Genomic DNA, 509,717 nt, shown 5'->3' on the forward strand with positions numbered 1-509,717 from the left:
TCTCTCTGCTGCAACGTGGGCTGTCTGAAGGCATGGAGTTCTGCTTTCTCTATTCATTGCTGTATCCTGCACAGCACCCAGCACTGGGTAGCTGCTCAATGTATATTCATAGATTCATAGAATTATGGTTAAATATGTTCTCAAGGAAAAAGACAACTGCTACAAATAGTTTAGCCACAGACGTGATGACTACCTTGAACAATAAGCTTGCTTTAATCACGGAGGAAACTAAGGCAGAGGGAGAAAGCACTTGTCTGGGAATGAGGCAAGTCTGAGACTGTCACTCTGGAGGTGATGTCTGAGTAAGTCACATGGCCTCTATGGGTTTCAGTGTCTTGTCTTTAATATGGGGACTAGAGAAAAGGATCTTCCCAACTCCAATGTCCAGCCATTCATTTGTTTATTATTTTATGATCTGTGAGAGATTCAAAGCCCAGAGTCTTGGTAGAAATACAGATGGTTTTATTTATGATGGTGTTTTGTCCCTATCATATATCTTACAGTACTTGTGGCACAAGTTAGATTACAAACACAGGCAAGGAAAAAGTTTAAGGTAGTTTAAAATAGAGCAAAAAATAAAATGGAGGAAAATAAAAGAACAAAACAGGGCAAAAATAAAATAGATAAATATGGGGTGGAAGGGAAGCGCATAGAAAGGACTGTATGGTCAAGAGAGATGAATTTCTAACACCGTGTTCTGATCACAATTGCATAATGAATCGTGATTTATAACACAATTTTTGCAAATAGACTAGGTGCACTGAATTGTTCTAACAGGTCATCTTTTTAAATGACTTCTGAATCTTCAATAATAATAATAAAAAAAACTTAACGTGTGGACCTTGAGATTACTGCCTTCCTATAAAACAAGGTGATTTCACTTCCTTAAAATGAATTATTCTCTGCGAGCCACTGCAAGGCATGCGAAACACTTCTCATTGATTCTCTTTCTTTACACACTTTTTCGCTCTTCTCCAATCATAAGTCATTGCACTGACGGAATTTCCACTTGCATATAAAGTGACTGGGCCATGGACATATTTACTGTCACTTTTTATTAAAAAACTATATATTTCCAGCCATGACAAGAGAGCAGCTGGCTAATTTAGAGTGCCTGCTGAACATTTGAGGAAAAGTAATCATTTTATTTTTCGCTGGCATACTTAAGAAGGCGCATACTGAATATGAATGAGTATAAATATGAGAATTGTACAGATGTATGGGGGGTGCCCAAATGTTTTCATAAGAAATGCACAACCACAATCCTCTTCGCAACTCTGTGGTGGGTTTGAGTAAAGCAATGTAGACATGCTTATTATTTATTTTTTTTTAGCAACAAAAAAAGTTGGGCCAAATTGAGTATGTGGTGTTTTAAACTTTTAAAGGACAGTTTTACTGTTAATAATTCATTGTGTCATTACAAAATAAATTTTTATTTATTATCATGACACATGGTTTCTAAACATAATAGTCTAATTGTTAGTAAACACAGTCTCTCTACTGATTATTCAGAAATCCAATGTGTGAAATTTCATTATTATAACATTCACACATGAGTGCTTAATTCCAGAATCCAATTTAAAATTTAGGAATTCTCTATTGAATCTCCAAGTACAAAATCATACTATGACTAATTAAGAGCAAGATGAAAATATTAGAAGTTTTTAGATTTATTTTATTTCATCCTTTTCAATTTCTGTTTTTAAAGTTATAAATGAAAAATGTTACTGGAATGATTAATATGTATAATATGTAAATGAACAAATAAACATACATTGAAGAATGCATGATCAAAGAGATACAACATCAAAAAAAGAAAGTCTACCACTCTAGACAATAACAAGTCTGAAAAACCATTGTTTCTATTTGCTGCCAATCACTAGAACATATTTAATTTACCAAATAATTTTTATGTGATTGGCATTATGCTAGGTACAGTGTGTAGAATTACTAATAGTAACATATATGGCCTAGGATTCAATAAACTGCATGCCATAAAATGAACTCAAATAAAATAATATAGTATAGAAACTAGCATATCACTGGTTTAATAAGATCACAGCATTTAAAAATGGTATACTCTCAGATTATGTCTCATGGTCTCTTCAAATGAGTTTGATTGAGAAGTTAGAGAGTATAAAAAAATAGGAAAAGAGTAATAAGAGAAAACAGTGACAGCTGAAGAATAAGAAAAATTTAAAAATAAGCATCAGTTGTTATCCTACATCACATTAAAATTTAACTAGAAATGGATCATATATGGGTTTTGAAAGCATAAAGCCATAAAAGTTCTAGAAGAAAACATAAGACCAAATCACTACAACTTTGATTAAGCAGATATATTTTGAATGTGATCAAAAGTATGAGCCATAAAAGGAAACTCTGATAAATTAGACTTAATCAAAATTTAAAACTTTTCTCTTTGAAAGACATTGTTAAGAAAATAAAAAAGCAAATCACAGAATAGGAGAAAATATTTTCAATATATAAATCAGACAGAAGACTCATATATGAAAATTATTTCTAAAAAGTTAATAAGTCAATAAGATGAAAACTGCAACTAAATTAACAAAAGTTTGAATAGCCATTTCTTTTATTTTCAAATAAAATATTTGAACAGACATTTATTTTCAAATAAAAGATATACAAATAGCCAATAAACACATGAAAATATGCTTAATAGCATTAGTAATCAAGAAAGCACAAATTAAAACCATGTGATATATTAATGCACACCCTTAGAATAGCTAGAATTTTTTAAAAAGACCAATCATACCAAGTGTTGGTGAGGATGTGGCGCAACTAGAACTCTCACCACTACTCCTGGGAGAGTAAAATGTCTAACATACAATTACCATATAATCCAGCAATTCAGCTCCTAGATATTTGCCCCAAAGGAAAAAAAACAAAAACCATCTATGATGTCTACATAAAGACATGTATACAAATATTCACAGCAGTTTCATTTACAATAATCCCAAACTGGAAATAAACAGATGAATGGATAAATTGTGATACACACATACAATGCAATACTATTCAGCAGTAAAAAGAAAAACTATTGATTTTGGTGATGTATGCCACAACGTGGAGTAATCACAAAAGCACAATACCGAGTAAAAGAAGCCAGACACGATAGCACAAAAGAGAACATGATTCATTCTCTCTGTATCCCTCTCCTCTTTCTCTCAGTGGTTGTGTAGGTCTCGGAGAGAAGAAGGAACAGAGAGGGCACACAAGGACTCTCTTGGGGGAGTTGGGAAGTTTGGTATCTTGTCTGTGTGGTGATATCATGGGATATTCAACTGTCAAAATGTTCAAATTGTATACTCTAAAGGAACATAGTTAATGGTGTATAAATTGTAGCTCAATAAGGTTGATACAAAAGCAATGGAGGAGACAGAAAAACGTTTAAAAACATACACAAGCTCTAATGACAAAGTATGAGGGAAACAGTGCATTTATAACGGGGTCATAAAACAGCTCATTTGATGAAGCATGAGCTCTCAAGTTCTGCTGCCTGTGTGTGACCTTGGTTGGGCAAGTTTCTCATTTTTGGCCGGGCATGATGGCTCATGCCTATAATCCTAGCACTCTGGGAGTCCGAGGCAGGCGGATCACTTGAGGTCAGGAGTTTGAGACCAGCCTGAGCAAGAGTGAGACCCCGTCTCTACTAAAAATAGAAAAAGTAGCTGGGCGTGGTGGCATGTGCCTATAGTCCCAGCTACTTTGGAGGCTGAGGCAGGAGGATTGCTTGAGCCCAGGAGTTTGAGGTTAGTGTAGGCTAGGCTGACGCCACGGCACTCTAGCCCAGGCAACAGAGTTAGACTCAGTATCAAAAAAAAAAAAAAGCTTCTCATTTTCTCTGTATCTCAGTTAGTATGATAACAGGCCTTACTTCATAGAGTTGTGAGAATTAATGAGAAAATGCATTTGAAATCTTTCTTAATAATTAAGTACTATTATTTTCAATAACTGCTAAGAAAATTGTATCACATTTAATGCTGAGGAAAAATAGTTATAAAGATACCAAATTAAATTCAGCTTGTATTGGTTAAGAAAATATGGTCTAGTAAAACAAATTTTTCTAAAGATTTAGATTTAAAATTGTTAAAATGCTCCTATCAAAATAATTCCATTCCTATCATTTTCTTATAATATTCTTAATTTTTCACCAGCTTCTAATTTGTAATTGCAAAATTTATTTAATTTCTTTCTCTCCCACTCAGAAATTCCATGAAACAGGATGTTCCATGAATAGCCATTGGTTTGCCTGGTACCAGACACCTAGAAGATGCTCAATAAATAGGCATCAATCAAATGAATGGAGAATGGCGAATTCACGGGACGTTCCATGATTGAGTATGGTATATTGCAGTGACTTACATTTTTGTTTTTACTTTTAAGCTTTGAACTCCATTCATCACTAGAAACACAACCAAAAATCCCAGCGGGTAACAAAAGCAAACCAAGTTCCATCTTGCATGGTACCCCCTCCCTACCTGTCCTCCAGTGGCAGCCAGTGAAAAATCTTCTCAACATAGACCTATAAGGAGCCATGAAGGACTGGCGGGAATTTCACAAGGAGGAGCAGGAACACTGATTAGAGTGGACATTACATATACAGGGCAATAGGACAGAGCCTGGGTAGAATGGATGGGGCTTGGTTTACATGTTTTTCAAACATACTCCTTGATTTCTTGCGCATATCTACCTTCTAAAACCCAGAAATTCCCTATATCATTTCTTCTCTGGGGTCTATTCTGACTATCCCAGGTAGAGGAAATTCCTGCTGACTTCACACCTTCACGGCACTGACTGTACTCTGTCAAAGCTAAAGATGCCATAGATTGTAAGACACATCATTATTTTATGCACCTTAAGAAAAAACATCATCAGTTAAAATATGACATCGTATTTTCTTATCACTTAGGATTCTTATTTTAACTCACTGAGTGAGCTGTTCTAGGATTATTTAGACATAGAAGACATGTAACTGGTGATCATGAATTTGACCTCTTTAATACCTTTAGCATTGACAACATATTTCAAGAACACCAGGGTTTAATTAGCATAACCTTGTAGTTTCATTTTTTTTTTTTCCCTGACTGAATCACACGTGGCTGGAAGTTAGATGGCTTCTATTCAGTCGGCGGGAAGTTCAGGGGAATTTCAATGCTTTGATGTTAAGTCCTGCACAGTGAATGAATTGGTAATGCCAGCTTCTTTCTTGTCTCTTTGACATTTCCTTCATCTCCTGGCAGATTGTATTTTCCAAATACAGCTGCATCAATATCTCCCGGCCCATATGCTCTTCTAGAAACTTGCTACTCCCCAGTCAAGAGATGAAGTTAATTTCCCTCTACTTGAATCTGGACAGGCTTCTGACTTGCTTGGAACCAATAGAACACAGCAGAAGTGATGCCACGTGGCTCCAGAACTGGATCCTAAAAAGGGAATCAGCTTCTATCTTACTCTTTGGATATCCCCTTTTAGAGCCTTCAGCTTTCATGTAAACAGTTGGACTGCCTGGCAGTTGGGACTGCCAAGACGCTTCAAAGCCCAAAGTAGCCCATGCAGAGAGACCACGGGCAGAGGCTCAGAGACTACATAAAGGGAGAAAGATGCCTGACTTGCTACCCGCAGCTGTGCCATCTCCAGACACCTCTAACCACCATGACACAAGAGACCTTGAGCCAGAACCGTCCAGACAAGCCCTTCCCCAATTCCCGTCCCACAGAGACCAGAAGAGACTGTGAGATAATAAAATGATTAGTATTGCTTTAAGCCCTTTGATTTTGGAGTGATTTGTTAGGTAGCAAGAGATGACTGGAACACATGTATTCCTAGGAAGTTGGCAGTTTCTCCTACCTTTAGTTATATTGCTTGATTTGTGCTGGGCAATGCTTTTTCAGTTATCTAAGTGATAAAAATAACTGGCTGTATCTATTTGTGGGCACAGGTCATGTAAAGCACTTGGGCTGCTGCCTCACAAAGACATACGGACTTGTCATATTTACTGAATATAAATATTTCCTTTATTAACATATCATGCCCCCAGGACTACTTCCATTCCTTTTTGTATGTAATAATGTCTTTCAAAGAGAAATCATAGAGCATTATTTCAGAAGACATTTTAAACGGCACTACAACTTGATACTTGTAGTATCCACAATGAACAGAATTCAAATGCATTGAAGACAGTACGAACAGCCATGACCAAGTTCTAGGATGTGCAGGCAATCACAACTACATCAGGACAGCTACCCAGCCAGCAGTAAAAAAAAGATGCCACCCATTTAAAGACACATCCCAATTTGGGGGCATTAGAATGTGAGAATTTAGAATTAGAGTTAAGGAAGTATGGCCCTCTGTGTTCCTCTCTTGTGGCACTTGTCATATATAATTTTTTGCCTCATACTCTACATATTTGTGCCGTAAGTGCTACGTAGACCATTCCATTTATATACATACCTCTAGCAGTTCCCAACTCCATGCTTTGAGTACTACCTTGCACGGGGAATCACTTAGTCATCCTGAGAGACTCTACTTTGATATCATACTTTGTGGTCTCAAATCCTCACATCTGCTGCTCAGACGGGCTGGGCAATTCTTTGCTCACTTCCAGCTGGCTGTGGGTTTCATTCCCCACAGTAACTGCTCTGACTGTTCCAAACCTTTCCTGCTCTTCTTAATTTCCCAAGCTCATTCTCACCAACTGGCAAATTGAGAAGATGGAAGAGGGGAAGGTTTGGAGGCAAATAATGTTGAATTTTTAGACTGTGTGGCCTTTAGTAAGTAACGTAACCTCTCCAATCCTCCGGTGTCTTGTCTTGTCTTGTCTTGTCTTGTCTTGTCTTGTCTTGTCTTGTCTTGTCTTGTCTTTTCTTTTCTTTTCTTTTCTTTTCTTTTCTTTTCTTTTCTTTTCTTTTCTTTTCTTTTCTTTTCTTTTCTTTCTTTTCTTTTCTTTTCTTCTTTTCTTTTTTCCCCTTTCCTTTCCTTTCCTTTCCTTTCCTTTCCTTTCCTTTCCTTTCCTTTCCTTTCCTTTCCTTTCCTTTCCTTTCCTTTCCTTTCCTTTCCTTTCCTTTTTTCTTTTCTTCCCTCCCTCCCTCCCTCCCTCCTCTCTCTCTCTTTCTCTCTCTCTTTCTCTCTCTCTTTCTCTCTCTCTTTCTCTCTCTCTTTTCTCTCTCTCTTTCTCTTCTTTCTCTCTTTCTCTCTTTCTCTCTTTCTCTCTTTCTCTCTTTCTCTCTTTCTCTCTTTCTCTCTTTCTCTCTTTTCTCTCTTTCTCTCTTTCTTTCTTTCTTTCTTTCTTTCTTTCTGTAAAATGGAGTCATCATACCTTCGAAGGACTTTAGCAGGCAGCAGGTAAAAGTTTGATAACACACTACCTGGTGACAGTAACATTAGTTTTACTTTTAGTTCCTTCTCTACAGCCTCTTCCCATATAGCCTCCTATTTTTCAGGGAAGATAAAGATAATCTATCTCCCATTTCATCAAAATATGGCCTATATTTTTACCCCACCTGTTTTCATTGCTTCTTGTCTCATCAAGAATATCCCTGTCCTTCTGAGAGTGTGATCTGAATGTCATGGTGGCTTGGTGTCTTCATTCATAGATTAGGAATAATGGAAGTATCCACTCACAGGGTTGTTTATTAGAATTTAATGAGTAAATTCATCTTGAAACCCTTCCCTGGCATGTAGTAAATGCTAAATGTTAACAAGTAGTCTCAGCATCTTGCATTTCTCATGCTGTACTGCTAGCAGTTGGCAGAGTTAGATCTCAGTTGTCTGGGGTGGAGAGTGAGGCAGCCATGCTGAGCTTGGGTTTGAGTATGCGTAGTGTTAGAAAGAAGTAGAAATGTTGGGAATGAGATTAACGTGGTTTCTCTGTCACCAACTAAGGTCAAATCTTTTTTTCAGGTTGTTAGTTTCATCATTGTTGTCTTTCCTCAGGCTCCATTTTTAAAAACACCTAACGAAAAGTCTACCTTGAACAAACAGGTCAACAAACATTTATTGATGAACTAGATACAATTTCAAATAAAAGTCGATGAAAAGGCTGAGTTCATACACGGAATTTCACTTCAGTGAACTTTCAAGGGGATATTTTTTTCAACTTGCAGAACCTACTCCATGAGCACCAGGACCTAGTCCAGGCTCCTAAACATCTTGCATCCCTCTGTACACACATTGACCTAGGAGCACCTAACACCACTTGGTGGTTAATCCCGCAGCAAACCATCGTCACTTCCAGCTTGAGTGACTATATATTGCTTAGTTTTCAAGTTACCATCTTAACCCATAATCCAAGTGTTATTTAATTTTTTCCAAATAATGATAAACTTTATAAAAGGGTTTTAAAAAAATCTTTCATTATTAGTTGAATTTTGCAAATCATTAGCCTTACATTTTCACTTTTTCTATCCCTTTGGACTTGACTAATGTGGGTTTAAGTCCATCGTTGCTGCCTTGTGAAAGTTATTTTACCTTAGTGTGTAATTGTTTTCTTTCTATATCAGATATGGTTTAAGAGGCAGTTTTGAAGATTAAGTGAAATAAGCTTGAAAGCAGGTAGAGTAGCTGGAATATAACAGGTGATTCAATGAAGCTTCATTTCATGGCAAACTTCCCCAATTCTTCTTGACCTTTTTTTTTTTTTTCTTTTTGTATGGGGGCTGGATTATATGGAGAACTTTAGAATGCTATCATGTAGGCATTTTATCTTCTTAATCTCTGGGCTTTAGAGCATTAAAAGGAAAAAAATGTTGACATTTCTGGAATTTAATTTAAAGCTCATATCTATTTAATCTTTAATACTCCATATATGTGTGGAAATATTTTTCTCTCTCTCTCTTTTTTAGAACAGAGTTTCCCCCAGGTTGTCCTCCATTATGAGATATGCTTAAAGGATCTTTTCCAGAGACAGGACAAAAACCATATCCAAACAGATATAAACCAGATTGACAAAGCCTTTATGATTACTATAAAGAATTTTCTAAATTTATATACTAAACTCCCAGAGTGTCTAAGTCATTGTTTATATTTGTTTTAAATAAAAATCTTCTGGGTTTGTGTAAGGAAAGTCAGTAAATTGATGAACTTAGCACAGATGAGAGCCTCCAAATGACAGTGAAGAGATCAGCTCCACTCAGTGACAACCAAGGGTGATGTGGACCACGGTGGCAATTGCTATCTTCAAAATTCCGTCTCTACTGCCTTGACCATCTACCCTTGATCTCACTGCCACATTCCTGCTCACTTCTAGGAAGTGAGGCTCTGCATCTCATTAAAGTGCTAGCCCAGGCCAGGTAGTTCCTTCCTTAATAACTTATGGCTCAGCTCAGACACCCATATAAGACTTTGTTAGAGTTATAGAATAGCAAAGTCTAAACTACACATACACACACACACACACATACGTGCACACATACACACACCAGGGTAAATATCAGCTAGATATACCACCCAGGAACAATCTTAAGGCTCCTCAACTTCCTGGGTTCTACACCCAAAGAGAGGGCTGAGAGAGTAACCATCTCTTTCATCTCTTCCACACAAGGTACATTTTCTCTGTTTCAGTCTAATTCAGGTAAACTTCTTCTCTACTGTTGACCCCAAAACCTCTCTTCCATATGCCCTTGTGGAACTCACTATACTTCATTCAATAAATATCTACTGACTACCTACTATGTGCTCAGAATAAATTAAGAGTAAAATTTAAGCTCTTTATCTTCTTGAGTCATATTTCTTCCTGTCTTATGCTATTCAGTGGCTCAGGAATTAACTATTCCCATGGTTCACACAATTAAGAATTATTGGTGTACATTTGTCTTGTTCATATAGACGGTATTTAGTTTTAGTAATTCAGTTATTGGTACATTCCTCTGTATATAACAAATGCAAAGAATTTGTCTTTAAATAGAGAAAATGTGATTTGAATAAGATACTTGGAATCCACAGCTGGGCACAGCAATAGATAAGTTGTCTATAGCACAAAAAGGCACTTGTTTCGAGCACTGGCGTTGCCATCAGGCAGCCAAGGGGCTTGGAATAAGGCATGTAACCTCACTGGACTTCCATTGCTTTATATGTAGCATGATGCATTTGCCAGACAATCTTTCTCCAATTCAGCTCTAAAAAATTAGATTCCACCATGTGTCTTATGTTTTGGTATGGCACTGAACTATTTTGGTATGGCACTGAAAATGTAAAAGAAGAGACACTTAAAATGCCAATGTTTTCAAAGATGGTGAAAACCAGTCAGTCGCATTCATCAATCCCAGGCTATATGCTTTACCCAGAACTTGGCACCTGGTGAGGTCTAGCATGTGCCTTCATTTGAAGATTTGTGCTCAAGTGACTTGTCAAGGAAGGGCTTTCAGGAGAAAGTGGGAAGCAAGTTGAACATGGTTAGATAAATGCAAGAAGCCAAGTGAAGATGCAGATCCCATAGAGGAGCTCTGGAGTGTCAAATACAGCTCAGGGTTTGTCCAACTCTAGACAAGCAAGCCAGGCTTCTTTACTCACGCTCTGGTAGATGGCTGGCTAACACTTGCCCCAGGAAGGTTGTAAAGCCAAGGCACCTCTGGCTCTCTGAGCAAACAAGCAGTCATCTGAGGGTGTCATGGGTACAGGACATTGCAAACAAAATGGGTACAAGAAACGGGGAACAAAAATGGCGAAAGGAATCCAGAGGATCTGAGCAGAGCTCTGCCCATATCCACTGCAGGGCCTGGGAGTTAGGATGCTTTCAGATGCATGTAACAGAAAACCCAATTCAGACGTTCTAATCAATAAAAGGAATTTACTGGCTCTATTCAGAGATAGGGTAGGTTTCAGATACAGAAGCCTAGTCTAGGCTCTAGCACAGTTTTCTACAGTTCTCCAGGGACTGGTTTTCTCTGGAAATTATTGTGTCCAGCGACAATCAGCATTGCATATTCTTCTTCATATTTTCTTTTTTCTGAATGTGAAACAAAATCTGGAATTTTATGCTAATTGGAACATATTGGGTCGAGTGCCCTGTCCTGAATCAGTCCTGTTCCTGGGACTAGGCCAGAGCCCATCAAAACCAGACCAAAGGGAGAGAGGTGAAATGATTTGAGGAACAAGCAAAAGCTCCACCAATCTCTTGCTAATCTATAGCATCCACATCCTCCTCCCTGTATCAAGTTCCACAAATCCACACCCCTAAATGGCAGCAGTGGTTCTCTACTATGCTGCACGTTGAAATCACCTGATGCCTAAGCTTATCCCTGTGGATTCTTATATAGTTAATCTGGGGTGTAGCCTGGCCATAGAAATTTTTTACAATTCCCAGGTGGTTCACTGTGCAACCCAAGTTGAGAACCACTGCCTAAAGGGAGACAACCATGTCTCTCCTAGTTACCAACAAAAAATCCCATGAGTGCAGGATTTCTGGGCGAAGTCCTTTTTTCAAAAAATTAAATTCTGATATAACTCCTTATGGTCAGTGACAAGTTGACAAATGGTACATTACCCATCATCTACGCTCTCCAATACACAATGGGGAAGAGAGAACGGCAGGCTGCATTACAAATTTCCATTTTAAAAACAGGAAGCAACATAGAGTGGTCATTGGTCCATAGCATAGTTCCTATTCTGCTGGACAGGATCATTGAGTGATATTGCCTTGCATGAGGAGTGAATGATCTAGATGTCCAGTCTTGTAGACCTTGGTCCTACTCTTTAGGAGGATCTTCCCTATCCTTTGTTTTATAGGGTTGCATCAAAGATGGACACTGGAGAGAATTCTCTTTCTTGGCCCTCATCACTTTGGGGGCCAGTAAATGTGATTATAAGAGCTTGGAGATGGGCCCAGGAATGAACAGTAGCCAAACTCTTGGCTTTGGGATTCTTCAGGAATTCTATTAACAGTTAGAACTAAGGGTTAGATTTTCCCCAGATGTCAGCTTTACTCCTGTGATAGCTCCTGTGCTCCTGTTTTTGCACCAACTGATCTTCCTTTTAGGCAGAGAATTTGATTTTTTTCAACCTGTCAGTCTTCAGATAACCAGACTTTTTATTCTTATTCTTATTTAGAGACAAGGTCTCACTCTGTTGCCCAGGGGAATGCAATGGCACAATCATAGCTCACGGTAACCTTGAACTTCTTGGCTCAAGCAATCCTCCTGCCTCAGCCTCCTGCAGATCACAAGACTTTTATCCATTAAGGAAGGAAAGCCATTGTAGAGAGGGCTTTTTGTAGAAAAGCCATATTGTCCTTCTTTTTTTTATTTCAGATTGATTAGTTTCAGGACAAGCTTGTCTCTCTCTCTTGAAGGACTTTAGTGAAAGCAACAATTTTTTCTACTAAATCACCAAATGATACAATCTTGGCTGGCACTTGAACTCTCTTTAAGGTATAGTAGGCAATCATAATCAGCCAGGTATTTTGTGACTGCATAATAAGATTTGCCAGCTTCCAACCATAGAAAAAGGGGATTTTTCCTCATTGCTCTGCTTACCTAGATGCAATTAGTTCAATATTGTAGGATCTGGTATGTGCAAACCCTTAGTAGCCAATTATATATCTAGTAGGATACTTTTGGCTACAAATAATAGAACAGCACTACAGTCAGGCTTAAATCATGAACGATATTAATTGACTCATGTATCTGAAAGTAAAGAGGCAGGGAGGTAGGTACACTTGAGTTAGAAGTCCAGTTCCATGCCCTATGGTCTCTCTTCTCCTTCATCCTTAACGGACCTGCTTTGTCCTGGGGCTGGCTTCCCTTGAGGTCATCAAAGGGCAGCAGCTAGAACCCAAGGATACAGACTTCTCTTTCCAGATCATGTGTGGTGGGATTAGAGGGGTAGGGGACAGATTATCCTCATTATCATTAAACAAAAATCCAGAGTTTCATTCTAATTGAATAAAGTTACATCACATAATCACTTCTGGGCAGCGACTATGGCAAGAAGGATGGGACTGCCTTGATAGACTTAGGCTAATGGCTTTCTACCCTGTATTGGGAGTATGGTCGACCCACGAACATTTGTCAATGCCTGGAGGAACAGCCAGTGAGGAATATAGTAAAGAAATAGAAAGAAAGGGGTATTTGCTCATATTCTATGTGTGGATGAAAAGAATGTCAATGAAAAGCTCTCCTATTTTCAAGAGTTTTCAAGTAAAAAAAAAATGGATGAAAGCAATGAGATAATCATTTGGTAGTCTTATGTTTGTTTGCTTTAAGCAAGTATTAGTATCAAAATCTGTGAATCTGGTTTTTTTTTAGTTCTTCTGGTCATCAGTAGGTAAACAAATAATACTTTAAGCTTATACATGTTGCTATTTAACAGGTTTTATACCCTTTTTTAATATTCATAAAAGCAATGAGCACACACAATTGTTGAGCTCCTAAGTGCTTAACAAGTTCATTGTTATTATATTATTGTGTTCATGTTAATGCTATAATAGCACATGGCAAAATTCTGGGAGCCAAAAGGTTAACTCCGGGGAACACAAGCGTGTTGACAACTCTGATTCACAAGAGCAATTCTGCGTTATTATTCCCACCATTTTCCCTCTCTCTGCTTCTTCTTATTGCCAAATGATAATAGCCTCAACGTGATAATCTACATAAAGCACCCCCATAATCATATTAAAATTAAGGAAAATATGTATGAAACATTTTATTTCTGCAGAGTGACAGTGAGCATGGGGGAAATAGGAGGAAGGATTTTTGTGACAGTTTATATTCCAACAAATAACCACATTTTATCCTCTTAATAGGTTTAAAGTGTACTCCCAAAGCCGATTATACATTTTACGCATTTAATTGTAATCACACTTTCCTCCTATCTGATGTGAATTTCTTCAATTTAAATATACATTTAATTGATGCCTATCACTTAATAATCATGCTATGATCCAGGCCAATTATAACAATTCTTTCCTATAAAACTACAGTTGTTAGAAGAATGTCGAGTAGGAAAATGTTTAAATCCTGACATAAAAATGCCTGTGATAAAATCAGGAGCTTTGAATTTCATGGTCCTTTAATATTGCCTTTGAAGTAATGAAAAAGCCATTTTCCACCACTTGCTTCAAGGACTCCACTAATAACATCTTCCACAAAGGACTGATCTTTTTTTAAGCAGGATATTGTGACGTTATTCTAAAGCACTTAAATTATATAACAAACTTTTACTGGAATTTCTCAGTCTTCCTTTTTTATTTTCCCTAATGAAATACTTGTTAAGCAGGTTACTTCATCTAAGCCCTATGGGAATGTCTATGCCAGAGTATCTGTTATTTAAGTCAGTTCCAGAAATAAAGAGTAACAAGTTGGAGGCTGTGAGAAGGAAGGATGTCATAAATAATCCAAACAATTGGGAAAAAAGGGTTTTATTTTGGATGTGGCATCAGGTTCATTGTAGGTTGCAGAAAAGCAGTGATTTGATAGCTGGTGCACAGCTGATTTGATAGCTGTGTCCCTGCTGGACACCTGCCTCCATGCAAACCTCCCCTTTGGTAGGACAGGCTGTCCACTTAGAAAAGACCTGGCTGGCAAGGAAATCACTAGGTCTTGAATGGGTCAATGTAGTCAGCAAGACTCGGCAGAAGTCTGTTTTAAGCTCTTTCAGCTCTCTCTGGGTGTCCTGAAAAAAGTCACTTGCACCAAAAAGTAGAACTTTGGAAACTCATAGAATAGGGCTATCTAATTAAAACACAGCTCAAGATGAAGATCCCCAGGAGAGCACAGAAATCCAAGGAGAAAATTAGTTTCTGCTTTCACTTTATATGAGAAAAAGGGCTGGGAAACTGCAAAAAGCGTAGTTATGCAGAATGCACATGAGGATGTCACATACAGTCTGGACTGAGGGAAAGGTGACTTGTGGTAAAAACCCAAGGCACTGGCTTTGTACAGCTCAAGGGAGTGATCTAGGAAGCCACCAAGGAGGAATTAGAGGGCAGCTCTACTAATCAGTGTGAAAAATTTAAATGAATGAATGAACTAAGTAAAACTCAGTCTCTAAAGAAAGACATTCCCATCAAAATGGCAGAGGGTGTTGCACACTTTTCCCTTCATCACACTTTTCCAACTTATTCCCTTCCTTTCTGTGGGAATGACAATAGTCATTGTCAGGATTTCAGAATAGTGCCTGGCACATTCTTAGGATAGATATTCTTCTTCTTATAACTTGATTCTACCCATTTATAAGTGCAGATGGCGGGTAATTCTTAGAAAGATTGTCTGAATGGAGGAGCATAGTATTCACATCAACAAAAGTCTTAAATAACAGTTGCCTTAAGTATTTTATAGAAACATTTCATTGGAATCCTTATATTCCAAATGACTGCCTAGGTCAGACCATGTCATATAATAAAATAGAGACTCTGTGTTCTAGACATAACCATAACTAAGTCATTCCAGAAAGAAAATATCCATAGAGAATGTGATTCAAATCTCCTCTAAGTTATGAGTGTTTTTTCAATGTCATTCTCTTCTTCTGGAACCTTTAGTTGATTCCTTCTCCCTATCATCTTTTCACTAGGTTAAAATAAAACCGTTCCACCTAGAAAATATTTTTGATGTTTCCTTTTGGGAATGAGGGAAAGACTACAGATGATAAGCAGGTGGGATCATATAAAAGACAAGATGGTTTATGTCATAGACCACAAAATCATAAAATTTTAGTGCTGAAATGGACCTCAGAGAACATCTAACCTAAGTACTTCATTTAAAAAGTGTGAAAAAAAGAAGCCATCTAGATTATTTGCTTAGCCAATTAGAAATGTGGTCACCAATGTAGCACTATTGCTAAAATGAAGGACATTGTTCCAGAAACAATGCATAAAAGACATTGAATTGATAATCTTGGACGATGACTTCCTGTTAAATGATAGCCAGAATTAGAATCATCATATATCTCATAATTATAGGTACTCTACTTACAAAAATATGAAGTAGCTAATCTTAGCAGCAATCATCATATTTAATTTAAAAAGGAAGACTCTTAAAATAATTTGTTAAGTTAGAGAATTTATCTGACTCAAGTTATATTCAAGACATTTTTTAAAAGCTAGACTCTATATAGCTCCAAGGCGAATAGGTATCCCCAAACTTTTCCTATATTGGAACTCAAAAACATATTTTGCTGTCTCACTTCATCTAAGAATGAGTAGAAGACACGTGGTATAGAAAGTCTAAGTTTACTTCTGTGATATTATTTGAGGGTCTATAGGTAAAAATGCTCTGTGTGTTATAATTGGGTAAGTTTTTATGACGGGGCTCTGCGGTGATGGATGGAGAGGTTACAGGTATCTCTCTCTCTTTCTTTCTCCATATATATATATATATATATATATATATATATATATATATATATGTATGTATGTATGTATGTGTGTGTGTATGTGTGTGTGTGTATGTATATATATACATACACACACACACTTATTTATTTTTAGGGATGGGGTCTTGCTATGTTGCCCAGGCTGGTCTTGAACTCCTGGCCTCAAGCAATCCTCCCACCTTGGCTTCCTAAAGCACTGGAATTATAGGTGTGAGCCACCACACCAAGCCCTTTCCATATAACACATGATGTACAGTTTAAGAAACACAGTTTACTTTCTCTATACCATGACGGTACTTTCTATGTTCTAAAGGAGAAAAGATGGGACAGCATGGTTCCTTTCAAACTCTTTTGGTCATACAGTTTTGAATGAAGCAGACAACTAATTAAAGCAATTTGGCAATAAATGTAGCTGAAGGCAACAAGGGCATAAAGGTCTAGAGAAAATAACATAAAGTATGTACAAAAAAGTCATAGCCTTGACTGGGGTTCTGCATAATAATGTAACATTTCACATTGTCTAACCCTGAATTTTCCACAGAGATGAGTGGGAAGTTACATTCATTAAAACAAATAGGAGGTTTTTTTTGCAAAATCCTTAAACAACAATGAAAAACCTACCAGTAATGTCTTGACGTGATACCCTAGAAACTGGCTCTATGTTTGTATGTGATTTATAGCTCTTGCTTTCATAAATTTCCAACTTTCTTTTCTAGCACATTCTGCAGAGAATATTCCAATATATAGATTACCAGGGGAAAAAATCACACCTTGATTAAGTAATAATAGTAAAACCAATTAAGGGTTTGCCTACAACCCCAAGCCTAAATTCCTCATTGCATACTTCTTGCTGAAACAAGAAACTTGACGTTTACCATATCTTAAGATCTTACTAGAATCTGTTTTGTTGGATTACAGTAAAATAGGCAACCAGACTTTCAAATATTGAAATGCGACATAAGTACAACTTTTTTTTTTTTGTTTGTTTGTTTTTTTTTATTTTGGCATATTATGGGGGTACAGATTTTAAGGTTTCAATAAATGCCCATTTCCCCCCCTCCCCCCAAAAGTCTGAGTCTCCATCATGACCATCCCCCAGATGGTGCACATCTCACTCATTATGTATGTATATACCCGCCCCCCTCCCCCCTCCCACCTCCCCAATACCCTATTACTGTAGTACCTGTGTGTCCACTTAGATGCTACTCAGTTAATACCAGTTTGCTGGAGAATATATCTGGTGCTTGTTTTTCCATTCTTGGGATACTTCACTTAGTAGTATGGGTCAATCCCATTGCTGGGCATCTACCCAAATGATCCAGTGACACTCTTCAAAAAAGACACCTGCACTCGAATGTTTATAGCAGCACAATTCATAATCGCAAGGCTATGGAAACAGCCCAAGTGCCCATCAATCCAAGAATGGATTAATAAAATGTGGTATATGTATACCATGGAGTACTATTCAGCTATAAGTACAACTTTTAAACTACAAATCACAGCAGCGTTAGATTTTAAGAACTAAAGGAGGAAACACTAGTTAGAAAAAGAAAGAAATACTTTTTAACCTGTAAAGGCATCCATTTCTGGGAAGCCCCTTCTGGCTTCTAATTCTGGTTGTGGAAAGATCATGTGAGGCTACTTGGCCTGTGTGGGGTCTAATGTGTTTTCCTTCACCTTATATCTCCAACGAGTCCTCAGGTAATTAAGTCAAGTAACCAATGCCCAGTTGGCCCAGAGAAGATGCTGGAATGGGCGCCGCAGTGGTCCCTCACACTAGGGGATCACCTTCCGGAAGAGAAGCAGCGAGGTCCCATGCTGGTCCAATAGCACGTTGATTCATGTATATTTCTTGAGATCCATGTCAAGAATTTTCAGCAAACAAGGTCTTCTTATGGCAGGTGATAGGAACTGTCAGACCATTTGAAGAGTTCTAATTGATTTTCTATCCAAGAGTAAGCTTTCCTTCAGAATCAGTTTTCATTATCCTGCAAAGCACCGGAGTAGCGCTCTATAGGCCTAGCACGACGTGGTGTATTGTGTAGATCTGAGGACATTCCCGTGCACACAGTCTTCGGCTCCCCTGCTATTTCTGGCAAGGGGATCTACCGTGGCATGAAGAGCATATACATTAGAATCTACTTCTCTATATTCTGCAACAGGGAAAGATGAAACCTGAGTATCTTTTTCCACCCACAGGAACATCAGGGAGGTTTAAGCCAAGATGCATTTTCCCAGGGCTACACGGAGAACGCCACACACAAGGTGATCCTGCAGTACACCCTTCATTAAAGCCCCCAGATTTCTCCATTGAGAAAGATGGAACCGTGATGAACAAAAAGTCTTAGCAGGCAATTAATGCCATCTGTGAAATTTCAATCTATAAATACAAATGGATGCTGAATAAAGGAACATCAAAAGAAATATTAATAGCATGCATCTTCCAAATATCTTAGGAGAAACTTACAGCAGTGAGTTAGGTCTCACAGCCCTGAGGAGCCTGGAAAACTTTGACTCAATGCATTGTGTTTTATTAGCTACTCAGGCAGAGACTATGCTAAGGCACCCTAAATGAAGTAAGTTTGATTTTTAACCGTCCATCTGTGGTGTCTACCACTTCTTGCTATTACCCCTGGCTCTGACTTTCTTTCCTTATTTTCATTCCCCCCTTCTCTGTTTCTCCTTCTATCCTGTCCCATTCTACTCTGCCTCCGTCCCATCTTCCCTCCCCTCCTTCTTTCCTTTCCTTTACAGGAGACCATCCTCATCATCAGAAAAGATGCTATGTTAGAAAAAACAAAAAGGGCAAAGAAAGAACAATGATCATTAAAGAAAAAGAAAAGGAGTCCTTTATTGCCACAAAATGACTCTGGGTTAACCCCCTCTGATTTCTACAATAAACAACTTCAGGAGCTTATAAAGGAACAAATTCAGGAGCATCTAATTCAAGTCCCTCATTTGGAGGAAACTGAGGACCAGGGAGACAAAATTGGCTTGAAATGGTCACACTGTCAGACTAATGAAATTTCCTGGCAAACTTAAGCTTTTTAAAGGTCTCCAAGACAATAGAAACAAGGCTTAAAGAAAGATTCAACATGTAACCTTGTCCTTATCAAATTACATTGTAGTGCCTAAAATGAAAAGAAGCAGGGGACAAAACAGAGATGGGTTTTTCTTGGGGCCTCATGTGAAATGACCAAAGAAACTGGCTTCATATTTTGCATTAAAAAGCAACAACAAGAGAAAGCTTAACACTCCTCAGTCTATAAAAGGATAGTGTGAGTTGTGGCGAACAGTTTCTTTCTCCCAAGCACAGGCTAGGATGTGGTATAGACCGCTTGGATTAGGGATGCAGAAAGATCTCTGTTTAAGATTTCAAGCCTTAAAGCACACAATTGCCAAGTGAAGCAGTGAAATTTCTTTCTCTAGCAGCCTCTAAGATTATATCTCTCAGGGTTAGTTTACATGTAATGTGGCTGTGACCCTGTATTACCCTTCAAGGCTTCTAAGAGGCTACAATTATCTAGTTTAGGGTCTGGCTTTAAAGCTTGCACACTTATGATTATGGTGTATTAAATTCAACAATTTGGAAAGAACTAAGCATTCTCCAAGTGTTGAATATAATGACACCAATTTGGATTTACAAAGCAATCTCATGATTGTTTTGCTTTATATTCAGTGTCTCCAGGTGGTAGAAAGGTTCTGCTCTTATTTCCCCCCCCCCCCATTTATAGGAGAGTGGCAAAGAGATACAAAGCAGGACAGTGACAGTCAAGTCACCACTGAGTCCCAGGCAGGGGTGGTCATCAAAGAACCTCTGGCCCTGGAGCATGCAGACTTCCCATAGTGTATCTGCTTTGCTTCCTAAGGAATCAAGACTTTAATCACACTGTTTCACTATAAAAATAAACTATATAAGAAAACAAGCTTCCCCATTTATATTTCCTACAAAACTGATTCTTATTCTTTTAATTTTTATCTTTTTTAAAATAGTACTTTTTAAAATAGTGTTTTTCTGTTCTGGGGACTACCCAGATCAGAATCTTTTGGGGTTCTTATTGGAAAGGTAGATAACTAGCCCCAACTCATGGTGCACCAGATTAGAATCATGGGAGACAGCACCCTAAAACCTGAAATTTAAACAAATCCCCCAGGCAATTCTTATGCATTGTTCTAATTTTTAAGTATCACTTAAATCAATTCCACAAACTTTCCCGGAAAATTATAACTATTCGATTGCTTCTGAAGAACAAAAACAACAAAATTGTATAGACTTCAATTCTACAAGAAAAAACAGATCATTATACAAATCATTATACAAATAATATAGCAAGATGTCCTTAAAAATGTGCAGAAGCAGATTCTCTAAAATCTTGTTCTCAGTGCATAAATTCTCTCTTTGCTTCAAATTTATAGGTCACATAGATATTTATGAGTCTGGGTACAATTTCATACCAAATTAAGAGTAATCATCTGCCTCCTTTCACTGAGTCAGTTTTGATGAGATTGATCCTGTCTAAATTCAATATTCTCTATATTGTTAGGAATCCAGAAGGAAAATCAACATAAAATCTTTATGAAAGGTCCTTATTGTAACCAAATAAACAACACAAACAACCAGAATAATCCATCCAGTGTTTGAGAAAAGTTAAGCTTTTATATGATCAGTAATGATTCAAGTCGGCTTCACATTCAAATTTCCCAACCTTCATCCAGAAAAGTGGCTGTCATGTAATTGCACCCCCTTGCAATTTTCAAACGTTGACTTAAACTTGAGGCTGCCTAGCATATAGTTCTCTTTTCTTTGCAACAGAACTTACAGCCTGAACAGCCTCGATGACAGAAGTTTGTAAACAGGAATATTATGGATGGGTTTTAATTCCCAGCTGATGAAGCTGTACATGGTGCAATGGACAGATGTTAGCTCATGAAGGAGTTACATATGCTTAAAATATCTTTCCATTCATGGTGAGAAAGAAATAGCCATTTCAAATCCGTACTAGCTGGTCTGTTGCCCCTGGCCAAAAGCTCTTTATGTAGAAATGCCATTTTACACAGCATAATCACAAGAGCAGGAGGAGCTAGGCAGGGGGGTTTAACCCTGGTACAGCAAGAGATCTCATGAACAAAAATCCTGTCTCCTATTAAGTGAAAACAAATATAAAACCATGCTGTGTAGCCAGCCTCCAGTTTACTTTATAAGATCAATATTTCAACATTATCTGCTAGAAATCATATCACTAGATTCTCTTGTGACCAAATCCAAGCAGAATTAGTGTCATAAAAGCTATACCCCTTGCTAATGCACATTAGTGACTGAGGACCCACTACGAATTACCAGTAGTGGATCCGTGGACAAACAATAAGTCAAGGCAATAACAATAGGAAAATGTCTATTCATTATTGTGACACCACTCTTTAGTTCAAATTAATTATGAAAATAATCACAGACTACTACTCCTCATCATGTGATGGTTGAGGTTTTGTCAAAGCAAAGATGTATCAGTAATTTGAGAAACTGTAGCAACTCTGATATTAAATTTTTATGCAGAAGTGAAAGGAAGAGGAAAGCCTGGATATTTTGTAAGACCTTTAAGTAGGCATAATACTGAGAGTGCTATAGCATACCTTTCATAAATTTCAGATTAGTGGGAGAGCCAGATAAAAAAATCTTGTGAAATTATTTTTTTATTGGAAACTAATCAGAGGATCAACTCTGAATATGTCACTTTAAAAAGACAACTCCCATCACTGTACTTCCATGGGCCACTGGTGGAAGATAAATTGGCATGACTCCTCAGGAAGCCATGTGGGCAGGGTATAGCAAGCCTTAAAAATCTGCATGCCCTATGACTTCACAATTTAACTTCTGGGGATTTATGCTGAGCAAATAATTAAAGATATCAAGCAAAGATGAACTACAGGAACATTCATAAAGGCTCAGTTTGTAAGAGAAAAGAATTGGAAGCAACATGAATGTGCTAAAAATAAAACATTGGTCAAACTAAGACACAACCATTCAATGGATAATGCACATTTGTTGAAGACAATGTTGCATGAAAAATCCTCAGGAGGTATTATTTAATTATTCTTTATATTTTATTCTTTATATTCTTTTCTTTTTTGTGGTTTTTATTTATTTTTTTTTTTGAGACAAGAGTCTCGCTCTCTTGCCTAGGCTAGAGTGCCATGGCATCAGCCTAGCTCACAGTAACCTCAAACTCCTGGGCTTAAGCAATCCTCCTGCCTTAGCCTCCTGAGTAGCTGGGACTATAGGGATGAGCCACTGCGCCTGGCTAATTTTTTCTATTTTTAGTAGAGATGGGGTCTCGCTCTTGTTCAGGCTGGTCTTAAACTCCTGAGCTCAAGAGATCCACCGCCCTCTGCCTCCCAGAGTGCTAGGATTACAGGCACGAGCCACTGCGCCCAGCCTGTTTATATTATTTCATGCTCAAGACATTATATGACAAGACATATTATATGACAAAGAAGTGAGTCTACCCAAATATTATAATTGATAGAAATCAAGCATGTATATGTATGTGAAATGGAGTTTTGGTGAATTTCCCAAACTGAGGCTTTGTCTTAAAATGAACGTAGAATGAAAATTGGGTCTGAGAGTTCTAAGGGAATAGGAGTTGAATTATGGACAAAAGGTGTCTCTACATGCCCAGCCAGGGTCATGTTCACAAACTCCACTCTACCAGGGCATTCAATCCCAGCTTCTGGACTAAAACCTCCCCGCCTTCTTACTGCCAGCACTTGTGTCACAGAAAGACACCAGACCAGGAGTCAGGAGAAGCCAATGACAGCCCTGATATCACTACCTCTATTTCTTCATAAGTGACATGAACATGTTAGATTAGGTGATATTTTAGCTTTTAAGTTTTTTAAAAAATGAAAAAAATATATAAACTACAAATATATAAAATTGACTAAACTATATGCAGGGGACTTCTAGAATTTTCTTTCAGGAGTATGGCAGGCCAGATACCTTGACTAACCCACCTGCTAAAAACAATCAAAAATTCAAAATGAAATACTAAAAATATTTTATGACTGAAAGGGCAAAACCAAGTGAATGCAAGAACCTAAAAAGGTAGGCCAAGCACTGAAGATGACCTTGACTTCAAGGGCATTTATCATCAGAATAAACTTGGGCATCATTTTTCACAAATTAATGAAATATACAAGGCAGGAGACAAAGAAAGCCAGAGTCTACTCAAGGAGGCACCAGAACGGTATATTTGTGTAGCATAGGGTGACCCAGAAATTATATACCCCTCATGAGACTGAAAGAATTAAACACACACACACACACACACACACACACACACACAGGCAAATATATACCTGTGTGGACACATATACATATACATGTGCTCATATTACATGCATTACACATATAGTATGCATATTGTAGAAATTATGAATTTATACTGATTACTCGAATTCCAACCTATCCCCAGAGTGTTCTATCTTGTCTTCCTGCATTTTTTATTTGGATGTCCCTTCTGTGATAATGACAAAACTGGCTCTCAACAACATCAACACATTTATCCATTTAAATTATCAGAACAGTTTTACCTATACTACTACAAAAAAACAAAATCTACTAAGAAGAATTCCAGATTCATTTGCAGATCCTGTGCCCTATCCTTACCCAAGGCAGAGAGTATACAGTCAAACACAGTTATCATGAATTACTTGGATTAGTGTTTTTAAAATTTTCTTTCAGTGTGGTTATGGTTATGGAATTCATTTGAAATACAATCAAGTTCATTTGTTTCAGTTTTAGTTTTTTCTCCCATTCTCAACATAGTTGATTTTTATTCTTTTGAATATATAGAACATTAACATGCTTCCAAAAGTAAAAATTATACAAAAAAGGTATACTAAGAGAAATGTCACTACTCTCCAAGTTTCTTCTTCGATTCCTACCACCATTTGTAGGTAACACACTTAGTTGAAATCGAACACTGTTAATTTATCCTTCCTGAGTTTGTTTTTGCAATTAATAGAAGATATATGACTATATTCTCATTTTCTTTTCTTATACAAGAGGTAGCATCGTTTTAGGTTCTTTTGAATTTTGCTTCTATGGAAACATTTTGTATCTTAAAAAACTTTAAGAGTTAAAGAAGAAAGCATGATACAATTAGAAAATATTTAGGACAAGATTATAATGGCAATATTGAATATCAAAACAGGGGTGTCACTAAAGTAATACTTCAAGAATCACTTAAGCATCCATCTTAAGAAGTCAGTACAAGAGCATCGGAATAAAAGCAAAACAGAAGGCAGAAGGAAATGAGAACAGATGAGTAGGATAAAAAACAAACATACTCAGAGAGGGCTAAGATAAACAAAAGTTATTCTTGAACAGAAAAATAAAATTTACAAAATTGTTTAGAAGCAAAAAAAGAGAGAAAGAAAAAGAAAAGATAATTAAATTATAATTAGAAGGAAAGGAAGAAGTAAACTCATATGTTGCAAAAGATTAAAAATATACCAAGAGGTTATTTTAAATAACATTATGCTACTAGACAAATTAAAAACTGCACCAAGCACCAAAAACTGACTCAAGAATAAATATAAAGGCTGAATAGTACCATATTCATAACTACTGACTACCTGAAATCATTAAATAAAAATATTTCTAAAAGAAAACACCAAGTGGTATTTATTACCCATAAGTTCTACCAAATTTGTTTTAAAGTTACAAAGTTACCCAAATTATACCAAAAGGTAGAAATAAATGGAATATTTACCACACTAATTTGAAGAGGGAGAGCTAATAGGATTTTGATTTCAAAATCCAAGATGAGGACAGTACAAAATAGAAAATTAGAGTCTATTCTTGCTCATGATTTTATGTATTAGACAGCATTCACTGTCTCCAAGCTTGAAGTCACCCTTTGATTCTTTTAGTAATAGAAATTCACACAGAACTTCATATAACCTGGGCTCATGGCCATCTATCCACAGAAGATATTTTTCTGTTTCCCTTGCAGCTAACAGCTATGGAATTAACTTTGGGTGAATGGGATGTGAATGGGTGTGAGGAGAGCAATTTCTTGGTCATCTTTTTAAGATGACTGTTCAGGACCCTCTGTCCCTCTTTTAACTGGCTGAGAAATGACGATGACTTAAAGCCAAGTACTGAATACACAAAGCTGCCCTGCCAGCCACAACTACTCACCTACTCCAGACTCTTACCTGTACCAGAGAGAAAAGCAAATATCTGTCTTATGTATGTTATATATGTTGGGTCTCTTTGTTACAGCAGGTAAGTTTCTAGCCTAATTAATATTTAATAGATGCAAAAATCTTAAATATATTAGCAAGCTAAATCCATCAAAGAATACAGAAGATGACCAAGCTGGGTTTATCTCAGGTATGCAAAGCAAGTTTAACATAAGACAATCCATTAATATTATATTTCATTACATTAGCAGATTAAAGAAGAAAAATAACACGATGATCTTAAGAATTTCATAAAAAAGCATTAGGTAACATTCAAATTTTTTAGCAAAATAAGAATACAGAAACCCATAGAATTGTAGCTACAAAAGAATTAAATATTGCACTCAATGTAATACACTAAAAATATCCCCTTTAAGATTAAGAACATCACAAACTGTTCACGTTAACATCTATTAAGTGTGGTACTGGAAGTGGAGACAGCATAGTAGGGTAAGAAAAGAAATAGAATCAGGAAGGAAGAAATAAAAATGTCATTATTAGCTGATGATAAGACTGCCTATATCAGAAAATCCCAGAGAATTTACAGATAAAGTATTATAGCTATTAAAGACAGCTTAGTGAATTTTCTGGATAATTTGGGTTCCTTAGAGTTGTCTAGATTCAAATATAAATTGCATTTCTCCTATATATTAGGACATTTAATTTTAAAAGATACTATTATAATAGTATCAAAATATAAATTTCCCAAGAATTATCCTGCAACTTTTCTACTTTGTTAAAAATTTTTGAAACTTATTTAAAAACCTTAAAGACCTCCTCACCCCAAGAACATCTCATATTCAGAAATAATATGACTCAAAATTATAATGAAGCTAATTCTTAAATTGACCTATCAATTCCAATTCCCAGCAAAATCCTAATCTAAACCCTAGCAGGTTTTGACTGGATGTGTGTGTGTGTGTGTGTGTGTGTAACAAAATAAACTGATTCTAAAACCTATATGGAGAAAAAAGGGGCAAGAAAACTCAATATATATCTTAAAAAGAGAATACAAAAAATGGGGAACTCGATGTACCAGAATTCAGGGATTATTATGAAACACATGGATTAAAATTGTGTGGTTTGGGAACACACAACTGACATGACTTATTTCAGAACTGGTACTGCCAATCAGTGGGCAAAGCATGACTGTTCAATAAATAGTCTGTGACTAATTAAAAAATAGAATGAGACCCTTACCTTATACCATAAATAAGAATTAATTTTAGGAGTAATAACTTAAAGTAGAATGCAAAATTATAAAACTTTTAAAAGAAGACATGAGAAATCATCTTTCTGACCTGGATTTGGGAGAGACTTTTTATTCAACACATAAAAAAACCTCTGAAGATATACCAGGAGACTTTGAAAGGGTAACAGTTTAAGTTTCTGATCCAGCAAGTAACCAGAGAAAAGAAACACCTCACATGGGACAAAAAATATGTTCAGAATCTAATTTGGGCAACTTACAGCATTTGGAGAAAGCATCGGAGATAAACCAGCCAACAAAGGCTTATCATACAGACAGGCCTTCTTATTGCACCCCAGTAGGACTGGCTACACTTTCTGACAACAGCCAGCCAGTTTTAGGAAGGCAGAGCAAGAAAAAAATGCAATCGACACTCATCAACAGGAAATATGGGTCATTGAATTATCTTGCATAAGTAATAAAATAAATATTAAAGGTTAATAGCGAGTCAGGGAGGGCATACCTTCCTATCAGTATTAACAGAGGTAGTACATCAGCACCTGAAAGCTACACTTAACATTTTCATCTGTGAGACAGATAGAAAGAAGTGACTCCTGTACCGTGTAAAAATGATATATAGCCAGGGACATCTGCCATGAACTACCCCCAAAATTATTTGGTTATAAGACAATGAATCACGGAAGTGCCATTACAAGCTGAGGCTGGAGAACATAAGAATTTTTCCTCCAGGCCAGCACTCCCTAGCTGGCGACTCCACGGTCATTGTCATAAATATTTTAACCCTTGTGCTTCCTCACATGAGCTGCTCCTTCATAGGAGAACTATAAAACCTAGATGACTTGTCAAGAATTGCTGCTCCACTTTCTCCTTTTCCTGTTCCATCTACTTCTTCCTATCCTCTCTCTCCTTCTTCTCACTTTGCCTCCTCATTCTCCTCCTCCTCTTCCTTCTTTCTCGCGTTCTCTCCTGGTTCTTCTTCCTTCTTATTTCGTAGAAACAAAAACAACTCACAATTGAAGGTAGAAAACATATTTTTTTTTCTTAATGGGGCGGGCGGAGTAGGAAAAACTTAAGACTATGGAGCATACTTTAAACTGATCTTAATAAAATGAAAAATATAACTCCAATATGTTTCCACATACGATGCTTATTATAGTCTCAGGAGTCTAAGACAATTTTTCTCTGCGTGCTGGAAAGAAAAGAAAGACTTATTTCCCCTATCTAAATAATTTCAGGCACACAGTAGATCAGTAAAGTAGAGCTGGCATAAATCAATGATTATTTCATAAGGACAAGTCCTTGTGAAATAATCATGAAAGTCTAGACTTGTAGCTGTGACTTCTTTTATAATGACAGCAGATATGAAACATAAATGGCTTTCTTTCCTACAAAAACAACTCTGTAACACCGGGTAGGAGAACATTGGAAATGTAATTTTATTTTATTTATTTTATTTTTTTGAGACAGAGTCTCGCTTTGTTGCCCAGGCTAGAGTGAGTGCCGTGGCGTCAGCCTAGCTCACAGCAACCTCAAACTCCTGGGCTCGAGCGATCCTTCTGCCTCAGCCTCCCAAGTAGCTGGGACTGACTACAGGCATGCGCCACCATGCCCAGCTAATTTTTTTTTTATATATATATCAGTTGGCCAATTAATTTCTTTGTATTTATAGTAGAGACGGGGTCTCACTCTTGCTCAGGCTGGTTTTGAACTCCTGACCTTGAGCAATCCGCCCGCCTCAGCCTCCCAAGAGCTAGGATTACAGGCGTGAGCCACCGCGCCCGGCTTGGAAATGTAATTTTAATAACTGTCCAGAGACCTTATTGAGCTCCACCTTTAAGCTTCTGATTCACGCACTCAGTTTGAGCTAAAGAATGTGGATATTGCCCCAAGATTTCTGTCTATCTTCTCCTCTTCTCTTTCATCCTCAGCGCATCATGTTCACATGGATCAGCACCGTCATGGCAGCTGAGGGTGCCCTTGTCCAGGCAGGTTAGTGATTTCTGAAGATCATGGCAAGGTCATTAAAGTGGCTTCTAAGTGCTAGAAAGTCACCAACATTAGCCAGGCATGGTGGCTCATGTCTATGATCCTAGCATGTTGTGAGGCTGAGAAGGGAGGATCACTTGAGGCGAGGAGTTCAAGACCAGCCTGAGCAAGAGCCAGACCTTGTCTCTACAAAAAAATAGAAAAATTAGCCAGGCGTGGTGGTGCACACCTGTAGTCCCAGCTAATGGGGAGGCTGAGGCAGGAGGATTGCTTGAGCCCAGGAGTTTGAGGCTTCAGTGAGGCCACGGCATTCCAGCCCCAGTGACAGAGCAAGATCCTGTTTCAAAAAAATTAAAAAAAAATTTTTTTTAAAGAAATAAAGTTACCAAGGTTAATTGGGAGGTTATATCCACTTATATTCAAGCTCTGTGCACTTAAATCTATACATTGTCATTAAAAAAAAGATATCAAAGACCCTTGATAAACATCAGTCCCAATCTAGCACCTCTTCTCTCCTATGTCTGTCTGGTTTCTGATTCCTCTGCTCTGTCTTTCCATTCTCCTCCTGGGTTGGTCCTTTAGGAATGAGGACAGAGTTTCAGGTCCTTGGCTCTGATGTGTCCCCCACACAGCTTATGCTCATGATTTTTGCTCCTGGGTTCTCTCTATAGTATCTGGGACTGCCTTGAGCCTGCTGTGACCTCCTATGCAAGCATGGGACAAAGGCTGTAAGGAAATGCATCACATCACCTGCTTTGCCTGCAAAGTCACAACACTCTCTGTCGAACTCTTTCACAATCCTCATTCGATCCCTCCCTTGGCCTGTGCTTCAGGTGTTTTTCCATTTTATATTTCTTGTCTCTTTAGGGAATCTGCCTCAGCTGGGGTTGAAAAAGGAGCCACAAGAAGAGTAGATTGGCTGGTCGCTCTTGTGAAATATTAAGTTTGTGGGTGGTCTAAATGCTGGCTTCCGTGACCTCCACCCTCTTGTGACACGCCCTGGTTATTTTATGTTTTATGGCTAAAGAGACTTTGCAGGCGAAATTAAGGTTATAGGTTCTAAAAGAGGGTGGCTGGCTACTGGGAGGCTCCAATCTAATCAAAGGAGGCCTTGAAAGCAGAGAACTTTCTCCGTCTGCAAGCAGAAGAGAAATGCATCAGAAAAGAAAGCAAAAGGGATTCAATGTGTGAGAGGGACTCAGCCTGCTGTCTCTGGCTTCGGAGATGAAGAGGGCTGTATTAGTTGGGGTTCTCCAGAAAAACACAGCCAATAGGAGGTATATACATACAGAAAGAGATTTAGTATAAGAAATGGGCTCAAATAATCATGGCTGACAAGTCCCAAAGTTTGCAGAGTGAGTCGGCAACCTGGAGATCCAGAAAGAGCCAATATTTTAGTTTGCATTTTTAATCGGAAGAAAAGGGAAAAACCCCCCCATGTCCTTCATCTAAGGCAGTCAAGCAGAACGAATTCTCTCTTACTTGGGGGAGGGTCACCCTTTTTGTTCTCTTCAGGCCTTCAACTGATTGGATGAGACCCACCCACATTAGGGAGGGCAGTCTGCTTTACTAAGTCAACCAGTTTAAATATTCATCTCATCCAAAGACATTCTCACGGAAACACCCAGAATAATGTTTGCCAAATATCTGGGTACCCTGTTGCTCAGTCAAGTTGACACATAAAATTAACCATGAGAGCAGCTTATGAGTTAGGGAATACAGGCAGCTTCTAGAAGCAGAGAGTGGCATCCAGCTGACAGCCAGGAAGGAAAACAGAAGCTTGAGCCACATGGAACTGATTTGTGCCATAACCTGAGTTAGCCTAGAGCCAGATCCCCCCAGCCACACCTAAGAGCCTCCAGATAAGAACTGAGTGTGGCCACCACCTTGATTTTGGCCTCATGAGACCCAGAGCAGAGGAACCATCTGAATCTACCCAGACTTCTGATTCACAGAACTGTGTGCTAATAAATTTGTATTGTTCTAAACCACTTAGTTTGTGCAATTTGTTATGGCAGCAATAGAAAAACAGTACAAGTGATTATTCCCCTTATAATTCTCCATCTCTCTTTCTTCCATTCAAACAGGAGGTTGGCTGTGTGTTTTGGGGAACCATGATGGTGGACAGGGAGTGTGTCCAGAACTTGTCTGCACATTTTTCTGGCTTTTGTTAATGAAATATAAATCCATGGGAAAAGGAATTCCTGAGCTTAAGAGTGTCTAGATGAGAAGAAACAAGAAGGAGATTCTTTCAAGTCTGAGTTATCACTGAGTACGTGGACAAGAGACTGAGAGACAGAAGAAGAGGGACCACCAGGGACCACCCATTAACTGACAGCCAGAAGGGCCACATTGCCTAGAATGAGCTTGGGGACTGGACCAGGTGAAAGACTCCCACTGGGGGCACTGTTTGAAAGTCCAAGGATGACGTGAAGCCTGTGCCATGGGTCCTACACTTTACCCACATTATACACAAACTGTAGCCGCTACAGAAATTACTGGGAATCAGAAGTAAAAATGGAAAATTTCACCTAAGCTAACATTTGTTAAATGAGAAACTGTTATAATTTGCTAGCTTTCTAGTCTGAATACTCATGTCACTGGTCACAGGGAAGGCAGCATTTTCTTGATTGCAGGGGGAAGACAAGCGTTTGGAAGCTGGACCTTAAGAGGCTTTTGTCTCCACTGTTGTATCTCTACACAGTCTTGTTTGAGTCTCACTATGTAGTGTGAGGACGCTGATGTCTGTGTACTCTTCAGAAAGAGTCATACATTTAGATTTTATTGCTATAAAACGATCAGGTATAATTTTATAAGGTAAGGTCAGAAAATATTGCAGCCTCGCCCACTCCCGCCTCCTTTTAAAGCCAGTTTATTAAGTTTAAAAAAGGGAAGAAATGTGCCTTCAAACAAACAGACTAAATTAGACCTTTCAAAACACTTGTCATTTAAAAGATGGTTTGTTGAAACTTCAGACAGGTTAAACGTATGCCACAATTTGAGTGAAAAAATTAGCTTTCCAGGGTTGCAATTACAACCCTACTTAGTTGCCATGGTGATCACACAGCATATGGATTTTGTCAGATAAAGACATCAGGGGTGGTGAGAAGGGACAGTGTATTTTTTGAATCACCACATGCCAAGTGTCAACTCTTTGGCAGTTCTCTTTCAAAAAAAAAAAAAGATTTTTTTAAAATGAAAAATATGTATCTGGATTAGGACAGTGGTTTGGGGAAAAGAGCAAGAGTTTGGAAAAATAAAAAAGGGAAGATCACTCGTAATGTTTAAAGAAAATCTGAACTTAAAGTAACTTGAACGTTAATGCCAAATTGTGTAATAAGAGCTCTTTAGGGTTTTAGTGTTAAAGGACCTACTATCTAACAAATATGTTCCAATAGAGGGTGGCCAATCTGTTCCAGATTCTCCTCTCTTGCGGTTTCTCTTATTTTTACATGCCATGCCATTTTAGTGGTCCTTCCTGTATTCTAACTGTATATCCACTGAGGATTATTTTTGTTAATGATCTTGTTGACCTCCTGGGCCAGCATAAAAACTATGCTGCAGAATTAAGAATGTCCCTGTGCTGAAGATACCGGACTCCAAGATGAGAAATGATCCTAAATAAATTTCTACTTTAACAAGAAGGAGGAAAAAAAAAAACCCCACTTATTATCCTATGAACTCCAATAAAACGTAGAATTCTTGATTTACAATTCTCTTCATTTATCATTCAGAACAAATATGCCCATAACGATTCCATCTGCTCTGCCAGCATGCAAGTGAAACTGAGAGATTGTGTCCCTTCTCTGTTTTCCATGGTGGTGGGGCAGAGGGAGTCAGGAGTCAGAGAGCCGACCAGCCTGGGACTGGTGGCCTAGCAGCTGCGTGACACTGAGTGGGGGCAAAGTTCATCAGCACCGTGAGCTCCTGACCTTTTGGAGTTGGCATTTTAGTGGAGGAAGAGGAATAATCAACATTGAACAAATAATATATAAGATATTTGCAAAGTATTTTAAGGGCTTGGAAATAAAAGAAAAGTGGTCTTATAACGGAGAGTCCTTTGTTGGGGAGGAGGGGAGGAGGAGAGAAGGGATGGTGGGGCAGGGACCTACTCCAGATGGAACGTCTGAGATCACTGGAGGAGGTGATGTATGAGCCAGGGTCTGAGGGACATGCACAGCCACGCAGAGATCTGGGGAAAGATCTGAGGCAAAACAACACCACAGATACCTTAAGCCATCAAGGGCTTGCCTGAAGCAAAGCAAGGATCAGGGCAGGCCATGAGAAGAGGCTGCAGACAGGGGCAGATCACGAAGGGTCAGGGGATCCAGGATATAGAGTTTTGGTTTCACTCTATTTCCTCCCTAAAAACTATAGAATTACATCACATTGCTCCAGGCTTGTGAAAATCTTAAGCATAAGACACTCTGGAAGGACTGCCTGTAGAAAAGAACGTAGGGGGTTGGATGCTCTTAGGATATTACGGAGAAGCCCCGGCCAGTGCCAGGGGCTGACTTCACTGATGAAGGGATGGATTTCCCTTCTTCTTGCTCTTCCACTCCCGGAAAGGTAAAGTGATTTGGCAACGGTTTCCAAGACTTGGTCAAGGTCATCAGAACAACTCAGGGAGTTTGTTAAAAATGCAGGTTCCTAAACCCCGTCGGAGGCTTGCTGAATCCAGATCACAGGGGTAGGGGCCAGGGGACCTCTCTATTCCACGCTCCGGGATAAGTCAGAGGACCAGCCTCGTCGGGACACCCATGCAGGGCACAGGGGCAGGCTCAGCCAACCTTAACTTGCTCAGTGCTTGTCATTCCTAAAATGGAGATGACTTCTAGGAACTGCAAACTTGTCTGCATATGTAAATAGTGTGTCTGTCTCTTTAAATAGAAAGGCATTAGGGAATATTAGCCAAGGCTAATTATGCAGATCAGTTATAGCTAATGATTAAAATTTGCCTTAGGCTTTGTGGGAGGGTCGCTTTTAGGGACTAAGGGTTGTTTCTCCTTGCCTTGTTGTTTTACATATTTACAAATTAATTTAAATGTGATAATCTGCAACATTGATGATTATAAAATGTTTAACTAAATAGAAATGTGTCAATCTTGAGATAGGCTCTATATAAGATATCTGAGACACAACCACTGATCCAAGAAATCTCCCTACAATACACCCCAGCAGTTAAGGAGGGGCTGTTTACAGAAGTGGAGAAAAACAAAAACAAAACAAAAAAATCCCCCCTCCCCATCCTCAGTCTCATTCAGCCTTTTGTCTCCTTCTAGAAACCCGCGTGAGGATCAGAACATGTCCACTGTACAGACGTCTATTTGAAGCTGGACCCAGATCAACATCGAATTTAATACAGGTCAGTGAACAAGTGTTAAAAAGCAAGGTCTCTCGCCTGCTTCCAATCTATACTGGATTGAAAACAATGATTTAGAGGTGAAAGGCGCTCTGCCTGGGCCACGAGTTCAGTGCCACACGGCACTTTGGCTATTCTTCAGAGCTGAAATCCTTGGCACCATATTTTCCTGAGGTCATCCTCATCGGACAGGATGTTGCTCAGTCTCATCCTGCCACAGAATTTATTATATCGATTTGGAGAACAAGGTTAATTGGAATGAACTTTTTGTTTTAAAGGTAGGTTTGGCGCAAGCCTCAACAATTAAAACGGAATTCTTCTCTTTTAAATGACTCGGGCTCATTTGACTGCCTGGACAGAGGCTGTTTAGAACAGAGGCAGGCATAATTTTACAACGTGAAATGCTCATTTACTTTTCTCCTGTTGCTATAACAACTCACTTTTGAACCAGACGTGGTGATAGAAAGCCCTGGCTTCACAACGAATTTCACATTGGTTTTGTTTAGATTTTTCAATCAGTTCACTTGGAACTGCAGCTGGAAGTGCAGGAATAGATTTTACTCTTTCCTTTTTTAGAAACCTTGCTTACGACTGAAGCTTTGTGTTTCCGGCTTGTCTCAAGGGCTGAAAAAAAAAAACAAGTTACACCCCATGCGTAGTTTGTGATTTTCCTGGCATAAATTATGCTTTAAATTCAGATTGCACTCTTCTTTTCCTTAAAGGTAACACCAGGGTTTTGGGTGCTCCTGACAGAGAAATACGACTGTCAGTTCATTCTGTTTTTGAATCTTCTCCTATCTGAATGTTACTAGCAAGACCCCTGTCTCTGCAGGATTTGGGGATCTGTAAACCTCAAAGTCCTGTTAAGCCTCATGCTGCACAGCAACATGCTTTGTTTCTTAATGACTCCAAGGGAAAGGCAAGTAGACTTGGCAAACGTAGAACAGACAAATATTTTCAGAAGAGCACAAAAGAATAATTGCACGCAACAAGACTCCAATTCTGCTTCCTTCCCCTTCTTAACATCCCCCACCAAGAACAGAAGGTGCTGTGGGCCTAAAATGTATGCCCTTGCTTTGGGGAGCATTACATTATCAAAGGCTGATTTGGACACAGGTAGAATTAAGAATTGAACTGAAAAACAGACTCAACTGTTAGGAATGAAACAAATGTTTTCTAGTCAATATCTGTTGTCTTCCCTTTTGGGAAGAAAAACCACAGAATGGTTTTCACAGCTTGATAAAAAAATTTTTTTAAATCACAGAATTCTGGAAGCTAAGAAATAAAATGTGAAAAACAATACCAGAAAATACAACCTTTTCCTCCTCATGTCCCCTGTCTAGTAGGAAAGAAAGTGGCCATTTGCCAGTTCTGGCCCTTTGGATATTGTTACCTCCTCTTGTCCATAGGTCTTATTCGGAGAAAGAGCCAAACTTATCTTCAATAGCCTCTATTCCTTAAGTATTAAGACTAAATGCCTAGACACTAAATACATACAAGGGATACATAGTAATGCATTAATTATTTATCTATTTTTTAGATGGATAATTTCTCAGACTCCATTTTATTAATAATATTCCCAGTATATACATGATGGAAATGAGCAGAGTGATCAGGGGAAAAAAAATTAAAAGTAAACAAAAAGTTCACCCCAATTCAGATCTATTTATGAGCACTTTATTTCTCCCACAGAACCAATAAAGTCTCTGCCTTATCCCAGTGGCCTCCTTTGGGTATTCTTACAGAATTCTTGATGTACTTGTTCTAAATACGAGTTCTTCTTCCCTGAGTAGGAGAGGATGATCTTCAGCTATTTCTTAGGGTTACAGTGTGTGATGTTTTAGCAAGTCTTTAGAATCCACAGGTAGTAAGCCTTATTTCAGGGATTATGAAGGGGGCTTTGGAGGGTTGTAGTAGTGGAGAGAGTAGGGAGGAAGCTCCTGAGGTCTCTTGTCTAGGGAGTGGCTGCCAATGGCAAATGCATTTAAAATCCCAAGGCCTCCTATGAGTGTCAAAGAAATGGTGCAAAATGGACCAGCATTTTGGTCCTCCTGGGATAAGCTGTTTTGCTTCTGACCCCCCACACAATGCAATGGCTCATAAACACAAACATGGTTAGAAGCTAGGCTCTGTGGCAGAGACATAGACAACACATTTGTTCCTGATGGCAATACAAAATATACGACCTATTTGGGAACATAATTACGATGACCTTTAGGTAGAGATATTCACTTTCAGTTCCAGTGAATCCATTAAAATTAATCCTCAAGCACAGAATCAAAAGGAAAATAATCTAGTCATGAGCCTGATTGTATTTATCTATTTATCTCTGTCTGTCAATAGAAATAAAAATGCCAAACATCACCCAAGGTGCTCAAGCCATCATGAGAATTTAAATTTCTGCCGGAACAGAGAGGAGCACAGTGCAACTGAGCCTCCTCGCCAGGCAGGCTGCTTGCAGTCCTTGCTTGATAATCAGCTATTCAGAATTGTAAATGTGGACTCCTCCAAATTCACAGTTTCTACTTAACTTTGTAAATGAAGTGTGGTAGAAGGAGAAACAAATATTTGAGCACCTCTCAATGTTAGGTGCTGGTTTTGTTTAAAATAAATCATATCCTAAGTGGTTTTATAATCCTACGTGTGAAAAATAGATCAAGTCAACTCAGGAATGACTGCAAACTTGTTGTATGGCCAACTCTGGGAGCTCGTATCAAGCCACAAATTCTACTAGCCCTAGTTTTCAATCCTTTCTCAATAACTTGAGATATAATTTATGACATATCTTACCTATGACTTATATCTCACCTATTTCCAAAAAATAGTTGAAGAAGCCATATTTTCTCTCTATACGACACACACATTGCTTTACAAACCATCTGAACACATTTACAGTTAAGGGTGACAGTTCATGGGAGAAGTTTATTCAAGAATATTATCAATATTATTTTCTATTTCAAAATATTACAGGGCACAAATGTTTTTGGTTACATGTATCGATTTTGTTACGTTTCAGTCAGTGTTATAAGTGTGCCCATCACCCAGATAGTGTTCATTGTACCCATTAGGTAGGTTTTTACCCATCTCCTCCTCCTTCCTCCCCACTGCTTCATTTTCACTGAGCTTAACTTCCCTCTGTGCACATCTGCTCATTGGTTAGTTCCAATTTAATAGCAAGTACATGTGGTGTTTTTTTTCCCATTCTTTATATACCTCACTTAATATAATTGTCTCTAGTTCCATCCAAATTGTTACAAAAGGCCTTAATTCATCCTTATTCATGGCTGCCTAGTATTCCATAGTACATATACCATATTTTCTTAATTCTGTCATGTATTGGTGGGTACTTAGTTTGATTCCACATCTTTGCAATTGTGAATTGTGCTGTGATAAGCATTTGAGTGCAGGTGTCTTTTTGACAAAATAACTTCTTTTCCTTTGGGTAAATACCCAGCAGTGGGATTGCTGGATCAAATGGTAGGTCTACTTTTAATTCTTTGAGGAATCTCAATACTGTTTTCCACAGAAGTTGTACTAATTTGCAGTCCCACCAACAGTGTATAAGCATTCCTTTTTCTCTGCATCCGCCTCAGTATCTATTGTTTTCGGACTTTTTAATAAAGGTCATTCTAACAGGGGAAGGTGATACCTCATTGTGGTTTTAATTTTCATTTCCCTGATGATCAGTGACATTGAGCATCTTTGCATATGTTTATTGGCCATTTGTCTATCTTCTTTTGAAAAGCCTTGCCCACTTTTTAATGTTTCTTTTTTTTTTCTGATTTGCTTGAGTACTTTGTAGATTCTGGTTATTTTTTATTGGATGTATAGCTTTTCTCCCATTCTGTAGGTCATCTATTTGCTCTGCTGATTATTTCCTTAGCTGTGAAGAAGCTTTTTTTTTTTTGAGACAGAGTCTCACTTTGTTGCTAGGCTAGAGTGAGTGCCGTGGCGTCAGCCTAGCTCACAGCAACCTCAGACTCCTGGGCTCAAGCGATCCTTCTGTCTCAGCCTCCCAAGTAGCTGGGACTACAGGCATGCGCCACCATGCCCGGCTAATTTTTTCTATATATATTAGTTGGCCAATTAGTTTCTTTCTATTTATAGTAGAGACGGGGTCTCGCTCTTGCTCAGGCTGGTTTTGAACTCCCGACCTCGAGCAATCCGCCCGCCTCGGCCTCCCAGAGAGCTAGGATTACAGGCGTGAGCCACCGCGCCCGGCCTGAAGAAGCTTTTTAATTTAATCAAGTCCCATTTATTTATTTTTGTTGTTGTTGTGACTGCCATTAGGGTCTTCTTTATTAATTCTTTGCTTAGGCTGATATCTGGAAGTTTTTCCAACATTTTCTTCTAGAATTCTTATGGTGTCATCCCTTACATTTAAGTCTTTTATGCATTGTAAATTAATTTTTGTGAGTGGTAAGAGATATAAATCCTGTTTTATTCTTCTACATGTGGCTATTCAATTTTCCAAACACCATTTATTGAATAGGATTTTTTTTCCCAGTGTATATTGTTGTCTGCTTTGTCAAAGATCAGTTGGCTGTATGTTGATGATTTTATATCTGGGTTCTCTGTTCTGTTCTGTTCCATTGGTTTATGTCTCTGTTTCTGTGCCAATCCCCTGATGTTTTGGTTAGTATAATGTTGCTTTGGCTATTTGGGCTCTTTTCTGGTTCCAAATGAAACGTGGAATCAATTTTTCTATATCTGTGAAATATGATATTAATATTTTGATGGGGATTGCATTGAATCTGTAAATCACTTTGGGAAGTATGGACATTTTAACAATGTTGATTCTAATAACCCGTGAGCATGATATGTTTTTACATCTGTTTGTATCATCTGCAATTTCTTTCATCAGCGTTTTACAGTTTTCTTTGTAGAGTTCTTTCATCTCCTTAGTTAAGTATATTCCTAGTATATTTTATTTTCTTTACAGCTATTGTGAATGGTAGTGAGTCTTTGCTTTGAGTCTTAGCTTTACTGTTAATGGTGTATACAAATGCTACTAATTTGCATACATTGATTTTGTAACCTGAGACTTTGCTGAATTTATTTATCAATTCCAGGAGTCTCTTGATGGACTCTTTGGGGTTTTTTAGATATAAGATCATATCGTTAGCAAAACATGATAATTTGGCCTCCACTGTCCCAATTTGGATGTCTTTTATTTGTTTCTCTTGACTGATTGCTCTGGCTAGGACTTCCAGCACTATGTTGAATACAAGTGGTGATAGGGGGCACCCTTGTCTTGTTCTAGTTCTCGGTGGGAAGGCTTTCAACTTTTCTCCATTTGGTATGATGTTGGTTGTGGGACTGTCATATATGGCTTTTATAATCTTAAGGTATGCTCTTTCTATGCCTAATTTGTTGAGGGTTTTTATCATGAAAGAGTGCTGGATTTTGTTGAATGATCTTTCTGCATCTGTTGTGATGATCATATGTTCTTTGTTTTTGCTTCTTTTTATGTGATGAATCACATTTATTGATTTACATATATTGCTGATGAGAACAATGTATATTCCGTAGTTTTGGGGTAAAACGTTCTGTAAATATCTCTTAGGTTCATTTGTTCTAGTGTCCTGTTTAGGTACAGTATTTATTTATTTTCTGCTTAGATGATCTGTTTGGTTCTCAGTGGGATGTTGAAGTCTCTAGCAATTAGGATGTTGTTGTTTATCTCTTTGCTTAGATCTAGTAGGATTTGCTTTATTAATCTGGGTGCTCTTATGTTAAGTTCATAAATATTTAGGATTGTTATGTCTTCTTGTTGAATTTCTCCCTTTACCATTATATAATGACCATCTTTGTATTTCTTTACTATTGTTGATTTAAAGATGATTTTATCTTATATGAGAATGGCAACTTTTTTTTGGTTTCCATTTGCATGGAATGGAATATTTTTCCCATCCCTTCACTTTGAATCTATATGAGTCCTTGCATTTCCTGGAGACAACAGATAATTGGGTTGTATTTTTCATTAGCCAGCCTATGTCTCTTGAGTGGGGCATTCAGACTGTACATAGTGATTGATAGAATTGATATGTGGGATGCTATTCTGTTCATCCTGTTAGGTCATACCTTATTGCTTTGTTTTACTTCTTGTGCTATTGTTTTATCTCTTGTGCTATTGTTTTATCTCTTGTGCTATTGTTTTATATAAGCTTTGAGCTCTGAGCTTTAGCTTTTGTGTGATTTTGCACTGGTGCATGTCTATTGTGCTAATCCATGTATAATGCAGTTCTGAATATTTCCTGCAGGGCAGGTATGGTCTTGACAAATCCCTCCAGTGTCTGCCTGTCTGGAAAAGTCTTTATTTTTCCTTCATATATGAAACTGAGTTTTGCAGGATACAAAATTCTAGGCTAGTAGTTGTCTGTTTAAGAAGACTGAAAATGGGGCCTCAATTCCTTCTGGCTTGTAATATCTCAGTTGAGAAGTTTGCAGTTAGCCTTCATTTTCCTATGTAAGTTACTTACACAGCTCGTAGGAGTTCCTCCTTCATGTTAACTTTGGCCAGTCTGATAACTATGTGTCATGGTGATTTCCTCTTTGTAATGAATCTCCCAAGTGTTCGTTGAACTTCTTGTACCTGGATTTCTAAATCTCTAGTAAGACTACGGAAGTTTTCCTCAATTATCCCCTCAAATAAATTTGCAAGCCCTTATGTGTTTTCTCCTTCACCCTCAGGGATGCCTATGATTCTTATATTTGGCCATTTTACATAATCCCGTATTTCTTGGAGGCTTTGTTAATTCCTCTTATTTCTCTGTTCTTTATTTTTGACTAACTGAGTTAATTGGAAAGATTTGTCGTCAAGCTCTGAGATCTTTCTTTTGCCTGGTCTAGTCTATTCTTAAAAATTTCCACTGTGTTTCGTATTTTCTTAAATGAGTTTTTCATTTTCAGAAGTTCCATTTGTTTTTTTTTATATGTTAATCTCTTTAATGAATTTTGCATTCATTTCCTGAATTGTTTTTCTCATTTCTTTGAGTTGGTTTTCCATTTTCTCTTGGATTGCATTGAATTTTTTTACAATCCATATCTGGAATACTTTATCTGTCATTTCAATATTTTCATTTTGGTTGGTATCCATTGCTAGAGGGCTGGTATTCCCTTTTGAGGGTGTCCTTTGTATGTAAAAAAAGCCATCATGTTTTAATAAGGGCTGAAATAAAGTGCGTTGTCAGAGAACCTGGGAGGGCACCTCAAGAGGTGACATGCAAACCAGGTCTTGAATGAAAGAGAAGAATATTCCAGATAGAGATAGGGAGAGGGCATGAACATTAAAAAAATTCCCAGTTGGAATTATGTATATTGTGTGTGTCATTATTTGGTAGTGAAAGGCCTATAAAGTCATGCTTAAGATTTGAGGCTGTGTAACATCATTTCAGTAGTTTTTTTTTAGCAGGAGGGAAGTGTTCCTGTGGTAGTGAGGGGAATGGACTGGGGGCAGGGTGGGAGGCAGAGGCAGGTCAGCTTTAAGGCGGTAATGGCATCACCCCAGGAACAGCTGTTTAGGCTTAAATTAGGGCAGGTGACACAGTATTGAATGCTTATTGAAGCTGACTAGTTTGCATCATAATTTGCTGAGTCCAAGTCTACATGGATGTAGGATAGAAAGAAAAAGTTGCCAAAGGAACAGATTTAAGCTGAAATGCTTGTGAGTTTTCAGGTTATATGCACAGTTAGAGTGCGGAGCAGAGAACCATGCATCTTTCCTTTCTCTTGTATTCTCTGGACCCAGTTCTTCATCTGTGAAATGATGGTCATCATAGCACCTCTCTCATAGTGTGATTGTGAGAAAAGAACAGGATAATACATGTGAAGTGATTAGCACAGTGAAAGACACAGCATAGTTGCTCAATGAATGTTAGCTCTGATTATGTTATTTGTACATTTATCTCAGTTGGCTTATGTGAGTACGTGCATGTGATGGGTATGAGTGTGTCCGTGTGAATGTGTGTGGTGGGTGTACTTGTGTGCCCCTGTGTCTGTGTGTGCATATGTGTACGTGCTAGGCCACCTGTCTAAGCTCCATTGCATTCCTCATTTTCAAAAATTCCCTAGAGGAACTTCATTGGCCTATTTCAGGTAGCCAAGCCATTTAAAGCATAAGATCTTTATTTACTGCAAGATCAAACTTAGAAAAATAAAATAAAGAAAAACCAACTAGAAAAAGGTAAGAATAACGTACCCTAATGGCACTGAAGAATCATTTTGTCTTTAACTGGATCCTTCTTTGTACTTAGCAATCCTGATTGCTAACGTTAGATGTACATTCTTGCCATCATTCTTGAGAAAACTGCTCTCGGTGTAAATACTTTCTATATTTAAGGTTAATAATGTCAATCAACCACCCACAAAGAAAAAGAATTTAACACTCAAAGGTCCCTCTGAAAGAAAATATGACTTTCGATCCTTTATGGGGAAGTTTTGTGATAACACTAAACCTTTTCTCACCATTTTGGAAAGGTATTTCTGAAAGCAATAGTGAAATTACTCTGTTGTTCAAATCATTTATCAAAATATCTTTTGCCTCTGTTTGAAATGTAGGAATGAACACCTTTAAGTGTCTTATTCCATTGAAAGGATTTATTTAACTCTGAATAAGTCAGCAGTTATATAGGTAGATTGAGTATGCTATTACAAACCCCTCCCCCCCCCCAAAGTGTCTTTTTCTTTTTCTTTTTTTTTTCTGAGACGGGGTCTCGCTTTGTTGCCCAGGTTAGAGTAAGTGCCGTGGCATCAGCCTAGCTCACAGCAACCTCAAACTCCTGGGCTTAAGCAATCCTATTGCCTTAGCCTTCCGAGTAGCTGGGACTACAGGCATGCGCCACTATGCCTGGCTAATTTTTTCTCTATATATTAGTTGGCCAACTAATTTCTTTCTATTTATAGTAGAGACACTCTTGCTCAGGCTAGTTTTGAACTCCTGATCTCGAGCAATCTGCCTGCCTCGGCCTCTCAGAGTGCTAGGATTACAGGCGTGAGCCACTGCGCCCAGCCCCAAAGTGGTGTTTCTGAATACTTATGATAGGCCACTTTCTGTCACTTGCTAACTTTCTAAGAAGGCTGCATTGAATCACAAAGAGAGGGAGTTCCCATGTCAGAGATCCAAATTCAAGTGCAGCTTTGCGACTCATTAGGTGTTTGATCCTGGACAAGTGACTTTGCCTTTCCTTACCCACGTTGTAAAATGTGGAAATACTACCTAGCTTTGAAGCTACTTTAGAGGTTCACAAATGAATATGAAAAATATTGATTCTCATGACCTGGTAAAGTAGAGGCTGAGTAATCAATCAATCAACTAATTAATCAACCACATGTCAAAGTCTATAATCTATTCAGTTCACATAGCTTATAGATTGCATAGAGGGTGATAGGAAGTTTGTGACCAATTCTTTATTTTATTGCTAATGCAATTCACAAGGTTTCATCCTACCACCTTGATTCACTGGAATTTTTAATTACATATCAAATAGGAAACTGGAAATATTCCTTCCCACACATGTAGGACATATAATCACAACCTCAGATGTACCACTTGAATACTTCAGGGGGTTAAAAGAAATGAGAAACAGAGATACATACAGAAATTTATTCAGCAGAAGAGAAGAGTTAATGGAAAAATTGGAAAACAATAGCCATCTTCAAAGTTCAAACAGCATCAAAGTAAGTAGCATGATTCGCTACTACCAACATGGAAATAAGGCATGTTCCCCAGGGGAAAGCACTCTAGCCCAGGCAGTTGGACATTCAGTAAGGAGCCAGAAGCTTTTGATCATAGTGTTCGCACTTCTTTAGTGAAAGGCACTTGGCTTTGGAACCGATTCTCCCAGGCAGGAAGGACAATCCATGTTTGATTGGAACCAGCATGCAGAAAGGCCGGTGTTTGGCCACAAGCTGGTCTCTCTGTTTTGGTTTATGCTGGGATCTGACGGCCGCTGAAGTTCGGTGATACCCTCTGAGCAGTACCCAGGGTGGTATTCAGAACAACCAGTGTGCTTCCTACAAATCATTGCTGAAGAAAACTAGAGATCACAGACCAAAAAGAAACCCCCCAAAACTGAAAAAACACAGAGACCAAAAAATAAAATAACTCCAATCAACTATCAGTCTAATTCAAGATAGATTACAGGGAAGCAAGGAAAAAAAAATTGTAACAAAGACTTTTAGTTCAGAGCGAGGCACTAGGTTTCCCCCTAACCTGCCCAGTAGCTGCAGGATGCCGAGGGCCTGGGTTTTCTGAGTGCTTGCTCCAAACAAATAAGAAAGATCTAATCTGCCCGTGGAACCAGCATGCTCTGCAAGCAACAAAAGCAAACTGAGATGAAGACATTCTTCCAGCTACCTCTTTTAGGCCGATAATCCCCAAATCAAACACTCCTTTTTCATGTGTGCTTCTCCCAGAGAGCAGTAAAGACAGCAAACAGAGACCCAACATTCCTTCTAAGGCCTCTGTAGGATGCCGGGTGAAGTCGGCCTTCCAGAGAAATCTAAACCTCCTGTGCTCACTGTGTCAATGTACTCTTCTCAGTCTGCATCACCTACATCACCCCTGCCGACATCAAGATGTCTAGTTTGTAGTCCATCAGTTGCTTCCCGGATTGCAGATGAAACTGGCACACACACGATTCCCACGTGCCATGGCTTTGCCTCGGAAAGGAGCAAGCATGCCCTTCTCATCTATGGCTGAAGATACCCCGAGGCTGGGGACAGGGCAAAATGTTCTCCTCATTCGAATCCCTCTTTGCCTAAAGCCTCAAACTCCATTCTTTGTTCACAGCTTCTGCCCTTTGAGCAGGAAGGTCAGCTCTACCCCGGATCCGTCTCTGCTGATTTCCAGGCAGTGACTTGAAAGAGGCCTCGTCTTAATTAAGTCAATACCCCTTCCTCCAGGTAGTTGTCCTTGGCTCAGGCCATGACAAAAGCGGTGAGGCTAGCTCGCCTCTTACTGTAAACTGTGTCATAAGAGGGAACAGAGGTACAGAGGACACCCTTTTGTGTCTCTAAAATTGACTAATTGTTTCAGTGCTGAGCAGAACGAGAACACAAAGCAGTAGAAATCACACAATGTGCCATTTGGAAAAAGTTGGACAGCCTTCAAAAGTGTAGATTTGAAGAAGGAAACATATTGAGTGCAAATATTCAAATATAAGGAGGTCATTTTCTAAGTGAGTTATAGTTCTTAGACATCTGATAAATTATTATTTTCGTTTTGTAAATGAAGAGTCTGTATCGGCACTACTGGGTAGGGGCCATGCCCATTGCCACTGGGAGAGGCGGCAGCTGCCACTTCAGTCTGGGGGCAGGGTCAGCAAGACTCAGCCTTGGGGCCTCCGGGTCCATGCTTGTGTTGGCTGGAGAATCATCAAGCAAGTCTTCTTCCCCCTCCTGTCATCAGCCCCCCCCCTTCTCCTAGTAAAGGTTTTCAGGGAAACCTGATATTCAGTCCAAAAGAGCATCCTTGTGGAAGGGAATCAACATTTTAGATGTCAGAATTTGAGCCACTGGAGAAGACAGCCAACTGACCATTGCCAGGGATTCTGTGAGCTATTTGATGTCATGTTGGTAACTTAAAATTGGCCACCCTAAGAGTATTTACACCATGGTAACATCAAATTGGATCTCGTTTCCTATCCCAAGAGCCAGGTATTCAATAGCAAACAGCATAGCCCTGGACAGAGATAGACCAAATGCGGTAAGAAAGGCCACAAATGGAGACATTGCATCCTGAGATGGTTCCTCCCATCTGAGGAAAAACCAGAAAATTTCTTTACAAGCCAACAAAGAAAAAAGGCAGATTAGATTAGGTTGGTCTACTTTTTATTCTTGGTATCATTGTCTATCGTAGGCTTGTTTATTTATTTTTACCTAAGTAATAAATGAATTCTCACTGCAAAAAAAACATAAAAATAAATGATATAGAAGTATATGGGGTAAAAAAATAAAAGATCCCTTTCCATCACCCCACCTTCCCATTCACACTGCTCTCCCAAGATATTTCCTCATCAGTTTTGTGTACCCTGCCAGTCTTTTTTCTATGCACATACATGTACACATACAGACACATGCACATACACTATTTTGTATTTTATATTTTTATAGAATCTGGTAAAGGTATTCATAGATACCATTCAAATCTAAGATCACCAAAAACTCTTTCCATTAACTGAAGCTCATTCTCACATGAGCAGAAATGATTTCTCCACACTGTACATTTACTCTATTACCATATATACCTTAGGACATTCTTTCTTAGAAAGTTCTGGAATTTTGTCAAATAGAAATTGGTATATTTCTGGTTGCACCATAAAATGCCAACTATAATGCTATTTATAGACCTCCTCGTGTTTCCAAATATAAATTAGCAACAAATAACCTGAAGAAAATATAATGATAGGGATGATAGACTTAATATGTAAAAATCAATTATTCTGAAATATTTGAGGCCTGCTTTATATAAATAGCTCATAAATTGGTTTTGTTTATTGATGTTCCAGGAAAACAGCTATATATTTCAAATGCTGATGATATTGTTGAAAATATAATTAATTACCTGGATTAAAATAAAATCATTATCTTACATGATATAAATCATGGAAAACATTTTAAAAACTGTAATGTGCTATACAAACAGTAGCTATTGATGGTATGCATAAAAAGAGATATTTGCTCTCTTTTCTTTGCATAAATATATTATTAAATGGGCTATATATCAAGCACGAGTTCCTTATGCTTTGACACATGTTTCATGTGATTTTTCTCCATGTAAATGTTTATTCCTAATTCACTGAGCAATTGTTATGCATTATGCATAAGCCTTCAACTTTCAATATTCAGATAATTTAGAATTTCTATATATAATTTAAATTCCCTACATACAAATGACTATCAATACATTTCAGCTAAATATTGCTAATTCTCAGGTTATTGAGGATGACAAGGAATCGGCTTGCCAAGAACAATCTGAAACAACTGATAATGTCCAGCACATCGATGTGGCACATCTGTCCAGCCTGGATTTGAAATAATCAAGCATTATGTTAAGACTGGTTATTTCCCTTGTGGCCATGTGAAGTTCCCTGGCAGGCACACATCTTCCATTTTCTCTCGATGCTTCTGTGTTTGGCACACACAGTACAATCCACTAACAGTATTAAATGAATAGCTGCAAAGGTAATAAAAACAATAACCAAACCATTAACTGTACTGAAGTCCATTCAAACGTGTAGGGACACTTGGCATTTCTTTTATTCAAAGGCTGTTTCCTAAATGTCCCCAAGACCACTGGACATTTGTTTCGTATCAGCATGCTGCTAGTGGCATCTACATTTAATATCAAAACAGCCACTTAATCTTCAAACAGTGTGGCAGGTGTAGCTCTAAATCTCACAGCCTTAGGAGACTGAGGTGAGTGTTGACTCGATAGACGGAAGTTTATGCTTTTCCCACATTTAAATAAGCTCATTCTTTGGTAGCAAGCACTTAGGGGATTCCAAAAATATTTGCAAACATTTCTGTCAGATAGCATCACCGTCAGCATGTGATTTAAACTAGCATGTATTCATCACACTTAAACCAGATGTCATCTGAGTAGATGGGAAATGAATCATTTGCCCCTGACAGCTTGTTTATTTCAGGCAACACTTTCCAGCAGGGATTGTCTAAATGCACAACACACTAGATATGAGGATGAAAGTCCAAATACTATAGGATAAAGCCTTCCTTCTAGGTGGCACTCCTTCGAAACAGAATCCCTGTCCCCTCAGACCAAGGGGATGTGTGGCAGGAGAATGACTGGGGTCCTAGAGATGGCAGCCCTCTTTGTGGCATACGAATGATGAGAATTCTACTGCCACCATCACCACGTCCACCTTCCACCTGGAGGATCATTCCTGTTTATTAAAGAGTAGCTCCCACTCACTAAAATGTGCCAGGAATGGTGCTAACCATTTTGTTAACTCATCTCATTTAACCCTCACTATAACTACAGACACATGTATCTTCTTTACATTTTACAGCTGAGGACACAAAGACACAGAAAGAAGCTAATAAATTGTTCATGGACTCCCAGGCATTAAGCAAGACACAAATCAGTCATCCGCACCAGACTTTTTGACTCCAAAGCCTGAGCTAGACTATTGGGTGTCTCAGATTCCTGACTCATCACCTTAACCTTTCAGAACTTCTTGCACCTTATTTGTGGGATTAGAGAGTTGGGCAATGGAGTAACTAAGAGTGTTTCCAGTTTTAGATTTTGAAAAGACTGTAAACACTTCCCAAAGTCTATAAAAGTTTATACAACATTTTTGATCAGTTGGCAAATATTTGTACCCTACATATTATAAATGGGCAGCAGGTTAGCCTCTCAATATATCTTGATGGTTTTCTAGCTTGGTTATAATTCTTAGGTAAGAAAATGGCTTGCAAAAGCTCTTTTAGTGCAAAGCCTTAAGAATAAAAGACATTTGTACATTTAAGTTTGAGAGCAGGTTAGGACAAATGATCAGAGAAACATTATGTGCACCTACGTGCCATAGAGAATTATCATTAGGGTCACTTTACAGTTCCTGAGGCAACGGAATGGCTTAAAATAATGATTCTTCTAATAACAAGGATAAAGCAGGAGGGGGGAGATGGTGAACAAATTATTGGTGGGTATTGCCATTCCACAGTCTTAAGGTCTTTTTGATAAATCCAATAGATTCAGGCTAGCTCCAGGGTTGGAAGGCCATGATTCCATGGCCAGAGGAATGGCTGTGTCAACTTTAGGTGATATCTCTCCCTGCTCACAGGCCTAGGAAGAGGTGGCATTTAAAGAAAAATATAAAATATCAATGATGCCCTATGTACTTATATCACCTGCTTCTTTCCTTTGAGGGTAAGGCTGGTAAGATGAGAAAACCTAATCCGTACGAAGTTGGCTGGCCAATGAAGACCGTCCAAGAGCGACATCAGACAGAAGGAAAATGTGTGTTCCTCTCAGGGGCTGCTGCAATTTAATTAATTTCCATCCTACTAAATGTCATAGATTTTACAATGTTCTTCTTTTTTTCACATTCCACCAAGAACATACCCTCCTCTCCGCTCTTGGGGGATATCTTCTCATGGGAATAAACTGCTGTTAAACAGAAAAAAATTTTCTAAGAGTAAAAGTTAATATTATATAGCGTGCATAAGGACAGAGGCTAGGGAAGTAGGGTTTAATGTTACGGCGGAGAGATTACGGGAAAATTTGTTTTCAGGTTTTACATTTCCACTGATACGGCTACAATAGGATTTTAACCACAGAGGCAGAAATTGAGGTGGGGGGAAGCTAATTTGACATAATATAAGTTGATTGGCAACAACAAAACTTCCACACGTGGCTCGCCACAAGCCAAAGGTCAGTCCCTATTCTGTGTGCTCTCTGGGATCACCCACGGGAAGGATCTGAATTTCTGACAGTCTTGAATGTGACAGCAGCCTTTTAGCATGTAGACGGGTACAGTAATTTGGCAGCAAACTCAGGACTCATGCTCACCAGACTGGTAGATCGGAAATAAATCACAGATGTCACACATGTTCTCTTAGAAGGGAGAGAATGGATAAGGTGCCAAACCCCATCACACCCACGCCGTTCTTGCTCCGATTGATAGAACCTCTCACCCTTGAAATTCTGACAAGTACTATTAGGGAGAGAGACTCTGACTCATTCTAACTCATATCTCTTCCTCACTCTTTATCCATCTTTCCATAGAATGTCTATCTAAGCTAAGTCTCAGGCTCATTTAATTATGACATCTGAATCAATACTCCATGCTAGCCCCAGCCTGCTTCCAGCTTGCTTGGCAGTTTCCAATATCTGTAACAGCCTTTCTAAACATGCTCACCTTTCAAATTGAAAAGAAGGTACCTGACTTCACATTGGGTCTCTTTATTCTTAATTTCTGAAATCAGTCATTACTTACAGGCCTCACAAGATTTAACATACGTTTTCGAAAAAAAATATATTGCATTTTCCGAAGTGAGATTCACTTTCTGCCTCTGAAATGCTAAGCTAGAGACCACAAAAATGGAAATGAAGCCAACAGCAATTTAAATAAATTACAAGCTGACAACAATCTGCCTCGGTGATGTTTTAAATGAAACATATTAACTGCAAAAATATCAGAATGCCTTAGAATATCTGAAGAGACTCCATTTTGACACTGTGGTGGATTTTTAGGTATCTGTGTATAAAGGAACATAGCATGGGGGAGGTTAGGAAAAAAACATTGCACAAAAACAATTTGTCTTAGTCCATTCCATCTGTTATAACAAAATACCAGAAACCGGGTAGCTTATAAACAACAGAAATTTATTTCTCAGAGTTCTGGAGGCTTGAAAGTCCAAGCTGTGGTTAGGCACTTAGAACATAGGTACTGGCCTTGAATCTGAATAATCAGGGCCTTGTTCTTGATCCTTGAATCTGCAAGTTTTATGAAAATTACCTAGAGCAGCAGTCCCCAACCTTTTTGGCACCAGGGCCTGGTTTCATGGAAGACAATTTTTCCACCAACTGGGCTGGGGGTGGGGGTGGGGGGTGGTGGGCGGCCAGTTTCCTAACAGGCCACGGACTGGTACCAGGTCACGGCACAGGGGTTGAGAACTGCAGACCTAGTCCGTGTTTCCTTGTCCATTAAGCATTTATAGGTTGCATATATTGCCTTCGCCCCACTGAGTCAGACCTAAACATTTGTACCCCATAATACTCTGAAATTTAAAACAAAAAATTCATAGTGAAAAGAGAGACCAGGATGTTGAACCTCTAAGTCTGAAAATTCTGGCATTATAAGGGCATCTCAGCTGTGTGTTAGGCCTTTAAAATGTTCATCAAGGAATTTTTTGGTCGTTTCTATAAAGTATAGGCCTTTATGTGTTTATAAGCTACAGGGCTATATGTGTATATAAGGTAAAGCCCTACACAACTTTCTAGGGTATAGGCCTCTATGAGTCTAAACATATGGATATAGGTCTATATATATTTATAAAGTACAGACTTCTAAGGGTCTAAATGCTGCAACCTAGTATGTGTCCATAAAGTGTAGGCCTATATGTGTCTACAACATTTAGACCTATAATGTTTAGACCTTTAGGTATAAGTCAATGCATGTCTAGAAGGTTTAGACTTTTCTAGCTCAAATGTCTCCATAAAGTCCTGCATGGCATCAGGGAATTAGTTAAATTACCTTGATAAGATTCCATCTAGTTTTCTGACTCAAGATAAACACTACAGTTATACCACGGGAAATAAAAGGCAGGAGCACACCGACACACACATACGCACACACACGTATGTAAAATTACATCTTGGAAGTGTGAGGGAGAAGTCTGCATAAAATATAGACTTAATCATAAATAAGCTCTTTATATCCTGGGGAATTTAAAAAGAAAATATGGAAAATCTTTTCAATGAAGCTTTGTAAGCTGCCAAATCAAAATCAATTGTTTGGTGACTATCTTTAATGCTCCTACCCAACATGAAAAATAAAAAGATCCTCTATATCTTTCCCCTGCTAGTATTTAGTTTTACTGCCACCAGCAGGACTTAAATTCTTTAAGCTTAGCCTTGTCCTAAAGGAGAAATAGCCATTATGATTTGTTGCCTTTGGGAATGATACGTGATTGATGCGGGCTCAGATGTTCTCATGAAGGAAATCTGAGACCTAATGCAACTTGACAGATGCCCAAAACAATAAATTAATTGCTTACATTTATTATTGTCACTGTCTTTTCAAACACTTTGGTTAGAGTACCATTGTACATTATGCACCAAAATCTTGTTTCTTGCTCAAATTACTATGGTTATCTCATAGAGGCAACCAAAACACACAAAAAATTCTTCATGAAACATAGAAAATATTTTGAAAGTGTTTTTATGGATTGCTGCTTTTTACAGCTTCTAGTAACTAGGTTCTAGCAGTTAGCACAGTGTGTGTCACTAAATAAACATTTATGAATGACCATGGAATAAAACTTTCATCTCATTTACCATATGTGCACATAATAATCTTTTATGAATCTTAGAAATAGCTTTCAAAACACCTTTTAAAAAGCCTTACACATTTTTTGCCTTATAAGAAAGAGCTTAGAAAAGATGGCAGAAGAACTCTATTTTTCTGCTTTTAAACTAATTTCCCATCATTTGCAGATCACTCAACTTTCAAATTTTCACATAAGAAAAGAACTCCAGCTCTGGCTTCTTAAACCTTTGGTTTGGACTTTGCTTTATCTTGACTCCAAAAACCTTCTAGAACCATAAAATGTATTGTTAGAATTTCTTCTCATAACCTGATTGGGTAGGAATAGTTTGTCTACTCAGAGCTCCATACAGAGGGATGTTTGGTCAGACATGTCACCAGTGGAAGTCACTGAAAACAGACTGCCCCTGGGTTGAGATTGTTTTCTGATGCCAGACTATGAGGAAAATGCAACCTCAGTTCTTTGGATGAGACCTTCATCAGTAGCCTGTGTCCATCTGAAGGGGAACAGAGCAGAAGGAAGAGGCAGTGCAGTTCAGCATAGAGAGCCCTTACTTAGGATAATCATTTATGCTATTGTCCAAATGTTGATATCTAGTTTTTGCTGGGGAAAAAAAAGTTCACCAACTAGGTTCGTAGGCCAGCCTCTATAAACTGGGGCCACTCCAAGCAAAATGGAATGTGTGGTCACACTGCCATTACTGGCTGGGCAACCTGCCCATCATTCAACGTCTCTGGGCCTCAGTTTCCTTACATGCAAAAGGAGAGTAACAATAACCACCTGACCTATCTCAGAGGATTATGAAAAACTAATGTGGTAATGTTTGTTAAAGCACTTTGATAATCTAAAAAGCTATATACTAAATGAAGTTATTACTATCACTCATAATGACAAGATAGATATTATTAATATTGATACTAATATGTGATTAGACAAGTTATAAAAGCCCTAAAAAATCCAAAATAACTTAAAAATGGGGTTTATACTATCCTATCAGTCCTTCAGGAATATATTAGTGTTCACATATTATGTAGTATTTACTAATTGCTTTATTTTTATATCATCTTTTACATAGTTGTATTGAAAAATCTGCCATTTCTCAATTTCTTTTATTCCTGCAGGATGACCAAACTATGGCTATTCCTCAATAGTAGACAACTGGAAAAAAATATTTGCACTCTGAAATCATCATGGCGTGTTTAGGTAATTATGTTCCAGATTGAATATTCTATAGCTTCACTTCAAAACATAACCTGTTAGAGGTCTAAGTTAACTGGATAATCATCAGCTCATGGGGAAAAGATCAGGCTTCTGTCAATCATATGCTTAATTTATGCCAATGGTGAACTTGGACTGCCAAAAAATGGCCAGTCTTCCAGGTCAGTGGTGGGAGTGCCGCTTTCAGAACTTGGGGAAAGCAGGTCCTCTGTAGTCAACACTGGTCAGTCTGCACCTGGAATAAACCCTCTGGGACGCCCTGCAGCCATTTCAGACAAGGGTGATGGAGGTGGCACGTCTGCAGAGGTGAAAATGGTTGGGAGCATTTTGACTAGAAAAGGAAGACAGTACCCCTGTCTTTCCAAACCTGAAGTGCTGTCACGTGGAAGAGAGATTCAGTGTTCCAAAAGGTAAGATTAAAAACTAACAGATTGGCCGGGTGCTGTGGCTCACGCCTGTAATCCTAGCTCTTGGGAGGCCGAGGCGGGCGGATTGCTCAAGGTCAGGAGTTCAAAACCAGCCTGAGCAAGAGCGAGACCCCGTCTCTACTATAAATAGAAAGAAATTAATTGGCCAACTGATATATATATAAAAAATTAGCCGGGCATGGTGGCGCATGCCTGTAGTCCCAGCTACTCGGGAGGCTGAGGCAGAAGGATCACTCAAGCCCAGGAGTTTGAGGTTGCTGTGAGCTAGGCTGACGCCACGGCACTCACTCTAGCCTGGACAACAAAGTGAGACTCTGTCTCAAAAAAAAAAAAAAAAAAAAACTAACAGATTGAAGTTACAGGGACAAAGGTTTGCATCCACACGGCGAATTTCTTTCTAACATACAGACTTGCTCACAAATAGAATAGTATGCCTTGTGAGTGAGTCAGTGAGCTCCTTGTCACTAGTAATGTTCAAGCAGCACCTGGAATCTTCCACAGCAGAGAGAGGACAATGAAGTAGATCAGGGCTTTCCAAATTGTGTTCCTGGGGCATCTGTGGAGGGTCATATAGATTAGGGCTGTGGGGGCTGCTCAGAGAATGAGGGCTTCAAGCCTACAGCCCCATCTCACCAGAGCAATCCTGCTTCTGTTTGTTGTTGAGTTTTTGTCGTTGTTTTGTGTTTGCTTGCTGGTTTGTCTAATGTAAGGGTTCTACATAGCATTTGCTTCCAAAAAAAATGTGAGTCGGGAAGTCCCACTGAAAGATGTTTTAAAATTGCTGTCACCAAAGCTTCTTTACCAGTCTAAGGTTCTATGAATTTATGATTTTAAGGTTAAGGGAGAGGTCCACTGTGCATATCCTTACTTTCACTCAAATTTCCCTGCAGCCTGGCTCTCAGATTAATTCTTGATTTCTATCCTCTCAAACACAGACTGAAAAAAATGATGCAACTGGGCATGTTTGGTCTTCAAATATTATGTTTTATATGTAAAAACATAAGTAAGCTCAGGGGGCATAAGATACCTAAATATTTGATTAAGAAAATTAGTCAACAACAACAAAGCAGGTTTTGCTGAGGATAAAATATAATTCAAATAACATGTGGTGGTGCGTGTTTTTTATCCACTTCTAGAAATTAATTTTTCAGATAAATCTAAAAATATAAAGAATAAATTAAAGAACTGAAATGAAATTTTCCTATGAGTCTTCAATTTTGTTGTGTAAAATTTTGAAATTTCATTAAAATTTTCCTATAGAGACCCTCCTACCTAGCTAAACATCCTTCATTTGGCTGACCCCCAATGCCTGGTGCATCACCATGGGAATATTTTGTTTACTTATGATGTCTTGGTCATTGCAGTCTTAATGGGTTTTAGCAAGCATTTTAAAATAACCAGTTTTAAGACTCTGGGACTCAAAAACTGGAAATGGCATATGAATTGACCCTCAGGGCTACTAAATATCTTTAGAAAAATGGCATGAATAATTTGAACATAAAATTTACTTCATTTTCACTAGGATATCTACAATATTAGTTTTAAAAGGAAAATAGGTATTGGATGTGAAGAAATTGAAACTCTTGTACCTTGCCAATGGGTATAAAGGTATAAAACAGTGCAGCTGCTGTGGAAAACAGTTTAGTGGTTCCTTGAAAAGTTAAATATAGAATTACCATATAATCCAGCAATTTCTCTCCTAGGTATATATACCCAAAGAACTGAAAACAGAGACTCAAAAAAATTATGCATACATATTGTGCATACATATTCATAACAGCATTATTCACAACAGCCAAAATGTGGAAATAATCCAAATATCCATCAATGGATGAAATAATCAACAAATTGTGGTATATACACACAAAGGAATTTTATTCGACCATAAAAGAAATGAAGCAATGATACATACTATAATGTAGATGAACCTCAAAAACATTATGCTCAGTGAAAGTAGTCAAGCACAAAAGGACATATATTGTTTGATTCCACTTATATGAAATATCTATAATAATAGGTAGTTTCATAGAGACAGAAATCAGATTAGTGGTTGTCAGGGATGGGAGGAAGAGGAAATGAGTAGTGATTACTTAATGGACATGGGCTTCCTTTTGGGTTTATGAAAATGTTTTGGAACTATATAGAGGTGGAACTATATGGCTTTATGAATGTATTAAATACCACCAAAGGTTCCCTTTAAAATGATTAATTTTATCTTTTGTGAATTTCACCTCAATAAAAAGTATATAAGAAACATTAATTTTGTGAAACCTCTTTTGGGACAACATAGCAAATGTCCTTAACTCTCAAGAGGACATTAAAATTTGTAGTTAAATTTTAAATAAAAAGTTTTTCCCCAGCTTCTATGCTCAGTGATGGCTTCTGTTGACTGGATTTGGGATGACGTCGTTCAGAAACATTGCGGTGCCCCGGCGATGTCCACCCATCAATGGCCCAGCCATTTACTCGGTCACACAGTCATCCAGTGCCCACCCCTTAGAGCCTGTGGTGACAGGCTGACCACCCGCCTTCAAGGAGCTTTCAGCCCAGATGGGAAGATCAAGCTCAACTGTCCAAGTTGTTCTGTGTCACTTCAGTATAGATCCAGAGTGTCTCGTCCCTTCAGAGGAGCTCAGTGAGGGACAGAGAAGTATGGGAAGTCTTCATGGAGATAGCAGAACTGGAGTCCAATCTCTTAGAACAGGCGGGACGGTGGTGGCATTTTATGCACTCTTCTCTGACAGCATTTATCACACTGCATTACAGCTGTTAACATGTCTGTCTGCCCTTATAAATTGTGAGACACTTGAGGCCAATAACCATGTCCTTGTATTCCAAGTGCCTTATAAGAGAAATGTTTCTGAGCTCTTGGAGAAAAATCTACCTTGCAACCTTTCTTACCATATAGCACTTACGGGTAAATTACTACAAGAAGATGTACCAAAACTTGGGTCAATATAATATGTATTTAAATGGCCCAGTGGGTTATCTCACTGACTCCAGAGAGGCTGTTTCTGCAGAAGTACCGCTTGAGGCCAGAGACCAAAAGCTGACTGAAGAGGACAGAGGTGGGTTCACCATGGAACCAATCTAGCTTAAGCTTTGGAGCATATCACCTGCGTTGGGCCGCTTGCCAGGGGCTGTTGCTAATTTTGTATTCCTAATTTTACATTGGTTTTTTGTTTGTTTATTCTTTTGAGACAGAGTCTTGCTTTGTGGCCCTGGGTAGAAAGCAGTGGTGACATCATAGCTCACTGCAAAGTCCAACTCCAGGGCTCCAGTGATCCTCTTGCCTCAGCCTCCCAAGTAGCTGGGACTACAAGTGTGCACCACCACACTCAGCTAATTTTTCTATTTTGAGTAGAGATTGGGGTCTTGCTGTTGCTTAGGCTGGTGTTGAACTTCTGGCCTCGAGTGATCCTTCCACCTTGGCCTCCCAGAGTGCTAGGATTACACATGTGAGCCACCTCCGCCTGGCCTAATTTTATATTCCTTTTCTTAAAGAGAGTCTCCCAAATCATAAATATTGGGCCTCCACAAAATCTAGATCTTCTGTGGATGAAAAGAACCTGGTTGGTTTTATTATGAGAAAATCAAGGTCTTTGGGCAGCAGCATAATCTGTACTGCCTAAGAAAATATGCTCCAGAGTCACATTGCCCTGGGGTGACCTTAACCTCATTAATTCTAAGGAACAGTCCCATCCACTTCATGAGAGCGTATTCTTTTATTCGATTTTATTTACTGAGCACAAACGAGGCACCTGACTCAGGATAGTAACTCAACCAATGACCTGTCCGCAACAGCTGGAGAAACTGTTGGTTGGAAGGCATACTTTTTATGCACATTTTGAGATAACAGTGTGAAACGCAGAAACTGTATTTTAATTAGTTAAACTCATGTTTTGCTAAGGAGAAGAGAAAGAGGGTCACAAATCTGGATACATTTTAGACACGGCCGTGAACAAACAGAATTGCACAGCTAGACTTCTCAGTGTGAGACCTCAAACTGGAGATTGAAAAGCCTCACATATTTCTCATGGCCTTCATAGTAGGAGCACATTTCAGGTGAAATTCCAGAAGGAGGTCTTGATACATAAAGCAGTACTTGTTCAGCAACTAATTCATAGGAAAACATGCTTTCCCTCCCAGGTTTCTTGTTATAACGAAGAACGCGCATTGCCGGCAGCCAGGCATTTTTCACAGAAGAGGCCCAGGGCCTGCAGAAGCCATCGCCTCCGGTGGTTCAGCAGAGCCAGAGTTTAGTAAGTTGTAAGGCCCAGTGTGTGGCATTTTTGTTTCCATAACCTTTTAATTAAGTTTTTATTGGGAGCTTCTAATTGAATTTTTATATGGCAAAGAGGCAACTTCTCGTGCACTAACAACCTCATTGCTGTGCAGAAACCTGCACACGCCGATAACGCCAGCCTTGAATGTATATATTTTCAAACTATATGAGGAAGAAGCCAAGTCTAATGAGAACAGGAATTCTGTAGCTTTCTAGAATGAAGAGATGGGTCACATTTGTGAAATGGGCCCAGTATATTTATCTGTATGAATGATTTTCTCAGTTTGGTTCTAAATATTTATTGAATATCTACTTTTTCCTGTTTTGCCTTACTTTTTTTTTTTTTTTAAATCTGAGGTTTAGTTGAGTACAAAGACTTTCAACAGAAATATCGAATACTTCAGGCTAAAAATCTACCTGTATCGTTGAGTTTTACATACTGGCAGCCTACATTATACAAATTAACGTGATGGCGTAATCAGTATTTCATGTCACTCGGAGTGAACGTGGGCCAAACTTCTCTCTTCCATTCTTCTCTTTTTATTAATATAACAAAAAAAGGTCTTTTTTGCTTTATTTCAAATGCAACAAACCACTGATCTATAAAAAAGAACAGTGAATCTTCTTCTTTCTTGAACGCCGGGTAACCCTGGCAGCCCGTGAGCCTCCATCAAAGGCAAACAGGCCTGTAAATAACAATCATTTCCCATTCATAAAGGCTGCCTTTGACAGTCCCAGAAATAACAGATTACAAGTGAATAGTCCCCAAGAGATTATAAAGCACTTTAATCATTCTGAATCTGTTTTGATGTTGTTTTTTTAGAGTGAAATTATTAACTCCTTTGAGGAGCTACAACCAAGTTTGTGAGTTTGGACTGTTCCACTTAAGCAGAGTTAGAGGCAGAAAAAATCCACAGTCAATGATTTTTTTAAAAATTGACACAGCCAAGATATTTGAGTGCCATGTCTTCAGGGATATACTCTACTATATTTCTATTGGTACTATAAAAGGGTGCTAAAGAAATACACTGCCTGTTCTTCAGAAGCTTACCTAATGGGGAGCCTTGATATATTCATTCTTTTTTCATTTGTTCTTCATTTACTATATCTAATAAATCGTTGTAGCGTTGGTATGGGAATAGGAATATAGTGTTGGGATAGGTATTCCTATGGAGTTGGTAATGGAAAAATGCACCTAAACCTACGCTCAAAGTGTTCACCTATGAGTATGTGAGGCAAGGAAGAAAGGTGGTGCAGAAAGAGCTCTCCCCATGCCAGGAAATAAGTAGCTGTGTGACTGGGTGACACATCGAAACCCTTAGAGTGGAAGTTGTCGTCATTGCAAGAGGCCCTTCTCAGTTATAAAGTTCTCTGCTTACAGTTCTAGTAAAACACTGTTCATGCAACTGGAACTGTTGCAGTCACTTCCAGGCAGGTGCTGTTCAAGGATTCTAAAATAAGACTAGGTGACAGAGATGAATCAAGGATTAATCAGATGAGCTGTTCACACAATGCACAATCAAAGCGCACCCAATTGTAACTAGATTTTTATTCTGTTTTGATATAATAACCAAGTCTCTAAATGGAATTATACTTAAGACTGAGAAGAGGCAGCTGGTGGTAATGTAGGTATAATTCTATCAAGAAATTCAGTTGGAGCCATAATGCAAAAGTGAGATGCTCCGGTGATTTGATTTGTATACATTTCTACTATTTCCAGAAAATGATGATTTTTGCAATTATTTTAAAAATAATTCCTATAATTTCTTTCCATTGAAAAGGTTTCTTTAACTCAAATGGCGATATGGTTCCAATCTTACTTTGCCGTGCATACTTTATTACAGAAATGGAAAGTTACCTATACAGTACATTCCAAAACTCTTTTTGCCTTCAAATGCTGTGGTTCAGGTTACAGATTTATAGGCTAGCAAGCCTTAGTTACATCACTGCATCCTAACAGTAAAACAGGAATTTCATCTGCTCAAAAACCAGAGCTGCTTCTGCCCAAGGCATTGAGGAGGAATGCAATTACTTAATAATTAGGGGAACTTCATCTTTACCTTTTAACATAGGCAATTATTCAGTCTTAAATATTGGGGTCACATTTTTATGTTACAGCATATTCAAGGAGCTGTCTGTAAAATACATAAACTTCAGAAGGCCTTTAGTTCTCCCTTAGATTTTTCCAAAATGGTAAACTAACACTCTAGATCTGGGAGTTTGGAGCTAAGGCATAATTAGAAGGGAGCCTGGCATTAAAAACATTGTTTTGATGTCATTTTTTTTTTTCCAGGAAGAAAATATAAAGGATATGTTTAGTTATTATTAATGAAATCACAGTGTGGCAATCATTACTCTTTCAGATGTAGCAATCATTACTCTTTCAGATGATAGTTATTACAATAAGTTAAAATTCAACTAGAACAGTACTGTTCAATATAATTGCTGGTTATTAGGTTAAACTGTATAAAATCTCCATTTTTGCAGATCAAAACCAGTTGAATATTAGCATTTTCATATAATTCAACTAACTAGTTGGATTTTGACAAACTATTTCACATTTAATATAGATTTCATAACTTTATAAGTCATAACTTTACAAGTAGCCACTCTAATTTAATTCCTAACTGAATAGTTATCTAATATGTTATGAGCTTTTCCCCTAAAGGACATGGTTTAGCACTAAACTCTTCAATAAGTAAGTTTATGTGAACACTGGATAGTTTTTACTCATGACTGTACATGAGTAGTTATGATTTGGTTTTTGTCCTAGGGCGAGAGGAAAGCTCACAAATTTTAGCATCACCCGGATTGTTTTTGTCAATACGGAGGCAGACATCTGTCAGGGCAAAGTCCCAGCTACAGAGAGTTTTATTGTTTGATGAACAAAATCCCTCAAACATAGTATATTAATTCTATAACTTGCACAATGCACAATCTATAACTTGATATTTAATATGTTGGTGAATAATCCTTTTTGAACACTCATCGCACAAAGACTTTAAGGATTTGTATCCTTAGCAATATTCATCATATATAGCACTATTCATAGTACACTCCAAACACCAAACTTAAGCAATGGGAATATTCCTTGGGCAAAACATAAACAAACCACTGCCATGGAATTCAATTAGATTAAACTTGCTATTCCTTGGTTCAGCAGCAGAAGAGAGGCAATGCCTGAACTCACAATCACACCGCCCCTGATTTGGAACACGTCCACCATGCTCTGCCCTTGTAAAGGAAGAAAGAGTAGGGCATGCTTTGTGAATGAGTTTGCATTGTAGCAGAAAGAAGGGAAGAAAAACTTGGCCTTCTCCCTCCACACTTCCACAAAGACACAAAATAGGCTTTGAAGGTTACAGACAGGAAAAATCTCTTCAGGTTAAGCTCCAGGGAAAAGTCTGTGCTTTGTCTTCCTTGGAAACTCACAAAGATTCTGGTGTGCCGTTTAAGGATTGTCAAATCTCCCTTGAATCTGAAAGATGCCGAGTGGCCCAAACTTTTCCAGAAACTCATGGGTCACAGGAAAAGAAAAGCCATGCTGGAGAGTCAATGCAAAGGACTTGGCCGTCTTCCCATTTCTAGGATAGCCAGGGATGCTTCCGATCAAGTGGCAGATGAAAGGAGAAAGGAGAGAGGGGAGGCTGAGCTACAAGTCTTCTCCTAGCATTCAAGTGGGTTTCAACTTTTCTCTCAACTTCTTAAAAAGAATCTTACTTCTGAATTTTGCACTGTGAAAACCCACAAAACTTATTAAAATCAAGCAAGCAAAAATTCAAGTATAAAAAGACAACAGCCTGTGGTTCTTCCAGTTTTATTTGAAGTGTTTGTACATACATTTTCCACTAAAATGTTCTCTTTCTTTATGATAGAGCAAAGCACATATTTTCCCTTTCAATTAAAATATGCACAATTGGACAATATTATCTTTGAACTGCATGGTGGTGGCACTTAATAATTGATTAAATGACAGATTATGATGATGCTTTTAATTTACCTTGGTCATTAAAGTTCTCTGCACTTTGTATACCAAATGCAGTTGAATCATCTTTTTGTATATCAAATGTAGTTGAATCCTCTTGTGATATGGGTTAAGGAGGAGGAAGCTCAGAGGTAGGTAAAGACAAATTCCCTGTTCTGCCACAATATAGTTGGACAGGGGGAAAAAACCTGGATTATGGGAATTGAAGGAGTTGATGTCTGTGGTTGAAAAATTAAATAAGTTTGACTGTAGAAGTGAAACAGTGCCTTGCTGTAAGAAATTTGTGCTGTCAGTTTAATTGAGGGATATTTATGTCTAGAATCTTCTTATGGTGCAGAGGCACCCAGAACAAAATTCTTAAAGATAACTATACAAATGCTATATCACTGGTTGTAAAACAAAATTATTATACATGACTTTTTAATATCTCCTAAGAGCGATATAATAAAGAAAATACATTTGCTTTCCAAGAAAACATATCAAATAAGGTAAATGATTCAATATGTCAGAAAAAATTTCCAATAATACTTTTTCATAAAGTTGTTTCATAAAAAAGGCTTACATGTGAAAATAATTTTTCACTTAAATAGATTTACTCTTTGATGTTAATAGACTTAGCTGCTCAAATTAATTTTATATTTTGCAAAAAAAGTATAAAACATTGGCTTTGTTATGATCTATGAAATTATTTTTTAATATTTCTTTGTACCCTTGAGCAATTTAAAATCTGCAAAGTAATGTATTCTTCCATAGGAAACAATCACTATGGTGATTCGGAAACCTTAATTTTTATATTAAACAAAAGCATTAGGCTTTAGAGTTTATCAAGGCAGCAAAATGAAATATATAATTACCTTGAAATATTACCAGCAAGTAATAAAATGCTTAGGGATGATTTAATTGTTTTTATAAAAAAAATGTAGACTTTTAATCCATTACAGTTGGGTGTGAATAGTATAAATTAATGCAGGTAAATACTTCAGCTAAGTGCTCTCAGGTGAATTGCAATCAAAATTAAGACCTATAATTTAACAGGATAAAGTCACCTCTAACTTACTCTGTTCATTTTAAACAAGAAGAATGAAATGTCATTACTAAAATAAGGCATTATGGAATTACAACAATCTCTGCAATATTTTATAGTCTCAATCAGTTTAGTTGGTGTTATACAAAGTTATAGAATTTACCACTAAGAGTTCTATTAAACAATTCTAGAATTTCATGAAATCTTCTCCATAAATGGAAAAACTCATGGCTAATCGACCAAACTGAAATACTTGAAATGAAGATAGTATCAAATGCATGTGTTGCTTAACGACTGGGATATGTTCTGAAAAATGCATTAGGTGATTTTGTCATTGTGTGAACATCATAGCGTGTACTTACATAAACCTAGATTGTAGACTGTATAGCTACTATACATCTAGGCTATCTGGTATAGCCTGTTGCCTCTAAGCTGTAAAGATGTACATCAGTGTTACTGTACTGAATACTATTGGCAAATATAACACAGTGGTAAGTATTTGTATATCTAAACATATCTAAACGTAGAAAAGGTACAGCAGAAATATAGTATGAAAGACAAAAAATGGCCTACCTGTATAGGGCATTTACCATGAATGGAGCTTGCAAGACTGGAAGTCGCTTTGAGTGAGTCAGTGAGTGAGTGGTGAGTGAATATGAAGTCCTAGGACATTACTATATACTCACATAGACTTTATAAACACTGTATACTTAGGGTACACTAAATTTATAAAAAAATAGATTAATTGTGCATGATGTTATCATGGCTACCATGTCACTAGGCAATAAGAATATTTCAGCTCCACTGTAATCCTATGGGACCAAGATCCTATACTGGTCAGTCGCTGACTGCAATGTTGTTATGCAGGCCATAGCTGTATCTCATCATTAAGTTGCTGTTTTTCAGTCTGGTATCCTAAAATAGACTTTGATCACTTTCAGACTTGTCTTTCTAAATTTAATTGCAGGAGTACAGACTATTTCGCTTATTAAACACAATTCAATACACTCCAAACTTAATAACTTTATTTACTGAATAAAAATACTTGAGTTAAAGGAAAAAATTGACTACATACACACTTTCAACTTATTGTGTAAATTACATTGGTAAAAATCTATGTTCTGGCCCAGTCTGAGGTATCTTTTTGGTAGCCTAATCCTCTCAAAAGCTGGCATTAAGCTATTTTATCTGTGAAATTTCCAAAATGGTTTATCTATAAAAACACACTTAGGATTTCTTTTAGCTTTTTCTATGGTAAAAATTTAGATAGGTTTAAATTTTTCTAGCAAATGGCTATTATTTATTGCAATATGAAGTTTAAACTTCTTCACGAGTATGGGCCATTTCTTGGTATATCAATTAGCAAAATGTGTTGCACTTAAAATTGGGTGCTCAAAGATATATCTGTGGCATACACAAATAAACCATTGACTATGTTATTTGGAATAATATTATAAGAAATTTAGACATTATATATATAAATACTTACATTTCAAATAATAACAAGTATGTTTACCTACAACATATAATTAGGTTACTAACTAAAGGAATATTATGATGTTGGGCACAAGTGGAACTCTATCTATGTTATATGTTTTGGCTGATGTTAACATAATCAGAAAATAAGCAGAATTGGAGATTACCATAGATAGTCACCAAATAGCATTTAGAAGCATAGTTCTTTGAAATTTGATGCAAAATGTGATGAAATAGGAAGAGAACTGGATAGGGAGCCCACACAGGGCTGATGTAAATAGAACACTAGGCTACATGTTCTCTCAGTCACTCTTCAGCCCTGACATTTCATGATCCTTTTAGTCTTTCCCTACAAACCTTTATCTTCAAATTTCATATACATCCATTTTTCCTGACGGGACTACTGATAGTTGAATGGCGGAAATAGCTAAAGGAAGAGAGAAAGAAAAAAAAAAAAAAAACACAAAGGAAGTTGAAGCTGAATAAACAACCTTTGGTAAAGCAAAGATTCACAGTGGACTCCCATGTTTTACAAAGATCTAAAAATATGTAATTTTATTCCAAAATGTGCTACATTTTTAAAAAGAAGACAAAGCAATTACTGATAAATAAAGTAAACTGGAATAAGATGAATTTGAAGACCTTGGCCCTTGATACTGCTGACATCAACCGTAGGATGATTTAAATATGCCAGAGTACTTAGTGAAGATAAAAGCACATTAAAAAGGAATACTATATGAAGGCAGGGGAAAGAAATTAACAATTAAAACATAAAATTGGTCAAGCCATAAAAAATATAATTTAAAAAGTCCTCTGAGGCATTATATCATGATTAACATAGAAAGTTGTAACATTTTCAATTAAAAAAGGGAATAATTCATTATAAAGTGAAATGTCCTCTCCAAGATTTATTTCATATCAGTCCTTTCAAAGATCACTAAAGAGGCTTAGTTTAAATAATATTACTATGAAAAAATATCTTGGAATACCTTGATGTTATATTTTCAAAGTGTTGATATCCATCACCATTAATATATAATTAATATCTATCACTATTAATATATCAGGCCTACCCAGCAAAGGAAATACAGTAATCATTCACTATAAACAATTACTTTGGGGGAAGGTTGGTAATTTCTTTAACTATCTTGATATGTCAAATAAAAGCAGATTATTTTATTTGTACTATATAGCAAACTGACTGCAAATAGCTTACATTTTATACTTCTGGGTTTTTTAAGAATTATGAATGATTTTTATTATCTTCTTTACAGTTGTTGTATGAGTATAAAGCTACTATGCATGACTTTTTTTCAACTTTCAACATGGCTTCAGATAAAGAAAATAATTACTATTACATTTATGTTGTATGTTTCTATTTATATACAGAATTATCTTAAAATCATATTGATTTGGAACTTTGAAGTTACATATTATTTAACATTTACTCAAAAAGACAGCAATTTTGAGAAATTCTCAACTCTCAAGAACTGATTTGACACTCATCTTTTTGGACTGATTAATCACAGAGTGCTTTGTACATAGTAAGTCCTCAATAAAAATTCAATGACATTCCTAAAGCTCTACCTTCCCTATGTTAGTTCTCACCAAAAATGATTCTCAGCTTCATCATTACCCTAGAAGTAGTTCTCAAAAAGAGCTTTCTGGATTGTAAATAAGTGTTACATGAACATGGCCAACATGAGTTAAATAGTGTTATATATGTTCCTATGAGGCAGGAATTATCTGAAATAGTAATATGCTAACATTACAAGTCTCTCAGGGGACATATGGTACATAGTGACCCCAAATAGATTGGTTCTGTATGTCTCAGAACATCTTATCAAACTACTGCTTTGCCAAAATCACCTTGGGAATGTGATTTTATATGATTGAACCCTGTGGCCAGTCATGCAAATTCCCCTTCATTCTTGTCCCAGCTTTCTCTATGCCCCCAGTATAAGCCACCAAATAGAATAAACACTGTGTAATGTCTCCTTTCCTGATCAAAATACAATCCTCCTAAATGCACACCAATCTCCTGGAGGGGCCACAGTGTGGCAGACACGTTTTTATTTGCTTTCGTATTTGGCATTTCTGTGCACAAGAGTTGCTTATTTATAAGCCCTAGGCATTGACCTGCCTGGTGTACAGAGGGCATTAGGACTGCATTTGTAGAAATAAAAGAAAGGAAGCAAGAAAGGGAGGAAGGGAGAAAAGAAAGGGTCAATATTCAGCCTTTAATGTCCAAATAAAATCTCGGGGTTGAGTCAAAAGTCATGAAGGTCTAGGTTGAGAGAGGAAAGGATTTTTAAAATCTGATTTGCTTTTATTTAACATATTGAGAGCCAAGCCTGGCTCCTAGATCTTAGAATTTATTATATGCCAGGAGTAGAGAGATCTCGGGGTATGAGGTAAAGAAAGTACAGCAACCTTCCAGAAGGACTGTGGGAAGAGAAAGATGCAGAGGTGAGGGAAACAGAGAAAGGGATCCTTACCTCCCCTCTCTATTTCAAAAGCCCAGCAGGCAGGAGTGTTGGTCAGCCAAGAGGCATGCTGGGGGCCCAGGCATGGGCCTACTTCCTGTTTGGGTTTTGGAGGAGAGACTGTTTCAAAGGGTACCTGGAACAATCTAAGAGGTCCAAATGGTTAGATGCAGCGAGGGAATGTAAGGTCCCTAACAGACCTGAGCTGCCGGTGCTGCTTTGGGGAGATAGCCCCAAATTCCCCTGTGCCTGTCCAGGAAGGAGGAGAAGGCTGTGCTGGCTGTGAACTCTCTAACTAACTCTCTCACTAACTGTCCTTGCAGCCTGGCTACAGGGAGGTCATACCAGCTGGGGCCAAATGTGACTTAGCTAGACCTCAGAAGGACATGCCAAGCCAGGAGAGGCAAAACCACAGTTCACAGCAGCGGTCTGAGTGCCACGCACAAAACTCGATGTGCCTCAGTGGGTCCAAACCAATGTACACATGTGAACCAGCACGCCACCAGGAGGCCATGCTGGGGCGTGGCTGGGGCAGACAGAGCAGACACTCTCTTAGCCAGACCTGCAGGGAGTTGAAGTTTGCCTACTTTTTCTGCAATGGAAGAAGACTGTTTAAATGAGAAGAGATTGAGATAATATTAATCAACAAGTCAGAGTTTCCCCCACCTGCTATGGTGAGAATTCAAAAAGATCAGATCAGTCTTAGAAAAATAAACTATGTTTTTCTTTACACAACTAACTGTGTGCATATTTCAGTGTCCCTCCATTTTGCATTGTTATCTGTTGGTATTTTTGGAGGGGCTGGCATGATTTTTATCCTCCCCCCAATATTATAGCTTCACGAGGACAATGATACACCACACTTCTTATTATGAGCTCAGTACTAACACAAGTCACCAGAGCAAAGAAATTATTAAATAGTTACAATGCCTTTCATAATTTGATCCAATGCTACAATATATTTGACCATATTTAGATTCCATAATAAATGTGATATAACAAAATAAACCTGGTATTATTAAAAATTTAATGTTGAGGAAGCATAGTATCATTTAGGTAATAGTACCATATAAGAATTTTCAAAGAAACATATGAAAAAATGCTCAACATCTCTAATCATCAGGGAAATGGAAATCAAAACCACAATGAGATATCACTTATCTCCAGTGAGAATGGCCCATATTAATAATTCCCAAACAATAAATGTTGGCGTGGATGTGGAGAGATAGGAAAACTCCTACATTGCTGATGGGACTGCAAACTAGTTTAGCCTCTGTGGAAAGCAATATGGAGATACCTTAAAGTGATACAAGTCAATCTACCATTTGATCCAGCAATCCCATTGCTGGGCATCTACCCAAAAGAACAAAAGTCACTCTATGAAAAAGACACCAGCACTTGAATGTTTATAGCAGCACAATTCACAATTGCAAAGATGTGGAAACAACCACAGTGTCCATCAATACATGAGTGGATTAATAATGTGGTATATGTATACCATGGAGTACTATTCAGCTATAAGAAACAACGGTGATATAGCACCTGTTGTATTTTCCTGGATAGAGCTGGAACCCATATTACTAAGTGAAGTATCTCAAGAACGGAAAAATAAGCACCACATGTACTCACCAGCAAATTGGTATTAACTGATCAACAACTAAGTGGACATATAGGAATAATATTTATCAGGTGTCGGGTGGGTGGGGGGGAGGGGATGGGTATATACATACATAATGAGTGCGATGCGCACCAACTGGGGGATGGACACGCTTGAGGCTCTGACTCGAGGTGAGGGGGCAAGGGTAACATACATAACCTTAACATTTGTACCCCCACAATATGCTGGAAAAAATACAAAAATAAAATAAGATAAAACAAATGAATAAAATAAAAAAAAATAAAGTAGGTGATAGCTCGTAAAAAAAAGAATTTTCAAATGTTCTAGAAATGAATGTTGTACAGTCATCACTCATATAATCATATAGTTACTTTTATCCAGCAGTGGGAATCCAGTATAGTCATTGTATGTTATAGATAGCTAGATTGTCATTTTTTAATAAGAAAAATAAGGATATTTTAGATAAGTTCACTGGCAGAAACTCTAAGTACATCTGATTTCAAAGTGGAAGATGTTCATAGTAGAACTAGCATGATATAAATCATGAAACCTAAGTTAAGAATAGACTATATCTCAAATAAGGTATTTTCAAGCTCTCTTTATAGTGAAAATAAAACTCAGCCACCTTCCCAGATTTGACCTTTCTGCATGGCTTACCTGAATAAAGTGAAAGAATTTAAAAATAGCAAAGAAAGATCTTTCACCAAACTGGGATTATAGATTGGAACCAAAGCATCTTTATATAACTGCAGCCCAAGTTAAGGAGATAGAGTTAAACATACTGCATTTGTTCACTTTTGGTTTTTCCCTGTCATAGGAGTGGGATAAATAAGTAGCCCCTGGCCTTTTCAAACCTACACCACCATATTTCATTTATGGCATCCAATGAGGTCAAAGGCAAAGAATAAAAAAATTCCCAGCACGGGCTAACTTTCTCAATTTAAAATGTGGCTCACCATGCAGCCCGTTGTTAAGCAAGCTGTTCAAATAACGTCTTGGTTCACATATCTGTGGGTCTCTGATAGGCTTCAAAGTCTGGGGAAAAGCCTATGCAAGTTTGAAATCTAACCTTCTTCACCCTTCCATCTTTCTGTCTCCTGTTTTCTGATCTTTTAAATCCAGAATCATTAATAGAAAAATTCTGTTGCAGAACTGAAAACAGCATGAGGTCAAAATCCCATGCGGGTTATTTGAAGCAACGTCTATAGCCTTTTGAACATTTCAAGAGCAATTTAGTTGACCTCTGGGGACTCTTCTTCAAATGTGTTCTATTAAACACACATAAACACAAGTAAAACATTTTTAGGTCAGGTTATCAAAAGCAACAAAAAAGAAAACCTCCCCCCAAACCAAATAGATCTAAATGTTCAAATAAAAGTCTCTTCAAGCAGCAAGCTATGTATATCTCAGATAAATTAATTAATCAAAATAAGGGCACTATGTTTTGGATGGGAAAAGTGAAGAAAAGGATAACAGAATATAGCTAAACCTAGTCCAATGCATTTAAGGAACAACTGCTTCTAATAGGACCAATAATCTGACCCTATGACATACGAAAACCAAGTATTGTACATGTTAGACACAGGAAGACTGAATTTCCTATACTCATGCCAAAGACACTGTGATCTAGCATTTTCTGTGTCAAGTTCAATTAAGTGGAAGAGTCAACTCTTATAAAAACTAAAATAAAACCATCATATGTTGTGTATACTTGACTATGAAATTTTATTTGTAAATCAAAGAACTCATGGGATTTTTTTTCCTTGATAATCTTTTCCCTTCTGGAATACTTCTTGGCCATTCTTTTTTAAAGGAAAAGTCTTGGCATCAACGACATACTTAGAAAAACAGCAACTCTCTGTCACTAACTTACAGAAAGACATCCATAAAATAATGTGTCCATGTCAGGATAACTAGAAAGATAGGAACATATTTGTTTCAGTATCTTAATAAAAATATTATTGTGAAGTAGGACTTAATTACCGCATTGTGCCCAGTACCAAGGGACCATGAATAACATACAGATGAAGTCACCGGGACACAGGAGGAGGAAACCAGAAGATTAATGGAAATTCTTGGTAACAATACAGCCTAAATACTGGAATAGCACAACATCAATAAGTAGCAAAAACTTAAGCAAAATGCCTCTAACTGGAGTTTTATGGTTTCATCAAAATCTGAATGGAGGGCATTTAAAAGATTCCAATCAAGGCAGAAAAAAGTAAAAGAAAAGAAAATCCACATCAAAAGAATTTATGGAAGGCAAGTTTTGATCAACACTTAATCAGCCCATGGGCCGTTTTCCAGACTTGAGAACAAAGTGTGTTGTAACTCCAAAGCAAGATCTCAGAGAAAATAAATCTAAAAAAAGACTGAACACGCACCAGCATTCTCAATAGAAAGCATATCCAAAGTCCACGTGTGCTCTCTGGTTTGCCTTTTGGTTCTCCCAGGCAATTCAAAAGCAGCTCTGAAGCAATACCAGGTACCACAACAAAAGGAACACTTACCAGACACATCAACACTCCCTGAAGCAACGCAGAGAAAACACCACTTACCTAGGAAAAGAAGAAAGTAATACAGAGATTAAGATGCCATCATTTAAAGGCAATTATAGCAGTTCTTAGATTATCCTAGCTCCTGTATTTGCCAGTATTTTCTCAATGAACATCATTACGTTTCTAGAAGAAAACCACGTTTTAATTTATTTATAGCGTGAAGGGAGTTTTGTGAGGAGTGAGCAAGTCTTCAACAAGACAGCACCAATGTGCAAAACTGTGAGCTAATTTCATCCTAAATCACTGTAACATAACCACAGGCAAGGAAAAGGAGGAACATGTTAGCAGGAATCTGAAAGGAATAAAAACATTCTTTTGTTGGTTTTCCTAAGCAGAACAAAAGATGGTTAGAAAATCAAACATCAAGAGTGCTTTGCAAGGAATCTACATCGGGTTGCCAAAGAGAGGGTACGCCTTCCCCCACCCTTAAACCACAGCTCAATTATCTCTAGTTTATAAACTTAGACTTAGCCATGGTTTGTAGAATAACAAAATTTTCTAGGAAGAAGCAATGACAATAGCTTATGGGCCCTCAGCTGTCAGATAAGTGATCATGAAATGTAGGTCTTTATGATTTTAGGTTAACTGTGATCCAAAATATTTTTAATTGTCTAGTTATTCAAAGTGTAGAATGTTGATAATTTGTATGAACTTTCTAATTTCAGCTGCTAATTAGTTATAATGTGAAATCCCCCAGCTCTGTTAACCTCAGCTACACACCATAAAACACAGAGGAAAAAACAGCACAGAAACAATGCACTAGAAATCAAATTGTATTTCAAATTCATTGCTGCCATAGTCTCCAGTGCATAAATAATTTTGTCCATTTTTGATATTCTTATATTTAAAATGCAGACTAGTCTTTCCCCCAAATTCTTAAGTCTTGTGAAGGTCAAGAAGGAATCTATAAAGAAATAATGGAACATGAAACATAGTTGCAAGTGACTAAGAAATAAAGATAAGGAAACGATTTCTAGGCAAAAGTTACCTCTACAGATCAAATGGAAACATTCTTAGATGCTCCATTCATTAATTTATTCAAGAGATGCTTATTGAATGCCTACTCTGTATAAAAGACCTGTGTATAGGCATTGTATGGAAATCAGATGTACACAGAAACAGCATTGATGTCCTCTAGGAGCTCTCAGCCTAAACACATATCAAAATGGTAAAGACAAAGAGAGGTACAAGTTACATGCTATAGCAGGTGTGCCGCCTGGGGTTAGGGTGGCCAGACAGATTTCATGGAGAAAAGTTACTTAAGGGTAGGGAAAGATTTTGGGAAGAGGTCATATATGATATGAGTACAGGTCAAGTGAGATCCCCCAAATAATCTCTGCAGGATCCAACTGGTAGCCAATGTTAATTTAGGAGTCTCTCACAGGAAAGAAGGCTGAAAAAGCAGCCTGGGACCATGCATCGGTGGTCCTTGAATGCCAGGCTGACTTCTTCCTGTTCTCACCTCCCACTAGCACACTGGCCATGTGGAGACCCAAATGCATTTCATTGTGTACACTAACTAGGACAACAGCTGTGACCCTGTCTCGCTCTCCTTTTTGCTTGCCCACGTGCCCGGCACCAGTAGGCATTCTAGAAATGGAATCAATTTGTTGGTGAGCGTTTGCTCACTTCCTGCCACGCAGAGCCTGGAAGAGGTGGGCACTTCCATCCCTGCAGCTGTCACGCTGCCACCACTGCTCATTCACTGCCTCCCTTCATGTCCACAACGCCTGCCTCCTATCAATCCCTCTCCAATAGTGTCACTTTCATCCATCGTCATCTGGGGCGTTTCCCCACCTTTTCTGTAGGACTTTCTACCTTATCCCTGCCATCAGTTCCAATGAATTCACCATCCCTGAAAAATAATATTTTATTTTTTGTTACATGGCAGTCGTGAGCGTCTGATATGTATTTACACATGGGTAAGTATGTTTGGGGGTGAAAAATCTGAAAAGATATTGTCCTAGTTTTCAAGTAACATATACTCTGGAGGCAGGGCACATACAAATAGTGGAACACAAGGCAGTATGGGGTAAGCCACAGCACAACAGAATCCCGAGAAGACAAAAAGTTAGTTCTGGCTGTGCGTATTCTGAGCAAGGCAGCGTGGGTGTGCGTGGAAGAGGAACTGGGCTTTGATAGGCAGAGCCACGGGGAGAGAGCGGAATCTCCAGGGTGAAATAGTGGGGTGATAAAGAGCAAAGAGGTGGGAAAGCTCACGGAACATTCTAGACATGGGGACTAGTCAGGCTTAACTAGACTAGGATGTGTCAGTTGGAGTTGTGGGACATTTGGGCAGAGAAAGAGATTGGAACCAAATGTGCAAGGCCCCCAGTGACCCACTGAGGAGTATGCATGGAACTGGCATCAACAATGGGGAGCATATCTTAGGTGTCAAGCATGTCTTAGGGTGTATCAGACACACACAAGGAGAACGCCGGGTGAAGACAGACACAGAGATTACAGTGATGTATCTACAAGCCAAAGAACGCCAAGGACTGCCAGCTGCCACTAGAAGCTAGAAAGGGACACCTTCTTCCTCAGAGCACTCAGGAGAAACCAGCCCTGTTGACACCTTGATCTTGGACTTCCAGCCACTAGGACTGTAATGCAGTAAATGTCTGTTGTGTAGGACACTCAGTCTGTGGAACTTTGTTATAGTAGCTCTGGGAAACTAATAGAGATGTATAGACAAGAAATAAGCAGGTGTCTTTAAGAATCATTGCTAGGGAGGGCAGTAGTCCTTCCGCATGGGAATTTGTATTCATTTGCATTCTCTGAGAATCAGATGCTAAGGCTGGATTGATCGTGCAAGGAGTTTCTTAGGGGATATGAGGCATGAAAGGGTACAACGAGGAAGCTGAGAGAGACTGGGAGCTAGCAAGAGAGAGAAGGGAGGTTGGGTGAAAGCCCTTCTCCTCTCCCAGGAAATAGCCTCCTTGGAATCCCATGCTCCGGCCAGGCCTGGGCAACGATCTCCAAGGGCAGCCCTAGTGCTCTTGGCCCATTAGAGTCAGCCAGGCACATTCTCACGGCCTCCACACAATCAGAAAGCCAGGGAAAGGAGAGAAAGAGACCGGGGTATGAGCTAGTGTGCCCAGGGAATGATGTGCATTGAGATGATATGTAGGATTTTAGGCACCAGCTGTTCATTCAGGGGACTGGAAAGGAGGGTCAGTCAAGGGTGCAGGTGATAAAGTGGGATTGAGATTCTGAGTGCTCTGAAAAAAAGGCTCTAGTGCCTGGAGGTTGGCTGGGATTATGAAAAGTCAGAGTACAGCCAGAGAAAAGGAGAGACCCTTGGGAAAGTTAGGAACTTAATATACATTTGGGAGGAGGGGTTAGGGAGGGAAGCAAGAGGGTGAAAGAGGCAGGCCAGCTGGGTGGGGCTGCAGTGTCCTGGGAGCAGGAGGAGGAGGAGAGGGAGCAGGAGAAGGAGAAGGAGGAGGAGGAGGGAGAGGAGAGGAGAAGGAGTTGTTCTCAGAATCAAATCTCCAGAGCAAACCCAGAGGATGATTGTGGAGGAAGCAGCAGGTTTCTGATGTGAGAGGGACTTTTGAGAAGGGGATTGAGGTGACAGTCTGGTTTCAAGGGATAAGAAATGAATTGTATAAGGTCAGGGCATGGACCAGCAAGTGCAGACACACTCACTATATTTCCTACTTTTCTGGTAATGAACGGGAAAGAGATAGGAGGTAAGGGGTAAAAACCAACCAATTTTTCAAGTAACATTATTTGGCATTCAAAGACAGCATCTGAAAACTTAGAGATAAAATGATGTCATAACACATATGGTGTTTCTCATGTCCTGAACTTTCTACAAAACATTATGGGTGTCTGTTCTGGGATTCATATTCTCAAGCAAGATGAAGCAATGAAAAGAAGTATCAGGAATAATACAAAGCATCATATACATTTTTTAAGTTACACTATTTCCAATGATGATGTCTCCCTCTTTTATAGGACAAGAGGATTTTACCTCCAACTGACTGTAATCAGAAAGAAAGAAAGATAAACTCACTGTCTCTTTATTCTTTGGTCTAATTGGGGATTCTCTTAGCAAGCTCCTTAACAGGCCATGGTTAGGGGTCTACCGCTATAGCCATAGCCGCAGCTTTTCCACAGGGAGCTCTTAGCCAACAACTAACAGATCAATATCTGCACATTGAAGAAGCTGAGTTCCCCCAGCCACCACTCTGACCTATTCAGCTGCTCACAGCCTGGGGGCTTCCCTCACACTCCCAACCCCCTTCCCTACTCTTTGCTGATCATGAAAATTTACTGAGAAGTTAAGCAAAGCATTTAGTCACACAGACACCCTGGTTTCTAGAGATCGAGTCAAATAGATATTCGATCATGTCTTACTTATATTTGCTTTTATTTTGCATCTTTTCAGGGAATCCCATTGTTAGAGCTAAACTGAGACCCAGGAAGTATAACATTAATTCTCCCCAAATCAGAGGGCTTGGAAGGGACAGATTTGGAGGCGATTTCTTCCTGGTTCTCATTCCCCAGCCCTCCCCCTGCACTGCCTCAAATGAAATTCAATACCATCTACCGGTAAATGCGCCCAGTTAAAAATACGACACGCACACGTGCAGGCGTGTGCACACACGCGCACATACTCAACTTAAGTTTGAAATATTTTAACTTGAATTCCAAAGTACCATGCTTTTGTCACTACGTTTTAGAAAAAAATATTCCATTTATTTTGTTTTTGTAGGCTTTTATTTTAAAATAGCACTCATATTCAGTTGCTTTGTAATACAAAGTAATAAAACTAAAGAACAGCTAAAGGATAAAACCTCACACACAGGTTGTTTGATATTTTCATATTGTGGTGTTTATACTTTTTTTGTTCATAAATGTTAATTTTGTCTAAATTGAACAGATATAGTATACCTAAAAAAAAAACCCTATACTCTGTTTTGGTATGAGTTATTAAAGTTCTTAGGCTGTAAACTGAAATTCAAGCTGACGAAAGTCTGCACGATATTAAACCACTACTTATTGTTACAAACGTAGGCACGCTTGGAATTCCAATGCCAGAGAGAGTTCCAGCTACATAGAGCCAAACCCTCCAGAGGGGAAATCTGCCAAAGACCCTTTAACCACATGCCTGTAGGAATTTTTGCACTTAATTAAATGCACATACCAAGTAGGTAATCGGCAGATTCACTGTTTATTCACACACATATCCCAGAGTCACCAGATGGCACGCACTAGAGACCTAAACTCCCCGATGGTGTTCTAGGCATCACACTAAAAACACTAAACACAAGTAGGTGTTGCCTCTAATATTGTAGATTCAACAGGAATGATACAGATAAGGTATAATGAAGAGGAAAATAACATACACAACAGGAAGTTGGAGGAAAAAAGTCTTAAAGATATTTCTATCACTAAACACTGAAGAAATGTAGAAGTTGACTGAGCATCTGTTTTTGGAAACCTTGTAAACATGTTATAGCATAATTTAACTAATCATACACTTTCTGAATCACAATGTTGCCTTTGACCGCAAGATGATGTGGCAGATACAATACTTTTGGTAAAGCAGAATACATGATATTAATATTTACAGACATGGCAGACATATTTTTTCCTGGTAGAATTTTTTCAGTTCCTAGAATTTTCCCAGGATCATAGTTCCTCCATGATAGAACAATGGATTGTGCCAGAGAAGATGCTATGCAGCCCACCTTTTCATTCATAACTGGGCTCAGTAGCAATGTACTGTAGGGTGCCCGTGGGAAACACACTTTATGGCATCAACGTCTAATGTTCATGTCTTGTATGATGGTCTCTCCTTGAGTGCAGTTGGCTTCTAACCAATAGAATATGGTGAAGGTGATATCACTCCCTTTATTCTCCCCACCCACTTCTCTCTCTCTCTCTCTCTCTCTCTCTCTCTCTCTCTCTCTCTCTCCCCAAGCTGCCATGAATCCTATGGCTACAAGGAAATTAATTCTGCCAATGACCTGGAAGAGTCATCTCTTGACACTGACATTCTCCTCCCACACACATGCATGCCTCCTACCTATGGCTCACCCATAGAGAACCTTTTGCACCTCATAAAATATGCCATGCTATCTAGCCTCTGGGCTCTGCAGGTGCTATTCCCTTTACCTGAGATACCTGCTCTCTGTCTAGCTGATTTTAATTCTCCTTTAGAACGCAGCTCAGGTAGTACTGACCTTGGGAATCCTTCATGTTCCCACAAAACTGAGCTAGTTCCTTCTCAAATGATCTCGTAACATCATATTCTTACCCATGCAGGAATATGTCTTAGTCCAGATGCTTTTGGTAAGAAGTAATAGAACCCCATTTTAAACAAGGCAAGGCTAAACAGAAATTTTTAAAAAGGTGCTGGGTTGAACAACTGTGCCTCAAGAAAAGTGGGAACCAATCTGATGCCTGGAAGCTCTGGAAAAATGGGATGACTGATTGCTTGGTCTCTTTCTCTTCCTCTCTTGTGAGCCTTGCAATCACTGGATACTATTTCTCTTCTTACATCTCTTCTCTTTCTGACGGCTAGATTTCTCTGTTAGGCATCTTTATGCCAGACGTGATAAATATATATTTTGTCTTTGTCCCCAGGTTCCTGGTACCCAGCTCCTAAATCCTCTGGAGTTTCTTGGGTGACAGGAATGTCCTTTGTTCTAAAGAGGCCACTCTTGGGGGAAGGGGTCCCTGGAGAGGATCAGGTTGGGGGCTGGTAGCCAGAAAGACCAAGTGTGATTAAAGATTTGAAAGTTTCACCCCATCTTCCTGCCCATGCCCACCTCCAACCTCTGGGGAGGGGAGAGGGGCTGGAGATTGAGTTATTTGCCAATGGCCAATAATTGAATCGATCATGCCTACATAATGAAGCTTCCATGGGAAACCCACAGCAACAGGATTCAGAGCCCTGCAGGGCTGGTGAACACATGAAGGTGACGGGAAGGTGCCATGCTCACAGAAGGTTAGCTTAAATCACATGGCATTGCAATTGTCTGTTTATTCATCAATCTTTCCAATTGCCTTATAAACTCCACGAATGTAGAATCTGTACCTTAATTTCCATTGAGTATATATTATCTGATACAGTGGTAAGCAAAAAGGAGGTACTCAATTAATATCAGTTGAATAAATGAAAATCATTACCTTTTTTCCCTTTGATTAACACACTTTTAATACTGTTGTCAGTAATAAGAGTTCTTTGATCTTTTAATGAAAGTATTAATCAAAAAATGTTTCCCTTCCATTGTCTTCAGAACAACTGGCTAGGGAGCTGAGAGACTGAAGCTTTGCTTATCATGGATTAGTGATGAGTATAACTGATTCACTCCTTCCCATCACATACTCCCTAATATAGATTAATCTCCTACTTTAAGCCAGTATTTCCTAGAAGTTGAACACAAGGCATAGGTTCATTGAAGACTCAATCACCTCTTGAATTACAAAGAATTTTACTTCGCTTGAAGCTCTACTATTATTCACAAATGACTCAACTTAACCAGCCATGAATTTTCCCACTGAAAAATCCCCAACTGCTAAAGTGTCTTGGAGAGCTTGAAGTACTAGTCCCTGGGAGAGCTGCGTATGTTTGGGTATGCATGCACACATTTTAAATCTGGATTTTTAAACCAAGCACCTGAGAAAGGTCCTAGGCAATTTCCAACTTTTGAAAAAAGATATGACACAAATGATCTTCAATATATAATGTGAATTAAAATTCTTATATAGACATTTGACTCCCATAATATTGTACTTAAGATAGTTTTGCTCTCTAGTTATTAATATTATTTGGTGCTTTCTGGGGAAATTCCAAAGATCATGCTGATTTAGGTTTGAACCATTCCACTGAGGTGTAATTCTTTTTCCTAGCGAGTCCTTTCTCATTATTGCAAAATAACGATTAACAATTCCTGCTCCCAAGTCTACAGAAGTAACACCTCCCTAAACCCTTTCCTGACAGATGAAGCAGACTCTTACACCATCCTCAGCCTAGGAGAATTCTACCTATGGAGAGTTCCCAGTGCCTGAAAATCCTTATTTGGTGACTTACTGGTGAGCCACCCCAATAAACCTAGTCTAGAAAACCTGCAGAGAAGCCTACTTTCAGGACAGGTTATACTTGCGCTCTTACAGGTCAGGTAAGCTCACCCTTGTTAGAGAATCCAGTTTCTTTGGATCTGGATAATCCCTTAACTATATCCCTCTGTCAATAAGATTTTTTTCCTGGCTTCTTGAATTTCAAACTAAAAGGAACTTAGAGGTTTATTCAAAGGCTTTAAATAGAAATGTCTGCAATAAGTCTTGAGTATTTATTTTTTGTCTGATGGGGTGAATGGCAAAGACAAAGGTGAGTTGGTGATATTATCTCTGTTGGTCACTGAGGGTTAGTTATTGAGTTCCAAGATCATATGACTGGAGTTTCTATCTTCCAGGCATTATTCATGTCCCAGGCAAGTGGGACTCATTTTTTGTTAATTCTATATATCTTTCTTCCTGCCCTTTTCCTCTTCCCAACACATACTCATACATATTCACAATCCCGGTCAATGTCTATGTCATTTGCTCTGAAGACCTAGTACAGGATTGGTCTTATAAAGGTACTTTCCTAAGGGCCCAGGAACATATTTGCCTAAATGAAAAATTCCTTCCAATCATATTTTGGCATGAAAACTGGCAATGCTAACTGGAAGATGAAGGGGAAAATCAGAGGACAATGAATTGCTTTTCTACTCTGAAGAAAATCATCTCCTTCTTCTCATTTGAACCTTACCCTGCTGGTCATGGTCAGACGAGGGAGGAAATGGGCCAAGAAGAGTATGATGGCCGAAGGGCCTTTCAAACCCTGCCTTGCACACCCCTAGGAAAGGTTTCTCTTCTCCTGCAGTCCAGAGAAACCACTGGTGACCGTGACTTATTCTACCTGGTACTCTCTCCCAGCATCAGTCCTGCTGACCCTCCTGGGGTCTGATTTGACAAGGACGGTTGGGTAGCCAGTTCGTGCAGTAATGCAGAAAAAGAAAGTTGGAAGAGGCTACCAAAGGTTCTTCAAATTTAAATCTTATAAATTTCTTATGGGCTTTCCCTCTCCACCCCTTCTAAATCCCTCCACTCTGTGGGAAAACTCGAGTTTGGTCCCTAGAATTGCTACTGTGGTCTGACTCTGAGACACAGTTGCAGGGTGTGACTCTGGCGTAGAATCTGGTAGATGTTTCGGCAGTTTGCTTTCCCCTGGGTCATGAAGGATAGTTAGTTGCTCAAGATCTAGGGAGAAACTTGCCAAGATCATCTGGTTGGCAGTGTAGTCCATTCTAGAGTCATGTCTTTCCCTAATCTGATACCCCTTCTCCTTTAAAATACAGCTTTATGAAAGGAGAATGGTTTCACAGGCATCAATTTTTTTTCTTAAAAACATTATTCCTGAGGATAAAAATATTTAAAAATTCTGCTTCAGTAGACATAGTACCAGGAGGCCAATTCATATGATGTTAAGTATGAATTATATGCTGGAAGATACAACTCTGTGAAATATATCAGCTCACATAATTCCCTCCCTCCTTGTACTCCACATGTTTAGTAATAGCCACAGTGTGAGAGGTAAAGTTGCCTTTAAAAACAGTAACCCATGAGGACTGGCCTATAACTTGGGTACTCTTATAGCATCACACTTACTAAATGGGTAATTTGGCATCCATGTTCTGTTTATTTTATAAAAGGATGCAGCAGTTTAGACTCCAGTGCTCAGCACGTGGGTGTGTACGGCTTACACTCTAAAATCTGTTTGCGGAGAAGTGGTTCTCAGGTTATTGCCGCACACAGATGGCCAACAGGAAGAGCCTCTTTTTGGCCCATACTCTTATTAGACATACATGGGTATTGTCTTGTTAGATACTAATCTCAACATAGTGGTTTGAATTGACTTCCCCAAAAATATGTCCAAGCCTTAACCCCCGGGATCTGTGAATGTGACCTCATTTGGAAATATGGATTTTACAGACATCCTTAAGGATCTCAAGATGAAATCATCCTACATTTAGGGTGAGTCCTAAATCCAATGACTGGCGTCCTCATAAGAGAAAGAAAAGGAGCTCTGGGATGCACAGACACAGAGATACAGGGAGAAAGCCACGTGAAGATGGAGGTTGAGGTTGGTGTGATGCGTCCATAAACCAAGGACAGCTGAAGCCACCAGAAACGAAGAGAGACATGAAATGGATTCTCTTAAATCCTCCAGAAGGAATCAACTCCAGAAGTCCAACCTTGATTTTGGACTTTTAACCACCTAACTGTGAGAGGATAAGTTTCTGTTGTTGTGTGCCACCAAGTTTGTGGTTATTTACCCAGGAAATTAGCCCTAGGGAAGGAATACACACAGACATTATTTAACACCTCTGTTCCTGTTGGTTTTCAGCTCTACTTTTCCTTTCTTTCTTTTTTTTTTTTTTTTGAGACAGAGTCTCGCTTGTTGCCCAGGCTAGAGTGAATGCCGTGGCGTCAGCCTAGCTCACAGCAACCTCAAACTCCTGGGCTCAAGCAATCTTCCTGCCTCAGCCTCCCGAGTAGCTGGGACTACAGGCATGCGCCACCATGCCCGGCTAATTTTATATATATATTAGTTGGCCAATTAATTTCTTTCTATTTATAGTAGAGACGGGGTCTCGCTCTTGCTCAGGCTGGTTTCGAACTCCTGACCTCGAGCAATCCGCCCGCCTCAGCCTCCCAGAGTGCTAGGATTATAGGCGTGAGCCACCGCACCCGGCTTACTTTTCCTTTCTTTGCCTGCCTCTACTCCTGAAGAAAGCTCTTTCCTTCATCTTTCAACAACTATTTACTGAGGACATTTTTTCTTATCTTTGTAATGAACTGACCTCCCCAGCTTCCCTCTCTCCATACTCCAGGGCTCCTGTCAGGCCTGTTCAGGGCTCTAACCCAGCAGTGTGGCTCCAGGGGGTCTTACTGGGGACAGTGCTCTAGCTGTCCTCCTCTTTCCCCAGATTGCTGTTGGGCCTGCTGCAGACACCCCTCACCACAACGAGCGCTTCCACTCACGGAGACCTGTCCTATTTTGTCAGGGAACCAGACCCACCCTGACTTGGCCCTTCCAAGACTAACAACTTGAACCAGAAAAGCTCCAAGCAGAGGCCTAAGTATAGCTGGCCATGCATAACAAACTAGTCCCTGAAAAACATTATATGTACTTTTATAGAGCACAGGAAAAGATTTCCTTGCAACACCAGCACAGGGGAGACTTGGGGTGCCTTGGACTCCCCTTAAGCTGCAGGAGTCTGCTTTTTGGCACCACCCAGCAAATCCCTGTCTGCAGGTGATCCGGGGCCTTACTGCACCTACTGAGGCTTTATGAGGCACTCAGGACCTTACAGTCTCTCTCAAGATCCTGCCTGTGATGCAGGGACAGAACCCCGATTCTCAGGGCAAGTTGACAAGGCTGGTGCCCAGCCAAGGGCAACAGATGGGCTTTGACCAAAGCCATTGGCCAGGGAGGACCAGGCCTGTCCCCTACTTCAGCGACATTTTGGATTCATGGAGCCCCAATTTCTGGCACCAGAAATACCTGCATTCAAACTTACTTTGGGACCAAGATACAACCCCTGAACACCCATTAGAGCAAATGTCTTCAGTTCAAGTTGAGGCTTGTCATGTCGGTTTATCAATGGGAAGAATATTTAAAATTGCCATCTGTCCCCTCCCCCCATGCAGCACTCTCTGTCCCCGTCTCTGCTTTATTTCCCACCACAGCAGCCTCGCACAGTGCACACTTCAGACAGTGATTGTCTATTGTCTGTCTCTTCTAGATCAAACATCAATTCCGCACAGGCAAAGGCTTGTGTTTGCTTTGTTAATTGCTGTTGTTCCCAATATCCAGAACAGTCCCTGGCACATAACCAGCAATTAATACATACATGTTAAGGGAATGATACGAACAAAAGGGTCGTAACATCTATTAAAGGCCAACCTCCTCCGGCAGGAAGTGAGAAGCGTGGCAGACATACCCGGGGCTATGCAAGACCTATAGGGGGACCACAGGCAGGAAGGAGAGGAAGAGAAGGGCAGCCGTCAGCAGGCGGTGGGTTCGGCAGGTGGGCAGACTGTGACAAAGGGGCACGTGGTGTCCCAGGACAACAAGTCAAAGGCAGAGATGCCTTCTGGGCTGGGATGAAGCTCACTCCACCTGTTTTCCAGTTTTTAACCTTTTAGGCTTCAGTGCCCCCTTCTCTGACCCAGGCCACATGATGCCACTGTGAAGATGTGCCCACTAGTACTGTAGCGTGAGACAGGCAGGCGGGGCCGTGCCTGGGATGTAGTAGACCTGAGCCAAGCTCCACTGCCATGTCCCTGTGGCATATCCAGGGGACAACACAAACCCACGCAAAGCAAGGTTTGAGTCTGTCTATACAGGCCACTCACGCCACAGGCACTCAGTGTATGCTTGTTAAATCACATGTTACATCATAAACCCGAATCGCTAAGAAGTAGTGTCCTAAATGTGTTTGATGTAGCGCTGCCTTGGCATCCATGTTTAGTCCTGACACAAGTTATCTGAAACCCAGTCAAACCCTGTCACCACTGCCCTCATTAAAACTTCCCCTCCTTGTGTGGTTCCTTGTAACTCGGCCCCTATTCCTCATCTCACTGACCGAAAACCCAACACATCTCACAGCCACTGACCACGATAAAATCTGATGGCCAACACAGAGTCCTATAAATAAGTCTCCCCCTTCCCCCTCCAGGCAGGTTTTCTTTAAAGTGGCAATCCACCATCCCCGTGAGAGAGCTGCAGGATAAAGCTCACGGGCCTTAGCACGGGCACAGAGAAGGTCCACTGGTTCTGTCTCCCTCCGTCCCTCTCTCCTGCCCCCCGGCCCCACTGGTGGAGCTCTCTGGACTTCCCATCGGTTTCCTGTCACCACCCCTAACCTCTCTGACACCTGTGAGTCATAAATGTCTTCTGTCTCATGCCTGTCAGTTTCACCTCCTCATTGTGTCTCACCTGACACACCTGAACCGAACCTTCCTTTCCAGTCAGGGGTCTCCTAGAGAATTACTATCACGGCTTACGGCCACTTTCAAGAGAGACCTCAAGACCGAATAAGAGAATTAAGAGTCACAGCATGCAGTCAAATATTGCTCAGTGCTTTCTGTTGCTGGAAGCAGAGAGCTATACCGCATTTGGCAGATTACATAAAGATCTGAATTGTTTTGAAGTTGTAATGTTATGTCACACAAAGAGTCATACTTCTAGCTATCTGGAAAATTCTCTTACTAGAATGTCTTCTTCCCTAATAAGTATAGGTAACAAAGGTTTTCACTGAAGTGTCCTTCCTTTCCCCCTCCCTTACCAGTATCTTTAAATGCAGTATGCTTATAATACAAGGATAAATATGTTTCCCACCAGACTGTGCCTCATTATAGGGTGTGTTTTATGGGGGAAAAGTAAATCAGAGGCATATATTAGTAAGTGCCCGGGGGCACACCCATGCCAGTGACCTTTAAAGAGCGATATTAAGTTCCGTGACAGCATAACCAGCAAGTGAATGATCTCACTATGAAAGGTCACCTGCAACTAGAACAATATTTCCTATTTTGGCACATAGTCTGGTACCTTTTGACACATTTCTCTTCCTCAGGATATGATTTCTGTGAAATAGACCAGACACATTTTCTCTGCTTTGTAATGAATGTGCCCAATTTGATGTCTGTAAGCAGCCCGTGCTATTTTTGCTGTTTTTAATGCTGGATATTAAAAAGTGACATTTGCATTACTCTAGGTTATTTTGAGATGTCACAGAATTTTAGATTGCAGAATTGAAAGGGGCTTCTGAAACAACACCTCAGTTTAATTCAGTCCTTTTGCAAATGAAGGCACCAAGCTGGAAAGGGAGGAAGGTACTTGCCTGAGGTTATAAAACAAAGAAAGGGTAGAACCCCAGCCCCTATTCCCTGCTGAAATGCCGCCTTAATACAACATTTACAAGTTTGTCGGCAAACATTTAGAAGAATGGATTAGCAGCACCTATGTTGACATTCTCATGAAATTCCTTAATGAAAGGTCTTTCTTCAATAACCCAAAGAGCTCATTTTTTTTTTTTCCTACTTTGTCGCTTTCCAGTGGATTCTCAAGCCCCTAACTTTGACACAGATGCCATGTGCTGTGTCTGGTAGGCCACCACTTTTGTGTTCTAATCCGACTGCATGACTATGCTCACAGTCCCTACCCATTGTTCTGGTGTGCTAGACCATGACTGTAGCTTGTCTCATCTCCTCTCTGCGGAGATCACTGATGCTTCTCAGTCTTCCGCTTTGGATGGGATGTTATCCATCCTGTTGGAAAGGCAGAAGTTACCGGAGGCAAATGTGAAAGCCGTCAAGTGGTTCTGCGCTGGGTGGAAGATACCAAGTTAAACTGGAAGGCTATCCCCAGGCTGATTTGTGTTTTGCTTGTCATTTTCCTCACTGGAAATGTAAAAATTGATGAATTTCATTCTTATTTATTGTGTAGTTTAAAATACTGATTTTGCATAATCACTGTGATTTTGCTACAAAAATCAATTTATCGAAGTTCAAGGAAAGCACCTCAGCCGCCGAATGGTTCTTCAGATAATATTTCATAGGCAAACCCACTGCCTTTCCCTCCGTCAGCAGACTCTGCCTGAGCGTTTCCTGTGAACACTGAAGGGAAGAGATAATAATCTCCGCGGCTGTTCAGCCTTCCATAAGTTCAGCTGGCTCAGGGGTAGTGTGCTTCCTTTCCTGTCCCTTCCTTTGGCAACACCTTGATTTCATTTTCCTACACCAACACACACACACACACACACACACACACACACACACACACACTTTCTTCTGCAAAACCTGATATCACCCTATTTTCACTTCAGAAAGAAAGAGATGGGAGTAGGAGGGAAGACAATAATTTAGTATTTGCCTGGGTTAAAGTAGGATCATTCAAACTGCTTGCCAGGAAAAGTAAAATATCCCACGATGTCTGCTCAACAAGCCTGCGTGCCGTTCTGTGAGGTATCTGAGTACAACTGAGTCAGGCTGACACTCCTGGGCCCTCCGAGCCATGGCTGAGCCAACCTGTCTGTGAGTCAGGTTCAAGGTGGTCAGCTGGGACTCCATGGCTTTCCCTCCAAGCTACCCTGGTACCCACTGTCCGCCGTGTCCCCTCTTTCCTGAAATATTTTGTTGCAGGCTGTTGCTCTGGTCTACTCAATGCCTTTGTACTTCGGTTTGCTTACTTATAAAATATGAATAATGCTTGTCTTGTCCTGTTTCACCAACTTGCTATATATAATGATAAAAACAGGAAACAGAAAAGTGCTTTTAGCACTCCAGAAGAAAGAGACTAATTTAATGCTATTATACAATAAAACATTACATCATGACATTTCTCTATCTCTTTATGTAAAATAGAAATGTAAGATAGATGTGGAGGATTTCTTTGGAAAACATTTAGAACTCAGGCAAAGTATTGCTCTAAGTATTTGATTCAAGAATGCCCCCAAATACTATGCTCATTGAGCTATTTATTTCTATGCCATATATCACTACATCATTGGATATTTTTTGATATGCAAATTTCTATGAAACCAAAGATGCAAACATTCTTCTCATGGATTGCCACAGGCTTTTGTGTAATACAGATAAACACATAGTAAAATTGCAATTCAAAGAAGAATGTTCTTATTGGAAAGAACAGACTGGCAGCATGTTTCCTTGCTCTGCAGCACAACAAAAATTTTTATGACATTCTGCGAGTTAAATATGAATTTATTGATTTTTGCCATTTCTTGCTCAGAAATACATGGCATTAAAGAGAGAGGTGCCTTTGTCAATGTAATTCAAATAGCCCACATTTTAATTTCTTGACTGTTCCTTTGCAACCCAGCTATGTGATATAGAATGTAACTAGAGAATTACTCTTAGGGACAGGATTTTCAGGCAAAGCCTGAGTTTGGATCTATGTCCTATTGGACTTAGGTTCTATGAAGAAGATAAAAATTATATCTCTAGAAAATAATTTTGAAAAATGATGGCACATAAGTATAAATGCAGGGTGCGTGTGCTGAACTGTGTGTGTTTGAGGGAGATGGCTGAATGAAGAGGGGATATTCTTTTATCTGAGAAATAAGAGAACTATCAGATCCTATATGCATCATAACCAACCCAGAGTCTACATCATTGGCATTATTTTCACCCCCACACATCATATTTTAAAAAGGCAAGAGAGAATAAGTGATTTATGATCACACTCTATCTCACAAAGAAAACAGCTTTGTACCAGGAAGGTCAAAACTTCTCTCCAAAAGCCTCTACTTAGAATGTTCGTTTGTTCTTATAGCAGTAGGAGGCAATGCAACTTTAGATCAGAGATTCCCTAAGAGAGCTGGTACCTCCTTATGATAGTTAATATTAGGCATCAACTCAACTGGATTGGGAGATATCTTAGTCTCATCGGGTCCCCAGTGTTGAGGGTGGAGCCTAATGGGAGGTGTTTGTGGCATGGGGGCAGGTGCCTATTATTAATCAGGAATAGATTAATGCCCTCCAGGGGAAGAGTGTGAGTGAGTTTTCACTTATTAGCTCCCATGAGAGCTGGTTGTTTAAAAGATCCTGGCACCTCTGCTCTCTTGCTTCCTCTCTGATTATGCAATCTCTGCCATGCTGGCTCCCCTTTCCCTTCTGCCATTGTGGAAGTGGCCTGGGGCCCTCGCCAATGCAATGCCCAGTGAACTTTTCCAGACATCAGAATCATGAGCCAAACAAACCCTTTTACTTTATACAGAAGCCAAGCTCAGATATTCCTTTACAGCAACACTAAATGGACTAAGACACTCCCCAAGGAAATTTTTGGAAATTTGTGGGTGCACTTTTTCTGATTGTCAAAATTTGGAAGAAGGGTCAATGACATTTAGCAGACAGATGTCATACATCCTACAGTGTGCAGAAGAGTTCCACACGGTAAAGAATTGGTCCTCCATAGATGGTGAAGAATTGGTCCTCCATGGCTTTTGAATGTTCTACTGGACAATTTAAGTAGGTGAAAAGTGGTTTATCATTACCTGAGTGCAGAATCAAACTCTGTTTCAAACATACATTATTTTTGGCAAGTTTTTCAGCTGCACTGAAGTTTTTAGGAACTTCAAGTACTGTGTATATGAAAGGGGAGTTGTACTTTTATTTTTCAGTGTTTTACCAAGATTTGTTCACCAATTCTGAAAAATCTCATCAACATTGATAATCCAGGGGGTATATAAATTACCAACACAGCCCAAGCATGTCAGTCTGCATTTGTAGATGTCTCTTTTATAGAGATTCTACATACAGGTGTGACTGTCTGATGTCACTATACCTTCCAGTAATGATGTATCCAGGCATTGCAGATTGAAGTACACATAATTTTAAAATATTTTTCTTCATTTTATTAAATTTTAGGTTGGTATATGAATATATGCAGGTAAGTCATATCATCTATGAATTACATTTCAAGACAGGATAGAAAAAGTTAGAAAATATTTACATTAAAGAGGGTGCAGCATAGTGAGATCCTATCACTACAGAAAAAAAAAATAGAAAAATTAGCCAGGTGTGGTGGCAGGTGCCTGTAGTCCCAGCTACTTGAGAGACTGAGGCAGAAGGATCGAATAAGCCCCAAAGTTTGAGGTTATAGTGAGCTATAATCAAGTCACTATCTAGCCCGGGCAACAGAGTGAGACCCTGTCTCAAACTGCCCCCCCCAAAACAAAAAAACACAAATAGATGCCAATCCTCATCCCTTCATTGGGTGTGTGATAGGACTGAGACCCGCTGGCATAAATGAAATAAGCACTTTAGGAGATCTAGTCTCCTGCTGTCCTGGTCAACCATTGCATGTTCTTGGAGACTTCATGTTTTCCCCCAAGCCCACTCAATGGGAGATGATGGGCTGGACTAGATCTCTGGTTCAAGTTAAAAATGATTTAGTTGACTGTCTTCTTGAGTCAAATTAGATTTTAAATTTTCAGATCAGGTTTATGCCTTGAAAAGCACACGTCACTCAGATGATTTCAGGCCATAAATGTCAAATAATAGTAATATGAAGATTCTTTATATCTTGGTTAAATTATATTAAATTAAAATTGTATATCAGTATAACCTATAAGCCTGCTCATTAATTATGAACTGAAAGTGCAGTAGCCATACTCTGATTATAATGTAGATTCTTTTAGGCCTAAACTCCAGCCAAAGAGGCCAGAGTGTTTTCCCTGCTACACTAGTGTTAGCTATGAGCAGTTCTAGAGGAAGTAAGTACTCTAAGGCCAACCTCTTAGCCTAAGGCTGAGTAAGTAAACTCATTTCTTCCCCCATCTCCCAGGTCCCATTTCCCCACTTGGTCCCCATATATACCAACATTGCCTTAAGGGACGAAGTCACCAAGTATCACAAGTACATGGAGAAGGGAAGAAGCCAGCCTTTGAACCTTTGACTCACCTCAATGGCCAGGACTGCAGACACCTTTCCTGTGTCTCTGCTCTAGGTACCTAGCCAGCTCCTTAACCATAGAATAGGGAGGATTTGGACAAAACAATCTCCTAGGATCCTGAAAGCTAGCAGAAAGACTTGTGGGAGATGGGGTGTCTGGGCCTGTGTGCCCAGCCCCTTTGCTGGTGACTAGTATCCTTACAGGTTCTCCAGCCCCTCATACCAGCTGGACCAGGTGCCACTTACACTTATATTGTGTAAACCTAGAGCTTGACTTTGAGCTATCAGACTTCAAGTACAATTCTGGAACCATATTATGTACTGAAATGGAGTACTGCTATATATAACTAGTTCTGTGAAATCATCCTGCTAGTAACTAGCTGTAGACCCCAAGTAGGTTTCTTAACCTCTCTGAACCTGTTTTCTCACCTGTAGAACATGATTAATATCTGCCCTAATTTTCTGCTATGAAACAAACATCTAAACCAAAAGCACTTTGTAAATTATGACGTGCCAAACATGTAAGGTTACATCATTTTGCTTTGCATTCATCCAAGTGCATAGAACACAACAAGGCCTTGGCACTTTCTCATTGATCACTTCAATATAATTATAATAATTATTGGTCTTTTTATTGACAAGCCCATCATTGCCTAAAGTGAATTGATAATGATACAGCAGTATATAAAAATAACTAATCCCATTCTAAAATTCATAGACACACAAATACAATAGTAAAGAATCAAATATAGAACTACAAATACACTCTATTCAGATTTGCACTTGTTATATAAACCCACATTCTGGAGCTCCCTATTAGGTCCAGTTTATTTAACTTCACATGTTGTTTTCCTTTAGTTTGAACACCAGTGGGCCCCATAAAATATGTTTGAGACAGACGGCAACCCCAGTTGCTTCTCTATTGGTTTGTTTGCATGCTGGAATTTTTTTTATCATCGTTACTCTGCGATTTAACAGTAGGTGGCTAATGGAAATGTTATTTGCGGCAGTGGCAGACTAAATCAGTAGGAAGTGAGGGGGTAGAGGGAGATAGTTGGGGGAAAGAAAAAAATATGTTTACACTTGAAGATGTCACATGAAACAGCTGGAGCCCTGAGCCCTTGATACTGGAACTGGCACGTTTTTTTAGAGAACTCATCTACATTATTACATGCTCCTTCACACTTAGAAATCTATTAATTTACAATTAGTTGTATTGATTTTTTAGTAGATTTGTGATTTCTGTAATAATTTACAGAGTACCGAAGAAATTAACTATGCCCCTTGGAAAGACAAGCATTACTGAAAAAATGGATCCCAGCATGAGTTATTGAACACATCATTGAACGTCTGGATTTTTAGCTTTAAATTCTAAATTAATTACAGCAGAACTGATTGGGGAATTCCATTTTACTACCCAAGAACTATCCTTCCTCATCCTATCTGTACCCATGTTCGTTATATTTTAATAAGAGTTCTAACATAGAAATACAGGTAAGAATATATTCTTTTCGATTTTTTTTAGGGTAGAGAAATAGATTCATCTTAAGCTTTAAAACAATAGGAGAAGTTTTTCCTAACAATCCCGATTACTATTTTCCCTACATTACAAGGTCTAACAACAATAGGGGTCAAAAGAGTACGCAGATGCTTGTAACTGTTTTACATTATCTCAGTTCCCTTAAAAGTTCCAGTGAGTACTAGCGTGTGCCAGGCCCTGTCGGAGCTGCTGATGGGAATTACAGTGGAAATTGCTGTCTGTCCAGGCATGGAGAGGGTTCAGTCTAGTGAGGGCAGCAGGAAGATGAAGGGACAGTATTGGTGCAGTGTTCTGAGTGCCATGGCAGAGACACACTCAGGGCTCAGGGGAGGAAATCAATCCCGTTAGAAGAATGGGTTGTATGGGGACGTGATCTAGGAGGAGGTGATTCTGTATGTAAAGGAAAAAAGAATTAAGTTATTATGATTCTATAAGATCAAATGCAATGGAGTTTTTAAATGTGTTTTCCATTGTGAGCTCCGTCGTCCTTTCAGGATAATTTGTGAGCAGTATATGAAATATTTCAATCCTATGCTTGTGTTATTTCACTTTGTATTGTTTTTCCCATCATGAAGTATTTTTCAAAATGATTCCTCCTTTGAAGAGTAAATGGTTATACTGAAGTACTGTCATGTGTTCACAGGGGAGTACATATGAGGTCTCAGTTCACCTTGGGTCAGAATGTGGTACCGCCACAGGCAAAGGGCCTGGGGGACACTGGGCCCTGGTGTAGGCCCAGTAATATATAATAATAATGATTGATAATGATAATAATAATGATTATTATTATCAAAATAATAATAAGAAATGTCAGCTGGGCAGTTGACTTCCCATGTGGAATCACCTCTATTTAAGACCACAACTTCCCAATCCACTGAGGTTTGGGATAAAGTGGAAATAACATATACGGCTTGAACACAATTGTTGTGTGGTCTTGGAGAAGTCACATAATTGGCCTAAGTCCATTCAATGAAAAATGATGGGCTGGCTTAAGATAGATCTCTATGGTCCCTTCCAGTTTTAAACCTCAATTCCATGACTTTGACTCTAGATTAGGTTGGAGAATGTTTAACCCTTCTAAGAAGTGAAAACAGCTGAGCTTAGCTGTGGTAGGGACATCAAGCTCTCATAGATGCCTATGCAATGGCTGTATTCCAATACTGACACTTTTCCTTGGCTCTTCTTTGGTAATACTTGCCTGCCTCTTCTTGTTTTGGTTTTGATTTTGTTTATTTGTGTGTATGTGTGTGTGTGTTTGTGTTTTATACTCTTCCTTTTGTTTTAAAAAAGTGTTCTCTCCTATAGTGATTGCATCAGGTTTATAAAGAGCTGTGGTGGTGGTTTTCTGATTTGATTGTAATTTCTTGCTAGCCTGTTTCTTCTCAACTCTGAGAGCCATGAGGGCACTCAATAGCATCTATTCAACAGCATCTCATTCCAGACTAACAGTTGGTTCAGAATGGTTGCTTCTATCGTATGTGGCTAATTAATGAATTAAAGATATGTTGGAATGTCTAAGAACCTGACTTGAAGAAACTCAGGTTTGAGATTTTTAAGGATGTTTTATGTTTTCCTCTATTTGTAAAATAATTGTAACAGAGATAAAAAAAAACACAGTGGCTATTATAGCTATGGATAATCTAAGACACATTTTAGTTCTGGACAATTTTGTCCTATTTTATGTCATTATCCAACATGTTACTGACCACCTACAGTGTTTTTGTGGTGTTTCTGAAAAAGAATTCTATTCAGAAACTTGAACTGAATACCCTTGCCTGCACGGTAATGTTCTCTTTCCAGATGTCACGAGGCTAAATACGCTTCTGATTCAAGTGCTCTTTGCTTATCTTCCTTATAATTACCAGCATCAGCTCTCTGGCTGGCTGGCTCCAGCTCATTATAAAAAAAAAATTTGAAGGGAGAAGTTTGAAGTTGACAGTCCTTTCAATTATATGGTGTTAAATAATTTGCCTAAAATGATTTTTAAAGTCAGCCAAATAGATGTTGAAAATTAAATCAAATTACAAGCAACTGAGTGGTTAGTGTAAAAGGGATTAAACCATGTATCATACTAAAACAAGCACCGGACAGGAGGCGCTGGATTCTAGATGTGTTTATGACATTCGCTAACCGTGAGTCCTTACGAGGCGACGTTGCCTCTCTAGTCTCAAAAGAGGACAGATGTGATAATCTCCTAAATTTTCTCCAGTCGTAAAGTTTTATGATTTTTGCATCCCTTGATGCAGAAATGAAGATGAGAAAGAGGAGAAGGAAAACAAAACGCATGAACCAACTTTAAAAGTCAAGACAAAACTCAAGTGCAAAAATGGGAATTGGCATTCCACATGCATGCAGACAATCAGTCACCATGTTCGTGTCTTTCCAAAGGAAAAGTATTGTTTCCCTCTCCCCCACCAAGAGAGCTAAAAAGGAGATACTTAATATGAAAGAACAGCAACGCATGAATATTCTGAATGCTAATGTCAATGAATATTTGTTGTTTCAGGATTATAAATCTCGCTCTCCTTCCCCCCCATAAGTCAGTGGGGTATGTTGATGAGTTGATGCTCACTGTCATCTGGTATTTGTTTCTGCTAGGGCTGGGAGAATTTAACGGCTGAGGCATGGCTACTCATTTCAAATTTTAAAGAACATCATGGCCCACAAATTATAACTCACATTCTGAATGAACAAATGAACCTCGCTATGACAAAAAAGATCCCTGTAATGAACTTGGCTCTTAGCTCCATGTGAAGATTTTTGGTGGGGCACAGACTGGGTTCAGTCAGTGCTAATCAGCAACCTGTAGTTTCTTGAAGTGCTATCCCTTTTTTTTTGGCTGCCTTCTCCAACCAATGGGACATTGTGGTAATAAAAATGCAATACATGCCATTTTGCCAAGGGGCAGTTAAGGCACCCCAGCTAAGTTACTGCCCACCCCTGCACTGGATTGCCCTCCTTATTTTAGATCAATTCTGGGCCCATTATATGGCAACCATCTGGAGTTATAAAACTAATTACATTCTCCCCTCTTGGAGCTTTCAAACTACTTTGAAGTAGAGGATATTTACCAATAAAGCAATTAAGTAAAAGATAACCCAAGTATGTTTAAGTGTGAATAGAAAAGTTGCCATTTATGGGATGCATACTATGTAGGGCCAGGCACTTTGTGAGTCATGTGACATATATCGTCTTATCCTCAATGGAAGAAAAGGTGATATTCTTGTTTTTGCTAATGAGGAAACCAAAGATAAGACAGTTCAAGCAATGAGTCCTTGGTTATAAAACTAGTGGATGGTGGACTAGAATTCAAATCAATTTGTTTGTTTTTAAAAAATAAGTTTTAAACTTTTCAATTGGAAATAACTTGAAACTTATACGAATAATTGCAAAAAATAAGACCCTGTTAACACTAACTCCATTTGCTTTATTATGTGTAGACTCTGTCTTTCTCTAAATATAGAAATTATATATCATTATGTTTTTAGAACCATTTGAGGGTGTAAGCATTTGAGGTTTCTCCTAAATACTTCCGCATGTATTTCATGAGAATAGGGATGTTTTCTTATATTACCACAGATGAGTTATCAGTTTTAGTATGTGTTCATACACATGCCTGTACATGTATGTCCTTATATAATTACATATATATATATAATATTTTTAAATAAATAGTGAGTTCACATAAATACATCTAATTCTAATCCAGTCCCCACAGGGTTTTTTTCTCATCTTCCTCATTTCGTATTTGCATAATCCTCCTTTCTCATTTACTCATTTGATCTATATTTTAACTTGTTTCAAAATTGCTTCACCCAAACCACCATTTGCCTACAATTCTGCCCCTACTCTCATCTGCCCAATACTGAGGATAGGTAGTCAAATACTATATTCAAAAATTACCTGAATTAGTTCTTCCTTTCTCCCCACACCCTGCCCCTTTAGTGTGGTGGAGACAGTCATCTAAAATATAATTGAGTTTACTCGTTTCAATTTGCTTTCATTTTTGTTTTGTTTTTATCCTTCTCATCCTCAATGATTTAATTTTATTTTCTGAACATGTACCTCCTTGGTTAACTTTGGGATGGAAAGGATAGAACATAATGTTTCCATATGTGAAAACTATACAAAAAGGTATAATCAGAGAAGCACTTCTCTTCATTATAGACTTCCCATCCTGTTCTTTCCACTCCTCAACCTTGAGGTTAACCATCTTCATTGGTTTCTGGATTATCCTTCCTGAGGTTTTTGTTTGTTTGTTTGTTTGGTAAAGATAATCAGAGCTACATATATTTTTATAATTTCCCTTGTTTCTTATATAAAATGTAGAATATGGTTTTGTATTTCACTGTTTTCCCTTAACATTTCAAAATCACTCTACATCAGGTCTTGGAGATCACGCTCACACTATTTTTTCCAGCCGCACAGTAATCCAGTGCGTATATAACCATAGTCCATTCAATCAGTTTCTACGCTTGGACATTTAGATAGTTTCCAATATCATGTAATTACTAATACTGCAGGAATGAAAAACCTATGCATACGTATTTCCTTATGGTTGACAATGTATTCTCAGAGTAAGCTCCTAAATGTGGGATTGCTGGGTTGAAGGATAAATGCCTAGATATGTCTATACAGAGATCTAAGATTATTCTCACCATTTTATATTCTATCTAATAAAGGTTAAGCAGTTCACTCACCTGATTTGACCTTGGCTCAAAGGCAGCATTCAGGAACTGTTTGTTGGATAGGGCCTCAGTTTCCCATTTATAAATTGAGAGGGCTGGACTGGTTCATACTTAAGAAATCTTCTAGTTTTAAATGATTCATATGTTAGGGCTTTAGGCCTAGGTGTGTGTGTGTGTGGGTGTATATATATATATATATATATATATATATATATATATATATATATAAATTGATTACAAGAAATGGGGTCAATTCTCTGCTCCTTTTTATACCCACAATTTTTACAATATAACTTTGCAGTTTTTCCTGCCAAGAAATGGAATCTTCTTTCCCATCTTTTGCATTTGGACTAGCCTTCTGACTGGCTTTGGCCAACAGAATACAGGAGAAGTACCAATGCCCCTGTCCCAAGCTAGGCATCACAAGACCTTGCTGCTTCCACTCACTCTTTTGAAACTCTGTCCTGGTCATGTGGGGAAAAAAAACCAAAAAAACCAACAAACAAAAAAACCTGGCCCACTGTAAATACTGACTGGAGACATGTGGCCCAGTGACATCCTTAACCAGCCAATCACCACGCATGTGAGTGAGGTCCTTCTAGATCTGCCCAGCCCCAACCAACCCAACAGGTGACAGCTGAAGTATGGCTAGCTTGCCTGAGATCAGATGTATCTGAGCCAGGTCAGTACTCACCTGACCCACAGAGTCATAAACAATAACTCATTGGTCATTATATTAAGGACACTTAGCTTTGGGGTGGTTTGTTACATAGCAATAGGTACCTGGCACAACAAAAATCGTGGTATTGTCTTGAAGGTAGCTCTGTCTCAATCTCCTAGAATATGCAAAAGGGTGATCTTGGTCAAAGGGAAATGCATTTATAGGGAAGATGTTACTGGATTCAACAGGAGGGGGCTGGCCAGAGGTCGCTATGGTATTTTACCCTCAAGATGTCAGGAGGGTAGAGCAGGAGCCCTAAATTTGGGTTCCAATTTTGGCTTTGTGTCAGTGACAAAGTCCCTGAGCTGCTACGTCTTCGTGTACAAATGAGAGAGAGGGCTGAATTTTCAAATTCCCATTTCACTCTGATCTGTCAGCTGACATGTTAATTTCATATGGCAGAGGTCTGAAGTTTTGGTGAGTTGATCTGGAATCCTGACTTTTAACAGCAACAGAAGGCAGTATGATAAGGAGGCAGGCAGGGAGCAGTCTCCAGGCAATAAGCATCTCTACTACACAATCGTGTTGTCACAGCAGCTATGTGGCCATCCAGATAAGTAAGGTCCAAAGGGAGCTTCCTACTCATCCACTATGGGCATTTTAAGGAAAACAGATCATAGGAAAACATTCCACAATTTTATCCCTTTATAAGCATTTCTGTTCAGTTACATACAAGCCTTTAAAAAATAATTTTGCCCACAGGTAACAGGCTAAGTCAAGGATGAATAATATTCACCTACCTCAAAGGAGCTCATATAGTATTTGACAGAACATTCAATTCTTGAGAAAACATCACAAAGAGATGTATTCTGTTTCTGAAAATGTGACTAGCATCGACAATTCGTACTGTCTGTCAAGAGGTACAAAACAAATCCAGGCTTTATTTATATTCACTAGTGTGTTGAGCACGCTGATAATTGAAAATATCATTACCTAATATAGTTATAAAACTGCTGACTGTTTCTGCTAAGAAAATATAACTGGCCATTAATTATGTGTGACTTGTTGTATGGGTGGAAGAAGTTTTTTTCTTTATTTCTTATAAACATTATACATATAGACAGGCTAGCCATGTCATTTGGCATGACATGACTCCACTTTATTGTGTGTAAGTCTGAGAGATTCCAAATAACTGGCTCATTTGATCAGTGCCCTGAACACAGGTAGATCCAGAGTTTTTTTTGTCGCTTATAATAATTATCTCTAGGCCATGCAACATGAGACTTTCAGGTAACTCACTGTAGAGAACTTTCCACTGCCCTTACCTTTAGCTCTGGGTCCTTGTTTAGTAGCATTTTCCACCTGGCAACTGCCAGGCAGTGGTGGCAATTGCTATAGCCCATCTATAGACCTAGCTCTCTGTTTCACACATGCTCTCCCTTCTCACTCCTCTCGTCAACATCTTTGCAAGTGAGAGCAGTGTTTCTGCAGGATGCATCTTCTCTCTAGAAACGCCCTTGCCACGAGCCCCACCGGCTAGCTGGGGGAGGGGCGGGCCCCCGCAGGAGCGTCGTCTGCACTGCCATGAGGACTGTGCGTCACTAGGGTACGGTTCATTTGGTGAGAGGGTGACTCCTTCTATTTGAGGGGAATATTTGGTACTTAAATGGGCCGAGTGTGGCCATTGAGAACTTACACAAAACCCTACTGATCACATTCTTTTTTACCAGGCTGGGAAACGGTCTCTTGGAGGGCTTAGATAATAATCTCCTGAAGTTCTGTGAATGAAAACAAAATCTTCCAAAACATCCTTCTTTGCTTTTTCACAAAACTGTCACCTTACAACAAGACATTAGGGTGCTATATTGGTCCAGATGGGGATGATAAATGCCTCATAGCACTGCACTCTGGGTCCACGCAGACACCTGACAAAGTTCCTCTGGTGTTAACACAAAGTGGCTTTGTGTAATCACCTCAGAGTGATGGGCATTCCTGGGAGGCCTGTGTTTTAGCTCAGCGTTGAGCAAACTTTTCCTGTAAAGAATCAGACAGTAAATACTTTAGGCTTTTAGGGCCATGAAGTCCCCTACAACTACTCAACATTACCATTGCAAAGTGAAAACAGCTATGGACGACAGGCAAACAAAAGAGGGTGGCTGTTCCACCCTAAAGCACCAATAAAACTTTATTGGCAAGGACAGGTGGCACGAAAGGAAAAAAGAAAAAGTCATAATTTGCCAGTACCTGTTCTAGTTCCACTCAGTAACTAAGTTTTATTTAATTTCCTTAAATCTATCTTCTCATATGTGAAGTGGAGCGATTCCCTATTTCTTTTTTCTTTTTTTTTTTTTGAGGCAGAGTCTCACTTTGTTGCCCAGGCTAGAGTGAGTGCCATGGCGTCAGCCTAGCTCACAGCAACCTCAATCTCCTGGGCTCAAGTGATCCCCCTGCCTCAGCCTCCGGAGTAGCTGGGACTACAGGCATGCGCCACCATGCCCGGCTAACTTTTTCTATAAATATTTTTATTTGGTGAATTAATTTCTTTCTATTTTTAGTAGAGACGGGGTCTCGCTCTTGCTCAGGCTGGTTTCGAACTCCTGACCTTGAGCAATCCGCCCGCCTCGGCCTCCCAGAGTGCTAGGATTACAGGCGTGAGCTACTACGCCTGGCCTAGATTCCCTATTTCTTTATCCCACAGGTTTTCACGGAGACTGTGGAAGCATTTTCAAAGGCCGTGAAGTACCATACAAATGTGACGGGCCTTCATTATCAGTGAGATCAACATTATTGACCTGGATTTAGTGTAGATTCCTCAAGGACTTTAGTGTACAAAAGCAGCCTCCAACGGCCAAATAAACACATCTCCAGATTGATAGGTTCCTGCCCCATCCACATCTAAGCCTAGTTTAGATGGATGCCTATCACGGGCCTGGCCTGCATTGGTATTGAAATTATAACTTTGACTTTCCGAGCTGATTCAGTCATAACAAAAATTTATTTCTCATCCTCAGCACTAGGGTTTGAATTGAGTAAGCAAATCTCAGGACCCCTTCTATAGGCTTTCCTGTCAATGATCCGTTTCCTGCAATTTTCTCCTTATTTTTCAGAGCCTGCCCCTGTTGGTTTCTCTCAATATATATTCACATATGTGCATCTAAATAAATCCATATGAATATATATGCAACATATCGTTTTTTTTCTTTTTTTCCATAACGTAGTAAAACCCCACACAGAGACCCGATGATCCGGCTCGAGACACAGTAACCGAATGAGCAATGCATCAGGAGAGAACGGAATCACACGCGGACACGGACACAAGGCTAGCTCTAGTGCTTGAGTCTTGCCAGTTGAAGGAAAGGCAATAAAAAGAATCCCGTTTGGTTCCTGTGTCATAAAACCACAGTTCACAACCAGAATGGCGTGTAGCGTGACATTTCCGCAGTGCACAAACACACCCAGTTTTGCATTCCTATCCCACGACTGCCGGAGCCTGGCCTGTCCCAGCATGACCACAGGACGTGGAGCCCACCCTAGGAAAAAATTTATTACCAGAAACTTTGAAACAAGTCGCTGCTAAATAGAGAGGTTCAATAATAACAGTCAAACTCAGCTGTCACCTGCTGCTCTGTTTTGCTCTGAAAACGTAGGAATATAGAAACATTTTAAGCAGCTTAGGGGCAGAAATAATGGAAAACTAGTGATTTTGGTAATTTACATATTTATAGAGGCTGTGGAGATTTTAGTCAGGAAACAATGAAGAAAACAGAGTTGTCAATGATCAAATGCTGCCTGCCACAAAGAGCTAAAACCAGCAATTTACAGCTAAGCTCAGTTACACATCTGAAATTATTGCAAAAAAAAAAGAAAAAAGAAAATACCAAAAATGTGCACTTTGGTTCAGGTTATCAGCTTTAAAGCCCTATAAAAGGAATGCATCTGAGCATGTGACATTTCATTCAGGTAAAAAAAAATACCACTATGGAGAATAACAGCACAACTGAAAAATGAACTATGCACATGGAAGATACTGTTTCGTGTGTTGCTCTCTTGGGAACATCTGCATCTTTTAGAAACAAAGGCCTGTAGTCAAAGGAATGACTCTCCAATAGTACAATCTGAGGTATCTCAGCCAGTGGAAAAGATCCCCCCCCCACTGAGTCCTGGCTGAAATACTCCCCGTATCTTTGATCAGCCAGTGGCTGCCTTCTGTTTGTAGGGTCTATTCTCCCCACATTGCCTGCTCCAAAAGATGTGTTAAAATTCCAAACTGCCTACCAAACATAGCAACCATGTGAACACAGCGATATTCTCGGGTAGATAAGATGAGGGACAATTTCCTTTCATCTCCTATAACTCATATGCATATTTGATGGCCACTGCTCAGCCTGGAGAAAGCAAGAAGGCAGGAGATAGTATTTTCTGAGCTCTTCCTATGTGACTTTATTCCTCACAATAGCATTATGAAGTAGGCATTATTGTCTCCATTTTACATGGAAGGAAACTTGTTCGGGGAATTTAGGGAACGCACCCATGAAGCTACAGCGGGTAAGTGGTAATGCTGGCAAGTGGCATCCAGGGCTCATTCTCAAGGTCACGTTTGCATTGTCCTATCAGGGCACCTAGCTCCTTGCAACTCTGCAGACTGGGGCCGTGCTTTCTAGCAATGTATGGGTTTCTACCAACTTGTTCTGCAAATATACTTGTTAAACACCAGGATTTGACTTATATTTCTGTGCAATAGCATGAATTAAAGGTTTGTGGGAGGATAAAGAACAGTGATTATAAAATTAGGAAAGGCAGCTTTATCCTGCAAGCATCTACTCTTCCATGCCATTTGTCCCAGATGCCATATAGCCCCCAACTTTTTCTTCCTGGACTCTGTGTCAATTAGTCATAGCTCTAATAGTTGGCATGCTACTGCATGGATAAGTATTTAATAAATATCTGAAGTAGGTTTTAATGGACTGGCTGATTGGCCAAACAACTAAACCATGATAATGTTTTCCCTCTTGTTGGGAGGTGGGGGATGAGCTGAATGCATCAGACTGGGAAGGAAGGAAACAGACATGAGTAAAAGGCAAAGGAGAAAAAAAGAATATGGAGAGGTGGGGAGAGGTGGGGAAAACGGAGATGAACTTATCCTGTAGATAATGTGGGTGATACTCACCCACTTCCTGGACACAACAGCAATGTGTGCAAAGGTTTGGGTGCAGAATGGGCCACAGACCGAGGAAAGGTGGGTGGGTGGGACATTCCCCATGTTTTGAGCCTCATTTCCAGCTACTTCACTTTAGTTGGATCCATTTTTCTCATCTGTTCAATTTTCTATCTGTCTGTACACAAATGAAGGAAAGCCTGCTTCCTATAGCACAGTTGCCTCCTATGTCCTCAGGGAGCCCGTGCCAGTCTGCACCCCCTGATGAGAGGGCTGGCCAACTCTGAAGGCAGGAACAATGCATGGGGAGACCCCAGCAGAACTTTTCTAACTTCTCTTACTCATAAAGCACCCTCTCCCATTTATTACCTACTTCCTAAGAATTCCAGTAGCACTTAAAGATATTTTTCGATGGAAAGATCAAAAAGGTGTAGCTAAGGAATTAGCCACAAGCTCAGAAGTGCCAAGCGGATTGATTTCATGAAGCTCTAGAGTTTCAGTAGCTCAAGAGTAGGCTAAGGCATTTTGGTTGGACCCAGGAACTTAAATGGGAAACCAGCTCAATTGTAGGAGTGGACACTGATTCAGACTACTGGGTTCTTCCATATTCAAAGTGATTTGGGTATAAACTGAAGCTTCAGAGAGGTCCTATTCATTTATCCTCTGGATCTCAGTGCCCAGAGTCAAGGTAAAAGGAAGATTAATCAGATTTTGACAAGCCTCAAGCTTCAAAACAATACACAGAGGCAGGAGGAGGCAGCTGCTGTGCTATCTATTATAAGCAGATAACTTTGAAAAACTATTTGTCAGGACAAAGCCACCTGAGTTCTCAAGCTATAGCTGACAGCCTAAAGTACTAAACTTTTTACAATTATTTCATTTGAAATTAAGGCTATTCACCTATGGAATGTCAAAAAAATCATCATATCAATGTTAGAGGAAAGACTTAAAATGTCACCTGTAGCAAGATTTTTCTGGAAGTCTGTCTTGCATGTTGTGTGATCTATTCCTAAGGTAGTTTAAGATTTTATATGTCTATTGCTCCCACCTGATTGAGCACTGATTCTGGACATCCTATCAAAGATGACTTACAAATTGTCCTACCAATGCCTTTCCAGCAACTTTCCCTGCTGACTAAGCATTGACAGGGAGGGCGTGTTCTTTGAGAATAAGTCACTGCTCCAGGCACCTGTCAATGGCAGTCACCAAATGGATTTATTGCTTGGCCTTAACCCTCTTCTTCATTGAGCATCTTTAAGGGGTGTTCTGTTGGCCAGATCTTTAGAATCTGGGAGTATAAAAGCCAAAAGGTAGGCATGTTGGGGGCAATTGAGCCCCTAACCCTAACCCTAACCCTAACCCTAACCCTTCTACTACCTGTTTACAAAATGGTTCAGAGTTCTTTCAAGTATAACATATGAAATAAAGTTATCTTAAGAAATTATATGGAGCAATAGGGAATCTCTCATTTCACCAGTGAAAGATGCAAGGCCCAGAGGCAGATAAGAAAGTTGGTGCATCTTCGTAAGTGCAACTACAAATCCATTCTAAGTCTAATTTTCTGTCTGTGGATGAGTTCCAGGCCTTGCCAATATTGCCAAAAAGCAGAAACGAAGATAAAGGCAATCGAAATAGAGAAAAAAATATCAGCAGAGAAGCAAGTAAAAACAGCCATGGGGGAAAATCTCCAGAAAGTATTTTTTCTCTCTTCCTCATTACAAAGATTCTCAAGTCTCAGGCAATTCAGTATAGGATGCTACATTACTATGTCCCTAAGAAATACTTGAAGACAGAATTTACAAACTGTCTGTGGCCATACTAATTCAAAAAGCATTTCCTGAGATCACACTGTGTAGAAGGTGCTGAGATACAACATGAGAAAAGGCCCCACACAGCCCTCAAATTGCTCATCGTCTAGTGAGTCTCACAGAATGGGGCTTTGCAAGAGAGCTGCGAATCTATCCCTATGGTTGAGTCTAGTGGAAACATAAGAAAATTATTTTGTGGGCCCACAGATTTTTAGAACTTATTTAAAGTTGATATTTACCCTTCTTTAAAATTAATTAATTTCCTGGGGCTCCCTGGTATATTTCATTTATGTGAAAATCAGAAGACCTGTGGGTTTAAATAGACCAAAGTTTTCATTTTCAGCTTCACTATTTTACATATGACCACTGAGTTACACACCAAAACATTGACAGTGATTATCTCTGGGTGGTGAAATCAGAGGTGATTTTGTTTTCTCATTTTTTCTTATTTGTATTTTCTAAAATATCTAAAATGAACACATTACATTTTAAATACAAAAATAAGAATCAACTCTATTTTAAAAGCATCATGTTAGTTTTGAGTTATGTGCTAATGGGAAACATATACATATGGGTGATGTAAAAGGTTGGCCAAAATGGTAGAATTTCTTCCAAATTCAGAGTATCCAACGGAGGAAAGAGATATCCTTGGTAAAGCTGGCAAGCAGAAGCGGGAATTTAGTTTTTGAGGGCTGCAAGGTGATGGTGAGAAATGGAAGCTCAGTTTAGGCAACCAGGTGTGCGGTGAGTCACAGATTTTGTGGCATAGGAATCTGGCTTGTTGAAGAGAAATCAGGAGTATATCAGTTAAGACAGGACAAATTGCTATATCAGAGAGACCCAAACTGTAGTTCTCAAACATTCTAGAATTTTTTTCTTTCTCTTATAATCCAATTAGGGTGTTCCAGGTGGCCAGGGTTCTGCTACACTCAGTTATTCAAAGACCCACGCTGGGCCCTAGCTCTGCCATCTTTAACATGTGGCCTCTTCTGGTAGCTCTAGTTTGGCCACAGGGCATGATGGGATGAACACGGAGGAGCACATTTGGAAGCCTTCTGGGGTCAAGCCTGTCCATTATGCACATCACTTCCATAAACATTCCACTGGGGAAAACTAGTCCTGTGGCCACATGGGAGGCTGAGAGATACAGTTGGGTATATCCAGCTGCCATTCAAGAAGGGAGGAACCAATGTTGGTGGCAGTGACTGCCACAGAGGGATGACACACAGGAATGAGACAGCAAGTACAGAGTGGCTAAGAGGCTTCTCCTGGGAGCAGAGTGATGCCACGCAGTGTGGAGAATGTAGAACAATATTTCATACGATCGGCCTTGTAGACAAAGACATCTGGAAAGACTCCGTAGCACCACTTGGAAATTCACAGTGTCTCTTAACATATTAAATTACCTTAGAATTTTTATTTAAAAAAATCTAATATTCATAGAAATAGCTGCTTAAACTTCCTAGCATTACACACACATATTTGATAGCAAATCAGATTCCATTTATGGGTCAGTCCACCATCTTGAAATGACTGTTGCTACAAAATGCCATTGGCTGTACTTCATTTCTGAATCTGTACTGGTCAAGGTGCATATTTAGCAAAAACATTCATTTCTTTAGTCCCTAAAGTTACAGTCAGAAGATGTTCAGTGTGTTAGAAATCGACTAGGATTAAGTGTTTATTTTGTTCTGTCTTTACCATAAAGAATAACCTTGAGGAAATCAATCAGATCAACTTTTTATGTCTTCTTTCCCCAACCATATAATGAGGGCCAGGATATTGACCTATCTTGTAATGCATTTTACAAAATCAACATAAAGGTTTATATTAATGTGATTAATCACATTAGCAATGAAATGACTAATAAGTAATTAGCCATGGAACAGTGACTCCACTATAACTGTATGTTCAAGGATTTGCCACCCCTCTTTGAGGCCTGACCTCGTAGATGAAATAATTAACACTACTCCTTAATTTTTGGTATTATAGATGGCAAATAAGATTGTGGCCTTAAAAGATCATTCCTGGCAAATGAATTCTTAAAAGGCTTACAAAACTGATGCCTCACAATTTAGCCAAAAAAATATTTATTAAGCACTCATTTTAAACTAAGTTTATAGGGAATCTAAAAAGGAATGCTGCACCACTTCTAACTTCAGAACCTACAGGTGAACACATAATTATAATAACAATCAGGATGTGATAAGAGGGCTGCAGAAAACTGCTTTTGAGGATAAACAAAGAGAGGATTAGAAAAAGTTTCAAGAAGAAGAGATATTTAAGCTGCCCTTTGAAGAATGATTAGAAAGTCAGTGGACAAGGTCAGGATGGTGAATGAGAAATACAAGGTCACAGGATATTTCCCACAATTAAAATCAATTAGTATTAAGAGAAGAATTAAATCTTTTATTAGCATTAATCACAGATAGCTACAGGGATATAGTCAACTTTTTCAAACTGTTTTCTCAAAGAGTTTGCAGATGATTTGTTTGGTGACAGGTTAATCTGGGTTCTGAGAAAAAACAAGGTTCCCATGGCCAAAAAATAAAATATTAGATTAAATAAGGTTAACGTATTTTATTATCACGTGCTAATCAGAGCATAACGTATGCAAATGAGCTCTGTGACTCTCTAAGAGGACGATGTAGAACAAAGAATTTTTCAAACCTAAATCAAGGCCCAAACTTTCTCAGTATATTTTCATTCACATTACCCCTCAGGGACAGTTTAAACCCTAACTGGATTTTGTAATGTGGCTTTGGTACCTAGGTATTTTTAAATGTGATAAATGTCAAATGAACATAGTTCTAATGACTGTTTAGAGCCATCTCTCAGATATGTGTGGGGCCATTTGGACCAAGAATGATTGATTTTTCTCTTGATTACTACACTATTCAAGGCTTAAATTGGAGTCGCAATTATGAAAGCAACGTAATAATACCAGACAATATTCAGGCCCTGTGCCACAAGGGGAGACTATTGATTTCTGAACAAGAAACAATATTGAAGCCAATGAGGAAAGAGGAGACGGGGCCATTTTGGATATAAAGAATATCATTAAGTATCATGTAAGGGCTGAGAGACTTAGAAACTTTAATACCTCAGAAGTTGACTAGTTGATAGAAACAGAAAATGGGACAGGGATGTTGGTAGGGGATTCCTAATGAAGTATAAGGAAATCCACATGAATAAACAAAAATGAAGGGCTGCTTACTAATGTTGTACCTATAAAAGGCACTCACCAACACCTCTTATGGCTGCCTGTAGAATCAATGTTGAGCAAACAAACAGATCGAAGTTCCCATTGTTGTGGTTGGGTTTCTGATTCTTTTCTACTCTTCTCGACATAGATGCCGATCCACCAAAAAACAAATATAAAATAAATGAAGGGATGAGGATTGGCATCTATTTGGGTATTTGGGTTTTTTTGTTTGTTTTTTTGGGTTTTTTTTTTTGAGACAGGGTCTCACTCTGTTGCCCTGGGCTAGACAGTGACTTGATTATAGCTCACTGTAACCTCAAACTTTGGGGCTTACACGATTCTCCTGCCTCAGCCTCTCAAATAGCTGGGACTACAGGCACCTGCCACCACACCTGGCTAATTTTTCTATTTTTTTTTTTTGTAGCTATAGGATCTCACTATGCTGCTCAGGCTGGTCTTGAACACCTGGCCCCAAGCAATCCTCCTCCCTCCGCCCCCCAGAGTGCTGGGATTACAGGCGTGAGCCACAGTGCCTGGCCCAATCTTCATACCTTTAGTTACAGAAGCTTGGCAGAAGATTTCTTACTACCCTGAGTATATCAGAAATTATCACATCAGAATGTGAAAATGTTCGACAAAGAATTTATTTAACCCAGCGTGGAAAATACTACTCTAGGAAGAGCATATAGTCTTTTAACCTAATGAACAAGCCCAGAATGAACTAAAGCAAAGGAGAAGACAAGTTCTTATTTAACCACACCAAATTGTTACTTTTGCTATCTTTAAGGACACCTAATGAACTCTCTTATTTGTACAAAATTGCTTTGTCCTCATTCATAATGGAGATAAATGTGTTTTAAATAACTTACTACTTCAATTAACTATCCTACTTCTATATGAACACGAAGATGTGTATGAATGTACAAACCACAAACTAGCTGACGTTTACTCAGTACACTGTGTGGGCAGGCTCTATTCCAAGTTCTTTATGTATCTTGACTTATTTAATCTTCATAACATCTCTGTGATGTTAGTACTGTCATTATCCCATTTTACAGATGAAAAAACTGAGGCACAGAGATGTCAAGTGACTTGCTCAGAGTGATATGGCTAGTAATTCAAGTATGATTTAAACCCTGGTCATCACATTCTTCAGTTGTTAATGCTATTTCTTCTGTGTGTATACAAATATGCTCCCTTCAGATAAATTAGGTTCTCAGCACTTAGACCCTACTCAGGTAAATAAACAAATTTAGTGATGTTTATGACAAAATCCTTAGCTTTTCTTTTATAATAGAGAAAATAAGATTAGGCAAAACATTTATAATAACTCCCCAAAGGACAGACTGAAATTTTATCCTTTTGAAAAATAATAATAAAAACATGACAAGTGGCATTTACGTCTAATCTCAGAGGTCACCTGGCTTCTCCTTCCTTAGGTCTGCCAGCAATAGGTTGGCTTGCCGTGTTTGCGTAGGCGAGCTGCCTACATTCAAAGCAACATAGATAACTGGCACAATTAGTGAGAAAATAGAGAGGGTTTCTGTTGTCCCAGAATTACCTAGGTAACTCCTGCAATTCTTCACTTCCTGTTGGCGGGTGACCTGCCGACCAAGCACCCATTAGCCCCGGTCTCATGTCTCACCTTCGTCAGCGTCATGAGCCAGGGCAATCTTGTTCATTACGGGGCTGGTTTCGCCACCGCAGCATTATGCTCATTATGGAGGACCTGAGTACACTTCAGCGTCTCCAGCACAATGACAAAAGACAAAATAGCACAACTGGCTTGTTTCCCAGTGAGCTCTTGCAAATTCCTTGCATGTTTCAGAGAATGCATCATGGCTGATAAACCTTTATCAACTCAACATCAAGAAAATGATCATAATCACTGCTTCATGTGAGCCATTTTGGAGTACAGAAGCCATGTGTCACAAGCTTCCCCTCTCCTTTGATCCACCCTCCACAGGGGCTGACAGGTCGGGTAACAGTCCTTGCTCTATGGCTGCTAGAATCGTTCCCTAGTGCAGAACTGTGCTAGCTGAAAACCAACAACGCGTTCTTGTTGGTGCAGCTCCAGGGGACTGCAGATTAGGACTTAGTTTTCAAGACTACATGGAGAATCGAGTCTGTCCTAAAAGAGATGAATTCCAAGAAAACTATCATATATCATAGATGAAGTAGATGGATGCATTGGCTGGAAGAAATTGGTATGGAGCCTGTTGGCAATCACATTTCTTGCTGTACATTTATAAATCTGCAAGTTGGCATGTAAGTCAAAGTCCCAAGTCAAAGTCCCATGGGCATGCTTAGTGTGGGCCACTGAAAGAGGATCAGCTTTCAGAGTCACCCAACTCAAGCTTCAAGGCCTGACAAGCCCAGGACCAGGGCTCCAGCTGTGATATACTTGCCACAGTCAATGTCACCTTCTGGGGGCTCCTGACAGCCAGGGACTGTCACTCCTCACACTGGCCACTTCTTTATAATCCAAATTCCCATTTGCTGGAGAAGAATGTGAAGCCCGGAGAGATGAGGTGATCTGCCCCAAGCCACATGACTATTTAGTACACAGTTGAGCTGGGTCATGACCCTGGTCTCTCTCCTGAGGCCAGTTCTCTTTCCACTACACCATGTTTTTCTGTCTTGCCCTGGGGTTACTGTTAGAAGAGATCTTCATGCTCTGATCATTTTCTGCAAATGTCTAAGCACAGGAGCTGACCTGGCCCTGCTCCTCCACATCTGCCCCCTTTGAGCAGCTCCGGGGCAGTGATGTGACCTAAGGCTTAAGACTGGTGATGAGGTTCAGGAAAGGTCATCTGCTGCCTACCCAGGATGCATTTCAATACACTTGCGACACAGCCCTGGCGGGTCATCTTCCCTCCTCTCTAGTTTGTGTCTAAACCTGTAAGCCAAACTTGTGGTTAAACATGTAAAGCTGGGGCTAACAAGGCTTTTAAAAACCGCTTTATTGAGATATAGTTCACATACCACGAAATTCACCCTTTTGAAACATGCAATTCAGTCATTTTTAGTACAGTTACAGAGCATAATCTAATCTAATCATATTCTCATTTTAGAACATTTTTTTTAGCGTCATAAAGAAAACTCATCCCCATCAGATGTCACTCCCACCCCACCCAGCTGCAGGCAACCACAAATCCACTTTCTGTATCTATGTTTGCCTGTTCTAGATATTTCATATAAATGGAATCAAACAATATGTGGTCATTTGTGACTGGCCTCTTTTGCTGAGCACAATGTTTTTGAGTTTAGTTAATGTTGCCGTGGTATCGATACTTCAGTATTGAGGCCTTAACAGTGGGAGGGAGGCTTCGCACGACCAGCTCCGTTTTGATTCTGATCCTTGCAGTAACACCCTTTAGGTTAAAAGTGTCTGCTTAGATCTATCTGCACTTAGGCTAGAAGATCGCTGACAACTGTCCCTTTCCCAAAACTTACTCCCAGGGAGATAAGGAAAGCATAGATATGAGTAACAATGCTATATTCACGATTTATAGGAACATCTTGACCTTCGTTCTCCCAAGTTAACTGACCAAAAGCAAAGAACTTTTACAACCTCCTCAGACCCTCACAGACCCCCAGATATCTGCATTCCTCAGTTATTTCTTGCAACCTAACCCCTCCTTGCTTCCCCTTTCCTGAAGATAAAAAGGAACCTCAAGTTCATACTAACTTAAGATGGTTCTTTGGGACAATAGTCCACCATCTTCTTGGTTTGCTGGCTCTCTGCATAAAAGTCACTTTCCTTGTCCCAACACCTTGCCTCTCGCCTTACGGCTGTCCTGTGGTGAGTGTACAAGCTTGACCTTGGTTACAGTGCTATGAAGGTTTGAAGAATAATTGTTGTGGCCAGAACCCAAACTCTGCTGGTACTATGCTTTTTAAAATTAATGTTCCTTTGTATTATTCCAGTGAATTTTTAAAAAGAACTCCCACTGTGTAATATTTTAGCCAGGGGAATATTTACTTTCTCATATTAATTTAAATAATAATACTATTTTAAAATCCATTATCTGTTGCTCTCTCTGTTATTGGGTTAATTTTTGCACATTCCTTCCTCACACCCACCCTTCCTTCCTGCCAGCCAGGTCATGCTGCTCACTGTCTTGCAGGGATTCCCACTGGCTAACCCGGGCATATACCTCCTCTGCCTCCAGGGCTCTGAGGTCAGCTTCTTTGGCACCACGGAACCTTCTTTCAAGTCTATGGGCAGAAAAAAAATTGTCCTGATTCTGAGCTTCTCCAGCTCCAGCTCAGAGTCCAACCCTTGTCTCAGTGCCTTCCCGTTATTACGCCGAGTGTCTCTGCGGTGATGATGAGCTCTGGGAGGGCAGGGACCAGGCCTCGGACATCTTCTCCCTCACACCCCTCCACTCCACTACACAATGCACTCAATAGATGTGTTATAGATTAAGTTGACTCAAAGGAAAAATATACATATGTGACATTTTGGGGGGATTCATAAAGTAACAAATAGCGAAGATCCCCAAAGGCTTCTCAGGTACGCAGACTATCTGGAGAACACCTTAATCACAGAGAGGGTACATAAAACTTGAAAAACATTTTAAGACAGAATAGGTTTGCTAAAGCTCTTCCATGTGCAACACTCCCTCTTGCCTTCAACTAATATTAAATATTAGTGTCTAATTGCAGCTATCTCTTTAAATCTCCCTGACTTTGGAGGCCTGTTTTCCAAAATCCCCTTTGAAGACAATATTTCCAGTTGAAACTGCTTGGGGCTAGTTTGGTATGATGTCTCTGTCTACTGGGAAAGACCTTAACCTGCTTTGGGGCTCTTACAGGCAATTTGATTTTCTAATGTGGCCAAGGTCAGACCATTCAGCATCTTTCAATTTTCCATCCCCTGTGTTGAAGTGCCATGTGCTTTCATCATTATTTTGGGGTGTATGATTGGCAGCAAAGCCAGGGCATCATAATAAAATCAAACCTTTCATTACTCTCATTTGCTCAGCTTGACGGCATCTGGACAATGGCAGAATAAGGAGGAAGCAGCGGACGCCACCTGCGATACTCTATCTTGGGCTTACCTCTTTGCCTTGGACTGTCTCCCTCACTCTGAATTCCTCTGGCATATGTGTCAGCACCTGATTCTGCTTCCATTTTCATTCTCATATTTCACTCTGTGAGCCTGATACGTGGCTAGACCTGACAAGAATAAATTTATAAGGATGCGAGCTACAGAAAGCCTTGAATATATTCCAGTTAAAGGTCCATAGGGGCAACAAAGAAATCATCTCTAACTCATTTTTTGGAGCACGGTAACAAGGGCATTTTCCAGGGGAGAAAAATCATGTTTTATTGTTGCACTTGTAATGTTCACAGCTGTTAAGGACTTTGCCACCTCTAAATGACAATGCATAAAGGATAGCATTTCAGCATCTGCAAGGGAAGACAGGGGCAGTGCTTAGGGCTGCCCTGGGTTCCTCCCAAGCTGCACTTTTCAGCAAACAAAAATCAATGCCTATATATCTTGATGCTGGAATTAGGCTATCGGTTTTTAACTGATCAAGTTTTGCAGCAATTCTTTCCTGCAAAATAATTTTTATTAATGAGAGGTGAGATGAAAAAACTCCACTTTGCCTTAAGCAAAGCTGATATGCTAATACCTCCTATTGCTGAAATGCTAATGAATCAAAATGTAATCCTCATATACAGAGTTTATAATAAGACCCAGATGTGAGTCCCTTTTCTGCTACTTACTGGACAGGTGGTTTCAAAAAAAATGAGGCTCGGTTACTGTATTGGTAAAATGGGCTTTTCTTAAGGATTATGTGACATAATGTCTATATGTTGTATATGGTAAAACACACTAAAAATATTAATTATATGCAAATATAAAACTATCTGCATAAGCTCATATGCATATTCATGTCCCCAGAGATAAATGGGGTCTGTTTCTATAGTGTTTAATATGATATTTACTAAAGAATTGCATAAGAGGGAGTTTAAATACTGCTTAGCAAAATGTTTTCCCTCAGTGGGCCTTGCAGATTCACTTCTGGCATTGTTGGACAACAGCATAAGGACACATCTCAGAATTGCACCATTAGGAACTAGGCATATTGGGAAGTTATTTATCTGGGTGACCTAAGGAGTCAATATTAAAAATATGGTGTTACACACGTGGAAAAGAGCACAAAAGTCCTCTGAGGGATGATGGATTAAATAAAGTACATCTGTGTAATGGAGTACTATGCAGCCTTTGAAAATAATTAATTTGTGATTAATATATATATTTCTCCATGTATTGCATGATACAGAGAAATATTCATGAAATAGATTAAGAAAAACAAGTAGGTTATCAAACAGAAATGTATATATGAGTTTTTATATAAACATGCATATGTAAATTATATTTAGAGAAAAGACTAGAAAGGAATACACCCAAATTATCTCTTTATAAGTACAAAAATGGGATAAGGTCTGCTTAAGAATAGTTCGTCTTTAAAAAAACAAACAGTGGCTATAAAATTAATAAGAGCAGCAGTTTACCTTGGATGCTAAAAAGTGAATGCATTCATAAGCTGCTGCATGGAAGTACAAGTGTAGAACAGATAAAACAACATTGTCAACAGATTCTCTGCAGCTCTGAACTGATCTGGTGGAAACTATCAGGTTTTGAGACGAAAAAAATGGAGTTTATTCAGCGAAGGAAGATCAATAGCCAGCCTCCTGCTAAGTGTGTGCCACTTAACCAATCTTGTGCATCACATCGCCATGTTTTACACTGGTTTTTGTGTTAGTTTAAATAATAATAACCGAGAGGCCACAGAATGCAGTGGCTAAGTGCATGAGCCCCAGAGTCAGATTCTGGCATCCAGTCTGGATCCATAAGTTACTAAATAAAAGACTTTGGGAAAATCAATAGCTAACTAATAGAGTCTATCATCACCAATATACATTTTCTAATGTTTAAGAGTCTTTTAAGATGATGTGATATAGAACACATTTATTGACATGCAATGAACTGCAAATTTAAAGTGTGCAATTAGATAAATTCTGACTATATCCATCAAGCTACATAGATATAGAAACACACACACACAACTGCGAAGACACCACAATAACTAAGATAAAGAACATAAACATCGGGGGGCGGAGCAAGATGGCGGACGAATAACACCGCCAGACAGAGGGTCCCTGCAGAAAAGACAGATTCTAGCAGAAACTAGAGGAAAGAAGCAAGAAGACGAGCATACAGCGGACGAGGGCCGGAAGGAGGGGTACCTGAGACCCCGGGAGACTCCACGGGAGGAGGCTGCGGAGGAGAACTGGAGGCTGAGATCACCGGAGCAGCCCGGAGACCAGCGGCAAGGGTAGGTGGATTTGCCGTTTCCCCTCCCCTGCATTCGGGACTGCTGGTGGGCTCCCCAGCGGGTGAGGAGACCTGCGGACACCAGCCCAGAGACTGCCGCCGCCGGCCAACGGTGAGCCTGTAACAGACGTGGCACCAGGTTCCCAACTTCCTCCGGGCACCTCCGTGTGCACGGACCCGAGCCGCGCGGCAGGCGCCATATTGCCTCCTCCTCCCCTCCACCGACCCTACCCTCGGCTGCCCAGAGAGACAATACAGTCACCAGCCGGAGGCACCTCCAGGGAACCGGACCTTCCCGTTTGGGACCCCGCCCGCCCTCCCAGGTGCTGCTGGCACCGTGTTCCCAGGAAAACGGTGCCGACTCAGAGGCTGAGAGACATAGACCCAGCTTGGGCTCCCTGTGGGTGAATTAGGACCGGAAATCCTCTCCCTGGTGGGAATACAGTTTGAACTCTGGGACCCAGAGGTCGGACCTGCAGACCAGATCCCCTGCACCGAGGGCTAGCATTGCCCAGGGCACAGAAGGGTTATATGTGAACAGCCTACTGAGGTCTGTGTGCCTCCAGGGGCGGATCGGCGTCCTAGAGGGCAACCCTCCTCCCAGGAGGAGGCCGTGCGCCCAACCCAGGTGGCGTTCCTGTGCAGGGAATCTCCCCGCCGGCATCACAGTCCGGGGAGGCCTGGTGGCTTGTGGTCTGGCCTGCTGGCAGAGGCCCAGGAGTAGCTGCGGAGTTGGGGAGGGTGGAAAGAAGCGAGGCCTGCTGCAGACTGCGGGTCTCAGACAGCCCCACCCCCACACCCAGACTTTCTGGCTGAGCAGGACCATTCCAGCCCCACCCTGACAGCTCTCCCTGGAAGCAGAGTACAGAACTTTGACCCCTGCTAACGGCCTGAGGGCAGGCTTACCCAACCCAGCTCCGCCCAGAACGAGAGCTGATAACAGGACTCAAAATCAACACCATAGCCTGTTCCTCCAAGCAAACGCCACCTACTGACAGGGACGGCATCTTGCACAGCCTTTCCACGGCACCCACTGACTCAATATACAGGGAGTGGTCCAATTTCACCCACAGGCACCACCTAACGCCTCAGAAACTAAACAAGGTGTGTGAATACCCAAACAATAACCTAAGGAAAGAAACAACAACTGATCGACATGGGAAGAAATCAGCGAAAGAACTCAGGAAATATGAAGAACCAAACGGAAAACACACCCCCAAAGAGGAGCACCAGCCCCCTAGAAACGGACACCGACCAAAATCAGGCAACCAATATGACAGAAGAGGAATTTCGTATGTGGAACATAAGAACACTCACCCAGCTGCAACAACAACTCAATAACCAACACCAAGAAACCACAAAAAATCTCCAGGATATGAGAAAAGAAATAGACACATTGAAGAAAAGTGTAGCCGAACTCCTGGAAATGAAGAATCAATTCAAGGAACTACAAAATACAGTGGAAAGTCTCAAGAACTGGGTAGATGAAACAGAAGAAAGAATCTCAGAGCTTGAAGATAACACCCTCCAATTAAATAAATCAGTCACAGAAATAGAGCAGAGAAACAAGAGAAAAGAGCAAAGCCTACAAGAGCTGTGGGATTATGTGAAGAAACCTAATGTGAGGGTCATAGGGTTACAAGAAGGGGAAGAAGACAACACTCAAGGGTTGGACAAGCTGTTTGAAGATATAGTAGAGGAAAATTTCCCAGGCCTTGCTCAAAATCTTGATATACAAGTTCAAGAAGCTCAGAGGACCCCTGGGAGATTCAACGCAAACAGGAAGTCGTCACGACATGCAGTCATCAGACTGACCAAAGTATCAACTAAAGAGGCCCTTCTAAGAGCTGTAAGACAAAAGAAGCAAGTAACATACAAGGGAAAGCCAATTCGAATAACATCAGACTTCTCTAATGAGACTTTACAAGCAAGGAGGGACTGGGGCCCCATTCTCACTCTTTTGAAACAAAACAATGCCCAGCCTAGAATATTATTCCCTGCAAAACTAAGCTTTGTATATGAAGGAGAAATAAAAACATTCTCAGACAAGCAAAGGCTCAGAGAATTCACCAAGACAAGACCAGCCCTACAAGAAGTACTTAAAACAGCGTTATGCACGGAACATCATAATAATAACCCACGAATATAAAAACAACCAAAACCCAAAGATATTAAAGGCCAGATATTACAATGGCTCAAGACAGAAATCATAGCAACAACATCCAACCCAACAGAATGATCAGTAATCTACCTTACCTATCAGTTCTCTCAATAAATGTGAATGGCTTAAACTCTCCACTCAAGAGACATAGGCTGGCTGAATGGATAAGAAAATATAGGCCAAGTATATGCTGTCTTCAGGAAATGCATCTAACCTGCAAGGATGCATATAGACTAAAAATAAAAGGGTGGAGATCAATATTCCAAGCAAATAGAAGCCAAAAGAAGGCTAGTGTGGCAGTTCTAATTTCAGATGATTTAGTTTTTAAACCAACAAAAGTAGTAAAAGACAAAGAGGGTCATTATATAATGGTGAAGTTCACAGTCCAACAAGAAGAGATAACAATTTTAAATATATATGCACCCAACTTAGGTGCACCCAGATTCATAAAGCAAACCTTACTGGAGCTAAGCAAATGGATTAATAGCAACTCCATAATCGCCAGAGATTTCAACACCCCACTGACGGCACGAGACAGATCCTCCAAACAGAAAATTAATAAAGAAATAATGGACTTAAACAAAACTCTAGAACAATTGGGTCTGACAGACATCTACAGAACATTCTACCCAAAATCCACTGAATATACGTTCTTCTCATCAGCTCACGGGACATTCTCTAAGATTGACCATATCCTAGGACACAAAGAAAATCTCAAGAAATTTAAAAAAATAGAAATCATACCATGTACCTTCTCAGATCACAGTGGAATAAAACTAGAAATCAACCCTAACAGAAACTCACATTTCTACACAAAAACGTGGAAATTAAACAACCTCCTACTAAATGATTACTTCGTAAATGAAGAAATCAAGACGGAAATAAAAAAGTTCTATGAAGAAAATGACAATGGAGAGACAAGTTATCAACTCCTCTGGGACACAGCTAAAGCAGTTCTGAGAGGAAAGTTTATCTCCATAAATGCCTATAACCAAAAGACAAGAAGATCACAAATAGACAATCTAATGAAACGACTCAAAGAGCTGGAAAAAGAAGAACAGACCAACCCCAAACCCAGCAGAAGAAGTGAAATCAACAAGATCAAATCAGAACTAAATGAAATTGAAAACAGGAAAGCTATTCAGGAGATTAATAAAACAAAAAGTTGGTTCTTTGAAAAAATAAACAAAATTGACACACCACTGGCTAAGCTAACGAAAACCAGAAAAGAGAAATCTCTAATAAGCTCCATCAGGAATAAAAAAGGAGATATCACAACTGATCCCAAAGAGATACAAGATACAATTTATGAATACTACAAAAATCTTTATGCACACAAACTGGAAAATGTGGAGGAAATGGACAAATTTCTAGAAACACACAGCCTCCCTAGGCTCAACTAGGAAGAAATAGATTCCCTGAACAGACCAATCTCAACAGCTGAAATAGAAACAGCAATTAAAAATCTCCCTAAAAAGAAAAGTCCCGGTCCAGATGGCTTCACACCTGAATTTTACCATACTTACAAAGAAGAACTAGTACCTATCTTGCAGAAACTATTCCACAACATCGAGAAGAACGGAAACCTCCCCGACACCTTTTATGAAGCGAATATTACTCTGATACCAAAACCAGGAAAGGATGCCACAAAAAAAGAAAACTACAGACCAATATCCCTAATGAATATAGATGCAAAAATTTTCAACAAAATCTTAGCTAACCGAATCCAGACACTTATCAAAAAAATAATCCACCACGACCAAGTGGGCTTCATCCCAGGGATGCAGGGATGGTTCAACATACGTAAATCTATAAATGCAATTCACCACATAAACAGAAGCAAAAACAAAGACCACATGATTCTTTCAATAGATGCAGAAAAAGCTTTTGACAAAATTCAACACCCTTTCATGATACGAACACTTAAGAAAATAGGCATAGAAGGGACATACCTAAAAATGATACAAGCCATATATGACAGACCCATAGCCAACATCATACTGAATGGGGAAAGATTGAAATCATTCCCACTTAGAACTGAAATCAGACAAGGCTGCCCACTATCCCCACTTCTGTTCAACATAGTGCTGGAAGTCTTGGCTACAGCAATCAGACAGGAAAATGGAATCAAAGGTATCCAAATAGGGGCAGAAGAGATCAAACTTTCACTGTTTGCTGATGATATGATATTGTATCTAGAAAACCCCAAGGATTCAACCAAGAAACTCCTGGAACTGATCAATGAATTTAGTAAAGTCTCAGGATACAAAATCAATACACAGAAATCAGAGGCATTCATATACGCCAACAACAATCTAATTGAAAACCAAATCAAAGACTCAATTCCCTTCACAATAGCAACAAAGAAATTAAAGTACCTAGGAATATATTTAACCAAAGAGGTAAAAGACCTCTACAGGGAGAACTATGAAACACTGAGGAAGGAAATAGCAGAGGATGTAAACAGATGGAAATCCATACCATGCTCGTGGATCGGCAGACTCAATATCATCAAAATGTCTATACTACCCAAACTGATCTACAGATTCAATGCAATACCTATTAAAATCCCATCAGCATTCTTCACAGATATAGAAAAAATAATTTTACGCTTCTTATGGAACCAAAGAAGACCCCGAATATCAAGAGCAATTCTAGGCAACAAAAACAAAATGGGAGGCATTAATATGCCAGATATCAAACTATACTACAAAGCTGTAGTAATTAAAACAATATGGTATTGGCACAAAAACAGGAATATTGACCAGTGGAACAGATGTGAGAATCCTGATATAAAACCATCCTCATATAGCCATCTCATCTTTGACAAAGCAGACAAAAACATACGCTGGGGAAAAGAATCTCTCTTCAATAAATGGTGCTGGGAAAACTGGATAGCCACCTGTAGAAGGCTAAAACAGGACCCACACCTTTCACCTCTCACAAAAACCAACTCACGCTGGATAACAGACTTAAACCTAAGATATGAAACTATTAGAACTCTAGAGGAAAAAGTTGGAAACACTCTCCTAGACATCAGCCTGGGCAAAGAGTTTATGAAGAAGTCCCCAAAGGCAATCGCAGCAGCAACAAAAATAAATAAATGGGACATGATCAAACTACAAAGCTTCTGCACAGCCAAAGAAATAGTCATGAAAGTAAACAGACAACCTACAGAATGGGAGAAAATTTTTGCATCCTATGCATCCGATAAGGGACTGATAACTAGAATATACTTAGAACTCACGAAAATCAGGAAGAAAAAATCAAATAACCCCATTAAAAAGTAGGCAAAGGACTTGAACAGAAATTTTTCTAAAGAAGACAGAAGAATGGCCAACAAACATATGAAGAAATGCTCAACATCTCTAATCATCAGGGAAATGCAAATCAAAACCACAATGAGATATCACTTAACCCCAGTGAGAATGGCCTTTATCAAAAAATCTCCAAACAATAAATGCTGGCGTGGTTGCGGAGAGAGAGGAACACTCCTACACTGCTGGTGGGACTGCAAACTAGTTCAACCTCTGTGGAAAGCAATATGGAGATACCTTAAAGCGATACAAGTGAATCTACCATTTGATCCAGCAATCCCATTGCTGGGCATCTACCCAAATGATCCAGTGACACTCTACAAAAAAGACACCTGCACTCGAATGTTTATAGCAGCACAATTCATAATTGCAAGGCTGTGGAAACAGCCCAAATGCCCATCAATCCAAGAATGGATTAATAAAATGTGGTAAAGGTATACCATGGAGTACTATTCAGCTCTAAGAAACAATGGTGATATAGCACATCTTATATTTTCCTGGTTAGAGCTGGAACCCATACTACTAAGTGAAGTTTCCCAAGAATGGAAAAACAAGCACCAGATATATTCTCCAGCAAACTGGTATTAACTGAGTAGCACCTAAGTGGACACATAGGTGCTACAGTAATAGGGTATTGGGGAGGTGGGAGGGGGGAGGGGGGCGGGTATATACAAACATAACGAGTGAGATGTGCACCATCTGGGGGATGGTCATGATGGAGACTCAGACTTTTGGGGGGAGGGGGGGAAATGGGCATTTATTGAAACCTTAAAATCTGTACCCCCATAATATGCCAAAATAAAAAAAAAAAAAAAAAAAAAGAACATAAACATCACTTCTAAAAGGTTCCTCAGGCCCCTTTGTGACCCCTTCCCTCTCCTGCGCTCATTACCAGACAACCTCTGATTGACTAGGTATTTATCAATATAATAATAATTGTGGCTCGGGGCAAATTGCTTCATCCCCCTGGGGTTTCAGTCTTCTGGAGAACATGGGAATTTGGATCACAAAGAAGTGGCCAGGTGAGGAGTGACAGCCACTGGCTGTCCGGATCCTTCAGAAGACGGCATTGACTGTGGCAAGTGTGTCACTGCTGAGGGCCTGGCCCTGGGCTTGTCAGGCTCCAAAGCTTGATTCTGGTGACTCTGAAAGCTGACTCCTCCCTCGGTGGCTGCCTTCTAATCCTCAGTTTCCTCCTATGTAAAATGAGGACAATAACACCACCTACCTCCTAGTGTGCTGTGAGGATGTGAAATACTAATTACAGTTCCTAATTCATACTAGTACTTTAAAAACGTTATTATTATTGTAAAAAAAATGCCAGTAATCGAAGAGACCTAGAGTTATTTTTGTAGAAGCTCAGAGGAGAGTATTATAGTTGTGGCAATAGAGTCTGGGGAGGACCTAAATCGAATCTGAAGGAATTGCAAAATGTATGAGTGTCTAAGGGCTACCACTCCAGCCAGACCTGTCGCTGCTGTGTGTTAGAGAGCTGCCCCTCCCATCCCGCCTCTTGTTTCACGTTCTCTGATTGTTTTCTTTTTAATTAATTAGTGACTGGGGCCATTCACTAAGGACTGAGTATTACAGAGGTGTTTGAGAGATGGGGAAAAGATGTAATTCCAGGAGGGAACCAAGCCAGGGCCTTAAGGCAGCAGAACTCTGGATGTGATACTTAGACGTACGGGTCCCTCATCTGAATTTTGTCAGTACAAACAGAACTCCATCCAGGGAGCTTAATTCCTACTAAGTTAAAGTAATGACGGGCCTAGTTTATAAACTAAAATGTTAATACATTTGCAATGACTATTACAAGTACTACTAGAAAATACAGCAAGATATTCACAATCGATGAATACTTTCCCTGATATGAAAGCCAATTTTTATATTGAGAAGTTTGAATTCTGAAAATAGACTATGAGGGAAGGAAGTGTAGCCATGAGGGCTTTTCCTCTGTTGTGGTCACTGCTGTTATTTCTAGCATCTGCACTAGAACAATCGCTGACATGGTAACTGCTCCATAAATGTCGCATTGAATAAAAGAATGAAAGAATAAAGGAAGGAAGGAACAAACGATGGAAGGAAGGGAGGAGGGAAGGAGAAAATGAGGGAAGGAGGGAGGGAGGAAGAGATGGAGAGAGGGGGAGAGAGAGGACAGTCTCAGGGGCTGGTAGCATCACCCAGGAGAGCCTACCTCTTCTGCCACTGTCACCCAAGGCTGGCTGCACAACGTGATCATACTCACTGCCAGGACTGGTGCACCCTGATTGCTGGATAGGGCTGCTGACCCAGTGACAAATTCTTGCTTAAACAAACATTCCGTAGAAACCCAGAATTTGAAGGAGGGCAGGAGCTCAGCGAAACGGGACTCACCGGAGGAGGCTCAGCCTCTGCTCTTCCTTTTCCGGGCACAGGCTCACACCATGGGCCTCTGCTTTCCTATCAAACTCCAGGTTTTTCTGTTTTAATTTAAACGCGGTCACGGTGGAAAGCACTGGGTATTTACAGCTGATGAGCTTTCATCTCAGATCTGGGAGAAAGCTTAAATGAGTTCAGAAATGGATTTCTCATTTTTTAAACTACATTTTCTTACATTAGATTTTTATATTACCTGTCTGTCCTTAACAATCAGCTGAAGATTGGAAAGCCTCTGCCTTCCCTTATCCTCAAATAGAATTGCTTCTCTTACACATTTAATCTCATCATGCGGCCCCAAATCCACATTCCACAAATGAATAATGACTACTTACAAAACCCCTAAAATTCTATTATGCTCCTCTGTATCCTGTGGTCCCCTCAAAACAGACCACAAATGAATAAACCCATTTAAGTATTCCACATGGCATCCACCAGTCAGTCATAAATCTCACGACGGCATTTTTTCCTTCCATTCGTTCTCTTTGACTTTCTTTTTCTCTCCTTTGTTTAGGCATTGGATTTTTTTCTGTGTTTTAATTTTATAGTGACACGAATAGCACATAGACTATTTATTGTAAGAGTTCAAGCAGTACAGAATCACGTAGAGTGTGCAAGTCTCCCTCTAACCTGCTCTCACATCGCCTCTACTCCAGAGAAAATCATGGCTGAACACTGAACTCACAGCCTTCCAATCTTTTTTATGCACTTGCATATTCGTAAGAATATATATAGTCTTTTTCATAAAGCAACTTTTGATCTTTTGGGTAGATGCCTAGTAGTGGAATTGCTGTATCAAAGAGTAGATCTACTTGTATCGCTTTGAGGTATCTCCATATTGCTTTCCACAGAGACACCTGCACTCGAATGTTTATGTCAGCACAATTCACAATTGCAAAGGTGTGGAAACAACCCAAGCACCCATCAATTCATGAGTGGATTAATAAAATGTGGTATATGTATACCATGGAGTACTACTCAGCTTTAAGAAATAATGGGGATATAGCACCTCTTGTATATTCCTGGACAGAGCCGGAACCCATTCTACCAAGTGAAGTATCTCAAGAATGGAAAAACATGCACTACATGTACTCACCAGCAAATTGGTATTAAGAGATCAACACTTAAGTGGACATACAGGAACAACATTTATCGGGTGTCGGGCAGGTGGGAGGGGGGAGGAGAGGATGGATATATACAAACACAATGAGTAAGAGGTGCAACATTTGGGGGATGGACAGTCTTGAAGCTCTGACTTGAGGGGGGAGGGGGACATGGGCAATATATGTAACCTGAATACTTGTACCCCCATAATATGGTAAAATAAAAAAATAAAAAATAATAATAAAAACCTTTTCATTCCCCCCCCAAAAAAACCCAAAAGTTTTAATTTCAAAAAAAAAAAAGAATATATAGTCTTACAGAATGTTACATGGGAGCTCTTAGATATGCTATTCTGTGACTTTTTTCACTTAACCCTGTTTTAGGAATATCCAGATGTCAATCATATAGGACTCCCACCATTACAAAGACTTGCGCATGGATGTTAACAGAGCTCTATTTGTTTTAGCTCACAACTGGAGCCAAGCTAAATGGCCATCAATAGGTGAAGGATAAACAAATTGTGGTTTACCTATATAATGACATACTACTCAGTGATAAAAAATAAATAAATTATTAATATATACTCTCAGTTGTACCATTTCTCACATGGATGAATCTCAAAATGATTATACTGAGTGAAAGAAACCAGACCAAAAAAGAGTATGTTCTAGAATTCTTGAAGATGCAAACTAATCTATGGTGACAGTATACCAGAGGTTGTCTGGTAATGAGGAGCAGGAGAGGGAAGGGATTGCAAAGAGGCCTGAGGAAACTTTCTGGAATGATGGTTGGGTTCTTTATCTTAATTATGGTGGTGCCTTCCCAGCTGTGTGTGTGTGTCTCTGTGTGTGTGTGTGTGTGTGTGTGTAGATAGATAGATAGGACAGATAGAGTTAGAATTTATTCAATTGCCCACTTTTTAAACTTGCAATTCATTGTGTGTTCATAAATGTGGTCTATATCACATCCTTAAAAATAACCCCATAAACATTAACAAAAATGTAATGGTGATAATAGACTGTATCAGTTATCTATTGCTGCAAAACATTTTTAAAAATTAGTAGTTTGAGACAGCACACATTAATTGTCTCACAGTCTATGTGGGCTAGAGTGTGGACACTGCTTGGCTGGGTTCTCTGCATGCAGATTTCACTAGCTGCAATCAACATGTCAGCTTGTCGGTAGTTTCATCTGGTGGCTCGACTAGGGAAGAATCCACACCCAAGCTCACTAAAGTTGTTGGCAGAATTTATTCCTTTGAAGCTATACTGCTGAGAGCTTCCCTCAGCTCCTAAACACCATCCACAGGTCCACAGGCAGTTTGCAGTGTGGCATCTTGGTTCTTCAAGGCCAGCCAGAGAGTGAGAGAGAGAATGCGTCTGCTAGGAAGAAGGAGTCTTACATAGCGTAACATAATCTGGGAGTGAGCTCCCATCACTTTGGCCATATTCCCATATTCTTTTGGCTACAAGCAAGTCACAGATCCTACCCACATTCATGGGGAGGGAATTACATAAAGGTATGACCACCAAGAAGCAAAAGTCACCTAAGAGTCTAGTTGTTACATAGACATTCCTCTCTACTTAGTAACTGTAATGGTAAATTCTTCAAAAATTTGGTTTTTGTTTTTGATAGGTGCCCTTTATCAAGTTTCCTTTCTATTCTGAATATGTGTTAAGAGGTATTTTGCTTTGTTTTGGGTTTGTGTGGCTCTTTTTCATTTCATCGCTTTAGTCTGAATTTAGTGTTGAATTACATCAAATGCATTTTGGCATCTATAGAGCTGAGCATATAGATCTAATTTTTAGAATCGGTTAATATGGTGATACTAATTTTCAATACATTATAATGTAGTAAGCAATCAATAATGAGCCATGATTATATTCCTGGCAAATGCCCTTTCTAATGCACAGTTGGATTTGACTTGCAAGCAATTTTAAGATTTTTGCATCAAAGTTCAGAAATGACCTTGGATTATAGCTTTATCATTATTTCATGGTACTTTATTATGCTAGCCTTGAAGAATGAGTTGGAAAACTTTTTCATGTTTTCTCTTGTTTGGAATTATTTATATAATATAGGAATTATATGTTCTTTAAACATACAGTAGAGTTTTCCCATGAAACCATCTAGGCTTTTTTGCTGCCCACAAAGCAACAAAAGCCAAAGATGAAAAAGGGCCCATGGTCTGGGCAGCCCCAAGTGCAGTTGCTGTGTAATCACCACGATCATTAACCCAAGACTCTCTCCTGCTATTTGTGTTCATTGTTCATGAGCTTGCAGTGTCCCTGGAAAATTCCCAGTGGTAGCCTTCTCCCATGTTTGATCTGAGCGGTGTTTTTTGTTTTGTTTTGTTTTGTTTTGCCATGTTATGTTTTGCTTTGCTTTTTTACAATCCCCTTTCTCTGTGGATCTGATCCTATTTGCTTTTCAAATTCCTTAAAATTTTTCATTCCCTCATAGCGCAGTTTCTTGTTTGCCAGAAGGATTAATTCTTAACAAATTTTACCATTTTATTTGAAGGAAGTTGGGGTAAGAGAGCAAACAAAGTATTTTGTTACAAGTGCCATCTTTACTTAGCCATATTTTATTTTTAAAGAAAGAAAGGTTGAGTCAAACTTACGTGATGAAATTTGTTATTAAACAAAAGTCCTAAAACTTTGCATGTGTACCTGAACTTGTTTCAGATTTACTGGGTTTATACAACACTATTATGGCTGCCTTAGAATCTACCTGAGAGACAATGGTAATATTGGCTGTTCCTGGACTTTAAGGAAGTAATACATTGATAATTAGACTTATAAAGTTAATTGGCACAGAACATGTTTTTTAGAACTTTTTTTTAAAAAGGTTATTCCAAATTTTCTAAATCTTAGGGATTAAATTCTGGTTTTAAAGAAAGATTAGAAGCAGCATTGTCAAAGAAATTGTTTCTATCCTGTTATTAAATAAAGATATAGTGAATAAATAGTTTGTTTCTATTTCTTTCCAAGATGACAACTCCCCAATGATGCAAATATTCTGACAGACAGTTAAGTCATGTAGTCATATTTAGGTGTTGTCATTCAATTCAATATTTGTCAGATAAACCTGTCATAGAATTAAATGAATTCAGACAATTAGTGTTTGTATAATTAGCACATCTAATATAAAATAATTAAATTAAGAGGAGCCAAATAAAAACCACCTACGTTACGAAGAAAATAAATGAGGTTGAAAGTTTTTTAATTTATTTGATACCCTTCCCTTCTATTTTAAAGTGAATGATTCATTGCAACATGCCATAAGCACTTCAACAAGTACCTGCGCTTTAGAGAATATAAAAGTTGTTCAAAATTAATTTGTGATCAAAGGATTATATTCTTTACAAGAGGTGTTATGCTTTTGCAGGCAGGTAACTAGCTGAAATATCAGAGCTTGGGCACCTAGGTTTCAAAACCTGAAAACACAAGCCCTTCCCAAAGACATTGCAACTGCAGGTGACCTGGGAAATCCATTTTAGTCTAGCCATGGGGCTGCGTTTTTCTTCCTACCTGTCTCCCTGCAAAGCCAGTTAGAAGGTGGCATATTGGTGGAAGCAAAGGAAACATATTACATGCTCACTGGTCTCCACCCCACCTTGGACCACACCCACTGAAATGTGCTGGCCCTCCCTAGAGGAGGTAAGCTATTAGCTCTCTTTGCTAACACTAATCTTAGGTAAGATGCCCCAATTCTTTCCAAGCTTCAGTACTCTCTGTCGTATGGAGAAATCCATCACTTTATCTCCCAAGATGACCAAGAGGAAGAAATGACTGAAGAAAAAAAAAAAATCTGTAGAACTAAAATGCTAAAAATGTAATTGTGCCTCACAAGCCATAAAGAGGAAGGAGCAGCTTGGGGACTAAAAGCTTGGGACTGGCTGGTTTATAAGAATTTGAACTCTGAAGCGATAACCTTTCATTAATTTAGGGCATTTAATAATGCATATTTAATAAGAAAAAATAAGTCTTGTGGTTCTGAATTGGGAAGAGGCAAATATTCCCACCCATTTCCACATTTCAGTGGCCTTTATTATTACATTTGCAGTGATGGAACAATACAATTAGAACATCAAAACCTGCACCTTTGTCTCCACCCCAGCAACTGATTAATGTCAAAATGTCACATCCTCTTCACTGTCAATAAACAGACTAGAAGCTGGTTATTTCTGTGAAAGATTTTAATGGTGCAAAGAGAAGAAACTGAACTAGTTGATACCTTTATAATCCTCTGGATTTTCAAATACCCAATTTTAAAAAAGTCTACATAATCTCAAAGATTAAGGAAAAAAGAAATAGAAATGGTTTATGGAACAGTTTCCTACTTAGGAAGAATACACTATACTCTGAAATGTATTGCCGTGAGGGATAAGGGAGATGGTTTGATGTTTTTAGTCGATCACATTTCTGAGTTTCTCATCTGTTTTGTTCCTGAGATGAAGTCTTTATGGCCTGTATCTTTAGAACATCATAATGCCAAATTACATGACTCAGATCTGCTCCAACCCACTCCGAGGGGCAGCTCTGAAATAAAATTAGAAATGGCACACTAATCCTTAGCTTTTTATTATAATTTTATTTTATTTTTAAGTAGCACTTACATTATAACAAAATGCCCCTTGTGTCTGCTAGACTCTGGTATAAATGAAGTGGAAATTAGATACACAAGCACGCATAGTACATTCAATCACGGAAAACCTTCATTCTTGTGTAAATTAAAATGATCCTCTGCACAGATGCAAAAGAACTCATCCAAGTAAAAACATTTACATGTAATTTACAGAATGTTTTCTCCCTTGGAAGCAATTGCTTCTCCCAGAATCATAAAAACCTACATTTTAAATGTTGACTAATGCTCAAAGACACTGAACCAAGCTAATAAACTGCAGAAATTGAAAGAGATCCAAATGGGAAAATGTAAAATAACCATATATTTTGATCTTCTCAAGAAATGTTTATCTGACAGTAATTTTAGGTACTGTATTAAGCAAATTACTTAAATTATAATTACTCGCCTTCTAAATTTTGCTTCCTAATAATAGGGCAAAACATATATACACAAGATCTATATCTTTTAATGTGGAGGTTCAAATTCTATGGTAAGTTTTTGTTTTAAGCATTTTTGTTGGCCTTCACACCGGCAGGTCTATAATAACGAATTACCTGACATTAGAAGGGCTGGTTTTGCTGAACAAGTGCCGTGTCAACACAATGAGTGGCTTTGCCAGAGTTTTATAACAACAAACAACCATAAGGACTTGTTTTTTTTTTTTTTAATTTTAGAGACAGGGTCTTGCTATGTTGCCCAATCAGAAGTTCAGTGGGTATTCATGAAGCTACCCTTTATGAAATTAATAAAGGGCCGCAAGGTGGGATCTATGGTAGGCAAAAAATATACACACATAAAACCAGCCATTGTTCCCTAACTTGCTTTCCTATAATTGCTCATACTCAGGAGTCACACAGCTGATGGTCATAAAGGTTCTTAGCTTTCTCCATTGCGCCCATTGATAACATCACCCTCTTGAAACCTAAGGCTAGTTTATGAGATATCGTCCAGGCCCTGCATTCTGGTAGAACTGCTGACCCACCCAAACCAGTGGCCCCTACCAAGGAACTGACGCAACTGCTCTTGTGACCCCTATCCAAGAACTGACTCAGCAAAGAAGACAATTTCTATACCCCTGTGGTTCTACCCCAAAGCCAGTCAATCAACAGACCAAATTGCCTAGCCTTTTGCCCACCAAATTACCTTTAAAAATGCTTTCTACCAAATTCTCAAGGAGACAGATCTGAGAACTTCCTCATATCTTCTCACATGGCACCTGCAATGTTAAACTCTTTCTCTGCTGTAACCCTGCTGTCTCAGTGCCTTGGCTTCCTCTTGAGCAGTGGGCCATGAACCTGGTAAGGCTATAACATTCACAGGAGTGATCACAGCTTACTGCAGCCTCAAACTCCTGGGCTCAAGAGATCCTCCTGCCTGAGCCTCCTGAGTAGCTGGGATGACAGGTGAGCACCAGCATGCCTGGCTAAGTACATTACACTCAGACCCAGAGCATATACTATGACTATACACCATGATTTTTACAATCCTTTGTTTATTGTTTATAACTAACAAAGTTCCCAGTGGGACTTAGTCAGTTGTGGCAAATCATTTCGTCTCCCTCTTCCTTATTTTCCTTATCCATAAAATAATGATAATAAATAGATACTCTTAGGTGTGGCTGTCAGAATAAACAAGATGATGTCTAACTTTATGTCTAGGAAAATGCCAGGTAATGAGAGGGATGGAGAGGGGGAATAATTATATCTTAAGCTTAAGTAAAAGAAAGCCGTTACAACAGAGAAGAAGATTTAGCCTTGGGCTTTTGCAGCTCAGGCAAAAAGAGATATAAGAGCTCTCATTATCCTATAAGCAGATGCACACCCTCTCATCAGAAGAAGAATCTTCTTAGTTTAGCACCGGAGTCTAAGAGGATGTTCTCATGCATTTACACGGGTGTGGATGGGGGTGGCATTCTCCGATTCTCCGTGCAGTCATTTCTCATGTCCACACCCAGATCAAAGCCAAGGAAGGGCATCATGTTAAATTGGTAGCTTAGTTGGGGACACTGCTGGAGTCACACATCCCAAGTACACATGTAACTTTCCGGTGGTCAGACTTGATGAAAGTGAGAAATTCGCGAAGAGCTGCTGTTTTATCAGGTCCCTTGGGCCATTGCTCTCTGCTCAGATTTGATGGGAGCAGACGCTGCTGAATTGAGATGCAGAACACACCAGCAGCTACTGTGCTGCTGCAGGGAAAAAGCTCAGGTGCTTTAGGTCTCTGACAAGCAGGAGTCAAGCAGGTGCTTTGTTATGAAAATCAAGTGCAAGAGGGACACCTCCACTGTGTGGAGGCCGCTGTAAGGTGACAGGTAAACAGAGATATTGGACTTTTGATGCTCTGGGATGTTGGATCATTTCCCCAGGGAGGATGTGACAAGGCCACCGAAGAGTGTGAGGGTCTGATGCTGATGTTCCACTTCTCTACTTCTGCCACAGGGCATCTTGTCGTGGGGCTTGGAGACAGCCTCATTTTGAGTGGGGAAGCATCTAAGTGAACCGTTGGAGTGACTTAGTTGCCCAAGTTACCCCTGGATGATGAAATGTCTCACCCTGTTGTGCTGCTGAGTATCACTCTTTCTCTGAATGTTAAGAGTTCCTGCCAAAATCAAAGATCTTGGTTTTTCCATAATTGCCACGGAGCTATCATTTCTGAAAATAACCAGTGGGTTCTGTCGCCTGTTAGGGCCACTGCTGGGTTGAGATGGTAGGATTAGGTCACCCCCATGGAAGAGGGTGCTTATCACCCTATTTGCAATAGCAGGTGGATGTGCTTCTCAGGTTATCTGAAACAAAAAGGGAGAATAAATCCAGCCCGGAGTCTAGCATACCCAGGCCTGCAGATTAACATTCTTTCCAAAAGAAAAGGCTGTCAACAATGTCAAGTTAAGTGTTATTTTGAATCCAGATTTTTTTTTTTTTTTTTTTTTTAGGAATCTAGTAGGATTATGCCAAGAATCTGACCAACATTTTGATGTCGATCCTAGAATCACCTTCACACAAGTGCCTGTTAAATTGGTGGGATGATGGAAAGTGTATAGGACGTTAAGGCTGAACAGCGATGAGGAGCTGCCCAGGAGACAGCAGGTGGCCGCTGGATGAGAAGCTGGGATGTGAAAAGCATCCAGGAGCCAGGAAGGCACAGGGTTCCTAAATGGGACTATCTGAGGGGATCTGAGAAAGCTTCCGGCCCAAAGCCACATTCTTTACAGATTTTGAAAATCCATTTACAAAGCAATTCTTGCTGCAGAGCTTCACCCAAAGGCCCCACCTTATAATGTCATCACATTAGGGACTGGGGTTTCAACATATGATTTTAGGGAAAAGGGGCACAAATATTCAGTCCATAACACACACTCTCTCTCTCTTTCTATATATATTTTTTCATCCATTGGTCCTGTTTCTCTAGAGAACCAGACTAATACAATATAAGTAATTAATTTTTACTTTTTTATCATCACAGAATTAGTGAAACACAAATATCCCACTGAGCATTTGGCTTACAAAAATAAGTATCTTGGAATGCAGCTAATTTCAAGAAGGGCTTGGAGGTATTGGGGTTTTGCTATGGTATTAGATGAAGCCACTTTCCCATCATGGCAATTAACGATGTGGCAGATCAACAGGACTTTGTGCAGAATCCAGACTCGCCGCTCACTGTCGTGTGCTTACGTCACACGCGCTGCTCCGCTCTCCGGGCTGTGCTGAAGCAGCTGCGGATTTCACAACCGCTGCTGGGCAAGCAATATTGATAAAGAATTTCGCCTTTCCATGAAATGGCTCAGCCAGGGTAATTATTTATCTGCACAGGCTGATGCCTGTGGACTCCTGCAAGACCAGAGATGGGCGTGATTGACAGATAGCTGAAACTCCATCACCTGGGTAAAGCCCTGCTGGTAATGAAGCATTCACACTCAGACCTCACCTTTTGGGACCTGCCAGGCTGCATTTGCTGGCAGCGACTCTGAAAGCTTTCCATGGGAAAATGATGTTTCAAAGGTGCCAATTACAGCACATATGTATTTCACCTTGAGAATTTCAATTGGCAAAGATAATATCATGGGTTGCCCTTAGAGTTTTGATGGGAGGTTCATTTGTACTAAGAGATCTGATCGAAGTGTAGTTATTAACGGAGGCTTTTGAAAACAGTACATGAAAAGCAATAGGGGATTGTTTTTTAAAAAGCATATCCTAAAGGACCATTTACCAGCTAGCTCTCAGCAAATGTTTAAAGAATAATGGTGGCAAATAAGCATGTTCTCTGAGAAACCAACTGGATTTTGATTCCCTGATGGAACATTGTATGTAAATATAAATTAGCTTGTTCTAATGTGAACATGATGTTGGTCACCTAGAGGTTTTTGCACAACACAGGACTTGATGGGCAAGAAAACTAACTGAACTTTCCCACATCCCAGCTCTATCTAGCCAACCCTTATCCTTTCTTTCTCTTGCTGCTTTTTAGGACAACTCTCAGGCAAAACAATGAAGCCAGAAACCAATATGGCTATAAAATGAAGGTTTATGAAATATCTACTATGGGCCAAGTGTTTTATGTCTGTTGTTTTATTTAATCCTCACACCTAAAAAAATCCTGTGAAATATGAAAGAAGCATTTTTATTTTCATCTTTTCTAGAAGACACTGAGATTCTAAGGTGTCAAGTAATCAGTCTAAGGTTGTCCAGAAAGTTCCAACATCTTTGTCTCTGTCCATTTATTTCCTTTCCTATAAATACAAGTCACTTTCTCCCTCTCTCCCCCACTTTTGTGTGTGTCTTTGTCTCTGTCTCCACCTCTCTCTCTTTCACACACACACACACACACACACACACACACACACACATGCATACACCCTCTGTCCCCCTTCTATACTTCCAGACCTCTCTTGTATTGGATGAAAACATCCAATAAACTCATTCACACTCAATTGGTAGAGAAACAGGACCAATGGATGAAAAAAAAAATATATATATATATAGAAAGAGAGAGAGAGAGAGTGTTATGGACTGAATATTTGTGCCCCTATTCCCTAAAATCATATGTTGAAACCCCAATCCCTAATGTGATGACATTATAAGGTGGGGCCTTTGGGAGATAATTTAGGCCATGAGGGTGAAGCCCTCATGAATGGGATTAGTGCTCTTATAAAAGAAACTCCAGAGAACTCTCTTGTTCCCTTCTACCATGTGAGGAAGCAGCAGTGAGAATACGGCTGTCTATGAATCAGCAAGCGGGCCCTCACCAGACACTGAACCTGCCAGCACCTTGACCTTGGACTTTCCAGCCTCTAGAACTTTATTATTATTAGATATAAATGTTTGTTGTTTAAGCCACCCAGTATATATTTTTGCCATAGCAGCCCAAATTAAGAGATATATATGGGATATATAGAGAGATATACATGAGATATATATCATATCTATCTATCTATCTGGAGGGAGAGAGGGAGAGAAATGCTAAGGAATTGGTTCTGTGATTATAGGGGCTTGTAAATCCAAACTCTGCAGGACAGGCTGGCAGAATTGAGGCTAAGGCAGAATTCCTTTCTTCTCAGTGAGCCTCATTCTATTCTCTTAAGGCCTTCAACTGATTGAATAAGGACCACCCATATTAGAGAGGGTAATCTGCTTTACTCAGTTTACTGATTTAAATATCAATCACATCTAAAAAAATACCTTTGTGCTAATGTCTAGACTGTTATTTAACCAAACAACTGGGCACCACAGCCAAGCCAAGTTAGCACATAAAATTAATCATCACACTTGTCAAAACAAAAGTACCAAATACATTGGACGTTGTATTTCTGTCTTCTTCCACTTGCACCTCCATGCTTGCTTACCTGCTAATTTGAAGTGATCTCTCTCTTAAAAGGTTGAATTAATGAGTTTATCATGTATACAATCTGGAAAAATATACAAGGACTGTCTAGTACACCTGAAATATATTTGATTACATGATTTCAGTTTGGCTTCATTTCTTAAGTTTTCATGGAACTTAATTTTTAAGTTTTTCTTGATGGTTAAAAAAATAATAATATTGAGTCGTACTATGTGCCAGGCACTGTACACGAGGATTTCACTTGGGCTATCTTCCTTCATCCTCATCACAACCCTATAGAGTCTGTTAATATCCTTATCAATGAATTTAAATATACCTTAGGATTTGGGGGAGAAAATAATTTCCTTACCTCCCACATTTAAGTGATGGATCTGGATCCAACTGGAGCCTGTCTGCCTCCAAAATGTAGTCTCTTACCCACTAAACTCCAGTATCTGCCAAAACTCTATTTCAAACAATGACTGATGGCTAGATCAGCTACTGTAATACAATGATCCTATCATTGTAATTGATCTTTGCAAAGTCCCTGACAGTGGCAGTGATTGGTTGAAACAGCTGCTTGATCACTCAAAATTGCATTCCCTTTTATAACAGTGGTAGCAGAAATGAATGAAAATAAAAACTCCTAAAAGAATGGTTTAAAGTTTAAAGTAGCCTAGCCCTAAATAAAGACATTGCTGTCCTCTGCCAAATCAAATAGAGGGAATTCTTTCTTTTAGTACAAACCAGTACTTTTGGCCCCTGACAATGTAGCATAAAGTGCATCGGAGGTAACAGAATTTATTTTCTTTCCTTTATTCTTGAACCAGTGAATATGGAGTAACAGAGAGATGTGTGTTGAATCAGAGGGGCCATTCACTAGTTAAAGGTTCTCAGTTTCACGCCTGTAATCTCAGCACTTTGGGAGGCAAAGATGGGAGGATCATGTGAGGCCAGGAGTTTGAGACCAACCTGGGCAACAAGTGAGAGCCCATCTCTACAAAAAATAAAAACATAAAAAATTATCCAGATAGAGTGGCATGTGTACAGTCCCAGGTACTTGGGAGCTGAGGCAGGAGGATCACTTGAGTCCAGGAGTTCAAGGCTGCAGTGAGCTATGATTGTGCCACTTCACTCCAGCCTGGGGGATGACTGAGTGAGTCCTTGTCTCAAATAAATAAATAAGTAAATAAATAAAAAATAAATAAATAGGAATGAAAAATGTTCTTAGCCTTTAGTGAACTGAGAAACATGGGAAGTCTATGCAAATACAAATTCTTGAGTCCTAATCGCTCAAGATTGTGATTCATTTGTCAGGGCTGCTTCTTACATAAATGTTTGCTGACATATTTTTGGAAATAGTGGAGGCTAGTGACTAGCTACTCCACAATGAAACTCAAAATGACGGAGACAGACTCTGCAGGCCTCAGGCCCTTTGCAGTTCCTCTTATCGTCTTCCTTCCCAGATGGGGCTCAGTGCAAAACGAAAACACAGGACCTCTTGTTGACATACTACTAAGATTTTTAACATGGCAACAGCAGAGCCTTCTGAGTGTACAGGTTGCACACCCGTGAAGGTGACTTTCTTCCTCCGCTAGTGTTCTACGGGATAAAACACTCAGCTGACAAAGAATGGAAGAGAAGGATGAGGAAGCTGAAAGGAAAAAATTAGAGATTGCTGCTTAACCACTCTGGGAAGGGCTACATTTAATGTATACCGGAGACATGCCGGGTGTAAAGAACATTTCAACTCACGGGCAGTAAAAGAGTCAAGTGGGGCCCCTACCTGGCCATGTCATCGTTCTGACTGGTGCAGGTCACTGTACTGTTTTCAGTGACTAGAACTCTGCTGGGCTTAGTAAAACCTGGCATTCTAATCACAGGATTCACACTTCTCAAATGAGGTGGTCTGGTCTTGGGAAAAAGTAAAAATTAGTGCATATAACTTAAACTAGGATACATTTGACAAGCATAAAAACAGTGTTAAGACTTGAGAAATTCACTTTCTAACCATGGGGAAATTTTAAAGTCATTATTTATTATTCTTTTAAGTAAAGTAGTTTTAAAATTCAACTTCTAAATGCAAAAACACACTTGAAAAGGTAAGCAAATGAAAAATCTATGCTTAAAAAAGGGTAGCGTGGGAAAAATAGGACACAATTAAAAGATTTCATCTCTTCCCATTTGAGGATTTTCTCAAAGTGAAGTCACGTGGGCCTCCTCAAAAATTCTCAACACAGCTGAACACAATAATCAGGCCATTTTTCAAAGTCTCACCCAAATCCCACAGACTGAATCTGTTACTGCAAACATGTAAAATCATAAAGGATCACTAAAATTAAAGTAAAAACAAATGCTGAATATTATGAATTTATTTTTGTGAAAAGTCCAAGCATCAGTGCCGAACCTTCCTACACTCAAAAAATTCTTGTTCTACATCTTCAAATGTGCTTAATGCTGTGAGTTCTGATTATGAAAGCACAGAGCCCCTCTTCACAGATGAACTTTTTGCATAAGCACTTGTCCATCTTTCTTTATGGTCCAAATTAAGACACAATGCCTTGCCTTTGCTGCAGACTTCCAAACAAGCGGAATGAATACGCAGCCAAATGCCCCAGATCCCATGGCCAGCTGGCCAGAGCGCCGGCTGTCCTGGGCAAACATGCTAAGAGCATCATTCCGCCTGCAATAATGTGCTTCTCAGTCCTCCTACAAAAGCTTCAATTTAACGTGGGCTGCAAAGCTAGCTCGACAATAAATACAAGAAAAGGTCATTTTAGATTGAACACAGCTTTTCAATAATAGGAATTGCCTAATGCAACACATGGGCATTGTCTTCCTTTACCTGAGAGAGCTAGAGACATTTTAGATCAATAATGGGATGAAGAAATCTAAGATCTAATATGAACTAGGTAAAGACCTTAAGAGTCAAATACATAATATTTCCTTAATGGCTAAAGTGTGAAGCCATAATTAGGGAAGTAAAGCAAATCAGGACATTTTTTCCACCCCACGTAAAAGACTTGCATTCTAGCTTAGCATTATCCAAAGTTTTTAAAGCAATTAATTAAAAGTATAATATCATGTTCACTAATAGCAGAGAGCAGCTAAGATAGATTTCCAGATACATTTTTTTAGGATACAGTAACTTTGATGACTTGTTCTCAAGAGACATGTGATTAAAACAATCCACTGACTCAACTCTATTTCTCCTATGTATAAGCATCCCACTAATTTGGGGTTTTTGAAATAATACTGGTGATGCATCATAAAATACTTTCTAATGTTCCAGAAGGTATATAGGACATTAAAAGAATCTATGCGTGGAAACTACTGTAGCTAGTTCAATTAATAAAGAAGTAAAGATAAATCTGATAAAAGAAAGTATTGAATTTTTAATTACGAGGAAAGGAAGCCAAATTAAGTTACAAGTCATTATTTTAACTCAGGTACTTTAAAATTTCTCTAGTTATAAAATTAGAACCACTTAATAGAAAATTTATACTTTTAATGAATAACCCATTATACTAACTAATAAGTACTATTAAGATTAGTATAATATATACACAGAAAACCTCCCTACCTCATATGGATATTTCAAAAGAAATTTATTTGCATGTCTTGGGTTATTCTTTTTCTTCTTTGTATGAAACTCACATTACAATTAATAGCAACATATATTTTTTTAAAACCCTAGACTATTGAAAAGCCAACTAACAACATAGAACAGATACTACATAAATGTTTATTTGCTAAATGGTGCTTTCAATAGATAGTTGTGGTAATATTTAAGAGTGCAGTTACTAAAGACAATGCCACTAAGGCACAGATCACTTTGCCAAGCACTTGTTGATTATGCACTTATATAAGGTGCTATGATGACCCTGCAATTGATTAAACAGAAAACAGGAAAGAAAATTTTTAAAAATTGGATGCACTCCCTATCTTCCCAGAGCTATAGGACTTGGAGGGAGCAGAATTTCCATTTTGGGTTAGTTTATTTTCAATATGGTGTCAGGTTGTAGTTACTCACCCGTTTGTTCTCTTTGTTTACCCTCGAGACTGTGGCCTGCACACAGTGTCACCAGACTGAGGACAGGTGATGGGAAAGGGATGTTCTTCATGCCAGTTCCATCAGGGACCATGAAGTAGGCAATCCATGAGCACAAGTCAGTTCCCATCAATGCTCATCCCATACTCCATTAGGGAACAGCAGTGCAGAGGGCCTGGGTTCAAGTCCAGCTTCTGCCTCCTCCCAGCAGAATGAACCCAAGGGCCAGGAACTCAACCTTCTGATGAGCTTCCTCTTTATAAAATGAGGATAACATCCCTCCCTTATGGGGTTGCTGTGAGGATCACATGAGTTAATTCAGATAAAGCACTTAACAACAGTGCATGACATATAGTGAATTCGGAATAACATAATCATAATATAGTGTATTCATTAATCAGAATAAAGTCATACGCTGGGAAAAGCTCATGATTCTTCTCAGTAGGTAAGATTATTCTCCCTTTATTTTCTTAATTAGAAGCATTTGATCAAGGTCTGTTCATATAATGTATGGACAGCCATGTAATATGTAATATGAAAAACAGAGACATTTGCTGAAGAAGTTACAAGATGCAAGAACCATTGTACATAGGACAATGACGCCTCAGTCCTCTTCGAAGTAGGCACCTTGGGATCTGACACAGTTCTCCCAGTGTCTCTTAACCTGTAAACGTTCAACATTCCCAGGTGTCCTGCTTGTTGCAGACCTTCCAGAACATGGATAACTTTCAACAGATTCTTGACCGTCTTTGAAGCATGTGTGCCACGCTTTTATTTGCGCCGGGCTCATTGCATCCTCCCGGAAAACCTTCTGAATCATCTGAATAGTTTCCGCGGAGGAATGTTCAAGTTTAACGCAAAATTGGATGCAGGTCTGTTGCTCTACTGGCTCAGTCATTTTAAATGTGATGGCCACACAGTGCAGGTACTCACTCAACAGCGTCCAGTGTCCCACCGACTAGTAGAGTGAGGGCATCCTTGTTCACGCATGCGCGTTCCAGTCCACTCGCCCTGGCTGCCAGGTTACATCCATGTCGTGCAAACCATTCACGACGGCATGAATAGTTTCATTGTGAATTAAAGTATATGTGGCTGTATACTTTTCAGACAGACCTTGTATTTAATGTATATTTCTCTTTTTTTAAATTTCAGAATATCATAGGGGTACAAACACTTTGGTTACATATATTGCCTTTGCACTGCCTGAATGAGAGCTACAGGCATTCCCGTCCTCCAGAAAGTGTGCATTGCATCCATTAGGTGTGAATTTACCCATCCCCTCTTCCCTCCTCCCACCTGCCCAACATCTGATGAATATTACTTCCATATGTGTACTTAAGTGTTGATCAAGTAGTGCCAGTTTAATGGTGAGTACATGTGGTGCTTATTTTCCCATTCTCATGATACTTCACTTAGTAGAATTGCCTCTAGCTCCACCCAGGATAATAGATGAGGTATTAGCATTAGCTCACTATTGTTTTTTTATGGCTGAGTAGTACTCCATGGTATACATATACCACATTTTATTAATCCATTCATGTACTTGGGTTGTTTCCACATCTTTGCAATTGTGAATTGTGCTGCTATAAACATTCGAGTGCAGATGTCTTCATTACAGAATGTCTTTTTTTTCCTTTGGGTAGATACCCAGTAGTGAGACTGCTGGATCAAATGGTAGTTCTACTTTTAGTTCTTTGAGATATCTCCATATTATTTCCATTGAGGTTGCACTAGTTTGCAGTCCCACCAGTAGTGTATGAGTGTTCCTATCTCTCTGCATCCACGCCAACATTTATTGTTTAGGGACTTTTTGATAAAAGCCATTCTCACTGGAGTTAAGTGATGTCTCATTGTGGTTTTGATTTGCATTTCCCTGATGATTAGAGATGTTGAACAATTTTTCATATGTTTGTTGGCCATTAGACTGTCTTATTTTGAAAAGTTTCTGTTCATATCCTTTGACCACTTTTTAATGGCATTGTTTGATTTTTTGTTTGTTTGTTAATTTTCCTGAGTTCTATATAGAAGCTAGTTACCAGCCCTTTATCGGATGGGTAGCAGAAAAATATTTTCTCCCATTCTGTAGGTTGTCTGTTTGCTTTTGTGATAGTTTCCTTGGCTGTGCAGAGATTTTTAATTTGATCTGCTCCAGTTTATTTATTTTTGTTGATGTTGTAATTGCTTTGGGGGTTTTCTTCATAAATTCTTTGCCTAGGCCTAGGTCTATAAGAATTTTTCCAACATTTTCTTCTAGAATTCTTATGGTTTCATGCCTTATGTTTAAGTCTGTTATCCATCCTGAGTTGATTTTAGTGAGAGGTGAGAGGTGCGGATCCTGTTTCAGTCTTCTACATGTGGCTATCCAATTTTCTCAGCACCGTTTATTGAATATGGATTCTTTGCCCCAATGGATGTTTTTGTCTGCTTTGTCAAAGATCAGGTGACAGTATGAGGATGGTTTTGTACTTGAATTCTCAGTCCTGTACTATTGGTTTCTGTTCTTGTGCCAGTACCATGCTGTTTTGGTTACTACAGCCTTGTAGTCTTGTAAATTGATGCCTCTCAATTTGTTGTTTTTGCTTAAGGTTGCTTTGGCTATACAGGGTCTTCTCTGGTTTCATACAAAGCATAGAATTACTTTTTTTAGATCTGTGAAAAATGATTTTTGTATTTTATAGTTCTAAGGGCCAAATTTCTCTTTCTTTAATTACTATCAATAGAAGAAAAACGGCCACAGATTTAATTAACTTTTAGAAATAACTGGTTTGCCTCATGAAAATAAGATTTGGAGTAGAGGAAGAGCTATAGGAGGAAAAGAAAATCTAAGAGAAAAGTGGAACAAACTGACATTTTTGAATGATTTAATCAAACATGCCTTTTCTTATCCTGCTGCCTGGCTGGATCCCTCTAATAGGACAAGGGGAGGCCAAGGGGAACTTCCAAGGTTCTAGATTCTTCTACAGAGAAGCAACACACAGTCAGTGTCTAAGGAGCAAACTATCATAGTGTTAATTTTGCTTTTCCGATAAATGAGAAAGAGAAAAAAATCCCTAACTTCTCTTACCTTTGTATCTATCTTTCCTCCACTTCTCTTATTTGGAGGCCCTGCTGAATAATCTTTGAAACAAGTTACGTTTTAGAGATTCATCTTATTTTTTATTTCAGTGGGACAATTAGCCTCACAGAGTAGCCTAGTAACATGGAGGCCAATAAGGTTCAGTGGTTAATTTGCATAGTTTTTACAGTTCCATTCGTAAGCCTAAATATATTCCTTTAAAATTAAAATAAACTTTTAAAGTCATGTGTCACTCCAAAATATGTTTATTATTCTATGCTTTTCCCTCTGTTAAAATAAAAGATTACTGATCTGTCAAGAAGTAGATTTCTAAGTAAATTATCTTAATTTAACACTGTCAAATGTTTAGGTTTGTATTAATGGTAAATTGGTCTAGCGAAAACACTCCAGACTATATACAAGTGTTTCATTGTTTTGTGTTCCAATAAAGCAAGTATTAATAATTATATCAACACAACAGAGTCAAGTGTTCCTCTTTATAAAATTCAGTATGGTGGGCAGGCAATCATGCGGCCACATGCGGCCCGCTGAGGACATTTATCTGGCCCGCTGGGTGTTTTTGTCACAGCTGCCTGTCCTGCTTAGCTGCCAACTCATCCCAGGGCCCACAGTGTGCATGTGTGGAATGTGCGGTGCACTCTCCAATGGCCCTCAAACGGTTTGAGGGACAGTGAACTGGCCCCCTGTTTAAAAAGTTTGAGGACTCTTGACTACACCAACATTCCACCACCACCATATTTACTCCCAAAGCATATAGGCCCTGTTTCACAAAGGCAGACTTTGTACTCAGAAGCAGAAGGGTTCAGTGGAGAAATTCTGGGAGATGCTGGTTTGTGAGTTTGGAGAAACTGCTTCCCTCAAAGCTGTCTTCATTTCCCCTCCCTCTGCCACCCTCCCCTCTTCCTGCCTCCTTCCCCTCAGCCCCTCATTTCCTCTCCCTCATTCCCAGCCCTGTCTTAGTAAGTGCAGTCTGGTACTTTCCCCTCATCTGAATTGCAGATTAAATTCTTTTATTCAGGTTAACATACATTCATGGGGAACCCCTTGTGTGTCAGGAAATTGACATGAATAAGCCACCAACCCTGTCCTCAAGAAGCTTAAAACTTGCTAAAGGGAATAATGTGCAGAAATAATTATGATACCACATTAATAGCAATATATATATATATGTATATATATGTATGCATATACATAAATACCAAAGGGGAGTTAGGGAAAATAAGGGGCTTCTGTAGCACAGAAAAGGGCAACCTTCTGTCTTAGAGGCAGGGAGTAGAGGTGGATGAAAGTAAGGCAAGAACTCTCAGAATACTGAGTTGGTGCGTGACAGGTGAGTGGGAGTCTCCTGGCTTTTCTAATGAGCCCCTATTTTGTTTCTTCCCGGCTGGCACATACCTCAGGGCTTTCTATGTGTTACCTTGCTGTTGCTGCCACAGCCAGGAATGCAGCTTGTTATCTCATTCATTATCTAGTCACTAGACACAGTGAACCACGGAGCACTTAAAAGGCAGCTTGTCCAAGCTAAGATGTGCTGTGAGTGTAAAGTACACACCCATTTTTCCGGACTTAGTACTTAAAAAAAGAATGTAAAATATCGCATGCATAATTCTTATATTGATTACAAGTAGAAATGATAATTTGGCTGTATAGTACAAAATATATGTTATTGAAGTTAATCACATCTATTTCTTTTTACTTTTTAAAATTTGACACTAAGAAAACTTTAACTTCCATATGTGGCCTGGGTTGAATTTCTGTGGGACAGTCTTTGCCTAGAGTCTCTGATTTGGTGACAGAGCTCTGTCTACCCACTGAGCACATCAGTACTCAGCCCCATGTCTCCCCATCCTATTCAGTAGCTAGTCAAATAGGAAACCCTTCTGCCACAGCTTGATCCCACTTGGTGACCCACATATGGAGGCATGACCGCGATGCTGAATCAATATGGCGAAACATTTCCCAACAACCTGGGAGAAATGGAACAACCTTCAGAGAAATCCCGCTCTTAGAGCTTTCAGAACGCAGTTAGACCTTTGTAATCAATTCACGTATTCTTTTTGTGTGTGTGTGTGTGAGACAGAGTGAGACTCTGCCCCCCAGACTGTAATGCAGTTGCGTGATCACAGCTCACTGCACTTCCAACTCACAGGCTCAGCCTCCTGAGTAGCTGGGGCTACAGGCACGTGCCACCACAGCTGGCTAATTTTTAAGACATTTTTTGTAGAGATGAGGTCTCACTGTGTTGCCCAGGCTATTCTCGAACTCCTAGCCTCAAGTGATCCTCCCACCTCAGCCTCCCAGAGCGTTGGGATTACGGACGTGAGCCACCACGCCCAGCCCATGTATTATTCTTAATCAGAGGATCCTTATAACATCTTTCCCAGAGAAATTTCTATGATGAAAAATGAAGTAAACATTCCTTTTCCCTTTGTTTACTTAGATGGTCACATCCTCCCACCCAGTGCAAAGCCATCACCATCTGTTTTCTGTGATCTAATTACATATGGAATAAGCTCTTAATTCCCCTTTCCATCATTCCGAGATCCATGACATGAAAATGCCTCTGCAAATACTTGCAGAGCACTTATTTTTCGTCACGTCTTTGATACAACTTATAGGGGCAAAGCTATTTGTTTGTGCAGAAATAAATTTCACTCAGAGGTGTTTACATGACAGAGATTGATACGTGTGTTATATCTGCACTCTGCCTGGCTTCCCAAGTTGTTTACTGCACCCTATCTTAGGACACCAGGGAAGAAGTGTATTTAACAGCAAGTTGAATGCTTTTAAAAACCACGGTAAGTTTCTCATTCTTTTAAAAATCATTGTCACACACTCTGAGGCTTCGAAGCCAAATGTTGCTGGATATGTAATTTGGTCTCATATTTCCAGCACACCACAGAGTGGCTTTTTTTCTGTCATAGTTGATCTTCACCCTTTGCCATCTGGGGAATTTGAACTCTATTTTTAGCCATTTCATGAGTTGCCAATTTAATGCATTTAAAAGAGTGCAGAGCAGATGTCTAAAACATTGAAGGTAATTAATTAAGTCCCACAATTTCCAGACTACACAAAAACAATTTGCCATTGCCTGTAAAATGGTATAATTGAGTATTATAAATGTTTCCAGGCCAAGTCTTGCTATGAATTATTTAGTGCATCTGTCCTAATTAAAGACCTATTGGAAGATTAATGTCTCGTAACCTGACAAACTACTTTACTTAGTAACAAATTATCCATATAATGACCTCAAACTAAATTTATATAACCCAAGAAGCCATCTGAAAGAACTCACAAGCTCGCTTCAGTAGAAGGAATTTTCCTTGCATTTTTTACCTGCATCTGCCCAATATTCTTTCAGCTTTGAATAATTATAAATGAAAATCAATGTATGCCAAAATAAGGTTTCTAATGACATTTCTAGCTTTAGTCAACATCTTGTAAAAAACATGTCATTCACATTCCCTGCAACCCCCCTGCTCTATCTGACATTAATAATTTGTTCTAAAGATAAGTAAATTTGTAATATTAGACGTGTTGGAAATAATGGAGAATGTTTTTAAATTTTTGTTTTAGGCTTACCTTTGTAGGATGAGATCACCTAGAAGGGCATAGAAATGCAATGAGGAGGACACCAAATACTCAGCCAACAATTCCTTGGGCTAACTATTGGGACACTGCCCTGCTAGTGTTGAATCTTGTGGGATTCAGTGGAAGTACAATACTCAGGTCATTTAAACCTAAGCTTGAAAGCAAACTAGAAGGAGCAGTCCTCCTTTGGCATTATGGATCTAACGTGCACACTACGGCTATAATCAACGTGACACTATTAAAAAATCGACGGGCAAGAGGAAGGGGCCCCTTCAGCCTCCGCTGATTGCATCTCAGAATATAAAACGGTTGGGAGAGGGAAGAGGCAGGTCAGAAAGAGTAAAAGATTAACATCTTTTCTTTTCAAAGATGGAAATCATTCGCTCCCATTGCAAATGAACTGCCCTCATCATGAACTTCTTTGAAAGGTATTTTACATATTATTTTTAAAGCTTAAAAAAAATCTTTCTTTCTTTCACAGGAGATTTTCTGATTTTTCAGCAATTCCAAAGATATCTTTCTTTCTATATATATATTCACTGGCAGTTGTATGTTAGAGCATAAGATATAGAAAAAATCATCAATGTTAAATAAGAAAAACTTTTGACTCAGTACATTAGAGTCTGCTGGGTTAATTGGCCACAGTTGTGAGAAAGTAAAGAAGAGCTGATTAGATACATAACCCTAACATGGGCTGGATATGTTATGTATATATATATATATATATATATATATATATATATATATATATATATATATGAATGAAAGAATTATTTGCAAAGTGCCCACTGCAGTTTGTTTATAAATTATAGTCCATTCTTATCTGGACAGAGAGATGAATAATCAGAAAATTGTCCTTCCTCTAGCTCGGATCCTAACATTTATGAAATCATTGTTATTCAGCATTCCTTCCATATAACTTTCTTTTCCATACAGACTTTCTCACACCAGAAAATAACTCAATTTCTTCTTTAACAGCCTGTATGAACTATATATATTAATGAAAATTCAAGTCATATGGATTTTTTGCTACCATATCCCTCCCTCTGTCTACTTTTGCATCTACAGAGTATTTGATGTTCTTTCAAAACAATTTTAGCCAGAATCTACCTCATGCAGAAGTGCAAAAGTAATTCTAGTTCCATACAATGGGCTTACTGACTTTCATGCCAGCTTGCAGGAAGAGGGTATGAAAATGAGTGGAGGAAAGGCAGAGTTGAGTATTTTTTCATAACATTTGTTTTCTCAGTAACAATAGCTTATTGGAGAAATTTGGAATATAAGCAAAAGTATAAAGAAGACAATTAAAATTGCCCATAGATCCATCAACCAATGATAATCTTATTAGCACTTTTGGTATACTCTCATTTTTTCCCTATGCACCATTATATAATGGAATATTTCCTTATAGAGTTTTCTATCTTACTGTTCCACTTTTCATTACATTGTGAGCACTTTCCAGTGGTCTTGACGTCTTATCTTCGAGGAAGTGCTTCTTCCTCATCATAACTAGCTGTAATGTTGGTGTAAAGCAAAGAAAATGCATCCTTCCTGTGTAATTAAGCTTCAGACGCCTCAGAAATGGCAATTCAAGAAACTAGCTCTAATCTACTCACTAAGATTTCTGCTCAGCAGGGACGAGTTACAAATTGATCAACAGAAGACAAATGTGATCATGTGTATGTTTGGTTGCAGATATTATGTGCACACACACTTGTATTCCTGCATTCTTGGGAGAAGTTTATTAAGAAAAAAAAATCCCACCTTACTAAGATATAATGATTAATAAAAACTAAATGATAAAAATAATATATTTGCATAAATGAAAACCTGATTCTTTTAACTTAGTAGCTATTAAAATGTAAAAGTTGTATTGAGTATTTTAATTAAAAATTAAAAGTGGAAACCAATTGGAAAAAGCTCAAAAATGTATTTTTATATTATACCTACTATTCAAATGTGCTTTGGAAAATATCTTTTTGAATTAAATTAATAGGTTACCAATAGATATAAATGCATTTACTCCTCAGAACAGATAACCAATTATTTACTTATCCATTCAAAATTGATTTTGTACTCTAAGCTTATTAGGTTTTGACAAAACATAATGAAAGAAAATTTTCTTTTTCTTTTGCCTTAGAATCCCACCTGAGGTAGACTGAAGACTGAAGGAAGGCTCAGCCTTGCAAATATTCATAATAAGTGTCTTCAGTTGGCATCTGTGGCATCCCCAAGACAAAAACTCATTTGAAACCATTTCAGAAAATACCAGGAAAACATACATAAAAAAAGAAATTTTCAGGCATTCATTCATGCATTTGTTAATTCACCCAACAAATATTAAATGCCAGACCCTAGAACAGGCGTCCTCAAACTACGGCCCGCGGGCCACATACGGGCCGCCCAGCACATTTATCCGGCCCCCTGGGTGTTTTTGCCGCCACTGTCCATCGTGCTTAGCAGCCAACTCATCCCAGGCCCACAGTGCGCACTCTCCAACAGTCTGAGGGACAGTGAACCGGCCCCCTGTTTAAAAAATTTGACGACCCCTGTGAATGATAAAGCAGCTAAACTAAAGGTTTTCATAGGGAGAAAAAAATGCACAAATGTGTTATATCCATGCCACTATAATTAAGTGAATCCTAGGTTCAATCAGGTGGCCTGTTTCTGAGCCAGTCAGTCCTTCCTCTTTCTCTTTTTACTCTGTTCTTTCTCTCCCTCTCTCTCTGTCCTACACATACACAGCCATACCTACATGTACATGCACATACACACACACACAAGTCAGAGTTTGTGTCTATAATACATGGTGACACTCAATACTCTATGTAAATAAACCTTAGCACAGCTACCATTGATACTCATCTTCAGTTCACTCTGAAGTAAGAGGAAAGTATTAATACAATACATGGAACACTGGCCTCAAAAGACACCCAGCAGAAAATGGTTCCCTGACGAAGTAAGTTTGGGAAGCAATATACTTTACTTCCCTAGTGGAGATTTTTGACACATATTTGCATAGTAAAGGCTCTGATGGAATTCTTGCAATAAAGAAACCTATCTTAAAATTGTTTGTCTCAGATGTTTTCATCTGGAAGTTTACTATATACATTATCAGCTATAAGGAATGAGGTCAAACACATAGAACCTTATGATTAGGACAAATACTATAACTAGACACATGTGGGATGCAATAAGTTTCATAAAATAGCCATCTTTCTCTCTAAGACCCTTTGAGCTTGTTTTATAAAAATTATATAACCTGAAAAACTGTAGTATGTAGGCTTATATTCATATACCAAAATAAATGAGTTAATTAAAGAAAGGTAACTGTAGGCTTTCCTCTGGCACAAGATTCCTTTGCCGATCTCTGATTTAGCAGGTTTATAAAAGGTCTGGTTTTGCTCCTTCCCTTCCTGGGGTTTATGAAGTTAACATGGTATTCTGTGACCTTCCCAAAACACTCCTGGTAAAAGACATTCCATCTCTAACACCTTTCTGGGGTGTTACTGTATGGTACACCATTCACAAATGCAGCAAGCAGGATGGTAGGTTTGCCAACTGCATTTGTTTATTGATCAAATCATTTCTTTATTTCCCGAATATTCTTAAAGGAAAATAGGGAAAGGTTTGTCAAAGCTAATTACATCCACTTCAAGTACACTCAGAGATCGACGCTTTCTTTTAAGAATTCTCAAACAGTGAAATTGACATTTGTAGCCAAGTCCCCCAGCATGAAAGACAAGCAGAACATATCCTAGGGCAGGGGAATTCAAGTTACTCAACATGCATAGGCAAAGAGGATATTTATGCTGTTGGGTGGCAGACCTCTATGTAATATCCTTTAAAAGGGGAAAGAAATCAAAGTGGAACACTGAAAAGAAACAAGAAAGTGGCTACTTCTCCACAAATGCAAGGGCTTCGGTGACAGACAGAACCTAACAGCTGGGGGGTGGGGCTGGCAGCTAAAACAGCGGCAGTGACAGGTTCACACTGAAAGGTAGAACCTTGGGTCCTATTTGGAACAATGACATATATGTTACCTATAAATGTCTGTGTGGAAAAAAAAATATCATAAAAGAAAGACAAAAGGGGGAAGAGCACTGTAGGGATGTTGCCCAGGTTAATCCTTAACTCCATTTTACAACTGTCTGATAAACAACCTTCTACTTAAGTTTTGCTTCAGTGGTTTTTAGAGCAGGTAACAAAATCTTTCAGCTTTACATCATAACCCGAGGCAGCATCATGTGCCTTTTAAATGGATATGCAGGTGTTTTGCAACTTCTGTTATGATTTTTAGTTGGTGAAGAGTGATCAGTCCTATAAATCAAGGCACAGTTATGATACAGCAGAGAGGGGTTTTCATTTGGGATAGTCCTGTCCGCTGCCAGTCCTTTCTTGCCAACATGAATCAACTTGAAAAGATATTCCTGGGGGCTTACATAAACTTAGGCCTTTGAGCCCCAACACGAGTTCAGAGAAAGTAGCAAAACATTGAAGATGCTCAGTCTATGAATTTAGTGCCTAGTGTTTTAAGAAATATTGCTTCTAAATTACGAACCTTTACCCATGACAACGATTTGCTAAGTGTATGATTTCTTCCTCAAAACCCTTATAAATAAGATCAATTTGTAAAAGCAAATCACTTAAAAATATGTTGGAACCTGCCATAACCTCTCACTCCCTCATCCATACCCCTTGCTGAGATCTCTAAGCCTACATTTATTGCACTTTTGGAAATATTCTTGGAAGCTAAGATTAATAGTCAAAACACATTCAATACAACGGGCAATTTCTATATTGATAGTTTTCCTTAAAATCAGACTAAACTGATCACAAAAAAGCTCCTGTCTAGAGAATATACCACATTTATGTAAAAATACAAAATCAGACGATTTTACATTGAAGATCTCAAAGAGGCTACTTCTGGAAATAACAATAAAGGAGAGTTATGAATTTTGCTTACCACAATATTCTCTTTAATATTAACATAGTTTCATATGTGAGCTCTGTTTAATGACATAGAAATGCTACACTTATTTTAGGGTAAATTTATTATACTATTTTATACCAGGAAATAAATTCTGAATAAGAAGCAACTGGTCTTCCCTCAAATCTAGCTTTTCAAAAACCATCCCAGCTCCCAGGGTGCCAGTGAAATTTCCAGAGGATGCCAGAACCCATCCTACAGATGGAGCTTCTCATCCCCGAAAGGTTCTTTCATCTTGGGAGTAGACACACATTCTCAGAAACCTGAAGAAATAAAACATCAGTAAGAGAACCATCCTCAGTCAAGAGAACTGGTAAATTCTAGAGAGCTTAGACATTGTCAAAGAATAGGATTTCCAGGTGATATTGAAGTCTCATAGCAAAGTAGCGTGATAAGTTTTTCTCTACATATGACAGGCATTAGAAACACATTTTCAAAAGAGAAGAGCAACAAAAGCCTCTAACACTCAACTTGATTTCCAGAATATTTGGACAACTAGAAAAATAACTCTCTTGCTCTATGTGTATATACATATACATATATATATATATATATATGTTTTAAAAAGCTATACTAAATAACCAACAAAAAATTTCATTTCTTATCTGATTTGTCAGTCATGTCTGGTAGGTTTGAATGGAATTTTCTGCACAACTTTTACATAAAGGAGGGTAAAAACTCAGGAGGGCAAAGCACACCCTCAGAGAATTCTTATCGAGACGTTTCTGGCCAGATGCTGGACCGCCCTCTTTCCGAGCTGTCATCTCCATCAGAAAGCCAGGAAACGTGTCTATTTCCGTGCAAGGCGCTATGCTCAGTTGGGCTGCTCTCGGTTCAGTGTCACAGAGGAACAGCTGCTGTCACAGAGCCAGGGAAGAATATCTGCCCCAAGTTCACACAAGGGACATCCCTTCAAAGATTTTACTTCCTGGGCTTTATTTGGCATATTTTCCCTTGGGCCCGAAGGCTGGGTGCTGGAAAGGAGAGTCAGAGTGTGGAAGTGGACCCGAGGGAGGGAGGACAGGAAAGGCAGGCCAGAACCTTGGTGACTTCTGCAGAAATTCTCCTCAGTCCTACAAAAATCTACATCTCCTAATGCTGGTTTTTAAGAAGGCTGGTAATATAAAAAGTGTTTGTGAGCCAGTGTCAGGTTCAAGTTGATGGCTGATGCAAATGACTTTGTATTTTCTACATAAAAAACCAAACCAGGACTGTAGGCATGGGCAGATATTTTGGGCTGTGATGGAGGGGAAAGCCAAGGTTCTGACCGGCCAGGCAGCTTTGGGGAATTATAATTAGTGGCAGATATGAAGGAGGGACTTTGTATGTCTACCACCAACTACCTACCCTTGCAGCCAAAATGACAGAACAGAGACAGGATTAACACTGCCAGCTGGAAAGGCCAGTGACCCAATTTCCAGAATGTCCAAGGTGTATGTAAGGAATATGACCAGCCTGAAGAATTATAGCTCCTGAAGCTATTGCTGGCAATTAGTGAAATCTATAGTTCAAAGATGCAAAGAGGAATTTTATTACAGTTCCAAAGATTTCAAAGTAAAGAATCATCTTTACGAATATCTTGAATGAATGTCTTAAAATATTTGACCCATTTAGAAACCTGCAATAGGGTCACTTAGATATTAGTTGTTATGGGTTGAACTGCATTCCTAGAATAGATTTGTTAAAGTCCTACCCCATGCCCCCTAACCTGTGAATGTGACCTTATTTGGAAATAGAGTCTTTGCAGATGTAGTCAAGACAAGATAAAATTTTATTGGATTAGGACGGGCCCTAATCCAATATCACCGATGCCTTTATAAGAAGAGAAGACAAACAGAACAGGCGGGGAGAAGGCCATGTGGCAGGGAGGCAGAGATCACAGGGACGCACCTACAAGCCCCAGGATGCTAAGGGTTTCCAGCAACTACCAGAAGTTAGGAGAAAGCAAGGGAGGATCCTCCCCTAGAGCCTCCAGAGAGAGTATGGCTTTCCTGACAACTTGATTTCAGACTTCTAGTGTCCCAAACTGTGAGATAATAAATTTTGCATGTTTTAAGCCACCCTGTTTGTAGTACTTTACTATAGTATCCCTAGGAAACTAATACACTAGTTTAAATATTTTAAAACAAGGATGATAGTAAATTTATATTATAGAAAACTTTATTTAGTGCCTGACATAATATCTACTGTATTTAAATATGGGCAGACACAAGTGATTTTCTTACCTATGCTCATGTTATCACCTTAAATTCTAATTAGTGAATGCCAGAGGTAAGTTTTCAGCAGTTTGGTGAGGGGACTAAAAAAAAAAATAAAAATACAACAGAATAGGAGCTAATTAATACGTGGCAACAAACCACGAGAACTTACATTTACATGTAGCCTAATGAAGAAAATGCTTTTTAAGGGTGTTGCGTTATCGATTAATTATCAACATCAGTTCCCTCGTGGGGTAGCTATTAGAGAAACCCAAAGGTAAATGAATATTTATACAGTTTATCTCAAAAGTGTGTAACCGTTTTATCTCTTAGCCACCGATGTGTTGCCTAATCGTGTGTCGACTCCTGAGGTTTCATCATCTCTTTTCCTGCTTCCTTACGAGCCAGTGGCCTTCCCCACGCCCGCAGACACCAGCATTTAACAGAGCAAAGCCAGGCATGCTCCCGCCTCTCTGGAAGGAACACGATGTCATTTAAAACAAATGTGTTTCATTTGTTTGTTGACCTGCCTCTCTTCTGCGGGTTGATTCCTATTGTAGGCCCGGCCAGATGCTCCAGATCAAGGTGGGGGGAAAAAAGCAAGCCAGAAAGTTCGGCCCCTGCGAGGACACGAGCGTTGAGAGGATACATATGGCAAATCAGGTCCACTGTGCCTTCAGTGCAGACGGGGATTAGAGCACAAAGGGAAGTTCCGGCAGGGGACTCGCGGGCACCCCCGGTGGAAAGTCCGTCTCCACGGGAGGTGAGCACCCACTTCACCGGGCGAGTCCTACAAACACAAAGGTCTTTGCTCACAATGCATTTTCACAGTGAAAAATATAAACCTCCTGTTTGAGGTTTCAATCCTTCTTTCCTGCTTTTTCTTTTTCCTTCTTTACGTATATCTACAAACCAATATCGTACTTATTTATGTTGTTTATTATCTTTTACCCCCACTAGGATGCAAATCCCAAAAGGGACTTTTGACTCCATGGTTCACAGCTGCATTCTCAAAGAATAGTGCCTGGCACTTGGCAGGCACTAACTACGTACTTATTGGATGCACGAACCACTGAGGCAAGATCTGTGCTTGCTTCTACTGTGAAGCATGAAAAGTCCTTAGTGAATTCACCTAACCACAGGTGCTGACCAATTTACGAGACTGAATGAGCCGAGTTCTCAGTTAGGCTTATATATTTCTAAGTCCTGGTGGGGGGATTTGGGGAGTGAGCAGTAGAGCTGATGGCTGATTGCTTGCCTAGGCCACCCAATCAAGCATCTATCATCGACTGTACATTACAGGCATTCTGTCATTTTTGAGAATTGATTATCTCCAACTGCCAAAGCCACAGTTTGCTTAATTACTTCTGAAGCATTTACAAGTGTACAATATCTAAGGGCTTCATAAATCAACTAGAGGAGGATTAGGTGCCTTCAGTGTCCCTAAACTGATACAATAAATTGCTCAAAGAGGACAGAATAATATGACCCAAATTAAACAATCCTTACTAAAAGCTTCAAGCACAGCAACCTAAGAAGATGCATGGCAACTGAAATAAATGTTTGAAGAAGGCCCAAGAGCTATCTATACTAGCACTTAGGGTAGTGAACTGAAAATTCTAATATCGTTTGTTAACAAAGTGTTGCTAAGTGACCAATGACAATTTGGCCAGGTGACACCGATCAGGTCCATTTAGGAAATATGGGTATGATAAGCTACCATGATCAGAGGGGATGGGAGACGACACATCTTCTCTGCCACAACTTGACTGCAATTAGTTACAGCCAGTGTAAGCTTACCTCAAAATTCTGCCAAAAGTACCATTGTTTTATTAGACAGTGGGCATGAAGAGCCCTCCAAGAGTGCCCTGCATGAAAGGTCACCTTTAGGCACATACGATGATGATCTGACAGGGGATAAGCCAGCTTTTAATCAGATCAGAGACAGACCCTGCAGAAGGGATTCCAAGAAGAACAAGAACTCTCTAGATTTTGAAAGCTACATCAAAGGTATTTGGCTTTGGGGCTTGGCCTCCAGGGGCAGTGGTGTCCATAAAGTTCTCTGCTGTAAACCACCACTGGATATTATTTTTAACATATCTTATGCTAATGAATTAGGCCTTTGTACATATTTTGATAACTATAAAAAGTATAAGCAGTCCACTCTATAGTGTTGATTACTAATAAAGATATTTGAAATGCTAAAAATAAAAGAGAAAAATTCCAACATGAGGTTTAAGCTGCATTTAGGTTCACATATACATGATATAATTTGTACTGAAGTACAGTCAACCCACTTATAATAGCAGAAATGAAGCCCAAGAAATTTAATACATAAAAACACACAGTTGCATTATTATGAGGTAAACAAGGGACTGAAGTGAGCCTCAGTGGCCAGTGACTGGAAATTCTGGGGTTCAGGCTTCATGACCTAATTTCTATCTTGCGCCTGACAGTGGCTGGTCACATCTGGTGGTGGTTGTCTGCTCTGCCTTAAATATCGATGGCGTGGGTCTCCTTTGTAGGTGGCACCCATGGGCACCCATTTGCTTAGCTCCTTTGTGCTCCCTTCCCCTCCCCTACCAAAGTGGGAGCAGGACTGAATGGGAAAAGGAAGCTAATCACCAATTGTAAATTCACATTAACATAGGATGCATTGTTGCAGGATTTTTTGCTACTGAAAAGATCCCTTATAGAATTCCAGGAAGTTTAAAGTTTAACAATCCATACATACAGAGCCCTTTTCTTTTCTTTTTTTCACTAACTCATTGAGCACTGTGGGTGGGTTTTGAAAATGTCAATGAAAAAGCACCATCCCCAGATTCTAGGACTGTGAGGTGGTTAAATGATAACAGGAGGGAGATGCATTTCATCTGTTATACTGTAAAGTCCAGGCAAGAGCTTTGTATTATTTGGCGTAGTAACTAATCATATCCAGGACATGGCCCAGTGATCATGCAGATGATTTCTGGTGGTAGTCCTCATAGCTTACGTCCAAGAATCATATCTGAGAGTCTCTTACCAAGTGTAAGGTTACTCTTCTATGCTAAACATCCTGTCCTATCTTACATCTTATGAAAGAAAATGTTTATAGTTAAATTCTGAAATTATATTCTTCTTCTTTGGCCACTTTGCAACTTTTTTACTTTTTCCCTCATAACGGCCCTCTCAACTTCACATATTTAAGTAAAATTTTATGTGTGTGTGTGTGTATAGCGCCTTGAAATCATCACCACAATCAAGATAATGAATCTACACATCACCCCAAAGGTTTCATCATGTCCCTTTGTGACCTCTCCCTCCTGCCCCTTCTCGTCTGCCTCCCCTACACCAAACCCATTCCCAGGCAACTATTGATTTCATTCCTTTCACTTAAAATCTAGTTTGCATTTTATAGAATTTTATATAAATAAAATTTTATGGTGTGTTCACTTCTTTCTTCCACACACCATAATTATTTTGAGATTCATCTGTTATTGCATGTGTCAACGATTCGTTCCTTCTTATTACTGAATAGAGTTCCATTGTATAGATCTACCAAAGTTTGCTTGTCCATTCATCTGTTGATAGATACTTGGGTTGTTTCCAGGGTTTGGTTATTATGAATAAAATTTCCATGTACATTCATGTACAAGTCCAAATAGACATATGCTTTCAATTTCTCTTGGACAAATACCTCATAGAGGAATTACTGGATCACATGGTAGATGTATTTTTTAACTTTTTAAGGCAACTGCATGACAGTTTTCCATAGAGGTTGTACTGTATGGAATATATAGATGAATTTGAGGAGAACTGACATTTTAATAATATCTGACTCAAGAAGAATTATCTACTTTGCTTTATGTTTAGGTCTTTAATTTCTCTCAGCAATGTTTTGTAGTTTTCAGCATTTGCATGTCATTATTTTTTAAGATTTATCCCTAAGTAGTTCATATTTTTATGCAATTTTACGTGGCATTTTTCAAAATTTCAATATTTAATTGGTCATTGCTAATATATAGATATACAAGGGAGTATTTTATATTAATCTTGTATCCTGCAATCTTGTTAACTTCACTTTATATTTCTAGTAGTTATTTTGTAGATTCCATCAAATTTTCTATATAGATGATTACATTGTGAATAAAGATAGCTTCACTTCTTCCTTTACAATCTGCATGCTACTTATTGCTTGGTTTATTGCACTGGCTGGAATCTTTAATTAAAAGTGTTAAAGAAGGGATGACAGTAGATATCCTTGTCTATTTCCTGATCTTAGGGGAGAAGAGTTCAGTTTTTCACCATTAAGTAAAATGTTAGCTGCAGGTATTTTGAAGATACCCTTTATTAAGTCGAGGGCATTATCCTCTATTTCTAGTTTGTTCAGAGTTTTTAAAGTCAAGAATTGATGTTGTATTTCATCAAATGCTTTTTCTGCATCTATTAAGACAACCCCATGGTTTTTCTTTTTTAGTTTGGTAACATGTTGAATTATGTTGATTCATTTTCAAATATTACACCAACCTTATATTCCAGAGGTAAACCTCACTTGGTCCTAATGTATCATCATTTTGAAATATTATGGGAATCATTTGTTAAAATATTGTTTAGAACTTTTACTTCTATGTTTATGAAGAATATTAGTCTATAGTTTTATTTTAGATCTTTTTCTTTTTGTTTGTTTGTTTTCTTCAGAGTCTTGCTCTGTTTACCCAGGATAGAGTGCCGTGGCATCAGCCTAGCACAAACTACTAAAGCTTGCCCAAAAAGAAATAGAAAATTTGATAGCCGTATCTCTATAAAGAAGTTAAATTTGTGGTTAAAAATATTGCCACAAAGAAAACTCCAGGCACCATTGGCCTCACTGGTGAATTATATATATTTAAGGAAGAAATAAGAGTGATTGTATATAAATTATTCTAGAAATTTGATGATTGGGGATTACTTTCCAACTCATTCTATGAGGCCAAAATAACCCTGATACTAAAACCAAAGACAGGGCTGGGCGCGGTGGCTCATACCTGTAATCCTAGCACTCTAGGAGGTAGAGGCAGGAGGATGGCTTGAAGTCAGGAGTTCGAGACCAGCCTGAACAAGAGCAAGACACTGTGTCTACTAAAAATAGAAAACAAGAATGGCTGGGCAACGAAACATAGAAAAAGGCACAGAAGAGAAAATCAGTTTGAGCAAATCAGTCATTATCTATCTAAACTGTTCTTTCAGTTGGGCTAAATTTGTTTCTCCAACATTGTTATAATATGTTCCCACTATATCTTCATAATGCCTGATATAGGGCTAATAACAAAGTAAAACTACTGATTAGTTCATTGGTTCAAATCTATTGAGGAGATACTGAATTATTTTAAAAACGAACACTTAATACTAACTGCTACCTTTGTTGTATTTTAATTCTTTTCTGACTCATTAGTATCAACAAGTTAGTTGTTGAAATTTTTGTGAATCAAGGATTTTATTTGTATCTTCTGGGCATAGAACTAGCCTGATATTTGTAGCAGCTGCTGATAACACTGAAAAATGTGTATGAGAAGTTATTTGGTGATCCAAGGCACAGAAGAGCAAATCAGTTTGGGGCAGTCATAATCTATCATCATCTCTCACTTGACTGATGCAAACCCTGCCAGTTTCAAAGGTCCCACATGCTAATGCATCCTACCCAATGCAGTTTTTTTCCCTCTTAAACACAGGTCAGCTCATATTGTCACTGGTTCCAAGAACCCCTATGTGATTTTTATAATCCTCTCCCTTAACAAACTAGTTGACCCTTTGAATTGTTTCCCAGAAATGATGGACTCCTGGCCTCAAGTGACTCTCTTGCCTCAGCCTCCCAAAGTGCTGGGATTATAGGCATTAGCCACCACACCCAGCAAGAAATGATAGATTTTCTACAAGACAAAGGAGTTGAGATTCTGAAGGACTCAGGGCTGACTTCCTGAGGCCAAGATTCACCATCCCCCACAACCTGTCCCCAATGCCCCTTGTGAGATACACCAAGACCTGTCCCAAGGTATGTTGGCCCCCTCCTGTAAAAGGCCATGATATCCCTTATTTGGAGAGATGGATTTGGGGCAGCTTCTCCCATTCTTTCAACAAGATATCTGTTGTATTAAACATTTCTTTCTTCCTTGGCAATACTCATTGTCTCAATAATTGGATCTTTGTGCAACGAGTAACTGGACCTAGACTGAAACCCCCTTAAGGTTTTGACAACAGTTATATATTTACTTTTTAATATGCTAAGATATAGTGGTTCTCCATGAGTAGTTGAATAAAATTCAACGTCTCAGCATGGCTCTGAAGGCTCTTTTCAGTGTGGTCCTGATCAAATCTTCTTCTTTCTTCTGGTCACTTCCTTTCTTACCTCCCCACAAGCAGGTGGTCTAATCCTATCTGTGTTGTGTCAATCTTCCTTGTTTCTTCTCATATTATTCCCTCCATTCTGCAACCCCTGATTCTGACTTCTTCGTTGGGTCTATCTCAAATGTCACCTACCCTGTAAAAAGCCTCCTTGACTCCTTCCAGACGCTGGCCTTCTGAGCAATGATTTTTCAACCTGAGCTACACATTAAAATCACCTGGAGAGGTTTTTAAAAAATGCTGATGTCTAGACGAGTTAAATCAGAATAATGTGTGGTGCATAATAAGTTCTTAATGAGTATTTTTAAGCAATCAACCTATTCAATAGAAATGAGAATTGATTTTTAAAAAAGCAATAATGGAATGTACCTTAATAACTTTTGGAATAGTTTTGATATGTATTTGCACTGTTTGTTTCTGATGGTAAGGGCTGTTAATGATAATGGATAATATTATTTATTCATCTTAAAGGAATTGTTACATGGAAAAATTCATTAATCATGATAAGGCATTTTATCCATGTGCAGTGTTAACTAAAAGGTCATAGTCATTAAGAAGGATAACTCAGAGAGCAGTTTTTCTTTTGTCGGAAATTAATGAATGAGGCTTTTGGAAAGAAACATTAATTGATATATAAAAAAACTCTCATGCTCTTCAAAAGGTAATTGGCCTAAAGAATAAAAAGACTATTTGGATATAAGTGGTAACATTTTGGATCTTTGCTATTTCTATTACTTTGATACTGCCTTGAAGTATACTATATAACTATCCTTTTCTCCCTAATCAGATCAGGGATATAACCTGACAGGTCTACTCATTTGGCAGCATGTGAGAATTATCCCCAAAGGGCTTCACGCTTGCTATTTATTTAGTTTCTGCCTTGGCTCAGGGGCTCACATTCTGGGATTCCACTTTCAAAGGAGCCAGAAGTAGCTGACAAGGGAGGCGTTATCACCTTCATCACTCACAGAGCTTTCCCTTCTCTTTCTTGAGAAGTAGTTTTTTTCTTAGAGTTCCTGTGGTGGGGACCCAAGTGACAGTCCTATTACAGAGACTTAAGAAAGATGCCATGAGAGAAATTTGCTGCACCAGGGAATAGGTATATGTGGTTGCCTTGAACAGATTTGACCTGTCAAGGAGCATTGCTACAAATTTGTCCATTCTTTCGAAGGAAACTGAAGGAGACATCAGAATCCATACAAACAAACCTTGAATTAAACGTTGGGACATAGGTCTGGTTTTGTTTTGTTTTTTTCTCTTACTGATTCTGATCAGTGAACCTGAAGTGAATCACTTCTTTTAATGTAGAAGAGAAAAGAAAGATGGGGGGATGTTTTAAGGGCCTATGAGGAATAAATATGAAAGTTGTATATGACTCTCATGCTTTAAAAGATTTCTAACAAATTATAATACTTAAGTTTGGCTGCAACTTAATGCAAATGAATGGATGTTTTGGGATGGGTTAAAGTCAACAGAAAAGATAAATGTGTTGGTTCAAGAAGGGAAAGGTAGTTCCTTGGCTATCTCTTTAGCATTGATAATTTAAATAATTGGTTGTCTTCACTGCTTATCATGAGTACTGTTCTTCTGCTATGTATCATACTGATAAAATCACTGAGAAAATGAACGTAGAGTATCAAGCAAGTCTTTGTGGGTATTTTTCAATTAAAATACACGTCTAAACTTATTTGAAAGCACTGTTACTTGCATCTTGCATCCATTTGCATATAATCAATTCAGTCTTAATGGTAACACTCCCAACTAATCACCTTCTTTTTAGATAGAAAATTATATTATTGGGAATATATGTGGGTACCAAGAATTTACTGAAGAAATTAGACATATGTTCATAATACAGTATGTAAATATTCAAGAAATATTACATAATTATTCTCAGGTCTTCAAATACTTCTCACATTCTGTCTGAATAGAAACATACAAATACTATTCATTAGTCCCACTTTAAAAGCTATTGATATTATTAAGTATTATACTGACTCTAAATGTAAAGCTCCATATGTACCATATATTAGCTCAGCTGTAACATATGGTATATACATGATATACATATAGTGTATATTTAAATACAGCTGAGTTCTGTATTTACAGGAACATTCTATGTGACAGATAAACAAATACATGCATATCAAGTAATGTTGAGAATATTTATGAACCATAAAACTGTTCATAAAATTTTCAATAAATTTTAGGCCTTTCCAAAACAAATGCTAGTAAATATAAAAGTATAGTACCTATAGATCTATTTTAGGAGTTTTACAATACTGGAAAAATATATATGGCTAGTAACTGTATTTGAACTATAAGCCATTGTTGGTTTTTGTCCTGAAGTGTAAAATGTATCTGAGTAAAACTATCCCATGATTCAGAAAAAACATCTATGTACTGACACACAACATTTTATTCCCTGAGACAATGTAAGTCAAACTTTTGAGATACAAAAATCCAGATATTCTTTTTCATTATACATTTTATTGGGATATTCAAACTAATGTGGTCTGTTGGATGGCCATCTGCTCCCAGATTTGTGGCTGGCTGGAGGGGAGAGTTGATCTTATTTAATTATCTATCAGTACTCTCTGGATAGTGAATATATTCTCAAAAGTTAAAAACAAATCTAAGTCTGAACCATTCTTTGGTGGGGGCTGGAAATATCTGGAACAATACCCAGCAGTGCTGAACCAAGAGCAGATGGGAGGAAATTACCTGGAGCTTGGTCACGACAAAATTAAGAGATGGTGGGAGTTCAGTTAAGGAGGCAGAACATTGCCATTTCTAATTCTCTGAGACACATGACGAGATCCCATTCACATGCCTTCACCTTGAAGTTCTGCATTCTAAATGATACTTATCTTCCTAAGATGATTCTGTGAGATAGTTGAAGATTCAGAATGCAGCACAGCCTTACGATACAATAGCCTCCCCTTTATCCAAGGCGGATGAGTTCCAAGCTCCCCAGTGGATGCTTGACGCTTCACACAGTACCTAACCCTGTATACATACTACATTTTTTCCTATACATCTATACCTACGATCAAGTTGAGTTTATAAATGAGGTACCTAAGAGATTAACAGCAATAGCTATTAATGATAATAAAATAGAACAAGTATAACAATATGCCAGCATCACTCCCCTTGTGCTTTGGGACCATTGTGAAGTCAAATAAGGGTAACTTGAACACAAGAACTGCGATACAGTGACAAGCAGGTGGGCTCCTAAGTGACCCACAAGCGGGGAGTGTCTACAATGTGGTGACACTGGACAAAGGGCAAATTCACCTCCCAGGTGGCACAGAGGGACAGGGAGAGATTTCATCATGTTACTCAGAATGGTCTGCAGTTGAAAACTTACGAACCATTTACTTTTGGAATTTTCCATTTAATATTTTTGGACTGTGGTTGACTGAGAGCAACTGAGATTTTGGGAAATGACCCTGCTGATAAGGGGAACTACTGTAATTAAAACAAATGCAACGTGAAATTTAGAACTGGATAACTGACCTGTTATTTTTAATTTTTCTTACGGTGAAAGAAAATACTTGGCTGAGGTTGTATCGCTGCAGTATTTTTGACGCCTTTATTGAAATATTAACCTCCCATAAGTAAAGGGTCCTTTTAACAAAGCTCTCATATGGAATTTTATTTCCTCTAGTAAAAGTAATAGAAATTTAATTTTAGATATAGGCCTCTGCTGGTTAATTTAAAACCAGTTAATTTTAATCTCTAGCAAGTCCTAGATTTTCTAAATTTATCATACAATGCTTTTTTTAAAGTAGGCTTTATTTGATGTCCATAATAAATTGCCTTAGTGTGTTATCATTTAATTAACTCGAAATAAGTACACTCTGTGTCACGTTGTCCTTTCAAAGCCAGAGAACCATAAAGCTTGCTGGGTTTGTGTACACATGTTTTCTCAAGATTCCAGATTCATTTAAATAGCATTCACGACACTGTTAGCCACTTTGAATTTTTATATAAAAAGAAAGAAAATGCAAAGTCAAGTTTAAACAAACTTATTAAAGCGTATGTAGTAAAGAAGCCAAACAGATCAGACTTCTCTGAAGTCGTACTATTTGCTTTCTCTCATTTTCATCACAACACATCTTAGGTTACCCAAAAGTATGTCACTCTTATCTTCAAACAAATGGCTTTGTCACCGTGTGCCAGAACCCAACTAAAAATTGAATACAGCTGCACGCAGACATTGTCCTTAAATGCTGTACAGCACACCAAATGTTTAAGTCTTTCTCTCAATTAACCCCTCGCCTCCAGCCCAAGTCCTGCCCCAGCCGGAACAAAAGCCTCAGGTGACAGGCTGTGTTCTTTTATAGGACATGGGGATTGTGAAATGCTTTTGGCACTGTAGTCACATGTAGAGTTATGAACCTTTTTTTCAGACACTCAGGCTTGCCTTGAACTAATTTGGACAATTAATCCTAAAGCTGCACAGATCAGCAATAATCCAACATTAGTGCTAAATCAGGATACAAAAAATAATGCTGAACGTCCATTAAGCACTTTAGTACCAACATAATGCAATACTAATAGTACTAAAATGTGACCTTGGGCGTCACTCCTAAGTAAATCAAAACCCTTGCATATGAGCCCTCCTTAGGAGACATAAAGTGTATATTTCTCTTAGATGCAGAAGAAAAAATTGGAATATTTACTAATACACTGAAACAACCAGAGGAAATAAAAGAAGTAATTTTTAAAACAATGCCTTCAAAATTAGATAGCACTTTGCCTCTTTCTGATTATATCTGACATATAACTGCACCTGTGAATTTTTCTCTTAAAATTTAAAAAATTATCATTTGATATAAATGAAAAGGTTTTTTTTTTTAAAATTAAGGGATTATGGTAGACTCTAAAATACAGAAATTTATCTTCAACTATTATGTTTTTGGCTTATCCAAAGCAACCATCGTAGAAGATTCCAAGTTGGGAAACTATGGCCATGTTTTGAGCCACATGAGTAGACTGTGTTGCCTGCAAATTCTAAAATACTTCCTACATGTCCCTTTCCATAAAAAGTTTGCCAATCCCTGAACTAAAGGATTCACAAATAGGCAAGATTTCTGACTTTGTATGAAAAAAATGATTCAAATCTAAAAACCAAAGGGAATTTATATATGCTACATAAGAAATGGAATGCCTAAAAAACAGAAAATGGGGCTCGGCCAAGTGAAAGTTCGACAGCCAATTATAGACCAAATTGTTTGGTTAAGGTCTGCATGTGTCTCAGAACACATGGAAATTTGTGTTTAGAATGTGGTGCCTACAGCTACTTCAGTGGACAGGGGGTGCTTTAGCACAATACTTGTGAGTAAAGTCTGTAACTTCACAGGCAAATAGGGCTTATTGGTTAAGAACTTGAGTTCTACTTGAGCTAGACGGTTCAAATTCCATCTCCACCATTCATCAACGTTATATATTAGGTAAGTTTGTTGACCTTCTGAGCCTTACTCTCCTCGTCTTTAAAATTACAATATTTCTTTCAATCAATGAGTTGATTCAAGAATTAAACAAATTAAGACAAGTGTTTAAAACACTATAGTACATGCACAGTAAACCTCAGCCATGACTGTCTTAACTCAAAGCTTTCAAGATTTAAGGCTTCAGAATGTTGGGCTCCAAATTAGCAAAGACTTCAAAATCTTGAAAAACTAAGAGATGAAAATAGCTTAAGAGCTCATCCAGCCCACCCCTTCATTTTCTAGTCGAGGAAACCCAGGCAAAGGGACGGTGATTTGCTGAGCTGATCTGTTGTAGGTTTCGCAGTGTAAATGCTTTTCCATATAAGAGACTCCGAAAGGGATTTTCTAATTTTCCTCTAGGTCCATTTGTGCTGAGAGTTCATCAGGCATATTTTCTGTTCTGGAAATAATAGTTTAGACATCAAAATGATGTTAAGGAAAAATAGAATAATTTTATGGAGAAAAGGGGGGCAGTGGATAGGCTAAATTAGGCTAAAACCACCTGCTATCTTTCACTGTCTCATGGAGATTCTGTGAATTCGGTTGGGGTCCAAAGACTGAAGACTATAATATTGTTTTTCAGGTAATATTCTTTGGATCTCATATATTTCTGGCAAGAAGGAGAGTTTTAAAATAGATTTCTTGTATTTAGGAGTCTGTTTAAGCCACCAGTTGCTGAACCTTGACATTGGTAATCTATTTCACTAAGACAGTCATATCAAGGTGGGTTTATTTCTTTTATAGGAAATGCTTGTCATTGACGGTTTTAAAATCTTAGAATAAATCTATTCTGTTCTGAGCACTAATGTGTATGCTGGAGCTCGAGCACAGGCAGTTTTTGCTTAGAGTTAACTGGCTCTTTTAAAAGGAGAGCACTAGAATGAGACTGCTCTGGAGCTGGTCATACCTGGAAATAATATATTAATATACACCTGTTCAATGAACAAGGGGTTTTACTTAAAGGAAGAAAGTCAGGGTGGAAGAAAGGAAGAAAAGAAGGAAGGTAGGAGAAACAAAAGAGAACGAGGAGGCAGGCTAGCCTGGGTCTTCTTTGGGTCAAACCCAGTGGGCAAGTCAGTTCTAGAGACCCCCAACCTCAACTAGACCAATGGGAAAACAACTATCTGGCCAAAGATGTTTGAAAGCAGTTGTTAATTTTTCCACCCTGTTTTCTAAGGTATTTAACAGATTGCTGACTGGTCAGTATCAGGGAATTGTTCTGTTTTCATTCTTACATGTAAATCAATCAACTGAAAGAAGAAAGCACAAGCATTTAGTAGCACAAGGTTGTCCTATGTTGACAGCATTTTAGTTATAGGTTCAGGAGTAATTACTGAAATAAATCATCAATAGGTGGTGACAATATTGATTTTGTGTCAGCACCTGAGTAAACTATAACCCAGCCTCGGTCTGGAGCCATGCTCATTGTCTTTTGTGCTTTATTTTTGAATTGCTGTCCAAAAAGGGCTTTTTAGCTTCCACATGAAATTGCCCACTGAGGTGCTTTTCCCAGGAAACCTCACTGTCCAAATCACCTCTCTCTCCGCAGCTCTCACCCTGAACAGTCTCCTTGGACCATTTTACTGCACCCTCTTAACTAGTGTGAAATGCTAATATGGATTGCTGTGATTTTCCAACAAAGCAAAAGGAAAATGTGATTACTGGTTAGAGGGTTCTGTATTAGCACTTGCTTCTGCTAATTTAAAAATAGGCTGGACTGCAGGAAAACCAATTTCCTCCCTTAACATTAGTTGGTTCTGCTGTTCTTTGTTTAATAAATATCCTCTGGGCCCGAACTAATGTGAATAGGAGGAAGAGAATTGAGCTCTCTCATTCTATTAAATGCAAACTCGAAATCTAGCCGGCTTTAATAGTTTTGAAGACCACCTTAAACTTGATCTTCACATCAAAATAAAACATGTTGCATGGGTTTATTTATTTAATTTTTTTGCTGGCTGGCTCAGATATAAAATCTTCTTTGATGGTCTGAATTTATTAAAGGTGAGTCGGGTACCTTTAAATGGCAGGGCACTGAATCAGGATAATCTAGCTTTAAATAACTCTGATTAAATAGTTTTTGTTTCATACCAAGAAATGTGTTCTGGATGATAACAAAAGGCAGATAATGAAGCAGAACATATACACCCACGCTTCTACATTTGCAGAATCACAAATCTCCCTTTCATTTACTTGTGTCTTAAATTTTGATGATGACTAGTTATATGTATATTCTAGAAAAATAACTCTTCTCGTTCCTCTTCAATTGTGCTACATATTTTGAATAAACATTTCTGACTTTTCTAGTTCAAAATCCAGACTCCTTTCTAATTTTCAGCTACTATTAATATTTTGCCTCTGTTGATACATAAATATATATTCTCCCCAGCTCTATGCTTTAATCCCTGGTCAATCATTCCCTATGCATTCTACCCATGTCACCATGTGTTTGCTTCTACTCATCTCCAAGATTTTCAGAGCATCAAAGAAACTTCAATACTAATAATCATATCATTTTGGCATTTGTATACCACTTGACATTCTACTAAACAGTTATTACCTCATTTGAAAGAAGCATCATTACCTGTATTTTACCAATAAAGAAACTGAGTTTCAAGGAATTAAGTTATGTGCTCAAGATCAAATATTTCTTAAACAGCAGAGATAATTCTCGAATTCTGACTTTTTACTCCATAGCTTTCACTCTTCCACTACAACAAATAAAGGGCTTTTTGATTTGATTTTCCAGGTTTCTTCAGCCCTTTCACCTTTCCTGTTGAGTTCTCTTCTGCTGAGATCAGGTGCCCCTTTTCCCAAGTTTAATTGTCTGTGTTTGGGTTGCCAGGAATACACCTGTTTCTCGCAGATAAATCCCCATACAACACATGTACATGCATTTTTGAACCCTTGCCCAGAATGAATCTTTAAGAATGGTTGCTCTTGTAACAGATGTTATATGCGACTGCACCTAAAAGATTTTATATGTTTTAATACAGCACAGTGCCTTGTACACAGAAAACGTTCACTTGGTGTTTGTAGAATGAATCGGTGAATGTACATTGAAAAGTCTCTGACATGCCATCAAAACATTTCTAAGCCTTCTCTAGGGGGTGTGAGGCTAATGTAAATGTGAGTGCAAAACTCAGCAAATGTCAACAGGCTATAAATAATCACTTGGTCTATCAGTGCAGGGAATTTACATATACAGACATTTCCTTTGATGAATGCTAAAGCTCATAATGGAAAGGAACACGCATTTAGAAAAATTAAACATCAGAACAAATACAGTGAAAAAAACGTGGGTTTTGGATCAAAGGCCTGGCTTTCTGTCTCAGCTCTGCCAGTTTCCTCAAATAAGTTATTGAATATTTCTAAGCTCCGGTTTCCTCATTTTAAAACAGGTTTAATAACATCTCCCTCCCATGATTATTGTGACGATCAAATGGCGTCTGCATAGAATTTTTGGACACACAATAGGCACTGTCTAAATGTCACTTCTATCCTTTTTTGTAAGTCATGAGGTTATTATTCAAGTTTTACTTTTGAAGAATTGACAAGCTGCTGAATTGTTTCAAATACTAAATTCTCCATAAGTATAACAGACCACAAATTTGGAAACTTTTAAAGAAATATCATTTTAGATTTATTTTACAACACCAATACTTCTTAAACTCTGATCTGGGTAGAAACAGGACTTGGCCCAGTTGAGATCCTTTTTTTTTTTTTTTTTTTTGAGACAGAGTCTCACTTTGTTGCCCAGGCTAGAGTGCCATGGCGTCAGCCTAGCTCACAGCAACCTCAAACTCCTGGGCTTAAAGCGGTCCATCTGCCTCAGCCTCCTGAGTAGCTGGGACTACAGGTATATGCCACCATGCCCGGCTAATTTTGTTTTTCTATATATTTTTAGTTGGCCAATGAATTTCTTTCTATATTTTTTTAGTAGAGACGGGTTCTCGCTCTTGCTCAGGCTGGTTTTGAACTCCTGACCTTGAGCAATCCACCCGCCTTGGCCTCCTAGAGTGCTAGGATTACAGGTGTGAGCCACCATGCCCGGCTCAGAATCCTTTGACACATAGTCATTTGTCTAAACCCTAAGCAAGGCCCTTAAGATGATGAGAAAAAGAATAAGATGCAGTCCCTTTTATCAGGAGTTCAGTTTGAAGGGTGAGGGGCACACATGTAAGCATTCGAAGACAACAAGAGTAGATACATGTGGCGCAGAAATATGAGCAGGGTGAGAAAGAGTGGAAGTCACTAAGGCTGGGAGCATTGTGGATGGTATCTCAGAGGTTGTAACATTTGAACTACTCTAGAAATTCATTTACACTTTTTTCCACCTGCATAAAAATGTTGGAGGTGAATATCAAACGGTGTGATATATTCCAGGCCCCAGGATGGGCCACCCTGCCTTTGACCCTGAAATGCTCCGTTGTTGCCCTGACCTCTTGCATGGGCTTTAGGCTTCTTGGCTTGTGTTGCATCTCTACTGTGACACAGCTCCTACTATTACATGAAAGGCTGCTGCCTGATTCCCTCCCCCACAGCAAGTGAATACGACTTACCAGTTCTAGTTTAATAAGGTTTACTCTTCAATCCTGACCCCAGATAGATCTCATCTACCTGTCATCTATCCCTGAGATGTGTCAACTCAGAGATATTAGTACCTATCTACAGCTGGGGATGTCTCACTCCTGCAGAGTAAGTTGCCTGAACTAATGCAGAAAAATAGCACCAAGGGCCAAAAAGTTGAGAGATGAAAGTTATGGCTTAATGACAATAGTAAAAACAAAAATAATAAGAGGAGAAGCAGGCTATTCTTAGTGCCTACTGTGTCTTAGGCAATATTCTGTCGACATTTATATACATACTTCTCATTAAATTCCTACTACACCATGATATAGGTATTATTACCACATTTTTTAGCTGAGAAAGGTTGGTCCAGAGTAGGACCAGGAACTGAACACAAACATCTGTCTGATTCCAAGGTCTGTGAGCCTAGTTTTAACTATGACATTTTCTGCCCCCAGGTTCTTATCCAATCTCCAACCATTCATTTCATATTTTTATTTTATGGTATTTTTCAGACCTGCTCAATAGCCATTTTATGTCTTTGTCAACAGTTCCACAGTTTTGAGGATCTACTGTTCTACGCTTATCAAAATTTATGAGTGTGGGGCTTCCAGTCACTTAAATTTTCCCTATAAGTTCCTCTGTGCTTGAGGATCCTAAATTCATTTTTAGTCTGTTGAGTGAAGCAAGCACTGCCTATACATGCACCTTTAATAATATACACATTTCGATAATTAAATCCCCTGTATAGAGAGTGGATCATTATACCATGACTGTCTTGAGGGCAGTGACTGGGAGAAAAGGAAGAAGGAAGGAAGGTAGGCTAAACCACCGAGATGGCACGGGAGTTCTGTCCCTTTGGTTCATCTGCTGATGGTCTAATTTTGCTTGCTATGCTGAGAGACTTCATTGACTCAGCATTTAAGTGGATTATCTTAGTTCTCAGAGTGACATATCACTTGAGATGCTTCAAAATGCATTTAAAAGAAAACCCTACTCAAAGGATTTGACTTAAAAACAGGAAAGTGTAGAGGTAGGAGTAATTATGAGTCAGACACTCAGTGATGTTACCAAGGATCCAGTGTATTTCCATTTCTGTGCTCTGACTTGCAGAGTCAGCTTCATCCTAAGCCTGGCTTCCGCTGTGCATGCAGAGATGGCTGTAGCGGGTCTGAGCTTCACGTCTACACACCATGAATGCAGTCCAGCAAGAGACAGGACATTTTTCCAGCAGCTTCCTCAAGAAGAAACTTTTAGATTTCTCCTCTTACATCTCCCTGACCTTAATTGGGTCATATGCTCTTTCTTAAACCATTTCTGTCCAGATCTGCCAGAGAAATGACATGAGTTGATTGGTTATCTGAACCAATCGCCATGGTAAGGAGAATGGGGCTATCTGGATTGGTTTACACTAGCATGTGCCCACTCCTTCGCTGAGGCTAGTGCTGTTTTATCCCAGAAGACATGAGCTTTGATATGGAGGTACTCAGAAAGGAATGAGAGGGGAGTGGGTACAAGATAGACCACCCAACAACCCATAGCATCTGCTTACAGAAAACAAATTAACCATCTCAATATAAGAAAATAATGATTGAGTCAATAATCTTGCTAACCGAAATGTGCGTCTGTCTCTAGGAAGAGCATTTTAAAACTCTCAACATGCCTATCAGTATAGTTTGTGGTAAATGCTTTTTATATATGCAGTCTAATTCTCTCAAGTTATTTATTTATTTATTTATTTATTTTTTTTTTGAGAAATGAATTCCCTCTGTTTCTCTTTTGGATTCTTCCCAGCAGCTAGTAACAATATCATTATTAACAAAGAAACATTTTTATGTAAACTTCATTTTGGGTTTGAAAGCTTTTGTCATTTACTCGTTTGACATATTTTTGAGCACCTAATATATGCATGATATTGTGCTACGGCCATGAGGGATATACATAGAAAAGATATAGTGATTGCATTTAAACAGCTCATAATTTTGCAAAGTTGAGAAGATGTGTTTTTAAATACAGATGGCCCCCTTACTATTTTTTAACTTTATGATAGTGCAAAAACTCATTCAGTAGGAACTGTACTTTGAGTATCCATACAACCATTCTGTTTTCACTTTTCAGTGCAATATTCAATAAATTTCACTACATATTCCATACTTTTCTAAAATAAGCTTTGTGTTCAATGATTTTTAAGCTTTTATAAAATAAGCTTTGTGTAGGCTAATGTAAGTGTTCTGAGCATGCTTGAGGTAAGCTAGGCTAAACAATGATGCTTGGTAAGTTAAGTGTCTTAAATGTATTTTTGACTTAATGATATTCTCAATTTACAATGGATTTATTGAGGTGTAACCCCGTCATAAGTCAAAAAGCACCTGTAGTAATTATAAAGCAGAATTAGTACATATCATAATATTAGTACAAAGAACTCTGAAAGTCCATAAGTAGACAGATAATTTTTGGCCATGCACACTGTACAAGAAGAATTTAAGATGATAATCTTTCTGAAACTGTGTACTAACCAACTAAAAACTGGGCGTATATTGTTGAGAAATTTTAGATTGAGTCTGTCTATGTGTGTGTTGGGAAGTAGTTACAGTGAGTGGGTATATTAGGCTCCAACTAGGGAAACAGCAACCACTCTTTATTTAAAAAAAGTGTAAATCTTATGCGAAGCCTTGTTTACACAGATATAAAAGACCGGAGAAGCCTTACATAGACACATTGATGCAACCTGCAGATAAGCACAGCAAGAGGCTACTGGTACCTTTAGGAGAGAGGGACAGAGGACAACAGGTGTAGGGCAGCGGGGACCAGAGTCGTGGTTCACCCAGCAAAATCTGGAACCTTGGAGGACTTATCCAAGAGGCAAGTGGAGGGGGGAGAAATACCCTAGCCTCCCCCCTTCCCTTTTCAGTCTCCCTCCAGTGCCCCCTTCATTGGCCCAAACTGTCAGAATTCAGCTGATGGGGGGGCTGCCAGGAATGGCCCTCAGGGTCCACAGGAACATGCAAAGCTGTGCTGCGGAGCCTCTGCTGAGGTGGCTGAGGCCACCTCGTGGATCGAAAGAGGGTGAAGGCATAGATGGGCCATCCTGATCAGAGGCAGCATGTGTGGATTGGGGCGCAGTAAGATGAACTGGAGGGAAAGGTTCCTCAGTAATTGTTTAAATGAAATAGCGACGGAGAGAGCTGATGCCCCCTCTGAGAGGGCAGACCTCACCAACGGAGAGTCTGGAAGCAGAGCCAGGGCCTGACATCTTCTCAAAGAGACCAGACCATGAGACTTACCCAAACACAATAGTCATTTCACACTTTCATATACTCCCAACCTTAATGTAGACTCTCCTGTCAATCATGTGTCAAAATATGAAAGTGTATAGTAGTATATTTAATTACATATTTATGGAGTTCAGGTGAGGTGGAGTTTTCCATTGAACCAAGCCAATGACTACGTTTCTCATTTGGGGCATAATCTCAAATCTCAAAACCAGCTTCTCTAGCATGGCAAGCTAACATAAGTCTTTAAATACAGCTGGAATATCAGGCTCAATCCAAAAGGCCAAACTGTATTGTCTAATTCTGGCCATATTTCATAAAAATGGATACTATAAATACAACGGGGAGAATGGAATAGGGCAAGAGCAGATGATGCAATGCCTATAAAATAACCCAAGGAGATACAAATGAGTTCACATATCAGGGTCCTAGCCCCGACAATTGAACAGCTGTGTGCCTTCTCATCCCTGCCCTTGCCTAATCACTCAGGCTCCGTCTATATTTCCTATCAGTCAGGAGATTTTAAGCCTCATCCAAAGATTAGTCTATTTCAACAAATTCTTTGAAATGACTACACTTGCTATAACGTCCTCAGAGAAGATGAATGCTTCTTCAAAACAATAACACTGCTTTTGGGGATGATGGTAACTACCTAATAATAGATCAGTCATATGACTGACTACACACCCCATCTCTCCTCTTATGTCAGTAAAACAAAGAGAAATAAAAGAAGGAGTCTTTTCAATGAATACTTCATATGCTATAACTCACAGGAAATGAAACCCCTATTTATTCATCTCTTTTAGTGGCATGCATTTGTAAGTTGCCTGCCCTGTGGTTTATAAATTATTTTAAACTCTTACACTATTGCTCAAAAATATAAATGTGTGTGTTAATAGTGTAGACTGGGACTATGCTGCTGATAATACAAGGGAAATTTAACTAGCTTATAAATGTTAAAATGTAAAAGCAAAGGAAGTCTTGCTATTCATCTTCTCTGCAATATTCAGACATTCATGAAATTGAAAGTTAATGTACCAGGGACTTTCATTATCTGACCCATTCCATTCTATCTATTAGATTCTCAAAGCACTGGAGACAGAGGACCAATATGTCACCAACACAGGACTGGAAAGGTCACAAAAATGAAGCATCAATAAAGCACTACTTCTGAATTAGATTTCACAGTGCTCAGCAGAAAATCTGTTCCATGGACTAAGAATATTTGTAAGAATGGAACTGACAGCCAGACACAACTTGCAGGAAATTGAAAAGTATTTCTGGATTTAAAAAATTATGTTAAAACTATATTTACACACACAGGGAAAAGGGATTATTTTATATACTCAATAAGGAAACAGAACGAACCCTGCATTGGAACCACAGGGAAGTTTTACAGTCACAGAATTCACTAAAAAAATGATTCTGTCTTGTGAAACTACTCTTCTTTCTTTCCTTAAGCATTTAGTAGAATATTACGCAGGACTTGTAAAATCAATGTGGTTTTTGATAGCTTTCCATAAATCATAGTCTAATGTATAATTTAGGGTGTTTATTATGGTTTTGTTGTTTTTACTGCCTGAAACACATAATCTTAATTCACCTAATAAAAATTAATCCACCAAAATCCATGATTTCTTTCAGCTCTCCAAATTTGAAATAATTCTGAATACTCAATTATTCAACAAGCATATTTGTTGAGATTTTCTGCCTCCATTGTAATCAGAATTAGGTGCCACAAAGATAAAGAGGTAAATATGAAATGGGGCTTTCCCATAAATTAGCTGCAGATATAGGAAAATTTGTAAAACGATAAAGAGAAACACAGTCTAGCCGAGTGGTGGAAGAGTCGTACAGAGTTACAGGAGGTCCCCAGAGGGGACAATTGTCAAGGCCTGTTGGGGATGGATTGTCAACCATTGGTTCCCAGATACTGGGATTTCAGGTTCAAATGATTTGAGAGACTAGCATTGAGTCACTATCTTACTAAGAAAATTAAAAAGAACACTTCTGCTATTTAAAATCACTATTACTTTAGTTTTTAAAAAGACAGTCTAACCTTAAAATTTTGTGAGAACATTATCTGAGAATAAAAATTATCAAATAAATTAAGCTCATGGCATTATTATCATTTTTTTTCTTTTGTTTTGAGGAAAATTCTTTTATGGACTAGGATTTAGGAGCCTTTGCTTAAAGTTAAGTGCTAAGTGTGTGCTGCCATACAAAAATATATAAGATAGTATTCCTGGCCACAGGAATTGACAGTGAAAGCAAATATTGATGTGATAAAGTCATTAGGTAGTGAAAAGTATTAATTATGCAGTAGACTACATACAAAAGTAATTAGAGTAATCAAGGAGTCCAGTGACCTAGGTCTGGAATGGGGTGTGACTTAGCTAGGGTGGAGGAGGGAAGGGACATTTTGGCAGAGGAAAGATTCACAGTCAATGATAGTCTAGAAAGAATAAAGATGATGAATGGGTGGGTGGTCAGGGGATGAGACAGATTGTAGGGACAGTTTTATGTTGTGGAATATTGGGGAAATTCTCTTAAATGCACTCATGTCAGTAAAATCAATTGGAGTTAAGTAAACATAAAAAGACAAGGAAATTCATATCTTTTTTTTTATAGCTCTGTCAATAAACAGAGACATATGCCAGTTTAGACAATAATACAAGTAAAATTTAATATGAACTCACTCCTGTCCCTAATACCTTAAAAGAGAATTTGTTAAACATTAAACTTAAAAAAAAAATCTTAAGAAAGGGAGAAAAATGTTACAAGAAAATTAAATTTACTTCTATATCTAAAATACTCTTATAAGTCCCACAGGCATGAATTATGTTTTCTTTCTCTTTTTTTATGACTGAATTATTTTCTCTTTTCCTTGCTTTTCCTACCATATCATACAATCTGACTTAAAATATTTTAATATTTGCATACTGATTTGACAGGTGAGATTCTACTAAAAGAAATTTTATTTTAAAAAAAAGCTTCTTGAAAAATTTGGTATAAGATCATTTCATCTAAGAAAGAGATGAAAATCATAATTTTTTGAAATAAAGGAAGAAGTAGCCAGATGTTCTGCCAAAAAAAAAAGAGTCTTGCTCCAACAGTCCAAATGTCACTGAGCTATATGATGCCTTAAATGTCTTGGTCACTAAATTAAAAGAAAAATTCAGCTGGGAAATTCTGTGTGCATATTCATAGTTGCTCTCCTAACTGATCGCCCTTCCTTCCTGGATCACCTATGTGTAATTAGCTGCTTACAAACACTCTGAAACATCAGTTAGTTTTCTCTTAACTGGCCTTGGGAATGAAGATCTTGTAAGATATCTTAAAAATAACTCTTTCTCTGTTTCCCTGAACACACGGCTGCCACGTTTCCCAAGCCTACGGGTCTGTTTTAAATTCAAATGGAATCCGAGGATCTTGACAGAAAGGACCCCAGAGAGGACTTGTCCAATTGACAACAGAGAATCCAATAAGTCTTTTCATCTTAAGCCGTGAGATGCTATGTTGGGAGAAAAAGAGGAAAGCAGGAGCAGAGGGAATGCTAATAACCTGGGCAGCTTTGGGGAGGAAAAGTCCCCTTTTTCTGCTCCCTACCATTCATATTTGCTCACATTTACCACCAAAACTTTAAAATTAGTAAGTGCGGTAGCTGCGCCAACAGGAAGGGAACTGGACCCATCTTTTCATTGGATTTGGAGCTTGGATATATTTATTCCATAATAAATATCTTTTTTTTTTATTTCATTTTTAAGATTAAAACAGTTTGCATCCAACTTCGACTTCTTTTGTGACTTAGGGTTGTTTATTGAAAGACTACGTATTTCGGTCAGATCTGGATATTTTTAACTTTATCTTCACACCAGATCAAAAGAGAATTTTTTTTTTTTTTACATTTCTAGAGAAACCTCTATTCCTCTCGCATGTGCCAGAGGGTGAAGCTTTTTGTGTTTGTAAGACGTACATAATTTCATACTTAAATAATTCTCTGGTACTCAGCCTGTATATTCCTTTGAGAAAAGTGCATTGTAAGGGTTAGAAGAGGTAACAAAAGGGGGAAAAACTGCCTAGCAAGAACCTATTTAACATGTTTCCTGTTACTCTTCTCAGTGACTGCTATTATAGTTTAATTAAATCTTCCTGACAAAATTCATTACAGCAAATCCTGGCTTAGTAAGGAAATAATAAATTCTGCTCATTCATAGCCTATTAGTTACTTTGCTTTTTAAGGAACCAGAATGATTTTTTTTTTCTTCTTTCTTTCTTTTCCCTTGTCTGGAAGACTTAAATGAAATTTTACAAGTCGCAAAAGGGGAGCAAATGAAAACAGGTGGAAAACAGATAAATACAGTTTGCCAATCTGCCTGCCTGCCATAGCGCCATCCTCTGCTTGATGAAAGAGCAGTGTACAGGGAAGGAGCTCACTGGGGAGGAGGAGAATACAAGGATGATGGTCTAAAACCCCTCCTGTCCTTTCTCTCCATCCCCATCTCTGCTGTTGTAAATTCAAGCCATCATGTTTTTTCGCTCTGATATTAACAAATCACTTCTAACGCAACAGATCTCTCTGGCCTCACTCTTGCAACCAATCTAGCTTCCTCCCACCCAGCTTCCAGAGTAAGCATCCTCAAAGATAAACTTCCTCATGCTTCTCTTGCTTAAAATTCTCAATAGTGTCCCATTATCTAGGAAATAATACCATTTATAGTAGAGCACCCAAGGCCCCCATTATCTGGTACTTAGATGACCAACCTTATTATGCTTCAACTCCCCTTCCTGGCACAGCCCACCCTCAGCCAAAGTTCCAGCTGCCGAGGTAGAACCAACTACAGCGCCTCAGCACGAGGACCTCCTAGGCAGTCTCATACCATGGCTGCCCCGACATAAAGTGTTGTCATCTCCATCTCTACCCAGCTGGGGAACATCCAGAAATCATAGGGTGCTTGGTGGACCACTAAGAAAAATTGCCTTATTGATCTATATGTACACACACACACACACACACATACACGTTACACCAACATATATAATATCCATGTATATGTGTATGTGGATAGATTCATGTATGTATATATGTGCACACTTATACTTTGGTGCCAACTTATCACTTACTAGATATTAGCAAAAATAAGCAAATATTTTGAAAAACAATTATAAGAAAATTTGCCTCTCTCCTTGATAGGTATAATTGTGAGATCAGAAACAGAAAGGAGACTATGCCATGCATGAAGTCCAATGTTTGTGAACTAGGAGAAGACCACTGGTCTATCTTAGCTGTAGAATAACACCCTATCTAGGGGGCAGAGTTCCTCCTCCCCTTCTTGGGCACAGCTGCTAGATCCCACTGCTGGAAATGGCTGGAGGTGGGGGCCCTATCAACCTTCTACATTCGCCCCACCCGCCGAGTTTGAGTTTTATGCATTCAGTTTATTTGAACTCTGAGAGTAATTAGCCATATAGTTAACTACTTCATATGTAAAGCAGTACTTGCACTTGGCCTAAACTCACCTCTCCAACGTTGCAAGGAAAGTTGGTTCTCTCGTAATAACATTCCAGGATTAGATGGACAAATTTGTGTTCATCATATTCACCTTCCTCACGGGTTTTAGACTTTGATCATAACTCCTTCAATTTTCATATAGAAGGGCTAAAGCCTTCCATTAATGGTTTAATCTATCCGCCTCTGGCATGCCTGGCTGGCCACTATTCCCTTGAGCATTCGGGCTGCATTTACGGTACCTTTCTTTCTTCACCTTCCCTGGACTTTAAGGTTGTTATCTTCCCTAATATTTAAGGTCCAGTGGCCAAAACTGCACGAAAGCTCCCAGGTGTGGCTAAACCTTGCTTTTTATGCAAGGGCATGGCCATGGTTTGTCTGGTTTATCAGCTTTCCTGATGACTCAGATGGAGCATTTTGTTTTGTTTTGCATTTTAGGAAAAGAATCTGTATGATCCATTTCCAGAACTGATGAAATTTAATTCAGTTCAACTCAAGAAATACTGATTGAGCAATGACCATGAGCTCAACACTCGCATAACTATATATAAACAATAATTAAAATGCATCATTTTATAAGCTTGGCAATGATTGAGGCATAGAACGTAAGATGAGTCTGGAAAGAGGATTTAGGAAATCAGCAGTTCCGACAGTTTTGAAACTTCCTATAATCCAGGAAACATTTTCTTCAAAGGAAAGCTCATTAGAATGCTCAGCATGTAAAAGTTGAGCTGCACTAGTTGAAGTAGTTGTTCTGGAGACAGAAACCCTTCCCATGAGCCTTTTCCACTGTATTTACATACACATACACAGAACATAGAGTTTTAAAATCTTGGCTTAGGCCCCACTACTTAATTTATAGAAAGGCAATTGAGGTGATGAATCCAAGGTTATAGGTGAGTTAGCAGATTGTTTGACTCATGGTCTAGTACAGCTTCTGCTATAACCCTTGTACTTACCTCTCATTGAAACTCACCTACAAGTTTTTTTGCCCATTCCTTGTAGTGCCATACTTCTCTATTGATTTACTGAGTTTATCATTTCACTATGCCTATATTTACTGTTCTGTCCTCTTCTCTTTCTTTCTTTCCCTTCTTCCCTCCCTCCCTCCTTCCTTGTATATAAATATGGAAGAGATGAGCTTTTTTGCACCAGTCTGTATTTGTTTAACTTTCTAAGAGCTTAAATTGGCAGAAGGCTGACCTCAGGCTTCTAAGTTATGCCTCCACTCAATCAGACAAATCAATCTCTATTTGCACTCCGAGCTAATTTGTCATAAATGTATTCTGAATGCATTTACTTGTTCTAATTCCTTTAACCCACCTCATTTTCCTACATTTCTTTCCCTGCTCAAGGAAGGTGATTTGATTAGGGTTTCTGTGAAAGCAGCCTTGTGGTCTCTAAAAGTCCCTTTGATATCCTTGTGGGTGTGGGATGATTGGCATTAATAATAGCCCCTATTCAGCTCCTCCAGAGAATGTAGCAGCCTCTGAGGCTGCTGTAAAATCCACTGCTGCATGTTTTGAGACCTGCCAAGAAATAGCAGGATGCCAGCATACCTGCAGCCACCCAAGCATGGCCCTGATGGATGAGGATACACATGATAGCTGATAGAACCATAACTATGTCCCCATGGTGACCCCAGATTATCTGTTGCAGGGCAATAGCCCACTCTTCCCACGTGACCTGATTATAAGTGTCATATGACACAGGTGAATGATGAGCAAAGGAAGAACTTGGGCCACTTTAATTGAAAAGTTGTCAACTATTTTTGTGCTGAAAGGTAATACAAGAGACAAAGAGACTAGACCCCAGATCAAAAATATTCAAGCTATTTTTTATGTTGTCCTCATGATGGTTTGGTGTTGGAGTCCATGACCTTTGGAGTAAAGTGTATGTGAGGAAGTTGAAGAACCGTAAGGAGAATATTCTGTAGCCTTGGAGGCTCCCAAGATTGATGCTGCCCTTTTAAAGAGAGCCTGCCGAGCTGGGCCAGACATCAGTTACACATCTTTCCCTTACAGTTTTGCATTATCACACATGATCATGCTGGTAATGCTAGCCACTGAGGATTACCTCACCACACTCTAGGGTCAGACAAGGGAAGGGTAGTGAGAGAGAAAGAGACTAAAAATTGCTCTAATTTCCGAATCCAATGCATTGTGACCACCAAACTCAGTATGAACCTATTCAGTGGAAGCCTCATCATGGGGCCGCCTGTATTTCTAAAAGCACATTAACTACAGTATTATCACACATACATATATCAACACATATATTTAAAAGAGACTTGTGGCATATTCTTTTCAAGTTCTCTGTTCCCTGAACAAAAATGTTGCCATGGAAACCTCTACCATAAGGCAGGCGTAGTTCTGCAAAGGACTATGGGCTGTGAAATCAGGTTTCCATGGCAACGGTTTTGTTTAAAGCCTGAAGAATCTTAAATACATGTGCCAATACATGTTATTACCCAGCAGGACGCACAGGTGGGATTAATAAAGTCCAATATTTGCTCAACTAAAAGTTGTAATCATGCTAAAAATAAATGAATTAAAACCAGTTCCTATGGATAGCTTATATAAACAGAGCTTGGAGTTGTAACACACACAAATAAGTAAATATATGTGAAGTACTAATAGATTGCTTTCTTTTAGTAAATTCATAAGGCAGAGAGATCTCACAAAAATTATGGGATTTTTAAAACTTGAAATATATGTTCAACTCATAATTCACAGATGAGATTAAATCACTCAGGCTTGCCGAAGGAAATTAAGATCACAGTACTCACCTGTAATAGAACCAATTATTATGGTGACTGAATAGGACAGGAAAATAATGTCAGGTTGATTCATCTATATTATGTGAGCTCATGCTAATAAATGTGCCAGTTGGGATATTTATGATAATTTCCATTTCTGTAGCCTCAAAACATCCATATAAATATGCCAAGGACCAAATTAAGAAAAGCTTTTCCCTTTATCTTTTACAAATAATCCAGAAAATAATGACCATTCATTAGAATAATATATTTTGGAAAGTGTGTAAAGAAGATACACTACAAAAGACAAAGATATTATTGCATGGAGCTGCTTGAGTAAGTTTTTAAAAGAATAACTTTCTTATTCATTACTATTTCACATCTTCTAGTCCCATAAAACTTCAAAATAAAATTATTATAATAAGCACTATAGTTCATGCTCTATGAGGTCACAGACTGTGTCTGGTTCTGCTCATCATTGCTTTGCACAGTGCCTAGAACACACTAGACATTCAATAAAAATGCATTGAATTAATGAATGGAAGATATTAGCAATTTGGGTAAGAAAGGATCTTAGGTTACCAATGGTGTCTTTAACAAAATCACTGAATATAAATAAAATTAGGGTGATTCAAATGAAATTTTCCCATTAAACTTTACATTTACATTTCAAATGTGTTATCATCCTTTTTGAGTGTTTTGTATTAGTATCAATTCCCAAACCTTTAGCAATTTTTACTTCCTCTTTTTTTCCCCAGCCATTTCATCAAGTAGTTAATGATGCATAATCAAACATTCAAATGCACCAGGAGAGCTGAGCACATAAAGGAACCCTAGGGACCTTTTTATAAAGTAAAAAATCTACTTTTAAAATGCCATTAACTAGTTCCTAGTTTACCTGTTTTTGAATTATTTTTATTATATTAGGTATTTTTAGCATGGCAAGCCTGTAAACATTTGCATACTGAACTCTTATATTATTTTTTAAAAAATTTTAAGTCATATTCCATAGACTTTTTCATAGTTTCCCAAAGATGCTCAAAATTTAAAGTCTTAGAATGTGACCACAGTTATCAAACTCATTTCCAAAATTTCATGCATTAGAATTAGGTCCTTAAAGGAGTTCTGTTTATCACAGCTTTCCAAAGCAATATGTCAACTGTAGCCTAAAGATACAGAATTTGAACGCTGGAAGACGACTCTGTGGTGACAAGGACTTTGAGGTGCCTATGTGTTGAAGAAAGCCAGGCTGTGAGCACTGAGGAATTCCATCTGGCTCTGAGAACGGGCTGCACCCACATCCCAGGATCCCTGCTTCACTGGAAGGCCTTGGGTAAGTCAGAGTCCTCCCTGAGCCTAAAATCTCTCATAATTTCAAATGGAAGTAATAATAAGTCCCAGGGCAAATGCGCTTTGTGAGTAGCAAAGGAGATGAGATATGTTAAAAGTGTAGCACTGAATTCCATTTGCCTCTAAATATATAAACATAAGTTCTTGTTGCTGTAATTGTTATTTAATTCAAAGTTTCTAAAAATTACATAAGCTAAGAAATAATCAGAGAGCTCATGATGGAAATAAATAGACTGGCATTTGGCAGTCAGTTAATACTTGTTTCTCTATAGCATCGAGTTCAATTCTTCTAGTGCCTAATTATTTTCTAAAAGGTAGATATCCAGGCATGAGACTGAAAATTCTATTACTGGCATTTAAACCTTCAAGAGTTACAGTTACATTTTGAGACTTTTGTGTCTTGATTTGTTTTTTAAGCCACTGGAGTTAAACTGCAATAGGACCATGGATGAAAGTAGTGCCAACAGTTCTTCATTTTAGGAATCTCTTAAGTTTGGGAAAAATTTTGTTTGAGTATAATATGATACCCTTGGATAAATAATTAGAAAGCTTAACCCTCCCCAACATCTATTATTGGTAAATACTTGTAATATTTTTTAGAAAGCTACCAAAGAAACATCAACTTGTTGAAAGAAAATCCAGCAACTTTATTATTTCCATTGAATCAAAGAAAAAATAGCAAAAATATAAATCCATCCACCATACATAGAAATATGCAAACTTTTATTTAAAGAATCCTGTAAATCAGGCCACCCTTATGCCCCACTTACTGTACCTTTACTGCTTTGTTTCTTAAACCTTGGGACAGGAAGGATGTGAGGCATGATTGCTGGTTTTGCAAATCCTAGGAAAAATTTAAAATTCTACTTCATCTGACTCCTTACAGCCAAGGAGCTGACACATCAATAAAACTCTCCAAAGTTTTCCCAGCGAGAACTCATGAGAGAGTTGAAATCTCACGTGGTGGCATGAAGGATTCCGAACACCTTGAAGTGGCCATGAGAACCTACGCATGTTCTGACCTGGACACGCTGACTTTACATACTTCATTAACATCAAGTGTGGGAGCAAACATGCAATGGGAAGTGTCCCACGTATGGTATTTTGTGAAAAATGAATGCTGTCTTTTAAGGTGCTATGTGAAATTAACTGGCCCACCAAAACAAACAGTGATTTACATTACTCTGTTAAAAGGAATACTAACCGAGACAATGTTGATGATTCAAATAATTATCCATCCTACTCAAACTGTTGAGATTCAAATTGAGACTCAAAAAGTTGAGACTCAAGTAAAAAAGAAAGAGAAAACAGATTTTTAAGAACTGTAAGCATTAAACCAATTTTGACAAGACAACCTCACCTGCCACGTCAAAAGTAACATCGTTAGCTCCAATTGGACTGATTGTATAAGTTGGAGTGCAGTTAACATGTACATTTGGTTTAGTCTTACCGTGTAAGAGCTTTGGATATAAGAGTTCATTCTTAGTTTCAGGTTGTAGATACAGGTGCAAATCAATAATATTGGCAAATGCATTTTTGAGTTAACACTAACAGCCCTCTACTTTTTTTTCTTTTTTAACTTTAAAAAGTATGTTTCTATTACTTCACTCTGAAACATATATAGACTTGGAGCCAGGACCGAGGGATATATGGATATAAAATATCTGAACAGACCCTCCACTGGAGGAACATGTAATCTGGGCACAGAAGAGGGAACATACATGTAAAATACAATGTGGTATGAAAAAAAGTCAGAGTTTCAAAGATGATGAGACTAAAATCTACTTTTTCAATTTTGTAGCAACCAAATGAACAGAAGTTAATACTTTCTTTTCTTTCTTTCTTTCTTTTTTTTTTTTTATTAAGCTATTAGTAAGAATACTGCAGGGTAACTCTCCCAATCATTTCCTGTTTTACTAGAAAACTAAAGTGAAAATTGCAATCTGTCTGTTGTAGAACACACCAGAGCATGATCTCAAACTGATTACAGACTTGTAGAATTGTATCAGCATCGATTTATAAGGCAGAACCCGGCAGCATGTCAGTGTGGTGCTGCTTCTTAAAAGTAGTGCTCGGCTCTTGTATTTGATTCTGGGGCAATCCCGTGAGAGCTTTTGCATGCTGCCTTTATGACAATCAGGTTGCTGCTAGGAACCTCCAAAGGTTTCTGCAGAACCATGTAGAGAGGACTTGTAGGACACTGGGATTCTTCACTGAACTAAAATGCTGTTAAGGGCATAAAATCATCTAATGACTGCTTACATTGCAAAATTTGATTTCTAATCTTACAAAGATATCTGCTCAAAACAAAAGCAACTATATCACATCCATGAAAGAGGACTATGTGTTACTTTTTTAATTACAACAAAATTATAGCAAATAAATGTTGTTAGATCAAAATAAAACAAGCTTTCTAGAGTAGAATGGTATGATTAAGTCATATGATATTGCATCCGTTGCTTAAGAGACATTTGGTTTGTTCATTCATTCAATCATTAATAAAATGCATATTTACTGAACCTTTATTAAGTGCCTGGACTATGGTTAGCCACGTGACATGGAAACACGCATTAGCTTATAACTTTAACAAAACTTAACAAATTAAAAGAAAAGGAAACTTCTGGCACCAAAATGAGGCACTTTTTTCTTTTTTTATCTACAGATATCTCTGGCTGTTTTCCAAGTAAAGCAGTTAAAAGATGCACATGCTTCACCAGATTTTAGTTTGACAAAAGCAGCAGTCGAGGCGGCCAGGAAGCGATGCTATTATGAAGCTTCACGATTTCAGCTGAGACACTCAGGAGACATTTCTTTCCTTTGACCTTCCACCTGGCTAAGTGATAGAACTGCCGGCACAGAGCGCAGGTCAGACATCTCTAACACTGCACAAATATCATTCAAGAGCAAACACTCTGTCGCCCAACTTGATTACATGGAAATTGGTTTTGTACAATGGAAGCCTTTTTGTTCAGACCACTATGGCCTCCTACGGTGTAACTTTCTTTACAGAGTTAATAGACTAGGGATGGATTTTGAATTTCACACACATACACAAAAGCCTCATTACCATTTGCATTTGTGCATGGCTAACAAAAATTAGCAGGAGCTACCGCAAATCATTAAAACTGAAAAATGAAATTGAACCGAGGTGAGAAAAGCCTGTTTTCTTAAAGCCCATTTAGTATGGATTAAAGTTCATTATAATAGGATATTCCAACCTACAAAGAATAATTGGGCTTTCTTTTTCAGATGTTCAGAAGAGTGGATATCATCATTGTTTAATTTTAAAGCTCTTTTTAACATTTGGATATTGGGGTGCTAATTTGTCAAACATTCCCCTCTAAAAAATAAGTCTGAACTTAAAATGTTGATTCTAATTAGAAGTGAATCAGAAATATTTTTCAGGCAGGAGAATAAGAAGTCATGAAGATAAAGGAAGAGATATAGAAAAACCATGTGTGCCTAATTTCTCCAAGCGAATGTATCAAAGAAATTCTTACCTGCCCTCAGTGGGCCCAGAGATCACCTTAGCCCTCACCCCATCTCCCAGAGACTTTGGACTGCCTTTCCATCTCTTCCATCCTCTCCATTCAAACCCCACACCTCTGACCCCCTCAATGTTCCTCGTTCCTGGCCAGGCGTGGTGGCTCATGCCTGTAATCCTAGCACTCTGGGAGACCGAGGCAGGTGGATTGCTTGAGATCAGGAGTTTGAAAACAGCCTGAGCAAGAGCGAGAACCCGTCTCTACTAAAAAATATAGAAAGAAATTAATTGGCCAACTAAAAATATATATAGAAAAAATTAGCCGGGCATGGTGGCACATGCTTGTAGTCCCAGCTACTTGGGAGGCTGAGGCAGTAGGATCGCTTGAGCCCAGGAGATTGAGGTTGCTGTGAGCTAGGCTGATGCCACGGCACTCACTGTAGCCTGTGCAACAAAGTGAGATTCTGCCTCAAAAAAAAACACACACACACACACACACACACACACACACACACAAAACCACCTTCCTCGTTCTCCCTTCTATCCTCCCCCATGTGCCAAGATGTGGGGTGGGGGAGACAGAGGGGACAAGAGCACATCTTCACCGTGACGATGGGAATTGCAGGCAGGGACACACCAGCAGACATCCTACCTCTCCTTAGCTGCCTCTTTTTCTCAGGCTCTCTCCTCAGCCCCTTCCCTTCAACCCCAGCAACTTTTATCCCAACCTCCTTAACCTCTAATTCCTGCCTGAGCTCTCAGGCTTGGACCTGACAGGCACAGAGCTGGGGAGCCCCTCTCCCAGGGCCAGGGCTGGTAGGGTGCAGCTGGACACAGGTTCCAGCTCCCCATGCTGGGAAGGGCGGGATGAGACTTGTCTTTCTGTACTGTTGGGAGGCTCCTTCACACACAAGCGGCAGTCCTTTGTTAAAATTCTCTTGGAATTTGTAAACTATTTCTTTTGCCATACTCCTATGATTTTGTCTGCATGGGTTGCAGTGAGTAGAAAGAAGAGAATACATCGAGGAGCCAGCTAAAAGTAGGTGATTCTGACATTTAAATGTATTGTCACTTCAAATTGGCCCCGTGGGATGGGTCGAAAGGGGTAATTGTAACTTGCTGTTGTCACAGTCCTAAATCTGCATTCTGGATTATACCCAAGTTCCTGCCTAACGTCATCAGTAAGGAGACACTTAGCTGTCTCTTTCTAGGCCAGAGACTGGTCAGGGCCAGTGGTGATCTGTCCTGGACACTGAATGGTGCACACGCATCTAGCACAAATCTCGCCCACAATTTATGATTTTTCTAGATCCTGGAAGGATCACTGGATGAGTGAAGAAATGATGCATGTGGGCGTTTGCCAGATTAAACACAGTGGCATTCACGTTAGTTCACTTACAAAACTCTTCAGGAGAAGTATGTCTAGGGGCATTCCAGTCTTGCACACTAAAATGTGTTTTTTATTATTAAAGTAGTAACATACAATAACCATACATATTTGATGTATACAATTTGCTGAGTTTTGACGTATGTAGGCATCTGTGAAACCATGACTACAGTCAAGATAGTGAGGACATGCAGCACTCCCCAAAGTTTCCTCATGCCTCCGTGCCCAGCACACTAAAATTGTGAGCATTATTTTAATGGAAGAAACCACTAGCTTCATTCTCCAAAAGGGAGTATAGGCCCACAACATTGGTTCAATTCTATATGACATTATCTTTCTTTGGAAGTCCCTAGACCTCAACTTCCCCCTTGTTCAGGCTCAAATGGTTTGGTTTATTCCATAAAAGAAGCATAAGTGTGTGTGTGTGTGTGTGTGTGTGTGTGTGTGTGTTCACATATGCACACACCCTTGTAATGCACCTTAATATGATATGCACTAGAAGTAGTTGTTTCTTCCCCCAAATAAGCCATCCATTAAAAAAAAAAAAAGTAAATTTTCAGAAAGATTTTTTTTTTTCACTGAAATGTGTCGTCTTCTCACCATATGGAACCAACCTTTCTGACACATTCTAGCTACAGGCTTAGAAATTCTATTATTAGAACTCCAACTAGCCATTCAGATTATTATAAAGTAGTCAACTGCATGGGGTTGGAAGGACACAAACAGGATCCAAACAATTAGCTCTTGTCACTCTTGCTGTGTGAAAATTGAATGATAACACTCCCGGCAGGGGCCTTGGGCTCTGTGAACCAAGAGACTAGATGCTGCTACCCATGCAGTTCCCGGACACCACATAAAACCCAGGCTCCCATGGAGATGGTAATAATTCAACCAAACCCTCCACAAACAGTTGTTTTCTGTGCACCATCTTTTTACAAACCATGCAGCTGTAGTTTAATAAAGGGAAGCTTCTGCCTTTCCATATTTCTAAGAATGACTTTACTTTCCTGCATAACAGGTACATGACCTTAGCTGATAGAAAAGATTGTTTATTAAGAAAAAAGATCCTGTGGTGCATGTCAGAGGCCACTAATTTTATGAAGAAAACTTCCTCCTTTGCCACATGGCATCTGGATGAAGCATCCATCAATCAGTACTTGCTGAGATGAGATGTAGTCATTTTCCCTCACTATGCAATTGCCAGACTTATAAAATAGTTGGCTTGAGCCTGAAATGAACCATTTGTATTAGAGTACTACTGCACGCTTAGCCTCATGTAATACTGGGCCATTTACTTGTACTGTGAATACGTATTGAATTTCTACTATGTACAAGGCATTGTAGGCACACAAACATAAATATGACACAATGTGGCCCTCAGAGTTTACCTCGCAGCAGAAATGCATATGGCACCCAAGAGAATATTTAACTCTGATGATGATGAAAAAAGAGAAGTCCAACAAGGAAGACTAGAGCACAGGCTTTTAGCTCCAAGGAAATTTGGGATGAGGCAAAGTTTCCATGTTAATTAACCACTTTCTTATTGTAATCTGCTCATATATCCCTTATTATACCAGCAAGGTGTCTGCACCTATTGTTTTCCTACATCTCTCTTTCCTGAACTTGACTAGAGGCCCACTGAGGCCATGTATGAAACTTATCTTTTATATCTTGGCATCAGCACCCACTAGGTGGTCTTACTGTTGCTGAATGAATGAGCAGAGTAGAGAGACTATATCTTCAGTGCATGACTTTGAGGCCTGCCTAGCCATGGGAGATGGCCTTTTAGGGATGGCTAACAGTATCCCTACTGTCCTTTCTTGAGGGAAGACTTTGTTTAATCTGATACCTCCAAAATTTACTCCCTATAGGAAAAAAATTTATTTTCTGTTCATAAAACAAATGTAGCTCCATTGTGTACAGTTTTGCAAACACACAGAAAAACATAGAAAATAAATGTCTTTTGCAAAACTCTGTCCAAAATAACCATCACTAAGATTTTGGCCTATTTTCTTGGCTTTTTATGTGATAATATTACATAAGTACTCTCTATGTACTTAATATTTTATAGTCAGTATATATTCTGTATACATTTAATATTTAATACCACTTCTTATATGTATATATTTAATCAATATTTTGGTCCATTTATTTATTCTTCTTTCTAATACGTTTGTTATTAGCATAGTTCTATAAACAGGAGGGACACACTAATATTAAATTCCAAAAGGAGCTCATTCACTTTAAATCTACTATCAAGTATACTCATTTCTTAAATCATCTCTTTCAGAATGGAATTAAATACTCTTGTTACAAGTTCTATTTTCAGAATAAATCATGGGAAGCTGATCCAGGTTATTCAGCCCCCACTTGCCTCCCGGGAGGGGGCCTATTCCACAAAGATGGTAATACTATTACATCATCTGGGACATTTTCAGTCAATTCCAAAGACCAAGGCCCTGAACCCTACTAGATGCAGACCACTCGCTCTGTTGAAAGTTGGAGTCATTAAACAGACAAAACATATCAGTGCCACTCCCCCAGCCCCCCATTCCCCATATCTTCCCTGCCCTGGGCTTTTCTGGCCTCCAGTTCCTTTCTAGAACAGTTGTCCTGCAGGGTCTGCTCTAGGCAGCACCTCGTTTGCAAAACCCTTCCTGCTGTCTTGCAACGTAAGGTAGACCTGAGCCCCCTCCTTGGTGCGCTCGCCACTTCTATGCTTGCTTTTGCTACCATGACATAGACACCTGGACACGTCGACTTTATTTTATGCCTTTTCCCCTCTCTTCAACAACAGAGTCTCTGAAGGTGACTATATTATCACATTTATTTTCACATTCCCATTGTCCGGCATAGCACCTGGCACACAGTTCAGGTTTGTCGAATGAATGGCTGACCGAGCCAGGTCCCAAAGGGTAGAAGAGACTTGGAAAGGCCACAGTGGATGGGGGAGCCCTGCTGCGTGACCAGATCCACTGAGCTCCGAGAAGGGTCCCTGTAACGACCTTTGGCATGAGGTCTTGCCTTACCACCCACCGAGGGATCTAAGAGCTTCAAAACAATTTTCTTAATGTTCTTCTGAATCAGTACCAGCCCCTGAGCTGGCCTACTGGATGGGCACGCATGCCTGATCATCCTTCCCAGTGCAAAGGCTGGGCCTTGTCACAGAGCCACTCCTCAGGTGTCATTCTTGTCCTCAGCAAGGGCTCTTTCACTCAGACGTTCTTCTTTCTATGATTTTCCCCATTTCCCTCTGAATATTCAAAGTTTGGGGAAAACGTTTAAGGCCTCCATTCTTGCCAACTCCGTCTCCCTCTGGCCTATTCGCTGCTAAACACTGATATTTTCAGAGCAAGGTTTACCAGAAAAAAGAGGCCAAAGGGAATTTGCATGGCAAAGGTACACAAATCATTTTAGGCATGCAAATTATTGTTTTTAGAAGAATAAAAGGCTGTAAATATTTTGAGAAGTGGGCTCCTACTGCCTCGTAAGTATTCTAAACTACACTGTGTGCTTCATAATTAGGTAATATATAGAATACCAGCTGCTTCGAATGGTGCTCAGGAGGTTTGGATGGGATCGGGAAGCTCTCCCGCCCCAGCGAGAGCCGTAATCCAGCAAGCATACGGTGAAGCCACATCCAATTGACATTGAGTTGCTGGATTTTAACACACTTTAAAACAGATGTTAAGTCTGTATGCTGTGGTTGCAGAGGCACATATTTTTGCCTAAAAAATATAGAGTCTTCCGAAGCTGTATACCTGCAAAGTATATTAATATGCATCATCTCATTAACATCTGTCTAAAGGGATGCATAGATTGCATTTGGATATGCGTGAATATATTTATATGTTACATATTTAAATATTTATATCTTTGCATTCAAATACACACATACATTTCGTTAAAAGACAAAACCCTAGTTGGTTCTTTTCAGCTATGACAAAGAACAGAGACACACTAGAGCTTCCGGGGAAAAACATAAAGCATGATAACGCTTTCCACTGGGCCCTATGCCTGCCACAACTGCAGGCATCCTTCTGAAGGCTTCAAGAAAGGATAGATTGACTATTTATAGCCTGAAAAATCCCCCTCCCAGTTGCACAGACCCTGAAAAATATGATCCACGTGAGAGCTTTAACTATAAAGAGAAAAACGATGGGGCAAAGAACACAGAACGGACACTTGACTTCTCTTCCTAGGATTTCACACATGGCCAAGCCCAACAAGGAGATGGTAATTTTAAAAAATGATTTAAAAAAGAGAGATAGAGAGGTAAGGAATTAGAAGTCCCATAGCCTTCACAATTCAAAAGTAGACACGGATCTGCAATTGTAAGCTTTCCCTTGGAAATCGCTGGCACTCAGTTCAAAGAGTACAATCCTTCTACAATTTCGTTTAGAAAAATGGGAAACTGTAGCTGTCCCCACAGGCTAGAGCAAAAGAAGGCCAAGTGTTACTTTAAGAAGAAAATATGAGCTTTATTCCCAAAAGTCAATGGACCAAGTTGCTCAGAGATTAATATGGCTAAAGCTGCCTTAAGACACAGGCATTGGAGTCAGACTAATCATAGTTGGGCTGTAGACCTTACTGTGTGACCCTAAGCAGGCTACTCAGCCTTCCTGAGCATCGATTTTCTCATCTGTCAAAGGGCAACAATACTTATCTTGAAGACATGTATACTGATATAGCTCTTGTATGTGAAGGGGGAAAAACACACAGACATGTCGATAGATAGGATTGAGAACAGTTTCTCAACTTTAGTAGTCACAAAATGCTTTCAGTAATCAACCAGTCTGTGTGTCTAGACTTAAACTATCTGTGATCTCAATTCTATTTGAGTTTGAGCAGAAGAAATGTACTTAGGAGAACACTGAGACTGGTAAGTATGCAACTTGCAGAAAGTTGATTACAGAGAACCCGGAAGAGAAATACTTTCTATGCATATACTTAGGTATATCTCTATCTCCCTCCTTCCCTATCTACCTGCATCTCTTAGAAAGTCCAGCTCTTGCTTTAATTGAATACAATGAGAGAAATTTGTGAATTTTAAAGTATATTGCAGAAGACAGATAAGGCATGCTTGTCTACTGATTTAGTGGTGTTACTTTTGGAGTTCCAATCATTACTCATTTTCTGTGGCGCTGATACAATAACAATATTGGAAATGGATCTGTGTTTAGTGTCACTCTGCATTACCAGTGGTGTGAAGATAATCATATTAATATATAATGAGAGGTCAATATTGACAGAAGAATATAAAAATAATCATTTTGAATGGAAACGTTCCAGAGTTTAATTTATCAGCATGTTTTAGGTGCCGTTTATATCCATGACGTATAATGTCATAGCCACATCAAATTAGAGCCCTGTGTTGTTTCCTATCTAAATATAATCTTCCCAAAACCTTATTCCTCATTCAACAAGTAGTTATCTGGTACCAGTGGTGAGCCAGGAAGCTTTCTACAGCCTCTCTCTCTCTCTCTCTCTCTCTTCCCCTTCACGGAGAACCTTCATGAACCCGCTATCTGATCCATAGTAGCAAACTACTGCCCCTTGGGCTGTGTCCCACCTGCAGATTTGCTTTATTTGGTTTGGACAGGGTTTTTAAAAATTTGAGCCAACATTTTAAAACATACACATTTCATATTTAAAACATAAAACACTAGAGGCCTATTTCTTTTGAAAAATCAAAACTACTGATAACACTGGGCTCACAGTCCCATATGGCAACAACGAACTTTGGCTGAGAATGGGGCATGAGCCTTCCTGCTCACCATACCCTTCCCCTATGCACACCACACACACACACACACACACACACACACACACACACACATAGACACACAGACACACGCACACTCAACAGACACACACATACACACACACTACAGATACACACAAACACACACACATACACCCTATTTTCAAAGGCTGACGGCCTGAGACTGGAAGTTGACTACCACACGGGCATACGAGTTTGCCGCCCCAGTTCCCTACGACCACTGCTGCCTCTCCCCGAATCCATTCCTTACTCACCCCGGTATTTCCTATGCCATCACAGAAGAGAAAAATTTCTCTCAACAAAAAATAGTCTAATTGTCTAATCCCACAGCCAGCCCGACTGGTCCTCCTCAGACTCTCTGAGATATCTGAACCCATTAACCACAGCTGCTTTCTGGAGTCACCCTCTGTTGCCGGCTTCTCGAACTCTTCTTGGTCCTCACCCACCCCCCTCTCTCCATGGAAATGACATCCTTTACCCCTTCTTCGGTCCCTACTGCCACAGCAGCCCAGACAACTCTGGGTTTCTATCTGCAGCTAGAATCTGTTTGCTGCACGTCCCCAGACAGATGATGCCTGGAACTCAGGATGGCAAAAGTAAACTCGTTAACAGCCCCTGCAGGTTACATTTGAGTTTTCTGGATGTTCACTATTGTGATACAACCCTTTCAGTCACGCATTCTCAGCATCTAAAACTCATCTTTGATCTTTTTTTTTTTTTTTTTTTGAAACAACTCCTACCTCCACCTCCTTCTACTGGATCAGTCAACTCTATCATCCAGATGACTCTTCTTCCCTTCGTCACCAGCGCTCCCACGGCCATTAGCACCATCCGTCCCTTCCTCGTTCTCCAGCGCGACTGTGCATGGAAGCTGCTTCCCTCTGCTTACGTCCATCCTTTGTATCAACCACGGACAAACCTCCCCAGAGCACTGGTACTCTTCTGCTCCAAAGCAATCCTCACTCCACACTGCCTAACGAAAAGTTCCAGATTCCTTAGCCTCAGGCTAATGTGATGATGTGGCCTCAAAAGCTACCTTTTTACCTTTGATTTCCCACATGGTCTCAGCTTTAGAAATCCCATTTCCCTGAGTGCCCACTGCTCAAGGGTACAGCTCCTCTGAGTTCTCCTCATTCAACCTGGAGAGTCGGTGGGACCCCCATGCCCACAGTGCAGCAGCTACAGACCTGCCATCTGTCCAGAGTGGACTTTCTGGATAAGACCTAATTTTCCACAGGATGGAAAAGCACTCCATTTTTTTTTTAATTTCGGCATATTATGGGGGTACAGATTTTAAGGTTTCAATAAATGCCCTTTCCCCCCTCCCCCCACAAGTCTGATTTTCCAGCATGACCATCCCTCAGATGGTGCACGTGTCACTCATTATGTATGTATATACCCGCCCCCCTCTCCCCTCCCCCCTCCCAATACCCTATTACTGTAGTACCTATGTGTCCACTTAGGTGCTACTCAGTTAATACCAGTTTGCTGGTGAGTATATGTGAGCACTCCATTTTTTAGGTTTTGGAAATACCATCTACTGTAGAGAAATGAACATGGAGAAGATAATGTATACAGAAGAAACAGAAAAAGAACCCCATTTTGACAAACAGCAAAAAAGATAAAGCACAGGTCTCCAGGATGGATCAGTGATTCTGGTAATAAATATCTGTTTTACTATAAGACATTAAATTCTATTTTTAGCCATAACTCACTCTACATGCAATCCAAGATGCACTAAATTAAGTCCTATCATTATAACCTTCACTTCTGTTTACAAATACAGAACAAAATTATCTGATGGAATTATCATCTTCCTTCAAAAGCACTGTTTAATATGAATAAATTGGGCTTTGGTTTAGGCCACAAACGTTCTGTTCTAAAAGGAAATGGATTATTTTGTCGCCACTGATACGGTTTGCCTGTAAATCCATAGCTCTGTCTTCAAACCGCTGACTCAAGCAGAGCCGCTTGAAACCCAGAGACGAATGAGTTTCATATATAGCTGATGAAATAACATTAAAAGAACTATAATGATTTAATACATTATACATTCAATTCATTTTTTTTAAACTGGGAAAATAAAATAGCTGAAGTTTTGCTTAGAAAGAAACTTTAAGCAAGCTATTTTCCTAATCCTAGAGATACAAAGTTAATTCTGAAAAATTCCTTGAAAATCTAATAAATACCCTTTTACATTTATTGACATGACAAGCTAAGACACAGTCACCTAGAGGCCACAGAAAGAGCAGGACTGAATTAATGGCCACAGTTGTTGAGTGGCTAGTCCCGCACAGGTGGGGTCCCATTGGCTTCATGGAACTGGCCCCAGAGGAAAGTACGACACAAAAAAGTTTGTAAACATAAGATGTATAACCACTGTCTAAGGTTGTAGTCCTAATATCTTACCCATAAGGAAGATGAATAATTTAAATCTTATCTCCATTTCAATAATGAAATGTTTAGTGGGAGTGGGTGGGGCAAATTATCCAATTTTTAATGCAGCACCGTATGGCAAAAAAAAACCCCAAAAGGCAAGGGTTTTTATTAGTAAAATGGAGTATTAAGTAGCTAAATTCTGAAACAGTGTGCTCACATTCTCTGAGACTTGGTTTCTCCATTTGCAAGTTCCTCTCTGTATCAGTGTGTTTGGGTTGCCATAACAAAATACTATAACTGTGTGGCTTAAATAACAGAAATTTATTTCTCATCATTCCAGAGGCTGGGAAGTCCAAGATCCAATACTGTCTGATCTGGTTCCGGGTAGGGGCCTTGTTCTCTGGTGCAGATAGCCACCTTCTCACTTGTGTCCTCACATGGTGGACACAGAGATGGAGCAAGTGCTCTGGTGTCTCTTACCAGGCACTAATCCCACCGTAAGGGTCCTGCCTTCATGACCTCATCCAAACCCAATTACTTCCCAAATACAATCTCCAAATATGACCCCATTGGAAGTTAGGGCTTCAACATACAAATTTTGGAGGATGTAATTTGGTCCATAGTACTCTCAAAGTTGCTGAGAAGATTGCGCTGTGCTTGGCAGGGAAGGATCCCCAAAATTAGCCACGGTGGGAGGTACAAAAAACATTAAGAGAAAAGAACCGTGGGGAAGGGAAAATTAGGCCAGAAGCCAACACTCAAAAAGGATCTAGTTAAGTGGTGTAGTCAGGCAAACATTTAGAAACGATGAAACATGCATGTGCTAGAAATCAGAGCATGGCAGGGAGGCTTAGTCCTAGCAGGCAGGCAGGAGTAGGATCCAAAAATCAGGGCAATGAGTCAAAACAGGCATGTGACACCACCAGCAAGATGTTGCAACTGAGGCAGTTGTCACCTCTATCATATGTTTACTCTGACAGCACCAGTGATGGGGTTTAAAGAAGATGACTAGACGTGGCAGCAAGTGCATCACAACAAATGTGTGTGCGTGTGTGTCTGAGCTCATTTTAAAGTGAATTTTCCACCGGGTGTCCCTAATTGTCATTCTAGCTGCACATATTATTAATCTTGCAAAGGATGTCTCATTGTCATAAACATACCCCACTGACTTACCCACCAGCTGACTGAGGGGCAGGAAGGACCCTTGTGTGGGCATCATTTCCATCACCGTCTCCCTTGTGGATTGGGCTCTGTACCAGCCACAATTGGATGGCTCTTCCTGGTTCCCCCCTTAGCTGCTGTCAAGCCCCCATCACACATGGTTTCCTGCTTTCCCTGGTCCCCAGGTAGACCTTGAGACCGTCTTGATACAGTTTATCACAAGGCTGAAACCAAAATTGCTACCCAAGAGTATACAAGCCCATTCTTTTCCTTGCCAATTTCAGAACTTTAAGTGGCTTTGTTACCTTGTATCTCTTACTTCCTTCAATTGATGATGCCGTTTAATGTCAGCTCAGTGAATTGTGAGCACTTGGCCCCTTCAGCATTCTTCTTTAATTTGGTTCTATTTGCATTGTATCTGGTAAGAAATTCCTAAAACTTTTTTTAGAATTTCAGCCAATTCTCTTCCTTAGTTTCTGATGCGTTGCAGCTTTTACTCAGTCATGCTGAGCTTATTTGAAAGAAGTCTCCTCTATTTTCATCTGTGTATTTGTGTGTGTATTCAGAATCTAACAGAGCTGGGCACAGAATTTGATGTTTGATAAATGCTTGCTAGTTTGAAACAATATATGGATTTCAAGATTTTTTTCCCTTTTTCTCCTCAAACACCCATTGTTCTTGGCCAATTTGCTTACACTAGGTCTGTTCAAATCAGTAAATTGTTATCATTTCAATAAAGGCATTTGGATTTCCATTACTACAACATAACATACTGAACAGAACTGAGTAACATTTGCTATATGTAAACATAGCTGAGATCAGGTAGGGCAATGGGTGACACTGAAAAAGACACCCACTGTTAATATTTATGATCGAAATGGAAGAGTCTATGCCTGTACATGGGCATTTACAAGCTGCTGCTATTCATATTTGATGCATCTGGCTGGTAATTAATATTACCAGAAGCACAAGAAAATTCCTCTTAATAAATATCACATAAGCAGGCACTAAAGATGTTACACTGATATAATTGGGCTAGAAAATTGTTAAGCTGACATGTTACTGGCTCTCCTTCTCAGTAAACCACATTTGAAGGGGATAAAAGGGAGAGATTACCATGAGTATGATTAAACTCCACTAAGGTCGATGTTTGAGTTCTTTTAAGATTGCAAGTATTTTATTTAATTGTCTATGTTCACTCATGGAAAGACTATTTTAACTCACCATAGGTAGTTACTGAATACACCTTTTTAATCTCAGCTTCTTGTTTATAACAATTCTATCTTTTCCGTTTCACTCTAATCAAATATGCCATTCAAGGTCTAGAATTTTATAGAGACATAACAGTAGTTATTTATATGCTGGGAGCAATTCATTTTTTGAACAGCTGGCAAAGCAGCTTAATATTTGAGCCAATCATTTTAAGCTCTAAAAAATTCAACACTCTCCAGTGTTGTTAAAGAGTAACCTCATAATGTTACTCAGCCTAAGAAACAAGATACCCTTCCCTTTTTTTTCTGTTTTTAATTTTTGAGTTTTTTAGTTGAGCTTTAAATGATCTTATTACTGATAGATAATTTACAATAGGACATCACAATTAAGCAAAGGAAACTTTGAGGTTAGATAGTCTGGCAGCAAACCATTCATTTATTAAACAAGCAACGAACCTTTTCTGCATGCTAAGGACTAGAAACAAGAACAATGAGAACGTCTTTGTTCTGAAGGAGCTCCAACGAGAGAAGAGAAATACATAAATGGGTCTTCAAAATAAAAAATAAGGAAGATGATAATGGACCTATGGCCAACACCCTGTGGCTGAGCAGACTTATGGGTGACATGCAATCTGGAGGAGTCTGGGAAAAGCGGTCCCAAGGCAGTGTTACCTGAATTTGAGTGCAGAGTCTGCAAGGCTGGAAGGAGGAGGAGCTTCAGAGGGAACCAAAAGATGGAGGTGTGGAAGAAACAGGGACATTGGCTGTGGATGGGACAGCAGCGGGTGCCCAGGGCTGGGGGAGGAGGCGAGTTTGGGTAACAAAGGCTAGAGGCAGACCCTAGAGAGAAGAATTGTGTGTAGTGCAAATGTAGCTGGGCTCAGAAGTCAGACAACAGAGGTTCAAATCCTGACTTTGTTACTTGCTAGCTGTGCAAGGTGCTTAACATATCTGGTAACTGTTTTCCCCAGAGATGAGTAACTGCATTCACTTTATGAGGTTGTTAAAAAGATTCCACAGGATTACAAACATAAAACATGTTGTCTAGCACATTGTAAGATTACCTTCATTTTCAATGTCATTATATGCTACAAGGCACAGTGGGCACATGGACAGCAGGAACCACTAAGGGTTCTTCATCAAGTGAGTTGTACAAGCACATTAGAAGTTTAGAAAGATAAGGCTTCAGCACACAGGAAGGTAGATGAAAATACTGAGCAGAGGCAGGACCACTGGGTAAGACAGTAAAGAATGTTGGGTGAGAGACGATGACGGCTGAGCAGAGTGAGGACAGAGGGGAGGGAATGAACTGCAGATAAATTTTACAAGTGGAGTGATCAGGATTTTTTAAAAGACTGAATTTTGTAGAAAAAAGTCAAAGGTGTATGAACATCAAGTAAGAAATATATGCAATCTATATAATTTAATTTATATAGTAGCTTACACAACATGAGATGCATGTGTGTGAAACATACACACACACACAAAGAAAGGAAAGCCGAAAGTCTTAGATTTTGTAGAAAAAAGAAGCTTAGAATATGTTCATTTGTCAGCATTTACTGATTTTTAAAAAATTGAAATATACATTATATACAGTGAAATATACAGATCTTAAGCATACAGTTTGAGGAGCTTTAGCAGATGCTACATTTATGTTATACACATCCAGTTAACATACGGACATGCCCAGAAAATGCCCTCATGACCTTTCTCAGTCAAATCATGCCCCCTTAAAAAGGGGTAACCATCCATATGATACCTATAAAAACAGAGTCATTTGGTTTTCTCCAGAACTTTATATAAATTAAACCTGATAGTATAGATACTTTTGTATCTGGTTTCTTTCATTTAGCATGTTTTCAAGAGTCTAATTTGTGTTGCATGTGTTAGTAGTTAATTCCTTTTTATTGTTGAAAAGTACTTTATTGTATGAATATAACACAATTTGTTTATACAATCTCTATTTGATAGACATTTGGATTGTTTTCAGTTTTAGACTATTATGAATGATGTTGCTACAAAGATTATTGCACAAATCTCTTATGAACATATGTTCTCCTTTCTTCTTCTCATACCTAGCAGGTGGAACTGCTTAGTCACAGAGTAGATGCATGTTTGACGTTATAAGAAACTGCCAAACTATTTTCCAAATTGGCTGCACCATTTTACACTCCCATGGGCAATTTATGAGAGTTCCAGTTGTTCCACATCCTTGCCAAAATTTGGTGCTATTAGCCTTTTTAATTTTAGCCATTTTAGTGTTTTTACAGTGGTATTCATTTGGTTTTATTTTGCCTTTCTTTGATGACCAATAATATTGAGCAATTTTCTGTGTGATTACTGGCCATTTGTGTATTTTCCTTTTGTTAAAGTATGTTGCCCATTTTTAATTTTTTAAAATCAGGCATTTTGTCTTTGTATAACTAGATTATAGCAGTTATTTATATATTCTAGATACAAGTCCTTTTGCCAATTTATGTATTGTAAACTTTTTCTCCCAGTGTGTGGCTTGCCTATTCATTTCTTAATTGTGCCTCCTAATGAACAGAAGTGTTTAATTTTAATAAAATCCAATTTATCGATTTTTTTTCTGTGATGATTACTAATCCTATGCCCTAGGAAATCATGGCATGTCCCAAGGTCATGAACAGAGTCTCCTTTGTTTTCTTCTGGAAGCTTTATAGTTATAGCTTTTATGTTTAGGCTTATGATTCATCTCAAATTAATTTTGCTGTCCAGTGTGAGATGGGGTTAGAGTTCTTTTTTTCCATATGGATATGTAGTTATGCCAACACCATTGATTGAAAAGGTTTTCCTTTCTTCATTAAATTTATTTGACACCTTGCCAAAAATTAATTGACCATATGTGTGTGGGTCTAACTCTGTACTCTCTAGTCTGTTCTGTTGATTTGTTTATCTATTTTAATGACAATACAACAGGCTCCTCTATCTTTGGGCCCCATTTTCCCGTGATGCAGTTTGGGAAATCCAGGGAAAAACACAGAGTGAACATGGAGTTTTCCTTCTCTCAAGGACTACAGCCCTGTGTTACCTGTTGTCTGATGTCTGACAACAGTTGCTTCATACGGACTGTCCTGCAGCAACCTCTGCACTGGGCCAATGTCGAATCATCCCAAAGGTCAGCCTCGCTGCTTTTGGGACACCTTCCCTTACTGTGCCAGTACTACCCACGGGTCCTTCTAGGTGGATCCTGAGTTGGTTCCACTGTTTACCTCTGTCACTGCTTCTACTACAGGGTTTCCAACCCTCTGTTGTCATTTTTGTCCCATCACTGAACACGAACTCCTTGAAGTATTTGTTTTTCCATACCCCATACCAAACAGATTGCTGGCACAAGAAAAAAAAAAAACTCAAAAAATAGAGCTGTTAAATGAGTCAAGTCACTTAAATGATTTGATAATAAAATTAGGATTCCATAAAATAAAAACACATTTCTTCACCCTGCTCTCTCTGGTTTGTCATAATTTTTAATAATGATGTGATATGTGGACAACATTAATCCTTGCATGATATGAAGCTCCCATTTTTGATGTTTTAGATGCTATCTAATGGAGTTCCATATGTGGGGAACAAGCATCTTTCTAACAATTATGTTAAAAGAAAGAGTGTCTTTCTCTAATGTCAATTTTAGTAGATATAACAAAATACATTTCTTTCAATAGAACTTAATATTCAAATCAAATAATAAAAATATGTGTAGTTATAAATAAGCATTTTATATGTAATAATAATAAAAAATAAATTTTAGCTCAATAAAGTAAAAACTTGGTTAGAATATTTTGCTTCCAATTTATGAAAATAAAGGTATTTGTTATAAAAATGCACATATTTTACTTATATATTATAATCCCCCATTAACATTTATAATGTTTATAACCTTATAAATATTATGTATTGATTTGATTCATTCTGAGGCATTATTATCAGTGCTGTTTTAAAATTAGGCTTTTAAAACTAAATACTAGGCCGGGCGCTGTGGCTCACGCCTGTAATCCTAGCTCTTGGGAGGCCGAGGCGGGCGGATTGCTCAAGGTCAGGAGTTCGAAACCAGCCTGAGCAAGAGCGAGACCCCGTCTCTACTATAAATAGAAAGAAATTAATTGGCCAACTGATATATATATAAAAAATTAGCCGGGCATGGTGGCGCATGCCTGTAGTCCCAGCTACCCGGGAGGCTGAGGCAGAAGGATCACTCGAGCCCAGGAGTTTGAGGTTGCTGTGAGCTAGGCTGACGCCACGGCACTCACTCTAGCCTGGGCAACAAAGCGAGACTCTGTCTCAAAAAAAAAAAAAAAAAAAAAAAAAAAAACTAAATACTAAACCACTAACAATGTTATTTGAAATAATTGCTCTGACAAAAATCATTTAAGATTCCTTTTTAAAAATAAAAGGATGTGGCACATAGTACGTATTAATTCATTTTTTAATGAGTCATGTTACAATGGGTTTCTGGTGTAAATACTTTTTAATTATATAGATTATATCTATTATCTGGTGGTTCCTCTACATGGAGGGTCTTAACTCACCAGAAAGGAATCTAACAGTTCATCTTCGCACTTCACTACCCTGGCTGCTGTTGGTGTTTAGGTCATCAGGAAAGCCAAATACCAAATGAGCCTGATAATGACCTATTAAAACAGTAAATCTTTGCAGGGTACACTACCTAAGGACATTGAAAAAAAATCTTGCACATCTGTTCTTTATGTATTATTCATGGGCATTCAGTTTTTATGCTTCTATGTCTTACCCTGCATGAACATATCATATGAACTGAAATTATCATTTAGTGGAGAAATCTAGAAAAGTTCTCAATATTCATAACTTTATCATCTTTTTTAAAGTAGTGGTCCCCAACCTTTTTGGCACCAGGGATCAGTTTCACAGAAGATAATTTTTCCACTGACATTGGGAGGGTGGCAGGGGGTGGGCGGAGGGGTTGGGGAGGCTGAGCTCAGGCAGTGATGCGCCTGAATTCCTAACAGGCCATGGACTGGTACTGTTCCATGGCCCAGGGGTTGGGGACCACAGTTTTAAAGTATTCATTTACATAGTCTCAAAGTTGAGCTTTTAGTAAAAATGTAATAATTTCTCAAAATCCATTAACTTTAACATTACAAATGTTTAACATATCCTAGGATGAAATTAAATGCATTTATATGGCAGCAAGGCTTTTTATATAATGCAATATTGTGCTTGAAGAGAGTATGGTGTTAAACAATAATTAAAGAAATCATAAATCTTGTAGCAGACTATTATGAGAGGTTAAATTCTGCATAGGGTTTTTTGTAATGAGAAAATGGTTTAACTATGAGAAAAGTAATGTTTATTGAATACTTTTAAAGCTCTAAACATATTTAAATCTCACCAGCTCTCTAATTTTACTTTCTCAATAATCCTGAAGGTAGGTATTACAACCATTGCATAGTGTCACATTTATCCAAAACACACAGCAGGATTTAAATAATTAAATATTCAAATTTGTGCATGCAAATAAGTGTTATTCATTTTAAAAAAAACACCTTGGGAGGACAGATACATATTTTCCATCCTTGTACTAATCAGGCCCAACCCTGCTTAGCTTCCGAGATCAGACGAGATCTGATGTATTCAGGATGGTATAGCCATAGACCATTTTTCCAATAGTGTTGCAATTGCTCAGATATTTTGAGGAAGAATATACTCACATTGGAAGAGTGGATTTTTAAGAGTGGATTTGAACTGTAGGAACAGTGAACAATTATTAAGAGCCCAGAACAATAATGGAGTAAAGGAATAGTGACCAGTAAGCTTTCTTGTAGATAACAGCAAACTGACTCTAAATGTGTATAGAAAGGCAAAGGGATTAGAACATCCAACAGAATGTAGTCAACTTTCACTTCTTGTACAAAATGTATGTATTCATCCTTGTCAGAAAGGATAAAAAGTAAAATGGAAACAACCCGAATAGATACCAATAAATGTGTGTGTCTTTACACTTCCCAGTATTTTCCATCCGCACAATAGAATGGTACCCAGTTGTCCTATGAACACTGGCATGGAGAGTGGCTATACCTGTATTTACATATATATGTATACACATTTATTTTTAATTAAGCTCATACTTTATTAACATTTCCTTGATTTTTATTTACTGTCCTTTTGCAGTTCCAGGATCCCATCCAACACCACATCACAGTTAGTCATCACATCTCCTCAGCCTCCTCCTAGCTGGGACAGTGTCTCAGACTTTCCCTGTTTACGATCCCCTGACAGTTTTCAGGAGTGCTAGTTAAGCATCTTGTAGAATGTCCCTCAATAAGGATCTGTCTGATGGTTTTCTCATAATCAGACTAGGATTATGGGCTTGGAGGAGTAAAAGTGCAGGGGTGAAGTTCATTTTCACCACATCCTGTCATCAACGTGACCCACCATTACTGATGCTGATGTTGATCACCTGGCATTTATTTAATACTTTAAGTTATAATCTAATACTACTTTGTTTTCTTATTCAAATTGTTTCAGCTTTGGCCACTGGAAACACTTTTGGTTGGCTGCTGTCTCTTTGACACGCCCATCACTGTCGTTGGTTTTTGTTGTTGCTGATGTTTTCTGAGCACTTCTTTACTGTCTGGTACTACAAAATGCTCTAGGCTCATCTTGTATATTTCCTGCCCCAGTCTTAGAATTGTCCATTTCTCCCACAGTCCTGGTTCCTTTTATTTGAGAATAGAATTAGAAACCCAAATCTGGCCATGGAGGAGTTTTGTTGCTTCTGGTTTCTCTCAGCTGATAAAGCAAGAAAACAGTATATGAATCTGTATATGTACACATATGTATAAGGATTTCTATATATACATCCATATGTATCTACATTAAACTAAACATGAGTGCATAAGTGATGCAATTCTAATCCATTACCAAAGAGATCATTCTAGCTTTCTCCTCTATTATATTTTATCAACTAGACTACTATGCTTAAATATAGTCCCTTTGCATTGAGTGTTATAGTCTCTACTCATTTCCAAAGTTATTTAGGTCAGCAAATTTTCTCCCCATCCCCTTCACTGGGATTATTTCATACAATAAATTCCTTTGTCATTCTGAATTCCATCCTAAGATTCTCCAACCTCACAATAATTTTTTAATTTGCATACAATAGGAGCCACTCTTTGTCCTATAGAGTTCTAAGGGTTTTGACAAATGCATAATATCATACATAGCTTTATACAGAATAGTTTTACTGCTCTAAGAAATCCCCAGTGCTTCACTTATTCAACTTTACCCCCTCCTCAAAGCCCTGAAAATCACCAATCTGTTTGCTGTCTCTATAGTTTTGCCTTTTTCCAAAATGTCATATAATCAGAATCATAAAGAGCCAGCTTTTCAGACTGGCTTCTTTCAATTAGCAATATTCATTGGAGGGGAGTTGATCATAATCCTAAAAGACATAATCCCAATCCTGAATGTCAATCCAGAAAGATCAAAATCTCAAAGATATAATTCTGGAAAAAATAATTTTAAACAATTTAATATATTTATTTACACTTTCAGGAGGAAATCTATTTGAGAAACACATAAAAACAAGGGCACCTTACTCAATTTAATAGGCAATAATAACATAAATGTTGGCAAGCATACTCCAGGTATACTAACAACATGGGTTTAACAATCATGAGCAGAGGAACTGTATTCATAAAGAAATAGGACAAAAAGGGAAACGTATAAGCGCATATCACTATGGTTGGTAATTGTGGGCACCCAGCTTTATAATTGCAGTCATTTGAAACACCGTGAAGAACAACCTAAATCATTTGTTGAGATGGATCAAAAACTTCAATGGGTCACCACCACATATGCAGTCACCCAAGGAGCCAAGATCTTGAGAAATTTTATCTTTCACAAATACAGATGTAAAAAATTATATTATATACAAACTTAAACTGGGTATGTTGATTCCAGGCATTTTTCCTCCTATATTTGTTTCTGTAATTAAAAACCCCTACCATTCTTGGTACATTTTCCAATAAAAATGTATAAAAAGGACATTTCTTCACTTATCGAGGAAGTTTCAATGATTTTATGTGCATGCACAATGCTTACAGGCAAAGTCAATGTGATAATGTATTTTCCTGCAGTCATGTTTCTGATGTTTCTGATGAGCTGGGACAGATGAAAAGTCTGTCCCAGCTCTCAGAGACAGACAAAGGTGCCTTCTGCATTTGTTCTCTACAGACCCCTGGCCAATTGGATGGTGCTTGCCAACATGAGGGCAGACCTTCCCCATCTAGTTCACTCAGACTCACACAGTCATCTCTGGAAACACCCTCACCCCCCAAAATGCTTTAATAAGTATTTTTTAATTCAGTCAAGTTGACACCTAAAATTAAATTCACAAGTATGATTTTCAGAATTTTAGATGTCAGGGATTTTAGATTTTAGGGATTTTGATTTTTCCGGATTTTTAGCATTTGGGATTATAGCATTCAGGATTGTGTATTTCAGGATTATGATCCCAACACACATTTGAAATTCATCTATATCTTTGGATGGCTTGATAGCCCATTCCATTTTATCACTGTATAGTATGAATATTCCATCATATAGTGGTACCACTGTGTGTTTATACATTAATCTATTGAAGGACATCTTCCAGTTTTGATGATTATGAATAAAGCAGATAGAAATATTTTAATGCCATTTTTTTGGACTTAAGTTTTCAGATCAGGTGTATATATAGGAGCACAACTATTGGATCATATGGTTAGACTATGTTTACCTTGTAAAAAATCATCACACTTTTTTCCAAAGTAATTATATCATTTTGCATTCACACCAAGCAATGAATGAGAGCTCCTGTTGTTCTGCATTTTGGGCAACAACTGACGGTCAGTTTTTTGGATTTTAGCCATTCTAATAGGTGTGTGCTGGTACCTTATTGTAGTTTTAATTTGCATTTCTCTAATGAGAAAAACACTACACAAATCCTAGTTGAAGGACATTTTCAAAACACCTGACCAGTACTCCTCAAAACTGTTATGGGTCATCAAAAATAAGGAGAGTCTGAAAAACTTTCATAGCTCAGGGGAGCCTAAGTAGACATGACAATTAAGTATAATGTGGTGTCCTGAGGAAGAACCCAGAATAGAAAAGGATATCAGGTCGAGATCAAGGAAATCTGATGGAGTATGGACTTGAATGCTGATAATGTATCAACATTTTGCTCCTTAATTGTAATAAATCTATCAAAACATGCAAGATGTTAATAATAGGGGAAACCTGTGTGAGTCATATAGAATAGCCCTCTCATTGCAATTTTTCAGTAAATACTTTTAAAGTATTCTAAAATAAAAAGTATATTATACAAATCATCCCCCTAAAAATTAACTCTCAAAAATTAAATATATATATATATATATATATATATATATATATATATATATATATATATTATCTGGGGAGAAAGGCATGAAGTGTTGCTATAAAGTTATACTACTCATCTGTGTATATGCTGGTGGTTTTTAATGTGCCTTGAATCAAAGTTTATAAATGAAACTACTTTTCCCATTCAGTGGCAAGCATTATTACACCTCTATTAGCCAAGGGCTAATATTCATTTAGTATTTAATGTTTTCTAGAATTATTCTACAAACTTCACTCACATTCCTAACCACTATGCTACATGAACTCTTAAAAGTGACTACATAGAATAGGAAAATCTTATTTTGAAAGTATATACAGACTTTTATCCAAAAAAGGAGAGACTCCTGTAGGTATAAGTGTTGATGTCTTTCTAGATTTAAAAACAATGAGAACAACAATAACAAAAAGCAGTCTTTTCATTTTTAGCCACACTTAACATCTAGAAATTCCAAGGGAAAAAATTACAAACATTTCATTATTAATTTTATAGTGAATTTCCTTTTCTCTATCAATATACTCCTGAATATACTATTCTAGATTCATGTATATGATATTTTATTCAAGCAAGTAGTATGCCAAACTCTTCAGTAATTCCTGTTTATATTTTATTAGTGGCATAAACCTGCATTCTCACCAGCTTTCAAAATAATTTTGGTAGCCTTGGTTATAAGTGTAATATGTATACTTAAATATCCATAGAGTTCGGTTTCATAAATTCTGTAAATTTATGTTTTACCCTAAATATGTTGAAAACAAAAGATTTAAAATTGTGTAAACCTTCAAGGCAGACATCTGTCAGTTCAGTGTCTGCCATTTCCAATAAACCCACCCATGCAACTCCAATTCCTTAATCAAATAGCAAGCTCAGCTGTTTGGGTTGACATCCAAGCAGACTTGTTCAAATTATCATCTCACATTAAAAAAAAAAAAAAGCCTTATTACCATTCATCCAATTCTTATGTACCCCTCAATATAAGACAAATATGCTCCTCTTTGGTAGCTAATAAAGAGGCACAAAAGATACCATTAAATGGTCAAATGAGCCTTAATATTACTTAGCTAGTGATCATGCACTTAACTCGTTGTTTTTACTGCAAAAATGTGTTCAATAAGAATACAATGAACACTGTACAACCCAAAAACCCATGTAGCCTTTCCAAATCTTGTTTCAGAGAGGGTACTCTGTACTTGACCAAGCAGAGAGGAAAAAAAATTTCTTGCATCAGACAGAAGCAAGTACAAAGCTTTCGTATATTTGTCTCATGACAACATTTCATCTTAATACAAACTGGTCATAACAGCTACTGCAGAAAATTGCTCTCTGTTTGCTGCCACCATGGGATGCCATCATTACTGACAAGATTGAGAAACCCATCAATGACAATTCGGGACTCAGTCCAATCATGCTATCCAAGCAATGTAAGTGGATTTTTTTTTTAGGGCTCTATTTGTGGATCTCTTTAATTCTTATTCATGTCCCCTGGTCCTTGACTTACATGAAAATTCAATGCAATAAAGGCTTCAGCTCAACTGAATTCAATTTCAGAAATCATCAAAAAGTAAGATTGACTACCCCAGGTGAGAGAAATACACTTTGAGGACTTTGCATCTGCACCATTTGGTGGCACTGTCCTGTCCCATCATGGAGGACATCCATTCTATTTCAAGTTAACGAGGCTTAATTCCATTTCCATGGGCAATTGGCAAGAATAAATGAGCCACCTCATTGAGGTCTTTCTGTAACAAAACTCTTTATGATTAGAGCCCACACTGCAAATTGTAGGTCCTCTCTGTGGACATGCAAATATTAATAAATCTATCAGGATAATTTTTGAAGGTTAGTTGCTTAACATTACATCACAACTTCTGGCTAAATTCCTTACACTTACAGACTTCCTGTCATAAATGTTTTTTCTCCTCCCACGTACTTTAATGAAATTACTTAATGCTGTATGCAAGGTATTTAACCAAGACTAAAGGCAGATATCCTTGCAAATATTTCACATGTTGGGAACTCAAAATTTTAGGAACTGCATGTGACTGCAGAGTATAGTTTTGCCATGCCTTGTAGTTACACTAGCAAGTCAGATACACTAGAATATTCCAGGCCAGCTGATGCTCAGAGGCAGGACACCCTCATCCCTACTTGCTGCTTTAGAAGAGCTTACAGGAAAGGGAATGACTTCAAAAGAAATTAGAAAAAACATGAACAGCAATATAGATCTCATCAGAAAGAGCCCATCTTGTGTAATTTCGGACAAGCAAATGAAACCATGTAAACCATATATTAATAGTCTGCTGGTCCCTGCACCTGATAAAATTGTCCACATCAGCCCCTCTCCTTTAAGTAAGTTTAAAGCCAAGGCAAATACATACTTTGCCTGATAAAATTCAGAAATGACAATTTTGCTTCAAGGTCTCTTAACTAGGTATGCACAATATATTCTGAAGCAATGAGAATATTCATCTAAATTTACCACAAGGGAATATATGAGCTTATATTTGCCTCACGAAATGAAGTTTTGACTTCCCAGATGAATAAATTAGACTGCAGATCACCATGTTCATCCATATGGAAATAACATAACTATAATACAAGCTTCCAGTTTTTAAAAACATGACTGTTTTTCAAGGATAATAGGTTATTATGGAATGTTTACAATTAAATAAACAGAAGCATAGCCGGTAATAGTAAATCAAAACAAGGTATTTCAAAATTTAGTTGATAGAAACACTGCAAGACTATCTAAATCTGCTAAAACAATAGGCAGACACTTGGAGAATATGCTGAAAATAAGCATGCAAGAGAGGAATAGGTTTAGGAGACATTTTGCAGAACCCAAATGTCTTCGTTTCCTAAAATTGTAACTCCAAAGCAAACAGAAAATGTGAAAAAGTAGGCAGGCATTCCTGCTGAAATTAGAGAGGCAATTTTGTCGGTCGGAGGGGGATTAACCGGAGTTGAAAGGCAGCAGCACCATCTCTGCAAGAGCCGCCACGAGGAGTCCACGTAGCCTAGCCTACAATTATGTAGCTAATTCGAGAAGCAATTGTTATATTTAATTCTCAACTTGGAAATTAGGAATTTATCAAAAGTCATTATCTGGTAGGAATAAAATGAACAATCTCTTGAGACTTTCCTGTAGTAACACTGTTCATAACCAATGCCTTTATGTTTTCTTCAGCATTTGCCTTAGTCTCCCGAGAAGTATTTATTTTAAACCTTAGCATTTGTATTTTTTGTTCATTGCACTCATTAAGCATTCCCTCAAATGTCAGCACACTATTTCTATATTGAACTTTGTGTAAGAGTATGGACATAGCTGTAAGACATATGTGCACACTTCTGAAAATCATCCTTCCCGCCAAATTCTCAATGTCAAAGGGACATCTGGGCTTGGGTGTTGGTCCAGAAGATTCATGCCTGAGGAAGTGTCAAAACCAAGGCTGACAGAGGACTTGGCTGGGATAGCCAGGACTTGGAGGTTAGACAGACGTGTGAGGGTTTATTAAGGGAAAGAGGTGAATGTCAACAACCCAATAAGAAGTGGTCCCTATCAAAGGTGATCCAAGCCAGGGAGATCTGGTGGGGGCAGCAGTGGGTCAACCACAGTGTCTGGGGCTCAGATAACGGAGATTGTGACAACCAGGAGGAGTTCTAGGACACGGAGGTACTCTGGCACAGGGGAGCCCAACAAGTACCCTCACTTCTCCAGCCCGAAGCCAGAATGATTCCAGAACTGGAAAGTGAGAGGCATGGCAGGGCGCTTAAAGATTTTTGGATATTTGGGTGGGAGGAATGGCAGTCAATGTGTTCATACTTCTTTTTAAAGAATAAGTAGAAATAATCAGGGCATACAGATGAAGCAAGGGATCCTTAATCCTCAAATAATCTGGGGCAACAACTTTATAATCCAGTTAGAGAATTCATTGAAAATAGCAAAAATATAATATTATGCTGATTTATCATTTGAATGAAACCAACTAATTGAAAAGGAAACATTCACTATCTTTATTATCTTAATTTTAGAAGAGGCTTGTAATCACACATACGATGCAGTTTGTCTCAGCTAGTGCTGTTGACTTTAAATACCAGACTATGTGATTCATTTGATTTAATAAAGTTCAGAGAGAAAAATCTAGATTTTCATTACCAATTTTCTCTAGTCTATAAAAGGAAAGCTACCATCTCATTATAAACTTTGTATTTATTGGAAAGAACTTGGCTTGTGGCTAGTTATCACTGGCCTTAGACAGCATCATTTGTATTGTCTCGAAGGAAAAATTCAGGGTATTACCTCTGAAATTCAATTCACGGCAATAATTGCTGCATTTGCAAATTTACCAGGCAGCTTCATGTAAAATATATCAATAAAGTTAGTAGGGTCTGCAAGTAAACAAAACATATATTCAGATGTCACAGGGGTTAATAAGAAAATTTTCAGTTTATGTGGGAAACAGAACAAATGATAAGATTTATTGTTTGGGCAAATAATCCCAGTGAAGCCATAAGTGGGTCAGAATAACCTTTCACATGTGTTTTGTAAAATGATCACGAAAGCAGAGAGAGAATATTTATAGAATGGTAAAGTGCTTGCATGTGTGTGTCATTTAACTAGTCACAGTTAATTATTATGTAAGAAGATACCATCCATCTGTGCCTCCTATGGGCAAGAAAAGAAATTAAACATCTTTCAGTTTAAAAAAAATTCTCCTATATTTAAGAAAGTTAATTCTGCTTCAAACGGAAATATCTTTAAAATAATTTTTGTCTTCCACCATTGTTTGTAGGGGTAGGTGATGGCTCTGAAAGTATCCACAGAAGGTCAAGGCAAGAATAGTGAGAGTGGTAGGATGGAAATGTGCCCCTTGCTCATCCGAGCCATTGGGCCCATGCCCTCTCCCCTCTGGAAACTATGGGTTCCCAGCGCAGACCCCTTCCCTGCCCTGGGGACTCCACTGGCAGGCACAGTACTGCTAACTGGACTCAAAGAAGAATTTTATTTGGATTCTGTCTCTTAATCCATTAATACGCTATCTATGCCATTGATTTAGTGGCTCAATAGAGAAACTTTGGCCATTCCTAATTCCTAATTTTTTCTAGGAAGAACATGTGGAAAAATAGATCTCAATAAAAACAAATTACTCATAATTAAGTCTCATTGTAAGTTAACAAAAAAGTGAAATGGGGAAATACTAGATGTATTTTCCAAATTGAAAATTTCACAAAGGGTAGATTTTAGACCATGTTGGATGTTTTTCGAGGTCCGATGCTGCTATTATTCCGTGGATGTCCTTGTATATTATTAGTGTTGATATTCTTAATATCAACAGGAGTTATCACACAGCCAGATCTTGAGAATTTTTCAAATTTGGGATCTCACATATAGAATATAAGATTTAATACTTAGGTTATTAAGTATAAAATGTCTGATTTCCTTAAGTACTAAATTTGACAGTTGATATCTCTGATATCTCACTTTGACGCTTCTTGTTTTATTTTTATTGTGAAGATACATCCTCAGTCTTTCAAATGCACATTTTGGCTTGTGATTATCTTTCAAATATTTTAAGATAAATTTTTGGGAAACCATGAATAAATCAAAAATTCATATTATTTTCAAACAACATCCATGAGTTCAATTGTGGAACCAATAAAGTGCAGGCAGCTCGAAATACAAACAAAGTGTTTGGGAAGGACGTGGCTGATGAACTCACAGCAATGTTGATGGTTTGAGAAGTTCCATCTGGTGATTTTAATTTTGAAAATGAGCTATGTGGGTGACCTGAGATCAAGGTGGATAAAGATGAGCTCAAAGCTGTAGTGGAAGTGAATCTATCTCAACCTATGCGTAAATTAGCAGCAAGGTTTGATGTTACTATTCCAACAGTATTGAACCATTTGAAACAAATGGGCAAGGTAAAGAAGCTGGACAGATGGGTTCTGCATGAATTAAACGAATGTCAGAAGAGAAATTGTCTTGAAGCTTGCCTTTCTTTGCTGTCACAACATAAAGGTGAACCATTTCTACACTGTATTGTTACATGAGATGAAAAATAGATTCTTTTTTACAATCACAAGCATTTGGCACAATGGCTGGATAAAGATGAAGTGCTGAAACACAGTCCAAAATCAAATATTCATCAAAAAAAGCTAATGATGTCTGTTTGGTAGTGCAGTACTGGTATTATCCACTACAGCTTCATGTAACCATTACAGTGGATGTCTACTGCAATCAGCTAGATGAAATGATGAGGATGCTTAAGATTAAGCAGTTGAGATTGGTCAATAGAGACAGGACAAGCCTCTTGCAGACAATGGTCAACCACATGTCACACAAACAATGCTGCTTAAACTAGAGGCCGGACTTGGAAATTCTATCATCCCTGTATTCACCAGACCTTGCACCAACTGACTACCATGTCTTCCAGGCTTTGGACCACTTTGGCAAGGAAAAATATTCAATTCTCAACAAGCTGTGGGAAACACCTTTCGCAATTTCATAACCTCTTGCTCTCCATGCTTCTTTGCTGCTGGCCATGAAGGTAGCAAAACTGTGTGGATACTCTAGGTGCATACTTTGATTAATTGTACTGGTTCTTGTTTGAAATATAATAAACTATACTTTTGATTCAAAATTGGACATTTCATATTTAATGGCCTATAAATTGCCATCAAGTAATGTTTGAATCACACAAAACATTGTAATTGCTGTTATGCTTATTGGTTCAAAGAAAACAAAAATAATATGAAGATTTGCATTATATATACATAATATTATATGCTATGGAATATCATAAATACACTAAAATGAAAAGTCCCCAGGTATTGCAAGAATTAAATGCTCTTGTAATCTTGTTGATTTGTTTTAGTACACAATTAAGTTCCATATTTTAGACTTCAATTACACACACAAAAAATCATCTCCCTAAATAATCAACTGGAATAAAATAGTTCTAGCAGACTCGGGATTAAAGGCATGCCAAAACACAAAGGCAGCATATTATTAGAAAATGATTGTTTATTTAATGCTAGCTCAGAATTCATCAGTAAGGGACCATTTGCTGGATCAAGATTTTAATTTTTGAATAAAAAAAGTTCTTCATAAAATGGCCTAACACCTTTTAGACTCTCTTCCTTAAGCTCCAGGAAGTCGTGGCACATGATTTTTAAACAAAGCTTTTGCTCTCTGCCATTAATCCTTCCTGAGTAAGCAAATAAGTAATCCTTTTAATCACCAGGGCTGATACTGCCCGATTGGTGAAACATCAGATAGTCCCCTGCCGATTGCAGGAGAATAATTTCCACAGCCAGGGAGAAGGGCAGGATAAACATCTCCATATAGGATGTCATGGCTGAATTAAAAAGCACTGCACGAGGAGCAGAGACGGATTATTATTTTATTGCTTTATAATCCATGGCATCATTAACTAGGACGGCACGTTCATATACTCATATCCTCCTTTTGAGCTGCAGTTGTGTGCAGATAGCTGGTGAGAGTGAAGAAAGAATGTATCCAAACACAACTTTTAAGCATGAAATACTGTGCCTGCCATAAAGTGTTGGAACTTTGTCATCTTCTCTAAGTGGAGCCATTTAAATTAATCTTTTTCAACCTTTAGGCCCAGCGCTGAACATATTTATTTTCTTTGACCTCCCCCAATGCATTGACTTCTGGCCATTTATTCTTTTAAGCTGATTTTTTTTTTTCTGATCTCAAAGAGCTCAGTGGGATTTTATAAAAACAGAATGATTAAACTTGAATGCATTACATCCACAGCCATTAGAACCATTTTTGAAAGAGACATACATATGCTTTGGCGATAAAATTAAAACCCACTTCCACTGCATGTTGTCTACCACCACATTTCATTCCTCTACCCATCAGGATAGATTTAAAAAATGACAAATGACAAAACATTCTTTTTTTTATCCTTTTTGATATGTTGGGAGGATGAGCACCATCACCACCATCATCATCATCATCTCGTCACGACCATCAATGTCATAACTAACACAGAGCACATATTAAATGGCAGGCACTATTTCTAAGCTGTGTGTGTGTGCATATATACACAAATTATATATATTAGACATACAAATGATATGCTATAGTAGATATATTATTATTTTATATATATAAATTTATTTAATCTTAACGACAATTCTGTCACAGTGCTTCTGTCATTATTCCTATTTATACACAAAGAAACTGAGGTACCGAGAGGCAAGGCTCTTGCCCAAGGTCACAGAACTAGAAAGAGGCAGAATGAACTGGACCTCTGTCAACATGTGGTGGCCTAAGGAAAGCTCCGTGAGTTTGCATCTGAGCAAGATGAACCCAACTAATCTAAATAAGTCACCAAGAGCTTGCAGGTGGGTTTCAATCGTCATGATGCATATAGGTTTAAATAAAACAAGAAAGTTTGCTCTTAAGATCTCAGAGGAAACATTAAATATAAGGCATTTAAGGCACATGATGAAATTATTTTTTCATTGCCTAAAATCAGGACAATTAAATATCAGAAAACTATGAACACATTGAATCTGTATATTGTAGGTGTCTCCCCTTTTCTATTGGCTGCCCAACAGAAACATTTAAATTAAACTTTTTCTTTTCATTGAATTTAAATAATATGAATTAGTTAATTACATTTAATAAAGGCTAACATATTTTATAAAGAGCAATGAAGTGTCTAAAGGGTATTTGAATCAATAAGAGAATTAGCATGTCAGGCTTAGCAAGGTCTCAGGTCCCATTAAAATAGGTCATCAAGTTTTAAAAAGTTCAAAAAACAAATGGTCATATTTTTCCCTGAATGGTCATATTTTTCACTACCCTTTAAAAGGACTTTATTGTTATATGAAGAAGTTAATTATTTTTTAAATTTTAGTAGCCAATATCTCACTCTAGAAAAAAAGAAATCTGGATATAAGATTTCCCATTTCATTAATTTACAGAACTCAATAATTCTTCAAAAATTACTGATTCAAAATGCTTTGGTTTTGAAGAATTGATCCCTATTTGACCTAGGGGATATTTCTTTAAGAGGTTTTAGACTTCAAAATATAATTCAAGAATTATGTTATAAATTGATGGAAATTCTGAGAGAATCCATACATGAGGATACTGTGATCTAACAAAAATAAACTTGAATGGGACACAGCATGCAGAAATGCCTGGCTGGGTGTGCAGCTCAGCGACTGGAAGAGCAGGAACTCATAAGCTTAGTTAACTTGACCTGATTAACACTTAAGGTCTGTCTTTATCTTCTCTATTCTTCTCTTAGTCTATGAGAGGGAAACGCTACAAGAAGAGTTATAACCATAACAACCAATATCTGTATCACAATTTACAATTCACTTGCATATGATTGTAGGCCTCCTCCATGGAGACAGAAAGAGCTAGAAGGCTTATATTCCTTTTGCTACTACCAGGGAAGTATTTTGCAGTGGTAAAGCTGATTTCTCCAAAGCCACACAGCTAGTAAATGCCAGACCTTGAGACCACATCTGTCCTCTCCACGATACATATAGTGTTATCTCTCCACTATGCATATAGGAGGAGCAAAGAACAAGTGTAATTCTCCTTTGAAGAAAATATTTGATACCTTCCTACAGCAATTATTTAGTGTCTTAAATATAAGGCATGGCTTTAGGCATTCAGAAGACTGCAGAGCTGCCCAGGGCATTGTTCTGCCTTCAAGAAACTTAAAATTTAATAGGATCTCTAACGCTAAGTACATTTTAAAAGTTTTGTGGTAGTAATAATGCAATTATTTATTATGCATGTGTGGTCAATTTTTTTAGATCATAATGGCAGGATTTACCCTCTCTTATTCAAGACAAAATTCTTAGCAAACTAGCAGCAGTTTAAAAGAAAAATAATTGCATATGAGGAGGGCCCCAACAAAAGAGGATCCTACAAAATTAAAAGTAGCTGCAGTGAAATAACTGATTGATCAAGAAGGTTGCTCAATATTCTCTCTTTTAGAAGGAAAGTGTGTAACATATGGTAAAAAATTCTTTCAGCTCAAATAGACATATTTTGGCCAAGTGACAAAGTCAAATTTATTTGAAAAAAAATTTATTTTCCCTGAAAAAAAATCCAGGGAAGTTTACTATTTTGAGTTGTTTCATATATAGAATCTCGATTCTATTGCTTCCTCAGAGACAGATACCGTATCTTTCAGCTACTCTTGAATCATCTATTCAGCATTTTCTTATTGAATCAGTACTATTCCAGCCAAAGGAGACAAACCAATAAGCAAACCAAACAAGTTCCTGCCCTGGCTTTATGGAGCAGGAGACAAAACTGAAGCCAATATATATGGCGTCACATGCTCTGAAGAGCACTGTGGGTGAGAGCATGGAGAGAGAGGGAGGGACAGGGACTACAGTCTGTGCAGGTAGCACAAGAATAGACACCCCACCAAGGTTTGGGGTGTATTTTGAAAGTAGAGCCAACAGGATTTGCTGGTGGATATAGAAGGCAAGGAAAAGAGAAAAATAAAAGGCGAATCCAAGGTTTGGGGCCTGAGACACTGGAAGAACAGAGATGCCATTGACAGAGAAGGGGCAGTCTGCAGCAGGCAGAGGTTCATGGTTGGGAGGGAAGGGGGAGCTTGGAACTTGACTGCAGTTTTGAACATTTTATTATGGAGATGACGATTGAACATTCAAGCAGAAATGCCCACTAGGGCTAGGCAATGGCATATACCTTGTTTCCCCGAAAATAAGACCTACCCATAAAATAAGCCCTAGCAGGATTTCTAAGCATTTGCGCAATAGAAGCCCTACCCTGAAAATCAGACCTAGTGATGGGCGTGGCTACGCAGCGTGTCTGCACGACCCATGCGTTTCGTCGCCGACCGGTAAAGAAGACGAACAGCCTTTCTCATCTGCCTCAACGTGACAGCTACTATCCCAGAGGTGACCGGAAAGGTGTGGGCAGCCCCACCAACAAGGTTGGCTCCCCCTGTCAGGTCCTGGCCATCCTGTGCATGCTACAAGCTGAGGCTTTGAGGGGAAAATAGCACATCCCCTGAAAATAAGCCCTAGGGTGTCTTCTTGAGGAAAAATAAATATAAGACCCTGCCTTATTTTAGGGGAAACATGATATAAGCCTAGACTTTTAGCAGCAGGTTGGGGCGAGCAGGTATCACCATGTCCATGGTATTTAAAGCTGGGGGCTAGAGGATATCTCCAAAGGGGTGGAAGTGCATGGGAAAGAGAAGACAGGAAGACTAAGTACTCCAATGACTGAAAGTTTGGAAGACAAGATAGAACAAAGAAGAAGATAACCATCTCATACCTCTAGGCTGGCTACTATTAAAAATAAATAAATAGGCCGGGCATGGTAGCTCATGCCTGTAATCCTAGCACTTTGGGAGGCTGAGGCCAGTGGATCATTTGAGCTCAGGAATTCGAGACCAGCCTGAGCAAGAGTGAGACCCCATCTCTACTAAAAAAATAGAAAGAAATTAGCTGGACAACTAAAAATATATGTATATGTATGTGTGTGTATATATATATATATATATATATATATATATATATATAATTTGCCAGGCATGGTGGCACACACCTGTAGTCCCAGCTACCTGGGAGGCTGAGGCAGAGGGATCCCTTGAGCCCAGGAATTTGAGGTTGCTGTGAGCTAGGCTGATGCCAAAGCACTCTAGCCTGGGCAAGAGTGAGACTCTGTCTCAAAAAATAAATAAATAAATGACAAGTGTTGGAATATAGAGAAATCAAACCCTAGTGTGTTACTGGTGAGACTCTAAAATGATGAAGAAGCAACTGTGGGAAACAGTTTGACAGTTCCTTTAAAAAGCTGTCTGACCTTGTGCAGGTTACTAAACCTGTCTTTGCCTTAGTTTCCTCATCTTTATAATGGGGATAATAATAGTAATTTCCTTATAGGATTATTAAGAAAATTAAATAAATGAGATAATATGTAGAGATCGCCTAGAAGATCGTGCTTGGCCAAGATTGGTGCTTGGCCCATAGCAAGCACTATATTAATATTTGCAATTATAATTTTTATTTGACCCAACACATCCCACTCCTAGGAATTTATCCTAGATACATGTGTGCAGTTTTGAAATCACACCTGTATAAGGTTATTCATTTCAGCCTTATTTTTAATAGCAAAAGATTGGAAACCACACAAATGTCTGTCTTATTTGGGGAGTAGCTAAATACGTTATGGTACATCCATACAACATAGTACACTGTAGCTGTTTAGAAAAATAAGGACAGTCTCCATGAACTGTTATAGACAACTTACTAGGATTTATTATGAAGAGAGAAATTCAAAGTGTAGCACAGTGAATACGATATTTAAAAAGTGGGAAGAAATAAAAATAAACATGTAATCAAAATGTTTGTATCCCTGTAATATTCTGAAATTTAAAAAATTAAATTAAATTTTAAAAAGTTAAAAATAGCATTATCATATGACCCAGTAATTCTACTCCTTTGTACATCCATGCTCATAGCAACATTATTCACAATAGCCAAAAGGTGGAAATGACCCAAAGGTCCATCAACAAAATGAACTAGAAATAATATCAGCACAGGAATAGAAACAACTAATATATATGATTCCTTTCATTTCCTGAGAGGACCCAAAATGAACGGATAAACAAAATGTGCTATGTATATATGATGGAACATTATTCAGCCGTAAAAAGGAATGAAGTTCTGGTACCGGCGCCAGAAAGTAGAAAGTAGAATAGAGGTTACCCGGGGCTGGAAGAGGAAAAACTGGGGCGCTATTGCTTAATGGTTGCAAAGTTGCTATCTTGGCTGATTAAAAAACTTTGAAAGTAGATGGTGGTAATGGTCACATAACATTGTGAATGTACTTAATGCCACTGAATTGCACACTTAAAAATGGTTAAAATGGAAAACTTCCTGTTCTGTATATTTAACCACAATTTTTTTAAAAAAGAGACAGAACTAAGAGAAGAGACTGAGAAGGAATGGTGAATGAGAAAGGAAGAGAACCGAGAGAGTGGCAGCCACGTGAACCAAGTGTTTCATGGAGAAGAAAATAATTACATGGATCAAGGGCTGCTGAGGTGTCCAGCAAGGTGACTGAGAAATGGTGGCAGAAGCGGGTGGACAGATCAGGAAACCTTACAATATTCCCACAATTAAAATGGTCCTTGCCCTTGGAAGATTCATTCAGTTTCCGCTAACCAATGGTATCAGCCCAGAGCTGAGGATTATCAGGGCATGGTGTGAATTATAACTAATTGCTGCAGAGCAAGTGACAAAAGTGGAAGAGAAGAAAAAAATAAGAGAGAAAGAAAGGAAAAAACAGTCAAAAATACTGGAGCACAAATACCATTTTTACTGGGCCTAACATTCATCCTTCCGTTTCCTGACCTCATAAGTATGAAATTCATCTATTTTAAAAGAAAATAGGGGACAGAGTGTTGATTGAAACTAATCAATCAAGCTGGGAGGTGATTAATAGAAGGCAGCCGTGTATGTGCTGCAGGCATATCCACAATGCAGGTTGAGAAGTGGTCGTTTTATAGTTCATTACATATCTGTGTGATGTTATTTATTGTTTACTTAAGCAATAGCAATTGAAGCACGGGCCAATTCCTGGGAATTAATGACCCACTGGGAGAGACCATTACCTCTGGACATTAACCCCAGTCCGTTCACAGCTTTTCCAGGAAAACACCTCTGAAAAACTATTTGTTCTCCATTCCTTGTCACCACATTTTAAAAAAAATACAATACTTTAAATATTCTTAAAAATACATTGTATTCTTAAAAATACAATACTTTAAATATTCTTCAAATGTAAGGTCATTGAAATACACTAACAGTTCTATACTTTGGAAAGCAATAGCTTCTTCAAGGTAATAGGGGAGGCACAGCTACAAAGACCACCTCTTGAAGCCCTTTCTGAGTTTATCCTACTGTAAACAGCAACCTACAGAATAAAAAAGGAAAAAAAGAATGAGTCAAAGCACACTTCAAATGTTTCAAGGGGTCTAGTTTTGAATCTAACATTTTAATTTAAGTATTTTCAGGGCTTGCAGACTTCCAAATATCTCCAGACCAGAGTGTAATGGGGCTCATGATTCTAGTAATTTTTATTGGTAAGAATACAAGGGAAAAAATTGTAGAAGATGATAACAGAAAGAGTTAATGTGATTAAAATACTGGCCCAATTATGAGGTATAACCTTAAGCAGTTAGAAAATGGGCTCAAAGGCCGAAATAATTCTTAGAGGTATGTTTATAAAACTTAAATTCTACCTTTGTGTTACATGGTCCAAAGGAACTAAATAACCAATATTTCCCGAGCAAGGCGTAACCCTGATCATTGCCAAGACAAGCATCAAGAGAATGTTAAAGCTGGATAGGACCTCAGTGATCCCCAAGTTTAGAAGAGGTAAATGTCACTTGCGGAAAGACACAGAGCACTCATGTCCTCTCAATGTCTAATCTAGTGTTACTTTTACCCCAGCTTTGCCGATACAGTTTTATAATACTAATAACAGTAATAATCACTCACACACAATTACTTTTTGCCAAGTACTCTTCTAAGATCTTAACACATGCTGACTCAGTTAATCTTCACAATCACACTGTGATCTCGGTACTGCTATTCTCATCCCCATTTCACAGATGTGGAAAGTGAGGAACTTTTTGCCCAATGTTACATCACTGGTAAATGAAAGAAGCAAAGTCTGAAACCTTGGCAGTCGGGCTCTACAGCCTATGCTTTTAACCACCATGCAAATGAGAATTAGGGAGAGAATTATCTCACAGCAGTTTATTTCTAGCACCTATTCTGGCATTAAAAAATCAAATAACATTTTATATTCTCCTTATTACATAGTACTGTGTTAAATGTCTTCTAAATATTAACTCATTAAATCCTCATAATAACCCTATGATATATTATCATCATGCCCAATTTAGAGAGAAGGAAACTGAGGCAGAGAGAGATTAGGTAACTTGACCTGGATCATACAGCTGGGAAACACCATGGAAAAGGGATTGATACTTAGTCGGGCTTCAAAGCAGGGAAGCTTATCGGTACACTCAGCTGCTTCTCTTCCCTAAAGCTCCAAACACTGAATCCAATGACCCTTTTATCATAATCCCTCTCTCTCTCCCTTCCATTTCCCATGGAATCCTGATATCCCTTAGGAATATGATACCCATACACAAAAGGAAGAAGAGTACAGAAGCATGGCCAGACCACTTCAGTATTCTAAAACAACTTCCACTAGACTCACGTACATTTTTTTTGACATGGTTGTTGGGTAGAGGTAAGATAAGATTAGGAGAGAAACAGGAGAAGAAAAAGTGATAAGAGAAAAGGAATACGGATAGCTTGTGTACCAACTCCGGCTATGACAATAAACATTAATTTATTAAAAATTTACCTTAATAAGCTTAGCATGGTGCTATATAAATACTTTATACTCATGTAGATTTTTGTAATTTTCATGACAACTGTTTGGGGTAGACGCTATTTGTATTCTCATTTCATCGATGACAAAATCATGGCTTAGAGAGGTTAATTAAATTGTGAAGGTCCCTCAGCTAGAAAATGGCAGAATTAAGATTTGAACCCAGGCTATCTGACTCCAGAGTCTGTAATCTATACATCTGACCTCCTTGAGACCCAGTCAACGCTCAGGCCTGCACAATGAGCCTGCAGGATTGAGAACCATTGAGTGACACAAGTAATATAATTATATGTCCTTTCCAAGATGCCATCCCCTATAATTTTACTTCTGAGATATGCCAGGACAGTTTGGGCTAGGAGGTTTCCTCTCCTGGCTTTGTTTAGGGACTTCACTTTGGGTCCTCTCAGGAAATGAAAGGAATCATGTATATTAGTTGTTTCTATTCCTGTGCTAATATTATTTCTAGTGATACATGTCTGTAGGGGAGGTGGTAGGAGTAGTTTTGCTCAAATTCAAGGGTAAAATTGCCGGAAACATCATAAAATAATTTATAGTTGGCCCTCTGTATCCATGGATTCCATATCCACAGATTCAACCAGCCACGAATTGAACATATTACAAAAATACTACAATAAAAATAACCCAGTACAGTATAACTACTTACATAGCATTTACGTTGTCTTAGGCATTATAGGTAATCTACAGATTATTTAAAATATATGGGAGGATATGTGTAGGCTATATGCAATTATTATGCCATTTTATATAAAGGACTTAGCATTTGAAAATTTTGGTATCCAAGGGTGGTCCTGGAATGAATCCTGTACAGATAATAAGGGATGACTATACTTTTATTAAGCCTTTATTGTATAATTTCATGTCATATACATTATCTCATTTACTCCTTTTGCAATGGAATGACTATTTATGAACACCAAATTCATATGTTGAAATCCTAAACCCTCCAGGTCATGGTACAAGGAAGTGGGACCTTTGGGAGATGATTAAGTCATGAGGGTAGAGCCCTTATGTACTTCTAAAAGAGATTAGGACATGAGAGTGGAGCTTTCTGGAGCGTTCATAAATGAGATTAGTGCTCTTAGAAGAAGGGACATGAGAGAGCTTGCTCCTGTCTTTCTGTCCTCCCCCATGTAAGGATACAAAGAGAAGACAGTTGTCTGCGAATCAGAAAGCAGACCTTAACCAGACACTGGACCTGCCAGCACATTGACCTTGGACTTCCCAGTCTCCAGAACTGTCAGAAATAAATGTGTGTTGTGTATAAGCCACCCTGTCTATGGTATTTTATTATAGCAGCCTGAATGGACTATGTCACTTCCCCACACTACTTGGCCATTCTCTTTTCTTCTCTGTATGGATGAGAGAACTATAATTCATAGGTGTAAAGAAACTTGCCAAGTTGCACCATCTGTTTCTCATGAGACTGAGAAACAGTTCTCAAACCTAGCTCTTCTTTCTGGACATTCAGATACAAGGTTATAACATGAACCGGTCTGTTGAGAACTGAGAAATAAATCACTGTAAAAACAAGTTGTTGACATTTATATAGTGTGAACCCTAAGATTTCCACATGCGGCATCCATCTGGCAAAAATGCATTTTTGAGCCTGCAACACAGCAGCTGAAGCGGATTGAACAGTCATAGGAGGGGAATCCTCAGGGTGGTGGTAGAAATGGCCAGTGGTTGAGAATAAATGTCCCAGTTCATTACACCTAAGACAATTGCCATGTGACTCGGTGACCTCACCATGAAGACGTGCTATGTGTGAGTGTCCTTCCACCCTCAGTGGGTCCAAACACAGCATGGTGAGCACTCAATGCTTACTGCTTGGGTCATCTGTTTCCAAGACAACTTCTAAGTCAGACATTGTTACGGGTGAATTATTTATCCCCCAAATTCATATTTGAAGCCCTGACTCCCAATACCTCAGAATGTGACTGTGTTTGAAGATAGGGCTTTTAACGAGGCAATTAAGTTAAAAGATATACCGAGAAGGGGCCGTAATTCAATCTGACTGGTGTCATATAAGAAGAGGGAATTGGGACACCCACAAAGATGCAGGTACCCAGAAAAACACACCACGTGAGGACACAGAGTGAAGTCGGTCGTCTGTAAGCCAAGGAGTGAGGCCTTGAAGGGGGTGATCCTTCCCTTATGACCCTCAGAAGAAAACCAAAGCTGTCAACACCTTGATCTTGGACTTCTAGTCTCCAGAACTGTGAAAAATAGATTTCTGTTGTTTAAGCCACCCAGTCTATGGATTTTGTTATGGCAGCCCAAGCAAACACCAAATTTAGAGACACCAAATTTAATAGTCTCAAAGTTTGCTTTTAAAGTTTATCCAGATATGCAGCATTTAAAGTAAGTGTGAAGTATTTTAAATTACTTCACCATTTCGCCTTCTATGAGGGAGATTCTTTTCCTGCCCTTTCTTGAAGTTCTGAGCATTCAATCTGCCCACCTGACTTCTAAAAGTTCTATGAGTACTTCCTGTTTCATTTGAAGTAGACTAGCTTTTCCCCTCAGGAAGGCTTTTTAATTAAATACCTTCCTAAGTTATCTGGAGTATTCCCAAATAATGTATTTGACATTTCAATGCAAATTGCAAGTGAATATTTAGTAGCGATTCCATATCCCAGAACTCAATTACTGTCCTGTGAAGGGGAAGAAAAGGAGAACTATGACGTTTGAGACTCAGCATGAAATAAAATTGCATTTTTAAGTTTCTGTGACAACAGTGTATGTAGACTTCATTTTTCAGAACAAAACTTTCAAGCATCTAAATCAAATTTGATTCCTTTTAATAAATGTTGATTGAGCATTTAATAGGTGCTGGGGTAGGCATATAATATTTAAATGTAGCTGTTATGGAATTAAGGACATTGATTGGGCAAATTTGATTTGACCTTGGAGTCATTTTAATTAGAAATGAAATATTGTATTTTTTTTTAAAAAATTCAATAATATTTCCAGTAGATACTTTCTCCCTTATCATTCATTTCTGATGAATGTAGGGTGAAGAGGAAGCAATCAGTGACCCAGGATGGGGTAGAGTTGAGGGGTGGGGTGTGGGACCAATGTTTAGAATGGGGTGCAGCTCAGAATTCTGGTCAGACTCAGTTTTCTACATTATTAGTATTGTTCAATCATAAGAAACTTCACATTTCGACTCAACCCTGTGAAAACAGCACCATGTTATACTTGGAGACAAGACGATGGATGATACTGACCTACCATTAAGAGACTTAGAATCTGAAAGATATTATCACTGCATGAAGCCACTCATCTGATAGGGAAAAATTCAATTCTAATTGAAATAGGGAAAAAGGAAGAGACAGAGGAAGACTGTGAGGTACTTTATAAGCCATGATTATTAGGACCTCATTCCTTTTTACAACTAGGGTAGAACGCCACTGCTTTTTGGAAACAGTATCGGAGTGAGGGAAAGGACAGAGAGTAGTGACCAGAAATACAACCACCCAAGCCTTTGGCACTTTGGCAGGCAGTGGGGCTGTACCATCTTGGGCATACCCACCGCTTATCCTGAAGCCAGACAAAGGGTAAGAGCTGGAGCCCACAAACAGCATTCTTGAGAGCCACAGTGGACATGTTCAGAGATGTGTTTTTCACGGAGTTGCCCCAGCCAGCAGCCTTCAAGCCTCAACCTACCATTTTTCACCCCTACTGGAGGTGACAAAGCACTATGCAGAACCACTGATTTATCCTCAAAACACTGACCGGATAAAAAGTCATGGAAAGAAATGGTTAACCACATTTCTGCCCCAAGAAAGGTCTGCTATGTATAAATAGTTTTAAAATTTTAGAAAGGGCATTCTCCCCATTCTACAAATCTATGATGACCCACAAATACTTGAAGATTTACAACTCATGTTTTTGTAATCTCTCTTGAATAAACTTAACTTCACTTGCAGTCACTAATCAATTATTGCCATTGTTTCCTTTATTTAAGATGCACACCCTAGCTCGTTTCTAAGGTTTAAACACTTTCTCCCAGCCCATTAAGTTGTCTAAAGTTTCAAATTTAATTTTTAAAGATGTTCATTTATCAAGAAGTGTTGAAAAATAAACAAAGGCCTTCAATAATTATTTTAAAAAATAAAAAGCAAATCATTTTAGAATCAATATTAAGAGTCTTTTAATCTCTCTTACATTTGAATAAATGACTCCATTCATAAAAACAAAATAAAAAGCAAACTCCCCGAAGTACTCAATAAATTGGATTTCAAAAAAATCATCATGGCAGCCCCATTTCATATCAGATTTAGGATTAACATTGCCAAAAAGAACGATGCATAAAATTGTTTTAGTTTTATGGTTAACGCAATTAGTCAATTAATGGCAAAAGACTCAGATTTCCTGAGTCAGCATTCTCATTACTTAAATCATGCTGATAGTCATAAAGTCATGTGGATTTAGGCAGAAATCATCCCTTTGAATAAATAGTTCTGTGATCCAGATCCTTAATCTCTTTCCCTATGTGGAAAGGAGATCCTCCTTTACTGCACAGACCTCAGTCTAAACCGCCACTAGATATTTTTTTTTTTAAATTTAAAGTACAGTCAATACTAATGGAAGGCAGCAGGGACCAAGATAACCTCAAAGGCAGCTAATCCAAAATGTGTTTAGCTTTGGCTAAATTGAGATTTAAAATGGATAAGCTGGGAGCTGATCTGATCATAATCCCCAGCTACATACCCAAGCATTTCTTTTTCAGTCTTAAAATCATCCCTTGGTTCCAACTAAGAGACTAAAGCCAGTAAGCAGTTAGCCTATTCCCAAAGAGTGTATCAATTCTACAACTTACTGGAAGGATGCTAATCAACACCACCAGGTGTTACTTACTCTAATGGTGTCTGGCCCTCGTGTGCAGCAGGATTTGCCTGCACTGTATGTCATTTCAAACTCGCAGGACAATTGACTCTTCTATGACATCTGAAGAAGAACAAAAGCAGCTATGATTTCCATTTCTAAATAGTGAGATAGACCAAGAAAACAGACACATCCTGGCCAAATGCCACAAACCCATTCTAACTCCCTAATCTCCTTAGGCAGAAAACATAGGGTTAAGCATGGCAAATAGAAATTTTGCAATGGTAAGTGAAAGCCTATTAATATACCAAACTGTGTAAACATCATCATTTAGAGCTTGGGGACACATTACTGACATAAATCTTAAAAGGTTATGGAGGCGCTGCTGTCTTCAGCAAAAGAAAGTAAACATGTACAGAGGATTATAATTTATTCATCTTGCTTTTTCTTTCTAAAAGTAAGGCAGCAGAGGACAGCGACATTATACCTGATTCCATCATCCCTGAATAAGCAAGTTATCTGATGTGTGTGTTGAGGAGGGGATGAGAGTGGGAGAAACCAAGCACAGGGAAAATACATAATTGAATTAAATGCCTTATAAAAGCATTAATTTGATACACTTATTTCTATATTTAAAAAGGAAAAGGAAGATGAAAATGAAATGATGAGGAGTTGAAATGTAGGAAATTAATGGTATTTAAATGAAATAATGGAGCTTCGTTCTCTAGAAGCAGCCTGGGAGCACTTGATCCATTGCAATCTTGCTTTTTCGGACTAATATATAATAATGGTTATCACTTACTGGGCACCTACAAAGGGCCAGGCAGTCTCTCTGCTTTATGTGTCTCAATTCACTTCATCTTCCCAAGACTCAGTGAGGCAGGGAATATTATTTTACCCACTTTATGAAAGTGAGCTCAGGGGCACAGTATGTTTAAATGACTTGCCCAAAATAACACAGCTGGTATGTTTGGAAAGAAGGATCAGAACACAGTCTTACTTCAAGGTCTTTTAGTGACTTCCGGTGATGGCCCCTTCTCAGCTGAAATATTTGTGACAAAATGGAGCATTTCTGTGAATGCCTGACATAGAATTTCTTTTTAACCACTGTGAGTCTCTAGCACATAAGTAGAACACCATAAAGGAAAACAGCTTATGGATCTCAGTGGTGTTTAGCATCTGAGTGCAAGGAAACTCTTTCAGCAGAAAGGCCACGTGGGTCACCAAATAATTGGCATGTGAATGTTTATCGCAGCCAATGAGCATGTAGAGATGGGGGTGCTTAGTTAAAGCGAAATGGTTAGGAACCTAAGCTCTGGCTTTGACATCTGAAATCAAACACTAGTCCTACCATGTACTAAGGTGTTTAACCATGAGTTATGGTTTCTGTTTTAGTAAAATGAAGGTAATAATATTCACTTCACAGGGCTAATGGGGGGAAATCACTGAGATAATATATCAAAATCATTTAGGTTTTTGAGGCACTTCCATATTGTTTTCCATAATGACTATATTAATTTACATTCCCACCAACAATGTACAAGTGTCCCCTTTTTTCCACATCCTAGAATGTATATTTCAAAATTGCTTAGAGATTGAATTTTAAATGTTCTCACCACACACAAAAAAATGATAAGTATGCAAGGTGATGGAGATGTTCATTAGTTTAGTTGAATCATTCTACAATGTAAACATGCATCAAAACATCACATTGTAGTACATAAATATATATAATTATTTGTTGATTTAAAATAAAATAAAATAGATATATTTAAAAATCATTTTACACAGTACTTGGCATACAGTAAGAGTTCGTTTATTATTACTATCACTATTATTCTTTAAACATCTGTCAATGTTGAATAAACAAAAAATATTGGTACATCTACCTACTGTATATCATCAAAAATGACATTATATTTTAACACCCTGCTTCTATAATTGAATGCAGTTTAATTTCTAATTTAATTTTAAATTAATTGTTAAATTTGTCAATGCTATATGTGCACATAGCTAAAATCAAGTAGTGCTCAATAGCTCATAACAAAGAGAACTTTAGTCTCCCCAACTATGCCCACCTCACTCTGACGGTTCTAAATATTTCAGCTATTTCCTGCACCATAGACTGGGTAGCTTAAACAATAGACATTTATTTCTCACTGTCCAAGATCAAGGTCCTGGCAGATTCCTGGTGAGGGCTCTCTTCTTGGCTTACAGATAGCCACCTTCTTGCTATGTTCACATATGGTGGGGGCGGGGGTAGAGAGAAAGCTCTTTTCATAAGGACATTAATTCCATAATGAGGGCCTCACCTTCATAACCTCATCTAACTCTAATCATCTCCCAAGGCCCCACCTCAAAATATCATCATATTGGGGATGAAAGTCTTCAACATATGAATTTGGGAGGGACACAAATATCCAGTCTACAGCACCTCCTCTGTAGTTGCCTAGCACCAATGACTGGTGGATCCTGGAGGTATAATGTCCTGGCCCCTTTAAATTAAGGCAGTACCATCCTGGGGACCATCTCAGCTCCAGAGTAAGATTTTTGCTGTGATTGCATGACCATCACAACTAAGCTCCTCCCCCTGACCAATCCTGCTTCTTTCTTCTTCCACAGGTGTTGATCTTAAAGATACTTCTCAATAAACTTCCTGCAGAGTGTGTTTCCCAGGGAAACCAATCATTGTTTATAGATTTTTTTTGTCACGATAGTGAATCTAATCACACACACACTTCCCTTCCCCTAATCCTTTCAATATATTTATACCACAACTATTGAGTACACCAATAGTCACCATTTATGTCACTATAACAATGAAATACTGGTCACTGCTGAGCCAAATAGCATCCTATGATTACCATTCCTTTATCATATAAATTGTGTTTTGTCTTAGAATTAATAAATTTACTGTTTGTTCATCTGTCTAGTTTCTATGAACTTTACTTCTTCCCAACATTCAGTGGATCTTTCAAATGTCTTTCAATAAATTTTGTAAGTATTATATGTAATAATTACTGTAGCAACTCTATTTGGTTCTTGGATACTTCTCTCCTGTATCTCTTCTCCTGCCTGCTGTAATAGCTATGTATGTATTTGTCTGCATAGATGTCATCCTGACAATTCTCTTTTTCATTCTTCTGTCAGCACCTCTAGTTCACAAACCCAGTACATCTTTTTAGGTTTATTCCTTCAGTTTCTGGGAGTCTATACTTCAGTAGCTTTCTCTAAGATAGGATGCATGGGAGGTATCTTTTGGGAGTACATACACATTTGTTATTCTTCACTTACATGTGATTGATAGTTTAGCTGGGCACGAAATTATTGGCTAAAAACCACTTTTTCTCCAAGTAAGTTTTCTTTTATCCATTGTTGTCAATAAAACATTCAAAGTTATTGTGATGCTCTTCCATTCGGATACAAACAGCTAATTTTCTCTTGAAGCTTAACAAAATTATTTTTTATTCCTGGTACTTTAAAATGTTGTGATGTTTGGGGTTAGCCATTTTTTATTCAATGGGCTAGGTGCTTAGTTGACCCATTTAATCTGGATTGTTGCGTGTTTTTGATCTAGAAAGAATTTTTCTTCATTATGTCTTTGATAATTTTCTTCTCATTGCTTCCTCTCAATTCTTAGTAATTCCTTTTGTGGGGATAATAGACTTTTTAGATTGATCTTATAATTTTGCTTTCTATCTCTGATTTCCCTGTTTTCCTACTTTCTAAAAGATTTCACTCATTACTTTATGTTCCAATTCTTTTATTCTTTTTTTTCTGTTGCTTACCATATTCTTAATTTTCAAGTACTTTCTCAGTCTCTGTTTCTTTTTTTAGAGCCTCCTGTGCTTATTATAGACATATTCCTCATATAGGAGGGCTGTCCGTAAAGTATCCAAGCATTGTTAATATAACCAGAATGGTTACATGGCTAGATACTTTACAGACAGCCCTCGTATAGGTGCATATCAGAGGGTTTTTTCTTAAATTTTCTTCTGCTCCTTGCAAAATTTTGTTTCCTCCATTTGTCTACCTATCTCATTTTTAACTTGAGGTTTTCCTAAAATGCAGGTGATTTTTGATTTTTTTTTCTTAATATTTACAATTGAGGCCTTTCATTAGTTATCTTTGGCTCTCACTTCATCTGTTAACTGGTATCCTTGAATTTCTCCAGAGAAAAGAGCTTCAGTATCCTCTAAAGTGGATGAGTTTGGGACAAAATCTGAGGGATGCTTGCAGTGGTCCCCAACCTTTTTGCCATCAGGGACCAGTTTCATGGAAGATGATTTTTCCATGAAGCTTCACTGGCCCACCACTCCCATCCTGCTGTGTGCCACCACCCCCCTCCTAAGTTTCAGGGAAGACAATTTTTCCATGGATTGGGTGGTAGGGGAGTGGAGGAGCTCTGTGGCCCCGTCTGTGGCTCTCAGGGTTGGGAACCACAGCTCTAGAGCCTTTCCACAAAAGCTGGTCTTTTCAGGCCACTTCTCCTTTCAGTAATAGCTGGTGTCCCTTGGTAAGGTTCCAAGGAACACACTGACTCATTTCCTAGTTATGCTGTCCTGTGTAGGCTAGGTAGAAATTTCTTCTGCTCTGATAAGTCAATTAACCTCTGTTTTCTTTCTTCAGCAATGTTTGTGAATAGATAATTCCAGTGTAGAATCTGGTTCTCTTTGTCATTGCGAATTAACATCTTTTTGGTTTTCTTAGTGCACTTTAGCTGGGCTTGGAGAGGGGGAAACTAAACATATGAGTACACTGTTATTTTTAAATAGAAGCTCTGTAATATGTTTATTTCCAAATATGCATTTACCATTTCACATGTCTTTATGATGAAGTCACAGTTTTTAACACAAGAACTTAGCTTCTCCATGAAAGTCTTCATTCGCTAAACTTCGAGAAAATGGTTCACTCCTGATATAGTGCCAGCAAAGGAGAGTTCATACTTTCAGAACAGAAAAACAAAAAAAGGAAAGAAAAATAACACAAAATTTCAAAGGTACAGTCATAAATTTATTGTAAAACTCAGAACAATTTTTTAAAATGGGTCCTTCAATATACCTTTCTTTACAGAACCATTTAGTATAGTAAACTAAAATATGCAGCCAAAAATATACATTGTACATTTTGCACAAAACAGACAAGCCTAGGCAAAGAATCTTAACATGTATTGTTTCTATTAAACAAATTGCTCCAGAAAGACATAGATTATAAACCAGAAATGTTACTGTTCTGTGCAAACTTAGTGCCAGCAATCAGAATGATGATAACAAACCATTACGCATACAAAGAAAGAGAAGGCAAAAGTCCAATCTCAACATCAAAGGCAATCATCAAATAATTTAATGGATATGCTTGCATGATTAAATTGTATCATGTACAAGATGTACAAACAGAAAATAAGAAATGAAAGAAATGAGGCCATGCGATGAAACAGAGCCATTCTTTTAAAATTTTACTCAAAATATTGCTCTGTGGTTTTATACATAAGAAAAATGGGTGTAAGAGAAACTCAGAGGAGGGGACTAAAGAATATGAGATGTATGTGGGACATTTAAGTCATCACTTTGGCAGAGTTACTACTCTTGCAGGCATAATGACTTCTATAAATTATTGAAACTTCCAGCCTTGTAGTAATGATTTGGTAATAAGTCCAAATGCATCGGGGCATGGGAGAACATCAAAACATTACAGAGTGTTAAATGTTATCATCTGGTCCAGAAATTATTTCAGTAAATATCATCTGTTGAAAATAATTATCCTGCATTTAAGTTGCAAAATGATGAGATATTTTGGAGAAGATTAGATACAAACCTCACATTTATTTGTTATAAGAATTCGAGAATAATCTTGAAAGAAAAAGTGGAATGCTACTAGATGTGATGTGATTAAAGGGCAGACCCATCTCTGGCTTCTGGCTTGTCAGGTTTATGTGTTCATTTTATTCCACTGGTATGAAGCCTGATCTGAGAGCTCAGATAATATGGACACTATGGAACTCTGGATATTTACAATCAGAAATTTGCAGCTTCCTCCATAAATACCAGTTAATGTACCTGAGTTATTTATGAAATATGCTCCTACTTTGCATTGTATACTAGAATTAGTTTTTTCCCCAGCATTTTTAGCAATCTGCTGAGTTTGAATTTAAGGGCTTTCTTTTGGATAAGAGCAATTAAATATCTCTCAAAAACAAAATAAAATATTCCGTGTGTGTGTGTGTGTGTGTGTATGTATGTATGTATATGTGTATGTGTGTGTAGCTATGTCAGGACTAGGGGGAGGCAAATGAAGCACTCATTTTAGGTGCAAATTTAAACAGATGCCAAAAAATCTCAGTAATCAAGATAAATAATATTTCAATATAATATTTTAAAAATCAACATTAAGGCAAAAAATCTATGTGGTACAAGTAAAGGTAATGTTGTATCCTGGAAATAGGAAAAGGACATGGGGTAAAACCCAAGAACATGTGAATAAAGTATGGACTTTAGTTAATTAAAAAAATCCACGATGAACCAAATATCAAAATTTTCAATAAATACAATCTATAACACTGATTTTTGCTTTTGCATCAGATTCCAATATGGCTTGGCATGGCACTGGTGTGTGTTTGTGTATTTATTTATGAAGCTTTTTTATGTTTTGCTGTATGTCCAAAAAATAAACAAAGATGTAGCTATGATTATGAATCTCTGTATTGTACAAAAGTTATTAAATGTTACCAGGGAATACTATTCAGCTACAGGTCAAACACCCTGAACATAGAAAATATATTTACTGTACCAATCATATTACCTAAAACTCCAATATTTTACATGAACTACTAAATAAATATTTTGACTGACATGGGAGGGGAGAGAAGCACTAAACCAGAAACAAGGAGCCCTCCATTCCCCTTCTGGTTCTGCTACTATTTTGCGAGGCATTTCATCTCACTGGGATTTGGGGCTGTCATTTGTTAAACTGGTTGAATTAGATGATCTCTAAAGCTCCATTACTTTTAAGAGTTTGTAGATTTGGGATTTTTAATATTTTTTTTCACTCAGCAACATTTAATTAAGGAAATCATATCAAACAAAACATTACAACATAAAAGAATAAAAGAATTGGTTTTGACACTGTTATTCATTAGATATCATTAAAAATGGGATTAAAAGAAGTAGATTATCATAGAATACATGAGTTCTTAATGGGCAAAAAGCTGAATACTGTGGCTACAGTTGAAATGGACAGATACACTCCTGGCACCCCAAATTCATGCTGTAAATGAAATTTCCTTTTAAAAATGTAAAAAAAAAATATTACTAGGAAGTCCAAAAGAGTATACTTTTTAGCCCATGATTGATCTGATATAAATAGTCTTTTGGAATCTAATTCATTTGTAACAACTATTCTATGGGAAAAAGTACTTAAAGTTCTAAAATTAACATACATTTTGAAATGTAATCTTTATTATATAATAATTACATTATAATTAATTATAGGTGATTTTTCTAGAGAGAATTCTATACAGAACTGAAAAATGTTACAAGAATTATATATTTTTATCTAATCAAAAACCATACCTCATTTTATACAATAAGGTCTCTTTTTAAAAGTTTCTCTAGTAATGCCATATTTGGCCATAAAATCCTCATTTCTACATTATTTCACAATGAGACAAAACAAATGACAGTCTCTCTCCTATCAACCATTTCTAACAAGCAAGTTCGCAATATTTTAAAAAATTAATGTAATAGTTAACATCATATTCAATAATATGCTTAGGCCCTATAGGATATTAGTAGTTTGTAGAAATGAGAGACATTAAGGCTGAAATTAAGTAAAAAGCTTGAGTCAAAATTATTTTTTAAATGAAGTTTCCCTCAAAGTTACAAAATTATTTTTTAAATGAAGTTTCCCTCAAAGTTACAAAATAAAAGTTCTAAAAGATTTTGTTTAGAGAATTGTTAAGAAATTATTTATAAATAGAATGAAATGCTAAAGGGGTTTTAAATGTATTTTACATTTTCCCTGCAGGCAGGATGTTATTTTTGTACTTTATTCAAATTCAAATTAATTTATTTGTCAACTCATCTCCCTCACTTCCCCAAACAGAAGATAAATGTATCTTTACCTATTTGAAAAAAACTTTTCCCCACAAATTCTGTTGAGAAGAAGTCAAGAGAAAACTATAGAAATGATAAAGGATGTAGATTAATGTAGAAGTTTAAGCAAATCAAATATAGAAGTTTAGACAAAGCCGAACATTTTCAGTCAAGTGCCTAAAATGGCAGCTAGTTTAGTTCCATGATTCTAGCAGGCCAAAACCAATGCTCTGGCTCTAGTTCGTTCACCAAATTTGTTAATTCCTTTCACGCTATGCTTTAAAAAGTTACTACATTACCAAATATCACATCATTTTCCATGACAGTCAAAAACATTCAAATAGATCCTATACGCTTTTGCATTGTTGTGGCAGTTTTAGTTTTGGTGTGCTTTCATATAAAGCTGTTGTTAAGAGACGGCCAAATGTATACCTTAACTGTCCATCACTGCTAGGCAGACGGTGGTGGAAGAGCGACCTGTCATTTAAATGAGGCACCATTTTCATCAACACGCACATTTGTTGCAAAGCAAAGCTAAGCTACATCTGAGTCATTACTTTCTGGCCCAGGATATGAAAAATGATCCATTAGTCTATGTGACTACACATCTAGTTCCTTTTTCTAATTCTGTATGTTTATCTGAAAAGCTGAATTGTGTTATTTGTAATTGAGCCATGCAGAAAGATTAGACAGTCCTATTTATTTTTCTCCAATTTTGAACTCTATTTCACATGATGCATTCATAGGGAAGAGTGTCGAAATAGAATTTTCCTGTGATTATACTTCATTCAGGAAGAATGGTGCTTTGAGAATACACATATTCTGTATCATATTTTAAAAAATGAAATTGCATTTCTGTTTGTTTTTTCCCAACTCCATTTGTGCTTTGGTCTTAAAGATTGTACTAAAGTCTTGGAAATAATCCATATAGAATACACTGATTACTCCATTTTGAAAGCATGCTGCCAAATGCTGACTCCCCTTCATTGACTACAGATAATGCTCCCATTACTCCTGCCTTGGAAACCTACACTTTGAGAAAGTTGTTTATTCTGACAGTTGGCAGTGGTTAAAAAGATTACACACACACACGTGTGTGTGTGTGTGTGTGTGTGTGTGTGTGTGTATACATATATTTTTTTGGCCATAGCTTTTATTTGGTTTTGACAATGATCTGATAGAATTAATATATCGAAAGAAGAGGCTGTTGTTCTATATATAAAATCACCAATAAGAACAACAGCCTCTTCTTTCAATATATTAATTCTATCAGATCATTGTCAAAACCAAATAAAAGCTGTGGCCAAAAAAAGTGTGTCTTGGCCTGCACTAGACACAGCTGCAGTTGAGTTGGCCCCACAGCTAGGCCCCATCTGTAAGGGTTGGATGCTTGGTGACACTGGCCAGTCTGATGCCTATTTAAAGAAGCCTGAGAAAGCTAGGCAGACAGATGGTGAAGCAATTCAGTAATGAGGAGAATTTAGCTTATGTTGATGATGTCTTTTGCCTTCCAAGAGGATGTTGCAACTACCATGTAACACGCCATAATGGGGCATCTATCACTCACAGGCATGCAAACATTTGTGCTCACACACAAGGTGTACTTACATTGCACCATACGAAAACAGAACACAACATTCGCTAATCTGACAATCAGCAATGCTCATTGCATACTGCAATGACTAAGTGATTCTAATTCCATTGGCTTAGCCCCTCTCTCATGCCCCTCTTAAGGAGGTTTCATTGTTGTTGTTTGTTTTGGTTTTGGTTTTTGCCATATGACTCAGCTCAAGTGAAACTAAAAGTATTAGAAATAATGGGTTACAACCCAATACAAATTAAACATTACTATGGCTTCTCCCAGTGTTCTTCCTTCCAAGAGGAAGGAAGGAACAGAGGCATGCCAGCATGCTAGAGCTCAGGGTGCTAGAGGGGGCTGCAGGGTATGAAGGCAATCACTTGAAAGAGTTGGATTTAATCCTAACTGCAGGGGAGGCACTGATGGGTTTTGACTGGGGGATGTCATGACTCTATTTCCATTGTCAGGCTATCCTTCTATTTGCTACGTGGAGAATGGGTTGGAGGAGACCAGAAAGGCAATGGCAAGAAAAGAGATTGATTGCTGCATTTTACTGCAAAATGAACAGTCCTGCTTGGGGCTGAAATATCAAAACATTTGGCATATCGCTAATAGGATGGACGGATAGGACGGCACCAGCCGTGGTTGCTGGCTCCCTCTGGCACGCCTCATTTCTTTATGAAGTTGCTTTTTGTGCCTTAAATCTCAGTGCCATTATGATTTATGACCGCATGCAATCTTTTAAATTAAGATTTGTTTGATTGTCTGTTTCTATTAAGGTGACCATAATAGCAATTTTCCTTTTCCAAACAAATGTTTTGCAGAGCGCTGCAACTCAGAGTCTGTGTACGGATCATGACAGTGATTAATTTCTGTCGCTAAATTCTTTAGTTTCTATAACTAATTTAAGATAGCTGCCACTTTTTAATAACTAAAGGATATAAATCCAGTAGGGTATTTTTTTTCTTAGGTAATTGATATAACATCTTCATATTAGTGACTATAAATTATAGCTCTGTTACCCCATTCTGTCACCCAGCAAGGCTGCTCAAAGTACACACAAGGCAGGCTCTGCTGTGCAGTGGTGCATACAATTTCTCCTAAACTAAACAACAAATCATAGAGCCAAACACTGTCTAAATCAATAATTTACTTAAGGCCGGGCGCTGTGGCTCACGCCTGTAATCCTAGCTCTTGGGAGGCCGAGGCGGGCGGATTGCTCGAGGTCAGGAGTTCAAAACCAGCCTGAGCAAGACCCCGTCTCTACTATAAATAGAAAGAAATTAATTGGCCAACTGATATATATATATAAAATTAGCCGGGCATGGTGGCGCATGCCTGTAGTCCCAGCTACCCGGGAGGCTGAGGCAGAAGGATCACTCGAGCCCAGGAGTTTGAGGTTGCTGTGAGCTAGGCTGACGCCACGGCACTCACTCTAGCCTGGGCAACAAAGCGAGACTCTGTCTCAAAAAAAAAAAAAAAAAAAAAAAAAAAAAAAATAATTTACTTAAGATTTCATTCAGTCAAATGAAAAACTCACTGGTCTTGCAATGCTGGGTTATTTGGTAATTTTTTTTTTAAAGTTTAGTGTAAACCAAGTTGAAGAAGTCACTCTTTTGGTAGAAACAATATTACAATTGGAAAGGAGGCTATTATTTACCTATTTTATTTATCCTCCTAATAAATGAGTTTCCCAAATGTCCCCAATTAGTAAATAGAAAAATAAAATTCCTTAAAATTTCCGGGGACTAAAAAATTTCCAACCTTGGTGACTAATTTCTTCTAACTGGACAAAAGTTCCTTGGAGTACATTCAAACACCACTTCCCTAAAGATACACCCACAGACATCTATGACACTTAAGTGGAATCTATTTCTATGACACAAACACCAGCAGAAAGCTGCTGTACCAGAATTGATGCCAAATGTATCAATGAATTTTGGATTCCACCGGTGTTGGCTTATATGTGACATAATTCTGTCTCTTAATCAAATAGTGTGAGGTGGGGTTCTAACCAGTCTCAAATGCCATCCAAACCACTCGGAGAGAATGAGGACATCTGTGAGTATTTATACTCACAAAAACATGTCAATGCATTCTTAGATCAAGGAATCCCAGCTGCAAATGAATGAGGGTCCCTGATATGATGCCATCAGCCCCTCTCAGCCATCGACAGCAAGGACACCCCTAGTAGCTCCCTGAATACTTATGTACAACTGTAATTGATCACATTTAACGTTATATGATTTGTAGATAAATGATGACTGCATGTTTATGCAAAGTGTCTCTGTAAAGAAATGAGACTAATTTTCTTCTTGAATAACTTGTGAAGGCAGAAGAGCAATCACACTGCAGCAAGAATATATGGCAACATGTTTCAATGAGCAGCAGCATTATTCCCAAGTTCAGCCAGTCAACTGTCATGTGCTAGCAGCTGCAGTGAATATTGCTTTATGTCAGAACAAAAAGGGGTGATCACTTAAAGCAAAAAATTAACATGGAGTTCTGTGTCATAAATCTCCAACATATCCGTTTGACGTGCTCAAGTAAGCTTCTGCAAATGAAAGAATGTTGAGAGTCACGTCACGATTTTAATGCCAACAAACTTTTTAAAAAGGTTGTGGAAGATGTTTATGTTGCTACATGAAAGGGCTATCTGATCGTTCTCTGGGATTCATTCATAAAAATGTTGAAAATGTCAAAGATTTAGTTCACTTAATTAAGACACAATTGGTGGTCACGGACTTATATTAAAGGAAAGAACAAATAATGTAAGATAATAGGGCTGAAAAGGATATGAACATCCATTCAGTCCAGCCTCCTCTTTTTTACAGATAAGGAAACAGACCAAAATCAAATGATGCCTATAGAATTAAAACTAGAATTAAAACTAATTTACCATGTTCTGAAAGCAACTGTGTCAGAAAAGCTTCTGGAAAAATTGTGCTATGCATTTTGGGTGACAAATGGAAAAATTAAGATGGGTCATTTTCTTTAATCTTCAAAAATAGGTTGAAACCCACTTTTCTGAAATGCTAAATATTTCTTTTAATATAACCTAGGTACAAAATGTTCAATGTCTTTACTAGAAAACTCCAACATCCCTAAGATCCAGAAAGCACGTATATCAAAATTATCATCGAACACCAAGATTTCTTTTTTGATATCTGGTTTTGTTGAAGTAACAAATCCCAATTTCCATATATGCTTCATATTATACCACATGGCCCAAATCAATTTTAATATGTCAAAATGTTGAAACCATCTCAAATACTTGAGGAATTCTATATGATGCAAGTACATTAGCTAAGACCAATAGTTATCTTCATTATTATAGTGATTCTTTGACTCTAAACACAGTTTTTGTTTTATTCAAACCTGATGTTGACTTTTCTGATTGTAGATCTTATTCACCAGACATGGCTACAAATGCTTTTTGGTTAATTCCAAAATTCTGGCAAATTACATACATTATCCTCCTTTGAGAATATTCAAAAATGTGACATAGGTTCCCAAACTGTCTTGAAATATGCCCTCGTTACTAGATAAATTTATATTATCTGTTCAAGGAGATTACTTTGAAATGAAAAGCATTCCATGGAGAAGTTGAGAAATGTTAGTTTTAGAAGTCAGTAATATAATTTACATTTTATAATTAAATATATTTAGCCCCACTTCTATGGGTTAATTATGAAGTCTGAGGTATTGTATTTCCTTTCATGACTCCCCATGGTCTGGGGCACATGAGGTATTCTGGATACAGCCTGCATTCAGTAGGGGTTTAAGGGTTGACATAATGGTCTTACACTCCGCTAGGTCAAGTTCTAGTCTCAAGGTCTAGAATCATGTGGAATTAACATTAGGAGTGGGAGAGCCTCTGTTTAGGTACCACTGACCCAAGCAGGCCTCCAGCATGATAGAAGAGGTGGGGATGACAGAGTTGAATTGTACAGTTAGAAGATCTAGTTTGACTTTCCTATCAGTAATAGAAAATTCTTTTCCTCTTAGACAACCAATTTTCTACATTTTCCCACTTTCTAGGGGGGCAAAGAAAAAGACATATCAAAATTAGTACCAGTGACTGTGGTTGCCATATATTAGTACTGTTAAGCAAAAGATTGCTTTTGCATTCATCCATATTCTTAAACATTAAAAATATTGTACTAGTGAGAGCAAAGCAGCTGGAAGTAGGGTGTGTGTGTGTGTGTGTGTGTGTGTGTGTGTGTGTGTGTGATATGCCCGTGACGTGGTAAGTGCTGTGTTAGTTCCAGAGAAATTCCTCTACTCCTGACCAGGGCCTCCCTCCCACGAACACTGCACTTCCCCATGAATGCGTGTTTAAATCACACCACAGCAGAGGAAAGCAGCAGCAGCTTCCTGACTGTCAGAATCCACACTGATAACAGTGCTAATGTTTAAGCAAATGCATTGACTGCTACATCTCTTTGTCAAAGTTAAATCGGTCATACTCTTTGTAAAATCACATGAAACAAGCATCACATTCCAATTCTGTTGTATTCTGACAGTTTACTGCTACAGGGCAGTAAGGCAAAAATAAATTCAGTAACCCACAAATTGCTTTCAATTGTATGAGACCTCCTTAAGTACACAGTAAGTAGCTGTAAAAGCAGAAATCTGGATTCCAAACGAATTCCAACATGCTTCAAATTGCCTCTTAACATATTTCTTTGGGGAATGCTGAAGTGCAGAGTGCTGAGGACTCCTCTAGCTAGCATAGCTTCCTGTGTTCACTCCTGCCTTAGCTGAGCCATCATGAGGTCAGATCCCACAAGTGTGTCACCAGAGGACCCTCTATGGTGTCACCCTCAGTGCCAGTATATGTAAATATGATACAATTTCAGGGAAATATGACATAATTAGAGGCTATTATTATGCAGCCCTCCATGTGCCCTAATTTGCATGTTTCCAATAAAAGTACACAGCTCACAGTTAGCACACACAAGCTGTCATTTTTTCAATACTATAATTATTACTTGCAAGGCTTGAAAAATATCTCTATCAATTCCAGAAAAGGGTCTGAGAGAGATTACTGCAAATGACGATGGAATAATTAACAGTTCTTTCTGCTTTCCAAAAATTTCAATCGTGTCAATATGTATATTAAAAATTTCATAAGTATATAAACCATGGATAAAAATTTGTATTAGGCTTAAACTTCAAGAGGTAAAAAAATACTTAAGACTAAAAACTAATATCACAATGAAAGATGATTATGATTATTTGAGGCTTAGCATCTCTCTCTTATTTGTGTGTTCAATTAAGGTTTTATTTTAAAAGGCAGAGGGGATGTGAGTAAGATTATGCACTTATCAGAAGGAGATTACTGAGAAGATTCTGAATCTAAACTTTAAGAACAAGATGCTTGTCTTCAGTTTTACCACAGACATAATGAGAAATAATGCAGAATATATCTTTGCAAACTAAATATATTTTATTCTATTTTATTAAAAAATTAAGGCATAGATCCAGGATGTAGCTAGTTTTAAGGTTCTGATGTAATGCTATAAAGAAGTCTAATCAATTGATATTTAATATGCAACGATAGATTCTATTACTAGCTATTGCTATTTATCTATTATATTATTAGATTTTTATATAATTATTCATGTACCTTCTCTATTTATTATATGTATTTATATTTACTGTAAGTCAGCTCAGATCTCTTCTGGAAAAAAATGAATATTTATAAAAGTATTAGCCTTTAATCTAAAGAAAAAAACAAAACCAGAAAGTTTCTGGCCAGGGCAGAGGTAGCTTCGCACTAGCAGGGACCTTACCCCTTTTGTACTCGGTATGGGGCCAGGCCTCCATCAAGTGGTTTAGTGTCATCTGGTCTGATCAGTTTCTTTATGGGGGTTAACAATCTCACGTCTTTCAGGGAAAAAAAAACTCACAAAAAGTAAACATATTCTCCAAACTCATAGAGAGCTGTAAGCCTTTAGCATTCATTAATTATAATCATTATTTATAATTAATAATCATTTATAATTTAATATATTTATAATTATTTATTTATAAGTATTTATATTAATAATCATTATTTATAATTATTTATAATCATTATAATTCATTAATTATAATCATCATTGACTGGACCATTTTTTTGGTGGTTTCAATAATTCTGTTGGAACCCTGTTATAAACTCTTAATCTCAGCAATTCATCCATTCAACAAGTACTCATGGAGGCTTACTATGTCCCAGGAACTGTTCAAGGTGTTAAGGATACAATAGGAAACCAACCAACCAAATATAGAGCCTTTAGGAACTTACATTCTAGTAGGCAGACAGCTGGAAAAAAAAAACCCACTATAAATAAATAAACTATATAAACGAGTGAAAGATAAATGGGAAAAAAATAAAGCAGGGAAAGAGGACAGAGAGTATTGTCGGATAAGGGGGAGTTGCCATTTTAAATCTGCTGACCAAAGAAGCCCTCATGAGAAAACGTTTAAGAAAACACCTGAAAGATATCAGAGGAAACAGCACGTGCCTAGGCCTTGAGGTGGGAACGAGCTTGTTGTGTTCTGGGAGCAGAAAGGAGGTGAGTGAGGGGAAGCCATGGTAGAATCCTCTGCCCAGCAGCAAAAGCAACAAGAGCGGTAGCACCCAGGACCCTTGTCAGAAACACAAATTCTTAGCCCTACTTGTCACACCCTAGGGCTAGGGAGTAGGGTCCAGCCATCTGTGTTTTAACAACTCCCTCCCCGCCCCCATTATTCTGACCCTCACCCAACTGTGAGGAGCCTGGTCTGAAGCCGAGAGGACCAGCAGAATGTCATAGGGGATGACGTTAAACAAGCAATGGGTCCTTGCGTTTTACTCTCAGGAAGAAGGGAAGTCAGAGGACACATGGCACTGGAACAGAAATATTAATCCGTACCTACATAAATAAATAATTTTACAAGAGAAAAGATACACTGATACCATAATAACCAGATTGAGGAGATGGAGCCAACTAAATGAAATACATTATTTTCAGGAAATAGAGTCTTATATTTGCATTCATCTAACAAAGTTGTACATTTTGAATTACCCTATCTGTTATTTAAAGCAGATTGCAAATGCAATTTATGCATATGGAAAATCTGCCATTGCCTCATGTCTATATTTTGAGTTCTAACAAGCAATCATTTTGCTTGAGAAAATGCCTATCTCTCAATATGCTCATATGTAAATTCTAAGCAGGTAGAGACTGGGATTCCTGTAAGTCCTATAGAATACATAATTCTATGTCTCCTACAGAAAAGCACCCATATGTGTCAATAACCATGAGGTATTTTATTTTACATCATACAATGAACCAGATTCTGTCCAGAGAGAGATGTGATGTTGCAATAAGCATATCAAGAATAAGAAAGAGGAAAGAAAAGAATAAATTATCAGAACTCTGAATGACAACAATTTGAAACAATTTGTACAGTGATGAAAATAAGGAGGTTTTATGTAAGAAAACACTGATTTAATTGCTTTTTTGTATATATAAACCTAAAACAAACACAAATACACACACGCACATGCATACACTACTTTAGTAAAAGAACAGAAAAAATAACTTTCTATTTGTGGAGATTACAACTTTCCTTATGTTAATCAGGGCAAATGCCCAAGACCCTCTTTACTTTTTCCATCTTCTATTTTCAGAGTCAACATACTCCTTTGAAAATATAGCTCAAGTTGCCTCTGGCTTCTTTGCCATTCACAGCTATCACACACTTTATACCTGCTCATATTAAATAGAGTGTTTGATGTAAACTGCCTGAAATGCTTCATATTCATTTATTCATTCAACCTATATTTACTGAAAACTTATAATATGCCATATAGACTCTTCATCCTTCACAAGATCCCTCTGCACATTTATAGTATGGTTTCTCTTATACAAATTATTTACTAACAGACAAAGATTCTTGTCAAATATTTGGGTTAAGAAAGTTATAATACAGAAGCCAAAGAAATGCATCTCGAGAGGTTATTAGTATGCAAATATCATTAAATGTCATTAACTAAAATGTAGCTTAGAAAGACAGAGGCCTTTAGCCTTTAAATCAACAACAGTCAATCAATGGAGAGTAGCTTAGTAGCCATCCATTGACTTAATTGTACTGCCAGATCAAACTACTGATTATCTGGGCCATCCAGGTTAGTTCTGTCCTGGACTGAAGGCTTCAGATGTGAAATTTGTAATGACGACTCAATGGCTCTTTGTACTAACTCTGGAATTTTATTTCCTAGGGAATGATTGTCCATCAGTGTTCCATGGACTCCATTTCCTGGTAAAAAATGCATAGCAGCATAATATTAGCTGTCATGTTTCCCTTCCTTCCTTTGTTTTCTTCCTTCCCTTTTTCATGTATTCTTTCTTCTCTCCAAGTCAAACTGTGGCCCTACTGTCATCATGAAAAAAGTCACTTCTGGAGTACTTCCCACCCAGGCACTGTGCCAAGTACTTACACGTGAGAAGTTCAAACATCACAACAACCTCATCCGTGCATTACTATTTCCAATGCACAGATGAGGAAACCGAGGCATGGAGAGTTTAAGTAACTTGCCCCAAATCATGTAGCTAGTTATTGGTAGAATCTGATTCCAATCCAAACTATCTGCACTCTTGAATAATGAACGTGCCACACCCTGCCACCTCCGCCACACATGTACAGGAAGACTGCTCTCCCTGAGTCATGGACATTATCTTCCCCATCACATGATCAAGATCACTGTGTTTCAAACCAGACTTGATAACTGGGACAAATCCGCATTGTTTCGAACACTTACTATGGTGAAGATATAATACTCCTAAATATTGACTTGTTAAATTCAACTCAGTTGAAGGGAGAAATTTCAACTTGATGACTGAAGCATTAAAAAGATACAAAACTTTTGCCCTGTAGATATGAAGAACAACCTGTCTGTTGCAACTAAGTCAGAAGAGGCCAGAATTGTTCCCACCAACATGTAGGGAGAGAAATATTTTCCAAAATCCAAGCTTTCTTCCTTTGATCTTTGTCTTCTCAGAAGAAAAAAATTTGCAAACTTAATAGCTATTTGAAAACGATGAAAAGTGGTGATAAAAGGACATTACTTATTGACAACCAACCAGTAGCTATAAGAATATAAGAGGACAATCTTAAAATGGCTTATAGAGATAAGAAGACAGGCTAAAAAATCATCATACTACAAGGCAAATTATCACTACAGTTGTATAAATCAAGATTTAGAAGAAAGAAGTGATCATAGTCAATTGAGTGAAGTCAAAAATAGAGTTTGCCCCACAGCAGCAATCTTGATGCCTTTATCCCCTGAACAATATTCCTCACGTCCATCTGCACGGCCAGTCCCTCAGAACCAGGACCACTGTGAACTTCAGCTCACAGAACTTCCGGCCACGTTTTATCATTGTCACAGCAACCCCAGGCGGTAGCATTGCCCAGAAATTACAGATAAGGAAACTCCTTTCTTTTCCTCATATTCAAAAGTTGTAAAACAATGCCCTTGTTTCTTACTGGGATTCTTTTCTTCAAGCTAAACATCCCTGACCCATTCAACTGTTTAATGAACTGTAATTTCCAGACCCTACATCTTCAGGGTCAGTGTCCCTCCAAAACACTGGAACCCAGAGCACAGTGGACCTTCCTTTCCACATGATATTCAGTAGGTTGCGACTGCTACTACACGTGGTCCATATGGGTAAATTGAGGGGTGTGTTTCTTGAACCCCTGAAATCCTCATAGAGTCATATGTATTACAGCCCCATAACCTCAGCTGGTAACCCCATCGTAAAAGAAATGAGCCTAATTTTGGATGCCTTATTCTTGGTGAATCCACGCTGCCGCCTAGTGATTCCTATTTTATGTTCTAGATGTTTAGTGAAATGCACTAGTCCTTGATTCCAGGTTACCACTGTGAATATTGAGTATCAACCCCCAGTTTTTGTTTGCTTGTTTGTATGAGACAAAGTCTCACTCTGTTGCCCAGGCTAGAGTGCAGTGGTGCCATCATAGCTCACAGCAACCTCAAACTCCTGGGCTCAAGCCAGCCTCCTGCCTCGGCTTCCCAAATAGCTGGGACTATAGGCATGCACTACCAAACCCAGCTAATTTTTTAATTTTTTTTTTTTTTTTTTTTTTTTTTTTTTTTGTACAGATGAAGGTCTCACTGTTGCCCAGCCTGGTTTCAAACTCCTGGCCTGAAGCAATCCTTCTGCCTCAGCCTCCCAAAGAGCTAGGATTACATGTGTGCACCACCAAAACCGACCATCCCTCAGTTTCTGAAATCCACCTTTTCCCACTTTTGGTTCATTAGAAGTCTTCTGAGACATTCCATCACATTCTTAAAGACATCAGACTGGCTGTGAAAACACATCTATAAGCTCTTTCAGTATCTTTCCACCTCATTCAACTAAATATATGTCCACTTTTATACTGCTTTCTCATCTTGGACTTCCACTTTAACCATGATTGTTTTAGTATTTCCAGTCTAAAGATTCCTCTACTTGACAAAGTACATGAAAGCAAAATGGAAAGTGAGTAGCATGAAACCCATAACTTGAACCACTAAGGCCTTAGAAGCAATCTAGCATGTGAGCACGCCATCAGCACACAATAGAAGAGCAGAGAAGTCCCAGGTGATTTTACCTGCACTGTTTTACTCATTCATCACAGCCATCCCTTGATACAGCAAGCTGAGCTCTCGGAGGGAGTCTGAGTGGCCCAGGAGATCACTTTGACTTTTTCACCAAACTCAGGAAAGGAGGGAGGGAGGGAGGGAGTCGGGGAGAGAGGGAGGGGAGGATTCAGGAAGGACACGTTTCTAAGCACTCATTCTGTGCCAAGTGCTGAGGACACAGAACAGTGTGCTTTTTCTTCCGAGCCTTGTGAGGGTCTCAGTTTTCAAATTACTCATAATCACAACAACCCAGTGAAATAGGTATTAAAATAATTTTTGCAGGTGAGGAAATCAAAGCCCAGATCTTAATAAAATAAGTAACTTGCCCAAAGCCACCAAGTACATGAGCTTTTCACAGTGTCTGCTCTAGTCTTCTAAGTCACTAGTGACACTCAAGGTAGATGTAATCCACATGTAATACATGTAGACAGTGAGCACTTTGCTAAAATACCGTTTGTGAGAATGGTACTCACCTCGCATACCCACAATTCTCGGGAGGGGGCTCTCTGATTCAGATACCTATTTCCTTAGGAAGAGAGATTGTTTAAGAGCAAAGGCTTCATCTATAATATTATCTGTTAAATGGGTATAATAATCGGACCTATTTCATAGAATTGTTTCAAAGATTAAACAAAGCAATTCACTTAAAATCACTTTGTGTATATCTGATACTATTATTAACTTTCATGACTCTGAGAATAGTATTTCCACTAAAGACTTTTTCCTTCCACTTTCAAATATTTGTGAGGAAAATTCCAAACATTTATAAAAGTAAAAAGAATAGCACAGTGAACTTCCATGTACCTATCTCCCAGCTTCAGTATTTATAAACTCATGAATAATCTTATTTCATTTGTAGTCCTACACACCTACACACACACACATATATAGTTATTCTGAATCAATTCCAGAAGTAATTTCATCTGTAAATATTTGTGTATATATCTTTAAAATAGAGGGACTCTTTTTATTAATAAACACAACTAGAATGCTATTATTGTACTTAAAATTTTAATAATTGCTTAATATTATCAAATATACAATTGATATCTGTATTTTGCTACCATCTCATCATGTTCTCATTACAGTTTAGTTACATTAGGATCCAGAGAAGTTTCATACTTTGTGATTATTGTTTCTCTTTTAATCTACAACTTTCTCCTTTTCTTTTCTTGCTTTTTCCCTTGTAATATTTTTGTTGAAGAAACTAGGTCATTTGTTTCAGTTGATACAATTTCCCACAAAATGCTTGAGCTATATAAAAATCCCTTCTCTTTCAGTATAAGCAATTCTACTTTCCTCTCTCCATCTTGAGGGTAATTTTCCACTTGTTATAATTTATAACAATCATTTTTGTCTTTTTAGAAAAAAATTTACCTGAGAAACTTATTTATTTTACTTAGGTAAACACTTATTTAACATTTACTATGTGTTAAGAACTGTTCTAACGTTTTCACAAATATTAATTCATTTAATTACCATAATAATGTTATAATTTCCTTTTTATAGATGTGATGTCTAAGGCTCAGAAAGGTTAAATGACTTGCCTAAGGTCACACAGGCTGTAAATAGGTAGACAGCTTTCTTCAGAAACTAAAGCTGGGAGAATATTAAATATTTACTTAATCTACCCATTTTTCACAGTCAATGTGGCACAGTTGAAAAGACACTAGACCCGGGTTTTGATTCTGATTATTCTGCATATTAGTTATGAGACTCTGTGTGGGGTACTTAACCTCCCTGATTTCTTGATACACAGTGAGCACTTAATAAGCACTAAACATGAATCCCATCCAGAGAGCCATTTCAAGGATTAACTGTAAAATTCTTTTTTTTTATAAATTTCACCTTATAATAAACCACATCAGTTAAGAATGCAGTACAAAGACTCTAAGTCCCAAATTTTGTGGCAGTTTTTCTTCAGTAATCATGTATGAATATTACTTATGAATCAACAGATATTTATTAAGTTGGGACTTTGAATCACCACTTCAATGCCCAGCATGAATTAATTTCAGGATGGGCTAATGAAAGGGATATTAATTGTAATCTGATAAAAATACATAAAATATTGTGTTAAAAGAGTCAAGAGATGAAAAAGCAATCAATATCAGTTATAATTATATGCAGTTGCTTCAAGTAAAATGATTAAACTTTAGAAGATACATTTTCTATTTAATATCTTTAATAAAAACAATCTATATAGTGTGTGAATAATTGAGAAGTAAGTTAAAAAGACTGGAATAAAGTTAAACTGTAACCCCAAATTCATGTATAAACTTATTATTGATCTTATTGAGCTTGGGTGTTAACATTCCCAGAACAATTATCTCTAATAAATTGAAGTGTGTGCTCAGATTACTCTAGTAAATTGATGGATTGTCAAAATAATGGAATATATGGGGTTATTCAAAATTCCCTTCAAATTTGGTTTTACAGTAATATAGCAATTTAGAGAACAATGGCCTTCTTTGTCTCTCCACATTTAAAGAGTTATTTCAAATACATTTTCACAGATAACAGAGCACCAACGAAGTGATAGCCTCTACTTACAACATGTCAAATTAATCAAGTTTCTTTTTTTCTACTTCTATTTTTCTTTTTTTTTAGGAAGATTATAAAAAAGAACTTAATTTTTTCTTGAAGAGGGAAAATAACTTTTAGTTGCTCATCTGCCCTTTAAAAACACTGCAGAGGTGTTCAAGAAGAAACCTCATTACCTTGGTCTCATGGAAGCCTTTGTTACATTCCAATGACCAACTGTCCAACTTCATTAGTTCCCACTGGATAGAATATTTCCCCTTCAGCCCATGGAAGAAAGGAAGGCAAAAATCTTTCTCCAGAGTCAACCTAATGCTTTCTCAGATAAAAAGCTATGAAGAAAAGTCAAGTCCATTCTAACTCTAAAATAAGGAATGAAATATTGTCCTCATATGATTTGTTTTCATCTGATAATAATTTTATATATTATAGAAACTGCATGGCAAATACAGCATATGGGATAACCACAGGATAGTCTCCTGAAAGCATGCAGGTCTCCTGAAAATTATTATTGGTTAGTCCCACAGTACATGGCTAAGAACCACTGCAATTCAACAATCAAAAATAAACACCTAAAGTAATCCAGAAGCCTATATAGCAGGCAACTTCCACTGCGCTTAAATGAAAAGAAGCACTTGCCTCTCCCCCCACCCCACCCTCCCACACACAGCCACATGCATGCAAGTGAACATGCTCAGAAACATGCAGGGCAGAAGACCACTCAGGGCAGACAAAACCAACCTGCAACTCCTTCATAATACTACCACATTTTTGTTGTTACTGTATTTTTGCCTACATAAAAGTCACCTTTTTAAAAAAGGGATATTTATGACACAAAAGGGCTATGATTACTGTCTAGAATCTTTTAAGTTTTATCTAGTTCAACAATATTGTCAAACTCAGCATGTTGAATATAGGTTGCAAACTAGAGATTGTGAAACCCTGTATTTGATGCTTATATAAACATGCGCGCGTGCGCACACACATACACATGGAGGAGATAGACGTGTGTGGGATCTAGTTTTGAGGAGCCTAATCATAAAACTTTTAAACCCCACCAAGGAAATGGCAGCATGATGAGCACTGAAAATGTAAGGAACAGAGGAGCAGAGAAGGAATGACCCACGTGCGTGCACCCACGAGAGAGTGGTGTTTCATGGTAACAGTACTGCCCTGGGTTCAGACCATACTCACTATCTGTTTTTCCACGTATTGAAGGTTCTCACTCAACCACTTCCCCTTCTGCACAGTTATCAACAGATGCTGCGTGCTGCCCCGGCCCCTGGAAATGGCACATGGGATACATGCCAACAACATACATGAGCTTCTTTCCTCACAGACAGCAAAAACACTCATCCTCGAAAACTACTATTCACTGGAAAATACCAATTCTGTTTGCCTGTTTATGTCAATGTTCATCCAATGTATTTTGAAAAGAGATACATTTCAACAGTTCAGAATACATGGGTACTGATAAAATCAACCAGCTACATGCTCAAGTAATTGCTTGATTCCATATAATTCTTAGATTCCTGCAAACCAACGTGAAACTCAAGAAAATTTGCAACAATTATGCAGTCAAAGACTTTTCAAGCTTCTTTATCAAAACTGCCTAGGGCAGCAGAGATTGCTGGGAGGGGTGATTGGGCCAAGAATCATCATGCGTGACCAGCTTCAGGGGCTTTGTGCAATCTGCAAAATATTTCCCCTTAGGGAGCCCATTTTTGGGGCTTCTCAAATGCCTGGTTTGAAAGTGAGGTTTCCTCTCTTTGCCTCTAGGAGATGTAATGTCCATATGTCTTGCCATAAAAAATAGGACTTCAACCCAATGCGTGATTAGCTTGCCCTTTTCAGGAAGAATCTGAGGCAGAGCACCAGAGATGTCATTTCACGGGGAATGCTTGAACGCATACCTGAAGAAACAAGCCTCCCCTTTTTAAACTAAACAACACATTTAACACAGTCAGTTTTCAAACCCAGACCATGCAACTACCTAAAGTAACGTCAAGCTTCTTAAAGTAATGCCAACTATTTTGACAGTTAACTGCTCTAATGTTAAGAAAGCCCCTTGTGTTTATTTAGCCCGGATGCTAAACTCCCTACATAGGCAGGAACACACATCACATGAGGCAATTCATTTGATCTTATTTACTTATGTAAAAATTTCTACTTCTTTTGTTAAAAAAAAATTCAAGTAGATGTTTAGGAGAAAAGGAACATGTTAAGAATGTCCTAGTTTTGCCTGCTTTTCTTTGCACATCTGACAAAACATTCTGAAGCAAGATCTAAATTCCAGAAGGGGGTAGGAGCAGCATGGCAAGGGGAGGCCCATGTAATCTGTAATCTACATCCTCAGCTGATCTCTTCACAAAGGAGGCATGAAGGTACAGGACTTCATTAAAAGGAGGTTATCTCTTTTGCTAAAATGAAGCATCTTCTTACACTGGAATACCATGGGCTGGTAAATTTCAGTAGAATTCGGATCCAAAATAAATGATAAAATGTAGTAGAAAATCATTTCAAACACAACCTCGAGCTCATTTGGTCTAGTGCTATCTTCAGAAAGGTGCTTTTATGTCATACAGGGGCCTTTTTCAAAATACTCATGTATAGGTCTCACCCCTGATATTTGAAAAGAGGAGGGGACCCAGCCAGTTGTTTCTGATGTGTATCCCTGGAGAGAACCCACTGAACTGGAGCCTCCATATTTTAAAGAAGTAGCAGTGCGTGACAAAGGAATAGACAGTTCAAGTAAAGCAAGTAATAAGGTAATAAATATAAATAATTTTACCTATTGTTTTAATGGATAACAATTTAAAATAGTATAAGTAACTTAATGTATCTAATTAATGTAAATAATAAACTAATTTAAATAATCACTTATTCAAAAATGCCTTACCATCTATTTGCTTAGCAAATCATCTATTTCATTTTTTTCCAGAAAAGAGAATGACAGTCCTAAAAATCTCTGCCCATTGACCTAAAAATCTGATACTATTATAGTGTATTAAGGCAGTTGCTGTTTGAATATTCTTTGGCAAAAAAAAAATAAAAACTAGGATCCAGGGTTTTAGAAAGACAATATCACTCAAGTTTTAGGTTCATGCATGTTTGACTAGGCTTAAGAAAAACAGAACTAGAAATTCTGCCCTGCTGTGTTTGAAGGAAAACCTGTCTTGATGACTATGATGTTCTCACCCTAAACACTGTCCCAGACAGGCAGAGCTTTTAAATGGTCAGGTGACCTCTGGAAGAAACCACCCAGGGTCTCAGGCTGTCCCTCAGGGGTTTCCCACATGCTTAATACCGATTGTGTAATTCTCTTGTGGCTTAAACTGGCAGGTGGTCCACAGGATGGAGCCTGCCCATGGAGGTGTGTGCACCTTTCATAGTACGTAAAGGAAAAGAGTGAATTATTTCCCAGAAATTTAAAATCAAGAGACTTCACATATAAATATCCAGATCAATGGCTTCTCTTTAAAAGCTGGAAGTTGTACCACTTCTGGGCAGTCAGTCACAATCAGGGGTGGCCACACAGGGCTCTGAGCTCAGTTTAGGTTTTTTTCATCTCAGGCCTGCTTCACTCATCAGCGTTACCTTGTTTGAACTTTGTACATTTTGAGTTTGTAAAACCTGCAGATCAGTATTTGGATGCTTTTGTCAGGCTCTTAGGTAAATTCTTCTACCCTCTGCCATGGAAACATTCACAACTACTAAAATTAACTCTAATATTAATATCCATAAAATGTTTAGAATAACAAGCACATCATAAAATCTCAAAAAGTGTCAGCTGTTATTATTTTGATTGTATCATATCCCCTCTCTCTCCATCCTCTGTAACTTAAACATTTCTTTCTATATGTTTTTATGCCATTCTGGAGACTAGATTAGGAAATAACCAGTGTGTTGGCTTATGCAGAAAACATAAGTATATATGCTTGTACGTGTATGTATGATATGGCTGACATTTGAAATACACATATATATACATATAATATGGGACAGGCTAGGTGGGAGAATTGGCATGTTTAAGATTCCACTCTGTCTCAGCTGAGGTGCAAAAAAGCCCTCTGGTTCCAGGCCATCTTTGTTTCTTTTCCAAACCTATCCCTCGTGGTACTGTAAACATCCTTTCTACAGTTACTCTTATTTTAAAACTGTAGCTCAAAGAATATTTACTGGAATAAGTAACTTAAATGTATGACTGTCCTGAAAAAAAAAAACACCTGCTTTTTATTCGGAAATGCCATCATACATACATTGCCTTCAGTATTCTGGCAAAGCAACACACAATGGAAGCAAAAAAAATGTGTCCCAAACAAATGTCAATACGTTGTATTATAGTCATCCTGCAATAGCATGGGATTGAGATGATTAAATCCGCAGCTCCAATAAACAGTGCACAAATTACTTCTTGAAGGGAATGGCATGATAATACCTGGAGCGTAAAAAAGGAAATGAAGTTTAATTAAGTGTTGCCCAGTGAAATCATACTGAAAAAGCACAGAAAGTCCACTCTGCCCAAGGGTAGAAGGGACAAGCTGTCAAGTACAAAAGACCTTGACCAAAAAATATATATATAATAAATAATACATTTAGAAAAAATATATATAACACAACATATATAAAGTATATATAACACATATGGATTCCAAAGTTAAGCTAAGCATAAATCAACCTCCACTTTTTTTATCTTTACTGAAATATCAATTTATCTTTTTATTTTTTAAATAATACTATTGCATTCCTAGAGAAGAATTCAAGGACTGGTATGCCTTCCGCAGTTAATATGAATAAATACAAACCCATCTGGTATTTGGTAATACCATTTGTTGGTAATATAAAGTCAATGATTTAAGAACAGGACCCAGATTAAAATTTGCATCTTCAAGGGACATCCTGGGTTAAGAAAGTGAGACACAGAAGAGAAATCCAGTTTTGAGACTAAATACTAAGATACGTGCTTAAAGATTAGTTTTTGGCTATAACATACTGAGGTTTCCCTTGGTTGAAATGTGAAAACCTCAGTCCCCTGGTCTGAAATGGCCTTGTAAGCTATCATCTCAATGCCTGAGCCCATCAGAACATGTCCTCGAGATAAGCTACATAAATAATTGAGACATGTATATATACTATACTATATATATATTAACATATACATGTATATATTAATCTCTTGCTTTCCTATGCCCATCTAAGTCCACATGCTAACTTTCCTGGGTTACACTGCACTAAGTAGCTGTTCAGTGAACAGTATAAATTATCTATGTAATTTATTAATATATGTAATTGTGCCAATTATCATTTTGAAAAGCAAGACTTTTCCCCCATTTATGATATTTCAAGCGTTTCAGATCAAGTTAGGAAAGTGACTTTGTAGTGAAATATTCAGTCAATATCTTAAATGAATGAATTTAAAGGATGTAAAATGACTATCATTTAGTTGGCACTTACTATAATTAGGATACTAATTATGGAAAACACTTTACACATAACATGTACTATATGCCTGGCATTGTTCTGTGTGCCTTGTGTGTATCAGCTCATTTAATTTGCACAACATCCCTGCATGAGACTGATAATGATATTACCTTCATTTTACTGATGAGGAAACCTGAGATGCATGGATGTTTCATAACTTGCCTGATATCACACTGCTAGTGGGTGGCACAGCCTGGTATCATTGGTAATCATTGGAGGGAGCCAGTCTGCCTCCGGAGTCTCTTAACTTTGTGTCAAGTATTATCACAGGACCTTAAAACACATGATCTCACTTAATCCTCATAATTACCCGCCTAGAGAAATAATATTCGTCACATTTTTATGGATGAGGAAACAAATTCCAAAACGATGCCCAAGGTTGCATTACTAAGAAGCAGGATTTGAAGCCAAGCCTGTCTAAATCCAGAGTCCACACACTTTTCACTTAACTGTAGTACATCTTTGACCATATGAAAACAGATAAGGAAGTTACAGGCTGAAAGAAAACATCAACTACCTGGTCTTTCCAGAAATACATCAATTCCACAATGGTGACTCTTTGGAGAAATCTATGCATAAGCACACACCTTGACATCCAGTGAAACTTCCCCTTGAATGGAAAATAATAAGTAGACTGATTTAAAAAACACTGTAAAATAAATTATACAATCTCTGAAACTTGTAAAACTCCATATGATCCCTTAAATTTTAATTAAATCAGTGATACATGAATCAACCATATTTAGCACTTTTAGTCTCCATTCAAGAATCTTACTATTTCCACCTTATTACAGATCCTTTCTCTCTCTCTCTCTTGAAGCTGATAGGTCACAGCTATAATTCATAAACAATACTTAAGGTTTTTAGAGGAGTTCTCAGACTACTGTAGTTCCATTACAGTGAGCAGTAATAGAAAGCAGGTCTCCCTTCACAGCAAAAGTTATTTCTGATAGCAATCAAAAGTGACAATAACAAAAAACCTTCTAACATTCCGTGCCATTATAATAGCTGTCTTTGACAACTAAATACCAACTGATCAAAACAAGTGTTAATTAGTACCCAGCATTTACTATTCATAGAGACAGGCCATCATCCATTAATTATCAGACCAATGACAGAGTATTGATCACAATTTGTCAACTTGGAAATAATTGAAACCAGTAAAGGAAGAGAATCTTTCAGTAAACAATAGGCTTTCATTTCAGAAATGCTTAACCAGCTCTTCTATTGTACATGACCCTCTTCATCAATAAATGCTTTTCATATAATTGGCTCTCTCTTGATTGCGCTGGCTTTTTAAAACAAAAATTACATAGTTTGGTGGGAACACATTAGGCACATATATCATTTTGGCAGCCAATATCAAGTCATGATGGAATTGAAAGAGTTAATACCTTGCAGAAGTCATAAAATAGGTGCTTCCTATCTAGGCACCTTACCTTGGAATACTGTTAGCTAACTTTCATTTTTCATCCATTTAAAACATATCTCCTGAGTGCCTACAATGTGCTTTCTAGATATAGATTTAATTATCCAATTATATGCTTTGCATTCTAAGTGTTAATAATCAATGCAAAGATACATAAAGCAGTCATCTTTACAGAAAGAGGCAAAACCCATTATTTGCTTGGTCTTAGATTCCTTAGCCAACGTAAGATCAGTTTTCAATCTGAAGGAAAGAAAGATTCTACTGGAATCCAAAACACAGATATTAATAATTACTATCACCCCTTCCTCAGTAATCATTTCTTCCAAAACTTTCTTAATAATTTTGCAGAAAAATGCAACACGTGAGGACTGTAACCACTTAAGGGATGACATTATGACCAGACCCACTCTTACATAAATAAGCTCTCAATATGCCTATGGGGGTTCTCCAATTATCCCAATATAAATATTTTATATGTCATAAGGAAAAAATTATGTCATAGGGGAGAAAAATAACAAAGTTTCAGTTGTAAATATGAATTAAGATGAAATTGATTTGACCTAATTTCTGATCCTATACATTTCATACAGAAGAAGCAGGACAAGGAGAAGTTCAAATTTCGAGGAACTGGAGACTGACTCCATTTGCCACAAATTAACACTGGCCGAGGGAAGGGCCTTTCTCCAGCTCCAGGGAGATGCCAAGTGCTTGAACTCTGCAAACTCTCAGCAGCTCACCTTAAAATTGGCTTTAAAACAGCTTTTCTGTGATAACCATAAGTGCTCATTTTCTGCCTGAAGAATTTCCATAATTTTAAATCCCAGAAAAACATGAATCATAACAGGGATTGTGACATAACATTAACTATAGCAATTCTTGGATAAGGGAGGAGAGAGTAAAGCAATTGTAATGGCTATCAAAGTTCTACCTGGAGAGTTGGATGGCTAAATGGATTACCCCTTGACTTTTCACTCCCGAGACTGCAGTTGGATTCAAGTCCTTACTGGAGTGACTAGAAAATCATTCTGACCACTGATGTGAGAAAGGCCCAAAGTGAAATTAGAATGGTGGTCTCAGTCCAGTTGTTTCAATGCTGTATTTCCAAATCTCCAAACCACAGCCAACGAGCACTCTCTGCAGAAGGTACACACAAACCCCATGCTTCTAGGGAAAAGAAGAATAGGGTAAAAAAAACAAAACCAAAAAAAAAAAAAAACCCAAAAAACCCACAAACTAATATTAATGAACTACGAATCAAACACACACTACTCAAGTAAAAGCCTGTTACAAAACATATACACATTAATTCACAAAAAAAAGCCCTTGGCTGTTTAATCACTGGCATCATTTTAAACTCTATGCTGTTAAATTATTAATGCTTTTGTTATGACCTACTTAATGTTAATCCAGGAAAAGGGTAAACGTATTCAAGTATTTAAACAAAAAATATTTTCATTTCCAAGTGAATTCACTTCAACTATAAAAGAAATAAAACTATAAATGTCGAAATGTAGACAGCTTGACAGACCTAACTATGAATGAAATGGAATCAGCTGACACACCGAAGAAATACACACGGTCTTCCAGCAAGGCTAAGGCCCTTCTTAAATGAAAGAGTTAATAGACCTAGCATGTTTCAAGAAAGACACCCTCTTATATTACAATTTACAACCAGCTCTGTGTTTCATTTAGAGTGAATAATTCATTTGTGCCTTAAATTCTTTCTCTATATCTGATTTAAAACACTGCTTCTAACAACAGGTGCTTCTCCATATAAATCACTCTCCTGATTCTGCTGGTGAACGACTGATTGCGAGCACAGAAGGAAGAGAGGTGTTGGGGCATTCATGTCAGAGCCAGACAGCCTTTAACAACATTCCACAAACGAATACCCTTGCGAAAAATATTATTACACTAGGGAACACAAGACCCGTTCCATCAAAAATAAATCTGAAACTCAGCCAAATAATATCATATTCGTTTTTCATAGTGAAACACATGCAATGTCCCTTCTAGGAGTAGACCAAGCTTTCACCTCGATACAAGTCTAGCATTTACTATAGACTTACTGCAGGAACTCAAGCTTCATATAAAGAGACAGCAATTAAACCAGCAGCCCTGATTTTCTGTAGAGGACGTTATTGGGGTCCCCTATTCCAACTTCCATATTTGATTTAATTAGATTAGAGAATTATTAGCAAACCTGAAACACTAAATCATAGCAGTAATATATGAGGGAAATTGCAAAACTAGTTGGCATGCCCTGTACGAGAGGAAGGTTTTCAAGTATTGCTCCTTTCAAGACGTCTGATTAGGAGGCTATGATTGCAATCACTAATTCTTTCCTCAAGGGTCACACAATTGTTCAGATGGCCTAGAAACTGCAATTACAAAGCAAAACGAGGGATGCTGGCTGACGGTCCTTTTTCTGAAATCCAATCCTCTTTGAAAGTGCACTGTATTCCAATAATTGCTTTTCATCAGTTCTCCATTTAATAGTAATATTTTATGATTTTGCATTTCCATTGAAAAATCTCATTAGTCCACAAAGCCTTTGGCTGCGTGAGTTTTCACTTCATCAGAAGTCTTGTTTTCCAGTTCCAAACCTCAGAATTTCTAAGATTGTAGCAATAGTGTGGTCAGTCTGTTTCCCTGGTAGCCACGTGTTTACTTATAAGTGCACAGGTCTTGCCTCTTAACATGCTGCTGATATAATTCCTTATCTTTGACAGTCCTTTGCTCCATAAATGTAGAAAGTGAATGAATGAAAAACAACTCTAAATTCTGTTGGTTGCTATACTATTGGAGCCAAAATAATGAAGGAAAGAATGGAAAGAAGGAAGGGAGGACGAGAGGAGGGCAGACAAGTACTGGATTCAGGATACTGTTTGGGAGTGGCTAGAGGAGGAAAAGAGAGAGTAAAGTGTTACAGTAACTCTAAACATGGATTATTCACTGGGCAACTAACTAATGGAGAGTTTAGGGACACAGAGTACAAAGAATAGAAAATAAAAGAAACAAATTTTCAAAGATTGTGACTGCCATGTCTATTTGGCAGCATATTTTCCTAAGCTGCTAAAAGCAAATGAAGTCAGTTTTTTCCATCACAATTGTTCATGGCCATTCCTCTCTGGGTTAATAGGTTGTAATGAATACAGTAACATATATATATATAAATATTAACATTCTGAGACTATCTCTGGGTTCTATGTTCTCCTGACCGACCTAGGTGTCAGCCCTGATATGATGCACTGTCTAGTGACACTGTCACCATCAAAACATCGCCTTAAACATAGACCTAAAATGGGGAGATGGTAGAATTTGGGCGCTGGTGTCAAATGTGTAGGTTCTGACTGGTTCTGTGACTTGCCGGCTGGGTGGTGGAAAGCAAATGACTTCTTCCTTGTGTCTCAGTTTCTTCACCTACAAAATGGGAATAATAATAACATCTCCCTCGTAGAGGGATGGTGAAGATCGAGAGCTAAGGGTTTAGAAGAGCCATGCCTGCCACACAGTAGAGACTCCATATTTACTTTTATTGTTACTATTATTCCAGAAAGAAGATTTTGCACCTTTCACTTTCTCTTGAGTCCACTCCAACCACGCTTCTGCGGCCACCTCCACTGAAATTGCTCTTAGCCAAATCACTAGTGGCCCCAACACTGCTAGCACCAATGGTCAGCTCAGAGTCCTCATCTTCTTTATGTGTCAACACACGGGACACTGTGGTCACCTGCTCCTTAAAACTCTTGCTTTCTCTGCTTCCGGGTCACCACACTCCTGGTTGTCTCTGCTTTCTCCTTTCTCTGTCCCCTTTTTTTTGGTGCTGTCTCGTTTAACATTGGAATGTCTTAGGGTTCAGTCCTTGTTTGTCTATTTTCTATACATGCTTATCCTAAGTAATCCTGTCTCACGGCTTTAACTATCACGACATGCTGATTTCTCCCTGATCACTGCCCTAAACTCCGAAGCTGCACATCCCAAATGCAACACGCCCAAACCTGCCCGTTGGGAAATGGCAACTCTATCCTTTCAGTTGCTCAGGACAAAAACCTTGGGGTATCTTGATTTCTCTACCTTCAAAAATATCCAAGTACTTACAACCTACCTGCTGCATCAAGCCTCTGCCATTTCTTGCCGGGTTATGCAGGCACCCCTTAGTGTTCTCCCTACTTTCATCCTTGTCCCTCTTTAGTTTGTTCTCAACATATCAGCCAAAGGGACCCATTAACATAAAGCAGAGATTTCATGCCTCTGCTCCAAATCCTCCAGGGTCTCCCCATCTCATCAAGAGTGAAACCCACAGTCCTTTCCATGGCCCCCAAGTCCCTTTCCTGATGCCATCTTCCCTTTCTCTCCTCTTCCTCGTTCTGCTCAGTCCTCCTGGTTTCCTTGCTGCTTCTCCAAAACACCAGGCACTTCTCACAACCTTTGCCCTGCCTAGAATGTTCTTCTCCTGGCTACCCACATGGTTCACAATTTCACTTCCTTTAGATCTTTACTCATATTTATCTTCCTTTTGAGTCCTTCCCTGGCTGCTCTATCTAAAATCACACCCCCTTCCTGCCACTGGGTTCTTCTTTTCCTACTTTAACCTTTATCACCTCCTTAAGGGCCTCCTCTCAAATACAGTCACATTGAGGATCAGGACTCAACATGTAAATTTTGGGGCAACACAAATCAGCCCATTCCTTAGCACTTATCACCATCTAAAATACAATATCTTATTTAGCTTTTTCATTCTTTGTTTCTTGACTAGATTTCAAGATCCATGAAGAGAGAAATTGTGTCTGCTTTATTTAATATTGAATCTCTAGCACCTAGAGTAACTCCTGGCCCATAATAGGTAATTCATAAATGTGTGTGCAATGAATGAATTCTTCCACCAGAGCACTTTTAACAATTTGGCAAGATCCAATCTGGTAGAAGGTCATGAAAATAGATGGGGGAAACACTGGCTTTTGAAATGGGCTGATTTGTGTCACCCCAAAATTTACATGTTGAGTCCTGATCCTCAGTGTGACTGTATTTGAGAGGAGGCCCTTAAGGAGGTGATGAAGGTTAAATGAGGTTGTAGGGGTGGGGCCCTAATTCAGTATGACTGGTGTCCTTATCAGAAGAGGAAGAGACACCAGGGACGTGTGCGCACAGAGAAAAGGCCATGTGAGGACACAATGAGAAGGCAGCTGTCTACAAGCCAAGGAGAGAGGCCCGGGAGAAACCCACTGTGCCAGCAGCTTGATCTCAGACTGGCAGCCTCCAGAACTATGAGAAGGTCAACCCGTATTGTTTAGTCTACCTGGCCTGCCCTGGCCTGCGGGTATTTTGCTATTGCAATTCTAGCACACTAATACAGCCTATGCAACCATTTTTTTTTTTTTAAAGAGAACACTTTTTTTTGCAATGATTTTAAAATAAAACATACATACAGAGAACCACACAAAACAAATGTATAGATGAATGAGTTTCTTATAAAGCCAATACCCTGTAACCACAATGCAGGTAAAGACACAGAACTTTGCCATAATCCTGGCTTTTACAGAAATCACTTCCTTGTGTTTCTTTATACTAGTTTTATCACCAAAGCAAAATTCCAAGTTTAGACTTGCTATTGTTAAAATGTGATGTGTTCTTAAGTTTCCTTTCATCTACAATCCCCCCATAGCTTTCTTTTCTTTATCTATTGAAGTACCCGGGTCACTTGGCCTGTAGAGCTTCCTCAGTTTGCACACGCAGGCTGCATTCACCGTGCCTCTGTATTCCCTGAAAACTGAAAGCAGGATCCAGAGGCTTGATCAGACTCAGATCTAATCCTTTTGGGCAGAATATAGGTTCTGCTATTTTTTTTTTTCATCAGGAGATACATAATAACTGGTTGTCTCTCTTTTTGTGATAGTCACACTCTCGATCAGGGGTCCTCAAACTTTTTAAACAGGGGGCCAGTTCACTGTCCCTCAGACTGTTGGAGGGCCGTTGGAGAGTGCGGTGGACATTCCACACATGCGCACTGTGGGCCTGGGACCAGTCAGCTGCTAAGCAGGACAGGCAGCAATGGCAAAAACACCTGGAGGGCCAGATAAATGTCCTTGGCGGGCCGGATGTGGCCCATGGGTGGTAGTTTGAGGACCCTTGCCTTGATACTCAGGACTAGATCTATTAACTTAGTGGTACAAAATGGTGACACTAATTCTATGATTTAATTTCCATTTACTGATTGGAACATGTTTATAAGTAGGAAATCCCCTTCCTATGCTAGCTGATTAGCCACTGGTGCAGTTTGTATAGAAAAGGTATAGAAATGCTAGATTCTTTCCCTCTATTTACCAGTTTGCAAAATAATGATCAGTTCCCTATCCTACTTTGAATGTGCTCAATTAGTTTTTTTTTTATAAAATATCGTTGCCCACTCTGGGAGAGGAAGATGATATCTTCTCAAGTTTATTACTATCTGATGCTTTTGGGTACAAGCATAGATGACTCCCTTCATTAGCTGGCATAGGTGAAAGAAGATAATTGTTTATTTCACCTTGAGACTGGGGAGCTTTTGGTGGACAGGGCTAAAAATTGGTCCATGTGCCAAAGTCTCTGGTAGTCTTGCTGTTCATATCATCCTGGAAGTAATAACTTCCTGAAATGGGGCCATAAAGATGCACAGTAAACTGAGTTTACTCTCCACATTCACTTACTGATAGTAACTTACTTATTGAGTGTCTACTTCAATAAGGTGCTGGACTCCAGGAAGAAAAGGAAGAATAAGACAATATAACTGCTCTTTGGAATCTACAAGTTTAGTGGGAAAACAAGACCAAACACATTGGCTTTAATGCCATGTGGTAAGGGCTGTGATAGAGGTATACTCAAAACATTATAAAAGCGATTAAGAAGGGCACTTGTCTGAGGGGAGACTGCAGGAAAGACTCCCTGGAGAAGGAAATGTGGATGCTGGCTTTGAGGGATGCACAGGAGTTTGCCTAGCAAATGTGGCAAGGAAAGGCATTCTAGACAGAAGGAATGGCTTGTGCAAGGGCATGACCTGTTCAGGAAATGAAAATAGTTCCCTGTGGTTAGAACAAAATATGTGTAAGGGCAAGTAGGGAGGCAGAAAACTTAGCAGGTAGACAAGGAACAGGTTATGTGGGCACTGGATTCTATATTAAAGACTTTTTATTTGCACCTGAAAGTTAAAAGGTTTTGAGCACGGGAATGACATGATCCATTCTGAATTTCAGAAATGCTCCTTTGTAGGTATGTCAAGGAAAGTTTGAAGAGAGATGAGGCTGGACTTTGGGAGGCCAATTAAGAGGTTACTGACAAAGTTTAAGTGAAATGAGATTGCAAGAGAAGCAAGGCATCTGTAAAAATTAAATGTAAATGTGAAATAATATTATATAGTGATTACAATGAGCCAGGTGTTGTCCTAAGCAATCCACCTGTCTCTTGGAATCCTTACAACAACTCCCTGCTGCCTGCACTGCTATCATCCCATTTTACAGGTAAAGGCTCTTAGGAAGAAGAGGTTAAGTCGTCCACCTAAGAAAACAAAGTTCTACCCAACAACAGAGTTAGGATTTAAATCTGGAGTGTCAGGTCCCAGAGTCCTTGATCTTAACTCCTATACCATAGACTCCTTCATCATAGCTCCTACACCATAAAAGCAGGAGGACATGGGTGAATAGAGTCAGGCAGTAGCCCTGCACAGTGCAGAGGCCTGGGCTTGAACTTGAGCCAGGCAGGCCTGGTACACAGGCTGGATCTGAAATCTCATCTGAAGTGGAGTATTACTTGATCTCCCTGGGCCTTAGTTTAAGCAACTATAAAAATCTTAAAAAGTCTTGAAATTGGAGTTTTGCAGGATTATTGTGAAGAATAAAATAATATATGTAAATTAGATGTACAGTATCTGGCACAAAGAAGGCACTTATGTAAATTGTGGTTATTATTACTGTCGTTATTAAAAAATATTCCTGATATCCTCCATATAGGTAATGTTCACAGAGGTAGGGAGAAATGGGGGTGGGTGATATTTAGGAGACAGAGATGATAATTTCAGGTTATTTTCCATTTGTGAAAAGCCTTTTTGAAGCAGGAACCAAGTTCTATTTCTTTTATTTCTCGCACTTTCTGGCAAATAGTACTTTCTCAAATATGTGTGGTAGGGCTGTAAATTTAACTCAGTACAATACTAATATGCAGGGGAATAGAAGTAATTTCTTTATTTCATCTGTAGCTGATGTGTTTTCCTCGCTAGCTCTGCTCCATGGGTTGATCGTGGAAAACATTTCCTATTCCTATCTAGTTTAAAGCTTAGTCTGATCCAACAGTGTCAATAATCCTTTCAGGTAATGCTGAGGCTCTCTTTTAAAAAAACAGTAATCTTGGTCCTTTACGTCATTTCCCCTTTCCTCCTCCCACCTCTCTTTTTTTTTTTTTTTTTTTTTTTTTGAGACAGAGTCTCACTTTGTTGCCCAGGCTAGAGTGAGTGCCGTGGTGTCAGCCTAGCTCACAGCAACCTCAATCTCCTGGCTCAAGTGATCCTCCTGCCTCAGCCTCCCTAATAGCTGGGACTACAGGCATGCATCACCACCTCTCTTTTTTCTCTCCCTAAAGTAGCATCCAGGTGTATGCCTCAGTCAGGGTGAACTCACTCAACATAAGATCCCAGGAGGCATGCAATGAATGATACAAACAGCCTCTTAAACTTCCTCCAAAGTCCTTCTGAAAACAGGTCACTCGGGCCTTGCTGAGGCTGTCCCACTCCCACGGTGTCTGAGTGGGATGGTTGACATCAACTGCACCATCTCCTTGGCCCATGTCTACTTTGTATGTTGGGAGAACACCCATCCCACCAGCCTGCCTTCACTGGGCCTTCAAAGCCATAAGAGAATGGACAAGCTCCCCAAATGGTTAGTAACGCGCTCCTTATCGAAGCCTAGACAACAACAACAGATACGATGCATTGCAAAAGCTGCATTTAAAAGGATGTCAAACCCCTTTATATAAAATTTATCATAAAAATTTGAAAATAATTTATCTAGGAGACAAAGAAGAATAAAATCTTAGAATAGAAAATAAATAGAATGGGATCAAGTTTATACCCATCAATAAAAAATATGACTGGTTTTGAGGGTTCTGATGCTAGCTGTATGAATGTAACAAAATGTTCTGGCCATAAAATTATATATAACTAGCTCTTTTTTTTTTTGAGGCAGAGCTATATGTATATTTGTCTGAAATTAGCAATAAACTTTAAATCACCAAATTCTTAGGTTTGGGTCTGACATTTATAGGATGTGGGAAGTCTTCAAGACACACTTTATTTCTAAGTCAATATCTTGCTTGGCAGTTTCATCTTTTGAAGATGAAAATTGATTTTTCTCAACACTGCAAATAGGCTGTCCCCTCCTCCATCACCAGGAAGCTCCAGAATCTCCGGCAGGACAATATGCAAAGCCCGTGAGCGGCTCCCCTGCTCCCTGTTTCCGCACGATCTGCGCAGGGGGCCAGGAGCAGGTGACTTTTGCAGTTGCACAGTAAAAAAAAAAAAAAAAAAAAAAATTTTTTTTTCTTCTTTTTATTATTGGCAAAAAGAGAGTTCAATAGCACTTTTGTTATAAGCTGTCAAAGTAATTTTACCTGAATTTTTGCTTGAGGCAACATGTAAAAAGGATTGGCTCAGATCTGCCTTAAAAATAACCCGATATATTTGTGACAGGCTCATTTCTCTATGAGAAGTGAAGAATTGAAAATAATTGGGTAAAGTTTAAAATCTGCTGCTATTTAATTTACAAGTACCCCCCCACCCCCCGCCAAAAAAAAAGTTAAGCCAAGAGTAAAGAAAGTATTTTTCCCATACCATTTCACTCCCATTGGAAGAACTCAGGAGAAAATGTTAAAAAGAAATGTTGACATATTCCCCTGCAATGTGATATGGATTTTGTGAATGAGAGGAAATGTGGCTCAGTACAGTTTAATAAGGAGTGTCTCCTATGTCCCAGTCTTCTGCTGGGCACCAGGGTACTTGGGATGTAGAAAGACACACACAAAAAAAATCACTCATACCTTAACAATGAAAAAAGGCAGATAACCTCCCAAATCATAAATTTTCTGGGGTCTATCAGAGACCTTAAGTCACAAGGCAACCAAGTAAATTGAATTCCAAAGAATAACTCATCCCTCCAAGGGAAGAGGGGTTATACAAACTGTTCCACCACTGGCAGGGTGTGGGGAAACCTGGTAAGGAGAAAGAAGCTTAAGTTTCACGCATTCTTAAAGACTGAGTATGGGCTAGCAGGACAGTTTAGAAAAACTGGGAGACCCAGACATGAGCAGGATCCACACACACTTGCAACTCTCCCCTGTGTGGTTATGAACAAGGTTGAGCGCAGGGGAGAAGGCTGGGGGAGGGGCACAACAGTGCGGGAGGTGACTGGCTGCCACCCAGGGACACACACCAGCACGCCCACTTCTGCAGATGCTTGTCTTATATGAAGCAAAAGCCTCACGCTGCTGCTGGGGACAAGGTAAGAAATCCTCTTGTCCCATGGCAGAGCCGAAAATCCAACACTTCTGGGAGAAGAATAAAAGTAACATCCTTCTGCATAGGGGGCAGAGGAGTAGGGAACACGCGTGGGTCCCAAATCCTGCACTGAAATCAAGAAGACATTTGCCACTGCTGGAAAAGGGGCAGAAAGCTCTCTCTTATTCAAGGTTTGGCTGCCGTGGTAAGGGCAGGGGAAAGAGAGATAAGAATGCTGAAGTAGCCTATTTCCAAGGCCCAGGCTGAAGAACCCCCCACTCCACTGGCCCCACCACAAGCCTCGCACTTGGTAACAAGCAATCCACAGCTGGAGGAAGGCTAAGAATGGCAGAGGTGTGCAGGGGCTGCTGAGATCTGAGGATGAAGGAGAAACGCTAGAAAATATCGTGCAGCATCCCAGGTAAGACAGTCACCATTGGAGGAAGTTGAAGTCCATGGTACACTGAATATTAATTATAGCAATGAAAAAATCCAAACCCAATGTAACTACAGATTAGACTGACTCAACCACCTACAGTAATGGCCTCACAGAATAAGAAATGTGTCCATTTCTGTGTGTTAATACTATTTAACTCTGTCTCTTCTGTCCTTTTACACACGATGTCTGACATTCAATCAAAAATAACGAGGCACATAAAAAAGCAAAAAAAAATTTTAAAAATGGCTAAACTGGTCTCTGTGTTCATTAAGTTTCTGTTTAGAGTAGAGGCCAGCTAGCCAATAGCTAAAATGGATTATAATAAAGAGCTATATTAGAAATATTTCACATATAAGGGAATGAGCAATCATTTCTGCCTAGGGGGTGGCTACCAGGGAAAGCAAATAAGAGATGTTAAGTGAGAGTTTGCCATGAGGACAAATGGAAAAAGCGTTTCGGTAGAGTAAATTGCTTGTGCAAAGGTGTGGATGAATGAAGAGGACATGAAATATTGGAAAATAGACAGTTGGGCCAATAGAGCCTTAGGGGAAAAAATGGTTCTCTCATTGTCTGGTGTTTTTTTCATGGTGTCTGAATGTGCATCAGTATACAATGCTAATTGTTCTCTGGAAAAAAAATAACAAAATGACTATATACCAAGGGTGAAGTGACTTGCTACCCTAGTTACCTCATGAGTACCACTGAGATCATTTATAAGCTGATATTGACAAGGTTGGGTTTTCTTGATACTGGTGATTACTGGTATTTGATTTAAAAGATACTCTTAAAACAACTATCGTCAATGAAGCTTATTGAGTATCTCAAAGACAGAATATTTAAGAAAAGGCACATGGGTCTAAATTTAAATAAATTTTCTGCATATCTCTATTTATAGGAAATAATACCAAACATATTTTTTCTTTTCTTTTCCTTATCAAAAAGTTGAATGAAGAAAATTGTATGACTTGCAACATTTCTCATTAATGATAATTAGTTTCTCTATTTGAACATCATAAACATTTACATATGTGTTTTAACGGGACATAAAAATTATAACCTTTTGGAAACCACCTATAATAAAGTTAAACTACGAGAGCTTTTGGATATACACTATATTGAGGAAATGATGCAATTGTACAAAACTTTCAATACAATTGGCTTAAACTTATTTTCATTATGAAATTTAAATACATATATAGTTAGTACAGTTTAATTATAAGTTGCCACTGAGAAGTTCAGGAAGCTGCACAAATTCTATGTAATTAGACCTTACTCCTCTCCCCATCTTCTCTATGAGAAAGATGACTCCATTGGTGTAGCCTCTACACAAGCTGGGACAGAATGTGTGGGTTCCACTGTGGAAGGTTTACATCTCCATTAGTATCATTGATGTTCTTCCCACCTTTCACTTAGATTAGGAGGGACTGGACAGTCCTGGTACTGTAACTACCTGTTTTTTGTACATTCATTGCAATCCTGCAAACTTGTAAAGACTAGATGGGCTGCAACAAGGCCAGGGCACCACCCATGCTTCTCAGACAGCCAGGTGTACTCCAGGGGTTCTGTAGAGTTTTGAGAGTTCAAGTATTAGGGATAAGCATAGAGCATCTTTCTAGATCATTAATTTCTCTTAAATATTTTTGTAACTAAACATAGTTATAAAATAAATTAAAATGCAAATTAGAATATTTTTTAAAAGAAAATTTTTTTTAACAAATCTTCTTCACTTTTGCCCCTACTTTCCCAGATCCTCCAAGGTTTCCTGCTCATACTCTTCCTACAATTTACCGAAGTAAATTCATACCTCCTATGTAGGTACCATATGGATATTATAAGAAACTGTGAGTTAATATGTGAAGTATAGAAATCTGAAGGGATGGTTGTAGGGAACAGGAAGTACTGATAGTTCAATGGGAGTCATGACATACTTCTTCAAGAGGTCACAAGTGTTAAGAAATGAGCTCAAGACACAGCTACCATGAACTACCCAACAAAGAGTTTGTCTTCTTGCTCTGGGTCCTGCTGTGGCTTTTCCCAGGGAGGTCAGCTTTGTCTCTAGAATAGCACTTAGAGCATCCCTCTGACATCACAGCACCAACCCCTCACTACAACTGGTACGTGGTGCTGACTCTCAGCGTTTGGGATCCGCCTGAACATCTGTTGAGCAGAAGGAATCACTGGACTCTAACTTGTCTTCACAAAAGAATTTACAGTATTAAGAGAGACTCATCTGGCTCCATAAGCTCTCTCCTGCATGCTTTTAAACAACAATTACTTTGGCTAATCTCATTGAATTTGTGCTATTTTATTAGATAATTGGCCCTCTGGACCAATTTTGGTGTTGGGACTCACAAAAGACAAAGGCACAGAGGTCAAAATCAGAGAGATGCCACACTCACTATAAGCTGTCTTCTGTAGACAAATGGGCCTCACAAGTGTTCTCTACATTCCATGTAACTGATGAGCTGTACTTTGCTATAATTAAAATGAGATGAAGAGTCTCTCCCAAAAACTTTGCACCAAGGCCACACCTTCCAGCACCAACGCTGCTCCTAAACTTGGTTAAACCATCAATCCCTTGAAGTTTCTATGTATTTCTGGACTTACTTTGCTTAACCTCATGGAGCTCTCTTCTTTCTCAACTTCAGTAAATTGTGGGAATTGCTTCATCATTGAAATAAAAATCCATGAGTTGGTAAAGACAGAAAAGCATTCTGAGATGTCTGCAAAGGCCACACTTTGGCAGCCTTCCTGTTCTTTCTCCCAATTTTCCTGCTTCTAGCTCAGCAGACTGGAAAATCACACAAAGACTTTCTGCTACTGTAAAGAAGCCTCCTGAGACGTGACCAGTCTCCACGTGCAACACCTGATTCCGGCAGCTTCTCCAAGCACACCTGGTGGCAATGTACGACAGTCACTGCACCTTCCTCTCAATGCTCAGTTTAGTAGGTGATAAATAAACCACTCTTCAGAAAATTACCTCTTCCAATGTACTAAATGACACCCTGGTGCCTGTAAGAGTTGATTTCCACCACTATAAAAATTAATTCACCTCATATAGTAAGCAATCTACTTCTTGAAAGTAATTTTGTTATAGGATCGAAACCAATACTTTTCAAAAAGAGGAATCTTCTCTTGTGAACGAACCAAATGGAAATCTTGAAGCAAGAACAATTTTTTTTACTCCTCATACTATGTAGAAAATGATAGTCTGTATCTCATATCTGCTAATATTCAATGAAAAGGAAACAATGTCATCTTGTTGGTTGTATATCAAAAGGTTTATGACTATTTTTTAAATTAATTGTGGAAAAATGAATGAATTTTTTTTTGATGAACAAACCCAGAATGGATGGAAAGTGAAGGACAGCAGACATGTTGGACCCTGTTTCAGATAGAGTGATTCTTCAGCAAAAATATTTGGGAAACCATTCAGCCAGTTAGAAAGGCAGATATCCTGAGACCTGGCCAGGGTCCATCCATCACTGCACTGTCTCATGTAAACTAAGCCATTTCACTTCAACGTCAGAGAAGAACTTAGCTGGATTTTAAGGTTCTACAAGAAATAAGAACTGTCAAACTAGAAAGGGATAAAACCCATGAATCTTGCCTTTGGAGTGTCATGAGCACCAATGGGACAGATCAGTTACTGGTTTTGGAAGGGAATTCAACAAGATGTGCCTTTTAAGCTCTCTAGAAGGAGAGAGATGGATATTCATCCATCCATCCATCCATTCATTCTTTAATTCACTAATATACATTGAGCATCTACTTTATGCCAGATACTATATAGGCTATGGGGACAGAGGGATGAGTGAGACAAAGACACTTAGCAGGGCTGGATCATGGGGGACCTTGCAAATTGTGATGAGAAATCTGGATTTTAGTGCAATGGAAGTTTTTAGGCAAAGGAGTGATGTGATATAGTTTACATTTTAAAATGCTATGGAGAGATGTATAGAGAACAGTCTGGAGGGGGTGAGGTGGAATTGAATAAAGAGCTCGTCATAAGTCAGTCAGTTCAGCAATAGGAAGGTGCATCCTGGTAACAGCTGGTGTCAAGATTCAAGGAAAGTTTAATGGGAAGAGATCATCTTTCTTTTTCCCTTGAAAACTTAGAACTTAAATGGGACCTGATCAAATTTAAAAGCTTCTGCACAGCCAAAGAAACTGTCAAGAGAGCAAACAGACAACCCGCAGAATGGGAGAAAATTTTCGCAAGCTACACATCTGATAAAGGACTGATCACTAGAATTTATTTAGAACTCAGGAAAATCAGCAAGAAAAAAAATCAAACAACCCTATCAAAAAGTGGGCAAAGGACTTGAACAGAAATTTTTCAAAAGAAGACAGAATAAAGGCCAACAAACATATGAAAAAATGCTCAACATCTCTAATCATCAGGGAAATGCAAATCAAAACAGCAATAAGATATCACTTATTTCCAGTAAGAATGACCTTTATCAAAAAGTCCCCAAACAATAAATGCTGGTGTGGATGCAGAGAGATAGGAACACTCCTACACTGCTGGTGGGACTGCAAACTGGTTCAGCTTCTGTGGAAAGCAATATGGAGATACCTTAAAGTGATACAAGAGGATCTACTATTTGATCCAGCAATTGCACTACTGGGCATCTACCCAAAAGATCAAAAGTCACTTTATATACTAAAGTTGTCACACACAATATTTTCTACATTCTCAATTAAATGAATCAGCTCTGCTTAGTACTAGGGAGTACTAAGTTTAGGGACTGATATTGTTGAATAAAAGCAACTTCATAGGTATGAGTCTGTAGTAGATATTTCAAATATCTTCATTGACTTGGGATAGTAGTTCACCTCATTCTTTCACTATTCTTTAACAAATGAAGTATTCTCTAACAGAAGATGAATTGCTTTTTGATAGAGATAATAATATCAAGAAAGTTTGCAACTTCTCCAAAAGACCAAGGACAGCAAATATAGGGTCTGGAAAAAATACAGTCAATAGACAGGTATTTCTTTAAAAAAACTATGATATTATCAACTACAAACATACTTTCCATTAAATGGCAGCATGCTTGGAGTCACACGCTCTGGACCATGAATCAGGAGGTCTGATCTTTTGCGTCATTTTTGCGATCAATTTACTGCTTAACTTTGAGAAAGAGGCTTAGTATTCCTGCTAGTTTAAATAATCATTTATAAAAATGAATCATCATCATTTATAAGAATTAACAAAACTGCTCCAACCCTATTCATATGAGTAGGGTTGTTTTATTCTGTTATAACAAAATATCATAGACTGGGTGGCTTAAAGAACAGACATTTATTTTCCACAGTTCTAGAGGCTGGGAAGTCCAAGCAGGCAGATTTGCTGTCTGGTAGGGACCTTCTTCCTGGCTTGTGGGCAACTCCTGTGTGCTTCCATAGTCCTTGCATGTTCCAAGAGAGAGATCCCTTTCTCTTCCTCTTAATGGTACTAATCCCATCACAAGGGTCCCACCTTCATGACCTAATCTAAACCTTTTCACTTCCAAAAGGTCCTACCTTTAAACACCATCACACTCGGGGCTAGACCTTCAACATATGAATTTGGGGGAAACATAAACATTCAGCCCATAATAAGGACAGAATAGAAATAACATTGAGTTAGTTGACCTTAAGTCTCTGGGCTTAGTTTCTCATCTGTAAAATGAGTAAAGTTGAATGAGCATCTTTTTAACATTTCTTTCTGTTTTACAAGTCTAGGAAACAAGCGATATTCCCGGATAAAATGAATGGCTTGTTGCTTTGCATCCATTTGATGCTAGCATGCGTGGGTGGTGGTGCAGAAGTGGGAGGTTAACTATGCAAAGCTAACATCCCAGAATTGCTTTCAAAATATAATTAAGTTGCTTGGCTGAAACCTTCCATTCAGAATTAAAGTACACTTAGAAGATATAAGATAATATTGTGCTTTAGATATAATGGCCATGAAATGTTTTTGTGCCTTTTAATAACTAGGATTTTAAAAAATTCTTATATTAATAGTTTATAATCTCTAACCAATCAGATTAAATTTTCTTTAAAAATGTCCTTGCTGCCACAGTAATTTCTCTTAAATTTCTGCAAGAAAATGATCATTTTTTTGTCCCAAGGTATTAAAGATATGTCTTAGCTTAAAAGATGGTTGGTATAGACTTGAGAGTGAGCCCCTGTTGTTTATAGAAATAGGGCTTTCAATTGGCAAGCAATTAGCCATTCATGACATTTGACACTGTTACTAATGTCATCAGAGTATCTAATTAAGTGTACTTACTCACATGACACTTCAAGATGCAAGGGGTTCAAAGCACAAACATACTTCCTGGTTCCTGGATACCATAAACTTAATACTTTAGCTGAAATTCATTACAACCTGATTATGAATTCACCAACGATCTCTTTGAAGAATGTGAACTGCTAGTTTTCCAAGAATTTAATTTGGCATTCCTAGCTTTTTCCTTACTCTCTGCAATATTTTCTACATCCTCAATTAAATGAATCAGCTCTGCTACAGTCACTAGTTTACAGTGATTAACAAAAATAGGCCAGTGGGTTTGTTTTGGGGCTTCTATTTCAGCCTCCAGCACAGGAAGTCCGGGATAGTGAGCAGCTGAGAATTAGACCTGCCTGACTTGTAACATGTTAGGGGAGTAGGTGACATCTTTCTCTATCTGTCCCATGACATGCTGGAAACAGGAGGGTAGCACAGGCTTGGGGAGCTGGTAGGTCTGCATTCAAATCCTACTCCCACAACTTCCTAGCCATGAGCCCCCTGGGAGTGGGCCGAGGCTTTCTTTCCTCATCTGTAATTATAGATGATAACTCTTGCTTCAAAAATTTGTCATGAAGATTGAATGAAGGAGACTAGTAGGACAAATAGTAAGTTCTAGATTAGTGTCAGATCTCTTCTTGCCCCATTCCCTTCACATTTCTGGTACTTTATATTGCTCCTTCCTCCCTTTCTTAAGTGGAAGGAGACACTGTTCCTGCCCTCAAAGTGCCTACTGTCCAGTACGGGAGACAAGTAATAAGTACAGCAGTCCCCGCTTATCCACGGGGGATAGATACCTTCCAAGACCCCCAGTGGATGCCTGAAACCGAGGACAGTGCCAAACTGTATGTACACTACATTTTCTTCCTATACATACATATATATGATAAAGTTTCATTTACAAATGAAGCACAGCAAGAGATTAACAACAATGACTCAACATAAAATAGAACAATTATAATAATGTGGCAGCATCACTATTCTTGCTCTTTGGGGCATTAGTAAGTCAAATAAGGATGCTTGAACACAAATACTAACACACCTTGACAGTTGATCTGCTGAATAGGCCACTATGTGGCTAATGGGTAAAGAATGTCTACGGTGTGGCCGTATTCATGTCCCCAGCAGGATGGAGTGGGGCAGTAAGAGATTTCATCATGCTTCTTAGAATGGCACACAAGTGAAAACTTATGAATTGTTTATTTCTGGAATGTTTCACTTAATATTTTCAGACCATGATCGACCATGGGTAACCAAAACTGTGGAAAGTTAACTTGCAGATGGGAGGTGGGAAGGGGCTACTGTACTTTTAATACAATGATAAGTAAAGGGCTGGGGGGCTGAGAGAGTGGGAGGGGTACATGGAAGGAAGATTTAACCCAGTCCCAGAGCAGGGAGACACAAGGTTGAGCTGATGGAGAATAGTTGGTGGCTAGATAAAGACATACAGATGACAGAGAGCTTGTTCACCATGGGAATGTCACGTGCAAAGGCCCAGAGGCAAAAGAAAGCCTAGGACTGCAGGTATTTGTGTCTGACTGGACAGAAAGCACAACAAGGAAGTTGCAGGAAATGAATTTGGAACTAGACAGAGGCCAGATCTTGAAGTACTTTGTTAAACCTCTTTGAGGGATTAAAGAGGATGGAAACCAGAATCAGAACAGTTAGAATTTTTATTATCTCCTCTTGAAACTGAGAAGGGCCTGGGAACATCTGTGAAGTTTCTAGCTAGTCAAATAGGCTTACCACTTTTCCCACTGTGCTGGGTGTTAACAGTTTACAAGCACAGGTACCTGCTATTAGCACTGATATATTTCCTTTGTGACTCACGGCATTTAAGCCAGAGTTACGGTGCAGCTGATGTGTGCTGTGAAGTTAGTCACCTCCCTAGGTGGTGACCAACATTTTGTTTCTGTACGAGAAGAGCCTTCCTTACAAAATTACCTTGAAACCAACCAAACCAAACCAAATCATGACCGCAACCCCCCCTGATTAGCCTTCTACAGAATGGATTGGTCTATGGTTTAATATTATACTTGTGTGTAGGGGGAGAATGTTTTACAAAATAGAACTTCCCCACTTAAATGACCTTCTAACCACTGTTGCTATGACTTGGGAAGACCTTCTGGTGTTTAGTGAAACATGTGGCAGCAAAGTAGTTGAAGAATCCTAATATCTTAAGATATTTGCCAAGCTTGACATGTTTATAAGAAATCCAGGCATTTTAGAAGCAACTACTCAAAATTATAATTTTACTAAACTTCAAATGAGAAGCAATTATTCCTTGAAAATGTAAAATAAGAAAAAAAAATCTTAATATTTATTCATCTTGAAAAGTATCATGCAAATAAAAGAATATATTTTTTTAAAAGTTAAAAGGGATAACTTGGCATGGAAAGCAGATGTTTAGAAATGTACTCTGGATCCGCATAAATACAGACACTGCTGATTATTCAAAAAGGAGCGTGACTGAGTAGCAGAAGGCATCATTTTAACACTGGCAATTTTTAAAATTATCTGGGCTCACAATATTTCTTTGCTAGAAACCAATGAAGTGTGAAACCAATCCAACAAAACCAGATATATTGGGATACCACCACTTACATATTTTTGTCAAGCATTCAACATGCAGACACCATCTGAACTCTATGGTTTAAGATCATAAATCCTTCTGTGAGGCTCATTTGTTACTATTTGACCTCATTTATCATCCCAAAGGGACAACCACAAAGGAAAACGCAATTGAATGCAGTCGATCTATAAATGCTCACATGTTTGCAGGGGGGCCTAATTTAAACGAAAAGAAACTTCTTTGAATTTCATTTCTAACTCACCTTCCATGTCTACACAGTTCTTAGGAAAAAAAACAAACATATTTCTAAAAACATTTCTACTTTTGTTCCATTCTCTCTTTTCTGATCATTTGATTAAACTACCATTTGTTGACTGTTACCACACACCATAAGCACTTCATAAATAGTGTCTGATCTATGTATCACAAAACTCTGAGGTAGGCTGTATTGGTGTTAAAGGGCTGCCATAACAAAGTACCACAGACTAGGTGGTTTAAAGAATGAAATTCCTCACAGTTCTGGAGGCTAGAAGTCCAAGATCAAGGTTTCAGCAGGGTTGGTTTCTTCGGAGGGCTGTGAGGGAAGGAACCGTTCCAGGTCTTTCTTCTTGGCTTACAGAGGGCCATTTTTTCCCCTGTAATTTTAAAAATGTCTTCTCTCTTTCCATATCTATGTCTAAATTTCCTCTTCTTAGAAGGACAACAGTAATATCAGGGCCACCCTCATGACCTCATTTTAACTTAAGAACCCTCTGTAAAGACCCTGTCTCTAAAGACAGCCATATTCTGAGGTGCTAGGCTTAGGGCTTCGACATAGGAATTGGAAGGGGACATCATTCAGCCCATAGCATAGGTGTCATAGTCTCACTTTAGAGATGAGGAAATTTGGGCTCAGAAAGCCCAAGGCCAGAAAGATAGTAAATTGTGAAATGAATGTTCTTCTGGTCTGTCTGATTCCAAAGAGCTCTCAGTCACCGCCCTAAATTGCTCCCTGACCCTGACTCTACCCCACGTCATATCATATCCCAACCCCCATCCCAGGCCTCACCAGTGATACTGCAGAAAAATACTTTTCCACAAGAGGTGAGGAGAAATGTAAACCAAGGCATACGGAAAGCTTTCATTCAGTATCTGCTTAGTATAGGATGGTAATAAGCATTGAAGTCACAGAATATAAGAGAACTTGACCCCGTAATCTAGGAGCTTTCAATCAATGATGGACAACACCAAAGCAAACAAGTTCGGAAGATAAATGGTAAACGCTGAATAAATGTCTCTATTAACTAACGAATGAAAGGTTTTACGTTAAGCACTAGCAAAGAGATAAGCAGGCCGGAAGGAAGTTGAGGGTGTTTCATATTCAAAGCAGGCTGAGGAAATAATCTTCATCTCTCTTCCTATTATTCAAAAACAACTGTGGGAAGAATTTCAGGGGCCTCAGAAAACAGCTCGATTTTTTCAATTTGCTATTTTAAGACCAACACATAGCTTTTAAATACTATTTTGTTCACCTTCACTTTAACCAATGTGTTACTCTTACAAATTCTGTAAACATGCTTCTAAACAAAATGCCGTATTCACAGAAAATTTTAATTACTCAAGTCATTAAAAAAACAAAGCCTAACATCAACTCTTCCGAAGATTTGGTTCTGTATTAAAACATCAAAATTAGCTGAAAAGATATTTGCTAAGGTTTTCAGTCCTTTAAGATCAAGTCCAAAGAAATCTGCAATATCCTTACCAATATATAAATGCCGGAAAATTATTATTCTAAGCATGATAGGGATGTGACAAACACATCTTTAATGATTAAAGCCTCGTTCCTCAAAGATGCAACGTGAGCCACAACTTTCTAGCGGAAGTTGGCTTTAACTGCTGTCAGTACATAATCAGATGTTAGTCTGTTTCCCATATCAGAAGTTAATTTGGGCAAAATTAAAAGCTAACTAATACATATCTCAATCTCAGTGATGAATAGTGTGGACCCAAAATATCAGTCCCGCCATGGAATTATGTGCATAAGTTATGGGCAGCTAGAAGAAGGCCATCTCTTAGCATTGTCCCCATCAGTTACTTACACTGGAGACCCTGATTCTAACTTCTATTTCTAGTGACAATGAATTTGAATACAGGCGTCCTTTGGTACATTTGAAGTCCATACCAAGACTTCCAGGTATACCAAAATCTACACATCTTCAAGTCCTACAGTTGGCCCAGTGGCACCTGCCTATATGAAAAGTCTGCCCTCTGTATAGGAAGATTTCCAATCCCGAGAATATTGTATTTCCAATCCACGTTTCATAAAAGAGGACCCACAGAGGTCAAACCCTTGTTGTTCAAGAGTCAACTGCTGTTTTTTCTCTTTTCCTTCATAAAGATTTGTCAAAAGGTAAGCATTATTGGTCCAAGACACAATCATTGCCAAATAATAAAAATTTCTTCTAATGCAAAACTTGTCAAGGACACACATACACACACAAACGCAATGCAAACACACTTAAATGCATTTAAGCCTAGGAAATGGCTTCAGCCTCAGGTGTGTAAAGGAATATGATACACAACAATGGGCTGTTAAAAAAAATAAAATATAGAAACAAACATACAGAAATCATCCTTCCTGTATCTCTGGGTGAGACTTTTATCCAGTGAAAAATTCAGTCCACCAAAAGGTCTAACAATGGGTCCTTATCTTTGGAAACCATAGTGTTGCCCTCAAACAGTAATATCTTTTTTCCATTTCTCCTAATCCCACTGAAAAGAACAGTGACACAATTCCAATGCATATGTAAATAATTACTAAGCAGCAGATAATTATGCCCAAATCAATAGCTGGACAGCTGGGTTATTCTATGTCAAAATCCAGGCAATTCAATGAAAGCTCCCCTAAGGAATATTCTCGGTTGTTATGGTGAATTTTGCTGTTACTTTTGCATTTTGATTGATTAATACACAATGCACCTTGGCATGTTTTCTATTTGGAATGCAAAATGCTAGTAACACATGAGAAGACACAGTTGAATTCTCCTACTACTTTGTAATGGAATTTTGTTTTCAGAAATACAGCAGAAATTTGAAGTTCCTTTTGTATATTTAAAAAGACTTCGCTTCAATAATCTCAAAATAATAAAATAGTGTAAACTAAGATGATATTTCAATGGATAGATACAGCAAGAGTTTTCTATAAAATTATTCCTTTTATAATATCAAAGCAAGAGGTTGATGGCAATTCTTGGAGATGTATAAATATGACGCTATTAAGTTAACTTTAGAGATATCTACATTAGTTCTACATGCATGCATGGAAACCACGTATTCTCTATGGAGACAGTACATAATGATATCAACTTTCAGAGGGAATGGGGTTTTTATACAGAAGAAAAAGGAGAAGGGCATTCAGAACATTAAAGCATGTTTCATTGCACAGCAGTGAAATCCTGTTCCTACTTCAGTTTTTCTGTGTCTTACAAAGTTTGTCTTACACTGGTCTAGTGGGGAATATTCTAGCATCTTTTATACGCAAGTGTTCCAGTCTTCTTCTCCTAAATCGCTGCTCACAATTCCCATTTCACTTGCTCAGTGCCGACAGCCCTACTTACTGGTGACAAAATGTGGCATTTCATACTGGATGGCCCGTGAGAATGGTAAGTTTGAGTTTAACTGATGTGCTATCTTAACTGGACTGGTAACATGATTCAGGGAGATGACCTGAGCTCTCTAAGCCAATCCCCAAGGAGGAACAGGACAGCTTCAACCAAGCATCTTTGGCAGTGCTAGGCATTTCCATTTCATCTTTTATGTTTAATTTTTTAAACAACAGATTTCCTTCCTTCTCTGTTGGCTACTACTGGAAAGTATGGACCTCATGTCTTTAGATCCTTATTACTGTTAATATCAAGCTTAAAGGGATCTGCTTATCTTTTTTTACAAGGCTATTATCACACAAGAAAACAATATATTCTTCTTCTGACCTTCCCCACTCGACACCCCCATAACCTGTCACAGCCCATTGTTCTGATTTGCATTGGAAATATAATTTGTAATTGCCTACAAATTAACTATAGAATTTAAATCTCTCTTCCGGGATTACTGCAGTAGTCCAATCTATTTTGCATCAGTTTCTATTTGACATGAGTATTTAAATGTAATTTTTTCATTAAGGAGATGAGTGAAGAAAATAATTTAATGGAATTATGCCTAATAAAATGAGAAGGGTTTGGACAAATAATTAGAAGGATTTTTTTTTCTAAAAAATTAGATGTTCAGAGTTTTTGTATGCCTCTTTTTGTAGGCCAGATCCTTTCCTATCTCCCGATTCCTCATGTAAAATATTAACACTAAGCTTTTACTGAAGAGTTGAAATAATGTAGAACTTCCATGTTAAAAAAGGTGTCAGATATTGGATTTTCAAAGGAGATTTACATCTTTTTACATCAGCACTGCACACATGATGCTTTCTACTCCAACTTCATCATGGTAGAGATAGGTGTGCTCATGTTGAATGTACTTATTCTTATGCAGAATCTCTAAATTGTATCACTTGAAATATTTGCTTGGCTATTTCTGGTAATCTCTAGCTGAGAAAAGGGAGATTGTGATTTGATTTTGTAGCACAAATATCTTGTCCACCTATATTTCTCAAAGAAAGCGGAGTTGGAATAACCAGGCCATTTGGAAACCAAGGTCATCTGTGCTCTGAGGTTTTGCTTGATAAAAGTGCTTGTGTGTGGAAATGTGTTTCATCATTAACAAACATATTTAATAGTAGGGTACTGTTTTAGCTCTGCAAACAATTGACAAAAATGAAACATAGACTATCGAAACCAAATCTAAGATTAAATATTCAAAGTACAAGTGAGGCAACAGACAAGGTATTGTAATACACAATAATTAGAAAAAATACAAAACTCAAAGGACTAAAGTTTCTTTAAAGTCCTATTGAGTTCCCCACCTTTAATTCTGGATACTTGGCCCAAGGGAACAGGCTCTCTAGGGCCTAGTAATCAAATATAATTCAAGATGGGAAAGATTTGTATGTAGATTTTCTGGGAAGCAGACAAATACATATATACTCAAATAGACTATACAGTTTTTCTAACCCTTAATATATACTGGAGGCCAATAGTTCCATTGGTCCATCATTAATGAAACCACTTAATGAAACAAAATTAGGAGCACTCAGCACAATTAACAGCCAGAGAACTTGCACCCAGTTGAACTTTTGATATTAAATACTAAACATCTGACCATTAAAAAGTGGATTTGTCCCTGTCATTTGTACATGAACTCTAGTTTCCCAAATTATTTTTACTAACCTCAATATCTCTCAACAATAACCTTTGTACACCATGACTTTCATTAGCATGCTTTATTCCTAACTCTGTAGAAAATCTTTTAGCACCAAATGTATCTATTGCCTTTCTTCCCTAAATCAGTTCTAACATATGTCACCTCTTATCTATTATTCTGATCTTGCACAAATGCTCAACAACTGCACCAAATGGTCCAGAGTTTTGCAACTAGAGTTTCAAAATTTGGCACCACTGAATCCTACTTGAAGGTACCTTCCTGTTTCCCATTCTTTAGTCAGGGTCTTCAAGTCTAGTCATAATTTAAAAACAAAATTCACTATAAATTTCTTCCATTCATTCCAATATGAACTTTCTCCCTATTTATCTTTTACATAAGTTTTGATTTTCTATCTCTCAACCTCTATTTAATCCAAAGCCAGTATGGAAGATCAGCTTGTTTTTGACAAGCATTTCCAAGGACATCTTAATTTGATTATCTAAAAATACAGTGCCCATAACCACAATAACATGAACTCTTCTGCTTTAATATACCATAATTTGGTTTTTATAGTATTTTATATTTTCTACATAATTGTGTGTTTTATCTAATGTGTATATACATGCTCATATATAATTTTGTACCTACCATATATTAATGGCTAGTTATGTCAGCACTTACAAATATGTACGACACTTATACAACTAATTACTTTTCTTTAATCTTGCCTTTCAATGAGGATGTTAAGATCAGTGTCTAGAACCCTTTAAATAATGGCTGAATGTTTATAATAATAATGATTGCTGTCATTATCCAACCTCTGCCTTCCCTTGCAGAGGCCCTGGAAGCTGATTTCAGAGTAGTTTACAGGAAGGCACCAGCTCATTTTGTATAAGCTGAACATGTAAGATTCGAGGATCCTTTTCTGCCAGCTAGAAACAATTACAACCAGGCACATTAACAAGACTCTTGCTTCCACCAGACTTATCATCCTCTTCAATCAGATAACTTTTATTCAATATCTTTCGGCTGTGTTCTGCTGGCACTTGCTCCGGTCTGTTCTCTTAGTGAATTTATTAGTCAAGAATATAATTGAATCTGTGATTTCAATTTCCCACCAGCAGATCACATTTGCCATTATCCTTCCTAATATTGTTTTTAAAATATTCTGGTAGTTCTTTACTCTGCAAAATAATACGGCTGAATGCAAGTTCTTTTTACAAAAGAAGGAAGTATACACTTCTCATGTCAACTTGCTATTACTTCCAGAGATCATCGTGTGTAACAGAATGATCACTCAGGGCCAGATGCTCGCTGCTATGCAAGTAAAACGCACGGGTGCAGGGCCTGAGCTACAGCTAACTGCAGACCTGCAGTACCAGCTCCTGTGGGACAACCTACCCAGCACAGTAGTTAGTATGTCGCAGGGATAGATGAAATAGGCCTGAATATCTGGGGGAAAAAACTCTGAATATGGATTTCTAGACTTTTCTGGGATTTATATAAAACACATAGGAAAAAAAAATCCCAACTGTGCACCTACTTTACATTAAATAAAGCTCAGTGACTGAGCTTAATCTCAGGACCTAATTACATGAAGCCTCAATTTTCTGATCTCTAAAATGGGGGATTAGGCTAGAACAGTGATTCCAAGCCGGGATAACACTAGGTAGGATAGGGCAGAGGTATAGTTTGAAAACATCTATTTACCATTATAATATAAGCTTATACTATATTTGGAAAATGTGTTTTAATAATACAAACTAAAGAAAATAAAAGTTGAGGAAAATAAAGGCAAGGGATTTATTTATTTTTTAATCAAAAGAGTACCTGGGTTTAAAATAGATGGAAAAAAGGTGAATTAAATTCTTTTCCAGATCTGGGGCCTACGATTTCCTCCTCCAGAGAATAGATTGCTACACTATCAGCATTTGGCACTGAACTTGGAAGGGCTGGTTATTTCCTGTAATTAGTACTGCATATCAGCAGTAATAATGAACTTCAATCTTGCTTTGATTAAATATAAAACATTTAATTCAAATATTAGTCAAACACACAGATAACACAAACATCCGTTCAGATCCTTGTATGATGTGCTGCTTCTAACCTCAGACAGCTCCAGGGTACCCTGGGTTTTGCTAATCTTGAGTCATGTAAATTACATCCTGAAATGTTTTAAAGAACTTGCAACTTGCTAGTTAATAACTAGCTAACAATATGCATCCTGTTTATTTTAAAATCACTCCTGATGGAGGAACAGGCTACGTACTCACTCACGTGGACTACCTCCCCGGTGAATAAAACGTTTCACACTCAAACGTTTAACGTTTAAAGATCAGGACTGTTAGTTAAATGAATTAATCTGGTGTGAAAACTATTTGCATTTTTAACATCATCAGAATTTCTTTCACCCCCAACTGTTTAGTTCACTGCTTGTATGATTATAATTAGCAAGAGTGGGGGGGGAAAGTCATTTTATTCAATGCTAAATTGCATTCAAGAATTCTCAAAAGAAACAAGTTGTAAAGTCTTCCTAATGCCGCAGAACAAGTGGGTGGGGCAGGAGACTGTAGGGCTCTTTTTAGACAGAAGGCATCTCACTTTTGCAAGAAGTGTCTTCTTAAGGCAATAATTCACTTTCCCATGTGTGTCCAATATTCAGCTCATTTATGTGAATATGCAGGTCACAGGTATCGAGCCTCTGTTCTGTGCCAGGCATTGAGCTGGGTGCTGAAGGATGGATCATGGAGCCTGTAGTGGCAGGACTGAGTGGTGGGGAGGGGAGTCCTCTAAACAAGACTCCACAGAGGGAGTTGTTAGAAATCAGTTCCAAGGCATGCGGTTTCCAGCATCTAGTGGGTGGTAAAGATCAGGAAACCCTTGGCCTGGACTGAGTCTCCAACCTCCTGTAATAACATTTCCCTGAGCTCACCACATACTGCCACACTGGTCCCCTTTCTGTGGCCCACACATGCCAAGCTGGTTTCCACCCTAGAGCCTTTGCATTTGAGCCCTCTCCACGGAGGGTCCCAGCCTGGCTCTTCCCCTTCCTTCCATTCTCAGCCTCCGAGTTCCCTCCTATCCTGCCCAAGAGCTCCATGGCGCATCCTTTTAATCTCCTTCATGTCATGATTCTCAACAATCTTGTTGATTTGTTTACCTGTGGATTACCTACCTCTTTCCATGGGAATAGAAACTGGGCAGGGGCAGGGGCAGGGGCCACGATTCCAGAACACTCAGCTGTCTGCTGGGGGCCGGAGTAGATGTATTTTTGTGTAAATGTATTTTTGAAGTAAACGGATGAAAAAAAGAATGAAGTGGTTACTGTCTAGCAAATTCACACTATGACAGAACTGTGCTCAGAGTACTGTGGACAGTGAGGAAACAGGAAATATCTGACTTGAATCTGAAGATTCTTTCCAGAGGACGTCACACCTGAGCTCAGGTGAAAGCAAGGAGGAGTGAGCTGGGCAACAAAAGAGTAGAACAAATGTTTTCCAAGTAAAGAGAACAGCGTTGTTATGGACTGACTGTGACTCAGCAGAAGTCATATGCTGGAATCTTAACCCGCAAGGTTTTAGGAGGTATTGGGTGCGTATTAGAAGGTAGAGCCTTAAGGAGGTGATTAGGTCCTGAATTAGAACCCTCATGAATGGGATTAGTGCCATCCAAAAGGGACTTCAGAGAGCTCCCTGCTCTTTCCTTGTATCCATGTGAGGATACAAGAAGATGGTATCCGCAAAACACAAGGCAGGGCCCACTAGACATCATTTGTTAGCATAGAAAATAGCAGCTTGAACTAAGACCAATACATATATACAAGTATACATTTTATTCACACATAACAGCATGAAAGTGCATAGGCTATTTGCTTTTAAATAAGAGACTTGTGCTACATATTTTTCTCTCTTAATCTCTGGCCTTGCTACAGCCTAAAATACCCACAAACAATAGTGGCACAGCTTACTGGAACTCCCGCTCTCTGGAAATTCCATGCTGATTATTTTATGTACATTAACTCATATAATCCAATCCACTCTATAACCCCATGAAGTAGGCACTAAGATGTGAAAAGTTAAATAAATTGCCAAAAGTCACTAAGCTAAGAGAAAAGAGCCAGGTTTCCAGCACAGCTTAGTAAAACTCTAGAGCTCTGAAGTCCCAAGCTAGACACACCTTTATTTTGTATTAAAGCATTGAAGGATATAATCAGGTGCCAGTTTGTTACAGAGGGAATGAACACTGGAACTCGCAGTGTGTATGCTGGGCTCAGGAATGGTGCACATGGGTAACAGGTGTGCCTGACTCTCTGGCCCCATCAGTGGTGGTGGCCAGAGAGACTTGGGTGGCAGGAGCCAAGGATGACTGCCCCAGATCTTGGTCACCTGTGTGTCTATCCCAGGATGCTTGGACAAATACTGTCATTCTCTGCTATCTTGTGAAGAGGGGTGTGACAGGCTGCCTAAGCCATCATCAGACTTTAAGAATTTAGTAACGATTAGCTCGTTGAATTAGATACCCTCCCTCGGCTCCCTCCACACACACACTGAGCAGGGCAGGAGAGAATGAGTGAAGGAGGAGGCAGAGAAGACAAGTTCAGAGGGCAGAAGGGGCAGATTCAAGTGTGGGACTGTGGAGAAAAATCTAACCCACCGTTCTGCTTCTGTAAAATCCGCTCGCTCAACCCTTCTCCCTTCCCCCGCTGGCGCCCCTCTGCTCGCTCAACCCTACTCCCTCCCCTGCCGGCACCACTCTGTAACTTCCCAAAAACCGCTTGCCGTTAGTCCTTGGAATTTATTGACCAAGATTAGAAGTTCCCGATATTAGCCCATCTGGTACATGTTTGTGCAAGGTCAAAGCCCATGGAATTTCCCCCTACCCTGTGATCCCTAGCCACCTGTGTGTGGTTTCTGCCTATAAAATCCTAAGGAAAAAAAAGGTCGGCGCGGCAGCTTCCCTACCTCGGTGGTGCTGCTTGCCCCTGCGCTGCGCTGGAAATAAATCCTCTTGCTCTTGCATCAAGTCTCTGGACTCTGAGTCTTTTTGAGCGGTCGTCTCTCCCCCACACGGGCTGTACATTTCTGCGGCCTAACAGGACCAGGGAGCATGCCATGGGAGACCAGGGGGTGGGTAGAGAGCACAGAAAAACCAGGTTCCCCCTGAATTCCACAGACCGACTCAAGGCCAGGCTGGCCTGTCTCTACCACGTGAACCCTCGAGGCATCTTTAGCTGAAACCAGACTTGTGTGCAGACATGTCATGAGGAAAATTCTACCTAGGTTCTCTCAACTGGGAGGTGTTAATTTGATAATTATCAGAGGATCTGAAAGATGAGAAAGAGATGAATTAAGAGGAAGAAGAAATTGTCTCTGTTCTTCCAACTTCTGTTGTATTAATTTACACAAGTAGAAGAGAATTACTGTAAGAAGCATATATATAGACCCATATGTGTTTATATATAAAACTAAATATACATAGCACAATCTTCATAAGGTCCCTGCTATGCCCTTTGCAAACTTCTCACCTACCCCTTACTGCAGTTGGAGTACTTATTGGCCTTAAATCTCCTGGGGCAATAACCCTGTTTTATTCATCTTTGTAGACAGGACACTATCTGGCATATAGAAGACTCTATTGGATGAATAAACGAAAGAAAGAACATCTATAGATTTTTTTTTAAGACAGTATACAAGTAAAGAAAGGAGTTATCATATTCTTTATTTCAATTGGCAAGCACTTTAAACAGAGTATAGTATCGACCCATTTAATGTCCTGATCCACTTATTATGCTAGCCGGGCACTCTCTAGCTGTCAGGAAGCAAAAGCTTTGGTAACGCCTAAATTATCACCCCAAATAAAGAACAATTAAACACATATGCACAAGTTGTCTAAGCATACCTAAAGCTTTTTAGAGGTTTTATGGTGAAAAATCACAGAAACTCAAAGCAGATCTCATTAATTAAAAAAAAAATAATCCCAGTGGGGAAATTTATCTCTGACAATATTTAACTAAACCATGAGAAGAAGATACCTCAACAAGTCATAGAAATTTCTGTTCATTGTCCAAGAAAGAGAAATGTAACATCTTTCTTTATTTAAATGCCTATAGTATGCATATGCGTTTCATGGGTCACACGATCTACAATTTTCATGGAGTCCCCATAAAAGGAAAAACAGCTGGGATGGAAGAGAGATGCTATTCATCTTCAAAATCCAGACTATGACAGAACTTTGAAATGGGCATGAAACTTTTGTATTAATGTTGTGGCAGGGTGTACAGCTAGTGTTACAGCTATTGTTGCAGCGCTTGACTGGGGAAAGAACCCATCGGCACACAAAGAGTAGAACACTCTTTATTCTTCCAGCAGGCTCAGCTGACTTCTGACTCCCTTATTCCACCAGCCGGCTCAGAAAGAATCTGACCCCGCTTCCTTGTTCTCCTCCAGTTTTTATACCCTTGGTAGGACTCAAAAAGCGTCCAATCAGCAACAAGCCTTAACATCCAATCAGCAACAAGCTTTAACATCCAATCAGCAACAGTGGGATTCAAAAAGTATCCAATCAAGATCACGCAGCTACTGCAAGAGGACAGGACCAAGAGGCCCGGACAGGAGGCATCCACATGCAAGGCCTGGCCCCAGCAGCCCGCACCCGCCATGGCTTCCAGCTGGCCCCGCGCCACAGTACCAGATGAGGAGAGGTGAGGAGGCAGCCAGCGGCAGCATCCTGGTATCCGGATGGATTTTCTCTGTCATTATATCAGCTGTTATTTACTGATGTCAGTTTCTGCCTTTCAAAATCAGTTTCCAGATTATCAAATACAAACTCTTACAATCAAAATACCTTTTACTTATTGACACACGGTTTCAGAACTCATAGGATATCACTATAAGGGAAAAGGCTTATTTCATAGTTATGATATTATAGATTATTATCTGGAATTTTCTATCTCATATTTTTCATAATGCACCATATGCTGACTGAATAAATCAACCACATTATTATTTTTACCACTAGAATCTTATGTTTGATGAAGAAGTCTCCCCTTTCATAAGTGAGGTAGGCAAACTAACCACCAGCCTATCACATTCCATGAGCAAAATCATAAATATTTGGAAAAATAAACCCCAATAAGTTTGTGGCAGATGATGCCAGTCACGAGGTGCCACTTCACAAGGAAATCACTTGAAAGATTTTATCTTCATCACCTTTCATGATAAATCTATCTAATAAAATTGAAAAGACAGAATATTAGAAAATGGAATTATAGGTTAATTGTTATCACATTACATTTTTAAAATGTTATCCCACCTGGTACCCTTGAACAGATGCTTCCTAAGCAAACTGTCACAGTGAACAAAGAACTTTAATTTGCAGAAGAACCAACCCTGCACTATATTAATAAAGTCACTTCTTGTTGTCTCTTAATAATGAGCTGTCAGATGGCTTGCTTTGATTAAAAACAACAACAAAAACCACTTCCTGGTATAAAAAGACCTGCTGCATGTGACACTCACTACTTCCTCTGGGATGGGGCCTTCCCCGTCATCTTTCTGGTCCTCTCACTAACCTAGCTTTGGTTCACCTGGCATGGAGTTCAATCTCGAAATCTTCAAAAATCATTCCCCCGGTTGCATGAGTAGTGGGCCTTATTGCGAACCACAGTCTTCATCATTTCCTGTTATAAATAGATTATTATTTATCAAGACCAGATTTCTATCCCCCATGGAAGCCCTCTCTTTTCTTCCCTCCCCGCCCCTGCTCCTCACTGCCCAGGGCAGGACACGGGGCTCCGCAGCATATTGCCTTATGAATCTTCCTCAAGTACCCAATTATCCTGCCACGGCAGCCCTGTCAGTGCCCTGACAGCTGCACGCGGGATGCAGGCGGTGCTGTCAGAGGTGAAAGACTGCAGGCAGCCTCTGCCTTCCTCCCGCATTTCCATTACAATGTGGGGGAAGGAGAGGCACGCACGTCCAAAGGACTTCGTTAGGGATGCCACGGAGGTCAAAGACTGCTTAGAAGAAAAGGCTGAGGTGAAAATTAAAAAAAGGAAAAGTGCCATCGTAGTCCAGACAGGTGCTGGGCGCTCGTAGGGGTAGAATCGCAAGACTCCCAGCCCCGTGTCGCTACTGTCGGGGAGAGCACACACTCAGACTGATTTTAATTGAGATCAATTTAACAAGTACCATCTTCTGCAAAGTCCTCCAATTGATTGAAAAACCAAATGAAGCTCTAGTAAGTGGCGACAGGTTTTTCTGTCATCTCCCTGCTCCCCTCCCCCAATACGATGATTTTCTGAACTTTTAGAGATTCTGTGCTAAGGAGACAGCATTTATTCTGGGACAATCTCTGTATGTATATATTTTTAAATAATCATTATTTGAGCTGTATGTGTGTGAACCTAACCTGTGACTCCAATTACTTGTCAACAAGAAACATTTATTAGTGGGTCAGAATTGCAAAGGCCCCAGCATTCTACCTGTTGCCTGCAGAACAGCCTCTCGGAAAACTCATTGATTCCACACAGTAGGGACCACAGGACCACATTTGTGTCACTAGCTGACTGCACCTTAAAAGGTGTTTGCTATAAGTAGCTATGGTTAGAGAATAATGCACTTGGGCCCACACTTACTCAAATGAGTGTAATGATCACCTGTGTCTTAATCCTAATGTCACTGAATAATCAGAAACATTCCTGGTGTTTATCTAGCCTTCTCTAAGACTCAACACACAGGAAGGACAGACCCCTCTCTCTTTAACAAACCTGCTAAATAAATGATGACGCCAATGACAGAATAAGGCCCTGCAAGGAGAGAAAACTCACACTATAGGGAATTGTATGTGTGATAGGAAACAGTTGCTTATATCGAGACCAGGATAAAAAGAACATTTTTATTTAAATGCATCATGAGGGATTTAAGATTTACAACGCAAAGGAGTTACTTATTATAAGGGTTGTGCAGAGTTGAAATACACCATACTAAACAAAGTCATAGCTGTTCTCCTCTAGAGAATTTCATGAACAATGAACGAACGAACAAACATGTGATGTGGCTCTCAAGTATGGAAAGTTCCTCTTTTTATAAAGCTACATAAGAATTTCCATATTTCAATAAGTTATCATCCACTTCAAATAATCACTCAAATAGTTATTGCAAGAATCAAGTGAGATAATGTAGGCAAATCATAAAGTTCAGTACTTGGCACTCAGTAAGAAGGGTGTGTGCATGTGTGAGTGTGTGTGTGAATGAAATATGAAATATAAATGTACATATATACACACAAGTATGTATATATCACATACAACCTATTCATATTTAAAGGCCAATGAGTCTGCAATTGTTCAAATTGCAAGTGTTTTGAACCCTCTCAATTATTTTCAGAGCCTTCAGCACATTCTCTTTAGCAAGATTTATGTAGTCCTTAATATCTGCAAAGAACAGTCTTAGACTGGAAAAACTTCCTGCGACACTGGCCTTGATTTCTGGACAGTGTTGTCATTCAGAAGCAAGAGTAATAAAAGAAGCTCAAACAAGCAAGTCAAAAACTATCATTTGGGGTCAAGATCGAGATATACACTATCAAGGAAAGAGTTGCTTGGGTAGCTTCCTGCCTAAGCCTGAAGGCAACCCCAAAAGAGGAGCTGCAAGATTGTTTGAGTAATGATAGCTTCGGCAGAGTAAATATGTAGCTTCCCGTGTGACCACATTAAATTGCAATACTTACTTGGTCATGCAGACACTGGGGTTTGTTAAATATACATTTTCATTACTTTATAATCAATCCTTGTTCTTTTAGGTGACCAACAGAAGCTCTCAATAAATCTGAACCTATTATTGCTGAAAAAAGTTAATAGATGTTCAGTATATATGCTTATCCGGCTGGAGAAGAGAAGGGACTTTTTATTAATTAGTGATAGCATAAGATCTAAAAATATTGATAAAAAAAAGAGTGGTTGGGTTCTTCTAGGGAAGAAAATTGAAGATGTCTTTGAATAACAGACACCTGAGAGCTGGAAGGAGCCATGGAGACCAGCTGGAGGTCCTGCGCTAAAGAAAACAGCATTTATTCTGGGCCATTTTCTGTATGTAGGGTTCAGAGCAATTATTATTCAAGCCAGATGTTGAACTTCAACATCTGGAGCTCTAGACCAATTCTCTCATTTCTAGAGAGGAAACATAACGTTCAGAAAAGTTAACTACTTTGCCCAACCGCACAGATGGAGACAAGAAGAATGAAAAAATTGGATTGAAATCTTCTCATTCCAAATTTTCACTGTACTTTGTTGTTTTGGAAATGGGATTCAAAGAAGACAAAGAAGTTTTAAAATTTTTTTTAAACTTTTCGTTAAAACAGACAACTAAATATCACTTTAAACACCTTTAAACACCTATACCTTTGGCACCAAGAAACCAATGACATAATGACATTGGCCTACTGTCAGAGGTATCTCTGTAGATGTAGATGTCTGGACATCCTGAGCTTCCAGAGCCTATTTTTTTTTGGAGACATTGTCTTGCCAGGCTAATTTTTCTATATTTAGTAGATATAGGGTCTGGGGTCTTATGTCTCACTCTTGCTCAGGCTGGTCTTGAACTCCTGAGCTTAAGAAATCCTCCTGCCTGAGCCTCCCAGAATGCTAGCATTACAGGCATGAGCCACTGTGCCCCGCCCCTATTCCTTTTTATTCTAATTCTTCACTTGCCAGGCAGTACTCCTGAAGTAATCTGGTGTCCTGTTGTCAACTTCCTATAGGGGAAAGAATTTTCTGAAAATCCCATAAGAAAAGTCCCCTTAGCCGCATTATTTATTTATAATTTTATAAATGTATAATTGTCATTTTTGATAGAAAGAGTTGCTTTTATTCATCAATTGCCAAAAAATTGGTTTGAAATTTTCACATAAAAAGTTCAGTAAAATTTTCTATGAAAAAATTATAAACAAATATCTTCCCAAACCAGAAAGAACTATTTATATTTATAAATACTGATTATCATATTTATAAATGTGGTAATCCATTTTTCATTTTTAATATTTATGCCTTATATTAAGTATGATATGGGTCAGCATTAGTTTACAAATAGCTAAATAAATAGCTATGGTCATTGATCACAAAAAAAAGTAACAAATGCACTAAGTGAAGTGCCAAAGAGTGAAGTATCACGTAGATACTAATTTGTATAGTTAGAGAGTTACAATTTAGATTTAAAAAAATAGATAATCCTAATTTTCCTTATCATAAAATTATTTCACTTATTATTACATGAGAATATATATTTATTTATATTATAATACATATACAACAACATTTTAATTCAACAGTGTACTGTTCATGTGTTTTTTATTGTGGGTTGGGCCATTTTTTAAACAAAGAGATATTTTTTAATGTCTCTAAATAGGACCCAATTCGCAGGCCCTAGCCAAACTAATAACTATCAAGGAAATAGAATTCTCTTTCAAATTTTCCCCAAGATAGCACTTTTTTTAACATTGATTTTCCAGATATAACTATTTTAAGAGATGAAATAAATGTAAAGGTTTTAGATTCAACTTCATAAACATAATCCTATCAGTTTGCTACATCCTACCCTACAGATAGTTAAATTTCAACAGAGAATAAAATTATTCACCACATCTATTTCCTAGAAAGCCGTGTAGCATCAAGAAACAATTATTTTTGACAATAAATGATTATTCTCCTAAAGCATAAAGATAGCTTCTCTCTTTCCAAAATTGCATTACTGCCATTTTTAATGGGTTACCATACAGATACATTTGCAAAGACATCTGACTATCTAGAAAAACCATACCCCTTTGATCACTTCCTTTTCAATTCCATTAAATTTGATAGGGGAAAGAAAAGGGAGTTAACAGATATAATGACCTAATAGTCATATGTTTAATATACACTGTCCATTTAATCCTCTTACTACCAAAGTAAGGTACTGTCCCCATGTTACATATAAGGATAATGATACTCAGAGAGCTTCACTAGGTAATTAGCTGGTATGGTTTGGAGCTATGACTAAAGCCCATTCTTTCTGGACTGACTCCTTCCATTTTGGTACTAAACTAATTTAGAATAACAATGTGGTAAATAGAGTTTGCAGTTAGCTTTTGACACTTTCCAAGCCAAATATCATGCCTTGGATACCTTGCTTCTCAGCCTGTACTCTCTTGCTCACCACCTGTATGCTAGGTCTCTTTGGCCCAGAGATGGATTTGGGGTATTTCCTGCTGACCTCAATCTTACTAAAACTTTCTAGGTATTTCAATAAACTCTACCTCTTCAATTTAAATGCTAACCAAAGAAACAAATCAGAACAGGCCAAATAAAAAGCCTATTCCAAAACATTCAAAAGGAATATACACCTCCACTATTTAATACATTCATAACTCTCCAGCGTTTCAAGTCAGCCAAGATGGCATCCTGAGCAGGAAAGCTTTTTGGTGCCTCACAAATGATATCAAGTATATTTCTGATTAGGTTTTTCATCAAGGAACCCAGTCAGGATTTCAACCTCCAGATTAACTTGTGACAGACAAAAACTATCTGTTTTGTTTGTTCCCACTTGGAACAACTTGAAAAGCTTGACCCCTCCCCAAATTCCATTTTAAATATTGGGGAGTTACTGAAGCAGTACAGGCTTGAGAATTAAAATCCCTAAAATGACGGAAGCTTGGAAAGGTGAGTCTGATATCTGGGGTGCTTTTTCCCTTGAGGAACTTGAGCAGAAACCGAGAAGCTGCAGAAAACTTCTGTTAAAGCAAGAATGACAAGAATTAGATTTCAAGACTCACTGGCCTTCAGTTGAAAACCCCTCCCCAACAAAGGCTCTAATCTAAGAAAAAGGGTGCACTAAAAATAGACCAGCATTCACAAAGCTAAAACCAAATTCCAAATCAACTAAATTCCTCTTTGGATTAAAGTGATCTCCCTTATCATAAGTGATGCCTGAAATAAAAGTATAACCTTTTTGGATAAAGATAATTATCATTAAGAATACCAAATTATCTCTACATTTTAGTTTACTACATTTGGCAAAAAAAAAAGTTACCAAGAATATTAGACTGAATGAAGAGAAACCAGAGAAAGCACACTCAAGAGAGACTCACAGAATATTCAGATATTAGTGTTATCAGAATAAATTTTTTTTAAATTAAGATTCAAGTAATTAGAAATTAAATAACACGATATAGCATTTTAACAGGAACTGAAAACTAAAACAAAAAAGAAAGAAAAAAGAAAAAAAGAAAATATAGGCAAATGGATGTAAAATACAGAAAATACCAAAAGAGAGTATGGTACACTATGAAAAGTTCTGACATATATATAGTTGGAGTGCTGGACTGAAAACAGAAAGAAAATGGCACAGATGAAACATAAAATATATGAAGAGATAAAGCTGAAATTTTTCTAAAATTGATGGAAGACTTAAACCATGGTTCCAAGAAGTTCAGTGAATTTCAAGGAAAACCAGACCTACATATGTCCTATTACTATTTCATGTTGCTTCCAGAAGGGATAAAAACAAGGTACCTTCAAAGAAGCAGCAAAAAGACTTTCAGCTGACTTCTCAGCAGAAACTGCACAAGCCAGATGACAACTGAATTGCGTCTTCGAAATGCTAAGTGACTAGCAGCCAATGGCATTCCACACAAAGTATTAATAACAATACCCTTCATCAATAAAATGTCCTTTGTAATTGAAGGGGAAAAAAAGACATTTTAATACAAACAGAAACTAACAGACTTGACCAGAAGACTGCATTAAATAAAACTAACAGTTATTTCTCGGTGAAAGGGGAAATTATTTCTAATAGAAGTAGGAAGAAAGAATAAATGAAGTGAAACAGAAATAATAAATATGAGAATAAGTTTAAATAAATGTTGATTTTTATAAATGAATAACAATTATGCCTTGGGTTTAAATTGTGTGTGTGTGTGTGTGTGTGTGTACATAACTATCACTGGGAATCTCAAATTATTTCTGCATTTTACTGCACTACCTATGGCACTAAATTTAAAAATTACCAAGAACATTAGAAAAAAAGACTGAATGAATAAAAACCAAGGATGGGGGTTTTAAAAATGTGTATGTGCATGCACACATATGTGTATGTGTGCACATACGTAAGTAAAGATGCCATTGTTTTCAGAATTTATCTACAAATTTAATACAAGCTTATAAAAGTTCCAATATGTTTATTTATATTAAATCAACAAGTTGTTTCCAAATTTACATGGAATTACAGGAGCCAAAAATATTGTGAAGAAAGACTTATTATACTGGAAACCAAAACTTCTTTAAAAGCTATAGTAATTAAAATAGTATGGTATTGGTGCAAGGATAGACAAATATACCAATGCACAGAATAGAGAACCAGAAACAGACTCACACTTACATAGGCATGTGATTTATAGCAAAAGTGATACTGCATAGCAGTGAGGATAGGATGATCTTTTTAATACATAAGGCCAGGTCAACTGGTTATACATGTGGGGGAAAAGTACATCTTGTCCCTAACCTTAGCTCGTTGCAAAAATCAATTTCATAGGATGATAACACTTCATATGAAAGGCACAACAATACAACATTCGAAAGATCATATAAGAGAATATCCTTGTGATCTTAAAATTGGCAAAGATTTCTGAAATACAACATAAAAAGCACTAGCTATAAAGGGAACATTTGCTAAATTAGATTACAAAACATTGAAAGATGTCTTATATAAAATACTGAAGAGGCAAGTCAGAGAAGATATCTGTAATACATACCAAAGAAATACTAAGTCCCAGGACATATAAAAAATTCCCTATATATTAATAAGAAAAAGCCAGACAATTTGCTGTTTAAAAAGGGCCAAAGATATGAATAGATAGCTCACAAAATGACCAATAAACACAGGCAGTCCTCATGTTGCATGATTCTGATATACATAAATTTTACCAGTCACCTAACACAATGCAAATTTCAGTTGCCAAAGTTTATTAACTGTAATCACACGAATGAAAGTTTTACTGGTAACTCTTTAGTCCACAAATTACTAGGTAAATAATAGTTGTATATCATGACCAGTGACCTATCACGTTGCTTCTTTCAAAGTTTGTCAGTGATTGGTCACTGCGCATCTATCTGTTATTTAGTTCATGCACAGGCAGCAAAACATGGAATTGTGTTGCCTCCTCATATCCCAGTGATAAATTCACATGTTCTACAAAAATAGATAATCAGTAGAGGGAATTGGTCAACAAAGAAGAAGTGAAGCCAAAAAAGAAGAAAGAAAAAAAAGATGATAATATTGGAAGTGAAATTAAAGTTTAATGTGAACGCAGTAAGAGAAGAAATAACTGACCGTGGGAATGTTGACATCTCTGTCATTGGAGAGACCCTGGACATGCAGCCAGAGGAACTCAGTGAAAGCAAACTGATGCACATAAATGAGGAAAGTGATTGTGATGAATAGGATTAAGATGTCCCAGAGGCAGTGACTCCAGCAAAAGTCTTCAGAGTAAAGAAATTCTCAGAGATATTTCACAACATTGGAAGTGTGAGGGATACACTGCAGGAAGCTGAGCCAAACTTAGAAAGGAGTATGACAATCTGCCAAGACACAGAAAAGTTGCTTACTCTGTATCGTAAGTTATACAACATAAAGAAAGCAAGCACTGTCCAAACTACTCTTATTCCACTTTTCACAAGGAAATAAAATCTCAATATTCCTAATGTTTTAAATTATGGTAAACTAAACAGATTTTCATTGTACTATTTTTTTCATTTCCCTATGTATTTATAACTTGCAGTGAGAGAGACTTCTTTAAAAAAAATTTTTTTTGACAAAATGTTTTAAAGGTCCCAGAACAATTATAATTTTCTCCATTGATTAAGTTAGCTTTGCACAATTTCATCTTACATGGTCATTTTTACAGCCCTTGAAATCCTGTGCAGAGTGAAGACTGCCTGCATAGGAAAAAGATGTTCCATTTTATTAGTCATCTGGGAAATGAAAAGTAAAACACCACCGCACACATCCCAGAATGCTCAAACAAAAAAAAAGGAAAAGCTAAATGTTAGCCAGGATGCAAAGACACTTGAATTTTCAGACACTGTTAGAGGGAGTGTAAATTTGTTTAAAACACTTGGTAAATGATTTAGCAGCATTTACCAGTACTGCACAAATGTAAAACTTATGACTTCACGACCCAGCCTAACTACCCGTAGTCTAAGCCCAATAGAAAGGCGTATGCAGGTATATACCCCAAAAGTTTATATGCGACACTGTGCCTTACTCATAATAATCAAAACCAAGAAACATAAATGACTATCAACAGTAGAAGGGATATAGAAACCATGGCATATTCATACCATAAATATATATATATAAACATAATTATTAAACATGTTATGAAGGAATCTTACAAGCATAATGTTGAGTGAAGAAGCTAGATAAAAAAGAACACATGCTATTCTATTTCATTTTTATAAAGTTCAATAACAGGAAGAACTAATTGTGAGGAAATGATTACCTCTGGGGAGGACAGAGGAGGTTGTGATTGGAAGGGGGCCACACGGGGCTTCTGGGATGCCCGTTATATCTTATTTTATGATCCGGGTGTTTTATGATGGGGGTGTTCACTTTGGGATAACAAATCAAGAAGTATCTTTCTCATTTCTGTACTTTTCTGAATACATGTTATGCTTTAATAAAATTTTGTTAAAATTAAAGCAAAGAAGACTCTTAAAAAAAAGTGCTTTCTGGTGGTCCATGAAGTCAAAATTATTTAAATAATAATAAAATAATACTAAGACATAATGTGTCTTTTCTGTTATGTTGTCATTTGCACTAATCATATAAAAGCAATGGCTAGAAAACTGCCGATTCCTTAGCATGAATTCAGCAGAGATACCAAACTGTACTAGCTGCTTTCATGCGTTTTTCCACGAAGCACTCACTGTGGGAGAAGAAGATGAGGAGGAAAAAGAGGAGGAAGAGGAAGAGGAGGGGGGAGGAGGAAGAAGAACTAGTTTCACTTAAGAATAAATGATGAAGCAGTAAAAAATTATCATGTATTTGTAATTTTCAATTGAATAAATACAAATTTTAAATACTTTTGAGTTGTAACTTTGAATATGATAAATACCATTAGATATGAGTGTCAGGAACAAAAGTTCTTTAGAGTCTTTAATAATTTTTAAGAGGAAAAAGGAATACAGAGACCAAAGAGTTTGAGAATCCCTCTTAGGAAATATAGGGTCTCTGATTACTTTGCAATTATCTCTCTTATATGTAAATAAACCCCTTTTCAAGTATTTAAAAACTTTTAATGTAGTTAAAATACTCATCATATAATCAATTATGTTTGCAAGTTTTATTTACTTAGGTAAACACCTCAAATGGCACTCAATGTTAAAGTTCTGCCTAATTTCTGTTCCAATGATCAAAATTTCCCAGTGAGGAGCCAGAGCAGGGGATGGGGTAAGGTTACCTTCAGTCAATTTATTTGATGGATGAAAATATGGTCCTATAGAACACAGAGAAGAGGAAGTTGTTACTTGTCATCCAAAAATAAATATCTTTGATTACCACAGAATTCCACTGAAGAACAAAACCAAAAATATATTTTCCATTTGATTTTGACACATAGTTGTAGAGCAGAAATATTATATAAAGTGAGGTATACCTATTAGAAGGTATGATTTAATAAGAATTCACTCAACGTCTCAAAAGACATATCAACTTTACATCAACTCTAAGAACTGGTGAGAAAACAATAATATACAAACATAAGGTTAAAGAATGTAAAGACCAATAAGGATAATTATCTGCTATTCTCAGCACCTAATTCGGAACCTATCACATAATACTGAGATTAGAAAGTTGTAAACTAAATAATAAACCAAAGATTCTGATTTAAAAAATATGCATATTCACTAAAAAATTGTTTCACAGCTTAGGTTTCCTCAGGTGTAAATCTGGAAACAAAAGCAATGTCCTCTTTACCATATACACAGCTAATGTCGGGCAAGTGTGACAACTTTTGTGAGGGCTCCGGATCCCATGGGGTGCACGTTGCAATGATTAGAGATTAGGAGGGAACAGAAGAAGGTCTCTAAACCAACTCTGGACCAACTGAAGCCCAAAGAGACTTCTAATTTTTACCGAAAAAAACCCAGACTTCCAATTCCGGCTAAGATACACTAACAGGTACACATTTACCCTCCCACTTGAAACAACTAATAATTGGACACAATATATGAAACATCAGTTTTCTAACATTGGACATTAGACAATGAAGGACAGTGATCCCTGCAAGATGGGAAACAAACAAGATGAGGCCTACAATCCAGCTTACTATGTAGTAAGAATTTCCCACCATGATCTGAAAAGGAGAACCCAGGACATCCTAATTGGACCAGGAGACAGAGATGAGGGTCCACAGAGGTGGAGGCAGCTAGAGCTTGCAGGAGAGCGCCACAGTGGAAAGACTTGCACAGAAAGAGAGCTCCAGAGATTTGCAGATTAGCTGAGTATTGATTATAACATGCATGTAATCCAATTACCCAAAACCAGGGAATTAAACTCATGAAAGGGGCAGATGGAAAGGATCCGGTCCCCAACTCACACAAGGTTGGGAGTAGTCCCTATTCTCACCAGACAGAGAGGAACACCTTATAATTCCTGGGAGTGTAGGGTCCAGTGCTCAGAAGAGTTTTGCTTAGGTGGTGGAGTAAAATTAGCCCTAGAATAAACACAGTCTGGGTCCAGACTAGGGCTAACAAACCTTAAAACCAAGAAATAAAAATTTTAAACTGTTTCCAAGTAACTTAATTGCACATCAGAACAAAAGAATATTTATAGAAATAGAAAAATATCCAGTATGTAACAAGTTAAAATCCACAATGGCTAGCATTCAATTAAATATAATACTTACTAGGCATGCAAAGAAGCAAGACCATAAGATCCATGGAGAGGAGTAAAAATAACCAATCAAAATCAACACAGAAATGATATAGATGATAGAATTAGTACACAAAGACATTAAAAACAGTGTAACTGCACTCAATATAATAAATAAGGCACAGTTGAGCAGATTAAACAGAGACACAGAGAATATGAAAAGGCCCAAAACAAACTTTTAATGATAAAAAACATGGTACCTGGGATTAAAAACACACTGGATGCAATTAACAGCTGATTAGTTGCTACAGAAGAAAATATGAGCAAACTTGGAGACATAACAGTAGAACCTATCTAAAATGAAACAGAGAGACAAAAAGGATTTTTTAAAAAATGAAAAGCACATCAGTTGGCTGTGTGACAACTTTAAGCAGACTAGCTTAAAAAATGAATCTGTAGTTAAAAGCCTTCCTACAAAAATTAATAAATAAAATTCAATGCCCAAATTGTTTCACTGGTGAATTGTACCAAATGTTAAGGAAATAAATAATACCAATTCTATACAAAGCCTTGCAGAAAATTGAAGAGACGAGAATATTTCCAAATTCATTCTATGAGACAAGGTTTACCCTTACCAAAACCATAATAAATGATTACAGGAAAAGAAAACTATAGACCAATATTCTTCCACAGATGCAAAAATCCTTGACAAAGCTTGAGCTAATCAAATCCAAAAACATATAAAAATGGTAACACAGCATAACCATGTGGTGTTTATGCCAAGAAGGCAAGATTGCTTTCACATACAAATTCCAATCCATGTAACTCACCATATTAACAGACTAGGAAAGAAAAACCACATGATTATCACAATGGACTAAGAAAAAGGGTTTGACAAAATCCAGTTCCATTACTGATAAAATCTATAAGCAAACTAGGGATAGAAGGAAACTTCCTCATCCTGATAAAGGTCATCTAAAAGACCCTACAGCTAATAACTTACTTAATGATAAAAACCTGAATGATGCTCTCTACCTAAATCTAAGATTAAGAACAAAGTGACAATGCCTGCCCTCGCCACATATATCCAACATTGTAATGGAGGTTCTAACCAGTGCAGTAAGCAAAAGAAATAAAGGACATCCAGACTGGAAAGGAAGAAGTAAGATCATCATTATTTACAGTGTACGTGTCCATCTATATGTAAAAATTTGCAGGATAATATTAATAACAAGTCTACTATAACTAATATGAGTTTGGCAAGTTTGCAGGACACAAAAGCAATATATAAAAATTATTTGTATTTCCATATACTATCAATGAGTGAACAACTGGAACTTGAAATAAAAATATCATTTATGATAACATGAAAATATGAAAGTCTAAGAGATGATTCCTATAAAAAATAAGCAAGACTTGCATGCTTAAATCTACAAAGTATAGCAGGAAAAGTTGTGAAGATGGAAATAAACAGAGATATAGTTATGGTGAAGAAACTTGTTATTGTCATAAATTCTTTCCAAATTAATCTATAAATTCTTTGCAATCTCAATTAAAATGTATATGAAAATGCAAAGGACTTAAAAAATTCAAAGCAACTTTAAAAAGGAGAACTATGTTGGATTTATATTACCTGATTTCAAGATTTATTATAAATCTACAGTAATCAAGATAGTATGGTACTGACATCGAGCTAGACAAATAAATTAATGGAACAAAATAGAGAGTCCAAATAGATTTGAAAAGGGCTAAAAGACAGTTGGGGAGAAAAAATGGTATCTTTTCAACAAATGGTGCTAAAACAATTGGATATCCATATGCAAAAAAATAGTTTTAATTCATCCATCCTGTATATGATATACAATAAGTAATTCAAAATAAAACTTTCTGGAGGAAACATGGGGAAATTATCTATATTGGGTTATGCAAAGATCTCTTGGATATGACACCAAAATGACAATCAATAAAAGAAAAAATACATTGAACTTCATCAAGATTTAAAAACTCTGCTCTTAGAAACTCAATATCTGAAGGAAAAAATAAGCCATGGACTAGGAAAAATACATGCAAATCACCTATTTGATAAAGGACTTTAATTCAGAATACATAAAGAATTCTCAAAACTTAATAATATGAAAAAAAAACCAAGTTTAAAAACAGACAAAATATTTGGACACTTCAAAGAATAGATACAAATACAAATTAGCACATGAAGAGATGCTCAACATGATTCATCATTCATCATTAGGGAAATACAAATTAAAACTATAATGACATCCTACTACAAACCTATTTGAGTTTCTAAAATTAAAAAGTCTGACCATACTAAGTGTGGGCTGGGATATGATGCAATTGGAACTCTCACATACTGCAAGCCTGAATACAAAATAATGCAACCACTCTGGAAAACAGTGCATCAATTTCTTAAAAAATCATCCATTATTTGGTCCAGCCACTCCACTCACAGAGAAAGGAGGGCATGTGACCTTACAAAAATGTGTACATAAATATTCATAACAGCTTTATTTTTTATTTATTTTTGTTTGTTTTTGAGACAGAGTTTTGCTCTGTCACCTGTGCTAGAGTGTCATGGCGTCAGCCTAGCTCACAGCAACCTCAAACTCCTGGGCTCAAGCAATCCTCCTGCCTCAGCCTCCTGAGTGGCTGGGACTACAGGCGTGCACCACCACGCCCCAACAGCTTTATTTGTAATAGTCAAAAAATGGAATCAACCTAAATGCCCATCAACAGGTGAATAGATAAGCAAATTTTGGTATATATAGCAATACATTAATTTATAATCATATTGCTGAATAACATTTAGATAACATACAATGCAGTATTAAGACACATAACAATATACTTTTGGGAGTGATGAAGATATTCATTATCTTGACTATGGAGATGGTTTCATGGGTATACACACATGTCAAAACTTACACAGTAGTCCACTTTAAATATGTGCAGTTTATTGTATGCCAAGTATACTCATTAAAGTATACTTTAAGCTCAGACACCAATGCCAAGAACACACAAGAACACACCAAAGCAACATTGGTAGAAATGCCTGTCCCCTTCCATGAACTCCCATTTCTCAAGATTTTTTTTTTTTCATGGCTTCTTTCTCCATGCCGGGACATCCTTACATCCAATTCATCTTTAAATGTTTGAATTTGAATAAGATTACTGATGACAGGAGGGAACATGTATAGATTAGGTCCCTGTCTTTCTGCTCACCAAAAAAGAGAGTTTGGTAGACTTGAAAAAAAGGAAAAAAACAAACACATCCTAAAAAGGAAGAAAATAATCCTGATTTATTACTTGCGTTACAGCGAGTGATCTGGCAGGAAACAAAACTAGCAGTTAATCTGCCAAGCAGAAAAAATGCAACCCCTTTGTTGGTTGTTATGAAGCATTCAGCTGTTTTATAGTGGGAGTCTATCAAATTCAATACATTTTACATGATTGCAAATTCCTTAAAATATGGAGATGCTATAACAGCGTAACAGTGAGAGACTGTGGTGCTTTGCATTAACAAATTTTGTTATTCTTTGTAAATTCTACTGTTTTATTTTTAATAGTGACAAGACACAAAATGCTATCAATGTTATTCTAATATAAATGAATATGTGTGCTTTAATGTGCATGTGAAAAAATAAGAGTTGCCTTGACTTCTTTCAGAAGTGTAAATCAGGCATATAAAATAACAATAAGACAATCTTATGGGTAAAATGCATCTATAAATATCTATGATAATTTACCATAAATTACACATTATCCTGTCCTCACCCCCACCGCTCAGAGGAGTAAATGCCCTTAACCAAAGATGTAGGATGAGAACAGATTGCACCATCCTTTATCTTCTCTGCGTAAGCCCTGTTAAATGCAACCCTAAATGGAGCAGCTATTTTCAGGGTAATATAAGATGACACTTGGGATATGCCAGGAGGGTTTCAATTATTGGAAAGTGGCTTAGCCTGGAAGGCATTGGCCCTATGGGGTGACAATTCACAAGGCTCCCCATTAACTAGGATCCACCCGCCACACACACTGTGGCATCCCTGTGCCTCTCCGGTGCTGAGGTCCCGGTGGCCTTATTCCCAAGCCCTGGACCATCACCAGGCCCCTCCCTGTCCCACCACAGTGGCCATCTGGGCCCGGAACTATCCTACGGCCGGTGCATCTCGGCCACTCTGAGAGCTTCGTCCTCTCGTTTTTTTAAAAAATCCCATGTGTTGTTACACACTCAACTATAGAATCTATTTTTTTCTTCTGTTGTCTCATAGTAAGGTAATGTATTTTCCTCAAGCTCAAAACTTCATTCTTGAATCCTTTCTCTACTGATGGTCGCTCCTTTCCCAACACTGGGGCTGGGAGGAACGCGGGCAGGAGGGTCTTGAGCTCTTGCTCCTCCTGGGAGTTTCCAGAGCATGGCTTTCCCAGCACCCCGGGCCGCTTCGCCACTGAAGTCTACGGCTTCTGTGCCACTGACTTCTCCCCTTCGTCCTCATTCAGAAACTTCAGAGCTGGCTCTGCTTTTATTCTAAGAACCCACCTCCCCGAGAGTCAGTAGGATGACTCCAGCCCTTCCCGAAGTCATTGCTTAGCCTTGTCCCATACAAGGATATTCAAGTTGACAGGTTCTGACATGTCCCTTGCTAATCACGTGACCATCCACGGGCCACCACTTTCCTCAGTCACCCTCTGCTGTTAACCTCAGCAGGCTGACATCATTAGTGGCTCTGAAGATTTGATTATGAGCTACAGTCATAAAAATCAGGAAAATACCCACTGTTTTTAAGAAAAAAATGTCTCTTTCTGATTGACCAAAGCGAGTCCATTTATATGCTAATTTTTATTATTATCTGGCCCTTCACCATCTGGCCTCAACTTCTTTCATTTCCTCCTCCCACCCACTCTCCGGCAATCCTGCAACCATGGCTCTCTAGACACCCCCAGGCCACACTCTCTCCGCCCTGGACAGGAGCCTTGCTCATGGTGATCTCTCCTGGAAAGCTGCAACTCCCCTGGAGACTTCCATCCCTTCTTCAAGGTCTAGTTCAAATGTTGCTTTCTCTTTGAATCCTTTCCCAGCCCTCTTGGGATGATCCGTCCCTATTCATGTATTTGATATTGATTGACTGCCTATTCTGGGCCAAGCATGTTCTAAGAGGGATTCATCAATGAACAGAACAGATGACAATCCCAATTCTTGTAGAATTTACCTTCCAATGGGAGGAAACTGATAATAAACTTGAAGGATTTTTTAAAAAAATACAGCACATTATCTGCTAATAACATACTCTCTTAATAAGTGCTATAAACCAGAATAGAAGAATAATGAGTGCTGAGAGTTGGGAGGGAAAGAGCAGTACTAGAATAGGATGGTCTAAGAAAGCCCCACTGAGTAGATGACCATTGAGCAAACACCTGAAGGAGCTGAGGAAGGGAGCCTGAAGTTGAATAACTACAAGATCAGTCAGTGTTTGTTGCCAGCACCTTAGTGTCCAGAGCTGGACCGAGAATTCTGTGAGGGCAGAGACTATTTCTCATGCATGTTTGTGCCTCCAGCTTCCAGAATGCCTCCCAGCACCTTGCAGGAGTTGATAAAAAATTATGTTTGAATTGAACTTAATACTTACAACATGCTCTGCTTACCTGTCTGGGTACATTTCACATTTTCAGGTGACTTTTCTCGGGAGTAACATTACAAATAGGCAACCGAGTGAAAGATGACAAACTTCAATTACCATAAAAGCAACACACTCCGTGCTTTCAGCGCTCATTATAAAATAAACAGTTAAAAAGTAACAGTCCTTGGTGTTGATATATTGAACCTTAAAGCTAAATTCTTGGCATTCTCCAACATATTTATAAGTGTGCAGTAAAATGCAAAGAAAGTTTACTTCTTTTGCATGGCATTTTATTAATGTAAATGACCAAAAGTCTCATGCAATGCATTACCCTTGAACTGCAGTGATTCACTGCAGCTCTACACTAATGGAAAATCACTGTCAGTTCATTTTAAATGGATTCCATGAAGGTATTACAATTTCTGCCTTATACAAAATATATCCTAAAATATATATTTAAATTATGTTACTGGACCAATAAATGGCTACAATACTGTACTGAACATAGGAAATTTAAAAGTGAGAACTTAATGACATATATCATGTAGAAGTCTCAATAGAAATAAATCAGAAGCTAGCAACCAACTGGCAACAACTTTCACACATACAAAACTCATAGAATGAGTTGAAGTGACTCATCAAAAAGAACAAAGAAGGATTTATCCCTAATGAGATGACATCACTGAAGAGTAAAACTATCTCTTAGAACATCTGTTTCAATTATGTTGTGGGGGAAACAGTCATATTTCATAGCATGGTTGTGTATTAGGTACTCACTTGGCAAGATGACCTCAATAGCAAAGCAGAGGGAACACGTTCAGGATGGGCCCTTCACATTTCAGAACCTGTGGTTACAATTCGAAAGCAAGCCCACGAGCAGGGGCTGGAACTGTGCTTTAGTCATAATTTAGTCTCCTTGTTGGAATGATGGATTATCTATAAAACCTAAGAGTAAAAGATGTATGATTCCCCTGTTACTCTCTGAATACAGCTGTTTTTGTATAAATATTATAGCTTTTATGTCTTCGAGGGTTTTTGGTCAAAGCTGTGAGGCAATACATAGGGGTTTTTTACATGCCACTTTGAATCGATTCACAGGGGCCAGATCATACCGCACTAGAAGAATGTGGGCCAAATCGGTGATCAGCAGGCAGGACTGCTGTGATCAATTATTGATGTCTGCCATGGGCAAGAGTTAGTGTTTTCTCATATGCTGCTCTTGGCTTCAAAGGGTGATAATACATTAGTGCATGGAGAAGGCATGGTGACAAAAGAAAAATCTAGCTTGAGACTGGAAAAGAAAAATCTAGCTCGAGACCGGAAAAGAAAGGGGAAGCAGCAGGAAGAGAACAGGCAGTTGCTTTGTCCAGCTGTTCCTCTTCCCTTGTAGAATTCTCCTTTCACTAAAATCTTATGTGTATGTCTTTTGTTTTAATAAGATGGGTAACTCATTCCCAAAGTATAAATTAGCTACCTCTCAGGACATTAAGTAATGAGAGAATGATACGGCATCTGTTGGGGTTTGGATAGGAAAGCAGAACCCTCTCCAGGTATTCCAGGCAGGAAGAGATTTTATCCAGGGCTCTCTAGCAGAAGACAATAATGGAAGGGAGTGCCACGGTGTCTCTGTGCCAACCTCAAGCCCTGGAGTGCATGGAGAAGGACTCTGGATTAGAGACTGCCTGCCAGACCTTTGAAGAGGAAAAACTGAGTTGGGTGTGTGCCAGGAATATAGTGTTTTATGCTACTAATAGAAGCTTTCAGGTTGGTATTAGGGAGTGGTAAACAGGTGACTGCTAAGCCTGAGAGAATTGCTGAGCCCCAGGTAGGCTCAGGTTCTGCACACCAGCATCCGTGAGGCACGTGCTGCTGTGACAAGCAGCCGGTGGTCAGCGGCCACCCTCTACTCTCCACCCTGCTCCTTCTCCATTACTAGGAAAAGCTTAGATTGTCTTGCTTTTCCTACCACACACTACAAGGATCCCCAGGGATATGTAGCACTTCGGAAACAATTATCACAGCCATTGTCCCCTATTTTTGTTCTTACCCAAAAAAGACACAAAAGGACAAGAAAGAGTAATTTTTAGTTTATACAGATAGCATGTTATGTCATTAGCATACTCATTGAACAATTGTGGTTAAATACCAAGTTATACTTAGTGTTTATTTTTCCCAATAATCACAGATCTTAAAATTACCTTGTACAGTATTACTATTTTTATTCATTATCTAAGTACTTGAATACTTCTACTCCATTATCCTTTTTTTTTCTGACAGATGGACCTCCACTTTTTTTTAACACCCTGTTCCTCCATAGATTAAACCTCCTCGTCACCTCCCATCTTTCATTCATGTTGCTCTTACTCACACTGCCAGAGATGTAGGTGAGCTTCACAGCAGTCTTATCACTGAGGAATTCATGTTTAAGGTTTTTATTTTTTCTTTTAAATTTGTTTTTCATGGATTTCATATAGTTGAGTTTTTAAATCAGCATTTCATGATAGTTTCATTACTGTATCCTGCTTTTATTAAGCCAGAAAAAAACATCAAGACCATTGATAAATAGAGAAGGTGTCCATACAAGTGTCATTTTCCAAAGGAATAGGTTAAAAACATTATTGCAAAAAACTATTTTGTTTTTGACTATCAAAAATTATCTGGGTTGAGACATTTAAATGTAGATTTCTAAACAATTAATCAGCATGCAAAGCATTTCTGTAAATGCTGGGGACAAGATAAGAATAACCAATGTTATTGTTAGGATTCAAAATTATTCTAAAAGTCTTAGCCAACGAGATAACATAAGAAAAAGATAAGAGTAGCGCAACTATAGGAACAGAAGAATCAAAGTGATCCTTCACTTAGAAAATTCAAGACAAAAATCAAATCATGGTATACTATTTGGTCTAGCAGTAAACAATATTAAACAGTTGTAAATAGTGGCTATTGGTTTAAAAAACCAAATTGTGATATGTATTATTTGGGAGGAACTGAAGGAGCAAAAGAAATGAATTTTTTTATTTCAGCGTATTATAGGGTACATTTGTTTAGATTACATATATCGTCATTGCCTCACCCAAGTCAGAGCTTCAAGCATGTCCATCCCCCAGACAGTGTGCACCGCACCCATTAGGTGTGTATATACCCTCCCCACTTCCCCTCCCACCTGTCTTAAGAAAGGAATTTAAAAAAGCAAATTCTCACCTAGAAAATCAATAGAGGTTGATATATCAAGAAAGAGCAGTATAATGATTTAGAAAAATGAAGATAAATACAAGAAAAAAAAATTAAAAATCACTGTCCTCTGGGGAAGGTGGATGGAGGTGGAAAGGGCTGTGATAAGGGTACTGACTTTTTTCATTATAAGCCTTTCAATGTTATTTGCTATTGACTTATTTAGCTATGCACATATACATTTCTTGGATAAAAGTAAATCATGATTATTCATACTACAAATATGCAGTTTTTCAAAAGAAAAAAGTATATTCATACTAACATGAAAGTAAGTCTAAGACACTGTAAGTTAAAAAGCTATTCACATTGCAGAACTGTTCAAAGTGATGAAGGAGCATTTTCCCTTTTTATTTTATAAATTTAGACTTTGGAAATTTTACTACAATATGTATTACTTTGTAATTAAGGAAAGAAATTCTTAATCTAAGAAAATCCAATGAACATATGCAAGAATTAAGGAAAGTATACCATAAAGTGTCTACAACAAGGTAAACAAAAACCAATAGTTTTCCCATGTATCTTTAATAATTAGAACATAGTGAGAAAATTTCCCACTCACAACCGTGGCAAAAAGTACAACACATGAGCATTAATACATACAAAAAATGTACACATGCTATGACATTTTATAGAAAGCTACAAATAAAAACCTGTAAGCAGAGAGGTTAACCATATTCCTGGTTGGAAAACTCAATTTTGTAAATACATAACTTCTCCTAAAATTAATTTATAGATTCAATGCAGACTGCAACAAAATCCCAAAGAGAATTTTCTATGGAATTTGTCAAGTTGATTGTAAAATACATCTGGAAGATGAGCTAAAAAAAAACTATGGCAGAGAAAAATAAGAAGGACCTTGTTGTACCATATATAAAATATATTATAAATTTCCAGTAATTTTCAAAATGTGTCATTACAGAAAGAATAAACAAGAAGGTAAATGGAAATGTGAGAAAAGGTAAACAATACACATTCAAAAAATACACAAGAAAAGATGTTAAAGTTTTCTGATAATAGGAGCAATAACAAGTAATGAGCTATCTGTTGTCCAATTTGTTGAAAATATTAAGAAAAAAATTAATAACACCCAGTGCAAGAAGACACATGGGGAAACCACATTCTCTCATGTTACTGGTATCAGCAACTTGCTTCAGCCATTCTGGGGACAATTTGGTAGGAACCCTACATGTTAAATATGCTTATAACTTGCCCTAGAAATTCTACTTTTGGAACTCTATCTTAGAGATGTATTCATACACGTGAAAAAAAGATACAGCATACTGCATTTGATTGTGCTTCACTTGATTGTGTTTTGCAGATATTGAATTTTTTACAGATTGAAAGTCTGTGGCAACCCTGCATCGAGCGAGTCTATTGGTGCCCTTTTCCCAGCAGCATGTGATCACTTCGTGTCTCTGTGTCACATTTTGGTAATTATCCCAATATTTCAAACTTTTGCATCATCATTATTATTATTATTATTACATCTGTTATGGTGATCTAAGTAATTTTTGGCATTGCCACTGTAATTGTTTTGGGGTGCCACAAACTGCACCCATTTAAGACGGTGAACTTAATCAATACATTTGTTGTGTTCTGTGTTCTGGCTGCTCCACCAACCACCCACTCCCCTGTCTCTCTCCCTGTCCTCTGGGCACTCTATCTCGTGAAACACAACAATATTGAAAGGAGGCCAACTAGTCACTCTGGAATGGTCTCTAACTGTTCAAGTGAAAGGAAGAGTTGTACATTCTTTAAATCTAAAGCTAGAAATGATTACGCTTTGTGAGGAAGTTATGTCAAAAGCCAAGATAGGCCTTAAGCTGGGCCTTTTGTGCCAAACAGTTAGCCAAGCTGTGAATGCAAAGGGAAAGTTCTTAAAGGAAATTAGAAATGCTACTCCAGCAAGCACATAGAAAATAAGAAAGTGAAACAGCCTTATTGCAGATGTGGTAAAAGTTTGAGTGGTGTGGATTAAAGGTCACATCAGCCACATTTCCAAAGGCTAGTCCAGAGCAAGGTTCTACCGCTCTTCAATTCTGTGAAGGCTGGGAGAGGTGAGGAACCACCAGAAGAAAAGTCTGAAGCTAGCCAGGGTTGGTTTGTGACATTTAAAGGAAAGAAGCCATCTCTGTAACATAAAAGTGCAAGGTGAAGCAATAAGTGCTGAGGGAGAAACTGCAGCAAGTTATCCAGAAGATCACTGATGATCTTAGGTGACTCCACTAAACAACAGATTTTCCATGTAGATGGAACAGACTTCTACTGGAAGATGATGACATCTAGGACTTTCATAGCTAGACAGGAGAAATCAATGCTTGGCTTCAAAGCTTCAAAGGACAGGCTAACTCTCTGGGTAGGGGCTAATGTAGTTGGTGACTTTAGATGAACCCAATGCTCATTTATCATTCCCAAGATTGTAGGGCCCGTAAGGAGTATACCAAATCTACCCTATGCTCTGTAATAGAACAACCAAGCCTGGATGACAGCACATTTGTTTACAGCATGAGTTACTAAATATTTTAAGCTCACTGTTGAGATCTTCTGTTCAGAAAAAACAAAGATTCCTTTCAAGATATTACTGCTCCTTGACGATGCACCTATTCACCCAAGAGCTCTGATGAAGATGAATGCTGTTTTCATGGCTGCTAAGACAACATACATTCTGCAACCCATGGATTGAGTAGTCATTTCTACTTTCAGGTCTTACTTTTTAAGAAATACATTTCGTAAGGCTACATCTACCATAAATGGTGATTCCTCTGACGGGTCTTGGCAAAGTACCTCGAAAAACTTTCTGGAAAGGATTCACCTTTCTAGATGCCACTAAGAACATCTGTGATTCATGGGAGGAGGTCAAAATATCAACATTGACAGGAGTTTCAAACAAATTGATTCCAACACTTAAGAATGATTTTGAGGGGTTCAAGACTTCAGTGGAAGAAGTAACTGCAGATGTGGCAGAACAAGAGGAGCCTGAAGATGTGACTGAGTTGCTGCAATCTCATGGTAAAACTTGAATGGATGAGGGGGAGTTACTTTTTACAGATAAGCAAAAAAAGTAGTTTCTTGAGATGGAATTTACTCCTGGTGAACGTGCTGTGGATATTGTTGAAATGACAACAAAGGATGTCGAATATTCCATACACTTATAGTTGATAAAGCAGCTGCAAGGTTGGAGAGGACTGACTCCAATTTTGAAAGAAGTTCTACTGTGGGAAAAATGCAGAGAAGTCTTTTGTGAAAGGAAAAGTCAACTGATGCACAAACGTCATTGTTGTCTTATTTTAAGACATTGCCACGGCCACCCCAACTGTCAGCAACCACCACCCTGATCAGTCAGCAGCCATCAACATCAAGACAAGACCCCCCACCAGCAAAAAGATTACAACTTGCTGAGGGCTCAAATAATGGTTAGCATTTTTTAGCAATAAAGTATTTTTAATCAAGGTCTGTGTATTTTTTTTTTAGACATTATGCTACTGCACACTTAACAGACTACGGTATGGTATAAACATAACTTTCATATGCCCCAGAAAACCAAGTAATACATGTGACTTTTGCGATTATCACTTTATTGCAATGGTCTGGAACCAAACCTAGGTTGCAATAACTCCAAGGTATGCTTGTATATGTACAATAAAATTTACTGCCAAAAAAACCCTGAAAATTACCAAAGTGTCAATCATTATGGAAAAGATCACCAACTATGTGGCCATAAAAACAACGTGGTAGAGCCTCATATTTTTCATGGAAAGATCTCCAAAGTTATATTCAAAGTAAAAAAACCAAATTGCATAGAAATATGTATAATATGATACAAGTTATTTTTTATCTATGTATGTATGTGCATATATGTATAGATGCATAGAAGGTTTGCAAGAATGTATATAAAATGTTTAACAAAGTTTGCTTCTGAAAAACAGAGTGGGATTGAGCAAAAAGATAAGGCAGAAATTCACATTTTACTTTATATATTCTAGTATAAATTTGAGATTTTTGCTACAGGCAGTAATTCTTGCATTCTATTTGTAGGTAGACGTAATTTTTATAACGTAATATTAAAAATGTTTTAAACTAGTCTGCCAAAGAAGAAAAGCCTATGGCAAGTATATTTTTATCATTTCATGTTTAACTTGAAACATTAATTTCATCACCTGTTCTTTTGTAAGAAAAGAAATTACAAGCAATATAAAATTTGAAATTAGATGCTTAATTTTCAGTTTCATCATTATTTCATCATCTTTTATTTTTCCATTTTTTTCACTCTGCTATTTAAAGTTTCTGTGGGGAAAAAAAGAGAATGGGAAGAGGAGACAGAGAAGAAGAAAATAAGGAAAATTTGACTAATTCCAGAAGATACGTGAAAAGCCCAGTTAAATTCTGACATCATAAAGTTGATAGTCACCTACCTCAGCATGACAGAAAACATTAACAGCCTCAAAAATTGCCCTTTCTTTATCATAACAAAAACAGCTAGAGTGCTACAGCTCTTTCAGAATGTGTCTAGTAGGTTTTCTAGTTTCCACCAGAAAATACCCCATGCCAAACAAACAAACAAAAGAAAACCAGACAGGAATTTGAGCTGGTGCAGGGACTAATGAATGAAAAGCCCCTAACAGTCTTCCTTGCATGTGGAAGACGCAGGCAGGACAAGGGAAAACTGCTGCACGCATGGCTTTTTCTTGGCCCCTTTTAGATTTTATCTAAAAGGATGCTCCAGACCAGGCTTTGCCATTAAGTCTTCCTTATTATGATATGCCAACAGCTTTTTGTAAAACTGCAAATCGCTACCCAAGTTGTTAGATGTGATTATTACCAATTGGTGCAAATTACTTTTTTAATGCCTTTCTGTCTTCTTTTTCTCTAATCAACATCTCACCATAAAAATAAACGAATGTTGGGAATTCAAATTAAACAACAACAATAGCACCTTACCTAGTGCCTACCATGTGCAAAACTCAGAACAATAAACTGAATAAACTGTGGGAAAATGAGAGATGAATAAGACACAGGCCTTAGTCTTCTCTTTGAAAAGCCTAATTATGTAACAGTAAGGCCCGAGAGGTAACCAGCCACGCTGATACCAGGCTGAATGCGATCGAGACTTTGATGACAGCGCAGCTCACAGGGAGGAGGGTGATTCCCAACCACATGGGCTCTAGGAAGCATCATGTGAGAAATGACAAATCATCTGGACCTTGAAAAAATGGGGGAGAAGGGTATTCCAAGGAAAGATCCACATGACAAAAGGCTTAAACATGAGACCTGCCAGTAAGGTGGTGACGAAGCTGGATGGATGAGAGAGGGGCAGGGAAAAGGGCGGCAGATGTGATTTAGGGGAATAAACCTGAAAAGAAACCTAAGGTAAGAGTCAGCCACGGTGTCCCAATCTCTATTCTTACTTGAGGATCCTATGGGTTTCTTTCTGGCGTGGGATTTATTTCTTGTCTATTGGAGCTAGGCCATGTGAGGACTCCTGTGGATATCACTGTATTTACAACATGGGCATTTTGAATCAAATATAAACGCTTTGTTACTCCCAAATCACTTCATTTCTAATCCGATCACAAAAAGAAAGGTTACCGCCCCCTCAGATGCAGAGGGAGAGTATGGCTTGCTGGGGCCACCAGGGAAGACTGTATTCCAGTCCTCATCTGCTTCCTAAAGCAGTGTGAGCAACTGGGAGGGAGGCAAGCTCCCTGACAGGGAGGAAGGGCCCGAGCTTTGACAGCCAGGAAAAAAGCAGAAACGGGCTGTTGGACGCACTCTGGTCTTACGAGCAGAGTGTGAATGAAGACATTTTGTGACTCTCTGGAAAATATTTGTATTTAAAGCCCTCTTCTCAAAATACACATATGCATTATAATGAGCTGGTACAAATATATCCTACACGAGTCTTTGCTTTTATGTCACAGTAAGACGTATTTATCAAATCATTTTTGCAATGAAAGCAAAAGTAAAAAACACACACACAATCATGGAGAGCAATAAGGTATTCCTTAAATGAGGAAAAATGATAATCTTTTCATATTTGCTTAAATAAGCAGGATAGGAGGACAAAAACAATACAGAATGTTAAAAACACTGTTGAATTCATTTCTAAGACATTCACAGAAAAGGAAAAAAGAACTAACAGGTGTCTTACTGGATTTTGCAAAGGCTGTTGTTACACCAGAGACATCTCCTTCATGGAAAGATAGTATCACGTGAAGGATTATCATGGCAAAAATTATGTCAGTTGACATTTCAGGGGCTCCAGTTGTGGAAATGGTTTTTGTGGCTGGTTGAAGGGGCAGATTCCAAAAGCTGTGGGAAGTCACCCTCTAATTATATCAGGCACAAATCTTGACCATGGAGTTGATTAATGAAAGGTACACAGTAGGAATTCCACAAGCGCTTGTTGGCAGCCTAGTCTTCACTGATCTGCTGTCCAGGGTTTTTTTTTTCTCTCCTGATTATAAGAAATATTTAATTATCAATGGTAAATTTGTATAAGGTACAGAAAAAATTCAAAAGAAAATAAAACTCATCCATAAGCATACTGTGCCGATACAACTTTCCATTTTGATGTTTCCCTGTTTTTCCTCTTATTCCAATACTTTCAAAACATCCACTGAAAAGGTATCTCAGAGGATTTGTCTGACTGATGTATATAAAAAGGAAAGAGACCTCTCCATGCAAAATGAAAAAAGCAGTACCCTTGCAGAATCATATAAGCTACATTAAACTTGTTTGTAGATTCAGTTGCTTACATTTTAACTCTAAATGCAATAAAGGCAATACAGTAGAAAATACAATAAAAACGTTCTTTCAAGGGAAGATCTTCATTTCCAGAAACATGTTCCACCGTTACAGAGCAAATGCCCATTCTAGTTAAACAAGGTTGAGTGGTTCCCTACTTGTTTCTCTACAGTCTTGGGACAGGATAAAGAAATTGCTACCTAAGTAAATTTTATAAAGGTTACAGTAGGCCAAACACAGAGAACAAAGGGAAAAAAGAATAACAATAATATTCAAAGCAGCAGGGAAAAGCAACATAGTTTAATCCCCCCAGCAGATGCTTACTTGGTGCTATTTATTTTACCTTTTGTAGGATTTAGGAATTTCTTTCTAATTGTAAAAAAACAACCCAAAACCTAGATATTTCATGCTTCTGAATTTTGACATACATAGCAAATATGCATTTGATTTTCAATTAATTCTGTAAATATCCAATTCCATCATGAGAGATTAGAAAGAAATGCCAGTGAAATTTACATATGGTGTTTCAGTGTTTCCGGATTTGTGTTTTTATTTATTTCCATTTTATGGAGATTGTTATTTGCTGAATATTAGCATAAATTCTCATATAAAAAATAATCCTTCAATCAACACAACTGGCATATTTTGGTGTGTAACATATTAACATTTTTCTATGAAAGGATCTAAAACAACCCCAACTTTGGGTATCAGTCAGAAACTGTTCTGATGGAGGAACTCTCTCTGCAAAGTACCTGGACCTCAGAAATGTAAAGACAAGTTTGACCCACACAGAAGATGGCTTATAGTGTATTTATCTCTGCTGGTCTCCTGGAGTTATAATGATTACTGTCAGCAGGGATGCCCTTTCCTCTGACAGAGTTGACACTGCCGAGTACAAATTAAAGCAAAATCAGATTTTTTAGTCTCTGAAAGAGTAGTGGAAATGGAGGAGGGGCATAATCTTTCCTTCCATATCTTTCTTCTGACTATTGCAAGTTTATCAAGGAAACTCAGCACCAGAAAATTTAAATGGAGATCATACAGACTGAATGGGGAAGGTTTTTTGTTGAGTGAAGATAGAATGAGACAAGCACTGCTGAGAAATTGCCAAAGGTCCTTAAGATTTCTCTAACCATTACAAAAACAAAAAAGATCAATTTCAGTCCTTCTCAGCCTAAATTTGTTCTCACATCTTAATCTCTTAGAATTAAAAATGTGATGCTCACATTTTCAAAAGACTAATTGTGCAAATTTCTAAAAAAAAGAAGAATCTCACATGTAAAAATCTCAGACAAATGGACAACTGTAGCAATTATAGAATTTTATACCAAGTATCAGAGATTCTTGTGTTAAGGTTTCAGGATTTCACAGTGGCTGAAACAATGAAATATTTTCAAGATACTGATGAAAAGCTTAACAAAAATGCAGAACTATTATTAATTCTCATATTCATATTTTTCTCCAGCTTCACGGTAATTCACACTAAAAATGAAAGTCAACCCCTCTTGTGACTAAAGCATTAATTGCATAGAGGTATGCTAATGTTGTAATGACATATTATCAGATGTCATTGCTTTTGCAAAATATCCTACAAGACAGCTACTAGTATACTGTGAAATATTAATAATTAAAAACAAATCACACTTGTCAAAATAAATACATTTGTCTATTATAATATCCTTGTTTCTTTACTTGGCACTTGTTTTTTGAAGTGGCAGGTGTCAAAGTGGATCTTTTTGTTGTAGAACATGTATCCAATTATGCACATGGTTTAGAGAGGGTCTGACAGCAGATTGAAATGATTAAATGCATGCAAAAGAGTGATGTAGCAAAAGAGAAGAATTCTCTGGAATTACTGTTCCAGGAGAATCAAAGACAAGAGAATGAGACCCAAACTGAAAATACTCCATCAGTGATATTTAACCCAAACCTTTTCAACTGCACATTCTCATCCACAGTAGAGAGCCCAGAGTGAGGGGTCCTGATACATTGATGTTCATTCTCAACAAAGTGAAGGATATCAGTCTTCCCAGAGGGATTTCATTTATTCTGCAATTTACTGCACAATTCAGTGACCAAGTTCCTCAGTTTTATATTTAACTTTTAAATCCTTCCCTAATTCACATAATTTTCTTACATATTGAAATGGAAATGAGCCTTTTTTTCTGTTTCTAAGATTTTGCTTCCTCATTCATTTCCATTTCTAAAATAAACCAGAGCGCCAGTGTACTAGCTCAGAATGATAATTGCCAAGAGGACTAGGGTGTCCCCAGAGGTCTGGCTGGAGCATCCATCTCTGAAAAGGGAGACTTACAACCCCATTTGCTGGCAGCTCCCAAAGTTTGACAGAAGACAAACGGGATGAACTTCAGCTGTGTGATTGGGAAAGGTGCATAAGTCTACAAAATACTATTATGCCTCTTTCATCTTGTACTTAATTCAGATCATGACACCAAAGAAACACGCTCACCGACAAGCATGGTTAGCTATTAGCTGTTCTCTTCCCCTCCGAATAGCACATGCATCATCTACTCTTTGAGTCAGTTTCTTCCTATTCTTTGAGGATGTCGGCATAAAGAAGGGGAAGTTATTCCCCTTAATAAGTCGATGAAGGCCATTCGTGGGCTAGAGAAATGGGCAACTATAAACTTAAATGAGTGGCAAGCATCTCAGTTAAAAGAATAGTTTTAAAGTGATCAGGGTCCTCCTAAGGAATAACATTGCTCCTTCCAGCAAGTCAGTTTCCTACATGATAGATACTCATTTTAGATTGATTAATATTAATAATTTGGGGACTGACAATTTCTTTAGAGATCATATGACGCTCCCACACTTCTAAGATGTTTCTGTAAGAGAACTTTTTGAGAAAATCTTCATCTTGCAATTTAAAAGAAATTGTTCTTCGCATCACATTATGATGTCTGATTCTATTCTGTAATTATAGCAGGTGTGTTTCCCAAATATTTTATGCATTTACTTCTTCCAACTGAAAAATAGCACTTTCATTTTTTTATTTGATATATTTTTAAATTATATTCTTCGATTCAAAGTCTAAAGGTGAAGTCTCAAATGTAAATGCTTTTTAAGGGTGACAATTATTAGGAATCTCAAGGTTCTATTTTCTTTCACAGGGTTGTTCTTTACCCAGGGAAGGGAAAAAAGTATTGGCAAATTTTGCTCATAAAGGGAATATATACATATAACTGTCTACTCCCAGCCAGAACTTTAGTACTGGTGGCCAATCTGGAGATTTATATCCACCTGGTCCCATATGTTAGGGACAAATCTGTCCACACCTCATGGAGCACCTTGGCAGGAAGGATGGGTGCTCTAAAAATGAAACTTGGGAGATCAGTGTTGAAACATTGTCTCAAAGAAACCTGCACCTGACTTCTAGTTCATACCAGATCGTGAACTCTATGAAGAGCCTAAAGAACCATCATGAGGAGATAAACCCTGGAGATGCCTGTCTTGCCCAACATTGGCTCAGCATGGTAGAGACGCAAAGTGGCCAGAGGGCAAGGTCTGGGGAAGGACTTCTGCAAGTCACTCTATAAATCCTGTTTCCTGGAGCATGCTGAACTTCCATTTTAATGCAAGCCATTACCACCATTACAGACAACCTCCATGACTTACTGTGCTTCCATATAATCCACTGTAGAATATGAAGAGATACAGGAGATGGAATAATATAGACATCCACACTTGTACGGTGCCAATTCCTGCTTGAGCATCCTTCCGCAGGAGGAACTGGGCCATTTTGGCATGTCACAAGGACAGGCCGACTTCTAATTCAAGGCTCTCAAGACCCATCAGCTCTGCAGCAACCTCAAAGCTTCCTGTCAATGTTGTTAATGGCAAAGCTAAGCACGTGCGTGTCTTCGGTCAGGGTGCTCCTAATAGCACCGTGATTGCCAAGTGATTGAGAACAATCATCGAGGGAAGACAGAAAATGGCCTATTAGGACGTCCTGGCCATCTCCCTCCCCTCCCCACAGAGCTGCTTTCTTTCCACAGGCACAACAGGGCGGTGAACTACAGGAAATTCACTACAGCCTCTCCTGGTTCTATTTCCAGCCACTACGAGTTATGAAAATCTAACACAGGAGAGGGGGTAGAATGGAAAATTCACCTTAATGCTACAGCTATATACCCTATTGCTAGATATTTCCAAAGAATTACTTGATATAGCTTATCAAGGTTGGTATAGCTTATACTCTAGCTGCTACTTCTCACATTTTTGGTTAAAGAAAGTAATGTAACAGAAATTTCTAAATGGAATACCCCCATTCTTCTATATACTTTGGGAGAACATCTATCAAATTATCCTTCCTTCTTTTCCTGATAACATCGAAGAGTCTGTTGACTTTCTAATGAACAATCTCTCCACCATCCCAACCATTTCATTTGATCAGGCCAAAATGGAGCTCGTATAGAAGACTGAAGCTCATGTCCCAAAATACAAATACCAATACAAATCCTGTTGTGTTTGTTCTCTTCTCCTGATTGCATGATCCTTTAGGGAACTTTACAGGCCATCATTGATAAGCTTTACTGCTAGCAAAACAATCGCTGGTAAAGAAAATCACAGAGTCAGGGAGATGAGAAAAAACGTTCCCAGCCATGTTCAATAATGTGGAAGTCATTTTTTTAAATGGTCTGAAAACATGCTCTGTTTCCCAGTCTTATTTGATTAGGAAGCTCATTTCCCCAAAGAATACCTATTAACCCATTAACAACTCACAGCACACCAACTGTCACCTGCCAATTATAAAGCTGTTAGGAACACACTGGTCTAAATGTTTCAGCCCATTCTGTTACAAAGCCATAATCTTCAGTGTCTGCTATAAGAAAGTTTACCTTGGAGAATGTATCTTCTAAACTCATTCCTTTACTCTGCATTAAATGCCCTTCATCTCAGAGTCAATTGGCTTTAGTTGTTCAGTAGTAATTACCACTCATTAACTGAGTAAATTATATCTCTGTGCCTGTTTCCTCATCTCTAAAATGAACACAGATCAAATTAGCTGATCCATACAGGGTTTAGCACAATGTGGTCCCAGAATACTAAATAAATGTTAGCCATCATTACTAGCATCATTATTACATATCTGAGGAAAACTGAAATCAATCCTCACAAAATAAACATGATCCTCATTCATATTTAGCCCAATTCTTACTTTGATTCCTTAAAGAATTCTCTCTTCTACCCATATTCTGGCTCAAAAGTGGAAAAAAACCCAGTAGGAGATAACAATCTGGCCCTTGATTTCTTTAATGCCTCTCATATCATCTCAATTAGTAAATCATTTTTAAGTACATATATGGACAGAAATGCTAAGTCCTTTAATAACCACTGTTTTCATTTTCTCACTAAGGTTTTCTACATGTTGAGATAAATCGTATCAATTACCTCAGCGGCTAAAACAACCATCATCTTGAGGGAAACAGTCGCTAGAGACAACCCCACATCTAACTGTGGTCTTTCCTCTTGGCCACTACTGGTTTTGGCAGCTCTAAGCAGAGTGTACTGCCTCTGCAGCTACGAAAAGAACTATGAAATAATACTGATTCCCAGACTATCTTATTAACACCTTCTGGACTGAGTTGGAGTGGGGCACTGGAAAAGCTTCTGGAAGGAGCCCTGAACTAACCCCAGAGGTTACAGGACCAACCTGAAAGGTTTATAAAATGCCTTTGAACAAGATGAAAAGAATCACCTTTTAACCACTGTGTAAGCCCCATTTGGATGCATGTGAGAAGTCTATTTTTTCCCATGTTAAAAGACCTGTTATTTGGGGAAAATTTCAAACTTTTAAAAAAAATGAAAAATAAATACAAAGAATGCTCATCTATCTTTTGACCAGTGCTATCGACTGAATGTTTGTGTCCCCTCCCCAAATTCATATATCAGAATCCTAACGGCCAAAGTGATGATTAGCTGCTGGAGCTTTTGGGTAGTGAATGCGACATGAGGGTGGAGTCCTCATGAATGGGACTGGTGTCCTTATAAAAGAGACTCCAGGCTGGGCGCTGTGGCTCACACCTGTAATCCCAGCACTTTAGGATGTTGAGGCAGGAAGACGGCTTGAGGAAAAGAGTTTGAGACCAGCCCGGGCAATGTAGCATAACCCTGTCTCTAAAAAAATGAAATAAAATAAAAATTAGCTGGGCATGGTGCTGCATGGCTATAAGCCCAGCTGCTTGGGAGGTTGAGGCAGGAGGTCTGCCTGAGCCCAGAAGTTTGAGGCTTCAGTGAGCTCTCCAGCCTGGGTGACAAAGCAAGATCCCATCTGTTAAAAAACAAAACAGAACAAAAATAAGAGACTTCAGAGAGCTTCCTTGCCCCTTCTACCATGTGAGACACAGCAAGAAGGTGTCATCTATGAACCAGCAAGATGCCCTCACCAGACACCAAATTTTCTGGAAAGTCCTCGATCTTGAACTTTGCAGGCTCCAGAACTGAGAGAAATAAATTTCTGTTGTTTATAAGCCAACCAGTTCATGGTATTATGTTATAATAGCTAAGCTGACAAAGACAACCAGATTCACCTATTTTTAATATTTTATCCTATTGCTTTACTATTTCTCTCTCTCTCTCATTTTTTCCTGGACTATTTGAAAGTAGGTTACATACCCCATTACCTACTATCTATAAAATAAGTTACATAATCAAGCTCTTTATCCTCCAAGAATAGTGTATTCTTTTACATGGCCACAGTATAAATATCAACTTCAGTAAATTTAACATTAATGCAGTACTTTTATCTAATCTGCAATTAGTATTTCAAGTTTCACCCATTATCCGAAATGTGTCTTTTATACCATTTTTCTTCCCTCCAGCACAGGATCTGGTCTGATTCAGTTATTTCCTTTATGTGTCATGGTCTCTATAGCATTTAATCTGGAACATTCCACAGTCTTTTATAGTAGCTTTCAATGCCCTTTACAAAACTGACATCTTTGAAGAATATAGTTTCCCACACCCTCATTTATTATTTATTTTAATAGAACATTTCTCATTTCACGTTTGCCTGAAGTTCCTCGTGATTAGATTCAGGGATCCTTTCAGGCCAGAACACTGCATAGGTCATGTGCCCTTCTCAGGGTATAACACAGAGGGGACACCACGTTTATCTGTCCCTCCTCAGTGATGTCACTTTTCATCATTTGGCCAAGGTGTGGCCCAATTTGCTCACTGTGAAATTGCTATAGATTTTCTCCCTCACCACTGATAAACAGCGCATGGGGGAAACACTTTAAGACCATCCAGATATCCTACTCATTATCATCAAAATTTCCCTCCAGATTCAGCATTGATTGATGATTCCTGCCTGATCCAATCTTCGCTGTAACTTCTCTGACTCCTGCACCACCTTCTGCCCTCCACATTCAGCACTCCCCTCCTTTCTCCCCACTTATCATCATTTTTACCTTTTTGTTAACTGATGTGGACTCATGAATTCAGATTGTTTTCAATGGATGATAATTCATTACTGCAACTAATTATGTCTGTGCTCCAACTGCTCAAGATTTTTTGCCACGAGAAGCCACTTCATGCTGACTTCTGTGTCCTTGCAGCATGCTCTCATCATTCTTCCTTTTTTTAGGACCTTCTTTCTTTGTGGTGTAACAAGAAGGCCCAGGACCTTTCAGCTACCCTGCCCTTGTCCTGAACTCAGCCACTTTTCTATGGATCTCTGGTTGCTTTTTAGAATGGTGTACGGCATGAGAGACCAAGATACAGATGCTAGGCAGAGTCATTGCTAATCGGGGGTCTTCCTTCTTGTCCTGTTCAGTAAACAGAGCTTAAAAATATAAGAAGATATATATACATACATATAATTATAAACATACAAAAGCATAACTATATATATACCCATATGCACACATACATGCATACATAAAAATATTTATATTCTATCCACCATGAGTTCACCCAGACACCCCGAGCTCCTGTGTGTCATCATAGGGTTCTTTCTTGCTTTCTCCCATTCCATGATTGATGTGTCTGTTTCACAGTGAGAACTCTGGATTCCAACATCAACACATTTACTTATTTGTCAATTCTCTTCTATATCTAAAATAGCTTTGCCCAGTCCATAAACAAACCTACTAAAAGGACTTGAGAATTTGTTTGCAACTCTCACTCCACCCTTCCCCAGACTGAGGACACAGAGTCAAATTCTCTGTTCACAAGTTACATGGGTCCTTCCTTCCCTCCTTCCTTCCCTCCCTCCTTCCCTCCCCCCTCCCCCCTCCCTCCCTCCTTCCTTCCTTCCTTCCTTCCTTCCTTCCTTCCTTCCTTCCTTCCTTCCTTCCTTCCTTCCTTCCTTCCTTCCTTTCATTATGAAATACAGTTCATTTGTTTCAGCTTGATTCCCATTCTTATTGATTTAATCACATTTTTTGAATTTGTACACATAAACATGTTTTCAAAAGTCAAAACTATGCACAAAGATATTCAGAGAACTGTCTCTCCCTTTCATATCCCTTCTACCTTATTCTCCATCCACTCCTTATAGGTAAACAATTTCATTGTTTTCTGGTTTATTCTTCCTGCATACTTTTTACTAAAAATAAGCATATGTGTGTGTGTATATATATATATATATGTATATATATATATATATATTCTCTAATTTTTTTTATTTCATACATATAAGGAAGCATACTAATGTATTCTCTTACACATAGCTTTTTTCACTTAAGTATATATCCTGGAAATGACTCCATTATAGGGGTGAAAATTCCTCATAATTTTTTACAGCTGTATAATAAATAGTGCATTTATATGCTATAATTTATACAATCAATCTCTATCCTTGGACATTTAAGTAGTTTCTAATATTTTGCAATTACAACAAATACTTCAATGAACACTTTCTGCATTACACACACACACACACACACACACACACAGTATTATTGGAGGTTTATCTCCAACTAAAAGTAAATTCTTAGAAGTGGGATTGTCAGGACTAAAGCAAATGCATATAGTTTTGTTACATATTGCCAAATCCTTCTCCATAGAGATGGTACTATTTGATATTCCCACCAGCAATGTAGGAGAGTGTCTACTTCTCTACAGCCTCTCTAACAGAATGTATTGTCAAACTTTTAAGTTTCCCCATTTGATGGATAAGAAATACTATCAGTGTTGTTTCAATTTCCATTTCTCTTATGATGAGTGGATGTGAACATCTTTTCATCGCTTCTCTTTTTGTAAATTGTTGCTTCATGTCTTTGCCCATTTGTCTATAGGATTTTTGTTCATTTTTCTCTTAATTTTTAAAAGATGCTTACAGCTTAGGGTTACTAGCTCTTTATTGACAATGACTGCTGAAAAATATTTTCTCCCAACTGTCATTTTTCTTTTAACATCTTTGCTTGCCGTGTTTATCTCTTTGAGTGGTTTATGTGTTTGTTGGGTTTGATTTTTGCTTTAAATATGCAGAAGTTTTATTTTTTTGTAGCCAGATTTATCTTTTGTTCCATTGTATCAGGATTTTTAAAAATTAGAAAGCCTTTCTTTATGCTCTAGTACAGAGGGATTCGGTCATGTTTTCTTCCAGTCTGTATACTTTTATTTTTTCACTTTAGGTCTCTGATGCATTTGGAGACTATTTTTGTATGTGGTGTGAGGAACGGATCTAATTTTACCTTTTTCAAAATTGTTTTACAGCTGTCCCAACACCATTTCTTATAAAAAAAATCTCTATCTTGTGTTTTGAGATATTATCTTTATATTTTACTGGATTTTTATATACAATCGGATTACTATGGAGTCTGCATCCAATTCCATTGCTTTGTGTTTCATGTAAGTGGTTGCCGTGTCATTGATACATATTAGGATGGCGAAAAAGTAATTGTAGTTTCAGACAGTGAATCTTAAATCATTATAACTAGGCCCAAACATATCTTTATTAATCGGACTAGGAACCATTACAATCAACACATTTTTGCCAATGAGAAATAACTTTGTTTGTTCCTGCAGTGTAAAAATCCGTGCTTTGGGATTCCACGAACTCATGGAAAGCATTTTCTGCAACCCTGCAAAAAGTTGTCGAGACGCTTGAAGAAATGGTAGTTGGTTGGCGAGAGGTCAGGTGAATATGGCAGATAAGGCAAAACTTCATAGCCCAAATCATTCGGCTTTCGAAGCTTTTGACGTACGGCATGTGCTAGAGCGTTGTCATGGAGAATTGGGCCCTTTCTGTTGACCAATGCTGGCTGCAGGCATTGCAGTTTTTGGCGTATCTCTGAACATACTTCTCAGATGTAATGGTTTCCACGGGATTCAGAAAACTACAGTGGATCAGACCGGCAGCAGACCACCAAACAGTGGTCATGACCTTTTTTTGGTGCAAGTTTGGCTTTGGGAAGTGCTTTGGAGCTCCTCAGTCCAACCACTGAGCTGGTTGTCATATAAAATCCACTTTTCATCACACGTCACAATCCCATAGAGAAATGGTTCGTTGTTGTTGGGTACAGTAACAGAAGATGACACTTCAAAACAACAATTTTTTGATTTTTGGTCAGCTCACAAGGCACCAACTTATCAAGCTTTTTCACCCTTCCAATTTGCTTCAAAATGCTGAACGACCACGGAATGGTCGACTGAGGTCTTTGGCAACTTCTTGTGTGGTTGTAAGAGGATCAGCTTCGATGATTGCTCTCAATTGGTCATTGTCAACTTTCGATGGCTGCCCACCATGCTCCTCATCTTCAAGGCTCCCGTTGCCTTTGCAAAACTTCTTGAACCACCACTGCACTGTACGTTGGTTAGCAGTTCCTGGGCCAAATATATTATTGATGTTACAAGTTGTCTCTGCTGCCTTACAACCCATTTTGAACTCCAAAAAGAAAATTGCTCAAATTTGCTTTTTGTCTAACATCATTTCCATAGTTTAAAATAAATATAAAATAAACAGCAAGTAATAAGTCATTAGCAAAAAAACATAAAGTGAGAAATGCACATCAAAATGATGTATAATACAACCACATTTATGTAAGAATATATTCCAATATCAAAGGGCAAATGTCAACAATGCTAAAACCACAATTACTTTTGCACCAACCTAATAGATATTCATAACTGTCACAACTTTATTGTAGAGCATACAATATTTCTAATGTTAATATTGTTCTTTCTCTTATTTAATGCTTTTTGGCTTGGGTCCACTTTTTCTGAAAAACCTATATGATTTTGCATTTACATGATTTTAAATGTCACATTTATTGTATTCTATGATTAACACACCTTTTTCCATGACCAGCACAGCTTTGTACTAGAAAAGTACAATGAAAAGTAATTAATTGGATGTAAGAAGTGTAGAGTTTGCAACCTCTCTGTTTACCTGACAGGGTAATTCTAAAGAATCAAGCAAATATTGCAATTAATAAATTACACAAGTGTTCTTTAGCATTTGTTGTGCTGGCTATAATTATGTACTGCAAGAGCTGATTCTGTTACACAAATTCTGGTTAATAAAGTCACCCTGAATGTCTTTGCGTGGAGATTTGTTATTCTTGTTTGTTTTTTTGTTTTGTTTTGAGACAGAGTCTCACTTTGTTGCCCAGGCTAGAGTGAGTGCCGTGGCGTCAGCCTAGCTCACAGCAACCTCAAACTCCTGGGCTCAAGCAATCCTCCTGCCTCACCCTCCCGAGTCGCTGGGACTACAGGCATGCGCCACCATGCCCGGCTAATTTTATATATATATTAGTTGGCCAATTAATTTCTTTCTATTTATAGTAGAGATGGGGTCTCGCTCTTTGCTCAGGCTGATTTCAAACTCCTGACCTCGAGCAATCTGCCCGCCTCGGCCTCCCAGAGTGCTAGGATTACAGGCGTGAGCCACCGCGCCCGGCCTAGATTTGTTATCCTGTCCATTAGATAACATTCTAGTTGTGAGACAGTTAAAGATATTATAGAGAACTAGGACAAAGTGGATATGCATGATTAATTACTGTTTCAGAAGAGAAAATTTATATAAATAAAAATAATATGATTTTTCATTTTGGAAAAGACATATATATGACAAAAATGAAGGCCAGTGAGTTAAAGCGACATGCCTAAAGTCAGATAGCAAGTTAGTACAAAATTGCTCTTACCATATAGTTGGCTTAATGGCTAGGCAAGTGTCCTTTTCACACTGACATAATAAGCCTATTTCTGTGTGTACACCAGAGTGCCTTCTTCACTTTGAGAATACCCTGGGAAATAGAAAACTTATGTGCTCAAACAAGCCTATGTGACACACGATGCACTTGTTCTATCCTTTTCTCCACAGGCCATTTATATGAGAAATGAAACATTAAAGAAAACCAACAAATTCTTCAGGGAAAAGATGTGGGAAGAGCAAGGCAAAGACAGAGGGAAAGAGTAAAAATAGATTTGCATGCCTGAAAGTAACATTGCTAGGTGCCCACAATAATGATGACTAACACACACATGATGAGTGGTCACTGGTGGTCCTGGTCACCTGGGATTGTTGCACTTGTCAACCTAAAGGAGCAGGGATGTGACTGCCACCAACGCCCAGGCTGACACACATGTTCCTGCTGACTTAGGCAGGAGAATAAAGAACAAACTGACAACAAGCGGGTTTCTAAGTGTTAGGAAGGTATATGGGGTCTCCTGAATGCTTTTGGACTTTTTCTTAGGAGATATAGATATATAGAGATACAGAGATATAATTTTATATATGTATGATTTTAAAAAATAGTCAAACCAGCCAGGCAGAAAATCATTCTGGTATAAAAGCCATTAAGAATCACAGAGAAGAAAAAAAATCTGCCCTGCACACTGAAGCTCACTGCTTCCTTACAGGCACTTACATCAGAATAGCAGTAGCAGCAGCAGCAGCAGCAGAAAACAGAGGCTAATCAAAAGGAAGAAAAATGATTCTTTGAAAATAGTAAAATGGAGCAACAGTAGTGTCCTAGAAAGGGATGTCACATGTTTTGGTCAAAAAATAAGCCATGTAGCAACAGAGAATTTAAATTCCTAAGGGTCACCGAAATGGTTCAGGGGCTGTGTCTCCTCGCTCCTCGTTCAGGGGCTGTGTCTCCAGTTCCACACCTTGTGAATCCCCAAGGGAGCTCTTTGTGCAGAGATAATTTCTCAGACTACATAGATAGAAAAGTATGTGATGATGGTGCATTTATGTGAGAAAGAGGAAAAAGGAATCTACCAGTCTCTCTATTTTCAAGGGAGAAAATTCTGAGAATTTGCACATCACCATCTATGAATCAGGACAATGCCTTCCAGAAAAATAAACACTGTTCTTTTCATGGTTTTCAGAACTGGAATGCAGAATTCAATTATTTATTTTAAAATCCCTACCAGGATTTTATCCTGCAGGAGAAAGGTTGCACAAGTAAAAGGAATCGTAAATGCTAACAAAAAAGGAAAAAAGACAAAAAGGCTCATTATAGACTCCCCAGTATTGGGGGATTCTAATTCTAAACAGTTGATTAAATTCTTCTTGTCATTCTTGATCGCATCTTCCAGGCTGTGACCAGTGTTGTAAAAGAATAGGAGAAGCATGAAGTCTCAAAGGCAACTTCTCCCTTTCTCCACACCCATGGGAATATCTCAGCTCTCACAATGGGTTAATAAAGAAGCCCCTGATTCTTGATCTCCTGGATAAAGAGCTCACCAATTAACAGGCCCACAGGAAAGAACAAAGCAGTTTCATATCAAAACAGAAAGGAAGCCCTGCAATTTGCAAATGTCCAAGAAGTGCACAAAATACCAGCAAATAATGAAAAGGAATAAAAAATTTAAAATAGGCTTCATGCATATCTGCAAGTGTCCTTTTCCAGATAAATAATTCTAGATGAACAATTTCATACACACATAGCATTTGAATAACTCCATAGAATCCATTTTACCAGATCTTTCTGCCTAATTACAAGTCTTTGAACCAGACGACAGTACTTGAAAGATCAATGCCTGGCTGCACAAAGCATATATAAAGCGTAATTAAGAGGATGCTCGATGGAGCCATGGATAACATGCATATGGATGTGTGAAGTCTTCACATGTACCACACTTTCTATCTGCGATATGCACAGAGGAGACACACATTTCCACTCGCCTAAATGCCTTTGGCTGCCATTTTGTAAATGAGCCCAATGAAATGAAAATGGAATTAAAAACAGATAATAATGCAACCAAGCTTTAGATAGTTTTCTCATTTGAATTTTTAAGTACAGGGCAACTCTATTAAACTACCTTTTTGGGGTATTATTTATTTATTGCTGAAATTACCTTACTGCCTATTTAGATCAAAATGTGCTACATTTCTAAGAAATATGTGGATTGTAAACATGGGTCCCAATTTGTTCAACTTGCTTATCATTTTCTAAGTCTAAATCAAGATGATAAAGCATTAACATCTTGGACTATTCAGAAGGTGTATTTATACTTTCAAAAGGAATATGGCAGGGCGTGTGTTTAAGTAGGAGCGCTCTCTGTGTAAATAGGAATGCATGCGTAATCTCTGGGGGGCTACCAAACAGAAGTTGCTGGAATTGGGTGTTCTCGGCGCTCAGGGGAGGAAGGTCTAATGAATGTAAGAGATGACAGGCGAAAAAAGGCATCTAAGGCAGTTGCTGGCACCGAGCCAATAAATAATAAATAGTAAATTAATGTTGACCGAGTAAAGTGACAGGATTCAGCAACACATTCATTAGACAGGATAAGAAAAAAATGTGAAGCAACAAAAACTGAGAAAATGAAAATGTATGTCTTGACTGTAGGATAATAAACCATTGAGTTGTGAGGAGTCTTAAAAACAATCCAGCCTGACACTCACGTATTCCAGAGCAAGTACATCGGGGGCAGGGAGCTGAGGGGCCCTAGAAGGCCACTTGGCCAGCCTGTCCAGTGTCCTGCCTCCTGCACTACAGCTGCTGAACCCCTGTGTCTCGCCGTCCTTGAGCTTTTGTTCAATACCATTTTAGAAAATTAATGGGAGAAAATAACAGAGAACGTCAGAATCTCTCCTTCACTCTCTTTTCATATCTATACGTTTCTGCTAGGTTAAGAGGAGAACGGCAATTATTATAAAACGTTTACAATATGGCTTGAAAAGCCACTTTCCAAAAAGAAAAACCTTACTTATTAAACCAGAGGCAATATTTGGACCTTCTGATGAAACCACACAGCCTTTGGAGCAATTAAGTAAAGGACATGTAGCCAGAAAGATGCACACTTTGTACATGCACAATTAAGGGGAAAAATGGAAAGTTGGTTTGTATAAGAAATTCTCCTTTGTTTCCATCCATTTCAGGTCCCTGCATTTTGGCCAATTAAGACGTCGTTGTTACACACTTTTATTTATCAGTATTTCAAAACACAAAATGACTTTCAAATGGCAAAAAAAAAAAAAAAAAAAAAAATTCCACAAGGCCCCTGGCTGGGAAGGGACAGACAGAACAGTGGAGCTGCAGGACTACGCCACCCCTGCCTTGCCCGGCATGAGTACAGTGTTTGGGGAAAGCGCTGGATTGCTCTAGTCTTCAGCTGCCTTGTCTTAAAGAATGACACAGTAGGATGATCTCCAAGGTGACACACAGCTGCCCTAGTCTCTGATTATTCTCACTCTCATTTGATTTTGTTCTTTATTAAAAGTCATATACTAGTGTCTTTGTCTGATTGGGCAGCTCTAACAAAATACCTTGAACTTATACACAAAATACCTTGAACTTATACACAAACAAGCTGTGTTTCTCATAGATCTGAGGCTGAGAGGTCAGAGACCAGGGTGCCAGCATGGGGGGGCTCTGCTTGCAGGTTGCAGACGACCACCTGCTCGCTGTGTCCCCTCATGATGGAGAGGGTGATGAACTCCCTTGGGCCTGTTTTATAAGGGCACTAATCCCATTCATAAGGGCTCTGCCCTCACGACCTAATCACCTCCCCAAATGTCTGGCCTCTTAATACCAGCACTTTGAGGGTTAGGATTTAAACATGAACCTGGAGGAGACACAAACATTGAGACCATAGCAACTAGCACGACAAGCAACTCTGTGAGGGAAAATCACGTTAAAGAGTTAGCAGTGGCCTGGGCACGGTGGCTCACGCCTGTAAGCCTAGCACTCTGGGAGGCCGAGGAGGCTGGATCATTTGAGCTCAGGAGTTCGAGACCAGCCTGAGCAAGAATGAGACACTGTCTCTAGCAAAAATAGAAAAAATTAGCCGGGCATGGTGGCGCATCCTTGTAGTCCCGGCTACTCTAGAGGCTGAGGCAGCAGGATCGCTTGAGCCCAGGAGTTTGAGGTTGCTGTGAGCTAGGCTGACACCACAGCACTCTAGCCTGGGCAACAGAGTGAGACTCTGTCTCAAAAAAAAAGAGTTAGCAGTGGAGAAAGCTGCGGTGGCTACAATGTGTGAGGATTGTATGGAGCCCTCATTGACCAAAAGCTTCCTGTTCCTGCCATACAGGCTGGACTGTCATCATTTGCTATTTTTAACTGGAAAGCTTTAATCACTTCTCTTTATTATGAACGAAAAAGAATGAGAACTTTTCTAAATTTGACTTTTGGCTAAAAATCTCTTTGCCAATTGCTTTGGATGATAAATTCTGAATAGTAGTATTTTATATCTCCCAGACAAATGTTTCTTTCAAGCAAATGGGTGGGGATGAATAAGTTTCAAAATGTCATAATTTTAGCTACCATTTATTCTACTTTATTACAAATTCAATAACCTTGAACCAGAGTTAATAGAAATTCATGATAAGTAATAAAAATCCAACTGGCTTCAAATTCCCATGGTGTCGAATACCACCTATAAACTACCAACTCCAAAATCTCTCTCTGCAACCTAGATCCTTCTACTGAGTTCCAGCCAAAATCACACAAGTAGATGTATCCACCTGCATGCGCTACCGGAGCCCTGAATTGAACACAATGAAGCTGCATCACCCTCTACCCTTTCACCCAGGCCGGCTCCTCCCTGATTATCTGTGTTTCTGTGAAATGTTTCCATTCTCAGTGCCCGAAGAGGACTCCACAATGAGCTCCCCTCCCTTGCTCCAAACACCACTGATACAAACTCCTTAATTTCATCAGATACACCTCAATTTTCCCCATGAATAGCATCTTCATCCAGAATTTAAAATGCAAGTCTGATGACTTTCTTGCTTAAAATATGCTGGTGCTCTTAGGGTAAAACCCAGGCTCTCTAGCACTACACAGAAGGAGGTTCATAATCTGGTCTCTGCCTTCACCCCCAGCCTCGTCTTCAGCCACTCCCCTTCTTCCCACCAAACATTCTAATCATTCTGAGCCTTCTGCAATTTCCCCAAATCCCACTGGCTTTGTTCCCTCTAGTCTTTGCACAAATCACTCCTTCTTAGGATGAATGTCCCTTGCTTCCTCCTTTGCCAGGCTAACCCACTAATCCTTGAAACTTACCTCCTCCTTCACTGACAGTCCACATATGTTCTCACGAACCGGCCTTCTCCAACCTGTCCAGGTGTGGACAATAAATTACTTGGTCGCTATCTATGAGCCAACATGCAAGGTATGCTTACAGCCTTATTAATAAACAATGTAATTTAAAAGACGTGGCAATATATTCAGAGACAGAGATCTGGGAAGGATGGTCATTGAATTATGTTTTTGCCCAGGTGATAAAATTTCAGGTGATTTTTTTTTTTTTACCTGTTCATACTTTTATCAATTCACTTTCCTTTCATTCATTGGGCACACATCACTTTTACAAAAATAATGAAGCTATTTTGAAAAAGTCATAGTATAATTCATCTCATGTGAACTTTCTAGAATATTTAGCTTTATCTTTAGAGCTATGAAACATGCCAATATCCTTCAGCTTGTTGCTACGCATACGACAAGATGGCCCCATCATAAAGATAAAAGACATCTGAAGCTGGTGATTATATTCACAAATATGTCACCCAAACCCTCATTCCATGAAAAATGAAACTAAAACAAAATAAAATAAATAGCTCTGGCGGTCAGGATGCCAGAATATCCAGACATTTGGTTTGAAGCTCCTGCCTGAGGTCTAAACTTCCACAGCTGGTGATGAGAATAAACGCACGGACCCAACTTTCAAACAGCAACAGCATATGGAAAACGTTAAATGGAACATAAACATTGCTAATAAGAACCCAACAGAGGTAATCTAAAAAATGTCCTCTCGTGTGCATGCGCTTCCACAATCAATTCTTCTTTGCAAGACGATGGCTTTTATCAGTTCAAACAGCTAACGCTTAATAGAATGTTAGTATGCGGGAAAAGGAATCATGTTTCCTATCCAGTTTTTATAGTAATTAAGTATATATAGTGAAGCATTATCATCCAGTACCTTTTAACTGGTACTTAAATACAGAAGTTAGAAGTAAATTTTTGACTGATTTACAATTCAAATAAAGTTTTGGACCAATTACTTTTAGTTACTTTCTCTATTTTTCTCGCTGACTTGCAGAGGACGCTCCGTAAGAGGACAAGCACATTTGTCCCACTTAAACAGGGATGTTTAAGATAAATCAACTCCAATTCTGAGGATCCGAAGTTCAGTCTATTGCTTACATCTCTATCCGAGATTTTTATTCCTAGCAGAGGAAACGTCAAGTGAAAGGAAGTGAAAGGAAGATGATAGGGGGTACACCTCAGTGAGCCAGAGGCTTTGACCTCCTTTATTGGCTGTGGACTATCGGTTATGCACCGATGCGCTCCATAAATCTGCTCTACCATAACGGACAGCTGACCTTAGAGGGACGTCTCCCCACTCACCAGGATCAAGATACACAGCTGGTTGTGGGATAAAATCAAGACCCAGAGACCTGGGTTCAAATTCTATCACATGACTTTGATCAATTTACTTAATCTCTTGAAGTAGCCCAACAGAGTACTGGGTTTGAATGTCAATACTCCATCACCTAAATCGTGGAGGCATTCATTACCTTTTATTGAGATAAGCTCAAAGGATACATTTTCAGAAGTGAGTGTGGCTTATTCAGGAAGCAATGCTTCCAAAGTTGCCTACATTTCCTCTTGGGAGATGAATTTCAAACCACACTGGTGATATTTCATCTGTCCAGAGTGAAATCCTGCCAGGGCACCAAGAAACCCCGATGAGGGCTGCCTTGAGCAACTCACAGTGTCTAGAACTATATTAATACTCTAAGAGCAATTGTACTTTTGCTAGTGCCTACTCTACTGTGGCCAACCCATCCTTGTCCATACTTTCCATCACTATCTGTCACTTACAATCTGTCTGTCTAGCCCAGGTTGCTCCCTGGAGTGTCAAATAATCTCCAACTGACTTCTGGACATTACCACCTGAATGTCCCACTGGCACCTAAACTCAGATTCAGCCCATCCAAACCTGATCACTTTATCTGCCTCCCACCTCAATGCAGTTACTTCAAACTCCAAATCATTGTGAATGGTTTCACCATCTGCACAATCAATAAAACCAGAAACCTAACCCTCATCTTTGATTACCCTCTCTCTCCACCAGCCCCTGAATCTACTGAGTCACCATTGCTGGCCTGTTCTATGTCCTAAATGTTTCTGGCATCACTGAATGCTAATTCCATAGTCACTACCTTGTTTCAAGGCACTATCTTCTCTCATGGATTACTCCAATTTGCTTCCTAAAAGGTATCTCTGCCTCTCTTATCACTCCCATAAATGGTGACCTCCCCAATCTGCTCAAGATTGTAACCATAATAATCACTCATCCCAAAACTCAAACTATCAAGTCATTCCTCAGTTTAAAATTCTTTGTCCACTCTATGCTGTATCTCTCCAGTTTTATCTCCTCTTGACATTCCCGATGCTTAGATCAATGCCTAGATAGAATTTGAACTCAGGTCTCTAGGTCTATGTATCTTGATCCTGGTTAGATAGGACATGTCTCTCTAAGGCCAGCTATCTGAACTGCATAGCCTAGAAACAGCACTCTCCAGTTGACCAGACATCTCTTGCTTCACAGAAGAATTCACATGCTTTCTGACTTCAGAGATTCCTCCTAGTTATGCCTATAAAGCCATAGTCCTCACCACCACCTTCTTCATTTGGTCAACTCCTATTTATACCTCAAGTCCCAGACCAGCATCATCTCCTGGGAGCCTTCTTGTGTTCCCCCAAAGCATCTTAGCTTTGCCCTCATCTCCTGTATTTAATTTACACAAACTGCAAGCCTTGCGCATTCACTTTGTTCCTTATTGGATCTGCAGGGCCTCGCAGGTCTCTGACGGATACTCTATGGTCAATAAATATTTGCTAAATTACATTTTGAACTTGGTATTAGGATCCTTTTCCTCCTAGATACTAGCTACTGTGTTTCCCTGAAAATAAGACAGGGTCTTATGTTTATTTTTCCTCAAGAAGACACCCTAGGGCTTATTTTCAGGGGATATGTTATTTTCCCTTCAAAGCCTCAGCTTGCAGCATGCACACAATGGTCGGGACCTGACGCGGAGTTGACCTTGTTGGTGGGGCTGCCCACACCTTTCCGGTCACCTCTGGGATAGTAGCTGTCACCATGGGGAAGATGAGAAGGACTGCTCATGTTCTTTACCACTCCGCGACGAAATGCTTGGGTTGTGCAGATATGCTGCATAGCCACGCCCATCACTAGGTCTTATTTTCGGGGTAGGGCTTATATTGCACAAACGCTTACAAATCCTGCTAGGGCTTATTTGAGTAGGTCCTATTTTCCGGGAAACACGGTACTAAATCCTATGCAAGTTACCTAACCACACAGAACTTCTGTATCCTTATCAGTGAAACAAGATAACAATACCTATTTCACAAGGTTGTGGTGAAGATTAAAGAGCATATACATGAACAACAACAGTTTTGAACTGTTCGGGTCCACTTTTACACTAATTTTTAAAAAATAGATATATTGGAAAAATTTTGAGAGATTTGCAACAATGTGAAAAAACTTATAAATGAACTGCATAACCTAGAAGTAGTGACAAACTTAAGAAAAAGGTATGTCATGAAAGTATAAAATATATGTAGATACTACTTTATTTTATCACTTACAACCATGAAAAATACACAAATCAATTATAAAAAGTTAAAATTTTATCAAAATTTACACATACAAACACTGACCATATGGCACCATTCGAAGTTGAGAGAAATGTAAACAAACATAAAATGCAGTATTAAATCATAACTGCATAAAATTAACTGTAGTACACACTGCACTTCTGTAATGATTTCCTGGCCACCTCCTATTGCTATTTTGGTGAGTTCAAGGGTTGCAAATATCCACTAATCATCTGTGTGTGAGTGTCTCTGGTAAATTGTGTGTCGTGGCAGAAAGTGATCTGGCAGTTCTCACGCATTTTCACGGTCTTTAGTAAATAGCATAAATCTTGAATAACATCATGGGATCCATATGAAGTGCTCTAGTGATGCTAGAAGGGCTCCCAAGAAACAGAGAAGTCATGACATTACAAGAAAAAGTGAATTGCTTGCTATGTACTGCAGACTGAGGTCTGCAGCTGCGGTTGCCCCCATTTCAAGATAAATGATTCCAGCAGAAGGACCACCGTGAAAAAAAGCAAATGAAATTCCTGAAGCTGTCCCTGCAGCTACTTCAGCAGGAGCAAACAACTTGCAATATACCTTTTTATCTTGTATTGAAAATTGAGCTTATAGGTGCAGGATTGCTATGGGAAAGGCATACCTATACACTCTAATATGATTTGAGAAAGTGTAAAATCATTATATGACAACTTCAAGCAAAACGAAGGTAAAAGATACAAAGTTGGAGAATTTAAGGCCAGCAAAGGATGGTTTGATAATTTTAGAAAGAGGGTTAGCTTTAAAAATGTCAAGATAACAGCTTCTGCCAACTAAGTGGTAGCAGATAAGTTCCCAGACCCCATTAACAAGATCACTGAGGAGAAAGGCCACCTGCCTGAAAAAGCTTTTAGTGCAGATGACCACCGTGTCCTATTCCGAAGAAAAAAGAAGCCATGAAGGACAATTATTAGAAAGGAAGAGAAGCAAGCACAAGGACTTAAGGCAGGAAGGGATAGGCTAACTCTGTAGGTTTGTGCAAATGCAGTTGGGTTTATTATCAGAACTACCCATATCTATAAAGCTGCTAACTCTCAACTCTCTAAGGGAAAAGCTGAACAGCAGCTTCCAATCTTTTGGTTGTACAACAAGAAGGCCTGGGCAATGAGAACCCTTTTTCTGGATTGGTTCTTTCGATACTTTGCCTCCGAAGTTGGGAAATACTTTGTCAGTAGGGACTGCCTTTTTTTTATTAGTATTATTTCAGAATTTTACAGGGGTACACACATTTTGGTTATATAATTTGTTTTTGTACAGTTTGAGTCAAAGTAATAAGTGTGCCCTTCACCTAGTCAGTGTGCATTGTACCTGTTAGGTGTGAATTTACCTGCCCCCTCTGCCCCCCTCCCATCTTCTTCATTTCCCTTGAGTTTTACTTCCATAGGTGCACATAAGTGCTGATTGATTAGTTCCAATTTAGTATTGAGTACATGTGGTGTTTGTTTTTTCCATTCTTGCAATACTTCACTAAAAAGAATGTTCTCTAGTTCCATCCAGGTTGAAAATGCCCCTGGCCACCCAGAACCCCATGCATTCAACTTCAAAGGCATCGAAGTGGTCTGCTTACCCCCAAACACAATGTCCCTAACTCAGCCTCTATGTAAGGCGGTCATAAAAACCTTTAAGGCTCATTACACATGGTGCTTTATGGAAAGGTTGGTCAATTATAGAAGAGAACCATGATGGAGAGAATATTATGAAAGTCTGGAAGAATTATACCAGTGACAATGTCATCATTATTGTAGAAAAAGCCGTGAAGGCCATCAACCCCAAAACAATAAATTCCTGCTGGAGGAAACTGTGTCCAGAGGTTCTGTGTGACTTCACAGGATTTACATACAACGAGGCCAATCAAGGAAATCATGAAAGAGATTGTGGAAATGGCAGAGAGGATGGGAAATGAAAGGCTTCAAGATATGGATCTTGGAGAAATTCAAGAGCTAACAGACACCACACCAGAGGGAATAACAGAAGACAACTTGGCGTAGATGAGGGCTTCTGGACCAGTGCCAGACAATCAGGAAGAAGATGTAGAACAGTGGGCCCCAACCTTTTGGACACCAGGGACTGGTTTCACGGAAGACAATTTTTCCATGGAGTAGGGGGTGTGTGTGGTGGTTTCGGGATGATTCAAGCACATTACATTTATTGTGCATTTTATTTGTATTATTATTACATCGTATTATATAATGAAATAATTATACAACTCACCATAATGCAGAATCTAATTTCACCCCTGATCTGACAGGAGGTGGAGCTCAGGCAGTGATGCTAGCCATGGAGAGTGGCTGTAAATACAGACGAATTGGCACCCCTAATTCCAAGGGCCAACTGTGTATATGCATATATACATACGTATATACACACGCACATGTTTATACATATATACACATATGTGTGTGTGTGTATATATGTGTGTGTGTATATATGTGTGTGTGTGTGTGTATATATATATATGTAGCAGTTGGTTCAGAGCTTGACATGTAGTAAGCCCTTGGCAAGCTGATGACCCAAGGCCAGTTCTGGCCTGAGGAAGATGTGTTTCATTAGGCTCAAAGTGTTATTTAAGATTAAGAAGTTTCACCTAAAATCCTGGAGTTTTAATTTATTGTGAAAGCAAGCCTTAGGGTCTGACAGCACTGGCCTGTATTCCTCACACAACAGGCAGCAGGGGCTGAGGAGCACCAGGTCACCTTGGGTGGGGCTGAGGCGCCCTAGTCTGTCACAGACGTCATCAAGTCCCGTGCTCTTGTCCCTGGCCTGCCCACTATCATTCACGATCACGCACCCCCATACACAATTATAGGAACTCCTTTGAGATGCAAAGTGTCCACACACACGTGAGAAAGACCACATATAGTGCATTAGAATTCAACGCAACTTGGCTCTTTCTTTCCCTAGACAGCCTATGTGCTTACAGTAAATATACGAGCTATAGAAAAATTCTATGATTCCAACACGGGAATCAGCATTGTCACCTCAAGCAGAGGAAGGGCCAATGTTCTTTTTGTTTTAAAAACATATTGTATGAGCTTACAGAAATGAACTTGGAGAGTGTTTCTTGACAGTGATTTTTCAAATCAACTGCCACGGGTGGTGTTGATTGGAATGTTTACCTCACATAGCCCAAGGGAGCTGGCCTTTGCTCCATTGCTTGAAAGAAAGATGTCAGGCCCAGTGACCCCCAAGTGGGGATTGTCATTCCTCCTTGCACATGCCATCAACTGCTAGTGGCATTTCTTCAAATCAGTGAGGTGTCCTGTTGTGTGGGGATGCCCCAGCCTGGAAGCCCCACAGAGCCGCTGCTGATGGCATCTCCTTGTTAAAGTCTTGGGACTGGGGTTCCGCATCTTAAGAAGAGGGCTTCCTGCAAGCTCTCTGATGTTCGGTTTTGTAGTGCCTTTTCACAAAGTACAAAAACCTATCTGTGAGCATTGTGACCTCTGATTCTATGCAGATCAAACCACAGCTAGCATGCTTCAACAACAAACTCAAAACGCAGGGTTGCTAGTAAACTCTAATCCTGACCCTGATTCTAATCTATTGTTTGACCCTGGGCTAATCCAGGGGCTTCTATGAATCCCATTTCTCTTGTGATGATTTGAAGAATTACTAGGTTAAAATATAGAATATATATATACACGTACATGCATAAAAAAGGATTTATTAATATACACATTACAAAATTATGCTTTAACTATAATCTAATTGAATGAAAGAGCTACAAAGTAAAGTAACCTTAGGGGGAAAAAAATCAATGTTTTCAATCAATGGAAGTATTTGATCATGTTTCTACAAAAAAATTAAGAAAGTTTTTTTTTATCAAGTTCTAAGACTCTCTAATTATAATTCTTAAAGAGATACTGACATAGTCTAGAAAAACTTGTCTCTTTAATAGTTTCACAGCTTAGATTGTATTTATTTCTGCAGAAATATTAACTTTATAAATAAAAAAAGCATATTAGGTCAATATACAGAGGAATTTTGATAACATTAAAATAAGAAAAATAAATCTAATTTCCACAGACTTCAAAAATATTTCCCAAGGAATATGATTAAAATGCCTTTCTCCTCTAATCTCTAATGCTTCTTGAGATACATCTCCCATGTCCATTCCTACCTTTCCTAATCCTAAAGAGGTACAGTAAGGGAAGTCATCATCTCCAAAGTGTAGAATTCCAAGATTCCTTACCTCTTCTGATTGGGTTTTGTTTTGTTTTTAAAAAACAGGTTTCTAATTAGAGTGGCATTTTAGGATCAAACACTTCTAGGCTTGGTGTCTACATTTTACAGTCAGTAAGAAATATTGTTTATAATTTCACGGAAGGTAAAACATTTCACCAAGGGCAAACATTCATCACACAATAAATCAACATCCAGTCACCTCTATCCCCATTCGCATGCAAACAACGTCCCAATTTTCCTACTTGTCATTATGTGTGACATTTAAACCCAGTTACTTTGGACCTACAACACTCGTTAACCTCAGGCAAGTTAAGATCCCAAACAAACTCTTGCTCATGTATCAGGAACTCATAATTTCTCTTTCTTTTCTTTTTTTTCTTCTCTTTTCTTCCTAAGAAAGCCTTCCATAAAACATACCAAATTCTGGGTAATAAAAAAATGCTTTAGACTATACACTTTCTTGCTATATGGAGCAGGAAAACACAACTTGAAATAGTTTCTTACTGGTAAATAAATGATGAGTCTAAGGAATTTGGGATTATTTTCCAGTTGGAAATTGTATTCCTCTTCCCTCTAAAAGTTGCCACAGGGCAAAAGAAGTAAAATTTAAATGATACCCGTGGTCTACTTTTTTACTGTATCAAAGTCAAATGAAGGAATAGAGCTACTACACAGTTGGATAAAATTAGCTTCTTTCCTGCATGTTTTAGTTGGTCTCATCCCCATTATCATAGATAACTGAGGAAAAAAAATCTACCCACATGAAAGAACTGTGGACAGCACATCTAAGCAAATATTTAATTCCTTTAAAAAGTTAATGGAATGCTGAGACCCATAAAAAAGTATATTTGAATTAACTACAAACAAAAATAATTTTTTAATTTACAAAAGAAGCATTAACAAATGGAATGAATGAAATGTGGTCTTTTTGACTTACCAGTAATTTCATATGCCTTTCAACACAAGGATTTGCAATATCAAATATAATGTCAAAGTGAAGAATATGAACTAGACATGCAACAGCTAAGTGTTCCTCACCAAGATTAATAATGAATACAATTGTTATTATAGCATGATAAATTTGTTTGTAAGATCTCTTGCATCTGGAGAAGTAAAAATTATCTTCGTAGAATTAGGTGCACCTATGTGGTGTGTGCTTCCTAATTCTTTTTAGTGACTTTATTCTGGGATGACAATAGTGCAGATGATAGCCAACTAACCACTGGGATCCCATTCACATTAGCACTGAGGCCCTGCACCCTAGACAGTCTAGAAGGGCTCCCCTATAGGCAGTGGATAGGTTTTGATCTTAGATGGAATGTTTCCAGAATTAGCTTTGAGGTTTTGAAGCCTTGGCTTGGGATTATTTATAATAAGACTGGGATTGCATAGCTATTAGAAAGAAAACAAAAAGTCAGTTTATTTGCTCTCATGTTGATGTTTCAATAAAACTCTGTCTCATTTTCCTTATCTGTAAAATGAAAGAGTTGGGCTACATTCTGCTAGCTGGAAGCAGGGAACATGCAAAACAGAGGGCCAGGAGTTTGAATATAAAGGTCACGTCTCAAGAATATGGTGCAAGAGTAGGATAATTTAGCCACTGAAGTGACTTATTCACCTTGCTCACAGCCATGACTACCGTGTCATCTAAATTGGAGCTTTGAGTGATCTCTGGGATCATCTCGTATAATTATCCCATTTTATAGATAAGGAAATTGAGGCCCAGAGAGGTGATATTATTCTACCAATGGGGATATTATTCAGGCTCATTTTCATAGCCCATGATGTATGGAATTAAATATGCTAAGATCAACAACAAGTGGAATTAGAAAAGCTAGAAAATAAAAACTTTCATCAAATTTTTAAAGTAAAAGCTTTTAAAGGAAATGGACTTTTTACTCTAAGAATTGATTACAAATGGTACATACATTCTTATAGTGCACTGCAATCTAACTCATTATGTTCTTACAAAGAAAAAGAAAAACACTGGGTAATGTGTGTATAATAACCCCATTGTTCACTTTTGCATTAAACAAAAGGGATAGTCTTAACAAAAGGTATAATTCATTACTTCTGGATCTGTATGAAGTACAACAGAACAACAAAATAGGGAAATAAATCAAATATCTTCATGTTAGACTGTCCTTGTTATAAGAAAGCAAAAAAACAAATATTCTAAGAAGAAGATTTCCTTCTAAGCATTTTATAAATACATTAAAGGGAAAGATGATTCTAGGGAAACATGAATTCAAACTCCAGTGAAGTAAACAAGGTTACTTTTAAAACTTTAAGAGTTAACTTATTCAAAGTCTATAGGTAAAATTAATAGATTTTGTATTGCTTGCCTCCCACCAAACAGTATAAATATAACCACAAAAGTCTTAGCAACAGCAAAGGAGAACCCACAGTGGCAGGGTTTTTAGATAGCTCGATGTTAATCATGTACAAAACCCTTAAAAATTTAGGATCTGAATCATCATTTAAAAACACACACTCTTTATAGACATTTTGAAATTTCATGATGGGAATATAGTCATCCAACCATTAAATTTTTGAGCAGAAAAAATTTAAAAAAACAGAGCAAGATTTAAGTGAGTTTCATAAGGCAAAAACCAAGTTGGAAAGGCTGGCCTGGCGAGCAGAAGGTCTGAAATGTGTTCTTCCCTTCCCTGCGTATGGAGGGTCCATCTTCCAAATAAGAGTCACTTGCTCCATCACACACATTGTCGTTAGGGCCCTTTGACATCACTGTAGCCAACGCATCAGAGCCCTAAACAGATCTCCCCAGCAACTGGGCAGAGAATTTCACCATGTGCTGCTGAAGCCCATTTTATCTTTTTTTTTTTTTTTTTTTTTTTTTTTTTTAACAATGCTATGACTGTGCTATGAAGCCCATTTTAATGGAAGAATGTAAGAAAGGAGATTCTTGGGAGGAAATCCCCCAGTGTTGGACCTCTGTATTTGAATCAAATCCCTTAACTGCTGGAGCTGAGCATAGAGGAGGCTGTCGCAGGCAGAAGAATTTAGGGATCAGGTTAAAAAAGGTGGGCTTCTCAGATTCTGCATCCCCCTCCATCCGGCAAAGCGATCCCCATCCATATCCACCCAGCCGTTGCTACCGTCTACTGGATGTTGAAGCAGATTTACAGAGGATTAAGGAGCCAAATTTACTCTTATGCTACTTTAAAGTTCCTACAAGAGTTCAGTGAATCTTCAAAGGGATTTTCGAGGAGGTGAGGCGGCAGAACAGGGAAGCTAACATTAAATTAAAAAATACTTAATTGCTAAGCAACAAGAGAAGCATCCACGGGCTCTTAAGATCCATGCCATCTTAAAGGCACAGTCCTCAGGTCCAACTTTCAGATCCTAGGACGAATGCACAATCCTACAGAGCCGGTAGCTGTTTGGCTTGGCTACTTTTCTAGGTGGTTTTCCATTTTGGTATTAAAGAAATAACATCATAAAATTTTATTTATTTTTAAAAAAACACTTCCCGTTGAACCTGTTTTAAATGGGATGGGACACAATAATACTGGTTTATTTGGGAGAATCTTTACATTAATAATGCCTTCAATATGTTAGAATAATTTCAGCATTTAACCATATATTAGGATTCCTTCTTCGATCTTGGGTAGATTTTGCAGAGTCCTGCTTAATTTTATGTTTGTTATGTTTTACCATTGCCTTTTAACTATAATGTGTGTGGCCTCAGCTGAACCATTCAGATTGTCAATTATTCGTTTTTCCCATCTCTACCCTTATAAAACAAGCTGCAATATTCTTGCCCTTTACAGTCAGCAGCAACCATTCCTCACAGGAAAAAAAAAATTATCTCAATTAGAAGTTGTTCCTGTTCTTGCACGGTTATTAAAAATTATCCACACTGAAGTTTTTAGGTTGTGAGCTGCCAAATAAGACAGAACGGATGTTCAAATTGATAAATCTGAGGAACTCTTATCTCATGATTTGCATATAAAAATTCTCCCAAAGAATGAGGCAGAAGAAATGTTTACAAATACTTTTTTTTTTGAGACAGAGTCTCACTGTGTTGCCCGGGCTAGAGTGTCATGGCATCAGCCTTGCTCTCAACAACCTCAAACTCCTGGGCTCAAGCGATCCTTCTGCCTCAGCCTCCTGAGTAGCTGGGACTACAGGCACGCGCCACCATGCCCGGCTAATTTTTCCTATATATTTTTAGTTGGCCAATTAATTTCTTCTATTTTTAGTAGAGATGAGGTCTCACTCTTGCTCAGGCTGGTTTTGAACTCCTGACCTTGTGCGATCCTCTGTCCTTGGCCTCCCAGAGTGCTAGGATTATAGGCGTGAGCCACCTCGCCCTGGCCACATTTACAAGTACCTTTTTTAAGCCTTCTTTGTCAGAAAGGTGGCAGTTAAAAGGGAACGCAAGTGTTATGCTACCCACTGCTACCCTGTTTCCCAAAAAATAAGACCTATCCATAAAATAAGCCCTAGCAGGATATCTAAGCATTTGCGCAATATAAGCCCTACCCTGAAAATAAGACCTAGTGATGGGCGTGGCTACGCAGTGTATCTGCACAACCCATGCATTTCGTCCCAGAGCAGTAAAGAAGAGGAGCAGCCCTTCTCATCTGCCCCATCGTGACAGCTACTATCCCAGAGGTGACGGGAAAGGTGCGGGCAGCCCCACCAAAAGGTTGGCTCCCCCCGTCAGGTCCAGGCCAATGATTCTAAAGGAAATAGAGTCGCGAGAAATTCAGGATGGAATTCGGGGTTTGGAGAGTTATGATGATGTTCCTCCAGAAGAAGACAACTTAACTATTTTTGAATAAATGTATACTGTTGTACTGTACTTGAAAAAAATAGCATCCCCTGAAAATAAGCCCTAGGGTATCTTCTTGAGGAAAACTATAAGTCCCTGTCTTATTTTCAGGGAAACACGGTACGTCCTCCAGAATGAAAAGCTAGCAAAAGGGGAAAATAGGGCTGAGATGGGGGAAGAAGTAGCACCCATACTTTGGAACTGCAGCCTACTGAGATGGGGATAAATGATAGCTCCTTGGGGGCCCGAGAACAGCAGCTAAATTCTTCTGGACTCATCGTGGGCTGTGCTTTGAGAGATATGAACAACCACAGCTGTACATGAACCTTGGTCCCATACTGAAAATACCATTCACATGCATAAACATAGACATTGGCCACCTAGAATAAAAGTTTCACATCCTTATCTTAAAGATACATGTATTTTCATAAACCAAATAATGGCAAATGGTTAACATTTTTTAAATGAGCAACTTCATTCACTGTGCTTTTGTATTTTTTAAATTCATACAATTACAGTTTTATGCTTATAGCACAACAAACTGTAACCATATCAAAGCTAGAAATTCTGGCTTCCTGGCATGGATTCCAAGACCAGAAAAATTCAAAAAAACTTAGAAACTGAATAACTTGCATTTGCCTAGTACTTGCAATTTATAGCTTAAATAATTAACTCAGTCTTATCTGTCTTTAGAACCATATGACACATAGCACATGCCTGGCACAGAACTTTCCCAGGTCAACAGATGTCTATATATTTGTCCTAACTATTCTATTTTACTGGGAAAAATAAGCCAGTATTAGATCTGACACACAGAAATTAATAAACATATTTGAACACACAAGCTTATTAAATTACTCTCTAGTAAACAGATGTATTATTACATTTTTTGTCAAAATGCATATACAGGTAACGCAAAATAAATTTAATGATACTGTCCCTGAATTCCAGAAGGTCATAATCTAAAGCAGAAAATAATGAAATTGACAAACTTAGAAAGAATAAATGTGCATTTAATCTATTCCATAATAGGCTATAAAAATGTCTAGCATCAAGGATTGAGGTTCCCCACATTTATCGGCCAGAAGATGAATTGGCCAACCTGCCGGCCACACACACACAGAGCTACTCAAGCCTGCACATCTCAAAGTAATGCCGCAAAGCTCAGGGCAAGCCCTGCTGGGCAGACCTGAATTTCAAACCAGGCTCAGGAGACGAGCAAACATCAACACGATCACACACTAGTCACTCACATCTTCCATTCCTAATCAGGGTTTTCAAAGGAATTCCCAAAGGGATTGTGATTCACAGAATGGATGGAGAAAATGTAATTATGCTACTTTAAAACAAAATCAAATTGCCAAAGTCTATATCTAGGGAGAAAAAAAAATATCTTTATATAATTCCTTTGAAGCCTTTGGTGAGCAAAGGGAAAATTTTCAGTAGTGTAGATAAATGGACTAATGTTCCTAACTGACAAATAGTAAGTAAGTTACATGTGCCATCACCATCCTATTTCTTAGCAAGAAGCAGTGCATTTTCAAAAATAGCCACTTTTTAAAATAGCATCAAAAAATGACTTCCTTTGCATTATGCTATTCTTTTTCCAAATATTTGGTGGAGAGAGAGAGAGAATGCACATGCGAGAGACAGCACTCAAGCAGGCAGGTATAAATGGCAAGGTTTTTCTCTGTAGTCTCCATTACCATTACTAAGTGTAATTGAATGTATTATCAGGTCTCTGTAGGAAAGTGATATGCTAACACACTCTAATTTTCATTAGTTTCTCAAAACTGTCATGTGAGGAATTTGAAATATGTGCATGAGAGAAATTAATAATGGCTGATACCGAACAAAAATATTACATTGGTTTAAAATGAAAAAAAAAAAAAAAGCAGAACTTGCTTATGAAAAGGAAGATGCTTAAATCATACTCAGGAAAGCACTCTGATGACAGCCTACCGTTCATTTTCCTGAAATAGCTGCTGTGCAGAAGAGTGAGAATAAACCCGTAAGTCCTCATGTCCCCATCATGGTGAACAACATTTTACCGCACAAGGGTGGATTTAGAAAACCTAAAAAGGCTCATAAGATGGAGGGGTTCTTGTTCTTTTTTCAAAATGGAAAGCTGTACAAGCCTCAGCTAAGTCTTGCCAGTTAGACTGTATGTTTTCTTAGCTCTGCTAAGATGTAAATACTTGGGCATATTTGGGGAGTCACAAGATCGTAATAGCTTTCTAGCCTTTCGTCCTTTACATCTAATAAGCACATCTGGGTTAAAGTCTCTTTATATAAAGCATTTCATTCTATCCTTGAAACAACCCAAAGGGTGATAAGCAGCTATTATCATCCTCACTTTACAAACAGGAAGGCTGAGGCTCAAACAGATGAAGTCGTACTTGTCCACAAGTTCACCAAGGATCTGGAGCTGAAAATGAGCTCATTCCATTAAATGTAAGGTTTATGGGGAGCCTGTTGTGCCCCACTGAGGCATTCTTCATCAACCAGGCCCCGGATCTCCTCTCTGCTTAACATAGGGAGGGCTTGGCAGATGGGGCCCTGTTGCCTGCAGTATTTTGGCTGGTCTCAAAGAACAATGGCTGTCTAGCACTTGGGCTGTCCTGTGCCATGTGAACTCCATATGAGCTCCATGAGCTCCCAGCACCCAGATCTCAGCCTGCTGGGGGCTGCTACCACTCCCATGGAGTTGTCACTTCTCCCTCTTCTTTGTCCTCACATGGCTAGAGCATTATTGCCTGAGATGAGTGAGTCTAAGACACATTCCTTTCTTCATCCAAGACAATGTCTTTTTAAAAAAATTTCCCCTGTGTCTGTTGTTTGGTATGAACTGAAAGGTATTTGAAATTAGTCTAATGACCATAATACAACATTAGGTAGCAGCAGGTGACTCTTGGGTCTCAAGGGTTTTTCATCAAGGGTTTAGTTCACATTGCAAATAAAATTTAATGTTTGGTAATGATCAAACACATGACTGACCCTTTATCAGGATTATTAGGTGTAGAAAAGTTAAAAGTTAATTAACTTGAGCAGTTGACTCTTCATTCAGGTTTATCTGACCCTAGAGGCCAAATGATGAATCATAGGGCAACACCCACCTCTAGCTACCATGCCAGCCACTGGCCACAAAAAAATTAGTAACAAGTGACAGATGCAGAAATCCAATAGCAGATATCTTATTTTTAAAATTCAGGCCAGGTGACATTTTAAAAAAGAACAAAATGAAGGGATTTTGTAGTTTCATTCATATAGTTTCACGTAAGTGTCTTGACCACATGCTCATACCACTGAATTACTTGGGACACAGTCCAATTTTTCAATTTTGGATGAGGAAATCATCTCTGTTTGCTAAAAACATGATAGAACAACCTTATAAAAGGGCATTTCTTGGTGTTCAGGGGAGCTAAATTGTTCTACTGATTACATAATTACCTTACATTCTCATAGATCCTCAGACTTTCTGAATACCTCAAATCAGTCATAATATCCTCTATGAAAACTCCCAGAGCATCGGTACAGTTGCCTGCTAGGGCACTCACTGGATTTTATTCTGTCTTCTAGTAACATACGGATGCATTAGCTTTCCTGACCAAACACTAAACAACAAGCCAACAAAGACTTCACCATGTGTATCTTTATTTGCCCAACAACCTACAACAGTGACTGGCACATGGTACACAATCAAACTGGTCATGGGTGGATAAATGAATGAAAGAACAAGTAGAGACTATTGTAATAGTCTTGCCACAGTAAGTCTGCGAAACAAGCCACCCCAATCCAGCAGTTTGCAATGTCAGACATTTGTTCTCATGCTCACAGATTTGCTGACCTGTGCTGAGCTGATCTGAGTGAGTTTCAAGTTGAAAGTCAGCTGTGTTGGCTTGAGACAGGTTGGCTCAAGTTGCTCCATATATACTCATTCTAGGGCCCAGACTGAAGGGTCAGCGGCTAATTGGGCACCCTCTTCTCATGGCGGATCATCAATGTGTGAAAGACAAACCAAAGAGTGCAAACACATTTAAGGTCTCTGCTAACATCATGTCTCCTACTATTCCATTGGCTAAAGCCAGTCATGTAAGTCCAAATTAATGGGGTGGAAAGCAACCACAGTGGGCATAGGTGAGGTAGGAATATTTGATAATATTTTGAGGTAGGATTATCCAAACAAGCTCAACTATGAAATCATCATGAAGTCAAAATAGACTGGAGGAGAAATAAAACTAAAAGTTTGGGAGATGCAACTAAAAATTACTTTAGGAAATGTATAGACATCAGCGTCAGTAAAACTTAGTTCAAAATCCAACCTCACTTTTGTCATTTGTAAAACTGGGAATATTCATAGGTCCTACCTCATAGGATTATTAAGAAGACTAATAAAATAGTCCACATAAGATGCTTTAGCACAGTGTTCTGAGCACCAAGAAATGGCTATTTTCATGACATTTTAATATGTGTTTGGTAAATGTTCCTGATTATGATGCTGCTGCTGCTGGTGACTACAGTGAGGATGAGGATGAGGATAGTGACAAGTTATAAATTTCAATTATTCATAAATGAACTTTCTTTCAAATGGCTGAGTCAAATTCCAACAATTTCAGGATATCTATATAGTACAAACTAAGTGAACAAACTATGTGCACAGTTTTCTGTGCCAAAATTTTCAATGTAATCCGTGAGGGGCACTCTAAAACTGTGGCTATTTCTCAAACTGCCAGTGTGTATCTATGGATGTCTCTCCATTTGGCTGATCCCACTCCATCCATGAGTCTTCTCCTGGCCAAGGTCCGGCGTGCTTTGTGCCTCTTATTTTGCCCTTTTTTATATCATACTCACACAATCTATTATGTCAAACCATTTAGCTCACTTTCCCTTTTGTCTCTTCCCTAAACAATCTTTACTCTGTCAAAGACAAACAGGCATCAGACTCATATTTTCCACATTTACTTTTATAGCATCGATTGAACAATATTGACTGTGTATTATGTTGCAGCTGCTGCATACACTATGCTGTAGATATATATTTTTGTCCTTAGTAGGGAAAAAACATCCCTCACCTCAAAATAGTTATAATCTAGTAGAAGAGATAAAACTTCGATGCCTTAAGAAAATGAAAGGACCAAAATGTGGCATATCCATACAATGGAATATTATTCAACCATAAAAAGGAATAAGCACAGATACATGCTACGATATGGATGGACCTTAAACACATTATGCTAAGTGAAAGAAAGGGGACACAAAAGATCACATATTATATGTTTTCCATTTATATTAAATGGCCATAGTAGGCAAATTTATAGAGACAGAAAGCTGCTGGAAGTGGGGGTGGAGGTGGGGAGGGAGTTGAAGAGAAACAGGGATTGATTATTAAGGGATACGGAGTTTCTTTTTGAGGTGATTAAAATGTTCTAAAATTGGTTGTGGTGATGGTTACACAACTCTGTGAATATATTAAAACCATTAAACTGTACTTTTTAAATGGGTGAATGGCATGACATGTGAATTATATCTCAGTAAAACAAAAAGAGAAAATGAATACAGGTTTTTGAGCACACACACACAAAATGAAAGAATGAAGGAAAAGAAGTAGAAAAGGAAGAAGAAGAACCAACCTCCTAACTTGCTGGATGGGCTGTAAAAAAAAAATCATTATCTGAAATTTTAGAAATATATGCAAATTACAAGATCAAGTTCAATGCTTTGCATTGAAGCCGTGTGGCTTGGCCTCCAGAGGAAATCACTTCCACACTAATATCAGCAGTTTCCTTTCTTGGGAGAAGCAGCGGTTGTCAGCCTGGCGTGGTGCCAGGGTCCTCCCAAAGGCTATCTCCACAAAATGCAGACCGTGCTGGTGTGAGCAGAAGCTGTCCCTGGTCACTCCCAATCCATTCAGCAGCCAGCAAAGCTAATAATGTCATCGGCTATCTTTCCCCTTGGTAACAGAGGAGCAAGAAACCACAGCCTGAAGGAGCCCTCAGGTCAGGAAACTTCACAAAGAGAAGCAATAGCAGGAGGTGCCAGCCGGAGTTTTTCATCTTTTCAAAGCAAGTGGCCTGCAATTCCAGTCCAAGTTTATCTATAGTCGTCACTGCAGTTCTAAAACAAAATAACTAGGCACTTTGCATCTAAAATGCTGTATTTGGTTTATTTTGGAACAAACTTCATCAAGCCTTGGACACGAACATTGAATAAGGTGATCGCTCATTTCGGTGTAACTCCTTAAGAAAGCATCCAAAAAACTGAAACTGTCTGTATTTATTTCTGTCATTTGATTCAATTTATCTCTTCATCCAAGGGTTACATCTGAATGCTGATGGACCAAATTTTATTCTTTTTTGTTTGTTTGTTCTATACCACCTATGACATAGAAAGTACTTAATAAAGAGGAAGGAAGGAAGGAAAGAAGGGAGGGAGGACAGGAGAGAGGGAAGAAGGGAGGTTGGTTATTATTTTTAAAAGAACATCAGCCATTTACATATTTACATGCGCTTTCAAATTTTATTACTCAATAACAGGCTACAAGTGAATAGTCAGTGCCATAGTCTTTGGTCACAAGACCTGCCTTAATCCTGTGGTCTGAATCACCCTTGACCCTTTGATCCATTCTTTGTAATGAATAGATGAAAAACTAGAATTATTTTATCTCAAGAAAACCCAGGCATCGTGACTCTTAGTAAACTCTTCAATGGGTCAGTGTTGGACTCAGGTCCTCCAGACCTATCAGTGCTAAAGTTGACAATGGCAGTCACAATGCCCTCCTTCCTTTCCTCAGTGCTGTGTGGAAGAAGTGACACAAACAGGAGATCCTCAATGTACCCCCACAAGAAGAAACCACATGGTCAGGAACCTATGGATTGTAGTTCATATAAAGTAAAAGGAAAGAAAAAAAAAAAAAAACTACCTCTGACACAGAGGAAGTGCTTAACAGTCATTATTACCATGTTGAGCACAACAGTTCAGGTGAGTTCTGACCACCAAGGAATATACGATCATCTGTTTCCCTGTCCTAGACATCAACCTTTTACTACTCTCAATAGTATTCCCTTTCATATCTACTGAAAGCCCCAAACCTTTCTTATACAATGTTGCTAAAGCATGGTATTATATCTTCTGCCTTGTATGTACATGACCGGTCTTATTAACCTAAACCCAAGCTTTCACCCATCCTCACTGAATTTCATCCTATTGGATTTCCTTGTCATTCTACCCTTTTCAGACCTTTTTGGAGTTTGATTTTGCCTTTCAATACACTACTGTTTCCCCCAGCTTCATCTTCAGGAATTGATCACCAATATCTTTATCTGCCTAGGAAATTTTAAAAATAGGAAGCTTGAGAAATGCTCATGAGAAATAGAGCATGAAGACCTTTGACATTCCACTCAAGAATGCATTCTAGATGGATGTCAATGTGCTAATGAGCGTTCTTTGGGTGTGGTCACTCCATCCATCATGAACTGGTGCTATGGTACAGGCCAGTGGTTTTCCATCTCTTCTCTGCATGGGCTCCACCCAGGTTCCCTGGGCTGCGGGATAAGGGGGCAGAGTGAGGGCCCTTCTCCCCTGTTCTCAAGATAGCTCTGTCTTTTTCTTTTCTTTCTTTTCCTTTTTTGAAGGGAGGGGGGCATGGTACATTTCCTTATCATCTTATGTTTGAAAAAATTCCTTTGTGCTCAACGAATCATTGAAAAGCATTGATTTAGGGCAAATTTCTCTTTCTATCATGAGAATATCATGAGATCCTTGGACAAATGCCTTTGAAGTCCAGACAGACTGCACTGACCTTTCTTTTGCTATCACTCCAGCAATCCTATCATCAAAGCAAGTAGTCTTAGCAAATCCATGTTGGCTTCTGTGATCTGATGCTTTTTCTTTTTAACTCTCAGAATATGTTTAAGAATCTGTCTTACACTGGAGTTGGAATGGGCATCACTTTCAAAAGTTTATCACTTTCGAAAACCAGGGCTACATTTGCCAAACCATAAAATTTAAAAAAATTTATTTTTTTAACTACAAATCCATAGAAATGATTACTAATGATCTAGAAATATGATTTTCAAATTATTTCCTTATGTTATATTGTAAATTAAGTCATTCCAAGTTGTTTGTTGGAACCAGAGGCTCTCTGATACCCTCTATTTGGGGCCTCCTCCTCCCTTAGCTAAAGCCCATGAATAGATTAAAGACCCTTCATCAGCATCAGTGAAAACAAACAGCAAGCAAAGCTACCAGCAATATTTGTTGGACCACAACTATAATATTTTCATTTGTGAGGAACTATATGTTTTCACGGACTGAAAATATTTACTAGGCCTTTCATTCAGTGTTCAGTAACTATTTTGAACAAATCCCAGGCACTGGAATACAATGGTCTGTATTATTAATCCTTCTGCACACAGAGATGTGGAACAATAATCTACTGGCAGGGAACATCTGTACAAAGATAAAGTAGAATATCAGTGGATTGTAAATAGTGTTTTTAAAACTCTAATAAAATTTCATCTTTGCCAGTAGCTTGCTTTCTTTTGAAACAAATTTCATCCAGGTATAAGACAGGCAATACTTCAAGCTGTCATCCAAACACAGAGAAATTTTCGCTGCAGATTTACCAGGGAGCACTGCAAAACCTAGACTGGGCATCATAAAAGAAAACACAGGGAAAAGGAAGGATAATTATGTAAAGCCAACATTTGAATGCGTCATGTGTGGCTGGCAGACTTCTTCTGACTCGCATTAATATTCACATCGGGCGCTGTGTAATGATGCCATTCAGAACAGGGATGGGGAGCAGGAAGAGGTATAGAGGCAATCAAAAAATAATTTATTGCGATAGAAATATTCCTTCTTTTGAAGCATCATTTTAAAAAAGAAGATACTTTTTTCCCCCCCAGTTCCTAATTTTTCTAAATAGATTCTCTTTCCTGTCAAAAGCCCAAGTGCTCATTATGAGGAAATATAAATTGGTATGATAAAAAAAATTCCTACACAAAACATATATCACTCGGTGACAACCACACTGGACATCTAAAACCATCAGACTGCATTAAACCTAGCACAGGCCTTCGGATGGTCAGAAAGTGCTTTCCTAAATGTCTGTATCCAGTTTACCCAGGTAACTTTTGAAACACAGGAAGAAAAAGAAGGGCTACCTCTGGCATCTTCTGTACTCCAACTCTGCCCAGATCAATATTCAAATTCAGATTTCTCTCCTTTCTTCTGGATAGATATGAGGTTAAAAAAAAACAAAAAAAGAATTTCTTAGGAATGAGAGATCCTCAGGTTATTTCCTACATTGATTTTAAAAGTTAAGGCCTCTCCTCCTTAGGTAAGTATTTCCTGAGTGGTGCCAAGGCCATTGCTGTTGTGACATTAGTCAAGGGATGGGGTTCCATATATAACCTAAAATATTTATTCCTTTAGTAAATACCTAGAGAAGGAAAGAGGAGGAAGAGAAGGAAGAGAGTAGAATAACAACAGAAAAACAGCAACAACAACACATAATTCTTAGTACTGTTTATGTCTCAGACACTATGCTAAGTGCTTTAAAAGCGTTATTATTTATTTTTAATTCCCAAAAGGACCCTACAAGGTAGATACTATTATTATTTGCATTTTAGGAATCTGGAAACTAATTGGGTAATTTTCCATGATTATAGAGTTTATCTAACATATGTAAGAATCACACAATTTGCAAAGGTTAAATCTATGTCAGAATACATAATGAGGGGATGGGGCAATTATGAACAAAAATTTAGATCAGAAAAGTTCAGTAACTCTTGGTTGACCCAAAAATATTTCTGAGGGAAAAAACATGGAAGCAATTGGAATTTCTGAGGCTGAATAGTACCCCTAACAATTACAGTGGCTTAAGTAAACAAGGATTTAATATTGTCACACACAGCAGGACATCTTGAGATAGGTGGTTTCTGGTAGTGGTTCAATAATGTTAGGGCCAGTGACACTGAAATTCTCTTGGCCATTTCCTCATGGTAACAAGAGAGCCGCTGCAACTCTAGCCATCATATCACATTCAAAGAAGTGAGACTGGCACTGTCAAACGAATACATGACAAAAGCAAAAGTTTCCCCTAAACCACTTCCCTTCCCCACAATCATAAGACTTTCACTTAGGTCTTATAGGTCAGAACTAAGTCCCACAGCTACCCTTCTCAGCAAAACAAAGTAAGGAGTAGGAAACAGGATTATAATGACCGGGTTTTAACGCACTATCTGGAGCTGGGCACCCTGCTACTTAGAACGGAAGCAAGGCTGGGACAGGATGTGGAGTTACCTCAGTTTGCCACAGTGCCTTAGGGGTCAGCAAACTTTTTCTGTAAAAAGCCAATAGTCAATATTTCAGGCTTTGAAGACCACAGATGGTCTGTGCCACAGATTCATCTTTGTTTTTGTTGGGTGTTTTTCTTCCATGAGCCTTTAAAAATGCTGAGTTTGTGAGCAATCTAAGAACAGGCCCAGGAGGCGGGCCCTGCTGTGCTGAGCTCAGCCCGGGTCCGCCACGGCTGTTGACCAGAATGAAGAGAATGAAGACACGAGTTAAGAAAACCAGATTCCCAGCCAGTTCCCCTTGAACATCACTGAGTGACTTAACACCCAAGGTAAGTAATTTCAGTAACTCACCTAATTTGACTTCTTCCCGTCTCGGCTTTATCCTGCACGGTGAGAGTTAGACTAGGTGGCCCCATCCCTTTTCGCACTAACGTGGAGTCATCCTGACATCACGAAAGCATATAAAACGGCAGCAGCCGCCCTCACCATGACGACTAAAAGCCCAAACAGTGGGAACAGCCTGTCTACACTCACCACAGATTATGAGCAGGGAGACCCTGGGCCCTATTCATGCAGAGAGTCACCCATAGTCACGTGGACCCTCCATGGACTCCACACACTGCCACCACCAATGCAGCACTTGGTCTGGAATAAAAGGTACCATTTTCTCTTGGTCTCCCTACTTCAGTGTCACCCTGTCTTCCCCCTAGGGGACTGGGTGCCGAGCAAGAGGAGGACTGCCCTAAATGGTTTATGATTTTTTGTTTTTAATTTTAAAAACTCAAGCTCTTCTTACACTCTCCCTATAATCTATCCTTGTTTGCTTGAAAACAAAAGTAATGTTTCTGGTTACTTCACATTAAGCAAAACTGATGCTTCAGACAGCTGAGCTGTGGTTCCCGTGTCCTGTGCTCTTTGGGACACTTCCGCATCCCCTTGGGGGTGGGGTGAGGAGGTGGGGGGGTGGGGGAGTCATGCCCCAATCAGGACCCTCGGCTAGGCCTGCTGGGCGCCACTTTTAGGTTAGTTGTAAGCCTAACTGGGGGCTTTTAGACTCTTTTTCTCTTTTGATTTCAGAATTATAAAGATTTAGAATGTAAAATAATTTTTTTTTATTTCGGCATATTATGGGGGTACAGATTTTAAGGTTTCAATAAATGCCCATTTTCCCCCCTCCCCCCAAAAGTCTGAGTCTCCATCATGACCATCCCCCAGATGGTGCACATCTCATTCATTATGTATGTATGTACCCGCCCCCCTCCCACCTGCCCAATACCCTATTACTGTAGTACCTATGTGTCTACGTAGGTGCTACTCAGTTAATACCAGTTTGCTGGAGAATATATCTGGTGCTTGTTTTTCCATTCTTGGGATACTTCACTTAGTAGTATAGGTTCCAGCTCTAACCAGGAAAATATAAGATGTGCTATATCACCATTGTTTCTTAGAGCTGAATAGTACTCCATGGTATACATATACCACATTTTATTAATCCATTCTTGGATTGATGGGCACTTGGGCTGTTTCCACAGCCTTGCAATTATGAATTGTGCTGCTATAAACATTCGAGTGCAGGTGTCTTTTTTGTAGAGTGTCATTGGATCATTTGGGTAGATGCCCAGCAATGGGATTGCTGGATCAAATGGTAGATTCACTTGTATCGCTTTAAGGTATCTCCATATTGCTTTCCACAGAGGTTGAACTAGTTTGCAGTCCCACCAGCAGTGTAGGAGTGTTCCTCTCTCTCCGCAACCACGCCAGCATTTATTGTTTGGAGATTTTTTGATAAAGGCCATTCTCACTGGGGTTAAGTGATATCTCATTGTGGTTTTGATTTGCATTTCCCTGATGATTAGAGATGTTGAGCATTTTTTCATATGTTTGTTGGCCATTCTTCTGTCTTCTTTAGAAAAGTTTCTGTTCAAGTCCTTTCCCCACTTTTTAATGGGGTTATTTGATAGAATGTAACATAATTTTACCCAGAAAATAAATATAATGAAAAACAATTGTATAAGCCCCAGTTAAATTTCCATCTAATTGAATTCTATCCTAATTGGTATCTACCATGTACCAATTCTTCATTTCTCTAATGCGCTCATCTTACTTAAATTTAATTGCCCTTTAAAATCTTCAGTTTTCAGATACACCAGGCATAACACAGAGTTTCAATGAGCAAATCTTATTTTTCCACAATACACTTTGTTTTCAGAAAGAATCGTTGCAAGTATCTGCTGAGCTATATTATTTCCTTCAATGAAAGTGTTCTAACAGGAAAACAAATCATGAAAATAGCAAAGAAAATATCTGATTACTCCATCTAGTCCGTTCCATGTATGTTTCAGCAGGGAAGGAAGCAGCACAAAGTCCTCTTACAACGCTAGTGTAATATTTGCTAAAGTTCAAAGCACAGCGTATGTTCTAAAATATGGAGAATCAATTTTTTGTCAAAGTCCATTGATATTTGGATAATGATTTTAACATTAAAATTATCTGTCATATGTGGTTAGTTGTTCAAGAAGAATCCTATGGTGTGAGGGGAATTATTGGAAGGGAATAGCTAAGTAAGCAATAGGAGTGGTGTACATGCTCTGGGGTAGCTGTGAACATGTGACGACCTTGCTTGATGTCCCCTGCCCCCACGCACAGCTGTCATGCTCGTCATCTGCAATGTCATGATGCTGGGCAGCTTATTAAGTCAGGCCAGACTGCCTGTCAAAGAATGTGGGGTTAGGACCAGGTGACTATTCTTTTGGGGTCAGTCTCCTGAACAAGTGATGGTGTTGGGCAGTCAATTTCCTGACCCAAGACCGCAGGAGGGGAGAAAGCCAGTTTTCACCAGGAGTGAGAGGCAGAAAAAAGTTCCTGGTACCTTTGACAATCCTGGGCTTCATCCCTTCTTGAACCCCGGCTGCCTAACCTTGGTTTCTAAAAGATATCCCTGAGACTTATAATCAATTCTTTTTTGGAACTTAAGCCAGTTAAGTTACTTTCTTTTATTTGTATTGAAAAGAGTAGGACTAAGTACAGTGGGGCCTCCATATCCACGGGTGCTACATCCCAGGATTCACTCAACCACAGATAGAAAATATTCAGAAAAATTAAAAAGAACAACCCAACAATAAGGATAATACAAATAAAAAACAATATAACAATTTATGTAGCATTTACATTGCATCAAGTATCATAAGTGATTTAGAGACTATGTAAAGTATACAGGAAACGTGAACAGAAACTTTTCAAAAGAAGACAGACTAATGGTCACAAACATATAAAGAAATTCTCAACATCTCTAATCATCAGGGAAATGCAAATCAAAACCACAATGAGATATCACTTAACTCCAGTGAGAGTGGCTTTTATCAAAAAGTCCCAAAATGCTGGCATGGATGTGGAGAGATAGGAACACTCACACACTGCTGGTGGGACTCCAAACTAGTACAACCTCTATGGAAAGTAATATGGAGATACCTCAAAGAGGTAGTAGTAGAACTGATCCAGCAATCAGAACTGATCCAGCAATCTGATCCAGCAATCCCACTACTGGGTGTCTACCCAAAGGAAAAGAAGATATTCTATAAAAAAGACACCTGCACTCAAATGTTTATAGCAGCACAATTCACAAAGATTATAAATATGCTGAAACAACCCAAGTGCCCATCATACCTGAGAGGATTAACAAAATATGGTATATGTATACCATGGAGTACTACTCAGCCATAAAAAATGGTGAACTACTTCTTATATTATCCTGGCTGGAACTGGAGCCCATTCTTCTAAGTGAAGTATCACACACAAGAATGGAAAAACAAACACATGTACTCACCATTGAATTGGTACTCATTCATCAACACTTATGTGCACATATGGAAGCAACATTCATAGGGTGTTGGGCAGGTGGGAGTGGGGATGAGGGGACGGGTAAATTCACACCTCACGGATGCAGTGCACACTGTCTGGGGGATGGGCACACTTACAGCTCAGACTCGGGTGGTGCAAAGGCAATTTATGTAACCAAAGCATTTGTAGCCCCACAATACTCTGAAATAAACACACACACAAAGTATACAGGAGGATGTATGTGGGTGATAAGCAAATACTACCACATTTAATATCAGGAACGTGAGCATCTGCAGATTTTGATATCCACAGGGAGTCTCAAACCAATCCCCCAGGGATGCTGAGGGACAACCAGCCTTGGAAATGCTGGGCTCTAGCTGATGAGGCAGAATCAGAAGGAAAACCAGAAAAGCACAACCTTGCCAAAACTCTTCATCTACCCGCACTGGCACGATCACGTGTTCCTCCCTCTTTCTCACATTCTTCTTAATCATTTTATCAGTTCAGATTTGTTTGGCTAAAGTAACAAAATTCTAACAGTACAGACATATATGATCTTGCTTAGCAAAAAGCCTGAAGATCCACAGTTCCCCGGTTGGTTCCAAGCTCAACAATGTCAGGACTCTAGATTGGCATCTCCAAGACTCTCTTGGTCTCCCCGTCTCCCCTTCACAGTCTGAAGCTGCCTGCCACTGCTCCAGATACCACGGTAGTACACAACATCTGAACAAAATAGGGATAGCAGGAAGCAAAAAGGCCACTCCCCAGCTTCTGTCTTTGGGCAGACAGCCCCATCTGAATTTTCCTTTTCATTTAGTTTGTTGACCAGGGCTGGTCATACCTCTATGGCTGGACCATCACTAGCAAAGGGAAACAAATGGCCTTGGCTGAGTTCAGGTCAATCATGAGTTATTCCCTGGGACTGGGGCAGCTGTTTCTCAGCAAGAGAGACAAGGACAGTGAGACAATGACTGGACAGTGGCTGCAGCCATGAGCATCATCCAGTCCCCAGGCTCTGGACTCTGATATCATCCCCAACTCTCCCATTCTCTCGCCCCACCTCCACCCTTGACTGGAACACTGGCTGTCCCCAAGCAGAAGTCAAGCGCCTTTGACTGTCTCCCCAAACACCTCGGCCACCTATCCAACCTCATGATCTCACTGCCACTGTTTTAGTTCATGTTTCATTATTTCTTTCACATAAAATTTCAAAAACCTTCCCCAAGGTTTTCTCATCTCCAGCTTCTCTGCCCCCTTTTTTAACCTCAGATGTACATAAAAGCACATAAGAAGCTTTGCTTAGATTATATCATTCTGTGAACAAACCTCCACCAACTCCTCCAACTTCAGAATAAAATTCAAGCTATCATCCTGACATGTAAGAATGTAAGACGCTGTGTGATGACACTCCAACCCACCTTTCTTACTGCTTATTTGCAATTTGCTTGATTGCTTGCAACACACACACACACACACACACACACACAGAAACAGTCTGTGTTCCTTCTTCTAACCTTGTCTCCTTTCTAACTCCTCCTCATGCACACAATCCCAATGCCCAAATCTAACTCCTCTTTAAGAAAGTGTTCTTACCAGTTTCATGCAGACACACAGACACATGCAGACACACAGACATACACAAACACACAGAGAAAATCAAGCTCCAAGGTAAACCTCCAACCCAGCCAAGCACTTCTGGTAGGCTGATAGCCGAGGTGGACATTCAATTACCTGTACGTGAGTCCCATCACACAGGTGGAAAAAAGCTGTGTTTTAGGGAACACAGTCTCCTTCATGCAATCTCTCTGGATCCTTCTAGGAATGTTTTCTCCCTCTGCATTTAACTTATGGCTCTTATGGCATGTGATACTTGTGCCTTGAAGCAGACTTGAGCATGCCTGCATCTTATCTCCCACACTACTGTGAATTCTTTGAAGGCAGAATCCCTGCCTGGGCTCTGCACGTAACTGGTGCACAATAAATACAGGTTATAGGAATGAAAGCGCAAGTCAGACGCTGTGAACTGTGGTCTTCATTCTCAGAGCAGAGCTAAGCAGAGAAGTGGTCAAAGCTGACCGGCTAAAGGGTCACACAGGAGTGAGGGTGAAGCTAGGACTTGTGAGCAGAAGAGACAAGAAGCATCCTGCAGACAGGCACAAGTGCGAGAAGAAAATGTGCAAGGGAACCGCGCAGGACCCTGCTCAGTGTTGCAGAAGGGAGCAGAGAGCAGATAGTGGAAAGGAAGGATGGAATCCCTGGGCATCTCTGGGCAGGGAAGGGAACTGTGATGCTGAGGACAGTGGCGCTGCTCTTCCCCACAAGAGCTAGATGGGACTCCAAGACCAAACACCAACATTCGATTGACTTAGAAGAAACAAATCCCATACGTAGAAGCTGTTGTTCAAATGACTTGATAAGGACACCTGGCTCTGTTCTGTTCCTGACAGCTTGCTTTATTTTGACCTCCAATATCTTAACCACTGGCTTTCAAGCATTCTCCTAGGTCTAGCCTGCTTACTACGTGCTTCCAGCATATGCATAAGGCTCCATTTAGTTCTACTTCCTCCCAGTCTCTTGGCATCTGTCCCCCAACGCCCACCACGCTGTCTCACATGCTACCAAGTATCCACCAGCACTAAGCCATTTCTCCATCCTTAGATTTAAACACAGGCCAGTCAATTTCTCTGTTCTTATCCTTCCTCCAGCTAATCCTTGAGCACTGGGCGGTCTCTTACTAATCCGTGCACCCCTAGCGCCCAGCCCCACGCTAGCATATTCAGAGCACTCCTCAAATGTTGAGGAAGTAATGTCACCTCTTTGTCTTAGTTCTATCAGTTTTCTCACCTGTAAAATAGGTGCTATTGTGAGGTTACATGAGTTAAAACACTAAAAAGTAGAGTGTTCTGGCATATTCTAAGCATTCAATAAAATTTAGCCATTATTATTATACACTCAATAAAATGTTTGTTGAATAAAAGACTCAATTAATATTGATATAATGACTGAATCAATATTAAAAATGGAACGGCTCACTAGCCCAGTAAGCTTTTAAACACTTTTAAACACTTCCACACTGAGTTTGTATCAACAAGCCTGTGCAGTACTTGTAGAAATAGGTATTATTGTTGTATACAAGGCACCTGCCAGTCGCAGAGCTGGAATGCCACTGGAAGTATGGACTCTACAGATGACAACATCCAAATTCCATCTCTCCTGGCCCTAGACCCGTGCTCTTTCCTAGAATCCAGGATGGTGTGATGAGTTTTGCATGTGACACCGTGGAGAAAGTGACCCCCATAAGCTAATGTAACCCAGCATTTGTTTCCGGCATCTGCCACAGCAATTTCAATTAGCTTCCAGAATAGATACTGCCATGTAGCTGATGCAGCAATTTCCATTTAAAGCACTATGGAGCAATTTCATTTCATAAAGCTATCCCTGCAGCTTACATTCAAGAGTATGCCACATTTGTGAAGATGGAAATGGCATAATTATGTTCTAAGTAGAGTCTATAAGTCACAAACCAATTCCAAAGGCCAATGAATCAGAAAAGTTGCTTCTGCCAGGTATCTTTTGCAGTAATTGGAGACCCAGTGGCATGGCGGCCAGGGCTGAATGTACAGCCGACACAAGACATCCTGGTTTTATTGAAGTTCCCAAGTGTTTCCCGCCTGGTTTTCAAGGTAGACTCTCTCTCAGGAGAATAATTTTTCTTAATAACCCTTTGAGTTACCATGACTCTGTGCAAATCTCCCATTCAGAGGCTAGCATTGTCTCATATTAGGGGCAAGACCCAACTAGAGGAAGACTATCCACAGTACCTCTCTTATAACAGAAAAAGAGAGGGCCGTACCCACAGAGGAGCTTCAACTGGGTCATTTCCCATGATTAAATCACAGATGAGAAACTTTTATCCCACAATTTCAACTTATTTATTATTGCTTCAAAACATGAGAACAAAAATTATCTGAACCATGTCTCACTCCCTCTCTGTTTACTAACTTATAGTGTGACATTATCATATGACAAATGAATAGAACTATATTAAAGCCAAAAAGCAACAGTAAGAGTATACTCACTGCTACTGCCTAATAGAGGGATCAGAGTGACCACAGAAGCCCCAGGAAAGGAGGGAGGAGGAACACTTATTGAGCACCTATTATATACGGGCTTTCAGTTTGTCGTATCACTCAGTCCTCACGGGGCTCCCCATCAAAGGCAGATGCTAATAGCTTAGCTTTTCCAGATGACGACATAGAGCCTCAGAAAATTTAAGGCAAAGGCCCAATGTCACACAGGTTGTGGAGGGTGAATTTAACCACGCATGTGACCAACTCTTGATCCCCCAGGCCTTCTGCAGCATTTTCTTTTAGCATCATAAAAGCCAAGATGAAAGTCAAGACCTCTCATCCAGAACAGCAGGATTACAGAGGAGGAATTCTTCATGCCTTTGGTATATTGCAAACTGTGGTTAACATAACTTATTTATTTAAAAAATACGGAACTGCACACACTTTTCGGTTCATAAAAAATATAAATCATTCCAGTCAATATTTTCATATCACTCTGTTGAGGAAGATATGTTTATACTGACACACATTTCAGGCATAGTTCAAAGAACTAAACATTTATTAATATTTGGATTTTGCTAGTATGGTACGCATGGTAAATTCTTTAGCTGTTTCTGGAGGGCTTTTATACATGAGTTCACAATCATGAATGAAATAATTTTCATTTATTCATATTATGCATTTCCCCCCAATAAGTGAAATCTCAATTTTTCTCAATTGTATTAATTTGGATGTAAATAAAAATGATTACTTTTTCCCAAGTCATAGAAAATAGGTGCCCAAAAGGCATGAGACAAATATTATCAGTGATCTATTTTTAAGTTAATAACTATTTAAATGTAGGTATTTATTGAATCTAATCTTAAAATCAGAACTATAATGTATTCACATTGGCATTAATATAGCCTAATTTTAAATTTCAATGAGCTTTTAAAAACAAGAAATAAAAATTGTAAAATCAGGGCTGGTTGTCTAACATGGTTTGTTAGACTGTTGGTTTTTCAAATGCACTGTTCTACATATATACTTTCATTCTGCTTTGCTTTTTTTTTTTTCTTAAATTGCAGTATACTTTATATATAGTCATCCCTCAGTATGCATGGGGGATTGGTTCCAGGATGCTCAAGTCCCTGATGTAAAATGGCATAGTATTTGCATTTGCATATAATCTACACACAACCTCCTGTATAGTTTAAATCATCTCTGGATTACTTATAATACCTAATGCAATGTAAATGCTATGTAAATAGTTGTTATACTATAGTGCGAAGGAATAATGAGAAGAACAAAATGTCTGTACATGTTCAGTACAGATGAAATTTTATTTTTAATATTTTCGATGCAGCGTTGGTTGAATCCACAGATGTGGAACTCGCGGATAGGGAGGGTCGACTATATGGTAAAATGCAAAAATCTTAAGTGAAGTGAGTCTGCAGCTTGATGAATTTTTACATGTGTACAAACCCATCTCCTGTCTACATCAAATCACAGCAAACTGACATTCCACAGAGTGCTCTGGGCGCCCTTCCCAGGCAATACTATTCCCCAATGTCAGGTAACCACTCTCCAACCTATAACATCCTGCATTGGTTTTGCCTGGTTTTCATCTTCAGGGACATGGGATCCTGAGTGTCTCTTTTGTGTCTGGCTCCTTTTCCTCGACATGGTGGTTCTGAGAGTCTTCTATGCTGTCTCATGTATCAGTCATTCACTTGTTTTTATCAGCTCGTCTTTTTACGGGCTGTCCTCTTGGTCTCGGGTGCTGCCTCCTTTGCCTCATAGATCCTGCTGGTCTCGCTGAGTCACCCAATGCCTGTCCCCCTATCACACTTTTCCTGATCTCCCCAGACAAAACTGGCAGTTCCTATGCATGCCATCCTCTGTAAAACATGTTTCATTTGCCTCCCATGAAGTGCTGGTACTCACTGGGGTGGGAAGTGCTCCTGCCCCTCTTCTACAGAGCGGTGGCTGGAAGGAAAGGAGAGAAGACGGACAACAGTCCTTAGTGGATGAATGTACCTGGGAGATCGAGAAAAGTGAGACCTATTCTCACCATTTTCCTTCCCTCCATCCTTCTCCCATCCGCTCTTCCTCCCCCTTCCTCCTCCTCATCCCTTCCCTTCCATCTTCCCCTCTGTTTCTCTCAATCTCATCCTCTGCTAATTTTGTCTTGTATGTTCATTTTTTTCTCTTCTTGGGCCAATCAATTCACTTGACAAACATGTAATGAAATTCATCATACTCTCTGAGCAGACACCAGGTGATGTGCCCGGTGGTAAGTGTTCAGGGTATCAGGAGGAAGAGGAGTGGACTCAAGCATTGCCATGGAAGAGAAGAACTGCTGGGAGTAGAGAACGGTTCCTCCCTGGGAGCCTACGTAAATGCCCAGAGGCTTGACTAAGGGGGCCGGAAGTTTGACAGGGGGTCAGATTATCTGTCAGTGCATAGTGCTCTAAGAGGACCGGGGGCTCACTGAGCAAGGAAACTTATAGATTCACAGGATGAGGACCCACTGACTAGACACTCTTCGCCTGCACTGCACAGCTACTCTAGGGGGTGCAGGCAGGTGGGGATGGGTGACAGGGCACGTGCCTTTATAAAATATAATCATAACGAATTTTCAAAATAAAAGCTGAGACTTTAAATATGATAACTTCAGAAAAGAGAACACAGAGAGAAGACTGAGTCCTTCACTGGCTCAGACAGTGACGACAGGTGTAAGAGGACAAAAGGAAGTTAGATAACATGATGTAACTCAATATATTCTATAAATGAGGACAATGATCCAGAGAGGATCAGTGACTTTTCCAATATCACACAGCAGGTTCCTCTGTGCTCCAGTGGTTTTCTAAAGCCAGATCTAGCATTGTTCCCACCACATTTCTCCAAAACAATTTTTAAAAAGTTCAGGAGCAGGATTAGAACAGGTAAAGAAATTTAACAAGAGAAATGCGAGTTAGTGGGGGAAGTTAGAATAGAATACTAATGGAAGAGGAGTTTAGGAAAGTAGTTTGAAGCCAGATTATTTCAATGCCAGATATTTCACTGTCAAGTAATGTAGTGTAGACATGATCCTTGAGTAGCAGTTATGGAATTAGGTTTTGGATTTTAAATCAGAGAAAATTTAAAATATAAGCAATGTTTGAGGCCATTAGGTTGTCTAACAGTTAGTTTTATGCATTGTGAGTTATTGGGCTGGTGGTGTTTTTTAGGCCAAACAGGTCTCAGAATGGTACGAAACCCACAGCCTCTGCCGACAGACAGTGTTCCTTCACCTAAGTCACCACACGTTCACCATGCAACCTCCTGGGCCAGAGATGGGCGTCTGAGGCAACATCAGTTCGCCTGCTCACTGGGTGGCCATTAGGCAATAGTCTGGCCAAATAAACTCTATTACCCTTGCTTTGTGAGAGTCTGAACTTGAGACATATGATGACATAAACAATTGGCAATGCGAATAGACACCAAAAGGCATAGATAGGAAATAGAATCAGAGAGAGAGACACGAGCTCCACCAATGGCCCGGAGCTCTAGCAGGTATCGACGACACCTGTTGTGCTCAGGAGGTGGGGGCATAACCAGAGCCTCAGCTGTCTCCAAGCCTGATGATGACTGTCCTCGTCCCAGATTGCATTTTCATCTCCCTAAGGCTCAGCTGCATGACTGTAACCAGGATTCTAGGCAGCCCGAGTGAGATTCCCACCATGGATCCTTGTAAGCAGACTGTCAGACTTCAGGTGACTTCAGGGAGCCACTGTTCTTCCTGGGTAAAGAATTTAACCAGCCGCCAAGCTGCAGACTGGCTCATCTCCAACCTCCCCTTCCCATCTCACGTTATGAATAGCCCTGCTGAGGTCACAGCAGTTGTCCTTCACTCTCCTGGGTGCCTTCTGTCCCGCTCCTACTATAATCCGATGCTCAGTCTCTTCTTTCAAATCCCTCTCTTGCACTTTGCATCTCAGGGTTTGTATCCGCTCACCCCAGAGCCAAGCATCTGAACTTTCCACAAAGAACTCTGGCTTTTATGGACCCCAGCGGTTCCCCCACCTCAGCCTCTCTCCAGTTGGCCACCCATCCCATCCCATCCTACTGGGCCCGACCCCAAATCCTGCTCCAACCTTCTGCTACCACGAGAGAAATAAGGGCCAGGCCCTCATCATAGTGACCGACTCAAGGATTCCGGTCCATCTCATAAGACTGAGGCTGGTCCCGATGGCCCTGGGACAGTGTGTGAAGGTCTGATTAAAAGGACTAGTGGTGATTTGAATTTCAAAGATAGTCTGGTGGTACTTTGCCACGTCCAGCAAGTGTCTTACTTTAGTAAACTACTGGTAATGATACGAATTTCAATTCCATGCTTGAGTTCAATTTTATAAGAAATGTATTGCAAAACAGATGGTGGTGGGGAGAGACTGCTCCAGAATCACGTCCCTGGGGCGCCGCTTGCATACAACATGGTCCAGCATGACAACTGCTCCCGGGAGTGTCGTCACTGCACCGAAGCCAGTCACGGCTTGAATACAGTTTCTGTTTAGATGGGACCTTTATGCCCTCCTATTTTTTTTTTTTTTTACTTCAACGGGGTAGATCAGCTAGGAATAATAGAAACTGCGACGCACTAAATGGCTTCAGGTAAATTATCCATGTCTTTTCCTTTCCCGGTGTGTTTATCAGCCAGCCCAAATACTTTTCACATATAAATGTAAATGGAAGCCTGAACACGCACAATGTAAGACCTACAACAAGAGCTTTGTGCCCAGCATGGAAAGTATCTCATAAGTGAGAAAATTATGTTTAATGTTTACAGAGCACAGCGCACAGCATAATGTGGGAGCTCCATGCTTTGTTGGCGGCTATTGCCCCAGCTGTTTAATGAAAACAACAAAAGCCACAAAAAGTTGTGTTCACTTGAACTGGACTGTTAGAAAAATTAAATCCAGGTGTATCTGAGGAACAGAAATGTTTGATATGAGCCACATTTTTTTTTTTCTGATCTGCTAAATATGTTCTCCTTTTAGCAATCCAGTAGAGATGTGAAGTAACATCTCTTAGGGAGTGTAGCAGTTTGCTAGCAGTAGCAAACTACCACAGACGAGGTAGCTTAAATGACACAGATTTATTGTCTTACGGTTCTGGAGGATGGAAGTCCAAGATAGAGGTTGGCAGGGTTGGTTCCTTCTGAGGGCTCTGCTGAAAAAGTCTGTTCCAGGCCACGCTCCTTGGCTTACCAGTGGCCATCTCCATGGTCACATGGCATTCTTCCTGTAAGCATGTCTGTCCCTAAATCTCCTCTTCTTATTATAAGAATATGAGTCCTATTGGATTAGGGTTCATCCTAATGATCTCATTTTAACTTGATTACCTCATTAAAGGCCCTATCTTCAAATACAGTCCCATTCTGAGGTACTGAGGTTAGAACTTCAGCATATGAATTTTGAAGAACATACAATTCAATCCACAACAGGGAGTTTAACAAATAATAGCTTTTAAAGGTAGCTTTTACCCATTTGATACAGAAAAACAAGTAACCTGTAAAAAGTGACCACTTTCTCATTCCGAAAAGAATTTCAAAATTCCATCAGCGTTAAAACCAACTCTAAAAACTAAAGCGATTTTTTTAAAGCCTTATCCGGTGACTATAATGTCCAGACAAAGTTGCCAGAGCCTGGAGTTAGACTTGCTACTTGAAAAGCAGGGACTTCACATATGAACTTTTCTTTGGCTAAAGCTGCTACAGATTTGAATAACTTTGGAAAATGCGGCTCTCTACTTCCCTCCTTTGAATGTGTGGAACAGCATAGAAGGCACATGTTCTGGAACAGTCTGCCTGGGTTCAGTTCTACGTGTTCTAGAACAGTCTGCCTGGGTTTAGTTCTGGCTGTACCGGTGTGCGGCCGTGTGAAAAAGTTGCTCAAGTTGCTCAACTGTTCCTCAGTTTCCACATCTGTAAAATGTGGACTATAAATATGTTGTTAGGATTAAATGAGAGTGTATGTATGCATGTATGTATCTGTTTATATATTTTTTTATATTTCTTAGAATAGTACTTGGCAGGGACAGTGCTTTATGAGTATTTATTATTGTATTAATAGTTGTTACTGTGATTCTTCTCAATCCACCACCCACCATATAGACTCTTCCAAAAAAGAGCCTTTTTTAGAAGTCAGCTCCCATTTTTTAAAATAAAAAGTAAATAAAAATAAAAACTGAAATGCAGTGAACGCAGATGTCCCTTGTGCCATACCTACATAAAGAGTAAGATTAGGCCTGCCTACTCTCACCCATGGCTGTTTTGTTTTAATAAGTCCAAGGGCACTATTTAACATTTGCCAAAACAGTAAAAAAGGAAATCAAGTGGGAATCCAAGAGAAACAAACAAAAAAGATCACTTTGCAACATGTTAAACTCAAAAGAGGCCACCAAAGTCACCTGACCCCATCCTCTGTGCATTTCTTGAGTCCTTTCTGCAACACCCACCCCAAAGAAAGGGTCCTCCCTTCTGCTGGGCATGAAACTCTCCTTAATGGGTGCCCATCCTCCTGGAAACAGTGGGAAGGTAGAAAGTTCTTCCTGTTATTGAGCAGAACAGATCCTAATCCCATCTGTGGGACCAAACAGAACCTGTCTAATTCCTCTTTCATGTGGTAATCCCCTCCAGGACCGGAATCCTGTTATGCATTCACGCATTCATCAAATATGCACTGTATCCTCTGCGCCAGCCCCCACTCTAGGCCCGCCGGAGCCTCCTCTGTGATGAGCACTCGAACACCCCTCCTGGGGAATGGCTCTAGTCCCTTTATCATTTTCACTTCCCTGCTTAAAAGAGGAATTTTTCTCCTTTTAAAGTACATTGTCCAGGACCAGACACAATCCTGATGGTTAATTTCTTTATCGTTTGGGTTCCACTCATCACTCCATGTTGGATTACTGGGTGATATACTGGCGAAATGTTGCAATCTGATTAGTGTAAATTCTGTTGAATTTAGGAAAGCATAAAGGAGTAAGTATCTGATTTTACTGGAATTTTGAAAAGTTTTTAAAAATGGGTTCATATCCCTTTCATCCACTTCATTTTCTGTACATTGTTTTGTTTACAGAAAAACCTGAAAAATATATTTATTCTCCAAGCATATTACATGGTACTTTGGTTTCCAGAACAGGCTGAAGGCCACAAAGATTACTTAGGGATTCTTCACCATGCATTCTTGCCAATACATTTTATAAACTGAAAATGCTACTAAAAACAGAAATATAAGCATGACATTGACCTAGCACTGCAAGTGACAGAGGACAGTGTCAGAGAAGCCTTAGATGCATAAATGCAATCAGACCATGGATTTTCTATTTTAGTGATCAAGGATCTGATTATCCCTCATGAAATAAATACAAATCAGTGGCCACATTTTAGAACTTTAGAAGTTCTTCTTTGCAAGCATTTCAAGTTCCTCACTATCTTTTTTATTTAATTTAAAAAAACCATCCTATTTTCCATGCTGCAGTTAACCAATAAGGTACACCCTGGAGTTTTCCTAACGTCAACCCACAGGGACTGCAGGTGTTCTAGAAGACCTACATGGGAAGCTGTCATTAAGACAATTACATACATGAATTTGTTTGGTAAACTTGCCAGCCTTGGTTCACAGATTCCATGATGCTGAAGCTTAATTAAGTCAAAGTGTCAGATGATCAAAAGAATTCTTTCAACCAAGCTGAGCAAAGGACCCTTGGCACTTCGAGGAAAGAGGAGCGAAAACTAGCTCTGTTCTTGGCACTTTGAGGAAAGAGGAGTGAAAACTAGCTCCGTTCTTAAAAACTAGAATTGAAACCGGATCACCACCTAATACTGCTGGCATGGGCTCAGAACTCCCCAAATCTGCCAGCTATATTTTTCCCTCTCTTGAAAGTGATTTTCTAATTACGTAGCACTTAACCTAACAGGGAAACTATCTCTTGGCTGGGACTTATGTGGTAGGGGAAAGGGCATAATTTCCTCACAGTCTCATTCCAACTGCAGCACACGTCTGCTGTCTTTTTTAAGTGTATTCATCAAGAACTGCCAGGTCTTTATAGAAGGAAAAATTAAAGGCAGTATTAAAAATGAGATTTTGCACTGATCTAAGCATAACTCAAGCCGTAAGTCTTGATATTTAAGCATCATTTAGTAAAAAAAAAAAAAAAAAGAAAAAAGTACATTTATGTAAAAAGCAATATTGTCAGTCTGGCATAACTCACATTGGTGGTTTTGTTAAATCTACAGTTTCTCCAGCTGTCAGTCTTTGTGTTCGAAACAAAACATTATTTTCTAATAAATTAAGCCTATATTCCATATTAAAAACCAGGCTTATCAAATTTAAAATTGTGTATTTTTAATCCAACCACTGCGGAAAATTAAGGCCTAAAAATATACATGCAGCCTCATAAACTAACGTAATGTGTCTTTTAGAGAAATTATTAGAGAATATTGTTAACTAAAGCTAGAGGCCCAAAGAGAAAAACCCCATTCTGCCCAGATTTCAATTTCTGAATAAACATGGGAAAATCAAACCCTTTATCTCCCAGCAAGGTAGTTTTTTTTTATATCCAATGAGTTTGCTCTGTTCATAAATATGCCAAATGTCAATTTATTCTTTGTGCAACAGCTTAGTGAGAAGGTACTGGTCAGAGAATTGGGAAATCTGTGTTCCAGACCTGGCTTCGATGTAACCAATTCTGGGACACCAAGCAAGTCACATGTCTTTGCCGAGCCCCAAAAGAACTGAAGAGCAGACAGGAGTGGAGAGGGCAAGCCCTGGTGCTGGGGGCCAAGAGAGGATCCCCCATGTGCTCACACTCTCCCAACTCATTACTGTCACTTCCTAACTAGAGCAAATTGGAAACACTGATCCCAAAATAGCTTTATCTGCAAGAAAGAATTACCTTCAGAAGAGAATGTTTGACTCTAGTAAAAAAAAAAAAAAAAAAAGGCAAAACTAGCAATCTAATGAAAAAGTTCTCTCTGTAGATAACAGGTCTCTCTGTTATCTACACCTCTGTGCTCACAAAAATTATTGTATAGGGCACTCAAAATATGACACTTGCCTGGGTACTATGTCTGTGGTCCTGAAATTACGCTGAGAAGAGGTAATGTTTTATTCATATCCCCCCAAAAACTCAATTTCTGTTGTAATCATCCAGAAATAACTTCGGTTAATGCATGTATGTAATTCCACAAGAAGAAACATAAGATTTGTTTTCTTTTTAAAGAATGAGAATCTTGACCTTGAGCAGTCTTATCTTTGTAATTTCATCTTTACCTTTACATGGCTTAAAAATTATAGCACAGTAATTTGTGTATTCTTAGAAAATGCATCTCTATTCCATTCGTTCTAGCTGATGTTTATCAACTTCAAATAATGTAGCCCTTTCTCCAGTAGCTGCAGGGAGAGGTTGGCTTTAAGTGTCCCCACCTTCTGTACCTACAAATTTATCTTAGTATTCTTGGCCTGAATATTTCTCTCCTCTCTCTGTTTTTAATTACCTAACAATTTTTCCTTATTCTGGAATGACTCTTATTCATTGGGTGAGAATTTTGGGGGACAACATTTGTTTCCATAAGTATGCCTTCAAACATCACAAAAACACATTTCCGAAATATGACTAACAGACTGTCCGCAAAGGTAACTAGGAAACAAAAATATTAATATGATTTCTCAAAAAGCAGAATTAATGGCATCAACTCAGCACCATCAACCTTTCTAGTCCAATTCTGTTCAGAATTGAAAATGTTATGTCAAAAACGATGCACTTTCATAGCAAAAAAAAAAAAAATTAAAAAATGAGTATGCAGTCTTTAGCCTAGCTAACCCAAAGGGGAATGAGGAATATTTAAGAAGTAAGAGATTTTATCAGTTCTCAAGCTGTTATGTAGTTCTCAATCTGTGCTAGGATATTTAAAATACATTTGTTTCTTTTACAAAGTAAGATGGCAAAAATGAAATTTAAAAAGTTGCCGCAATTTGGTGTGAGCACATTGAGGCAGCTGCTGCTATAACAAGACTGGAGGTACCTTCCAACTCTGCTGAGGCTTCAGCCCCTTCCTTTAGGATAATTAAGTGCTAATTCAAGTGAAGGAGGCAACAGACCAAGATCATGTTCATAAAATACGAACACTCCCTTGCACACATTTTTTCTGGTAGCCGCTTCTTCATGAAAACCCTGAAATGCCTAATTGCCTTCACTGTGAAGTAAACTGTGTCAAATCTATCACTCAACCAACAATATACCATGATCAGTCTTTTACTACCATATGAGATAAGAATAACAGTAATGTGAGACAAAAATAATGTTTTAACTTTTTAACTTTAATTATTTAGGTTTTTTTTTCTTATTTTATATCGTTCTAACAAGTGTTCCAATTCAAGACTAGGACTGAGGATTATAATAATAATCTAAAGTATGTTTATCTTCAAACAATATGGACATATATTCCTTCATGAAGGATTGAAAAGAGTGTGCCCTTAGAATATACCAAGTTCCAACTCTCTAAAACAATACTAAACACACAATGTTGTTGTTTTTTTAAAAAATAATAAATCCAATAAATCACAAGTTATAGTCAAATACAAATCTTATACTAAAATAAGTTTTTACATGAGTTAGAGAAGTTGTTCTGGACATAAAAATAACCTGATTATCTAAACATCTGAATGAAATAGTTGCCTGAAGTCCAGCAAAAAAAAATTCCAATTTATGGTATTTTCAAGTTATGTGTGATAACATAAATTTATGGTCTGTACATACCTGTGGCAGAAATCTGATGGATTTCATGATTTATTTGTGAATACTCATTTCCTAACGAACTGCTGCCAACTTGCTAGCTACACCACACTGATCTGTAATAAAAGACAGATCTCAAACAAGAAATCCCATTGGAGAACCATACAGACTCAGTCTTGTCTCTCTGGGGTTGGCTTGTGCGTTCCACAGGAAACCCCATAGAAAGCTAATAAATCTGTCAGCCTCTCATGTTATATTTGCCACTCAAATAAAACAATCATAGTTCTGCCCCAGACACAGCAAGTAACACCCGCTCATACTTCTGAAAATTCTACTATTGTGGAGCCCCTATTCTAAGTTTTAGCATTCACCCCACATTGCTCAGTGCACTGTTCAAACAAATGGCAGAGGGAAGAACTGCTACAGTGGCATTTGATTTCCTGAAGGAATTCTGATTCTAGGTAGCCTCACCTCACCTCTGATCTCATCCACGAGAATCCCTAATTTGTTCTCACACTTTCTGCTCTCTGGAAGTCTCTGGAAGAGGTCCTATCACCATCCGACAGAACACAGAGACCCTGCGATCAAGCCTTGACAAGCCTCGTCTCATTAGTGCCTTTTTTAATCATCAAGGGTGACAGCCCATGATAAATTCTGTCAAAACATAGGGGTTCTAAATGAGCGGAGGGAAAGTGGGGAGAAAGCAATGTGCTCCAAGAATAGATACATTTCTTTATCTAATTTTGAAATTAAGACAAAGACAGACAAATCCGAGGTCAGGGAGTGCTTTGAACTGGATGGGAGGGGCCGGGGGGAGGCTCCTTGTGAAACTGCCCCAAATGGGAAAATGAGTCATTTCTCAGCTGTTCCTTTACCTCTTTCATCTATCAAGGATTAGAAAATCTGTCTGAAGCTAAGAAGAGAAAACCAAGAAAAGTCTGGCATCTCAAACTAGGGACTTGGTTAGTTCTGATTGTAGGTGCGTTCCCAGGCCAGTTGCAGTGAAAGCAAAGCCAGCTGGGGGAGGGGGGATAGCTGCTGTGACAGTTGTCACAGTCCAGGACGACATGCAGTGTCCACGAGGAACCACACCCAGGCCTTTCCACTGGAAGCCTCTCGAGAGGCTGAATATCTAGCAGCGGTTCTGACCCCAGGCTGCCAAGAGGATCCATGTCCCCTGTCACTTTACTTCCACTCCCTGTTAATACCAGCAGCTCTCATTTTTAAATCTAGAAAAACAGGCAGCGGGGGAAGGATAGGATGGATCTCACCCAGGCCCCACATATATCTCCTGGTCCAGGGACCTCTCCGGGCCCCAGCGACGCCCTGAGTTCAGCGTGTGTTTCCTCCCCACACTGGTGTCACTCAGAGGCCAGGCCAGTCCAGTAAGACACACGTGAGTAAGCTTTTAAAGGAGGGGCTAAAAGAAACAGCCAAGGACCTGCCTGATGTATGTGGTGGGGTCTTTAGCTTTACTGAGCAGGCCAGCAAAGCTGTGCTCGTCTTTATAAACCTCCTGTGACAAGAAACGGACCTCAAATGGGAACTGACAATGGTGCTGGTTCTCTTTGCTTCTAACTCAGGAAAGAGACATCTGAGTCGAGCGCTGAGGTCTCAAAGATGGTCACAGACAAGTGTTTGGACTGACTCTTTCCTCCCCCAGAGTATTTCACTAGTCACAGTCTCAGGTTTAATCTGGGAAAAGAGAATTAAAAAGATAGAATAATACATTTCCCCTCCAATTCTGACAAATGCTATAGCAAGATTAGATTAGAACTGATAAGTTAATAATTAAAATTGAGGTCACAGATTCATTGTCATACATTTAAAAAAAAATGTTAGAAACCTTATTTCATTGCAAACTTTAAATTATTTTGGCCAGCAAGTGATAAGCTGGAACGTATCACAACATGTCGGGTCTGCTCCAGCCGAGAACACGGCCCTCTCTTAACCCTGCTTGCCCCCTCTGCTGCCTTCTTCCCTTACGGCCATGCTTCTCTCAGGAAGTCTGTACTTTCTCCTTCCTATTTACTTCTCAACCTGTGGCAATTTGTCACGCTTTGCCAGCACTCCAGCAAGATCACCAAAGTCCTACCCTTGGCCAATCAGAGATACTTGCAACAATTGATCCCACTGGCTCCGTGGACCTCTCTCTTGTCTTCTGTGACTCCAGCCACTGTGGTTCTCTGTCCTCTCTTGGTTCTCCTCCTACTCCCCTGACCACACCTGCTCAGCGTTCACTGCTGACAACTCTCCTTCCGCCCTCCCTTGACATGTCTGCATTCCCCAGAGGTCCATGCTCAGCCCCTGTCTTTTTAATTTGTGCACATCCATACTGGGGAGTTCAAAGGAATCCACAGCTTCAACTGCCACCCAGGCTTTTTCTTCCCTCCTGTCCTCTTCCCCACCCTTATGCACCTGGGACACACCTTCGGGACCTAAATCATCACAGTGCTGAGTGAAAGATACACAGTAGGTGCAGACTGATGAATGAACGTCTGATGTACAGAAGAGGACGTACTTAACTCTGCAGGAGGATTCAGGGGCTCTGTTGCAGAAAGAGGAGGAATAAGGTGCCTGGATTATGTTCAGTCTTCCCAATGCAGGTCTCATAGCTACCCTGTGAAGTCAGTATCATTACTATCCTCTCTTTAACCTATGCAGATACTGGATGGATGAATGCTTCAAACTCAGGGCTTTCTGACTCTAAACTCTATGTTGTTTTTTACTATACTATTTTGCCTACAAAAAAGGCAGGGGACAGAGAATCTTTTCCACTTTTAAAAACATTATCCTGTAGCTTTGTCATCTCCAGGACTCCCCAGCATCGATGTTGTGGTGAGGCTCTGCCTGCAGGGCCTGGCCACCACCTGACCCAGCCAAAGTAGCATGGCACAGGAAGGAGACAGCCGAGCAGCAGCAGGAGCAGCTGTGCAGGGTTGTGGTGCTCTGGGTGGCCTGGCCTGCAAAGGGGGAGAAGAAAAAGTGGCCCTATCTGGGCAGTATTTAGGTGACCAGAGAACAGGGCAGTTCAGTTATGCCCAGAGGAGGAAGTCACCCTATAAGCCACTAGGCAATGACTCCTGGGAATTCCCAGAAATAGTCACAAAAGGCCTGCTCAGGGGACCTGGAGCTCACATGAGTTTGAAGCATGAATCAAGAAAAAGCTGGTCGCCACACGAAAGTTTTGCCTCGGAAAACAATGGTTCTCAAAGAGATCATGAAATTTATATGACTCAAAATATCGGCATAATTTTCTTGCTTTATTGAAATAAATAAATCATGTTTTAGAACATGATGACTCTCCTCTTTTCAGCTGCGATGTTTAATTTTGTAAGTACACTTTCCGGGATGGTGAGAGGAAATACATCTGAAAAGCTATTAAGATTTTATCAAACGTTATCAATTCACGACACAGAAGTATGTCGCATACGTGAGTGAGAAGGATAACCTGAAATAATTACAAATAGATTTTTGCTCACAGCAAAGCCGCAACAGGGCTCTCTTAATAAATAGTCTTCTTTTGCTGTAGAGTTGAGTAAGTGAAAGGGATTAATTCATGGTCTGAAAACACATCCCAGCAGTGCTCAAGGGACAGTATCTCAACAGACATCTGGAGAAGCCACTGATTAATTAATAGATTAATTAATCAGACAGCTGTACTCTTAGGAGAGAATTTAATTGTTTGGATTAATAACCCTACTAATTAATCCTAAAAGTCATCAACCTTACAGTTGAGAAAATGCTGATTTTTTTTAAAGACCTATCTGTATGATAAATATCCTTCTAACATACTCACTGGCCACCTAGACCAAGGCATCCCGGGACGCCCAGTGCTATTGTGCATCCAGGTAATTTCTCAGCTGGGTCACCACTCCCTGCCCCACCCCCATCATGACCCAGAACCACAAACACTCATGGCATGAAGGGGGAAGTCCTCAAATGGTGTGTATCTGAAACATGAAGCATGTGGCACCAAAAAGTAAGCCATCTACTCTGAAATGCAAAGGCTCTGAATAAATTTAAAGAAAAATCACTATCAGTTGGTGAGATTGGCCCATATGGAGTTTTTCAAAATGAAATCAAAGCAGACATCGTCCCTTCCTCCATAGCACCTATCTAACAAATGAAGTGGGCACGTACAGATGTTAGTACATGGGCATAATTGTTAAGCAAATTTTTAAAAATAATTTTAAAAGAAATATTTCTTTATGAAATGTGACTATACTAATCGAAATGATGTTTATTATTCCAATAACTTTATAGAGTTTTGGCTAACAGCTTATTAATAATTGGGGAAAGAGGAAAACTAGAGTGTTTCATCGCTCATTATTCAAATGGAATTTTGAAAATGACATTCTTAGAGCAAATGATAATCCCATTTTCTCTGGAAAACATATTTTTAGAGAATGAACATTAGCATCCATTCATCACTCACAAATACATACAAACTAAAATTTTGCCAGAGTAGCAATTATGGCCATAACCACAAACTAGCAGGTTTAATAAATATGCAACTGGAAATATACTTTTTAATCAACTTTTAAGAATCAGACTAAGTTAAAAACTTGAGAATATTTTGTGAGAAAACTTACAGCATTGAATGTACTGAGACAAAGACACAGTCTTGGACCAATAAATCTGTCTGCACTGTGACATATTGTTTGGTAAAAGCCAAAGAAGCATTAAAAAAAAAAAACCTACAGAGAAAGAAACAAACAAATACATAATCCTGGCAAAGAGGAAAAATTTAATGAGGATAAAATAAATACTCAAATAACTGGTTTTCCAGATATTTTTCGGTTTCTTTTACTTGGTCTTGAGCATCTTACTTAAGTGGAAATCTGGCAAACATAAAAGAGGTTATAGCTAAACTCAGAATGTAAACAGGATGTGTCTCAAACATATTTCACACTGATATCTCTGGCCAGCAAAGTCCATGCTGCTAAAAGCCTAATCCCACATTCATCTGCATCTTAAAATTAAAATAATAAGAATAATATTGGGCTGTATATAGGGCCCCGGTTCTCACTATTTTCCAGATAAGAAAGTTGAAGCATGAGGAATATGCATGACTTACCTACTAATTAAAATTTAGTAGTTCAGTCGCTTCTAGCCCAGAGCACATTTATCCAAAAGGAGGCATAATAGCAAGTCACCAAAGGCTGGGTTGAAGACCTGAGTTAAAATTAAAATCTGGGCTCCACTAGGCTAACTCCTGGGAAAGTTATTCTAAGCTTCAGACTATTAAATAGGAGAAATAAAGTATCTACCTCATAGTCTGACGTGAATACTAAGTGGTATGTTGCATATAAACCTTTTTACACAGTGTTAAAAATAGCAACGCTTATTATTGCCATTATTACGAAAAACATGTCACGGTTTGTGCAAACATTCCAAATATACTGGGAATGTTTTAAGCGGCTGCTCAAGGTGAAGTGAGTGTCAGACCTGGGTCAGTTCTCAAGATGACATAATGCACAGCAGTCTTAACAGGTAGAGCAAGTTGGTGAAAATTATTCTATCATCTAAATTAATAGCTTCGGCAGGCTTTTTCATTTGTAGTTTTAGTCGAAAGGATAAGTTCTGTTTTTCACTTAAGGCTGGAGAAGGGATGTGGTAGTTGAATAAATACTCTGGTAAATAGAACTGTTACATTTTAAGATGCACGCATCATTAATTTCTGGGGAATGTATACACAAATACTTAACAAAACAACACTGCAGTTATTTCGCTTTTCATAGGAGGCTTTAGAGGATGCTTTAGCCTCTTGAATTATCTGAAGACCACCAAGCTGGACCCCAACTTCCCTCATATGGCCAAAGTTCCGAGAGACACCTGTTGGTGACAATTTCTGATTAACTGATTGCTAATAAAGAGTGTTTAAGGTCATCTTCCCCAGATACAGCTATAGTTTGGGTGGGCTCTGAACTTCCCCCTGCTCCATCTTCCTGCCTTGTATCTTTCCCCTTTCACTATTAAAAGGAATCTGCTTTTATAATAACTCTGCTGAGTCTGTTTAATAATATACCTTAACATGCAAACAGCTATTTACCAATATCTACCTTTGTAACATAATGGATTAGATAAAAACTTGTAGAACAAACTCAGTCTCAATTGTCTCTGCTACTCAGAACTTGGCATAATTAAAATCAGTGGCATTATCCATGAACTTCATTATAATCTCATTTTACCTTCAATCTTCTCTGCCACCAAAACCTTTTACAAAAGCTGTTAATAAAAAGGAATGGAGACTATTGCATTATCCTCTTTCTGCTCTTACCTAACCTCTGATCGAGTCTTAACAAGCAAAGAAATGAGCAAAAGATGAGCGAGGGAGGGGAAAAAAGAATCAAAGTGCTGAGATAATTCACAAACGGTCTAATTAAGGATAAGAAATGGGAGCGCTCATTGTTGCACTTTACTCTTGTGCTCCTGTTGCTTGTTATTTTTACGTTCACAAGCATGAATGTGCAAAAAGACTAAGTGGACCATCTACAATGGATGTGTCCTCTAAGCCTTCAGATGTGGAGAAGGAAAGTAAATGCAAGACATGATCATGGAGAAGGGAACACAATGGAGTCAAATGTTGCATGCTTTTGCAGTTTTAATTCTCTTGAAATCCGTGTTCAAGTTATGTCAGTCTCTGACAACCCTTCAGATACAGGCAGTCTGAAAAGCATTGTATTCAGCCAACTGCAAATGACTAATACCTGATGCTTCTATACACAGCTGGGGCATCAGTTACTATTTCAAACATATTCGCTGTAAAAAACATACTAAATTCATCGACCAAACACTTTATGGCACTTACATCGGCTCTATTAAATTGGTAACTTTTTGTGTCAGCTCTGTTAGGTTCAAGAACCAGGTCTGATTTGTGTGGCACTATAAATCCATATATTTTCCCAGTGCATGATATAGAAAAGGATATCAATGTTCAATAGAATGAATGAATAAGTGAGTGAATAAATGAATGAGCAAATGCAGGAGTGCTGGATTCCAATCTCAGCCATTAACTTCTGGTGTAATCTAATGAAGTCACTGCCCTCTACCACACCTTTTCCTCACCACATAAATCCAAACACAACACACTACACAACCTTAATTATCTCTGCAGTATCCTAAGATTCTACTACATAGTTTTTTTTTTAAAAAAAAAATCAACCCTCCAGACTACATGATAATGAAGTCTCTTCTAGCCTATAAGTCAAGGATCTTCCTCTGGTTGAAGGAGGTTCACTTTCCAATAGTGAATAGGATGTGATGGATCCTGAATCCAGTGTAAGGAAAGCATAGCAGTAACACCTGTGCATGACATCTTCAAGTCCCCACCCAGTGCCAGACACCAGGCTGGACATTTAACAAACGCTCTCTCACTTATTCCTCATGCAACCTTTCAGTATGGGTACTATGAGCATTGTTTTACTATGAGCAGACTGGCAGGCAGAAATGTTAAGCATCTTTTTGCATAGTGCTTCACAGCTAACGTGTTCATAATCATCACCATTGTCTAGTTGTTGGGTATTATTAACACATGAACCCAGGTTTCTAGGAGTTTAGAGTCTATTTGAGAAGAGAGAACAAAGGAAATGACTTCTGTTTGGTCTATTCATTGTAAGAAGAACGCAGATTGCAACCTCGGACCTGAGAGAGGGTGAGAACTCTATGTATCAGAGAAGAGGGAAAGCAGACATCGAGAGGGCATGGTGATGGGTGTGGAAGGTTGGGCAGGGGCAGAGTGAGAAAGAATGGAGGGGAAATGAATTGATTAAAGCTTTACATATCTGGACGTCATTATTTAAAATCAAGCTCCTGTTTGGGCTGTGCTGGCCACTTAACTTGCATGGGAGCCTTCCTCTGGGAGTCTTCCCTGAACACCTGAGAGCACAGCAGGTGTCACTCCCGTGCTCCTATGGTGGCCTGTGCCCACCTCCTTCCTTATGGTGGGAGGGAAACCTCTTCTCTCTAAACAAGAAGCAAACACAGCCACTAGGGAGTGGAGCAATTCATATCAGAGGAAGTGGGGTTTTGTTCAGGAAATACCTAGACATCTTGAATATAAAGGGTGAGGCACTCTAGGGCCTAGGGAAAGAGCAGAACTCTACTATACTACTTTCCAGGGCTTGCATTGATCTGTTTTTCCCAGTGCCCCTGCAGCTGCCCTCCCACCAGGCTGGAGAAAGTGGAGAGACTTCTATAGACAGAGAGCTGTTTGCTGGGGGGCCCAATCCCCCTGAGCCCTTCTCCGAGGGGGCCCAGGGACTCTGAGCTTCATGCCCCTAGAGCAGGTGCTGCCTTGGCAGGCAGGGAGACCTATATGTGTGGGTGCTGCATGCTTCTTGTAGCTTAAGTCATTTTCTAAAAATGTCACAGTGATTTTTATATCCTTATTCTAAGCACAGCAAGTCAAATTAGTGAAAATTTCTAAATTAATAAAATCCCCACTACAATGGAAAGCTCAGCAGCACATTATCCACAGGTATGACTGAATTGAATTTGTTCTAGAATGCCCATCCTTATGTTACAAGCTATAAGACGTAAGCTGGTCACAAAGAAATGTTCAAAACTATGCATAGAATGTCACTTACTCAGGGATGTCAAGTAGACTTATTTTTACTGAACTCTCTGTCCCTAGGAAACAAGTGGGAAAAAAGAAACACTGGGTCATCAAGCAGTGGCTGTCCCTCCAATGGGATGCAACTGCCTTCAAGTCTGCAAACACTCCCTGAGCTCCACCGGGGCAGGGTGCCCTGCTGGGTACAGGAGGGACACAAGGACAGCTAGGTATCTCACTCACCGAAGAGGGTCATATTCCACTGCACTTACGTCTTATTTGAGAAATGCTAAATAAATAAAATTTCTCACAGTTCATATGTAGAGATAGATATGGGTCTTTTAAGAGATAAATACAATCTCTCTTGTGCGTGCACTCTCTCCTAGAAGAACCCAACGAAATATCTAATACTGTTAAACCATCTTGATTCTGGCTCTCACTTCAAATAAACAGGATAAATAAACCCTTCTTTCCCTGCATTTCTAATTTAGCAAAGCCTTTATACACCCTCGAAGAGTAAGTGAATTTCATATTTGCATCTTATTCAAAATGTGCTGGCATTTTTTGCTAGATTTTTAACTGCAGTTTGGCAGCCCTGAACAGTCTGTTTGGAGATATAAAGCAATAGCTGCTCAGAATTTCTAATTCCAGGCATACTATACACACATACAAATGTATGCACATATTTAGGATATCTACAATGAATACATTCTTGCTGGGATTAGGCAGGGATAGAAACCAGAGATGTGTCAGGTAAGTATCCAGTAATATTAATATTACTGGATCTCATTTATTGAGTGGTGACTATGTTAGGCACTCACATTTATACCATACTTAATTTTCAGAGCACAAATAACAATTGCTAACATATACCAAACACTTTCCATGCGCCAAGCTTTATTCTCAGAACTTTTATATAGGTCAACTCGTTTAATGCTTGTCACAGCCCTAAGTTAGGGTGGAGCTGGGATTTATCCCCAAGCATTTGGGCCCCACAGGTAGGCTTGTAACTGCCTTTCCAAGGAGTGCTACCTTCACCCCAGTGTACAGCTGAGGACACTGGGGCTTGGAGAGGCTGGCTAGCTCACCCAAGGTCACACGGCCAGCAAAGGCCACACTGGGCTTTGGACCCAGACAGTCAGGCTCTAGCTCCCAATCCTCCAGGTCTCATAATGGCCATGCTAGATCTGTCTCTGTGGAATGCATGACAAAGACAAGCTTGGACTGTGAGTGGCAAAGGTAGAGAAAAGTGGGGAAACGTGGGTAAAGTTCAAAATATGTAGAGGATGTTCTAAAAGTCCTTTATAGATGGACTGACATATAAATTACTGTCCAAACTTTTGGAAGTGAAAGGGGGGGGTGCTGTTAATATTAATGCAGGACAACTGGCATAAACCAGGAGGGCTCTCACATAAAATCCTGCTCATATTTCCATGAATTTCAGTATTAACATAAATGAGTAAAAAGATGTATGGGGGGAAAAACAGCCCACTACCACTTTCTCTAAGGTAAATGAACATTATAAGTAACATAAGTATAATATGATGACATCTTGATAACTAACTGCTATAGTCCTCTGAAAGCTATTTCAAAATCACATTACCAGGTAAGAAAACACAACATTTTATTGAGGGAACAGAAATGATTTATTGAAACCAGGCAATATTACCCACATTGTATATTTATCTAAAATATATGAAAGCAAATTAGATACCTATCTAAGTTTCAGTTGTTAAACAGCTTATCATGATTTCTCTTAAGAACAAAAGAGGGAGATTTAAAGCAACTGAATCCTGCACTTTGTTCTTCAGCCTTCCATGGCCTCAGATTATTGCCTGTCTCATCTTAATTTCTTTGCTTCCATTGTGTAAACATAAGGGTGAGAAGCTCCAAATCTAAGAAATCTGTGTCCATAGGGCTAAACTTAAAATAGAGTTGAAACAGTAGATTCCCAATTTGTTTTGAAAATTGCAAAGCTTCTAACATTGAAAGTCTCCAGGTTGTAGGACATCCCTCAGAAAAATGAATCTTCACAGTCCAGCTAGCTCTATTTGCTATTATAAACTTAGACATGAAATGGAGGAAGGAGGATGAGTTCTAGGAACTTAAGACAACTAAACGCTCCGGTAGACAGGGAAAGGCAAACTATGTCAGACAGTCAAAGGGAGACCCTAGGAGAGGGGAAGTCCTATCAAGTCTTGAAAATGCTGCAGAAGAAAAAGTAACTCTATGGTAACTTCAGTGGCCAGAAAGGATATCCCTGTTGGTATATTAATATATTCATTATAACATGAGAGTAGATATATTTAAGTAGCTCTTAAATGTGTTTATTTATTCAACACAATTTTAGATTTATTATACTGGATGATGATATTTTTCTAGAACAGCACATCATCAACAGTCATTGAAAAAATATTTTTAGCGGGAATTACAACTATTATAGATGCTGGGAGTACAGCGATGAAAAAGACAGGGTCCTAGCTCTCCTGAAGCTTACAGTTGATCAGGGAAGACAGGAATTAAACAATCAAATGCACAAATAAGTAAATGCTATAAAACTCATAACTTGGCCAGGCATAGTGGCTGACGCCTGTAATCCTAGCACTCTGGGAGGCTAAGGCTGGTGGATCCATTTGAGCTCAGGAATTTGAGACCTGCCTGAGCAAGAGTGAGACCCCATCTCTACCAAAAATAGAAAAAATCAGCCAGGCATAGTGGTGCATGCCTATAGTCCCAGCTACCTGGGAGGCTGAGGCAGTAGGATCGCTTGAGCCCAGGAGTTTGAGGTTGCTGTGAGCTAGGCTGACACCATGGCACTCTGGCCGGGACAACAGAGTGAGACTCTGTCTCAAAAATAAATAAATAAATAAAATAAAACTCCATAACTCAATCTAATATGAAAATGGCATTCATTTTATAGGAACTCACTTTACAATCGACTTTGCAGAGAAGCAGCTATTTTTTTCAAAGCTTAAAATAATGTATATAACGCTTTAGATGAGAAGCAACAGAATTAATGTTAGCACAGTTTACACTAAATAGATAATTGTTTATTCGTTCCCACAATTCTTAAAATTTTTCTTACAGAAAGCAGGAAAAATGGAAGAATGCTAACATATTTCTTCATTTTGGCTTTTCTTTCATTAATTGGCCTTTATTTTATTTTTGCTGCCACAGGCTCTTCTCCACACTCTGTGCATCTTTATATTTATCTTTATATAATTTATATCTTTGTATTATTTATAATATAAACTGTAATAGCTAATACTTTAACCCCCATCATTATCACAGAGTATGGAGAAAATGATCATTAAAAAACTTCAGGCAATGTGGACTTAAATAAAGACTATGGTAAAGTTGATTAGCTTAAACGTGAAGTTCAAGTAGAAATATCATATAGCCTCTACATTCCATGATTTCTCGTAAATGCACAAATAAATACATGCTCTAAATAGTCATAAAACTATTTCACACTAACATTAACACAGATATTTCCTCTCTAGTTTTTTACCTTTGTGGAAGGCACAGCAATTTTTATTAAATATTTATAAGAGTGAACTTTTATATAAGATTTGGCATTTTTGAATGTATATACAGTAGAGGGTTTCTCCCCACCCTTTTAAAATAAGTAAAATATTTCTGTTGCGTAGCTTTCCAAATACACACATCCTGACAAATTGGTTTGTGATGATATGAGAAGAGGCATTTTGCCCATAATTGAAGACATTTTGCCAACAAGTCATAGGCTGCCAAGAGAAGCGCTCTGAATATGAGCGTCTGATCCCTATGTAAATATTGAGGCTTTCTGCCCTTTCCAAAGCAGCGATTCCAGCCCAGATGACTGGCAGATACCTTAATTAATCATGGCGCCATGCAATGGTCATCCTTTAGAGCCACTGTTAGCTCAGCTCCAAACTAATATTCTCCCACCCCTTGCTTTGATGTGACCCATTTGTCATGACCACATTGTTCTGAACTGGGACATGAAGAAACTTTGATTCAAATTACAACCTTATTTTTTTGTTATGGTCCTTTCAACAGGATTTATGTCAACACTGAATTTTCACTTTTTCACTGTTTTTACCATTTACAGCGTGAACGTATATATATATTTTCTCTCTCAAAAGTGAGATGGCATTAGGACTTACGAAAATCAAGGTTCTTTAGAAATTCATTAAATGTAACTTGTGTGCAAGCAATTAAAGATCAAAACTAATAATCCTTTTTTTTAAACGATGAACAAATGGTAGGTTCTTAATGCTGTATTTGGGGCTTGTTCCTCCTGCCAAGGGAGTAAATTGCTACTCTTTTGAAACACTTTTTTGAAGCCATTAAGGAGTGATTTCCTATGCTACAGTAGCAATTTATTAAATAAATTCCTAGTGGCCTGAGAGAGTTAATGCACCTACTAAACAGAGCAGTTTGTTGTCTTCTCATTTATAGTTCTCACCCCCATTGCATAAAGTTCATAAGAGGTAGTAGTGAGCCCATCACAGCTCTTAAGAGCAAAATCTTATCCTCTTTGGTGAGATTAATTATTGACTTTGGGGACATGTTTTCTGACTTAAGCACTAGAAAAGAGTTCATGCTATAACTCTACCGGCCTCATCCTTTCCCACCGCTATCCCCTCTGATAATATTTACAGTGGCATTTAGAGTTATTGCTGTAGCTTTTCATTTGAACCTGTCAATGTTTAAAGTCCTCCACTGCCCTCCACCCCTCTCCATGGCAGATCTTCCAACTGGATGCCATGACATGCTCTAGCTTCTTGTATCACTGTTAATGCTATAATCCTCAATCATTTGTCTACCCCAACACGCCTCCCATAAATAAGAGTAGCTCACTCAGCTGGCTGGGACGTGAGGTGGAAGTTGGAGGCAAAGCATATAAGGTCAACAAGAATGGGTGCAATTTTCAGAAGCCCTTCCCATCCTCCAAATGCTTCTAATACACTCATACATTTAGATATCTTGGAGTATTAAGAACCATTGATTTGTTACAGCTGTTTTTACCAGCTATTTTTTGTAGCTACTTTCACAACATCAGTGATTATTTTTTCCCATGTTCCTTCTTTTCATTCTGCCACATTTTCTAATAAAAGTTCTACAGCTGGTATCGTATCTGCCAAGCATAACACACAAGTTATATTTTGCTAGGCATTCACGGAGCTAATCTAATTAGTGGCCTGAAATACTCTAAAGAAAAAATACATGTCCTCATTTACTTATTCCAAGAAAGCACATTCCATTAACAAAAATATGTATGTAAATGTAATGCGTGTATTAATTCATCAGCGATAAGATGTTGTATAGAATCAGGGAACAAATGGCACCCAAAGCTGGCATGGTCCCTGAGCTTCATCAGCTGGTAATAAGGAGTGTCCACCAAGGTGCTGGCAGTGGTAGCCCTGGCTGAGGCCGGGGTAGCCCTGGCTGAGGCCGGGGTAGCCCTGGCTGGTCCCAGCCTCTGGGGAAGCAAGGAGGAAGTGGCCCGGGCCAGCTACAGGCTGAGTGGTCACTGTCCAGGACTCCAGCACTGTGGTCTTTGGCATCTTAGCATAAGGAGCGTGGATGGCAAAGAGATACAGAAGCAGCTGATCAAATCACAGAGGTTAAAGAATTCCCTGTCAATATGACACAATATAAAGGCAAAAGACTGTTCTTTGGGAAACAAAAGCAAGTCCTTGGTTAACAACATCTGAACGATGGTTACAAAGTGTGTGCAATGCTCAGGGGGGTGTTTGTTCAGTGGGCTGCATTTCAGTAATCATGGAAATACTATGTGATTAGTGCTGACGTTCACTAATATAGGGAAAATACTAAAAATGCCTATAATCACACCAATCAGAGAGAAAAATTGTTAACATAGTGCCATTTAACTTTCTACTATTTTTCCCACATGTGAAGACTATGTATATTTTTGCTAAAATCATATACTCTTATATGTATTTTCAAGTATTTTAAAGCCTTTTTAAAAACTTGGCAATATACATGAACATTTTTATTTATATATATTTTAGATATGGAAGGATACTCAAGAGATTTATCTGTTATGTGTCAAAGAGAATCAACTAGGCTTTTTTCTAATAAGTTTCTTTAAGGTAAACTGCCAATTTTTTGTGAAGTTTTTTTTTTTGAAAATTCCACTTTTTTACCTCATTATCCAGTAACTAATTCTAGACCAGTGGAATCCTTCCATAAATTTCTTCTGCTCTTCATTTCACCTTCTGTGGGACAGACTGGCAAGAGGTTACAAACTAGTTGATGAGTAGGCTTTCATTTCAGTATGGGGCTGATGGTTCCTGCATAAAAATTACCTGTAACTCTCTGGATCTACCTTTCAAGTAGTTATTCATATAATTTAATGTGCTGGCCCAGGAATATTAGAGTCAGCTAAATATATGGATTTTGTGTGTCGGCCCTTTCTCATAAATAATAATGTTGCACTTTCTCTCTCAAAACAATTGGCAGCCACAATGACAACTGATTGTAGAAAAAACAAAGGGTTTCCTGTGATGGGCCCTTAATAGATTTTAAATAATAAAAAATTAGAATGTGGTAGGCTCAGCGCATACCAACTACATTTCCCTTGTTTAGAGTGTAATCCAAATCCTCATATCAATTCCATGCAGGGTGTTTAAATTTTAGTTCACTGAGGCTCACTGATTAGATCAGATACATCTTGTAGTATCTCTTTCACTATCTAGCTGACTATGGTATTGGATTTAACAACAATTCCCTTCAGAGCCCTGATGTGGCATCTGGAGAAACAGCTGCTCAGTTTCATGTTGGAGAAATATTCATGGAATGAAATGTCTATGCTTAAAACTTGATATGGATTTTATACGTCCTGTTTTTCCTTAATAAAAGGGTATGTTGCTTTAAGAAATCATTAAGCACTTTAATGTCTAGTTATATTTTCACTTTGCATAACGAGATTTTTCTCAGAAGCTGATGCCACCCAGATCCTGACACACGCCCCACGCCTGGAGCACATGTGTCTTCTAGCACCTGCAGAGATCACATCTGAGCGGCGCACTGTGGCAGGCACACATCATACACCATCGGCCCCCATTCCGTACAAGCAGGTGCCACCGACCGTGGAACACGGGGCCTGATCCAACACAGCACTGATCCAACTAGAAGCCTCGCTCGCTGCTTAGGGCTCTGCCCCTTAGACATTCAATGACGTGTTTTCATAGATTTGTAAAACTTAAAACAATGCATTTCCAGTACAAACTGCAGAGACGAAAAGCCAACACAAGAACTGTGCTTGCTTCCTGCTTTTAGTTTAGTCAAGGGGAAATACTTAAGACCACTCTTTGTTTTAGAGCTGCAAAACTGACTTCTGCTAAGGAGTCTTTCTGCAGATGGTACGGACAAGTCACGTTTCCTAAAGCCCTCTACTAACTTCAGATAAGACGACTCATTCGGACTGGACACATTTTGTGAGGATGTTTGTATTAATATTAGTTCCATTCAAATATAAAAGTCACTTGAGGGATATGCACAAAACTGATTTTGGCAAAACAAGCACACAGACAGGACCTCTCTCAGTCACCATCTGCTAAGCCCATTAACTTCCCTGTGGTCATACCCACCTCACCTTAAACTCATCCCTCTCTTTGCCTAAGGTCCATGTCACCTGTTCTCCTGCCACCTGTCCTCTGGACCCCAACCCTCCTCCCCTCTCAAGGGCCAGCCCCTTAATGTTCTACTCACTCCTTTCCTGCACCTTCAGCCACTGTCTACAGACCTCTCCCCTGGCCATCGGTATTGAAACACATTCAACTCTAACCTACAGTCAAAACAAAACCTGCCACCCACCTCTCACCACCCCGAGCCTATAGCTATTCCAACTCCCTCTCCTTGACAGCCAAAAGGTTTTCTAAGAATGTTCTATACTTTATTTCTTTGTTTCCACACCTTCCACCCATTCCTCAAAACCTCGTTATCTGTTCTCACTGAGAGCTCTGATTTCTATGTCATGGGGCTCAATCTAATGGATACATTTCAGTCCTTACATTACCTTGACCTTTCCAGAGCATGTGACATTGTTGAATGTTCTTTATCTTGGAATTGTCTTTGGTGACTGCCTTCTCTTGGTTTTGTCCTACCCAGCTCAAAGTTCCTATTTCTCCAACCATCACACAAAGGTTGGTGCTAAGTCTATGTTTCATTGCTCACCCTTTCATCTTCTCATGCTACACACTGTCCCTGGGCCAGACTATGCACTCCTGTGGCTTTAATTAGCACATGTCAATGACCCACACACATTCATCTCCAGGACAGATCTTTCTCCAGACGTGTAGACAAATAGGCCACCCCCAAAGGCACAATTCACCATAAGGACCTCAAACTCAATGTGTGCAAAATGGAGCTCATTATCCCCCTTGCCCCGCAAACATGTTCCTTCTCTTCTGCACCATTTATTAGTGAATGGCGCCATGCATGGAGTTGCCTATCGAGTCATGTGGGTCCAACTCCTTCTCCTTCACCCCCACATCCATTAACAGCCAGGAGCCAGTGAGGGGTAATCACATCGCTGTTTAGGGTACACTGGTGTCTAAACAGAGCTACCTCGTCCCCCTGGCAGTTCTTACCGTAGGCAGCCTATTTGGAGAAGAGAGGGAGACAATAGGAAAAATTCTTTTTTTCCTCAGCTAGAGAATGTCAAGAGGTAGATTAAAATAAAAAGCCAAAGTGGATGGCGCTTTACCCCCAACACAGCAGCTCTCTCCTGGCTGCTGCTGCCACGACTCTAGGGTCAAGTGTAGTCAAAGAGAAAACAGCACTGCCACTTTCCTGCTCCAACAACCAGGCAAGAATTAAAAAAAAAAAAAAATCCCGGTTTTGCTGCAAAAAGAATTCCAGGCACTTTAAAAACTAGAAAAATTGAATATAAGAATTTTCCAGATATATTATTGTCAAGGAAATAGAATGTTGAATTGGACATTTTTTAATGAACATCTAGACCTGTGCTGTCTGATACAACTGGCCATTCGTGACTAATTAATTAAAATTAAATAAAATTTTAAATGACATTCCTCAGTCACGCTAACCACATTGGAAGTGCTCAGGAGCCACACATGGCTCGTGGCCACCACAGTCAACGGTGCAACACTGGACATTTCCATTAGGGTAGACAGTCCTAGTCTAGACAAACACAATTCCAGAAATGAGAACAGCAGATAAAAGAAAGAAAGGTAGGCTATGATGAGAGAGGAAAAGGCTAGGGGTGGATTTGCCATGGGAAGAGCTGAGTCATTGGCCTTTATGGCATAAGAGAGGTAGAGAGGTCTGGCAGACAAGAGGAGAAGGTCTCAGGGGACATTCAGGGAGAGGTTGCCCCTGAACTGCTGGGACAAAGGTGTTCAGAGGAAACTGAGTGAGACTAGCCTTGTTATTAGCATCCTCTGGTTGCTTCTCAGATCACACTACTTCCCTCCTCAAAGGCCTGCGCAGCAGTGGTTAGTGCTGGGGTCCAGACACTTAGAAGAGTTGGCATTCGTTTTGAGCACACTCATCATCTGCTAACAAGTATATGTGAAGCAACGGCTTGTGCAAGGTTTGCATTTTTATGCAGTAGACACTTCCTATCATAAACAGATGAGTATGGACTTGCATCTCATATTCCTTTTTGAGTGGAGACAGAGCAGTAGCCAGCATTCAATCACCCACACCTACATTTCTCTAGAAAGATAATCTCCACGATGGCTGGAGTTCTGTCTAGCTTATATCTAGTTTTTCTCAGCATTTAGAACAGTGCCTGGCACAGAATAAGGATTCCATACATGTTTGTGACATGAAAATATGTTGGGCATCATTCACAAGCCTCAAGAAAGTTTGAAAATATCCAGCCTATAAAATAAAATATGTCTTCCTAAGTATAACATTTCAGAATCCGAGGCCAGCTTCCAAGCTACGCCAGACACATCTTCCCTTTTCTCCACCCCCTCATCCTAGGCTGCAGAGCCTCTGGCCAATCTCCTTTTTTCCACAAAACCCTGAACTCCTATCCCTTTATGCCTCTGCCCATGCGGCTCCCCCATCTGGAATCCGTCCTTCCTTCATTCCACTCCCACCTCCCAGTAAACAAAACCCTACCCGTCTTTTTAAGACTGTTCATCTCAATTATACACATCTTCCCTTTACTTCCTCAGGAGTGTATTTGACACTGGTACCATTATGTTCTGATGGAGATTAGGTTCTCTGCACGGCTGTCTCCTCCTGCACTTGGTAAATCCTTTGTTCATTCCCCCTTTGTTTCCTCAGAGCCCAGTTCACTACTGCAGGACCTGCTGCTCAGTAAATTCTCAAACTGCATTGTTTCGGAATTTGCCTGGCCTTGGTTCATCACATAGTCTTAATACCATATTTTTCAAATATGAAAGTGAATTCTGATGATGATAGCTGACACTTACTGAGCACTTATTATATACACAGAGCTATGTAAATAGTTTATATAATCCTGAGACAGGTGAGGTGACTTGCCCAAGGCCACATGGATTGAGGTGGCAGGAGGGAATTCAAACTCATGCCTAACTCTTCTTTTCTTTCCCGTGATGCGCTGTGCTTCATCACCTGTAATAAATGTGCACTGTTGTTTTTTTTCACTTTGCAGATATTAATTTTGATGCTCTGCATAAAATATAAATGATTATTATGTACAAATAACTTTCAACCTCTGCTGTATGTTTTCCTATGATTATGAACTCAAATTGTTTTGGAAGCATTTTAGTACCTAATATGGGCTACAATCTATCGATATTTGTCATTCTCCATGTCTACCATAACCGACTTTACCATCAAAGGGAAAGTTAATGTTTTTCTACAAATAGATGATGCCTCAGAATTATTTTTCAATCACACAAAGAATAAACTCCTCCTTTATTACAAAGACATATTCTCATGGAATTTTTATAAATGACGCAAACCTCTCACTATCTACACAGGTAATCAGAGAGGGGCATTACGCAGAGCAGATTACTGTCACAACTTAAGGGCAGGCACTCTTCTTTGAGACGTGAGAATGGAAATGTGTATTATGTGTCAGTTGTTCGACATTATTTCCTGCTTATGAAGCCAAGGGAAATATTGATAAATACACATAAAACATTCTACTAACAACACAACTAAGCAGCATGGTATCAACATAAACCTTAAGCAACTAATAATTACAGTCAAAAAATTCAAAGGCAAGATTCAAAAGATATATAAAGTAGAGAAACCTCTCTTCTGATAGACAGTAAATTACATGCATGGCTCTTTCCTGTCCTTCTTTATTCTCTCTGTTATATATAAGCCCATGACGGAGGCTTTGTGTGTATGTGTCAACTTCTCTACATTATATGGCATAGTAAGAAGCTTTGCCTTATTCCTAAAATTGCATTTAACAGATTATTTTGATAGATTGGACTTTAGCAATAGTATACTCAATGCTAGAATTTAGCCTCTATCAGTTTCATTTTCCCCAATTATTGTTTTAGATTATACTATGGTTTGTGTTGTAGATATACTATATACTAGATTTACATATATATTCAGTTGCTACATGCTTTTTTTTAAAAAACTCAATCATCAAAATCACATACAATCTGGCTATTTTCCTTACTGCAAATGGATATCAATGATGTCTCTTGGGATTTTAAATGTAAGTATAGACTTAACTTTTCATTCAAAAATCATTTTTTTGCCAACCCAGTCCTCACACCTCCAAGACCAGGAAATGTTCCAAGATTTTTAGAAAATATGTTTACTTATTCTTCAAATGTACTTGGAAGGAGATCAAAGCGTGGAAAAATAAAAGCAGATGAATAGGATTTGTGGGATAAAAGAGATATATTCAATTCATTTAGTTGTCAGTTCCAAGAGAGAGAGAGAAGAAAAGAAAAGAAAGAAAAGAAGAAATGGTGGAAGAAAGGCAGGCAGGCAGGTAGGCAGACAGGCTTAAAACTGTGAGGCAATAACTTTAATGTTTCTCAAACTATACCTTAATTAATTACATCTGTCAATTTATAGAATCTATAACATCTATCAAGTTATTTTAAATATTGCTTCCTATTTGGTTGTACAATGAAAAAAGTTTTCTAAAAGGAATATTTTTAATATAGACATTGAGATTTAATAAAGATAAGAACTATCAGAAGTTATAGTTTATGTAGCCAACTGGATGGTCATTGATTCACTAAAAATAAAGATGATGTTAGGTTGCTTCACCCACAAGTCCACTGAGAGAATATTTGACCATAATAAAGTACAAATTCCTTCCATGTAGGTATCATGGAGAATACCTGCAGGCACTAGGAAATCCTGGACATTAGTATGAAGTTGCCTACTGGTTTTCCTAATTAAAAAAAAAAAAAAAAAACATTAAGATTATCCATTATGTAAGACAAAACAGGGTGAATCAAAATGTGTACTAGAAAATTATTTTTATTTAGGTTTAAACATTCAAAAATGTGTATTATCCTCTCAGAATATGCAAGGCAATTTCGAATGGCAATTAAGTACTGCTTAGGAGATGGAGAGGAGAAAAGAAAACATCAGTAAAATACAATTCATTTCCATTTCAATCACCAAGTATGTGCAATGTGCTTTATACATGTTATGGCCAATACGGTCAGTGTGTTTTTCATAATTCTAAGGACATCACGGATAACGCAAGTGAATATTCTAAAGTAATTAAACTCTCTAAGCTTCCGTTTCCTTACCTGTAAAATGGATCAGTACCAGTAATTACATTATTGGGTTGTTGTAAAGACTGAATAAAATTCAGCCTAGAAAAAGCACTTGGTATTTTTTTATGAGGTCATAGAGCAGTGAAGGGTCTGGAGCCCCTTCTCCCTAGCACCAAGGCCCTGGTCCCTTTTCACTGTACCACACATATTCTGAGCACAGGGAATAGAAGCCTAATAGCTTCTGAAGACATTTTAAAACTTCAAAATACTTTCACAGAGTTCTAATACATAATGGCCAAAGAGTAAATTTTGAGCTGCCACTTGGAATTCTAATGAACATATATAATTGTATTTCTTACCCTGAACCAAAGTGAGAGCAAACTCTTGCTTCCAACGTTAGGCAGGTATATTGGTAATATGAGGAATAACCCTATAATTGGGCATTATTATTAAAAATTAAAATACCCAAATAAAAAACTATTATCATTCCATGGGGGAAGGTGCTAAATTCTATAAAGTAATAATTTAAATCATCATTTAAAGACTTTCCATGATCCAGGGAGCTCCATGACATACAGAATAATGGCAGGAAGCCAAACAGAACCAGTATGTGTTATCTGACTATGGTGGACCTTATGTCAGAGACCCACAAAAGAGTAATATCAGCACAGATACAACTACATAAAAATCAAAAGAAATTCTTAGTCCAAGTCCAAGGCAGTTCCAGGCAAAATGTCTAGTATATCACTATCAACTAAGTCAAGGGACAGGAGGTAAAAATAAATGGGTGGTCAAAATTTCCTTGTAACTGGACAGATAAGCACATGTCATTGATTGGAATACACACATTTTCACATTGGAATATGCCTGAAACCCGGGTGAAGGACAAGAGATGGAGAACTACAGTCAGTTTTGACCGGCAGCCAGTGACGCAGTTGCCACCCCGTGCATGGGCAGGTAGGTGGCTGCCCTTCCTGATGCCACAGCTGCAGAGCTGCAAGCCCGTGGCATTTCAGCCAGCAAACCACTCAACGGCCATCTGAGGAAAGAATGAGTTGCTGTCTTAAAACTTTCTGCAGACAATTTTGGGTAAGATCAGCATATAAGCATGTAGGGGGTTTGGGTGAAACCCAGAGACCAGACCTCACTCACAGAGGACCTGTGGGCACAGCAGGGCCACACACGGACATGAGTTAGAAAGTGATTCAGAGGAGTGTGCCCAGAGACATGTTGTGGGATGACCTTACCTTTCCTTAGCTTTTTTTTTTTTTTTAAATCTTTTTGTGCATTTGAGTGGTAAATCATAAATATCTATGCAGACATAAGTCTAAGATACCTCCGTCAGTAAGTGGACACTAAAAATCTTAACGGAAAAAATATTGTGAACTTGTAATGTAGTTGAACTGGTGGCGTTCTCCTTTCTTAGTGGTGCTCACTGGTGGTCCTTCCCTCTGTGGCATCTTACTCAGACTGATGCAACATACTTGATATGAAACGCTATGGTTTGAATATGTCCCCTTCAAAATACAGGTGTTGCCAGAGGATAGCACGAAGGGGTGGGGCCTTTAAAAGGAGATAAGGCCATGAGGGCTGTTCCCCCAGGAATGGGATTAAGGCCCTTACAAAAAAAGGTTTCAGGAAACATCAGTCTCTTACCCTCCTGCTCTCCGCCATGTGAGGACACCGTGGACGTTCCCCAGAGGATGAAGCCCTCATCAGACGACCCAACCTGCTACCACCTTGATCTTGGACTTCCCAGCTTCCAGAAGTGTGAGAAAATAAATGCCTGTTCTGTATGAATTACCCAGTGTCAGGCATCCATTACAGCAGCTGGGACACCATCTTCACCTCGTCCCTCAGGTACCTCCTCTTTCTAACTTTGTCAATCTGCTCTCTCCTACTTCTTCATATACTGTCCTTACATTTGATTCTGTATTAAGTTTGGACCCCATAAACCATAAATAAAGGTTAAGAGGACAGGTCTACAGTCACACTATCACACTATTGAGATTCAAATCCCAGATTTCTTGGTTACTGGCTGTGTGGCCCTGGGTAAATTACCAAAACCCCACCTTTACCTCAGTTTCCTGATCTGTAGAATGGGAACAGTCTGTAGAATGGGAACAATCTCATAGGGCTGTTATAAAAATTAAATGGGATAACACATGTAAAATGCTTTGAATTGTCCCACAGATTAAATGCCCTTTTAAGTGTTGGCAACTATATTTTTTAATCTTGTAACTGATTCATGAATATAAACTTTTTCTCCTAACATATCTTGGAAACAATTTTTATTCATGAATCACAAAACTCTTCTGTTCCTACCCCTCCACTTTCTACCTGCCAATACTGCCTAGGTGATACATAGTGAGGATTTGTGTTCCTCCAATATGAGCCTCACTATTCGTTGTCCTACATGGTGTTTTGTGAAGTTTCCACAAGAACCCTCTGAAGGGGTATTATTAACCTCATTTTTCAGGTGACAAAACAGACTGGAAAGGATTTAGTAACTTGCATAAGGTCACACAGCCAGGTGTGGGGAGCAGGGGTTTGTATCCAGGTTTTTATGACTCCAAAACGTTAATGTTCTTCCCTCCCTTCCACATACCATACATATCAGAGACAGAAGAGAAAGACACAGCACAGAATCACTGCAGAGGTGCAAGGTCTCTCTTAGGGCAGGCAGTCACATCTCTCAGCCGCTCTGTGAGAGTCAAACGCAAGTCTCGACAACCCTGGCCTGTTCCTAAATATTCCACTCTTTTTTGCCTTCCTATTGGTAACAGGTAGAAGGAATCTTTAGGGAAAAAATAATTATTTCCAGAGACAAAATAGTAAGTCACAAATTTATATTAAATAGATCTAAAAGTGTGTCCAAAATACAATCTAAGAGGGAAGTTGGGGTTTGTGTAGAACAGATTATCAAAATGTCTTTGTTTTCTAACAGCGTACCACATGCCAACATATGTGATAAGTGCATTAACCACAGTTGGATTAGCTTGTAATTGTAGGAATAGATTGATACTTATTAGTTTTAATTGCACATATATAATGATATTCCTCTCACCAAAAGAAAATCTTAATTCAAAGTGTGTCATTTTAATATCTTCATGTGCCTTCACAAATTACAATATTTAATATATTTCTGTAAAAGAAAACCTAATTGAGTAAATAAATTATTTTTTATAAATTATTTTCATTTACAGTTTTATACAAAAGAAAATAGGAAAGTTGGAAGACTAGAATAACAACAAAATTATACCCCAAGGTGAGGTTCTGATACAGGGAAACTTGGTTTCCCAGGTTTGGGGGTGAAAGGCATGTATCCTTCACACAGAGGGCCTTTGAGTTCCCTGAAAAATAAGAAATGCCTCAGGTAGAACCTACTCACACCACCTCAGGTTTCAGTTTCTTTAGGCATGTGAGAAAGTCCAGTTGGTTCAATAACCGAGCACCTACAACGTGCCAGGTGACACACCAAGAACTGAGGAAGTACCGAGTGAGGAACAGCCCCAGTGGGGACAAACCAGACGTGCTCATGGCCCGGTAGAGGTCATCAAAGAGAAAACAACGTGAGGTTACTTACAGATACCATCTGTTTCTCAAACCTTTCACGGGGCATGTTCAGCAGTGCAGTTCACTGAACGCTTTTACAGATGGGAGAGCAAAGGTGTCAAAGGAAGTGACTTAGACAGCTCTGCTCACCAGGAAAACTAGACACTGGATTCAGGACTTCTGATTTATAGGCAAGCATTTCTTAAGAAAACTGAATGTATAGTCTTCACTCAAAATAGCCATTTTTGTAATGCTGTTATGTAGATTAATTAACTTCCAAAATGAAGCTGAAGCTAAACTGATTAAGCCAAAGGGACATAAAACAATGCACACTGAATATATACTATTATATAACACAAATCGGTGCTCATTATTCAACCAAGAAACAGATGAGATTCCTCAGACATCCTGTAACTGGTACATGAATGTACTTTAAAGTAGAGAAGGTTGGCCAAAAAAGCGTCCATAATTACATGAATGTACTCTGTCCTCAGGGTAACTCGGGGGGTGGGGGGAAGTAAGTTTTTTATTTAAAATTATTCAAGATTCCTTTTTTAAATTAAAAAAAAAATCCTCAGTGGGGCAACGGACGGCCTGGAATGAGACTAGAAGGTATTCATTACCCAGCTCCAGATGAAAGACTTTTTAAAAACTGCCTTATGTGATGTGATTTCATTAATGGTATAAACCACACTATTCTTTAACAAACACTTATTTGTGAGCTTCATTGCATGCATGGATTTCCCTACTTTTCAAAAATACATTTTAGTGCTGTCCACCAATAACAGGAACTTTTCTAAATATGCTTATCAGATCGAGGAGGACTTGACGTGTGAGATTTTAAAGCTGAAAGGTCAGGTTATTATACGCTGATACAAGCCCCTGCAGAGACATGGGCTGCTTGGAACTTTAGTTTATGAACACAGTGCTAAGCTACATCTTTAAAATGAAGGATCAAGGTTCTCAAACTTAGTCAAATCTAAAAAGGCCTTCTTTGAAGATGCCACAGAACCCTTTCGGCATAATTTCCAGGATTTCACATCAGACAAAAGCCAGGAGTAAAAATCTGGGAGAACCTCAACTATCTGTCACCAACCTGGGGTGTCATCATGGGTGTGCCACCAACTCCTGGCCCCTCAGTGCCTTAACTACACAATTTCTAATCAGACTAAGTCATCCTTAAGGTCCCTTTTCATTTCTAAAATTCAAGTTTTCACATGTTCCTCCTAATATTTACCAGACCTGTTTCTTACTTTAAACTTCCTTTCCTTCATCTTGTATTCAGTGGGCATAGAAAAACAGTCATTCATCATCACCAAAGCACACCACATGCTGACATTTATATAGAACCCGAAACACTATCATGAAACTTCTTCTAGTTAATGTTTTGGGGCTAGTTACTGTGCTAAGAATGTACAATAATTACTGCATTTGCCCAAGGCCCTGAAGCCAGAAAGTAGTAAGGCTGGGATTCAAATCCAGGACTCTGGGTCTAATGACCACTGACCTTGTGCCTATCTGTAGCCAAGTCACAACACTCTCGGGTGATAAAATTCAGGACTTCAGGAGCCACAGCAGGATCACACATGGAGAAACTCCACACACGACTTGTCTACCATGTAGTGAGCCGCTGTGGTGAGCCACTGCCACATATCACACGAGAGAAAGCCACAACATATTCATATATAACAACCATACAAAATAAAAGGATCCAACCCCATGGGATGGATTTATTTGAATTTTGCATGCAGTGTGGGGAAGCCTGCTTTTCCCTTTCTTTCCAGTGAGAACTCTGATTTCCCACGCTGACCATAATACTACACTACCATAAACATTTACATATAGTCAGTTTAAACAACCTACCGTCTCTACCACATTCATCAAAACGTGAAAGATTACAAAAGAGGCCAAGGCGGAACCGCTGTGAAAGCCATAACATTTATTAAAGAGCGGACATATGTTTGCAAATCACAGTGCTGCGTGGGCATACATTACATGGTTCAGAATGCTGTTCCAATTAGGCTTTTCATAGTGCCTTCTCATGTTGTACCTTTTAAAAAAATAATGGAAAGGAAAAATAAAGTGTCCATTGTAATTACGTTTATAAGACCAAACTGCAGCTCGCAGTGAGAAGGAATCCGTGCTTGGCTATTCAGATACACACATGTGTATCTAAAAGTTCTGTATGGACAGAACTTTTCAATGAAAAATGGCTTTAGTAACCCCAATGGTATTTCAGGACATTGTCAAATTTAGGGAACAGGGCAACAATTGCAACCAACAACAGAATTTCTAACATTTGTCCTTGTAAATATAGTACTTTGCCCTGGAGATATTTAATACAGCGTTTCATTTTTTTGTAATCATAAGGGACAATTCATCTACTTAAGGGTATGTTACAGAATATATCCACAAAAGACATTTCCCATCTTATATATAATGCCTCGAAGTTGACTTATTTCCTTTTGGTCCAGTGGAAGAAATTTTGGCAAAATTATTAAAAAAAAAAAATTCTGCCCAGCTCTAAACATAGAACTTAACCTTTTACTTTCCTCTAAAAAGCTATCTTTTAACAACAATAAAAAGTAAAACTTCATTTCCAGGGATCTAAACAACTTTAAAGAAAATATTCATATCTATTTTGATAAGTAACAAAAAAAAGTTATGTCATTCATTTTTCTGAACTACTTTTTTTTTCGCTTTTGCCTTTTATGGAAATATCTAAAATAGTGATTAATGATCATGGATTAGAAAGTTATTTAATTTTATCTTACTGGAGATTAATAATGGGATGCTGAAGAGGATTTTTAATCAAATAATCTGATCTTGTAAAATACCTGATGTAGGAATATGTAATTGATGACTACAGAGAGAGCTAATAAGAGTAAAATTATAACATCTGAAAAGAGAAAATCTGATTTGCTTTGCTCTGCACAACTTATTTTGTTTTATTTAATACAGCAGCTATGTTTGCATCTACACAGCTTTATTCTAAGCAGAGGCTGTCAGCTGATCTCTTCAAAGAATTTCCCTATACTCGGCACTTGGTCAGAACTGAGAATTGGCAATTTAGGATCTGGCTCTCACTTACTTCTCTTATATATCCCTGAATATCATATTCTATTCTTTATCTCTCATTGATTTCAAAATTCAGAAATCTTCTACCTGCCTGAAAATATTTTGATACCTAATTCAATGTGACATATAAGAATCTGTATAAATCAAACATTTTGTCCAAGAATTTCATTTCCATTAACCTGTTTGTTATTCTTTGACCTCCATGCAAGGGACCTATTTGCAATACTCAGGTTCTTAACAGAGAAAAATTCAGACAAGTTCATCTCAATTTTCAGGCAGGTGCTTCCCAGTCCCTGGTACATCTGGTTTCTCTTCATACAGAAAAAGTTTGCCGATCCACCATATCTGCTTCATATCTTGGCTGGATTCATCTCAGAAGAAGCTATCAGGAAAAGGCCCATTTGTACTCCTAATTTGTAAATCACAGTCACAAAATCAGAGGAAAATGCACACACATATGCCACTCACTCACTTACACACCAAATTTATAAGTCTGAAGCTGTCATAAGAAATAAAATAAAGGTCACAAAATACCTTTTATTTGTGTCTATGTGATTATTTTCCCAGGCTTGAAAAGTTCTGGCCTTTATGAAGTTGCTCATTGTCTTTTATTAATAAAATCACATTCTTTTCATTCAACCAATAAATATTTACTGAACTCCCACTATGAGCAGGCACTGCATCCTTTTCCCAGCCTTTCCAAAATAAAGAAAAGGGGCTTTATTTAGTGGGTTGAAGGCAACAATAAGGGCATGTCAATTTATGCTTGAGTTTTCTAGCCAGTTTTAAAGTAATCTAAGAAAGGAAGGGAGAGAGGCAGTCAGCACCTGCTACACGCCAAGCACTGGACACAAAAACCGTGTGCGGGGTGTAAGTTGTATAACAATTAAGCCTCTTAAGAACTGTAGGAGCTATTTATTTTTCCCATTTTATGGACAAGGAAAAAGAAGCTTTGATAAGTTTCATAATCGTTCAAGATCATTTCCCCCAAGCTATCCCACAGCTTACATCCTTAACAGATTCACCACAGGGTAATTCTAGAAAAAATTACTAGGATAACTCTAGAATTTGAACTATATGAGTAACTCCAAAGTCAATACTCAAAGCTTGTTTCTGTCACTGTTTATTGCATACCACCAAGATGCTGTAAATATCTCTGAACAGAGAAACTGCTTGAGTTCTCTTGATTGAGAAACCACTGTCCTTTGTTGCCATAAATTTCGTTTTTTTCCCCAAGATGTTTGGTTCAGCTCCTACTTTGTAAGGAAGGAGCCTTAAAACTCTGCCTTCCTTATGCCAAGATATATTTTATGTGACTAAGATCTTTTTTCACTCCCAAAAGTTTGTTTTAAGATGAAATAAAGAAAATTTTGCCTCAATATTAAGACGAATGTAAAAGTCTGTAATTAATCTCTCCTGATATTCTAGGAAATAGAAATCAAGATAATCCCCTAGTTTTAATAACATGTTTGTTCCTTAGTTAATTGCTATTCCTTTAAAGTCAAAAATTAAGAATATCATTAGTGTTTAGATAAAAGGAAAAAAAAACACTGAAAAATTACTTTTCTTAAGAGTAATTATCACCGGATACAATTCATGGTAAGGATAATTCCTTTTTCTTATATTCTATCTTTCTCACCTCATCTTGATTCAATGCAAAGGAATTAATGAGCTTCCTTCAATACTCCTCTGTTTAAAGTTCTCTTCCTCTAGCTTTGACTAAGAGTCTTTAAAATCCATTGGCTTTTTTATTGTTCTAGATTGTGACTCTTAATTTAGGTAGAGCATTGCTATCTCCTAATTCCAATAGCAGACAAAAATAGAAGATTTAAATGCGGCAAAAGAACTGAAGGTAGCTATTACTCAAATAGAAAATAAAACTTGAAATGACCAAAGAACCTTTTTTTTTATTGCAGTAGGTTGCATCATAATGCCCATAATGAAAATAACAGATTTTTCAGAAACTGGGTCCTTTCTAGCAACAGTTCACCAAATGCATGCAAATGTACATCTGTGAAATAAATCTGCCACAGATGCTACACCTGGAAATGAGATCTCAAACAGGAAGCCATTTGTTATCACAATAAATCATACCTGTAATCTATATAGACTCCTCCACCCCTTAAAAAAACCTAGCTCAGACATTTTAAAGACTCTAGTTCATTTGAAAAAAAATGATGAAAGGTTGATTGGAATATAATCCTTATGAAACTACAAGCTACGTATGGTTTAAAAGACAACTTTAATATGTGCTTTTAGAACTTAATTTCCTTACATTGGTATTTAAGAGTGAGACTGATTTTACTCAGTCCTAAAATAATCTATAGAAGTGGATAAACTATTTAAACCTTACATGTTTAAAGCAGTATTATGGTAAAATTGCTCTTAGAGACCTACTACCCTTCTTAACTTTCTATTCCTAGGGACCAGCATGCACCAGAAAAAAGTGAATGTCAATTTCTTTTCTATTTGAGAGTTTCCTATTTCTGTCCATATTGCAATGCTGATGTTAACTTACATTTTCTACGGACTTCTATGTAGTGAAGGAAGATTCTCAGGGGCTCTCAAAAGTTGCCAGCCCTGAGAGCTTGTTGCATATCTAGATCTTTTGCCGTGGCCTCCTTTCAACTAAGTTTTTGGTCCCATCAACATAGTTGCATTTTTCTAAGCAGAAAATAAAACTACTGATATTCAAATGCAAGAACAGTAAGAATTAGAAAAACTCCAGATTCATCTTAATTCCCCCCACCCACCCCACCCCACCTCAATCACCTCAATCTGCTTTTTTTTCTGGTTGCAGATATATAGGGCTCCTCACACCTGCTGCCACCACCCTCCTCTGCGCCCCACTCCCCCACAGGCCTGAGGTCAGAAGCCCGGGAAGGAGGTGGGATAAGGTTTTGCAACCAGAAGGCTCTGCAGGCTGGACCATGGTGGTCTCCAAGAAGTGAGAAAAGCTAGCTCGTAAGTAAAACAGCTGGCTCTTGCTCAATACATGTCAGAGCAAAGCATTCTTATCAGTCCTAACACTAAACCTCAACCAGATTAAATTTAAAAAGAAAAGTTAGAAGAAATTTTCTTCTCTTGCTGATGTTCTTAATCCATCAGCTTTATGAGTATACCTATATATGAAATAACTATATAAAGCACCTTAAAATAAGAATTCCTTCACCAAACTATTTATATAAAATATCTCATCTTATGAAAACGTGGTCCTATGTGAAATGAAATAAAATGTACGCTGAAATATAAAAGTAAAGCTACTATCCTCAAGTTAAAAGCTCGCTTGGAAATAATATACTTACTAGTTAATGCCAGAAACCTACTTTTTTGTTATATGATACTTAAAATAAGTTATTGCTCGAATGCCTTAGCCAACATCATCTGTTTTCATCAAGCATGGAGGGGAGAATCCTAAGATATGCGTAAGACTGTATCTCATCATGATGTCTTCTTAAAAATGAACTCAGTACTTCTTTATGTGTGATATTTCACTGCCTTGTTTCTAGCTATTATAAGTCAGTTACCCAGTTTACTAAGTTGATTATTCCAGAATTTGTCCAAGCAAAAAGTTAAGCTGATGAGTATTTCCAGGGTCATCATCCATTTCCCTTTTTGAAAGAAGGTTTTAAATATGCCCTTTTCCAGTCTTCAGGCACCTCATCAGTCCTCCACGAGCTCTCAAAAATGATATCTAGCGGTTCTGTGATGACTTCGGCCAATTCATTAAGTACTCTAGGATGCCAGCCAATGGGACCTGTGGATTTGAACATATCTGGGTTATTGAAATTCTCCTTTACCCGTTCTTCCCCTATTCCGTCACGGACTCCTGCTCCTATTTTTAAGTCATATTTGTCTCTTTCTAGTTACCAAATGGACTTTTGAAAAGCAGATTTAAGAATCTCTGCTCATTATCTATCCATTTTCTCTTTCAAGTTAGTAAATGGAGAGTGTATTTTATTCTTGTCAAGCGTATATTTTGTTTAAAGAGGTCTACTTCATTTTCCTTTTATGTTCCATGTAAGAAAAGGAAAGTTTTAAAAAAAAGATTGCATAAAATTATACCTTGTAATACTCTGCATTCCTCACTCACATTACTCCACACTATACTCTAGTAACCTTGGTACTAGAGCAACCATCAAAACACATTGTGAGACATTATTAAGAAGGCTACCTATCTCACGCTGGCAGAGTATGTATCTATTCAACTTATAGCTGCAAGTGCTAATTCAAAATGTGTCTTCCAAATTAAAAAAAGATTCCCAATCAGACTGAAGCATCATCATTTATATGCATAAACAGTACTTTTTCACATAGGCATTTAAAAAGCACACTTGGACATGAGCTGGAACGAGACTAATAAGGAATTCGTACAAAGCAGCAACCTAGTGAAATTCATTGGTTGCACGGTCATCAGCATTGAGGCTGTGGTTCTCTGGTTTATATGACACTAATTATCTCCAAGCTCTGATAGGTGTTGACAGTTTTAACCCCTTCATTGTCACAATGATCCCTCTGAAACTGAAAGGTGGCAGCAGCAGATGACAGTGGACTGCCCATCTGTCACGGCCATACCGTGTGCCGATGGTCCCTTGCAGACCCAGAATGGACAAAGGAGAGGGAGAAAAGGAAAGTGAGAAGGAGGAAGAAGGATACCTCAGTCTTTCTGGGGATTTTTGTGCTCTCTGGATTCAACTGTTTGGGTTTTTTGGTCTTTTTTTTTTTTTTTTTAATTTGGAAAAGCTTTTGGAAAAAGTTGAATTGATTTTGTTCCTTTTTGTTTTTCTAGCTTCCATCTCTCCAGCCTCCACTCAGCTTTATCCCTTGAAGTTTTGTAAGTGACAAAAAAAATAAAAATCATATTGCAGACATCATTAAGACTCTTAAAAAAACAATGCTGCAAATTTCTCTAGGGTACAGCAATTTGTTTTAGCACATGCCATTTTCACCCCTGTGCAAACAGCCACCTGCTGATGGCAATATGTTAGTTAATATGTCATTATTAATTAGTTTGGGCGACACCATCAGGCAATTGCATCTAAACTGATGGAAAGTATTACTATTCATGCTCATGAAGTTTCTTTCTCCAGAGAACCCAGCGAGTTGCAGGTCTCCTTTTTCTTTTGTTGTTGCAGTAAGTATTAATATTGTACTACTAATTAGTGTATTCAAATAGTCACCCAAATAAACCCACATCTTAGCCAATGCCTCTCTGAAACATCATCTCTTATTATAAACTTTGGAAAAGTAATATTCAATTTATCTGGACAAACTAAGCTGTTGGGTTTTGGGGGGGGCAGGGTGGATAGGGGAATGAAGGGAAGTTCTATAGAGAAGGGAAGTTATCTCTTAATATCAAGAGGGTAAAATTAGTTTTTAATGCTCTAATAAGTAAATAAATGAAAGGCATTAACACCAAAAATTATATTTACTATAGAGTGCAAGATAACTAGCTATTTATATCAGAAAAAAGTCCCCAAAGAGCCTTAGGTTACAGTATCGGGATAAATAAGATGGCAGGAAGGCCACCACTAGGAAAAGAAAAAGGCCAAAAAGGAAGTCGTTCTCATTAAAAAGAAAGACTCTGCCACCTGCCCCACGTGAGACAGAGTTCTGTCTGGAGCAGAAACATGATCTAGCCTATCTTCAAAGGTCACTCTGCTCCAGGAACATATAAAAACAAAGCAAATGCCTTTGGACAGGCTATCATCTCGCAAGCGTAGACACCCTCTATATTAAACTCATCGAAAGACGTGGGCCATGAAGTCATCTCACAAATCCAGCGTCAAGCTAACAGCCTCCGCAACCCCTCGTGCCTTTGGTTCCGCAAAAACAAATCACATTCATTAAACAAGCCCAGCCTTGCAGTTTGCTGTTTTTCATTCTTTCGGGGAGGAGGTGGGAGGCAGACAAACAGGATTTCCACACTGGGTCACGGAGAGTTTCAAGATGTGAGAGCAGTCGCCGAGAGCAGTAATTAGCCGGGCACATGTTGCCTCATGACCACGGGAGACGTCAGCGTTTCCCCGTTCCTGACGCTGCTTCACGCTCTGCTGGCTGATCCCGATGTGACATCCCCCAATCCCACGCCTGGGCCTGATTGATCCCACTCTTCAAGTGGAATAGAAATGCACAGAGTTTTAAAATTCTGACAAGCTTCAAGGAGGTAACTGCTGAAAATAACTCTTACAGGCAAGCGAGCATTTCAGAGCTGCTCCCGTACCACACATTTCTCGTATTTCATTTTCCCCCTAAATTATCTGGCACATTCCAAAAAAAAAAAATTGAAAAAAAAGCTCTTTCTTCACTCTACACCACACATGTGAACAGAAAAAATGCTCCTCCTCTTTGGTTACATACAGTACTAGGCTGATTTAAAAATCATGAAAGAAATTGTCCTCAGATTGGGTCCCTTCTCAGAATTCATGAAAGCCAACCTCTGGAAGAATAAATACCAAGTTATATTTTTAATCCTTAATATCCAGAAGTTTTGCAATTTTTAAAGACCGGGTTCATTGAAGACAATAATAATAATTGCCAGCAGTTTGTTGGCAATGTGCCTAATTATTATCTCCCCATTTCTAGGAAAATATTGTTAGGAGGTCTATACCTCAGTTGGTCTATTAGTCCGCTACCCGACCCAATGTTGAGACCACTCGCAATCAGAGACAGCTTACATTGGGCCACCCTAACCTCATTCTTGGGCTGAACTATAACGTTCTCAGTTTCATTTGTTCTAGGACTTTATGCAGTTGGGGGAACCTCTCATGTCATAGAGATTTGTCAGTTAATGTTAGAATTCTAATCTGAGAAATGGTGGGGGGTGGGGGGCAGAAAAGTTATTCAATGAATAAAGAAACTATTATCCTGTGGTTAACGATTAAGATTCATGAGATTACATTTTTTTCTCAGTTGATTACTCTGATTTTTAACTGACTTTTCAAGTCTGTTACTCTTCTTAGCTTGTGATTTTCCCCTAATTAAAGGCAATCAGAGTTATATGCAGACTAAACCATTTAGAAGTTACTTCTCTATTGTGACACTGTTCTAAAGGATGTAGTTCAATTGCAGATGTAGAACCAATTGACACAAATTGTCCATATTTGGCTGCTGGAATAAAAAAATACAACTGGCAACTACATATTAATAGACTGTGCAATTTCCATACAATTTGGGGGACAACTGTCTAACAGAAAAAAATTAAGGATGATGCTATAGATATTGCCTTCTGTCCTCCTGGATGAGCAAAGAGCAGGATGCTGAACTTCTGGGCAGCTGTGACACACACAGGTTTTGTTTTTTGCCTCATGGCACACTCATACTAAGTTTTTCAACATTCAGCCATGTCACTCTGGCTATTATTATGGGACCAAGAAAGGTGGGAATTTGCTTGGAGAGAGGGACTTAAATGCAACCTCATTGTAATAATAAACTTCTCTAAGGGCAAAAGTACCCGATTTTACTTTTCATTATATACAATGTCAATCACTGCTAGTGCTGGTCGATTGAATCATTAGTGCTATAATTTTTACAAAATTTTCTCACTAAGTTTTATTGGAAAATTTTAGTCTAGAAAGTCAGATGGAGGTCTATTTTCCTTTGCCTATACATTACAGAAAAGAATGATCAATATATGTCCACCAAAGCCACCTGGGTCTTTTTTAATTTTTTTTGAAACAGAGTCTCATTCTGTTGCCTGGGCTAGAGCTAGAATGCTGTGGCATCAGCCTAGCTCACAGCAACCTCCAACTCCTAGGCTCAAGCAATCCTCCTGCCTCAACCTTCTGAGTAGCTGGGACTATAGGCATGTACCACCCAGCTAATTTTTTTTTCGTATTTTTAGTAGAGACAGGGTCTCACTCTTGCCAAAGCTGGTCTCAAACTCCTGAACTCCTGACCTCAAGCGATCCTTCCTCCTCGGACTCCCTGAGGGCTAGGAGTACAAGTGTAAGCCACCACACCCAGCGCCCATCTATGTCTTAATGGTCATCTTTCTTCTAAGGGTCTCCTTCCAAGATTCTGCACTGGGGAAGGCCCAGGCTGGCTCCCAGACCCCCAGGGGCTGGAGGATGCAATGTTATATTATACAAATAGCTGGCATAGACACATGTCCTGGCATGGCACATGTTCCGACCAGGGGAGTAATCTAGGACAGATTTCCTAGGATTCTATAGACTAGAAAAATGTTTGGCCTACTCCAGAACGATCTACATAATGATCTACACAGTGATCTACACATATTTTCTTTTTTTGACTTTAGAAACACATGCCCAAATGCTGTCTAATTACAAACTGCTCTGTTTAACTATCCTATCTGTCTCTGTGGTGGTATGTCCTTGGTAAGTGCTGATGCACTATTCTAGTTTCTGGAACAAATTAAGTGGATTATCATAAACAGCACACTCCAGACCCAACCAGGTTCTCATCTTCACTCAGGACTTTTCTGCATCTTTTCAAGCAGATGGAGAGTGTACTGCAGAGGCTGGCTGGAAATTTTCCTACCCACTTCTTCAGAAAGCTCTCAGGAACAAATTCAAAGGTTAAAAAACAAAAGCCTCTTTGTTTATGCAATCCTCAGGGCAGTAACCGATTTTACAATTTTCCCAACTGAACAGCTATGCAAATCCCCCACTTTGGTAAAAGCGCTTTGTTGTACTCATCGCTGACTCTGGGGGACATGCTCTCGGCCCACACAGTGTGGTCTGCACGTGGCGCCCAGTGCTCCCGAGACTCCAGTTCAGAGGCCAGGGCCTCCTCACCACCTGCGGTCAGATCAGGAATTTAACTGTTCCGAGTCTGTACTGTACTGTCTAGAATTTTCTGATTATCAGCTGGTAATAACAAGAAGTGGTGCTAGGTCACTGCTCTTTCAAGAAGTTTCACAGCACAGTTAGGGACATAAAAGGGTGGTTGGAGGGGTCAGTGATGTTAGGAACAAAGAGGGAGGGAGCTTGGGCATATTTACAGACTGATCAGAAGGATTCCATGGAGAGAGACTAAATGCCAGAAACAAAGGGATAATCACGGACCATAACTATTATTTGAGTCAGGAATAGAAACCCAGGGTAAGGATCAGTCTTAGAGGGGAGAGGGGCAATTCCTCATCAGGGAGAGAGGGAAGGAAGACCAGACGGGTAAAGAGGCCACACATTTGGTGGTGAAGGAGACAGGGAGGAGGCAGCTATGTGCAATGGTCTACTGCTTCTCAGCCATGACTACGCAGATGCACCGCGAGATGGCCAAGGCCAAAGTGTTAAGGCAAAGGGGTTAAAATTGAGAGCAGCCACCGAGAGAACTGATGGGAAATCTGTTTGACAGCTGCAGGAGGGCAGGTTCAGACTGGACTGCTGGATGGGAGGAGACACTGATATGGATCTTTAGAGTTATTCTCTGATACAGAGAGAAACTCCAAAGGTCCCTAGCAGACCAAAAACCACCCAAAATGTGATCAAGCCACAGGCATATAAATGCCTGTTTTGGGCAACACAAGCCCAGAACAGAGACAACCATAAATGCTGGAGTGTTCTGAATGCTAGTGCTTGTCCTCTAGTGCGGCTCTTTAACACACAGGTGGTGGGTTTGGGGACAAAACGCTTCGGTGACATCTGGTTCTCACCACTCTCCTGGTCCTGGCTGCTCACTTGGGGTTCTCCCTCCCCCTCCCCCTCTGTCTGTCTCTCATCCACTTACTCACAGTAAAATCATCTATTATTATAAACTAATGGTCTTTGAAATCACCATTAACATTAATCTGCTATTACTCTGATTAACACCAATATAATTGCCATTAACAATATGCTTATAGTGCATACTACGATTATGACTACCTGCCAGTCCCAGCGACAGTAGCAAACAACTGCTTAACACTTACGGAGTGACCTCTATCTGTGGCAGGCGCTGTGCTAACGATGCATACTTTTTTTTTTTTTTTTTTTACCTAATTGCCTTCCCTTCTTGCCGCAGCCACTCTGGTGGTGATCCTGGATCCTACCTTATAAAGGAAGAATCTGGGGTTTCCAAGTGTAGACCACCTGCCAGGGTCAAATGGCTAATCAGTGGCAGAGCAGTTCTGTCGAACAGCAAAACCCACTTTATCAAAACTTCTTCCGCATTCTGCAATCATTTTGGATTGGGAACCTGTGGTGGTTGAATAATGTGTCCCCCCAAAATTCACATCCACCTGGAACCTCAGAATGTGGCCTTATTTGGAAACAGTGTCTTTGCAGATGTAATTAGTTAAGGATCTAGAGATGAAATCACCCTGGATTTAGGGTAGGCCCTGAATCCAATCCCAGGCATCCCCATAGGAAGAGGAGAAGACAGACCACAGAGAAGGCCATTTGAAGATGGAAGCAGAGATTGGAGAGGTGCAGCCGCAAGCCGAGGAATGCCAGGAGCCACCAGAAGCTGGAAGGGACAAGGAAGGACTCTCCCCTAGAGCCTTTGGAAGGAGCACGGCCTTGCTGACTCTTGATCTCAGACTTCTGGCCTTAAGAATTGTGAGGAAACACATTTCTGTTGTTTTAAACCACCCGCTTTGTGGTATTTTGTAACAGCAGCCCTAGGAATCTAATACAGAATCTTTTCAAAAAAGTACATGATTTCTCAAATGCTCTTAGAAATATTTTAATCACTTCATTGTTTTTTGACAGTACATGCAAATGTGATTTTACACAAAAGGTTATTTTATTTTTTATTTATTTTCAGAATATAAAATATGCATAGTGTTTACTTAGATATTATATTTAATGTCATAATGAAAAATTTGACTTCTTCCTATTCAATAAATGATGCAAACTGTTTACATTAATTATGTATGAAAAAACATGATTTACAAAAATATTAAAACCATATACTCTGTTTATATATGGACTCCATGTACATTAAAATACAGATTGAGATTTAACTATTTACTACAGCATCAAAAACAGAAAATAATCAACATTCGGAACTATTGTTTTTATTTTGTTTAGACTATCCATTGGTCTATTTATTATTTACTTGAATATTTGTGATTTGCTTTAAATTGCAAGACAAGAAAGAGGGTTTCAGTGGCTATTTTCAAGCATTGCTCCATGAATAACACACAATAATTACAAATATAATTTATTTCTGATAAATTAAAATTGAATATAATTCCCAATATTTTTGTTTTGATGCCCATTACTTAAGAATGAAGAGTTTAATGTGTGATATAAGCATATTTGAGCTCTATAGGGTTTTAATTTTAAGGGATAAAATATGTGAATAAGCCGGGCGCGGTGGCTCACGCCTGTAATCCTAGCACTCTGGGAGGCTGAGGCGGGCGGATTGCTCGAGGTCAGGAGTTCGAAACCAGCCTGAGCAAGAGCGAGACCCCGTCTCTACTATAAATAGAAAGAAATTAATTGGCCAACTAATATATATATAAAATTAGCCGGGCATGGTGGCGCATGCCTGTAGTCCCAGCTACTCGGGAGGCTGAGGCAGAAGGATCGCTTGAGCCCAGGAGTTTGAGGTTGCTGTGAGCTAGGCTGACGCCACGGCACTCACTCTAGCCTGGTCAATAAGCGAGACTCTGTCTCAAAAAAAAAAAAAAAAAAAAAAAAAAAAAAAAAAAAAATATGTGAATAATTGTCACTGATATATTTAAGGATATGTAATGAAACAGTCACTATTCCCAACCTGCAAAACCTTTTTAAATTTGCTGACAGCTCAGAAAACTCCAGTTGGGAAACACTGCGATATTTTATACCAGCAGTTCTCCCACATTTTGGTTCTAAAAACCATTTACAATCTTCAAAAATGTTGAGGATCCCAAAGAGCTTTTGTTTACATAGGGATATTTACTACATATGGAAGTATAATATATATTTAAAATATGTATTTAATTCATTCAAAAATAATAGTAGTAAATGCATTATGTTAACATAAATAACATTTCTATGAAAAATAAATATATATTTATTAATTATAAATTAAGAAAATTATTTTACATTTTTGCATATTTTACATTTTGCATATTTTATCTGGCCTGACAGTCTACTGGACTGTTCACCTCTCCTCTATATTCATTCGATTTGTGGCAACATGGTTTTCAGTTGAAGTATATAAAGAAAATACAGCCTCACACACATGTCATTGGAAAAGTGATGAGTATTTGAATAGTCTCATCAGATAAATAATTATAAATATACTTTTTGATACATGCCAAAACTTGACAACAGGTGGTTTCTTAAAAGTTGCAATGTGAAACCTGAAACAGTATCAATGAACTTTTTGTACTGTCTGCTACATTAAAATCCTTGGTCTATCTTTTACTTTTAATGGATTTTTTCCCATACATGATTTTATAATATCATCTATTGGTCATATGGAAAACAATTAGTTGCTGGGCTACGTAGCTCTTTCAAATGTTGACACATATTATTCAATATAAAAAAAAATCACATTTGTTAATATCTCCACCCAAAGTAGCCTGACCCCAAAAATCTTCAGACGTTAGGAAACTGTCAAGCTCACCGTGGAAGATATGTTTCCTAAAATTCTAACTTTCATTTGAACATTCAAGTTTTATCATTAACAACAAATGCTGTCAATTGTTTTTCTTGAAATATTAGGTTCACTTTAATTGTTTTTAAGAAATTTGCCAAATATTCAAGTCTAAATAACCATGGTTTGTCCCTCAGTTGTTCTTCCAAGTGAAAATGATGTTACATAGAAGAAAGCAGCTGGCTCAGCCAGCAACTCAAACAAGAACATAAGTGGTTTACAAGGAGACAAGCTTCCAACACGCTTGCATTTGCAACATAAGTGCTTCAGGAGTACTTCCCGTTTTGTCACACAGAATATTCGAAATCGTGGACACAAAGGTTGAGATTTAATAAACTTATTAATTTCTACTGTTCATCAAGCTATTTAAGGGTAAATGGCTTTTTTGTTGTTGTTTGGGTGTGTGTGGGGGGGTGAAGAGTACAGTAAATACTAACAGACTGGCATTAACATACCAGCATTTTTATCCACTGCTGTATTGTGCTACGAGTATAAATGTCCTCATGGTGAAAAAGGCAAATAATGTCATGGTATCAATATGAAGCAATTACCCCCTTGCAGACCCCATGAAAGGGTCTTGGGGACTCTTAGGAGTCTGTAAACCACACTTTGAGAACCACTGCTCTATACCACTTCTAGATACAAGAGTCAATGTAGGTGTCAAAAAAATCAGCATCAACAAGTGCCAGACCTTATGTTTACCATGGAGTACTACTCAGCCATAAAATAAAATGGTGAACTAATATTAATACCTGTTGTATTAACCTGGATGGAACTGGAGCCCATTCTTCTAAGTGAAGCATCACAAGAATGGAAAAACAAACACCACATGTACTCACCATTAAATTGGAACTAATTGATCAGCACTTATGTACACATATGGAAATAACAGTCATTGGAAATCAAGCAGGTGGGAGGGGGGAGCAGGCGACGGGGGATGGGTAAATTCGCACCTATCGAGTACAATGCACACTACCTGGAGGATGAGCACACTTATAACTTTGACTCAAATGGTACAAAAGCAATTTATGTAACCAAAACTTTTGTAATCCCAAAATATTATGAAATTTTTTTCAAAAAGTGTCAGACCAAGTCATCAGTCTGAAATATAATTCTGCCCTTACAAATGATCGCTCCTTCCTAACAACTGCTCCACATTTACCCTTCTGCCTCTCATCTGGCTCAGCCCCAAGGCACTAGAAATTCTGGAACCTTCTCGCCATGAAGGTGAGATGACCTTTCTCTCCTGTCTGATGAGAAAGGTTGCGAAGACGGCTGGTCTGCCAAGAAATAAATGCTTCTCGGAGGACTGTGCTTCTGGTCTTGACAATAACAAGAGCTTCTGAAGCAACTGGCAGTTCTGAGCACAGCCAGCCCGCCTTCCCAAAACAACCGGCAGTCTCTAGACGCCCAGGCTCAGCTCCCCAAACACAGAAGCACACGGTCTCCACCGGGGCTGGACTTCACCTGCCAAATCGGACAGGCAGGGAAGCAACCACCATCGCTCTCATCAGCCGTTCCGTCCAAGGCTTGTGTGTGTTCCATGGCAGCCAGAGTGAAGGGCTCTCCAGGGAATCTGTGCTGTTTTCCGTCCTTCCACCTTGTCTCCAATTTTGTCAGGGGACAAGAGGGGCACTTTCAGATGTCTCAGGAAAACAATACGCTCTGCTGTGGGCTTCAAGTTAGACCACTGGCAAACTGTTTTAAAGGAATTTCCCGTATAACATTATCTGAACAACCCTTAAGATGCTGACCTTGTCCAAATGAACTTTGAGGAAGTGTAAATCGGTTACCTGCAGCAGCAAACATGTAAAGAGGACTGAGCTCAGTCATGCCCTGGAGATGGTACCCATGCACACTTGCTGTTAGGAAGGGATAATTTTTAGGAGAAGATTTGGAAGCAAAGCCCAGATGGAAGGGCCTCTAGGCTACAGTCCAAGATCATTGTGTCACAGTGGGCCCGGGGTGGCTGTGTGTGTGTGTGTGTGTGTGTGTGTGTGTGTGAGAGAGAGAGAGAGAGAGAGAGAGAGAGAGAGAGAGAGAGAGAGAGAGAGAGAGAGAGAGAGAGAGAGAGAAGTTTTGGGGTTTGGAATGGGGGTGGAGAACACTTGGGGCAACCTCAAACCAAACCAACCAGCCTCCAGGTATTGCTCAGTAGTCATTGCATCCATTCCTGTAAGGAAGACATGAAATCCCCTAGAAGGAACAGGTCTGGGCAAGGAAGCTGCTCAGATTCTGGATTCAAACCCTAGCTCTGCCACATCCTGAGTGAGCAGCCTGGGCACACATCACCTAACCTAACCTACCACCTTCTGCTTCGGTTCCCCATTCATAAAATGGGAACAATAGTAATACCTGTATCTCAGAGGGCTGTCATGAAGATTAAATGCGTTGATATCTGTAAGATTGTTTAGAACAGAATCTGGCACAGTGTAAGCCTATATAACCATCTGGATGTTTTCCCAGTACCCATCCTATACAAAAACATGGAATTACACATCTTAGTTCCATCACAGAGTGACGTAAATCCACCCCCAAGGAGGCATAGACACTTAGGCACATCTTCAGAACGAAAACATAATGGATGCATGGCAGCATTATTAAGTTAGTCATCCACAAATGTTATTAAAATAAATCGTGAATAATGTGTATGCTTTAAGCATTGTTTTTCCATTAACTTTAAAATTTTTCATTTAGCTTTGTGAAGCATGCCCTATGGAACATAACTACCATAGTAGTAGTTCTCAGCTTGTTAAAGAAAAATACCTCTTTAATTGTTTTAAAAGTAGATCTCCCTCTACCACTGCTGGCCCACTGCCAGGCACACTGATATGTGCACACGTGCACAAACACACACACACACAGTGACCTTACTGTTAGGCTCTACTCCCTTTCCTACTGCTCTTTGATTGAGAAAAAGTATTGCTTTAAAAGTGAGCAAGAATGCAAGAATATATTTGTACAAAACAAATTATTTATGTAGCGGTTCCCTGACAACAGTTGGTTCCCAAATAGGTTCCAGAACTCTTGTATTAATTCCTCAAGGATCTGTGTGCCTTGGATTAGGACCACTTTCCCAGGGGAATGGAATCTTCAGAAGTTAAAATTGGATGCTTAAAGGAATCCAATTACATTAAAATAATAATTAGTTAACTGAGTAAAAGCCAAACCCCAGAATCTACACTTTAAATACAACACGGAAAGATAGCCCCATGCTTACATGGGGTACTTCAGGGGGACTTTCTAGCAGTATTCCAAAAAGCTAAAAGCCAAAATTTTTGTGTCTTGTATCAGAATAGCTGGATTTCCTCTCTGCATGATCTTCCACAGTTGGCCTTAAAGTATTTCATTGTTTACTCCTTGGGGAATCTGACCCACTGCAGCAAAGACGTTAAACAGCAAAGAACACAGAAAAATCCATGTAGTTTCTGCAGGAACCATGATTTCAGAGATAAAATATAAAGGACTCAAATTTCCTGGAAGTAATACTGAGTCATGAAAGCATCCCCGAGCAAAAATACAGAAGCTCATTGGGTTGGATATATTTCAGAAAATTTAAACTAGGATAATGAGGATTTCAGAACCTCCCTTCTGCTGATGGGAGCTTCCTCTGCATGCACAGAATACAATCCCCAATACTGACTTTTGTCCTTTAGATATATAGTTTAAATATATATATATACACACATGCCTAAATCATATTTAAGAACAAGTTCTCCAATTCTTTTTTTCTGTGCTTTTCATTCCCTTTGAGATCAAATATAAAATAACCTTTCACATTATTGCATTTTACTTGCACTTTAAAGGAGTTGTTTTTATTTTAGGATATAATGTGCAAAATCATGCTATTTAACACGACACTATATTCACAGATCATGCAAGTTAAATAAAGACACCTTGCTGATTTCTTAATATAGATTCTGCTAAGATTAGTTATGCATCTGCCACCTTAACATTCAGATTGGGGGTTGGAAAAAAAAAAAAGCCTTAGTTAAAAATCACACTTGCATGCATGGTAAGTGCTTAGAATTTCATGGTTCATTTAAGAGCATCACAATCAAGAATTTAATTATGTTTAAAAAGAATGGTATCTTCTTCACAGCCAAAATTACATCCCCCTTCACTTCTCTCCCCCACCACACGGAGTGGATCATTTTCCTTCACCTCTATGGACTTGTTTTTTGACCTATGAAATAAAGAGGTCAGCTAGAAGATTTTAAGATATCTTTCAGTTCTGCTATGCTGCGACTTCGTGATTTCTAGGGAATAGACTGACAAGGAGGCAGAGAGGGAACAGAGCCAAAGCACAGTAGAAATCTGGCCAATTCACTCCCCAAGCAAAACAGTATTTCCCATGGTACCAAACAACTGTCCCACAGGGCGCTGTCAGTGGACTGGCAACTCAGAGCTGAAGGGTGACAAGATGCTGTAGAATGACAATTCTGCCAAAGCTTCATATAAACATTTGCCTAATAACATGCTATTCGACACATCGCTGGACCTCTAAAAACACATATGTCTCCCAACCAAGACCTGTGGATTATGGCATCAAGATGGACTGAGAACTAATGGTGGGAGATGAAAATGGGGGTGGGGACTTATTCTGGAATCAGCAAATCTAACTATAACTTCCAGTCTGAGCAGCAAAGTGTTTTATGCTTTGCAAGTTACTATAAATGTACAGTCCTCTACTATGGAATTATTTAGATAATGTTCAGACTGGTTCAATTAAACGAAAGTCTAACTGGTGATGAGTCATGTTCCCCCAGCAAACAGAGCCTCAGAAGAAGGCTGCTGTGTAGGTGGTTTATTTGGGAATGGGATCCCACAGAGTAAATGGAAGGGGAGAGTGGAACAAAGGAGGGAAAGTTAACACAAGACGTATGATGGCCACTGGGTCATGTGTTGCTCCATTAAGCAAGACCTTCCCAGGAGCCTTAGGAAATGCATGGAAGAGAACAGTGCGTGGAAGAGAACAATGAGGGAAACATTTATCCAACATCTTTCATTACTCATTTCTTAAGGTTTGCCTCGTGGGTGTTAATTTCCCTGCACGTCCTGTTCACTCCCACAGGAGTGCATGACAAAGTCAGAGGAGCTTCTGGACAGGAAGCAAGAAGCACAGGCCCAAACCAATGAGCTGTCTGGTTGCACCAATGTAATAATAGTAGAAGCCTGTGCAGAACTGTTTGCTCAGCAGTGTCGGCAATAAGAATTAAGGTTAGATGATATAAATTGGTACACACAAGTATCAGGCCATGGGTATCAGGCAAGATGGGCCAGTTACACTGCAGTAACAAATGACCCACTGTTTCAACAGCTTACAACAACAAAGACTTTTTTTTCACTCATGTTACAAATCCAGCGTGGGTCAGCAATGGTTCTCTGCCATTACCTTTACTCCAGGACCAAGTTTTACAAAACAGTCTCCATCAAGAACGTTGCCCATCATTGTGACTCAGAGTTTTAATTTTGAACCATGCAGAGTTTTATAAAGCTTCTTTTTGGATGAGATCCACATCACTTCTACTCAACTCTCATTATCCAAAGCATGTCATAGTTCAAAGAGTTGAGACACATAATACTCCTGCAGGGAGGGGCAATGCAAGAAAGGTGTTTTAGGGAGCAGAAATATAATCTGCCACACTATGCCCTCATTTTCATGGGGAAAAAGCCAAGAGTAGGAGGAACAATTTGCCTTAGGGAAGCCTGTGCAAATTCCTTCATATTCATAGAACCATCTTTTCTTTGAGCACATGGCAACCCCATATTCAGAAATATCAAGTCCCAATCAAAGAAAGCATATCATTTCCAGTAGATATTTTTCCAATGAAAAACAAAATAAGGCATGGAGGTAAAGCATTAGAAATCATCTAATTTGTATATTGTAAATTTATTCATTTGTGTAAATGTTGAGATGGGCTCAGTTCTCAGAAATCACAAGTGAAGCTAAGAAATCACTAAGTAAATTCATGACAGAGCTGGGACTAGGACGTCTCTGTATTTCCCATTCCAGGGTAAAGTTGATAGGAAACATTATAGTCATAATTCTCTATTCCAGGCATCCTCAAACTACGGCCCGCGGGCCACATGTGGGTGTTTTTGCCGTTTATTTTTTTACTTCAAAATAAGATATGTGCAGTGTGCATAGGAATTTGTTCAATTTTTTTTTTAAACTATAGTCCGGCCCTCCAACCGACTGAGGGACAGTGAACTGGCCCCCTGTTTAAAAAGTTTGAGGACCCCTGCTCTATTCTATGCTCTATTGCCATACAAAGAATAAGCAATTAGACATGTAAATAACACAGGTGATTTCAAATTCTGCTATGTTTTGTAAAGATCACCAGACAGTGACATGACAGTGAGAGGTGGTGTTCCAGTTTCTAAATGATTGTCTCTGAGCAGGCAACAGGCACAAAAATTATTAAACCACTTACATAAAATCACAACTCGGTTTTTCGTAACAGTTAGTGACCTAATCCTGTAAGGGATATTGTTCCTCTGTCAGGGTCTCTGAATGGATTCTACCCTTGGTGCTTTCTCTGCACTTACCACTCCCCACTGAATCTGTCTCTTCTAATTGCCCATTACCATATTTTTTTCTTGTACTTACTGAATGAAATTTTATGAATACTGTTCTTAATTTTTAAATCAAGCAAGTAAACCATTGGATATGCTCATTATCTAAATTAAGTTGCTTTTTAAGTATTTTTTGTATATCAAGAAGCCTTGGAAAGAAAATTCCTCCTCTCTCCCCACCAACTCCAGTCGCCTCCTCTTCCCCTACCCACATTGTATTCTTCTTGCAGAAAGATTTCTTACCTTTCAAATCTGTGTTTGGGCAAAAGTGCAGGTTCCATGAAACAAAAATGTCCTTCCTAAGCTAGCCTGGGCAGAAATGTGTGTGGTAAACACAATGCTAAGAATGATCCCTCCTCCCCCACCCCAGTGATTCTTGCTCTTATTTAACCCTCTCCCTTTTGCATGTGGGTGGGACCTGTGACTATATGATGAGATGGCACTCCCATGATTAGGTTACAATAATATGACAAAAGGGAGATTACTCGGGTGGGCATAATCTAATACCGTGAGCCTTTTAAAGGCATGGGAAATTCAAAGTTTGAGAAGAATTCCACTCTCCATTGCAAGTTTGAAGATGGAGACAGAGATGGATGCCACATGAAAAGGAATGAGGGCAACCTCCAGACACAGAGTGGCCCATGGCTAAGTCAGCAAAAGAAACAGGGAGCTCACGCCTGCAGCTGCAAGGGCCTGGGTTCTTCCAACAATCTAAATGAGCTTGGAAGTGGATTCTCCCCCAGCACCTCCAGATAAGAGCCTCGGCTGGCTGGTACCTCAGTTTTGGTTTGTAAGATCCTGAGCAGAGAATGCAGTCAAGCTGCAGCTTACCCGGAATTTTGACCTACAGGACTACGAGATAATAAATGGGTGTCATTTTTAGCTGCTAAGTTTGTGGTAATTTGTTATGCAGCAGGAGAAAACTAATACAACATGTAACTAGATTTATCAACTGGGGTGTGCTGTGAAACAGCTAAATAATGACTCTTTCCCACCTTCAGAATGTGCGCCATCAATCCTCACAAAAGGAAGAGAATTCCCCAGGGGACAGAGGGAGGAGGTCAGTGATGGAAAGGCAGGACCCAACGTGGGGCAGACAAATGGGAAATGCCAACCCTGCCCAGCGGAGATGCTATGTGCGGGTGAGGCCCTAAAGGAAGACGCAGAACAACGAAGCTAAACCACAAGGCACCAGCCACAAGTGTTAAGAGTCTCAATACAACCAACTGGTTTTCTTTCTAATTCTCAGTACACAGGGCAGAAAGGAGTGGGGAATTCATGACATTGTTTAAAAGATACCATGCCTTTATGATACTTTTCTGATTGTAACTTCACATGATGACATGCAGAGAGCTCAGAAGCATTTACATACTGTGGCAGGCAAAACACTGTGTTCATCTAATACCATTTTATTTTCCTTTTCCTTAGTGCAAAGAAAGGCCTTAGTTCTAGGCTCCCTTATAAATAGGCTGGGACCATTTGATGGAGTTCTGGCCGATAGGATAGAAGCAGAAATAACAGAAGTCATTTCTAGGCCTCACTCTTAAAAAACAGCCTAAGCCAATCATCTCTTTTTCCTGATGAGACCATGTGTTAAGATGATCATGAATTGGAGAGAGCTTGGGGCCCTGAGTCACTGAATGGAAGAAAGCCTCCACAGACCCACCTCTGACCCAAAAAAGCCTCCGACCCAAAGGCCAGACTTTGCAGAAGCCAGAAATAAGTATTTGTTATGTTAATGCGTTGAGTTTGGGGGTGGGGAAGAAGAGCAGATATTTTCTTATTAAAGCATGGCCTAACTTACCCTAAATAATACACATATATTTTTTATATATTTCTCATTTGATTTATTTAACATCTATGTAGACAGTTTCTTTTGTTTAGACTTTTTCCTTGATTTAGCATAACACCCAAGCATTGCACAGGAATTTGAATATCAAATTTAATTAATGTTACAAGATATTCCTATTCTGACACACCTTGATATTTATACTTGATGATTTCTGCTTTACTTAAAACTACAGTGAGCAGCATACAAATCCTGATTTATATACATATGTGCATGTCTATGTTTTAAATATATATGTATTTGTACTTGTGTGTGCATGTGTATAAATATATATGTAGATATGTAAATTTATACATAGTTACTAATGGGAATAACAACAAATTGCCTCCTGTAATACCAAATTAGAGTCTATTTATCCTTAACTTTATTTCCATCCCCTACTGCCCTATCTCAAGATTAGGTAAAAGGCTGATCTTTTTAGCCTAATTTAAAGACTATCAACCTGGAAAAAAGACAAGTTAGAGTGAAAACTAGCATTTGTTTAGCTTGGAGAAGGATTCACAATGAGAAGTTAAAATTATCTTCATGAACATTCAGAAAAGGAATTAACTATTTATAAACCAGGAGGCAAAAGTAAATACCCTAGATTATCTAATCCAATCACCAATTTTCCATTTATTTGAAATGAATTTCAAAAGACCTAAGAAGAGACAAAGGGCTAATACTTATTCTTTAATATACAAGATTATAATTAACCTAATGTCTATTTCAAATTTACTATTATCTATTAAAGGATAAATAATTTTACAGCCCTCTAATGTAGCTCTTAAGCTTTAAATCACTGACCATAACTAATAAGGAGCTTAATAGCAAGAATACCCTAAATAGAGCCACAGACCACACTTTCACTGAGCATAAATCATCATCATTTTTAATGCAAAGGCAACAGCAAATCTCTGTAATTACTGGGTGCATTTTGAATCATTTTTATTATTACTGCACTGGCCCCATTAAAAATCCAAAACACTGAACTGCATGGAGTATAAAACTGAAATTATGATACACTACAAACTCTAATTGAAATCCATAAATTTTCTACTGGTATTCAGAATTTATTTTGTTGCCAAAGAATTTCAGCTATGCAGAATTAACTTTGAAAGTGTTCGCTTTGTCTAGAGCAAGAAGTGAGAGCATTTCACACTGCCAAATTAGGGAAGTCGATTCTGGCACAAAATGATGTGGATTGTTTCTTATTCACTCAGGATTTTACATTTTAAAAGCAAATAGTAATCTGCAAAAAACAGAATTAAAAAATCAAACAGAATACAGCACCCATGAAAGGATAGGAAGTAGTACATCGCTTGCCATGCCAATGGGAAACTTCCCTTCACCCATCATAGCTGACTACAACAGATCCTGCAATATCAGCATCAATCTCCTCACTAAAAATGACACAGGTATGTCACTAAATTTGCAAAAGGGTAACAAGGACATTATGACAACATACTTATTTGTGTGCATATAAGAAATGAATCCAGGATGAGCCCCCCAACTCAGTCTAAGGAATGGCCATACACTGAACATAACTTTCTGTGTGAGTTTAATGACTAATAACTTAATAATCACCTCTTAAAAATCCTTAATATTCCTGTAATAAATACTTCAGATAATTATGTGTCAAGCTGTTTTGCTATACATGTGAATTTATATAAATGTTTCTCTGGGTAAAACTGTTGATTATGTGAGAAAATCTGAGATAGCGTATCCTTCAGAATTTCAGATAAATACTGGAATTTACATGAATAAATGTAAACATATTATTTACTATTTACATCATACAGCTGATCATGCAATATAATTCCATCTTATTAAAATCAATTTTGTTTTTATTTTGGCTGTTATTAACTTGTCTGTTGTCCACAATGGAGATTATAGCCCTACAAAACCAACAATTTTCTTATAATAATGTTGTGCCACCATAGGGAGTCTTTTATAAATTATATGCATTATAATTTTCTATTCACAGTACACTGGCATCTTAAGGGCCTTAATCTCCTTTGAGTATTTTTATTTTAAGCCCACTTTTCCTGTTGCCTTTCAAAAAGAGGCTCTTGTTCTCCCTCGAACATTCCTTTCCCACATTACTCGTCTGCTTCTATTTCACACCCTCCTGGGATGCCTCCACGCCCCCTCCCAACTCACAGCTAGACCTGACTAAATTTCCAAGTCACCTCATCCTGAAGAATTCATTCTCCCTATTCTGAACTCTTGGTTCATTTATAACCATCCTGATTTCTCATCTTTGCTGCCTTCAGTCGTCACTTAACTTACTCATTTCGTACTTCACAGATTCATCTTTTCTTTCCAACTATAAGTTTACCCAGAGAGACCATTTCTCAGTGCTGTGGCAGTAAGGAAAATTCTCCACGATTCTAAATATTTAACACCTGCATAATTTCAGGACGAGGTATCCTTTCTGAAGTCATGTACACCTGCTCGTCCTGTTTCCTGTCATGGCGGATCAAGGTGAAAAGAGAGCCCCATGCGGGAACTTTGCCTCCTCAAGCTCTGCCTCAACATCTGTGTGGGGAGAGTGGAAAAGACTGACCTGGGGAAGCCAAGGTGTCGGAGCAGCTCACAGGCCAGATCCCTGTGTTTTCCTAAGCTAGATACACTGTCATCAGGAGATGACATCATTTCTCCTCATTTGGCATCAGGAGAAATGAGAGAATTGCAGTCCATTGCACAGTCAAAGGGCCAAGGCAGAAGAAATCCTGGAGAAAGGTCTAAAGGTGTGGGAGTATGAATTAAGAAAAAATAACTTCTCAGATACCGGAAACTTTGGTTTTGGGATCCAGGGACATGTTGATCTGGGTACCAAGTATGACCCAAGCATTGGCATCTACGGCCTGGACGTCTACATGGTACTGGGTAGGCCAGGTTTCAGTATCGCAGACAGGAAGTGCAGGACAAGCTATGTTGGAGCCAAAGACAGAATCAGCAAAGAGGGGGCCACGTGCTGGTCCCAGCAGAAGAATGATGGGATCATCCTTCCTGGCAAATAAATTCCCATTTCTATCCAAAAGGCCAATAAAAAAGTTTTCAGGGAAATGTAAAAAAAGAAAAAAAAAGTTAAGTATACCTAAACATTGTACATTTCTGGTACTTATACCCAATTTGGTTCCAAGCAAATCAAACATACAAACACCAAATGATGATTCTGATAGTAAATTTTTTTTAAATATTAAAATTTTCTCACTTCTATAGAAGCTCCACTAAGTTCTATGATTCTGACCTAGCTCTCATTAGAACTTTCTCCAGCAATGGGAGCTTGTCTACCATGATCCTCCCATTGCAAATTGTAAAGACGTTTCTGGATATCAGAATGTGCATGTGTTTAAGGCAAATTAACATAAGCAAGGACAGAACCAATTATCTTTCAGTAGAGAAAAAGAATTCTGCAGTTAGAAGAAGCCTGACTTTAAATCTTGATTTTGTCATTCTGTGATCTTGGGCCTGGCATGGGTTCAGTGGTTTAAAAAAAATAAGATGGATGAGTGGGGTTAGAAGGACATCAATCAGTGGTCTTCAAACCATGCTCCTTAGAGCTGCCCAGCCTGCCCCGGGGAGCTGGGGCCTGTTCTCTGTCCCCAACCATTCATTCAGACAAGCCACTTCTAAATCTGTTTGGGGGATGTGGATTTATCATGAGACTTTGCTTCAAAAAGGATTCTACAAGAAAAGAAGAACCTAGTCCTTCTGCCTGCGACTCGCCATGTCACTAGAAATACTCTCATTTCATACAGCACAAAACTTAGGCTGGAAAGGTAAAAGGCTCGCCACCCTCAGGCCCCAAACCAAACCAGCCAATGGCTCAGCAGGGATCGGAACCCCATATTCCTCTTACAGTCCTTCCCCTGCATTCTAGGTGCCACAAGCCATGTCCACCCTGTGGCGGGAGATGACTTGTCCACATAGCATGGTCTAGTCTGAGAATCTACACTGGGGTTTTTACAATGGTTAATTTAAGTGCAATGTGGCTTGGCTGTGATGCCTAGGTTGTTTTTTTTGTTGTTGTTTTTTTTTTTTCAAACACCAGTCTGGATGTTGCAGTGAAGTATTTTTTGATGGGATTAACATTTTTAAATCAGCAGGTTTTGAGTAAAGCAGATTATCCTGCACAGTGTCAGTAAGCCTCATCCAGTCAGTTGAAGGCCTAAAGGCGGCCCCAGGAGGGTGACTGCGACATCATATTTCTTGGATCCCTGGATCTGCGGCTGCCGGTCTGACTTGCAGATTTCAGACCTGCTGGCCCCTACAATCGTGCGAGCCACTTTCTCAACATAGGAGAGAAGAGGAGGAGAGGTGTGGGGTGGGGGCAAGAGACAGAGAGACAATGAGACAGAGACACACACACATATCACTGCTTCCGTTTCTCTAATACAGGGGTCCTCATGCTGTCAGACTGGAGGTGACTCTCTTCCTGTTATCTTCTGCCACCACCGATGGTCTTGCAAACCCTGTTGTCTACCTTCCAATCTCAGCCTGGAAGCCTGCTTGGTTCTTTAAAAATGTTCCCTTTGCCTGACCACAGGTTGATCTACCAAGAAGTTGAAGCCTAAGGACCTATTGCCTGAGTTTTTCCCAGGCCCTTTATCTAATTTTGTATTCTCTTTCTTTAAAGAACCCCCTTGAATTTCATGAGCTTCATGCCCCATAAGCCCTGGATCTGCACCTGGGCCCAGTGGATTGGTCTGGGCCCCCACGCCAACTGGCAGCACCACCAGGCACTTTCCTGCCCAAGGCCCAGCCTAATTACTGGGCAGGCCGGGCCACACTGCTGTCACTCTGCTGCACAGGGTGTATGACACTCCTTCAGCTCAAAAGAACTTCAGTTAACTACCCAAAATCCTTGAAGTAACTATAATTCATGCTCCCCCAATGCTGTGGTACTAAATTATCTAACTGACTCTCCAGGAGGAAAAATGGATGCACATAGACACATAAATGGATGTAAATAGACACATTCACAACGTCATTATAAATGTAGTAAACATTGTACCTACATAAAGTCTAAGCAGCACACAAATTTTTAATACAAAATAAAATCAACTCTAAAACATCACTTATTGTAAATTCCATGTATCCATTTGCATCTCACAGAACGTTTTTTGTTAATTTTGATGCAACTCTTATATGGGAAGCCAACCTATAGTTGCAATAACGAGTAGCAAGTTCTGACATGAATGGTGGTTGATATGTTTGTTTGCATTGATGAGCAAAATGAAAATGGAAGAAAGTGTCCTTCTAGTGAGACTTCAATCAGGGCAACACTCAACGGGGGCCCGCCAGGCCCCAGGCAGGATGCCACCGGGCTGGCAAGATGGGTAAGGCATGGGCCTGCCCTCACATCTTATAGAAATAAGAAGGCTTAAAACTGCAATTATCCTGATAATAATCCAAGATTAAAATTAAATACTGCAATTTCAGGTAGGATATTTTAAATGCTTACCCAAGTTCAGTTGCATAATTTACATAATCATAACTGATTATGATAACTTTAGTGTAATTTCGCATGTGGACTGGGCTTTGTTCACATAAACAATATTAAAGTAGTTTTCTAAAACATCAGAACAAAAATTAATTGAGTGTTTTAGAGCCTAAAGAAACCTCTTTATCTCTAAAATAGAAAAAAAAAATTTAAACTATTATTTTTATTTTTTAATACAATAGAACATAAGACAATTTTTATTATATGAATTATATTCTTAACTCTACACAACGTAAAGTACAAAGGTCTCCATTCAGTGATATCATGCACAAAATAACAAAACCCTAACAATTGCTGATTATTATAAAGATGAGGGAAAGATTTACCAAGCTTCACTTTCTTCAAAAGAACATATTCATGTTATGCAAAATAGCACTTCTGTTCTTATAAAAGTCTTTAAACTACTATTTTTAAATCCTCGAAAGTTTAAATGTCCTGGGATAACTGAAACACATATTCTGGTTTTGTCATATAGACTTCTCAAGCAAGAAAGGATCTACAGTGGGGGGGGGAGGGGAGGCATATGTTTTATAAACAGAACACTATTTAATGTGCTTTAGTCAAGACAGTAGTTTACAGTTTTAAATAAGGCTAATTCTAGATGAAAGTAGGTCAAGTTCAGAGGTTAACTTGGATTAACTGGAATCTGTGTTTCACAATTTTGTAGTTCTCAAAATAACAGATTAAGACCATCAAATAATAGAAATTGCAGAGAAAGCTGATTATGCAAAACGCCCAGGGCTCAGAACCTAGAACGTGATTTTTCTCTGTTTGAAAACCACTGGCCTGGCCACGCATCTCACTAATTCCTCACATTATCCTCAACTCCACCCCTTGCCACTTTGCACCCTTGCTCTCTCCCTTTCAGGTGGCGATTCTTAGCCTTTCCTGGAACTCCCCTGGCTGCAAGGTTTGCCTCTTCTGGGTTGTTCTGCTTATTAATTACACAAACCTCAACAACGACCACAAAGACACAAAGCAAAACCACAAGCCAGTTGTGGCCGAGGGAGGAGGCAGGGATTGGGGTGGGATGGCATGTCTCCAAGATGCCAGGGAAAGGAAGGTGCTGGGCCCCAGAGGGCACCTCGGGCCGCTTCACTTTGTACTCCTCAGCAGATAGGAAATGAGAACTGACATGCCCCATCACCGGCAAGAAAGCTGTCTGCACCTGCCTCCCCCTTGCCGTGGACAGACCACGTCCTCCAAGGGAATTCTGACAAGGAGAGGGTCCGTGCACGTGTGCCTGTGCCTGGGTTGGCGTGGTGCTAAGTTACTGTCCTACCAAACATCACTCCTCCTCTCCTGTTAATGTGCTTTCCTATCCATGTCACCTACTATTTATACTTCAAATCTGAGGTTAATTATTACTCAACAGACATCTCAAACACAGGCAACAAATGTTTCCCTTCCTGCAGCAAAACCTCATAACATGTTTGATAGTTCTGTCCGCAGTTTTTTAAGCAGAGCCTAAATATTAGAAAAGTATCTTCACCATATATGGTTAAGACTTACCCACTTTAAAAGAAAAAGACCACGATAAGAAAAAGTGCTGAAGAATCCCAACTGTATATGATATTTTAAAATGTCCTCTCAACACATTTCTAAAACTAAGAAATCTTTCTCACTAACTTTATTCTTTTAAATACGCAATACAAATCATATGTATCTCAGTTATCATACACACTGTATAAACTGGGAAAACCCTGAAAGAATTATTTTAATGACAATATTCAAAAATAGCCTTATAGTACAAAATATTTGTAAGTGTCCAACTCATTTTTATTGGATATTTCAAAATGTTCTAAAATTAGTATAGTACCAGCAAAGTAAGTGGTATGAAAAGTATCAATTGTAAACCAGCTGATTTGGTTTGAAGTGGAGAGGAAGTAGGTAGAAAGTAAAAAAAAAAAAAAAAAAATCCAAGGAAATCATTACTGATAAGTTGATTAAACATTTTCAATGAGTGCTACACCTCCTTTATGTAAACCTTCTGGAAGGTTTCCTATGACGTTGTCTATAATGAAGCAATGATAGTATCAAATCATCCTGTATATATCCTAACAACACAAAGATATAGCTTATTTGCATATATGTCTCATAAGGCAAAGTTTATACCATTAACAGAATACAGTGTTCAATTCTAGAAGATAAATAGACCTAAATTACACATAAATTGGTGTTCATCAAATTGTTGCATTAAGGCAAATGAAAGTATTATAATATAATAATAGAATAATATTGAAGTATAGACAAGAATAAAAACTATATTTTATTTGATAATATTAGGACAATATTTGTAATATTTTTAAAACATGATTGCCAACCTAAGAAAAAGTTTTTGGTTTACATAAATATAACTACAAAGATGAATATTTCACTAACTTGTATTGCTAAAACTTCCTTGTGCATTTTTATCTTTGATACTATTTTCATCTTTAATAAGAGCTCACATTGAATACATGATAGGTTAGCTAACTTACTGAGTGCTTACTATGAACCAAGCACTGTGCTAAGTACTTTACATACATTTTCTCATTCAATCTTCAGAATAGTCGGTGGCCAGAAACATTATTTATTATCTTTGATTTATGGGTAGGGAAACCATGGCAGGGAAACCTTAAGCAATCTGTCTGAGGTCGCACAGATCAAAAGTAATGAAGCCAGGCCCATCTGAATTAGGAGCCTAAGATTTCATCAGCGGTACCGTTTAACCCTTGGTTAGTTGGTTATTCTCTAATAAGTGTCATGCAAATACGCTACAGATTTATGGTCATCCTTTGCTAGCTTACTTAAATCTATTGTAATACTGACTGCCCCTGGATTTGGTAGAAACCGAACTCTTCAAAAGAGATCACTTTCACTGGGCAACAATCTAGTTTCATCAGCTGCTGAGCAATTCACCACACTGTCTTAGAGTCCAGCTCAAATTTCAACCACACGTGATGAGGATTGATTTAACTGCTGACAAAATAACTTTCTAAATCAGGTGGTATAGCATGACTGTCATTCAGTGCTGTGGGTTGAACTGTAACCGCCCCCAAATTAATATGTTGAAAGCCTAAACCCCCAGTATCCCAGAATGTGACTGTATTTGGAGACAAGATTTTTAAAGAGGTGATTACAGTAAGATGAGGTCACATGGATGTGTCCCACTATAGTATGACTGGTATCCCCATAAAAAGAGGATAGTAGAACCCAAGCAAGACACAGACAGAGGGGCGACCATGTGAGGACACAGCAAGAAGGCAGCCATCTGTGAGCCAAGCGGAGAGACTGCAGAAGAAACCAGACCCGTCAACACTTTGCTCTTGGACTCCCAGTCTCCAGAACTGTGAGAAAAGTTCTGTTGTTTAAGCCACCCGGCCTGTGGTGTTTTGTTACGGCAGTCACAGAAAACTAATCCAGTCAGCGATTAAATCCATGCCCACCCCTTGCAGGAATATCCTATTCCCGAGTCACATGCCTTTGATTGATAAAAATAAGGAAAAGAATTGATTAGCAATGTAGCAAAAAAATGGAGGATAAGGTAGGACACACCAAAGGGGGTGCCTGTAGATAACGAGATTAGGAACTCCCGAGGAGAGAATGGGAAAGAAATTTTAAAATGGTAAAAGTATGAAGGAGCTTCGTAAAATAAATAGGGTCAGGTAACTCCCCAGGTCAAATATATCTGACAGGTCCCCCACTCCTGGCATAAATTCTAAACTCATTAGCACCACAGGGAAGCCCCTCACAACCCAGCCCAAGCCCACGCTTCCTCTCACACCAGGCAGCCCTGTCCCCGTCCTGCCAGCACCCAAAGTGGACCACTCCCAATCTCATACTCTCATTACTCTGAGATTTCACTTGTGTTGTTTCACGCACTCATTCATTCAACAAATATTTACAGCAAGGTGCTAAATATACAAAAGTTTATAAAATGGACAAGATCCCTGTGGAATTCAGTCTAGTTCCCTCAGCTCCCAGCCCAGACATACTGTGGCTCTGCCTAGGGAAATGTCACCTATCCTTTGCATTCTAGTGACTCTCCAAAGATCCTCCAAACCCCTGCTCAAAATGAACAGTTCCCTCCACAGCACTCCCATATAACTCTATTTCTGTTTCCTTTTGGTACATTCATGTCATGCTGAAATATTATGTATACTTACTTACATATGTACTCATGGATGTTATGGATGGATTTGTGGATGTGTGTATCTTTCTCCAGATAACAAATTCCATTAGGCCACCTCTGAATTCCCCCCATAACACCTAACAGTGCTTTGAACACATTCTTGGTGTTCAATTAATATTTTCTGAATGTAAATAATAATAGCAATTAATAATAATTAATATGCTAAGGTACAATATTGAACAAAAATATGAAACTCACCAAATCTAAGCCTAAAAAAAACTCTAGGTTTACAGTCTTTTCCCTGCAAAATACCATTCCCCCTCCCTCTGCACATGTTCATGCTTTTTAGCTGAATTGCAACGAGCAGTTCATCACGTCTGAGCTCTGCCCCAGGAAGTCATTTCTAGCAGGCCATTCGAAGAGTGTGGTATGTAGGTGACACTGACTAAGTGTCAAAAGGCAGCCAGGTGTGGTCTCTGTGGCATATCCAAGGATAACGGCCAGAAGGTTGGGCCTGTACCTGCTGTTCCTTGGAACTTAAGATTGGTTTAAAGATTGATGCCTCCACCATAAAACCAGCTTGCTTTCCAGAAGGCACGCTGGCTTTCTCAGTTGTGTTTTCCTTCCTGGATGTGAACATACCAACAAACTGATTCTGCTAAAGAAGCAGAATTTGTCAAGCACATTCAGGGACACTGGCAGCAGCCAATGCTGCCCTAACGCAGGCTGGCAAAGGCTTCTCTCGTCGTCATCATCAGACTTGGAGACACAGGTGTCTGTTGATTTTGCTCACATAGCAATCAACCACCATGGCTCCCGCCTCAATTAGAACCTGAACTGCTCTCTTTAGAAGGTTAATGGCTGTGGTTTAAGTTTGATCTTTCCATTACTTCTAACAAGTCGCAAATGGGAAAAGATAGATTCATAGCCTTTCTAATCTCTAGCTCCCAATACTTTGGATAAAAGTGAATAAGAGTTTACTAAAAGATCGAATGTTATTTCCACAGATACCATTCTTTTATAACACTTTTTTTCCTCTTGTGTTAGTGTCGCACACACTTTTAAAAATGTATTCCGACTCCAGGCAGGCCGGATTCATGACACACTTGCCTCCAGCACACATCTCTTTAGGGGTCGGCCCCACCCACACCTCCTCCCTGAAAATCTGCCTCCCAGCCACATCAGCTGCCTATTCCCTGGACCACACGACAGGTCCCCATGCCACGCATAGCTGTGACCACAGTCCGTGCAGATCCAGCCACAGTAACTTCTTGAGGGCACGGACTAAGTCTATTCTTTCTTAAAAAAAAAAAAAAATCTCTAGGACATATCCACTCCCTGACTCACACCTATTTTTCACCAACAGAAAAACAGTTGCTGAATCTTAGAAAGCAATGTTTTTAGGCAAAATTGCACAGTGATAACTACCATGGGCTATGGTGTCAGTACACGTGGTTTTCAAATATAATTTGCTAATTGTGTGACTCTGTATAAGTTACTTAAGCTCTTAAAGCTCATTTTCCTCATGCATAAAATAAGAATGGCAAAAAAGAACCTCTTAGAGGGTTGTCCTGAGGATTGAATGAAATAGCGTAGTAAACCACTCTTCACAAATAATAATGATAAATACAAACTTATCACAATTGTTATGATTTGGCTACTTCAAGGCTATTTCCTTATATATCTGAAGAGATCACCAACAGCCACAGGAAGCTTTTCCTAATTTGTGAGCGTCATATTTAAAAAGTAACTCTAGGAGGGAATGGAAAATAATATTTTAGATTTCTAAACTCCATGGGGGAAGTGAGAGAGGCATTCAAGCAAGCAGAGCAGTCCCCTCCAGATGTGAAAAGGAAAACCAAACATATCCATAACTAATTAACATACGGTCGAATGAAGAAGAAGTCTAATTATCACAATTAATGAAATCAAAGCACAGTGAAAAGGTTTTTGGAATAAAGCTTCAGTTCACTCTTCTAGGAGCTCTTGCTTTTGCAATTTGCCTGCTGTCAAAAAAACACCCTCACTTTTCTGCTTTCCCCACAAATCACTGTTAATATCATTTAGCATGAGCATCCAAAAACAGCGATGTTGGGGGGGGTGTCAAAAATATCACACTTCCTATCAGAGAGCAGGTCTAATGTGGCTAAGCAGGTCAAGTGTGTGAGTGCCATGATGTTTTAATAAGCAATGAATAAGAGCAGAAGATTCAGTTCACCACCGTTTTCAAGGTAAGTATATCAATATAAGGAATCATACTGACAGAGATAACCACACTGGCCCAAATTACTATGCCAAAAAGTGGCATAAAATCTCTGACTTAAAATAAGACTGCGATAAAATTCAAAGTTAATGTCACCCACGTAAGCCCACTCTCTACCACCTCTCTATAATGAAGTAGGTCTCAAAAGAGTAAATTACTTTGCACACCCTCTGGCTCAACTCTAATCTATAATGGATGCAATATGCATATCCCAAAATTTTTTCCTACTATACAAGCCTAAGCAAGCCAGAGATACAGTGGGCTTGTGTGATCCCAGATAGCAACTAATCCCATCCCTTCTTCAGATGCCTAAAATGACGATGACTAGAGTGCTAACAACCTACCAAATCGTCATCAGTTTCTTCTTTCAAATTTAGGTGGAGCTACTTTGCACCTTAACCTGATCCTGTAGGAAGGAAATCTTAAGACTTGTTCTGTGATTTTGTTACGTAAAATATTTTCTCTTCATAAAGCTCACCTATAGCTTTATTACTTTTGGGCCATGAAAATATTGCTACTACTTAATACAGTACTATTTTTGTCAATCACGAGCTTCCCCAAGGAGTGCTTCCTACTATAGCAGCTTTCCATTTTGTGTTGATACATGGTTACTTTAAAGTGGCCATATCTTTATTGCATGATTGATTGATGACTAGCTTGGAAAGCGTTAGGCACACCATTTCTGCCAACTCAGCAGACTTTAGCATCTGATCAAGGCACTTTATCCAGAAACATAGTATTCCTGTACCCCCTTTTCGATCCTTGCTTTGATGACCTTTAAAAAAAAAAAACATCCAATTGACCATTCAATGAATGTTTAAATGTAAATCAAGAACTTGTTATAATTGAGTTTTCCCATTTTATCTTTGTTACACATTGAGCTATTATTTCTACGAGAAGCCAAAGATTCAAATTAAACTGAATGCTACTTCCCATTTCTTTTATAAGGGTTTTCAACTTGACATGGCATCTGGCAAGCAGCCCCTAGCTATATATTGCACTAAAAGGTCTGGGGTAGGTTGGGGACAGGAAGGGAGCAGATTACTGGGAGAGGAGAGAGGAAGAAGGAAGTGGAAGAGTGGAAGATGAAGGAGAAGAATAAAATTCCAGAATCTGGGAGGAATTTCCTGAACTACACTGAGAAAAACAAACAAACAAACAATAAATCTCTCTTTGCTGTGAAAACAGCACAATCAATAGGAATTCAAGTGAATCCCTTGCCCCTAACAGTGTCTGACCCCTGGTTGAATAACTAAATGTCTGTACAAGCCAGAAAACCAAACCTTTACCCACAACTATGTGGCTGTTGCATTTGAAGAAAGGAGGGTCCCTACACCCCACTACTCTTGCTGCCTCTTGCAAAAAACTATTGGCAGGAAGCCAGTTAATATGATATCATGACAATAACTGTGGAAGTGATTATACAACTGAAGGTAAATGTCAAATAGTATTCATGAAAGAAAAGAAACATAATGTAAAAGAATGTAATAATGATCTGGAAGGAAGATGATTATAAATTCCTCATCTCACACTTAGGTTGCTTCAAAAGACATCATTTCATTTTTTACTACATCTCAGTTATGTAAGAATGGTTTAAGATTCAGCAATCTATTAATATAATACATCAAAACATTAGGCCCAGTTTAAGAAAAAACTTGATTATTCTTAAGTTGCCAAAAAGATATTTCATAGAACTAAATATTTACTCCCAATAAAATTTCCTACGAAATTAGGAAAAGGATGCTTTCTTAACATCATGAAGACTATAATAAACTGACAGCCAGTGACAGAATAATAGCAAAATTCTTGTAGTATTTCCATTAAAATTTAGAATATGACAAGAATACCTAATTGTCATTATTATTTAATACTGCTACATAAATTCTAGCCAATGCAATAACACCAGAACAAAAAATAAGAGCTATAATAACTGTAAAGTATGAGATAAAATTATTGTGTGTGTATAATTATGTCTAACATTAGACCTTTACCTTGTATCATACACCAAAATATACTTCAGATGGATTAGAAACTTAAAATGTAAAAAATGAAACCAAAAACATCAATAGGAGATATGCATACATATTAACTGATTATTTTGAACTAGAGAAGCAATTTGTAAGGACAAAGGCAATCACAAAAAGTGATTATCTTTACTGAAAAAAGAAAGAAAACCTGGAAAGCAAATGACAAACTGAACAAAGTAGTTTCAATGATTAGGACTGGCAGAAAAGTTGTTGTTCTTGTTATTTAAAGAACTTTTTTGTTGTTGTTACATGAATACCTTTCATAATGCTTGTTGGGGCTTAAAGAACTTTTCTAAATTATGAAAAGAATACATCTCAACAGAATAGCAAGGCCATGAACTAATAATTTAAGATAAGGTCTTCATATTGACAATAACTTCACAACCATAAAGTTACGCAAATTACTATAAATTTCAGATATATTTTGAGTAATTACTATGTGTCAGGTATTATCTGAGGCCTTTTATGCACTGCTTCACTGATTCCTCACAATAGCCTTAAGAAGTAATATTATATCTATTTTATAGATGAGGTGCTTCATGTTCACAAAGATTAACTCATCCAAGTAAACAGTAAAGAAATAATTCACACTCAATTCTGAGTCTATATTCTCTACAATCCTCCATTTTGAAAGAAATCACTAAAAAATTACTAAGGTACAATATATAAAATGTTTTAATTTCTGGACATCCAAAAAACCCATAAAATTCTAAGGTAAAACACATTCTTATGTTTGGGAAAAATCTTTGCAATGTCTCAGAAATAATGGCAATTTTCCTTAATATATAAAGAGCTCTTGCAATACAACTGGAAGGGGTCTAAGACCAGTCGAAAAAATTAGCAAGCACCATGAACAGGCAGTACGTAATTATAACATAAAAAGCCTCAAACATAAAACTATATAAACCAGTAATCTAAGAAATGTAATTCAAAGAATGATGAAATGCCATTTCTCATACATGACCTTTTCAAATAATAAAAATATTGCAGTAATCAATAATAACATGGGTAAGATTTCAACCCAATAAGGAAATGCTTAAATTAATTATGGTATTAACATAAGACAAAATATATCTTACTATTAAAATTATTTTTCCTGGGGAGGGAGAATAGGGAATGTTGGTTAAAGGTTATGAAGTTGCACTTAGACAGCATGACTAAGTTCTGAGATTCTATTATACTGGTGACTATAGTCACCATTAGCATAGTGACTATAGTTAATAATAAGATATATAATATATATAATAATAATATATTGTATATTTGAAAATTGCCAAGAGATTAAATCTTAAATGTTCTCATCACAAAAACATAAATATGTGAGGTAATGGATAAGTTAATTAGCTTGATTTACTCATTTCACAATGTATATATCAGAACATCACATTGTACATTATAAATATATATACTTTTTGTCAATCATGTCTTAATAAACCTAGGGAAAATCATTTTTCGAATAATACATACTAATATAGAAATAGCATTACCCTTATCCATATAAAGTACGATACCAGTTTTGTGCATCTGTACAAAACAGATATTATTACACATAAATGATTTTTAAAGAAGTATAGTATAATGTTAGAAATTGTAATACAGGCCATTTTAAATTACTTATCAATCTGTTTCATTGTTCTCCAAATTTTCTTAATTCAGTGTGTTTGCATTTCACCAGAAATATATTTTTTAAATTTTGTTATAAACATAATGATTTATTCTTTATCATTAAGAATACTTTAAATCTGTAAAGTTCTTTTAGAATTTACAAAGCAACCTCATATGTATTATACCATTTAATTCATACAAAACCTCTGTGAGATATTGGCACCACTTTAAAGAAGAAAAAACTTTTCAAACTAAAATGATCCCATTTCTTTATATTTTGCAAGCACAGGGCAGAGGTAAAGTTTTGCCCCAGTTGTAAGTACTAACAGAGTCCATAAAAGCAAAACTTTTCATTATGAACATGTCCTACGCACAATTTTAAACAATGTCAACAATAAAACATTTTTCCCTGAAAAATCTTTTGTTGGCCTAAATTCTAATTGTTGCAGCTACTGTTGCGTTTTAACGGCTTGTATGTAAGCTATGAGTTAGCATCTTTCGTTATTTGCTCTTTAATAAATGTAGTATTTTACACAGGAGTTAATTCAGAGGCTTCAAATCTGCAGACTTGTTTACAAGAGTCCTTTTTGAGAGTAAGTTTGCAAAGCTGTTGTGACTACCTCATGATGCTACACATTTTTGAGTTAAACAGGCAATTTGAAAAAACCCATGATACCATCATGATTTATAAAAAGGAATAAACAACATTCGAGTTACTTCAATTTTTTGATTGTTATGTGACCACTTGGAGTTTTCATTGTGTTGAAAACTTAAAATGATGAAAGAAGGTATGAACTGCAAGGTATACTTTAGTTTGGGAAGCACAAATTCTATTTCATAGATGAAATATTTTTACTAAATTTGAATACTTTAAAATTAAAATGTATTCTTTCATTTACTTTTGATTGTTTTAAAGCTAGAGAAGTAATCAAGAAAATAATAATTACTGTGTATTATTACATGACTTGCTTAAAATAATTTTGTTATATATAGGTGAGATGTTAAAAATGATATATTCCAGATATCAAATACAGTAGGCACCTTTCTAGTCTTATTGTAAAGTTATATATTATATTCTAGGGGATATATATAATATATATAATATATAGATACATATTATATATAGATACATAATATATATTATATTCTAGGAGATATAGAATATAGAGTATTCTATATTCCATCTTAAAATTTGTCAAATCTGCTCATTATTTTTTTTTTTTTTTTTTTTTTTTTTTTTGAGACAGAGTCTCGCTTTGTTGCCCAGGCTAGAGTGAGTGCCATGGCGTCAGCCTAGCTCACAGCAACCTCAAACTCCTGGGCTCCAGCGATCCTTCTGCCTCAGCCTCCCGAGTAGCTGGGACTACAGGCATGCACCACCATGCCCAGCTAATTTTTTACATATATATCAGTTGGCCAATTAATTTCTTTCTATTTATAGTAGAGACGGGGTCTCGCTCTTGCTCAGGCTGGTTTTGAACTCCTGACCTTGAGCAATCCGCCCGCCTCGGCCTCCCAAGAGCTAGGATTACAGGCGTGAGCCACCGCACCCGACCTGCTCATTATTATTTTGATAAATAAAGATTACATACCAATTGTTGTTTTTTCTTTACCTCACTGACATGTTCCAAAGGAAGTAGGTCTCATTTTATTTGTATTTATAACTTCGTGGAAATGTAACAGTAAGATTTTAGAGAGCATCAGGCCATTTATTTCAATTAGAAGCAGTAATGAAATCTCTTTAAACTATTAGATGTCACTTAGTCTTTATGTAAGACAGATTGGATGCCTAATGCTTTTGGCATGATCCACAGCTACGGATGCCTTTTAATAGTTATTGTATTGACTGAAAATAAGGATTCCTTTCCCTCCTCCTCCCAACACCTCCCTAAGTCCAAATCAGTGGTTAATCTGAAATAGCACGTTTTCATAAAACTTAGAAAATAACTAATAAAAACCTTTCAACTCAATACTAGTAGAAGTCATCATAAGCCTTTGCTATAGCCAAGGACTCAATGTTGTTTCCAGCTCTTCATGAACTATGACCCTGAGAAGCTACTTGCTATCATGATTCCCAGGGTACCTTCCCTCACCATGGACATTTTTCCAAACACCTCAAAACACCCCTTGTTTATTTCAAGCACCAACCCTGATCAAGTCCGTGTCATCCAACTCACCTTACTTCAGGAAAATTCATTTCAGAACATATTTCTGGTATAGCAGAATTTGGGCACTTAAACATAATCTGAAAAGAACTGCATTTTTTGTCCATGTGTATTTTTTATTTCTATCTTATTGTTCATAGTATGCCTTCGACGACTACCTAGGAGCAGACAAGGTACATGAGGGCTACCTTGCTACCTCTACCTTTAGCATCTTTTTGTTTTTCACTCAAGAGTTTAAGCTGGGCGCGGTGGCTCACGCCTGTAATCCTAGCACTCTGGGAGGCTGAGGCGGGCGGATTGCTCGAGGTCAGGAGTTCGAAACCAGCCTGAGCAAGACCCCGTCTCTACTATAAAGAGAAAGAAATTAATTGGCCAACTAATATATATATAAAATTAGCCGGGCATGGTGGCACATGCCTGTAGTCCCAGCTACTCGGGAGGCTGAGGCAGAAGGATTGCTTGAGCCCAGGAGTTTGAGGTTGCTGTGAGCTAGGCTGACGCCACGGCACTCACTCTAGCCTGGTCAACAAGCGAGACTCTGTCTCAAAAAAAAAAAAAAAAAAGAGTTTACAGGAAAGAATGAATACAACACAACTCTGATTCCTTTAAGACTTGCTACGGCAGTGCAGAGTGGAAAGCTTTCTAGGACTGGCAAATGAAAAGCCCTAAGAACACCATCACACTATCTAAATCCTGATTCACCCATTGAGTGCTGCACAGTTTACTGACATTTGTGCACAGTTTACCTCATTCCTCCACTTTCAAGCCACAGGCACCTTTACTTACCTGCTGGGAGAAACCACAAAGGCTTTGCTCTTTGCAAATACATGGGAAATTGACTTCTGTGTTTTGAAAAGCCGTTGAAGGGAATTTCCACATATATAAACACAGATATGCGCTAAGGGCATATCTTTAAGGGTTTAAAAGTAGGAAAGGGAGTATAAATATCATAAAATCTAAAAACCAGTTTATAAGTCAAACCAAAAAAATAAAGCCCTCAGTATTCTATCAGATTCCATTTTCCATTTCACACTTTACTGAATGTCATTACTCTTCATTGCCTGATCTGATTCCAAATTACTATAGGTGTTTACCCCAAACCAGATCCACCTGGTAAGAATGAAGCCTTGTCACCACTAAAGACACTGCAAAGAATGTTCTGCAGGTGTCAGAGTTTTAGGAACGTTTTGAATAACAGCAGCACTGTAGTCTTCCAAGTGACTGTTTTCAAGATTACAACCTAACTTCAAGTATCTAAATTTTGAAATGTTTACTTTTTAAAAATCATTTCCATTATTGTATCCTCTGGCACATAGAAATGCCTGAGCATTATTTGTGTAATACTGAAAATCTACCACTGATTTATTACCAAACACCCCTATCATTAGGAATGAGACCTGGGCCAGCAGGCTCTTCTGTCCCAATTGACACGTGACCGCTATGATGGAGGCCGAGATGGCCAAGCCATAGGAGCTAACACAGGTGAGTACTCACCATGAGCCAGGCTATTCATCGGGCAAATGCTTTTTTCTCTCAACACCTGTTAGTAAAGACCTCCAAAAGCAGTTTGCTTTCAACTAGCAAGGCTAGCAATACACCTTCACTGTCCTGCCTTAGGGGTAATCAACTCTCCAGCCCTAGGTCATAATTTATTCAGCAGGAGCCTTGATCACTTTTCCCTTCTACAAGACATCACCATTTTCCACTACATTGATGACATTATGCTGCTTGGACCTAGTGATCAAGATGAAGCAACTACTCCACACTTATTAGTGAGACACTTGAATATCAGAAAGTGGGAAATAGATGCAACAAAAGTCAGGAACTTTCTACCTCAGTGAAAATTTCAGTAGTCCAATGGTTTGCTCTTGCTTCTTGCCTGCAGAGCTGGGACTTGAACCCTGCAATCTGGTTCTGAGCCTGTGCTCTTAACCACTGCACTATCGTGCCAGCAGGAAGGAGTGCTATGAATGCACTGCACTATTATTCTTCCCTAGATGAATTCCACGGGCTGCCACAACTCCCGGAAAATACACTTTCTTAGTTTAGGAGATGGGTGCTGACTCGGCTCTCAGCACCTTGCTATTGAGGGCAGGTATCAAGCACAGAAGAGTGGGTGACTGCTTAGCGTATGACTTCAGAAATGCCTATGATACCTACCAGTACCTGATTTTTCACAATGAGCGATTTATTTTGTTCATGGTGGCCAGCTGTCAAGCCCACCTGGACTTGCATGACCCTAAAAAGCACCTCCTTAAATTCTGTGCCCTGGAGGCCTCAACTTGCCTCACCCTAGTCTTCTTTCTACATGTTCTGCAGGAGTTGCATTTTAATTCCCAGTTCTTTTTTGAGAATGCTTAAGGAATAAACATATTTTGATTTTAAATTTCATTATTAATTACCTTTCCTCAAGTTTTAACCAGAGTTGATCTTTTTAACAAAACAAATGTAAAATAAACACATAGTACAACATTCTCCAACCCTTGACGTTTGCATAAAAACATCCCACTCTGACATGGTTCCAACTATTACCATCAGGCACTGGGTTAGGCCCACCACATTAAAAGCAGGGACCATGTTTGTCTCATTTCCTGCAAGCCCAATCCCATGGCCTAGCACATGGCAGGTGCTCAGTATTTGTTAAATGGAAGGATGGTTGGTTGGGTGGATGACAGACGGACAGAAGGACAGATGGGCGGGTGGGCTGAGGGTCCACTTATATGGAAACCCCACAGGCAGTAGCCTGCAAGGAGCATAAGAAAGCAGCAGCCCAGCCACCAGCCTAGCTCTCGTCTCCTCCCTCACCCTCTTCTTTCCAATCAGGGACTGAAAACAGAAGCCTAGAAGGATCCAAGCTGAGGATCCTTGAGGACATTGATTGAGCTGGAGCAAACTGAAGTTTGCCAGCTTCCAATCTGTCCCTAGTATTGTCACAAAGGCAGTTCTTGAAAGGAGGACTATTTATTGTCACTTTAGCTTTTGCCAAGACCCAAGGCAAAACTCCAAAGGACACAAACACATCTTTGCCAACCTCCCTCTTTCCTTTCTAAATACTTCACCCTGGCCCCAGACACAGAAGCCCTCCTGCAACCTCTGCCTTTCCAAATTCCTTCATCTCTGGCCATCTCTCCAGAAGAGCCACAAATAGCCTCATTACCACGAGAGTCTTGGTACTTAATTAAACTCACACTAAGGTGTGAATGAAGATTAACACTCCTGCAACAATATTAAATACTACTATACAGACTCAAACAATTTTAATTGGTAGATGGGGCAAGGAGCAACTTTTCAGTGAAAAAGTCTAGAAGCCTCACTAGCCCCCATTATTGACCGTAGGTCCTGCTTTTTTCTTTGGCAGGTCTTCTAGAAAATAAAATACCTTTGCAGCCCCATACCCTTCACACCTGCCACAACCCCACAAGCATTGTCAGACTTCATGGGACTCAACAAAACATCACGTATAACCCATAAGCTGCAGCACAAATAGATGAATGGTACCTTCTGCATGTATGTAGTCACATGTAACCCTGTGCGCTCTATTGTGTGATGCTTAGACTGAGGCATAGTCAGAAACACCGGATCATAATAGCTACCATTTGTATATTAACACAATGTTCTCCTTAAACCTCTAATCCTTCCACCTTCCCTGTCACTGGTACCACCTGGTCTTCGGTGTGACCCCTAGAAATTTCCTGATCTCCTTATCCCGCCCCCTCCACCCTCTACCAGGGGGCAAGTGCTGGCCCTTCCCTCCCAGCACTCTGGGCACTGTCCCCTCCCACCCACCTGGGGGACCTTGATGTCTTGAGTTGTCTCTCCCCCCCTCCCTTTCTCTAGCTCCAGCCACCAACACAGACAAGCTCCAGTTTCTCTGATCCTTCAACACAAATAAACCCACAAAACCCTTCCACTGACCCAAAGTCTCATTTCTACCTCTAGCTGCAGCTTGAGTCCCATCTTCTTAAACTCCCTTTAAAAGTCGGGCATGCTCTCCCTACACCTACTCTCACTGCTCCCCTCGCCCAAACCTGCCATGGCAAAGGTCCTGCATGGTGTGGTTGCCACCCCCATGGGTGTGACTCTGCTCTTGTCCTGCCTGGCCATTATCTGAGCTACCTCCTCCTTGAAACATGCCTGCTTCCAGTGGCTTCCAGAGCACCTCTCCTCCCTCTCTGCTCACCCTTTACACCTCCTCAGAACTACTTCTTCCTCTGCTCGTCTGAAAGTGGGGTGTCCCCCAGGGTTCTCTCCTTAGTCTCTTCTCTCTTTTCCATCTACGGCTCATTCACACTCATGGCTGATGCCCCTTGAATCCATATCTTTCACCACAGGACCTCTCCCCTGCTCCACAGTCATGCTTCTCACTGCCAGCCAGGCGGTGACGGTGACGTCTGGCAATTCCACAGGCAACTGACACTATGTTTAAACCTGAAGGCAACAGCTCTATCCCCTGGGTCTCCTATCGTAGGTGACAGCATTGCAATCCTAAACCAGAATTCTGCATGTCATCTCCATCTCTCTCCCCTCCCACCCAGTCATCCAAACAACCATCGAGTTGAGTTCCGTCAACTCCATCTCCTTGCTCCTTTCCCAGTGCCATGCACAGTCCAGGCCACCAGCATCTCTTCCTGATACTGCACAACCTCCTAACTGTTTGTCCTGCCTCTGCACAGGACCTATCTATAGCTTCCCTCTGCTCTTGAGCTACACTCCAAACTCCTTAACATGATTTCAAGGCTACCCAGAACCAGCCACTGCCTGTCTCTCCATCTCCCGCCACCTCCTCCAAGCGCTCAGTGCTTCCGCCAGACAGAATTCCTTTGTATTCCTGTTGCACGCTCAACTTCCTTCTCTGGCCCTTGCACATACTGTTCTCTCTGTCTCGAACACTCTTCCCCTTAAGACTCTGCTCCTCTTCAGGCTAAGTCCGCTCAAGCTTCAGTTCTCAGATCTCATGCCAGCTCTGGAAAGCATGCCATGGTTCTAGTTCCCTGCAAACTAGGGTGAATGCATTCCATTTTATGTCTTCCCGGCTGGACTCTAAGGTCCCTGAGGGCAGAGCTTCTGCATCCTGCCAACCACAGTAACCTGGAGCCCTGCAAAAGGCATGACATAGAGACTCTTGATAAGAAATTATATTATCCCCATTCCACAAAGGGGAAACCCCAGCAGTGAGAGAAGCTACACACAGGGCAGAAGAGGGAGTCTTCTAACACCATCTGATTTCATGCTCTTTCCAAGCTCCTGCTTTTCCAAAGCCTTAGACCTTTTTTGGAAAACAAATGATAAACTCATTTTTGACTTACATTTTAGCTCATTTCTCTCTCTTAACCAGACAACCTTAAATGTTATTGAAACAAATCCTACAATCCTTTCAGGTGATTCTTGGGAAAATGCCTCAACTTACTTTCCTCTGTAAAAGACTCACTGTTCCTGCCTTGATCACCTTTGGCACAATCCACTTTTAAGCCATGTAATATCCTCCCCAAAGTACAAAAATCACAGGCATCAATCATGCAAATGACTGCAGAGGAGCTTGAAGCCTGCTCCACCCAGCAAAATTCCAAATGCACATAATGAATACTACACATTCTAATTATGACAGAGCCAGGAATCTAGAGAAATCAGAGTGTACATCACATTTTAAAGAAAAAGTCCTAGCACTGTTCATGAAGAAATGAGCTGCATTGGAAAACACATTCTCACATAATTTAAAATCCAAAACTTAAGAGGCAATGCACACATAAGCAGCAAATTCAGAATGACCAACGTGAACTGGCACTACACACTTGTATGCTCAGTTTCATGTACATTAATTGTATTTTCACTCCTATTTCAGAGTGTGGTATTCTTTCTCACCATAAAGTTTGTTAGCTCCAGTTTTTTTTGGTCCCCAGCTGGAGCCACAATGAAGGAGGTCATGAAAACACTTCTGCTCCCATTTTATTCTTCTATCAGTTTAAAGAGAATTAAATATGTATAGCAAGTAAGTAGGATCATATCTTTATAATCAAATACTAGTATTATGGGATTTATATAAAAGTTTACTGAAATAATTCTTCACATGGAGAGTTAAGCAGTATTGCAAACCAAGTTGATATTTTCTGATATAAATTGTATGTATGCAAATGCTCTACCGTAATCACTCATTGATCTACGCAGGAGTACACAGTTCAAAGTTCACCCTTAGATATTTCATGTCCTTAAAATCCTTTTCAGCGTCTATGTTTGATATTCAGGCTTGTATTTTTTGCTTTTTAAGAATCAGAAACAAAATCTCTCACTTCATTCACACCCCTGTGACCTCCAGTGCAGTGTCCCTGCCCTCCCAGCCCCTAACACAGCACTTCCCCTGGAGACCAAGGAAGCCCTAGTGACATACATTGCTCTCTGCGTCCGTTTCCGGCCAGGACTTGAACTGTGCCCTCACCAATGTGAGCAGGTACTCCCATTCTCTCACCCTACGCCCACCTTACTTCCTGGGATGTTGATAACAAACATCTAACTGGCTTTGATTTCTTTTGACCTGCTGTGTCCAAGACCAAGTTTTTATACTGACGACCAAGCCCCTCTATCCACACTAGACAGACTTGCGACTCTAACTGCCTGGGAAGGTAGTGTTCCCCTCTCCTTTCTGGTTTTGGCACATATCAGTAGCACAGTCAGAGTGGGTATCCAGCACATGAGTTTAATTTGAGGCAAACTGTCTTTCTAACCTGCCCTCTTTATATCCACCTTATGAGAAGAATTTATATGCTCGACCAGGTTATCGGAGTTGCCCACCTCACCCGCAAGATGACAGACAGATAATAGTAAACCCCTTATTTCCATTGACCCTAGATCTTGTCATCTACTTTTTTACAAAGCTTTCCTTTGAACTTCCTTAAATCCAGGCATTATGACCTTAAGACTACAAAACAATATTATGAGCCCAAGACGCCCACAGCCCACATGACATTTAGATCATCCATATTTCCGGTTGGGGTATTGTGTTGTGTTTACTGCCAGCTGAGTAGCTTTGCCATCATTTTCTTTCCCGGCTTCTCTAAGTCTTGATTTTCAAACTGAGATGCACACAGTCCTGTGTAGCTCCAGCCACCCCAAGGGTTACCTGTGCTGTCTACTTCTCTGTCACATCAGTACCCTCAACTCCACAGCTGCAGGAACCTGCACGGAACAGAATCAGAGCTAGAGGCAGAGCGCTGATGGGACGTAACACCTGCTGCTATTTAACCAAGCAAAGCCACTCCACACATCAGGACTTCCAGGTCCCTCCCCGATGTTCCCTCTGCAGAGAAGTCCTACCTAGCTCACTTCCACCAGCTCTGTCCTCCTCCCCCAAATGTGGGTCCACTCAGACTTTCTAGAAGTCACAGCTGTGCCTACTTCATCTCATCTGGATTATTAAGAAACCAAACTGGTGACAGCACAGACTTCCGAAGCACACCGAGGTGGCCCTATTATTTCCAATGACCCTGGCACCTTATTACCTCCAATATACTTCAGTTTGGGAACTTGTCTCAAGTTCACTGACCCTTGTTTCCTTAACTTTCTCCCCAAGAATGCCCACGTTAATGGTACAGGATTCGGTTTCGTGGAATTGAGAGCGAGAGGGCATGATTTCCCACTCTTTAAAGAGAGTTCCCTTGCGAGTTTCTCAACACTCAAAAAGGAAAAGAAAAGAAATAGAAGGTAAAAAAAAAATGTAGGTATTAACCAATGTTCCGGTAGCCTGCAGACCCAAACACTACTACAGAGGGCACTGGGAACTTCCCTTTGCTATCAGGAGAAGCCCCGCGAGTTCAATTCCAAACAGGTGAGCACGGAGACTATGCAGAGGGCTGGTCCTAGTTTAGACTTAACGGCTGGGTGTGGGATCTTGTCTTCACCACCACCAGGAAGAAAGGAAGAAAGACCTAATACAGAGAGAAAACAGAAAAGAGTCCCAGACACCCAAAGCATCCTGGCCTCGCCGTCGTCACCTGGCCTGGGCTAACAAGCCCTGGCAGAAGCTGCTGAGCCGCGTCCCCTCCCGCCGCGCCCGGCCGCCCAGGCGGCGCCCCCTTACCTTGCGGGAGTACGGGGGCTTGCTCAGGTGGATGCCATCCCGGACGAGCTTATCCCTGATCATGATCTTCAGCTTCAGTTTGGGGTAGCTCACCAGCTCTCTGCTGCGGGGGGCGGTGGTCTGGCCGCGGGGGTCCCCGCGGGTGCCCTGGCCCGGGCCGCCGCACGGCTCCCCCCGGCGGCCAGTGGGGACGGCGTCCGCGGGCGGCCCGGGGGGCGCCGGCTGCGGCTCCAGCGTGAAGTAGAGGCCGGCGGCGGCGGCGTCCTGCTCCCGCAGCCGGCGCACGGCTTCCAGGATGCGGCGGCGGTGCGCGGGCGCCAGCACCCCGATGGCGTCCAGGTCCGGGTCCCCTATCTGCTTGCACACCTCCAGGTCATCGTAGCCGTTATCCACGAAGGACTCCGCGTACTGCGGGAGCTGCAGCGCTTTGAGCCACTCGTAAACTATGTTGGTGCACATGGTGGGGCCGGGCACCCCGCCGGCGCACACCCTCCCGGCGCCCAGCCGCACGGCCGGCACCAGTTCCCGGAACTTTTAATCCTCTCCTCGAAGGGGAAAGAGAAATCGCAGCAAAGTTTTCCTGTCAAAGGAAAGGCTCGGGCGCCAGACCGAGAGCCATGCAGAGCGGGCTGAGGAAGGGAGAGGCGAGCAAGCAGCAGCGCGGATTCCCCAGCCGCCGCGGAGCTCGCAGGCACTGGCGGCTGGGCGAGCCGCTCCGCTCGGCTCCGCGCCGCCCCTGGATGCGCCGCCGCCGCCGCGGGGAGGGGCGCGGGAGGGGGCGGAGGCGGGCGGGGCCCGGGCACCCCCCTCGGACCCGCGCGGGTCAGCGCCGCGCCGCGCCGCGCCGGAGTTTCCCCATCCCGCACCGTCCCGGGCCGCGCCGCCCGCCGCTCTCCGGCCGCTGCCGCCGGCGTCTGCACACGCGCCCCCCGTGGGGAGGCGACTCCTCCGCGCAGACCCGCGGCCGCCGGGCGCGCCTCGTCTTCGCGAGTGCAGTCACCGTCGTCCTCCCAGTGGGGAGCCTCTAAGCTGCCCGGCCCACCGGCTGGCCCGGATCGCTTTTCACGTTTCTCGCACACCCTACCGCTCCAGCCCCTGGAAGTCGCTGCGCTCACTTCTTCCCGAGCCTGCCCGACTCCAGCCTGCGCGCCCAAGGGCCGCCCAAGGGCACATCCCCGCCGCCCCGCCGCGCGGGGCGAGGCTGCGAGATTAAGTGTCCCCTCTCCCTTCCCCGATCCGCGTTGAATCCCCCTTCCTCGGAGCCCCGCCGCAGCCCAGAGTCCGGCGGTCTGGCTTCTTCCGTGGGCGCCCGCTCAGTGCCCGGAGCCGCCGCGCTTTGGCCCGGCGGGTGGGCGCGAGGTGGGGACCGCCCGCGTCCAGCCGGCGTGCGCGTGGCCCCTCCTCGCTGCCGCGGGGCTCGTGGCGCGGCCGGAGACGCTGCCACTCCGCTCGGCTCGCCCTTCCTAGGCTCCAGGATCTGCGAAAGTTTGGGATGGATTGTACTTTCTCCTCGGTCGGCGCGTCCCGCCCGGTCCCCCAGCCAGCTTTCTGCCGGGACCCTAGCCCCCGTGTGCTCTGTGCTGTCTCTGCGGGCCCCCACCTCGTATTCCGCCCGCGCCCCTGGGCGGCTGCGCCCCCGGGACACTGCGAGGCGTTCGGCCCGGGAGCGCGGGAATCAGAGCAGACCCTCCGTCCTCCCGGCCCGGATCTCGTGGGAATCCATACAGCTGCAAGCGGCTCCGTGAGAGGGGACGCTCGGACGTCTCCACCCCTCAGCACTTGCTCTCTAGGGAGTAACAAAATCCAATGCCTGAGTGACCGCCTGGGAGCGGGGACCGGAGTGGCAGGTGGAACAGACAGAACGCCTCGACCACGTTTCCCTGTGTCTGTCCTCACGGGGGAGGAAAGGACCGTGGGGCGGGCGTACTGTCTCCTCTTTTCTCGGAGGAGCTATCCAGCTTTGTACCTGAGGAGCTTCAGGACCCGACCTGACCCGACCCTTTTTCTGAGGGAGTCCCGGGGGAGTGCCAGCCTCTAGCCTGACCTTGGTAGGTGGACGTGCGGTGCTGTCAGAGTCCTTCCCCAACCTGCTGCGCCCGGGGCCTGCGGGCGGGGAGGCGGGGGGCGTCTTCCCCTAAATCAAAAGAGCTTAACCCCTCTTGGGACCTGAACCCTCAGAGAATTGACAGGTTTGGTCCTTTTGCCCAGGATAATACCGGCGTAGACGCACACAAAATGTTTCCCCAAGTTGCGGGGGGATTCTGGTGTTCCCAAGACCTGGGACTCGGGAATCTCGAATTAAGAACAGCTGCTAAAAGCGACCGTATGCTTGGGGAGGAAGGGAAGAGACGTGTGCGAAGACCCGTGGGGCTGTGTGTGCCCCCAGCCCTGGGTCACCCAGGCCGCCCTTTCCGGAGCCCAAGTGCGGGTCGCGGCCCGTGGTAGGTGGCGACGCGCGGGGCGCAGGGCGCAGGAAGCACCCGCCCCGCCACGCCCCGCGCGGTCGCGCCTCTCCCTCGCCACCGCAGGCTCGCAGTGCCCCCTCGCGTCCGCGTCCCCAAACTTGATTCAGAAGGAAGTGAGCTTTATGGCCTTGCCTTAGTTCCCTACCCTCTTTTAAAGTACAGAGGTTTACGTCACGTTCATCTTTATATCCCAACACTCTCTCATAAGGACCTTTGATTTTTAAAGGGAAAATATTCCAGCAGTTTGAATAGTGCCGCTAAGAAGCAGAATTCACCAGCAAATATTTATTGGGAAATTACTCTATGCCAGGCGTCTATACATCTATCTGTACATCTATGGTAAGTGGTGGGAGTATCCGATATCCTACAGGAGAAGAAATTGAGGTACTGAAACTAATTCGCCCAAGATGACACTGTTCACTATGGAGTTCAGGGTTATAACGCTGGGGGTAAATCCGACCCCACCCTCCCCACTACTAACCAACTAACCCCACCCTCCCCACTACTAACCAAGTAACCCCACCCTCCCCAATACTAACCAACTAACCCCACTCTCCCCACTAGTAACCAAGTAACCCCACCCTCCCCACTACTAACCAACTAACCCCACCCTCCCCAGTACTAACCAACTAACCCCACCCCACTACTAACCAACTAACCCCACCCTCCTCACTACTAACCAACTAACTCCACCCTTCCCACTACTAACCAACTAATCCTCACAGGCTCCAGCTCCTGCTGTGTAACAGACAGGAAAAATTGGGCCCGGTTGTAAGAGATGAGTTTCTGTTTCTTGTTTTTGTTTTTAAAGACTGGAAAACTTAAAACTTCAGGCTTTTATTGTCCTATTTTTTTCTTTCCCAAATTGTGTGACAAGTCCAACATTACAACTTAGCAGTTCTCTGCGTTCTTATATACAGCCTTTTCCCCTCTGGAAACTTAAAGGCATTCATCTTGTCTCATTAATCCTCAGCAAAGGCCGTGAGTATTTTTATTTCCATTTTATAATTAGTGCAGCTGGTTTGAGGGGAGATGAATGACTTGCCCAGGGTCATACCGTAAATCAGGACAGAGACAGGAACACACCAGCCTTGTCAAAGTGCCTCCCTGACTGGCAGCAGTGATTCTCCTTTATTTATGTGCAGGGCGCTGTCCATTTAGAAAATAAAGCACCCTGGTGGCTCTCTTTGGAAGGGAAGCCTTTTATAAATTAATCATTTATTAATCACTCATAAATACTACATAAAAATTGACCTCTAGAAGAAACCTACTATCTGGAGACTTCACTAGTCTGCACCAAGGAGACTTTTTTTTTTCTTCCAGGTTTCCCTTCTACTTCTCTATTACGCTTCTCCTACACTTGCTCAATTCTTCTTTGTGTAAACCCTTGAGGCTTGTATCTTTCTACTATCTGCCTCAGTATAGGGAACCTCTTTATAAATTTCATTCTAGAGGCTACTACATGTAATCTCAAATGCAGAAGTTCTGCAGCCTAAATGTGTCTACCTCCTATAGAGGCCCGTGGGTTACGGTCCAAAGTAAAACCGGCAAGAACAGTGATTGGCTCATTTTACAATTTGGAACTGTACCCTTTTAGGGGTAGTAAAAAAGACCCTGTGAAATCATCTCCAGCATTCAAACTTACATGGAAGAAGTCCAGAATCAGAAAGCTCAAGTTTCTTACATAAGGTCACACAACTAGTTTGTGACAGAACTGGAACAAGAACCTAGATCTGTTGCTCTTTGCAGTACTGCATTACCTCATTTTTGCTGTAATCACCTGACTACTGTCAAAATCATTCATTTACTCATCAAGTGTTTATTAAGTAGGCACTTCAGTGCCAGGCACTAAAGCAAAAAGAGGAGAGTTTTTCTTCATTAATTGGAACTGGAGAGATTTCAGTATTTTAAATATGTAGAGAATAAACATAGTTTTTTATATGATAGTTCATGCATTGTGAAGATTACAAAGGTACAAAGGGAGTGATTTCTTCTATCTTTAGTATTAGTGAAATTCTGTGAATCATACATTAGCTAAAATTTGAAATTAAACTATATTTGACATCCAGACAAAAATGTACTTTAAAAAAAAGTGGCTGTTATGCTCCTAGTCACAGCCTTAGGCCACCACATTAATTTATTCAGCATACATTGTTAAATACCTATAATTGTACAAGTTATTTTTGAGTGGTTTTGCTTTATTAGAGTTTTTTCCTTATATAAAACTTTTGAAAATGTTTATCATACTGATTATTATTTAATATATCTGGGGCCAGACTTTGTTTTGCCCCAGTGAAAACCATTGCCCCTTGCCTAATGAAAATCAATAAGAAAATAGCTTATGCACAAAGTTTCTTTTTAGGCAGCATTTTAGAACTGATTTGCAATGGTAATCACTATGGCAAAATGCCTGTTGATACTCTATGTCATTAATTAATGATAATTATATTCAGGGTTTAAATCCTAAATATAAAAAAAACAGCTTTTCTACTTTGCTCAGTAACTGAATTTAAGGATCTAGAGTGAAAAATAATTTGTTATGAGATTTTCTTGGTGCCACATTAGGTTTCATACAATTTTATTTAGAAGATAAATGCTCGCACCTAGCATGTGTAAAAATTAAATTCCATTAACATCTATTAAATGTCAGTCCCCAGGGTGTCTAGCCTTGTAAAAGTCAAAGATATATAATATTAATCTTAAAATGCAAAATATGTCTTGCCTCTGCTTCAACTATGAGCTAAAAAGCATCTAGGAGTAATGGATGCCATGGGGAGAAATGAGAATAATGGGCTTGAGTGATGTAACAGGCAATCTTTCTCCAGTGGCTGGGAGTGAGGCGTTGGGTTGGCAACTTAATTGAGGGCAGGCTGGGTGGGGGTGTCTGTTAACATGTCTGAGCTGTATACATTAGACTTGTGTGTGACAACACACATATGAAAGAAGGGAAGACAAGGAACAGTAGGGAGTAGCAGCAGGATTCCATTAGATTATTCATTGCTGTTATAACAGGCCTTTCTTTCTTTAAAGAAGGAACAATGGGGGAAAATGCAATGTTCAAGAAGTCACAGACTTAGAGGTCACTAACAGAAAGACAGCCAAGCCAGAGACTATATTAGTGATAGAAAAATAAAATTAAATCCATTTTAAAGACTTCTTATTCTCTCATCCCTGGGAATCCCCCTCAAATTTTATATGTTAAAATGCACTTGAGAAGGAAAGGATGAATCCAGTGTCTCCGGAGACAAAAATGATAGATTCACTGTTTTTTTAGACACGACCAAGCAGCTCTTGGGAGTATCTTCTTGTTTTTCATTCTAAGTCAGCAAGTTAGCTTAGACCTAACATTAGGTTATATAACCCTATTATATTGATAAATGCTGTTTCAGACAAGTGCAAGTTGTTTATATAAGCACAACAAGGAAATCACTCAATTTATAACCCGTTTTCCAAATTCAATAAACAACAGTTGTTCCCATCTGACAGTTTCTTCCCATGCAGGAGTTAGGACAGTGACCCACGGGGTTTACTTCCTAAGACCTACTTGGCTTCTGATGACTGAGAGAGAGATTGTTGGTCTCGTTTTAGGAAAACTAATTTTATGTATTTGTTTTAAAATCTTTAGTCCTTCTTATCTGGTTTAAACTTGCTATTGAAATACATACTTTCATTACTCTTGACCCCTTAACTGATAAGAAACCTGCACATCATTACAGCTTTTATGGACACCTGAGATCTTGCCCCTTTTCTAGCTTTGGAACAGGCAGGATGGAGTGCATCCCAGTTTTGAAACTATCCCTGACCTTGGAGGCCACTTTTTACATATGTATGAAATATTAGACCCCATTTATAGACATATCAAGACAAGACCTGGGTGGTGCATTGGATCCTTACATCAGCAAAGCCCAGTTCCTAGAAGTATGGTTAGCAGATCCAGAAATCGGACATGTTTTGAATATATCTTCAAAACTTTTGAGCTTAACACTTTGACCAAAGCCAAATTTCAGACACTTCATTGGAGTCGTTCAGCTGTCTTGTCTGAGTGAGCCCAGATGCCCACAGCTTGGACCAGGGCCATGGTCTCAGCAGCATGCTCTCAGCCAGCATGCTGTGGGCTCAGAGAACTTTCTGTGGTCACAGGCGAGGAGAGAGAGTTTTTCAGGGAGCTTTCTAGAAAAATAATATAGATGGCATATTCATTATACTTTAGAACAGGATGAATTCCACATGTATCAGAAATTTAAAGACTAAGATGAAAGATGAACCAGTATACTTAATTAGAAGAAAACATGGATATGTTCCTCCATAATCTGGGATTGGGGGAAACTTTCAGAATTCTGAAAGCAGCAGTGGTTTAAAAAAATGTAGATACTTTGATCACATAAATCTAATAAATCTTTGCATGAAAAAAAGCTCTATGAGCAAAATAAAAAGGCAAACGATACCTTGACCTTGTGGGAAAAAAGTTTAGAATCTATACAGCAATCACGTTTGGTGTAGCTAATACCAAGAAAGTACCTAAAAATAAAGAAGGAAAAAGCCAACAGGCCCATCAAAAAATGAGTTCCCAGGAAAAAAATACAAATGGATCTTCTTTTGAAATGATTCTTTACTTCCCTCAAAGTAAGAAAAATGCTCATTTAAACTAATAATATTAATATACTGAGAGACAGCCTCTTCCCTATCAGATGAGCAAAAATCCTTAAGTTGAGCAACAAATTCTACTGGCAGGGCTGATAGAAACAAGAATTCTCATAGACTGAGGGTAAAAATAAAGACAAAATGGTACAACCTCTTCGTTGGTTGGACTTAGGAAAGTAGAGTTCAAATTATTTAATTTAATAGAAACAGAATTGTTAACCAGGTATCCAAGAGTCTAAAAGGCAAAGTAAACCCTGAGGTATCCCACATGTAGTAACTATTAACTTTGTCTAGTATCTATTATCCCACATGCGGTAGCTATTATCCTTAAAGACTCAGGGGACAAAGGAAGAAGGTTGGGATTGTAAGAATACAGAAACTAGGAGGAGGAGCCCTGCTGAGCTGGGCCCCAGAATTCTGAGAAGGGAGAGCTGGCTGGTTGGTGAACAGAAAGGCCCCCATCAGACCTCCAGGAAGGGACACCATCTGGCCCTACAGGAACCTCAGGAGGACCCTGCAGAGCAAACACTAAGACTTCTGAGGAGGGCTTGCTGACTGGCTGGAGTGGATACCTCAGAGGGAGTTCTCGAAGTGTGGAAAACTGGAAACTGTAACCTATCCCTACTTAGAAAACTGTGATCAGCTATGGTGATGCTGGCAGGAAGAGGAAAACAAAGCAGAAAGCAACAAGTCCCTGGATCATTCTTTTTCTGGCCCCTCTGCCTGCTTCTCACATGCTTTTGGCAAAACTCAACAGGATAAAGCAGAAAGGTGTGCACAGTCCTAGCCCGAGCCGCTCAAAGTGGAGGGTAAAATAGTAAATAAAGAAATGAGAAAAAAAAATAACTGAATAACCAGCATGATGCCTGTGGAGGGTGATTTGGCAATACCCAACACATTTCAAGTGCATTTTCCCTTGCACTTGTGCAATCCCTCGTCTAGAACTCTATCCCGAAGATCACTAGCAGCAATTTAAAAGATAAAAGTATGCACAAGGCTATTCATCACAGCGCTCTTTGTAATAACTAAATTTTGGAGCCAACCTACATGTCCATCAGTAAGGGACTGATGGAATAAGCTATGGTAGATCAACACAACCAAGTACTTGACAACTGTTAAAAGGACTGAAGACTATTTCTGTACACGAGATTGAAGTGATCTCCAGGGTGTATCACTACAGTTGGCCCTTGAACAACATGAGCTTGAACCGCAGGGATCTACTTATAACATGCATTTTCTTCACCTCTGCCACCCCTGAGACAGCAAGACCAACCCTCCTTTTTCTCTTCCTCTCCTCCTCTGCCTATAAGCTTGAAGATGACAAGGATAAAGACCTTTATGATGAGCCACTTCTACTTAATGAGTAGTAAATATATTTTCCTTATTCTTTTCTTAATATTTCCTTTTTTCTAGCTTTATTATAACAATATAGTATATCTTACATATAACATATAAAAATGTGTTAACCGACTGTTTATGTTATTAGTAAGGCTTCTGGTGAATAATAAGCTATTGGTAATTAACTTTCTGGTGACTCAAAAGGTATACTCAGATTCTCGACTGCATGGGGCGTTGGCACCCCTAACTCCCATGTTGTTCAAGGGTCAACTGTATTTGGGGGGGAAGCACAGTGGAGGAAAGTACATATTCGTATGCTACTCTATATAAAACGGAGGAGGTATGAATATATATATATATGTTAACATTAATATAAAACAATGGAAGGATAGACATATAATTTGAGAAATGATTACCTAAAGAAGGATGCATGGCATAGAGGGGATGAGAATAGGACCTAGATGTCTTTGAATATATTTTATTTTGTATATTTGACTGTGGAACCATTAAATAATTTTACACAATCATAAAACAAAATTAAATTTAAAAAAGCAAACTCCTCAAATTAGGAGTAAAATACAACAAATGCACCTGCTTGTCTTGTAGTGGCGTAACCACACTGAGAGGAGCTATTCTGAGAAATGTTAAAAAAAAAAAAATTTGACCATACATGCCTGATGGAATTACCCTATGGAAAACAGAACAGCAATGAATCAAAAACAGTTTTAATTAGTGAGACTGTGGTGGTAGCATTGGAATTATTATACTGCAATTGTTATGTTATAATATGGTATAAATAAAATGAATAATTGTTAGTGTAGTTGAGATCGAAGATTTTTGGCATAATTGAAAGGAGATACAGTTGTAAGATCAATAGGTTTAAACAAAAAGTCTGTAATCTTAAATTTCAATTTGAAATATCAGTATGAACTCATTTGTATTTTTATCTTTTTTAAGAAAAGCCACTCTGTCTATGAAAAGATTTAGAAACAATGATTGACCCAATAGTAATGAAATCTCTAGCACCCAAATTGTGTTCTCTAAAACCATTTCCCACTAAAAAGAACTAGGGCTCCTTGAAAAAAACGCCTGATTCTAGGTTTGGAATCCTGTTTGTAGACAACAGCAAAAAATGAACAAGATGAGCCTGGAAAATTTTTTCATATCAGAAAGCAAGAAATCTGTCAAAGGCAGCCAGGGCAATGCCAAAAGGACTCAGCAGACAACCCGAATGAGTTCCCATCAGGCAAGGGTGAAATAATTTGAGCATTACCAATAGGGGTAGTAATTGAATTGGGTTGAAACCCATCAAATATGTTTAAACTCACAAGTTCATGTAATATTTTAATCAGTCATGCTGGAAACTCAGACTTGTGGGGGAAGGGGGGAAAGGGCATTTATTGAAACCTTAAAATCTATACCCCCATAATATGCTGAAATAAAAAAAAAGAAAAAAAATATTTTAATCAAACCTTAATAGGTAACCTTTAGAGAACTACTTCATTATTATGAATACTGTTACATAAAGGGAATGTCTCGAATACTTTTTCTGTTTTTCTTATATGATCTGTATACCACAGGACACAAAATCATTGATGAGGAGGAATTTCTGTATAAACATATTCCAGCTAAGTAAATTGCAATATCACTAATGCAACTCCTAGTAAACGAATGTGTCTAAGCCAGCAGATTTCTAAGTAGGGACTGATGAAGACTCCTAAGACTCTTCCAGGGAGATCTCAAGTTCAATATTCTGTGCGTGGCAATGCTAAGACATTATTGACCTTTTTTACTGTGCTAACATTGACACTGATGGTACAAAAGCAATGGTGGGGACAAAACAGCTGGTACCCCAGCACAAATCAAGGCAGTGGCACCAACCATGCTCCTAGTAGCTATTATATTCTTTACTACCACGTGCTGCAGGGGAAAAAGACAGGTTCATTTAAGAATTTCCTTCATGGAGCAGTAAAAATTATTAATTGTATTAAATCTTGACCTTTGAGTACTTTAAAACAATATTCCATGTAATAAGACGGGGCATACATATAAGGTACTTGGGCTGCATTCTGGCCCATGATGGCCACCTCTGCAAAAACCACTTGTGTGATTGTTTGAGTTGCCAGATGAATTACCCACTTTTTTCATGAAAAATCATTTTCCCTTTAAGAAATGACTGACAGAAAAGATATAGTTATATAGATTCGGGTACTTGGCAGGTATTTTCTTGAAAATGAGTGAAATAAATCTGACACTTCAAGTAAGCAACTAACAGCATTGCTTGCTAATGGTAAGATTCAAGCTTTCAAATAAAAATTTGAGTTTTGGAAAACTTGAATTTGTTGCTATGAGTTTGGCAGCTTCTCAATACTTACAAGCTTTGCTAATAATATCAATGGTTATTAATAAATGTGGGATACTGAATAATAAAATAGGTCCTCCTTTGTAAGATCACACATATCAGTTACTCAATATTTTCCAAATGATGTCACAAAATCATGCATAGGTAAGAGATCCATTAAAAGAAGAGAATAAACCAACAGATTTTTAATGTAACAGGATGAAAATTAATACTGCCATGGTTTCAGGCTTTACACTGCAACTAACCTTTAATAAACTACCAGTTGTTGAGTCTTGGTAAAGAAGACTATAACTATCTGAAAAGGGTGTTAATTAAAATAATGCTTCCAATTCCAATCATACATTTTTGTAAGGCTGAATTTCTTCAGATACTTCAACCAAAGCAACAGATTGCAACAGATTGAAAGAGATGCACAAAGAAGAATCTGGCTGTCTTCTACACTGTTTCCCTTCTTACAAATTTTTTACTTTGGAAAATAGAGTTATTTCCAATTTAAAAATATGTCATTTATGTTGACTTGTAAGGGCTTGCTGTTATTTTAAACAAATAATCATTTTAAAGTTTTCTCACTTTTAATTCTTAAAATAATAAATATCCACAGATAAAATCTACATAAACAAAAGCTCTGTAGGACGCTTAGTAGCTTTTAAAAATATAATACACTCATAAAACAAAAAGGTTGATAGTTACTGATCTAAGTACTATTATCAATGGCTGTCAGCATCACAAAAATAGAAAAGTTTAGACATGGTTTCTTTCCCGTGGAAGTAGACAACACCACCTATGAAGTAGTCTTGCCAAAACTATGTTGAGCCTGAATCTGATCAAAGCTCAATATCTAACTACCAATTTATAGGAAATACAACGATGAACATGTGGGAGATATAGTCAGCAAAATACAGACTAAGGGAAACAGTGCAGACAAAAATGGCTTGGTTTCAACAAAAATGTGGGGCAGGAGAGCAGGAAGATTTGGGAGAGAGGGAGAGAGAGAGAGAGACTTCCACAAGAGACATAATAAAAGGCAAATCAGCCAATTTCAAAATGTGGAACTTTTCTGGAACCTGATTCACACAAACATTGTTAAAAATTGCTAGTAGAGAATGAAAAAATGTGAACACTATCTAGAGCTTTGTCAGTATGTAAGAAATCATTGTTAATTTTTAGCTGTGATACAGTATTATAGTGCTGTGCATTTTCTTTTTTTAATGTAGAGGTTTTTTATATAATACATTAAAGATGAAATTTTTACCCACGAGATTATATAATGCTTGGGACAGAAAAGGAGGGAGTTTGGGAGCGTGCGTGGGAAGGAAGCAAGGGTTCTCCTCCAGATACTGAGCCTCTCGTGACACTGTCTGCAGCTAGGTCTGCTCTGAGAGGGTCTCAGAGTCACAGGTTTGGGCCATTTCCGTATGTCGCTGGTATTTAAAGTCATAGGACAAAATGATTAGGTTGAACAAGGCCAAGACTAAAGCTTGGGGCTCTCCAACATATAGATTCGGGAAGGGACTCTGAGGAGCCACAGGAGGGAAGGAAAAGGAACAGCCGGTGAGGAAGGGAGCTGGAATCTGGGAATCCAGCTGTTTCCGCAAGGCAATGGCCAGCTGTGCCCACTGCTGCTGCAGGATCTAGAGAGATGATGGCTGAAACTGACTTTCGATCACACACCACAGAGGTCAGTTTCTGGCTCTGTCAGGAGCAGTCCCATCTAGAGCAGACATCAAGAGAGACTGAGGAGAGACTGTGGAGATGGCAATGAGCCATTGCTTCAAGGAGTCATGAGTAGGGGACCCGAGAAGTGGGGCGAGGGCTGGAGAGGGGTGTATGGTAAAGGAGGGGTCTCTTTAATGGTGGGAGAAATCACTGCATGTGGATCTGCAGAAGGGAATGACCCAGGAGAGAGGGGAAGGCAGGTGGTGCAGGAATGAAGTCTTCAGGAGGTGGGAGGGGATGGAACCCAGTGCATGAGCCGAGTACCTGGCCTTGGGTAGGAGCCCAGAGGGTCCATCCTGCGTGTAACAGCTGGGAAGGTGGAGTCTGTGGGCACAGGTGCAGCTGAGTTAGCAGATTTGCTAATGGGAGGATGCGGAAGTTCTATTGTGATTGATGGCCCAAAGGCAAGGTGACCTGCATGGAGAAAAGGAGGATGAGGGCATTGGGAGATGGGGCAGAAACAGTCATCCTAGAGAGTGGGACAGTGAACGGGCTACACAAGTGGTGCCGGGATGCCCAGAATCTGAGGGTCACGCTTGAAATTTATGGTCATAAACTTGAAGGAGACCAGTCAGCAGGACTGCACATTCTCCTTCAGTTTATCGGGATGCTCCAAGCCTGGTGAGGAGCCAGTGGAGGGTTCACCGTTACCAAACTCTGACTCAGAACAAAGCACAGAGTGAAATGCAAGAGAGGATGCACATATAGGAAATGAAAAATCAAAACAATCACACAAACCAACAGTCTTTTCTGTTATCCAATATGGGGCAAAGAATTATCTAGTTAATATCCTGACTAATAAAAACTTCATAGTATAGGGTTATAACTTTTTAAGGCATTAGCATGATAAAGAACCTACTGGAACCATCCTGGCAACCTTCTTGAGGGTTGTGCAGACCATTGATACCTGGGGGTTCTGAGCACCATTGACTGCACCAGCCTTGATGGGAGAGAGACCAGGGCAGATTGGCTACACAGACAGAATTCCAGAGAACCCAATTTACATTCTAATCAAAGTCACCTTACTGTAACCTGCCACCCTGAAAATACTATCAGAAAGGAAATCACAGGACTAAAAAATCTTTTTTCCAAGGCCTGACATCAGTGATATAGATGGGCAAAGACAATTTACAAGTCACTGACTGTGGGCACAGTGACATAAATTTCAGGTACAAAAGAAATAAAAGAAATGAGCACAAAAGCTATATGAAAGGAAGAATTTCTTCTTTAAGTTTTATTGCATTAATTTTACTCTATTCCTGGAAATAATGGAAAATGACTTAAGGCCATTTTTTTTTTCTTTCCAGAAAATTCTGAAAGATTATGCTTTGGATTGCTAAAAGGAAGGTAGGAATAACTTATAAAAATCACCATGAAAGATTTATAAAATATAAAAGCTATAAAGTAGATTTTTTCTGAAGAGGTAGAAATTTAAGATCTTTGAAAAAAAAACTATGTTTTCCAACAAGTTCTATGAGATCAATGCAGAAAAGGTTTAAATTTTTTTGACAAAAACATTAGGGTGTGCATGAAAACAGAAATTCAACAAGGAAGATACCCAATGACAAATAAGAGTACAAAGATAAATTATGTAACGTTGCAGGAATTTATGTTCACATATCTTCTCAGTCCTTATGGAATTCCTAGGTAAAGGTAGGTTTCTTTGGAGCAAATGATGTTGATGTTAGTGTGTGGTGGAAAGATATAGGATTATTCCTTTCTTTAAAATGCACATACCTCATTTAAGAAATTACAAACAGCTCCTCCACTCTCAAAAGAACTCTTATATGATATGAGGAGCTAAGGGAATTAGCTAATGGTTTGATTGTTTGAAGCCTTGCACAGTACAATCTATAAACAAAATATCTTAACATGACTTCTTTCAGTAAAATCCCATTTTTTCCTGAAACAATTAATATTACATTCTCAATTTCTTCCTTATATAGGTATTTCAAGTCATCGTCTATCAAGTTAAGACAAAAAGAAAAGTATGAAATTGTTTCTATAGATAAAAGTAAAACAAATGTTGTACATTTCTTAAAATCAATACAAACTAATAGGCTCTATCAAAGATATCAATGAAATATAAATTTTCAGACTCAACAGCCTCTTCCTGGACTCATCTGACCCTACTGCCTTGCCATTAGGACACTGTTCTCTTCTGTCATCCATCCTCCCTTGGCCTTGGTGACACCACACTGATTTCCCTCTTGCAGGTAAGCCTTTCTGAGCCTCTCCTCTGGCCCATCCTTTGCTAACTGAGAAACAAACCTGTTTTCCATTGTTCTCTTAATATACTTCTTCCTCCCCATGCAATTCACTGATTCACTAGTAATGACTCAAAAGCTACAGCTGCAACCCAGTCCCCAAACTCTCTCTTTTTGCCGTAGATCCAAGTATTTAGTCTTCCTGAAGGACAAATATACATGAATGTCTCACTATCAATTAAAGTGATATTTAATTCCATCTGTTCAAAATATAATCATCTTTCCTTCCAAACTGATTCTCAGTCCTCTGTTCTCTCTCTCTCTCTTTTTTTTTTTTTTTTTTTTGTTTTTGAGACAGAGTCTTACTTTGTTGCCTAGGCTAGAGTGCCATGATGTTAGCCTAGCTCACAGCAACCTCAAACTCCTGGGCTCAAGCGATTCTCCTGCCTCAGCCTCCCAAGTAGCTAGGACTACAGGCATGTGCCACCATGCCCTGTTAATTTTTTCTATATATTTTTAGTTGTCCAATTAATTTCTTTCTATTTTTAGTAGAGATGGGATCTTGCTCTTGCTCAGGCTGGTTTCGAACTCCTGACATTGAGAGATCCACCCACCTTGGCCTCCCAGAGTACTAGGATTACAGGCATGAGCCACCACGCCCGGCCTGTTCTCTCCTTATGAGAGTCAACAGCCACGTATTGAGCGCGCTGTGAAAGGCCCTCCAGATATAAAAGGTGAGTACACTCACTGGCTGCCTTTGAGGACTTGCTGTACAATGGGAAGCACAGGCCCCTCAACACTGATGGGACACAGTGAACAAGCGCTTGGCTGGTTGTAAGAATGAGTAGCTGTGGGCACCTCACCAGTTGCATGCTAAGCACATATGTAGTGATGAGATCGGATGTGTGGTTTTAGACACTGATGACTGTGTGATGAAGAATATGATGGAAAATGCCAAACATTACTTTGCCAAGTATGATAAAATGCCACATGTAATGCCTATCCTATGTATTGGTATTAGGTAGGTAGATAGATGATTGATAGATAGGTACATGGATGATGGATGATAGATGATAGAAAGATGAAAATTTCAAATATTCCTGGGAAGTGGGGTACAGACTGGTTCAAAGATTCAGCAATTTTTCTCCAGTATGTATGTGTTTGTATGTATGTATGTGTGTGTGTGTGTATATATATAAATAGGAGAGGATTTATTGGGGAACCACCATGAAAACCAAGGTCTTTGAAGGCCCTTGCACATTTGAGACTTTCCTTAATGGAGCCTGAGGCTGTGACCACCTTTGCCTCATGATAGAGCTCACTTCATTCACTTTGTAGTGGAACTATGTGAGCTGATATTCACCAAACAGAATATAGTGAAATTGGTATGAACAAGGAGGACACACACACACACACACACACACACACACACACACACACACATATATATCCTAAAGGTCTACCAGGATGTTCACTGCAATGTCACTTGTGATGATAGGGCCCAGGGGAAACCTGTCATGCGTCACTGGGAGGCTGGGCAGGTGAAGATGTGGGGTCGCATAGCATGGGGTGGCATCTAGCATTTAGAATGCGACAGAAAGAGCACCAAGACAGGGGGCAGGGATGCAGCCCACTCACTCAGCATGGAAAGCACAGATGAGGGTTGGGAGAAGAGAGACGAAGACTTCAAGTTTCCATCTCTCATGTGGGCTTAGGGCAGAAGGAAGGGAGAGATGGAGAGATGCTATGCTCCTAATTTACCCTTCAACTTGAAGAGGATTTGTTACGAGACGAGGTAGAGCTAATCCTGTGGGTTAGAGCCTTATTGTCTGTGGCTGAGAAAGACTTGGGAGGGCTGAAATGTATCCTCCCACCACGAGCCCCAATCCTGTTTATGGTTCCAGACTCTGGGAAGGGCTCTCTGGTAAGCCCACCCTCCCCACAGTGTTTTAAAATGGGATCCCTTTCCCCCACCATCTGCCCCCACCCCTGTCAGAGCACCTGCCACACGGGACTGGGGTCTCAGGGGAGATGGTGTACAGCACGGTTGAGTATCTGAACCTTTCATTACACTGTGTTACACTAAATCTTTATAGTTGCATGGCCTTGGGCAAGTTATTGAACTTCTCTAAGCCACAGGATTTCCTCTTTAAAATAAGATGACACTTATAGTACCTACTTCATAGAGCTGCTGGGAGAATTAAATTAGATAATTCAGCTAACGTACTTAGAATGGTATTTGGCACATAATAAAATCTCTGTAAATGTTGACAAATATTATTATTATGAAGCTTCTTGAGAAACAAAGTAGACATTTATAGCTTTGTCTACACAGCGCCAAGTCAAGTTCATTTAATATCAGTTGATTAAGATGAAACTTATTTGTGTATTTTCCCCAAAGGTCTATGAGTTTTGCACTTATTTTTGTCACAGTCTAGTTAAGTTGCAGGAACTAATCAGGCCTTGAGGAAAAGTTACACAGCGGGCCATGTGCCTTCTTTCCATGTCCCTTGCCTTGTTTTCTGTACTGTATGGCCCAGTGTCCTGTTCTGAACATGAGTCCCCATTCTCACACATTTCTGCAAAGGCTATCATTTCATTATTTTATAAATCAGCAATTAGCAATACTTTTAATTAATTCAAATGCTTATGGTGCCATGTCAACTACCAACTTGTGGCTTACATTAGCACTTCTCTCTGCATGAGCATGGGCAACTGTGGCAGGGACGGCCAGATTTCTATAAAAGGGATCTGAACACACTCTGCTGATGGTTCCACAAAGGAAAGGGTCCAAAATGCATTTCCCCTTTGAAAAAGAGATGTCAGTCTGCGTACAGGTGTATAGTGTACATCACACAAATATGTCTGATGCAAATGCAGTGGAAATATGTCCGCATGTTTCTATGATCCAAAGTCGACCTTCTTTTGAGGAGCTAGGAGAGGATTTATTGGGGAACCACCATGAAAACCAAGGTCTTTGAAGGCCCTTGCACATTTGAGACTTTCCTTAATGGAGCCTGAGGCTGTGACCACCTTTGCCTCATGATAGAGCTCACTTCAGTCACTTTGTAGTGGAACTATGTGGGCTGATATTCACCAAACAAATATAGTGAAATTGGTATGAACAAGGAGGACCAGGGAACAGGCAAGGCAGAACAAGAGAGTTCCTTTTTCTCTTTGCCCCTGAATGGTGGCAATAAAAAAAAAAAAAATTGAGATATACCAGAAAGGAATTTGAAAAGGTAAGCGTTAGAGGGATAAATGGAGCCTGTTTTATCAGTCTTCTAAAGGCTACTGAAGTCCTCTAAGCATAATCGTCAAACCTCCTTGAAATTTTTGAAACATGAAAGTTTGTGTTTCTCTCTCCTGAATTTAATAAGTTCTTCAAGCAGCAGAAAGATGAAAGTGGTAAGGGAATGTGGATTTCCGAATGTTCATTGTATTCTTTGTGGAGTGGTGTAGAACTGTTGGTCCTTTGGCGATTCTGAGTTCTACTAGAGACTTGAATGAGAAAGGTCAAGTTTGAACGCCAGCAGTTTCTTGACAGCAAAATGAAAATAGACATGATAAAAATAACATTTCTCTAACAAAGAAATACAGATTTGCAAACTTTTATGAAGTATAGTAGCTTCAGTTCTGTCATGTTTAAAAAAACAGAATAGGCTGAAAGCATCACCAGAGATAGGAAGGAAAATTGAATAGAAGTGTTAATTTTCTTATATAAAAAATTTAAAAGCAGCAATTATACCAAGACTTCATGGAGAAAAAGGTACATGTACTGTAAAGTAGCTAAAGTTAATAAAATGTACACCAGAAAAAAATTCACATCATTTATTAGATAATTTCTTTTTTTCTAATTATCAAACTAATCCAGACAGGAAGGAACAAAAATCTTAACAGTGATTGCCTTCGGATGGTTAAGGTCATGAGTGAATTTTAATGTCTGCTTTGTACTTTACTGTATTTTTCCTTTTTTTTTTTTTTTTTTTTTTGCAATTACCATGTATTTATGAGCAGACACGAACAACAGTAAATAAATAAATACTCCTTTCTCAGGATTCCTATTATCTCTGGCATGAATTTCTCCAGGAAAGCTTCCTAACCACACCCAACTCCTCTGAAATGGGCTCAGGGACTATAATAGGGTTGGACTCCATTTTTGATGTTTGTTGACAGCTTTTAAGCCTTGCCCATTCCTCTTCCCCTGGTGTGCCACAGCTGATATGAAAGCCTGCATGCTCCCTCCCTTGGATCGGAGGGGAGATGCAAACTCAGCCAATATCCACAGTAAAAACCCACAGCCAGTCTCCTTTCCCTGCATCCTGAAGCCATTCTGTGGCTGCTTGAGGGGCCTGCCCTCCTCTCACCAGAGCCCTCAATTATGTAAGTACTAAAGCTCTCCATACCCTCTTGGGGTGTATGTGGCATCATCAGTCTTGACATCTGAATCAAAATTTGGGTGGGGGTCCACTTTTTCAGAGTAGCTACAATAGGGAACCTTGCACCCCACCCTCTTATCTTGTAGTTCCATAATACCGTGTAGTCATCTCTACCACGGCTCTTACTACACTGTATATTATCTACTTCTGTGTCCGTATGCCCTGCTACCTACGAGCTACTTGAGAACAGGGGCTATTTATCATCCGTGTTTATTCTTTTTCCAGCAGTCCCAGGAATGCAGAAGGTATTTGTAAATGTACAACAGTTAGGAATTGCTCCATAAATTTCAAAAGCCTGAAACACCCATTCATTCATTTTATTAGATCAGATCAAATCAGATCTGGTCACTCTCATGAGCCAGAAGTGGCAGGAAGGATAAAACTTTTTTTCAGAGTTGCTCTCCCCTCCTTTGTCGTGATACAAGAACCCAGATTGCAGAAAGGCAAAGGAAATGCTAAAGCCTTCAGTTAGCCCTGGCTGCATTTCCTTGTCCAGTCCCTTGGGGGCCATCTGAAGGCGTGGGCTGTCTGCTGGTGACACCTCTAATGCCAGGCTCTGCCTCAGCATGTGGGAGCCCCAGCTAAACACAGAAACTCCTCCAAGCCGGGTTCCCCATCTCCACCCCTTCATGGCATTGCAAAGGGTTGCAAGTGTTCCCCGTTGGTAGAATCTGCCACTAGGCAAACATGTGCCCCATTCCTTGGCCTCTACCCCTCATTTTCTTTGCCATACTCCATCTGTTGTGGACTGAATGTTTGTTTCCCTCCCAAAATTTATATGTTGAAGCCCAAATCCCCGTTCTGTGCCTCAGAGAGGAGAAAGGCTATGTGAGCACACAGCGCGATGGGCGCCATCTACAGGTCAAGAGAAGAGGTCTCAGAATGAAATATGAAATCTACCTTTTTTTTTTTTTCAACTCACTTTTATTGTTTCTTTATAAACTTCCTCTCAAATGGAGGAATATATTGTTATAGTCATTAGCTTATCTTTCTTTTTTTTTTTAAACTCTATGCCAACTTGCTGGCACCTTGATCTTGGACTTTTCAGTCTCCAAAAATGTTGAGAAATGAATTTCTTTGTGTAAACCACCAATGTGGGATATTTTGTTATGGCAGCCTGAGCAGACTTTCTTTTGTCAAGAAAACCCAAAACTCAAAGTCCTGGCTTGCCTTCTTGGTCAGCAATTAATTTGCAACAAATTCTGTTACAAATAATTGTTTAATGAATAAGGGAAAAATTAACTTTAAAATTGTTTTTAACCCAATCTAAGATTTTTCTTTTAGTATTGTTGTGGTAAAGGGAAAAGCTAGATCAGTTATTGTGATAAGTGATATCTTTTCGTCCACTTTTTGCCATCTTTTAAACGTTCATTTGTAGGGCTTCCTTTATGTTTAAATTTTTAAAGCTTTATTTAGTATGATTCACATCCAATGGCACTCATCCATTTGAATTGTATAGTTCTATGAATTTCACCGTACATAAATTAGCCTGTAGCCAGCACCACAATTAAGATATAGAGCATTCCCATCACCCCAAAATGTTCTTCCTTCCCCTTTGCAATCAATTCCCACTCCCATCTCAGCCCCAGGCAACCACTGATGTGCTTTCTATCATGATTCTGTCATTTCTAGAATTCCATATAAATGGAATCATAAAATATGTGGTCTTTTGTGCCTGGCTTCTTTCACCTAGCAAAAAGCATTTAAGATTCATCTCTCTTGTTGTGTCTGTAATCAGTATCTTTGGATTGAGTCACATTCCAACGGGTTCTTTCTAGTTCTTGGCTTTTGTGAGTACTGCTGCTATGAACATTTAAGCACAAATCTTTGTGTGGATTGATGCTATGTTTTCATTTCTCATGGGTAAACACCCAGGAGTGATATTGCTGAATCATATGATAAGTATTAACATAAGAAACTATCAAAATGTCTTCTAAAGTGACTGAATGACTTTGCATTCCAGCCAGTGATGTAGGAGTTTGATTTGCTACACTTCCTCCTCACCACTTGTCATTGTCAGTCCCCTTTGATTTTAGCCAAATGTGTTAATTTCAATTGGAAGTGTAGTGGTATCTCATTGTGCTTTTAAGTTGCATTTCCCTAATGACTAATGACGTTGACCATCTGTTCCTATGCTTATATCTTTTTTGGTGAAGTGTCAAATTTTTGCCCATTTTATCAAGTTGTTTTAATACGGAGTAACAAGTGTTCCTATAAAATATAGATAAGTGTTCTTTATCAGATATACACTTTCCAAATATTTTCTCTCAGTATCTGGTTTGCCTTTTCATTTCCTGTACATTGTTTTTGAAGGATAAGAATTTTGTCCAATTTATCAATTTGTTCTTTGGGCAGGTCACATTTTTGTGTCTTGTGATGGCTAATTTTATGTGTCGACTTGACTGGGCTAAGGGATGCCCAGATAGCTGGTAAAGCATTATTTCTGGGTGTGTCTGTGAGAGTGTCTCTGGGAGAGATTTGCATTTGAATCAGTAAACTGTGTAAAGGAGATCACCCCACTAATGTGGGTGGGCAGGAATGATCCAATCCATTGAGGGCCCAAATGGAACAAAAAGGTGAGAAAGGGCAAATTCTCTTTCTCTTCCTGAGCTGGGACATCCATCTTCTCCTGCCCTTGAACATCATAATTCCTGGTTCTCAAGCTTTCAGATTCCAGGACTTACACAAAAGCTGTGTTTTTCCCCCCTTTAAATATATGGATATCCAATTTCCCCAATACCATTTATTGAACAGATTATCCTTTCCCTATTGAATTACCATAATGTTTTTGTTGAGAATCAATTGGCCATATATGTGTGGGTCAATTTCTGAACTATCTACTCTGTTTCATTAATCTCTATGTCTATATTTAGGGTATTACTAAAAAGTTTACATTATTGTTATTTTATGGAAAGTCTAGAAATCAGACTTCCGATTTCTTCTTCTTCTTCTAAGTTATTATAGCTATTCTACAGCCTTTGCAATTCCATGTAAATGTTAAAATGAGCTTGTCAGTCTCTACAAATAATAATAACCTGATGGATCGCATTGAATCTACAGATCAAATTAGGGAAAAGTGACATTTTAAGACATTGAGTCTTTCAATCCATGAACAGGACATATCTTTCCATTTATTTAGATTTTCTTTAATTTTCATTATCAATGTCTTTGTAGTCTTCAATGTACAGTTCTCACAATAAAACTTTTATAAAAGTTTATCCCTGAGTATTTCATATTTGTCTAGCTATTTTAAAGGTTGTCTTTTAAAAAAAATTAACTTATAATCATTCAGTGACATTATGAAGAAATACAATTGATTTTTTCATATTGACCTTGTATCCTGTGATCTTGCTAAACTCATTTGTTAGTTGAAGTAGGGGGTTTTTGGTAGGGTTCCTAGGAGTTTTACATAGATGATCATGTTATTTGATAATAAAGCTTTAGTTTTTCTTTTGCAAAGTTTATGTTTTGGGGTTTTTTGGTTGTTGTTGTTGTTTTGTTTTGTTTTTGTCTACTGGTATTACTGCTTCTTGTAGGACATCTAGTACAAGATTGAACATAAGCACTGAAAGCAGACATTCTTGCCCTGCTGCCACAGGAGAAGAGAACAGCTTCTTGGTCCTTCTTTCTGCTTTGGAAGTCCAGCACAGCCCCAGATTTCCAACAACTCTGAATCTAGGCTTGGTTTGCTTTGTGGATTCCTCTTCCTCTTCACACCTTATAAATATAGGCATTTCTGATTTGTATGCCTGCTGTCCTTTCTCCACCCCTTAGACAATCGCAATGATAGTACCCTATGCATAGCTTTGAACATGTTTAGGGGACCTCAGAATCACTGTCCTGGCCCAAACTTCCATCATCTCCTGCCAAGATGACTGCAGTAGCTTCACTTCTGCCCTTGCTACTCTACGTCTAGAGTGACCCTGTTAGATTTAAGTCAGGCCATGTCGCTCCTGTGCTGAATGTCCTCCATCCTTGCTTACTCTTTTCTCTCAGAGTGGAGGTCAATGGCCTCACAACCATCTAGTAATAGAAAGCTCTAAAGATGCCACCACACCTACAGCTCCACCAACCTTCCCATGTCTTTACTCATGGCCCAGAACTGCCACATGGTAGATGTTTAATGAATATTTTTGGAGTGAATGAAGAAATGATAAACCATGGTAGATGTTCTTAAATAGATCAGTAAAGACATATTTAGTGGAGAAATCCACAAGGTATTTCTAGACCTAGCAAGCTTGTGTTAAACAGCTTGCACATTTTCTATAATCCTTGGTAAAGAAAACACTTTCATTAAGTGCGTATTAAGCCATGTTACTCCATTTACTTGGAAACCCATACAAAGTAGAATTCAAAGACACTTATTTATTAGTATTTTTAAAGGCCTCTATTTAAGTTATCTGGCTCTTTTCCTCTATTCTTCTAGACTATTTTATTTTGACACATCTGGTGCCTATTGTGTTTACAGATTTATAGCAGAAGGATTATAACAACTTCAAAGAACTTTGCAGTAAAATGAAAATTGGTCTCATTTTTACTAGCTCTTTGCAACAATTTTCTAATTTATCTCTGTCACTTCATTGTTCAGAGTTTAGTGTGCCCCACTGCACGCTCCTCTGCCTAGAACTGTACCTGTACTGTATAGATAAACTGGAAAAGAATAAAATACTAATGTGTGGGCTCCAGAGCATGGTTGCGTTTAGGTTTTAGCATAAACTTAGAATATTAACAAAGACAAAATAGCAGATTCAATTATAGATGTGGAAAGCCTCAGAGACACTAGAAGGAAGGGAAGACAAAGAAACATTCAATCTTAAAATAATAACAGTATTAGTATTTCACTGTACAAAGCACTTTTGAGAACTTTATCTTTTGGAAGCCTCATTCTCCATAAGCCTTGAAATAAGCATTTTTATCCCTTTAAAGATGTGGGAACTTAGTACTCACAGAGGCTGTGAGTCATTTAGAGCCACCTAACTATTCATTGACAAAGGATTACCAACCCCACATCCTACGGCTCTAAATTATATGCCGTTTTCACTGCATTAGGTTAACATACTAATTGATCCTTAATCAAAAATTATTAAAGCATCTGAAATAAACTGATTTCTAAAAGCAGTCCAAAAGCATCTGTGTAAAGAAATGGCATAAAACTTTGCATAAAGTAGGCCTTTTATGATAATTTTCACTCAAAGGAAGAGGTTGAGATGCAGAAAGGAAACCAATGGTTGGTGTCCAAATTAAAAAAATGTCAAGATAAAGCAAAAACTACAGACGTCACAGAAACAAAGGTAGTAGCAGTGGAGATAAATGCTCTGTCCATGTTCTGTCAGCATTTCTGTGGTCCCACTGTGAACCGAGAGTTCTACTGAGCTGAAGAATTTCCTGAACATTTAAAAAATGATTGCTATTCTTATTAAAGGCATTTGACAGAGTCTAGAAGTTAGATGATGCTCTCTGTGTGGTTGGTTGTTAAACAGTCTTATAATAATGCTACAATCTACTGTGTTCTTTCTTTACAGTAGTCTCATAAAATATTTCAGAACATATTTTTTACATTATAAAAATTTTTGCCTGATTTTGTGCTATCACACTAGAGGTCAAAGCTCAGAAAAATAATGGACACATGTTATAAATTTGAATATAACAAGAATTCAGAAATGAAGCCAGTGTTTTGATGATGTGGAAAATATTTCATTAATGAAATGTCTTGTGAATTTTTTAAAATACAAGAAAATAAATATCTTATAAAAAATGAAGCAGCAGATCCTGCTGTTGTAGTAAGTTACATAACCAATATATTATCTTTCTTCTTTAATATTTCAGAGGAAAAACAGCTCTAGAAGATTATAATGAAAATTAAATTAAATATAAAAACATTGTATTGTTTGCAAGACCGTTAATAATAGAAATGAGTTTATGAGATATATGTGAAAGAGGAACTGGGCTTATTTCAAATTTTTCAAAGCAGAGTACATCATAAATGAATTATATACAAGGATAAATTACACATTTGTATTCTAGGCATCTTTTTTGTCACCAACTTGACTAGATTCTAATTCTGAGCTTTAAGTTGGACAACCTGCAAGATGGCAGAATTATTACACTTAAGATATTAAAAGAAGCATTTCTTAAACATTTGGTTCACACATGCAGCTTACCACAGGGCATTTTATTTTATCATGATTCATACACCTAATGCAATTTTTGTAAATGTGCATGAATCAGTGATTGAGTTGTATATCATATGTAACACTTGAAGCTCCAGTAAATTTTAGTTTTTAATCTTCAACATTATAAACTAAGTTTTGGAATAAATGGTTCTCATCTTAAAATGGTGAATATAGAAAATCAAAATTAAATAGACATATGCCTTTTCTGGCTATACTGTGCTTTCATTCATAAATAAAAATTCTTTTTCCTAATCAAACTATATATATACTTAGGGGATGTATATACTTAGGGGATATATATACATATATATATACATATACATATATATACATACTTAGGGGATATATACTTAGGGATACTTAGGGAACTATAATATACTTAGGGGATGATTGTCATGAGGAAGAAGATCTTGCACATATTTAATGGAGCTATTGACACATTGACATGCTTAAAAAGAAAATACTTTTCTTAAACTTATGTTAAGAGAAATACATACTTACATTGAAAATCTAGAAAATAGATGACCAAGAATAAAATAGTACTTATTTATAATCTTATCAATGATGGATAATGCTTTAACATTTTGGTACATTTCCTTCCCAGTTTTATATTTACATATAAAATTTCTTTCACTAATATAGACATACAATGAACATCTTCGTACATTCCTCTTTGTTCATATTTCTAATTATTTTCTTAGGTTAATTTCCTAAAAAAGGAATTACATTGTGAAAGTGGTTGATACATATTGCTAAAATTACTTTCCATGATGATTCTACTGAATTTCCCATCTGCCAAAGGTGCATATGTCTTACCTATTCTGAGCAATAAAAGTAATCTTTTTCAACTAAAATTAGCATATCAATATTTATATTTTCTCTTTGATAACATATAATATCATATATAGTAATATATAATATAATATATAATAATTTGTTTGATTATTATAGAAGTTACATTTTAAAATTATTTAGTAATGATTTGTATTTTTTTTAGTAAACCATATCTATTTTCCTACTGGGAGTAATATTTTCTGAGAGTTTTATTTTTTTCTGATATAGTACCTCAATTTGTCTTTTAATTTTACTTCTAATTTTTTTTAAACGGAAAATTTAACATTTTATGTAGTCAAATCATTTGTTCTCTTCCTTTGTTTTAAGATTAGGAAGTCATTTCCCCAATTGAAAATGAACTAACTAGGTGAAGAAATCTCTGGTAGTTTTTATGTTTGTTTTTTTCAATACTTAAGTCTTTAGTTCATCTTAAATTTGGTTACAGTATATTGTTAAGTGAGAATATAAACTAAAAAAATAAATAACTAGTCAGTTTCTTAGCTCATCTATTGAATGATCTCTTTCTCCACTAGTTTGAGATGCCAACATTTTCAACTTTTGGAGTTTATTTCTCTACTCTGTTTTCTGTTCTGTTCATTAGCTTATCTCTTCTTAGGCCAATACAACACTAATTTAATCTGCTTAGAATCTGTCTTCCTTTTCAAATAAAAATTTTTAACCAAGCATAGATAGTCTTCCCAGTGTACATTTTGTTGAGAGTTCTTTTAAAATATAACATTTTGAATATGATATCCTTAAATCAGTCTTCTACTTCAGGAATAGAGTGTGTGTATGGCTATCTCACTTTTTCTTTCAGTCATTTTCAGTAATATTTTCCTTCAGATGCCTCCCCCAAATTTCTGGAGTGAGTTGACTGTACCCTCTTGAAGTCTTTCTCTGTTATCTGCAAAATTGACCTTCCTTCCTAAAATATTAAACCTCTAACCCTATTTATCTCCTTATTTTAAACTCATTTCCTTCATTTATTTGTTTCCCTCAATCATTTGCATATGGAAAGGGGTTACTTACAATTGTACTAACCATATTATATAACAATTTTAATCTTTCCAGTTCATACTATTGTTTCACTGCACTCATCTTGAGTAGAATCTGTGTTTTATAAGCCTCAAGTACTAAGGCTCAGAAATAGGGTAGGTGCCCTCCTTGTTTCCCTTAATTCCTTACAAAAATAGATACAATTTGCTGAGAAGCACCCCATCTACCATAAATTACCAACCTACCTGCCTCCCCTTCTATTTCAGTGGGAGAAGCTCATGCCCTGAACTCCACCAGCCTCTCCATTGGAGTGGTGGAGGTCCTCGCCCCCATGGTCTACATGACTTTGCTCCTGCAATTTACCTTTCTCTTTCTTGTATGTAAGGCATTATATACAGATGGCAATCTTACAAGTAAGCATTGAATGGAGTCCTAGACTTTGCCCAGAATGTCCTTTAGCATTGACCACAATTCAGGTTCAAAATCTTTTTTTGAACCCAAGTAGTCTTAAACCATCATTTTATACTGTTTGTATTAGACCCTGTTATTGCAGTAATATATCCTAGAAGCAAACTAATTAAGTGCCTTTTGATTGGAGTGAAGTGAGGACTGTTAAAGAGGCTAGACTCTAATTTGCTTTTAAAGTTAATGGAGTCACAGACTGGTGGGAAATAAAGGTGTTAAAGGAGAAATTTAGCAGGGACAGAGAGTAAAAAGACCCCCCCCCCAAATTAGGCTACTTTCTTTGTCAGAGAGGAACACTTGTTAATTATGAAATACTCATAAATCTGCTTCAACTTAAGTGCCCAACAGCCGAGGATAATGGAATGAAAAACAATTTAAATCACATTATATAGCAAGCAACTGAATAATGTATTTTTGTGCCATCCCAGTGCATTTCATTACATCAAGGCCACAGATTTGCTCCTGTAACTTCAAGTAGCAGAAGGAAAACACACTTGGGTTATATTGTTCTATATGATTCATGGGTTCTTAGCAATAAACAGAGTGTTTGCTTCAAGATCATTTTTCCTTTACAATGCCTGCTACCGATTTATGGTTTGTTTTTTGAAGGGCTTTGAAAGTGTTGAATCTGCTAAAAAATATAGTTATCTCAGGATGTTATCAGAAATTTTAGAAATTTTATGATTAACAACTCTTAAAGAAATCCAAACCATATCTTTAAAAGAAAAAAAAGTTAGTAGTAGTTAGGAAGTATTTTCAAGGGCATGACGTTGCTATTTTACCACTTCTGGGTACTACTAAAATCCATGTAGAGAGAGAGAAAAAAAAATTTTTACTTTGGCATATTTGTTTTACTTTTATGGTATTTTTAAGTGGAGTTACAATGGTCATTAATCAGGAGGAGAGGACTGAGTATAAGAACTCCCACTATCTGGGAGAAAATGAATGACTCACTCAGGTCAGGGAAGCACTATACTTTTGAGTAGAACTAAATCGTCCTTGCCCATGTACAGTAACTCCCTGAATGTGATTAATTACAATCAAAGATCCTACGTAATTAAAAATGGTTACATCTAAGAGTCACAGACATTTATTGCCAGAAAGGTCCACAGAGGTCATTAAGTCTAACCTCCTCATTTTTCACACATGAAGTTCCTAAGGCACAGCGAGAATTAAAGACTTACCAAAGGTCACACTGCTGGTACCAGGATCAAATCCCATCCCTTCTACCTTCAACTGGAGTAAAATTAAAGAGACTTTTCTGAGGTTCCATGGCAGGTGACATTGTAGACTGAATGGTCAGAGGAAAAGAAAATTGCTGTAAAAAAATGTAAAAGTGTTTTACAATGCATGATTGAGCTGGCAGAAAAGTATAATTAATAAGGGCAAAAATGATAAGAAAGTACAAATTTAGAGTATCATGTAAGTACTAGAGCTGTGCTTGTATTTGCCAATCCTTGGGATCCATGATCCTGGGATGGAAGTAGCTACATACAAAATCTGGAGCTTAAGTCGCATAAGGATTTGGACAATTGATCCCCATAGAAAGCTGAAACTTACAAAGTATGATAACCCCACTAAGAGGGTAAAAAAGAAAAATATCTCCACATGAAGGGAGGGAGTTAATAAACTTATCCTTATTTCAAATTTGGCTCTGAGTGGCAAGAGGAAGACAGGTTTCCTTGGAAGATTCCTAGCAAGAAACTAGCACTTGGGGGTTGGTGGCGAGGTTTTGAAACAGAAATATACACTTCCTGTATGGTAAATCCCTTTCTAAAAATTTGGTTCCAAGAGACCATGGGTCGGCAGTATTTCCAAGGATCTGGGAAAAGCAAACTCACTCTCTGAACACCTTCAAATTCACTCTCTGAACACCTTCAAACTCAGCCTCACACTGTCCTACAATTAAAGTTGCAGGAAACTAAACAAAGACTGAAGGAAACCTTGCCCTTTAAGGCTATATTTCTATAAGACAGACAGAAAAGAGAACAAGCAAGAAAAACATTCCTGTAGAGACTTCAGACGTTGAAATAATCAGAAGAATAAGCTCTATCTCTAATGGGTCTGAATCTGATTTTTTTCTTAATAGACTTTTAAAAATTTTTTTCTTATTTTTTGTAGAGACAGGGTCTTGTTACATTACCCAGGCTCATCTTAAACTCCTAACCTCAAGCGATCCTCTCACCTCCAAAGTTATGATAACTTCAGAAAAAGGAAAATAAAGAAAAATTTAGGAATAGATCTAGCAAAACATATACAAAATCTGTATGCTAAACACCACAAAACACTGAGAAAACATGAGCAGAAGATTTTACTTCACCAAAGAAGAGATAAAAGCAGCAAATAAGCACATAAAAAGATCTTCAACCTCATTGATGATTACGGACATACAAAATAAAATCAAAATGAGATACTATCACACACCTTCTGGGATTGCTAAATTTTAAAAATAACTGGAAATACCAAGTGCCAATGAGAATGTGAGTCAGCTGGACCTCTCACACATTGCTGAGAGTCATGCAAATTTTAGAGCCGCTTTGGAAAATAGTTTGGCAGGTGTCTTAGTTTGGGCTGCTGTAACAAATATATCATAGACTGGGTGGCTTAAACAATACACATTTATTTCCCATGGTTCTGGAGGCTGGAAAGTTCAAGATCAAAGTGTCAGCAGATCCGTTGTCTGGTTAGGGCCTGCTTCTTCCTGTGCAGATAGCTGTCTTCTCTTTGTATCTTTGCATGATATCTGGTAACAGCACTACTCCCATTTATGAAAGCTGCACCCTCGTGGCCTAATCACCTCCAAACACCCTCACAGGGGGGATTAAAACTTCAACATATGAATTTGGGGGAGACACAGACCTTATTAGTTAGGGTTCTCTAGAGACCACAGTCAAGTTGACACATAAACTTAACCATCACATAAACATTTTGTCCATAGCAACGGGTTTTTACAAAATTAAAAATGTACTTATTATCCAACACAACAATCCTGTCCACTGTTGGAAAGCACTGTCTAGAATACAAATACAAATATCCAATCAAACAACCAGATACTCCCTTGTGAAGAAAAATATCCAAAGAGAAAATCTGCTTCATTCTCAGATGTGTAATCACTAGGCTGATGTCCCAATTTAATTAAGTCATTTTCCCTCCAGAGCTGATTATATGCCACACTGATGACATGAGCATTGGGGATTATTGATTATGGTGTTTTTCTTTGCAAATTATCCCATCAAATTTCTATCTCATGTCAGTATGCTTGCCTGGGATGATTTTTGGGTCAACTGATTAAACCATTTCTGAAAATGAAAATTTGAGAACTGGAAATGGAGAATTTAAGGTTTGGAAGACACAGGCTGACGGCCAGCTATACTGCACTAAACCACTATTCTCCAAGGTCATACTGGATGCCAGGAATTTTTAATCCATTGAATCCCATAAGAAAGACTTCATATTTTGAAGGGAAATGGCTAAATAAAATAAATGTCAACAAATGTTTGAATCTATAAAACATAAAATTATGTCCACTATTCACCTGCATTTAAACTCAGCACTTGTGAAGATGCAAGTTACACACGACGTGAGATGTGGGGTCAGGCCTCTCTAGGGGAGTGCCTAGGCCCCAGAGAGATTGTTTTGTGGTACTGGGGATAATATTAAAAAGGACTTTTCCTTAATTACTTATCTTTCCTGGGCTTCAGTTTCCCCATCTGCCTGTTGGATTTGAACTGTCATCCTAATGAGGTTCCTCCAGCTGCAGTAAGTTAAATGAATGGCCCACCATCCCAGTCACCTATTCTAGAAAGTTTGAATTTCAGTGCCATGATTTCCAAGCTCTCTGAGAACTCTGTGGTGGTGGCACTATGTGCCCTGGTGGCCTTGCCCACCCCCCCAGACAGCATTTCTCAGACTTTGACCTGAGAATCAGCTGGGGGCCTTCTTTAAAATGCAGATGTTACAGCTCCTCTCCTAGATATTTTGATTAGGTAAATCTTGAATTGAGCCCAACAATTGCACTTTAAGTAAACAGTTCAGGTAATTCTGATGCAGGTGATCCGTTTGAAATCGCTAGAATACCAAAGTTCATATACCACAAATTGGTTGCATTAATGTAGGTTAAGGTTTGCTAACACTAAGACATCAAGGTTAATAATACCATAAATTGGCTGCATTAATGTAGATGACTAAAGATCCACTACCTCACTACATTGTGTCCTTTGTTTTGGAGAAACAAAATCAAAACAAACTTTTATGCAAGGAATGTTGAGTCTATTTCTTTACAAAAGGAGTTTCAGAGGAAGGGTTTGGACAGAGGAAAGGGATTTCTCTTTAAACAGATTTTCTTAGGTTGCTTAGTTTTTTGTTTTTTTTTTTATGAGAGCTTCTCAAAACCAGAAAAAGTGCATCCTAGGCTGAAATTTCCTAAACCCAGCCTGCTGCTCTATTTGATGAGGTCCAGAGGCACCTCCCTTTTATCACCATGGAGATGAGATGAAAAGCAGTAATAGCCATGAAAATGCCAAAAGAAAATGATATGACTCAAAGGGAAAAAGAAATTTCAGGAATTAAGGAGAAGATAATGGGTAGTAATTTGAGTCCAATTCAGAGATTAAAGGAGATTCCCATTGCATGTGTCAAAGTGGATCCACTCATTGAAAATTTGGGTGTTATAATTTATGCTGCAATGAAGCTCAAGGAGCCAATGGTGACATTGTGAGAACTGGGTGCAAGTCCAGCTCTGACCTTTCCAGACTGTGTAATCTGGGGAAAGCTGCTCAACCCATCTGACTTTTGTGTTTTTCAGCCCTGAGATGGCATAATAGCAACCCATATCACGGTTTTGTTGTGAAAACTAAATGAGATGACACATGCAAAATCTGTTGTAAAACGAAAGGCTTATTAAAAGTAGGGAATCATTACTTTTATGAAGTAATTCATTGTTTACCCTGGAAAAAATAATTAAATTATATTTTCTTATAACTATGGCAGAAAGAGCACTGAAATTTGAAATCATAAGTTCTGGAAATCAATGGGGGTTTTGCTCTACCTAAATCTGAGAATTTTAGGCAGCAAACAATAGAGTGGGTGAGGCAAGAAATGGGCTTTTGTTGTTAGTTGGGAAAAAGAATTGAAAACTCTTTCTTGGAAACAGTAGTAATAGCAGTCCAAAAAGAAGTTGCACTTATTATATAACTAAAAAAGTGCCGAGAGTTTCTGAAAAGCAATCAAACAAAGGCATGCATTCAGACACCACTGAGCGAAAGAAGCATGGGTATAATTTAGTGAGTTTACTAGGTGGGCCAATATCCCAATCACCTTTCTCAGAAAGTTTGAGTCTCAGTATAGAGATTTCCAAGTGCTTATTCTGGAAAAAAATTTTCTATTTAACCCTCAGAGTATTTTCATTATATGACACTTTTTATAGCTGGCATTGAATGTATTGTCTGGTCAGCATTTTTATTATTGAGAGAAAAGTTTTTTTTGGTCTATGATGCATTCAGAAATCTTGACAATTCACCATAGTATTAACTATAAGGAGAAATAAACATTCTATGGTACAAAGCCCAATTTCAATATTGAAATAAGAGGATGCAAAGTTGTTTGGACCCAGTGAAAAAATTAGAGAAGTCATGAGTGGGAGACGTGGGTGTGTAGGAGCGTGTGCTTAGGGCAGGGGGTGGTGAGAGCTAGGTATCCACAAGCCACACTGTGTCCTGGCATAACTAGTAATGGAACTCCTTGCAATCTCAGAAGCATCCTTAATTGTACAATAAGTTATGGGTCACTTGAGTGATGAGTCAAATTGGAAATGTGAGTTTAGTCTGCCTGATGTGATCAATTCAACTGCTGAATTTTCCTTATCCCAACTGTGGTCCCTTTCAGTCCTGGTCCCTGACCCTCATGACTCTTTCAAGGAGGTCTCTTTCTCCTGTGACATCAGCCTTCAACACTGCTCCAAAGCAACCTCATAATAGGTTAGACATCGTAAGAACCCACAGCCAACTTTTAGTAGCATTCAAGTTCCAAGCACATAGCAGGACGTCAGCAGGATCTACATAGCAAAGACACACCAGTGTACTTTCTAGCATCCACAAGACACAACTCCAAACCTTAACAAAATGATATGATGATCTGGATTAGGATTCCCTGTCTTGTTTGTTTATTTCTAACTAAGTAGTTTAGAGCCACTTCTCTAGCCCTGTGCAGGGTTAGGACAGTTAGAGGGGCGCTGGGATCTTCCACTCCCTGTTTTACCAGGGAAGCCTCATTCATATTTGTCTCATGTGTTGGGCATTGAATGTAGGGTTTTCTAATGGAAATAAAGTGCTCCTCTGCTTTCAAAAAATCACTACTGCCCGATTGAAAGTTACCTCTGTTAGATGGAGCTGAGGCACTTGACATTCTTCTGACAATTCCTGTCCTCTTACTGCCAATGAAGCTGGACAAAGAGGTAGTCCCTATGTAAAGTTATCACTCAGTAACACTAAGGTCATTTCTCTGATACATCTCTGTTTGGGAGAGTGTCATAAAAGGGTTCCTGGTAATCATATAACTTTGGTAATGATGCCTTTAGGGCTCTGCTCATGTAATTGCCTCTTTCTAATCATAATAACTCATAAAATGACTGGATAAGCACGTGGTTTACTTGGACCTTAGATCTTTCCTCAAGAAAGGTTAGTTGAATAGTAACTCTATGGGTGATCTCTCAATGACATAAGAGTTTTCAGGTGTTTAGTTTCTTGGTGGAACATGATTACATTTGAACTTTATATTCTGGAAAACAATTGCTTTGTTAAGTGTTAAGTCCTTTTCTAAGTACTTTAGATATATTAACTAATTTAGTCCTCTACCTATGAGGTAGTCAGTATTGTTATTCTTATTTAAAAAAAAAATAAATCAGAAACTGAGCTATACAGAGTTTAAGTAGCTTGCCAGAGGTCACAAGCAAGTAGAAGGGTGGGGATTATGTCCGGCCAGTATAACTCCAAAGGCTGAGCTCTTAACCACTGCCTTGTGTGCCTCTATGAAGAGACCTGGTGCGGAGGAAAGGCTATTTATAAACTCTATAACATTCCCGTCTTTCCTCCTTTGTCACGCAGCCTCAGTTGTCTTGGACTTTTCCCTATATCTCATGCATTCAGTTTCTTCTGAGAGGACTGACTCTGTCCTCTGAAAAGGACCTAATTGGTCTAAGAAGAATCCATCTCCCATTACAGTGCTCAGTTCAGAAATAGGCATTACCCATTGAGATGTGATGTGGTTTTTGCTAAGACTAGGAAAATTCTTTCTCCTCTGGAGAGAGCCTATGGGAGTCCCTGGTGTGGCTGTGAATGGATGTTAGCCCTGGAAACGTGCTGTCCTCCAGATTCTAACTCCAGAAGGAAATCTGTACGTGGAGATGGACAAGGGCAAAGAAATTATGGAGAAATGGAACTGGAGCTACTGGGTTCCATTCACCCCTGCGGTGTAACCCAATCCTGGGTGTCTAATTATGTGACCCCATTAATTTCCTTCTTCATGAAGGCATCAAGTCAATCCTTAGCTGTTCTAGGAGATGACTTGTGCACAAGGGGCTTGTCATTCTAGGTCATTTCTAGGTCAGTAACGAGTGCTCTTGGGCTTGTTTGGCTCTAGGTTATGACAGCGTGAACAGAGATGGTTCATCAGTGTGGGATCAGTTGTCAGTAGGCAGCACGTGGCAGAAACCTCCTGCTGTAGTTCCAAATCATCTACAGCACATTCCCCTTCATAAAGATACCATTTTAAGCGTATTCGTGGTGGAAACCATCAACTCATTGTGACCTATACTTACTTGTGGAAAATTTCTAACATTCCGAGAGGTGGTCGAGGGCAATTTATAATTTTATGGTACAAAAATTATATTTATAGTCATGAAGAACTATTTAATGTGCATTTTGTCAGTGAATTTATGTCTAAAGCCCTACAAGCATATGCTAAGGCCCTTAAATCTCTTGAAGAGCACCTTGCTTTTGTCAATACATGCTATAGAGTGAGCCGTTTCCTTTGGATGAAGTAATTCACATTTGAACAGTTTCTCTGTAGCAAGAAAGAGTTTGTTCTGAATTATTTTAAGAGGAAGATGATATTTATGATAAGATGTGAACTATTGGAATAGCAGATAATTTGATGAATGAAAGTTTTCAAAAAATAGAATGTTCCATATTTATTGACATGTTCAATAGTCTATTTTAAGTCATCTACTAAATGTTGATGGAGAGAAATTTTATAGGCATAATTAACCTATGGACCACTGAATTCTAATAGAGTTCAGTAAGTTAATTCAGTAAGAGGTGAAATAGTTAATGCAATAAGAGGTAGAATAGTGTTCCTAAAATTTACTTGTTTCTTGATTGCTATATTAGTTTGCTAGGGCTGCCATAACAGGGTGGCTTAAACAACAGAAATTTATTTTCTCAAAGTTCTGGAGGCCTTTCAGAAAGTTCAAGATCAAATCTCAGAAGGTTTGTTTGTTCTGAGGGATCCCTCCTTGGATCGTAGATGCCTGTCTTCTCTCTTCACGTGGTCTTCCTCCTGTGCTTGTCTGTGTCATAATGTCCTCTTCTTAAAAGGACATCAGTGCTGTTGGGTTGGGGCCCACTCCAATGACCTTATTTAACATTAATTACCTCTGTAAAGACCCCATCTCCAAGTACAGTCACCTTCTGAGATACTGGAGGTCAGGACTTCAATATACGCATTTTGAGACGGACAAATTTAAGCCATCACAGTTGGCAGCGAAAGCGTTGTAACAAAATTTTAAAAGCCCGATACATTACAATCTAATTTAAGCACGAACTCTGAGTGAAGTGGTTTGTCAGCAATAAACTGTCCTCAGGCAGTGAGGCGCTTTTCTTTTCCTATTTTGTTTTTTACACCTGTGGTGTAAGGTCTTTCTACTTTTTTAATGTTTATTTTGGGTCGACAAATTCTATCAAATGGTTTCATTTTATTAAAACCATGTGGCAAATAGAGATCACACCAGGGGAAAATAAGATACCATTTAATTAACAATTTTCATTTCTACTAATTATAGGGCCATCAGTGTCATTCTAATTCAAATTAACAGTCCCTCCTCACTAATAATTCTTAACAGTCCTGAAACCATGAGGCTGTGCCTGTGCTTTCGAGCTGTTTCTGCTCTCAGAGCCTCCTCATCTGCTGCGCGCAGGGTGATCTGGGAGCTGTGCGGAGTTTCCGTGGGGGTGGGGGGGATACATCCCAGGAACCCACAGGGCGGGAGTCCCACGGCAGAAACAAGTTGAATGCGGGCAGGTTTTTGAAGCTGCAAGTACATCTTAAGAATCTGAATGTCTTCAGAGTCAGTAGCGCTAATCCTTTTTATCATTCACCTTGATTAAGAAAGAGTTTTGGAGCCCCTGACCCCAGGCAAAAATTATATTTTTCTCTATAAGTGTATAGATATCACAAAAACAGGAAATTTAAAAACAAATGCAGGCCGGATGCGATGGCTCACGTCTGTAATCCTAGCATTCTGGGAGGCCAAGGCAGGAGGATCACTCAAGGTCAGGAGTTCAAGATCAGCCTGAGCAAGAGTGAGACCCTGTCTCTACTAAAAAAAGAAAGAAATTAGCTAGACAACTAAAAATATATAAGAAAAATTAGCTGGACATGGTGACGCGTGCCTGTGGTCCCAGCTACTTGGGAGGCTGAGGCAGAAGGATCACTTGAGCCCAGGAGTTTGAGGTTGCTGTGAGCTAGGCTAATGTCATGGTATTCTAGCCCAGGCAAGAGAGTGACACTCCGTGTAAAAAAAAAAAAAAAATTAAAATAAATAAATAAAAACAAATGCAAGCAGTTAATCTACTATTCTCTTGCTGCCCCTCTTCATTCTGTCATGCACATGTCATGGGAGCTGGTTCCCTGTTTTGGTGACCATTGACTTCGATGCCTTATGATGATATTGGTAAGAAGCACCTATGGGTACACACCTTTTATGAAGAGACATAAAAGTCATTTTGGGGAGGGTGAGTGAAGGTGAATGTTTTCTCACAGTCCGTCTTTCTTTCTTCAGATCCAAATATTCCACAGGTTGAGAGAAAAATGTTCCCTGGTCACTAATGCTGTTAAGAGACTCCTCCTCAATGTGACCCTACTTCCTGGCTGTTGCCTCCTGCCACACTGCCATTTCTCTTGAGGATGCCACTCTGCAGCCTCCTACAAGGACGGGCTTGGAAAGAGGTTTCTCCAAATTCTGAAGGCAGGAGGAACAATTTTCATGGTCTTCCAACTTGGGAAACATCTTTCGTTGAAATCTTACAGTTGCTCAGAGGCAGTAAGACAGATGTCAGTAGGTGGGCCCTGGCTCTGCTGCTCACCCCAGGTTTACAGACTGGTTTGTACATTATCGTCATGAGCTGTGTGGTGACAGACCCAGCAGGTAGTCTCTCTTTAATACTTACCTTGTGTTGTTTTCTATGTTATCAGCAGGGGAAATGGCACAGACTTTAGTTTGTCCTCAAAGATAGGTGCTGCCCTGCTTTGTGGCAGTACGGATTTTGATAATTTGCAGACAATCAAAGAAGCTGTACACGTTAATTGCAATATATATTAGTGTGCATAGGTACACATATACAGTTGGCCCTTGAACAACCTGGGTTTGAATTGTGCGGGCCCACATATACATGGATTTTCCTCTGCCTCTGGCACCCCTAAAACAGCAAGACCACCCCCTATCTTTCTCTTCTTCAGCCTACTCAATGTGAAGACAAGGATGAAGACCTTTATAGTGATCCACTTCCACTTAATGAGTAGTAAATGATGTTTCTCTTCCTTATGATTTTCTTAACATCATTTTCTTCAGCTTTCCTTATTGTATAATACATATAACATACAAAATGTTTTAATGGACTATTTATGTTATCCCATCACTCAGAAATAATCAAAGTCAACATTTGATGAACATTATTCTAGACATTTCTCTCTGCATCTGTACAGATAAAATGATGGATAGATGGAGCAAAAAATAATTTTATAAATACATAGAATTATGTAATGCTTGTTATTTGTAATTAGAAAATACTAAATTAAATCTGTTTGAACTTAATGGAAGAAAAAGAAATGGAAAGGATTTCTGAAATTCAGTTAATGGTAATTTTACTACAAAAAACATTTCTTTCTATGAAAAAAGATTATGAAAGCATCAATAAAATTCAGTTATTCCCTTTCCAAACTATGTATTTCAATTTTAGATAGTATTCATTGCTATCTTGCCAAAAAAATTGAGACTAGCACTCATACCTCCATACTATCTCTCTTCCCCTCTCTTAGGGTTTTTGTTACGTTATTATTTTTATTTTGACAGGTGTCAAGAACTGTGAATGGTCTGAGATTTTACCCTACTTGCAAGCTAACAAGTTAACCTACCATTGCTGAGGGAAGACATGAGACTCCTGGGTCAGAAACAGAGGACTTTATTACTCCAAGCACAGCAAGCAAGATGCATCAGTGTATCTACATCTGTCGCTCTTGTCCGTAAGTCCCATGAGGCAATTCAGATGGACACAGATAGATGCCTCGACATGCAGTGAGTTGTATTGTAAGAGAGGAGCCATGAATTTAGAAATCCCTAATCTTTCATTATGGGTAGTAAGCATGGTTGCCTTTTGCTGCATAGGGAGACAGAAAGCTACTTGCTATGCCAACATCCTTGAAAAGATAGTCCAGAACAAAGGCAGACGATGCTTGAGCGACCCATGGGGAATTGTCTCCCAATGATAGGGTATATAGCGTTTACTTTTTGCAAAATAATGGTAATTTCCAGGTGTTTAATCTTATTTGTCCTTGTCAATTAATTTAAAGTTCACTCCAGTTCTTTTACTTTTTACTTCCCTCCCTTATCGGGGTATATTTTTTAAAACTTTATTTCTTGGTTGGCTAGATTTTATTAGGTAATTTTTTGCGTGCTTTTGTTTCTGTTTCTGTTTGTTTGTTTTGTTTTGTTTTTGTCTTTACAAAGAGCCCATATTTCCAGACTTCTTCCATGTTTGGTAATGTCTATTGTATTTTTGCTTTAATGAAAAGTTGACTGTGTATATTCTTGAATCACGCTTTTTTCTCTTAGAACTTTAAATTTTCCAGTCAATGTTTCTGTGAAGACGTCTAAAACCAGCTCAACTTTTCTACTTCTGCAGGTAAATTGTTTTTTCTCCTTTTATATCTGAAGAATGTTACTGCATCCTTGATTCTTAATAATTTAACCAGGCTACATCTCAATGGTTATTTTTTTCTCAAAATATGGTGTGTAGTATTTTTCTCAATCTGTATTTTCAGGAGTGTGTGTGTGTTCCAATTTCAGGGAAATTTCCTGGGTTACTTTTTTTGAATCCTTTCTCTGTTCTGTTTGTTTGTTTCTATGCTTCAGATATGGTTATTTTCTTTATGTTGACTCTCCATTTCTAGAACCATCATTTTTCACTAACTGCATTCATCCCTTTCCTCTACTTTCATGATAATTACTTCATGTTTTCTTGCATGCTTTTGCCTATGCCAAGAATTCAATTTTCTGTCATGTCAATCTGTTCATCTGTCTTTAATATGTTCATTAATTCTGTAACAGTGTTTCTCAATTTGTTTCCTATGACCTGCAAATTTTATTTTCTCCGTTATATTATAATCTTAATCATCTTTTTGAGTTACAGTTTTATTAATTTTGATTTCTTAGTAAATTCTTCTATAGTATTTCAATCTGTATATAAAATGTTATAAACACACATATATTAAAATGTTTGTATTATTGTTGTTGTATGTTTCCTTCCCTCCTTGTTTATTTTCTGTGGTTCATTTGCATGGCTGCCATACCATTTCTTGTCAGTTTGTTTCTGCTTAACCTGAGCAGGTGTATTCAGACTTTTGATTTGCTCTTGTGTAACATTGGTGAATTCTCCCTGATTTCCTTTTCCTAACTTTTTGGAAACTTGGTTTCCTTCCAGCCCCTTCCCCCATTGAGCCTGAACTACATATTAAGGAGTGACTTTTTATTTTATGTACCTTTTTGTGGGCTGAGGGTACAAGAGAGGCAGGGACAACTCTCTTGGGGCTGGATGTGCTCTTTTTTTGGGTGATGTGGGCTGGGCTATGCCCTGGGCTGGGGCCTACTCCATCTGGGCATGCTGTTTAACAGTCCCCAGTTTAGCAAGAAGCTCAGGAAACAGGACGACTGGTAGCACTTCCTGCTTCTGCTGAGATTCTAGCAGTTTTTTATTGATTTTTGTCCAGTCTGTTTACTTACTTCCTTAGATAACTTCTGTACAGATTAGGATACTTCAGGGAGTGTGTGTACGTCGGGGTGTGCTAAGGAAAGAAGGGGAGTTGGAAAGGGATTTTGTCAACTCTTAAGAGTTTGTGAAGGAATCTTCCATCCCTGCCGCTTCTGAGCTCTAAGACGGTGGTTAGGGTGTCATGTTCCACTGTGCTGGAATCTGTTTTTCTCTGATTGCCATACTTTGAAATTAGAATGGTAAAGCTTTCTTTTTTCTTATTAACGTTCTAACTGATAATCGGGGGGAGGGTATAGGAGAGTCCTTCTCTTTTTCATTTCTGTAGGTGTCCCAGATGAGAGACACTGTGATCTGCTTTCTCCTGTCTGCTCTGTCTGAGGTCCTGCATGGATATTATCTTTCCACGGTAGCTATCATGATGCTACAGGAAAATTAACACATTCTGGTACTGATAACATCCTAGGGGACATAGGTGCAATATTCAACATCAAAGATGTGTAATATCTTTATTGCATTCCTCAATATTCTACTGAAGTGAATTTTATGTGTCCTACTATATCACAAATTTGAATGAAAATGAAAAAAGCAATTTCTTTAGTTCTGTGACTGTGATTCTTTTTATTTAATTCATGAGAAATTGAGTTATTCTATTTACTTCTTTTGCCAAAGCTTTGACAGCTCTTGGTCAGTATATCTTTAGGCACTTTGCATATGGTAAAATTTTTAAGCTTTTCTTTAATTTTATAAGTTTTGAATTTGAAATAATTTTAAATTTAAAATAGTTTCAAACTTAGAGAAAAGTTTCAAGAATACTACAAAGAACTATATCCTCTGCCAACATTCCCCAGTTTATTGCACTTTGGTACATTTGCTTTTTCATTTTCTATTTTTTACTCTAAGAACTTTAGTGCATATTTCCTAAGGACAAGGACACTCTTATATGATGACAGTATAGTTATCAAAATCACAGAATGAATATTGATATCATTATCAATTACCTTGTTTATTAGGTACCTTATTCAAATTTTACCAATTGTTCTAGTAATATGCTTTATAGCAAAATGAGAGAGAGGGAGGAAGAAATTAAAAGAAAAAATGCTTTTTTTCTGGTCTAGGATACAAACTGAGATTATGTATTACATTTAGTCCTCATGTCTCTTTTATATGTATAGTCATGAACAACTCCTCATCTTTTAAAAAAAATTTTTGATTTTTTATTACCTTGATATTTTTGAAGAGTAAAGGCCAATTATTTTATAAAATGGCACCCAATTTAGGTTTGTTTTATGTTTCCTTTTGATTTTGCATTTTGGGCAGTAATACCTCAGAAAGGATGCTTTGATCACTTTCCTAAGGTGGCATCTGCCAGCCAGGTTTTTCAACTGTAATTTTTAAATTTTTTTTTTTATTTCACAGTATTAAGGTGGTACAAATGTTTTTGGTTACATGGGTCGCTTTTGTAATGCCCGAGTCATGGCTATAAATGTGCCCATCACCCAGATAGTGTTCATTGTACCCATTAGGTAGGTTTTTGTCCCTCCCTTTAATACCCTCCCTTCTGCTTGATTTCTGTTATTAATAAGTTTTACATTCCTCTGTGCACATGTGTGTTCAGCAGTTAATTCCAGTTTAATAGTGAGAACATGTGGTGTTTGTTTTTCTGTTCTTTAGATACTTAGGATAATGGTTTTCAGTTCCATCAGAATTGTCACAAAAGGCATGAATTCATCCTTTTTATGGCCAAGTAGTACTCCATGGTATACAGATACCACATTTTGGTAATCCATTCATGTATTGATGGGCACTTGGGTTGATTCCACATCTTTGCAATTGTGAATTGTGCTGCAGTGAACATTCAAGTGCAGATGTCTTTTTGATAAAATGACTTTTTTTCCTTTGGGTGAATACCCAGTAGTGGGATTGCTGGATCAAATGTTAGGTCTACTTCTAGTTCTTTGAGGTATCTCCATACTGTTTTCAATAAAGGTTGTATTAATTTGCAGTCCCACCAACAGTGTATAAATGTTCCTTTTTCCCCTGTGTCCCCCCCCCCCACATCTATTGTTTTTGGACTTTTAAATAAAAGCCATTCTAACAGGGTCAAGGTGATATCTCATTATGGTCTTAATTTGCATTTCCCTAATGATTTAGTGATGTTGAGCATTTTTTCATGTATTTATTGGCCATTTGTCTATCTTCTTTTGAAAAGCTTCTGTTCATATCCTTAGCTCATTTTTTAATGGAGTTGTTTGTTTTTTTCTTGCTGATTTGCTTGAATTCTTTGTAGATTCTGGATAATAGCCTTTTATCAGATGTGTAGCTTGCAAATATTTTCATTCATTCTGTAGGTTGTCTATCTGCTCTGTTGTTTCCTTAGCTGTGCTGCAGCTTTTTAGTTTATTCAAGTCCTATTTATTTATTTTTGTTGTTCCTGTGATTGCCATTGGGATCTTAGTCATACATTTTTTTGCCTAAGCTGACATCTAGAGGAGTCTTTCCTGCATTTTCCTGTAGAATTCTTATTGTTTCATGCCTTACATTTAAGTCTTTTATCATCTTGAATTAATTTTTGTAAGTGATGAGAGACAAAGGACCTCAGGTTACTCTTTTTTATTTTTAAGTGTTAAGCAATGTGTAGGGAGATACTTCAGTATATAAGTGTTCTGAAGGTTCAGCACAGAGCCCTGGTGCTCTGGACAGACACCCACTGGCAGTACTCTCAGTCCCATTCTACACCATCCTCTTTCTGGCAGGAACTATTTTGTTAAATCACCTAGTTTCTTCAGTCTCTACTGCCCTACTCTTCTGAGGCTCCCCTGCAATCATACATTTAAATGTTAGACACATTCTAAAACCAGCTCAGTCTGTGGAAGGTTCTATTCAAGATCATTTTTGAAGATTTAGTAAGAAAGAAGCTCTCCTTGGCTAGGTGCAGTGGCTCACCTGCAATCCTAGCACTTTGGGAGGCTAAGGCAGGAGAATCGCTTGAGGCCAGATGTTTGAGACCAGCCTGGACAACATAGCAAGACCCCCTCTCCACAAAAAATAGAAAAATTAGTCAGGCATAGTGGCATGCACCTGTAGTCCCAGGTACTTGGGAGGCTAATGTGGGAGGATTGCTTGGGCCCAGAAGTTGGAGGTTGCAGTGAGCTATGATGACACCATTGCACTCTAGCCTGGGTGACCGAGCAAGACCCTGTCTCAAAAAATAAAATAAGATAAGAAATTCTTCTTGAGTAAATGTGCTGTTTCATTTCATTGAAATGGAGCACAGACACTATCAGGACAGTTCAAATACGTGGTTTCAGGTGATGTCAATTATTCACACAACCGAGGGTTCAAGCCAGCTGCCTCTGGATGCTGCAGTATTTATAAAAAGCACTCACCAAAAGCCAAGAAAGCAAGATGGAAATAGACTTTGGATGTGGTATATCCATAATTGATCAAAATATCTGCTGCAGTTGTTTTCAAAAGGTCTGCTGACAACCTTGTTAAGGCCGACATGATTATAACAACCTATCTGATGGGGCTGGAAGCTGGTTATGAATATTAATACGGCTGCTCATTGAGTTGCTTTCCCTAGCATTATCCTGTCACTGTGCAGAAACCTCCCAGAAAAGATTGGTCTGTACTCCTGGGAAGAAATATTCTAAAGCCCAACTTCAGAAACTAGTCTCATGGTTCCCCAAGGTGTTCCTTGAGGATCCACTGTCATTTCAGATGAGTTCAGTACCTGCACCTGTTTAATTAAAGGCCAGAAATGGAAGTTAAGGAAGAAATAGGAAACAATCGTGAAGATCTCATTACACCAGCAGTCCTCAACAGAGTGACCTACTCTGGCTGGTCTGTGCTGGTTACAGCAGAAAGTGCATGGATTCAAATTTCCCTCTGCTACTTATATTGGGAATGCCACGGAAAACTGTGTTCACCTCTCTGAACTTTAATTCCATCAGTATAATTGATGAGGAATCTATTTAGAGAAAAATGCCAGGAAACTCCTTTTGGGCCTGGGTGGCTTAAATATCAAGCATTTATTTCTCACAGTTCTTAGAAGTTCAAGATCAAGGTGCCTGCAGATCCAGTGTCTGGCTAGGGCCCTCTTCCTAGTTTGTCTTCTTGGCTGTCTTCTTGCTGCATCCTCACCTGGTGGAGAAAAAAAGAGCTCTGGTCTCTTTTCTCCTCTTGTAAGGCACCGAGCCCATTGTGCGCACCACCCTCATGACCTTATCTAAACCAAATTCCTCCTGAAGATCCCATTCTCTAAACTCCATCACATTCATTGAGGGCTAAGTTTTCAACACATGATTTTGGGGTGTAGGGAAACAAATATACAGTCCTCAACAAAGGGCTCGACTCAGAGAATCATGTAAGGAAAACCCCTTCAAGTGTCACCGAACTACCAAGTGAGTAAAAAACTATAGACCTAAAATCATAAGTGCATTTTTAATGAAAATCTAAATGTTGGTCTGAATTTTAGGTAACTGTGTTTGATTGGCAGATAGTGAAGAGAAAAACTTCTGGAAACATCTGGGTGGTGCATGATAAGCCTCATAAAATGTCAACCCTGAGTAGCTTGTAGGAGGTGGACATAGGTGTAGCTTCTAGCAGTGCTTGTATGCTGCTGCACACAGCTGACAGAGGTATCTTCTACCTGGAGGAGGACAGCCTGGGAACCTCAGGGATTTGAAGTCTTTAAAGAAATATTCTGCCTTCCCTACCATTAGCATTTGCCAAGTCCTGCCCCTTGTTGCACCTGTTCTGTTCAAGCTAAGCATATCTGGAATCTGGAAACTTGAGTGATCAAGAATAATATCCTACCTTATAAGATTACAGAAAGGTTTACATTAAATAGTATATGAAAAATTCCAGCCATGGTACCAGGTAACTGATAGGCAGTTGCTCTTGTTATTATGACCTTCTAAATAATCATACTAAAATGTCCCAAATGAAAAACCAAGAGAAAAATTCATCTTGATTTGTGAAACACGAAGCTTGCTCTTTTGCAGAGCCTGTTTTCAGCTGAAGGACTGGCACTTGCAAACTTGCCTGGCGTGGTTCCTGACCCAATCCTCATGAAGAATGAAATGCATCTGAGAGGCCCAGAGGGTCCCACACGTTGACTTGTACCATCTAGTGTTAGACTTGCTGCTGCAGCTCCCAGCATTCACTGGGCCTGGGACAGTGCTAGTGACACGGAGAGTATATTTTATGAATGAAAAAGTTCCCAGGAGGTCCTGAGAAAGCCGTCTTTGGGAAACACTGCTTTAGCCTCAGACAGCCTGTCTCAGTGTTGGAAATCTGCAGGTGAAAATTAGAGTCATTTGAGGTGTACCCTACCTAGAACAAGTCAATGAATTCAGTCATTGAACAGATATTTATGGAAATCACTAAGAATTACAATGGAGGAGGTCCCAGCACAGACATGTGCTAACAGGTTCAAGTGAGAGACAGACACAAAATAAGAGTGGCGGGTTGTATAGTTTCAGCATGTGAGGTCTACAGCTAGGGCTTTAAGGGAGACAGAGCAAGGATGGTCTGGAAGCAGCAAAGAGAAACAAGGACACCTCAAGGGGCAGCGGAACAAGGGAAGCAGAAGAGACAACAGTCACCACCTGAGAGTGTCAGCAGAAGCACAGCGCTGTCAAGGGAGAGCCAGGCCTTAGTTACGATGAAAGTGAAGAGTAGCCGTTGCTATGGGGCATATTTTTGCTGATGGTAGGCTGTGAGTTCCAGATATACAGTGAAATAATCTGGGGAACTGGAGTCAGGAGATATGAGGTCATATTTGGACAATGGTTTTCAAACTATGTTTTTTGAAATCAATTTAGTACATTATGATTCGCATTTTTAAAAAAAGATTGACGTCAACTTTCAATGTGCCCCATAGCTTGCAGCTTTAGGCTGAAAATTAGGGTTCAGTTACTCTTCCAGAATAATTTAAAGTGGTTCTCTGGTGCCTGCCACTGACGTGCTTTCCATTCTCTTCAAAAACATCCAGTCATTTCCAGATGGTGTGTCCGTGTGGCCTGGGAGAAAGGAGAGGCCAAGTTTACTCTAGCACGGTAGTTTCTTTTAGCTCAGACACAGAATGAGCCAGGCCTAGCTTCCGGTACTATTCAGATACAGATGCCCAACAGGGATATTAAATAAGATATCAAAGGGAACAAAAAGCACAAACTTTCTAGACTAAACATCCACTCCCTTAAAAATATCCACCCAAATTGGAAACCTCTATTCCTCATAGCAGCCGTCAGTAACGTTAAGCTATTTATATCAGCTTAAGGATATTGCTTAACATTATTACTTATTATTTTTAAGCGATTTTATTCTCTTTATATTTTGCTATATTTGCTTTATTTTAGTTTTTCATTTTGGAGTTTTGTCTTATTTTTAAATCCCTTATTTTAATGGAAAGTTTGTGTAAAGGGAATAGTCCCCAAATAAAGTCTATGTATCTTTTCTCCCAGTCCCTCTCAGTTAGCTCTACTGAGACTCTTTCAGATCCCAAAATAAATCTTCCAATTTCATTCTGAAATTTTCTGTTGACCTTAAAGAAGTCTCCGTGGGAAAGATTCCCAGTCTCAAACCCAAGTCACTGTTTCCGCAAAGCCCAACAGAGCAGCAAACCCAGCCACAGGAGCCTGAAAGCTATTAGAACTGAGTGGCTAATTCAGTCCCACAAAGGACTAGAAAGGAAGAGTGTGTCTTAGTATATTTTGCATTGCTATAGCAGAATACCAGAGACTGAGTAATTTATAATGAACAGAAATGTATTGCCTCACAGTTCTGGAGGCTGAGAAGTCCAAGCTCAAGGTGCTGGCATCTGGCCAGGGCATTCTTGCTGAGTCATCACATGGTGGAAGGGCAAAGACAGGGTGAGGGACAGCCAGCAAGAGGAGCCAGACCACTCCCTCCATGAGGAACCCACTCCTGCCATAATGACATATGTCCATTCGTGGGGGCGGGCCCTCATAACCTAAACACTTCTTAAAGGTCCCACCTTCCAATATTGTCACAAGAGCAGTTAATTTCCACATGAGTTCTGGAAGGGACAATCGTTCCAACCATAGCAGAGCATGAGGAGGAGCATGGGCCCGTGGACAGCATGCAGACACTCTACTGACCAAGAGCCACCGTTACTAGCAAGGGGACAGGATTTCCTTAGATGTGTGGGAACAAAAAGCATTTTGAAAATCTTTGCCATGGTCCTTGGGGAACTTTTGAGAAGATTTGAAGGATGGACAGATGGATGAACCCAGCTAGATTTATATAGAAGATACTGGGTCACTTTGGCTGTGATACACAGGATGGCCTAGAGATAAAAGTGAGAAATTAGCAATCTGTTGCAAGCAGCCAGGTGGAGTGTCTGAAGCGAAGCAGCTTTGGGGAAGGAGACAAGGATGTGAATTCTAGGGCTATGTGGGAAGGAAACTGTCAGGTAGGAATCAGGGAACTCAACATTGCAATTAAGATTCCTATGACTCTAAGAAAATGTGTTGCTCAAAAGCCAAGAGATAGATTGAAGTCCCAGTCTGAACTAACCTAGTTAGTAAAGGAGCACAGTTTCTGCCAGATAATCCCTTGCCTTGGGAAGGAGGATTGCAATGACTGGGAGATTTCACCTAGCCAAATTTGCTGATTACAAATGTTCCTTACAACTCATGATTCTAGTGCATTAGAAGAGGTTAAAATCCTGGTGCCTTTTAAGTCACTAACTCACAGTATTATTTTGAGGAGGCAGAACAACAGAGTATATAGGCAGGAAGGGCAGGATATGGGTTGGAGGTGAGCACACCTTCTGGGAAAAAATTTTTAAGAATACATCTTTTTTGGGAAAAATCTGCTTTCAAGGGTAATGTTTTTTTCTGGCAGAAAGTTATCCAAGAAGTACTGAATTGACTGAGGAGCATCAGAATAACCTAATACCTAAAGGCACACATCCACATCTGAGCTCCTTCTTTTAAAGATTTTTGCTGGTGTCATAAGTTTGCTAAATTTCGCTGCATGCCAAATTTTTTCAGTATTGAGATACACAACAGAAAACTTATTATTGACTCTACCTTCCTTCTTCCATTTATTTACAGTTTTGTTTTAAACAAAGACTATTTATGAATTGGTGTAAGTCAAGCCCTCACGTCTGGTTCCACAATGTGCACAAGTGTGCTGACAGCCTAGATCTTGCTGTGAACTGCAAGGGCTCAAAACTTGGCATGTCTGTGATGATTCAAACATGACCATCTGTCATTAGTTACTGACAAATTAGGCAGGAGGACAAAAGTTTGAACTAATTTCTCCTAAAGACGGATGGTAAGGGTCCATAGCAGAAGCAGTTCTCAAGCCTGTCCTGCAATTCCAGGGGTTCCCCAAGGCTGGCTACACATCAGGAGACCTACTTAAAAGCCAAATGCTGTAGGTTTTGTTGGGTCAGATATCTGAATTTTTTTTTTTTTTTTGGAAACTACTGCTCTAATAAATGAATGTGCTAATTATTTTATTCTGCTAAGGAGATAAGCCCACGTTTAGTTTTCAGCATCTATCATAGATGACACATGACAAGTGTTTCATGGACTGGAGAAAAAGCTTAAATAATTTCCCTGAGGTCATAAATATGCAAACATTAAAGCCCAACTTGGAATTCACAGTCTCTGAATTTCTAGCCTGTGTTACGAGTAAGATCTGCTGTCAACCCTCATCCCATCCTGATACAGTCAAATGGAATGAAGGTAAAAGAAAAACAAAGGCTTCTGGAATGTTTGTGTTTTTGAGTCTTCTTTGGTAAGTTTCAGAATGCAGGCTTACAGTCCTGAACATAATGGGAGTGATTTTTAAATTTGGAGTCATATTGCAAATAATGAAACTGTGAATAAAAATAATTACAGAATAAATAGAGGCCTAAAGTCTGAAGAGACACCAAAGCTTGATGATAAAGCAGGAAAGGTGACAGAAAAGTACACAACTGAGGTCTAATGACTGGACACAATTACTAATCCGGAAACAAAATTGCAATAGTTATGTCAAGAAGAATGACGTAAGAGAATTCACAAGTTATGCAAACTCAATTCAATCTGAAAGAAAGGATTAGCATTTTCTATGTGCTGCTAATACGAATAACCAACACACTCAACTCTTGGCTGTTGGATATATATTTATATACACATACACAGAAAGAATCTGGATTGAACTGTGTTGGTAAACACAGTGCAAAACTACTTTTAATTTTAATTTTCTGAGCTGGGTGCGGTGGCTCATCTCTGTAATCCAGCACTCTGGGAGCCTGAGGTGGGAGGATTGCTTGAGCTCAAGAGTTCCAGACCAGCCTGAGCAAGAGCGAGACTGTCTCTACTAAAAATAGAAAAATTAGCTGGGCATAGTGGATGCTCCTATAGTCCCAGCTACTCCAAAGGCTAAGGCTGTTATGGAAAGCTTGGCGCTTGTCCTTGGGACCACATCAGAAGAATGAGGACAAGTGATTTGAGAAGAAGGAAAGAGAAGTTTATTAATTTGCTGGCAAATGAGGAAAAATGGCAGACTCCCATCTCAAAGTATCAAATTTTCCCATAATGAACAGAAATACAGTGTTTTAAAAGGGATGCCATTCAGCTTCAGATAATTGCTGTTCAACTACAGTTGATGATTCTGATTCATCCCATCTCCAGGGAAGAAAATCTCATGAACTTCCCTGATTTCAGGCCATTTCTTCTGTTACAAGGCAAGAGGAGCACTTGAGCCCAGGAATTTAAAGTTGCAGTGAGCTACGATGAAGCCACAGCACTCTACCTGGGGCAACAGAGTGAGACTCTGTCTCAAAAATAAATAAATAAATAGATAGATAGATAGATAGATAGATAGATAGATAGATAGACAGACAGACAGACAGACAGACAGACAGACAGACAGACAGATAGATAGATAGATAGATAGATAGATAGATAGATAGATAGATAGATAAAATTTCTCTCATTATGAAACAAAGGTAAAATTGTAAGTTTTTTTTTTTTAAGTCAGTAGCAAGAGGCATAGAGCTGACAGAGCTGACCCTTGATTTGGGGGCTTGGAGATTTGGGCTCCTGATCAAAGAGAATTAAAGTCCCAGTCATGGGACCCAAGAAGGGTCTGAAGGACATATGGAAGGCAAAACATCTGATCCAGAGTGAAGACTCTGCCTCTGGGAGCTGGCAAAGTGGCCAGGGATCCCAAGAGCTCTCCTGAGGCCATGGCTAAGTGAGAGAGTGGAGATTCTCTCCAAGTATGGACAATCTCATGTCTGTACCCTGAAGTCTCTGAGCGCCAGTCTCATTCCTGGGAAGCCAGAGAGGAGGAGGGTGGGGCTTGCCCTGAGAGTCAGAGACCACAGCCTTCCTTGGGGTGGCAAGGAAACAACTGCACCAGGGTGGCCAGTGGGGGTGAGGGTGGGGAAAAGGGTGAGGTGGAGGAGGACAATGAAGGGTAGGAAGGGGTCAGCTCTAGGTGGTAGAAGCCCCCAAATTGGTGACCAACGAGCAAGGAAATGTATTGAGGGAGAAGGTGGAGGAGACACGTTCACAAAGGTAAGTGCATTTGAGCTGGCCTTGGAAGGGGAGAAGGATTGGAAAAGAGCAAGGTGCTCTGGAGGGGAGGAGGTGTTGTCAAAACCACAAGGAGGTTTTGGTCTAGGTCCAGGTGCTCATCACACAAAGATCCAATTATTGAGACAATGAGGACTATCAAGGAAGAAAGGAGTTTTTAGTGTGATAGATGTCTTATTGGGAGCATGGAAGAAGCTGCCTTGAATATATATCTCTCTAAGGGAGATGGTGGGCTTTGTAAGGAAGGGCCACATGTTTGGGGGCAGGTCGAGGGGGATGGTGAGTCCTGGAAGCCCTGGGCCTTCAGAATCTCAACTTCTTTGTCTTTACAGAAAATCCATCATTTCTGGGAAACAACTCAAAAGGTCAAGTAATTAGCTAACGGAGAGGATTATAAAAAGCATATGGAGTCCTTGAAATTTGTTCATGGAGCCAGTTACAGAGGGACAGGCGTAGGAAGTTGGGGGGTTGCTGAAGGGATAAGCTGGGGATGTCATGCTATTCTAGAAATGTGTTTTAATGCTCTTCTGAGCATTGTGGGTCAAACATTAAGCAGCACAAAAGTTTAAACTATAAGGAATAATCCTTGACTTCAAGGAGTTTGCCTTTCTTTGTAAAGACATGCTATGAAGTGGTTTGTGTCCCACTGTGAGTGGAAGCTGCGATCATCCTCAGATTCAGGCATGCTTAGGCATGTTTGGAGGATTAGTGGGTGGCTCTTTCAGGGGTCTCTGTGAGGGGATTAAGGTGCTTTGTAAGAAATAGCTCATCCTAAGTGAAGAATCAGTCACAGCCTAAAAATTTAGGGTCGAGGGTCAAGGTACACAATATTCTGTCACACGGAGTGTACCTGAAGCTCACAGCTGGCTCCCAGGGAGAGGGCCTGGTGCAGAGTATGGAAATGAGCCAATGGAGGTGACAGCTGAGGACCGTCTTACCCAAATTCTGCTGAGAAGTGCTGAGTCAGAGGTGCCAGCAGCAGATGGGGCAGGCACAGGTGGCATTAGGAACGTGGACACTCCGGTGCCCTTGACATCTTGACGACAGCTTCCTGAGCCTTGCCCAGACAGCCTCAGTGCAAATGTCATCAGAGGAAACGAGCTGACCAATGGGAGGAGAGTACGTGGCCAGGTTCAGCAGTGGCTGAGAATATATGAACACATGGACATCCCAGGCATCCCGTAAACAAATACAGGGAGCATTTTTTAAAGGGAGGTTAGAAGTCCTGCATTTGCAAGGAAGGACAAAAACAGAACTATGTTTTTCGCACCCCGGCATTCATCTGAGTTGCCAGGCCCTGCTGGCTTGGGTGACACGGTAAGTAGCTGCTGTAGGGAGCAGAGGAGGAAGGGGGTGAAGAGCCGCAGTGGGCAGGTGTTATGAAGAAGGTCGCTTTGAAGAATAAGCAGAAATTGGATTAGAGGAAGGTACAAAGAAGCATATTCAAAACAAGGAGAATAACCTAACCCAGTGGTTCTCAAAGTGTGGTCCTTGGACCAGCAGCAGAAGGATCATGTGGGAACTTGTTAGAAATGTGGACTATTGGACCCTGCCCCAAATCTACTGAATTAGAAGCTGGGAATGGAGCCCAACAGCCTGCGTTTTAACAGGCCCTCCACGTGATTCTGATATGGGCTTAGGTTTGAGAAACACCTGCCTAAACTAAGGCCCTTACTACCAAATATTGACCTGTGGTTTGACCTATTAGAATCACCTGAAAACTTTAAAAGGCAGCAACTGAACCACACCAGACAGCAACGATAGCTCTGAATGTTAGAGCTAAGCATCCCAGATACAGATAAAAAATTACCCAGGTGATTCTGTTATGCATTGAAGTTCCCCCTTGCTCAGTCTTTTTGTTCTCTTCAGGTCTTCACTTGATCAGACAAGGCCCACCCACACTAGGGAGGGCAATCTTCTTTCCCCCGGCTACTGATTCAGATATCAGTCTCATCCAAATCACCCTACAGACACACCCAAAATAGCAGTTGACCAAATGTCTGCCCATCCCATGACCCAGTGAAAAGGACACATAAAATTAGCCATCACAGGGGTATCTGGCCTAAGCCATTGGATATTTTTGGCAGACGAGTGATAATATAGAAACTTGTGTCAAGAAAGACATTGAAGTAGTTAACACAAACAACAAAAAACTCAGAAGTTAGTTCGAATGCAATTGCACTTTGTTCACATTACTTAAAAACACACTATTAGTTATAAATTAAAGCGTGCATTTCAGTGGGGACAGGCAAATGTGAATTGCAGTATTTGACAAGAATCCTATCGGACCATTGTTCTAACAGGGGCAAAGTACAATTTGTGCGTTTTGCTCTTTTGGCAGCTCCCGCTAGAAGGAAGCCCATCCATCAGCAGCGGGAATGCAGGCAGTCAGCAGAACCACGTCTCAGCTGAGAGATTGGAGGGCGCCACAGCTTATAATAGATGTAGGAACTAAGAGGAGGCACAGTCAGACCCGAAAAAGCTTCTAATAAAGGAAATATTTTTAAAGGAATAGATGTCATCTCTAAAGATAAATGAAGATTGTGTACTTTCAAGGAAAGAGGATTATAGAAACATTTGTCTTTATTTGTTATCTGGACCTTGTGAAATACTTTTCATTATCATTTAATACCGAAGAAAAGTTTTGGTGCCTGTATGTGTGTGAAGTACATTCAAGTAAAATAATATTTAGCTTTATGGGATGGTTAAAGAGTTTAAGAATTATTCTCCTCCCCAAAGATATACAAACTTATAAATTTGTAAAATTTCCTAAATTTACAGATTTGAGAATTGGATTTTTTTCTCTATATATTAGACTCAAAATACTAGAAAAGATCATCAGAACAACTCCTTTATTTTATAGCTGAAGAAAGTAAGTCCACGAGAGGTAACCTGAAATGCTATAGTCATCCAAGGAACCAGTGTATGAGAAAAAACATTGGTATTTGACTCTCACCACTTTTTTCTTCCTACAGTATCTATTTTTTAGGAGAAGAAAAGACAAGTTTATTAATTTGTCCACAAGAGAGGAGGATGGAGACTTCTGTCTTAAAATGCCATTGTCCTAATCATAGGCAGAAATACAGAGTTTTTAAAGGGAGGGTTTTCCATTCTAGGCTACTGTTGCTCACCTACAATTGAGGATTTTAATCATCCCATCTCCACAGAAGACAATCCTGTTACCTCCACCCAGGTTGTCTGCCCAGTTCATTGAACTATCTCCTGTAGCTCAAAGAAGAAAGAATACTTCCCTGTTCCTCCCCACCACTGTCCTGAGGCAGGGATGTAGGTTTTATTTCTCCAAAAGGAGTGTGGGAGGTTTTAACGAGACAGAAAACATTTTTTACTATTTTTCAGGCCATTGCCTCTGTTACATATTCCCCACTGTCCTCCCATTTTACCTTCCATATCTGAGGAGGGGCAACATAGTCATCAAGCTACTTCCTGATGAATTGGGTGATGTTTTAGATGGAAGGTACAGATTACCAGGTGAAAAAGGACATAAGCAACAACTACAACTGTGAGGATTGACAAGGTGAAATAGACTGTCACCTTGCATAGAATGTCCAATACAGGGCTGGGTTAGAAAAAAAACATGGGATCTCTGAGTGAAGAGCTATTAGTGGCACCCTGTAAGTGATCCAAGAGACCAGCTTCTGCAAATTCAGAAATCATATACCGATATACTTGCACTAAACACGCTTTAGGATGACAAACCCAGCAGCAAGACAGATCAGCAGAAGAGGTGATAGCCCAGGGAAATCCTCACTAAAGAGTTGTCTCTTCATCCTATTGACAGAACAAATAACCAAAGAAAGATTAGTGAAAATATCAACATTTTCATTGTTCCTTTGTCTTAAACAGATACTTTTGATTGCCTAAATGTTGGCCCCTCCACTTGGGTCCTCTTCTTCCATGGGACACTTCTTTACTTTGGTTACATGGATTGCTTTTGTTATGCTTGAGTCAGGATTACAAGTGTGCCCATCACCTGGTTAGTGTTCATTGTACCCGATCCACTCACGAATTGGGTTGATTCCACATCTTTGTAATTGTGAATTGTGCTTGATAAACAATTGTATCTTTTTGACAAAGGAACTTCTTTTCCTTTGGGTAAATACCTACTAGTGGGATTGCTAGATCGAATGGTAGGTCTACTTTTAGTTCTTTGAGTAATCTCCATACTGTTTTCCACAGAGGTTGTATTAATTGCAGTCCAACCAACAGTTTAGAAGTGTTCCTTTCTCTCTACATCCACATCAGCATATACTGTTTTTGAACTTTGTAATAAAAGTCATTCTAACAGGGCTAAGGTGATATCTCATTGTGGTTTTAATTTGTATTTCCCTGATGATTAGTGACTTTGAGCATTTTTTCATGTTGTTGGCCATTTGTCTATCTTCTTTTGAAAAGCTTCTGTTCATGTCTTTAGCCTACTTTTTAATGGGGTTGTTTGATTTTTTCTTGCTAATTTGCTTGAGTTCTTTGTATATTTGGGTTATTAACCGTTTATCAGATGTATACCTTGTGAATATTTTCTCCCATTCTGTAGGTTGTCTATTTGTTCTGTTGATTATTTCCATAGTTGTGCAGAAGGCTTTTAATTTAATCAAGTTCTTTTTTTTTTTTTTTTTTTTTTCATTTTTGTTGTTGCTGTGATTGCCATTGGGGTCTTAGTCATAAAGTCTTTGCCTAGACTGATGTCTAGAAGAGTTTTTCCTTCATTTCATTCTAGAATTCTCATGGTTTCATGCCTTACATTTAAGTATTTTATCCATATTGAATTAATTTTTCTGAGTGGTGAGAGATATGGATCCTCTTTCTTTCTTTTGCATGTGTCTATCCAATTTTCCCAGCACCACTTATTGAATAGGGCTTCTTTTCTCCAGCATCCATTGTTGTCTGCTTTGTCAAAGATCAGTTGGCTATATGTGGATGGTTTTATATCTGGGTTCTCTGTTCTGTTCCAGTGGTCTTTGTCTCTATTTTTGTGCCAATACCATGGTGTTTTAATTACTATGGCCTGGTAGTATAGTTTGAAGTCTGGTAATGTGATGCCTCCAGATTTGTTCTTTTTGTTTAAGATTGCTTTGACTATTCGCGATTTTTTCTGGTTCCAAATGAAGCTTAGAATTCTCTTTTCTAGATCTGTGAAATTTGACATTGGTATTTTGATGGGAATTGCATTGAATCTGCAAATCACTTTGGGTAGTATGGACATTTTAACAATGTAGATTCCACCACCCATGTGCATGGTATGTTTTTCCATTTGTTTGTGTCATCTGTGATTTCTTTCCTCAGTGTTTCATAGTTCTCTTTGTAGAGGTCTTTCACCTCCTTGGTTAAGTATATTCCTAGGTATTTTCTTTTCTTTGTAGCTATTGTGAATGGTATTGAGTCTTTGACTCTCAGCTTGACTGTTATTGATTTATAGGAATGCTAATTATTTGTGTACATTGATTTTGTTTCCTGAGATTTTGCTGAATTTATTAGTTCTATATGTCTCTTGGTGAGTCTTTGGGTTTTTCTAGATATAAGATCATATCATCAACAAAAAGTGATAATTTGACCTCCTCTTTCCTGGTTTGGATACCCTTTCTTTCTTTCTCTTGCCTGATTGCTCTGCCTAGAACTTCCAGCAGGGAAAAGTTGAAAACATTAACACTAAGAACTGGAACAAGACTCTAGACTTTTGATTCTAGTTCCAGTGGTCTTTTAGTTATCTCTTAAGATAGGGAAAAAAAATTAAGTTGCCTTTGGGCAGATTGAGTTCTAGTTTAGTTTCTTCTTAATGGAAACGTGGCACTGATCTTTTTCAATAAGATCCGAATTAAAGCCTTTAATTTTGCATGACCAATGGTAATGTTTTTAAATGTTTGAATTGAAGAATTAGGGTGATAAGAATGTTGATAATACACTAAGATATGTAAACCATGTGGACTGCCTGGTTAAATTTTGTCATTGATCACTAGGGAATCAGCAATCACTTGCTCCTTTATTATGAACCTGAGGTGATAATGATGGTTATTGGCAAGGACACTTGAATTAGAAATGAAAGTGTCAAATTTATTTTAGCTATATGGCAACATGAGGTACTTTTTCTCCTCTGTTTTTGTCCATCTTAGTTTTGTAAAATCACAAAGTAGTCATTCTTATTGCAAGTGTCACAATATAAAGAATAATCATGCCCAATCTGGAATATAACCTCCCACGACCTTCTCCATGCTTACAAAGATATAAACATGTGCAGGCGTGTGTTTGTTGTTACCCAAAGAAAATCATACTATGTTCATCACCCTATAGCTTGCTTTTTTTTTTATTTGAGAATTTTTCATGGGCAATGCTACAAGTTGATCTTTGAGATCTTTTTCTTCAGTCTAGTTTCTTTATAAACACACATATTTTAGAAAAATGGAATAGTATCTCATGTGTGTGTGCTTTTTAAGTTCTGCCTTTTTTTTTCCCTTTTTGTTTGTCTCCTTACTGACTTTACTCCAAACATAAGGACTCCCAGGCTGTGTTAAGAAAGTGTTGTGTCTCTTTCTACTTTTATTCAGTTTAGGTAATATGCATTATACCCTGTATTACATCAAATCTGAGATATATTTTGCTTTTTACATTTTAATATCTCTGAAATGATGTTGTCTTACAATCTGAGATTTAATGAAATATGGTATGCATATGTACATTTGGGGGCTTTTTCCTTCATTCTTTGCTTTACAAAAATAGGATGTTTGCATACTTTTCTGCATTTTACTTTCTCTTTTACTTTGTGGAAATGTCTCCAAGACAACTGATATCACTCTGTTCCTTTTAAAAACATATAATATTCAACATTCCTCTAGTGATGGACTGCTATCTTTTTCCTAAGTTGTTTTTTTCCCCTGCAACAAAAATGCTGCAATAAACTTTCCTATTTCTATATCCTATGTACTTGTGCTTTTATTTCCCTGGGATAGATTCCAAAGGGTTGTATTTCTGGCTTGAAGGGTGTTATACTTTTTATTTTAATAGTGTTACCAGGTTACTTTACATAATGGTTGTAGCAATTCACTCTTGTTCTGGTTATTCATTACTACGTAACAAACGGCCCTGTAACTTAGTGGCTTACCAACAGCAATCCATCAAGGACTTTACTAATGAGTCTGCAACTGGAACAGAATTCAGTGGGGGATAGTTTGTTTTGGGGCTCCTATGGTGTCTGGACCCACAGCTGGGATGGCTTAGAGGGCTGAGGGCTGGCCAGGCAGCTCTCTCTCTGTCCGTGTATGCTGAGGACTTTTACCCATGCCACCTCCAAAACAGGGGTCTCACCACTGCGGCAGTCCCAGAGCTCTGGTAGAAGCTGCAAGGCTGTATGTTTTGATGCTGTATGCATCAAACACACTTTAATTCGTTGATGTTCATTATTTATTTTATTAAATATATCAGCAGTTTTAATCCTGATTATAGCAGTAAAAATACTGATATGCTGATCCTGATGCAAGACTTGCTAATTGTTCTTTCCTCTTCAAACATATTTCTGATTTGCAAAGCTCCCAGGGACTAATATTTTTAAGATCACGGAGCTTTGTGTTTGTATGCTAATTCTGTATTTCTAATGATTTTTCAGAGGGTATTATATCCCTACAACTATTGCATGAATGAGATAGGTAAGGCCAATATTTATAAATGATGACACTCAGGCAAATAGGGGTTGAGTGACTTGGAAAAAGGTCATTGGCATTGCTGGTAAACTTAGGGACAGAATTCTGGTCTTCATACTCAGGCCGATGTGCTTGGTATTTGAAATGAGCTCTGTATAAATGCACTTAAATGAAATAGTAGGCAAATGACTTCACTAATGCTTAACCAATAATCACATGCTGAAGTTTGGTCATCAGGAAAAAAGTAAAGTTTTCAATAGACTAACCATTATTAAGGATATATAATAGATTTTTATAATCTTTGATAATCTAGATAATCTTCGTAGAATGGATTCATTGTTCTATTTATTGAGAGGAGTTTTTGTTAGGAGAAACACAGCATATATTGATTAGTGGGTTTTAGGCACAAATTTACAAAGAGAAGTCCTGGCTTTCTCATCCAGTCTGACAGTTCAAAATTATTCATTAACCAAAAAGGAGAATATAAATTTGTAAGACGAATTGATATAAAATGCACTAAAAATCCAAAGTAGCATTTAGGTAGTTTAGGTTTCTTCTACACTTGCATGTACACATTGCAGCATAGCATTTATAAATACATTTATGACAGTCCCAAAAGATATAAAAAAGGATGAGTCTTATTATGGGTCTTACTCTCCAGCCCAAGGGTTCAAATGTCGAGGCTAGAAAGGGAGGAAGCTCACGAGGAGGGTATGCCCTCTTGGGAGTGTTTTGGAAAGTTGTGGGGACTTATTTTTGTTCTTCTAGTGTGTAACCTCAGCATTTATATATTGAAATATATTTTTTAAAATTATAAATTGCTTTCATTTCATACTTCTGGTGTATTAGTTTGTACATTATATTGATTTTTTAAAAAATTAAAAGCATAGGCAAATATATTATTTCTGAATTTCATGACAGGCTAGTAAAGGAGGCATCCAACATATCTGTGATACAAAGAAACTGCTTCTAGGGCATCGCTCTACATCAGGGTTCTCAGTAAGTGTGGTCTGCAGACCAGTATGATCAGTATCAGCTGGGAACTTGTTAAAAATACCAATCCTCAGGGCCCATTCCATGCTTACTGAATCGGAAACTCAGGGGATGTGGTCCAGCAATCTGTGTTTCAAAAGGGTTGTGTACCCAGGAGATTCTGATATTCAAGTTTGACCACCTCTTAGACTAATGGTATCTGTAGTCACATTATTGTTAACAGAACACAGAGGGTTACACTTTCTGAAATGTAGTCTTCTAACTTTTGCATTCCAGCAATGCTATGATTTCTTGGAATCTTTGATCTTGAAAGCTAAATCACTGCCTGGTTAAACACCCTAGTGAGGCAGCTAGGACTAGACCTGAGGGCTGCTAGCACCATGCTTCCTAGCCTACCACGCTCCTGCGCTTCTGTGTCTTTCCATTCTCTTCAGTTCTTCCGCCATACACTACATTGCTTTTCCTTTATCTGCTGAGATTTTTGGAGGCTATAAGGAGTAGGGATGGCATTACTGTATTTATAAAAATTATTTACAAATCTACCCAATGTTTAGGAGGGCCCCTGAAGTACATAAGGAATTATAATACTTCCTCATTAAAGGGGCAAATACATGTATTTGGTTAAAATAAAACTTAGCAAAGAGTAAAGACATTTGAGGTGTAAGGCATGGGGGCAGCGACCAAACTAAAATGGAGCGAGCAGAGAGA

At 38.8% G+C, this 509,717-nt stretch overlaps 1 protein-coding gene, 1 non-coding gene and 1 pseudogene across 3 annotated transcripts; 2 read left to right on the forward strand and 1 right to left on the reverse strand.

Annotated features, from left to right (window-relative positions):
- Positions 1-68,785: 68,785 nt before the first annotated feature.
- On the reverse strand, positions 68,786-449,607 carry SAMD5 (sterile alpha motif domain containing 5). Of its 2 annotated transcripts, none has more exons than XM_076002880.1 (2): positions 448,911-449,607; positions 68,786-71,220 (listed from the first exon to the last, which is right to left on the reverse strand). In XM_076002880.1, exons 1-2 carry the CDS (start codon positions 449,367-449,369, stop codon positions 70,936-70,938), a joined length of 744 nt encoding a protein of 247 aa, XP_075858995.1. In that variant the 5' UTR covers positions 449,370-449,607; the 3' UTR covers positions 68,786-70,935. The 2 variants fall into 2 exon arrangements, 1 of the variants encoding a protein (XP_075858995.1); XR_012919257.1 differs by lacking the exon at positions 68,786-71,220 and adding an exon at positions 405,668-405,975 and having other exon boundaries at positions 446,250-449,607.
- LOC142871264 (U7 small nuclear RNA) lies at positions 313,046-313,109 on the forward strand. Its single transcript, XR_012919518.1, has one exon. It is a non-coding gene; the product is annotated as a U7 small nuclear RNA (small nuclear RNA).
- Positions 425,631-426,182, forward strand: LOC142870925 (large ribosomal subunit protein uL5-like; annotated as a pseudogene).
- Positions 449,608-509,717: the final 60,110 nt, after the last annotated feature.

Source organism: Microcebus murinus, chromosome 5 (genome assembly GCF_040939455.1).
Source record: "Microcebus murinus isolate Inina chromosome 5, M.murinus_Inina_mat1.0, whole genome shotgun sequence".
In the NCBI taxonomy this organism is placed as follows: Eukaryota; Metazoa; Chordata; class Mammalia; order Primates; family Cheirogaleidae; genus Microcebus; species Microcebus murinus.

Excerpts from the sequence above, each read along its gene's own strand:
- SAMD5 (XM_076002880.1), bottom strand. The coding sequence starts at position 449,369 with ATGTGCACCAACATAGTTTACGAGTGGCTCAAAGCGCTGCAGCTCCCG. Across the intron at positions 71,221-448,910 it reads AGCCCCCGTACTCCCGCAAG|GTAAGTGGTGTTTTCTCTGC; the intron begins GTAAGGGGGCGC and ends TTCTTTTCCTAG.